Below are 564,704 nucleotides of genomic sequence, written 5' to 3'. Positions count from 1 at the left end.
CTTCCACAAACAGCACTGGCATTACTTTAACACGTGGTAGCTAGGAGCCAGGTCAAATGAAAGTCTTATTTATCCCTTAGTTTCTATCCCTGGATTTTGGAGATTAAGTAATCATCGGTCAAAATTTACGTCAACTTTTTTGACTGGTTGTTTAGTCTCTAGGCTAAAGGTTATTAGTAAATTAGACCTCAGATTAAATTAAATTAAATGTTAAGCTTTTTAATTACTCATATTATATTATACTAATTTTTAACCAGCTTCCTTCGGTTGTACCCATTTTGGGGCAGGTCCCTTAGAAAGTACGACGGCGGATGAATGACATGACATACTTTTTTTGTAATATTAATATTTAACATGGTTTTTTTTAGATAATTTTACTTTGTATGATAAACTCTTTTTTGGATTAAACAAAATACATTTAGAAGCATATTTTTTAATACTTTTTACTTTAAAAGGGTGACAATATCAACATCCTTTTACCCAACTGCCAAAGAAGGGTTATGTTTTTTAACCAACCGATCCCAAAAACATCTGCATAATCCGCAGCTTTCTACCATAACATATTAAACAATAAAAAACCATATTTAACTATGTTGCAGACGGGAGCACAAACACACAATCATGTTTGTGTGTGTGCGTGTTTTGTGTGTCTTTATACAGGTACACACACATAGAAAACGGTACCGAATGACCCCGACACCTGGCTCGTGACAAAGGGCTTTTTAGGGATGTGACTAAAGACGTTATCGATACAGCCCTTACAAGTAATGAACTTGTACGGGTAATTTTACAATTGTAAAATAATCTTAAGTATAATATTATTGTTTATCATGCATGGGATACTAATGTAAGTATTTGCCTAATGTAAATGAAAGGATTTCCAAATATTTAGATTTTTTGTAGCTTTACCCACAAAGCGTTTTTTCGGAATGAAGTGTACGATTTGTTTCTTTCTTTTCCATTTTAGTCTTGTGTCTTTTTTAATACCCGAAAACCTAATTAATCCCGAGTAGTTTGAGCTACTTACTATACTACTACGTCATTACAAACCGCGTATTAACATAAATCTATCGACAATTCCATTTTATCGATATTGCCGGCCCAGCACCAAACCGCAGTAAACGCGCGGCAGCCCCTATACCACGTCCTGCTAACTACGTTACGTCATTACCCCCCCCCCTCCCACCCCTCCAACCCTCCGTATTTCCTCACCAAAATGTAGCAACTATAATGTTTGAAATATTTTGGTAATTATCATATTTTTTTTAAATATTAATATTTTTTTTGTTATAATAGCAGCCGATACTTGTGACACTGACGGGAAAACGGCACTTCTTGAGTAAGGAAGATTGGAAAATAGTTTTTCTTTAATTTTGATAAACACGGGTAATAAATAGCTTACGCACGCAGGTTCACTTGGGTGAATACTGTAACACACAAAAAAATAGCGTATGACCTTAATTTAAATTAAGCCTACTCTCGTGCAAAATTTTGTAACAATCAGTCGCGTTGTTTATCAGTGCAAACGTAACAAACTGACAAAATTACAAAAGCGTTTAGTTATTGGTATGGATAGTAGAGAGTGTGCAAAAAGAGGTGCTCAATGAAGTGAGAACGGTAAAAACGGATCTCAATTGGAAAATATAGAACGCGTTTGGCACCCTCTTTTTAATTAGTCCTCGCACCCTCATTTTGGCTTCTTTTAGTCTTTGTGTAATTTTTGCGATATTTTTGACCAGTCTTTCGATATTTGCATTATAATTTTAATTATCAATTGTTATTTTGGGTTTCCATTAAAATAATATATTAATATGTTAAGGGAAGGTGCTGATAATCGTTACATTAAAAGCCAATTAGATATGCAGCTTTGTAACAAATTAGAACAAAAAATCTTTTAGCACCTTTAATTTGTTAAAGAATTTATTTTTTGCTGTCAGTCTTTTGTCAACACAAAAATATTCAAATTGCCATACACCCCACTATTAAAATTCATGAAACACAATAAAATATACTAAAACTTGCTTTCGCGTGTCTCAAAAAAAAAGATATATTATTATGCCCCTATTATACGTCCCCGTTTTATTAGCATACGTGTTTTTAGTAAAGTGACAGCTGCGCGCGCAGCCGCCATGTTGTTAGCGTGACGTCACGTATCGATTGTTCATGAATCGATATTATCGAGTGCACACCTGTGGCGCGTGCCCCGCTCTTCCGGGTGCATTGACCTTTTTACTTTTTTTCTTAGGGCCGAGATTAAGGACTCGTGTTAAACCTGCTTGCCTTGCAAGGAAAAGGTGGTTTTTATGTGGGGACGGTTTTTTTTGGAAGCTACCTTCGGAAGTTCTTAGTTCGCACTTTTTTTTGTTGTCACTGTGACAGGACCTGTATACAGGATGTCTTTAATGTTTATGATTCGCATTATTAAATTAAAGCCACTTCTATTTCTCTTGATGATATATTTATCAATTCGAAAGTACTAAGAATCTGAACAGCTTACTCACGCGCATAATCCAAATCACTGCTGACCAATCATACTCAAAACCTAAAAAAATATTTAAAGAAACAACGAATTTACCTCACCCAAGACTTTACCTTATCAGGAGAAGTTTGACAAATTATTAATATAATTCTGTTTTTACATATTATTATTATTTTTGTATAACATTTGGGTGGCACGAGCAAGCACGAGAGGGCATTGTTTCGTGCTGGTCTGTGCCGAGCCGGTAGCTGTGACCCCTTATTTAGGTGCCTTGCTAGGAAGGGTGTTGAGGTCCACGCGTGGGGATAACTATTATAATATTAATGAGGATACTGCTAGATTTTACTTATAAGCAAATAAATAAAAATGGCTCGGGGTTCTCGATTAAAGTGAATATTTTAAAGTAATCTAATCTGAATCCAATGTCTCTTTTTTTAAAACATTTTACTTTTACGATACATAATATGGTCTATAGTACACAAATGCCTACCTCTAGAAGCCAAATGTATTAACAAAATATTGAAACAGGCTGTTTATTTAGACACTTCTATATTTGAGTAGAAAAGTAATTATTTTTTTCGTTTGTTGATTTAAAAAAAGGCATCAAAAGTCATTTATTCAAATTAAGCTACTAACTAGCACTTTTTGAATGTCAAATTGTTGTCAATTGTGTCGACCTCCGTGGTCGAGTGGCGAACGTACCGGTTTCAAGGTCCCGCTAGCTCTGAGGTCCCGGGTTCGATCCCCGGTCGGGTCAATGTAGAAATTCACATTTGTACATTGTCTCGGGTCTGGGTGTTTGTGGTACCTTCATTGTATCTGAATTCCATAACACAAGTGCTTTAGCAACTTACTTTGGGTTCAGAACAATGTATGTGATGTTGTCCGCATTTATTAAAAAAAAAAAAAAAAAATTACAATGCACCCAGACTCACCGACCCTTCACCACTTCCTAAGTGCTTTGTCGCGAGAAATGAAACGGCGCAACAAACCGTTTTTTGAAATAGCAGAGAAAAACAAATGAAAAAGACTTCATCATGCAAACTTTGTAGTCAATTAAAGTGACATAGGCATCACCCAAAAAAATTGTACTTGCGGAAAAATGGGACATAATTCTGTTATATCCAATGAATGAATGAAAATTGGATTAAATTGGAACTATTCGTAATAATTTGAAATTCCATTCAGTATGGGGCGAAACACTCAAGGTCAATACAGTGAATTTACGATTATTTTGTTGACAAAATGCTTAAGAGAATGAGAATAATTTCAAATTTAATCCAACGGCCATTCATTTATCGGGCATTGTAAATAGAGGAATCGGGGCTCTGGTCATTTAAAGAAACGAAAATTAAAAGGCAAGTTTAAAGAAATACTCTGTGTTAGTTTATACACTTTACTCGCTCTCCAAAATTGTCTGGGCTTTAAAGGAAACCGCGACCCCAGAGATTGTTGTCGGTGTAGGGATGATCCCCTACACCTTTAGTGATATAATGATGATGGGTCGATCCTATTAGGATAATGAAATAAAACCGGCCACGATGAATGTTAGATTAACACTAAATTTATTATTATAGATTTTACATATTTGCAACATTATAAAAGCTGCGTGTGCAGAATGCACGAGCGTAACTCGTTTGAGTAATGTACGGTTCCGTACATCCTGCCCGCCCAAACGGGACAAACTAAAAATGATTGATAGAATTGAAATTACAAACAAGTTGATGTGATTAAAGCTAAATGATATAAATGATGATGGATGATGACAAGGTGATTCAACATTTTTTTTTAAATGGCTATTCTAAAAGGTCCCATGTCCTTAATCATCACCATTTAGTGAGTGCACTGAACGTAAAACCGCTGGCGAGGTAGCCTTATCTACACCACTAATCGTGAACACTTCACTACACTTATGCACTGATTCCGTTAAACGCGATGCAACCGGTCCCAGATCCGCCGGCGCAACCGTCATCGGCCCCGCCCCAGCAGCCTCCTGGCCCTGGGGGGCCGGCGAAGCTGATATTCCGCCCGTAGCTCGAAGTTTCTTGATGAGATACACGACGACGCCACTCAATATGATAACCGCTGTTACACTGACGTACAGCACAGTGTAGTGATGAACGTCATGAATACTCAGATCTGTAGACGACTGTTCCTTAACCTCGTCAATCTGAGCCTTTAACTGATTCCAAATGAGCTGATGATCTTCAGCCTCGCTAATATTATCTGGTACAGACGTTTTCATGATTCTATTTAGTACAGACACCTCTGGGACTTCGATATGATAGTGAACATTTAAATGATTGATAAAATTATTATGAGCATAAATACTAAACGTATCCCCTTTCAATGTGCAACCTTGACCTAGGGTAATAATCCCGTTGCCGATAAGATTAGTCATGCTTACTCCGCTGGTGCAAATAATGCGAACTTGGCATTCCGAGCAGCACGTATACAACCAGGTGTTCGGCCTGTGCAATTTGATCCATTGCTCTTCGCACGACGATTTTACAGACTTACATAATTTCTCGTGATTAATGGTTTTGATTTCACAGACAGACTGCTTCATTTTCAGATCGTAAATGGGCATGTTAAATGAGCATAAAAATATATCGTTGGGAACATGAGTGCACGACTGTAGATCTGTTTCTGATAGAAGAAACGCTGTATCCTTGCGTAGATTGTAAGCTATGAATTGTACTGATGGAAGTAGACGAAAGTACTGCTGTCCTCTGGTCTGTGTGATAGATATGATTTCATTCAACTCAAACAATTCATTGCTTAGGAGTGGAACCTTGATTTCTATGATTAAATAGTTAGAGACAACCCTAGCTGATACTTTAAGTAATCGATACAAGTCCTTGATGTTTTTTAAATCCACTGGAATCATAAGTTTACCATTTAGTTGGCTGGAGATGATGCTCAGCTGATAAGATAACTGCTCCGGTGATAACAAATGACTGTCAATGCGCCCGTGTGAAATATCCGTAACTGTACCAATCAAAGTTTGCTGAATCCAACGAATGTTTGATAGAATGATAGATGCAGCTAGAGCTGATGATGTGATATAAAGACCATCTTGATTATCCAGACGTACTTGATTAATCTCAAGCGACATATTTTGAAGACGTTGCTTGATAAATGAAAATTGTTTATTCATGATGTTTTCATTACGACGTATGATATTAAATTCTGATTCTAGAATACTTGTCTGATTTTTGATAAGATTTTGAAGATGCTTTTCATTTTGACTGATCTGCTCGATGTCACTCTTGTATTTTTCGGCAAACCTCTCATCCAGTACACCGAATAATGAATTAGCAATATAACCCAATCCGTTTACTAATCCTCTTCTTTGCCTCTTGGGACTTTGATATTTAAGTAACATGTCATAATGTTCAATTTCGTTAATCTCGTGCTCTAGCTGAAAAATGATACTCTGATATTGTTTACTTGGATGGGTGATGCACAATGACTTAATGTGATCCACGTAACCCTTGATATCTGATAAGCCTTTCCAGTAGGTCGTCATGTTGTAGTAGACAACTAGACGCCATTCATCTTTGATATACTGAAGATTTGATACTCTATCGAAATATATAGCTTGATTCTCGTCTAATGACGTCACGTTATATGATTCATGATTTTGTATATTTTGTGGATAAGTAGGCGATAATAACATGAAGAATAATAATAAGAAACTAATGAAGAAATTATTGAATGATACGGTGTTGCAAGAACGTCGTGTGCGCTTGCTTCGCTCGTCTTCATTAGATGATGATGGTGATAAAAGAGATGATTTCTCTTTATTGATATTTTTATCTTGTGTCGTGTCTTCCTTGACTGGCAACAACACAAGTTTGCTGACGGGGCGTTTTATGATATTATTGTTCGTTTTTAAAGTGACTACCCTAACATAGCCATCTTTTCCTGGATGAACCTCTTGAATACGTCCTAACGCCCACTTGCCAGGTGGCAAGTTTTCTTCCTTGATAAGAACTACGTCATCAACTTCAAAGTTCCTATTTGGCTTACGCCATTTTGACCTAGCCTGCAGTTGTTGAAGATATTCGCTTGACCACCTCTTCCAAAGCTGTTTGTTCATAGATTGAATGAGTTGCCACCGTGTTGATAGATAGATGTGATCTGGATCTGTTTGTGGCCTAGATAAAAGTGGACCACCAACCAAAAAGTGTCCTGGCGTGAGAAAATCGTCGTCAGGGCTTTCAGTCAGCTGACAGAGAGGCCTTGAGTTAAGGCATGCCTCAATTTGATGAAGTAGAGTAGTAAACTCCTCGTAAGTGAGCTTCTGATCTCCGATGATGCGTTTTAGATGATATTTAAGGCTTTTTACCGCCGCTTCCCAAAGACCGCCAGCACTTGGCCACGCTGGAGCGTTGAAGTGCCACTCTATGCTCATGTCATTGATGTTATTGAAGAAATCGGTGTTGATAGTGGCTAAGATATCCTGATACTCCTTCTTAATAATACGATTGGCGCCTACGAAATTCCTGCCATTGTCACTGTATACGTGACTAGGCGTACCACGTCGCGGTGAAAACCTACGAAAGGCTGCTAAAAATGCTGGAGTGCTCAGATCGGAAACTAGTTCCAGATGAACAGCTTTGGTGGACAAACAAACAAATACAGCAATATATCCCTTGACCGTTTTGATTCCACGTCCCTTGTTGGCCTTCAACTCAACATGTCCGGTAAAATCGACACCGGTGTGAGAAAAAGGTCGTGACGGGGTTACTCGAGGCTGTGGAAGATCAGCCATGATCTGAGAATATTGTGATTGATTGAAGCGCTGACACTTAATGCAGGACCTCAACTTCCTCTTGACAGTACGAATTCCGCTTATTATCCAATATCTATCTCTGATGTATGAGAGTGTCAGCCGCGGGCCTCCATGCAGTGTAGACATGTGAGCCTGATGAATGATTAAATCGGTGAGACGACTATGATTTGATAATATAACGGGGTGCTTTGATGAATCGCTGATACATGCGTTTTTGAGTCGTCCACCCACTCGAAGGATACCGTGCTCATCCAAGAAAGGATTAAGACATGATATTTTGCTTTTAGGATGCACATGTCCCTTTTGATTGATAGCTTGAATGTCCTCATGAAATTCATGTGATTGATTATTTTTGATAATGATATTCAATGCATTGTCCATTTCTGATGACGTCAATATATCCGTAATTCCTGTATGTTGGCCTCGTGTCCGCGATATGAAACGTGATATCCAAGCGACTATTTTTACGATGCGAGTCAAAGAACTGTAATTGTGTAGTAACTCGTGTATGAATGAAATATGATTTTGATGTAAGGCAGTGTTCACACTAAGTTTCTTGAGTTCTAAATCTGGTGATTGATATGAAGTGATAGGTAAGGTACTACGATCGAAATGGTTTATCCATTTCGGTCCCTGCCACCACAACGGATGATTCGACAACTTCTGTGGTGTCAGACCCCGAGTGGCACAATCTGCAGCATTTTCCTCTGACCTCACATGATGCCAACATGATGATGGAACGATATTAATGATTTTGATGATTCTATTAGCCACGAACTGCTTCCACCTCTTCACATCTCCTTGGATCCATCCTAAAACTATCATGGAGTCCGTCCAGGCATAAATATCCACATTCTGGTTTGATAAGGATTCCATGACCTTCTTGATTAATTGAGAAAGCAGTACCGCACCACACAGTTCAAGTCGTGGCAATGACACCGTTTTTGCCAGAGGTGCTAACTTTGTTTTCGCTACGGCAAGCCTTGATGTGTACTCGCCCTTATCGTCTTTTGATACTACATATACAACACATGCGTATGCTTTATCCGAAGCGTCACAAAATGCATGTATTTGATATAATTGATTTGTGTTACCAAGATAACGTGGTATGATAAATTGATCAATAATTTTGAGATCACTCCTGAGCTGGATCCAATCATCTTGAATTGATTGTGGAACTTCCTCATCCCATGATAAATTTGAGGACCACGCATTTTGAAAAAGTAGTTTCGCTCTGATTGATAGTGGAGACAGCCAACCCAAGGGGTCAAATAGCTTAGAGATTTCAGATAGCAGCTGTCTCTTTGTGACGCGTTTATTATGATACTGTAATTGATTTTGAAAGCTAAAGCTATCAGTTGATGGATTCCATCTCAACCCAAGCGTTTTCGTCGATTCTGAGCACTTGAAGTCGAATGGGCTATTAAGTTGTTCAGATGATAGATCCCCGAGCAACTCCGGTTCATTACTGGACCACTTACGAAGATTCATGCCAGCACCCTTCAGCATCTCAATGAGTTGATGCTGCAGCTCCCTGGCTTGATTGATGGTATTTGCTCCACTCAACAGATCGTCCATGTAAAACGATTGATTTAATGCTGACGCAGCTAATGGGTACTTATCGGCATCGTCTATTGCCAACTGTTTAAGCGTTCTCATCGCTAAGTATGGAGCGGCCTTAGTACCGTACGTCACGGTAGTAAGATGATATTCACGGAGTAACTCTTGAGGGGATTTTCTCCAAATTATGGATTGTAAATGATGATCTGATTGTCTGATAAATATTTGACGGAACATTTTCTCTATGTCCGCCGTGATAACGTACTTATAGGTTCTCCAGTTTAAGATAAGTGTCATAAGGTCTTTTTGAAGATTCGGTCCGCAGCACATGAGGTCGTTTAGACTTTTACCTGACGATGATTTCGCCGACGCATTGAAAACGACGCGAAGTTTCGTCGTTGTTGAATCTAATTTCATTACGCCGTGATGTGGTAAATAGAAGGCACGTTTTGAATCGTCGACATTATTGGCACTACACATGTGACCCAGTTGTTGATATTCGGACATAAATGATATGTAATTTTCCGAAAATGATAGATTATTGGACATTTTTCGTTCCAACTGTTTGAATTGTGCAACTGCCTTTGATTTAGATGATCCAAGCTGATTTTCGTATTCGGGTTTCATGGGTATGCCAACCTCGTATCTGCCAGTGTCTAATCGACGAGTAGATAGTTGATAGAACTCTTCACAATACTGCTCTTCACTAGTCAGAGATGATGATGATGTGTCAACGTCCTCTATCTCCCAATATTTTGATAGGTCTGATAAGTCGGTTGTTACGATATGACAATTAAATGTGCGAACGTTGCCAGACAGAATCCATCCGAGCGCAGTCTGTTGCGCAATCGGAGCCTGCGCTGGGCCTTTGATAAGACCGTCCATGATGATCTGTGAATAAATGCTGACATCCAAGAGAATATCGATAGGCTTCGACACATTGTATTCAGGATCAGCTAATTGAAGATGCTGGAGATGAGACCATAATTGTTTTTTGAATGGCATGCTAGGCAAGTTTTTTGCGACCTTTGATAAAACGAGTGCCTCTGTAGTAAAATGATAATCGCCGTAGATTGATTGACAGTCGATAGATACCAGTCCCTTACTCTGGCTAGCACTAGAACCTATACCAGAGACCGATGCGTTGTAACGTCTCCGCTGCAATCCTAATCGTTGTACAGCATTCTCTGATATTAAGGATATTTGTGACCCTTGATCCAGGAGGGCCCTGAGGGTTGCGTAGGTGCCGTCAGAACACCTAACATTGATCGATAGTGTGGTTAGCAATAACTCTTCGTCCTCAGTTGCGACATGATTGACATTAACATGCTTGTTTGATGATTTTGTTGACGAAACGGTCATTGCAGATGATGATGATGAAACTGCTTGAGGAACAGATTTTGATGATGGCATACACGCTTCATGGAGTATGGTATGATGATCACCTTGACAGGTTTTGCAACGTTTCGTCGAAGTACATTGAACTCCATCGTGACTGAATAGGCAGTTTTGACAAATATTTGATTTAGCAACTGTCCTCAATTGCATATCCGGTGCCATGGCGATAAATTTTTTGCACGAAAACAAATTGCGATTATGATGTAAATTGCAAACTGAGCACTTTGAAGTATGAGTAATGACGGCTTGATAATTCCTGTTATTGAAACCTTTATAACCGTGATGTTTATTATAATTATTTAGCAACTTTGATTGATTCGAGGTTCGCTTGATTGATGTTGAGGGTTCCTTATCATTTTTACGAATGGGTTCTAAAGCGGTGAACTTACCCTCGAGAAATGTCATTAACTCATTTAACGTTGGTAAATCGCGGGGTGCCTTACGCGCTTCCTTGTAGTCAGCATAAGTGTCAGAGTCTAATTTTTTGCACAATAAATGAACCAACAAAGGATCCCATGTAACTGTATCAACGCCAAGGTTGTGAATCGCGTGAATACATTCGGTAGTGGTATCATATAGCTTCTTGATTTCAAATGATGACTGCTTTTGAATGATAGGCTGATTGAGAAAGATTTCGATTTGATTTGTAAAAAGAACTTGAGAGTTGTTGTACCGATGTAATAAGATCTCCCATGCGGTATCATAGTTCTCCGATGAGATATGTAGATGATAGATGAGACGCTCAGCTTCACCCCTAAGTTTTCCCTTTAGATGTTGCATCTTCTGAGCTTTAGTAATAGAATTGTTGTTATGAATTGTCTCGGTAAACAAATCATAAAAGGTTGGCCACTGAGTATAATTTCCGCTGAACACAGGTAATTCAAGTTGCGGAGTTGATTTTTCTAAATGAGTTGTAGATGAAATTTTCTTATTCAACTCACGTTTGATATTTTTGTAGGCCAATTCATGACGATTAAATTCCTCGTCGTATGATATATCTCCACCAGCAAGTATATGATCGATTTGCAAATGTTGAGCATCAATAACTTTCCACTTAGATTGAACGCTCTTGAGCTCATCTTCTAGTTCCCATTTATCTGTTATAATATCAACTTTGATGCCCTTGATAAGTCGACTAAATGCCCTAAAATTAGTCCGTTGCAATGATAATAACTCGTCTAACTTTCCATCTGGTTGAGTCGATTTTGATGATTTTCCGTAAGAGGATAAAAGATTACGTATAGATTGATAAAGTTCCTTGCCTTTCTGATAGGTGTTGTCAAGGAAATACTCAACCATCTCCGTTCTATGCTCAGAAATTTTTTGATGATTTAGCTCGAACTCTCCCCAGAGGTTGTCTAGCGTCTCTAACCGTTTTTTAATGTATTCGGGATTTTTGCGAGAATCGGAGTCTTTATTGAAGTTGATCTTTATGGTGCTGATATTGGAGATGATATCAGATTGACGGGCAATAAGAGATTCCATGATGAGAGTAAAAGGAACAGTGTTACTTGATAAATGATGATCCAGATGATGACTTCTAGAGCACCTGCCGGTGATTCTAACGAAGCTGATAGCGGACGCTGAACCCTCGCGCCTCCGATGAGATGAAGATGATTGGAGCTCTACGGAGCCCGATGATGATGATTTCACGCGGCGATTACACACACGTATCTCTCTGACCAGAACGCGCGCTAGGTCAAAGTATCGCGAAGAGGTCCCGCAATCCGGCTCGAAGGACCAAAAAAAAAATGTAGGGATGATCCCCTACACCTTTAGTGATATAATGATGATGGGTCGATCCTATTAGGATAATGAAATAAAACCGGCCACGATGAATGTTAGATTAACACTAAATTTATTATTATAGATTTTACATATTTGCAACATTATAAAAGCTGCGTGTGCAGAATGCACGAGCGTAACTCGTTTGAGTAATGTACGGTTCCGTACAGTCGGATAGAAAATGTCGACTAAAACGTTCTCAAAAAAAGACATGTAAAAGTTTTATGTATATCCTGGTCACAGAATTAATGATTTCATTTCATTTCAACTTTTGAAAAGCACCTTGTATATTAAGCATAAGCTACAACATACTTTATATAAACTAACACAACCCGATCTTATTAATTTGGAGGATATTAAAAGAGTATTTATAGGGCTTCGCGGTCACCAGCGGATGTGAAGGGTTGGGGTCGATAGTACCCACTTCCTAAGCCTACGTACCATTGTCCTTTTTATAAAAAAAGGTAGGATAGGAAGACAATTCTAAAACGGTAACCAAAAAGTTCGAGTCAGACTTGCGAAACTGAGGGTTCCGTACAAATATGCTAAAGAAATAAATTAATAACTACATTTTTTTTTGTCATCCTACAAAAGTGTGTAAGAACCGTTGCTTTGCTTTACTATCTTTAATTTTAGTTTCGTTGATCCAGCGACAACAAAAAAAAATGTGTAAAAATAATATAATCTGTTTAGTCATGAGATGCAATATGGTGGCGGACGGACAGACAGCGAAACCTCAGTTGTAGTTTCCTTTTACCCTTTGCGTATGAAATCCAAAAAAAAACATTATTGTAGTAAACTTTCAGTACATTGAATAAGCATAAATAATCTATTATTTCTATCATAATCTTTTGTATATCAACTAATTCTACATTAGTTAATATATAAAAAAATCCTGTCACTGCGTTTGTAACCGAACTCCTTAGAAACGAACCGATTTTTATAAAAAATATTTTTCAAGAATAAACACAACTCATGATGGGCGCTAACAGTTGCGACACATTTTTTCATTAACTAATGCGGCTGTTAACGCATAATTAATGTTTGTCACTGGTTTTTGTTCCAATAAACGATTTTTGATTTTGATTTGATTTAGATTCATACATAAACATATTTCTCTCTACATTTTACTTGACTGGGAAAGCTTTCTACTTGACACTGTGATACCTAAAAGCGATTTCTGATCTCGTCAGTGAATGCGGCCTTAAATTGAATTTGGGATTTCTGCGACTTTGACGCCTATGAGGCGATTACGTTCAGCGACTTAATTCCGAGGAAGATCAATCTATACACTAGCTGTGGCGCGCGACTTCGTCCATATGTCAATGAAGATATATGTAAGTTAGATTTTGAATAAATCGTTTGAGATTGAAGGCATCTTCTAACCGTTTTTGTAACATATTTTATTGCTGCTTTGCTCCTATTAATCCTAGCCTGATAGTATATCCTATAGCTTTCCTAATTAAATGGGCTATTTAATACTGAAATAATTTTTCAAATCCGACCCGTAGTTTCTGAGATTAGCGCGTTCAAACAAAAACCAAATCTTTAGCTTTATAATACTAGTATAAATTAAAGACTATTGTGGGAGCGAGAGGCCACGATTAAAACGACTGCGCGTCTCGCTTCTAAAATGGCAATAGCAGTACTTAGTAAGCGCGTTTTCCTTTCCCAATTCCGTTGACAGCCAGTTTGAGAACCATCAAGGTTCAATAGAAGAATTCATTTCCGAATTATTTTAGGATATAAACTATTATGCAACATTTAAATCAATATTCTCATAATTAATCGCAAGTTTCAAGGCCTCCGGTTTGGTCCGAAAATATCAGGCTATCTCAATAAATACGCGTGAGTCAAACGTTATTAAATAAATAAGTATGAATCCTGCTCATGAAAATTAATCTATACTCTATACTAATATATAAAGCTGAAGAGTTTGTTTGTTTGAACGCGCTAATCTCAGGACCTACTGGTCCAAATTGAAAAAATGTTTTGTGTTGAATAGACCGTTCATCGAGGAAGGCTTTAGGCTATGAACCATCACGCTGCGACTAATAGGAGCGAAGATACAATGGAAAATGTGAAAAAAAACAGGGCAGGTATAAATCATAACTTTTATCTTCTCACGGGGGACGAAGTCGCGGGCAAAAGCTAGTATATAATAAGTTGCAACGTTTCGTGTAACATTAAAAAGCATAAGTTTATTAGCATTCGTTCGAGTTTTCGCTCTCAAAACCTCAGCATTACCAGTACAAGAACTATTAATCAATAAACATGAAAATATATTTACCGAAAACAGTAAATACCCTGATTTCGGTAAGAATGAATGATCGACACTCATGACACAACTTGGTACAAGGCTAGGGCGAGATCCATCGCGAATAATCGTTATTTGTATCGGTAAAATGTGAAACAAGTTAGGTTGTATATAACTATTATTATTTCTGTCATGTATTTAAATATGTTTTCAAAGTTAGGTTATGAAAAACCGAAAGTTAAGAATTACAAAATTGTCTTTAATAAACTATACTTTGGTCGATACCTTAAGATAGATAACGCTAAAATGTTAAATTATATCTAGCTACATAGCTAGTTACTGAATCAACAACTAAAATTTTGATGTCAACAAAAAATCAATAATATATCAACACCGCGGCCATTTTAGTGTAAATCAATACAAGCCTTACCGAATCAATGACAAAATCTTTTTTATCGACAACCATTTTGATTTTTTCATTATCGATCTGTATTTCCAACTTCTTATCTTTCATAAATACTTTTATGGTAAGATCCGACATTATGACCTAAAAATATCGAACAATTATATTGGGAATCATACCCTACGGTGCCCGTTGTCATGGTAACGCCGCGGCAGCGACCCCAACTTGAAACGACACGATTTTCTACACCTATCTCACTCTACCACCTATCTTTCACTGCGGGAATAAAGGAGATAGATATAGGTGTCGAGTTGCGTTTGAGTGAAAGTAGCCGTACTTAAAATCGATATCGCACAAGGCTAGGCGTCGATTATCAGTTCTTTGTAAAGAAGAATCGTAATGTCACAACGTTGTATTTAGTTGAATGCATTTGTAGCCTTAATGTTATAGGTATAGGGTGTATTTTTGTAGTGTAGGGAACAGTTTGAAAGATTATTTGTCGTGTGACGTGGCTTGTAGGCAGCGTGCCGGGTTGGAAGCATCGACTCGTATTGATTTTCCGATGGCTCTCGCGATGCGATGTAACTCGCGTTCGATTTATTGGATTCATAATATGGACTCATTTTGATCATGTTTCCGCGTACATTAACTGTTGGACAACAGTTTAATGTCATTTAAATCTTAGTTTCTGCTTTCTTTAGAGGATCTTTTTGGAATATTTTTTGGTACAAACATCCATAATTAATTATACCTAATTAGCTATAATTTAATGTTAAATATAGTAGGTAGGTATCTAGTAAACAAAATGGTCGCTTGGTTTTAAGTCGTCCTGACTCGTGCTAGCTCTTTCATATCAAGGTGAACAGTAAAGACGGGTATAGAATTAAGAACGTCTTGTCATGTTGTGTTTCAGCATTAGGAGTCTTGTTTTAAAAATTTAAGATTATTTGTATGAAAAATAAATATCTAGATACTTTTTAAGTATCAAATTTTAAGCCTGAATTAGTATACATTGGTTGTATCTTCAATAGCGTTATTTAGTTGTAAAAATATACCAGTGATATCTTACTTTATTTTACTCGTAATTCTAATAAGAACTATTGAAAGACTTTATCATGTAGATTGACCTGAAGAACCTGTAGAGCCGTCGTTAAAAGTAAATACGTGAAAATTCTTTTATGCGTTTTGCGATGTTATGATAATAGTAAATGGTATCACCATATTCTGCCTTTCAGCATGCAAATAAACAATCATAAAGATATCTGTATATTTAATTATGTTATGTTATCTTTTCAAATCTTTTAAATTAGAAAGTATCTTTTTAAAAACCTGAACCTGCATGCTTTGGTTTTCAATCAAGTAACATTTATAAACTCTCAATTTTTTACCTTGATTTCCGTTTGGGGTACTTTCGACCCCCGTCGGAAACTACAGCTACTGATTCTGATGTAATAGTAACATGCTTCGTAAGACACATTTTAACCCTCTGAGCCCCATACATTTATATGGGGTAGCTATTACCCCGCGTCGCTTAACCCTCGAAAAGAGCACGCGAAGCGAACTGTTATTTAGAATTTTGTATTTTTATGTTTGTCGGCAGGTTATGGTTAAAGTAATTTTGTCCTTTTATGTTGATGGAAATTCACATGGGATGTTGAAGTTTTAAATATGTGTGTTTGTATGCTTACTTACAATATAAATAAAAATATGTTTCTTAGAAATACTAAGCTCTTTATTTTTTTCCAGTTTTGAAATCAAGTCTAATTTTGTTACAAATATTTAATGTTTACCCCGTTTTTACCCAAAATACTATTAAACTAGGAAAAGCCCAGAAAAAAGACACCGTTTCAACCCGCCAAACTTTCTTTTACTTAACTCTACCTTAAAAACACTCTTTAAACTTTTAATAACATAGAAATATGTTTGAAAATAACTTAAAATATATATTTTACTAACCTCGTATTCCTGTAGAGCGTAATTCAATATCATAACACTGTTTTCCTTTGAATGTAAACAGAGAACTGTGTTTGACGCACTGGCCTCTATTATAATACCTTCTTACGATCGGTATCAATCAATTGATCCTATTCAAAAATCGACATATTGACGACTATCGGCGTAAACCCAAAAGACAAACGTAAATTACGTCAAAACTAATATTTAACAACAAAATTAATGCATTTTTAGTCGAATTCAATACTAGATTTTATTTTTACACGTTTAGGTGGAAAAGGATAGCTTCTGTTTTGGAATCAATAGCAAGTGAAGCGTTTTATAGTAGAGGGTTCGGAATTGAGGATAGTTCGTACGGTTTGTTAATAGATGGCGCTGATGTCGTGTTGGTGTCGATATCGACATTGTGATTGACCAAGTTAAGGCGGGAAAGTTTGAAAACGTTGTATTTGCTGCTTTGGAATTAAAACGTCTTTAGCAGGGTATATTGCTGTTTGGGTTTCTTTTAATATAACTGATTTAGAAATGTATTTTGCCGGTATCACACGTGATATATTATTCCGTTCCGTAGAAGTTTGGTATTGAAAATCTCTCGAGATATTGTTTTTTAACACTGGTAATGGAATATTTTTGTCTCCTTTAAAATGATTCAGGTTCTAAATTGAAATTGTCGTAATACTAGACGAATTATCTAATAGTTGTAAAATAAACCACAGTTTTTGAAAGTAACATACCACTACTGAGGGCGTGAAAGAGAAATGCCGCTCTACCCCGTGTATAGCGCTGTCACGCTTCTACAGACATAATAAAATTACTTTAAGACGTGGTTGTAGACCCTCAGGCTTATACAAATATATATGAATGCGGGATGTATTGCGTAAGGAAGTCACAGCTCAAGAAGAAAGGCAAGGGAACAAATCATGAAATAAAACTCAATTCGTATGTTTGTTTGTTTGTATTGCATTAACTGTAACACTTTCAGTTTTCATCGTTTTTGAGCAAAGTTTACCTACATTATTATAACTGCTCTCAATGATCCATAGAATCGTTAAACAACTGTCGTAACAAAACTAAAAACATAAATAACCTAAAAAATAAAATTAATTCCGCGCGCACTAACCTTGCAGCGTCGGCGTAAAACAATTTTTCTACAGATTTTTTTTGCGTGTTACCGATTCTACGTAGCACTGGAGCATAACAACGCATGCTATGTCATAATGCTCTGACCCCTTCCATGACAATACACACACGACAACGTGCCGTCATATTTTGTTTTAAGCTTTAAGCACCAATTTTCTTTATAACAAGTCGTTCGAAATAATTAAACGACTAAAATTCTATAAATATCTTACTATGTATAGGTTAAAAATACATGTAATAACATTTTTACAAGTCTATCTTTAGTTTATTGCATAAATCGCTCAGTGTATTCAAACGTTCAGGAGTTGGTATTTTTTTTCCCGACGTCGGAATATCCCGGACGTTTCGCGAGTATCTATTTTAAAAATAAAGAAAAGTTGTAAAAACCTATGAATATGAAAGCGCGGAGGACATGGCCGATGACAAACATAAACCCATTCTAATGTTAATCAAATAAAAAAAATATAATTACACTCCGGAACATATTTACATACAATGACAATGAATACATTCGTAATATTAGATACTAATAAAAATTAACAAATTCGCTAAAAAAAACAGTTAATCATAATTGCACATCTGAGAAACTAATAAAATCGTAACTAGGAGTATTCTATCGGTTAATTATCCTTATAATTATTTTTCTCTATTTACGTATCAACTTTTGAAATCCACGAAACTTATAAGACGGATTTTCGTTCTTTCAAGAAGAGAAACTTAAGAAAACATAATGTACATTATAGAATAGATGTTTTGATTTTTATATCAAAAAGCCATGCGAGAATCAACGGTGACTACTTCGTAAATAAAAGCGTTGCTATTCCAAGTTGCGAAGATTAAGAATATACACGCCAGTAAAGTATATAGGTACGTAAATGGGTATAATGTAGGTAATTACTAAAATTATACAATATCATAGAAGTACTTTTAATATTTCAGCGAAACTACGCTTTAAAGCGTTACTTAATTGTACAATAATTATTAGATGAGGGTTACAATATAGCTGAATCCGAAACAAATCTCCAGACTGGTGGGTGCCCGGGTTCAAGTTATACATATCGTAAGGAAACAATGACAGAAAACTTAAAGATAGATCTAGGGAAAACTAATATTTTAGGAGTTACACATTCCGAAACATTGGGCCTAATTTTGTTTCAATAAAAATTGCTTTCAACATTACTTAACATTGGGAGTACGTACAAGCCTTTGCAGAAATGAACTCTAACAAGAAGATTTAACGTTCAAAGTCCAGGCATTCAAAATAATTGTTTATCATTTATTTCTAGTTAGCACGTTGTATAGAACGCATCATAAATATCATACAATATTGTTGTATCTAAGGCACATAATGTTTAGGCTTTCAATATTACTCCATATAGTATTAATGGTGCTAATAATGAAACAAACAATTATGCGACCAATACATAATTTCACGTTATCCCAGTTTTTTTTGTTCGAAACAAAATTTTGTATTAGTCACATTCACAAATTATTGCAAAGCTATCAAAAAAATCTATCGTTTCTAAGTACGCTGTCAAAAAAATTACATTCCTCAGCTCACGAACGCCTTTACCATATCTTTACAATAATAACAAATGCATTACATACAACATGTTTCTGTCTGTCATTATTATACAATTTTTTTTCGTATTCCACAGCACACGTCGTGCGATGCCAATCATACAAAAACAACTATTTCAATATAAGACACGTTCTGAATGAACAATTGAATCACAGTCTAGAATTTTCGGCACCAATGAGCTTTAAATTCGTCACCAATATTAGTATTGCCTTACCACATTACAAGGTTACTTCGTTCAGATTTTCAATGACGAAACTGTATTTTTTGTCTGTTATCAACAAGCCTTAACGTCGTTACTATTTTCTATGTTTTTTATTCTAATAATATTGTTTTCTATAGCTAGCAATTGACTAATCCCTTTCTGCCTAGTTCGACTATAGCTGTATGTCTAATATATTTTTGTCAAATAGCTTTTAATTGTACCAAACCGCACTATAATTATCGTTACTTAGTTCCAGCCTCTCGCCGTTCGTCTATAGAAAAAATATCGCGAATCGTTATAGGTCAAACTACATTTCAGTACCAAAGTCTAGCCTTCACTAAAGCCCTTTTTTTGTTTTATAATTATTTTTTAAATTATTGCTTGTAATTATTGCTACGTTTCATACTACACTAGGTATATAGAAATCCGAAATCAGGGTTGTAACGCGTGAAATAAAACTTGTCGATAAAATGATCGAAACTAATATTGGAGAATAAATTATGATTTTCAAACCAGATTAAATTAAACTGTGATATTTGTATGACAGATGACGTGGATGTTTTATGTTGAATTGCTTTTTTTATGTATTTTTTTTCTCGAATTGTCGTCACGTCATTTTCCGCTACGAACTTAATTATACCACGCTTATTTAAACCTAAATCTATTAAAAATTGTGTATATATATTTGGATTTCATTAATTAAGTGTAATTTGGCCACATTTTTAGTTTCTCAACCCCTTACCTATAAACGTAAGGGGTCTTTTATAATTGTAAATATTTTTTTTATACTTTATGTAACATTAAATTTACATTGTAACTCTAATGACTAGCTTTCCTCGTATGGCCACTTTTATTGCGAAAAATAATCATTTTTATGAGTGAAAAATTAAATTCTAGTTTAAGTTGTAGGATTAAGTAAGTTATTTATGGTGTCATATTTTGTAACCAAAAGTTAAGTGAGTATTTTGTGCTTATAAAACAGCTGTTTTTTGTGCATTTTCAATACATAAAGTTAAAATAAAAGCATGCCTAACAAGTAGACAAACATTAAATAAAAAACGTATTTATTACATACTTGACAATGTGTCAAATAAATTATGATTTTTCCATATTTCAAATTTCGTTTTTTTTGCTCTAAAAATTACAGTTTTGCTATCTTCTACAATCTGACTGAATTTTGAGCAGCTGCCAACCAGCAATGAAATAACTTTCGTTTACAAAACACACAACTCTTAAACATTTAACGACCTCTTGTTACAGTTATGAGCGGATGGATTTATCAAAAAGAACACTACAATATACAAATCCCTATTATTTAAGTTAATTTAATTTTCTTTATGAAAGGCACCTATAAAACGTTATTCGACACGAGTCATACTACTCTTGATTTATTGTCGCTTTCGATGCAATAAAAAAAATAGTAAAAATACAAAAAAAAAACTCAAATATCGTACATCTGTGTCACTGAGATCAATAGTGATGTGTGTTTGTGCGAAAATTACAGAAAAATCTTTTTTACTATTTTCTTTTTGATAAAAAAATTCAATGTCTTATTTCGATCGATCGAAAGTACAATAAATCAGCTACTCTGTTCGCTACTAATTACAACTAAACTAATCTCTTAAGCAAGGCTCGTCTTTATTAAATATTCGTTCAATAAATTAAAAAAAAATACTTTTAAACTAATCGACGTCTTATGCCTATTTAATTTTAATTCCCATTACAAAACACACAACAACGAAACAAAAAACAACTTATAGTATCACACTTTCGTCAATTGCAACTGTTTTGACGCCTCTGGAAGCATTCTATTCGCTTTCCCTGTCTCACAGCTCAGCAAAACAATATTTTATAAGCTGCACTTTTATTAACATTTTATTTCACTAAATTACTGGAAGGCTTGATCATATCATACTTGTTTTTATATTCTATAAAAATATTAGAATATAATATGTTGTTTTATTTCGTAGCTTTAATATTTTTTTACATAATTATCGTTGGAGTATTGTATTTTGTTATCGCCTTAACAAGTTATAATGAAAACCATGTCGATTACCCGCGTCTGTCGGACGCCGAACACTAAGAGTATTTATCTGAACGCCGCGACAAAGTCACATCGCACGGACAGGCGCAGTCGATCGACACAGAGTAAAAATTGTAAAATCTAAATTTCAACTACAACCTCATCCGTTTTAATTCCATTTTTTTATATTTACACTAATCTCCCGACATACTGAGATGGCGTTGGAAATTAAACAGTCCGATGTAAGACGGGTCGCCAGTGGGGGAGGGGCGCGGGTGTCCAGCGGAGGACGGTGGCGGTGGGTGCGACCGACGCGACAGTCTCGACCGTCGCGACGCCAACGACAGGCGCGGCGGGGTCGACGCTGACCGGAGCCCCGGCAAGCCCGTCAGTTCCGTATGCGACGCCGACGGGCGCAGCGGTAGCGTGGGATCACGGAGAGCGTAAGTCCGGCGCGGACTTGTCGGGCGCGATGTCGTCCGACGCGTCCACGACAGATCCGACGGTCGAGCCGGTCGTGTCCATCGCAGTCGCCTCCGAAGTTATCACGCTTGATTGGAAGAAGCGTTCTGTGGAGATGAAAACTGGAAATATATCAACTTATCATATTCAAGGTTTTGAAAAGTTTATCAATAGTTAGAGAGCTGTGGACAAAAAACCGAAAAATCGGTAACAATAAAATTGTTTAACTCGTCATAAAATTACTATTTCAAATTGGTATTAGACAGGTACATCAACTTCAACCAGACAAAGTAAATTCGTGCAAAAGCTCCCTAACCATATTTTCTTGATCAAATAATACAAAGGCAGGCTCTTACACAATATCGCCACGTCATACAATAGCATTCTCGACGGGCTCTCTGTAAAAGTACCGTTTGCATGAAAGTAGAAAAATAACAATTTTAATATCATTTACTCTAATAAAACCTAGTTTTCAAAACCTAATAGTTCACCTCTTATTTGATTCAAAATTAATTTGTCGTTTCGACTTAAGCATCGACCAATTACAGGGCTGAACTACGCCAAAATTCCCTTTTCCACCCTATCAACCATGACAAACATGTTTATTACCCTAATTTCTTCCATAACACAAACTGCGCATTTATCTAATAGGATTTCTGACGTTTACCACTTCTACCCAAAATGACCCACCAAAAAGAATCTCAACTTTATCCCGACAGAGTCCACAATACCCCATTTAATAATGGAGAAAGTTAAAGATGGAGTGTAAATAAATAATAGAGGCTAGAGTAACTCACCATCATCCAACAACACAACATGGTCGGGCCCGGGCGGCGCCGTCATGATATTGAACTCCTCCTCCAAGGTAGGGAATGGTGCGTTCCACCTGATGATCAGATAATATTAGAGCAAGGTTAACAACGCTCCTCGGGGGAGCGCGACCTAGCTGAGAGGGGAGATTTTTATATAGATCCTGGGCTCTTTGTGATTTAGATAAGTAATTCTTAAATTATTATGGTGTTTCCCTTAATTTATTATGGTCTGCTTTCGGAAATTTGATTGAATTGATTGTTTTTTACATATTGGTCATTGGGCTATCAAAAGAGATAACAAATATGAAATTAGCATAAATTAATAGTGTTTGTTACTCGGCATTTATTGAGTTCTTAATTAAAACTCAATGATACTGTCCGGTTATAAGGTCCACATTCAGTAATTGTAGAGAACCTTTTAATCGGGTTTGTAGGAGAGCTTTTAACCAAAAAACTACTCTCCACATTGTTTTTGGTACGCACCAGGAATATTTTTTGCTTAAATTATATTAAGCATAGTAGTCACAATCTGCGGTTTTGGAACCTTCACCCAAAAACACGAAATGCTGCAAAATTTAGCACACATTCTGCAAAACTAACTAGCCAAAAGTATTTTGGGGAATCCTTAACTAAGAACTTAAAACTAAGTCATCATCAGAGCCTCATTTTCTCAGGGTGCACCACGTTGAGGCGAGGTTGATGTTCAGACTTCGCACCCAATAGATCGGTGATACGGACCTGTTGATCGGTCCCAAGTCCTCTAAAACCCACCTGGGCGCCGGTCTGCTGGCGGCGCGCGGCGCGTACAGGCCGAGCCCGCCCGGCGGCGAGCCCGCGCCCGCGCCCGCCAGCACGCCGCCGCCGCCCGAGCCCAGCCCCACGCCCACGCCGCCCACGCCGCCCACCCCGCCGCTGTAGCTGAATACCTGAAAACATTTCGAACATTGTTTACTAGACATACCTATACAACGAACGGGTAGAACTGGTCCATTTCAAATGCTCAGGCTTGCTATGGCTTACATGGTGAAATAGGATCTCAGTGCAAAACAAGAAATCCCTTTCTTCTAAACAAATAAACCTATCTGGAGGAAAACTATTTTACCAGGAGCACACCAAATAAAAAAATGGTTTTGGATACGATTAAGATTAACAAGGACCAAATTTCTTCAGAAGTTTGATAATTTAGCTTCCCGAAATTCTTTGAAGAAATTAATTGTAAAAAGGTTTGTTACCTGTTGCGGCTGTGTGTGGAAATGGTTGAAGTGCGTGATGGGCGGGTGGCAGTCGGCGCGGTAGGCGTGCGGCGAGCGGCGCCGCGGGGACGCGGGCGGGGAGCGGGGAGACGGCGGGGAGCCGGCGCCGCATGACCCGCCCACCACCTCACTCGCTGGAGAACCAGGGGAACAAAAAAACATTAGTCAGAAGAGCTCCGAAGAAGTATTTAGATTCTTTCCTCCGACTAGCCTCTTCCAAATGTCCATGGTGAGAGTACGATGAGATACTTATGTTGTCCCAAAATGTAAAGGTATTGTGATTTCGTCGGACTATACTTCCGTCGTTGGTACGTGAAACTACTGTCCGATATATCTGTATATTATATTCAATAGTTGCATGTGAAAAGATGTTGTTTTAAGAGAGAAATTCGTCAAATTACCTGTGGATCTGATGATAGCTACAGGTCTGGCCATCGGCGGGAGTGGTGGCGGCGGCAGCATGGAGCTACTGAAGTACGGAGGCTTTGGACTCCGCGATAAACTGTGCACCTGGTGGCAAAAAGATTAATCTATAGACATATTTACTATGAAAGAAATTCGGTTAGGTACAAAAAATCTGATCTGTTTAACTTTGTAAAGTAGCCATTTTATAGTTATCCATTTCTCAGTCGCATGAGTGAGCGGCGCTTCGTAGGTTCGAGACCCGCGTAGGACAAGCATTCTTAGTGTGACCTTCAAAAATGCGTCATTCTGCCTGTGCCTTACCCCCGCGACGAAACAATTTAATTCCTTAGTGAGGCATTCGTTTTCAAATGACTAAGATTCCGACTAAGATAATTTGATATAACGTATATTGGACTCACAATAAAGTTTTTAATACGTAGGTAAAACACAGCTAATTCTTATTTATTTGTTTACCTGTAACTGCTGTACGTCTGATGGGTCCTGGCAGACGAAGGTCACGAAGTCTCCGAGCGAGTCCTGCGGCGCCCCGTCGTACTTACTGCCCGCGTGTTGGCTGGATAGCGCCTCGGATGCTGAAGACCAAAGATGTTGTTTTAAGAGGTATAGCAGAGGCTTATAGAAACAAAGCCGAATTGAGGACTTGTGAACTTGAACTTGAACGAGAAACTGACGTATGGGTTCAATCACTTGTATAATATCTAAAATATTTCGTCGAAAAATGTGAGTAGACTCGTGTATTATCCAAAAAGGAGTACCTCAACTGTATAATTTCATTCTATAAAAGACTCAAGTTACAGATGATATTTTTACTGTTTAGTGCAAAATTTTATATAATACGTCATGTGTTTTCGCCACGGTTTCATAACCCAACTACCACATTACACAACTTAATTCACAATGTTAACTCAACAGATGTCGCTACGTACTTGTCGGGTGCGTGTCGGTAGGTGGCGCTGCATGCTGATAGAAGATGGTGTTGGAGGGCACCAGCGGCGACTGCGCAGACAGACCCGCTGAGCTGTGCGGGATACCTGCTGGCAATATGTGTATAGTTTAGTGGTTAATACAATAATAGGAAGCTGAATCATAATGTCATATGACATATGCTTCTGCCATCTTACGCCAAAATATCAAATAGGAGTTGAGGCGGTCGCCATGGCCAAAACCGGTCAGATGGTGACGATATTTTTGTATTAAAAGTAGTTTAATTCTAAAAATAGCTAACCTAAAATTAGGTGACTGATCTTTTTTGATAGCAAATACAAACTGTTTTGTTTGATATGACTGCATTTTTTTATTTAAGCTCTAAGGGAAACATTTTTTTTTTGTATTAATTTAATACAACTTCTTAAAGTTCTTGATCTATATCCAAGGCCAAATTAGTTTTTCGTTGGTTAAAAAAAAACGAATTTTTTGACACATCAATTAAAAATAGCCTCTTGTTATAACCGCACGTATTTGCATCAATAAAAGGAAAACAGTGAGGGTCACTGACTTTAAAGACAATGGTCTGATCTATAGCATAAATGTCAGATTGTCTTAATTATTTCTAAGACCAGATTAAGTGTTTTATTGTAGCCACGCGTTTTAGTTTTTTTACATATTTGAAAAAAAAACAAAAAAGCGCTGAATGCGTTCTACCAAATATCAAATTCTATTTTTGTCCCGTTTGATTACTCCTATAAAATTACAAAAAAATACACATATTTAGCGTAACAATACCTCATTAATATACATATTTAGAAAATGATTTTTTTTTGACAGAATTAAATTAACCTAATTAAATTTAAACAATAAAATCCAGATGCGGTCCCAAAAATCAGTAACCAAATCCCAAAAATACGATATATTTTTACACCAAAACAGTCACCGCGTTGATTCACCGCGCAATCCATGTGCGCTACATGTGTACTATATTTAGGTGCGCGTGCGCACGTGCTGTGACTACACTATGGACGGCGGGAATTTGATTGACAATCGCTTTTTGTATCGTTTCAATGTTTTCGTCTGCGATTGTTGACTTGTGAGTCATTTGAGATACCTGCTGGTTATGTAATTGTTGTTAAATGGAAAGTTTTTTTACATATATTAAAAAATAACTTTTTAATTGGATAATATCTTCTAAAGAAGAGTCCTTTACCGAAGAGTAAGGTTGCCGAAGGTTGAGGATACCGAAGAAGATAAATAATAAAAAATCTTTGTTAATGAATTAAGGAGACCTAGGCTTTTCAAACAGTACCAAGCACGAAGAAAGATAAAGATTTTGCCAATAAATTGCTCCCAAATTGTCCCCTTTTAAAAACCCACCGATAATTATCTCAGACTTTTGAAGAAGACAAAGCCTAATACTTCGATAAGTTATCTACATTTTAAAACCTTTAGCGTTGATCGAATCAGTCAAATATATGGGACATTCCTTTTCGACCATTCACATCGCTTTGTTGTCTTGACTTGACAATTGAATTTCCAATTCAATACATTTGGGCGAATCCATTAGCACTTGGATAAATGCAACTTATTATATGGGATCTTCACACATGCCCATCATTGCAACTACTGTAAACCAGGATCAACAATGAAAACCAACGAAAACCACCTTGCACTTTACCTCAGTGTGCCTAATATTGATCAGGGTTTTAAATAGGAGGAGTAAGAATGTGATGAGAAAGGCGTTTAACATGGATACGGATGAATTTTGGCAAAGAGGACGACCAAAGAAACGATGTACCTATGGATTGTACGATATAGCTGAAAAGAGTGTTTCTTGTGAGATACCGTCAGAAAAAACGGTACGGAAGATGAAGACATATTGCGCCGTCCCCTAATAAAATAATTGGGATCAGGGAATGATGATGATGAGTGTATAGGAGTCTATAGGAGGAGTAGGCAAATATATTTTCCACTTCACAAATGTAACTTGGAGCGTCCAGATATTTTTGGACATTACTAGTTTTGTACTTACTGTAGCACTGCCCGACGAGCATCGCTGACGGGGTCGCCCTCTCCGCTGGTGGCTCGAAGGCGGGCGGCGCGGGACTGTTGTACCCGCAGTAGTACCCTGACTCCAGCTTTATGCCGCCGCCGGAGCCGCTCGGAGACTCCGAACCCGTCTCTTGGAGAATAGAAGCTGGAATACGAAAAATATATAATGTAATAAACGATCATACATCGTTAAAAGGATGTTTCAAGCAAGTGGTAAAAGCAGCTTATTAATATAGTCTACATAAAACAGTATTGAAGTGAGTCTGTGGATAAATCAAAGCATTTATTGCCAAGAGAGTCTAGCACTATTTAAGGATAGTTATCTATGTTAGATTTGGCTTTCGATCTTTTGTTAAATTCTGCCACATTTAGCCTCAAGGAGAGCATTGACTGCTTCATCAAACAGAATTAATTCAGAGATTTTTTGAGAACTTTTTTGTAGTTACAAAAAGTTTCGTAGCTAAATGATACCAATTAGTCAGAATCTGCATCAAAGAGGGCATACAAAGTTGTTATTTGATTGAACAAGCTCTAATTAAATATATAAATGCGGACAACATCACATACATTGATCTGAACCCAAAGTAAGTTGCTAAAGCACTTGTGTTATAGAATTCAGATACAACGAAGGTACCACAAACACCCAGACCCGAGACAATGTAGAAATAAGAATATTTACATTGACCCGACCGGGGATCGAACCCGGGACCTCAGAGCTAGCGACACCTTGAAACCGGTGCGTACGCCACTCGACCACGGAGGTCGCCAAATGATTGATGAGTGACTCCTCAATTAATCAGTTAGTATGAGTTACAAAATGATGATAAAACACTTTTCATACCTTTGGACAGCTTCCATAGCTCCTTGGACGAGAAGACACCGGTCGCTAGAATAATATCGTTGCATATTACACCGTTGTATGGATTGTGACTATAGCCTGAAATCAGCCATTTCAGACATTACAATTTAATGATACTATCATTACAGGCTAAAGGGACTATTGCCTCAAATAGTGACGGGTACTGGGGATCTACCACCGACTCATGATATTTAAAGATGTGGAAAAGGGACAGCGCACTACATTCCGTAGAGCGATGTCTCTCTTCCTCAACTTTAGCAACCTTACTTATAGAGGTGTAATTTCCCCAGTAAAATCTAACGGAGGGATTTTATTGAATGACCGACTCCTAGACTGTATAATCAGCTTCCTATCGTAGGAAATTGAATTATAATAGGAAAAGCCGTTTGTTTTTTAATGGGAAATCATCAAATGGCTCCTCACGCCATTGGTTGAGAGAAAGGGGGGGGGAAAAGCCTGCCACACATACAAATTATTGTAAACGTGTACCAGGAGTTACGATTACAACCAAAATAATAACAAAACGGTTAAGCTCCAGTTTGTACCAAAAAATAATTCACACAATTAATGTCGTTATATTCTACAAGTCAGAACAATTATATTGTGGTCGTAAGCAGGGTTCAAACCCCTAGTAACAGTATGTCTTCATGAATGGTGACTTTGTACTATTTCCCTTCGTGTCAGTACATGTGACGCCATATTTATTCTACTTGCGTCATGAATTTATTTAAGGAGAGTCTTTATTGGGATTGTGACGCAAATTTGTTTACTAGATCAAATAATTCATATTTACAACTATTATTTATCGTTACATGTTATTGTTGTGTTTGTTTTAGAAATAAATAGAAAGTGGTCCTGGGTTTACCTACACGCCTGTGCACTATAATATGTCCTGTGCAGCTGTTCGGTTTCTTGCGACACTATTTATAGACAAATTGATTCAGACAGTCACATTTTTATGGTTTCGCATAGTAATAAGTAATATCGAAATTAATTGTAATACAAAAGGATGAATTTATTTTCATGGGGTTATCTTGGTATTTATGGAAGGCGAAGGGTTTGGTATTGTGGCGCACCTTGGGGAGGCCTACGTTCAGTAGAAAACAGTGGTAGGCTGAATTGATAAATTAGTTGAACTTAATTCTAACACAAAAATAATTAACAAGTCTTAAGAAATCAGTTACTTTACTAAAGAATCTGATATGGGAGAACAAAATTTTGAGCAGATAGAGGCGATGGCTCTACCGCTACATATTTAGAAAATATTATTGCAACTCTAGCCAAGAGGTATTTCTAAAATCAGTCAGTCTCATTAGAAAACGTTAAAATGTATGAAAATGACTAAGTCACGTGACTTTGACCCATCATCTCCATACATTGTGACATTTTCTATAAACGCTTGTCGAAATTGACACTGACGCATTGACACTTGGGAAGTAGGGAACAACCAAAAGTGTGACGGAGCGATACACAGTATACGGGCGTCTTTTTTCCTCAGCTGCAATAGTATCCCTTTAAGACATGGTGTCAAATCTTAGTATAGCAACTGATTTCTATACTTAATCTAATATTTAGAATATAAATACATATATATTTGCCTGTATTTTATTTACAGGGTTTGATGCCTATTCTTAATAAAGCCACAACATCAAAACACTTAGACGAGAGAAAACATACATTATAAACTACCTTATATTATATTTTCAATCATTTTAAAAACAACGTTTATTTCTTCAAGGAATAGAAAATTATCCTTTGTATATATTCAGCCAAACGTCAAACGAATCTTTTGAAAACGTTGAATTTAAATTGAGTTTAGAATATTATGTTGCAGCAATACTTAACCTTTTATAATTATCATCATCGTCACCTTTAAGATATTATCTTAAAGATGATGATGAATTGGAATCTTCAGATAATATTTATAACGTAGTTGATGCAACCGAGTTTTACAACATCAAGTCGATACTTCTCTAAAGTGATTTATCCAAAAAAATAATAATTTTCACTTAGAAGAATAACAATAAAAAAATATTCTGACAAATATAATTTTTCATTTAATAAGTTACAACTACTTAAAAGTAAGTCCAAGATCTGCTAAGTGAATATTATTTTTGAATTTTTTAGAGAAGCATCGATACATACATATATAAAAAGAGTGAAAGAGAAAGAACACCGACTACATACACAACAACAAACGAGCAAACATTACTCAATCCCAAAATATGTGAACTTGTTCAAATTTTGACACCAATAAGCATGAAAGTGTGAGTGCAAGCCAATTAGATGCGGTATTAAGGAATTTTGTCTGAAAATGCATAAAAATACGAAAAAAAAAAATTGTAGGACAATGCTTTTTGTGCAAACCAATCACATTTATGTTCCTTCTACAGTTTCAATAAAACATCGTTATTTTTTTTCTTAAATGAAGCTCACGACTAACATCATTCATATTCTTTTTAGTACATTCACACCATAATAAATTATTACGCAAAATATTTATTACTAAAAACACCCTTTACATAGTTTAATCTTAGATCAATTTTGCCCCACGTTGGGCGCCAAAATTAAAAATGTTATTTTTACTTCCATTACTTTTTCCCTTGCATGCAAAACAAGGAGGTTACTGTTTTTAAGTTAATTAATCGTTTTCTCCTATATATATAAAGTTTCTCATAAAACTGTAGAAGGAACGCATACAACACACGTGTCACAAGTTACTCGTCCGCGAGTTACCTTTGCTCTTAGCCTCGTGTTCGTTCTCTTTGTCCCTAGGAGGGTGAGGCGATAGCGACCCGCTTAGTATATCTGAAATCACACCAACTACATTACAATTTATGTTAGAGACCCTTTTGAGATGGTCCAAGAAGAACGAGTGAAATTCAGACTACTCAAATTTGTATTTGAGGATGGAAATGGGATGAGTTAGTTCCAAATTAAACACGAAATTCTGTTGGAGGAAATACATCTTAGAGTAAGAAACGATATCTATTAATATTCATCGTAATTAAGTCCAAAATTTCAGCATGTCTCGGTACTGATCATACACTAGTCGAGGTAATTGCGAAACATATTAAAACTGTCAAACGTGTGCAAAGTACTGATAACAGAACGTTAATGAAGAAGACAAATATGGATGATGTGAAAATAATACTTTAATATTTTAAAATCAAAACCAAGACCATATCAAGAAAGACAAGTATCCTAACCTTAAATTGGACCCTATGGGAATTATGATATGAATTAATTTTATATAAAGATATTAAAAATATACTACATTAATCTAAATAAAATGCTAGAAATATAAGAAAAATATTGCCATTAATACTGTTTAAGTATATACTAAGCAGACGCAAGCCATTTAGTTTTATAGTGTTAATAATTCCAAATCAACGTCAAGTAATTATTATTTAATGAACATTGTTGAAATTATTTACAACTTTTGTATCGCAAAGCAAGCTCTACACTACAACACATGCTACAGCTACTCTGAACTTATATAATTATGCAACTTAAAGTAATATAAAATAGATTGAGTATTGATAAACTTCGGAATAACAAATTTACCAAAAAGGTATGCCAAATTTGTAAAGAAATGGATGGATTTTGAATCGCAACAGCTTGTATTCAGGGTAATTCATGTAAATCAAAGTTACGCTCAAAGCAAACCGCCTCATTAGCCCCCATGGTCTGATGCCAATTTCTCTGATTTAATTACTGATTGAAATGCACACGAATTCTTCGAATTCCTATTTGGAAATTCTAGGAAGTGATTTGTCTGAGTCACGTGGCTTAGTGAAAAGAAATTACGTTTCCATATTTTAAAGGGTTTTCTATCCTTATTCAAAATCGATTGTTTTAAACATGAGGTTGTATAGAAAGCGGAAGCCTTCTATCAGCTTTTTAAGTAAGTTCGTTACTATTATTAAATATATACGCCTGTAACGTGTTCTGTACTTTTTCTTTAACTAATGCTCATCATTAAAGGGTGTTAGTAGACCCCTGAGATTCGAGGAGGTTCTAGTCTTCAGACATGTCTCCAACATAGAAATGATTTTTAAGTACCAAAATTTGTTAAAATTTGAAAATCCAATCATTAACCAATACGACTGGCGTTCATGCTTGTAAATTTTTCATTTATCATCGAACTCTGATTATTAGTCTATCAATACTCAAAAAAAAACTTAAAACCAAGAAGCGTAGCATAAAGAAGTGAGCGAGAGACCTGGCAGACCGTCGCTCCCATTACCATAGCTGTTTATAAAGTTTGCGAGGTACAGGTCCAGCTCTCGAACGGAGACGTTGATGTGGTAGGGGTTGACGCAGAGCCCGGGCTGGGTGCACTCCGGGTGCTTCTCAAGGCGCTCGCCGTCCGTACTCTCCAAGGGGATAGCTTTGAACAGTATCACCATTACCAGGTCCAAACGCCATACCTGGAATTTTAAGATAAACGTTTAGTTGATAAGTCCAGAAAAATGAATATGGCATATAGTAATCAAAGCCAGAAAGCACATAAAGCCGTTTTTGACGTAGTCAGTTTTTGCTTTCTCCTAAATAGGTGGATTGCATGAGACGTAGTTCTTCAAATGGAAAATAGAGTATTGATCTTTATGTCGACAGTTGCTTTTTCTACAAAATAAAACTATAGCTAAAAATTTTACAAAAGAATCTAGTCTGATGCGTGTCCGATGTTACCAACTCCAAAATAAGTGGCAGACAGAAGGCATTCTAGGTAGGTAGGGATTAATAGGACTCTTTTTATCAGTCCCCGTATTCTATTAATTATCTAGAAAATCGTTTGGAAAATCGTAGTAATCCTTTACAAAAATTCTATCTCTTCACTTCGAATCTTATTTACCGCGTTTAAAGAAAGTTTTCGGTTGTATAATCCCACTCACTTTATCAGCCTGCCTCAAGCAGTCTATCCGCCTCATCTTCCCCTTCTGGTCGGGGTTGGACAGCACGCACACCGCCGGCCGCTTGCCGGTGATGCTGAGCACGAAGTCCTCGCGACAGTCCTGTGTGATGTCCTTGCGCAGCTTCCCCAATAGCCGCGATGCCCATTTTTGTTTCACTTCTGCTTTTTCGTTCTGGAATTGAGAATGAGAATAATGAGCAAAATATTTTTGGTTCTCTTTAAACGTTAGCTTTGTTTCAATAGCAAAGAAAAAACAAAAAAATCAGCAGACTCTATGAAAACTGTATGTGTAGTTATTACGAAATATTAAATATTGCATCTAAATTGGTTTATTTTTCTCGCATATTTAATCAATATTTTTATGATACCGAAATCGAATGGTTTTAGTTTCTTAATAAAGAGTTTAGGCAAAAACAAAAAATAATAATATAATAATTAAATTTGAATCGACACTCAAGTTAATTTTAAGTTCAATAAAAAATCATACCTTTTTCTCATCCTATTTGAGGTTAAAAATACACAAAGTTTACCTACCTCAAGCACGTTCAACATACGACACAACGTCGCAATCTCGATGTTCGACAGCAGCAGAAGTAATAGCTGTCAGGTTAGTCAAGCTTCGAGAGGCGATGTTAGGTTGGTGGCGCCCGACTTGGGGCCAGTACGTAGCTACAACGGTGTTAGCTGCGGATCATGACAACACACGGTTAGCACATATTTTACCTGAAGTTCATATTTTGTGTGGCGTTCCTCCTCGAGACTCATCCGCTTTTCGTGTTTCTTGTAATATTTCCGTTTGGCCGCTTGTAAATTGAACCAAGTATACGAAAAGGACTTTACAAATGGCATGAGGGCCTCTATGAACGGATGGAACTCGTCCTGTGAACAAGGGAAACATTAAAAACAGGTATTAACTTGGTAAATTCAATTTTCTTTGTTGGCGCCCAACGCGGGGCTCTCTTTTTTAACCAAACCCCATTAGTAAGTGCGTCGGATGCAATAAATTCATTAGTATCAATACTCTGAACTTATTCCGCTCATAATTTAGAGTAAGATACGATCATTTAAACACACAAAGCTTCCACAAATAAGAATCTTTCGGGGTTTATACTATCCAGACTGACTGACGACTCCCGGCTTCGCTCACATAAATTGAACATTTTAAATAAACGAAACCATTATCAATGTTTTTGGCATCTACAAATAAACTGACAAGTTAGTTTTGATGTCTGTTTGTTGCGTCTATACAAACACGTGCATTTATTATGTACAAATTACAATTTGTACATCCAGAAATCGAACCGGCAATGAAAAATTAAATTGACAGCCGAATAAACTAGCAGACGTATTGTACGTTAAAACTCTAATTTATTTAGGTTAGCTAAAGAAGTGATTCTTCCCAGGTGGAGTCTAATTCGTCGGAAATTCAAAAAAGAGATTAATTTAAATCCCACTTCTAAAATTTACTTTTAAACGTAGCCCAAACACCATTTCCTAAATTATATTTACTTAAGACTACACAAACAAGTAATAAAGTATCAGTATTAAGTACAAGTGATACGAGTACCAGGAAACAGCGATCAAATTCACATTACTCGAGCTTTGCGATTTGTACAACAACCAATGCGTACTTACACAGCATATTAACTTACCTAAACAGGTCAAAAAGAGAAATGACTAATAAACAAATGACAAATCACGCTTCAAATTCTGGCTAACCCCAACCGAATTACAAGAAAAAGAAATGATCGATTTAAAATTCGAAACACTTTTTCGTACACCTGTCATACAATTCTGCATAATACATTCAATAGCAGTAGGCCTAATTGTGTCATACAAGCACAACAAAAGAAAAAATTACGTATCGTACAAACGAATATTAATAACGTATGCAGTGCGCACGCGCGAAACAAATGCTGTATTGTAATGCGTTGAATCATAAAGTAATGTATTCAAATACGTAGTGATTTACCGCCTACCCGTTTCGGCCTATCGAATGGTATCGATTCTTGCTTTATTATTCCGATAAAATTCCGAGATGATTTTGCATTTTTTTCGATATTCTGTCAACGCATTCTTTGGCGTACCGAGTCGAATATGAATTAGGGATCGAGTGTATCGCGTTTATCGATTATGACGTTTCGATGCGTTGCAGGGTTCCTTAAAGTTGGGTTTTATGTAATGCCTGTGTATGTATTCCTGGCACGTGGGTTTTCTGTGCAGTATAGGCCCCTTTGACGGTATTTGTGCTGTGCCAGACTGTGTCTCCTTTATCGCAAATTATATTTTCTTTCAAGTTAGTGTCAATTATTTTTGCCTTTTTGATTGGTGATTTTGTTGCAAACATCGTCTCATATTGCGTAACTTTTTAGATGCATGCTTTGTTTGACTAATAATGATTTCATTAAATGGAAAACTGGAAACAAAAATGTTACTGCACCAAAATAGAAAAGTCGCAATTTCAGTTGCATGTTTTATTTTTATACTTTTTGAAGAAATATTTGCATATTATTACATAGGCAGTCGCTCCTTGTAAAACACTGGTACTCAACTGAAACCGGTGAGACTGGTAGCCGACCCCAACATCGTTGGGAAAAGGCTAGGCCAATGATGATGATAAATATAGAAATGAATATTCATTGTAACGAGCAAAGCAAGCAAACATTCTCAGAATTTTAGTATTTGTGCAATAATTTGCATCAGCATTCATCAAAAACTTTATTCTAGGTTCAAGACCTAGGTACCAAGTCCCTCATTTCTAATGAACAACTTTCTTTCAATAAACTTAACTTTATTGAATATTAGATAACAAAACCACCAACAAAATCAAAAAGTTCTTAATACATTGTATCAAAAAGTTTAAGATCAAGGGACTTGTAAACAATATCGTGACAAGAATCAAATACAAACTTTGTAAAAGAACGTGTGAGGAATGAAACTGTTGAGGTTAAAGCCAAGAGTTTGCTTTAATATCGATATTAATGATATAAGGGCGTTATTGTATCGTGCAGGACGTCCTCAGGCACGGTGGAGTGATGATCTGAGCAAGATGGCAGGAGCTGGATGACAGCAGCCGAAGATAGATCTCGATGGCGTGCAATTGGGGATGGGATGGCGTCCAGCAGTGGACGTATATGGGCTGATTATGATAATGGTATCGTATTTTGATAGTAATATTGCAAATTTCAAGCTTTCAGGCTGCGAATGGTCTTTCAATAGCTCATTAGTCATTTTAAAATCCGGCTCTACATATCAGGAAAAAACATACGATTTAAGGTTGGTGCATTTTAGAAATTACGATATTACCTCGTTTATGTTGTTCTTAACCGTTGTTTTTCAAGATTTGGCTGTAAGGTAATATTAATCAGGGGTCTTTGTTGGAAGAAAAAAACAAAGTGAGGGAACTTGGATTCTGAAATTGATATTGAAACCTTGAACAGGGGGCCATGGAACCAATATAATCAAATTGACTTAGAAACAAAAAAAAAAATTAAAAATTTTAATCACTCAATCAGTTCGAGAGCTATAAGACAGACACATCAAACTTATAACACTTCCTTTTGCGACGGCATGTAAATAGAAAATTAATTCCATCTCTATGAGAAAATTGATTGTTTTAAACATTTCTCATAGACCACATTTAGAAATAAATGAATTTAAATACAAATAAATATCAAAAGACATAAAGACACATCCATAGGAACATTTGTATCTACTATAGGCAGCTCCACATGTAAATTTAGAACACGAATTAGCAATGGTCTATTAATACGCGCAGGTAGCTAGCTCCCTGCCTACCGACAGACGGAAAGAGATTTGAATGGCATATCATAGAAAATTAAGTTTATTTTTGAACCGTAGACCGATTAAATAAAAGTTAAGCAACGCTCGTCGCGGTAGGGCATTGGATGGGTGACCGTTTCTCGAATACAAAACGTTAAGTTAGTTTTGAGTGTTATTATAATTCTGGCAACCAGTCTTAGTGCGAGATACTATGTTAAACAATAAAATGGGTTGTGATCATTGAAAAAAGGGACAGACAGTCGCTCCATGTAAATACGGTAATCCACTGACTTTGTCGAACCGAAGGCTTTACCACTTAATGAGACCTTGTTTGATCCTACCTAAGCATCTCAAATAAAGTATAAGTAATAAGTAACATTGCTATAGTTTTGAAAGCCAGACAATACTTAATACTCAATACTTTATTGTTTTCATAGTACACATACATGTTAACAGATGGTATGTTATTATTGAGAACAGTATGGACCCTACAGTAGTACGATCAACACACGATATAGAGCGAGCCTTTTTACCGCACCTTCAAAAATATGACTTCAAGTGGACAATTCCCTGTCTAGAAACCCCCCTCTCTATACACCAATGGTTAATAACCTACAATGTACATTGTTATAAATGCTTAAGAAGAATATTTAGCTCTTTCCTCTCAAAACACGGATGACTTTGATAATATTTCGATTGTTGTTAATATTAGCACAAATGTGAATGTTGTGGAAACCGCACAACAAAATAATAATGCTTTCTAATGAGTTTTACGACTGAATTTGATTTAGGTAATGTTAATGAAAAGAAGAAAACCGTTTATAAAAAGTTATATCCCTAATGAAGACGATGTGTATAAAACTAAAACTATTTTAAGGTTTAAAAGATATGTTAGAACAAGTTAAAATCAGCGAAGCATTCGGAGATACTCCCTTAACTTTAATGCTTCGGAACGATTTTTAATTACTGATTTCATAAGCAACATCATTCTAATGACTAAAGGATTTAGTTAAAACCTAACAGGAAAGTATAAACACGAATCCCAATGTATGGCAAACCAATAAAAAACCCGAATCAAAGCGCATACAAAACGATCACGCAATAAGACTCCATCAACCCGAAGAGCACAGACACTCCAGCCAAAACAATACAGACTCACAATTTATTCCAATCACACAATCCCACACGAAATCGACAAACCAAACACACAAAAAATGTCTGAACTCAATGATTGATTAGCCTAAACAATCTCCGTTGATTCTGCAGATATAAACAAAAAGGTCTAGTCAAAACATTGAGTTGGCCGGCGTCACAGACGAGGTTGCCACTTGCCAGCAACCTGGCGTGCCCCTTGGCAGGATCCATGGCGACACGTGGCCGGAATCCCCTTCTTATAAAATTATCGGTTTTATCATGCCAAATGTAAGAGTCAATAGCCTGAACGAAATTTTTGTTGGCGATTTCTTTTCTTTTAGAGTCTGTTGATTGTTTGTGTGTGTTTAGTTCGAGAAATCTAGGTTAAGGGTGAGTTTTTTAAGTTGTTTCTGTCATAGGAGATGCGCAATCTTCAAATTGTCGAAATGAAAATCATCCATCAGCAAGTTTTATGAGATTCCTTACGAAATAAAGGTTTACAAAACCTTTGATACCTTCCATATAGCTCAAAGCGAACAAACATCCTGTTAATAACATTAAAAAGCTTCAGATAATATCCAAAACAAACATCCACCATATTGGAAGCGCGGCCAAAATGCGCGCGAAATAAAAATATAAAAATGGCGCTCGTAAAACTATCACAATACGCTCGCGATAAGGTGCAAATATTTGGCAAATATAAGAACAACAAATGCTGAATAGTAAGATTGTTGGCAAAGGTTCGCTCATAGTGGATTCTCAGTACGAGCCGGCTCTGCTATTGATGATATCGCACGCAGGAATCGCGATATTCATGTTATTATACTTTTAGACGAAGCGCACGTTGACGATAAAATCGACCGCTCCGAGATAGCTGACGACTAGCGGCCGCAGATCTAGAACACGAATACTAAGTCAAACGACTCCCACATCTAACGATTTTGCGATTATTTTGTCGCTGCGTAGAATAACTTGCTCGGAATCGCGACCGCTCCGTTGTCAATGGACAATATCACGGTTTTCACTATTGGCAGAGCACGCCTATCATAAATACGAGTAATGACAGTACGCTTGTCAAATGATCGCTAAATGATTAAAAGGCCGACAATAATAAACAACCTTATCAAATAAATGAACTATTAGGAAAACATCCAACGAGCCTTGCCAAAACACTGGAGTGCGTTCACCCAGGTTTTGGCGGCAAATCAGGAGCTGACGTTTACTTCATTATAATTTTTTTTTCTCTTTATTTCGTGCGTACAATTTATTTTATAGACATTGGCGCTGGTTCATTGGGGATGCCCGGATGGACTTGGCCGTGGCACCGGTTGGCGTACTAACTGGGTCGTCTACGTCACACAGGAGAACTGGCCAAAATCACTGCACACGCGGAAAGACGCCGTGAAAAAAAAGCGCGCGGCCGCCATCGTGCCACGCGCGGTTTTGGCGCGCAACAAGTGATGCGTACCGGCGCGCTTACCGCACGCATCACGTAAACTTACAATAAATCCTATTGTAAGTGGAATGCAAAATGTTTGCAAATACGATTATATTATATGTATTTAGGTACTTAAACGGTATGCATTCGAAATATGTTGAAAAGCTTCTTAGAAACATGTGTGCGAGTGCACCTGGCTCGTTGCATATATTTGTATGTAAAACCTGGATTGCGGCGGATTAGAGAGCCGGTAATGAGGTAGCTAATACATCGATATGCGCGTATCGATCGTACCAATCTGTTTTGCACCGTAAAACTATCGTTCTAGCTTACTGAATAAAAACGAGAGCAATAATTGAGAACAGTTTGATTAACGCATGTAATATATCGGCCTCAATAGCTGTAGTTTCATGAGTATGGAGCGGAACAAACCCGAAATATGTATACTCGTGAACAAGTCTATACATAAACAGAGCTGTATTTGACGTCATCAGACATAATCTGCAAGCAAGTTGCATGTAACCCTGAATAACGCATTGCAGCTACGATTCGAACTCATTCTGTCTGCGAACAAGTTAATTTTATTGCAGTTTTTATTGGTTTACTTCGAAAATCTTGTAGAATAACGCTTTATACAAAATGTGCAGTCGACGAATATAATGTGGAAACAAAACACGAACGCGGAATGTATTCATCTCCTAGAAAGTCTATTGTTTGTAAAGGGAAACCAATGAGTCATAAGCATTGTCCTAAACTCTTGAGTCTGGCATTACAAACATCTCTGAATAAACCACTGGACTCACGACCCTGGAGGTCCATCAAAAAGACTAAAAAATAGTCACCCATCAATTTTATGACAGCTTTTATTATATCCGTTTTTGAAGTAGCAACAGAGTTACATCATCTGAAAACTTGCCTGGTGACAAACTGACAAACAGACGACGGAGCTTTATTAAAAGCTTTCGGTTTTTTAAACTCAAGTTGACGATTTGAGATGGGTACTCAGTACGATTTTCTTGGTAAGGCGAGGAAATCCTAATGCAGACGAATCTCCTCAGGAGAGGAAATGGGTAACGTCAAGCTCTTACTGACTAAGGCTGCGTTTCCACCAAAGATGTCCGAGGATGGATAGCGAGGGATGCCTTTGTAAAGAGCTAATAGAATTGCATCATTTACCTCGCCCAGGTCAGCACAGCTCTGTTGGAAACGACTCAGCGGATATCCTCGCACGACAATTTTTTTTTCAATCGACTCCCGCACTTTGGAATTTAATCCTAGTGTCACGGGAGCTTTCACAAACATACAAATCACATGCACAAAACCACCCAGACTCAGAACAACCATTCGTGGATCACACAAATGCTTGTCCTACGCGGGGGTCGAATCTGCGGCACGACGCGCACAGTGGGTTTGGCGTGGTGACCTCAACCACTCGGCACCTCGTACATCTCTAGTGGAAACAAAGCCTTAACCTGAACCAAGCCAGCTACTGTCCACCTGTAACTACTACAGTATGCTTTGAAGGTCCCTTGTCTACACATAAGATAATATCATAGAGATATTAACCTCTTTTTGATCTAAATATATGATATTATACTCTGCTGCGGCTTTACCTGCATAACAATGACTTGATTACCTGAGGGGTTTTACCGAACTAGATGAAATAGATTTTCCCTTTATTAATATATATTACTATGTGAACACGAGACTTCGCTCGCGTGGGATTTAACCGCAATCACTCATTTTTCTAAAATGAAAGCTTTTTTTTCAAATTCAAGTAGCCAAAGTTACTTCTTGTTACATCACCGAAATCCATCAAAATTGATCCAGCCATTTCAGAGATAGCCGAAACCAACATAATGCTGGATTAACCAACAAAGCAATTTTATCAGCTTAAAGCGATAACCACACGGCAAGGCTGTAGACAAAACAATCTGAATCAGCAAAAACGAACCTAGTTCTGAATCTGACAGTAATACTCTAGGAAGATCAGTAACAGTTGCAACAGACTCTTTCGCAATCTTAATATGATGTGTATCTCAAAAATAAACGTTATCCACCAGCCGGCAATCAGGAAAGGGACTTTTATAGAACACGTGCCTAGTTTTATTACTGGTGTCGTAAACCGTACTGAAAACAATAATAACGTAATAGTTAAATCGATGAACGTGGTTCAGCGGTTAACTGAACGGGTTTGTTAAAACTGCGTTTAAGATAACCACTAAATGCTGGACTTTTAAAGGTTCTGTAAAAGAATGGTAAAACAGGGACATATTATTAAGATTCCGCTATCTATACGTCTGTCTCAAGATTTGATCTCATGAATGGTAACATTAGGAAATTTGACAAATAATATATATATTTCTAATGCCGCTACAACAATGAAATTAAATAATAATACAGTTAAAAAATCTAAAACCCCACATTTTTAATGTAACTCTATTCAAAAACCGGCCCAGCCGTTTTTATAGTTGTAAATTGCATTGTCATCGGGGTTTGAAGCTACCCAAAATTTCAGCCTACTAGCTTATCAAGAAGTACCTTAAAATTGATTTGCGAAAATCAAACCGGAACAACAATCAGAAAAACAAGAATAGTGAAAGTATAAAAACGTGGGAAAAATAGAATTAAATAAAACTAAAGAATTCCTAGCAAAAATGTTTTCCGTACAGGTTTAATGGGCATGGTACAGACACCGTCTTGCGCAATTCCGTCTCGCACTTGGCCAAATTTTTTATCCACGTCATCTCTCTGCGTGTTCCTAATTATAAGGGGTCGGCGCAATGCGTATTTTTCTTCCATTCGTCTTTACTTCTCTTCATCTCAGCGTACAATACTTTCTTTCTCAAATCGCCTTTCAAAGGTTTTCGTGTCGAAATAATCTTTTAAAACAATATTTTTTGTGTTTCAATACAATTTATAACTTTAGTTTGTTAATAGTCTATATCATCTAGAAATGAGAAGGGGTTTGTGGGAAAAAAAAATTGTACATATATCTTGCCCGAACTTGATTTAAAAAAATACCGATTAATATGCGAAATATGAACATAAAAATTACACTCTCACGCCACCGCGTTAGCTTATGATCAAAGACTCCGGTTGGGTCCGAAACTAGTCGGGCAATCCCGATAAATACGCGTGACTAAACCGTTGCATAATTTAGTAATGAATCATCGTCACAAAAGTTACCATAAAAGTAAATTAAATTTTGGAACATTTATACAGAAATTGCTGCCTTACTATACGGGTATAGATAATATTCTCTTTAATGGTCATGTGGTCAATAAAATGGTCAAAGACACAATTTGTAAACCAAAACCTAGTGTTCAGTACCAGAATACTTGTTGTACAGATAGAGCAACATTACACACAACAGCGGAAGGAGTAACAGCTGAACAGAGTTCAAATAGAAAATAGTTTCAAGAACTAAGGGCGTGGCCCCAGTTGCAGCGAGTAACACGAAACACTTAAATATGTCTCTGGAATAAGCTCATCTCTCGATTATCTATGGTGTTTCTAGATTTTATTGTGATCTTAATTTATATATCTACGTCCTTTTATTTAAATGTATTTTACACTACCATAGAATTGATTCCGACCCAGGACGCTTTTTCCTTGAATAATAATATAAATAACGTATTTAAAATCGTATATTTAGTGTTTTTTAGTTGCATTCACATATTATAAGAACCGAATAACATAACGAATGATAGAAGTTTAAATTTTCTCGTAAAACAATTCACGAATACTTCTCAAAAACCGAGTAGAATTTATAACTAATCCTAAATACTAGCTTTCAGTGCGACCCCACCTCACCACAACGCATCGACCTTCTACTGCAGAACCTTACGTCAAGTTGTTTCATTCAGAGTTCGTGAAACACAAAACGTATGCATTTTTTAACCGCCTCTGTTCGCAAGTTGTATATGTATGTGGACTGAGCTGAAATCTAGGTCGCGAACGATAATCACAGATTGACGAGCTTCTTTATAAATACTTTGGAAATACAGTACTTATCGAAGAAAATGTGATATGAATATTATAATATTTAACGTAACATCATAATAATAATTGAAGGAATAATATATGAAATAGGCGGTCAAGTGCGAGGGATCCCGTTCAAAAAGCCTTAATGTGAACCGAACGGTTGTCCCGTTCGGTTCACATTATTTTACAAAAAATACATTCATGGGTGAAGTTGTTAAATGAAGTAAAAAAATGTAATTTTTCGTACGCAAAAAGAAACCCCATTATTAAGGCACCGTTAGCTATCCGTCTACCTACCGGCAGTATCTTAAGAACGGAAATGGCTAGATAGTCAAAATTTTCACAAATTATTTATTCCTGTCGCTTGAACAAAAAAAAAATACGGCTTGTATGGACGAGCAACAAAATTTTTCATTTAATTTCTGTCACCTATTGTACAGAACCATGACGTCGCGAGTCGAACACATACGGATTTTATTCAAAAACATACCAATATACACCGTGATTTTTTAGTCGTCTTACAAAAGCAGCCCAGTTCGTGTATCCAATGACTAGAACACGTTCATGATAAAAAAATAGGTATTTAGGAGATTTGAATAAATTTCAAATGCAATTTTTGTTCAATATTATGATGCATTTCGTAGTTTTTTAGAAATACAGCTCTGTTGCGAGAGCGGTCCGAGCCTTGTAACAATGGTGAGGGGCGCGGGCGGCGGCGTTTTGATAATTTTTAAGAGTATTTTCAGATTTCTCTTGTTTAACTTTTCTTCGTACTTATTATCTTAGTTGATGATAAAAAAAAATTGCGCCTAGGGGTATTTTACGTCGAATACATGAACTGGTCTGCTTTTGTAAGACGACTAAAAAATCACCGTGTATATCACTCAAACAAATGACTATCTACAAAATGGACAACCTAAAACCTCCTCTCAAAGCAAACAATCCTTTAATAAATCCACAATCTGTCCAGCCTTCACTTATCGTACGACTACAAAATCTATTGGCAGATTGGCATTTTGATTTCACTTGAACACTTGTACAGCATATTAAAACGTACACAAGTAATTGTGGGCAATCGTGAATGCTCCCGGATACCGAACGAATGCGGGCAAGGCTTCTACTAATAAATATACGCAACGGGAGGAATTTTAATAAAGGTGTAATGCTAGTTTTCCTGCATTGTTCTCGTGTGTTTACAAGGATGTGATCTGTCTTGAATGTGGGGAAAGGGATTCCTAAGGTGTCGTCACGTTGCTAGAAGTATCGAAAATCCTTCAAATATAAACGCGAAAGTTTGTATGTTTGTTCTTCTTTCACGCAAAAACCAGTAAACGAATTTAGACGAAACCTAGTACACAGATAGTTTATAATCAGGATTAACATATAGGATAGTTTTTATTCCGATTTAATGTTCCCGTGGAATCATTTGTAACGGGTGAGCCCGCGGGTTTGACCTAGTAACAGAATTTGTCACTGTTATTAAGGCGAATGTAGCTTAAAAAATCTTATTTAACCTGGCAACTATAAGTCAAACTTAGTCACTAGTTTTGCATATTTAACTTGAGACTTTTCTTTTCACTTCACACCAATCCAAAAAAGAGAAAACATCCATACCTTCCCTTCTCTATACAGGAAAAGGCAGAGGGTAATGGGCCGCATAAAGTTTTGTTAAATTTTCATTTCCATAAACCCCTTCCCCACTTTGCCCAGTCTCAAAAATAGTATATACTAACTACATACAATAGACTTTAAACTTGTACTAAAATAAATCAACAATTCTAACTACACCAGTCAGGAATCGTTGAAAAACTTTATAACTGTACTGCATTCAGCCGGAAAATTGCACGGTTCTCTAATAAGACACCTCCAAAACTTTGTGATTCATAGCCCAATCCGACCACTTTAAGAAGCTAATATTTTATTTGGCAATTTATCAAATAATCGACTCTTTAAATCACCAAGGTTATAACAATAGTTTTTTGATTCAGCAGGGTTATTGGTACGCTAATTAAAGAGAATTTAGAAAAGTATTTTAGCCAGAAATGCTAGCCAATATATATTTTTTAATTAATGATTTAAGAATGCAAAGTAGTCGTAACATGTTATTTAACATTTGAATAAATCCTTATTACTCAAAACCTGGATGAGGCTAGCACAGGACCGTAGAAATTGGCTCGAGAAAGGGGAGGCCTATGCCCAGCAGTGGGAGGATAAAGGCTGTGGATGAGCATGATGATCATGACTCAAAACCCAAACTAGAAAATATGTATTTCTAATATTCTAATTTTCTAAACATTTTACCATTTTAATGTAATAAAAACAAGAACAGTAAATATTTTGTAGTCACTTTTAGACTAAACGAGTATTTTCTCTGAAACTGTGACCTCTAGAAGACCTAAAAGGTGCCTATCAAACTGCACCAACTTTCAGATATCAGTCACTACTACAATACTATCGACCCAAGCATAAGAAACATAAGACAAACCCAAAAATCCCACATACCATAATGTATCAACCCCACTACCAAATCCAACTACACTCACGTTACACAGCGCACATTGTAAGTCGTACATAAATAGTCCAAGGTTCGATTCCGTCCTAAATTATAACGAAACGACATCCAGAGTAAAAGTCCTGTTTTATAACCTAGAATGTTACGATCGTCTAATGGACGTTTGCTCAAAAAGTTTCATTGTTTGGACAAATTGGACAGTTGATTCTCTCCGATTGTTAAAATATGAAACGTTTTGATTTATCGTTTATTATTAGAAACCTATACAAATTAATCGTAGAGTTTGAAATATTAATTAAAATGTAGTTTGAAAAGTGAAATATAAGCACTACGATTTATTTTCCTTCGACCTGTTATTTAAGTTAAAAATCTATCAGGTCTCCCATTTGCCTAATATTGAAAAATTATTTCAACATTTTATACGACAGCTATGGGATAATTCTGCTTCTCAAAATTAATTCTCAACTATTATGACTATTCGTTACATAACAACATGAAATTCCAAAGGAAACAATTTGATGAACACAAACTCACTTTTGATCAAGATACATCGTAAAAAGTATAAGATTTTCGTGACTCAAATATTTGATTTACCTCCTTTTTAATAAAAACGACTTATTTCCTTTAAATCTGAACAACTACTTCCTCTACCACGCCGCAAAAACGAAGAAAAAAATCAAAACCAATAATCGAACAGCCAAGATCAATAGAAATATTCTTTTGTTTATAAACCGCGCTAAACGTTAATCCCGGTAATCCCGGCACTACCGTTACACAGCCCAACATTACTCCCTTTCAATAAATTCCTACCACGTAGTGCAAGGTGAGTGTAGGTCATTGCACTGTCCGGACAATTATTTGCAAATAAACAACAATCATTCCAGTCACGTTGTTTAAGTTTTTTTACAATGGCTTACTTGGCGTGGCGTGTAATAAATATGCTATGTTAATGAGCTCGATGGATGTCAGTGTTGCGTAAGCTGACGTGCGTTCACCCGGGATTTTGTTGCGATTTAGGTCAAATGCAGTTTGGGGTTTGATGCTTTTTTGTCGATATTTTGATTGAAAAACTTTTCGTTTTTTTTTTTTGTGTATGGAAATATGGACTCTTCTATGTTGTTAGACTAGATGAAAAATGATGGGAAAATAACTTAACTTTGTACGTTAAGTACGTGTAGCACACAACAATATTAAAATATGTCCATATTAAGGAATCTAAACCTAATCGTGAGGGTATTAATTGCACTGTTTGATAAAAAACTTGAAAACCTTCCACACCACGTACTATACTTTAAAGTAACATACCTAACTTCAGCCCAGTCTACGCATCTCACATCGAACCCAAACAGTCCAGTGCAGGTCGTAAACAAGCGCCCACGAGACATCTCCGAACACCGCAACGATCGGAGCCTCTTGTTTGTACTTCATGGCACAACCCTAAGCTATAGCCCTCAGTAATCCCGGGGTGAAATTACACAAAATTACAACCGACTTGCAGCAATCCAACTAAGACGCACCACCGTCTCAAATCCCGCAGATGACGTTTAACTGCAATCGTATGCAAATAGTTCCCGTGTTGTCCCGGGATATGCCGGGATTACAGGCTACCCACGTCACTAATCCTCGGCTGGTAGGGTTGTCAGCGGCTTATCGTAAGATATAGGGTGGCTGTGTTTGTGTATATTGAAGTTATGATTACTGGCACCCAATTTGCGGTTTGCGGGGTTGTGATTTGCTACGGCCGGCGTTGGCGGCCAGCCCACGCCTCCATCATGGTTCGCACGAAAAATGGATAGTGCTAATGGATTGTTTGGATTATGCCGCTTTATGTGCTATGGACTACAGCGCTTTGTATTAGTAGATAAAAGTTTGTGTTATGATGGTCAGTTATATAAACTTGGCTTTGGAAAGTCAAACATTTTGAGTATTTAAGAGTGACTTTGATAGTATTTATGTTTAAGGAAGCGAAAAAGAAATAAAAATGTCTAATATGTTTAGTATGACGCTTTTGTAGATTTTCATACTTAAAACGGTTTCACGTTCTAGAGAAATATCATATTGTTTTTTTATAAAAACAACTTGAGCTGAATGAACTGAAATTCCTGTTTTATACTTTTATCGTAAATAAATATTAAAAACATAAAAATACGCGTAACACTCTTCAAACCTGAACAATATTTTTTTTTATTAAATCCGAAAACCACCGACCCTAACTTAATAGTTATATTTCCCCACAAATTTTCAACTATCTCCATCTATACAAATATAATGTAAAGCGATCACTGTCACTCACATAAATGTAACATAATCCGGCGCCGAACACCCTGTACATACAAAGTGAACACTCTGTACATTAATTCATCAGTACGCACATACTTCTAAAATACATTTGCATTCTAGACCATCCTCTAAACACTGGCTGAATCGCAAATAGACCATACAATTCTCATGGTTTTTGGTGTGACTTAGGTTATGGCAAAAACAATAGGAATGACGACAATTTTTTTTCAGTATCCATCTTGTAGTTTATCTTGTATTTTTCTTTTGACCCACAAACATAAATTGATCAATTTTAAGTGAATGGAAATTACGCGTGACGTCACAATATGGTATAAATTTTGCGATATCGTTACGTCAGTATTTTTTTAATTGAATTTCCTTCTTCATTATATTAAAATGCCTAAATACTTCAATGAAACAACATATAGTTGACCTTTATTATCTGACTCAGCATGAATAGTTTCATTATAATAACAAGTATTTTTAAGTTACCAAATGGTTTTATGTTGATGCTCATTCATTTAACATAAAGACTTATTTATTCAAGCTCTGTAAAACAAACACCTTTTTGTATATAATAAGTAGGTAACTAAAAATTGTCTCGCTGAAAAGAGAAAAAGCAAATTCTGACATTTTCTTCGATGTGTACAAGTTTTTTTACACTTTTGGCTATAAATTGTGTGGTCTGAGGGAAAAACCTAAGTTTAATAGTTGAATTATAATTTGGAGAAAAAACGAGTGAAATATAAAAAAAATAAAAATCATCTAAATAGAATAAGGAATACGGGGAAGAGAAATCTCTATTCTTGAGGGCCCGATAACAGTTATTTGACGAAGACTCTGAAGTAGTGCTCACCCTTTCATCCCTAGCACCTGTTATCTCATCAATTTCTAACACATGCAAGCACTGTGATATGTTTTAATTGGATCATTTTATACATGTGTTGGTAAACCAAAATATACAAGTACTATCAACATTCGCAAAATCGTATGCCAACGATGTATTAACGACGGGAATGCTCCACTTTATCGCACATACAATGTTACAAACGATTCGAATCGAACAAAATGTCAACTGACATTAGCCGGTATTGCCAGCTCAACGAACACAGATAACATATTCAAATAGCTGAACATCATCCGAAACTTTGCTCATCAAACAACGTGTGCACAAAAGTTCCGCAAACGAGCGGTAGGTACTAGAAAAAATCGTTAGGGAACAGTTCCTACAGACGCTAAAAATAAAAAGTCATTTCTACACTTAAATTTAAGTGGTCCGCGTTTCAATAGGCGCCGCCGTCATTAGGAGAAAGGAGTAATTAAAAGTTCTATAAAAAATAGACGGAGAGAACAAAAGTACGCTCCGGCCGCCAGGCCAGCGCCCGCCGGTCACTGGAAGGTGTAAACATTCCATAATCAAAAATCTTGTGCAACTGTTGAACTATAAACAAGATAGTGTTTGGCAAAGCTGCAAGGCGGGCCCGATTACACTGCGCCATCATTCCGTTGCTTCATTCAATATTTTTTTTACCAAACGCTGTAATTTCTTGGCTCGAACGCATCCGTTTACATGCCAAACAATAAATTTATTAGTCGAACGGAGGAGTGGCAACACTAAACTTACGTCACACATCGACACGTCACCGATTACGTCACGATTTTGACATTTTCAAATTTCGATTTTGGAGCACGTCGCGTTCGATTCGCGTGGCGCGTGTTACATAACGCACGCGCCGTCAAGGTGACTCGCTCCAAGCTACTACTGAATCTATTTTAGTTCGAATTTCATAAATATCCCGTGACAGCTCATCTCTCCTCTCCCGCGTCTTTTGCCGCGGCGCGGCGTCCGCCATGTTCCTCTCCGCGGCTTGCGTAATTATCAGGAGCGCTGGTGTCGCCGCACCGAAATACCCGCGGGCCGGCTGCGGGCCGCCTGCGAGCCGCCTGCGGCCCGTCTGCGGCCGCTTCAACACGCGTCCTTGCTAATTTTAAAGTCCTTTCTCAAAGTTTGGCGTTTATGAGGTAATAGAGGTGTGACGTAGTGCTGGCAGCATGCCGGGAGTACGACGGACCGAGGAAAAATCGGCGAGACGACGGGCCGCGTGTGCGGTTATATTTAGCGTGTCCCCGCGACGCACCTTGAGGGACGCTCGGCCTGAATCGTCCGCGCTAACGGCTAACAGCCGATAATGGAGTATCGACCGGCCGGACCTGCTGAAAACGGCTCGAAAACTAATCGTATATCAAAGGATACGCGTATAGGAGCAGCAGATGCGCTAACCAAAATTGCCGGGCGGTGCGCTCGCCATCAATATCCCCGACCTAATTGAATATTATACAGCAATTTGTGTTCGCGAAAATCTGGCTGGGAGTATGCGGTGACCATATATCGTGCGGTGTATCGATGTTAATGTTTTCTATGGGCATGACACGGTGCAGTGTTGCAGAACTAAATTTAGTATGGCTGAGCCCCTGTTTTAGCTCGGCTTGGTGGCGTTTGCGCAACGCAGTGCGAGTGAGACGGCGTGGTCTATTATAGGAAAAATGAACGCAGCGGACGTCGTCCACAGCGACTTTGATTCCGGAGATCGGAATACAGATTTGGGTTCTGATTGATACCGGCGCAGGAATTTGTCGCTAGATACTCTATTCTGAGGGTGTCCAGCCGTTTGTGACGTTGATTCATGTTTAATAGTTTTGTTTAATATCTAAATAAAGAGCTAATACATAAGGTCACAATTCAATTTTCAAAACTAAGTCGTACTGAAATCGAATTTCGTTAAAACGCAACTAGAATTTTAGCCAGATACGTTGAAATATCTTGAAATGATGTCAAAAAGTATCCGTTATACTTAATTTTTTTACACTTTCTATCCCCACTAAACACGCTCGCGTAGACAAATGAACCTATCCATGTATAATTATAATTAGAACATATATGACACAACAAATCATGTTTATCTTTGTAGAAACAATTACAGCCATCAAAGCGATAGTTTATCGGCTGCTAGCTGCGCCCGGGATGTGTTCCAATGCAATGATAAATAAAAGTAATTCGTTGAATTATGTCTGTTGAGTCAGAAACCCTTATTGCCGATACAATACAAGAAAACAGGAGATTCGTTCGATTTCATAATATTATGCAAGACAAAAAAAATCAATTCATGAAAATATGAATTGATTTCTCTAAGAAGCGAATAATTTAATTCTGGTATACAATCGGATCGTCTCAGTCAATATTAAAAAAAAAACATTTAACTCAAAAACACTAAATTTATTTTGGCCTAGGTTCAAACCTACAAAAAGGCACATTGAACCACCTCAACGATTAACATTAAGCGTAAAAGTATTGGAAAAGGCATAATGAAATGAAACATAACTACAAAACTACACAGTCAAACAATCTCTAATCTTTACATTGACAACGATAGTCTGAAAAAACTTACAAAACTATCTAAAATTGCTGTTTACCAAAATAAAACAGAGACATTCTAACCTAATGATTGATAAAAATACTGACTTTAATGTAATAATTTCTTTGATAGTCATTATTGCGATAGTCTGTTCCAAATTAGTCAAAAAAAATAACTTATAAAATTTCTAACCTTAACGGGTTAAACGGTTAACCCGAATCCTTATCTCCAAATCTTTATCTTACCTAATCTGTCAAAATTTAAACTTCCTACCCATCACGACACGACCATTCATGATGTACAGTCTGGTGACAGAGGGACAGTCTACCAGACGTGCAGACAGACTGTAACCGTACGGAACCATTAAAATCAACAAAAATATCTCCAAACATCCTATCTATATTTCAGTTGCCTTAACGCAAATATTTTTCCGTTCCCCCCGAGTTTTCGTCTCCGATCTTATTGATAAAGATCGGTATCGCTTCCAGATGGCTGCAGGTGTATCGGCGACCGTTCCTCCAACGATACTTATCTGTGCACCGCTATATTTTTGAAATCTTTGTTGTCACTTCCAGAATTTTTCGATGGTTTATAGTAATTTACTTTTGCTTTGGTTCGTTTTGGTTTTAATGTTCCTCTTTCGGATGGTATTTGCAGTTCTGATACATAAATACTAGGTTTTTAAATGTGACTTAGGAGCTTTCTTTTATTGACACAATGTTATTTTCATATTCGACCCTTCTGAGACCATTGCTGAACTTAAGCCTCTTTTAAATTACGTCAGATCGCGTCTTTATAAATAACGGCACAAAATAATCAACAGGGCTTGCAAAAAGGTAACATTTCTCGAAGTGCATCAAGAGTCGAGCAAATATATTAAACTGAAAAGTCTGTTTCAATCGTCAAAAAAATGTTTGTTTATTTGGATGTATGAATTTTTGTTCCTCGTTCACGTGGGATCCCACGGGGACATTAAATGATCATTTTCGATTTGTAGAAAGCGAGCCCGGGGGCAACAGCTGCTTTTAAATAAATGTACTAAAGTTACGCAAAATTGTAGAGGCCTTCGAAACACAAGAGCACCGCTAGAATCCAATTACGACCCAACATCCCAAAACGTATAGATGACACATCAACATAAAATACTCCTAATTATACGCGAACTATTTCAAAGGAGTTAATATTTCATAACGACGGGCATTGAGAGTTAGCAGTGTCAAGGGCGGTGTGCCTGTTGGCAGACGAGCAGGCCACGTGGTGCCAAGGTGGTGAGCGGCCATGTTGTGACGTCACCAGGTGATCGTCAATGGATTTGTGGAGCTGGTGGAAAAAGATGAAGGGATGGGTGTAGTTAGAGTGATGTGCTTCTAAGAGGTGTTGAAAAGATCTTGACTGTTTTTCGAAATAGGTACACCTTTAGGTACGGTAGTGAACTGATTTTTAAGAAGAGAAATGAACTTTCTCTGAGAAAGTAGCAGGTTAAACAGATACAATTTTATTCACGTCAATTATGGTGCAACTAGAGGCAAGCCTATCCCAAGAAGTAGATGCAGCTGAATTGATACAAAATTTGATCCTTTTATATGTACTAAAGTACTGTGAAACTTAGATTTAAACAAAAGAACTGCAAACGATATATCATAAAAACTTAAAGATCCAATCTCTAATCTTCGTCAAAATCTAATAAAGTCGCAGGCCAAATTTTATATTTTAAGATAAAAGAAAAACACAACTGAACAACGCATTCAGCAACACTATACCCAAAAGAATTGTGTTTAATAATGTGTTAGAAAATATAAATCTTGGAAAGCTGGACAAAAGGTACTGGCGTTACTTAGCTACGGGGTCCAGCGTAGACGAGCTACGCCGTAGACTGCTACAAGTATATTTGACCTTAGGCGTAGACGTAGTAAACATTTATAAGACGATTGTGAAGCTTGTAGCGTCTTCACGAAATTAGATGCTTACAGTACTAATTAAAAATTCCTTAATGAAATGTATTTTAGGATAATAATTTTAAGGAGAATAATGAGCAATTTCCTTACACTTTCCTTTCTTGTTCGCTTTTCTTACTTTAACAAAACATTACCTACTAAATCTCAATTTAATGATCTAATCAACAGTTCGTACCATCAATCCTCTAGTAGAACTGTACCAGAATGTCTAATTACTACAACCTACTACGTATCACGAGGTAAACAGATATTAGGCTGATGGATGCCACGACCTGAGCAGTCGTGACTGAGCCGGCGAGCCTCGCGACCACGTGCGATACCGATGGCTAAACATGTAATACAGTAACGAGGTGAGTAGTATAGGACGAGCACACGGTAATGAAAGTCTTCGATAGCCTAACGACTTAGTCTTGAAAGATACGTGGCTGTTTATGATGCTCTATTTTCTTTTTTTTAAACGTAAATTTAACGCATTTAGTCTTTGTGTCGCGGGGTTTTCACTCAAGCTTGTCAAGACAAGCAGTCATCGAACACACATACGCTTGACACAGAGTTTGGCGTGGTAACTTCAATCATTCGTCAACCCGCACAGTCTGAGTTTGATATCGAAAGACTCAGATTATCTTTTGTAAAGAAAGGTGCGTTTTTCTTATCGGTGACTAAAACCGTTACAAATCAGAGGAAATATAGTTCCGTCCCTTATTAAGTTAGCAATTATAATGAAACAGAAGAGGCTTATGGGTGTCTCTGTGCTCTGGGGAGTACCACGATGGTGATGATGATGACAAAAGTCTAATGTTAACCCACGTTATAAGATTGAAGAAAACATAAGACCACATTCAAGATATGAATTAATCTTTTCGGACAATTTAAGTATTAACACCCAACCACACCGCGGCATAAGCTCATGATTTAAGACTGCGGTTGGGTTCAAATATTGTCAAACAATCCCACAAACACGTTTACATTACCAAACGTACTATTTTTAAGTTAATAATAATTACTAATTAACCAGGGCCACGAAAGTTGTTTTAACTGTTTAAGTATAGAACAAATACAAAGCCGAAACTTTCATCTACACACCTTTTAATCTAGAACAGCTGATGGCTTGAAGCTAGGTAAACATAATCTTCCTAAAACAAGAGAACCAAGGTCGTCCCTTGGTTGGCAGATGCAAGCTCAGTTGGCACCGACCAGACGCTATCAGGCACTAACCAAACTGTTATGTCTCCCATTAAAACTTAACACTAACTATTCCTGCATTTTTAGCACTTTTAAAACAAGAATTAGGTTTTAAAACTAAATGATGGGACAATTTACATGTATGGGTTAACTAGGATTAAGTTATTTGGCAGGGAGCGACCGATTAGATGGCTCAACGATCTTCTGCGAAGTTATAATTAAGTTATTTTTGAAGATAGGACTAAAGAGTTCTAATGCTACAAACACTAAATGCCTGACACAGTTTTAGGCCATCTTAGAGTATTATTCATAAACGTAACTGAACAAAACAATATGGAAAAATACAAAATGCATAACTCAGTGACCTAGTTTTTTAACCTATTTAATAATTTTTAATTTTAAATGATTAATAAAGAACAGGAATTACGTATAAGACAATACCAGCATAAAAAAACATCTGATATACAAAAACAAGGTAATACCTATTACGGGTAACTATGACACTAGTTCATCTAGCCACTTTTGGTCTAAAAAAACAAGCCAACTCTACAATCGACTCTAAAAAAGAATTAAACTCTCCTCACAAATGAAAACACTTCCAATAATAACATTCCAACCGGTGGACCTCTTAATCAGCATCCTATCTATAACACCAGCTAAGATATAACATCATAACTTGCATCTATCCCTCCCCCTCCCCCTCCCCCTCCCACTACATTCCTTAAGAACAACCTTGGGATAAATCTCGAATGTTTTCTTTCCTCTCCAGCCATGATTTACAGCATCCATATAAGATGGTACAGTTATCCAGTAAACAAGTATTGCATGCTGATTCCCTCGCAACTTATTATATAAATTATTTTTGGACAACAACTTGTGTCCCAAACTGACAATTTGATTAGAAATGAGGAACTCTAAGATACAAAGCGTTTCATTTGAAAACTGAACGAAAAGTAAACTACAGATAAAAACCGTATCCAAATTAGTTTACTTGATCATGAACTACAGTGCCATTGACAGACAGATAGACACAGTTAAACGCACAAAGCAGTAAAATTCTAACACCCTCTTTTTGCGTCGGAGTTAGAAATGAGCATGAATGAGCAAGTTCAATGCGATTTGGAGAAACAGAAGTAATTTGTAATCCACGAACACTTTTTTAATTGAGGGTGTTTATGTGCATCTGACTTGAAAGATTGCGAAGCCTCCCGCGACATACGAATTAAATTTCTTATTGCGGAAGTCGTACTTAAAAGGAAATCTATAATAATAATTTCAAAATGGTTAGGCGAACGAACCGTAACGCATGACATAATTTATAGTAAACTTTACAATACGTAAGTCTAAAAAAAAAGCCTTAGAGAGAAAAAATTACGAAAATGAGCCCAAAAGTCACCACACATCAAGTAGTACTTCAAAGAAACTAATTCTACTATAATAATTATACTATACTATATACTAATACTAATTCTCCTTAATGAATAAGATTCCGCTGTCTAGCCGTCTATCAGTCAGTCACCAGGATGTACCTCGTGAGCCACTTCAGCTAGCCTTTTAAAAATTTAACAGATGATGTTTACTGCTTGTAGCTGCCATAACAAAAAACAAGCAACGATAGGTACGATGATAAATATAATGGGTGGCATTTTCTTTTTGCAAAATTAATTTTCTCAAGTATTGGTACGGAACTCGGGTCGCGAGTAAGTCTCACAGTTGAACGGTTTTTAAGTTTTCGATATTTCAAGGAAACTGAATAACTATACCCTCTGTTATTTATTATCATAGACTATGAGAAATTGAAAACTTGCGCGAAAAACTAGAAAATTTAAGAATAGGTACTTAACCATCAAAGTCAAAGTCAGATTCTTTATTTCAATTAGACCAACGGCACTTTTGAACGTCAAAACAATTTATAAATGAACTATATTAAAAAATAGTGTCAATCTGTCGGCCAGTCTCCTATTGAAGCTACCGCATACATCATTTTTAGTAATCCTGACTTTTGTAACGATAGTGATTTGTTGGATCTATCTCCACCGCAAAAGGCACCGGGAACGAGACCTACATATTCGTGCGGGTGAAACCGCGGGCTACAGCCAGTAACAACATAATTAAGAAGAAACATTACAAGTCCAACACTTTGAATACTGACAAATGTAGTTGTCAGAATAATTACGAAAGTTCATACACTACATTTGCAAGTCTAATACTTAGATGATATAACTTCATTTGCCTAATTGTGACGCAATTTGGATGTCAGATGAAATGGTCCAGTGATGTAACTTTTATATCTCAGATACGTCGGTTGGAAATTTTAGGTTATTTTGGTCTACGCAGTTAATTATTTAAAAAAGTATTCGTATAACCTACGGGAACTTGTAAAATCGTTTGATCAGTTTTCAAATACATTTTTTTTAGTATAAACCCATAGAATAGTACACAAAAGTAAGCCTTAAGAGCATAATTTAAAAGAGAGTTGTGCCAGAGTCTAAAAGTTTTACATTTTGATTACATAATTTTTGCTATAATATTTCTACCCAGTACCGACTTTATAGTAAGGATCTACCAATCATTCAAAACAAACATAATTCGTAATTTTATAATCTACTTCATTAATTGTATTTTTTTGAATCCCAGCTTTTGTCCTGCACTATGTACGACTAAGTTAAGCGACACACAGCCCGATTACAATCGACCGCCATCAAGGAAACACACAATTAGCGAAATGAAACACATAAAAAGGTTCCATCAAGGATTTATGACGACCATAGATATTCAGAGCCCTGTTGTCTATGCTTATTTATTTCTTCCTTATTTTTTTATTGTTTGCCAGAGATGTGAGCACCACTTATGGGGATAATAAACTTTATTTCTGTTTGTTTCTTTGTATATAAGTTATTTGACAATACGACTTTATCCATGTATTTTTGTGAACGTAAGGCGTAATAAATCGGCTGCAATACGGTTGCCAGTATTTTCCAATAATAAATGACATAAAAATAAAAACAAATGATCCGGACATATCTATGTATAAAATAACAATCATTAAGATCATGAGCTGAAATTAATTACTATCAATAATTAATACATTGGCTTGACGTTACCGTTTAATAACCTAACAAATCCGTCTATATCCAATTAATATACAAATAATAATAAAATACATTAACTAATTAATAATCGAGTAACGTACAGTTTTATTAATAATAGATAAAATATTATTAAATAATGTAGATAATATTAGCACTAAAATTAATATTCGTATACGCTCAAGAATTTAAAAGTACCATATAAACTGTTATATCATATCATATGTTGAATAATACGATATTATAATTGGCTAACAATTAAGAGCATTCATCTAAAAAAGCATACGATAATTTGTGACTAAAAACGAATCATGTGACCACTGTTAAAAGACTTGGCTTGTTACCGTCCATGTATACATTACGAAATATGTATTCGTGTTAAGCAATAAGCTGTTAAAACTGAAATGAAATAGTACGCACAAGGTCTTTGATTGCAAAGTATCTAGACTGACAAATAAATAAATGTCTTCAGGTCAATTACAATCAAGTAATTCAAATATTTAAAATATTTTGCATTCGATAATTAAGTATTGTATTATAGTTAAAGAATTTATGATTAAAGTGATGTATAAATAGTATTAAATGTGATGTACTTAGTAAAATGCTTTACTATAGACATAAACTGTATACATGTTTATGATAACGATTTATTAATATTTTATTAATAAGTAGAATAGCTTTTTCTCATATGTCGACTAGTTAAGACACAAGCCGATTAAATCGAGTAAGAACAAAATATTATAATTATCCTACTGTCGCAGAAAGATATTAACCCATTTAACTATCCGGATGTACGAAACACAGATTTAAACCTGACCTAAAATCCCAAAATCCAGTTATTTCAATATAAAAGAGGCTAAATAACAATTACATTAACATTTAAAAACACAGACGAATTCACAGACAGGCATTATAACTTATTACCTGTGCTCTGCAATCGAAATAAAAAAAACATCAATATACAAATCCAATTTGCTAATGGATTCCTTTGCTTGGAGTAGTGAAATTAAAAAGGAAATTGAAAAAAGAATATTAAAAAATAACAGGTACGTGCAACACATTCTCGCTTTTAGGGTAGTGCATTCGGGAGTCATGCACATTTACAGAATTATCGACTAAACACTGTGGCCAGGAAAGTAAATGGTATTATTTCTTACTTAAGTTAAATGCGAAAGTAGGCAATCAAGTTATATCAAGGCTTTTTAACTAAATATAGTAGCAGAGAGCTTTTTCTTTGCTGCTCTATTTTTTATTTTCTTGGCCATTTAGTAAATACATACACTTATAATGTTACTTTGCTTTTACTCGTTGTTAGGTTAAGTTAATTAATAGAATTATTTTAGTCAACTTCAGATCCAATGGAAATGATTTGAAAGTTGTAAAAGCAAACTAACATTTTATTAAAAATAAAAATATACAGATTGTAATGCGTGAGTTATTATTTGATCAAAAAAATAATTAAAAAGGATTTAGTAAGTCTTAATTGTACGAGATTGACATTAACAACAGTTACAACTTTTAAATTTGGAACCATAAAAAATGGACGCCGAAAATTTTAGATTATAGCTAGTTATAAGTCACGCACCACAAAGGAAACATTGATAAAATCCAAACTAACAATAAGTAGGGATACATTAAAATATCAACATTAACAGTTAGTGAAAAACATTCATACAACGAGTGGCAAAAAGGGTGACAGAAGAAAACAATAGGGGGATACATCGATAACACCGATGCGACGCGGTTCCGCACGGCGACTGCCGGCCGGGTACTTTGGGCGTAGCTTTTAAAACTCTTTTTTTTAAGAACATGTTTTTTTTACAAACCGTCTGTTTTGTTTTCTTTATTTGAGTATAAGGTTTTTTACCTATACTGCTTTTAACATCTTTTATAATACGCTGGATTGTTAATTAAATGTTTTCCTGGTTTCTTAAAGGTTGCTCAACTTATTTTGCTTATAAATCAATTGTTATTGACTGTTATTGGTTAAACATAATACTTTCAACCGATCACAGCGTTTTACTTAAATTTGAAACATGAATAAAAATTCTTTTTGTTAACCAGCGTCAAAGAAATCCAGGAAACTTTACTCTCCAAAATGATAGCTTTTCTTCGTAATTATTTGAATGCATGTCCAGTGAGGTGTTTTACGACAAAAGTTGTTTTTTGCTTATAAGATTTTACATATTTTTATCAAGGAATATAATAGTAATCCAGTCCAGCGTACCATGATAGACGTAAATGAGTTATTTTTAAGCCGTCTCTTTTTCCTTTTTTTACGTATAATATCTTGGGATTTTCAATAATCTTGTTAGTTTCTTAATCCAATGCTTTCAATTTTATTCGCTTTTCCACTTTCAAATTGTTATTTATTAAGAAATGTAGTTCTTTAACTTCATTTTAATAAAGTTATTATAATTATTCCAGTAAATCGTTTTATGACTTTAAAGACTTATGTCCCTTTTTTTAGTAAAAAATATTCTCAAACATTATTAATAAGCTTTGTATTGATTTAATCCACAATTTTAGTATATTTTATTCCCTAAAATAAATTACTACCGCCTTTATTAAACCATTTATCCCGATTTACGAAAACTAATAACCACAGATAAAAACTAGCACCCTTACCGACCCGTAACCTCGATCTATTTTATATAAAACTAAAAGGTTTAACTTTTAATCAAACGCTCCATATTCCACAAGTAAATTGTGCAAAATTAAATTAGAATTTCAAGTTGTGTCGAGTTCTGGTCGGGTTATCTTTGCTGAATAAGCATTCGCCGGCTAGAGCAAGTTGGGAGGCACGGGAGGTAGCTATACAGCCATCCCGTATTATCTTATGCCGCAATTTCTATATTTCCACCTCGAAAATGTTAATAAATGTTCCGTTTTGAATTTAGTTTAGTTGTTTTTAAACTAATGTGAAACTGAAATTGGAAATTGGACAGATTTTTTATTAATGAAATGCTTTAAACACGTGAACGTAATTTGTAATTTAGGAATTATAAACAAAAACTTAAAGAAATTGAGAACAAATCTGTATGTTTGAAAGTATTTTCATCATCAAGATCAAGGGCAGAGTATTAGGGCACGGAGCCAATAACTCCAAAATTTCCAAGATATGAAAAAATAAACCTAACTTTTACAACAACTACAGATAAAACGCAAATAAACAAACAATAACTGGAGAATACCAATCGGGATTACACATAAAATTAAATACAATTAATGTCGGCCATAAAAGAGATATAGTACTAGAATGAGAACGAATCAATATATCGAAGGACAACCGTCCCTCAGACTACGAAAGAAATAACTGCAATAAAACCAAACTAGAAACTTACACAATTAGGCAGAACACGCGATTCCAAAACCATGTTTCCCTAACCTAAAAAAACTGCACGTTACAGATTAAAAATAATTCAAATACAAAAGAGGTCCGTGAACTTTTAAATAAAACCTCTTTCGTTCGAAAAATGTTTTTGAACACCGGAAAAGAGTAAGTAAATTGTTTTTACAGCCAGATAGAGGTTATTTTAGCAAAACGGCGTAAACTGCAGATGCCGATGGGCGTTATGCTATTCTATGCCGTAGTTTCCCTGCAGTCAACTTATTCACATCTTAGCCACACCATATCGATTAACCTAACCTTTTTACATTTGTGTTATTGTTATCTGTGGTTATAGCGTTTTATTGATTCGTGTTTTTAATATTGAAATAAGCTTTCGTTTTTTTAGCCGCTGATTGGATACGTTTACGTTTAGATAATTAGATTTTGAAGTGTTTAGACTGATTCCGAGTTTGTTTATTAGTTTGTCTGTATTCTAGTTTTGATATTGAATGTTTGAGATTTAGTATTTATAGATTACATTACTCGAAAGTAATTGTCATTGTGAGTCATTAGAACATTTCTTAGTCATTCAATTTATAGTGATACTATTAAACTTATTTACGACTATGTGAAAGTCTTGTTTATTTGATTAGTCCATTCGAGTAGACTTTAATAGTAATTTTCAATTATTATAAATTTTAGTTCATAAGCATGCCGTTATATTTTTTGAAATATTAATTATCGTAATTTAGTTTTAAATAAGTTATTTACCCGATTTAAATCCTTCATTTTTGCTACTTAAATTGAGCCGAAGTGTTTTTTGCATAAATTATTTTCACATTGGGATTCGGAACGTTTTCGTTTTTATTACAAACACTGCATTGCATTTAAATGACAGCCAGTATCGCAAATCTCAACTGTCATCTCGTTAAGGCATGCTTATCGATCTGTTTACACGGCATGTTTTGAACACAAATTACTCCATATTTTTATAAGAAAACCGTTACACTTGATTTTTTATTTTAACTTTTTAATCTTCAACGGCGACCACGTGTTTTTTTTACATTTTTAAATGTTACCTTGCATTGATGTGGGCTGTCGCATCCAGCCTAAAACATAAGAGGATCACGTGCGTCCACATCGTTCTGACGGCGAAATCGGTACGTCCCGAAAATACCCGGGCGGCCGACGCAGTTTAGGTAAGCAACATTAGCTCACAACATCTGTTAATATGATCATTGTTAATTACATATGGGTTTGTTGTTAATAATTGTAGCCACCTGTCCCGAGGAGGGCGCTTGCAAGTAAGTCGCTACGTCGTCCACCATGCAGGCTCGCGGGAGGTCGGGGAGGAACATAATACGCTAGAGGGCGCGCATATCGCGTGTGGGCTGCGCGGCGCCCCGCGACCGACTGGCGCGACTCGCCGCGCCCCCTCCCCGCGCGCGCGCCCCGCCCCGCCCCGCCCTACGCACAGGGCTGACGGCAAGCTTTTCCGGCTTTTTCGTAAGGTTTTTTTTAGGCTGTGACTGCTATTTATGGCCTAGATGAAAGCTATTCGAGGTATTGATTTTTAATTAACATTTTTATTGTTGTGTCTCAATTGTCTTTCAAATCACAGCTTTGTTTAGCATAAAAAATAACTTTGTCTTTAATGAATAAGACACAATAAGATACACCAAAATCTCAGAAAAAAAAACATTTTCCCTATACTTTACTTAAACTGTCCTCAAAACATTCCAAGACTAAATCGATTCCAAAAAGTCGTGAAAAAAAAACGCATAACGCTATAACATTGATGAGTACATGGCTACATGTATAAATGCTAGTGTTCCCTGGGTACCAGCCCTACAGCACTACGTCGTAATGCATTCGCGGCACTCGCCTCGTCTCGGCGCCACTCGGACCCGATCGGTAAGCGCTCGGCTCCCCTCGGAAAGCTCTTTCAAATTCGGAACACAGACATGACATATCTGTTTTCCTTACTAACTACATTTTGAACTTTATGACTTTGGAAATAAAGTTCATTTTTTTATGAAATCTAAAACTTCAAGTGTTGTGTTTGACTTTTGAAATATCCTAATTTAGCTCAGCTTCTGCTTAGTACTTTCAATCTTAATCCTTTGTTTTAAAATTCAAAATCCTTTGTTAACGAGTTTCAGCTGACGCGTCTATAAATGTCACATTATTTTCGTGTGTGTGCGTGTTTTTTTGTGAGTGTGCGTTAAAAACACATCTCGGGCGGACCGTCATAGCAATTTTAGGCAGATTTTTTCCGCGTTAGATAATAATAATTTTCTTTTATTTGAGCTAAGTTATTAAGAACTATTAATTATGGTGTTTTTGACGGGAAAGAGGGAGTTTATTTTTATTATAGTCATTATCTCAGCAGGTTGTAATGGACGATGGAGGAATAAATAAAGGTCAGATCTGGAGAATAATTTTAGGTTGAAATAAACAGAGTTGGGAATGTTTCTAGTTGATACTTGCAGTAGACGCACAATGGCTAGAAACTAGGATAAATGCACTACGTTTTAGTATCTAAACTTTTTGGAGGAATAAAGTTAGCTTTTGACAACCATTTTAGTTTATAAACATACTGGAGAAATCCCTATTTTCCAAAGCTTTTTAGTTAATAATACGAATTGGATGAGCACTGATTACTTTCTAATTATATCAGAACCTTGCTAATTATGTACTTTTCAGCAAAATATCTAATCTGAAAAAAAAAAGAAGTCAAAAAATCTAATCTATAAAATATACAATTTAATGTAACATTATATTATTCTCGTGATAAAATCGTTCTTCACACTTTATTGTGTAATGATCTACCTTTCAATTGAATCAATTTCGCCTGAATTATCAAATTATTCCTATCAATGATAGGCATAGATCTCTTACAATTTTCGGTATCATCTAGTAATTAGGCTGTGGAGGTCATAAAGGCTCTTTGTGAAATGTAGAATATTTCCAGTATTATCCTAGTCAACTAACTAGGATGAGACTAGAAATAGAATTAAAAGTAGCTAGAGAAACAATTATAAAAAAATAACTGGAAAACACTAGATTTTGCACCAAGAAAACTTACTTCATAATGTACCTACTAAATATCCACTTTAAGATAGAAACTTGGATCCATTTTAGCTTTACAAATAATTCACAAAAACTCAACAAAAATAACCAAAAATGATATCAAAACACGACGCGCCAACCTTAACCAAAGAAAACATAGTTACTCGTAGACGGGTCCTATCTCGTAGCTCCGTAGACCCGCTACGAGCTACGGCGCTACACCACACACACAGGCGCAGTATTGATAATTTATGTGTGTAAGTGATTAGCTGTGTTACGTAATATGTGCAGAGTAATGTTATTGCAGAACTGGCTGTACAGAGTAGTTGACAATGCTTTGCGGTTTAAAAAGAAAATAAATTTGATTCGTTGCGAACAAAAGAATTGAACGGGTCATGAGTTTTATTGAAGAACACTTTTTTTGTTGTCTTTTTTCACACTTGTTTTGTTTTTCTTCAGGTCTTGCATATTTTGCTCAAAACTGTATCAAAGGGCTTTTATACAGTTCCAATTGTATTTACTGCATTTGTTAGACTGGAAGCCGACCACAAAATGGTTGAGAAAAGGATAGGATGGTGATGATTAAAAAAATTACTAGTTATTCGTCTATTACCAAATATTTATATTTCGATTATTTTTATATACCAGTTAAGTTTGGTATTGCTTTTTAATACATATTCAATACACATACATTAGTTAAAGTTTCATCATCATCATCAGCCCATATTCGTCCACTGCTGGACATAGGCCTTCCCAATTGCAGTGAGAGTTTAAGTAAGTATACAATATTAAAATAGGTATATAACTATTTCTCCTACTTAAAAAACGAAATTACCCTCTGTCCTCCCACCCTACTCTGTAAACAATAGTTGAGTAGTAAATCTAATTCAGTACAACAAGTCTCTCGCTTATTATATTACTGAGTTCAGCTCAAATGGGCCACGTGTCGCCCCTCTGCGAACAGCCTAATCACCTGTCGTTCGTGTGTAGACTGCCTAATGGATGATTCGATTTTCTACGGAGCTAAACTCTGATTTTTCTTGTTATAAAATTATCTTTCTTATTTTTTTAAAGGTAATTGTGGAATTTTGTTCGGTAGGTTTGTGAAATGTGTTTTCTATTTTTTTTGGGATTTTTCTTGTGGATTTATTAACTGTGGTGGTTGAATTGAAGTTATTATAAAAGCTGACGAACATCGTTGACTAATGAAAGCATAAAAAGGTATTAAAAGTTGATAAACAGTGTTGATTAAAGAAAGCAAAAAAAATGCATGAAATAGTACGTTTATGTAGCGGTTTCTATGCATTTTCAGAAAAATAATTAAAAGCTTTTGTAGGTAAAAAAGAATAACCGTTATAGCAAAACTATGTATAAAGATATTTTATCTTCTAAATTAAACTCACCACCAAACAACACTACAACATATTAGTTAATTAAGAAAAACATATTTACATAACCCTGCCCACCTCTGTTGTAACAAAGCGTGAACATTTGTAATATGAATCAACAGCTTCTTGGCAACAACGACAAGTGCCAACGTTTCCATTGACTGACAGCCGCGGTGAGTTGCTGACAAATATTTATTTCAGTTAAAAACTTTGTTTTAAGAAAATTTATTTTTATGAAGGGACGATTTTTTTCTCAATGTACTATGATTTCTGATTGGATTATTGTCGTTGTTCAAGGGAGATGGCACTCTAGATCGTGCAGTGCGCTGTCTTGCTTCAATAGGCTTTAGCTAACACTTAAACCTTTACCAAAGCATTTAACATTATCACCTGTTTAAAATCTGGTTGAAATTAGATATATTGTTTTATTTTACCTAACAATTAAACTATTCGATTTTGACAATGTTTTTGTTTATTAGTACTTAACAAATTAAGGGTCACTTTCAAAGAGAATACATTATTCGACGAAGATAAACGAATTTATCCGTCAGATATATTCCCTAAAAGTATTGTATATATATTGTTTTATTTTATTGTATCATACAATTACAAAGGTAAAATGCATCAAAGGCTAAACACTTTATAATGTTTATTCAAGTATTCCATATTTTTGGAAATGTAATTAATGGACTCCACTTATTACATGTATTAGACAAACGCCAAATAAGGCCTTCAATGTTATTTTAAATAACTAATGAAAATATTTTTTCTATATATTTTAACGATTTATTATATACTTTATTAAAAGTAATTATTTTTAAACATAATCCTTATACCATATATGTATACTCCCACAAAACACCTGCCTACGACAACACCACAGCTAAATGCCCCGTCTTTTAGAGATACGTACACAAAATATCAAAAGGCCGTTCACACGCCGCCTCAGGCAGAACCACTGACCGTTATTCTTTTTAATTTCGAAATGTTCGACTTTATGTGTGTTGATAACAGTAACTGGGGTCCGTATCTATGAAACGAATATTGTTTTATGTTTATTTGAAAATTGGCTGCAACTGCGGCGTATCGGTAATGTTAGTCATTGGTACTTTATTGAGGCTGTTATAGTTAGTGGCGGTAATTTGGGTTGTTAGCTTAATGATTAAGAGTTGAGCCTGTGTTGTGGAAAGTAAGATGGTTGGAGTATAGACAGTTTGATTATCGACTGCTTGATAGCACTGATTGAGTAATGGTGTAGGTCACTATGTCGAAACTTTGCGCGACGTTTTGCGGGTTCAAGCCCCGCGTAGGACAAGCATTTGTGTGATCCTCGAAAGTTTGTTCTGAGACCAGGTGACTTGAATGTTTGTGTAGCCAACAACCGTGTACCGACAACCACACAAGGATTTGTTCCTCAGGGTGGGAGACATTAATTATGAGAGAAAAAAGGGAGAGCATGAGATGAACAAAACCTGAACTGACCAAATGTAAAACACGATAAACAACACTTTGTACAGAATATGTTATTTAACTAAATCAGTTTAATTCATTAGAATTTGTGAATATATAAAAAAATAGGCCGCATTCACCCCTTCTAAAACGATACAAAAAAACAAAAATTAAAGTACCTGCTTTAACGCGTCTATTGCGAATGCTATGAAAACATACTATCATGACGATGATAAAATTATAAATATCGCTGGAATGATAATACATTATTGAAGCAATACTATTTTTCAATGTTTAAGATGCAGGTATACTCCTAACACCAGATCTTTAAAAAGATTTAAAAAGGCATTTCAAAATAAATGAGCACTATTTGAACAGTCAGTAACGTATGCTCGACTCAGCTGATTCTGAACAAATTACCGTATCCCATAAGTAAGTATTTTTTGAACTAAACGCTCTATAATTCTTCAGAAGGCGTGCCGTCGTCTCGGCATTTCTAGTTACATCTGTGATAAATCTCAGTAAAAGCCTGCCCTGGCTCCGGGGTCAACAGACCAGGGGCCTGAAGGCAACCATGTCAGACTTCAATGTCAGACAAGAGTCTAAAAAAAGTGAATCCAGGAGTTTGGAAACTGATAATATTTGATCATTTCATTACGTATTCACGATATTACGATAAACAATAAGTTATCTAAGCAAATTTTCAATCTACAGGATATTGTGTAGATTGAAAATTTGTAACAGATTAAGTTACAAAGACTGAGGAGCAGGTAAAGTTCAATTTCACAATTTGATCACAGGTTAAGCTACGCATGATACGTTTGCTACGTTTATGGGTGACCATATATGCTACAATGAGATTTGCCGTGTTTTATGTGCACGTAAATTTGTTAAGGAAACTGGATATGATGCGAGGCGAATATTCACAATAATTGACTTAAAAATTAATAACTATTTATAAGCAAAATTATAATAAACCTACATAAAATAAAAAAAATAAAAATATTTTTATTGGAACTAAAACACAAATTATACAGTAAAAAATTTACGTACGATAATGACTGCATTAGTTATAAAACTGTGTCGCAGCCATTAACGCCCATACAAAAAGGTTTACAATTATAAGTTAAGCAAGAAAATGAAACATCAGCATATTACAATAAAAAATAAACTTCTTACATAGCCCCCTTTAAGAAAAGAAACTGTATATAGTTAATAATAATACTTTCCTCTAGGTATATCTTATACAAGTCGCTACTACAGACTCAGTGCACCCTTACTCAGCAGTAAATTCTATAAAATAGAAGCGACACCAAATATTGTAACATAGTGGAGCGGGAAAAATTTGACACATCCATATGCCTATATCAAAAAATTATCATAGGTTAGTGTAGAGTAAGGAAGGGTATAGAGAAGACGTTATCTATACTTCTTGCACTATTTTCCCACGTTTTTTGATACACTCACTTTCTTGTTTGTTTGTCGTTCCGGTTGGATTTTTGAATGAACTCAATTTTGAGGCACTGCCCGATAAGCTGGCAGGCCAGGTCAGAGAAGACATTCAAAAACAAGGGTTTCTAGATTTTTTAAATCTATTAATTATTTAGACGTTTTGAACGTGTATGTGAAAACAGTAATTCTGCAAAAATCTTTGGTTAAAAAGAAAAAGAGTATTCGGAAATAATCTATACTACATAATATTATAAAACAGAAGTTTGTTTGAACCTGCTTATCTCTGGATCTACTGGTCCGGTTTGAAAAAATCTTTTAGCGTTAGATAGTCAAATATTTGAAGACTATTGGATACGTACCATAAAGCTAAAATTAACAAGAGCAGAGCAGTAAATAAATATTTTACAAAAACGAAGAGAAGTAATATTAAGAAATAATAGTTTTAGTGTGCATGCAGCACTGTATATAACGAAGGTTTTCAAATGTAATTAGAAAAAAACTCCAAAAAACATTTCTTTGAAAGGCAAACCATAGAAAATAACTATTGCGCACACCAAGGGCTTCAAATTCTTAAACAAAAATTAAAATATATTCCTATGAATAACACCGTCTAATCTTTCTTAGCTACGAAATACCAAGAGCCGCGTAATATAAATTCCTATCCAATATTCACAAATTCTCGGCACATTTTAATGTGCGGGTAGATTGCAATTTTCTAGCCACTCGTCGACCGCATAAACCATTTCCAGAATAGTTTTATGTAAATCGTTTTAAAACTATGAAGGAAGGGGAGTTTGGTGAATCGGATTAAAGCTGATCTGGAGAATATTGGAGAAAATTTGGAGAATTTCGGAGAAGAATGGAAGATTAATGGAGAAAAAAGGATCGATGAGGAAAAGATAAATATAACATCTAGATACGTAAGTGTGTATACTAAATTATTTAATTACTTTGAGTAGAATAGGGATGATGACTGGGTATAACAAGAAAAAAACTCATTAGTCCCTCAGTTAGATAATTTAAAAGTATGAGACACTTTTTTTTCCTATTTCAGAAAAACTAGAATTGACAAAGATTATTAACTGCTTCAAAGTTTAGGAGAGGGGGCATGTGACGTAACGACTAACGATAGAGTAAAATTTGTACTCAATCGTGACGTCACGCGTAAGTTTCATTCACTGTAATTTGGTCAATTTATGTTTGCGGGACAAATTAACAAATACGTATCCATTATTATACAAAAAAATTACAAGACGGACACTGCAAAAAAAAAAAAATTGTAATCGTCCCTATTCCTGTTTCCTTATTATTTTGTGTTTGGTCTATTGGTTAACTTAATTTACTATACGCTTTAGACTGCAACTGAATTTATTCATTGAAATGAAAAGTAACTTATATCCTCTATGGATCGCTTTGAAGCCCTGTGCCAAATTTCTTTAACATAGAATGAGTTGTTACAATACAATATAATTTTAAGAAGAATAATTTCGCATAATAGGAGTATTTCCATAACCTAAAAATCAAGTAAAACAAAACGTATGGTAGAGAAGAGAACTCTACAACAAAATCAATAAAAATCATATACATCCACCATTTTAAACCCGAACATCCACAATAATGCAGTAAAATCTACAAAAATCCACTTTTAACCAGTTAAAACCGGCGCGAACCGCTTTAATCCGGTACAAACCAGTTTCTTAAAGTCAGTGGGTTACCTAGCGGATTTGGTTGGTAAGCGACGCGCGGCATCGGGGCATTTTTCCGTGGTGAGCATGCGTTGTGGAGTCCCTTGATTTATACGTCGCTTATCTGCCGACTAAATTTATTTGTCTGCGCTACTACCCGGCGATGCTGCCCTGGTACTTGTGTCTAGAATATCGTAGATAGGACACGAAATAATATGGATAAAAAAGATAGACTTGAAAGCCAAAATTTTGTCATTGCTTTGAGTTTTTTATACTCTCTCTCAAGTTTTTCACCTATTGCTTTCAAGTTTTAAATTGTGCAAAGGAATGGATTTTTTTTTATTCATTCAAAACCAAGGAAGGGCTACGAAGGTAGGTTATATAAACGACAACAACGGGAAAAAAATGTACTACTTCAAACTTTTTTGATACCTGAGTGTTTAAATATTAAAAGTACCGAATTAAATATTATTAAAAAAAATAACTGCAAAATATTTGCCACTTCTATCCTTATAGAAGTCTGTACACCCCCAAGTCTCGGGGGCGCTGGTAATTGTACAAATTATAAATTTGTGACCGACTGCCGCTGTTGCGGGATTAAATCGCACGGTCGCACTCGCGTCGCGGTCGCGGCGCAGTCGCAACCCCGTCGCAGTCGTGTCGCAATCGTGGCGTACCGTAAGATGTTACAGAAGGTTTATTAAGAACTTCACAGTACTCTGAAAGTCTACTAAAGTTGTTGGCGTGTGGATGAGAGATGTCACTCTATGATATGGTGCGTTGTCTCACATGAACATACGATACAACGTACAATCTTATCAATCATCATCTGCCTAACGTGCCTTCCGAAACACGGAACGGTACAATTTTATCAATATCAATAAATAATATAGGTATGTAACCTATATTATTTATTGATATTTGTGTGGAGACACAAATAACAAACAAAAAGTATTTCATAAAAATCCTGCTTCCTACTAATATTATAATCGCGACAGTTCGTACGTATGAATGTTGGTTCAACTTCCACGCAAAAAATTCTGAACGTATTTTGACAAAACTTAGTACACGGATAGTTAATAACCAAGATTAGCATTACTTTTATCCGGATTTTAAAGTCCAGCGGGATCATTTTCGATTTGCAACGGGCGAACTCGCGGGCGACAGCTAGTTAGTTAGTTAAAATTTCAAGAGCATAATTAACTCAACCTTTTGCATCACCTACATATTGTCACAATCGCCCGCAGTGTTTTGTTTATTAAACCCATTTCGTAACATTAATGCATTGTTATTTTAATTCATAGATACATAACAGCGCGGCGTCTGCTGAAAAACGAATCGCATGCATACGATCGATGTCTTTACTTGTGGTTTGGACTCCTTGTTGTATGAGCTCAAGAACAGAATATAGAATAATAATACACTATGGGTACGTCATACTCAATACTATGACGTACCCATTTGCATGAAAGAGTAAGAAATAGCAGAATACTGTTGTTATCTGTTCCTGTCCGAAAGACGGAATTAACACTGTGATACACACTTCGGTTTGTAGGTAACTTTCAAGCAGTTCTTATAGTTTTTTTTGTTAACAACTTGCGCACTTTAAAACTCAATAATTACTAAGCTCGATGGATTTTTCATAACCATGACAAGTCAAGTCACATGCACAAAGACACCCAGACACAGAACAAGCTTTCATCGATCACACAAATGCTTGAGCAATGCGGGGATCGAGCCCGCGACCATTATTACGACTTGGCTATACGAATATCAAAAAATAACTTAAGTGAAAAAAGTAGAAGCAGTAGTAAGTAAAAAAAACGATTTTAATGTAGTGTTGTTCACAATATCATGAGATAATTGCAGGGATCCATCTCCACATCTTAAATTAAAACTGCTTCCGCTGTGTAAGCGAGAGAGCGTGCGACATCGCTTAGAAATGTGTCTTTCTGACTACTGCAATTCTTATTTGAGTTTATGGTAAGCCTCCTGGTTCACACACACCATATTCTATATGAATAATACCAGCCCACAGCTGTCCTAGTGCTGGGCACAAGCCTCCCAAGCTATAAGGAAGGTTTGAGCATTGATCACCACACTAGCTCATTGCGGCTTCAGATTCCAATATTTGCAATCCATTTCAGCTATTTTTATTCATCATTTATCAATACAGCTTTGTTTGCGTTGGGATCGAACCTGTACCTCGGCCAACGCGATATGTAAAAACTTTAACCATTGGAAATTTTAGAAACATAAATAAATCAATGACGACAAAATTTGATATCTTGCATACTCAAAAAATACATTGTTTTCCTTAAGTATCAAGAAATTTCTTTTGTTTTGGTGAAAAGTTATACACTGCTTTTATATTTCCGAAGCAAGTCCAAAATTACGGGGAACACACAGTGTTTAGACACAGTTGTTATATTCGGACCTCCAAAAAAACAGAACCAGTATAGATGCAACGACAGTGGACAAAATTAAATTTTCTTAGTTCCTACAAAAAAAGTCATAGCAATTTGTAGCGAGTAGCGACCAGTTTCGGTCGCAATATTAGGCGCTTCCTATTTGTGTGTCTCTGTTACGGGCTTCAGAGGCAAAATTGTACAATGTAATGTTTAACTACATACTTATACATAATTTTATTAAACATTCAAGGAAAGGCATTCATTGTTCTCGTACGTTAATTAATATTTAACTACATACATTGTAGGTAAATTATTAGTAAAGTACTAAAAATGCTGAATAGTTAAACTCATCAGAATTTTCAAACTGTATTAAATAACTAATTCTATATGTTTTAGCTTCATAGACTTCAAAATGACGAAAGTCTTTGAGGATTATTGCATGAAATGAATTGATTTAAATTAAATGACCCACTTTGATAATTGCATTAGCCTTTTTTGAACATGGTAAGACTTACGGCGCTGCTTCTTAAACATCTCAAATAGATAAAAATACTTACAACCACCTGTTTCTAAATTATGTAGGTATTACCACAAAATTTACTAGGTACTCTACATCATTATTTTCTATTTTTAACAGATTTCTTAAATCATTTTCATATTCTATCCGTTTTCGTAAAATATATAATTACTGCTCTGCTCCTATTTATGACAGACATTTAATATCCTATAAGCTTTCTCAATAAACAGGCTATCTAACACCTAAATAGAAATAATTTTGCAGGTCGTATCAATATATCCTAAGATTAGCGCGCCCAAACAAACAAACTCTTCAGCTTTACTATATAAATATAGATTCTATAGTATGTCTGTAGGTTTGTCCATGAAGAGTCAAGCAGCAAGCACGCTTAGGTATTAACTACATTTGTAACCTAAAACTAAAAAGTAACGGCGCACGTTATGTAACTTTCAGTCGGCGGCTAACTGCAATAGAGGTTCAGGAGCTACGAAACTGTTGTCTCTAGTTTTGGAGAGAGAAAGAATAGACAATAAGTATCTCATTAACTTGTTCATGTAAAAAATATCGGCGTATTGCCCTTGCGGCCGTATGCATGGATTTATAACCATGAAGTGTAGGTTCGATCCCGATGCAGGAACGATCAAATCGAAAAAATTGAAAATAATGTCAGTGCTAGACCGCCGATTTACGAAAATGTATACACAAAAGGAACTATCAGAGCAGTATAAAACTAATAATATTCCACAACTTTCACACAGCGCAATCTAGTCTCAAAACAAGCAAAGCTTGTATTGTGAGTTTTAGACAACTGTAACTACACCAAGAAACAGAACAAATGATCATGCTCCTCACACAACCATTTGTTCTAAGTGAGAATCGAACGCACGACCTCCTATATAGCAGTCAGGGCCTCTAACCACTGGACCAACAGGCCAGTCAAATATCACAAAAACGGGGAGAAGTTGCTACCTAGCTCCGGAACAACATTCAGGACCACAAACCACTAGACCAGGTGAGTTAAACGTCACAAAAATTTAGAGAAGTTGCGAACAAAAGCTATATTGACAGCTACAGTGATTTGCCGCATCCACCGCGCAAGTGTATCGCAGCTCCCGCGTCGTCTGATTCGTCTCGCGCCATATCGCTACGTTTTTCCTCTGCTAATTACTGGCAGAGCCGTAACAGCCCCGTTCGTTCCCAAAAGCCAACAGTTTGGGATTTCATTGTACTTCCTACATGTACACTTTAGCCTATTGTGGCCGGCTTACTAAACGAATAAACATTAGGCTGGATACTCAATGTTGTCTTGAATGAATGTTATGAGGGGTGAAGGGACTGAAATACTTCAGTTTTATTACTGTGAATACTTTGCTTTATGTTCAAGTGAGTCATTTGTTTTTATAAACGAATAGAAAGGACTCATCAATAGCAATCTGCGTACGTCTAAAATCTATTAATAGTTTGAACACATCCCTTTGCCCCGATTCTGCGATTTACAATAGCCGATGATTGACAATCGGTTTAAATTTGAAACCATTCCTATTCTCTTAAACATTTTGACAACACAATAATTGGACTTTCATTTGATTAACCGTGAGTGTTCCGCCTCGTACTGATTTTCCAATAATTGTGTCGGAAAAAGGCTTAGAATAATACGGATAGTGCCGATTTTAATCCGATCGCCATTCATTCATCGGCCATTGTAATTAGCAGAATTGGGGCCCTGGCTGCGCGTCTCTAAAATGCGTCTGTCGATCCCGTTCGTCCATGCGTTATAACGCACATCGACTTTGGATTTCGTAAAATATGTATAATTTATAAAGAAAGCAATTGAAACCGGCATTCGCGATAAAAAGGCAACTGGAATCTAATTCGATACCTCAAAATCATGCATGAAATAATTGAATCAATGTACCAAGACATATTTATATAAATTATCGACCACCTGTCCGTAGGAACACCTACCTACAGTTTCATATCAATATGCAATAGTCAAAAACATGATAAATCAAAACGCAATTTCACACATACTGAAAAACAGTTGTATCGATATAAAATAATAAACAGCATAAGCAGAACATACAACAATTTGCCGAACGCAGGGAAAACTCCATTACATGCTAGCAACACTTAAAAATGGCGTATAAATGCCGCACTCGAGAATCGAGACACAATATTCATATAAATTGATTTGTCAACAAACAACTCACCTGTGATATTATCTCATAATTTTGATCTTTCGGTTGCTTCTTTGATCCAGTATCACTTTCGTCATCCGATGTCTGTACTCCACAATTCGGCATGATCACAATTAAAACTGCAACGTGCGTCTAGATTATGTGATGTCTGAATTGACACTGAGGGAGCAAATCAAGGTTATCGGGAAACAGATGAGGGTTGTTTTATGGGGCCCCTGAAGTGTGTTTAGAATATTTAAATGGTTTTACCCCGAACGGGAAATTGGAATTTACCGGTTACCGGCAAAGTCGGAGTATTTGATTGGTTGAGTGAATGATTGGGTGGGTATTTTATTAGTTGATGTGGTTACCTATTACAGTTATTTCTAGTTTGAAGCTTGCGTTTTGATATTTGTAGGCGTGTACGTAATGCTTAAAATCTTAATAGATGAGTCACCTGTTACGTCATCTTGAAATATACAGAAACTGCTTTCAAGAAATTGTAATTTATTACAGATAAGTTATTTTTATATTCTTGAAAGGAAGTTATTAGTAATAGGCTTGTACTTTTATTATAATACAGCAATCAATGAGTCACAGTCTCTCTATCGTTAAGAATGGTGCATAAAGGACAAGTGATTGCGTAATACATTAGAATGGCTTAATATCATTTAAGTTCTAAAAAATCTCCAAACATGACCATATCATAATATGTTAAATATAATAACATATTATTTCACTAGGCATAAAATATAAAAATTTGTGAGAATTATTATTTTTAAGGCAACTTCATATTCACAGTCAGTCCACTTTGTCTCATTCGTTTCATTTCATTCGATTTATAATCTCAGCAAACTCTAATTACCCCGCATTAAGGGAAGATTCCTAACACAGCAACATAACAAGTGCTAGTGTATGCGTTTGTCGGTGAAAGGGATTACACACTGCTATCACTCACATGCAAAGTTAGACTGGTTGCCTTGATATTGAAATAGATTTGCCTGAAACTTCCACAGGTAAAATAAATAGCTTAGTAGGCACTGTATTGGTACTGAAGTTTAGAGTCCGTCGTAAAGTTAGAAATTTTACTCACGTGTTCTTTCCCTTCCAGTAATGCACTTAATTAAATTAATTTTAATTAATTGGGTTGAATCTTCATATTATCAAATCTATACTAATATATAAAGCTGAAGAGTTTGTTTGTTTGTTTGAACGCGCTAATCCCAGGAACTACTGGTCCAAATTGAAAAAATCTTTTTGTGTTGAATAGACCATTCATCGAGGAAGGCTTTAGGCTAAACCATCACGCTGCGACTAATAGGAGCGTAGATACAATGGAAAATGTGAAAAAAAAAAGGGCAGGTATAAAACATAACTTATATCTTCTACCCACGGGGACGAAGTCGCGGGCAACAGCTATTGTTTATAAAGAGAAAAATACTTTCTGTTCGTACCTTAAACACTCGTTATATGCTCATATATTCGCCAGAAAACCTTATCAAAATCGATTTAGCATTGACCTAGAACACTGGCAAATAAGCACTGTTAAGGGTAGGTAAGTAATTATAATTGGAGAATATCGTGGTAGTCAGAAGATATTCTCCCTTATCATCGGGAAAATTGCCTAGCCTGACAGCCCCAGACACGCACACTGATGCAGAGGCAAGGGTGCAAAGGGGTGCAAGCACTACACGCTAATAATAATGCAGCTACATGCGAGTGTTATTGTAAAGTATTGGATTATGCGCCCTCGTCGGTCTATTTGATCTAAAAGCTCGCGATCATGTTTGAAATTTAAGATAGAATATTTGCAGGCACAGCTAAGTAATTTATTAATTGTTGTAATAGAAAAAGAATCTGTCTTGTACACTTTAAGAGTATGGTATGACTCATTTGGACTAAGTCATAAGTAAATTGCAAGTGTAGATATTGTATTTACATACGATCTACTGCTTTAAATAATTTTAATTCATAAATCCTTATAAGAATCTTGTTATTGCTACGATTATTTCGTAGCGATCTCGTAGCAGTTTAGTACTTACCTACTGTTTTTGTTGAAGTATAAAATTACTCAATTCAATGTCCTTAGATAGAGTGGTCAGTATTAATTTCATATTTTATACTTATAGTGTTATCAGCATATTTATCGAACAGTAAGGATGAGATAAATCTTTGGTTAAGACACCCCTTCGTAGCTTGTTTCGTTCGTAAATTATTGTTTGGGCTGTAATTGTTGTAAAAGAATTTGTAGTGTAAATCTACGATTTTGTATAATAGATTTACGCAGCGATTTACCTATTGCTAATAATTATCGGGGTTTTAAAGTAGGTACAGGGTGGAGAAAGGACCAAATTAAAGTTATGCCAGGCAACAAAAACGGTGATACGACTAACTTATTAAGAGATGCTGTTAGGCACCCAGAAGTCGCCAATAATTTGTATACAGGTACCATCAAGAACTTGTTTGATTAGTGCAATCTGCTCGTAGCTAGGTGGATTGGGAACTCAAACAGCAATTAGATTTTCAATTCTTCGTATACCCTGATCTTAATAAATAGTAAGTGGGTACCATTTGTATTTAATTAGTCATCTAGTGGAGAATATTGTCCAAACTAGTAATATGATTCCTCAGCTGCGGAAGAGATATTCCGTGTATTTAGTCTCTATCACGTTCGACAAATTCAATAATTTTGATTTGTGATGTGACGACAGAAGACGGTAGGAGTCGTTCTTTTTAAGTTATGAGTAAGTAGGTAGGAAGTATTTTTTTTTAATATGCCTTCTTTTCATTTATTTGTTACAATTAATTACAATAAAGTAAAATAAACTAATATTTACATTTTTAAAACTATATCAATAGAAAAAGAAAAATATACATTATTTACAAAGCGTCAAAAAGAAAACCTTCATCCCTGCCAAAGTCAGTAATTATTAAGTTCCTTCCTTTTGTTCACCCTTTTTGTGCTTTTGAACTCTAACGCACCGTTAATAAGATACGGAAGACGTGTCAGTAAATACCTCGTAGTTGTCAATTTCTTGGACGTCTTCTATAAAACGCTTTAGTGAGAGTAGTTTTATATCTTTCAAAAACAATATTAGGAGTTTGTAATGCAATCACTTTTCTTAAAACTGATTAACTCATTTACGCAATGGTAGGCTTCGATAAAGCAAGCACAAGACGGGGGTTCGGATTAAAATCAATAGCTTGTCACCAGTTAAAGTAACTAAGGAGAATTATACCCTTTATCCAACGATCGACTTCGCCATTAGACTTGTATAACTCTCTGCTGCACGCACAAGATTCTATGCGTCTTTGTTCACTCCATTCTCCTGTCTCTCACGACGATCACATACTTACCACAAATGCATTTATGAAAAGAAATCGCACAAAGCCTTTGGTCTGCCGGGTTCAACTAGAGTCAAATTATTAATTTTACCATTTTTAAACTAGATAAGTATTAACGAACTTTCGATTTCTGAGCATGAAAATGAGTGCTTTAATTACTCAAATTAGCATAAAAAAACAATGTCCTAAGTAATTGCATTTCTTTTTGGAAAAAATAGCCAAACAACCTGTCTAACAGACTTATTTTATTACTCCTTATGCCATTTAAATCCACGAAAAATAAACTTAAAAGAAAACCATCAATAACACAAAACACATTTATTTATTGTCCTTTATTCTTAACATTACGCTTATTCTTAATTAAACTTCTAGAATCATCATTCAACTGCTGGAAGAATGCCTTTGAAGTCTTCAATGACTTATCATCTGTCTCCGCACCCTTCTGCGTATTCCTGTGTTCCGTAACCTTGGTATCTTTGCCTTTAGCTCTTTGGAACTTCTTCTTTTTCCTTCTTTCTCTGTTCTTGTCTGTTTGTGTTCTTTCTTCTTTACTCATCAGATCTCCTCTGCGCTTCTTCTTGACTTCCTCTGGGGCTAGTAATGTGGCATCGCTTGTAGCGACCGGAGCCACTTCTTCCATGGAGATTGCTGGTGTGTTGCTGACTATCTTGACTTCTGCTTGCGGCGCCCTTGGAGTATAATGGTAGTGGCATAAAGCATCTAGTTTAGCAAATAACTTATTCATTGAGTCACGGATCTCCTTGTGAGCTTCCGGTTCCTTTTCTTCTTCAACTTCTCCAGATTGCCCTTGTTTCTGCTTTAAATACTCAGCTTCGTAAACCTGAGCTAGACTCAGCTTGCTCTTAGCATGATCTAATACTTCTGTTTTACGGAACGATAGTTGGTCATCAACAGGCTTTTCTTTTTTAACAACATCATCCCATGCTTTGTCTTTAATTCTGCGTCTAATAATATCTTCTAGTGAGACCGTAGTCTGTTCTGTTATAATGGGCGGAGGACGGCTGGTGAGGTCAAAATCTACTACTTCTTCAAGTAATGAGTTTTGCGGACGTTTTGTAGCATCAACCTCTCCTTTCAATTGCCATGGGGCTTCCCCTAAGGTCCGTTCTTCTAACTTCTGTATTTGGTCTTTTAATCTTTCTTGTCTGTGTTCGAAATCAGATTTCTTTTCATTTGTCTGTTTGGTAGTGATGGCAGGTACTTCACTATCAACTGACTCATCATCATCCGAAGACTCGTGATCCAATGCAAACCTAACTTTTTTCTTGTTCTTTTGCTGAGGCACCTCTTGCTCTGACTGATCACTTTCATCATCATCACCATTTTCTTGAAAGTCATCATTCTCTTTGTTTTCGTTATTGATATTATCATCATTCTCATCACCTTCTTGAGAAAAAAAGTCTGAATACATTGGATCTTCTTCTTGTGAGTCGTCATCATCATCCATGTCTTCAAACATATCTATGGATTCCTCATCACTGTCATCAGAATTTACTTTCGGACCTTTCTTTTCTTCATTTATCAAGAATTTCTCCATCTCTCCAAGTTTAAAGAATTGGTCATCTACTATTGAAGGTTTAACTTTGGATTTTGGTAGCAAAGGTTTCTTATTCTTAGGTAATTCTTTAGTATCGTCATTTTCTTCATCCTCATCTTCCATTTCTGAGTCGTCATCCTCTTCCATGGGGTCTTCTATATCATCTTCTTCAGCATTCTCATTATCCTCAGATTCATTTGCAGCTATGGGGAACGCTAACTTATTTTTGTCAGACATACAATTAGCAACTTCCCATACTAATTGATCCCAACATTCTGAATTTTGAAGTTCAATTTCCTGCCAAATCTGTTCTTCATCAAAGTCTTGGACAATCAGCTCGGGTAGAGCAGCTTTCTTCTCTTTAGATTTAACATTTTCTTGTGTTTTGGTAAAGTCATAAATAGATTTAACCAAAGTTTTAATATCGTCTTTGAGGTCACTTTGCACTGCGAGAAATTTCACTGGTTTCTCTGTGAAATTATTGAATTTTTCTATTATATTATCCAGTTTTGGGCACGCCATGGTTACTGCTGTTAGCAACCTGTTATATAATTGCTCTGTTTTTGCTATTATACCATGAAAACACGCTTTAGCACCTTTGATTACAACAAAATCACACGCGGTTTCCTCTGCGTGACTTATGTCAGTTTGACAGAAGGTGTATAACCCGCAAAATGGTCTTTTAAGACTATTTTTTGACCACTTAAATATTTCGCCTCCGCGGTCGCAGTTGTACTCTTTATCTTACATTGAAATTAAATTGTAAGTGTTAAATTTAAATTGTTACTCTCTTTATCAAGTAAAAAGATTTTTTAATCACACTATTAAAGACAATTTTAAAGAACAAGTACATCTTAAACGACTCTGATTCCAAGCCTAGATCTAAAAAAGACATCAGTGATCAGACAAGAAATTTTTATTTATTTTCTTTGATGTCCAATCGTTCAATGGAAACTAGATTTTGTGCATTGTGATGTGTAAATAATAGTGTTATGTGTGGGAAATGCTTATGAGTTCAACTCATATCAATATAACGCTACAGCCAATGCGTGGAATACAGAAACCTTCTAAATAACACATAACAAGGTAAGATTCTCGTAACTGTATTTGTGGCAGTCTGCTACTTGTTGAATAATTTAATCACTTGAGTGACCCCAGCATGTCCTTTGCTTTGCTTTGTTAAAAAAAAACAACATAGGTTCACGTGTTTTTCTCCCTGGACTATAAATCTATATAGTGAATGAATAATGTCTTTAAAATACCATGTTTCAAAAGTGAAAGGCTTGCCAATAGATGAACGATAATATTTTCCTGTCAAACACGGTCATGGATGCGTTCTCGCCATAATTACCATGCTTAAAGTTCAGTACTGCATGATTGCTACCATAGAAGTGCAGTTAAATAGTGTTTATTCAAAGTTTATTGCACAAAAACAGGTATGTATCATATGAAAGGTCAACAACCTTGTTATTTAGTTCAAAATCACATCTCAATAATCCAGGAAGTGTTTTTGAAGGATAATCATAATTGACTTTAAACTTTTTGAAGGCTTAAAATATTATTTAAAAGCTACTAAACTAATTACAGGAGTGCTCCTATGATTTTGTAAATTATTTATGAAATACATACCTACCTAAAAAACACAATAATAATATCAAAATTAGTAAGACAGTACGAAATTTGAAAGTTGGGTATTCCTATGTTCAGAAATAGTATTCATTTAAAATATGAAGTTGAGGTCATCACACTAAACTCTCTGTGAGTGATGATAGGATTCAATCCCCGCATAGGATAAGTATTTGTGTGATCCGCAAATGCTTATTCCGAGTCTGACTCATATTACTTGAATGTTTCTGACACAAACATTTTAATCCTCTGACACAACAACTGAATACCTCAGTCCAGAAAACATTAAAAAAAAACATGTTTTGAGACCTGTGGTCACTTCAAAATGACAATAATTGTAGTTGAACATTCCACCCTGTATAGCAGTCTTCTAAATAAAGTATCACAATTGTTATTTCCAGTGGAGATGGAAGGCCAGGACCAGATGGAGATGAAGTTCAGCGGCAACAGTGAGGTCGGAGGCCTGGAGCTGTGTATTGTCTGCGGAGACAGAGCATCCGGGAGACATTATGGTGCTATCAGTTGTGAAGGTAAGATTAATGACACTAAGCTGAGAATGTTATGTTGTTTGATGTTTTTTATTCTCATTACTATAAATTATGGCTATCATTAAGGTTTATGCAGATTAAAGGTCTAGTAAAAAAAAATATTTTTATTTACTGAATGTGCTAGGATGAACAGTTCAATTTCGATCTTTAATTTATTAAGCTAGGAAATTAGTGACAAGGTTCCAAAAGAAATCAATTGCATTTAAACCGCTACAATTAAACAACAAAAGATCTAGCACATAGACATCAAATATTGGTCTTTTGTGACCATATCACACATGACTATTGTCTTGTTAACCAACCTTCACACTTCCAACCTATTTTTTTTTAATAAACCAAGAGCAACAAAAGAGAATCAATCAATCAAAATCAGTTATAAAGGAAGAAGTTATGTGCAAACAAACATATAAAAGCATGTATGATTGAATCAAGTAACCTCCTTTTTGAGAAGTCTTTGAAAAACTAATCTATTTTCAACCTTTTTTCAACACTGGAGAATCCTCATCACACCCACTCCCTTGGGGGAGGAAATGGGTAGTGTCAGACTCTTAGTCTCACTGACTAAACCTGAACCGCCGTGCTACGTCATCCGCGTTTTTGTGTCGGTGTATGGCAATGAGTTGCAATCCTTCATACACAATCTATTTTCACCATGCAGGTTGCAAAGGCTTCTTCAAGCGGTCGATCCGCAAGAAACTCGGTTACCAGTGCCGCGGCAGCATGAACTGCGAGGTTACGAAGCACCATCGTAACCGCTGCCAGTACTGTCGGCTACAGAAGTGTCTCGCGTGCGGCATGAGGAGCGACTGTGAGTATTGATTGAGCCTTTTTTAAGTTAGTTCTTCTTGTGTATAGAAGGTTATCGCACCGCGCCTTCATTTTAGGCTATAGGGGTTCCTTGCATAGACATGAAAGTAAAAAAAAAAAAATATTTAGCACACCATAGCTCTATTCTAACCAACTGCAATAGAACTGCCAACCAGACATGCAGTCCTATTGCAGTTTAATTGCAATCTCCGGGCAGTCAGACAGTACAGTTTGGTTTGCAGTTGCGTCAACTGCATTCGAACTGCAATTTGCAATTGGATTGCTGTGCGTAATGCGGTCCATCTGTCTAGAGAATAAGTGTAATAGGTACATTTTAGAAGTTCCTAAAACCATGTTTTCTCACACAAAAGAATGAAGTAAGCTACGAAACTTACGTCCTTTCTGAGTGAGTCTTACTGGCGTGTAGCCGTTTTTTGTTATTCCACTTTAAGATATAACCACATGGACAATTTGAAGTATCCAAAGGCGGTTGTAAATATGGTTGTAATACGGCAAACCGCTATTGTGTAAGATCTTTTGGCTTCAATTAGTGACATCCACGCAATAGTAACCTAATAACAAATAATATAAATCAATATATACTCTGTTCTGATGAGCAATAATTCTTGCACTGTATGCGACAGCGGTCCAGCACGAGAGGAAGCCGATCGTGGACAAGTCGAAGGGAGAACAGCGGGAGTCGGGCATGCATGACCGACAGGCCGCCTACTCCAAGTTCCTGGGGCTGGCGGGGCAGGCGCAGGCTGGACAGGTGAGAATGTTCATGGGCTTGCAGTGAAGAGGGACATGAGGCTGACAAGCCTAATAGGAAGGTTGTTGTGGACGACTCAGCTTAATGCCGGGTTCTAGAACAGCAGAAAGCAGAATACACAATAAATAAAATTCATTAAACACTCTTGCTGGAAACGTACTCAACTGGCTTACGAGACAGGCGCTTGCCTAACAGGTACACATTTTTGTATAGAAACGAGGATTATGAATGCGCTTCACATCGATAAAATTTCAAATGAAAGCCAACTGATTCTTATCATAGAAAAATAATAGTAATTTACATATAAAATTAAATAAAGTTTTTGCTTATATTTTTTCATTAGAACAGTCTTTCAAAAATGTATACTTAAATGCGGTATACCTAGTTTCCGAAGTGCAATGGAGATTTATAATTCTTTATAGACTTATCTACCTATCTCCCTCAGATCAATCCTAAAGAAGAGCCGAGCGATGCGTTCGGCGCGGTGTCCCCCGCGCCCGCGATCAACTTCGCGCTCGCCGCCGCCGTCGCTTTCAACAAGGGCAACCCAGGTATGTATCCTTATATTAACAGTCAATCATTTTATTATGAGGCTACTTATCCTTCGTATGTTGTTTGGTCAATATGTTGATTTTTTTTCTTTGAATAAAACGACTCGACAACGTGATCACACAAATTCTTGTGTAACGCGGGGATCGAACCCGTGGCAAGTCGCGCTCAGTTTTTATTTTAATACTCTTAAAACATTCGCTTAGCCACACTAAAAACGTTACTAGTAGGTACTAACTCCAAGTGTCCTAAAGATCTAGACTTTCAAAGTCCTTAGTTTAAAAATTGAATCAAATTGGCCTTGAGTTTAAAGTAACCCAAGATTTCCCGTCCCGTTCTTTCCTTTGCCCGCTCAGTAACATATGCTCATGGCAGATTTTTCTTATCGCCCTACTAGTTTAGGCCAAACTAGTTGATCATTTATCTGATGCGCAGGTCGCAATCGAACCGAATCAGGTCAGAAACTATTCGGGCGATCTCGATAAATACGCGTAAGGTGTAATCCATCCTTATTAAACATCTTATAATTGAGTACTTTCAGTCCTGCTGCAATTTTGAGGCACTTCCCGAAAATCTAGCAGGCTGAAATTTTCAGGGTAGCTTCAAACCGGACGACAATGCAATTTAGAAACAGCTAGACCGATTTTGTCAAAATTAGAAAGAAGTGACATTTGAAAACTTGGCTATTTAGATTTTTTAAACCTATTAATTTTATAACAGTGAGTTATTTCCGTCTTAGTATCACCGTACCTGACCCCCGGCAACGCGGGCGACATCGAGGGCGCTCGCAGACAGCAGCTTATGCTTCAGACACAGCTCGCCAAGAACCTCTTCAAAATGGGACAGTTTGGTAAGTAACAATGCAAAAAAGAATTGAAAGATTTGAGGTCTTAAAAAAATCTTGTGTGTTTGCAATAGAACTTAAAATTGTCTGATGTTTATGGTTTCGTTAGGTGCGGAAAAGTTTACCCATGCTTTTTGGATGGCTGATAAGTTACAACTGTCATTAATCATGAAATCACGATCTCATATATTATTGATACAAGTCTGAAGATTGGTTAGCGACAAGACTTACAAAGATAACTTATATATACTTTTATAATTTAAAATTTAGCGAGGCAAACGATCAAAATATTTATGATATTTTCTGGTGTAGGTGCAATAAACGAGTATCTGCAGTCGGCCTACGGCGCGACTCCCCCGGAGGTCCCACTCGCGGCGCTACACGCTGCCGCTGAAACACAACAAGCTGAGGGTAAGTGCTGTTTCACATCATCGTCATCATCAGCCTTCAATAACTCAATGCTGAACATAAAACCTCTTTCTTTATGTCTTTATGCTCAGATTGGATATAGTTACTTTGGTCTAGGTAAAAAGTAATAAAACCGCGTTAAAATCCCTTTTAAAAAGACAAATACAAAGAGACCTCCGTTTGTTGACAAATAAGTTAATTACATTTGCAAGTGCAGAAGAAAGTTCTTTGCAAATATCTTTGCGCAATTTTATACATTAACTTGCAATGAGTAGAACATACTTGGAGTAGACACTGTCGTGTCTAATTGATGCCTGTCAGCTACAGGCAAATACTATGTTTCCCTGGTATTTGTGTTGAGGAAGTTAGATTGGCTACTGCAAATTGGAGCTACTACCTTGGACCTTGACCCAAACATATTTGGAAAAAGTCTAGGCAGATGAATGCTGAACATTTGATATTATATCGGTTTGCCTTTGTCGTGCGACACACGAAATCAAACTTACCGCTTTGATTTCTGTAAAGCTTTCGATATTGTTAACAACAACATTCTTCTGGCGAAATTTAATATTAATGGCTTTAGTCATGCTCTTTTTCGAAGAATCATTGACTGTCTCGAAATTATTAGCTTTTTTTTTTTAAAGTGGGTGGTGTTGCTTATCTGAGGCCTCGTACACGCGTTACAGCGTCCTTCAGGGTATCGTTTGGGGCCCACTACGTTTTCTTTTTATTGCGGTCAGTGCGATCGTTCATTCTCGATCGTACTGTGATCCTGAATGTTCTTTAACTTCATGCTCGATAATTTCGTCATCTCGATTGCGACTAATTTGAGGATGGAATGCGGAATATTTTGTGAGAGATCATTATTAGGTCACGACGGCGACATAAAGATTTCTAAAGCAATAGTATGTTGTGCGTAGGATGCGGCGAATCGATCCTGAGCACGGCGGAGTCGCAGCAGCTGTGCGTGTCGCTACCGGGCGCCGCGCCCCCGCACCTGCGGCTGCACGCGGTGTGCGAGGCCGGGGCCCGCCTGCTGGCCGCCGCCGCGCGCTGGCTGCGGGCCGTGCCCGCGGCCGCCGCGCTGCCGTGAGTACACCACACTACATGCTCCTCAGCTAGCTAGCTGCCGCCTCCCGCCTGCCGCCGCACGTGCGAGGCCGGGGCCCGCCTGCTGGCCGCCGCCGCGCGCTGGCTGCGGGCCGTGCCCGCGGCCGCCGCGCTGCCGTGAGTACACCACACTACATGCTCCTCAGCTAGCTAGCTGCCGCCTCCCGCCTGCCGCCGCACGTGCGAGGCCGGGGCCCGCCTGCTGGCCGCCGCCGCGCGCTGGCTGCGGGCCGTGCCCGCGGCCGCCGCGCTGCCGTGAGTACACCACACTACATGCTCCTCAGCTAGCTAGCTGCCGCCTCCCGCCTGCCGCCGCACGTGCGAGGCCGGGGCCCGCCTGCTGGCCGCCGCCGCGCGCTGGCTGCGGGCCGTGCCCGCGGCCGCCGCGCTGCCGTGAGTACACCACACTACATGCTCCTCAGCTAGCTAGCTGCCGCCTCCCGCCTGCCGCCGCACGTGCGAGGCCGGGGCCCGCCTGCTGGCCGCCGCCGCGCGCTGGCTGCGGGCCGTGCCCGCGGCCGCCGCGCTGCCGTGAGTACACCACACTACATGCTCCTCAGCTAGCTAGCTGCCGCCTCCCGCCTGCCGCCGCACGTGCGAGGCCGGGGCCCGCCTGCTGGCCGCCGCCGCGCGCTGGCTGCGGGCCGTGCCCGCGGCCGCCGCGCTGCCGTGAGTACACCACACTACATGCTCCTCAGCTAGCTAGCTGCCGCCTCCCGCCTGCCGCCGCACGTGCGAGGCCGGGGCCCGCCTGCTGGCCGCCGCCGCGCGCTGGCTGCGGGCCGTGCCCGCGGCCGCCGCGCTGCCGTGAGTACACCACACTACATGCTCCTCAGCTAGCTAGCTGCCGCCTCCCGCCTGCCGCCGCACGTGCGAGGCCGGGGCCCGCCTGCTGGCCGCCGCCGCGCGCTGGCTGCGGGCCGTGCCCGCGGCCGCCGCGCTGCCGTGAGTACACCACACTACATGCTCCTCAGCTAGCTAGCTGCCGCCTCCCGCCTGCCGCCGCACGTGCGAGGCCGGGGCCCGCCTATCGCTGCGCGCTACCTTAAAATTCTCCCTAACACTGTGTTTTCACCGTCAAAACTGGTCCTTCACTCTGACAGATTTTCCACAGACATTTCAAAAACCTTTTTCTGAACTCCTTAATAGAGATAACCAAATAACTCAAAAACTCTCATTGCTTCATCCAAAGGTTCGAGATCCAAGTGACGCTGCTGAAGAAGTGTTGGCCGGAGCTGTTCGTGCTGAGCCTGTCGATGTTCTCGCAGCAGCTGTCGCTGAGCTCGCTGCTGCCGCAGATGGTGAGCCACCTGCAGGCGGTGCTGCGGGAGCGGGCCAGCAACGACTGCGTCGACCGGTCTAATGATTTGGCTATGCCCGAGGTAAGATACGATGGCGATTGTAAAACATGTGCTTTTTAAGTATTTGGAAAATGACGTCACGATTTAAGTCAAATAATTTTTGACAGTCGCTCCCTGTAAAACACTGCCGGTTAGACTGAAAGCCGACCCCATATTGATGTCAAAAATAAAAGGATTATTTTATTGAATTTATCACGTATTTGTAGATAACGGCAGCGGATTACAGTGACGAGCGTGTGTCCGAGGTGAGCAGCAGCCTGTCGCGGCTGCAGCAGTTCATCGCCAGCATGGAGCAGCTGCGCGTGCAGCAGCGGGAACACGCGCATCTGCGGGCGCTGTGTCTGTTCTCACCAGGTATGGTATACATATGTATGGAAAACTACTCCCGCACTCAAGAATTCCGTCCTTGTTTCGACGGGATTTCACAAACCTTGAAGTCCTCATGGACACCCGCTCCCTCGGGAGAGCGAATGGGTAGTGTCAGACTCTTACTGTCAGAACCGCCCTGCTACGGCATCCGCGTTTTTGTGTCGGTGTATGTCAATCTTTAATACAATACACTGATATAGAACATAATTTTTGGATTTGTGGATCACACAAATGCTTGTTCCACGCGATGATCGAAACCGTGTCATGTCGGGCATAAAGATATGGCGTGGTACAACTATTCTAAACCAAGGAACAGGACACCGAAATTATTGTGTTCATAATCTAAACAAAATTTACCATCGCCCACCAATAGCCATAAACTTTACTACTGAAAAATGACCGAATGTAACTTATATCACAACTCCCCATCACCTCCAACAGATGGCGTACCAGACTTCCTAACCCGCAAACTGCAGGACTACCAGATCAAAGTCCTGCGGTCTCTCCGGGCCTCCTGCCAGCAGGACGAGGACCGCCTCGCGACGTTACTGCTGCAGCTGCCGGTGCTGAGAACCTTCTCCGGGCCCTTCCTCGAAGACGTGTTCTTCGTGGGATTCGTGGGTGACGTCAGCATTGATGACGTCATACCGTATCTGTTGAATGCTGAGCGCTAAAGTGTGTAGTGGGGTTGGATGATATGTGGTACCTTGAATGATAAAATTGGTGGATGATTTTCTCTATTATTCTACACTGTTTTTATAAATGATGTCTGTTTGTATTCTGCTAAACAGCTCCACCGATTTCGATAAGAATTATAACGATCTATTTTGATGCAAGTTTGACAACCTATGTCTCAGCTGAAACTGTGGGGAAAACTGATACTAAATACATTAAGAACTCAAAGCATTTTCCAATATTACAATAGACAATTACACCATTCAACCTCCAAATAATTTATCTCAGTTTTAAATAACGTAGCATTATATTGACTGTCACGGTAACGCAATACGTCGCTTGCTAGCGATCATTCCTTCATAGTTATAAGTTTAATGAATATTTTATTTATATAATGTAAGACGATTAGTGGCTAAGATATCTAAGAAATGAACTATCAATTCGAACTATCACAGAAAAAAAATGCCTTATTAAAGTCATTGCGTAGTCAACCTAAGAAAAAAGTAGGGTATTTAAGCCCTAATATAGACGTGAAATTAGACGGTATTTTTTGTCCATGTATAACGTATACCGCAATAACCTTATATCTTTATGTTGTGAACGAAAAAGTGATCTATCGAAATACAATAAACTTTGTAACACTCACTCAATTCGGCGGCTGTCATGTGTAGTTTAATGTGCAGTGTCTATATTTTAAATTATGAAAGACACATTAAAAAAACAACGAATATCGGTAAACCCAACTGTATTGGAATTTTAAACAGAATCTATGGTATCTAAATATTTTTATAGATATTTACTAATTTAAAATATTATAAGGACTTTATAAAGTAATAATTAATAGACGTTGGCATTATAAAATCTAATTATTATTATTAATAGATTATATTAACCAGTGATTGTTTAAATCATTATTTTAAGTGCCTTTGACTAAAAAATATAAATTTGTAAGCTATTTTGTTACTTGTTTTATTACCTACCTACGTTTAACCTAATTATCTAAAATACTGATGGATATGAACATACTCATAGCCAAGATTTATCATACAGTTACAAGCCATAGGTAGTTAGCTTAGTAGTTAAGTTTTACACTGATTACATACAGAATCTTACAGCTTTTGTAATCTTGCTTAATCTACGTATAGTTAGTTGGCCATAAGTCTACTCTACTAACACCTAGTAGGTAATTCTAATTTATAAAAACCATTTCTCCCAAAATAACTTACACCCATTCCAAAACCAAATAACAGTTGTGAGGAGATTTATATCAAGTAAATAAGTATTCTAATTTAAACAGTTTAATAAACAAATAAAAAAACAGTAGAAAAAGACTCACTCCTAGATTATAATATTTAAAGCTGGGACATTTAGTTTTATTTTAATATTATGAAACCGATACCTACACCTGACCTTTGAGGTAGGTTAGTAAGGTCATTGGACACGGTTGCAGACGACCCATGGACCCATGTTGTCATATTATTGCTGTCAGGCTGCAGTCAGGCACTTGAATGACATGACAGTGTCATTTTGAAATTGACGTCCAGTCTAGCAATCCACATTCCACAGAGCTTTTGTATTTTTCCAGTCTCAAGAAGTAACTTAAATAATTTAAAATATGGCTTCTAAAGTTGCGGTAGTGACCGGCGCTAACAAAGGCATTGGCTTCGCTATAGTGCGCGGCCTCTGCAAGCGCTTTGAAGGTGTAGTTTACTTGACTTCCAGAGACATAGGCCGCGGCAAACAAGCTGTAGCGGATCTTGAGAAAGAAGGTTTAAATCCAAAATACCACCAACTGGACATCACAAAAAAGCAGAGTGTGGAAACATTTAGAGATTACATAAAAAGTCAATACGATGGTATCGACATTCTGGTTAACAATGCCGCCATCGCGTTCAAGAGTGCGGCGCCGGAGCCGGTGTCAGTGCAGGCTGAACAAACGCTATTCGTCAATTATTTCTCTCTGCTGTCCACTTGTGAAATACTCTTTCCTATCCTTAAAAATGGTGCAAGAGTTGTGAACCTCTCAAGTTCTGCGGGTCACCTCAGCCGCATCCCAAGTCAAGCTTTAAGAAACCGCCTTAAGGATGAGAAGCTGACTATTCCTGAGCTGTCAAACCTGATGCAGCAGTATGTGGATGCCGCTAAGCAGGGTACACACGCTGCAGAGTGGGGCAACTCCTCATATGTGGTGTCAAAAGTTGGTGTGACCGCTCTGAGCAACATCCAGCAGAGAATGGTGAGAGACAGGGGTAAGTTTAAAAACATCTTTTTTTATTTACTTTTTTATGAATGTGAAGCAATTAACAAGACTTCTATAACGATAAAAATTATTATTTTTCCTTTTTATCACTATATGATTTGACTTATTTAAATGTGTAAATGAACAGGAGATAAACATTGAAACTTAAAAGATTATTTTTATACGATCGTATGACATGCCTTAAAAAACATGAGTCCATAATTCCCAAATTGCCATTGGTTAATGTTGTGCATTCCATTGCAAATATTGTGCAACAGTGTAATAATACACAATAATAATTTGCTTTTGGTTTTGGTAGGTACCATGATGAGTATGTTTTTAATTTCAACCAAGGTCTTGTATTTCTGGTTACCTGCATTACAGAGTGCAACAAAAAATATTTCTTTTTATATCTAAAAATATCTTATACTAAGACTTAAAAATCCCATGGGTAATAAATTTTGTGATCTACAACACAGGTTTTACTAGACATGTTATTAGTAGATTCCAGTTTTTATAATAATTTTAAATTTGACACTGTATGGTAATAAACAGAACACTAATAAACAGAAAATAATTTCATAGTTATATTAGTTATTACATTTTTTTACAGCATTAGTCATTTACTCTAAATTAAATGAAAAAAAAACAATACATTCTAAATTGATTGAATATGATATGGCAATTAAATTATGTAGGTAGAAACTGTAGAAAGATACCTTCTGGAACCAACCTTATCAATTCTTGTTTGTACACAGCACAAGTCTGATTCAAGTTGCCCTTTAGACTTTAAATTTAAAACAAAAAATCCTGATAAAATCATTTATAATTAAAGATTGTCTCACCACAAACTATACACTTGTTATCTTGTTCATACTTTCGCATGACACACTGTTTGCTTAGCCTATCAGTAAGCAGCACTTTAGCATTATGTATAAACTGAAGTGAATCATTTATTTTGGTTCATTCTAGTGAAGACGCTAATTGTGGCACCTCCACAAAATTGAAAATTATTGATCATAAAGTTTTAATTTGGGTTTTGTGAAAAATGGCTACCAAAGTCGCTGTAGTAACCGGCTCTAACAAAGGTATTGGTTTCGCTATAGTCCGCGGCCTCTGCAAGCGCTTCGATGGCGTTGTTTACTTGACGTCCCGAGATATAGGACGCGGGAAACAAGCCTTAGCTGACCTTGAGAAAGAAGGTTTACATCCAAAATACCATCAATTGGATGTCACAGACAAGCAGAGTTTGGAAAAGTTTAGAGATTACATGAAGAGTAAATACAGTGGTATCGATGTTCTGGTTAACAATGCTGCCATCGCGTTTAGTAATGACGCACCGGAGCCGGTGTCAGTGCAAGCTGAACAAACACTGTTCGTCAACTATTTCTCCCTGTTGTCCACTTGCGACATACTCTTCCCTCTCCTCAAAAATGGCGCGAGAGTTGTGAACCTCTCGAGTGCTCTTGGTCACTTAAGCTTCATTCCAAGTAAAGCCTTGAGAGACCGTTTTAAGGATGAGAAACTGACTATTTCCGAGCTATCTAGTCTGATGCAGCAGTATGTGGATGCCGCTAAACAGGGAACACAAGTTGCAGAGTGGGGCAACTCTTCATATGTGGTCTCCAAAGCTGGGGTCACTGCACTGAGCAAAATCCAACAAAGATTGTTGAACGACAGGGGTAAGTTATAAAACACGTCTTCATTGTCCTGTTATTTATGTTTTCAAAGTGTTTGAAAGTGTACTTCATAAAACAAAGAAGAACAAGATAAAATGAAATGCTTCAAGAGATCAAAAAAATACGAATTCAGATCAGGATTTGGATAAAAAACATTCCCTATACAGCCTACCGTTGATAGGGGCTCGAGCCAGGGCGACGAAAGAGGCGCCTGGCGCAGTAGTAAAGAATTACTAGAAACTACCGGAAAATAGAATCGAGTAATAGGTACGACATTAAAGTAGTCCTTCAGACATGTTTTCCAAAAATATTGATCACGTATTTTTTATTTTATCACGTTATTAAAGAGTTTGGAAGATTAAAAGTACTTAAGATGATCAAATGTACAGTAGCAACTTCACTTTCTAATGAAAAGTGTACTCATGTACTGGTAAGTGATGTCACACAAGATTTTTCACTGTATTCTCTTAAATTTTTTTTTGATGGGATAAAATAAAAATAAGTCCCAAATGTTTTTGACAAATCTATCTGATGCGTACAGAACAGTTTTTTTACCGAATAAGGAAATTAGACAAAAAAACTATTTTTAGTGGGGGACTCCCCATCAAAAGTAACCGATCTTGGTTCCCGCGCTTTGAGCAAAACTTTTGAGTTGATCGCTCATGACAAGTTTTTTTTTTATATTTTTGTTTCCAATAAATCATTATCTCATTATTGTGATTAAATTCATTTATGTAATTATATCTATTGATATGAAACATGTACCTAAAAGCAATTGAGATAAAAATAAGCTGATAGATAGATAATAAATATGATAGCCGAGTAGTGCGAAATTAAGCAGTTACAAAATGCGAGTTAAGAGTCCAAAATATCCATTGATTACAATATTGTGAAATACGTCAACTAAGTTTTTTTTAATTGATGATGGCATATATCACATGTATTCACTATTCGATCACATAATTTAAATAATGACTTGATTTTAGACGAGGTCTGGGCCTATTCCCGTAGATAATGTAGGTATATGTATATGTGATAAACCAAATTGATTGGTCGTTATTAAATAATATAGTATGGGCGTAGGCTCGCCGCAATCGAAAAATTTCTTATCTGTGCATTTTTTAACCGCACTCAACCGCAGACAGTAGACGAGTGTCAAGTCAAGTCAAGTGTGTGTTTGTGTTTACGTTACCTTATCAGTAGGTACGTTCGCTCCATATAAAAACAGGTGTATCGTTTATTTAGGGTCATTTGCTAGAAACAGCTCGTCTGAGATAAGTTAAGAATAGTTTGATTAGTATTTCGAAACTTTATATTGTGTAAAATGGCTACCAAAGTCGCCGTAGTTACCGGCTCCAACAAAGGCATTGGTTTCGCTATAGTACGCGGCCTCTGCAAGCGCTTCGATGGCGTTGTTTACTTGACTTCGCGAGATACAGGCCGCGGGAAACAAGCCGTGGCGGACCTTGAGAAGGAGGGTTTACATCCAAAATACCATCAACTGGACATTACGAACAAGCAGAGTGTGGAAACATTCAGAGATTACATAAAGAGTAAATACGATGGTATCGATATTCTGGTTAACAATGCCGCCATTGCGTTCAAGAATGCGGCGCCGGAGCCGGTGTCAGTGCAGGCTGAACAAACGCTGTTCGTCAACTATTTCTCCCTGTTGTCCACTTGCGACATACTCTTCCCTATTCTCAAAAATGGCGCGAGAGTTGTGAACGTCTCTAGCTCTATGGGACACTTAAGCAAAATCCCGAGTGAAGCTTTAAGGAACCGCCTTAAGGATGAGAAGCTGACTATTCCTGAGCTATCTGGTCTGATGCAGCAATATGTGGACGCTGCTAAGCAGGGTACACACGCTGCAGAGTGGGGCAACTCTTCATATGCCGTGTCCAAAGTTGGTGTCACTGCACTGAGCAATATTCAACAAAGATTGCTCAATGACAGAGGTAAATTCTATATTTTTTTAGTTTCTTTTCATTAAGAGTTCCATAAATGGAGTCAAACATCTCAGTATAAATCAAAGTAAAACATACATATTTTGTTCATAAGATATTTGCATTGCTTATGTAAGATATTTTTATTTCTAGATATCAAAGTGAACTCAGTCCACCCTGGCTATGTGGACACCGACATGTCTTCTCACACCGGTCCCCTGACCATTGATGAGGGAGCATCAGCCCCCCTGTTCCTAGCTCTGGATGCTCCGGACTCCGTTAAAGGACAATATGTTTGGTTCAACTCCAAGATTGTAGACTGGACTAGCGAGAAACCAGAGAAAGAATAATCTCTATTTGTAAATGTATATATTTAAAAATATATATTGCATTTAAGTAATACTTATAGACAAAGGTGTGGCCTTAATCTAAATAGTTTGAATAAGTCCTATATTAAGTACACTTCTAATAAAGAAAAGTTGTGTTATTCTCTAACCAAACTCAAATATTGTATTTAGACTTTACAGTTGTAAAGTTTTATTAAGTTTAGGTGGTACATTACTAAGTTCTATTCAAACTATACTTAGTTTCTCGTTGTTGGAGTGTTTTCAAATTGCATAATACATATAATAGCTGGCCTACCTTTTTTACAGATTATATTAATAATTTTTAATAGTTGAAAGCTGTCTATTTTATATCATGTTGCTTGTTATTCTTTTAATAATTGAATTTTTTGTTTTGTTATTTTTTTTTAATAAATAAAGCTATTTACTCCTAATTTAAGTCTTTAATTGAAATTACAATTACGAGGGTCAATTCACACTGAAGGAGCCGCTGCCAGCAACGACTTTATGACGCAAAATATTACAATTCATTTTGAATCTTATCCACCTGTAAAAAGCTCGCCAAACATTTGAAAGAGCGCAAGACTTCATAAGCAAACCTAGCGACTCGTCAAAATAGGCCTCATGCAGCTAAATGACGTAACGTACGGCCGACGTGACCCTCTCCTACTTCTGAAGTAGATCGTACTCTAGTTGTCAAAGCTCCCTAACGAAGGTCTAATGCGGCACTGCACTACGTCCCGCGCTCAGTCATTTTCCTTTACGTACAGTCGCTGCGCGCCGCTGTCTGCCAGTGTGGTATGATCCTAAAAGGTTTCGCTTATCACCGTATAGATACTATTCTAAGTGTTTTGATTGTTTATTTACTGTATTATATACCTACTATCAGACTATTAAATGTGTGCAAATGCGGTCACGCCACTTTTCTTGTAGGAAATGATAGAGCATTGATAAGAAGTATTTATATTACGAAAACTTTGTCATTCAAAAGACCGATTTCATTTCAGTTTTCAGTGTAAACTGTCCCATCATGTAATTATTTAACATTCAGCCTAAAAAGCAAGAACACTTGAGTATTCTAATGTCTTGAATAAAAGAACCCAAAATGTTTCTCACGAGTTTTCTTCTTCCACAGATATCAAAGTGAATTCCGTCCATCCCGGGTACGTGGATACGGATATGACGTCACACAAGGGCCCGCTCACCATCGACGAGGGTGCGTCAGCGCCATTATACCTGGCCTTGGATGCCCCTGACTCCGTTCGAGGACAATATGTCTGGCATAACTCCAAGATCGTCAACTGGGAGAGTGAGAAACTTGAAGAAAGTATCTAAAGTGGAACGAAGAGATTTAGTAGAGGGTAGGTCCTTGGCAAGATTTTTAATTAGTTTTGAGTAACGTGAACATGTTATCATAGAAGTAAGGGTAGACTTATATAAAAATATATAAAATTCTCGTGTCACAGCGTACGAAATGGAACTCCTCCGAAACGGCTGGACCGATTCTCAATTAAATTTTGTGTTCATATTGAGTAGGTCTGAGAATGGGACATCTTTTTTTCGTTCTCCAATTCTTTTTTTTTACTGCCTAGAACTAATTTGTACGGCAAAATAACGTTTGCAGGGACAGTTGTATTAATAATATTACTTTTAAGGCGTGGTGGTAAGCAGCCATGTGTGTCAACTTGGATTAGATAAGAATTACATGCCTTTTTTACCTAATGTCGTAGAGGGCAATAAGGTCGTGATGATGATAATAACCATAGGATTGATAGCTAAAAGCAGTACTTTTTGCTTTTACCTAAAATAATCAAAAAATATGAAGCTCTGGTAACTGTAACTTCATATTTTTGTGGTTGTAAACGAAAAATAATACTTATCTATAATAATATATAATAATATCATGGGACAACTCACACACGGTTATCTGATCCCAAGCTAAGCAGAGCTTGTGTTATGGTAACCAGACAACTGATAAACTTACTTATATATTTCTAAATACATGCATATTATAGATAAATAACACCCAGACACCAGAACAAATGATCATGCTCATCACACAACATTTGTCCTGGGCGGGAATCGAACCCACGAACTCCGGTATAGCAGTCAGGGTCACTAACCACTAGACCAACAGGCCCGTCGACAAATAATATTTAACTGTAAAGTATAAATGTAAAATACACTTACAGTAAACTTACTGTAAGTGTATTTTACTGAATTACTCCGAAACTTTATAAATAAACTTATAATTCATAGCTTTTTAATAAAGATTGCCTTGCCAAGGAGAATGCCAGCTTTAATAAGAAAGATTTTGCATGGTATTAAATTAAGCGTAATAATATAAGTGTTTTGTTATGTATTGTTATTCTGCACAGCGAACCAAATGTCATCGGCTGAATGCTCGGTCGATCCGACATCGCTGAGTAAACCGTTCTTTAACAATTATGAATCGGCCCCACTAACGCCATACATATTATCAGTGTCGTATTATCCATAAGGCACTTTAGGCCAGTGCATAGGGGCCCAGAAGTCCCGATGAAATAAAAAAAAATGAAATCACGATAGAAGCCCACATTATTGAGACTATGCATCTAAAAAAGCTCGATAAATTTTTCACTGAACCAAGAGGGCCCCCACTCTTTTGTTGCCTCGAGGTCTCGGGGCCCCTGGGCCTAAATGCCATATAATGTGTTCGTAGTAGGTAGGTGGTATAGTTTCAAGGATTTGGCCACGTGTGAATCAAAATAAAAGTTAATTCAGCATGCTACTGAATGCCTTAAACATACAGATGTTTAAAATAGTGAATAAGAAAATGTGATATGATTTTATATAAGTCGCACAAAATTTTCAATAGAAACAGTTTTAAAAGGTATTCGTAAATAAATTTGGTTTTTTTTTAACAACAAAAACATGCAATCCACTTCTAATAAAAATTATCATGCCAAACTATAAAACGAAATTATTTTAAAGAATCAACAAATCAGTGTTTCTTGCTCGAAGTTCTGACGTATCAAATGCCTTTTGAAGTCGGTTAAAAAATGGGATGTACCTATATGTTACGTTTTCAGATGTGTTGATACCTATTGTTTTTGTAAATTGCCGTTTTCTTGTCAATTATGTTCGTAATTTATTCAACATGTTGTGACCTGTATGGTTTAGCAATCATGACAATGTATTTAATGTATTGTGATATTAAAGGCGAAGTTTTAAAAATTGTTATAACTACTTGTATTTTCGTGTGTATTTTTAAGCAATACATGTATTTTGCAAACAATATTGGTTTAATTTTGATCTGATTTTCCAATGGTGAACAGTGATAGATGATGTATTATGATTTTTCTTATTCACGCTGTGTAAAGCAAACATTTGCAATTTGTAACTTTCTTTTGACATTCCCTAAAGGAATTCCCCTTTTTTTTTTGTTTAGGCGGGGGAATCCTCATGGACACCCACTCCCTCGGGGGAGGAAATGGGTAGTGTCAGACTTTTACTGACTCAACCTGAACCGCCGTGCTACGTCATCCGCGTTTTTGTGTCGGTGTATGGCAATGCGTTGCAATCCTTCATACACAGATCATTTTTTCCCCTGGCATATGGTGCAAAATGACATTTTTTTTTTATTATTTCGTTTTTCTTGTAATCTAATCCTTGTGTATATTTTCGGTGCAGGTGTAGTCCAAATAAAAATCCAAGAACACTTTCACAATATTAATATATTACGTTAAAACAAACATAAATCCTTCTTTAAAAAATAGTAACATTAAAATATCATTCGGTTGCAAAAAACCGAATATTAGGAACATCATTCAAAAAAATAAGTTGGATTGAAACTATAAAAAGCCACGCAAATTTCTAAGATACCGAAACCTTGTTGCATGAGTCAAATAACGATAAAGCACTTACCAAATAACGACATAAGTCGTATGAAAATAAATCGTCTGCTTTAATAAAAAATAAATCGGTTCATGACATACAGCCTAACGAACAGACAACGAAACTCTGTAATAGTCTCCCGGTTTTTTTCTTTTGGGTGCGGAACACTAAAAAAGGTATGCAACAGTAATGCACTGTCAAATTACGTGATCCATCATGGCGGCCAGTCAGGAACTTGCGGGGCTTATACTTAAAATAAACAGTACACATTTATTCGTATAATTCTGAGGTAAGTATAAATTCAATGTTTCATCCTGAATGGGAAGAGCAGTAGGAGATTTTTCGCTGGTGCTGCTGTATTAAAAAATATTATTTTCATGTAATTGTTGCCCTATCAGCTGACATTTTACATTGAAGATAAAATGGTGTAGTTTACAATGGTGTAGTTTTTTTTAGTTAAAAATCCGTTTCAAAAAGGCCTACATGAAATAAAAACTTTTATTTTGCAACGTTTTAATGCTTAGAAAAATTCTAAAGCTAGTCTAAAGACGTCTACCTAAGTAGCAGGGCCTGGCAAACCAGGTAACACCAAAACCCAGTTCAATTCAGCAAGTCTGGCTCCCAATAATTTTACGAAATACTGATAGCCTTATTAAATAAGTTTAAAATAAAATATTTTCGTCAAGCGATCCGGAGAACCGGGTTACGAGTAGACATTCTATACATCCCCAGAACATTACATTAAGCGCCAAAAAGGCCTTACTTTTCCAAATAGAATTTGTCTGAGGACGCTTCTATAACTTCCATTTTTTAATAATCTATCCAGAGCTGTTTGACTATTAGATTGTTCAAGTGGTTCTCTCATTCCTTTCATATTCATCTTTCAGATTATGGGATAGACTCTGTAAGAGTAAAACATTACATACATATGTACATATCAACAGACACACACCTGACATAATTGCATCTTTCAAAGTCACCAAAGAACTAAGTAACGTAACCTTTCGTATCGTAGCTATTCACATTTAATCACTTTAACAGCTAACAGTCAATTGGAGATAGAATTTGATATAACAGCCACGGATTATATCAAATTTTTATGTCCTTAACCTCTGTATAGATTATAATTTAAATTTTATTTTACACTACAGGGTAGAGGTTAAATTTTGGGCGCCAGGAATAGGGTAGAATCTTCAAAATAAGTTTTAAGGTCTGGGCAAGGCATTGGTGATTAGGCAAAGGCAAGGATGATACTGTGGTGTTGTTAGTCAGTGCAAGTCTGACACAACCCCTCAATTAACGCATGGGTGGGAGTTAATTAGCTTTATACTCCATAGGAATAGGTCAGGAGGTTTAAATGTTACATACTGAAGCTCTGGCAGTGTGATAGAACGGCGTCTTTGTTCCACAATTGCTACAACATTACTTAAAGAATGAAAGACTCGGAATATTAGGAAACCCTTTAACAGAATCAGTATTACAAGTTGAAATTAAACTACTATTTTTCCCTCTGATAACAAAGAATATGTATGAGACAAATAATTTGACAAAAATGTTTTACCTTATCGCTTATACATATAGATAGACACATATTTTAGTTGTCTATTAATCATGAATTACGAGAAATAATAAAATAAATGTATTATATATGTAATTTGTTACTGAATTTCTTTGACAGGGCAAATATTAAAGTACTTTATATGTTTTTTTAAACTTTTATGAGGCGGATTCCCAATTAACACAGCGGTTTCCTGACAAACATTTTTCGGAATCTTCAACTGTAAGAGGACGCTGATTCAACTTGAGAAACGTACTTTGGAAGACGAATAAAAAACATAAAAGCAAAAGATCATACAAACTAAACAGAAATAAAACTACATCAACCTTAGAATTGTCCTAAAAATACATTGAGATCTAGCCTATATTGCCTATTCTGTTTCCACAATGTCCGGGGTTATGGTCTGGTCTTCAGGCTCCATCTTCACCTCAACCATGTCCATCATCAGGGGATCTTGGGTCTGATCAGCATCCTCAGAGTTAACCAAAGGTTCTAGGCTAACACTCCTATGTATATTATTTTGTGGTATAGTATTCTTGTTGCGTTTCCTCTGCTCTTTGATTTCTGCTCGTGTCATGTTGAGGTGTTTAATTTGGTAATGTACCTTGACATAAGGTTGAGTTTTGAATAGCAAGCCGCACTCGTTGCACGGGTACATTGTGTCAGAATGCACCTTCCGATGTCGGTTGAGGACTTGCTTGTTCTGAAACAGACAACTGTCTCTGAAGTACGTCACTTTATATTTGCTAATCTACGAAATGAAATTTTAAAGACACATTTGCGTTTTGTTCGTGCATGCGTTTAAAAATACACCTTATGTTGTGAAGATAGAGTATATTTTCGCTTATTTCTTGCATGCCAGTTAAGAGTTCTAAACAATGATGCACGACATTACACATTTAAACGCTTACGACATTAAGGTACAAGCCAGACATGTGAAAATACACCTTATTGTGCTAAAATAAGGTATATTTTCGGAAGCACACGTAATGCAAACTCCTTATTACAATAAACACTGCACATAGAAATAATCAAAATATAAAGTTACTACTTATACTTGGTGCAAGTGAAACATACCTTACGCCTTCAAATAAAGTACATTTCAGTACAATTAACATTTAAACATTACTAACACACAGAACACAAACAGACTAAGGACCGATACAAGCATGGGCAAAAACATACCTTATCCCATAAGAATAAGGTACATTTTGCTACGTTATCAAATTCTAAACGAACAACAGTAAACATATTCACTTATTATATTGTAGACTGCAACAAGCCTCGGCTAAAACATACCTTATTTCCTTGAAAATAAGGTACATTTTACTGCGATAAGCGACATCTATACAATAAACACTCAATAACAAAGACGGTTCATGCCGATCTAAATAAGGAACGAACAGTTGCGCAGGCGCTGGGAAGTTATGTATTTTCGTTTTTTAAATTCGGACTTAGCTACGCATACGGATATATGAATATAAGTATTTCGGTTACAATTATCAAATAATTTTGGACAGGGACAGACACATTTTATTTTTTGGGTTATTCTTTTTCTTAAAAAGAAGAAGTAAAATAATAAATTAAAGGAAAGGTTCTTTTTTGTTAGCGTTCCACTGTCAAAAAGAGTTGAAGTGTAATTCCAGTTAATTTTATGAATAGTTTCGTTAATATTGATATTCTATAGATTTCCGATTATAGAAATCCATAACTTCCTGCACTGCACACATGCACACTTTCCTATACTTACGTACCTACACACTTACATTCCTAACTAAAATCCAAACTGTATTATTTAAATAGTCCATGCGACAGCGAAAAGCTACTTTATTTTCTGTATCACAAGGTGTATTTTGCAATATTCATATAATCACTTGTAAAAGCAAAGCAGTCTTTAACATCAAGAATTATCAAAATCCATGCGGTAGCCAAAACATACCTTATTTCTGTATTAATAAAGTATATTTTGCTTTGACATATATTTCTTAAATCTAAAGTACACATACATAAATGCGAAAAATTCTCATATTTCGACGTAATTCAGGTAAGTACTAGTATTTTTTGAGATGAACCTATAGTACATTAAAATAGGCAAAACTCAAGGAATATTGGTCTTTACCTACACTTACAACAAGAAGTTTTATGCAATTGCTAACACTGAAACCATGAAAAGGTACATTTGAAAAGACATACAATAATCGCATTTTAGTATTAAATTCACATATTAATGTAAAATATACATTTCAAGATATCACAGACAAGAGTGGGGAGGCCTTTGCCCAACAATGGGACTTTTCACTCTAGAATTACCATTAACACATTAGGTACTAAGTTAAATTCTTTAAAAATTGACTTAAAAGGGATATTAATATATAAATAATAATGTATCTCTGACCAGTCTCGGGTTATCCCCAGTAACGAGAATACCCGGTCCTTGTGAAGGCGTACTTGAGGACACGGGTCCAACATGCAGAGGCCTTGATGAGAACTTTAGCATCAATATGAGGATAGGATAGGATCTTTATAATATGGGATAGAGATTTTTGAAAAAACCATCCACCTCTGATCTATAGAAGAACAGACATGAACGGCATTGGGCAAAATATTAAAGTTTATCATGGTCTAATTTCACATGAATTGGTATATAGATAAATAAGTTTTGTGGATTGATCTTTAAAGGGCAAAAAACCTCTGTTAACTCAAATTAATTGAATGTCTTTTAATTACTAAAATGCGTTCAAAAGTACGACAACAAATAGGAAAGAAATAGGACCAGTCACCTAAAGAAAAACAGCGCCATCTCGTAACCTGTATCCAAAATTCCAAACCATGCTATCACACAAACAAACACACACCGAAAACATTCGCAATTCGCTACACAAAAACAGTGCTTATTCCAAAAGAGTTAAGGATGATTTTGCATTGTAAAAAGTGCGCCGATATCTCTCAGCTGTTTTAGAACTATAGAAATATTGGCGCTTATAACATATCTATTAATTAATGAATGAATATTCTTTAATATTGTTTTGTCAAAAGCACAAGGTACCAGCTTATCCTGCCTAACTAAGACCACGTATAGACCATGCAAGCCTCATGCAAGACACACCATCTGCAAGAAACGAAGACGTTGACGGTACAAGACGATATTGTCGAGAAGGCGAGCTGTCGAACTCCAAGGCCGCGGATAATGGGAACCTAAACGACCCTGGAATTCGATGGCAGACCACAAGACACCAACAGCTTTCCACACATCCCCGTCGGGTCAAAATTATCATGGCAATATGGCAATTGTTGATTAGGGCATAAGTGAGCAAATTGGCAAATCAGCAGGCACGGTTCGGCGCCATCGTTACAAAGTGTTCAAAAGACTTTCAACCACGGAGATGAGGCTAGGTTGTTGCTAGCGACTTCTCGAGGGCCTTGTTGGGGCCGGTGGCCGTCTTAAGCGCACTCTGGGGAGATGGCTCCGGGTTGAGCTTACTGACTGGCCAATTTCTCCACCGGATGCCAGTGTGATGCCAGTGAGGCCAGTTGTTAACTTGTTAAGCTAGTGTTGCCGACACGATTGTTAGCTAGAACGTGGTAGGATGGTGGCGAAACGATTGTTATTATAAAACACTGAACTTTTATTACATGAGAAAAGAACTTTAGATCTTTAGACCAATTAAACTCTCTTTGAAGGATATCTACCAAATGCGTTATTTATCTAAAGCTTCATGAATACTATTTCCAAAATTGTCTTATAACTCTAATTTTTATCAATTGAATTCAACAGTTGAGTGTTTTATAACGATTAATACACAGATATAAAACACCGAAAACCGTAAGCATATCTACCAAACTTGCAAAGTAAAAGCAGAGTCGACGTTAAAAGACATGGAGCCGCATTACTATGCTCTTTAGTTTTTTTTATTTAAATAAGCATGTTTCTACTGCATACATTAAGATAAATCTGTACTAAAGATTATTATCAACGTTTAGTGACCTTGAATTGTAAAAAAGATGACAAATTCCATGAAAGTTTCCATAGTTCTGTATTTACTTCATAAGTATATAAATAGTTCTTCGGTTCAGATTTACGTATTTAAATTCAGATAAATGATGCATTCTAACTACAACATTTTAAACTACTGCAAAAAAAAAAACAGGACAAATTCATAGATGGAGCATTGGATCTTCAATACAAACATTTAATTAACACCTTCGTATCAAAATCACGATTTAACCTCAAAATCAGAAAACCAAATTCAATTGAAATTTTCGTACGTTATGGAATCACAGCAGTTACATTAAATGGACACATGTATTTTTTATTGTGCATGTAAATTGTCAGTAAAAACCCTGTGCTCGATCTAGAATGGCGAGGCGAACATAAAGCGACGTACCGCGAAGGCCTTGTGGCAGGTGTCGCAGCGGTGCGTGCGCGGCGGCGGCAGCGGCGCGTGCTGGCGCGCCTGGTGCTGGCGCCGCAGCGACGGCGAGCGGAACTCGCGGCCGCACCAGCACGCGTGGCCGCCGCGCGCCGCGCCCTGCTGGTGCGACCACGAGATGTGCGACCGCACCTCCGCCTTCGTCAGGTACAGGCGCTGGCAGTGGTCGCACTGGTATCTGGCGGAAACGGGTTCCCTTATTACTATTGTTTGAAGTGGAACTTCTTTATCGGCATTGAAAAGTTTCCGTTTATTCCCCACATTTTTATACAGTCACTTTCTTGTTCAAATAGAATAAAATAAATTTATTTGATTAAACATAGGTAACACATACACACAAAAAAACCTTTAATAAAATAAAAAGTCTCACTATGTTTCGCCTCACTTGGCATACAAATATGTTTGTCGTTCCGGTTGAATTTTTGCAAGTCCATTTTGAGGCACTTCCCGACAAACTAAAATTTTCAGGGATATTTCAAACCCGATGACAATGCAATTTACAGTAAAAACTGTCAAAATTTAACATTTAAAAATATGGATAAAGTAGATATTTAGATTTTTTAAATCTATTAATTATTTAAAGTAAAACTTATTTATCGGCGATGGAAAAATATGAATATGAACAGAGGCCGTGCGTCGAGAGAGGTCAAAGCGCCATTTTTATTTTTTGTAAAGTTTTCAATGCTTTTTTTAGCGCCGGATCAGATTATTTTTATAATATAAGCGGGTAACGAGCAGACAAATCACCTGATGTTAAGACGATAACAACACTAGAGGAGTCGAAAGTCCGTTACCAACCTTTTAAAAAAGAGTACGCTCTTTTCTTGAAGATTTAGTATGTTATTTGCTGAACTGAAGCTGAAGCTGAAACTAAAGATCATCATGCTAACCTTTCCCCAATTACGTTGAGCTTGATTTTCAGTCTAACCGGTGTATTACAAGGAGCGACTGCCTATCTGAGCTCCGCAAGACGATACCCCTTAGTAAGACTGGTTGTCAGACTTTCTCTTGTCTAACTACCCGTAATAACTGTCAATGTATAAATAACAGCCGAGACCCCCAATTTAACGTTAAAAAAAAAACACGGAGGAACTCGTTATGAAAAATGTAAACCAATCTACACATTGACCGTATCAAGCGTAGCTTAACTTGCGGAGTAATTGCAACTTACTTTTTAGTTCTATCGCTGTGCATCCGTTTTATGTGTCGTTTTAGGATCACTCGTGTCGCGCAGACTCTCATGCATTGAGGACACGTTGCCTCTGGCGCCCTGAAAAAAATTGTAATTAGCAAAAAATTAGGAATGATAAAACCAAGAATTTACAATCAACTTGGAAAGCGGTGAAGGGTGAGCGATGGGATGAGCGAAGGATGAGCTGCCCAATGTCGACATTGACTTGAAAAAGTGCCATTTATCATGGCTGATTTCAAACAACAATAAAAAATATTCTAACACATTAATCAGATTAAATAAAACTGGTCAAGTGCGCGTCGGACTCGCAACAATGAGAGATCGATAAAGACAAGAAAAATTATCATGTCATCAATGTCACTAGAATTATTCGAAATTTTGAGATGAGAGCACAAAAATACATAATTTGTTAATGGCCAGGACTTTTCAATTACGAAATCTTAAAGTATACACCGACTCACCCTTTATAATTCTCATTATGCACCTTCAGACAGTGCTGCGCTAACGTGTTCCTGTTCTTACACTTGACGCCGCACTGCTCGCAGCGGACGTCCTCGTTGTCGTGCGTCGGGAGGTGCCTCTTCAGACCCTCCTTGGTCTTGAAGACTCGAGAACAGATGTCACAGGTCGCCGGGACCTTCACCGTCATAGCTCGGATCTCCTCGTTATGAGATCTGATGAGAAAACTTGGTTATAGTCTTTGAATGATAAGAGATATTTTTTATTCGAGCTGATTTTTCTTGGAGCTTGTCAAGAGCTAAACTATGACCTCTTGGTTTAATTATGGTAGTGAAAGTGTGATAGCGCACTACATAAAGTAGAACGTCGTCTCTCTTCCACAACGATGTCACTTTGTGGTCTCGTGGTTAGTGGCCCTAACTGCTATACCGGAGGTCGTGGGATCGATTCCCACCCAGGACAAATGTTTGTGTGGTGACCACAATATTTTTTTCTGTATCTGGGAGTAATTTATCTATATTATGTATGTATTTAGAAACATATAAGTATGTTTATCAGTTGTCTAGTACTCTAACAAGCTTTGCTTTGTTCGAGAAGAGAAGTTTGGCGTTGTGTGAAAGTTGTGATACAAAAAAAAAACACGACATAAACTTGTGTTACTTCTCTATACTTAGTTTCATTCTTTCAAATCAGTTCCGTATCACCATGTCTCCAGTCCATTATAACAGGATAGCATAAGCTACGCACCTGATGTGAGTCCTATACCAACCCCTCTCGTGGAAGACCCGCAGACAGACGGCGCACTCCAGGCGGAGCGGCTTCGTGTGGTGCTGTTCCACGTGACGCTTCAGGTACTGCGGCCGCCTGCCGGGAATGCAGGCAACGATATTATGTAGCTGTAGCTCTAGACATAGGTAACAAGTGCTGGAGTACAGTCGTAAAGTGACCAGCAATAGATATTTCACATAACTTTATCATCTTATGGTAATGCACAGTCTAGGTTTTGATTTTGAATGACTAGGATACAGACAAGCGGATGAAAGTTAGGGCCCTGTATTTGATTAAGTGACCAGTTACTGGTTCATGGGTTAATGGGTCATGCCTCTCAATGGTTTTGGCTACAAGAGATAGAATATTTGACACAATCTCGATACAAAATATTTCATGGTTCTATCTCTAGTCGAATCTTTAGATAGATAGAATATAGAAAACAGCTGTTAGGCAGACTGAAATTTTGGATGTAATGAACTAATCTGGGGTAAACTGATCATGATCTCGTTTTGAAATCAATGAAATCTGAAAAACACGCTTCAATGACATTGTTTGGAGCCAAACCTGTCATAAAAATGTACTAACTTGAATCCCTTCCCACACTGCTCGCACTCGAAGGTCTGCTGGGCGTGTTCGTTCATGACGTGGCAGGCGGCTGTGTCCTTGTCCTTGAAGCGCGTCCAGCAGAGCAGGCAGCGGTAGCGGCGGTAGTGCCGCAGCCGGTGCCGGTACAGCATGTCGGCGGTCTTCATGCGCGTGCGGCAGAGGACACACTCGTGCTCGCCTGCCTCCTGGTAAAGGAAGGGGTTATTGATTTTTAAAAGTAACTATCGTGAGACTGGTTCATTATTAAATGACGCAACGGTTTACTCGACGGCATGGTTCGAATCGCGCCGCGTCAGCTCATGATTAAGGACTCCGGTTGGGTGCGAAACTAGTCGGGTACTCCCGATAAATACGCGCGAGTAAGCCGTTGCATCATTTAATCGATATTATTGGAATTCAATTTCGTACACCAAGACACGAGAATTTTATTTATTAGAACATTATATTACAGCAGTAAGTGCCTTGCAGCTCGGAAAAGTGACAAAAGAACTCTACAAAATGTTTTATTTAAAACTTAAGTGGTTAATGTGTACAAGTTGAGTACCCAAGTCAATATTTCTCACACAATACTGAAATCTGGAATCAGTTGATAAATGAAAATAAAGTGTATATGTGGGTAAGACGTTTTAACTCACCGGGGAATGCACCTTCATATGATCGAGAAACGCTTGCTTGAGCACAAAGCCGAGCGAACAATGCTCGCACACATGCCGCATATGCTGGCGCGACTTCTTCGTCTCCTCGTACTCCAGCTGGCGCTCCTCCTCCGTGATGGTGACGATCTCGATGTTCTTCGTGATCTCGTACGAGTACATCACGGGGGTATCCACTGAAAAATGTTGATTTCAAAGTCTTCATATAATCTAGACAATTTTCATGTCCATGCAGTAGGTTCAATTGAATCTGATAATGGTCAATGATCAAAAACTCAAAATCAAAAGTCATTTTTACAAATTAAGCTTTTAAGTAGCACTTTTTGAAGGTCCAGATTACATTGGACAGCGCCCAGTTTTGCCCACCTTTCACCGCTTCCTAAGTGCCTTTGCTGTGAGACACACGGCGCATCAAACTCCCCAACAGCACGCTGTCTTTCCGTTTACTATATTATTATAAAAAATATAACACAAGTGTGTAGGTGAGAGACACCGACACCGTAAAAAACAAACAAATATTTGATAATAACTCTTTGTGTTATCTCTTATTGCATTTGGAGGTATAACCAAGCCTTGGTGCTGAGTTGGAATGAATGAATTTGTTGACTCAAATGTCTGTAAGTATGGCAGTGGATATCGAATGTGCTTACCTTTCGGATGCAGTTCTGTAGGCGGCTTCTTGTCATCTTCAGCCTCCTAGAAAACGTTTTATTTTTAAATCCGATATATAAATGACCACAAAACAAAATAAAACTTATACAAGTTTAAAAAAAGAATATCTTACGTTGTCACCATTTCATCTGTTTATTATTTGGTTAAGTTTATTCAAATCAGAAAATAGTAGATGACACTATAACACGGCTTTACGCAATAATTTAAAACATACAACAATTGTTTTTTGTATAACGACTATATGCTACTATCACATGATTACCTATTGCTATTATACGCAAGTGCAGATATCTCAATATAGGCTAACAATGCATCGAATATAGTTATGGTGCTTTCAATGGTCAACGGGTGTGAGTGGTAGCAGTTAAAACGGAAAGGGCGTGGCCATGCGTATGGGCGCGGTCCAGCATCCACGTATTCTATCCCTTCCCCCCCCACGCATCCATTGCACCGTACCCCTCTACTTTTACCCCTACTCCCACCATTCCCAGAACCTGCCTCCTTTCCGGTAGCCTCTCCACCCCCTCTCCCAACCCCTCGCATCCCAGCTAGAGCTGCAGTCCTACCCCCCCCCCCTCCAGCCCGCCATTTTTATCTGCATCCCCCTCATACGCTTCTATGGTCTTGGCCACACCCTAAAAACTGTATGCTTTGTTACTAATGGATCCCGCATAAAAAAAAATATCCCTGAGTCGCAGGGGTTCACAAATATGTATGCATCACTCATCTCTATAAACTACTCGAATTTTAACTGTATAACCAACATAATAACGCGATTCAGCCATCTATTGTATAATTCCTCCAAATATTTCAACTCGACACACTAAAAACTTAAACAGGCTCTCATAGCCTCTCCACACCCCCCCCCCCCACACTTCCTCTTAAATAATAATCTTACCTTCTCTCCCTTTTCCTCCTTGACTTCTCCCTGGCTCCCATCACTATTAGCATCCGCCTTTTCAATTCTCTTCTTGATCGGCAAACAGGAGTTACTTTTTTCATCTGCAACCCGGAAAGAGACGAGATTAGCGGATGTATTGACGACGCACTTTTCGCGAGCACAGAGACAACACTATACTACTGCGCTTTTCATGCCTTATAACTAGTCTTAAATCTAGAGTATCGCTTTTAACGAGCATGGCACAGATTGTTCCAGACATATGTATACAGGTTTCTTGGCTTCAGGCTAGACTGGTGTCGGCGCCAATTGTCGCGTGTCGAAGACCAATGCACTACTGAATCCGCTGCGCCGAACGCACCCCTTTTATACCGCCAGCCCTCGCTTAGGTACAGATCGATATCTAGGTACTGCACAGCTTCCGTGCGCAAGTCTGTTAGGTCAAAAATATAAATACTATATTTCATAGAGAGGCCATCGACACCGAGCATCAATCGATACGAGAATTTATGGCTACTGCACATGCTTGCATACAAAGAGTTCGCGCATCAGGCGCGGCTAATTAAGTGATGATGAGCCTTTTTATCTTTTTTTTCGTTTTGGCTTTTATTACAGTACGTTCGTTTCTCCCCCTCTTCGTCTATCTAAACGGGACAAAGAATTGTACGGTACAGGGTAATAGTGGTTTATTTCTGTTATAACCACGTGATTTTAGGTAAAGTTGAAGTTTCTGGTTCGTCTCCTGGTATGTAGCAGTGGACAACAGAGAAAACGACAGCGGGATATAAAATATTTGGTGGAACGTGGTTTTTGTACAAATATTGATGGCAGAAATACCGAGAGATACCGCAAAGTCAGCTCAAATGTTTAACAGTTGATCCAAAAATTCTAAAAAAATAAGTAGTCATGAAAAACAGTACAAAAAGTATTATTCTATTACTATGTCTGCCCTAAACGGGGATTGGACATGTGCCATGTTAGTGCAAAACGAAGTCTTATCAACGGCAATCAAAAACAATCGTTGTTTTTTGTTTCAAAAAATTCGACACCGAACAGGCAACAAAGTTATGACAAGGAATGGTGGAGTCAGTTTCTGTGCCATATCGACGATCACAACCATATATATATATATTTTTAAACAAAGCACTAAGCCGAACTCTTGCATGTAACCACAAGAGAAGAGTGTACGCCGTTGATCCGGGGACATATAGTCTCCTTTTATGCTATAGTCTAATTTATTTCCTGCCTAATTCGAGGAGAGGGACGGCCAAGCTAAAAATAACCAAGGCTTGGTGTCGGAATTGGGTATTTGACTTAAATCTAATAAAATAAATCTGTTTAGTCCGTCAGACAGACTTCTAAAATATTTGTAGTGGAGACTAAGAAAACCACTTGCTAGTAAAAAGCCTACTGGTAAGTGACGTTAACCGAGATTTTAAATGACTATGGCTTAATTTTTTTGTTTACGAAATAAAATAAAAAATAATGTTTTTGGAAATCTGTTTGACGGACTAAACAGTTATTTTGTCATATACCCTATTGGTACCTACAGTCACAGCACCCATAATGGTCATTATGTCAATCATCATTATAAACTTACACAAAAACATCAGTAGTCAGATCTTTAAAACTAAACAGCGTAATAAATATGAATATGGAGAAACGTCGCGGCAAAAATTCTAAAGGCTTATTAAAGTGTAGAGTTCACAAACAATCAATAACTGCATCTGTACGCGCAGGTCTCAAAACACCCTGTTAGTGCTTTTACCCGCCCACTTTATCTCCCTAACTCAATTCTAGAATATTCCACTTGATGTACTGTCTATAATAATAATCTGAAACATTATCAGAGTAGAAACCATCAGTATCAACAGGTAAGCGACTCGTTCGAAAGCTGAATTTGTAAATCGTAGCTTTAAGTTCTCATTGTAACATTTCGGCGACCTCCCAAAAGTATAAAAGCTAACTATTTGATGATAGTATGCCGTAAGTAGATTGAACTTGGTTTGATGAAGAGCTCTGTCTCCTATACATATAATATCCATTAAGTCCAGAATGCATTACCAAAGTATTTATCGACCAGTGTTGACGATCACCTTTAGAGGAAATTCAAGAATCCATAAAACTTTTTTCTATTAGTTGTATGGTGCTTTCCTTTTTGGAGAAGTCTACTATTTTTAAAAATAAGTCGGGTTTTCCTTCCTGACGCTATAACTCCAAAACGCACGAACTGATTTCCACGGTTTTGCATCCGTTGGAAAGGTCTCGGGCTCCGTGACGTTTATAGCAAAGACAATTCAGGAAAAAATATGTGGTAGGTAATAAGTAGGTAGTAGGTAGAAAAAATTGCATTGCAACGCAGCCGGGTACAGCTAGTTATGGATAAAACAAGGTAAAAGTTTTCGACCCCAATTAGCGGAAGGCAATAATAATGTTTATAGGGACTAGGGGAAAAAACAGTTAGCAAACAGATTATCGGTTCCAAATCTAAATATGTGTATACTGTCAGCAGTCGTCACTATCTCTAACTTATTATTTTAGGCTGGGACAAGAGCTAAAACAATAAGCCATTTTAAAAACGATTCCTGAGTTCTTAAAAATTCTGTCCGTTCATCAATTTACAATGCAGACTGTATTGTGTGTGAGCGAAACAATATTAAAGTCCATGATGGCTGCCCATCCTGATGGGAGTATCACTGCATCCCTAGCAGGTTCGCCACCCTGCCTCCCCGTCTGGCATGCGATTATGTATGGTCGGCAAAAAAATCACATTCAATATCATTTATAGTAGATATGAAGTCAGAAATAAAAAAATATAAATTTGTATAGATTTAAGTGTTATAAAGTAATAATATATAACTGTCGCATTCGGTGATACTTACCTGTAAAGAAGTTGGTAAAGTAAATAATTTTGAAGTTCTTTCTAAGTTCTAATAGGGTATTTGACAAAAAAAAAGTGTGTATACTTAAGTTCACGAGTTAGAAGTTATACTTCTTTTGCGTATAGAGAAAAAATTACTAAAATGCAGTAGTAATTGACGATAAATATTAAAGTTAAAAAGATATTATTTAATTAATAGGTTTTAGTAACTCAAAAATTGACAATATTTATCATTAGGGCAATTATCAAATATATTTATAATTATAACTGTGATATTCCGATTTTTTTAATTTTTACCTTTGGTAATAAGCTGAGGATCAAATGTCATTTGCAAACTTGACGTTGATGGAGTATGAGTAACTTCGATCTTAGATTGGAGTCGTTGTACGAGCATTTTTTTTCGTTGTCTATACTGTCGACATTTTTCAGAGTTAGGTTTTTTTGTCACTACCCTCCGATTTGCAGGTTTTTTTCGTGAATAATAATATTTTTTACAATTTCGTGCATTTCTTTGAATAATATTTTCAGGAATCTCGGTAACTAAAACAAAATTCTACTTTTATTATTTATACTTTTATTATTTTTCTCCATCGCGCCAAAATAAGTATTACTTCAAAAAGCAGATACCGTATTTATACGTTTTCATGTTATTTGTATGTAATTTTAATGTTAATTGCTTTTTACCTACAAAGTTTGTACTTTATAATTTGCAAGTTGTAGAAGTCTCTCTTCTAAAAAATTAAATAAAAAAAATCGAAAACGCAATAAACACGTCAACTGTCCGACGGTTTGTTATTTAATTAAGCTCAGCTCGGACCAAAATGGCCGGCAGGGGAGTATCAATCAATAAAATGAATACTAGCCCTCTTTACACGGTACTTTAAAATATGTCAAAACACACGCAGACATTTCCAAGAAGAAACTTCCTGTATCAAGAGCAAAACCAGTAAAAACCTAGCAGTATTAAATGAAATGAAATTGTGCATTCCACAAATAGGATGATTGATATCGTTATACATCCAATATTATTTGATAGCTAGATTGTAGTCGACATTTCCTAAGTAGCAACCCCGAAAAGAAACATTTTCAAACCATTTTCTTAAGTACGTAAAGAACCGCTTTGGCTACGACTGCCATTTCTGTGACGCGTATTAGAGACGTCGACCCCTTGAGGAGACATTTGCCCATTAACTACGAATGTTACCTTTGAGACAAGTGTACTATTGGCTACGAGTGCACCTTGCGGTTGGGATGCATGTTCATTCATTACGAAAGTCACCTTTACGACGAGTGTTGCATTTGGCTACGAATTTCATCTTTTAGTCAATTTCCACTTGCTACAAAAGTCTGAGTTTGAGCCAAGGGGGCATGGTCTCAAAAATTAAAACCATAGAAAAAGGGTCATTGTCTCAAAGGTTACTTTCGAGCCAAGGGGACATCATCTCAAAGGGGATTCGTAGCCAATGAAACTCGAGTCCTAAAGGTGACTTTCGTAGCCAAGGGGACACTTCTTAAAGGTGACCTTTTGTAGGAAAGGGAACAGTGTTTTTTTCTAGAGTTTATCATTAGACCAATATCAATATAAATAATTTGTGTACTGTGTAGTATAGAAAAACTATCCAAAAAGGAATTTGGCTAGTTTAAAGACAGTTCAGAAGTGAAAACTACAAAGGATTTTTTTGTTAACCCAATAGAATTGTTTTATCAAGTATTTAGTGTAGTCTTCATAATAAGACTAGCTATTAATTACCCCCAGTTTGCAAGTTTCGTAGTTGGTGGTCCATGGTAAATAGTTCTTAATGCCAAAATAAAAGAATTGACCAAAACATTTACAGGCTTAGGTAATTTTGAATATTAGTTTAAATAACTGTTTAAAAATGCATATTTATCAAGATAACCCTTTATTTTCAGACCCAACTGGAGTCTTCAGTTAGGTACTCAAGCGGCAGCAGGGTTGTAGTAGGTATGTAGGTTTTTAAACTACATCAGTTGTTGAGCATTATATAAAACATCCATGCATCAAACATTCACTGAACTTCTGTGTTGGCAGAATTGGCAATTATTTTATAAGTTGCACTTACCATTGCTGCTTGATGATGCCTCATCAGACTCCTTGCTCTCAACCTTCACAAACACCTCCCCCTCCTCCTTGACCGGTTCCTCTGGTTCACTCTCCGGATGCTCAGGCTTGATCCAGATCTCTTCATGACACACTGATATGAATTAACAAAAATGTGTTATTTTTGGAAAAAAAGCTTTTGTTTATTTGTTTAAATATGGTTCAAAATATAATATATCTTTTGCTGAGGTATGACGTTGAATTACATAATAATAGAGTAAGTATTTTTATTAAATATCTATGATCAATTCATATTATCTATAATCATGCCCATTGTTATATTTTCAGTTGGCCAAACCTTGAATTAAATAAGAAAATTATTTGTTTATTTTTTTTTTACCTTCAAGCGTTTCTAATATTGACTGTCTAAAACTATAGCATTGAATACTAGTAAAAAAAGTTGCTGAGCCTATGATACATCAATTTTTTTTATGATATACTTTATTCAAAATTTCCCTTAGCACTTACGTTTTTGAGGTTCGTCATCCTCATTGTTGCGTGGTTCACTGTCTTCGTAATCTATTGGTTCAGGTTTCACAGTTATTTCCACAGTTACTGACTCTTCCATGGTTCACTAACTAGCCTACTTTAACACTCAAAATAAACAGTTATAAGGAAAGTCCGAACATTTCCAACCAATGTTTGTTTTTTATTATTATTTATTCTAACTTAGGTTATAAGTATTATGTATAGAAGCTGGCTGAATAAATGTTTTATTTAAGTAAGCACTAATCAAATAATATTCGTGTGTAATTTACTACGGTGGATATGCGGCTACTTTTTATTATTACTTCGACACGTAAAACTACTATATTACTACACGGACAACTTATATAACCTTAAAACTTTAACTATACACTTATTATTAATATATTAAACTACTTTATTATCTAAATTTGTCACATTATAAAGCTTTTTTTACGAAAATTGTGAAAATCGATCCACTTTTTTTAGCTTTTACAGACTGACAGCTTGATGACTGAACTGTCAAGCCAAGCTGTCAATTTGGTTACGTTCCATGCAGAGTAAAATACTTACATTATTTTATTCATAACTTGTTTAAGAGTAGAGAGCAAGTATATTCACGCTGGAATGTGTTTATGATATTTACTATTACAGTTCAAATTATAGAAAGGCTTAGTGACTTCAAAGAACGGCCTGGCCCTGATTGGCCTTATGCTTGAAATTGTTCTATAAGAACATTATCTCGTAGAAAACTATTTCGCAATCGTAGATATTCAACGAACGTATGGCGTCCCCCAATGCTATATACCTTTTCATCGCGTTTGCGTGATGCGCGACGTTCTCTTTGTTGTTAAAAAAGGCTACGCTTACGCTGCATACACCCGATTTTTAAATTCAAATAATATTTTACAATAAATAACATATCCACTGAAGAAAGCTGTGCGAGAGATCTCGTAAGTTATCCAGTCTTTTGCTACATGCTGTTAAAATCCTTGACATTTGTGCTGGACGTTGAAGTCCAGTCCTAATTAAATAAAAGACTAAACATTTTGTTATTTATTTATTACAGATTTATTATCCTAAAAAGGTTGAAAAGATAATTCTCGAAAGGGGAAAGCAAAATCAAAAGAAGCAGGCCTTCAAAACCAAATAAAACCCAAAAATCTTTCCTAAAATTTATTTCGAACCGTTACACATAACTTAATAAAAAATTAGACGATTTTTATATGACTTAAAAGAGTGTACAATACATTATTATATGACACATAATCTCAAAATATAATGGTTCTATACAATGACAATAACATTTGGTATGTACTAATCCCGAATTTAAAATAAACCACGACTCGCCGCGTCGAACATTCCTTCTTTATCAATCAATACTTTCGCTTGACATTTGGTTGGGCCAAGATCACTGACACCCTCACTTTTTTCAGATAGCCTTTAATACAATATAATGTACTATCTTTTACAATATTTGAGGTTAAATTACAAGAAAATTATTAGGTCAAACAGCTAAGGTAACAAACAATATATACCTTGACAGACAAAACAAAAGAAATTGTACAAAGAAGTTAGTATTATTAACTCTCTATTGATCTGGCAACAACTTAGATAAATCAATCCCTTGGCCAACCGACTAATGTAATACTAAACTAAATACTTCTTGCACCTGCGTGTTATAAAAATATTGACTATCGTATATTTTGGAAGGACTCCCCATTTTGTCTTATACAAAAACAGACTTCACCAGATAATGGGTTACTTTCACCAATAAGTGAGGCATTTATGTAACAATGTAAAAAAGCTGTAGGTAAGCAGCAGGCATTGGGTGTATGAATGAATGTACGTATAAATAGATATTAACATTGTATACCTTACAGAATAGTGAAAATGAACTTTAATGCCATGCACACAAGGAAAGTTTTGAAAATTTGATATTATTAATGGCATCAAAAAGCAATATTATCTAAATACAACCACAATGACTTTATAATACGATCTGTTTTTGTATAAACACGCCAAAAATGAGGGTACTTAAAAAAACAACTCAAGTCACAAGAAATATCGATAGAAAATAATATTTACAAACGTCAACACATTACAACTATCAACTAATGGTAAAAAAAAAACAATGGAAGAACGCGATCGCCTGTTTGGTATTTCAAAAAAAATCTGGTTATAAGAAAATATACTTGTCATAATAAAATAGACTTTATCTTAATGCTATAGAGTACAATTCGCGTTATCGCCTGTGACTCGAGTATATTTTATATATTACTACATACATATATGTTTATGTAAAGTGAGTTTTAATCGAGCTCTCTACACTTACTAGTGATTTATATAGAAATGACTTTAGTCGCAATTCCATTGTGTTTTGTGGACTGAGGTGTACATAGCAATAGCTGTATCTCTTTTTAACATATTTGTATAAGTGAGATGGCATGATAAAAACTAAAACCTCTTCTCGCTAAGTCTTATTTTAAGTTAGCCTATAGCTATTAATTCCTGACTACTTAATAAAGTAAAATATAAAACGCAATCTCATACGTTGTGTAAATATGTTAGCAAAAACGGTATAATATTTTAGGGGAAGAAGTTTTTATCCAGCAGTAAAACCGCTATAGGCTAATATTATTATATTTTGAGGCGATATTAAACATAATAACTTCATGAATTGTTTCTTGTATTCACTTTCTACACCTCAATCCACAATCCGCCATTACAAGATGGCGGGCGCGTCAATATTCAACTGTCAAAAAAAGTACAACATTAAAAAACGTTATAAAGCTAACAGTCAAATAACGTTCGATGTATACAATATAAATATCAATTCCTAATGGAAACAATTGTTGCGAATGATAACCAGATATTCATTTAACTAAGACACTTCAAAAGTGCTTTGTATTCTCGTGAACGGCAAATTTATTAAGCATGTTTCATAGTACTTAGGTGTAAAAGTGTGGAAAATTATTAATAAGATCTTAGTTTTTGAAGATCGAAAAGTGTCCAGACACTTGTGATATGGACGCTCAAAACATAGTCAATGATACAGATACCATGACAGATACTGAGGTTATCAAAATAAATGCAATACTACATGATAATATAGTCACTTCACAGCTATGAAAAATGCAAGCTATCAAGCAATCTTTGTTAACTTATTTATCTGAGAATTCTTGATAATTAAATAAATATCTGATCATCAAAATCCTAAGTAACTGTAATTACAATTATATGTATATGAGTAAACAGTTTATGCTTGGTGCGTTTGTGTCTTATAACTATGGTTTTAGGTCAAGGAAACAATATGTCGAATGTGGTCCTCTCGTGATACAATACCAGTAGATTTAACACTAGTATTAAAAGGACTTCAGGATTCTTTGTTGCACGGATAGGAGACTGGTGAAGATCAACACTCACCGGCGATCGTAAACATTTGTAAAGCACGAATGCTTGTCCTGAGTCTGGGTGTCTTTGTGCATGTGACCTGAATGTTTGTGAAACACCCCGCGACATAAGTATTATATTCTTTACTGCGGAAGTCGTTTCTTAAATCATTTCAATCATTTCTCTAGTGCAAAGGAAGTCAGGATATAAAAGTTTTCTCATTAAACCGATTTGACCTGAATACAGTATATTGTATGGAGCGGCTTCTCACAACAATTTTATCCTATGGTAAGACCATTGTACTATTTTAAGCGACGTGATATTTCGACTTTTCACAAATTGAAATAATAATTAAATCGACTGGTATTGTAAAATCGAGATTATCTTTACAATGTAAATCAGTTCCTGAGTCATAAATAAACAATAAACCCTGTTAGGGTATTACATTTCGTTCTACGAATATTATAAAAGATGTTATTAAATTATAGCTTATTTGTTTGAGTAATTATAAAAATAAAAGATCTAATGAAAATAGTAAAGTTTTTGATTCTAGTGTAAATAAAATATAATATAATTATGTTTACAGAAAGAATACTTTCTTTCGTATGAACTCTGCGCTATGATATGAATTTCTTCATATCATTATCACACTTGTGCAAGCAAGAAAACACATAGCGCCCTCTCGCTTCCACAAAAAAATCAGACAATATTTTAAAGCACATTGTAAAATCTCTGAATGTAAATAAAATAATCTGAAATATAAAAAAAAAACATACATTTACCTAAACAAATAAACTATAATAAAAACTACATCAACAAAATTGTTACAACTTCGTTCGCTTCTTACATTTTCATTAAAAGACTGGTCCTTACTGTACATGATTATGAACAATTGTTTTTAATTATAAACGTTAATGTCTATTTGAACTAATGTTAATTGAACAACAAGCCGTACGATTAGTTGCTAGACATTCGAAAATGGTCCTTCGAGCCGAAGTAAGCTTCATGATATTAATTTTGTAATAATATATTACTTATTTTGTTATGACAATAATTGTAATATCAAAGATGTGGGTCCACGTTTCAAAGTAAAAAAGTGTTTCACTAAGGCCCGATTTTTCAATCGTCAGATAACTTTTGTCTGAGGAATAAATATGGCCGTTTGACATATTTTCTATACAAAAGCTGTCGAATAAAAGTTATCTGGCGATTGAAAAATCGGCCCTTAATCTAATAATATAAATCTGTTTAGTCGTTGAGACAGATTTCCAATACATACGTAATACGTATTTTACCAAGGTATCAAAAAGTAAGGAAGAAGATGATTAAACTTATGGTAGTGGGGGCTAGAAACATCACTTGCTATTAAAAAGCTTACTAGCAAGTGACGTCACAAAGGATTTTAGATCACTGTGTCTATATAATTTTGTGTTTAAGAGATAAAATAAAAACACGTATCCAATATTCTTTGGAAATCTGTCGGATGGAGTAGACAGTTGTTTTTGTTATATGCCTTATTCTATTACAGTTGTGGACTCGTGGTGACGCACTAAAAGTCGCTCTTCCACTGATTTCTCTCTTCCCCAACTCTGATAAGATGCTAAAATGTAATACTTTAAAAGATGTCTCCATGTTCAAGTAATACAGACTGAAGTAGTTTGGCTTGTATTGGCACTATGTTACACAGTGGATGAATAAGGCCACCTATACGCATACTTGTTCCGTCAACCGCTCGTGCGCGGATTGAACATCCATATTAAAAAAGGGGAAAAGAAAATTCTTTTCTATCGTTTGAAACAAGTAAGTCCATGTATAGGTGATCTCAATAATTTAAATTGCAATTATGTCATAACAAAATAATAATATAATACATACAAAAATGTCATACATTAAAAACGATGATAGGAATAGGTAAAAATGATTTATAATACGAATTAGAAAATGCAGTAAAATGCAAGATTTTGAAATAAATATACATTACAATGAGTTTCTTATAATCTCAATAATGTCGATTTACAATTTTGCTTGTAATTTTAATAAAAATAATATATATATTTTTTTTACACAATTTTAAAGCATTGTTATGATGTTTCAAAACCAAAATAGGTTTTATTCCTCTATTGAACCAATTAGCTAGCCTTTGTTATTGTGAATCTTTTTTAAATCCTGTTCCTCATATCCATTTGGTAAAACTACTGGCAATTGGATTCGATATTAACAAGATTCAGCAACACCTTGAGTATAATTATTATATTATTTAAATGATGATTTATAATCATTTGATAGAGTTAACTGTGGATTGCTTGTGCCAGATTCTTGTATCAAAATTCTTGCGATCTTGCAAGAAATTGTAGCTTATGCCGTCGGTATAAGAATAATTGACCTATAATGGTTATAAAACTTCATAATACGCTTTATATAATAATAATAATGTATACATGTTTGTGCGTCCTGCGTAAGTATAATAATAAGTCTGCTTTACAAAGAATGTGTTAACTTAATGTTGTCAGCACATATTTCTGTTATTTTTGTATTTTAATCCCATATTTAAACATTTTAATTGGTGGGTAGTTCGGTAATTCTTTAACGAAACTGTTTTGATATACAGTTAAGTTAACAATTACGATTAACAGAGTATTCTTAATAACTCAACAATTATTGAAAAACCTTGCTACCCATCAAATTCTAAGCCGCGAATTAAGTTGCTTAACTTCATTAACGTCGCCATTTAAATATAGGATTAGAAATCGTAGTATAAACTTGTATTTTGTGCATATAAGCCCTTGAATCGGTGGGCAGAGTCCATAGCCTACCATAAAACCATAGAGTCATGGAATATGGCCGTGACGTCACAGTTTTAACTGGTCGTGTTCTCGTCCAGGAACTCGACGCATGTGAATGGGAAATGACCTATTTTACCGTTCAACTCGCCCTCCCATTGACCGTTTATGTTGATTTTTGTCACCTGGAAAAGGTTTCATTATGACTTAGTATGTTATAGTTCAAGTAACAGATTTTACAGATGAAATCACACAAATTTTTAAAGACGGAAGTTTGTCAGTTCTTTTTTTAGTGGCTGTATGACACTCTTTAATCAGACTCATAACAAATTATCTTACAATTAGTCTTCATTGTGATGCTATTTACTTTGGAGATAGCTGATACTGTAAATTATCAACGACATTCGCAACAAATTTTTCGCAACAATTTCATACGATTCAAACAAAGCGAATCTTTTTTTTTCGTTCTTTTGAGAGCTAATAAGACTAAAAGAAAGATATACATTTCTAGTAAAAAAATACACAAAGCGTCTCTAAATCATCTATTTAAATCTCATTATTATAAATAAGTATGTTTGTCTTACTTTGATAATGTCTCCCTCCTCCAGCTTGAGCGCAGTCTTGTCGTAGGCGTTGGGCACGCGCGGCTGCTTCACGCGCGCCAGCGCCGGCAGCGTGCGCTGGAACACCTGGCCAACGTTACTTATGGGGGAGCTACCTACTAGTGGGGGAGAGGAAGGTGGGAGGGTTGCGAGATCTTTGTAAACGTCGCTGTTGAAACAGATACGAGGTGAAGAGACTTGAATTGATCTCGTAATCCGAGATATTTCCTGCCTGGATAGTCGACACGTCACATATTTTTTTCACACATACGCCGGGGCGTAGGACAAGCATTTGTGTGATCTACGCGTATATGATTTGAATTTATGCGAAGCCCCTGCGACACATGGATTTAATGCACAGGGGTCGTTTATAACAAAAAAAATCTGGACGACTATGTTCCGTCAGAACCTCAGATAGGGAGTCAGTAAATCATTGTTTAAATGTAAAACCTAATTGTGTTTTGTGATTCTTGTCATAGGTTACGTGTGTCTCTAGCGGAATAATCAGAAAGGATTACCGCCGGTTTGGCACATAAAGGGCAAAGGAAGAAACATGAGTGGATTTAAGTCAGTAAAAGTATGGCACACCCTTCCACTCAAACTAAAGCCGGAAGGGTCATTCGATGATTTCCTAACTGATAGAAATATTGTGTTCCCCCTCACCTGCATGTTGGTCCGGGCCAGCTTGCCGGCGGGCGCGGCGGGCGGGCTGGGCGGGTCGCCCACGTGGCTCAGCGCCTCGGCCGCGGGGTACGGCAGCCCCGACGGGTCCAGGATCTGCGGGGGGACAGGGGCAAGGGTTATTTATTTATTCTTTATGCACAACGTGTACAGAGGCGGACTTAAAGCCTTAGATATTGTCTAACAGTCGACCTTATGGTGATACAGAGATAAAAGCATGGTAGATGCACTTTGGGTTAGTTTTTTATCATAGTAAAGGCGACATGCTCATGACTATACACTAAGCAAAGACGTGCTGACTGTTGATTAGTGGGTTGTCATCTATAATTTACTTTTGAAAACGTCTTTCGTATCCAAAAGGTTGTGGAACAAATATAGCGAGATCTAAACAGATTTTTCTTTGAATAAATCTCCCATATACCTATCATGTCCCAATAAAAAAGCCTATAATAAAGTCTATAACCTTTTCCCTCACAGAAATAGATTTTCTAACCTCATGTAAAAATAGTATTCACAGTCACTTAAATAAACTAATATCATCAGCTATATCTAATAACACGAGTATAATGGAAACCAAAAGGGATAAAATTCCAGCAACGTTTATTTCTTCTGCCATAAGATCAATAGTAATATAGTTCCTTACCCTCTGCACATAAGGCACTGGTATGGACCCGGTGCGTCCGAGGCTGTTCCTGGCGGTCCACCACTGCTCCTCGTCGCGGTTGATCACCATCAGCCGCTCGCCGCGCCGGAACGGGAGGTCGTCCGCGTCCTGCACGCATACAACAAAGTTACAATGTCATTATTTAATTAATGAATCTTATCTATACACCCTTACGATGTAAGAAAATCAACCGTAAACTATCCAGGTATCCAGAGGAAAAAGGAACATTTGACGAAAAAAGGTGACTTCTATCCTTTACATCCGAAAGGACTATGATGCCTACACCAAGTTTTCAAAAAACCTACATTTGGTTTGATTTCAAAACATTTTTACATAGAGCATCAAATTTGAAAAAACAGAGGAAAAAAGTACCTTTAGCCCTGCAACTTCCGAAATTCATATTAAAGGGAATGAGATAGGCTGAACATGAATGGTTGTGACAGGTTATTTTCAGCATCGTACGATTTTAAGGAAACAATTTTAATATAAGACATAAAGTATCATCATAAAGTATATATTTATAAACAACTTGTTTACACAATGAAAATGCCTTTTAGAATCTATAGGGGAGAAGGGGGATAGCAATCTATAAGTAAAATAGATTTAAAATACGCATCCCTCTCTAATACAGGAGTATAATTCTGATGGAATTCTTTATGAAGATAGATTGAATTTTAAGCGTATCGACGAAAAAAAAGAACGTAATAATATTTCGTCTGCCAAAAGTCGTGGGCGATTCTATAAATAAATTATCGTCAAACGGGAACCGAATACACTATGAAATATTCACAAATATCACTGCGTCAGATCAGTATAGGATAAACAACGACCATCTGCCATAAACTCGGTTACTTCCGAATTATTTTTATCCAAACATATTTGTCATGTTAATATTATTTGCAGAAGTTCCATTTGTTAATGCTTTAGTTTTGATAACAGAAAAGAACTCGAGGAAAGGGCTATAGGCAATAAATACAACGTTTTTTTTTTATTAGTTTCTTTTAGATACGTTTGGTACATGTGATACAAAAAAATACCGAAGGCTTGATTTAGAACAAGAGGCCTTTGGTGTGCAGTGGCATTTTAGAGGAAACGATTATTTTATATTATCTCTATCACAAAAAACACGTATTTTAATTGACACAATTATATACTTAATTCTCAAAATAGGCTTAATAGAAAATATGTCTTCTTATTAGTTTGAAAGCGCTATCCTTAACAACGTTGTACGGAGTTGAATTTCTGTCTGCCAACTTTAGTTTGTCCCGTAACCTAATATGATTGTGCTACATAGGGAGAGAGACACATACTTATGTTTTCCTACTAATATTTTTGTTGTTCGTATTTATTCAATTACATTACGACTTACAGGTACCAGAAACATTAGATCTATAGTAAAGATCTGACACATTTATATAGGTTAGTCCCATCGCATGTTGCAATCAATTTTTAATTCGCTAGTTTCTTTAATTTTTACATAATCAGACGAAAAATTAAACTTTTGAGAAAACAATAATCTACTTGAAAGCCATTGTTGATTGTAATTCAACTCATAAAAAATATAAATGATGTAAATTTTGCATTTTTTTTATGTCTAGTTTTCCTTAGGGCGTTGTTCATACCCATGCATTAAAAAGGATTCACCGGGGTACGTAACTGACGATAAAAAATATTTTCAAACTTGATGCTTGAGCTTGACTGATGTTTAAAAAAAGCATTAAACACTGCTTGCCCATCAATTACCCGACGTATCGTATTATAATTTAAATTTCTAATTGTAGTTGTGTTTTAAATAAACAAATTAGGTACATGTGTAGGTAACCATCAATACACCTTCCTGACTAATATAGCTCTATTGATTCCTTCAAAGTTTCAGGTAAAAAATTACCTACACCTTTACACATGACTGCTTTTTCTAATATTAGCGCATTGACTAGAGACCTGTTTTTCGCGATGTATCATCTCCGTTCCTTGTATTAACGTATTTAATTTTAACTATGTCTTAGTCATGTAACAGACAGTTCTGAAAATATTTTTTTAATTTCTGACGTGGATTTTTATGCTTTCGTCTCTTGGTTTAATTTAGTAGAGTATAGATCTTTGTCTATGTCTGTGATATAAGGGTTATGTTGCAGATTAAGTTAACTTAATGCGGTTTAAGTAAATGCTTATATTTTTTTTATACTACGAATGATTCGCATATTAGATGGGACTAATTAAAAAATGATACTTTACGTCGGACATATAATATCGCTATAAGCTTAATAAATCATTATCATTTTTATCTCGATTAGTAAATTGAGATGTAGATCAACAAATACAATTCTGATCAGTTGCTCCATATATTTATGATAATTAAAGCAGATGGGTTTGAGGTCCAAACTAATCCAATTTACATATATTAATAATAGCTTCACATTTTACCTGTCTTCCAAAATGTATAAAGTACCTAAGCTTAAGTTGAAAATATACTCACATTGCCAGAAAAGTCAAATTTAGCTATCACCAGCTCCAAAACTTGATGGGGTTGCTGTGGCGGTGGCGCGGCGACCTTGGCCAGCGCCTGCGGCAGCGGCCTGACCAGCGGCGTCGTGTCCAGGTAGTGGAGCCGGTAGAACGCGAGCAGCGCCGGCATGTCCGCGAACAGCTGATCGCCGATCCGGTACCGGATCGCACCGTCGGCCGATACGACGCGGTTTATTATGTAGTGGGATACACGGTCGTCTTCCCTGTAAGATTATGTCGAAAGTTATAAAACTATGATTATGATTTTTTATTTTTACATTAGAACATTCTCAGTGCATATCCAGTATGGGTTGGGTTTTTTTAAACTACTCCCAAAATTAAACATGTTATCTTTGTGTCGTGATTTAGAAATTCTCATCCCTTGAATTCACATCCCATGTACATTCTGCCATTATAGCATGGCATGCATGTAGATGGATCCTACACGCCACATAACACATAAATGAACACACGTATCACATAAATGAACCTTAACAATAAAGTTTTAAACTTGTATTAAAAAACTAATAGAAAATAAAAGCAATACAACCAACCTGACACACAGCACATAGTCCCCAGTGATTGTTTTAGAATCCCTGACCAGGAAGACGCCGCTCTCCGTCTCGTTTAGGAGTAACCTCGTGGCCTCAGCCCTCGATAGCTCACGGAAGTACCAGCTGGAAGGAAAGACATTAAAATTAATTTAGCAGATTATATTACATGTATAGAGTGGTTTTATTAGCTGAAAATCAGCGCCGCGACACTGTCTCGCATAGGGTCGCTGCACATGCTGAGCAAGGGCCATTTCGCGTGCTTGTGACGCATATTTTTTCTATCTTGTTCTTTTTATTTCTATTGTTTTAACATTTACTTTTGTTTGAATGTTGCTTGTCTGTATTGTGTCCTATATTTTCTTTCTATTAAGGGGCTCTTAGGTTTTGTGTGTGTGTTTGTGTTTAGTAAAAGGTGTTGTTTACATGTTGTTAGTCATGGAAAGCTGAGTGGCGTAGATTCATAAAACTGGCCTTGATAAAAGGTATTGGAAAGGTAGGTATAAGATTTACAATAGATTTTCATTAGTGAATTCACAACAAATGCAGTAAAAAAGCTTTATAACAATATAAAATATCGAATTGAAGTCCTTAATCCTCAGAGTTAAGTATGTAACAAAACAAGTAAGAAATTAGCAGTTTGCTCAAAAGTACAGTTCAAGGTTAAAAATGTTAGCTAATAGGTAGTAATTAAGAACAAAATGTTTTTGTTTTAACCAGAGCCTTTACTACAGTTTTGTCAAGTTCTCGCGGAAGCGTGATGGCAAAACAGTAGGCATGGCGTTGTCTTGCTTACACAATGACAACAGTATGATTTCAAAGAGTTTATGTTAAGTGTGTAGACGTTTTTGTACAAATTAGTACCACCGATTTGGGGTATCAAGGCTAAACAATTTTTACAGTATTACAAATATCTTTCTACGGCGCATTTGGTTGGTTCCGAAACAAGTTGGGCTATCCCGATAAATACGCGTGAGTAAACCATTGTTTCAGAAACCACAAAAGAATCTGCCTTAAAAGGTTAAGATAATAAGTTTTTATTGAATATTATAATACTGTTAGTTTATTTAGATTAAATCTCTCAAGCTAGGTTACAAACACAGCATTTAATCAGGTCTGATTATAGTTAAGAAAGCAGTGACCAAACTATGCAGTCATTTCAAATTTGGTTGGAAGTAATGTCACATCTTTAAAGCATATTACTATTACTATTTTTATTATATTAGAGAGTACTAGTTTCTATTACAGAAGGGCCAATGGCCCATTTGACAGTCATTGGACTAACCATAGATATCTCTAGCATCAAGTAAAACTATTCAGATTCTAAAGCAGGCATTTGGAATTATTTTTAATGTATATGTAAATACTGCAAAAATATTTGTGTTATTAGGGTGTTGAACTTTTCTCTTTATCTAGTTTATTAACCTTGCTTCTGTGCCAAATGGGTACAAAGTAATATAGTAACATTCAAGATTTGCTACATGATATAAAAAGAGAAGAGTAATGGGGTATTTAAACTGGAATGGCACAGCTGCAGATAACAATTTTGAATCTGAATCTATCTTAAAATGTAAAAAATTTACATATATGATGGTCTGAAATTATAAACAGAAGTTGACATTGACTTTGTTAACCATTGAAAAGGAGTCAGAGGAGACATATTTAGTATCTCATATGAAGATGTAATTTGAACTTTTTTTTTTTAGAAAAAATGTGTTATAATGAAATAAAAACCATGATGTGACAAAAACTTCAATACTTGTACAGCTTTTGTTTCAGACAAAATCTCACCAAGATTAGTAAAGATATCCATTTATGCTTATCAGGAATCTTATGGGAATTTGGAAGCTCTAATCAACAGAAGACATTATTTTTGTAAAAAAAAAAACAAGTATAAGTAGAAATATAAGAAGTATTGTCTCCAAAATATTAATTTGGCATGTTTTTGTACAGTTATTATTCTTTTGTTTTCTCTTTTGAATATATACCAGTCATCATCCATAATTTTCTGCTCTAATAGACGTGCCTAATTTTTATCTATACTAATATATAAAGCTGAAGAGTTTGTTTGTTTGCTTGAACACGCTAATCTCAGGAACTACTGGTCCAAATTGAAAAATTCTTTTTGTGTTGAATAGACCATTCATTGAGGAAGGCTTTAAGCTATAAATCATCACGCTGCGACTAATAGGAGCGAAGATACAATGGAAAATGAAAAAAACAGGGCAGGTATAAATCATAGCTTATATCCTCTTACCACGGGGACGAAGTCGCGGGCAACAGCTAGTATGATATATTTTTGTTATTTAATTTAGTAGATGTAAGAGAGGCCTTTGCCCTGCAGTGGGAAAATAATAATTAGTAGATGAGTCTAGCAGCACACATTTTTATAATTTGATTTTTTTTTATTTAATTGATTACCAGTAGTGTTAGAATATGATAATTTAATTATCATAAAATTATGAACAGTACAGTTTTTTGGAGAAATTTGATTCATTATTTTTTGTTTTTGATTAGATTAAATCTAGTTGCTTCTACATACATAATATTGATACAATTTGATAACAGTGAGATGTAAAAAGAGTATGAAATACGTTCATTACTTTCCTTATGGTCAGAATATCAAAATTACTACTAACCAATAAGCACATAGTATTTTTGCTTAATTTTTGCTATCATTCAACACAGATGTTTAACTAAAACAGTCATCAGTATCACTGAATTCACTATCAGTCATAAATAAAATGTGGTTTTAAACTCCTAACTTGCAGCATTGATAAATTGATAAGATCCTTGATACACAACCTTGTTGCTATGGGGAAAATTATTCTAGGACACCTAGTAGTCTTTAGACATTGAGTCACTTGGTGTCACCCTAACAGTTAATTATCAACTGCCTAATGACATATATACTCAGAGGAAGCAAATGGATTGAAACATCAGACAAGTGTTTAATAGTTAAATATTGCTGTGATGAATGTTTCAAAAAACGGAGATCATGAATAGAACTTGCAATGTCATATATAACTTTGCATTGGTACAAATTTAATGTTCAATGATTATTTCTTCCTACATTTTCCTAGTATAAGTTTCAGTTTTTATGGATCTTCTTGGAAATTGGCACGGAAGAGGAAAACTTGTCAATGAGATATGGTCTATATTTTACATAACAATGGTCTAGTTGCAACTGTGGTCTCTCTTGATTCAGCTGTGTACTGTATTTTTTCTTGATATGTAATGACTGGCAAAAGGATCCAAAACTCATTTCACTAGGTAACACAGTATCTCATAGTGAGACTGGTATCAAAGTATTCTTAATATCCTTTACTGACCTTGGCTAGTTAATAGTTTGTTATGTTTTAGGACAGCCGTTAATGTTGAGATGCTATCAAAATTTATAAGTAGCTATTTATATGTTGGATGTGTTACTATGGTGACTTAATGTTGGTACATAGGTTTAATAGTTTTTTCATATTAGGCAATGATGATTGAATGGTTTGACAGCCAAATGGTATAGATCATTTTCATGTGGTTGTTCAAGAAAAATGCAAAATAAAAATCTAGTTTTTGTTTTGTCTGCAATGCTAGTTGACTATCAGAGAGTGTGGACATTATGTCTCAGTTTTTAATTTTGTTATTGTTATTTGTTCCCTATGTATAATAAATGTTCCATGGAGGCTTATGGAACATTGACAGGCTAAATAAGCAATTCAAATAACAGTCTGCGGGTATTTCCCAAAGTTCAATCAATAAATGGCAATTAATCATGTGATGGGTGTGTAGTATTAATTTAAAATGTACTTTTTGTCAGGAATGTGAAAGATATTAGAATAGTAAATTCTAACTGAAAGATATAACAGTGAAATTTGTGTCAGAACTTGAGCTAGTCTGTTACTTACTTTTAGACTTATAAATCCATTTTTCAAACTTGAATGATAGTTTATGTCTTATTCTCATAGAAATGTAAATGTTTTTAACATTTTCACAAGCATATTGTTTGCAATATAGGGGAAACTATGGTATTTAAAACAAAAAGGTTTTCATTAACTGTTAGCAAGCTATGTGTCATCTTTTGTGGTTGTTTATATGCAGTTTTGTTACTGTCTAGCCATTTGAAACCACAGACTGGGTTTTTCAATGAAATTCGTAATGTTAAGGCAACTATGTCGTCAAATACAACGAAAATGAAGCTTAGGCAGTCGGGACATGTAAAAATTTTGTATTTGTATGTATATGGTAGTACATTTATTAAAGAGATAAACAGATGTAGCAGGAAAACAAGAATTACTATGAATGGTTGGTTACTTGAGTAAAGATTATTAATTTGACGTAATGCTGACCTGGTCATGTCATTAGGGTCAAAAGAGACCCCGATCCCCGTGTTCGCCATGCCTGAACCGAGACCTCAGAACTATAAGGCAGGATACTTCACCGGGGCGCCCACATCACGGCACAACACACCGGAAATGACTGCACTTTATCACTTATCACCGGCCACACACGAATCCGTTACAATAATCACCGCTGGTACACGATCTCACAACACTCTTTTATCTGTCTTACAAACAATTCCTACAGACATAAACTCTGATAAATTATAATTTTGTTGTCATGTATCATCATTGGATGTTCACATCAAAACACATGTTTCCGCATTCGTGGCGCGCCGACGGAGCGTCGCAGTCCACAAGCGCGCCGTACTAACTAAGTTTGGGATGTGTAAGTAAAAGAAATCTATAATTAAAACTGAATTATAAATAATCTTCCTTGATCACACACACGCGAAGTTTCGCTGATGATGAAGCATAGACAAATTTGCATGCTTTTTAATTTTTGACGCATAATCTTCTTCAAAACTTGTTGTCTATTATAAAGAGTCGTGTACACATGGCAAAAACAGTTATTTTTAGCAGAAAAACACATTTTGTAGACTGGCAATACCAATTTCATTACACATCATCTTCGAAATTTTAGTCTATGGTTTGTGTCCATTGTTTTTCTACAATGTTATTTTTCTGACTGCTGCTGGTGGACGAAAATTTGGTTTCGCTGCGTCTAGTGTGAGTTTGTTCTAGTGTTCGTGTTCGATATTGTGGTTTATTTGCAATAGATCACGAAGATGTCGTCACCGAGCGCTGGGAAACGACGCATGGACACCGATGTCATCAAACTGTATCCTTTCTTTGTTATCGTCATTACAAAGAACCTATTGCGTTCGAGGGCCACCATGTAAATAACTAGCTGTAGGGCCGTCAGCTGATTGTCACGACCCTTTATAAAATCAATATGGGGTGTGTTTTTATTAACATTTCTTTGTTGTACAACCGTGAAAAGTTATTAATAACATTTTATTCGAAGGTTTTTATTGATGTAGACCTTTGACTATTTGTCTGGGTAAGGAGCGTGCATTCTTTTCACGTCTCCGTGGGCCAACGTATCTATATATAACGCTTTGATAAAGTAGGTAGGTGCGTTACGTTAACACTGTTCTTCCGTGTATACTGACTATTTCGTAATTCATAATGTAGGCCACGGCTTTGATTGCGCATTTTTTTTCTCTACGTTTTACTGCCTCACCATTGGATTATGTGTGTATTATGCGTAATTAATTGATGCATTTAGATACTGTTGTTTGCTGTTCCTTTGTGTATGTTTAGTTCATTGTCTAAGCAAGTTTAAATATTTAAATAATTTATTTAACTCATTTATAAGTCCATCCTTATTCTAAATATAACTTTGACAAGTCCTAAACAAGATCAAAATATTTACAATTGCTCTTAAAGTGGATACATATAATATCATGATGTTTTCTGCATGTGAATGCCATAAACACTGGGCTTTATGTTATTATTGTGCACTCCGAGACACATTTATCTGTGTACAGAGTAAATAGAATTGTTATAAGGGTATTATTTATTTATTTAATCAAAAGGCACTTGTTTATAGAATCATTAAATTAAACAATATTAATCATTATTTTGTGAAATTTGAACATTACTTACTGTTTTATGTGCTTTGATCTAAATTACATGTAGTTTATTAAATAACCTCAGCTCAATTACTATTATTTTGTTATCTAAAATGACTGTTTATGAGCAGTTAAATGCTCAATTAAACTATTAGGTAACTATTAAAATTGTCTATGTTCAACTGTTCAGACAACTTTTCCTTATTTTGTAATTAAAATTGTCACTGTCCATCATAAAGATAATTTATCAAGGCAGTATTACTATTAGACTTGCTGTTTATTCCGCTACTATTTCCTGAATGTAGTCAGGTGAACTACACCAAGATAGCAAAGTAATGCAAAAACCTTATTTTTTAGAAGATTTAACAAAATTACCTTTTATTTAATTATTAAAACTCACATACAATATGATCATACTTACATATATTTTTAATTTTTTTATAAAGCAATATTTTTAGATTAATTTCTTGTCAAGCTTTGTAAATAGCTGACTAGTATTACTCATACTTTTTTTTTGTTACAAATGCATGGTTTCCCATTTCAAGTTGTCTTTACCTTCTTTATTATTATTTTTTGCTCATGGCAATATTTAACTTTCTAAACATAAAAATAAATGTTTGTTGACTGATTTAAATAATTTTCAGCGAAGTATTTTTTGTCTTACTCATGTATTAATTGAAGTCTATTTTATGACAAAATTAATTATCCATGTTAGGCACCTATTAGTACGTTAATTTTAAGGTCAATCACCGAGCGTAATATCTTGTTTGACGCGTATATCGATCGTCATATTTTAGACAGAATATTTAGTTCATTATAATTTTAAAAGATTTAGAATACAAGTAAAGATTAGAAATCTCAAAAATATTCCTTCGAGTTCTGATAAAAACATAAAGTTTTCGTTAGCAACAATGTTTCGTGATTTATTTTTAAAAAGTTCTGCGGTCGGAAATTATAAATTGGTCCTAGCGTTTATTCTTTACAAATTACTTTATGAAAGTATCATTAAAATGGCAGGTTAACTATTTAATACCACCGGGATAACAGTTATGAAATTCAAAATAACAATGCAGTTTTTTGCCATCATTTCCATAATATATACCTAATTAAAATGAACCTAATACTTATTATACTTTTTTTTCACAGTGAACTTTCAGAAAATGTTGCTTTTTATTTTTTATTAATCGTATTCCTTGCCAGGTACAAAAAAAGTAATTATTAAAAAAGATGTAAATGTTCGACTAAGTTCCACAGCGCGTGTTTGTTCACCGCGTATAATATTACCGTTAATAACACATGCATAATATAACACATTACTAGTTACTACACGTGCGGCACTTATCGAAAATGTAACGTAATCCATAGTAAATGCGAAAAGTTATTGCGTGACATAATTCATTTACATAAATTGTTTTTGGTATTGCAATAAAAGGAAGCGTTTAAAAGTGTTCTGTCATGGCGGTCGATTTATATTCTAGAACGAAAAACATTAAATTATAATCGTGTCTTTATAACTTGTTCTTTGCATTATTGTTTGCTTAAACTGTCCCTTTTTTGGTCACTTCCCCAATCTTTTACTCGAGTCTCAAAGACGCTTAAACTTTATATCAATATGATATGGACGAAATAAGCAATTACCCAACCGAACGTATAGCCTATTCTCTATTTTTCGTATGTATATTATGTTATAAGAATACCGCATCGACCTCGGTCCTAAACATTGAATTGTCATCGCATTGCGGGCTATAACGTAGACCGCAGCTGAGGGTAGGCTTAAGTCTAGCCTTAAAGCTTTTTTTTTTCGTCGCATAAAAACTTTTTGGAGCTTTCGTACTCCCAGTTCCCTTACAAAGGCCTTTTTGAATGCGACACTGGTTGTTTTATCAAAAAACGGTATAAGGCTTGGGTTTTAAATATTTTGTTATAGGCATGTTTTTTAAATGAATCTAAAATGCTTAAAGATTGCGATCGCGTTATAACAAAGTTTGTTTTGAGGAAAAAATACATGATACCTATACAATATTAAAAGCAAAACTACAAAAGCATTTACCCTCAGTACGATCACGATCAAAACGCTTGAAAATCTTTAACATTATGTTTGAATTTGACCATCCTGATTCCTTTCTTTGTATAAAAATCATTTAACAATTTAGCTCTAGCGATTAACCATAACTACGTATGGTTAACCAGAGATACCGTAGACCGCAGCTGACATTACTGACAATATGCAAAATCTCCAGACCTTTATAATATAGCAACAAATTAACTCAGTCTGACGTATAACACGACCATTAATACGGCATAATAGCAGTCGCACCTGGGTCCTATTGATTCACTCGAATACAGAATGCACATTGAATTAAACAGAGCGAGAAAACGCTAAATCAATGCTGATTTATAACTACGATTAGTACTGGGAATAATCGAAGACTTAGACTTGCTAAATGTTATTAAAGGAAAGCTTTATTAAATCCCTTAGAGAAAAATCAGCCAGTAGTCATCCTACATTAGTATAGTCCAGTACTTGTAGTAGTGAAAGCCTAACAGCTAGCTACTCTTCAACTGCAAGTAGCAAGAAAAATAAACAATTACGAAAAAAATGCGGTGAAGCGCAAAATTAACTGCTCTGTATCTATGGAGATAGGATGTAGCACTAATCCAATGCAAGACTGGCCGGTATGTATAGATGTTAAATGCTGCATATTCTAATTCAGAGCAACAAGTAGGACCCATTCTTTCATAATCACGTTTTCATAATTTTGTGTCGCGATTTGCCCAATCGACAAATTTAAGACATTTTGCCAAGCAACTGGTAAAACAGACAGCTAGGCGTACGAGCTTTTTTAATTTAGTTCAATACCTGTACATATGCCTCCATAAGATTTAAATTTAATGTAACTAAACGTTTACCCTTTTGGCCCATCATTGTCTGACCTTGCGTTGTGCTGCTTAACCTTTTGATCGATTAAAGTTCAATGGTTAATGGCCTGATCTTACCATTTTGATTTACGTACCTACAACTAAACCTTAGTTACCTATATTTTATTTAGTTCAATTACATTTCCAAAGTAAAAAATGATTTTTCATCATAACTTTTTATCAATGTTAGTGTCATTTCACAACTCTGTGCAATAGTCATACGCTCTATTACTATCGCTCACGTTTCGAGAAATCGAGTGTTAATTAACCTAGACAGTATAATATAATTTTGATCCATAAAATTGGTAAGAAACTAATAAAACTGAATAGTCAAAACAATTAAAAACGCGATTTTAAAGAAAACGATATAGTGCTTTGTTAAATATTCATTTCATTGTTCGCCCCTTTTCAAACTTAGGTTGTAAAAGTAGGATCTGCAAACGGTAGTAGTTCACAGTTCTATCATCATCATCCCCTCTCAATCCACCGCCGAACACAGACCTCTGTCGTGGCACGCCACTGAGCTCGATATTCACCTCTCCTTCAATCCCTTCCCGCTATCTTACGAATACTATCGCTCACCTTGCTACAGGGCGCCCTGCACAACGTTTGCGTACCCCAAACGGTTTACTAATCCCAAAGTAAAAGCCTTAACCTTCGTCGCCACGAGGCATCACCAGCCTCCGATTCCCAACAAATTTAATCTCAAAATTATACGAAACTCTAAAACTTCGGAAATTGACCCCCGTTTTGGAAACTTATTACCTTAATTTGACGGCATTTGATAAACCTTCTGTTTTGTATTGTGTGAAGGGCCTTAAAGGTCCCTAGTCGTCTGACCTAAACTCAAGTACAGGTCATCTATTCTTCTCTCTCGACCCCCCATGTTATCGTTTGACCCTAAGGTCATATACCTCTGTTGACCCTGTACGATGATTTTAGCTGCCGAAGGTTTATGAACTTAGATAATGATTTTATCAATGAAATATTATTTTGGAATAGTATAAGAGTTTTTAATAGTTTTTTTAGTAGTAGAGAAGATTAAAAAATGATTTAGGCCCAAAAAATGATACTTTAGGGGAACTATTGCATTTGATACAACTTTCACTTTTTGCGTAAATTTTGGCTCCTTTCATAATATGACCCTTGCGAGTCTAGGGGCAGATCGGCGAGTGAAACCGCGAGACAAATAGAAACTTATTTATATTAAATTGAATTTTATAAGTGCCAGTTTTCAAGACCAATTGAATCCCGTCGAATTTAACTAAAAACAAAAACAACAATAACTCTGAATGCCATTGTCAAATGAATAATTCATATTATTTGATCATGAAACCTCGACCCTGCGTCAAACAGGCACCGTTTTCCAGTAGCCTTTAATTCAATGTAGTAAAATCCATTATTGTATAGCGCAAATACAAAACCAAAAATATATTCCCACCTAAAGGCCTTAGAGAAATGTTACTGATTCAGGTCACCACATTTAAAATGCAATTTTTTCCTGAGTTTCTTTGACAGAAGTCCAGTCTTTTGTGTAACTACCGTGGAATCAAGAGGATTTTATTAAGAGTACGTGTCCTAAACCTATTTAAAAAAGAACATTTAATAATTTTGTGAAAGTAAAGTATTTGTTTTGACGTAATGACGTAGATGGTCACATTGGTCACCCAGCCACGGACTTACCGTATTAGGCGTAGCTTAACCTGCTATCAATCCACTTGCGCATATGAAACTCTGTCTCCAACAAAAGGCCCTAAAATTAACGCACTCTTAGACAAGTGGACTGATTAAATGCAGTATTTCCTCTAAAGTATACTTTTTCTGTGTCCTAACCATGCATCATAAAAAATATTTCTATAAACGATAAGTTTAGATGTTATTTTTTTTGCCACTTCTCAAACCAGTTGCAAAAGTCCACTTTAAAAAGTTCCCCTTGCTGTGTGACCAAAAATGCAACACAGCGCGAATTATTCCCGATAAGGGGCATTGCTTCCAGAGTTTTCCAAATCAAGGTAGTTAACCTCGATGTCGTATCCTGGGGGTCCCCGACCCTTTTCAGACTTCAGACAGACTCCAGACAGCATCGATTGTTGTCTGAATTTAATCATTAATAGTATGCGCGCATTTTAAAATGTGAGATTATTGATTCTGGAGCTTCAGAGCTACTTTACATGTCATTAAGTGATTGGTATAGGCGTTTTTCTGAATCGAATTGATCTGATCCATGACTTTCAGAAACGTCAATAAGTTTTTGTGTTCCTATCATTCGATCTATCAAGTCCTTCGGGTGTTAATTGCAAAAAATGTGCTCAAAGATAAACTTTATACTTCTGGAGGTATTCAAGAAGTATTTACTGCTCCTGCTTATTTGCAGTATTCTCTAGTAGTAAAATTGAACCGAGTAATCATATACGAAATATGATTTGAAGCTAAATTTCCGACAGTCAACATGAGTTTATAATTCTCTCCAACTTTTAATTACTTTAAAATGGACAGTGACCTAATTTAAGTAAACTAATGAGATACGAAAATCTGTCAAAATTTAAGTAATTTAAGTAAATAAAAAATAATTAAATTGACTCTAATTTATTCATTGTACGTCTAGGTTTTATATCTAAATAAAATTGTTTGGAATATCCCGTTCTAGTGATAAATAATATTCCCACGATAAACAACAATTGATATTAAAAAAATGCCAAATTACGGGCCTACCGCATCAGTTATCACGGCAATACTGAACTATGACCTTTTTAAAATCCCTTAAAATTTCATGCCATTTTTTTTATTTAGCTTTTTTCCGTATAATTCGAAAAAGCGAAATAGCGTAGCAGATAAATTTACTTTCGCATGTGTATTAGATAGGTAATAGTTTTTTTTTTGTTTCCGCTCGAATTGTGTTTGCCGTAAGAAAACATTTTCTGGTGTCACAGCCCTTTTGTCTTTGTGACTAAGTGGGTTAAATTAGGATATCCTCCTTATTATAATATTAAAAATAGAATTACTGATAAAGCGTGAGCAAGACAGACAAACATGATGACCTTATAATCTTATCAAAACTAGGATCCTTGAAAGAAATTCTGCTTTCATTCCATCTAAAGATCAGAAAAAGTCTCCATATGCTTTGTTTTTGACATCTAATTTTATTTATAGAGCATTTTGTTTCCGCGGTTTTTCGTCAGGAACCGAACTCCACTGTACTTATGAACAATTTTCAACACTGAATTCCGTTCAAACCTCTATGAATTCATATCCCCGTTGCTTGGAGTCTAAAATATTCGGGGTTGGACTATACGTATCTCGTTGACTTCGGTTGGTCGGTACGGCGCGCTCCCCATGAATAGAGTATTCTTCATTTCACAACTCCAGTATAGTATTACAAATCTTATTTATTTTTTAATAGTACACAAACATATTTGACTCTTCGTTTTAAGATAATTCATGTTTAGTTTATAAAAATAATCTCATCAGTCGCGTAAACTTCCACTATTGCGTACCTCATTATAATAGCGATAGCGATAATTGTTTAGATTTGCGAAAAGTTGCCTTATTTACTGGTATATAAAGTTTGAATTGCAGTGGATGATTCTATAGGGATTGTATTGTCATAATCTGCTTTTGGTTATATTCTATTTCCTGGGGTTCAGGCCCGTAGGCATGCTTTATTTATTATTTACGCCCCGTTACAAGCTAAAAGCTTCCTTTTCCTTTTTCCTTATTCATATCGCTTCTGGTTACGGGTGATCACTGTCTTCAACCACGTCTTAAAGTAATATTCGAGGAGTGAGGAATAGTCGATGTTGGGAAAATATTGACGAACTATGTCAGATGTCCGCAAGAGACGTTGATTGAGGAACTCGAGACAAATTTGTACGGTTTTGGGATGTTTCATCATATCCACCGATGCCTGACTTCAGGAAGATTAATTAAGTTGGTATCCTTAAGTTTTTAACTGAGTATGGTTTTATATATGGATACCCATAAATAAAAATGGTTTTTTTTGCGGTTGTTGAATAAGAGTCGCCTCTCTACACCGTAAGCTAGCTAGCACGCTGTCCTGCTTCCAAAACATAAAGAGAAAACTTCAATAATTTAACTTAAAGAGGTCTGCTGTATTTATTTATTATTCACGCACGACCCATTACTAGCTACAAGCTTCCTGTTCCCTAATTTACACAACTCCTTTTTGCGGACGACCACTTCGTCCGTTCATCTCTCGTTGGACACCTGGTTTCATAATTCACGTTGCCCATCAACATACATGACTCAAATCACTTTAACAATGGATAGAACCATGATTCATGAGACAATGGTTTTTAAAATTCAGTTTTTGGGCTGTAAGTAAATATTTTCGTGTTACTCGCATACTAGGTCAGTACATCTATCATCAACGTCGTAATCTTATCTCCCTTATCAGAACTTCCTTTTTAAGTAAATAGATATTTGTGTGAATATAAATGAAGTTGGATGTCTTCGAAACACAGTCATGATGTTGGCTGTTGATGTGCTTAGTAATTCTAGCTTGGGGATACAGGTTGTGGAACTTTTGTATCTGATTTTCCGATGTCTGATGATTTGAAAGTCGCTTGTCATTGCAAGACCTGCAATGATTGATAAGATTGTCGCTAGGATATTACACTGTTTAGAGTGTTTAGGGTGACTTGCATAAAACGCAGCAACCGCATCGTAAAATTGCTTGATGCTTTTAAAACGACTTTTCTTACTTTTTACTAAATTCATCCGGACACGGGCGGGATTTAGTGAAATACCAAATTAATAACACAATGTTTTCTAAATTTCAAAGCGAATTTTACTAAAGTGACCCCTGTGTTTCATATTTCATGAGCAACTACAGTTCAAATAATATTTGACTTTTTCATAAAGTTAAGGGTTGGCCCTTGTCTTGCGTGTCTGCTAATGCATTTCATTAATGAAAAACGTACACTACTGTAAATTAGATACCCATACTAACATTAGTTTCGTGGTATTTGTTAGTTTATTTAGGTTTTTGTAGATAGTTACCTAACTTTTAAGTTAGGACAACTTATATCTAACTAGTGGTTTCTTAGGTTTTACGCGAATGTTAGACATTAAACATTTATATCTAACTAGCTTTTCGCCCGTGGCTTCGCCCGCGTCGAGGTCGGTTATATCGCGTTTCAAAGCGAACTCTTCAAAAGTCCTGGATACAAACTATCCTATGTTCTTTCTCAAGGTCAACTTTATCTCTGTACCAAATTTCATTAAAATCTGTTTAGTGGTTTAGACTTGAAAGCGTAACAGACAGACAGACAGAGTTACTTTCGCATTTATAATATTAGTGGGGATTGTTATATTTCAAATTGCATATAGCGTATAATTTGGTTAAGTTGTTTAGGAGTTAATCGCGTACAAACAACGTAACAGGTAATTTAAATGTATATTTTAAGTTTTTTTTATTGCCTTTGTCTCTGATGTCCGTTCCTTATTTCAAGTTTGATTTTGGTAAAAGCTTCATTTATGATGAAAAGTCGTTTTTTTTTTTGTGAAAATCTTATATTAGTTGGTATGCTCACTAATACGTAGGTAGCAGACAGTCAGTAAATTTTGTTGTAGATGCTTGGGGCCTATTAGTACAGAGCAATAATCCCTACACAAGGACAGGGACAAGGACACAAAATAAATTGATTCTCAAGGTTGTTTATGTCAAATTACTCACCTCTGAAGGGCTTTGAATAGGCTATTTTTATACTTATTGAGGTATTTTATTTTTAAGCTAAAATATATTTTAGGTTTTGGATAAACTAATAATGTGTGATGGCCTAGAAGATTTATGTAAGGATGTATATACAAGTTGTGCTGGTTTGACCAATGTGACTTTTTCTCAGATATTTGTCTTTTCTTAAGTGGTAACTGGGTTGAGGGGGTCAGATAGGCAGTCGCTCCTTGTAAAACACTGGTACTCAGCTGAGTCCGACTTAGACTGGAAGCCGAAAAGGCTAGGCCGATGATCATTTGTCTTTTCTTAATTAAAAGACCCTACTGACACGTTTGTCAGTAGGGTCTTATTAGGTATACACCATCTGAAATCGTCAAGCCGCAGTGAGCTACCGTGGTGGTCAATGCTTAAACCTTCCGTAAAAACGTGGAGATATGTGGGACAGGTATATTAGACGAACGCTGCTCTATTCTATTTATAGACTAGCTTTTCAGAAACCTAGCCTTTCTTACATTTCGGACAAAATTGAATCAATTTGTCCGCTCCTTTTAAAACGCATTAGTTGGCCGATGTACATATGTCCTTTTCAGCTTTCAAAATTTTTACGAAAAAATTGATTTCTTTAACCCTATTACAACAGTATTGAAAGTAAACACGAAGTCACAATATTAGGAGGTCTCAACGAGTTCTGCGTGAAATTCTTCGGACCTCCCGGCAGTAAGTAATGTTATAATTATATTTTACTAATTGAAAATATGATATTTATGACGTCATGTCCTTAATTACTCCGAGCGAACTCATTAAGAAATCTTAATGGTCTTGTTTTGTAGTCTAATAATACTTTCCTAAAAAATGGTCTGACTAAACTTTAGATCAGCGTCTCAACTTTCTTACATCAATTAGTGATAGTAAATTGTTTAAAATTAATTAGTTTTATATAATGATCTTATAATACGAAAGTGTTTGTTGGAAGAAATAAGTAATTTCGAAATAATAAATTAATAATTTATGTTTAAAATCCATAGAAATCAGTTTTAAAATATTAATTTAATTTAATTGTTATTATGAATTAGGAATGCTTGCGATTCATTAATGATTTCCAAGCAATTATTGCAGGCATATTTGTTATCTGAATCAAATCAACAATAACTGCTGCCTTGGCAACAATGGTCCAGATTGCAAGCATCTGCAGAACGGGTCCTGAGTTCGAATCCCAGGTCGGAAAAAGTATCTATACTAGGTTATTCTCCTAAGAAATTCTTAATAGCTGACCTTAGGGCCCCATGTAAAAAATGACAAAACTGGGTCGAGCCCTGTTCGGTCCAAATTTTTGATTTAGATATAGACTTGCTGTTTTACTTAGTTTGCTTTTTAAGGTAGACTAGGTAAAGATAAGATTAGCTAGAATTATGTTTTTTTATTAAAGAAAACTAAAGTTAGATTTTTATTACCCGAGTTATTAAAAAGGAAACTTTAATTCGGCCAGAATGTTTAAAAAAAAATTATAAAGAAATAATCACACGTATTCATCAGGATAGCACGACTAGTTTTTATACCCAACCGAGTTTCTAATCCTGACTTCACACGGCAGTGGGTTTGCGAGTTGGGGTTGAACTATCAACTAGTAGGGCTATCCCGAAAAATACGCGTGAGCAAACCCTTATTAGATAAATAATGATGTACTCGCCTCACTACAATATATTATGTATGATTTTTTTTGTTCTCGTAAATATGAATTAATATAAAATCCCCTTCAAGTTTCATTTTATCCACCTCTCTTATCCGTATCTTCCAGCGCCGTACGAGGGCGGAGTATGGCGCGTCCGCGTGCACCTCCCCGACCACTACCCCTTCAAGTCCCCCTCAATCGGCTTCATGAACAAGGTCTACCACCCGAACATCGACGAGGTCTCCGGCACCGTCTGTCTCGACGTTATCAATCAAGCCTGGACTGCACTTTATGGTGAGTGGAGAGGATCTTATGGTTATGGGATGGGTCAAGAACTAAGGAAAAGTAGGATTTAAAAGTATTTGCCCAATTGAAGCTGCATATCAGCCCCCTCTGTTTTGTAATGAAGTAATTTAAATTTCAAGTTGAAATAAAATTGGAAGATTTAATGATGAAAAGTCTGTTTAATATTTTCACAAGACTACATATATAGAGGAACATATTTTAAAGTTTATGAGGATATTTAACCTTTTCAATATGACCGGATTCCGAAAAACTAGGGCCGAAATAAAGTTTTGAAATCCAATTAGAAAATACACTAGATTCAAATTCCTATTCGAATTCTGGGTTTACACAAAGATGTTACAACAATAGGTAAATGGTAATGTTTAACTTCAAATACGTGTAGCATATCAAGAGACGCACAACCACGGTATTTAAACCACATTGCTGCGGTGCTGTTGGTTATAATAATTAACATAAAACAGATGCAAGGATAATAACAGTTTCTATGTACGGTTTCGTTTGCAGTGCACTACCAAAACTACCTTTTTAGGAAACTGCGAGTCTGTACCAGATGTGTCATTACCAAGTATTTTTTCTAAAACATTTTTTACTGAACAAGCTTAAGTGCAATTTCGTTTTAAACGAGCTACAAAGTTATTTAAAGTGTTTATTTTTTATTGTTTATCAAATATAAATTCATTGCTATGCAGCGAATGGAACTTTCGCCTGTCTCTCCGTAAAAATTCTTACCACACCGTTACATCACTAGCACTCCTGATCATTTCAATTGATATGTGTAACTAATGATATTTGTCATTATGTTCACAGACCTTTCGAATATATTCGAGTCGTTCCTGCCTCAGCTGTTGACGTACCCAAACCCCATTGACCCTCTGAACGGAGACGCTGCCGCCCTCTACCTGCACAAACCTGAAGAGTACAAGAAGAAAGTTTCAGGTAAACTGAGTCATTTGAACTATAGTTGATGATGCCGTAATAATGATATGCAAATACAGGCAATAATTGACAATCGTAGTGAAGTTAACAAACGAAAGTTTTCGATCTATATATAAAAAAAAAATCTAAATATCGAATAAGTTCATAAGGGAAATGGAATCGGATTGATAGATTTTAGTCTACTTAAAAGAAATTTTCGTAACGGATATGAGAACTGCCACGCATATCATCGTACGGCACATCAACAGTTATTTTCCCTTGACTTTGTAGTCAAGTGGTCGAGGTCACCAAGCTATACCCTCACGACTTGTTGCGGGTACGATCCTCACCCAGGACAAGTATCTGTGTGATCCACGAATGCACTTTCTAAGTCTGCTTGTTGAGAAGCCTCGGCAACACAATGATTATGTTCCCCCCATCCATTTTGCCCTAGCAACACGGGGAAATACAATAAGGACAATCTACTACTAATCATAATTGCGTAGTTTCCCTAGTAATCAAATAGTCGAGGAAAACGGTTTTAATAAAACCATACTTCAATCAATCAGCTGTTTCATAAAACGTTAAATATTTGTACCATAGCCTCTTCGTTTTGAGCTATTTCAGGATTTTATATATCCCATGACACTCATAAATTACGTGGCTTTCTATTGTTAAAAGAATTTTCAAAATCAGTTCAGTATGTCCTGAGATACAACGTCACAAACTCACAAACGCTAGAGTAGAATATTCTTTTAATAGCGGTAGCGCGGCTCCGCCCGCGGGAGATGTCGCTGTAATGTATAATCCCGTTATTTAAAAAAAATGAAATATTAAAATATATTAGAGCGGTTTTACTTCTAATGTCACCAAAACAATATCCGCAAAGTTTCATAATGATCGGTTAAGTATTTTTCGCGTGATAGCGTAACAAACAAACATTCACACTGATTGTAAACCATAGCATTACGTCAGTGAAATTCGGTACATTCAGCTTAACGATACAATAGCATATCTCTAAAAGCGAATTTCTTCCAGACAACCTTTGGATGTACATAAAAGATAAATATATAGAGACATATGACTGGTGTACTAATGTGAATAGGTACATAAAATAATCGGTCCATTGACGATGCAGTCATATGGCGAACTTCCAAATTATTTTACGGCTTGCATTTCTAGCGTACAAGCGTATGTCTTGATCAAAATAGTCGTGTCATACTGGACTCATCATTCCAGTTTTGGATCTCAAAATCATGCTTGTCATCTTCCAAGTCGATGATTTTATCTGGAGTATGTGGTATGGATATAAATAAGATATTGTGAAAATAGTTAATGTTAGATTACTAAACTAGATTGATATGCAAATATTTGCTTTTGTTTAGGATGTTAGATGATATTTCATCTATTTACTTTACTTTATTTCAGTCTAGTTTATTTGAATATCAGTCATCATCATCAGTCATTTATTTGAGGTATGAGCTAATTTTTGCATTAGAATGATTATTGAAGACATGCCTAAAGATTAACTGCCAGGGTAACTAATTTAATATGCAAGTTAAGATCCACCCTATAAATATAAATACCATCGAGGCTTTAGACAATGTTATGCTAGAATGCAGACTATGGAAAGACAGTCCTTTCCGATAAATAACTTCACTTCACACTTCAGATCGTAAAATTGATATTTAAATTCTACAGAGAGCCACGCCACTTCTTAAAGATAATTATTTCGGGAAGAGGGACGCTTTTTAAGACGATTCTTAAATGCGGTAGTAGCCGTACAGACCTATATCCCTGACTTCTATATCATTTTTGTTTCTTTCAAATTACAGATTACGTCCGAAGATTCGCGACCGAAGAGGCGTTATTAGAAAAGGACGCGATCACGGGCATGGGGGGCGCGACGCCCGCGTCGTCGGGCTCCAAGCCGTCCAACGGCAACGCGAACAACAACAGCGACACCGAGAGCTCCATGAGCGAGTTCAGCGACGACGAAGCACAAGACATGGAGTTATAACATAAGTTACCACGCATAAGTAATACTTGCTCACTCATCACTGCCTTGTGTGTTTAATGTGCTGTTCTGTGGTCTAATGTTGGTGTCGGTGTTGCTAGGTTACTCTGTTCGGTGTTGCCAGGTTTTTAACTCGTGACGAATGTTATTGCTAGATGATCTGGTTGCAGTTAACAAATGTTACCAATGTTGCCAGTCTCTAGTGACAGAGGAAAAACTGATGCAGTTTTTGGTAAATTAACTGAAATCTGGTTGCAGCTATCATTGTTGTTAACCGGATGTTGCAGATCCGAATCTGGTTGTCAAAGTCATCAGTTGAAATCTGGTGACAAACTGAAAGATGTCAGAAAGTATGACAGTGAATGTTGCCACAATTTTGGGATGTTGTGTGGTTTTTTGAAAGAATCTGAATTTCATTGTATAAATGCGGTAGAATATAGAAAAGTAGTTTTTATTAATTATGCAACTGTGATCTTCTAAAAGAAATTAAGCGTGTACTATTGAGAGAACGCAATTCCCTGATATTATTACTTATTTAGTGCCCAAAGACCTACCGATATTTTACTTAATGAGTTTCTTAGATGGTAGTTGCTGAGGCACTAAAGACGTCTGGTAAGAGACTCCTCTTCTTTGAATCTGCCAGTCATACAATACTTACTGGAATCACATCCAAGCAATCCATTTCTAGTAGTGTATCTTTATCTTACTATAAAGTATTATCTTCAATGTTTTCTGCTGTCTTTATTTGATGTCTCAAATCAATTGAATAGCAAGAATTATTTCTTTTCATATTTTGAGGTCGTTATTGTTTTTCTATGTTGATTGGAAATAATACAGCCACTATAAATGATACCAGCTCAACTATAATTTACCGCATTTTACTATTTACATAGTAGAAATACTGATACATTAGTGTTATTTAGTATTCATCCTGAGAAAAGCTGATGACTATCAAATCCAGAGCTGTGATTGGTTTAACATACCGCCATGGATCAGAGCTATCAAAACGAATAGCTCCTGAGGTAGAAGTACTTCCTCTATAAGACAAGAAACTTATATTCATCACAATACTGCATATTAACTATTGCTTAGCTTAGACAAAATTATGATTCGTTAAAAATGCTTTAACGAGTATTAGACAGAATAAAGACTGGTATTGTTGTATCTCTTTTCACTCACGGGATGATGAATACAGAATAATCCTATTTTAAAAGTATTTCTACTAAGTAAAATTAATATAACAAAACGTTTCGGGACCGATACCCACTTGGCGTCAGTAAGACTTGTAAATAATTATAGTGTTAACTTAAAATTAATCCAAAGCGCAACTCTTAATGTATCGCGTGTATAAAATGTATCGGCTTATTTTAATCTCGTTCAAAGACTAATCGTAATCGCATTGAACCACGTTAGACCACAGGCAACAAGCCAGTACCAACAGAAGACAGAGGTTCGCTGCCAACATTAAGAAAATATCTATCAAAAGGACCACGAACATTGCCAATTTAGAAAATAAAAAAAAGATGCTCAGATATTTCCGAATGGCGGCGAACGGAAAACGCTTTAAAATTTAAATATATGTTAATATAAATAAAAAATATATTATGCATGAGATCGTAATTTAATGGAGATAACTTTTTTAGTCGTTCGTCGGGAGGTTACTTAGGGGCGTGTTTGGCTTGTCTTAATGTGTCTTTATGCTTAAGGTTAGCGGCAATACGTTAGAGGAAAAAAAGTGTTCACGAATTCGATGTTAAACGTAGATGGGTAGGCTTGGAAATGGATGGGGTGGCGTGGTTACGGACGAAACAACTGATATTTTGGAATACTTACACGTCTTGAAAATGAACAACCAATATTGATTGTGGTATATTGTGTACATATTAATTTGACTTGTGGTGGTCAGATAAGATGTCACTCTTTTTAAGATTGTTGGGTTAAGTATGTCTCCAACATAGCTTGTCATAATAAAAGATAAAAATCTGATCAAAAGTTAGTTGTTTTGAACCGTAATCGCATTTTTGGATGTAGGACTGACCGGCCGAATTAGATTGCTTCGTATAATTGATTCAAGTGTGTTTCTTTGAATATAACTCGTTTTTATATTTGGATTAACACCGACCAATTTAAATTGAGACTTCACCGGGCATCCAAAACAACTGTTATAGTTGTAGAACTAAGACAGCGTTCTACGCCTAGCAAAGCGCCATCTAGCTTCTAGAACAGAAAGTCTATACTATCATCCTAGCCTCTCCCCAACTATGTTGTGGTCGTCTTCCAGTCTAACCGGATTCAGCTAATCAGCGGATCAGTGTTTTACAAGGAGCAGCTGCCTATCTGACCTCCTCAACTCAGATACCTGGGTAACACGATACCCCTTATCTAGACTGGTTGTCAGATTTTCTAACCACCAGTTTCTGTAACCACCAGTTGAAGAAACTATTGCGGTTGTGCTCTCTGTATAAGATAGACGCCCAATTGTTCTCGTGTCTCGCTTACTCTTCATACACTACCATATGAAAGAGTAAGACAGATATACATTACGAGGTATCAACTTAAATTGGTTATGAATCAAAACGTTTTTTACCTTTAAAGGTGTTCCGTAGTTATGTAGACCTCGGCCGGTCAGATTTGATGTAGGCAAGGGTTGGTCTTGTTATAAATAATGATGTTACAAGGTATTTTAAAAAATATATTTTAACTTGAATTAGTCTTCCTTGGTTTTATTTTGGAAAATGTATGAAGTGTATGATGTCAGCGTATTGAGCCCACTGTTGGGCGTTTACTTTATAAGTAGACATATATAGTAGTACCACTTTTATTTTATTGCCAATGTGTACGAAATGAAACCAATAAAAATGAATTTGAACAATGAAAAATAAACCTTATTGAAAGTGTTTAAATAAAAGCCTGACAAAATCTTGTGCTTGTTAAGAAATTGGTCGATTCCACGATCGTTATTTCAATGATAATACTCTCTTGCGCAGTTATAAAGGCGTTAATATGTAAGTGTGGTTCTACTATACTAATAATTGTTATGCTGGTTCATTGTGATTTAGCAATATGTTAAATACATATAATGTGATCCAACCTTTTTTCCTGTATTGTCTATGGAAGTGCGTGATCTTATGTCAAGTTAAAATCCCTTGTAACATTACAAGTTTGGCATGCGCACGGCTCTCTATGTAACGAAAATAAATATTAGATTATAAAAGAACTACGCTATATTCTTAAAGATAATTCGAAAAAAATATATATATTATTATATATCATAGATTTACCTCTTTAGTTGAAGAATTTTACGGCTGGCAACACACGCGGTGCGAGTGAGCGAGATAGCATTTTGTAAATATCCTATCTGTCCCATAGTATATTAAACCAACTTAAAATGAGCCCGAGTCGTCGGACTGAAGTCATCACTATATCTCATAGGTATTTAATTTTTTTTTTATTATTATGATTTTAGTTTTATTCGGTACATGATGTGTCATTGTGTCTAGCTCCCTCTACGGCGATTTGTTTGGGTGAAATTGTCGGCTGTAGGCTACTCTTGAATTTAATTCATAATCCTAACATTGGAACTTTGCTATACTCAGCGATTGCAGCAAATTTGTACCAAGATTGCGTGTTGCCTTACGTATACGTTGCTCATGAGACGGAAAAGCAGAGTTGCTTTTCACATTGCATTGGATATGATTTAAATTCAAGAGGAGGCCTTTATTGATTCAAGTTGTAAACATATTTTGTTTATCTTAAATGTATTATTTCTGGATGTTTTTTAATACTCGTATAGTATAATGAGCTTAAAAATAAAAACTCAGATTTCTCTATATCCGTCTGAATATTATCTATAAATGGAAATGCCGATAAGTTGTGACCCATACTTTATTGATGATTGATGGCAACACTTCCCTGTTTGTCAGTGTTGCCGTTTGTGAAAATTGTGCGTTATGAGTAACGAACTGCGATTTTCGTTTCTTCCGTTTTTTTTTATCGAGTGATAAAAGTCAATTCGTCGTGAGGTCGTGAGCTTCATATTTTAAACTGTACTTAGTCTAATTGCTATTTGACGCTTTTGGATTCGTTTGTGGCTATATATATATATTATTATTTTTGTAGCACAATCATTATATTTTGTATGCTTTGAACACCGCCGGGTAGACGACCGAATTTTGATTTTATTTTTTCTTTGGGGCTGATTTTTCAATCAACAAAATTGATCGGACTTGCAATTTTTCTGATTTTTTGGCGATTGATAAATGTGTCCCTAATATTAAGCTAATAACCAGCATTCTCTTTAATTATTTCGTAAATTTAAGGCGATGACGGCTGCAAGTTTTATTTGACAATATTCTTTACATAATGACATTCATTATGTATTAAGAACTGTTACTATAATTCTATTAACTTGCGATTTTTAACATCTTACTACACTTGTTTAACGAATAGCCATGATTTTGAGTATTTTCTGGTCCTTTCTTTATGTAAAACGGGAAATGGTTGTTAAATACAGATTGTGGCGGTGTTTATAAGCTTTGTTGGGCGATCTACGCTTGCACCACATTAATAGCATTTTGTTAATACCCTACGCATGTAAAATTTATTTGAAAAAATGTACTCAATGCAGTATATTTTCCAAATAAATTACGTTCTTAAATCAATGACAAGCACAGATCCTGCCAATGTTGGTGTTTTAGCATATTTTGTGATGTTCTTTTTGTTATAATGTCTCTGAATTATATTGTCTTCTTATTAATAATACTGTTTAAATGAAACAGCTGTACTATAGTTGTCCTTGTTTTAAAGTCTTGATTGACTAAGATGGCAATAAATACTCCGATTGCCAAGACATGACAAAATGTTCGTAGTAAAGTTGGCATCAGTGTTGAATGATGAGCTCATGAAAGACAGTGGTGCCAACGTTACGGCGAAGTAAGGTCCGAGTAAAAATACTCTGTGAAGGTTGTATAATGTCGTTATTCTTGGCAATCGTAGATCTAGTCTGCAAGGCTTGCCGCACTCTCGGGCCAACATTACTGGCCACAAGACAGTCTCCAAACGTAAGTTACTTAATATAATTAAGTATTGAAGTTTTTAATATCTGAATTAATGTATAATTTTATTCGGCTGACTGTACCAAACAATTTTTAAAACATGACATTTATTTGCTAATGCGTATTCATTTGATATTTGTGTACATATCAGTGAGTTGTTTATGCGCATAATTAAAAAGAACATTTCAAAAATAAAATCAAAATACAGATCTCTATGGGCTCTCGTACAAAATGGTTGAGTGTAACATCCAATCCTGTTTGCATATGCTGTTCGTTAAAGTAGTTAGTTAATTGTGCATGGACGCCGCATATGCGCGCAGCATGACCATTCTGTACAAGGGCTGTATGTTCGACTCCGTGCGAACTGTAATTGCAATCGTCTTAATCATAAGTCCTTAGGCTATAATAACATAGAATTTAAAACACACGAAAAAAAATTAATTAATAATAGACATTTATCGTATCTTTGAAAACTCAGCCATAATAATATATTATATTTTTGGTATTAAGGAATTAACAAGTTAAAAATTATTAGTTTTATTCTCTGAAAGTTGGGTTGACAGGATTTTCTGATTTTTTATTTGTCCACCCAGCTTTTGTCGGTATGATCACACAGTTAGAATCAACTTGGTGTGGTGTCGATGTGTAGCTTATAATACTTATGAAAGAGGATTACAGAGACCTTTAAATGGCCAACAAATTACTACAATAACAACTAATCGCGAAAATAACGACTTGGCGCAGTGTTGCCCATTTAAAAATCTCCGTCGAAAACAATGGTGACGTGACATAACAATGAAAAATATTTTGTTATTTTTTTATTCTTTGACAAGATGGTGTCGGTCACGTCGCGATTGTTCGGTATATGGATATAAATATAATCGAGGTTGAATATATTACCAAAATATGGCGAGCCACCCGCTCGCGGCACGGAATCATTTATACATGTAACAGAATAAAAGTTTATAATATTATATTTTTATTTCATTACATGTAATAAACTTACGTTATTTTTAAACTAAATCTGTCTTTTATTGATGTTTCTTTTCCTTCTGGTGTATGTCATATGGAGTCATCTTGAAAACGTGAAAACATACCCTCTTATGATGGCACGGCTGAGCTGTGAACACCTTGTATATCATTTTCTCTCATAATTGCTATGGTTTTGAATTTAATTTAAAAATAAGACTAGCCTTTTCCCTTGTGGGCTAGCTACGATACCTCTTGATATTTTGTAATTATCTTAAGACAAAAAATAAAACAACACATTGATTTATTAACATAACTCTATTAAAAATAAACATTTTAACAACAGGCGCTATGTACATTGTACAGTATGCCATAATCTATCTACACTCATACATAAGGGCGAGCGCACACCCGCGACAAAACTGCCTCGCGACTATTTATTTTAGATCATTCAGATCATTAAAGTGGAATATTTGGTCAGCTTTGCCTAGCACGAAAAAACGTTTAAAAAGATTAAGACTATATAATATAAAAAATAGGACGTTTTTGTCGTGGGTGTGTGTTCGAACGCCGTAGCGATGGCAGCGAATATTTGACACAGGCTTGTGCCAGGCACCCCGCAGGAAGTAGGCAAGTGGGAGATTAAACTGGGACGGTAGGGAGTGTTCAGGGGTCCCGGTAGAAGCTACTCACTCTAAGGAAGGTTTATGCCTGAACAATATCTGTCTTTCAACGTCGAAGTCACAACACACAGTTGCCTTAGATTAGTTACAGTTTAATAACTACACCTCACAAATGTAAATGCTACACATATGTTAAAAATAAAATAAACTATGAATATAATCACATAAAAAGATAAACAAACTACATATATTTCATAGTAATAAGCATAAGAGACACAGTCCCGCTGGCAGTATAGGATAGTTAGGAAATGGCCCTACATGTTCCATTTTATTTTCATTTGGTCTAAATATAAATAATCCCTCCTTAGAGTGAGTAAATGTCATAAATGCGATTCTGGTGTTTCAGCAGAACAGAATAGCGTTATTAAAACAAAGAAAAAAATACGTAAAACGTAAGAAAAAAGAACAATTAATACAATGTATACCATAAAGTAGTCATATACACAGTGTCGGCTCAGTTACAGTTCATCCACACAATAACTTGTGATATCATTAATTATTTAGGAATCATAATCATACATTTTAAAATCTACATTTTGGACTTGCATTTTTTAGGTTCATGTTTTCGTTAACAATGGATTTTAACTTGAAAATAATACATTCGAGACACAGGTCTAACCAATCTAAAAGTACTTATGCAATATTTCAAATTACTCAAAATAAATCTAAATTGCGAACGCAACTAAGTAAAACTAGTCAAACTTATAAAAGTAAGTTATTCTTACTTACCTGAGACATTAAATAGTATACATGAGCGATGCTTTTTATCTCCGGAAAGCAGACGACTATCTTATGAGGGATAAGCGATCAAAATTCGTCCGAAAAAATCGATCACATTCAAAATGAAAGTCCAAAACACAATTTGCCTAACACCAAGTCAATAACTTGACTAAAATTAAAATTATTTGACACTTTCAAGCTAGTGGTTAGTGTTTCCAAGAAATATACGCACATTTAGAAGATGCATTAATAGTATAATGACACATTATAAATAATTAATATTGCCCTAAATACATTTATTAAATATTACAAGAAGTGTTTCATTCATATTATGAGTTGGTGAGAGACAGCATTGTGAGGAGTCCTGGTCTTTAATGTAATATCACCAACAAGCAGTGATCAATCCTTGTTTCGAGTGTTAGGCCAGCAGTGGGATAGTTGTAAGGTGGTAAGTGTCTTTGTAGAGATTCTAATAGGAATAACTCTAACAGTCATACAATATTGTATTGTTCTGGGTGTAGCAATATTATAAGATGATAAAATAGGTGACATAAATCTAGTCTTGTGCTTAAACTTTCTGAAATTTGAAACAACCATATCATACAGTTTTAACACTACATACACATAATTCTATATGCTGCTTATATCTCTGAAGTTAGGGTCTATTCACAAAGCGTTCAGTAAACTCGCTGTGTGATCGTAAAACTTGCGTGGTTTGCGAGAATGAAATTCGCTGTGTGGATAAGCCTTAACTTCAGACATATACCAAGAGTTATTAACATTCATATCCTAAAGCAAATATAATAAGTATACATCAAATCTCCCAAACAGACATTACTTAGTGACTGGATCTTGTTATCAATATCTATGGGAAACCGGCCAATTTCGAGACCGAGAAACAACTATAGTAGGAATTAGGTGCTATTGGTGACACAGGCATACAATACAACAACATTCAGTCACTAACCTTTGAAAATCAAAACCATACCACAGAACTCCAATCTTCGATCTTCGAGACTTTTAAACACTTAACACATGTGGACACTGATCACTAGCTTGAGTAGCACTTAGTCATCACCGATCGCGGCGGTCCGGTGATTACCCGATGATGAGCCCGCAGCCGAACTTGAACTGTTGCTTGGCCTGGTTCGCCATGCCGGACAGCGCGAATGTGAATGGTAGCGGCTGCAGTTTCTTTTCAAGGACTGCTCCTATGTTCCAATTTGAGTCTACCATGCCTGGAATATTACGTTTAGAAGTTGAGTTACTAATATTTAGCCATTTCCCTTCAGTAAATTAAAATGATATGTCAGAATAAAAGTCAATAATTAATCTTAGATCTTATGAGATAGTATTTGTAACAATAAAAATATGTGTTAGTTAGGTATGTCAAAGGTATATAAATGTCACTGTTCAGCTAGTAAAGAATACCTTCAACATAAAGTTCGACTTTAGTTTTGCTTAGTTTAAAAAATAAAAAACTAGAAATGAACAATGTACATACCTCTGAAGACTAGATCTGCTTTGGGTATGTTGACCTGGTAACCGATGGTGCCCACCGACTCCATCCCTCGGAATGAGGTGTCCATTTCTGCTACAACCTGAATTTTACATGAAACCATATTAGATTGTTGTAAGATTCAAATATTAATGATGCTTAAAGTCATAAAGCCATGCTGCCTGGTATAAGCTAGCAGCGTGAGTGGTGTTTGATTTTGTGAAAGGGCAGCACTGTATATCACCCTTTCAAAATAGTAACAGACCAGGTGTGAGAGCTCAAAGCCTGGGCAAAAGAGAATAGATATTACATTTACTACCAATTACACAAATTAATATTTTTGCAGAGGTGTCTGAGTCTACCTGTAATTGTTCACTGCATTGCTTGAAGTAACACAAGTGCAAGTTTGCTGTGCTCAGGGTTGCTGACACTTCAGAATCTGCAACATAGTATATTATATCAGATTACCATTTAGTAAATCCACCCATCATACAATAATTCGACCATTAACATTGTGTCACTGGCATTAATCAATGGTATACTTGCTGGGAGCCCAGTAAAAGCAATGGTTTTCGCAACGATCTATGGTTCCAGGGTAAATCATGGGGTTATGTCAGATTCCCACCTGCTAAACACACCCCATGCTTTTCTGATAAGCCACAGGATCGGTCGCACATAATAAGATCGAATCCGGCAGATCTGTGTTATCCTGTGTTATACCTTCTCTGGAGTATTACGTACCGTCCATGGTGTACCGCGCGGCGGCGGAGGTGATGGCGATCTCGCCCCCCATGACGCGCGCTCCCGACTGGTACACCAGCTCCGTGCCCAGCGCCAGGCGCTTCGTCACCGACTGCAACATAGCGTTTGTGCCTCATTCAATATGACCAACATTTTACTTGTATAACAACAATGCTAAAAAAACGGGATTTATTTTATGATTAACAAAGAGTATATGTAAAGTTGGCCTTCTTCAAGCATTATCAAGCAAAAAGTTTACGCAACCGTTCAAAATTAATGATTGTATTAATTTAGCATTAATGTCGGCGTATGCCATGTGATTGTGTGCAGATGCAGAACTTTTTTTGGGACATAGTTGAAGTGCCATTACAAATTATGGATTCACAGACCTGTAGATAATGTCCAACGAATACAGAAGACTTCTCGTTGAAGTCGGGCTTGCCGACGGCCATCGCGAGCGTGTAGTCCGAGCCCTTGTACTCCAGGGTACCTTGCGTGGCTGTCAGCTTGCATTCTTGTACCTAGAATATTTGATCATAAGTGTTATACTAATATAATATACATATGTTGTAATAATTTTAGCGTAAAAACAATTTCTTGCTTTGCATGTTGGTTTCAATTGAACAAGACCTTTGTTGGCCTTGACTATGGATTCGTAAAATACGTAAAAATGTTAAAATAAAAACAATTGTCTCATGAATTGCTTGGATACATTTTTTGCTTCTAAACAACAGAAAGAGGATACCATTCTCAGAATAAAAACCCTTACTAAAGATTACAGAATGAATTGTCGTAACAAGAAACACAAATACAAAACGAGTGATGCAACAAGTACATGCAATTTCAGACAAAATCTAATAAGAACATATTTTCTATATAGTGGTTTACGCGTTTCTTAGGTGTACGCGAATGTTAGACATTGAAATAAAACTACTTTTACGGATTATATCGCAGTTTAATTTTAGATTTATTATCATGGTCACGGGCGGGCAAAAACAACGAACATAATTCTTTTCTGTAGTTATTAAAGTGATGACCACTAATAACAAAAAACATTCAATTACCTGTGCAGCCCCCTTCAGCCGAATCTCAGGAGTGAGCTGGTGGATGAGGCTGAAGTTGACGTTCCCTGCGGGGTCCACGTCACCCAGGATGACGGGGAAGGCCTCCGTGGGGGAAATCTGCTTGGTGCCAATGTATGTGGCGCCCAGCTTGTAGCCGTTCTGAGCTGAACTCATTGTGAAGGTGTGCGACATCTGGAAACAGGGGTAGGTTATACATTACGTTATGAGCTAACTACATCCTCTGGTCTAATTCTCGAGATGAAAACTTTCGAGTGTCAGTTAAGCATGTTGAGTTATAAAATTAACAATACACACGAACTTTCACCTTTATCATGGAGTGATATGCTTAATGTAATGAGAAACTAATTCAAAACAATCATAACATGAACCATCATTTTCTTCAAATCTTTGACTTGTGTATGTATAAAATAGATAAAATGTATATGCCTGCACTATATAAACATCTATCATCTGATGCCAACAAAATAATCTCTATTAAATCATCACCGTTTGTACTACAAATTAATTTCAAATATTAAAAGATAATTCTGGTAATATGACATTGAATGAATATTATCATAAATTGATGAGTCATTCTCATATCCAAATTTAACCATAGATTTGTGTTAAAAGATATCTTTAAGCTAGAGATTAGATAAGATTAACTTTACTGATAAAATACAAATGTGTACAATTTTAAAATGACTGATACTTTTTGTTTTTATTGTCATTACTATTACAGCCTATTGTTCAGACACCCTTTTCATTTCTACCTAGTGACTGAGTTTTATTTATTTATACTTCTTATACAATTAATATGTATGAAACTGGATTAAATGCTAGAGGCTTAGAAAACCGGTCAACCATAGGGTGATGCAGAGATAACAACAATTAGGTGCATAGGCAAGTTGTGCTGTACACTACTCATATACACTGAACTATGCTAGAATTAGTTTGATATATGAGCAATTACCTGGAAATGGTTGGAGAGCCCTCTATTTACCATCAGCTTTCCACCTTCAAAGTTAACAGGCATCACATCTGAAATAAATAAAACATAATATTTATAGTAGCCGAAACAACTATTTCAACTTTGACTAGACAAACTTTATGTCTACAAACTATTTGACACACAACATCAGCTTTTTAGCTAATACTACTGTGTTTTCCACAAAATAATAATAATAATAACTGGAAGCCAGCCTTGACAAAGCTTGGAAAAGGGCTATGAAACTGTAGCTGTGATTAACAAGAACAACAACACAAACTCAGTAGTCTTCTTCTAAAGGGCACATAATTATAATTTTTACAATAGAATAGTGAGAGAACAAACACAGGCATTATGAAAAACACATTGAATGACCTTTTTTTTCTTTTGACCATGACAGACTAAATGCCTTTTGATAGTAACTACTAGACTTAATCTATACTAATCTATACTAATCTATACTAATCTATACTAATATATAAAGCTGAAGAGTTTGTTTGTTTGTTTGAATGCGCTAATCTCAGGAACTACTGGTCCAAATTGAAAAAATATTTTTGTGTTGAATTGACCATTCATCGAGGAAGGCTTTATGCTATAAACCATCACGCTGCGACTTATAATAGCGAAGATACAATGGAAAATGTGAAAAAAAAACAGGGCAGGTACAAATCATAACTTATATCTTCTACCCACGGGGATGAAGTCGCGGGCAACAGCTAGTGCCATATATTATTGTAAACCTAAACTTTGATTTATTTGCCTAACCTGTCTTGTAGAGGGCGAGGTTTTCCTCTACTGCTTCCAAATATCTATTGGTCAGTTACAAGGTTCTAATTATTGTATGTCTCTAGTTTGTAAAGTCACCCCCAAATGAGTTTTATAAGAATTAATTTTCATATAAAAAAATGTTCTATGAAACAGCTGACATTGAACATAGTTTCAATCTATAAATATATACATGTTTCTCATTTATTGCAATACTGTAATAATGTCTGTTAGTATTGTGCTTGCAGGTCATGGCTTGCATCACAATGAGTTTAATGCCATCCTACCATACTGGATGCATGTTTATTGTATTCAAAAGGTTATTTTTCTGTATAAATATGTACAAAATGAAATTGTAATTTTTAACTATTATATTTAAATCTTAATCCCTTTTTTTATTTATAAATTAATATGTATTAACATATTTTGAGACAGCAATACACAAGCCTTTAGGCTATTTTACAATCTACTATACGGCTAGTCACAAATAAATAAGTCATATTTTTATGTTACAATAATTATTAAAAGTCTGTTATAAATATAATTGTGTTGATTCAAGTAATCGTTAATAATTAAATAAATCGTTCTTATATCTGTACTTTTTTTACCATTATAATATTTTCAATTATTTTTCCAGAGATTAACTTCTCTTGAAGATAATTACTAATTTCCATTAGGAGTTGCGTGATCTCATTTGAGATGCTGTGCAATAAATTTGAAATCAGAACGGTTGGTCGTAAGAGACTGATAAGACTTATCGAAATGCAAATATATTGATTGAATGTGTGAAGTATATGACAGTACTAAAACTAAAGTTATGTTTAAAACTGTATGAACATGTTGCCTATTTCTGTACTCGACGGACATTTATCGAGCTCTGTAGATGTAGATATGTCCTATACCGAAGTAATTTATCTATTATTACATCACAAGATAACCCAACTTTTAGGTCGGCACTAAATTATGTTTGCCGCCGTTTTCTGACTGAAGGCCCAATGTCAATATGTTTTTCCTAATACAAATAAGATTGTAATCACTTTTGACATACGTTAAAATATCTAAAACATGTTTTAAAAATACCTTTGGTCTTTTTATGTATCTCATCCAATGTTCCGGGATTTTCGCGTTTGCTGTCACTTTCAACATTTTTTCCGTCGGTGCTGATAAGCCCCGAATTGTAAACACGGAATCTGCTTGATATACCACCCATTGTACGGTTCAATTACCAATACTTTCTTCAAATTCAACAGAAATCGATGAACATGTGCAATGAAACACAATTCTGTAGAATAAAAGACAATCGCAGAAGCGTGAAGTTGACAGCACACAGCACCAACATAATAATAATTTGTACCATAACCAATTTTACATTTATTTTATTAAATCTAGCTCTTTCTTTAATTGCAATAGCTTTCTATAAATCATTAATTACTCCTTTTGAGACAATAATTACTGAAGCCAAACAGAAAATAACGATTTTAGTAGTATTATTGCTCAAAAATGTAAAATAAATTTATTTGGCATTTTATCTTGTATGATTCAGTTTATGGCTCGTTGCACCAACTTAAAGAAAATAACTTGACTACTTTATCAAATAAAAATTAATTATTTGTAGAAAGCTATTAAATTTCACGAGAGCTGGCACTGAATTAAATTTCAGCTTTCTACTTCCTAACTATTATTTTATTTAATTAGTGTAAAAAAGACATTATTAGAAAATGTAAAAAGTAATAAAGAAAGCTCTATGGTTACATAAGCTGAGAACTCAAATTGTCACTTAGCATTATGATTAAGTCAATTTGACGAATTATTTGATGACAGAAAACTGTGAGAAGTGTAGTGGAGATTTGTTTTGTTACATTATTACAAATAAAACGGTTAAGAGAAACAACAACAACTTGATCAAAAATATCCTTATATTTTCTTTAAGAAATTATCGTGACGCCAGCTTTTGAAAGACTAAATCTGCAATAAGTATTTATCAACATGCCTAAAGTTGTTTCTAGGAGCATAGTCTGTTCAGACACTAAGGACCAAGAAGAATACAATGAAACGAAGCCGTTACACATTTACTATTGCCTTTGCGGTCAAATGTCTCTCATTCTTGACTGTACTATAGACCGTTTACCACTCCGACCGACGGACGGGGCACGAGTCATTGACGGCTCGAAACACGCTCACAAAATCACATCAGATCCCGACGAGACAGTCTACTTAAAACGAGAAAAAGGTATCGAAAGACAGTACAGGATGAAATGCAAGAAATGTGCTATACCAATATACTACAAGCATGAGCAAGATAATAATGTCGTGTTTATTATGAGAGGAGCTTTAGTACAAACGGCTGGTGAAGGTGGAGTCACAGATATCTACAAACAAGTGGCCTTAACACAACCAAAGAAGATTATGGTAACTAAACACACAAAGAACATGGGTAAATTCAGTTCAGTCACAGTCTCCACTATAGATGAAGAGGAAGATGAGATTGAGGCTCGGGAGGTTGCTGACAGTTATGCAAATAATGCGAGGATCATTGAGAAGCAGTTGGAGAGGAAAGGCATGAATAAGAGACAAGCAGAGACTCCCGCACAGACTACAGAGAAGAGAGTGAGAGGGACACTGATTGAGAAATAAATGTTTTATTTTAATATTGTTTGTTATTTTTGCCTCTTTTACCTAACTTATAAGTATAAAAATTTTAACAAAATTATTTCCCGAGAACTATGAATTTACTTTGTTTAAAATCTGTTTCCCTCTCTTTGTAAAGAGTGTCTTCAAGAAGGCATTCTCTGGTTCATATCAGGTAAGAGGGTTGAGTATTTATTCCTTAAATGAAAATCTATGCAGTGCACAGTACATAAAAGTAAATGAATATTTGACATTTGAATATTATTACACTCTTTTTGTATTGGGCCTAGAGTAGAACCCTGTGTGACCCATTGTGTGACTGCTGTGACACATAAATTCATTGTAATAAATAATATATTTGAACATGAACAGAATTTACAGGTACTGAATAAAAGTCAAGAAAATTACCTGCAGCTATTTGCTTAAAATATTGGAATATCTCTCAGCATTGTTAAATGCTTAGACTTGTTTTATATGAACAAAACATACATTCTGGCGTCGGGGGTCAGCGTGCAATCGGCGAGACGCCAGAAGTAGTAAAAAACATGGTTTATGCTTTTATAGCAGAATCAGGTAAAAAATGCGGAGAAAATGAAAAAACATAATGTGTTTCCCACTTTTTTAATTTATATGAAAACAATTTTACAATGTTCATTTTTAAACAATAAATATAGGTAATTAATAATGTCTCAATTTTAATATGATTGACGGAATATATATATCTTTTACATTTTTATTTACACAAATATTTACAATCGAGATTCCCATTACTGCTAGCGGATATTACGCTAGAAATATAAAAACGTACTTAAAATTGTTGAGTTTTTGAGTACAGATTTTCAATTTTGTACATTATTTACAGAAGAAATAACTAACAAATGGATATTTTGTTGATCATAGATAACTTGTTCCAATTGATGTTACTGCAATTCAGCAATCTGACTATAAACACAGACTTGAGGTCTGTAATTTTCCTTCCACTAAAATTATTAAAACTCCACCAATAAACTCTTAAATATAAAAACAGAATAGACAACAGGACAGGAATTCCAAACAATTATATAAAATTGGCAGAAAATATAAAGGCAACTTTAAAAATTCAACAATTAACAAATGTTAAACAATAGTTGGCACCAGAAACTTTAGGGAAGCATTGAATTTAGGCTACAATAACAACAAAGAGAAGTAGAGCCTAATTCATAAACATACATAGTAATTATAAAGCGTATTTTGGGTATGTGGTATATCAATATTAGAGCATTTGCTCTTTTTCTCACTGGGCAACATTGTCAAAAGTCACCATTCAATTCGGCGATGTTGGCAATACAATGCAGTGTTGCCTCGTACAAATACAGTTCGAACTGTTGATGGCGGTTACAATAAAAATCTATCGGCTAAACGATCAAATAGGAGCTACATAGTATATAATACATTTAGAATTTCTTGAACATCAAAGTCATTAATTTGTGCGTTACCGTCCCACATAATCTTTGCTGCTGTAGCCTAAATGGTTATATGTAGGTAGGTGTTGAGAGCTGCGTATTTGTAATCTCTTCTGAGTTAGTAATTTAAACATGTAAAATACCTTTTTAAATCATTGACTAATAAAATTCGGATGAATATTCATTCATAAAATAATAATGACCATACCTTGGTGGTGGTAGGTGGTCAGCGCATAGCGAGACTGAATTATTGACATTATAAAAGTCTTTCGTATAGAGCTCATAATAAAAACAAAGAATACGTAAATACGCAGCCTCTAGAATGATAATTCGAGTACCATTTATATATTGAAGGGTGAAATAGAATACAAAATGTTTCGGTTATCTTAATTCTAGAGGAATGTGGAGTGTGTGACGGTATGTGGATTCGCTGACGTTATATCTATTCTACGTCGCATTATCGAAAGTTTAAAAGGGCACTTACTAGGGGATATCTTATAGAGCTATGATTTTTGAAACTGGCAACACATTGTGCTGTTTAATGATGGCAATACTAACATTATGCCACGTTATTTTTCTTTTTATTCTTAATGAGCTGATTTCAAAAGGTTATAATATTACTCATTTGTAAATTCGAATTTGAAAATCAATGTTTTTGGTGATTTTAAAGTCCTTCATAAACATTCGTTTAAACTTTTCAGGTATTTCAATACAATTCAAAGTGTTGCAAGTTTCATTAAATTTAACTATAGTTAAGAACTAAACAGGTAATTGTTTACCTAACTCCGCTGTCTAACTAATCGAGACATTCTGTAAATGCCTCTTCGCAAGTACATCATTATTCTTTTACTGTCTTTTATTTAATAAATAAGATGATTTATTGCAGTTCTAGCAACTTGTAAGGCTTTTTTTATAATGTCTAAATTCTTTTCATATTTAACATTTTAAAACAAAGATGGCAGCAAAGAGATCGTCTCCCTGAATCATTTAAATATCTCTTTTTATTTTTAAAAACAGTTGATAGAATTGCAACACGTTTAGATGTGAATACATAAATAAATATTTAAACAAACTCTCCGAGACATCGTGTCAATGGATAATAAAAAGCGAGGGTGTTATCTATTAAAATTATTGCCAATATACTAATGATTTTTCTCTAATGTAGCATCGGACAGACTATGTTCCCATACTAAGCTCGTACGTCGGAGTTAAAAAAAGACTGAATCTAACTACCCGAAAAGGACATGGATGGAAAAGTCGTATATAAATCGATCCACCTATAAAAATCTATTAAAACTTCAAAAGAGTGCTTACATTTATATTGTAAAGTTACTGAAAAGATGAAAATCAGACTTTCATCTATAGTTTCATCGTAGGCGTTGAACGAGCCTAATTTAATTCTACAATTGTTAAGTGTCTATTCTAAAAGTGGTCGAAGCTATTCAAAACTCTGATCTTATAAAAATTACGGTACAATAACTTTATCCTGATACCGTCCCTCAACCTTAGACAAGTGCTATTCTGCCAGTCAGAAACGTTGATAAAAAACGTTCGAATATTTGAAAATGACAGATGATCTATAGAAACAAAATGACATTTTTATATATTCAACAATCGTTTTCTATGAATACTAGCGACTGTCACTTGTCGTCAATACAACGCGTAACTTTTATAATGCCAGCTCTTTAGTAAACTACTGAAAATTGGATTTCCCTACGCTGAGGGTAGTTACACAATCAGTTCGTTAAAAGTCTTCAAATACGGTATTGTCTTGGATCTGTCGCTAAAAAATGAACGCCTATACAATTTAGTTTTCGCATTTCGCTAAAAAAGTACTTTAGCTTTCCAGATAATACTGAATTGTAACAATTAAAGCGATTTCATTTATAAAATCACACCAAATTTTATAATTCATCACAAAAGCTCTAGCGTTCGAGAATTTAGAAAGCTTAATTATTACTTTAACAAATCATTTTAGCTAGAGATTGTTCGCGTTATCAAATATACTTTAATATAATAAATAAGCTTGTCTCATGCAAGTTTTATAAAAGAGATTAATTTAATTTGTTTAATTAAAGATACAATTTCATTTTAGAAAATTATTTATTACTAGAACTTGCACCAGACAACGCTACTTTGCAAAATATATTTTTAAATACGTATAAAGGATAAAATTATACGATACAATTACAATTACATAATTCTAGCTATTATTGTTTTATGAGATAATTATTTAACTCTCTCAGAATTCGAAAAAAATACGTTTACTAATGTAAGATTTTTAAAAGGGCCCGTAATTAGAAATATCGGCATTAAAAGTACCATACAACTTTAACTAGGTACTAAATCGTTTGATCGTGTTCCTTGGCCCTAACATTACTCTAGAATACCTAAACAACTATCTCACTTGAACTGCTGACCGCAGTAGAATTTAAAAAGTACTTACGTACCTAAACTTGTTCCGCCTGTTTGACAAATAGACAAATAAAGAATTTGAGCATAGATACATGAGACGTCAAGACTCGGTCGAAGCCAGGTCATTACTGACGGAAGAATAAAATTATGAAACTAGATAATATAACCAATATTTATACAATAAAATCTCACTAAACGAGCACTGGTTTGCGTTTTCTCTTCTTCCTGTGGTGCGTGTGTCGCGGGGGGTGGGGGGCGCGCGGCGCGGCCGCTGCGGGGGCGGGTGCTATAACCGCTTGAAGGCGGGCGGAAGGCTCGCCGGCTGGTGGAACGGGTGGTACTGGCGGGCTAGGATGTCGCCCTATAACCCAAATGGTACCCTATACATTGGTTATAAAATATGATAGCAAGTTGGCAGCTGAAAACGGATTAGTGGGCATTAGTAAAGCACCGTGTTAGTAATGATGATACTTACAACTTGGGGTTGTTGGTTTTGAGCTTGTTTTATGTTCCTCTCGTTTATCATCAGCTGGTGCGCGGCTCTGGAACAATAACGAGATGCATTATATTCTTTATTCTTAAAAACAAGCTATACTAGGTCACAATTTAAAAAATAAATCGCAAAAACAGTTTATATGTTAAAGCGAATGGTGAGTTGAATTACATTTTCGAGTTCACTATTTTCCGTGGCATTATTTGTATTTAATTGCAAATGATAGAATTTGTGAGCATAAAAGTCTATTTACCTGTCCATCTGCTCCTGCGTCATTTCTAGTGCTTCTTGCATCTCCCTGGATGTGTTCCTCACGAACTCAGGGTCGCAGTAGTCTCCCAAACCTTGCTCAGTTAGGACCTGAAACGAAAAAATATATACAAACATATTAATAGCTTGGCTTGGACAATTGGACAAAAAATATCAATATAATTCAAAACAATGTCCAAAGGTTAAATTGGAAACTTCCAAAAAAGGTTTTTCCACATCCTTTTGCAACTGATCAAATATTTTGCAGGAAGCCGCCATTTTGTTTCGAGATTTCGTTTGATTGGTCCATATTGCATTTGATTCTACTTACTCTCGTAACCAGACTCTCGGCTGATCCGACGACGACAGGTCCTGAGGCATTGTTCCCTCGCGGGCTGCCGGGCAGCGACACCACACCGCGGCCCAGGCTATCTCCGCCTGCAATACCAGTCACAACATCTGTACTGACACTGCAACATCATCCAACTCAGAACCAAAAGTATCATTCGATGCGAACTCCAATCAAAAACTATTAAATTTCAGAGTAAAATAAAACAAAACGTACCTCCATTTTTTAAAACAGTTTCAAAAATTTCTCAATCTATAACTATACTAATATTTTCTAATTCCCAAAAGCTCATAAGCTAGCCTATAATGATTCTTAAAGCGATGATTTTTGATCAGTTCTCTATACATTAACTCTAAATCAATAGTGTCCTCGTGAATTTTTATGATTATTTAAATTTTCGTGCAAATCATACAAAACAAAAACGGTTTTTTTTTTCAAAAAATCTCTAAAAGCTTTTCTAAATCCTCAGTCATTCTAATAATGCACTATTTAGCCCTCCGATGTTAGTTACATGCTAGTTACGATGATGATTTAAACCTGCATCAGAAATCTTTTAAACATTAGTGTTAATTAAAAATTTAGCCTCGAAATGTTAGTTTTCAGTGCAAAATTTTGTGTATTTTTTATTCGTGTCAGATTGCAAAACATGAAATTTGCTGAAGCAGAGTGTGAGTGTGTTAAAATTCTCAGTTGATACCATCAGGTTGCCGTTTGCCTGCAATGTATTCCTGCAAGTTTTGAAGATTCTGTGATGAGAGTTTATTATTCTACATTGTAGAAAGCTTCCTCCATTTAACAAACATATTGGACCATCTCTACTAAAATAGACATTTATTTTTGTAAATTGTATACTAGAAAATTATATATCATAAGACTATCTTTGAAAATTCATAGTCGTAAAATATTTCATAAAAATAGATATTTAAATTGAAATAAGAAAAGACTCTAAGTATAACTAATTGAAAACAATATCGAACTGAACCATGGAGAGTAAGAGTAAGAGAGAAGTAAGGAAGCTCCCTAGTCCGTGGTGCGGGTGGGTGCGGACCTGGGTCGTGCGGCGTGTGGCGGTCTACTAGCGCGGGCGGCGGCGCATGCGGGGCCGCGCCCGACGAGGCGCTGCGCACCATCCGACCTGGCGCGGGCGCGGCGGGCGCGGGCCGCACGCAGCGCAGGCTGCGCCGCTCGCCGCCGCGGCACGCGCGCTCCTTCGCGTGCGAGAACGCGAACGGCAGCTTGGCGGCCGCGTTGTACCCGTACAACGTCATCGTGCGCGACTCCGTGGTCGGCGTGCACTCGCTCGCCAGCAGCGGCGAGATCTTCGGCTGGATCTGCTCGAACGTGTTCGGCGACGGTGTCTTGTCCTCCATGGACGCCATCCGCGGTATCGAGAGCTTCTCCCGGGAGGACGTCGAGTCCTCGGGATGGACTTTCTGTCTCGATACCGTCGCGGGCGGCTTGCTCGCGGTCAGGCTCTCGCTCGGCGTCGACAAGTAGTTGACGCAGCCGAAAGCCAGCCCGATTTGGCCTAACATCTCCGGGTAATTCGACTTTTGATTGCTGTTAGTACGTACCGTTATCCACACAGAAGCGGTGAAAGAAGATGGAAGCGTTAGAAAGGTTATTCGTACAAGAGTGCGGGTGGTGCAAACTGGAAGGTCAGAAAATCAACTACAAAACCACACTTTTGACTACCTTGGTAAATAGTGTTCTTTAGGTCATTTGTGGTTCTTCTGTAATATAAGCATTTATTGTTTAGACTCTGATATGTATTAGGATATGGAACGGATTTATTGTGATTGATTTATGAATTATTTCATTTGAATATTACATTAAATAAGAAATGTATACTCACTCTAGCACTTGGTATATTTTCTCCGATTCCCCGTTGAATATGAGAGGTCTTAGCGGTATTTGTTCTTTTGGTTGTCCATTGGCTCTGTGGCAAATGACATGCAATTAAATCACGTATTGTCCATTACTTACTATTTAAATACTAATTATAATTATAGAGACTTACAGGCTAGGCGTCAGAGGAAGTGGCGGAACTCCATACTCCCGCTGCATCATCGAACTCAAGTGGTTTCCAACACCATCTGAAATAGACCCTTCGTTAGTAAAATTGATTACATGCTCAAACAATTTTGGAACTTGATTCTTTCAAAAACATTTACCGGCCGGTGGGTCCCCATGTTTCCGATGTCTGTGGAAATGTCGGTTAGGTCCATGCCTTCGTATACTCGACCAGACGCCACCAAACAACGAATGGTTTCTCTGCAAGAATGACACCATCATCAAATCCGAATTTAAGAATGAATGTCTACGGATTTCAATTTCTACGTTATCTTTATCGTCTGATGGGAGGTTGTTACTCACCCTGTGCATAGGCACGTCGCATTCTGCTGAAATATCATCCAGGTTCCCAGATATTGCTCTCTTCAGCTCCGGCCCAGCCTCGTGCAATGTCCTCAGTCCTGCCTGCAGCGTCATCTGGTGGGTCTGCTCATCACTCTGCCTCATCTCTTGCTCCTTCCTCTTTTTGAACCTTGTGATTCAGAACATAAGGTTTAATATAACTTACGCAATCAAAATGATCTTAACAGTACTTACGGATTCCTTTGCAGTGCAACTATGCTAAGCTTGAAGTGATATCAAAAAATGTTTTCTAAGAATAGAAAAAATATTATCAGCTAGAAAAGTCTGCAATGATGTCATCTACTATATTCGTATCCGTTATCTAAATCTCAAAAGAGAAAATTTAGATAGCAATAGCCTAAAAAAAATCTAAAGTCGCATATTAAAAAATGTTTTCATGTAAATATTTTTCACTGAAATGAACTAATTCTAAAATTATATTTATAACATAAATATCACAAAAACACAACATAGAACAACGGGAAATAATATAATGGATCAAATCAAAACTGGTTCTGGAATGTTGAAAAACATCTGCATGCTTTTGGATAGCATCAAATTGTAAATGTGGGTACAAAAATGTTTTTATTAAGCTAAATCAAACATTATTTTACTCTTTAATAGCGTCATAGGGACATGCAGGGTAAAACAGTTCGTGAGAACCAATTTACAAAGTTTCGTCAGGCGTTGCTTCGACCGCTATAGTTTATTAGATCTATACTGCAGAGGGTCATGTCAGCATTTGTATAAAAACACTAAAAAAGGGAACATTCTTTCCTACACATACGTATCTGTTGTTACTCACGCGTGATTCCTATGAAACAAAAATTTATTCGTCAGTTTTAACCGAAACAAAATTTAAATAAAACAAAAAATTATAACACGAAATAAATTAAATAACCTAAGTAAATACCAATTCGGCTTAGTTTTTTGAATAAGCAATACGATAAAGATTCATTAAAACCAATACTTTACCTAATTGATAACGCCAATTGGAGACCAGGTGCCTTAAATACTAGGTATGCACTCGATAAAACAATGAAGAATTTTGTAAAATTTTGATGGATAGCTGTATCACCATCCTATAGGTTACCCAGGCTTTATAATTCTGGTCACATCCACCCAATCATTCCTCAGCCTTGGATAACATTACTCGTAGTTGTAAATTTTTGATAAAAAACTGCCTATTAAATTTTGGAAAAACATCTAGGAACCGTTCAAAACAAAAACTGTCTCGAAAATATTTCTCGAATTTTTCTGGAACAGTGTTTCTATCTTTACTAACCTTCTGAAGTAGTCTTGTATAAGGAAAGTAGCGTAGAACTTTCCAACGGTGATCTCGTTAGGGTCTCCTGGTGGAGGCACTACCTGGTCGAGAAGTTTTGGAGAGGTTCGCTTCCAAATCTTCTTGATGACTGCTCTTAGTTCTGTGTTACAGTCATCGATGTTCCCTGTAATATGAAGAATTTGTTAGTCTTGGTCCGAAATTAAAAGCTGTTTGGACTTTTTACAAGTGTCATCTTTAGAATCAAAATAAAAGCAGACAACATCACATACATTGTTCTGAACCCAAAGTAAGTTGCTTAAGCACTTGTGTTATGGAATTCAGATACAACGAAGGTACCACAAACACCCAGACCCGAGACAATGTAGAAATGTGAATTTTTACATTGACCCGACCGGGGATCGAACCCGGGACCTCAAGGCTAGCGACACCTTGAAACCGGTGTGTACGCCACTCGACCACGGAGGTCGTCATTATACATCAACCCTATGATGATAGCGTTTGGAGCTATTTAAAAGTAAAGATTAAATATTTTATTATCTAGGAGTTCCTGATTAAAATAGTAAAAATAAATTCAAATCGGATGAGTCCCTTAAAGAATCAAAAAATATGTACTAATAAGGCAAAAGAAACCTTTTCAATGATTTTAATTAAGATAACTAATCAGATTTAGGCACTGCTTTTTCCGTGATGCCAAAAATCTCTGTCGAATTTGTTGAAAAGACCTTACCCTCTGTTTTAATCTTCAATGATGTTCTAACAACTGCGAAGAGTGTGGCGTTGAACAGAACTGTCCCGTCTGAATTCAGTGGCATGTTCATGGACACCAGACGTTTGCAGGCCACTCGATGAGGACATAACTTGCCAAAACCTATACAGAGATGGAAAATAAATACAGAAATCTTAAATACCCGAGTTTTCCAAGGAGGTGGCAAGAGGAGGCAGGTACAAGAAATTGTAGATTTATAAATTATGAATTGTCAAAGAAGACAATAATGATTTAAAACGTGATTATATATTATGAGTGTACTTACCTAACGGTGGACTTATTTTTCTTAATAATGTAACTACATCTAAATGTTTAATTCTACCCTTTGCGTCTGGGTCGTACTCGCTCCATAATCTGAAAGAAATGACAGTTTTTGATGTAGACCTTAAATTACGTATACATAAGGCTCAAATTAGACAATCTCAAATAGAGAAATCTATTAGTATAAGACTTTACTTACCTTATAAATTCATCTAAGTGGTGTGGTCCCAAAATTGACCAGTCTCTAGTCAAATAGTCGAAATTATCCATAATGACAGCCACGAATAAGTTAATGATCTGTAATAAAGATCAGTATAAATTAATTCCACTGAATTAGACAAGGAAAGAGTGAAGTTCAGGATGCACTAGAAAAAGACGGGAAATATTATGTCGTAGATGACGAAGACGATTTTAATGAAGATGATGATAATTAAGTTGAGAACCTTGATCTAGGTAAAGCTGACTGCTATGACGTTGATAATGGCGTGGAAACTTACCAAGAAAGAACAGAGCACGTAAAAGGAGATGAAGTATGGGAAGGCCAGGACGCTGCCGCAGGTGCCGCCGCTGTCCTCGGGCTCGACATCCCCCTCCTCGTGGTAGTTCTTGTCGCACTTCACCTCGGGCTCCGGGGATACGCCCATCATTATATCCTGCCATGCTTCGCCTAAAGAGCAGATGAGGTCAGTAATTTAGTTCATGATGTCAATTTATAGCAGGCATAGCGGCAGTAAGAAAAATAGAAACAAAATTGGAACTGGTTACATTTTCTATTTTTTTTTTACTTTTACAGAACTTGACCAATGTTCTAGTAAGGAATTGAAACTTAGTGTCGCAGGCACAAAGACAACCGCACTCAGGACAAGCATACATACGCTTGTCCCACACGGGGATCAAACCCTCGACAAGTCGCGCTCAGGGTTTTGGCGTGGTGACTTAAACCATTCTGCTATTCGTGCAGTCTCGACTGTAAGTTATACTTTAACGTTGTAAATGGTATCGTTTTAGCTATAAATCACTGGATGATGTATGTTTTCTGGTATTTGACTCAGTTACTCACCGGTAGCAGATCTGAACAATACTAGAAGCGCTTGAGGGAATGTCTGGAAGTGATTGTTTCTTGTGATCGGTGTGTCGTCATCTATTGCTATTTTTCCGAACACCTGTAAACATTACCCATAATTTTATCTTACCATGCTGGTGTGTACCTAGTTAAGCAGGTTTTCAAGTAAAATTTACAACACATTATGTCTTGTTGATAGTTCGCATCTCAAGCGTCAGATCAAACTTCAGATTGACCTGTGCTAGTGCCCTGTAGCTGTATTTGGAATTTCGATGTGATGACGTGATTATTTTAGTATAATAGGGTAATATTAAAACCTCTTATCTACCTGCATGCCAACGACAGCATAAATGAAGAACAGCATGAGAATAAGGAGGGCTACATAAGGCAAGGCTTGGAAGGACTTGATGAAGGTCCAGAGCAACGTCCTGATGCCTTCGCCCCTGGACAGCAGCTTCACCAGCCTCATCACACGGAACAGCCGGAAGAAGTTTATCGAAGGTATTGAGCTCTCCTGTAATATAAGTTTCAGTTAGAAGTGCGTCTTAGGTCCGTGTCCCAGAATGCAGATCACATTAATTTTTGAAGAAGATTTTTTTTCTTTTATCTACTAATATTATATGAAAACAGGCATTTTAATTATTAAAATCATTATTACTTGAATTTAGTTCACTTGATCTGCATTCTGCAATACGGGCCCATAATTGTAAGTTTGGAAATACATATTAATAATCTCTATTTTTTACACCTGCTTCAAATCATACGGTGGTTACGATGATGATTTCCCGAATAAATTTCAAATATTTTGAGTATGGTAAATCGCTGCTACCTATTTCCTGGTCCTGTACCTGAGAATTATTTTTTAATGAATTGCTCTTATTAACATTTTGTTCGTAAGCATCAGTGACTCTAAGATAATTTAGCACAATTGCTGTTTTAAGCAAATTAGGTACAGCTTCTACTTTATCATTATCTTCTGTGCTAAATTGTGCTTCAATAGTGCTGTGCTTCCTTCTGACTTTAGAGTCTATACCACGAGCTTCTAAAGCAGGGCGTTTATGACTGTGAATGCGAGACTGCTCTACAATTCGTATAGCATTGTCTCGTTTACACACCTTCAACAGTCCTGCCTAGAGCTCGTAGCCCGCGTGCAGGAGTTAGTTTTACATTGATTGTTTTTTCGTTACTGTCCCAAAGTCCATTGCAGACATTTAAAGCATTATTTGTTAGTTGCTTTACAACGATCAAAGCGGCGTCTTTTGTTTTTAACTACTTGTGATTTTGACTACACGTTTTAGGTGATTTATTGAAGACAGCATCTTTTTTTATTAGTACTTATTCTCTAAAATGATGAAGGTTCTATGGATCGACTTGTTTTAGTTACCATTAGTTACTTAAAAATTTAATGCTTCTATACAATTGTTTTGTTAGGTTTCATACATTATTCTACGTCTATATACTAATTTAAATTGTTGTGAACGTCATTTAAGTTTTTACCGTGTTAAATTCTTTCGTTTCCATTATAAAATTCCTTAAATGATTTTCCTTATTTCATTGTTAGGATTCAAGTCAAGATCTGAATTTGTCCACGCGGTACTACTTAATTTCTTTACCAATATAATCTTGGTTCTGCCTTTTTTGGAAGAAGACGACCCAATAAGGATTTCCTAACCTGAATGTCGTTCACATGTTATTACGTCGAGCGTGGAAGCGTGACTTACCTTAACGACGTGGGCCCTTGGTATGCCACTTCCCTGAAATCAACATTCTCCTTCAGTGGTGGCTAAGAGTCAGTGAGCATAGCTGGTCTGTTATTACAACATCGATATATTGTCCATGCTCGGGACAGTAACTGTGCGGTGTGTCTTTTGGAATGACCGACATATAAAAATGGTCTAATTATTTTAGACTTTCGTTTTTTTATGTAACAAAAAGCAAGAAATTAGAAAAGATTGTCAAATGATGTAAACATCGGACGCGTCCACATATAGGACACATTTTGAAAAAAAAATACAAACATATTTTGATCATTCATCGCCAATTTTTATGATCCATTATTGCTCTGCGTCATTTGTGGTTAGGTTAACAATTTCTAGCCTGTCCTAAAATCGGAAATCGGATGAAAGTCCCTCTGTTAATTGGTTCCGATCACATGAAATCCTTAAATATTCACAAAAGTTCTTGACTGGTTTCCCAATCAGAGCCAAAAACGTAAATTTTTGGGCCTAACTAAAACAAGTTTATCTCGCTATGAGAAAGTCAGATCAAATGATGCCAATGCATCTCAGTCATTCCAAAAGCACCGCAGCACAAGTGAGAGTGTACTAGTTGTGTGTCTATACGAGTGCGCCGTGCCGTTACCTGGTTTTTGAGTTCGTTTACTTGGGAGACGACGATGTCAATGATGCTGCCGAGCACGATGATGAAGTCGAATGTGTTCCACGCGTCACCGAAGTAGTTCTAGATTATATAATGTTATTATTATTTATTTTACACAACTACGGTAAAGAAAAACGAAGTGGGAAATGATTTTATTTTACCAGTGAAGTTAACATATAGCCAGAATTCTTTAAATAATAAACATTATTATATTCGTGTAACATTCTTCTGATTTTATATTTAACTATCGAAAGCTAACAAAAACTGAAAATCTGTGTCTATAGATCTAGTACAGTCATACGCAGCAAGAATTAAACATCTTACTGAAGAACAAAATGTTTCAAAATCGTATTTTTTTAAGAAATTTTGGGCTGTTTTTAAATCGACAGACTGACCTTAAATCTAAAAGCAGCCAATTTGAAGATAAACTCAAGAGCGAAGACAGCAGTGAACAGCATGTTGAGCAGGTCGAGCGCCTTGCTGTACTCGTGGGGTTGGTTGTGGTACTTCATGGCTAAAGTGATGGTGTTGATCATGATCAGCACGAAGATCGCGTACTCAAAAGGCTGTGACGTCACGAACCACCACACTTTGTATTGGATGCGATGCTTTGGGATATATCTGGAATTGTGGGTTCGGAGAGTTTAGTATTTAGAGTACAGATGTAGCTGAGAGTGGAGATTTTTTTGTGATAAACTTAGAACAAGATTTTTTTGAGTCAATGCCTTCTTTTGTCGATGTTTTTGGTGGCATTTGAGGATACCGCAAAGAAACAAATCAGTCGACAAAAAAGTGTCATTGTAACGGGGTGAATAACAATACGGTACCGTACTGATTTAAGAAAAAATAGCTAAAATCAGTCAAAAATTTTTAGCAGTTTTAAATGTTTGTTATGTAATTGTCTATCTTACCTTCTTATTGGTTTGGCTTTCAATGCAAACTCGATGCAGTTCCTCTGATTCTTATCTAACTCACAGTTTTTATATTCTTGCTCTCCCTCGTTTTGGAATGTCACTATGACGAAACCGACGAATATATTTACCTAGAACATTTAGCATGCCCATAATTGTTTGCTGTATACATTAAATAAATAGAATATATTCGAAGTACAATTTGCATATATGCTACTTATACATATTTTTATTGCCATGGTAATTATACCATTAATCGGAAAGCACGCTGAAAAAGTAGCTAAGACTCCAAATATTCGGTGAGCTGTGACTACTTACCATAAAGAAGGCTATTATAATAATATAAATAATATAGTAGGCTGCAACAATTGGACGGAAGTTAGTTATGGGACCTCGGTCTTCAGCATTCGAATCTATAGACACGTACAACAACCTGAAACAAATATAGTAAATCATATCAAAACTTTAACCATTAATTACTAACATAATACGAAATTTAAAGTATTAAAAATTGACGCCCAACATGGGACTTAGTGAAGGCACAGATTTCCTGAGTTTCATAAACCTTTCCATATCCCACAGTCAAACCACTGAACTGGTTTTGTGGGATATTGTATTGTATTACCAACTATGTAATGTTTTAAATTCAATAAATAAAAAATAAAATATTTACAAAGGTTCAGAAGTTTTACTTCTGTAAGTGATTTGTAAATAATGTACTCGGTAGCCAAGCTCGCTGTTTCTTGTGGCGTCATTCGACAAGATGACATACATTCTTTGCGAATTTGTTAATAATTTATAACTGAGTGGAGTGACAGTACGGGTATAGAAGAATACATATCTATATACACAACATACATACCCTGGCCATCCTTCAAAAGTGGACACAGTAAACAGTGTAAGCATTCCCTTCATCACGTTATCAAAATGGAAGTCGTTCCGTTTCCATTCTCTATCTCTCACCAAATAGTTGCGGTTCTCAAACACTAAATATGTCCCCCTGAAAAAATACAGCACTTTGTAAAGATGACTTTCAATTTTATTGTTGTGGAATTATTTTTCTAGATTTTCCTTCAATAATTTTACTGGAGCAAATTAATGATAATTCTTTATTAAAGTCCAAAAGGTCTAAGACTTTAAGTTGATCATTGTTTTAGCATAAGACGTACATGATTGTACTACATACAATAATTCAATGCATTACACACGAGAGAAAACAAATTCACCAACCATTGATTTCAATTCGCTATTCCGAAAATTAAAACAATAAAAAAAAATACACTTACTGACACTCATCCTTTGTCATTTTAGAAATATCATTACATCTAAAAAATTTGCCCTGAAACAAAATCTTTGAGATTAAATCAATGCCACGTCGAATATATTTCAGCTAGCCCACCAATACCCATTGAAGTAACATCAACAGTTGCAGAAGTGAGATGGCGCTCTACGTTATGTTTGCGCTATCTCTCCCCCACAACTACATCAGTATTAGTTAATGAGTGTGGTGGGCCTCAGGTTAGTTCCATGCCACATTTAGAAGTGTTGCAGCCTTAAAAGTAATGAAATTGTACCCAATACAATGAACCCATTTCTCATGATGGCAATTTAGAAAAGCATCTGTTTTATGCCAAAGTTAAATGATTGTAATGTGTCAGTGATCCCTTCATCTTGAACGCTTACATAGTAAGGGCCAATTCATGTTACTTCAGAGTAAAGTGCGTCAGCGGTAATCAAAGAAGCAAATTCATCCATATTTCAATGACATAATGACCATTTTCCTTTGCTTCTGCTGTAGTATGAATTAATTCTATACGAACGAATATGTTTTAAATCATGCAACATAGAATACAGAAGGATACGATTCAAACTTCATGCAGTTAAGGGTCTTCTAGCTCAGTTTCCAAATATTTTTCTTAAAGTCAGTCTAAGGCCATTGAAAACCGACTGTCTACACAGTGCAAAGTGGCAAGTCACTCGCAGTAAGGGTTTTGCGAGAACTTTAGTGACGATTTTGGCATGCAAGGGCCAAAAAATCAGCGTTTAATTTTTTGAAAAATGAGCTTAAAAGATGTCACAAGAAGGTAACAAGCACATAAATCTCACCTTAAATAACTGTACACCAACCACAGCGAACATAAATTGTAATAAATACGTAACTAGCATTATATTTCCTATTGTCTTAATAGCTACTATCACACACTTCACCACATACTGTTAACGGATAGTTAGTCGTCAGGGCATACGTTACCAAGGGAAGGGTCCAGTCCAGGTACCACGCACCCACGGATACATAGGGGACAAGCAGAACAAGTTTAATCACATCGGATATTTTACAAGGGCATACGGAACTAAGGTTAGATCCTCAGAAACGCCAAGGTAGGGGGGATGGTTATGTTCTAACACAGGTTATATTAGTCATCTAATAATTGGTCGTTGGTACACCTTTGGGTTGTATTAATATCATGCTGCTAAAACGACATTTATAAATGGATATTGCTGATATTTCACTATTGGACTCTTCAGATTGAATTCCAGGACAAGTGTCCATGGTGATAACGAAATTTACGACAAAGATGTATTCTTAACTAAGCACATCACAACAGATTTTATAACGAAAAGTGTACCGAGCTCTCTGAGTAAATAGGCCAGGAGCTCTTAACATCAAGTGATCATTAGCACAAGAGTTAGTTCAAGCTTTAATACATCTGTATAAAAAGTATGTGTTCAAAGTAAAAACCTCCCAGAATTGGAAAACCATTTATTTGTGTTCAAAAAATCTCTCAAAGTTAGGTAAAATTTTTTTGGGGAGAAAAATATAAAGTGTCCCAAAAAATCATGAGAAATGAGTAGGAAATAAAGAAAGGAGTGTACCCAAAGGTGTATTGGAAAGCTAAAGTGGTCTGTGTATGTGTTCACACGTGACTCAAGACGTACGGCGTGGCTTCTTGCCCCCTACCTTGAACATTTGGACTCCCATGACCGCAAACATAAATTGCAGTAAAGACGTAACCAATAATATGTTGCCAATAGTTTTGATGGCAACGATGACGCATTGGACTACGTGCTATAATCACGGAAAACATATATCAGGTTCTGTTCTTGTAGTAAATGAAACTGGCAGTTTCATTATCCATAGGATTTTGTTTCTAACAATCAAATTTTACCCAATATTGATTTATTAAAACTTTATTCAGTTTACAGTATAACTTAAAGTATTTTAATTTGTATATATAATATCTAAAAAAGGGTGACTGACCTTAAGGCCCTTGGCCCTGTTGATGGCCCTTAAAGGTCTCAGCACCCTAAACACTCGCAATATTTTCACCACCGATATACTACCCGACCTGAAAGTGCCAAAAACAAGTTGAATGAAGAAGTCATATCAACAAATATTCTTAATGAACAAAAGTTTGCAATCATAAAAATATCATCGTAAAAAAAATAATCATCAACAAAATGTTTAGTCAGTGGATTCCATAAAAGTTAAGGTAGGAAATATGCATGGCAGTGAAATATCTATGGCTGAATAAAGAGGAAGATGATACAGTTCTCATTGACGTACTTAAAACTCATAGAGATAAGTGATACGCAGACGACGAGCATGTCGAGCACGTTGAAGGCGGATCTGAGGAAGGCACCCTGGTGGAGGATCAGGCCGTACGTGATCAGCTTCAGGAACAGCTCCAGTGTGAAGATGCCCGTGAAGAACACGTCGAATTGACTCAGCAACTGGAAAATTAATAGGAATTGAATAGATTTCAATGAGACTCCAAGCTATCATCACTACCGATTCTGAAACCTTCTGCTAGGATTCTTTTTCTTGCCATCCTCTTCCAGAGTTTATTTCCCGTCGCTTGCACCCTACTTAGCAGGGTGTGTCTGTGTACTACTACATATTTGGTATTGGTGCAATGGGCATGAATTTATGCCTACCGTTATCTCATCTAGTCATCAGTTTACCTGGATTCCGCAATCCAAGTCTAGAACTTATCAAGGATCGCAAAATAAAATCACAAGGCCTATGAAGTTATATTTACCCAATTCCTAAACCCATTTTGTACAGCATCGAGCGGGTCCTCAGCGGCCAACATGGCGGACGACAGCATGATGCACACGAGGATGATGTTCCCGAACGATGATGATGACGACATCTTGTAGCAGAACACCCGAAACCTGGCATTCATGAACTTAGTCAGGATTTAGAAATAGTAGCCAATGGGCTGACTAAAGGAAACACACCGAAACAGCCAAGGCGCCAAATGGTTTATGGTTTTTTTTTTATCAGCGCAAGCTTTTTAGATAAAAAAATACGTTTTTGGAATGAGTGAAAATTTTAATTTGTCGTTTAATACGAGAATATTTAATAAAAGTAAAAAAATATTACTTTTTAATATTTGATTTATCTGCAATAAACAGAATGTTAAAAGTTTTTGAGTAAAAACCTAAGTGTGTTTCCAAATAAAAATCACATTTAAATAGGTACACATATCTATACACATGTTACGAAAATCAGTGATAAAAGCGCATGCATTAAATCGAGCAAAATAAATATAATACGTCACGGTTTAAATTCGCATGCAACAAAAAAAAAAATTACTCCGTCATTTTTGGCGTATAGTTTTTACTGATCCAGCGTGCATCCACGTATACATAACCATGCAGAATATAGTATCGTAAACGCTATAAGCCAATTATTGACTTTAAATATCAAAACTGTTGACAATCTAAGGGATTTCAGGTCATGCTTTGAAAATCCTACCATCTATACAATCAGACCTAGATCGCTAATGGGAAACACAGATTCGGTACCCACTATACTCATTGCTGGTAGAAATTGTTCTTTTAATTTTGATTACGCCACACATAATGGAGGTTACAATGTTCGTGCACTTGGGCAAATGAGTGAAGATCTGGTGTTGGAAACGGTACTCGAAAACGAAGGCTATGAAATCATAAATTTTGAAGAATTAAAATTCTAGTGGAAATTATAGTTTAATTGAAATGAAAAGAGAAGAGAAATTGAAGGAGAATCCGAGATTTAGACTCAAGATACTTACTTAAATCTATTTTTTGAAACCAGGACAGTTAATAAGGAAGCTTCTCGAACAGGGTGGTGGATAGACTACAATACAATACAGTTTCCAACAGACACAGGGACAGTCACAATCTATGATGTAACGCTCACTGCAAGGACAACACAACGCCAATCGACACAATGAGACATGGGTACCAGCAGGTGATGAGGGTCATCACCATTCACCTGTTCGTCGGTGAGAATATGAAGAAACTACTAGCGTTCGGTATAGGCGGCGTTTGATTTGGCATATTCAGTTCTGAGACACGCCGTGGTCTGGCCGTTACCAGTGTCCCCTCTTCTTCAGACTGGCCACCATCTTTATGAAGGAAAATTACAGATATTTCTACACTATCGTCTATAACTAGATTTATTTTAATCCTAAGTTTACCAGTATCGTTACTATTGCTATTGACCATGCCGAAATCCCTGTACCTAGAATTCCTATACTAAATTATCAAGTAATTATTATAATTAAAAATTAAACGCAAACACAAGTGTGGAAAATAGCTATATGGTGTGTAAATGGTAAATAATAAATAATGTTTTTTTTTTTAATAATTAATTAAGTTAAAAGAAGAGAAAGACGTAAGGCATAAAGTAGAAAACTTTTTGTCTTTGATAGCTTCAATAGAAACGTCCTTGTCTATTCCAATATGAGAATCGTGCTTACGACGCATAAATACAAACCGTATGAATTATACTTAACGATATAAATTTATGAGATCATATGATTCTAAAAACCTACACTTCATAAGGAATTGAAAAAGATGGGACTTTTAAACAATGGCATGGAAAAGCTAAACGCCATAAGCACGTCAATACCATCAAAGACAAATAAAACAAAATACGTAAAAAAAGAACATCTAATAAGTCTGTTAATCGGCGGCGACTTCGGCCCTCCCTAACCTGTTGGTCTTAGCAAATATGAAGAAGGAGGTTGCATCAGGGATAGGTTTCTTAGTGTCGCATATATCAACTTCGGAGAGACGACGCGGCCGCGCCGACGAGGTCGTGGGCTTACGTTTCAGCCGCGGTTCTTCATCCAACTCTGTATTCACTGTTTTTTGTTGGTTAGCTTATTGTAATAGTTTTCGATCACTCCCTTTACCATCGCTTGAGGGTTAGAAGTTTGGCTCAAATCAAATTTAGTGTCTTTGTATAATTTTATTTCCATCACTTATGAAATTTCCTTTTCATTCCAATAAAACTTGTGAGGTTTTATACTACTTTTTTTGTCAACCATACGATTATTCTTACCAAAACTATTTAATTAAAACAACTGATCTCATTGCGATTTCGATGTGGGATTTAGTCACAAACAAAAGAAAACTAAAAGTTTCTTCAACTTGAGCCAATCCTCCGTAACAACAGCCTTATACCTTAACTTAAGTATACCTATATGGTTCCTCTGATGTCCCTCCATCATCTCCTGGTCTTCCCCTCTCTCTTGCTCCTCCTCAACTCTTTCGATCGCTTCATTCTCTTCGTCAACTATTTCATCCATTTCTCCTTCTATATCCTCTTGTTGATCTCCTTCAGAACCTGTTTCTTCATATTCTCTTTCAGAGCTAAAATTATTATAGTGATAACATTTTTGTATTAGGCCTTACTTGATTTCTATGATATAACTATTGTTATAATGAATAATACTTACTTGTCCGTAGTATACATGTCATCATCATGTATATACTCATCATCAGTGTCTATATGAACACCTTCTACAGCAGCCACACTTCCACCTTCCTTTTCTTCAGGAGCCTGAACATTAATATCATTAGAATTGGAACCATAACCACTTAGCGTTATAGTCGAAAATCCAATAAAACTTACCCCTTCTTCTTTTTCTATGTTTGTTAACGATTCCGCATCTGCTAAGTTGTCCACAGCAATAGCCAAGAACACGTTCAGTAGAATGTCTGTACCAACGATTGTTAAGGAAAAATTATTTGTGGGGCAAAATATAATTTCAAAACAGCCAGAAAAATTGCATCACTCTTATTTTATACATACCCCTGCTATAGGTAGCAGTACAATTCCTACATCATTAAAGCATGATAAAAGTGCAATAAGTGACAATTTAATTAGCAGTTTAAAGCGGATGTCGAATTTACCTCTAAGTTCTGAATTACTTGAAATTAAGTTATTTGGACAAGAAACCCTTATATCGTATGACTATTTAATAAAAATCAAATATGATGTAAAGGATACAGTTGCCGCAGATGAAGAGAATGATGAAGTAGATGCAGGCGAGGATGCCGAGCGTGCCGACGCCGCCGTACGCCTTGATGCCCTCGTACATCACTGCGTTCCAGTCCTCACCTGTTAGGATCTGGAAATCATTATTCCTTATAATAGTGGTTTTGGCAGAAGTACTCGACATTGCATAAATGTGTAATAAACCTCCCGTTTACATAACAATCCTTTTCGTAACCATAGGTTCAAATTAAAGCAGTTGTCATTCAAAGAAAGTGACTAGTTAAAGATACTGCTCTTCAAGAGTTGGAGAGGCCCTTAATTACGGCGAAAAATATTTCATACATAAAAAAATACTGTATCTACTGTCGATATGAATAAAGTAGAACTTCCTGTTTACCAGGATTATTACCTGAAAGACAGTCAGCAAGGCCTGCCAAAAGCAGTCAAAGTTGTGCCGATCCTTCTCCTCAACTGGATCGTAATTGAACTTCCCTCCGAAGACCTGCATGCCCAGCAGCGCGAAGATCATGATGAAGAGGAAGAGCAGCAGCAGAAGAGAGGCGATGGATTGGATCGAGTTGAGAAGTGACGCTACGAGGTTGGAGAGGGAGCGCCAGTATCTGAAAACGTAGATTTCACGTGAAAATAATAGGAAAATGACTTTCATTATTTCTCCTCGTATAAGAATTGATTGCTAAAGAATGCTTCTGAATTTAGACCTTGCATTGAGTTTGAATAAAACATTCAAACTTAATGTTAAAAGTATTTCTTTACTAACTTTTTCTCTCTATCACATTTAAAACATATCGAGTTGTTCTTTATTATTTTATAGAATCAAGATGATTTAATAGAGAAAGGGATTCTGCCATTAACACACACAGTCATCTAATCTTAACTATACTAATGTAGACTTACTTGGTGACTTTGAAGACCCTCAGAAGCCTGACACAGCGCAACACAGAGATACCGAGGGGAGGCATGACCTCGGTCTTGGTGAGGACCATCTCACTGATGGAGCCGACCACCACGAAGCAATCGAAACGGTTGAACAGAGATACGAAGTAACCCTGGAATGGAGACAAGTGATGAGCATAAGGTCTATTCATTATGTACCTAGAAATTAAGTACAGTTTTTGATTTATAACGTGTTTTTGGACAATGAATCAAGTATAAACAAGTCATTGTAAGTATAAACATAGATAGGTATTTTTTTAACAATTTTTATAAATGTAACTCCAAAATAACCAGCGAATTTACTAATTTCATAAAGAAATTGCAAGTAAAATATAACATTTTATATGATACATACTTGTAAACCCAAACTGTACATCTTGACCAGCATCTCCAGGGTGAACAGGGCCACGAAGAAAGCGTTGCCATATTCTTGGAACAGGTCCAACCACTCTGGTTGTCTGGAAATTTAATAATTGCATCTTGTACTTCTTCCTATATGAATATTCCGCATTCTTGTAAATCCTAACTTCCTAGCTATTACAATTACTCAATCACTACTATCATAATTTTCGATGGTAACAAATATGTTAAACAATTTTTATTTGTGTGCTAAAGTAGAAACATATTGACAAGTGCAACAGTTACTTAAAAAGGCTAACACAGAAAAAAATAAAGTATGAGCAAAATTCTAAAAATAAAACAAAAAATTGTAAGTTTGAAATTATGGAATTACAGTTAAGGTTTATATGTAGATGAAACACTGTAGGTATATTTTTACTTAATTTACATTATCTATAATAATATTATAAAGAGGAAACCTTTGTATGTTTTTATTGAATAGGTTCAAAAACTACTGGACCGATTTAAACATTTATTTTATCATTACTTAGAGGGATTCTTCCGAATCCGTATAGGCTATATTTTATCCCGGAAAATAAGCTTAAAAATAAATATCCACCCGTGCGAAGCCGGGGCAGGTCGCTAGTTTGGTATAAATATCTGTCAAGGCAACTGTTTTATTCTTAAAATTATCTTTATCAATACTTACTGATAATGTTCACTGGCCAGCACCACTGTGTTTAGGAACACCAGCACGATGATCAGCCAGTAAAATGTCTGAGACTTCACAGCTCGCCTACACGCGCGCTTCATCCGACGGTTCACCTGAAAATATGAACATATTTTGAATTTCTTTTTGTCATCTACTCAGTGGTAATATGATGGAAAAAAGTGGTCTTCATTATGTTGTTAAAAAACGTTTACTGTAAGCTCGTATGGTAGAACTTCTTGGTTAAGTAAAAAGTCTGCGATAGTACAACAATTTAGAATTTTATTTTCCATGTGCTACTCACCTTGTCAAAATCTTTCTTCCAAACTTTACCGATGGCTACTTTCTGTTGTTCTGTAGTTTCTATTCCTAAGTGGTCCGTCGAGTCGTGCTCGTTTTGCGTTGGCCCTGTTGAAATGAACAAATATGTTAAGCTAATCAAATAAGCGTGGTTCTTAGCCTTGTCATCTAAAAAAAACGAGTAAAAAGTGTACAAGCATAGAACAATTAAAAAAGGATATTAACAGATACATTCAGTGTATTTAGTTTACCCTTGGTTTGGATGCTTTCAGCCCTTTATCACTTTGCATTCCTAACTCACCTATTCCATAATCTCTATTCTGATCCACTGGGTCATGCTGGTCTGCTAAAGGCTCCAGATACTCCGCCTGGGTTATCCAATCCAGGTAGCCTTTCAAATCTTCTTCCAGCTGCTGTTTCTCTCGAAGCTTCTGGAAGTCACCTCTGTTTTTTGCCTTTTCTCTTTCTTTGGAGAACTCTCTGAAATTGGTGTATTTTTTGTTAGATGTATCGTTATTTTGTAAAAATAATTATTTTTACAAAATATATTGTTTTTTGTGTTGTTATATATTGTTAAGTTATTTATACTTTTACTTTTTCGTTGAACAATCATTAAAACTTGACAGGCATTCAGGGTTCCTTTTACATATATGGCGAAGAGAGAAAGACTGAGACTTACCCGGACAACACACCGAGAATTAAGTTCATGACAAAAAAAGCTCCCAGGATGACCATCGATACGAAATATATCCATTCCCAGCTGTTGCCCATCGCGTCTTGAATCTGAAATAACCGCGGAATCTAAATAATTAATTTCGGAGATAAGAAATACATTCTAAATTTTTCTACTAAGCATCTGGGATAAAAATATGGGCACGGGTACCATTGTTAGAAATTTTAAAATTGGACTAGGATTTGCCAATAATTTTCTCACATCTTCTGGTTTTTTCAGATTAACTTTACCCAGAGGTATTTCTCCTCTTGATTCCACTTACATTATACATAACATCAGTCCAGCCTTCAAGCGTGATGCACTGGAACACGGTCAGCATGGACAGGCCGAAGTTGTCAAAGTTGGTGATACCAAAGTTGGGGCCGATCCAGCCTTCCCTGCACTCCATGTCGTCTCCGATCATGGAGCAGTTGAAACCGTTGTCCAGGTCACACGGGTGAGGGGTGTCCATGATCTCATCTGGAAGCGGTGCAAGTAATTGTTGTTGAATTCGATTGAGTGATTGAGTTCGTGGGAGGTATTTTTTTCTGGTAATTGTTTAATTGGTATGGTAATGAAACTATTTGGAAAGCTAGATTTCCTTCATGTATTTACTATTGATTATGAGATCATTAGAGGAATAAAGTCATATCATATTTTTTACGTCTTCTGCAGCATATGCGATAAATCCATGCTCCCTATCTGTTGAAGTAAGCAAACAAAAAGAGGAAAACTGAATTTTAAAACGTGTATAGTGAATGTTTACCTGTATATTTATTAAAGCAGCTCTTATGCATCTTGCCGGAGAACAGCTCCAGACCGATGATGGCGTAGATGATGATGACGAAGATCACCAGCAGTGCGATGTGCAGCAGTGGCACCATCGCCTTCAAGATCGAGTTTAACACGATCTGTAGACCTGAAGGTAACAATAGATATTATTTGAACACTGTCTATTAGAATACTATCTATGTACTGTTTTGGTTCTTCGAAGTTAAATTTTTTCTGGGTTTTATAATTATTCAAATGATTATAAAGATAGTCGATATCAATAATTATCATGAAGCTTTTCGAAATATAAAGAAGGAAAAATATTTAAAAGGTTTGCTATCTGCATTTTTTAGTAAGGAGTTACCATCCTTCAGTAATAACGGGGGGAGGATGCTTATAGATATAATTGATTAAGTTAAACTTACTTGGCACGCCCGAGACCAGTCGAAGTGGTCTCAACACCCTGAATGCTCTTAAGGCTTTCACGTCGAATGCATCCTTAAATATACTCGATAACACTGTGCTAACCATCCTGTAATTAAAAAAAATACATTCATTATAGGATTATCCTTAGCAGTTAGGTGGAGTAACTGTGCCCACAATACGTAATCCTTAATAAGTCAATTTCAAAATATGATAATTCCAAGTATCTAGTACCATCTCCTAAAGTTATTAATTGCCTTGCACTTTTTCATTCCTAAACCGCTCCCACGCTAAAAAATAATCCTTTTGACGCGGGGGGGCTTCAAAGACATCTGGACTCAGAACAAGGATTCAAGAGTCACACAAATTATTGCCCAACGCGGAGATCTAACCCATAAAAGCTCACGTATTTACTTTGGCGTATTTTTCTATCCTGCAGACTTCCACAAGTTCAATCATATTACGTAATTATTAAGTAAGCTAGTACAGTCAGTGGTAAGCTAAAAAACAATAGCTATCACTTACCCAATAACAACGATAGTAAAATCCAGCAAGTTCCACCCGTTCCTGAGATACGACCCCGCGTGCATTATGAACCCGTACGCTATGATCTTCATCACGCACTCCCCCGTGAATATTACTAAGAACACATATTCGATCTTTTCCTGGAAGAAAATAAAAATGATTAGCAATTAAATTACAAAGATTCCTACAGTCTAGTTGCTAAAAATGTTCTGAATTTGTTGCTTTATCTTATAAGCTCATTATCTTTTCAACATCGTGGTAGCACTTGTCATCGCCTACTGGTGGGAAAAGAAATTTCTCCTCCCACACTCTCTCCCTCATTATACATATATCTCTTTAGTTTCGTCAATGGATGTCCATTACTTTCGATAATAGACCAGAGGAATTCTCCATTGACGAGGCCCAAAAAGTGCTAGAAGTTTACAAATTCTGCTAAGTGAAACTTGTAAGCAGCTAAATGGAAGAAGAATACTTGTTCTACGTCAAAAGGACTTTCTCAAAGTAAACCATTGAATACTTACAAGAACCCAGTTGGTGTAGTTGGAGTCGCTGGCAGGGTACGGCGTGTACACGGCCAGGGCGATGCAGTTCGCGAAGATAGTCGTCAGGATCATCCATTCGAATGGTCTGGTGTGCGGGTTAAGGAAAATTCCATCTAGACTAGGAGGACTTAAAGATCTGGGACTATAAAATATTTGGTTTCATAAAACATTTTCGATCTGCGAAAAGCGGAGAGGCAACGCAAGATCTTGCCACCTAAAATTCTCGGTCACCGTTTAGGCATAATAGATATGAACTTTTGTAATTTTAATACTCTGGGCATGGACGCAGCTCGAGTATCTACATTAGTATCATTATTTTATACATCTAAATTTCCCCCTTGTCTTTTCCTGGTTTCTACTTTAATTCCAAATGCTACTTAACTTCAGTTGTCTGATTCTAGCTTTTTACTTTTCTCACAAAACTCAAAAGACATTTATCAGCATTTCAAAATATTGATCAACACCAAGTCTTTACAAAACACTCATCTATATACTCCCTGGACCACGTGATACTTAATAGCATTTTGAAATTAGGGCACAGTACAGACATCACTACTGATTAACAGATAGGACTACAAACCCATCAGCGGAACCCACTCGAGACTAGTAACAACAGCTGAACTGTTTCTTAGGAAACTGTTACAACTATACTAAAGATATGAGCCGTGCCAAGTTGAATTTAAATTGCATATTTCAATAGATTGATTTATAAACATCGATTTAGTATTTGCAGTTCGGTTTGGCAAATGCACTGCAATTATCTGTTCAGAGGTTCAGCAAAAGGTTTGGGCTATGACAATAAACTGTTATCATATCTCTATATTATATTTCTGTACTAATATAATAAAGCTAAATTGTTTTGGTTTAGTTGAACGCAATAATTTCTGAAACTACAGTCCCGCTGGCCAAGTAGTATTGCCACAATCAACTACTACAAAGTCTGGTTCAATCCGCCAGTATTTTTTGGAAAATCGTTCATTTATAGAGGATTTCTGTAGGCTGTATACCATCATGTTATAACCAATAATAAGAGGGAAAAAGTCGAGCGAAACTACAGAAACTAGTAAATAACTTAAATCCTTAGGTCGCCGAGGCTTAAACTAAAAAGTTTTATTACATTTAGACACGATTGGCGATCAAAATATTTGAAAAGTTAATAAGGTAATTTAACATGAAATGAACAACTTATAAACAAAACAATAAACGTTGTTATAAAACACTTGTTGCTCATAGAAAATCTATATCAAGTTAATAAATAAATGATGTCGCGTTCGACTTGAACCCACCACCCTTGACATTGCCGGCCAACAGGTCGCTATGCCCCGCTATTCAGAAACACGCACGTTTCTATAATTTCTGTCACTCATTCATACATTCTTGGCGTAGTTTGGCAATTAGCCAATTTTTTATAATATTCCCAGTAATGTAGTACGTGCAATTTTGTAATTAGGCAATTTGATGGAAAATTGATTTTGGGTAAGATTTGCAAGATTTTCAAGACTTAGAAGAAGAAGAATATTTCTTATCGTAAACCTTATTGTTTTGCGTTGCCTTATTGAAATGGCAGTTATGTTTTGCGGGAAGCCTTGTAAAACAAAATTTTTGGGAAAAATGCCCCTTTCGAGTTAAACCCATGTCATAAGGATATCAATAAGCAAAGTATTGTTTACAAATACGACTTTTAAATAAGTTGATATACTCGTATTATTCTACTACTGTAATAAAGGCGAAAGTTCGTAAGTATGGATGTATGGATGTTTGTTACTCTTTCACGTAAAAACTACTGAATGGATTTGAATGAAACTTTACCACAATATAGCTTATACATCAGAATAACACATAGGCTACAATTTTTGAGGTTTCTAATGTGAGGTCGTAAAAAACACATTTTTTGCGCTTACATTGCAAACGCTGACTGAATCCTACAAGATAGATAGAAGGCAGGTATAAATTATAACTTATATCTTCTAACAACGCGGATGAAGTCGCGGGCAACAGCTAGTATCTAATAAGAGTCGTCATAACCCTATAGGAAACTTGCATTCTACTGTACAACATTCTCATAAAGCTCATGGTTTCCAGTAAGAGGACTTTGTTCAATAAAATCCAGTTTATTTCTCCTTCAATAACCGTCGGATATTCAGACTTGGAAGTCATAGTTTCAAAATAGATTGTTACGAGTGAACCAACCACTTCCGCGTGTAATGGTACATTCATTTTATTTTCGTTTTCAAGTGTCGTTGGCTTACATGTTAGATATTTTTGTTTGGAAAGACAGTTTCTTTGTAGTGTATGTTAAGTGGCTTGTTTTAGCATTCCACTGTGTTATTTATCCTTCGTAAATATATGTTTAGAGACATTTATAGTTCTAATAATCGGCCATGTTTTGATTTTTATTAACGCAATGACACTCTTACGATTGAGACGAATCTAACGACACTTTTTAAGCGAGTAACATCTGTTATTAAGTCTAATCTATGTACAGAATATATAATGTAAAAGGACCACATTCATTTATGTAAACTAGCTTTTGATATCGGCTTTGGCTGTTAAGTTTGTAAGTTATCCCTGCAAAAGAGTACTTAGTATATTTTTAGCACTGTAATACACACTATATAGTCAAGCAATCCTGATAAATACTTGTGAGTAAACAGTTGTATCATTTAATTATAACAGAAATAGTAGTAACTCAAGGCGTAGCTACATTCGCATCAAATTTAAACAAAATAGGACCATTATTTGAGCGTGAAAAAGTCTCCAACGCACTCACAAACTACCGCTTTGAAAATATTAATACAGTTCTATTACACAAAGTTCGTGTAATCGTTTACTCTAAATAAAATAAAACACACATCGGTACATCCATATAATATCAAACATACGAGTATTTCAAAGCTGTCTGTCTGTCGATACGCTCAGAGTTATGGCGGACGGTTTCCGCTTAACTTTACGTACTGAGTGACAAAAATATATTCCAGTAATAATTCAATTTTATATTTAAGTGTTAATGTTTTGATTTATGTTCCGTAAAGAATAAAACTGGAGCAGTTTTCAGTTTATGTATTCTCGTGTATTTATATTTAGGTTTCTGGCTCGAAGGACCAGCTTTTGTTACCGTATCGCTGGTCCTTATTAAAAGCAAGCTCTGTGGAGTCTATTATTCCTGATGCTTGCCGGGACACTGGGATTATCTGTAAGAGTTACCAAGGCTGCGGTACACGACAGGGCAAAAGAAGGAACATGGGTGGGTTTTACTCAGTAGGAGTCTGGACACTCCCTTCCGCTCAATGCAAAGTGGAGTCATTTGATGACGATGTCATTCGATGAAAGTCGAGAAAAAAATGGTCCTTATTCTACACTTGTGATAGGAACTGCAAACTTTATTTACATCGTTTGTATTATTCGAAATCAAGTCAATAATTTAAATAATTTTATGTATCTAAGGAACAATTCAGCTTTGATTGTTTATACAGAATACAGTGTCGGCTGTTGCTATGTGTATATTGTACCATCAGTATTTTTGGTGGTGATTTCCAATATTTCCTGGGTCAGTGGTGCTGGCAGCCCGCCAGCGGCTTCCGCCCATTCGTGGCGATATCGATTTTAAATATATCGATCATGCAAATTATTTATATCATAATGTTTTGTCGATGGATAAACTTTTCGCGGTTATATTTTATGTAATACCTCATGCGTGTTAAATTAGTTTTATAACTGTTTTCGTTATTTGATTTGGCTAAACAAATTAGTTTTGTTTATTGGAATGAAGTTAATGATAATTTAATTATCGTTCGAATGTAGTTGGTTTTGGTTTTTGGTCCTTATCGTCGCAAATTTTTAAAAATATTGTCTCATGAAAATATGACAATACTTGACAATTTTGTCATAATCGTAGCATCTTGTACTAGTCATTAGTTAGCTAACTGTTTTTGTGTTCTTTATTAATCATCGTTCATTATGTATCTCTATTAAATCAGATTGATACATACACATAACAAATATTTTATTATTTCGTGATACGATAGTATATTCAACTGTGAACTTTTATGAATTCCCAAAATCATTTGATTATTGTTCGGTCCCACCTAAGTCCTCACAAATTACTTTCCATGTTACCTGTCCATATAACTTCTATAATATTCAATAACAGTCTGGCGGCCTCTTGAGGCCAAACCGGCAGAATTTACGATACAATTTGTTTTTCATGGCTGTGTCTTCATGTTTACACATTTCGAACTTGTATTACATGGTAATAAAGGTATTGATTTGCTATAACAGTATCTGATCTATACTAATAATAGAAAGGTGAAAAGTTTGTGTGTTTGTCTGAAAGCTTTAATCTGAGGAAATCGAACTACGGGTCCGATTTGTAACATTATTTCGGTTTAAGATCGCCTGTTAATTGAGGAAGATTATATACAATATCATCACGCTACAAATAATAGGAGCAGAGTAGAAAAGAAATATGTTACGAAAACGGTAAGAAGTGTGCACTCAAAGACCACAAAGCCAATTAAAAAAGTCACATTAATCATATCAAATCAATATCATCTTCAGAAGAAGTCGCACAAAAGCTTGTTTGGTATTCTTTAAACTCAATTGATTTTGAGCTCATTACACCTAAATCTAAGGCAAACATTTCAAAAAACAGGTAAACAAATAGTTTCTACCACCAATTACGTATAAAAACAAAACCCAAAGTGTTGTTCAGGCTTGAGATATTATCAAAGGATACTTCCACTCGACGATGTCGATGCAAACTTTCCGCAGAGGGTTCTTAAGAGTCAAACAAAACAGGGCCCTCTTCGGCCTCTCCTGCTGAACTTTGGGCCCTCTCCGCGGGGGCTTGCGGGGGGCAACTGGCACCTGTGGGGGCAACACTTTTTAATCATGCTCCTACATTATAATTTTATGTTCGGGGATATCTGATCCGTGTTCAAGAGGTCCGGTGTTTTCTTTGTAAATGTAACTTCGGTTATGAATTATTTAGATTTTTCCCGAAGTTTAGTCTTATAATTGTTACAAACGACTTTAGACATATTACGTCGTATCTTGGAGTGTGAAAATTTTATTTAAAGCTGACATTCAATCATTACTGTATGACATTCACTGGTTTTAATTAGAATTGTTGCTAAGACTTTTCAAAAAGCGGCAGTGTTAATAGTTTTGCCTGTGTGTGTGTAAAAATGGCATTCCTATTCCACAGAACACATTTGAGTTGCCACTTCAATGCATCACATGCACAAAGACACCCAAATATCTCACAATCAATTATCGATTACATAAGTGCTTTCCTTGCGGGGTTATAACCCGCGACACGTCACGCACTGTGTCACTGGCGAAACGTCACACACACACCATTCTTCTATCCCATTGAATTTTGTCAGTTTTTCAAGACCTGAAGATCTATCGCCATGTATTAAAGTAATATCATTGAACCTAAGCGAGAGTGACAGCGCACTACACTGGTAGACCCTGTGCCTTGGAAACAGGATAGTACGTTTGACTGTTTTACCTGTACTAAGGGTCCGGTGGCATCGGGTGCGAGCGCGGGCGGTGGCGTTGTGGGGGTGGTGGCCGGGGCCGCGAGCGCCGGCTCCTCGCCCCCCCCATCTACGACGCTCATCTTGTCCTGGAACAATGAGGACACTTGCTTCAAGCCTGGTTGAGGATGTTTTTTTATTATTTTGAGTGACCTTTGATCGTTTCCAGATAAGGCTCTGAATGTGGGCTTATTAGGACCGTACACTAAGGGTAAAATTAGAAATCCTACTTCTAAGGCTTCGGTGTTTGGCCGTCAGTCACCAGGCTAAACTGCATGAACTATGTAAATATAAAATAGCTAGAAATAGATAGACACGTTTCCAGGTTATTTATTTCTGATGCAGCTATAAAATGAGTAATAAAAATCAAAATCTAGGTTAAGCAGCAGCTGTTACGGTTGTAAATTTGATTTGATTTTTTTAACCCTTAGTATCACGAGTCCGATTCTCACGTGACTGCTTCTTTTGTAAAGTTGATAGCAAAACAAAAATTTTCAATCACCGATGTAAGGGATTCTCGGTACCCCTAAAATTAAAACCAACACTCCTAAAAATAATCCAAGAATCAAAAATAAAGTAACTCGAGATCACTGAACAAAGTCTTTAATCAAAGATTTCTGAATAAACGTCCTCCGTTCGCTTCCGTGAAGCAATTTATTTGTTAATACTATGATTCAACGAAACATCGATGATTACATCTCGAAGTAATGTTTTGTTGATAACAATCGTATAAAACAACTCATTTTTGTTTCTTCACGATGTATTGAAGTGTGATTCTTAAAAAATGTTCATGAGAAATTGATGTATTCAATAAATAATTAGACTGAAGTTTCTTTTCACAACGTAAGAATAATAGTTTCTCGTTATTAACAATTTATGGGCTAAAGAGCAGGTTTTTTTTGAGTTAACATTATCTATTTTTTTTTCTTGCAAACTTCTTTGTCCGTCCGTCGGTCGCCTGGCTGTATCTTCTGAACCGAAGCTAGACAGTTAAATTTTTAGAGATGATGTATTGGTGTTGCCCTATACTAACACCAAAAATAAAGGTTGAGGGTAAACCAGGTTGTCACGGTTTTATATTTGAAATTTTGAATTTCACAGATTTATTTGTTAGGTACTCAACCGATTTGTTTTTCGGACGGAACTTTCAGTGTGCAAAATACACTCGCGATTGACCAATAAAAACTCTTGTTAATAATGTATTTGCACGTCTATTAGTAAATTATAACGGGGACTATATTGGTTACTAGTTCTACAGCAATAATTAAAATACCTAATTTATAAACAACTAATGAACTCATATTAAGAACTATAGCTATCCTATTCCATACATGGTTTAATAAGGACCAAGCTTCCACAAGGAACATCATTAATTTACGTAACGAGAACATGGCTAACGTAACTTCCTCATATCTCAGCTGTGTCAGCTATTCGCCTTAAATGAGGTTCAACTTAGTACGCTTGGAGATTTTGTCCCGAACGTAATTTGTTCTACAAATACGAGACTACTGTCCCAAGATAATTATATTTTTAATGCTTGGCTTGTAGTTAAATGAATAATAATTTAATTTATATTTTTCTTTTTTTCGCAAACGTAAATTGATTAAATAAAAGCGAATGAAACTTAAGCGTGACGTCACTTCTGTTATCGGGAGACGGAAATCTCTAAAAAAATTGGACCAGCAATATACATATGTAGGGTTTGAAGAAATAACATTGTAACAAGAAACACACACCCTCAAATTTTCAACATTCAATTATTAGTGTGATGCCGATAATTTTGCACTTGCGGTTATCATATTTAAATACTTGGCTAAAAAAAATACGTTATCCTTAATCCCCAACAGAAAAGTTTTCATCAAAAATGCGAAACAAGTCTACCACCAGCTTTCTATATAAAATACCATTCGTAATTTAGTCCATAACATGTTTATAATGCCAATTGAACAGCTTAAACGATCGTCGTCAAATCTCATAAAACTGAAAAACAATCAATTGATTAAACATTTACGAGTCGACAGGTGGTCTCCGTGGTATATGACTCAATACACATTGAATCACTCTCAAATACATTGGCACTGGTTGTGTGTAGTATATAATGAGACCACGACCACGCAAATTGCGATGTTTCATTGTTTTTGCTGCAAATAGCAAACCTATTTGTGGAAAAACAAGCGATTGTGCATTCAAACTCTTAACTAGCTAAACGGTGAGTGACGTGTCGCAGGTTCGATCCCCGCCTAGGACAGGCGCTTGTGGGATCCCATATGCTCGTCCAGAGTCTGGGTGGTTTTGTGCACGTGACTTAAATGTTTGTGAAACCTCCCGCAACATAAAGATTAAATTCCATAGTTCCTAATCCTAACTTGACATGGGAGTCACTTTTTTTGTAGTTGTATAGTTAAAATAAAATAAATAAAAATTGAACATAATTGGGCATAACACAATAAATCTAGTTATTCTGTCAGATAAATTAAAAAAATAATGGATACGGCTTTTTATTCGCATCAAAGATGGTAAAACATAAGTGAGGGCTAGTCACATCACTCGTCGGTAAAAGCGCATTGAAAGTGACGTCACACGAGATTTCAACTTACATACTAACATTATTTTTTGTTTTCCGCGATTAAAGAAAAAATACGACGACACCTCACCTAATACTCAAATAAACATAACTAGATAAATAGGTCAACAAAAAATATGTTAATTTCAAACATCAAAGCAAAGAAACAACATTACTGGTCATAAGATCACTTTCCTAACTATATCTGAATTAATTAAAGTATTTTCTAACCTATTAAAATGTATTTCGCTTTGATAACTAGAAGGAAGAAGTGATTGACGTTCCAATAACACTTTCCTGTTTCGATGAACATCAATGACTGTTAGCTGCGCTTGCGCATGGCATGTCACGTTAATCATGTCTTGAGGTCAAATTATATTTGCCAGATATAAAGGTTTGGATTTTGCTGATGTTTTATGAAAGGTGAAATTTATTGGATGCACATTATAACAAATTATCATCATAATTATGATATCAACCTATTTTCTTTAATAGCTAGAGTCCAAGCTCTTAAAAATACACAAAATCGCATTTCCTTATACGCTCTTATCCCTTGATAGAATTGTCTGAACTAAAAGAAAACAAGTTAAAGACCAACTTCAATAAGTTGGATTTGAACTTAATTAGCAAACAATATGGTGTTTTTCTATGTTTAGGGGCAACATAAATACATAATTTATAAAATAATTAACGAGAGGATGGACCGCGGAGCTTATTAGTACTGGGGGTTTGTTTCTACAATTTATAATATGAATACAATTATCCATCCAAACTTTTTAATTTGGGCGTAATATAAGTAAAGACGAGACTGGATGATATTTTCAAAAAATTCCCACTGAAAAATTAAAACTCCTTTTCCCTCCCAAAATTCATTCTACAAAAAAGAAGAAACGAAAAATTTGAATAAGTCGAAAAATTTTCCCGTCTAAAATGGTGTGGTGGCGTTAAATAGGCCACCTCAGTTCCCGAGGGTGCAGTGAGCGGTGATCGAGGACTTTGGTATAGATGAGAGGTGTAATCCCAGGCCGCTCTAGTTCCGTCAGTCAAGAACAGTTCTAAACTATGGATCTATTGTATAAGCTATTGGCAGGAAAATTTTGCTATGTTGGGACCAGTTGGATCGGTTTTTGATGTAATATTCTGGACTGGAGTAAAATGTAATAATTATTATTATTGGGAATCTAAAACGTGTCTGAAATCCCTGTTTCCTCTCCACGCGCCTTTTATTAAATACCAAGAAAAGGGAGATACTATCGCTACTCAAAAATGAAATGAAAAATCTATTTAGCAGCACGCCTTAAACCTTAAAGAATCATTTTCGTATATCCTATCCTATACTCTACACCGCTTCCCAAACACTCGGGTTGTTAAGAAGAAACAGCGCAACAAACTCCACAGCATATCACGTCGTCATATACAAATGTTTACAAGGACTTAAAAGAAACTATAATAATAAATAAATAATAATAAATGCGGACAACATCACATACATTGTTCTGAACCCAAAGTAAGTTGCTAAAGCACTTGTGTTATGGAATTCAGATACAACGAAGGTACCACAAACACCCAGACCCGAGACAATGTAGAAATGTGAATTTTTACATTGACCCGACCGGGGATCGAACCCGGGACCTCAGAGCTAGCGACACCTTGAAACCGGTGCGTACGCCACTCGACCACGGAGGTCGTCGACTAACTATGATTCCTTGAGTTTTTCCAGACATCCAGTCCCAGTTAGTTGTTACCAAATTATATTTTTCCTACACCTATACTACCTACTGCATTTAATGACGTAAATTTCTAATTGACACCTACACATAATACTTCATATATCTCTCATTCAACTCACAACCGTCGTAAGTATTTTTCAAAACCCACGTAACGACTCTCATTGTACTAAACACCGATAAATTACGTTTTCAATTACACATTACATCATTAGTTTAAAAAGTCTGTCTAAACTTCAATCAATTGTAAAACGTTACTAAAAACTCACTGATTTAGAATTTCTAGTTTTCTGAGAAAACCTAAAGCCATGCCAAGTTAGCGAATCCTAGGAAACCTAAACCGATGGTATTGCCGTTAGCGAACAGATGTTGCATAGTGCTGTCATTGATGACCTCGATCCCGGGATTTATGGGCCGGGATTAAGCGTTTTATTATGATGTAACTAATGTTTGTTCAGATTTTGGTTATGTTAGTTTTTGTCTTTCTGCTATTAAGCCTTTTTTTTTGTTTATTTATCAATGTATTAATTTTGCTAAGCATTGCCTAATGAATTTAGCTACTTATTTGGTTAGTTTATTCTTATATTTGAATATTTAAAATTTATTAGTAAGATATCAATTACTATGAAAATAGAAATATCAATATTCTACGACATTTTAGCTCATGAACTCATCATACATCACCACGCTCTGTCGGACCATGTCAATTCCGCTGTATAACAACAACTTTGCCGACATATTAACGATATGTGCCATGTCTTAAAAAAACTAGGTTATTTCAAAATACCAACGCTAAGTTATGCATGCGTGATTGACCTGATGACAACCCTGTCATCGGTTTACAAATAACCATTAATTGCCGCTAAAAATTTTAAAAAGAAATCCCGTCTCTTCGCCTTGTAAAATTAATACGTCAACGCCTAATTCCCGGTGTCCGGGACTTCCTGCCGAGGGGCAGCACTAGTCGGTCCCATCATTTATATTTAATAGTGCAGACGCCCTTCGTGTCTAAATGTATTTATTTTTATAATTTGATCGAATTTCTTGATGAACGAATTATTTGTTATACTGCATGTAATAATGTTTACTTTAACACGTAGTATTATGATAACGGAATATGAGCAGGATGGTTGTTGTAAACAGATAGCGATAGGTAAACTACTCGCACATTTTTGATAGTTTAATATGTTTTAGAAGTCCGTAGCGAGAAGAAAATTAAACAGATGTTTTATTGTTCGAATTGAGTCATTATAAGACAATGCATGATATCTGTTGCGGTTTCTACAAAATACTTATAAACGGAAAGCTGACTGTAATTTTGCGATAGCCAACGCTTTTGAAACAATGATTTTGTTTTGGATTGGGAAAAATGCCTGGCATACATACAGAAAAGATGGGAAAGGGTAAAATAAGATCTGTGTAATGTTTTACGGTGTTAACTCATTTTTTTTTGTATTTCTCCTGATGAGTCGCTGCACTGGTCAACTGGAAAAAATAATCTTAAAGTCATAAGCACTACCATGGTACCGATATTACACGATAAAGTTGCGTCCTTTATAAAATTGCTTAGGTAAATAAAAAAAAATGATAGTTCAACTCAAGTTGATCCTCATGCATTCCCTTGTTATATAAAACCGTAGAGTTTGTTATGTATATCATTGTTTTACGTAAGACATAGGACATTACCGGTAACTCTGGTAGTATTGATCTTGCAAACGGCCGCTTTCCCGGTAAGATCGATACGTGAGGTTAATTTAAAAATCAAATGACTCCGTGACGTCATTCGGACAGAAATAGTTGGAAGTTCGCTATTCACTTGTTCTTTTATGACGTCATGAATGATACAGTACTCTACAATTTATATAATAAGGTTAGATTTCTGAAGCAATATTTTTTTAATAGGAAGAGTTTTTAACACATAGGTTTCATGTGAACAAAGGCAAATTTAACTATAATTCTAGTCTGCTCTGACTTCGAAATAAAACAGATATAACACCCAAACACCCTTCTTAGAATAATTCTACGCTTATCGAACCAATACTTAATTGCCAAATACCTATTTTTCGTTAATAACAAATACCGAATCTCGCGAAAACGAACGGGCAAAACGGCAAAGCGTTTTTTTAACATAAATTTACTCCTTAAATATGACATTAATTAAGGTTTTGTCAGAAATATTTGGAATGAACCTCAATTTGTCAATTGACGAACATAAATAATAGTCAATGATTTGTTAAATATCATTTTAAGAACTGATTGTTTGTAAACGTTGTGGTCAACCAGTGGCAGATGTGGTTATTTGATTTGACACCATATTGATCAGCCTTCTATGATATGTTGGAGAGGTTCGTATAAGTATTGCATTTCCTCGAAAGGCAAGTTATGGCTTTGGAACTGTAATTGTTTTCATTGTTTTATAAGAAGACTTCGAAGTAAGTACATATAGATATTCTCTTTTTATTGTACAGAGTTACCTACAGAGTGTACCTACAGAGTCTTATAGCTGGGCAAAGGTCACTCCCAAATTCTTCTTAGATTCTTTATCCTGTGCTACCTCTAGTCACCCCACGCAGTCCTGCCATCACTTCTTAGACCGACCGCAGCAACGCGTCGCCGACATTAGTAATCCCCGTTTTGGGACGCATGTGAGAAATTTACATTTTTTATATTGCTTGATTAATAATAGTTTCGCCTAATTATCATATTATATGGGTTAATTATATAGTAATACAAGATTTCGCATGGCGGAGTGGTTATGTTCAAAAACACAGAGCACATCGAGTCTCGGTTTCGATTCCCGCGTAGGACAAGCATTTGTGTGATCAATGAATGCTTTTATGAGTTTGAGTGTCGTTGTGCAAGTGATTTGTATGTTTGTGTATACAGGGATACAAGAATTTAATTTCTTACAGCGTGAGTCGTTATTTAAACAAAACAAAATAAGATAGTTAACGCTAGTCGGTTTTGCTGTACACATTACACAGCACATATTTTGCAACCCATTCTCATTCACAAAATTCAGCTTTTCTAATTATCGCGCCCCTAAAAACGAGGCAGCCATCAAAACTCACATAAAACAACGAATAAAACATCTGAAACGGAACAATTATGTTTTGCAGCTTGTTAATTATGCACGCAGTTAAATGAGAATGATTTCGAAACAAAATTAACTGCTGAAAATGATCTGAAAATGCGTTCTGTTCTAACCAAATAAACCGAGACTAAAAAGATACTGTAAGTCATTACAATTACGTTCTATTTCAAATTATAGGGGTGTATTGAAATGTTTTTTTTTAATAGAAATAGAGCTAAGTTATTTAATAATTATGTCATGAGGGGTTTCACAAAAATTCATGTTATATGCACAACAAAAACATCCCCAGAGTCAGAACAATAAAATTATTCGGTTAATCACACAATTCTTTTTCAAGGTTTGATCTGATATTAAAGCTGTGGGTTCCGCATTTATAGTTTAAATCTATTCTACTAGTCCTTAACACCACTTTTTACGTTAAGTGGTTTGTCCTTGAAAGAGTGACATACAGACAAAGTTATTCCTCACTTATAGCAGAAGTTTCATTACAATGTAACAATTTAACAGCTCTATTCGCTACCGACAATTTTCATTGCGACGTGTTTATGGTGTCATATCCAAAGGGTATGAACAGAGCATCGGCCATTGTAACAAAGATGAGTCTATGAGTACTCAACTTCAACTGTCTAGCTATCACGATTCAGGAGATACAGCCAGTCGACAGACGGACTGACGGAGCCTTAGAAAAAGAATTTCGTTTTTAAACCTTGGGTACTGAACCCCAAAAAAGTAGGGATAGCTACTAATAACTAGGTAAGTAATAGTAATAATATAATACTTAATGAAAAATTTTGTCATTCAATTTCAATACGTAACACAAAACAAATAATGTCGTATTTTGATTGTTTTCGGAAATATTCGGGAGTCATGTTCATTGAGCAATACTCACGACGTTGTTTCTTCACGAATCATTCCGGAATCTGGCGAGCGTTTCCGATTAGCGTGATTCATAGGCTTGAGTCATAAGCGGTAGCGGGTAGCTAATGTAATAGAGCACAAACTCTTGTCTTTCGGGGGTTTCGAATCAAGGTTATCCGTGCATTAATTATATTCTTGTTGCCACCTGTTTTTTCGAGAGTTTCTTGGTTAGTCTGTATTATAATAAGTAAGTGCCTTTTATTTATATTATCATTGCATGGTCTTTTTGCGTGTCGCGACCAACTTAGCTGGTTAAATAGAAAAAACAAGATATAATGAATGTCAACTGACAAAATCTCAATATTATGTAAAAAGTTATCATATCGTTCATAGGTGAAACGGTTACTTAATTCTTAAAGAAATGTTTTTACCTTCTCATTTCAAAAAAAAATAAAAGTATCCTCGCTTCCGCTTATAACAGAGCCACAACCCACACGTACATAATTACATATTTGAAGAAGTCCGCGCGCCACCGGAGTGTCGCACGACACGTACGACCGACACGACCGACACGACACGTACGACCAACACGATCGACACACGCCCCATGAATATTACCTGATACAACGGCCACTGATTGCTTCGTGAGTAACACGTTAGGTTATTTGGTGACAATAGTCAGTTACTGAAATCTTTCATGTGGGTATAAATAGATGGTGTTTTCATCGTAGAATTGTGTAGGTAAACTAGCTTTTCGCTCGCGTCGAGGTCGGTTATATCGTGTTTCCAAGAGAACTCTTCAGAAGTCCAGGATAAAAACTATCCTATGTTCTTTCTCAAGGTCAACTTTATCTCTGTACCAAATTTAATTAAAATCCGTTCAGTGGTTTAGACGTGAAAGCGCAACAGACAGACAGACAGAGTTACTTTCGCATTTATAATATTAGTAGGGAAGTAGGGATCATACCTACTGCAGACCAGGTTCGTCGTCTTTAGGATCCTGCCGCAAGAGAGCGTTGCGTTGTTTTCCATTCATTTTTCGATGAAGTGTGTGAAAACTGTTATAATGAGCCAATGCATTGCATTAATTAGGCAGCAGCCTTATATGAATGTAGGTAATCATCATAGTCTTATTTTGTTATCAAAGACAAAATTTTGGATAAAATTTTGTTACCGTTACGCCTAAGGAAAACAGCATATAAAACACGAACGCTAACGAGATGATATGTTGTCATTATTTGCAAAAAAATATAGTTACCGCGAATGAAAACATTTTTTATTATTATATTTAACGACAAGCAAGTTACTTCTGAATAAATATCTTTAAACGAAGTACTGTTGACAGTCACGGACCAATAAGCATAAACTTAAACTGCAATAATCATAAACTCAAATAACTGTCAGAATAATGCTTGCCACAGCTCAAAACACGTAAACTCCCTTGTCAAATGTCAAACGTCACTTTTACGCGGCAAACGACGCCATTTTTAATCAAATATTTTACAGAAATGTTACGTATTTATTTGATAAAGTACTCAATTTGTAAGGGTTGTAGCTTTTATATTATTATTTTTAAAATTATTAGCGTTGAATTAACATATCAGTAATTAACAAAAGAGTTTTATATAGTATACAGCACGCAAAAGGGTGTTAAGTCAATAGTAATTAGCATCAAGAAAAAATACCTCTAGGCACGTTTTATATGTTTAAAAAATGTTCGGCAAACGCTTTTAAAAAGCTTTTTTATAGGTTATTAATGGTGGATAAATAAAATAAAAAGTCAATCAATTTCAATCAGTGTTCAGAAAGGGGATTTTGAAATTGTTTTTGTTGGGATTTGTAATTTCAGTCACGTTGTTATAAAAATATTGAACGTCAATATTTACCGTTCAATTTCCTTACTCTAAGGCAACAAAGAGTGCGATTTTGTTTTAACATCACTCTTGTGAGATTAAATGATGGATTTTGATGCTTCAGGTGCTCTCAAGATCAGTGGAAAAATATCCCGTCAAGTGCGAGTCAGCCTTGCGATACTGAGGGATCCGTACAATTAAGCTAAAGTTAAACAAATCGGGTAGGTGACAAATAAAAGATCGGACAGACGGATAGATGGCTAGACGGAAAGACAGCAGTGCCTCAGTAATAGAGTTCTGTTTAGGTATGGACTCCGAGAAACGACGAAAGAAGGTTTTAGGTCTTAGCTGTGTTTTAATTTTATTTGCAACTAGCTGTTACAAACATCTATACATTTCAACTTTTGCGTTTATAATATTTGTAAGATTCATGTACAAATAGAAAAAAATCAACATTCTTAAACTGCTTGCTTGACGTAACTTTTTAGAACATTTTTCATCGACGTCGCCGTGTCACGGTAATTACCTCATTAGGCAACATCAATCTGCCTTATCCAAGCTTTAGGTATCAATATGTTTACCTCAACGTTTCTCGATAGCAGGAGATAAATTCAATCTCAAACTTTATGTTAAACACGTGCAAAATGGATGGGGGTAAGCACATGCAATTGAAGGTTATGATCAAATTGATATTAGTCGTAAAGATAGTTCTTGAGAGTCAGATGGGATAACGATGTATAAGAGTTTAATCGATAAATATAAAAATATCTTTTTCAAGTATGTGTGAATAATAGTCGACACAAGTATTAAACCAACTCTCTGTTTGAGAATCGAACGATTTTGACGATATAAACTTTAGTGTTTGTTTATTTATTTTTTATACTATGGAAGACTTACAGCTTAAAATATAAAACTTAATAAATCAACAACTATAATTGACAAAGAGCCAATTACAAGTCTTCACGTGTAGAATTATTCTAAATTTTGAGATGAGAGCCCAAAAACAGTAACACAACTTGTTAATTAACAGGTTACATACGAAGGTTAATGAATAATGAAAAAACTTAAGGCTTAATAAAGGAAGAAAAAGAAAATCCAAAAGGGGAAAATAATTAAAACAATACAGAGGTTATTCTTTGAAAAATTGTAGGCTCAGACACCGTCTGGCTGACGACACACTGGTCGTAAAACGATCTAAATCGTACTACTTACATACTTGGTTAAACTGAACTTTGAACTAACTTAAGCGTTATAATAAAAATAAAACCAGATGCATTTTTTTTATCAAAGCATTTTTTTTGAGATTAGCAAGAATTCCAAATGTAGTGGAAACCTTAATAGATAAATAGCTTGTCGTACTTTCTATGAAGGCGACAAAACTATTCCTATGCTTTGTCATTAAGCATTTCCCTACGTTTAGCCATTATAGTCCAAACTAAAGGTGACTATAACCTTTCTCAACGAGAACATCACGCAAAAACACAAAAAAAAGAAAGTCACTGAAATAATATTATTCATAAAGTCAGTCTTCTGGGCGATTAGTTGAGTAAAGTACGTAACGTCACACCCACCGGGCCGAGACTCCTACCACGAGAATATAAAACAAAACTTTTTGGAACGTACAAGCGAGATGTCAATATACACACTGTAAAGCGTCGTCTCCTTTCCACACTTGTAACAAAATTATTAGTTCCCTGTTCGAAGTTTTCATGGTAGAGGTTCTGGGAGAAACTTCCAAACAATATAATTGCGAGGTAGTCGACCAAATAAACGCTTTGAAGCCAGATTTATAAGAGACAAGATAAGGGATGAGTTTTATGAGTGAGCCTTCGTTGCTGCGATGTATTATCAATTTCTAGCCTGATAAGTTGAAAAGTTGTATCTTCTTGGTTGGATTTAAAAGGGGTTTATAGAAACGATGTTTAGTGATTTTCAAACGCCTATGACACTTACTGAATTAAAAAAGCAGGAGGTTCTCAATTTGTATCTATGTATTTCTTTTTTTCAATTTCGATTTTAGTTACCTCAAATCTTCGGAATGGATGAACCGATTTTGTTGATATTTTTCATTTAACGTGAAGTAACTGTTTGAATTTGTTTCCAAATTTCATCAAATTTGGTTCAGTAGTTTATTACTTGAAGTCGGTTGTAGATTTAAGTTGTCAAAGTAATATTACGTCCAAATATATTTACAGTAGCAAATTAAAACTGATGTTTTTTTGCGTCTGAGATGTATTCAAAGGCTAAAACTCTAAATATTCTCCTTTTCGTTCCGATAAAAGTCAAATTTGTTAATTCAAAACCTTTAAGCCTATTACATTTATCTATTAAGCATCTTCAGCAATGTTTCAGTTCACAATACCTTCCTGCAACTACAAGTTCCACTAAATATAGATTCTGCCCATCTTTACATCTTAAGCCCTTAATATACGCGCGTAAACAGATCGTCCACAGTTCTGTGATCTCTGCTGATCACACAAACACACATTCTATTGTTTCCTAATGATAACAATTGTTAAATTTCAGCTTCAAAGAAATTCTCCGCATTGTATGTGTTTTGAAAATGGCGGATGACGGTACAAAAAGGAGTTAATTTGGACCGGTAAGATGCGGAGGAATCAGAAAAAAAATACTTCTTAAAGGAACCTTTTACCTTAAGTATTCTTAATGTTTATCTACAAATAAGGGCTGATTCTTGACTTTAGATAGGGACAAAAAACATCTATCTTTTATTTTCATTTTATACCCTACTAGCTGTTGCCCGCGACTTCGTCCCCGTGGGTAGAAGATATAAGTTATGATTTATACCTGCCCTGTTTTTTTCACATTTTCCAATGTATCTTCGTTCCTATTAGTCGCAGCGTGATGGTTTATAGCCTAAAGCCTTCCTCGATGAATGGTCTATTCAACACAAAAAGATTTTTTTTCAATTTGGACCAGTAGTTCCTGAGATTAGCGCGTTCAAACAAACAAACTCTTCAGCTTTATATATTAGTATAGAGTATAGATGTGCGAGAGCTAAATTACCAGTTACCGTTCTTACATAGATAAAAGGTAATTCATCTTTTATTTTATTAGGATACTTAAACATAGTACTCTGCTATTACTCAAACACATAATCAGCAATTCTAGACAATATAACGTCGTATAAGAATAGAAAACGACAAATTAAAACGTACTGAAATTACATTCCTCTACTACTACAAGGCCAGAAATATTACACACGAAAACGAATCAACTGGAAAATGAAATTTAATCACATGAAATTCGTTAAACATAAACTGATAATCATTACACATCTCTCTGAAGCTGAAAATCCTTCATTTTAGTATCAACAAACATTGCGAAGACTTTGTTATTGATGAGTAAAGCAAGCGCTAATATTATGAACGTTACAACTTAAACAACGTAAACGCTTAATTGTATGAATCGTAAACATCGGTTATGGCTTAGCAACACGAATTATATATTGTTGGAAAACTTTAAAATATGAAATTTTATTGTTCACAAATCTATATTTAATACTAGCTGTTGCCCGCGACTTCGTCCCCGTGGGTAGAAGATATAAGTTATGATTTGTACCTGCCCTGTTTTTTTCACATTTTCCATTCCATTCTTTGCTCCTATTAGTCGCAGCGTGATGGTTTATAGCCTAAAGCCTTCCTCGATGAATGGTCTATTCAACACAAAAATAATTTTGAATTTGGACCAGTAGTTTCTGAGATTAGCGCGTTCAAACAAACAAACAAACTCTTCAGCTTAATATATTAGTATAGATATAGAAGTATAGATTATAAACTTGAAGAGTTTGTTTGAACGTGCTAATCTCAGGAACTGCGGGTTCAAATTGAAAAAAAATCTAAATATTCTGTGTTCAATAGACCATTCATCGAGGAAGGTTTTAGGCCTTCACGCAGCAACTAATAGGAGCGAAGATGCAATGGAAAATATAACCAGTACAGTACGGATCATGGAATATACGTATGACTAATACGCTATAATAAATAATTAAGTTTAAGGTTATTTTACATGAACAGTCTGGTCAAAATGCACGAAATATTTACGATACAAGAGCGCGTTGCAACAATTTCATGTATTTACAATTTAAACAATTAGTTACACGCGTTTCATGGATGTGAGTTTAACGATTATATCAGTAACATAAACTTAAAATATTATGATTGGTTAGTAAAATCTTTGAACATGATACAATCGTTTCGTTTTATGCCAAATAGGAATAGTCAAGAGCGACTCAGATTCAAGAAACTGCGGGTTCCGTGACCGAAAAATTAGATGGATTATAATTTATGCATCAAATTTTTCAACGTACCAAGTGTTGCTTAAAACATTTTTTATTTTTAATAGAAATACATAACTTGTCAAAATTTCAAGTATCTAGTTAATACGTGATGAAGTTCATGAGGTACAAGCTGGTGACAGACGGACGGACACCGGAAACTAAGTAACAGGGTTGAGGGTTCCAATTTTATAAAGATCAAAACTCGCCAATTCTCTGTATGAACATCGGCTATTATGAAGCCTTTCTTGAATAAAGCAATGTACATATTTATGCAAGAAGTCCTAATTGTCTCCTAATATTATTTACCAAATAAACACAGTCTTATATATCCCAGGATATTTCCATTTAACCTAACTATATGGCCTGGTAGCTGCAAACTCTGGAAAATCAACAAGGGAAGGATTGATAGCAACGCTCCTAGAATATTCACTCAGGGAAGCTAGTAGCTAGCTAGTCATTTTACTCAAGATGCAATATAACCTGACGATATTGCTTGCAAGACCCAGGCATATTAAATGGAGAATATTTTTTATCTTCCGCTCGACAGATTTCTTTTAAGTTGTGCTTCCGCTCAGGAAAATTTTAATAATATTTAGTGGAACCTCTCTTTCTCTTTCTTTTTGCCGGTATTGTAAAATGAATAATATTATAATTAGCTTAATGGATATTAAGCTTCTACTTCATCAAACTTCCTGTGGGCTACCGCCACGTTCAAAAGTAACCCTTGATCATACGTTTTTCCACTTAGCCTGTACAATGCTTGAAATAGCATAACACTTAATAAAAGGTACCATCACATTCCTTACAGTGGGTTTGGTGAGGTTACTAACACTCGGCTATCCATGAAGTCAATTAAACTTTTAACTATTAAGACCAGAGTCAGCAGACCAGCAACCGCTAGCATTTTGTGATAGTTTTTGATAGTAACTGTCGTGAGAATGATTCATTATTAAATGATGTAACGGTTTACTCACGCGTATTTATCAGGGTAGTCCGACTAGTTTCGGACCTAACCGGAGTCCTTAATCATGAGCAGACACGGCGGGATCGCGAGTCGAAGGATAGGTTGTCTCCTATAACATCTTTTTTTTGTTTATTTAATTTTTACTTATGTTCTTGATGTTTTTTTCTACACCTGGGCCCCGATTTTGCTATTTTACAATGGCGGCTGAATGAATGGCAAGTGGATTAAATTTGAAATTATTCCTATTCTCTTAAGCATTTTGTCAGTGCAATTATTGGAAGTTAATTGTATACCGTCCCGTACGGAATATACAATTATCGTGTAGAAAAATGCTTAAGAAAATGCGAAAATGGTCATTTCAAGGCAAATTTCATTCATTCATCGGCCGTTGTAAATAACAGAATTGGGGCCCAGATGTTCCCTAGAAATAATCTATACATTTAACAGAACAACGTTTGCCGGGTTAGCTGAACACATTAACAGCAAATGTGGTAAAAAACGTAGTCTTTGAAGACAACTTTTAAAAATCTAGTGATAATGACTTTGCCGATTTTCTTTGAGGCGTCTCGATATAATCTAGATAAAGATCTTAGTTTGAGCTATTTAGATTAATATCATGCTGATGTGTAAGGTCGGATATTGGCTGGTTTCCAACTCGAATATATCGGTTTTCCTTATATTTAATTTACCGTGTTTGTGTATGGTAGATTTGATAGATATTTGACCTAATCGAATTATTGTTTTAGAATAATAGTTAATTAATTTAATTATAATTTTGCTTGAGAGGAACATACTAATTTAAAAGTGACAAAATAACATTTTGTGTATTTCATAACAAATGTTTTAAGATAGTTTTAAAGTATTTCTCTAAATCTAAAAAAAAAACGTTAAAATGTTCTAAAGATCTCAAATTCAAAATAGGGTTGATGATTTTGTAGTTATGGTACAATTTCGAAAAACTCAACATGACAGTACTTACCTATTCTTCTTTTTGTTGAACCGGAGACTCGAACCAACACAATGTAATTCCATGCGATATTCTTTACCACACTACCACTGTGCACATCACGATAATTACAAGATATTAATTACGTTATAAAAGATATTAAAACTGGTTTCCTTGACTATTTGTTGTGTCTTCAATTTATTGACGGGTGTTGGTCCCCTGAAACAAAGAAAATTATTGTTGAATATACAAGAATTTATAAAATACTACCTATTTTGTTCGACTTTGCTAATTCTTTCGCTTCGTTCGCGTGGAAAAATGACTTATTTCCTATTGTTGAATGTTTATTTGTTAAGAAATAATCGTTGGACTTTTAAGATCATCAATTAATAAAATGTGGTTTTGGACAATCAAATGTTTGTTTCGCTTTTGCATGTAAAAGATTAAACCAATTATCATGGACTCTAAACAGAGCTATGTAGTAAACTATTCCAGAAAGGACATAACCTGCTTTATCCACCATCTATATATTATAACTACAGGAGCTACGCCGGTTTCACGTAAATTTCATACTAATTCACCTCCATAATAAGCTATTACCATCAAAATATCCGTAACCCCGTTGACCCAAACATGTCAATGACCTATTTTCGCAAAATTTTGAGCCTGATTATGTTTCCACAGTATGACGGTGTATTCGTAACCGGCGATGCGAAAATTGCCTGCCACGGTCCGTTGCCCACGATACAAGCCTGGCTGCTACTATGAAGCTATTCAAACATGGTGTTTCACTGTGGGAGCGAGAGAGCGCTCTATATTGTGTTATTGCGTCTTGCTTACACAGTAGCGACAGTTTTTCTTTTGGGGATCATGGTAGAGGTCCTATTCGTATACAGATTTTGGAGGCGTTCGCAGGATAAACTGAAGGCTTTTGTTGTATTTTTTATTTAAAATAGTGTTTTGAAAAGGTAGTAGTTGTTTTTGAATGTTGGAGTTTGTTGTTCTGAATTAAGTAATATTCGTAGAGTTCTTAAGTTTTCTTAGGTTATATTTCTGAAAGATAAGATGTTTTATTCACCAAGTTAAGTATAAACGAGTGCAAAAACAAAATTTAATTCATCGATTCGTTTTTTAGGCCGACTCGCTCTATAACAACTTTTGACGACCTCCGTGGTCGAGTGGCGTACGCACTGGTTTCTAGGTGTCGCTAGCTCTGAGGTCCCGGGTTCGATCCCCGGACGGGTCAGTGTAAAAATTCACATTTCTACATTGTCTCGGGTCTGGGTGTTTGTGGTATCTTCGTTGTATCTGAACTCCATAACACAAGTGATTTAGCAACTTAGTTTGAGATCAGAACAATATATGTGATGATGTCCGCATTTAACAACCGGCCAAGTCGCTTGATTATCAAACTTCTCTAATTCCCTCTAAGATTACAAATCACGATGATCCAAGAACCAGCAACCTTCTCCTAACCCTACGAGAGCTTTATTGTAACTTTATTACAGCATGAATATTCAATCTCCATCAATTATTAAAAGCTCACTATCATCGGAGTGCGTCGGCTTGCTGCGTCATCAGTGACGTGGCCAGTGACGTCATCAAACGACAATGTTTTGCTGCCTTGAATTTATGAGAAGACGATTATGAATATTATTACTTTTATAACATGAGTTGTGAGCACGTTCTTCAAGGAGATGTGGGATATTTTGTGCTTTCATTAATAATATCAGTCTTTTTACGTCACAGCATTAACACATTCTTTCTAATTAAATGAACTCAATTCTTTGGAAATAAGGTAGTATATGGGTATTATGAAGAGGAATAGTTCGGATATATAATCTACTTAGAAACTTAGAATTTTTCCTCCTTTTGTGGTTCAATGTATCGAAGAATAGTTGGGACGTAAAAAGGAAATTCATATATACTTTAATGACTTTCGAGAAGTGAACTTAAAACTATTTGAGAATGTGTATTTGTTGGGATCACTTGACTAGCTTCGGACTTAACTTGAACCCCCAACCATGAGCTGACGCGGCATACACTGATCGACGGACTAGTCTATTAGAGAGATCCAGATAAGTACTTGCGGGTTTTCAAAAAGCAATTAATTTGTAATTAGTTCGACAATTTGAGAGATAAAAAAATAGTCACAACCTTACATTATAATTCCGAACAATTAACATATATTACATTCTCTTATCAGTTTGGAAACTAAACAAAACCTCATTAAAACTAGGCAGGCTGGCCTTTAGCCGCGTTAACCCTCAAATGTCGGCGTCGCGTCCTTCAACAACGTCATCGGCAGCTGACGGGTTGAAAAATAAAGAGAACGGGAATTTTGCCGCTTTGTTTTCTAGTTTGGACTGCTCTTGTTGAAACTGGTGATTATAATAGGGTATTTGACAAAAAAACCTGTTTAGAACGTCAGAAAGATTTCCAGATAGCCGAGTGGTTGAGTGTGGTGGTCATCATGCTAAACCCACTAAGCGCGAACTGTTCGATCCCAGCGCAAGACAAGCATTTGTGTGATACACGAATGCTTGTCCTGAGTTTGGGTGTCCTTGTGCATGTGACTTGAACGTTTGTGAAACCTCCCGCGACACAAAGATTTTTAAAAAAATAATGCGGGAGTTGTTTTCTTTTTAAAGTACGGTGAAAAACCTTATTCTGGAGAGCTGGGCTGAAGTTGATTTGGAATTCAAAACATAGGATCTATGTTTTGACATTGTTTTCCATTTGAAATGCTTAAATAAAACGTAATTAGATTTAAATTCTTTATAAACTAAAAAATATTTCAAGGATATGAGATGTTGTACATTATAAGTGTCGTGAGATGCGTCAGGTGATGAGATCCATTACAGCTTGAATAGAGTCCATTATAGACCACGATACCGCGGTACACAGTAGAACAAGTCTGAACAAAGTTAAGTGGTCATAGCTATCTAAGTAGGATATCTAAGTAACTTTTAAATGAGGTGAACTTTTACCTGCTCAATAATGATAACTCACTATTGGCAGTGAATTAATGATATAGTTTCATTAATTGATTGCTAAAACTTATCATTGGCAATGAATGAATCTATATGATTGCTAATAAAACTTATTTTAGTGTCAAATATCAAGGTGATGACTGTGATTCGGCATGGATAGCCGAGTGATTAAGGTCACCACGTTGGGTTTGCCGTGGTGACCTGTGCGGTGTGGGTTCAATCTCCGCGTATACAAGAACATGTGTAAATGTTTGTGATGCATCTGAGTGTCTATGTACATGAAACTTGAATGCTTGTGATACAAGGACGCGACACAAGGATTAAATTACTTAGTGCAGGAGTCGTATTATGAAAAGAAATATACACTAAAACAGCGTGCTATGTTGTGGAGTTTGTTGCGCCGTTTCTTCTTCACAGCTAGAGCACTTAGGCAGCGGTGAAGGGTGGGCGATACGGGGAGCTGTCTGTATATTTTGACATTCAATAAGTGCTACTTTGTAGCCTATTTTGAATAAATGGATTTTGATTTTTGATTTTGAAAAAAATACTCTGAAAGTAAAATAAAAATGAGCTCTCCTTCTGAAGTATCCTGTGAAGTGGTTCTTCTATACTTTTGTATATTAGCAAGCTTTTAGTTGCGGAGAAGCTTCTAATGTAGCTGGGGCACATCTTATAAGGGAAATGAGATATTCTGACGGGAACGTTAATTTTTCAAGTCTAACTACCGTTTTGACTTTAATAATTGTGTTAAAAATAATGTTGTATTGTTGTATGAAATAATTGCAAGTAAAGGAGGCTTCTTTACCTTACATGGTCAAAGGCGCTGACAAAACATAGTCTTTTTAAATGGAAATAAATTGTGATTTTTTGTGGGCCATGGTCTCATACAAAACATAATTTAGTATTTCTCACCCAAAATTTGGTGGCAAGTTGACGAACAGATGGATTTTTGGTTTTTCTTTAGCTTATTTGTACGGAACCCTTTGTGCGGAACACTTTCCGGTTTTTTCACTGGAATTGAATCGTCTGAATCACCTATGTATTTTAAAACCCACTAATATTTATTTATTATTATTATTCACACAAATCCTATTAACTCCAGTCTCCACTATCAAAATATGAAAATTAATTACAATATAATAACTATCATTAATGTATTTATGTTAAAGACAACGTATGCATGATCAAAGTGAGTGACGTCATTTCCTGTTTATAATCATGAGTCGTCGCATAACTGTATATGCGGCGACAGATTGCGGAAATAATAAAGCCGTGTGTTATTCAGTGCAGGGGAAAATGAAAACAGTCGATAGGTTTCATGTTTTTCAGCATGTAGAATTGACGAACTACTGGAAAAAGGTATTTTTTCAGCCACTCAGAAAAGTAGGAAGTTCTCAATTCGATTGTTTTGTTTTTCGTTACCTCGTAACTTCGGACTGAATGAAGCGCTTTTGTTGCTTTTTCGTTTTACAAGAAGTAACGCTAACGCTTAAGCAGCTAAAGAAAATCCATGGTGATAACTAATTGATTAATGAAGAAACTTATCCTATGTAACATTTACAACGATAATTTATATTTATGTTAAATGAAAAATAAAACAAAAACGGCTAATGCAGTACAAAGTAAAGTTCTGAAAAAAAATCATACAGACTCATCAACAAATTCGTCTTTTTAGAAATCTTTTGAAAAACAAACAGGTCTGCACTACACCACTCAATCTTAATCAGTCAAAACTAAGAGTCCAAGCCAGACCAGCTGAAACTACAAGACTTCTAGAACATACCATTAGTCGTCGGCGCAGGTAAGTCACAATTACGACTCGGAATACAATCGCACGCGCATGCATGCGCCTATGACCTACATGCGGTGCAAAAATAGTGCGCCCGCTTTACGAGCATCTATTATAAGTAGTCACTATACCATTAGTGATTGTATCGGGATTATATGTAGAAAGGGAATTGATCATTGCCTTAAAACTACTAAAACATTTTTTTCTAGCCCACTGAGCACTATTCTGGGCCCCAATTCTGCTATTTAAAATGGCCGATGAATGAATGAAATTTGGTTTAAAATGACAATTTTCGTTTTCTCTTAAGCATTTTTTTACACAATAATTGGAAATTCAGTACGGGACGATATAGTCAAGGTCAATACAATTAAGTTCCAATTATTATATTGGCAAAATGCTTAAGAGAATAGGAATAATTCCAAATTTAATTCAATTGCCATTCATTCATCGGCCATTGTAAAATAGCAGAATCGGGGCCCTGGGTCGCATGGAGTCAGCCTGCGCGGTAAGCGTTAAGGTCGTCTCTCTAAACAATTACTGATAATAAAATTAATAGATTTTAAAAAACATCTAAAACCACATGTTTTTATCGCTGCATTTAAATGTCAAAATCGGTCTAGCCGTTTTTATAAGTGCCTGAAAATTAACTTTTAAAAATTCAACCGGAACGACTTTACGTATACACATTCAATTTATATGCAATTTGTTAAGCTTTTGTTATTCTTTTGTCCAAAGAAGTCTCTTCGAAGTCCGGGTATCTTGTGTGAATGTTTGTGAAAGCCTCAGCAACAAAAGAAATCAATTTCAACGCGCCGGAGACGTTAATAAAAAGAAGTCGGATCTTACAAGTTTCATTTAACTAGCTGAAAGATAAATCAGGAAATCTCATTCAAGTCTTTAGCCTACATTACCTACTGCTTACATCAAGAAAAAACGGTCTGAAACTAACCAATAATCACACAATAGTAGAAAACATTTGAAACAACACACGACTGACAGACGGACAGACGAGTGTTCACAAGTGTTCATCTTCAAATAAATAACGTTTTTATTTACAATATAACCTTGTTTATCAATTGTGTGAGTCATGGATTTAATATTCGTTTAGTTTCCTATACGTACGGCGCCAAGGTTGGTGGTGAAACGAATGGGATCGTTTAGAGCTAGTTCGATATAGTACGGGATTAGGATGTAGATATTTTTATGAGACGTCAGATTGTGTAGCAGAAGAGTCAGAAAAAAACTTACTCTGGTAACAAGGTTAAACGTCATTAAGCTATGAATCACTATTTAATCTCTGTCACCGTAGCAAAAAGAAGAAATTGAAGGGAGGTGGGTGTTTTAAAAAAATCAAAATTTTACCTCAATTAAGCCAAAAAGAACATTTCGTAAACTTCTTTCCGATAAGTCACGCGACAATATACATAGATAAAAAAAAACGACTCAGCTCTCAGGGATATAATCCTTGTGTTGCGGGGGGTTCCACAAACATTCAACTCACATGCACAAAGACATTCAGACTAAGAACTCCAGCATTCATGGATCACAAAAACGCTTGTCAATTCAATTCAATTGTTTATTGCAAACTATAGTTTTATACAGATGGCCAATTATTTAGTAAGATCACAACTCATACTGGATCCTGTCCCACGCGGGAATCGAAAACGCGACACGCCTTGCAGTGTTTGGCTTGGTGACCTCAATCACTCCGCTATCTATACATCTATCATATATGAATATTCAAAGCCCTTATCTTTCTAAATAACAAAACTATTACCATAACTGACAAAACCACAGGACATTGGAGACAATTCTCTTCGGGTCTAACTCCATACAACAAGTTAAGGGCCGATTTAAATAATAGCGTACTACGGATCCTTATCAAGGCTACACAATGGGTGACGACAGTTAACGATAGCTGTTAAACGCCCGTTAATATTTAACCGAAGTTTAGAACCTTTGAAGTGTCGGCGTGAGGTTGTGGTCTTCCCCGAAGAGGCTGGACTGGAAACTTGCGGGCTGTTTGAATAATAAATATTGTTTTCGTTTAGTTTGCTGATTTGTGTTTTATTGAGATTAGTTTGGTATATAGCTTCTTATTGCACTTGTATCAGTCCTGAAATTGTCTGTTTAGAGTAGGTCATTATTCTTGTTCAAGGTTAAATTACAAAATTTTGAAAACCTCCTGCGGTAACCCGCAGATAAATCATCTTTAGCAGAATGGCAGACTGAGATCTAGTAATTTTTCTCTCACTTGACAAAAGGATTTTCATATTCCGTTTCTCGTAAGCTAAGCTAAGAACTCCCTTAATTAAGTCATCAATATTCTATTTCTGTGCGCATTCATTTAAGTGCTAACTCAAGCATATTTGCCGACTTCGGTTATTCCTCCCCACTTTCAAACCCTAAAACTTTTAAGCGACTCGACCGATTTTTATCAGACATGTTTAAAAACACTCGCATATGATTCACGTTTAATACAAAACAAACTAAATTGTAACCACTTCATTCGTTATTGAGCTATTATGGCACAGACAGGACAGGCACGTTATACACGCACGGATAGACCAATTTCGATGATTTTGGTAAAGACCGGTCTAGCCGTTTACTCCGCCAGCTCTATACTGCTGATATCGTGAATTCACACATGGGCTAGTTTTATCCAACTGCGTTAAATTAAGTAATGATTTTGCTGCAACAGTTAGTATCTTCATAAAACAAGTACGTACAATCACCTCTCAAGAACAAACATTCGCACATCTTAATAAACTCTTCAAAGATATAATTCTTCACAAACATTTGAATACCCTTTAAACCTCCCACTTTAAAGTCTGCTGACCCCAAAACAATGCATTTTATACAAATATGCAAAGTAAGCATTCACTGAAGGAATATATATTGTGCATTCGACTCTGAATCATAACTTTGATCTTGAACTAGCTGAATCGCCCGGCTCCGCTTGAATACACAATTTTATGTCGAATTTAATGATCCGTGCTTCTATTCATAGTGAATCAATTTGTGTGTAGATCGGCGTGGGTTTGATAATAATATGTCTTTTTATAACATAAAATTAGCATATTATATTGGCATTTATAGGTTGGCATTAATTCATGTGATTAATGCTATTTTATAATTAATTTGAAGACATAAAGATAAATTTGTTTCTAAGAATAAAGAACAGTATATTTGCTAAACTCTAAAATTACGTCAGAATAAGAATTCTACCATTCATGGTGTAGAATAACTAACTAACTTAAACGAAATTTAGAAATTCAAACTTTGTTTAACCTCCTTGAGTAGATAATGTATATTTTGTTTAAATTATTTCAAAAAGTAGCCTATATATTTCTGTATAACCTCATCCTGATTTATACGATCACTGGTATGGACAATTTTAGCGTTGAACCTGATAAACACACAGACTCTATATTTTTAGAGATTCCGTTCTCATTTTTCTCCATTGCTTTTCAAAGTATTTGTTTTATTCAGCTGTTCAAACATCACCCCTCATTAAAAAGGGCATTAAGCAGGATTAGCAGTCGATAAAGAATAATCAAATTGAAAGGTCACGACTTACTCACGTCGATTTTATTAACATTACTATTATCGATCTCTGTGGAGCCGGTGTCTGCAAGCCAGATAAAGCTTTGACGACTGAGGGGTGAGTCCAGATATAAGTAAGTATAGTTACCGGCACGGATCTTGAGCGCTCGGCGGATTAGTGGGAATCGCTTTGCACATCTTTCGCTCGTGACAAAATAAAACGCCAATCTTGAGCCGTCTTGAGGTGCATGCAACTGCAGCAAAGAACACATTTCAACCAATCACGAGTGACGGCTATGACGCGATGCCCTGCGGGCCAATCACTGCACTTGAGTCCGCCCCGCGCCTCACTGCATACCGCAAAAGGGACACAAAAATCACTTCTGCGCAGGTGAAGGTCAGCGATCAAGATCCGTGCCGGTAACTATACCAGTGTTTTACAAGGAGGGATGATAATTTTTTACAGTTTTATCTTAGCCAAAAAATTTATGTAAACTATAATACGTAGTTATAAATTTTTGACAAATATTTAAACTTGATTGTTGGTTAGGAAAAATGACTGAAAAGCTGATAAAAATCGTAAGTATTCTGAGCCCTGTGGTGGAATCGAGATAGGTCACGAAATAATTTTTCTCCGGTTTTCCTACAAGCATTTAGGCACAAATTGGATTCAAAAAAAAATTCTTGTGTATAAAGGATGGAAGGAAAATGGTCTGCCCACGGTACTTGGTAAATGGTTCAAAAGTTGCCTGAATTATTTATTTTCAAAAAATATTTCCAGTGTCACGACGAATGATGTCGAAACATTATAGATAAAAATGAGTCATCTCGTATATACATATGTAAGGTTCTCGTGTCAGAATATCTATACTCCCCCGAAAAGGCTTGACCAATTTCGATAAAAATTATAAACAAATCAGTAGTTTTGGAAAAAGTCTCTCTCTATTTTCAGAAAATTCCCTCTTATTTTATAGAATAGTTACTATATCAGCAATTATATAAAAATAAGTTTACACTTGTAGGTGACGACTGAATTATAAGGAACAAATTTAACTAGCAACTGTAAACCACACCTCGGCAAAGAAAGTCTTAAATAAGTATAGTAGACAATTTGAAACTTTTGAAAGTGTGTCAAACTCATGTGGCCTATTAGCGATAAGTTCGTTGTAACCGAGCGACCATCGTCCAATCAATCTCTCAGTCCCCGGGCGCTCGCCTCGCATGTTTCAGAGCGAGCTTTATCGCCGCTTCACAACCAAATTATGTTTATGGAGAACCATGGAATATAGGGGAGTAGATGGAAGAGGCAATCGAGTGCGGTACCCTCAGTGTCGGGAGTTAGAAGTGTCCGACTGTACAAATAGGCTAAAGATTAATACTAAATTTCAAATAACTTTTTCTTACCTACCGATAAATTTATGACTGTAATTAGCACTGCTTAACCATGATCTATATTTTCATTCGTTGGTGCTATACATCATTTGTGACGGTATGAACGGACGGAAGGACAGGAAAACAGACAGTCTGTTATTCCTTCCCTCTTTATACTTAACACATATTCACATGACTGGCACTGTTTTTCAGTCGTTTGTTCGATTCGAATGTTTGTGTGATTAGCACGATCATTTGTTCTGTTTCCGGGTGAAATTTAACTTTTAAACAAATGTCTAGTACTCATAATAATATTATATTGTTACGTCAATGTTAGGGTACTTCCCCCCATTGCTTAATATTCCATGTATACCAATAAAATACTTCATAAACTCTTGTGAAGGCCATGTTCAAGATTTTTGTTTTTCTTGAACGTTTTTTGAGGAATAAATTGGTGTTGTTGTATTATAGCCACTTGTTTTACCTACTTGAGAAAGTCGAGAGAGTGTATTACATACTTTTATTCATATAAAATGAGTATATTATAGAAATAATTTTAATGCATATCGAATTACTAAGTTACGTTATTTGATAAATAACTGCAGGGTTGAGCGTGACCTGGTGTGTTTTCGAACCCCACGTACGACAAGCTTTTGTGCGATTTAAGAATGTTTGTTCTGAATCTGGGTGTTTTGTGACTTGTATGTCGTAAAACAATCCGATACAAGAATTAAACGCATAGTAAGCGGAGGAAGAAAAAAAATAATTATAAACTCGAAAGTTTTTATGTATTGATGTTTGTTCCTCTTTCACGCAAAAACCGACGACAAAACTTGGTACACAGATAGTTTACAACAAGGATTAACATATAGGATGTTTTTATGCTGATGTTCCTGTGAGATCATTTTCGATTTGTAGCAGGCTAAGTTCAACAGCTAGTATTCAATATTTAAATCTAGACATAAATTGTTCAAAATCGATAAATTTTATTTTCCAAAAAAATCAGTATTAAACCTGCAGCGCTTTCATTTAATCACAGCTTACATAATAAACGGTTTGAGTAATATTAAAAAAGACAATTGTCAACCCCAGACCGAGTCCTCTAGACATTGTTAAATGTAGTTCTTTAGCTAGCTCAGCAATAAACGAGGTAAGGTCTGTGCCACACAATCGTAAGCTAAGCGATAGATGGCGGCCAACCGACTTCAAAAAGCAGGAGTATTCAGTTGATTCTTTTTACATTAAAGTGAAATAGCTATCATTTGGGCGCATAAAAATTTCAACAAATTTTTCTCAGTTTTTTTTTATTTAAAGTCATTTGTATGTTTTTTTTCAAGTTGGTTAAAGGTTACTGATGATCATAATATATCTTATCAGCTGATCATATTTAGTAAATGGTCTGTTATTTTTCGGGAAAAACCATTGCTTTCTAAAAGAAATTTGTTCATTATTTCCACGATCCAAGGGGGCATTTACAATATAAACCTTGGTCAAAACAGGTTGAATATCTATTTGTGTTTTGTTAACTATTTTCTCATTTATTACATGTTCAGATAAAGCTCCTTTGCATCGCTAAGCATAGCTTATATCTTTAAGTGCACAACAACACTTATCGCGGACCGTGATGGGTCTGGCTGCATCTAAGATGGTGGGATTCAATCTATTTTATGATAGTTGTTCGTAAAACCACCAATATATATCTGCAAGAATATACATATTGAATGTATGTATATATAATAAAAGTTATATTTAATGTATATATTTTAAAGTTCATTGTATTTGTATATTCATGCTATTTTGTTTTAGAAATTGTTTTGCAATTTGTCCTGTCTGTAGTCTTAAAAGTTTTCGACGAAAAAAAAGTGGTGTTATAAGTTTTGCGTCTCTGTTTGTGTGTGGTATAATATTTCCCGAATCTCGAATATCTCTTATCGATTTTTATAAAGTTAGTTCTATATAAAAAGTGAATTATTGCGAGTGTTCCTAGTAATGTTTGATTAAAAATGTGGTTATAAGTGGGTGAACATTGGAAAGAATAACATAATGTTAGCAAATATACTCAAGTCGGAACCCAAATGAAAGCGCAATGAAATATAATATTGATGGCTTAATCCGGAGAGTTTCTTTCATAAAAAAATGTGGTGGGAAAATGCGATATGCGGTATCTTATTGTACACGGAGAGTGATGTTCGTTATAGTCGTGACTTTTATGCAGTCGAGATATACGTTGTGCTTTATTGACTTGTTTTGTGTGCACGAGGTAGCAGGTTCGAACGTAAAATATTTTCTAAAAAAACTCTTAATAGAGATTTTTACTTTCTTGATCTTTTTAAATCTAGACAAGGTCTAAGCTTTTCTGAACCTATGTAACATCTTCAACCATTTATTATTCTCAAACATTACTGACTACTTTAATGGTGAAGGAAAACCCCCTGAATGCAATATATAACAATCAGAAATCGTCAGCCTACAACTCAGTAAGGGTTATGATCAATACTCATTCCGTCCTTATAAGATAAGAGGCCTTTGCCCAGCAGTGGTACGAATACAGTCTAGTATTTTAACTACAAGTGAAGTCATGTGTAATAGCTATTGTCTTGTAAATCAATAGTACATCACACCTTAATACATTTAGCGCGGCAAACACGAATTATACAAATTTGCATATTAATTGTGTTTCCATTCATGAGACGAAATCAAATCAATTTAGTACAGTATTAAGTATGCATTATATCATTGCTTGGGGTAATATGATTATCTTTGTACTTGTATGAGTATTTTACCCTCACTTTCAATTTAATTTTAAGTCGTTCTTTAACGTCTTCTTTCGCTGGTTTTCAAGCTCATCTGAAAGAGATAGCATGAGACTATGTCTTAGTAAGAGAACAGGGGGCTTAGACAAAGTAACAATTTCAAAACGATAACGAAGTTCGACAAGACTCAACTGTATGGGATTGACATAAGCCGCGTTAAATCACGTGGTCAATCGTCATCGTTATCGCAAGTTGGTAGACAATGTAATAATTTATAACGAAATCATAACGAAACGAATCGTCATCGCGTTTGTTCCATACAAATGCGTAGACAAGCAGCACTTTCGGTGTTCGTTATTGTCGCGATCGTGATCGACAAAAAAGATAACGAAACGAACGTTCAAACGTTGTAGTTATCGTTACAATATGGCCGAATTTCATTGAACAGCTGATTTTAGATGTCAAGTGTTTACGTATATTTAAGTTTTTTCCTTGCAAACGGAGTCGAGTCGTCATTTTTATTTTTTGAAAGGAGGTTTTCAATGGTTTTTGCAGATTATTATTGCGTTGGGAGGTAGATCTTGTTGAATCGTTTCGATAGTAATATAGTAAATATTTATATTAATTATTTATTTCTAAAAAAAGTGAGTAATTAAATCTCTTTTTCCAATACTTGGGTATAATTATGGTACGTTTTTTTCTAAAATATTTAATACTCAGTAGTGATAAGATAAAATTTATTTTTTATATTATTACATTTTCATTATTTGTACTCATGTCTATGAATAATAAAAGCCTTTTGGTAAACTTTCTCTAATTTAACTTTATTTAACCAATTTATGTCGAGTTGGTTATAGTTGGTACCTACTCAAATATTTTTTCTAAAAATAAGGTCATAAAGAAGTTTCACTTCTTACCTTTGTGCACTAGTACACACACATTTCATTTTTTAATAGAAAAGAATATTATTCTTATCATATCAAATAAATCTAATAATCAAACAAATCTAATCATAATATAAAACTGCATGGTTAACAAACTTCATTGAAACTGTTTATGTAAAATGAAACTGCGCGGACAGCGGTGACAGCAAAATGTTCGATACCATAAACAATATTTCTGTTTTTAACGAATGTTCGATTCGTCACAACGATCACGACAACCGAGTTACATTGGCTAAGAAATTATTGTCGTTATCTCACAGACGATGTCAAAATTCGGTATCGTTTCGCTACAAAGCGATGTTACTTTGTCTAAGCCCCCAGGTTTAACAGGCAGTGGGTTTAATTAAATAAATGCGGACAACATCACATACATTGTTCTGAACCCAAAGTAAGTTGCTAAAGCACTTGTGTTATGGAATTCAGATTCAACGAAGGTAAAACAAACACCCAGACCCGAGACAATGTAGAAATGACAATTTTTACATTGACCCGACCGGGTATAGAACCCGGGACCTCAAAGCTAGCGACACCTTGAAACCGGTGCGTACGCCACTCGACCACGGAGGTTTAGTTAAGAACTTGAATCTTAATTGTGAATTATTATCAGCCTATGTTTGTCCAGCTGCTCGGCAAAGGCCTCACTGCTCTCTGGAGAAAGACTATTCATGCTATGAACAGAGAAACGTCAAAGCTCTTCACAGGAGTTTCTTGCCGGTTCTTCTTCACAGGAATAATATTTTTTAATCGCACACAGACTAATTTTTGGATTAAGTTTTAGTTAATTTTGCCGAACCATGAGTCTACTCTAGATATAAGAACCCAGCTCATCTTTACATTTAATCTTAGCAACAGCATCACTTATTGAAATTTTCAATCTTTCTTCCACATAATTTCTAAGAAAACTTGACGCAAAATTGAAAATTCTAATTTCATCAAAACGAGTAGGATTTTCCGCGTGACGTCACAAAAAAATGTTTCGAAACTTCCACGTTTAACGGGGTTCGTATTATTTACGAACATATTTCAACAACTTTTGGAGGGACAAATTAAAACGTTTCGGAGAAGCCCCTAACATTCGCAGCTTTCAAATTTTTGCCTCCAAAGTTACGCTTGTGAAACATTTTGAAACGTGTCCGCTCCAGACTTCATGTTTCCATTATATTTTTGCTTAATTTCATACGAATGTTGGTAATTTTCATTTAACTTTTGTCTGTTTTCTGCACAAACATAAAATTGAGTCTGGAAACGGGTTCCTAAAGTCAGGTATGGTCCTTTTCAGGCATGATAAATTATCGAATAAAATTGTACTTTTGCTGAGCTTAAGAACTCTCTTAAGGAGTTACATTGATGATCTCAGGTTCAGATTGTTTGGAATACAGGATACATTATGATGTTATCCTAGAAATACAAAAACGGCTATCTTTTCTCTTTTAACTTAGTTTTTGGCACTTAGGACCAGACTAAGCTAACATACCTAGATAACTGCTCATCTCCACAGTATAACTGGCTTGAATTATAAGATCTTACTTCATCCCCTTTCAATCTAAGCCGGATGATCCTCGTTCATCGGATTATACGACTATAAATAATTAATTATCTTAATGAGTCCCTTGCAAAGTTTGCACACCTTACATTGGAGCAATCATTACCCTATATATTATTAATTAATACCCACTTATCCCTTTCAGATGTATCGAAGATTGAACTTTGAGGTTAAGATTTTAAAGCCTGTTTTGGGATAATGGCGGTTTAGTGATCACTTTCTGTAGCTGTGTAGGCTCATTTAAGGCTCGGTTTAGAAAATAAATTAGATCTACATACAGCGAAGCGTAGCGGTTTTACTGGTCAGGATCCTGTTCCAAATGAATAAGTGATATGAATTGTGTTGCAAATGAAATAAAGAAGAATAGCGCAAGTAGGATTAACGTGACAGAAAAGGGTGATAGGAGAACGACAAAAATAAAAGATGGTTTTTGCCCAGCGGTGGGATAAACCAGATAATTAAGTTATTGCAATATAATTTCTTACAGCACAAGAAAATAATTTACTTAAAGACCTTTCACAAAAAATAGACTGACAAACGATATGTCAGAATTAACAAAAAGATGTCTATCGCTGTCTACTCCCGCAAATTTAATAGTATGAAGAGTTGGCCAAAAACCTCTCACATTGTAATTTTCAATTCGGAGAGCCTCGGCTGGTGTATGTAAAACGAGGCTTTGCTACAGCTCCCGAATTTGCTTAACTTGGGTATAAAAATCTATTTGCATTTTCTGTCAGCCGCTTTATACGTAGTAAGCTCTATATTTTGGACTGAATAATACATTATATATTTCGTTTCTTTGTGTGTTATTTGTCTGTTCGTTTTTTTTAAATGATCTTCTGAACGCCTGGATGGATTGGGATGAAATCTTGTAGATGTAAAGTCATCTTTGTCTAAAAGATAATTATGAAATAATAATATGCTGTGAAATATTGTTATACCTACTGCCTAATATGCTAAAACTATCTAAAATACATGCGATACATTTTTTTGATGATTTTTCTGTTTCTCTATCGCTACTGTCTATCCAACAATTTTTAATCATGATGTCCAATTTGCATAAAACTCAGATCCTTTGTAACGATGCGATCATTTAAGCTCCAAAATAAACACCTCCACCTATTTTAAGGTCGGTAAAACCTTATCTTGTAGAACAAACACGCGGTAAACACGAAAAACCGTTTAATATCAACCCTTAATCGCTTGGTAAACAAAATCTCCCCTTCACAACGAAAAACGGGTTATTATACACGTGTATAAGGTCCTTTATCTGAAGGTCTCGAGACCAAATTGACTCGAAACTAATTGTTACAATTTGTCGTAGCTAATGGGAATTTTCCCATCAACTACGCAGCTGCAAGCTTTACAGCGTAACGATTAGGAAACTAATTCGTCCTATTTACTATTCGGATGGGAGTTTTAGCGGAGCGGCGTATTCATATATTTTAGTCATAAGTTTATAAACAGTCGTGCTCTAATAATAATTTAAGAGCCATAATAATTTTGACTGCACGGATCCCCGCGTAAGACGTGATGCGTGTCCTCAATCTGGGTGTCTTTGTGCATACGACTTGAATGTTTGTTAACCCCCGCGACATAAGGCGTAACGTTCTTAGTGCGGACTCTGTTTCAAAAATGGTATCGTAAGCTAGTGAAGCCGTTTATCGTCATACGTTGACCTTTAACTATCTTTATTCATCTGAGACCCTCCGATACTCATTGCGAATGCAGATCCTAACTAAAATATGACTAGTTCGGTCAGGAGATTGGCCCTTATTGGCATACCCTAATTTACCCTAATTAAGCCCGATATGGACGAACGAATGGAGAGGCCTATGTCCAGCAGTAGACAGCTGTAGGCTGAGATGATGATGATGAAGCCCGTTATAGTTATCGGTCTACCAAATGCTTGCAAAAATGCATCATTGAAGCACCTAGATTTCATAGACTTTAGTCAATTCTATCATTCACTGGAAAAGCAGAATATTAGCTATTCTACCAGGCTAGGATATGGCCGACACACGTGTATGCATTCGATTTATTTATCATCTGTCGAGATCGCATCGTTGAGCACGGATGCTACTAGATTGTGGAAACATACAGCGAAGGCTTTGCACGGAAATGCCTTTGCATACCTTGGTATATTCGTCGTAGGCTTTATTTAGTCTGCGTAGTTTAGAAGTTTTTGTTGCGTATATGTTTATGGTTGCAAATTGTAATGTTTACGTATCTTTATTTTGTACGATTTATTTTGTTACCTTTTCTCTCACCTTGTCTGACTGGCCAAAGTGCTAAGATTTTTCTTAACTATATCATATCGAGTTGATTAAAATTAAGGCTATTTTAATAAGTTATAAACTCAGCTACAAAACTTGCATAGTTCTACTTAAAAAACGTATGCAACAATGCACATGACTGCACAGATGGCCGAGTGGTTGAGGTCATCAGGCCAAACGATCAGTGCGCGACGCTCAAGAATGCTTGTCCTGAGTCTGGGTTTATTCGTGCATACGAGTTGAATGTTTGAGAACCTCACGAAATGCAAGAGTGGTTTAAAAAAATACAAGAAAAAGTATGCAGAGTAAATAAAACTTATTTTATGCAATTTTGTGAACACCTGCAACGAGCACGTTCCTAATACATACCCGTGTGTTTCCGATGACCCGGTTACAGCGTCCGTAGTGAATGGGACGCTTTATTGCACTTTTTATGCAAACACAGTGACGACTGGAGGGGGGGGGGGCAGTGTAGTGACGTCATCATACGTTTACAAGTACCACCTAATGACGGATGGAATAAGTTGAGCTGAATCTCAAATGTGTTTAGATGTACATTTAACTTATATTCTTGTTACATTTGTATGAAATTTTAATAGCATGTTTGTTATGTAGTAGGTAAAGATAGAGAAGTCTGGAAAAGAAAAGGATATGTCTTTGCCCAGCATTGGGATCCAAAATAGCCTATATAAAAAACAACTTTTTATATCCTTCATACAAAAACAAACCGACATCGCGACACTAAAAACCTTCACTTTATAAATACTACCTTATCTTTTAAATGGCTCAACAGATTTGGATGAAACATGTCTGAAAACACTCGCACAAAACTCAAATTTAATACAAAACATCTTAAATTAAATTCGCTCAATCCGTTCCTGAGCAAGATGCCACATAATGTACAGACAAAGAGACAGAGACGTCAAACTTATAACACCCCCTTTTTGCGTCAGAGGTTAAAACACATCATCATTGGCCTAGCCTTTTCCCAACTATTTTGGGGTCGGCTACCAGTCTAACCGATTTCAGCTAAGTACCAGTGTTTTACAAGGAGCGACTGCCTCCTCAACCCAGTTACCTGGGCAACACGATACCCCTTGGTTAGACTGGCTGTCAGACTTTTTCAAGCTTCTGACTACCTGTAACGACTGTGAAAGATGTAGGAATAACAGCCGGGACCCACAATTTAACGTGCCTTCCGAAACACGGAGGAACTCGTTATGACAAAGATGGTCACCCATCTACGGACCAACCGCGTCGTAACCTGTGATCGAATCACTTATGCGGTTATAGCTTAGCCACGAGCTCCTCCTTAAATCACAATGGAACAAAATAAACAAACCATCCCTTACAATATAGGGCAAAGCCTGTTTTCTTACATCTGTCTTGCTCCCTTGAACATTGATTTAATATGAATGAAACTCCAGAAAGCATTTACGTAACTTCATCCAAATTCTAACAAAGTTTCACTTACGTATACATAGCGTAGTATTAAACTAGAGACAAAGTTAGTCCACGTATGCAAAGTATGAGGCATATGCAACGTATGCAATGGATTGGGAAGTGTGGACATTTGATATTACGTATGTGGTGGTGTATTAGTACAGTCATGTGCAAAACTATGTAAATAAAACATAAAGTAATTGTTCGTACGCAACGTATGCAACATATCCAACATATGGTCGCTTTATTTTATATTTTTTTAATGGTAAGGATAGTACAGCTACGGGCAAATATATATTAATTATTAACTACCAAACAAAAAAACATATATTGGATTTTTTGAACTGTTTCATATGGAAATGAATTTTGAAGACCACAATTCGGAGGTAGATTTCAAAAATTTGTTCATACAGTCCAAAACATAGAAGTACACCTTACATAAGTAACACCTTCAATAGACAAGAAAAAAGAAACCTTAACAATATAGGTTTAAGATTAAAATCAGCCTACCCTTATTTTATAGAATCTACGAGAGAGCCAATTGTTGATAGAATGGCGAATCTATCAGGCGGGCCATTCTGCAACAATACCAACAATGGCTTGCTACCTTCATCGACGACTGTTTTCAGAATAAACCTTTGTGTTTACTCTGTTATTGGGTAGGCAGAGTTTGTAGTGCTTACTGTTGACTGTGTAACAGTGTATTTGTGTAGAAATTTGATAGATATTTGTACAAATAATATATTTTGAGAAAACAAATATTATATTAGATTTGAATACCAAAAACTGAAATTTGCTATGAATAACATCAAATTATTGTTAAATGGTCAATGCCTACTTTACCTACTTCTTCAGCACCTTAAGGTTTAATTACCTATGTCAGTATTCGTACATGAGTTTAAGTTTGAATCCCAGCTAACGTTATATGTTAACTTTTAAACTAACGCCTTGCATGTTTACATGACCAGTCGACTTGTGACCACGGCTGTGTGGACAAAATGTCAAGCAGTCAAGGGTAAAGTAAATGAATTAAAAAATCGTTTGCGTTATTTTTCCCGTCTTCTATTAATTTAAAATAACATCATATAACATAATCATGTATGTTAGACAAACAAACAAACCCTCTACCGTATCTCTATTTGAAGACAGAGGCGAGATAATAAAAAAGCCTTATTTACCCCTTACTCTACAAAATAAAAACGCAAAGCAAACTCCAAGCGCAGTAGACTTCTGTGTACAAAAGAGAATTTAATTCGAAGTTTTGTTTATTTTCTGCCGCAGCCTTTGCGCGGTATAGGGGCGAGGAAAAGGACCAGTCCAGTGGCAATAGACAAAGAATACATATTCCTTTGTCGGCTAAAAGGTAATTATTATCCTAAGGGGCCGATAGAGTCCCTTCTAAACAGAGACAATCGTTGTATCCCTTGGATAGGAGTAAATTGGTTTGTTACAAAAATAATTACTTAATCAGCTGGAATTGAAATTGGGTGTTTTGGTTTTTTGATCGTTTTTGGTAACAAAAAAAAAGAGATGATTGGAGTCTATGCCCCTGTTTCTCTTTGGTGGATTAGAAAATAAAAGCGGTTTGAGTAAAAAAAAACTGAAACAATTCTTGTTGAGTTGTACAATTTTGTTCGACCACGTTGTAGGTCTGTAAAATTAACTGAAAGGAACTCTCAAATAGTAATCTATTCCCAGAAGCCTCTACCCAGCAAATGGTGGCAATTATTTGTCTGAATTAAATTATCAGGAATCTAAACAAAATACCCGAAAATCTCACATAATCTGTTATTAAAGTCTAAAGCTGACGATTTCATCAATTGAATCCTAGGACTAGACGCTGGAGAATTCTAGCTCTCCTTTAATATGAACTTTGAAGCTTTCTGCCGGAGGATAAGCTGGTCACCAATAACACAGGTCTTATCTTTCACACCATTCTCCATTTAAGTATCCAACTAGTTATTGTAATATTGTGTGATGATGAGAAAATAGACATTTAGTATTATAAACTAGTTCCTGAAGTTTCTGTTCGCGTAGCTAGTATTGATAATCCGGGAGACTATCCCAGCGTATGAGGTTTCCTGGAATTGGCTTGCTATTTCACAGATACCGAATATTAAATAGGATAGTTGTGATAGATGAAATCAGTTATAACAAGTATTATCGTATTTTATTGTCCGTTTTATTGAAGATGGTAATAGGCATGAAGTTGCAAGTATGAGAAACGAAACGAGGGTGGGTGGAACCGTATCATAAAATATGTCTTATACAAAATGTAAGACAAAATTTAGTTTTGAAGCGTTGAAAAAATAACAATTGGATGTCGCTTTAAAAACATGAATTTCGCTTGTAATGGGAATATTTCTTCTTATAGAAAAAAAAATCATGATAAATTATAGTAGTTTGCAAAAATGAAGAAACAATAATATATGTCCTATACTTGAGTTAGTTATTAATGCTTACGCTGTATTCATCAATTTAAGGTGTACTTTAACGACAGATAGACATAAGAAACTCTTTCAAGTTACGTTCAAGCTTGACAACAATTTAGTTTTTAAGCCGCCAGAATTATGTTATACTAAGCTTTTGCTAGGCGTTTTCGGCCTCTAAAAATCTAAAACTACCTCTACTATACTAATCCAGTGGTTTTTCTTCCTCTCGTACAAATGGAGGAACGATAAATAAACATGCGCTTATAAAGAAATACCGAAACCGGAAATAGTTCGCGAAATAGTTATGGAGACAATAAAAAAACTATGCCGAAAGAATTTGAAATGAGGGAATGAAGTGAAAGTGGTATGTCACGTGACATGCCGGTGGAGACGCGTAGGAAGTGGAAATCCGAGGGTGAAACCAGGTGAGGCAGTATAGGTGTAGATGCGAAATACATGCTGCAGGAAAATGGACCTTTGGGGTTGAAATAAGTATAATTTGTGTATGTATCTAATTAAGTTATTTTTTTAGTATGAGATTGATTGTTTTCTAGAGTATTTAGATGTTAATAAATTTTGTAAAAAAATATTTTAGGAAGATAATTCTTGTATTAAAAACGTATTTATATGTATTTAGTTTTAGAAAGAGTACATAAAAATTCCCGTGCTCAGCATTTGGGTAACATGGGCTTGTATATTATACATAAATATATCAATTCAACTTTGCTACTAAAAGTTAAATTTACAAAAAATAACAATCACTTTTCTTTTCCTACTATATCTATTTACTCTATAAAACCCTGGAATATTCAGGTAAATCCAGTAAGACGGTAAGCCGAACTTAACACAGGTCGGAAAAGGGACAGGAAAAAGAAAGGAACATAATATTGCTAAAGTAAACGTGCAGAGATGTTAAAAAGCGGTGAGGAAAATATATGCTTTATGTAAAGGTACATAGAGCTGCTAACAACCTTTAAAATAACAGTGCATATTCAAATTGAGGTTACTGTCATCCAATTACGAATAGGTTACTACAAAACTAATTCACTTAACCTTTCCTGGGGAGTTGACATTATTAATTAATTAACTGTTTTCATTAACGAAAAAAAAGCTTTTTAATTAGAATATAAGGGTCTACAAATAGTTTACTATTATAGCACATATACAGGGTGTAAATATTTAGTTAAAGGGGGAGTTTTTACGTACTTGTGACATTAGAGCTCAGATCCCCGGGGACGAACTACACCCTTTATAAGGAAAAATATACTCACAAGGGCAAGACAGCTGGCTGAGCAGCGACGAACAGTCACACACAACACAATACTGATACACACCACAATGTTACAAAGCCTAGGTCCCGCACATGACGCGTAACATATTGCGACTAGTACTCGGCCGCACGACTCCGCGACACAAACATTACGACCGCCATCTTTATTTATTATTTCCAATTTTAATTCTCGTTTTCGGTACACGCCTTGATTGTTTTTTTTTAATTATTTTTTTGAGAGGCAAAGGTTTTGGCTGGTGAGGACTGGGCGGTAGTGGCGAGGGGCGGCGCGCGCACTGCAGCGCACTTCGGCCGGTTGCGCCGCGCATCGCCGCTCACTTCGCGACGCTAACCTGACCTGGATTCGAAGAAGCGATGAATTATTTTCGAAATGGCAACGTACATGCAGTCGCATCCTTTTTATTGGCTATTTAATTATAAGACTGTACTTCAGACGAACAATTACTAACATTTTAGCATAATATAAGCTAAATTAGACTTTATTTTATCTTGTTAAGGTCTTAAGTAAATGTCTTAGGATAAGGAAAATTGTGAGGTTAGCAGAGAGGTCACGGGGAGCGTCGGTCTCGGCGCAGACCTCTAACAGCGTTATAAAAAATAATTAGCGTTCCGTAGATGTTTATCAGCGGTGATGGGTGATTGATTTGAACTCGGGAAGACATTTATTGGATAATAGTTAATGAAAGTTAGGTTTTGCCTTTTTTTGTTGTTTAATGAATAATAATATTTGGTTTCTTTATGTGTTAGATTTATTGTAAAGGTGGTGACGACTGGGTATGACAAAAATCGGTTTGCAATAAATATTAGACACGTATGATTACCTTTATTCGAACAAAAAAATGCAATAAACTTCTTTTAATGATTTGGATGCGGGGTTTCTGTCGAAACGACAAAGAAAAATGTTGACATGAAATTTACGTCACATAGAATTTACTATGTAAAGATTTTACGAGACCAAATAAAAATTACGTATCATTTTGTTCTTTAAAGTAAAGGACATTGAAACATATTGTTTTGGAATAACTTGCTATCGATAATAAAAGACTATACACGTTTTGCTGTTTTTTCTTTTTTTTATAAAGATTTTTCTTTATTATCTAGTTATCAAAATCTAAGCATTTGATTAAACTGTCTATGTTTAAACATAGCAAAAAATACTTAAACAACAATTAAATTTAGTATTCAATAATAAATTACTTAGGTATACTTTAATACAAAAATATATTATTAAAATAAATATATTATAGACTATAGATCTTCCATTCAGATAAAAAACAACAAAGCTTCTAATAAAATTACACAAAAGTTTCCATAAGGCGGTACTGCAGGCGCACCCGGGGGTAAGTATTATGTAATATGTATGCGTTGCCCCGGGGGAGGTTATTAGGGCCCGTATTGGAATGGGGCCCTTATTCCAGGTTACGGCATTGTATTAGGTGTCCTATGAATTTCATGACGTTGTTTGGCTTGTATGATTTGTATGGTCGATTTGAATTGTTGTTAAGTTTTTAATTGTATTAATGATACTTACGAATTTATAAGTATTAGAAATGAGTTAAGGATGCAATCAATTTTGTTTTTTTTTCGGCAAGTAATGCCGTGATTTATTAAAATAATTCCCTTAATTTGGTTTTCGAAAATTATAGCAAGAATCTGTTTTCTTTTTGTAATTAATCGTATTTTTAAGTTCTAGTGAGTGAAAGATTATTTCATGTTCATCATGCAAAGTTGAGTTGACCTTGGCCTAAAAGGCTTCATACATTTGTATCCATCAATGCTTAATTTGACATTCCACAAAAATACGATCTGACTAACTAGCTGTTGCCCGCGCCTTTGTCCCCGTGGGTAGAAGATATAAGTTATAAGTTGTTTTTTTCACATTTTCCCGACCAGTAGTTCCCGAGATTAGCGCGTTCAAACAAACAAACTCTTCAGCTTTATGTATTAAGTATATATAGATTCTCCAATTCAGATTGTATGAAACATTTACCACATCATTAAACTAACAAATAACAGTAAAACATCAAGATTACAGAATAATAATACATTCGACTACGTCAGACAAACTTCCTGAAAAATAAATTCACATAAATAATTACGTAGGCGTTGTGATACTACGGCGTAGGCCGTAGCCTCGTAGCAACTACGAAGCTACGAGACCTCTGGGAAAACTTGTTAATATTGTCTTAATATTTTAGTTTGTTGTCGTTTTGGCAGTAAGAAACTGTACTATATATAAAAAATAAAATAAGATTTATGTCGTATTTCCGGTAGAAAAGTAACCTCTAATAGTCTCATTTTAGCGACTCGACTTTTGTTTATTTTAAACATATACCTATCCAGAGAAAATATTCAAACATAGCAGGTAAAAATAAAATGGAAATTCATAAAAAGTCCATAAAACAAAATAGCAAAATATTAAAACGAATTGAAAACTTGAACTAGAATAGACTTACTTGCAACCTTCTTTAATGCCGTTAATATGATAAGTTCGACTCCCCGTTGGGCACAGAACAGACTAGATTGGAGTAATATTGATTGAAATAAAATTGATAGCCTAACAGGCGAAGGTCATCGTTAAATCTAGAAATATCGACTGTTTTAGTACTTGATACAAGTATTTGAGCTAAATATTTCTTGCCTTCTGCTCTTCTTTGATTTAATACAAATTTGATTACTATATTTTTATTGTATCCTTAATTCCCAACCCAATGGCCAAGTGGATTTTGATAATTACTATCACAAATACTACCTACTATAATGTAAAAATATAATTCTGTTTTTTCATTTTATCACATCATAAATAATAACGATGATTAAAAACACTTAAAATGATGAAATGTATGGTAGTGACTAGTGGGGTCTAGTAACGTCACACTACATTTTAAATCACTCACATTGTTTACGAGATAGATACTTAATCAATATATTTCGGAAATCTGTCTGACGGACCAAATAGTTTTTTTGTTGTCAAATCAAACCCTATTACAGTTTTTTTTTTCAATATAGTATCATTATGGTTAAGTACTCCAGTTTAATCTGTCAACCAGAACCAGTTGTCGGATCCCGATAAATACGCGTGAGTAAACCGTAATCATTGTCATATTGTTTTTCCACGTAAGAAACATATTTAAGAACTTCGATTCAGGCCCCCATACAAGCTTCCGATTGGTTTGGGGACTGTCACAGTAAAAAAATAATAAAAAAACCTTCAAAAAAAGTTTTTCTAGTATGAATCAGCATTACAAAAGGTACTTTAAGCAATGACAGTTAGGACTCATGCCTTCGAAGTACGAAGAGGTATGGTCATCACTAAACCGCGGCAACTGGTGTCCAATGACCTCGAGCACCTTCTGAGATAGTGTGTCATAATTTCGTGTATATTTTGCATCCAACCATTAAATCATTACGAAAGCCAAATACTTTCCGATCATAAAGTCCGAGTATATTTAGTATATCTGTCGGCTTCTAATTAAAACTCACGAAAACTTTCCACACATGTGGGTCAGTAAACATCCATAAACTAATTACAAAACACATAACCCACTTTTACACAATCGGTTAATTACACAGCCATTACTCTGTACAGTCGCGCACAGTTATTATAACGTTTAAATAAACAGGTAGCGAGTGTCCCGCGAGTACAATCGCCGACAAAACTCTTGTATTATTCAGTGACGATGAGCGTGGCGTGACAGCCGCGTCACACGTCGTGTGTGGCCACGAGACACGCGTCTTGATGAGTCTACTGACGGAATAGAATGATGAATAAATAAAAAATCTATTTATATCTTTTAATTTATGTATTACATTATTATGGTATATTGTTTGGATGTCGATTGATCAGATATCTGATATCTAAAAATAAACAAAGACCTTATTATTATATAAGTCTCCTTATAACGTAACTTATAATATTTTCTGAGCTCAGTAAGCTTGGAGACATTCAGTTAATCCCTGCTAATATTATAATGCAAAAGTAACTCTGTCTGTTACGCTTTCACGTCTAAACCACTGAACTAATTTTAATGAAATTTGGTACAGAGATTGATCGAGTTGACCTTGAGAAAGAACATAGGATAGTTTTTATCCCGGACTTTTGAAGAGTTCTCTTGGAAACGGGATATAACCGACCTCGACGCGGGCGGAGCCGCGGGCAAAAAGCTAGTAAATACATATATTTGTCAGAACATGTTCTTAATTATAAAAAATATAAAGTTATCTCAACACCGCTGCTCGCGTGGCCCAACACGTCCGCAAAGATAACGTCAGCTCACTCGTGTACGAAGCACTTTTGTCCGCGATAGTCCCGCGATGCGTGCGGAACTTGCATTGAAGGCTGGTTGTAGGCATGAGCCCTTGGACATGTATGAAGAAAGGTTTGTAAATACCTACATTCGTTACTTATAGGTTTTGATAGCTATATTGTTATATGATACTTATATGAGCGATTTCTTTTGGACATTTTTTTTATCTAAATTTGCGTTTTTGAACCTATTGACATAAAACAAATACTTCTTTTGTGAAGTTTTTGTCTGAGCACTCGTACAAAGATAAAATTTGAAAAAATGTCTCGGTTTGGGTATCGTTTCTAGACGATACAGTAAACATTCTTTAAAAACATTCAAAACAGTATGGATTTTACTTTTCTACAACAGTTACGCAATACATACAAAACAATATAATACAGTCGGCCTGTATTATTGATTTTGAAAAAAAATGCCATAAGCTTTAATAACCATGATAGTTTGGGAAGGATGACAAATCGACCCTATAATAGGGATGACGACATTCTTTTTTGCAGTGTCCGTCTTATTGTTTTTTGTATAATAATGGATACCTATTTTTTAATTTGTCCCGCAAACATAAATTGACCAAATTACAGTGAATTAAACTTACGTGTGTCGTCACGATTGAGTATAAATTTTACCATACAAGCCCCCTCTCCTAAACTTTAAAGCAGTTAATCTTTGTCAATTCTAGTTTTTCTGAAAAAGGAAAAAATAAGTGTCTCATACTTTTCAATTATCTAGCTGAGGGACTAATGAGATTTTTCTTTTTATACCCAGTCATCATCCCTATTTACATATAAGGATCAAGTAAAGTAACAAGTAGTATCTTGCAATAAACCCAAAACCTATCGCAGTAAAATTTACGTTTATAAAACCATGATCAATTAATAATTGCATCAAATTCCGTAGAGTTTAAGTTCTCCAAACAATCCAGATGTCTTTGACCTATCTCTATAAATATCTGGAATCTGAAGTATCCAGATGTTTAGCCATATCTTAAGATCTAACGTCACTCGTGCGAAACCGCTTTTGTCAACGTGCTGTCAAATCTTTTAACACTAGCCGTGATAATAAGCTGGTTTTCAACGCCATCTATTATTAGAATTTTTTACTACATTATGCAGGGAAAGTGAGAAGTACAATGGCAGAATACAAATTAATTTTGACGACGGGCCTGTTGGTCTAGTGGTTAGTGACCCTGACTGCTATACCGGAGGTCGTGGGTTCGATTCCCGCTCAGGACAAATGTTGTGTGATGAGCATGATCATTTGTTCTGGTGTCTGGGTGTAATTTATCTATAATATGTATGTATTTAGAAATATATAAGTAAGTTTATCAGTTGTTTGGTTACCATAACACAAGCTCTGCTTAGCTTGGGATCAGATAACCGTGTGTGAGTTTTCCCAGGATATATATTAATAAAATAAATATTTAAACGTTTTGTGAACCTTATGAGCGAATTGCTGTCCATGCTTTAACATTTAAGAATAATGAGGATGCTGAAATACTAAAACGGATGATATTTTTATAATATTTTATTTTAAATCATTAACAACAAGACGGGGTGTTAAAGCGCAACTTGAGAAAGGTCTATGTCCAGCTGTGCACCTCGATTAATTGAATTCTTTGTCTGTTTAAAGCCTAAAAGTGCATTCAAATCATGCACACGAGGTATGTGTCAGGAACCAATGGAAAACCTTTATTTCGGAATTGCAAAAAATAACAGACTCAACTATCTGAACACACACTTTTTAGACACCGACGTCGAATCAAGACAAAACTATTCTTGAAACAATAGCATAAGGTTAAAAATCCCTTGTATATATTTGAGTTGAGTCATAAAACGGTTTTTTCATTAGGAGCGACTTTTATGATTATAAATGAATGTGAAATGTCAGAAATGGTGATTAATTAAGATGGTTCCGATGTGATTAGAACTGAGATGGTGATTAACAAGATTTAAGGTGATGTCTGGATGTAAATTGTGGACGAGGAAATGAATCCAGGTTTAAAATAAGAACCGTTTGTGGGAGTTGCCTTGAAATACTTGAATCGAAAATTTTATGTGTTTCTAAATTGAATATCTACTTGTTTTATACAATCGTTTAAATTATTACTCGTTATCAAGGCGACTTTTAAGTTTCATTGTTCAGTTTTATTTATACTGTCTCCATATTTTAAAGTTGAAGCAGAAAATTTGAATTAGATGATGTATTAAAACTAATTTGTGTTTTAGGACTCAGAGTGTAGTGTTTACCCATATTGCGACACAAAGCTCGCACAAAAACGCAATTTACGTAGATTACATAGTTTTTTTCCAAAATTGACGTAATGATTAAAGTGGCAGTGAGCAGGTCATGTCGCGCGAATGCAGCCTGACCGATGTGCAAAATTTGAAAAATAGGATGTGACACAAGAGGTGGTGTGATGATATAGATAAGATAGGATAGAACAAAGAAGAAATCGCATCAGATAGAAAGGTCTGGAAGAGGAAGTTTGAAGCTCTTGCCCAGTTGTGGGATTTGATCTGACACAAGTAATATAAAAAAAAAACTTTTTAGTAATTTTTTTTAGTAGCACTCGTACAAAATAATAAATATAATATTTTCTTGTACCGGATATTATGACATTACTTCTACATCTTTTGAGCAATATAACAATTCATTTTAATACCCATTAAAAAACTGTACATTTAAAATAAAAGCGTCATTTAAGTAAATTATGTGATAGGAAGTAATAAACTAGTCGGGTTAGTTATAACTGTGATTTCCGTAGGCACAGTCAGCAACAAAAGTCGAATAACAAATTCAATTTTTCAAAACAACTTTCAAACAAAAACTGCTGGGTAGTCGGACCTGGTTCGAAAATCTGTCAATTTTGAAACCTGATATTGTAATTGACTTTGTTTTGCAAACTGTACCTGACTGTCCAACATACATTTATTGTCAGAAGAACAAGTATTTATCACCAAGCTCTGCACTAAATCTGACTCTACATATTTCTATCCCTGACAAATGTTTTAGAGTGACTGGGAATTTAAGCTAGAATTGATTGCTTTATCGAATAAATTAGTTTTAAATAATCTTCATAAAATAAGCTATAATGGAAAATATCACCTTGAATACAAGATAACTGAATTTCCAGGTTAGAAGCGGTGAAAGCAAGATGATTAGTTATTCTTTCCTGATGTGGGAAAAATCTTCATAAACAAAATTATTTATCATCATCATCATTAACCTAGCCTTTTCCCAACTATGTTGGGGTTGGCTTCCAGTCTAACCGGTTTCAGCTAAGTACCAGTGTTTTACAAGGAGTCACTCCTTATTAATTCCCAATAATTGTTTTAATATAATATATTAAAACAATTATTGTTAAGAAAATAGTGAAGTGGATTTATAATTATAAAAAAAAAACCGGTTCGCTTAGTTCAGTTCGACTTAATCGGCCCACAATTTAACGTGCCTTTCGTAACACCTAGGATCCCGTTACATCCTAGATAGTAATAGTTTCAACAGCATAGCAACAGGATTAATGCATAAGTCAATAAATCTTGGTATCGGCAGCACGCCGGCGTCGGCGACGGCTCCGCATCTAAAACTATAATGAAGCATAAATAACGACAGTTTTCTGAGAGACCACCTACGAATGTTAGGCTGGTTACTCACGGTGATAGTACCCGAGACAGTTAGAAACGGTCAAGTAAGAGTCACAGACGGGAAATTGAAAGTTACGCCACGAATACGCTAAAGAAAACCAAACTTTGCAAAAGCTTAGTCACTCGTGAATTAATATGTAATAAAATGAACTTAAACTCAATTTTACCACAGGACAAGTGTTTTGTATAGTTTACTAAGGCTCAGCTGCCGATCTCCTGCTATAACAACTAAGAATGAAAAGTATCTTTGAGGTTAAGCCTCGCATGATGTAGTCATAAAATTGATGAGTGACCAACTTTTTATATATTTTCATGTCTTTAGCCTATTTATACAGAGCCCATCAGTTTCGCGATTCTTACTTAAGCTTGATTGGTTTAAACAGTTCTTTACGAATAACTTAGGGCTATAACATAAATAAAATATGGAATGCAATTGAAATCTTATAGGCTAATTAAATTATGAAACTATAATCAAAAAAGTCTTAAGTCACTAAACCACTAGCCTGGCCACTATCTTACGCACTATCCCCGTGTGCGGACCGGTACTAGCAACCTATTTCTCTCAATCAAGTGTAACAAATTGGTCTCAACGTGAAACTACTGAATGCCGTTGTTTTTATCCCGGTCACAACTCACCACCGAAAATAAATGTTCCTTTGACGCGAATAAACGTGGTTTTATTGATTTTACTCACTTTTACGAGATGATTGCTGCAATTGGACTTATATTGACGTATTTAGTTGCGGGCTTACTTCTCCGGAATTCAAATTTTGTATATTAAAATTTTATTTAAGATATATTAGAAGGTTATTCAATGTGATTTTGTATGTAAGTGTAAAAGTTATAGAAGTAAAGTTTTCCGATTGAGATATTGTGCTGATCCTAGTTTACCATAAACCATTCTAAAAACTGGTCAAGTGCGAGACGGACTCGTTGTACTGAGAGTTCCGGACAAATAAGATAACTAAAAATAAATCAGTTGAGTGGCAATTAAATTTGTGAGTACTCTCAAATTTATTAGTCACCCATTTAATTTACTTTTGATATTTGTTGTTATGGTGGCAACTAAAAAACATCATCTGTGCATATTGTAACTAGCTGTATATCATGTTTCAGGAGATATACAGATAGATAGAAAGCGGTATCTGAGAAACAGGGCTCCGTTTCCATCCTTTGCGTACGGAACTCTAAAAAATGATTGCCCCACTAACGACCACAGTTCTAAATGTAAGGCCATTAAAACCAGACTCAAAACAAATAAATGCGGCGCACGCAAATATTTGTTCGGGCCGGGTATTGAACCCGGGACTCGCGCAGTTAATTGCTTAGTTCAGCCATGCACGTTATTGATAAACTATGATGATTCATGATGCGTATCAATCTCGGGAACCAATTAAAGTCCAAACTTTTATTTATTAATGGCAGTCATTTATAAACAGATAATGAAATGATATTGATTTTAGGTATGAAAAAGTTATGAATTTTCAAAATTTTCACGGTGTGTAACATCTAAGTAGGTGAATACAATACGACTGGCCTGTTGGTCTAGTGGTTAGTGGTAATGACTGCTATTTCAGAGGTCGCGGATTCTATTCCCACCCAAGACCAATAATTGTGTGATAAGAAGCTTTACAGTCATTTGGTTGTTTATTCTGAATGTTTTTAGAAATATGTATGTTTATCAGTTGTCTTTCTTTGCTTTCTTACTTCTGCTGGTTGTGTACCTATGTATTTTTGGCTAACTTTGCTATAGAGTTTTCAACAATATTCAAGGATTGCTATCATATCTTAATTTAAGTTGATTAATTCAGTACTTCTTAAAGTGAGGGAAAAGCTAGCATATTTCGTATTTAACATGAATAAATCAAACAATGAGAATAAATAAGAAAAATGACGTTATGGCATTCAGATCAGCTGATTACACAAAAAGTAGTCCCGAAATTAAAAATTGGTTGCACCTACATTTTTTTTTAAATTATTGTTGAATGTCATAATAATTTTCAAATACTTTGATTCTTAAAGTTAAGAATTTACATAACGATCATTTAATATTAACACGTTTCCCGTCACCCCGCCGACAAATTAACGCCCACGTCACAAACGTAATCATAAAACACGAAATCACATTTATTTGTAATCGTGTTGATATGAAAATATACAAAAATCACAGCGCACGTGAAATTAATGGAGCGCACATATCTTAACGACGAATAACGTCAGATGTTGGGAAATTCAAAGAATTTTGACGTTTGATATTCACTTGTCATATTTATATTTATTAGAATTTAAAGCAAAAAGCGAGGAAATAATTTTGGTGCAAGGATGAATAGTTAATGCTAATGGATGAATAAAAAAATAAAAAAATCTGTCGATTAGAATTATGTTTCGGACATACATAATTTATTGTAAGTATTTAAAAAAACGGACTATTTAATTCAAAATTAAAATTAAATAAAATACTTACAATAATTGATGCTGTATTCTCCAGTTAACAGACCCGCAGGCAGAATTTCGAAAATTCACTTTTTAGTAATATCTTGGTATGAGCACAACACACGCGTCGAGGATAACCACTGACTGTCGAGTTTAAATAAAATGAACTTACACGTCTTACACTGAATCAGTCATACGCGTTTCAGAGAAATACCAACAAAAATATCCGAAACTCACCTTCCGAACATCTCAAAATTGCAATCGAAGATTCTTTAACAATTACTCAGAAAAAATTCTTCACACACAAAAAAAAACTAAAATATCAAAAAGCACAGAGCAAGTATTACCAAGACTTTAATATTAAATAAAAACCAGTATGAACATTATGAATATAGATATTCTATTTATAATTATTTTAAAAATGTATTCGTTTCGTCGATCGGAAGTTTTCGTTAAAAATAAACGACGCGTGGCGTCGCACGCGCACGCCGCGAGTGATCGTGCATTAGTGATGATCTAACGCATGCGCTGTGCGATGCAACTATCGATTCTAAATCGATTAGGTATTCTAGAAGTTTTGGTACTACGTGGAATTTATATTCCTGGAGCGTCCTTATATCTTTTGAAAACAGCATGCCAATTTAGTTGCTGGTATAATAACAACGATTGTTCTTGAATGTTCTCGGGCATTTTTTAGGGTCTTTAATTAAGTTTCATAACAAGTACCTCTAATCGGCTGCGATGGCGTCTTTGGTACTTAAACTCTGAAAGTTTAATAGATCCAATCACAGCATAGACAAGGATGGTTGACATCCAATCAAAATCCTATAAACTTGATTAAACTATTTCTAAGAACAACTAATAGTTAAGGAACTATTCGTTGCCATGGCAACCAAAAGCGTGTTCCAGCTTGTTTATTTTATGAAAACTTTGTTGACTCTCTGAAGTTGTTGAAAAGTTCAGTTCATTACGTACTTATAATAAATAGTGAGGTGTTCGGTCAAAGGGAAGTTTAAAAACATTTTTTCTGCATAAAAACTGAACAAATTTTGATGAAAAACCATTTTATGTTTAAGAATAAAACAGTTAATCCTGTTATGTACTACAATAAATATTATATGTATATAGCTAAATCCCTACCTACTTACGGTTTCTTATATAACTGATTTGTCATATTTAATGTCTAGTTGAAGTGTAGCGTACCTAGAATACTACTCAAAGCTTTACATGATCCACGAAAATTATGAAAAACATTTAACATTATACACCCCTTCAAAATATACAGTCAATAAGCTAATAATACCAGCCTATAAGCCCCACGTTTTATCAGCGGTGTTTGAGAAAATCCTTACAACTTTTAAAAGCTCACACTGGTAGTTATCCTGCGTTTTAAAATGACCCATTGGTACTTTGGCTGCGATAGAATTGAACCTGCACATCACGCATACCAATCCACGTATAAAACGCAAATCCACCACGACATTTTAAAAAAGATACAGTTAGCCACTTCAAAAATAGTTACAACACCAATCAATAATATCGATGTTACTCTATTTCTATCGATATATTTCTATAACCCCAGCACTAGCCACGCGATAACTCGCACGTATGCTCGGCATTCTGAACAAGTATAATACCGCCTAAAACTATTTAACAAAGCTGTAGCCAATTAATTACATTTCAACATTCCAATCTATTAGGTTAACGCGACAATCGTGTTATTTTCAAACTATTTTCTGAATGAGTTACTGCTGTTGTTGATTTGTAGATTTAATTAGATCGTTAATTACGTAATAATGGTAGTAAGTTGAATGTTCTCACGCAAAAGTATGAGTCCTCAATTAGTTTAAAATATATTTTTTTTAATAAATTGACTCTCGTGGTAGTGTATTTGATCCTTATGTAGCTGGGGGTTTCACAAATATGAAAGTCACATGTGTGTCATAAAGACACCTAGAATTAGAAGAAGCATCTTGGACGCAGAAATTGAACCCACAACCGCTTGCTCACTTCGCTATCTATGCACTGAGATATGAAACTGAGGTCCATTAACGACATCAGGCCTCCAAACTGCAACAAGTGAGCGATTTCCATAACAGCAAATTAAAAAACTATCACGGCTGCTGTTTTAATCATATATCATAGAAGTAAGAGGCAATTGATGATGTTAATTTAAACAATAATTATACACGATTTACACGGATATCTCAAACTAACAAATAGTGAGTGGATTTCAAACATGAATTAAGTATATATCCCATCCAAATTCTCTTCGTAAAGAAAGAATAAGAATCAACCAGCAGAGAAATCTTTACTTGTGCATTAGTAATGTCTTGCCTTTTAAAGCTGGAACATTGACCACTGTAAAAAAATAATAATACCAAGCAATCCGTTTTACGACGCTCCTAAAATTAAACCATAAAGCAGAATCTATTTTTGTTGAAAACGAGGCCGTAAACATGGCGTATTTTATACAAAGAATAACCATAAGGAGACAGGCCTGTGCTTAATTAAAACTGTTTTACTTGTGGCACTCATTAGTTATATGTGCACATTGGGGGAGGCCTATGTCCAGCAGTGGACTACTAAAGGCTGATGATGATGATGATTAGTTTTATAAATAAAGGAAGACAATATTTAGGGAAAGTCTGACTTTTGTTATTGAAGCAAGCTTCGGCAACATGGAGTGGAGGGGCCAGTTTGCTAATCATTGTCTACTCCTTACCTGTGCCCAAAGTGAAAAAAAACTTCGTATAATGTGATCGATTAAATTAGTCTGTTTCGTTCAGCTCCGACCAGTTTCGTGTTAAATTCAACATTAGATTTTTCCATCTTAATTGTCGATAACATACTTGAACATAATTATTAGCGTAACTGATGAACTGACTCTTCTTCTTAGCTTTCTCCGAAGGTAAGTTTTTGTCGCTTACTCTACCCGAAAACCTATTACTGGACTAGACTTATTCTTAAGACACATGTTACTAAGTTAAGGTTTATCAGTAAGTGACATAAATACAAGAATGAGAACCTTCTTGCTAACATCCTTTTTGGTAATCTAACGGCCAGCTCTGCCTGTCACCATTTCAAACAGAGCAGTTCCATTTGGCAGATCAATCAAAACCGTAACATCAAACTTCAGCAGAAAATTCACGAAACAAAATTCACAGTAATAAAACTTAGAAAATATCACCCATTGCCGCTTATACTAAACAGGTGAGTTAGTAAATCTTAGTTAAAGAATAGATGTTTTATAGTTTGCGTAGTGTCTAAGAATTTGACCCAAATAGATACTTTTAATTGGAATCCGCGAGTTTAAAGTTCAATTGCATGCGGATCTGTTTAATCGTAGAGTTTCAGTTAAACAATAACAAGTTGGCCGCTCCAAGTCAAGTGCCAATTTTTTTGGGTATAATGTCGATGGTAGCGACATCTATTAGGTGTTACGAAAGTATAAAGCACTCTATCTGTTGGCGGTGAAGAAACAACAGAACCTACTTAAAATTGGAGTCTATTGGGAAGTGTACGATACATTTATACATGGGAGTCATTATTTAAAGTTTAATTAAATGTGTAAAGAGAATGATAAGTATTCTGGAGCATTAAAGTTCCACCAACTAGCCAGAGAAGATGGAAACTACGGCTAAATAATGTAGAAGGGACAGTGAATCAAGTTTTATATGATGGATCGAAAATTTGTATCTGGGCTTAGTCATAACAGTTTCAAGTATCCATATAAACCTGAAATCTATAGTATTTTTTTTTATTAATGAAATGGTTGATGCAATTTGTGCAACAAAAAATCTTGACGAAAATATAACTGGTAGGTAGCTAAGTTCCAAACCACGCTATAGCCGTTCTTTCCCAATTACTGGAATAAAAATTGCTAGCCTCGGGGGAGGTCGGTTCACCATGTAAAGCTGATCGTATTTGAGCTGTAAGGCCGAGCCGGGCGCAACGGTTTCCAGGGCACCGCCACAGCAAGATGCGGCGCTAGACATGGGCGTTCACAGAGCTGTGCTGCTGCTCCTCACTGGGTTATTATCGCTGCTTGGACTTGCGACTGCGTGCACGAAGAAGGTCTACATCGCCTGCAGAAATCCGGCGCCCTGTAGCAAGTGATTGCGGTAAGTTTTTGCATATTTTTTAAATCGTCATGTCACATGATCATGTCACGCTAGACGGTCTTTCTCTTTTCCTTATTTGCCTTCACGCTCCTATTCCCTTTTCTCTTTTCCTTTCCTTCATGTTTAATCCTTGGATGTACATGTTAAGTGGTCTTCTCTCAAACAAACACAATTCTAGTAATTTTGATTACTCACTACACATTCAGTTCAGTTTTAGTTCTCTTTGCGATAGTTTGTAATCTAAACTTAAGGAGATGAAATGAATCAACGTCTAAGACTTATCTTGAAATTCATGTTTCTAAAAATCCTTAATCATATAATACGATCCTCTGGTTACCCTTGACCGATATTTCCCATCAAAGTATCTTCTTCCGTTAAACCCAACAATGTTGCATCAAACCTATCGTTTGATTCAGCGCGTATTGTTTATTTCTGTCCGGTGCCGTGAGCCAACCGTGATGAGCATGTATTTAGATTACAAAGGGCTTTCGTCTGCCCGTCTCATCTGATAGCTGATGACAGATCGCGATGATTTAGCAGCCCCATTTCTTTTGTATCTTTTTTTTAGTATTGCTAAGGTTCCATTGCGACATTTTAAAATTGTTAAACTACTGTTGTGAAATCGAGAGTTCTCAAGAATGCATGTCACTTCCGTAAGTATAAACCTTATGCAGGTATATTATTATCCATTCCATTGAAATACTCTGCATTAGTTTATACACTTTACTCATATTTTAAAACTGTCTGGACTTTAAAAGAGACTACGACCCCATGAGTTTGTTTCGACATTTCTTCTCAGGGTAGTCAGATAGGAAATGTCGGCTCCAGCGTTCTTATAAAAAGACATGTAAAAGTGATGAAATATCCTATTTGCAGAATAAATGATTTCATTTCATTTCATTTCATTTCATTTCGTAACTGCAAAATCTTACTTGAGGAGGACGAGGTGCCAACCACGTCCTCTTCAAGTTCCCCAGCTAATAATTCTTCCTTGTAATACTGATATATTTAATTTCTCTTGTTCTAGTATCCAATAATGGGCAAATTCAACTATACTCAGCTGTATGCAGTGCTGTTCGCGCTGTTCTCGATGCTGATCGCCGGCGCGTCGTGCTGCAAGAAGAGCATCCCGTGCTCGGGGCGCGCGCCCTGCCGCCGGGGGCCCTACAGAAACTAGCGTAGCGATTGGGAAAGCGATGCGTACCCAATGGGAACATCAACAGTGCCATGTAAACTAAATAAAATGCCGTAAACAACGGTGTATATAGGCGTCTTGACAACTTCTTGGTCGGGAACATCGGTTGGGAATACTATTACGCCTAGAACCACTGTAGATGAACCCAAACCACAAACACCAATGTAGACGCGTGAAAACGTCGATAATGACTTGAATTACAACAATTATCTTAAGTTTGACCCATTGCTTCATACATTACAAAATTTGAATCATGTTTCATATAAATTGACACTTGGTTTATACTTTTTCTACAAAAATTGTTAAATCTAAAAAAAACCGCATATAATATTAAGCAACTTTTCTTTTCCCAAATTCCTCGTAGCGTATTTTCCCATTGCAAACGTAAAGTATTGATTTGGGTCAAATTCCACCTCGTAGTGTGTTTAGTACTTTATTTGTTATTTAGTGTTAACACTTAGTTTTAGTATTTTAGTTAGTCTGTTTATGTATTTTGGTGGAACGACTCAAATCGATTATTTTTCGTTTGCAGGGGGAAGATGGACGCATGATATGAAATGGCGAATAACATAAAATAACATTGCTGTCTACAACTCTCCTTTTTCTGTAAGTACCAACACTTAACCTATATTATAGTGAGAACGATTTAACAAAAAAAAAAACAAAATTAGAACTAATTCCTTAGCGGCTAGTAGTTAAAATAAATACCTTTCATCTCCATCGCCGAAATAGCATCACGTTCAATTGTAAATTCTCAGTAGCTTGTGAAGTTCAGTACATTCAGTATCGAAGCAAAGTTGAATATTATAACCACATCCTTGGACCTAGTTACATCTCTCTAAATATTCAACTTTGTTTCAGAGTATATGATGTTAACACGCTGGGAGCGCCTGGCGTTCGCTATCTTCCTGGTCGCGAGCTGGTTGCTAGAGGTGGCCGGATGTGGCCAAAAGCGCGTCACTTGTAACCCAAATAACCCGCCTTGCAAGAGATAAACTGGTAACGGTAGGTTTTATATGGACGAAAGAGATATGGCTCGTCTGAAGATATTTAGAGATTTGTAGGTTATCTATCAGTCTAGCAGTACCTAAAAGTCCTAGTTTAACCTAGGAATATAGAATATTTTCATCAATACATTTAAACCCCGTTCCCTTAGATATCGGATATTAGTATGGGATGTCTTATGGTTTGGTTTTTTTCCAATGCCATACGCGATCAATGTAAAAAACGAACATAATAGGTACTTGATTCCATTCCTCGTTTCCGCAGATCCATTGGCTTCTGGCAATGGACAAAGCATTCTTCCAAGAGGTGGTGATTCTATTGGTGACCCTCCTGCTATCTTACTTGGAGACCTGTCTCGGGTGCGTCCGCCACGAGTACACGACTTGCAGCGATAACAATCCCAGGTGCACTGAAAAGAAGTGAACTTTGTTGTAAAGGTGAGTTTCTGAAGTAGCGGTGAATGAGAGCACTTCCCCACTGCCCCTCTAGCCAAGCCCTTTTACATTTGTTAACGTCGATAGAAAACTTTCGAAACGTTTCGTTCGATTGGTCACGTGACTTAGAACTGTTATCTCCATACATTTCAGCGTATTTCAGGTTAACGATCAAATGATATGGTAATTGAATACCTTTGCGTAAAGAGACCCATCGATTTTGTTGCAGTCTGAGAGTACGGAAAGAATCTTAAAAGTTCCTTCTGCTTCCTTTCTGCCATTTGAGAATGAACCAGCTCAGCACTAAGCTTCTAAGTAAACCATGATTTCAATTTCAAAAATTAAAGGATTATTAATAAAAACTTTAAAGTCTGCCAGTCACCTCAATGTTATGAAATACATCTTTTAATTTTAATACCTATCCTTTTTTTTTCTCCGGCTTATTTGCAGTGTCGGAAACAAGATGGTGTTTCTAAATGAGTTCATGTTAGTGTTCCTGCACATCGCGGTGTCCATGTTCGAGCTGACCCAGGGTTGCAAGCGCCGGCGACTCTGCAATGATCGCTTCTGCAGGCCCTGCCACAGACCCAAGACAGATTTAGGTTACGAGAGATCCCCCGTCAGAGTGATCATACGAAAGGTGAGAACTCCTTACAGATTCTAGAGGCACCTATGTCTTTTTAACAGGTAAACGTTAAAAAATGGTATTGAGTATAACACTCTAGGCAGATGGATCGCATTTCAGCTGCAATCAATGCAAGTGTCTGTCTAGAACTTAACGTGTAATAACTGTTTTTCATAATAAAATGAGGTCAAGTGGTACATAAGCACTAAAAGCTGAAATTCCGTCATTTCTTGTAAAGGTTTTAAGTAATTTATATTGAATAGAAGATAAGAAAACCACATTAAACTAAAAATAGTCTTATGGGAGATTTGATTCTAGACGAGGCAGCGAACTGCTTACGATGACAATTTATAAACGTAATTAAGTATAAATTGTGATCGAAAGCTGTTCGCAAGTGTAGACAGTCCGTAAAAATTTTACAAAAACTGAAACTAACAGAGAATATACACGGTGATTTTTTAGTCGTCTTACAAAAGGAGCCCAGTTCATGTATCCGACGTAAAATACCCCTAGGCGCGATTATTATTTTTTATCTTCAACTAAGATAATAAGTACAAAGAAAAATTAAACAAGAGAAATCTGAAATATACTCTTAAAAATGATAAAAACGCCGCCGCCCGCGCTCCTCACCATTGTTACAAGGCTCGGAACGCGCTCGCAACAGAGCTGTGTTTCTAAACAACTACGAATTGCATCATAATATTGAATAAAAATTGCATTTTAAATTTATTCAAATCTCATAAATACCTATTTTTTTTTATCATGAACGTGTTCTAGTCATTAGATACATGAACTGGGCTGCTTTTGTAAGACGACAAAAAAATCACGGTGTATATAAATAAAAACAAAAAATTTAATCCAAAAAATTAAAAAAATATTTTTATTATGAGCAACCCTTATCACTTAGGGGTATGAAAAACAGATGTTGTTCTATTCTCAGACCTACCCAATATGTATACAAAATTTCATAAAAATCGGTAGAACCGTTTCGGAGGAGTACGGTAACTAACATCGTGACACGGGAATTTTATATATTAGAAGAAGATTATCACTACGTCAACAGTAGATAAAAAGAAAATGTAATTTTGCTTTAAATTGTCGCATGAGTTGATAGTTACGTAGTTCCTTTAAGTAACACTTGTAGGTAATGTTATTAACACTGTTTTTTTTTGTTTCCAGTGATGATGTTTCAGCAGTTGTTTCTGATACTAATCTACAGCTTTGGGCTAATCGTGAATGCTCTAGCCTGTAAGAAAGCTGTCACGCGAGAGACTTGCTGCAGAAGGGTAAGAGACTGTGTGGATACAACACTAATTATAATATATCAAAGAAATCTTAGTAATATCCATAAGTACCGTAAAAGTCTGTTTGGATGGATGTTTGCTACTACATATTTTACTCTAAAACCAGTGAACGGATATGGACGAAATTTGTCACACATATAGTTGGTAACCTGGATTTACAAAAAGGATAGGATAGCATTTTTGTCGTGATTTTATGTTCCTATGCGATCATTTGTAGCGCGCCTCGCTGCCGGTCGACCGCTGGTAACGAATCCATCGTAAAGTGCGATCTCTTAAATTAAGACAGGGGTGGCAGTGCGATAACTCTACGTGGCGTAGTGTGCTGTCTCCCTTACGCTACTGCATCTATCTCTCTTTGGCTAGTTAACCACTTGTTGACGTTGCCGGTAACGCAAAAGCTTATGTTAGGAAGATACTGTGCGAACTATCTGGAAAGTAATCTTTTCTTGAACGACTTCAGCGTAATCTTATCTATGTAATGCGGGGGATTAAACAAACATTGAACTCACATGCAAAGACACCCAAGCTCAGAACGAAGATTCCTGGATCACACTAATGCCTGTCCTACACTAACCCGCGATACGTCGCCCCAAGAAGTTTTGACGTAGTATTGTCCACCACTCGGCTTCTTGCGTAGTCAAGTGGTAAAACTGTGCAGTTTTACAAACTAAACATACTCCAGTTTCCCTGCGTTTATGGCTAACTTACTAGGTGTTTTCAGTAAATAGCTGAGTTTTTTGGGTTAGTAATATTATAGTGATATGTTCATCTCCAGCCTACCGGCGCGCCTCCGCGATGAGGACGGCGGTGGTTCTGATGCTGGTGCTGCAGCTCAGCACGCTGGTTTGCTACGCGGTGGGGTGCTCGCGCCGCCCGCGCACGCCCAGCTACTGTCTGCCTTGCACTTACAAAGGACCCATCATCGAAGTATTATATCCCAAGGTAACAAGCTCTGATGAACATATTCCGTAGTTGCTCCATTATTTATCAAATTTATCCTTAACTCACTGATGTGAGTACTTATACCTTTGTGTCATATCCCGGTGCGAACAAATTCTGAGCTCAGGTGAAATTCATGAATTTTTGATAAAATCTCACGTGTCCTCTGAAAATATACTGATAGGATACCCTTGGTTTAAAATGGTATTGTCCTATTTTTCTGAAATGTTTTGCTCTAAGTATTAGATAAGTCTGTATCTTTTGCTGAGTAGTATCAAAATGCATTAAAAGTGTTAGATCTTCAGTACATTACATTAAATTAGCGCCTAATCCACGTAATAATTTGTTTTGATTGCAGCCGAAGAAATAACAAGAATCTCGCACTGGTGCGGTTAAAACTCTCTTAGCTCTCATCAGCGACTGGTTTGTATAAAGTAATCCTAATTATAAATATTTTAATGGCCAAACTGATTGCACCAGATTCAATTTACGAGTTTTAACATGTTGGTTCTTCTAATGGTTCCATATGTCTGGGATCGGAAACTACTTAAAATTCTGATACTGACTAAACGTCAATATCCCGGCCGGGTAGAGTACACTTTTTATATATAATTTTTCTTTTTCTATAACGTCCCACAGTAAGGAATATTTAAAAAAGTTAAAAAAAAACATTAAATCACATGCATAAAGAGAACCAGACTCAGGATGAGCATTCGTGGATCACACAAATGTTTGTCCTACGCGGAGATCACTAGGTTTGCCGTAGTGACCTGTGCCATCGGCTATCCGTGCAGTAAATTTAATTCATGTAGGAGAGGACCTGAAAATTTCAAAATTGATTAATCCCATGTATATATTGTAACCTATATCCTGTTTCCCTTAAAGTTTTTCGAGATGAAGATATCAAAGTTGTTGGTGGTGGTGCTGCAGCTGACCGCGCTGGTGCTGGGCGTCTTCTGCTGCAAGCGCAGACAGCGCAGGCCCAGGGTGCCTTGCGCCAATTGCAAATACAAACAACCGGTCATAGAAGTTATATATCCGAAGCCGGTAAAAATGTTTCCATTCTTTATTGGTGATAACATAGCGGTACGAATGTTCGACTGCCAAACCAAAGGAAGGTTCGAATCCCAACAAAGTTATCATAATTAAGGGATTAACATCATTTAGCAACCAACTTTCATATAAATTACACGTACAATGTTAATAAAAAATGATTTTCATGAAGTAGGTACTAGCTTGGCTTCTGATTAAAAGTCCCAATTTTATGTTTAAGAGCAATTTATTTTTCCGTCTTCGTCCTTATTGCTGTTGTTTAGCCGATATCGGTTCAGTCGTTTAGGTGATTAGCCTTGACACAGACGAACATAACTTCAATTAAGTATATAATAACTTGCTTTTATATTTTATATTTGACGCCTATATAGGAGAGGCTTGAGAATTGATCACTTCACAAATTAGTTCTAATCATTTTTTATTGTTCGCAGACAAAACCAAAACCGTAAAAGAAAAGGAATATTAAGTGTTTTTCTGGTTTGTATAAAATAAATCTTTTTATGTGGAACTATATTTTATTATGTGAAATTATTTATGTAATTTATGCCTCGAATATATAAAAAGATTTTATTTTGTTGTTTTATTTCACATGGTGATGGCGATGTTTCCAGTTTTTAATCTAGTCTGGTCTTAAACAAAGAACTTACAATTGAAAGAGTAAGTTGCTTGAATATTGTTGTGAGCTATAATATACATATACATAGTTCCATTATCGTTCCTTGCTTGCATAATAATATATAATATGAGGGTATATTATAAATGATAGAAACACAAGCTATTAAATAATGCCATATTTTATTTACATTTACAATACAATCGAATATAGATAACATATATCTAGTTAATATCGTAGGAAACAAAAACTATTCCAATTGCAATCAAAACAACTAACCTTTAAAAAATTCTACAATTTTTTTATTTATTTCATGTAGCAACACGGGCCTCCATGGTAGGTTTTAGAATATAGGCTTTAATACTCCCAAAATAAGTTCTCTTTCCTTCTGTTACTAACTAATGCATTTTAATAAATGGGGAAGAATAAGAGAGCCATGGAGAACCCCTTGGCAGTTAGTAAATACTTTATAAGAACAACATACTTAGAATATTGTTTAAACACGTCAATTTCACAAAACTGTTCTCATACCCAACTGTCTATGACTACAAATCTATTTCTATATACTCTAGACTTTAAAAACCTCTAAGGGTAGACCAGTAGCCATAGACAATTGTGTATAGAACATTACTCATATTAAGACTTTTTTGTAATTCTGTGAAAACCGATCAGAAATATAACGCTTAAACTGGTAACACGCGCGCTAATGTCGTGTGATGCCAAGATATAAATTGTCTTCTATTATTTTACATACATAATTATTATTAAATTAAAATGAATAATATATTGCCAATAACCTAAACCTCGTTACAAGTCTACTGAGACCTTCCTACTACCCCAGAAACTAGAACAAAATCTAATTTCAAAAGATTTTTCAAAACAGCGCTCTTAAATACTGATCTTAATATTAATTTCATGAAATAATCGATTGTATCTTGGACGCCATAATTGATTTTTATGGCGTCCAAGACACAAGATACAACCTTTTTGAAGTCGGTTAAATTAACCATTAACATTCGTTCGGCAAGTAATGTTAAAGAATCTTTTTGACAGATTTTTTATCTGATTATGATTGAAAAATATGATATTCAAAATAAGTATACAACTGATCGGCCTTCACAAAATTAAAACAATTACATAACATTAATACAAAAATAACTTTACAAATGGAAGTATGACTCGGTTGTTCTTACAAGAAAAGTCTTGGGTTCGACTCCAAACTTGGCCATAATTAAAAGATATTTCAACAATTGACCGCTCGTCAAAGTTAACATATGAAAACCGCCGCTATTTCAATAGCTTTAAGGTGCATTATTCTTTGTTAACTTTAACGAGCGGTGTACTCTTAGTCCTGGTACCCATATGGCGAAACGCAACGCAATTAATATATTGATGACTCAACAAAAACACACTTTAATCCTGTGATCATAAAATTCATAATGGCTTAAAAGACAATCGCATCGACAATGAGCAAACGTCTGTCTGGTCATTTTTGCCAATACGAACTCTATACCCAAAGATTTAAAATGCATTTTCGAGTGTCATGAAACCCGTTATTACCTTTCGCCATATTTGCATCACGCCTCAATATTATAATCTAAATTGACTCCATTATTGTGAGACTCGTTACTTAAGATTTATTGTTATACAAAACATCTCATCTCTGTACAAGTTTCAAGTTATTAACAAATAATGTCATTGCCTTGCGATTACACGGCCTAAGGACAGCGCAGACTTAAGAATGGATAGAGCTGACAATTCTGAAATATTAAGACTTGGGACAAAAAAACAAAGTTTCCTACGAGTCTAAGAAGGCGATCAGTCTACAAACTAAATTTAATGTAAAATAGCCTTAAAAGTCCAAGTATTAAAGTTCGTTTTCCCTTGTCTGTGTCTGCGCTGCCTTAACCCAATCATTTACTTAACATCGTACTGTGCCCAACTTTATCGTAGTTATGATAATATTACGTGTGATTCGATAATAACCCCCTTATTCATTACTGTAGGGGTTCTATATATTCAATCAATTTTGCACCTTAAAACTTCGATCATAAGGTATAGTATACTAGAAAGTGTATAACAGATCCCTCTAAATACATGGGACTTACTATTGTCTAAAAGCAATCTCGTTAACATTTAAATAAGGGGGTAATTATTCAAGAATAATTAGTCTTTATATAAATGCTTTCTAACGCTGGAAGTTCTAAAACAGTTCGTAGACTACTAACGCGTATAAAAACAATTTGTAAAACAGGAAGATATATACAGGTCTCTGTTGCTCTCACTCACTCAGCCCCAATTGCAATTACTTAAACAAACACCGTTAATATTTTTCTACTATTCATTTAACATTTTTACAACTAGCAACACTTGTAACATCTTCCTGTTTTAAAAGACATAATTAATACAGTATAGTAGATTTAAACCAATACATTTTTAACTATAGACCAAAATAGCGCGCCATAGGCTAAGGTATGAAATTTTTACTACTTGCAACCCTGATTTTGGTAGAATTCCAAATAGTCGCGTGTGACGCTTAGTTTCAAACGTATTATTTCATATATACCTAGAAAAAGTCAGATTCATTAACTTTTACATGTAACATCATATATTCGAAATTGACCGAGTTTGAAAGGGTTTTGCCCAACAGTGGACTGCATAGTTTGATTTGATTGAATAGTTAGAAATGAGAGACATTTAGATAGGGAAAGGAGAGGGTTTTGCCCAGAACTGGGCTCTAAAGTACTTTTAAACAGACATAATAATATAAATAGATATGTAAAAGGCGCTTTTAATCATAAAAATAAACGGAAAATATTTCTCCATTAAAGTTGATCAGGAAAAATATTTTGAACCTCTCATAGAACTTTTAATCAGCTCTTATTTACTACGATCAGATTTTATAATACAGACCGGACAATCGCTTCGTATAAGAAAATAAACTGTATTTCATATTCAATATTATATGACTTACAACAATTTCAACAGAGATATCCTATTAATTTGCAAACAATCGAGTTATTACATAACTTGCAAAAATCGCCACTTTTTTGCAAGTCACATAATATCCCTCAGGCTGTATATATGAGAGTACATGTAAAAGAGTAGCGATCACACGGCTTTAGTAATGGCCGAGCATTAGCTATAGCAACGCCCTGATTTCCTTGTGGATGTGGCAGAGGTAGTCCACGTAGGAGGAGCTGCCGTCCACGCCGCGGTCCTCGACCAGGAAGTGGCGCAGGACGGCTTCCAGCTTGTCGTGTTGACGCATGATCGTTAGCTGGAACAATGGGGGTTAGGTTAATGGGATTTAGAGAAATGGGTTACTTAAGAGGGGGAAAATAGAGTGTATGATTGAAGATATAGACGGATGTATTATAAGAAATATCGGACATGTATTTTCAGTTTTCAGTTTATCGTGGAAACAAGAAATAATATAACATAATATATCCTGGGACAACTCACACACGGTTATCTGATCCCAAGCTAGGCAGAGCTTGTGTTATGGTAACCAGACAACTGATAAACTTACTTATATATTTCTAAATACATACATATTATAGATAAATTACACCCAGACACCAGAACAAATGATCATGCTCATCACACAACATTTGTCCTGGGCGGGAATCGAACCCACGACCTCCGGTATAGCAGTCAGGGTCACTAACCACTAGACCAACAGACCCGTCCGAAATTAAAGTGATAAATTAAGTTTTAATCTTGTGTAACGTTATTCATAAGTAGACTAATGACGTTATTAGCCCACAGTTTAAAGGCTCCGATATTTTTTAACATGTTCTATGTACTTATTAATTTTTTGAATGTGATTTTTAATGTTTTCGAGATGAATGAGTGAAGGGATGTCTTCGCCCAAAAGGTGGGAGAGGCTAATAGATATCCTGAACTATTTTTGAAGTATACCGATTTTTATAATTACAATTGTTAAGATACAATTGTAACAACTTGCAACGATTCTGTTGTCATTGTTGTGTTTTCGGAAATAGATATAAATTGTTACTATCGTTACTTTTATTTGGAAATTAAAATATTCCAAATGATTCATAGAAAGTATCTAAACGGTCACACCTCATGAATATGCACAAACATACATAGAACAGGAACAATTGCAACAAACACTGCTTTACAACAAACAAGCAATCTACAACAATAATGTCAAATTTCAACGTATTTTTCAGCGAAAATACATTTTACAATTATGATTTCCATTTGACTTGGCCAATATAAAAGTAATGACGGGATATTTTAGGAACTAACAAATGTTAATCTACTGAATAATGGTTTTAGAAGTTTTGAGGTATTAAAATTTTCATCATTTAAATAGAAATGAAATGGTATGACGGAATGAACAGATAATAGATACAAAGTATAAAAATTATATTTGATTAAATGTAAAAATGATTTTTTTCTTTTAATATTATATGGTCTACTAAAGATGTATGTTACCAGAATATATGCTAACGTCCACAACGTATTGTCGACTATGTACGGAACTTACAAAACAAAAATTATAAAGAATGAAATTGAGAAAATGAAAAAACAGACCCAACATAGCACCTTTCTAAAACGAACAAAGCGATTCCAAAGTTATATGAAAAAGTAATAAACAAGAAGCAGAAAAGGCCCATTTAATGATTTCGAAAATATAATGAAATGTATTTTGAGGCGAGTTCCCAAAATTGCACGCAGCTCTAAAGAAAATCCCAAAAACCATGTTGAACCAACGCCAGCACTCTCCTCGTGACACCAATACCAAGAAAACCCCTTGGCTACAATCCCACCAGCTCTTTTTTTCTGACCTCCACCTCACCAACTCATATTACTTTAAGACGCCATCTTTACAATAGGGTATTTAACAAAAATCTCTTTAGTCCGTCAGACAGATTTCCAAAAAACATTGAAATTGCGTTTTTCATTTATCTCGTTCAGAAAAAATTAAGGGTATAAAGTGGACTAAAATCTCGTGTGAGGTCACTTTCCAGTACGGTTTATAATAGCAAGTGAGGTTACTAACTCCCACTACCATACATTTCATCACGGAATTAAAAATCATTTACTCATTTATTGGAACAAATACCAACATTAATTATGCGTTAACAGCTGCATTAGTTAATAAAAAATGTGTCGCAAAAATTAATCGATTTAAAAAATCTAAATACCCACGTTCTTAAATGCCAAATCTAAAAAAAATACAGTTTTTATAGTTGTAAATTGCATTGTCAACGGGTTTGAAGCTACCCTGAAAATTTGCTAGCTAGCTTATCGTGAAGTTACCCAAAATTGAGTTACAAAAATCTAAACGGCACGACAAACAAACAAACAAGAAAGTGAGTTTATAAAAACATGGGAAAATACGTGTTGAATATTTCTGGCAAACCTGTCTGACAGACTACTTAGGACTATCATATGGATTTTAACCAATCGCAATCGACACTGAGCGACTGCGATGCTATGTAATAGCTGGCTGGCATGAACCCCACCCCCATTCCTCCCACTCCCACCCAACATACATCATCTTCTGCACAGCTTTGTGCACGCTCATGAGGTACTCGACGTAGCCGGGCGCGGCGTCCAGGCCGCGGTCCTCCACCAGCAGCGCGCGGAACTGCGCGGCGCCCTTCTCCCCGCTCACTACGGTCAGCTGGCATGCGGAAGAGCATATGTACCAAGGTATACAGAAACGGCATGCATACAAAGCTATTGAGTATTCACAATAGGACTTTAGACCCGAGAATTAAAGAAAAAGTACTGAAGCTTTAACTCTTGTGCTGGTAAACACATATTGTGTTTATTGTGTATTTGAAAAGTTATGCGAAATCAAATGGTCAGAGCTAGCAACATTTTAAAATTTAATTTGACATTTAAACATTTCTACCTTATAAACATGTATTTATTAAGAACACAATCTTATTCTAATTATATTTGTTTGACGTTGCTATTTCTCTGACCAAAAGCGAACACTAAATATTGTCAAAGTTAAAACGCTCATTGTTTTTTAGACATCCTCTAGAGGGTCTCTGCTTGAAGCTTCAAAAAGGAAAGCGAAAAAGAGCTAAGCTTGAACATATGCTGCATATTTTACTGGCATCACCAGAACTCTGAAGAACAGCCACTTTCCAAAAGGGAAATAAGAAATAAAGATCATGCAGTTATCTTCTAATTTTCTTTTACTTATTAATACTTTTCTGTAATCCATTTGTTAAAGAACTTTGTGTGAATCTTTGGAGTATTACAGGAATAAGGAGTAGTATTTAATAAAAAGAGTAAATCAGAACAAATGGATTACAGGTCCTACATTAAGTATTCAAATAAGGTGTGACAAAATATAAACAAACACACTATTTATATGAATTACTTACCTCATGCTATTTGATTGCAAAATTATTAAAATGGTTTATAAGTCTACAAATACCTAAATAAGCTACATCCTAATTGTTCTAATATAATTATCCTGATAGTTACTTTCATATATAAAAGCACTTACCCTGCACGCGGACAAACCTCATACCAACCATCATTCCATTTGAATCCTTTATCCCATCCTATCCAATACACACATCACTGAGAAACTCTGACATTCACTCTGACATCAACACCATATAATCATAACTCTTCAGAAATGGATTTATCGGGATCGCCCGACTAGTTTCAGGCTCAACCGGACACTTGTATCTAGACGTGATGTCAGCTGACTCACCCGCATGGCCTTCCGCCGGCGCGCGCGCGCGTCGTCGACGAGCGCGCGCACGGCCAGGCTGGCGGCCGTGTCCAGCGGCGGCAGCTCGCTCACGGCCGTGTCCAGCTGCGCCGCCGACGCCACGCCGAACACGTCCCGCACGAACTCCGCCGGGGCCTGCGCGCCCACCCATATCAGCATGTGCACGCCGTTCTCTGCAAGTGCACGAACATGAGTTAGGTGTCGAAGAAGGAAACTGCGTATTGGGAGGGAGATTTCGACTCCTATCCCTAGCAACTGCAAGCGCATCGGATGCAGGAGAAAAGCGCCCTTTTCTATCCCCCATGAATGAGTCCAGAGACCAGGAACGAGGGATTTGGAGAACTTCCCACCCGCTATTAGATGGATCTGAGGCAGACGATCGTGAGACGATGCACAGGGTAGTTATACATCTTACTACAGTAGGAAACGTGGTCCGGATTGACTGGGCCAGCAGTGATATGGCTGCGGAAGAATTTGGACTAACGCTGCCACTAAAAATTCGGGTGGTTTTAGTCGGCATGAGTCCGGCACGCTCCTCCACCTCTCCCCAGACGAAGGGACCTTGTCGCACAGCTGCGTGTGGTACTGACCGAGCAGGTAGACGCCGTGGTCGCTCATCTTGTCGACGGAGGCGCGCAGCGGCTGCAGCTGCGCGGGCGGCAGCTGCGGCAGGCGGTGCAGCGGCAGCAGGCGCGGGTAGGTGAGCGCGGCGGACGTGTCCAGGTCGGCGGCCAGCGCGCGGTGCAGCGCGGCGGCGCGCTCGTCGGCGCCCAGCTCGGGCCCGCCGCCCAGCGCGTCGCCGCGCAGCACGCAGTTGGTGTACAGCGGCAGCAGCTTCATGGGCTCGGGCAGCACCAGCTGGCCCGCCGACGACGGCGACGCGCAGTGGCGCCGGTAGGCCGCCAGCGAGCGCGCGCAGCGGGAGCTCAGGCCCTCGCGCACGGCCCGGGGGCCCGCCTCGCGCAGCGCCCACACGGCCTGCTTGGTCAGGAAGTTGATGACGGTGTCCAGCTCCATGCTGCGGTACACGTCGGCCAGCTGCTGCGCCACGGCCAGCGCCAGGTTGATGACTCGCAGCCGCCGCTGGCCCGAGCGGTGGGTGTACAGGAGGGCCGCTTGTATGTACACTCCGTCCTCGCCTGTTAGTTTGTCGTCGTGTTTTATCTCGATGCCGATTGCTTTGTCAGCGTCTGTTGAAAAAAAAAATGTTAAGAAATCATTATTTCGAAATGGTAAAAAACGAATTCTTAAAAAATACGTAAAAATAGTGAAACAAAAAATCCATAAACAAAATAAGAAATGACAGCAATCTATAACTCACCAATAGCAGCTAGCTCCACGTCGGTGGTATTGGACATGAAGAAGTGTCCGAAGAAGTCCGTGGGCCTGACGCCGGTGGAGGTGCGCACGCGCATGACGGCGTCGTGCGCGGTGGGGCGCCCCACCACGCGCTGCACGTCCATCACCAGCCGGGGACCGTCCATCTCAGCCTGCCCAGTGCCCAACCACATATATATTAATACATTAATATTAAAATCTAGCTTTTATGTCAAGTAGACCGTTTACAAGAACTTTCAAAAATATTAAAAAATTTACTCTTACCTAGAGTAAATTTTTACATTTTGGTACACGGTTGCAAAATGTCATTCTTATGAAAAAGACCCAGCAATGAACTTCATCTTAATATTACATAGGTTTGAAAGTTAAGGAGTTTCATGCCTATCGGTTTGTTACGTATTTATTATACAGATCCGTAAAGTCGTAAAAATTAATGAGGCAAACTGAAGGACAAATTTAGAAATTCTTCTTTTTTAAAGCCGTTTAAATAAATTAGTTTCGAAGATAGATTTTATATACCCGTCTACTTTTTCCGAACCCGACCTAATTAAAAGTGTTTTTTTATTTGGTGTCTGTTATATCTATTACTGCTATTTTTAAACGTCTTCAGAAAAAGAAGGAGGTTCTCAGTTTCATTGTTTGTATGTATGTTTGTGCGCGATTATTTCAAGAAATGCTTATGTAATTCTCACCGTGAAGTACGTATACTTGTGTATCTGTCCGCCGGTGAGGCGCGGCAGCTGCGCGATGGTGGCGCAGTCCACGTAGGCGTTGTTGCACACGAACAGCTCCACCGACACGCCCGCCGCGCAACACGACTGGCCCAGCTCGTTGTACGCCGTGGTCTGAGGGGCTAGCGATACAAAAATACTCATTAGGATATGAAAAGATAAGACTAAGTAAGGAATTTAGTCCTTGTGTCGAGAGCGGTTTCACAGGCACAGACAACTAGACTCAAGAGTCTAACGCGGGGATCAAACTCGGCTATTCGAATTCGTTCAATCAATATTAGAGAGAAATTATTGTTTTGATTATTTTTAAGATTTTCATCAATATCTTTCGATACAAAAAAATCTTAATGCAAATCTTATTTTTTTAAATTAATATCATAATCCTGAGTACTATCACGACAGCTATATCGCCCTCGAGAGCATTTTTCAATTCACATAACATTCTTAAATTTGCTTCATTCTTAAATAGGAACTAAACAATTTAAAATCTATCACAAACAGCCTCATTCATTAATTATGTCTCTCTAGAAATAAAAACACCCTTATATCAAACGCTCATAAAATCTAAACAAAAACAGACTGTGTATCGCTCACCTAAGATCTGTTTCTCCTTGTCAGTGCCGAGCAGCTTCCTGTCCTCCCTGTTGACGAGCTTGCCGGGCGCGTTGTACGTGGGCAGCGACGTGTGGAACACCAGCAGCTGGCCTGACGTGTCTGCGGCCTTGAGCGCTTCTAGACCGGCCTGGGGGTTAAGGTAAAGGGTTAGAAATATTTTTGGATGGTTTTTAAATGATAAATCTAGGACCTTGATGAAGTAGAATTATAAAAATAAAGCATTTTTATTTAAAAGCGCCATAAAATATCTCTCTTTTATTGTTAATTCAAGAACAACAACTATGTATTGGACAAAAAGAAATCTGTTTAGTCCGTCCGATGCTTCGTACCGACTGCATGTGATGTTTCTAGCAACCACTACCATAAATTTCTTCATCTTAAGTACTTTTAATCTAAGTAACTATTTAATAATGTGATGAAACTAAAATACGTATTTCATATTATTGGGAAATCTGTCTGACAGACTATTTAGATTTTTTTATCCGAATACCCACCCTCTTATAGCCATGACTTTCATATTTTTTATAGATCTAATTTAATTTAAATTAAATTTTTAACTAAAATTATTTTAGAACACCATGACAATAGCTCACCTGCACGGCGGGCAACAGTATAATCTCGGTCTCCTTGTTATCCTGGAACATGGCGGGCAGCTGCTGCAGCAGAGCTTGCAGGACAGGGCCGCTCTCTTCCGGCAGCACCAGGAAACCCTCCAGGAGGGGCACGAACATGTCGCCCACGTCACCCACAGACATCATCTGAGGCTGTGCTAGGCTGCCCTAGAGGAAGAACAAACGATTTTATACCGCTCAATAAAATCATTCAGTTGAAATGGACCAAGGAGTTTTTATTAGTCGTGATTTTTAGTTTTAGATTAGTGGGCGTGGATTAAACTCATTAACGTTTCGACCCGGAAAAAGTCTGAATTTCAAGAATAGGAAAACAGTTGTACTTCCACGAGTATTTTATCCGAAACCTCGTGTATGGCAGACTTACTTGTAACAACCAAAATTTAACGATAGTTATTAAGAAGTAGTACAACAGCGGTAAGCTTTGTTAATAATAAAAATCTAAGGACACATAAATAAAATCAATATTTCGTATTTACCTTGATATTGTAGAAGTGCACTGTAGAGCTATATGTTATGAACCCGACGCGAGTCCAACTCTTGCCGGTCTGCTCGTCTCGAGGCATTGCCTGTGGACAACAATAATTATACACATAAAATACTCACAATTATTGTAAAAATACTAAGAAAGCTGCATGGAATACACTCTCATAACCATGCCAAACTAGTTGGTATTGACTTCCAGTCTAATTGAGCTACATTTTTAATTTTTCGCAGAGTAAAGAAGACACCAAGACTTCGGAAGGCTTGAAAAACATTTGTCAAGTGAGTTATTAATTAGCCGGGGACCACATTCGGTGTATGGATGTGGCCAGATTGAGGGGAGAATTCACTTTAGTCTCCACACAAGACTAGATTTTAACCGACGGCCAGCTCTACTGGCCGGCGGAAGCCCGGGCTCTGCGTATGAAGGATTATGACTGCAACGCATTGCCATACACCGACACAAAAACGCGGATGACGTAGCACAGCGGTTCAGGTTTAGTCAGTGAGAGTCTGATACTACCCTATAACTCAAACAAGGAAGCTTCCCTCCCCCAAATAAGGGTATTAAGTTTCCGCACCTCAATAATATCCATGATGTTCTCGCAGACAGTCTGTACCAGACCGTTCTTGATCGCGTTGTACGATACGTCGATGACGAACACGATCGCCGGGGGGTTAGGGAGGGTGTTGTTCTGCAAATAATAATTTCGTTTTATAAATAAATGTGAATTCAATTAAACAAATGAGGTTGAAAACAAGAAAGAAACGAAGATAATTTTATTCACCGAAAGGGAGTGTCACAAAACTGACCAACGCTTTCACCAGCCTGTATAATTTGACAGATCTTTTTGTGTTAAGATTTAAAAAAATATATTTAACAGGCATATCTGTCATACATTCTGTTTAGCTTCTGAACGAATTGATCGATTTCAGTTTATTTGCTTTGTATTAAAAGTTTGTTTTTTGTGAGTGTGCTTAGATATGTTTGACAAAAATCCATGGATCCATTTAATGTTATGGGGGATTGCAGGCTTTTTCTAATGGGGGTTCTATTTTATCTCTCTATATTATGATATTGACGATATACAAGGTGTCCCTACCCGGCAGTACTCCTTGGTGGCCACGATCTCGTAGGTCCCGAGCGCCATCTCTGCGGGCACGCGCCCGTACTGCTGCATGCTGTTCACGTACTGCGTGTACTCCATGGGCACTTCGGAGGGATAAACATAAGTTATTTTGTAAAGATACAGCAAATTTTCAAAGGCACCATGGATACTAGCCTTTTTTGATATTATACTCAAAGTCGTGAACTTAAAGTCTAGTTTTAGTGAAAAATATTATTCAGCAGTAGTAATTTTGTGAGAAGTGTGAGTGACATGATGTACAGTCAAGATCAAAAGTTTTATAAGGCCCTAGTAGTTTCAATAGCGCATATAAAATTGATGTTAATGTGCGCTCATACCATAAATTTACTAAAGAATTTCATTGTACACAGGTAAGTTGAAAATTTGACTGTGTTAGTGGACTTTTATTACTATCAATAAGTTCAATCATATGTATCTTGTCATCTATTACTAAACATGAAATAACAGAACAAAAAACCAAGAATATCGCCTCACCTTCAGTGGTAGCCTTACAGAAGGCGCACTTGAAGTGCCTGGCCGCGTCGATGAACTTCATGTTGGGGCACATGTAGGCCTTGCAGCGCGAGCAGCGCACCGGGCCCAGCGCGGGGGACCCCGTCACCGCCGCGAAGTCGATCAGCGGGGGCTCGGGCTCCGTACCCACGGTCTCCGCCATGGGGGACAACTGGGGGGGGGGGGGGGTACACATTAATCTATCTATTCTTCTAATATATAAAGCTGAAGAGTTTGTTTGTTTGAACGCGCTAATCTCAGGAACTACTGGTCCAAATTGAAAAAATATTTTTGTGTTGAATAGACCATTCATCGAGGAAGGCTCTAGGCTATAAACCATCACGCTGCGACTAATAGGAGCGAAGATACAATGGAAAATGTGAAAAAAAACAGGGCAGGTATATATCATAACTTATATCTTCTACCCACGGGGACAAAGTCGTGGGCAACAGCTAGTCTAGTATAAATGCTTGTAAGTGACGTCAGTCTGATGGTCACGATTTAGCAAAAATTGATTGAACAGGAAGGTAATAGAGGCAAATGTAGGTATGACCATATAAAGACAAAGTATAAAGCAAAAACTAATTGATTTATTTTACCCGTGGAAAAACTAGAAATTAGAGTTTTACAGCATTTACTCATACAATACCACAAGACCGCATCCTACCATACAAACGAAACACAACACACAAAATAATAAATGACAATAAAAATCGTACAATATTTTAGTTTCTAAGACTTATTTAAAACATAAGTAATGTACTCACAACTAAACAGAATGGCATCGCCGTCTGCTTCAATAGGTCAGCAGTGACCGGCACGGTGTACATCGAACTCCTTATATAGCGAGGACCTGGGAAGTTAAATACAAATGATGAATACAATTGCTGAAGACTGCACTGATAGCCGACTGGTTGAGGTCACCACGCAAAACCCGCGTAGGACAAACGTTTGTGTGATCCACGAATGCTTGTTCTGAGTCTGGGTGTCTTTGTGCATGTGAATTTTATATTTGTGAAACCCCCCGCGACATAAGGATTAGCACTATAAAAACAAATTCTTGCGTCGCGAAGGGTTTTACAAATATCAAGTCATATGCACAAAGACACCTAGACTCAGAACAAAAAAATCGTGAAGCACGCAACTGCTTGTACCGAATCGAACCGGCAACAAGTCAACTGTAACTACTCAACTTAGTATAAATGTAAGTAAATGAAAATCATAAATGCAGTGACTCTGTACTGTATTCAGAAGTCATGGATCTTATAGAATGCTGATGGACGCAAGTAAATTAAGTATACATACTGGCATTTCCCTTATCGTCTACAATGAAGTCGGTGGTGGCGAGCGGCGGGACGAGCCCCTTCTCGTTGGTGACGAAGATACCGCCGCGGTTCTGCTGGTCGTCTGCCATCACCTGGATCTGAGGGTCGGAGGAGCGGGGAGTTAGAACATGTAAGGGAAAATATATAGAAAGAAAGATCTTGTGAAAATTGCAAAATGTGGTGGTTTACCAAGTCCACAGACATTTTTTTTTTTGTATGAAGAAGTAATGACCATTGACTACCACTTTGAAAGAATTAAGAAATATCGTGGAACTTCGAAATACTGAATTTATGTCAGTAATTTTTGCGGTTATTAGAGCACAAAACTCCAAAAAAATAATATGACTACTTCAGCATGTAATTTTCCTCAAGAAATACACTTTGTTAAATAACGATGACAGAGGTAGCAAAGACGGTGTGACACGTAAGAACGATATTTTTCACTGTGTTTAAGTATCATGGGGGTGGCAACTTACAGGGCTAGGCATCTGGTCAGGGTCGAGTCTCTTCTGTTCTGGTTGCTGTGGGAACTGCTGGCCAGGGTATTGCTGCTGGCCCGGGTACTGCGGCGCGTACTGCGGCGGGTAGCCCGACGGCTGCTGGAAGCCGCGCTGCTGCTGAGCAGGCATCGGCGGCTGCGGCATCGGGGGCATACCTGCAGGATGAGGATACCAAATACCAAATATATATGTAGAAATAAATAAAGTCAAAAATTGGGCAGCGGTAATCTGTCGTATCACAGGCAAAAAAAAGCTATTGAGCTTGAGTCAATGAAATAGTATAATAAATAAAAATATAAAGTTCTTAACAAGGCCTATTGAAACTGTGTTCCCATGTACGCTTTTTAAAAATACCGGGCGCCTTCCCATGCAGCACTGCACGGAATGAAGACACAAATAGTAATAACACCAGCCTATATTTCCCACAGCTGATGAGCTCAGGCCTCTTTCCATAATAAATAGTTAATATGTATAACAAGCATAAATGTGACGAAATACAGCCACTAAGGTATAATTTTCATATTGAAATCAATCGAAACTTGAGATTTTATTAAGTACTAACAAAACAACGTCGTTTTAATGAAGGATGCTCATTTTGTTTTGTATTCTTATGTCCTTGTTACACTTACCAGGATACTGGGCATTCTGCTGTTGTCCAGGTTGGCCATACCCCGGTTGGGCAGGAGGCTGCCCGGTGTACTGCCTCTGCTGCGACATCGGCGGCGGCATGTGCGGGAGCCCAGGCAGCGTCTGCTGCTGGGCTTGGAAACCAGGCTGAGGTGGCAGGCCGGGCTGGCCAGGCATCTGTCCAGGTTGAGGCGGTAGCCCCGGCTGGGACATCTGGCCCGGCTGCGGCGGTAATCCAGGTTGCGACAGCTGTCCAGGCTGCCCAGGCATCTGACCAGGCTGTGGTGGAAGGCCAGGCTGCATTTGCGGTGGCGGCATCCCAGGTTGGCCCATTTGTCCCGGCTGAGGAGGCATGCCTGGTTGACTCATAAATCCAGGTTGCTGCGGTGGTCCTTGCATCTGTGGTGGCCCCATTTGCCCTTGCTGAGGAGGTGCTTGTTGGCCAGCGATTTGTTGCTGTCCAGGTAAACCAGGTACCCCAGGCATTTGTGGCTGGCCTAACATCTTTCCAGGCTGTCCAAGCGGTTGATTTTGTTGTTGCGGTATTTGGCCACCTTGTAGAGGCAAGCCTGGTGGTGGCATCATGCTCGGTTGCTGGGGAGGTCCAGGCTGTCTCTGCAACTGGCCAGGCTGAGGCTGGCCAGGCGGACCGGGCTGTGGTTGCCCAGGAAGACCAGGCTGGGGTGGTCCAGGTTGGCTCGGTTTTGAATGTGGTGGCATGCCAGGTTGCTGCTGTTGCGACTGCTGGGGTTGCTGTTGTGGCGGCATATTCAATGGCTGGGGCATGCCTTGCTGCCCAATCTGCATTCCTGGTCCACCCATTTGCGGCGGCATTCCCGGTTGCTGGGCATTTGGAGGAGGCATGCCCTGCCTGCCCATACCGGGCTGGGGTGGAAGACCAGGTTGGGAATGTGGAGGCATCTGGCCCTGACCTTGAGGACCAGGCTGTTGACCCATGAGGGGTTGACTAGGTTGAGCACTCGGCGGTCGCTGCTGGCCAGGCATAGAAGTTGGTGGTTGGAATTGTCTATTTTGGTCAGGGGTTTGACTTGGCGGGGGCATTTGCCCAAATCCTGGAGGAACAGAAGATGGCACTTGCCCTGGTGCAGATGAAGGTGGCATTTGAGGTTTTTGTGCCATCGGGGGAAACTGAGGTGCTCCGCTCACTGGCGGTCTGCCGGGCATGCCTGGTGGTCCCTGACTGTGGGGTGGCTGGCCAGGACCATAACTGGAAGACGGAGGATAATTGCCAGGAGGAAATTGACCAGGAGGCATCTGGCCAGGGGGTAGTTGGGTAGGTGGGATATTAGGGAAACCTTGGGGTCCATTTATGCTCATACTCTGCATCTTGTGCGACATGTCAGTCTCAAATGGTTTTTGTTGCATCTGTGGACCATTTGGTGGCATCTGGTTGTATATGTTGGCATTCTGGACACCGTTGTAGTCCTGAGAAGTAGGGGGGTACATGGGATTGTTTGGTGCATTATTATTCTGCCCTGGTGGTGGATATTGAGGATTCATCATTGTGTTTGGGGCCGATTATCCTGTGAAACAAAATTTAAAGCAATTAATTTGATATATTTAAATTTATGCAATTCATTCAATTAGTTTAAATATTTGTACTAAAGATAATTCAATTCAACCAAGTTAATTTATGATCACACAATATTATAAGAGATATGGACTTTGTTAGTTCTTTACAGGAAACTATACCTAAATAAAAATATTATGCTGATTAGATAACACACAATGTTTGTAATAAATTAATAATAACATTTAATTACTGTCAAGAGCATTAATTCATGGTCAATGACTTTTCCAAGACCTCCAGCTTACTGCATACTGGTGGTGGTATAACCAAGGAATATCCTTGAAACAAAATGATTTTTAGTTTCTAAAATAACTATTCTTAGCACTTAATTTCTGTGTCTCAAGGGGTTTACCAAACATTAATGTCATAAGCACAATCCCACAGAACAAGTATTTGTAGATCACACAAATTCTAAACAGGAATCAAACCCGCTGTGTGCAATTTGGCACTCAGCTTTCCATACAGACGAATGCAGTATTGAGTGTTTATTTACATTTCTTCACACATTCAAAATTATGTAATACCTTAATTGGATAGTAAGTCTTGAACTTTTTAATTATTACACAATTAATCTAATTAGTCAAATCTAAGCAAATTACAAGTCCCAAACTTTGAAAGACAATATGGAGTTGAGAGACATTTCCATAGCTATTCATAATAATATCTTGGCATGTACTTAATAATAAAGTGATTTATCTGGAGGAGCAAGTTTGTGCTGTATTAAAAAAAAGTAGGACATATGTGAGACTTCTGAGTCAGAGGCTTTTTCTAAAAATTGTTTATTGTAACTCTGTCACTGTCAACTGTTCAGTTTCATTTGTATGCAAACAGCTGATTTTAATCAAGAAGAAAACTAAATTACTGCTCCAAAAAAAATAAGTTTAAGTAATAATCCATGTATCAAACATTACCACGCAAGCTTAATTGGACATAATGACATGAAGCTGCCAAGAAATGTTCTGATACTTTCTCTCAAACCATCTCACAATCAAGCTGAGATGACACATCAAATACATTGATCACACAATTATAGCGACGTCTTATTTATGAGCAATCACATCGCGACGCCTGGCTATTTAAATTTAATTACAGTTCAAACACATCTTCATAGACTTCAGTTACGAAACTTGATAAGAGATCATAACACATTGATGACACACATTACGACGGACATAAGTTTTCAAGACATCACAGGCGAAATTAAGATGCGTATTAGAGTACACAACGTGTATAAACACTATTTAGCAAATATATACGTGTAATGACGACAAAACCTGGTTATAATCAAATGAAGTACCTTTGACAAGACAACCAACACAACACTATAATTAGACAAAAAAATCACTTGTAACTGACACAACCGTGAGACACAAACTGTTCACGACACAATTCTTAAAATTTACGTAATATAGTTAGCAAATATTACGATAATTATGAGAAATACAACAAAATCTTGTTAGTCGAATTTTGACAGCTGCAACCTAAACTTTGTAAATTATTTGTGCAAAGACCCACTATGATTCTGCCAATGAAAATATACAGGAACGGAGGTTAATCATATGTTAATTAATAACTTACGGCTTCCGAGGAGATTTTTAGAGAAATATCACAATAAAAAATATAAACAAGTCTCACTAATCACACAACTTCGGGGCCACGTATTCGGCAGTGTTGTCAGTCAGATACCGCTTATGTGGAACTTTTTGATTTTTGTTACGCTACCGCAAAACGGAACGTAAACTCTCTTCAATTTAATATCCTTGAAACAATTTTGTGTCTTACAAAATCAATTCAATATTTATGTTTTTACCAGATTCAAAAATAAATGTATTTTTACCCTGCAAAATGTGGTAAAGACTTAAAATTCACTTTAAATCAGTTGAAAATTTAAAGAGTTTTGATGAAAACGGAACATTTCTGCTTAGTATGGCAAGCACGGTTAATTCGATGTCAAATCAAATTATCTGGCACAAAAATAAACTTTATGCCTTTGTCATACATTTTAAAATGAACTAATTACGAAGAGACTGTTGAAGAAAAAGAAGAAGAAAATTGCAAATACATTAAAAGAATCGACACCGATTCATGTTTTTTTTACTGTCGTCGTTACAAGAATTAGCTAGGAACATGTTGTACAATAATTTAATAAAAAATATCTTACAGTACCTATACTGTGGTCTGTCGCTAGTTATGCTTAATTTTTTTTTAATTGATATTTTATAAATCTACCCCCAAGCCATTTTTTATAATTTATATAAGGAACACAATGCGTAAAGACTAAGATACATTTTAACGTGAATTATATAATGATAAGTTTCAATTTTACAGGTAAAACTTGTAATTTTCTCAACCGCGTAGGTAAGATAGATTTTCACCTACGTCGAAACAGGCAGTGAAATCATACCTACTCGTATAATAAGCTACATTGCTGGCATAGTGTCCCCGGCAATAGTGAGGCAGTCTAGAGCGCGGGAATGTGCGACACACCCCACAACCCCTTGCCAGAAACACGCATGCGCGGGCCACGTAGATCAGGGCTGGCGAAGTATCGATATAATTATGGCAAGAATAATAAATAAAATACAAAAGAATAGCGACTGAAAGCTGTAGGTACATAAAAGAAATAAAAATCTGTAGGTAAGCAGGATATATCATCACATCTCAGTACCCTGAGAAGAAATCTCGACTCAGGCTCGAGGGTCGCAGACATTTTGACATCAAGCTGCAACGGTTCTACAATTGGACGAAGTAACTATATGTCTGTGTTCCAGGATAAGGTATCTACTTTTCGTAAGGAGGCAGCTTAAGGCAAAATTTGGTTAGATTTGGATTTCAATTTGCGATTATTTTTTTAAATTTATTATAGTAAAAATAGAAAAACTTGGTAATGGCTTCGAATCGATCTCAAATCGTTAAAAATCTCTACTTAGTTCCATTAAATGACGCTTCTTGGTTACTTCCTAAGGTTGTTGTAACTCTTAGAACATATTTTTTCGATTTGATCCTATATTTCTTTGATTATTTTCATTCAATGTCGTTATTGCTTTTGCATTAATCACTGGAGTTCGATAATTCATACTTGGCAGACAGTCTACGTAGAACGCCCCTCACTACGGAACAAACCCACCCTCTATCGATTTTCCACCGCTGGAGCCTAATTTTGTCTGTTTGCCAAAACCTGCGCCTACCACAACATCTCATGAACCATCACCTGGCAACTTAAACTAAACTTAATCATCTTCCCATAAAGTTCATTTTTCTATTGACACAGGAAGTTAGTTATGAGTTGTAACATTTGTTACTACGATTGTTCTAGTGAAGATGGACATTTTGTTGTTCGGTCTTGAGTGTACGGCAATAAAGTCCATTTTACTATAACTCGGGGTAGTGGTCGGCATTTCTAAGCCCCTTGCAACGCCTGAACTGAAAGCTCCAGGTAAAATGTAGGAATCAGTTGCGTTTTAACGCTTTTCAATATTTCTTAGGCAAAATTAATTAAAAACAATTATATTGAGCTCGTATGGGTTATGGAGACTGTGGAAGTGATCAGGTTTTATATAAAAAGTGGAGTTTTCGGTGACTACATGGAGTACTTTTTATAGCACACTGCTGCGTGCATTATTAGTGCAAAAGTGTTTTCACTGGAGTGGTTGTACCTCAAAAGGTGAGTCTTCATTAAATGATTTGTCAGTAAAATACGTCACGTATTTGAAAAGAAGGGAACCTAAATTGCGTGATATTATTATCTTCGTGAGTTGCTGTATAAGTCTTACTAGCGATAGTATTCATAACGATAGGGGGTAAACAAGGTAATAAAAAAATCCTGAAAAGGCAACCTACGATTGCTTCAGAAACCCTTTTGGACTGCTTCCATTTCAATGCCTAATGAAGTATCGGGAATTTGTACTTAAAGATATAAAAATAGAATAATTACTGTTCGCGCAAATCTAGGCAGTACTAAGTAATAATAGCGCCATGCATATCTAATCAATAGCGCTGTAGCGTTGGCTATTTGTAGTCAGTTCTAAGAAATAAGTAGACCTACCTACTTGCTATTTCGTTTAAGATTCGAAATAAATTCACTGTTTTAATTTGTCTGGACTGGGCTAGATTTTGACCAGTCATGATTGTTCTTATGACTTAATATAGGGAACGGAGGACTCAATGTTCTTGACGATATCTTTAAGCAGCAATCCCTTATTTCATGAAAAATACCTTTTCTTTCGTTTAAGGCTAAATGATAAAACAAGTTATAAACATATTTCAACAATACTCTACTAGAAGCCAAAGCGTTCTCGTAATCCATCAATCTACTAAGTAGCTTCACAACTACAAGTCCCTCATCTCTTCCAGCCATGTATCTGCTGCTGATCCTCGCGCTGGTCTGCATCAGCCAGGGGTTTCCGCAGAAGCCGAACCTGGACGCCATATTGAACCGAAGAACTGATGTCTACATAGCTGGGTTCTTCCCGTTTGGCAAGGGTGTCGAGAACTCCAACACTGGTATCTGTTTTAGTTATTTACTTGTGTTGAATTGTTGTGGACAGGTCCTATTTATATCAGTGTAGTATTTAGCTTTCTGTTAGTATCCTAGAAATAGTGATGGAGCCCCGATGAGGGAATAGGTTACGTATATGATAATACACTTTCGCCTGCTCATAGATGACCAGGAAAAGAGTTACGGGAATTTGGCGCAGTTTCAGAATTTCGACTCAAAGGACCATTATGATTAGTAACAGATCTTTCGTAAATTCACTCATTTTGATTTCATCACGACTTGGATAATCTAAGAATGCTTTAGACAATGTTATAAATATTGACGCCTATAATACTATCATTTTCTTATTTCATCCTGCCTTCCTTTATTCCCAAAGGAAACCTTGTATTAGTTTACCGAAATGATGTCACAAGTTTAGTAAGAAACAATATAATATTTGATAAAACGACTTTGGTCAAGTTACTGATACAGTGTTAATGTAAAAGTTTTTACAACTTCGAGAACAACTCTGTTAATAGGTTTTATGTTCCTAAGACTATACTTGAAAGAGTTTTGTGTAACATTTCACTTAGTATATTGGTGTAGTAACAGCTCGGAAACAATGTTTAGTCGTTTGGTTCAGAATTATGAGATGTTCAAAGTTCGTGTCATAAGTTGTAAATAATAAATGACTTGCGATGTTTTTATTAGTTACGCCTCAAAGGAATATGAGTAGGAAGGTTTGCAAATTTTATTAGCTTGTTCAAGTAATAGTTTAGTTTAGTTTAATCGTCATTATACTTCAGTAGAAAGCCTAAACATTGAACGCCTTGTAGGTTACCGGTGACCTGCTTCACTTTAGACTAACAGGTATAATCTTTTAACTTCGCTTTCCCACTTTCCTCGTGACATTTGAAGATGTTTTTTCTCCTTATATCTCATAAGCATAAAATACAATCAGCAGATAGTAAATCGGGTATTTCGTACCTTGATCGATTTGGTAAAACACTAGAATTACCCCAAACTCATTTTGCCCAAAACTAAATGTTTTCAGACCATCCAATAGTACCAACGTTGTCTGCCCACTGTTGTAGGTCGAGGCGTGATGCCGAGCGTGAAGCTGGCGCTGGACCACGTCAACGAGCACGACTCCGTGCTCAGGAACTATCGCCTGCATATGTGGTGGAATGATACCGAGGTACATTAGCCATAGAATTCACTACGTAAAGACTTCGATATTGTATCAAAGACTTAAAAAAAATCTTTAGCAGCTTGCCTTTCTTATTAGAATTAGGGCCTTGCAAAAAAAACTTTCAGCTTTTATTAAATACAGAACGCTGGTCTAACTCTCATGGCCACAGCTCTATATTGTTAAGTACTATTACCTAACTTGCGAGTTATTTCAAGAAACTCTATGGGGACAAAGTATTGATCCATGACACATATATTATGTATACAGAATACTGATCCAAGATGAAAAATCAGTTTCATTTGGCAAATCATGATTTTTAATTGAGATTTCGGTTCTTCTTGGGGTACAAGCTTTCAAATTTTGTAAGCCTCTAACACTTATGAAAAAAGTAACATGCACAGGCCTTCATTTATCGTCCTCCTACTTTGACACAGTGCAATGCGGCCGTGGGAGTGAAGTCATTCTTCGACATGATGCACAGCGGCCCGCACAAGCTGATGCTGTTCGGAGCCGCGTGCACGCACGTCACCGACCCCATCGCCAAGGCCTCCAAGCACTGGCACCTGACGCAGGTACGAGGATTGGCAGTGCATAGATAAGCTCAGGTTACACCAAACCTAAACCTATATACTTGTACGTCTGTACAATCCCTACTATTAATATTATAAACGCGAAAGTAACTCTGTCTGTCACGCTTTCACGTCTAAACCACTGAACTGATTTTAATGAAATTTGGTACAAAGCTAGAGTTGACCTTGAGAAAGAACGTATAGGATAGTTTTTATCCCGAACTTTTGAAGAGTTCTTTTGGAAACGCAATATAACCGACCACGACGCAGGCGAAGCCGCGGGCGAAAAGCTAGTGCTAAATAAATATCCAATTCAGATCATCCATTGTGGTGATGGATGATGCTAGATTTAAATGAACTCTCTGGCTTTCTGGCCGAGTGGCTCTTTTGTGAACACTGATTAAAAATATGCTGATTTTGGGTTTATAAGAATTAATTATTGTTGCCGTCGGCGTACCTGCTGTGTTCGAACCTAATGGTTTGGTACGCGATGATGGCAAGAGACCGGACGGTATGTCTTTGTTCCCTTGGAAGATGGGTAGGCCTTTAGTGTGGGACGCCATTTATGTCGACACTCTTGCGCCATCTCACCTTCCCAGTTCTTCGAGCTGCGCTGGCTCTGCTGCCGCGGCTGCTGAAAACCTCAAACGGCGCAAATATGGTAATCTAGTTGGTAGTTACTTCTTTGAGCCGTTTGGGGTTGAAACTTTTGGGCCGTGGGGGCCGAGTGCCAAAACGTTTTTTAAAGAGCTAGCAAAGCGTCTCGTTGACACTTCTCGTGACCAGAAGGCTGGCTTTTACCTCGCTCAGAGGATTAGCATTGCCATTCAACGTGGCAATGCTGCCAGCCTTTTGGGCACACTCCCAATCGGCAGCGATGCCGATAAATTTCTTGATGCTTTGATTTAATTATTTTTTGTTTTTTAACTTGTAAATATTTAACTCTGTAAAATCGTTATTATGATAAAATATAAGTTGTTTCAAAATTTAAATTACTAGAAATTTTCTTAGATTTTGTCATACCTAAAATGATTTCATACACAGTCTCATACAGTAGTGTGTGTTCGTCTGTTCGTTTGTCTTCCTTGCTCTGTTCTTCCAGCTGTCGTACGCGGACACCCATCCGATGTTCACGAAGGAAGCTTTCCCAAACTTCTTCCGCATCGTGCCCTCGGAGAACGCCTTCAACCTACCCAGGATCAGGCTTCTGCAGCATTTCAATTGGACAAGAGTTGGAACTATTTACCAAAATGAACCTAGATACGCATTAGTGAGTAAACCTGAAATCAAATCTATAATGGGTACCATAGGTCCTTCAAAACATTTCTGAAATGAACCAATTCTTTCAGGCTCATAATCGTTTGCTCGCTGACCTGGACTCCAACGGATTTCTAATAGAAGAAACCCAGAGTTTTGCCACTGAGGTGAAGACAGCACTCTCGAAGTTAAAAGAGAAGGATGTGAGAATAATCCTGGGAAACTTCAACGAAACCTGGGCTTTGAAGATATTCTGCGAGGCTTACAAGTAAGTTTTAATCTCATTATACACAGCGAATCGGAAGTCCGATCTACCATTTTATCCAATACCAAGTGGTAACGAAAAGCAATGTTTATCTTTAAAATTACGACGACTTTAAAAAGACGACTCCTCCAGGACTGTTTCTTTTCAATAAATGCTCGTGTCGCGGGAGTTTTACAAACATACAAATCGCAAGACACCCAGTCTCACATATCACAAAAAGGCTTGTCTTACGTGGATCTAACCTGCAGCTATGGGTGTAATGTGGTAGCCCCATCCACTCGGCTAACGGTGCAGTCTTTTTGATGACGGATTACAAATCTATTCCAGTCTAGAGATGTACGGCCGCGCGTACACCTGGCTCCTGCTGGGCACGTACAGCAACAAGTGGTGGCTGCGCCGGGCGCCCTGCTCCAAGAGGAACCTCACCACCGCGCTGGACACCACCATCCTGACAGACCTGCTCCCGCTGTCCACCACTGGGGAAACTACCGTGTCTGGTATTGTGAGTAGATGTTGCCTATTTATCCTACTAATATTGTAGTGCGAGAGTTTGTAAGTATGGATGGATGTTTAAACCCTGATTTAAATGTTTCGGTTCGTAGTGGGTCCCTCTGGCAACTGCAATAATGTTGATGCTTTAAAGTATACGCAGAGCACCTTACGTACTTATGTACACGAATGACATTTCTGTTTCAGACAGCAAAAGATTATCAAGTGGAATATGACAGAAGAAGAGGTTTGGAGTATTCCAGGTTCCATGGATATACTTATGATGGTATGGAAAACATTTCTTAATGAATCAAAATAAATCTACCTTCTGAATTCTTGAAAGCTGTATTAGCATCCAAGTTTTATGAACTAAAACTTCATTTATTTCTGATAAGGTATATGGGCGATGGCATTGGCGATACAAACAGTGGCACAACGAGTAAGATCTAAATACAAAGAGAAGACCGTGCAGGACTTCAAGTATCGCGACAAGGAGTGGGAGCAACTGTTTCTGGATGCTCTCAGCAATGTTACCTTTGAGGGTGTAACGGTTGGTAGCAAAATTATTACTCACCATTTTCATACAAACCTATGCTTGTAAGTGGAAAATATTTTTCTTCTTCTTTTATTTTCTATTTCTGTTTCTTTTGTTGTTCTTGGTCAATAAGATACCATAATAGATCAATCATTTTTATCTTATTTTACTTGAGCGAAAACATATTGGCAATATTTCATGAATATTGGTATAGGCATAGGTATATGGTTTGTTTTCTTTCGAAATATAATAGAAATTATTGAGTGCTGTATTCTCACACTCCACTTAATTTAATTAAACATACTTAAATGCCTATTTCTCATTAAAATCCTTTCACGATAAATAATATTCAATTTGCAGGGCCCAGTTCGTTTCTATGATAACGAGCGCAAGGCGTCGATTCTGCTGAAGCAGTTCCAAGGTGACGGCACTGGGGAGGTGAAAGTGGGCGAGTACTGCGCTGAGAGGGACCACCTCGACCTGGCCAGTGGGGAGCCCTTCCGATGGTTTGGAAAGTAAGTTGTTGCATAGAGAAATGTACTTCGCCAATCGTTTTGCACGGGTGCTGTGATGTGTCTTATCAACCTATTTAATGTTCGTAAAATACAAACTTGCGAATCCTTGATCATCGCCCCAATTTTTAAGCGGTTGAAACATTGAATTTGTAATGATAGTCTAATATATTGGAACACCATTACTACTTTGGTAGTGTTCTTTGAACGCGGCTTTCTAAATTTTTTCTGCACAAAGACACCCAGACTTAGGACAGGCATTCCAAGATCACACAAATGCTTGTTCTATGCGGAAAAGGAATCCGGGGCACGTTGCGCTCCGTAGGTTTGGCGTGGTGAACTCAACCATATAGTAATCCTTATGTTGATACTTTTTATCCCATCGCACAATATTTCCTTTATCAGGAACCCTCCGAAGGACCGCACGTTGCGCCTGATCGAGCACACGCAGGTCAACATCACGATCTACTCCATCCTGGTGTCCTGCTCCGTGCTGGGCATCCTGCTCGCCACCGGCTTTCTCGCCATGAATATACACTACAGGAACCAAAGGTAAGGAGAGGCTTCCAAGATATGTATATTTTTAAGTACCTATTAAATGCCCGTTATGTTTTTTTTATCCTTCCCGCAATAAGGTAATTCAATTCCTTGTGGCATTCGTAGCTTTCGAAGATCACAGAAAAGCTTATCGAACCCGCGATGCTAATTTACTTGAGAAATCGATGTCCTTTGGTGATACAAATCTTAATACTGTTTGAACATAATGACCATTGGCACCACTCTTCCCCAGGTACATAAAAATGTCATCTCCCCACTTGAACAACCTGATCATCGTAGGCTGCATGCTGACGTACCTGAGCGTCATCTTCCTGGGCCTGGACTCCAGCCTCAGCAGCATCGGTACGTATCCGAAGACCAATCCGTGTTCTGAGCTGATTTGCCTAACTAACATCTTTGTGTTGTTTCTAACTTTGGAACCGAAGGTAAAGATCATGCTCATGACATTTCTGATCATAAATTATGGGTGTGGTGCTGAGTAATTGGTTCATTAAATCGAATAGAAATAAGGTATAAACAAAGGAAACTTGACAATCAGGTTTAATCTAATGTTAGTCAAACCATTGTGCTTTTACAGTTTTGAATTACGTCTAAGCTCTTTCTGCTTACATCATCATAACTCATTAAAATTTTCTTACATGATGCAGACTTTAAATACTTATTGACTGGATTTTTATTTTCCAATTTTTTTTTCTAAATATAACCATATTGCTCAGCTCCCATCTACTGACTAAAAAACTAAATTAAATAAAAAGTTAAATTTCCGAATCTTCTAAGCAGGCACATTCAACTCGCATGTCGCTAGCACTTCATGGTCCACGCTACTATGTCATCTGGTCTCATCATTGCCATTGATTCTTAGGTCTTTCTCAGGACACGCCGCACGGAGGTAAAGCTTGATCCCACCCCCAAAGCTTCAGCTTCAATCCTGGGCTATGTGGATCCTCAACCAAATTTTGGGAACTACCCTACCTTGATAGAATTTTAATTCTGAGAAAGACCTAGGCGGTTTTCTAGGTCGGAGGAGTCGCGCATGTTTCCAAGTTTTGGTTTGTTTGCTCCTTCATATGCGATGCTTTCGTTGGTTCGTATGTCTCTGTATTACCTTACCTGTTAGTCTGATAACTTGTGTGTGCTTTGTATTGACAGACCAAAGTTGTTCACCTAGATCTCCTGTTTTCTGATATTAATCATGTATGGTATTGATTCTATAGTCCTTCTGGTTTGTGAATGTATAATAATTTAGTTTCTTGGAAAATCTTTGGTCTGTTCAAGAGTATAGATCTATTGTATCATGTATTTTTGTTTATTTTCGAAAATTCTGTGTTGATTTACCATTACTTAAAGTCAATCAGCTACCCTTATGTTTTGAACAGCCATTTTTAGTTAAATTTCTGTACTTTATTTGACCCACTGCACGTTTTTATATTATTTGCAAAAATAAATAATAAATTTAAATAATATGTACCTATAAATATGTGGATTTAAAACAAACAATTGTGTGTAATATAAATAGAACATTTGATCGGGATCCAGCATAACTACAAACACTCTATGTCTATCATTAAACATAATTAAATTCTCTTACAAAAGTTACGACCTCAATTCTAAGCAAAGTCATATTTTCATCTTCTTCATTTGCTGGGTCCCGAAGCAATTAGTGTCTCCTCAAAATCTTAACGTGTTATAATAAGACCACGCTCTCCGCCTCCTCAGCGGCCTTCCCTTACATCTGCACGGCGCGCGCCTGGCTGCTGATGGCCGGGTTCAGTCTCGCGTTTGGAGCCATGTTCTCCAAGACTTGGAGGGTCCACTCCATCTTCACTGATGTCAAGCTAAATAAGAAGGTTCGTTGATTTTAAAATGATCTTTAACCAATTCTTCCTGTTTTGTTCCCTGTTGTATCCCTGGGAAACATCAAATAAAGGAGGGTAATGATTTTCCAGCTATTTAATTACCGAAGCCGTTGTCTTCACAAAGTAGAAATGCATTTTAATCTTTATAGATATTTAAAACTTATCGCTTCCTTAAAAAATTGTTAACAAGTGCATGGTTTGTTTTCAGGTAATAAAGGACTACCAGCTGTTCATGGTGGTGGGAGTGCTGCTGGTCATCGACCTGGCCATTATGACCACGTGGCAGGTCTCCGACCCCTTCTATCGTGCCACGAAACAGATGGACCCTTATGTAAGGACTGTTGATAGCAGTAGTTACGAGTACGTAGAAACATTTGTCCTGGATGGATGTCAGGACTTCTGACCACTAGACTAATAGGCCAGTCGAATGTTCCTTTACTATTTTTCTGTCCAGTGAGTCAGATGTGAACATTGCTATTGTTTAACTATTAGTGGGTCAGCGAAGAGGAGTAAATCAGTAATCAAAAGAAAAATATCAAGTTACAATTATTCTTTATTTCAGCCTCATCCAACGAGCGAAGACATCGTGATAGTCCAGGAGAATGAGTACTGCCAGTCTGAAAGGATGACCATCTTTATTGGTATCATTTATGCATACAAGGGCCTCTTGTTGGTGAGTCGAAACCTCCTAATGTTGTACAACATCTAAATGCGGTCGTCTGGAAGACAGAATCAGATTTGAGATGCTCATTGATTAGTATTTTTTTGGGTCGTTAACTTCCAACGATTTGGCTAAGTTTTAAGATACGCAGATCTAAAGAAGTTTACATATATAGGGGTGAATTTCCCGGACCCAAAAATTGCGTGGCATCGATGAAATCGGTACTAAAAAGCATTGTTATAATGTTCTAACATTTTTTTTTAGGTAGATGACATAAAAATCTATCTGTAGCACTAAATATTTTATTAATATAATTAATAGGTTTTCCAAAAAAAAAAGTTAAACCACATAATCTTTCATCGCCGTGTTTGTCCACGACTCACCTTGATGTATTAAAGTCATCATTGATCAAAAATGTATCGTTATTTATATTAAAACTTAGTTTTATTTGGTTCGTGAATAGTTAGAGTATTGACTCGGAATACATTTATTCAAATATTTACACAATACAACGTATGGTTAATGAAAAACCATTTGTCCCAGAACTACCTTTCATCGCCATGTCCTAAACATATTTGAGAATATTGCATATTCTAACGTTTTGCGTCGCTCCCGTTTTGCGTTAAACGTTGCATATAAGTAACGTCGAAAGGCTAGACAAGGAACGACGTGTGTACGTGCCTGCGTTTTCGAGCTATAATTAAAAGTATTCAATTTTTTTGGTACTGGACATTTTTTCTTTCATCGCCGTGGATAGGTCTAACTTCTATTTCAATAAGTTTTTAATCTCGATTGAGCATTCAATACAATGCCATTTATATTAAGCTTATTTGTAAAGTGTTCATTACTGTGAATTATTACCAGTTTTTTAGTAAATTGAATTATACCCCTTGATTTTCATCGCCGTGCTCTCATTTCCGTGGTTTCCGTGGACAAAATTTGCTATGGCAATGAAAAAAAATACACGGGAATGAAAAAAATATCATCGCCGTGCCTTGTAAAACAGTTTCCTTTCATTGCCGTGGCCACGTGTTTCATTTCCGTGACTTATGTTTGTTTCGCCACTAGACAGGAATGTATCTATTTATAGTTATATTATAAAAATAATATCATGTGTGACTGGATTTTTACACATTATATTCTATTATTATTGCGTATAAATGAATAGTATTTATTTTTGTTTCAATGATTAACTTTATCATTTAAATATTCTTGTACACTATAATAACATTTCATTGCCATGGACGCCTGTTTCATTGCCGTGCATGCATGTTTCATCGCCGTGGCACGGAATTTTCAATCTTGTATATCTCGTTAGTTTTTTAAGCTATCTGCTAGATATTAAGCAAAACTGCATATCTGATCGAAAACTTGAGAAAACACTATTTTTTATTGTTCTAAAGTTGAAGAATAAAAAATCCACGGAAATGAAGATTTTTTTGGACCTGTTGAAATTCACCCATAGAATACCAACATCACTTTTTGCGTTTTTTGAAACGTCTCCCGCATTGAAAAATTTCATTCAATTTCAATTTCAAGTAAGCATTTAAGTCACATGCACAATAATCCCAAACTCGACAAAAGGCGAGCACACGAGGATCACACATTTGATTAACCTACGCGGGGATCAAACTCGCGACACTCGTCTATCCGTGCAGTCCATGACTTACGACTATCGTGTTTACCTGTGCAGGTGTTCGGCGCGTTCCTGGCGTGGGAGACACGTCACGTATCGATCCCGGCGCTCAACGACTCGCAGCACATCGGCCTGTCCGTGTACAACGTGCTCATCATGTGCATCATGGGAGCTGCTATCACACTCGTGAGTGTAAACCTTATTCTTCCGGGTTGAAAAATTTAATGGCTTTAACCCACATCTAAAGCTTATGGGTGCGACGAAAATAACTATAGATCGATAGAGAAAGACATCAATTACAAATTATTATAATTATACTAGGAATGATCACGTGTTTTTTTGATGTAATAAATAGCATCATTAGACTATTACGCTCGGAAAGCCAGTAACCTCAATCTACTAGTCTCAAACATTTTTCCAAGCTGGTTTTTCTTCCTCAGGTACTTCAAGACCATAAAGATGCGTTATTCGTATTGATCGCCATCTTCATCATATTCTGCACGACGGGTACGCTGTGTCTCGTCTTCGTACCAAAGGTATGAAGAGTTTATCATACTTTTTTATTTTACTTTGGGTTTCAGAGCAACTAATGTAATGCAAGCAAATTATTATTTTTTGGGTAATATGTCAATTGTATTCAAACTAAACTTCAGCTGCAATATGTACTTGAAATGCAGTCCGTCCGTTTAGAGCTTAGCGTTATCGCCGACAAACAGTTCAATCGTTTGTGCTGTTGAGGTCAAATTGGTCAGCTGTTACCCTGATTAAGCGAGCCAGGCATCTTCTTGTATAAGAGTGAACCAATTAAAGCCCGTGCTCATGCTACCTGTCCCCCCGCCAGCTGCTGGAGCTGCGCCGCAACGGTCCAGGCGGCGCGGGCACGGGCCGCATCCGCGCCACGCTGCGGCCCGCGTCCACGCACGAGTGCCGCGAGCCGGGGCCCGAGCTGGAGCGCCGCCTCAAGGAGCTGCGCCAGTACAACAACCGCTACCGCCGCACGCTGCAGGCCAAGGAGAACGAACTGCAGGTCACGACTACTAACAACCCCACACCACACACGTTTCCAACCAGTAGTACTTTTCCGCTGCTGGTTGTTGCAATTAATAAGGCGAGCTCTATATAGGGTAAACAGTGTCTAGGTCCCACAACTGTATCCGTCTTATTTTTTAAAGAGGAAGGAATTTGTCATGGAACCCTAGGGATAGACATATTGTCAAAATTTAAGCTATTAACAAATCATAATATATACTTTTTACACTGTCTAAAAATATTGTAATATCAAAGTGTCATAAGAAAATTCATAAAACAGCTATTACTCATAAGCTATAATAATCAAGGGTCATCTATTTTTATCAAAATAATTTAATTTGTTTAAGCGGCCAAGCGTGTGGACGTAAACCGAAACATTTGGCGTTTGCTTTTGATGTTTGTATGAAATTAGTCACGGTTTACATTTAAAATCCGGGTTTATTCATCTCTCTAATTTAATCATAAGAGTAGGTATTTATTCAGATAATAGTTATTCTTCAGGTTGTTTTTATTTTTTATTACATACTTGTTTAATAATACAAAAATAATCTTACCGGGAATTAAAGCCCTTTTTCCTATCCGTCCAATCTAAACTTCACTTTAGCAGTCAATAGTCCTCGATAAGTCATTGATAAGTTGCATGTGTACATAGATGCTGCTCAGTAAACTGGGAAGTGACGCCAGCTCGGAGTCATCCACGACGCGCGACTCTCGGTCTCCAGCCACTCAGAGGACCAGACTGCCCGTACCTAAGGAGAACATCAGTCATCCTGGTAAGACTTCCTAATTTAACTAATTGTTCAGCTGGATAGTTAAGGACAAGAGGAGACCTCACGGCAGGCGAAAAAGAAAACAACGGAACGAACTCGACTCTTTCGCACGAAAATGCCCCTTTAAGCCATATACCGGGAAATAGAATTAAGGAATGGAGGCCTCTTGCCCTGCAGTGGGGTTCTAATGGCAGATAGTAATAATTGTTGAGCATCATTCATTTAGTTTAGGTTTGAAAATTTAGAAATCCAATCTTGAAATTAAACAGTTGGGGGTAATATTTGTAGTGTTTGCCAATAATTGGGATCTCATCTGAAGAACTACACACGTAGAATATAATACATATGAGCTGAGAGGAATCTGAAACGAACAACATTCTAACATTCTAGTAGGAACACTGAAAGATTGCCATATGATGTGGATATGAACAATTATAGTAGGTTCTTAGGTTTACGCGAATGTTAGACATTGAAATAAAACTAGATTTTAGATCCCTAGAACTGAAATCTAAAATTAAACTCAACAAAATCCGTAAATGTAGTTTTATTTCAATGAAGAATTGTAATTTCTTTTTCAGAAACAAGTGATATAACATCAGTGTGCAGTTTGAGCGCTTCAGCTGGCGCCGAGGCTGAATATATAAATCTACAAAACCAAGCACCTATTGAAAAGTAAGTTACTATATCACATAACATAACCCAATATCATCCCACACAATCCTCAGGTCCTGAGATCAGGTAACTAGATAACTAATAAACACACTCAATATGTTTAATAAATAGATTAATAGCACCTATACACAAAACGACCTGTGCTCATCATACACATTTTGACTTGAGTAGAAATGAACTCACAACTTACAGTTTAGCAGTCAAGGCCAAAAAACGACTATCAGTCATCATCTGTTAATGATAAATTGTGTATTATATTTTTTATTTAATTTGTGACAGGCCAAAACCATCAGCACCCCCAGAGCCTCTGAAAGATCCGCCTCCTAAAGAGCCAAAGAAAGAACAGACGAAGAACGTGTCTTTCAAGAACCACCTGGACTACACCAGCCCGCCATCATCTAAAGCTGTTCCGGAGAAGGACCAACTCGCCAAACTCCCGTATGGATGGACCGCTGAGGTAAGGAGTAAAGGATATAGAACCTTAGTAGGGACAGCATAGAGTATTTAATTAAATGGAGTTAAGTTAGAGACATCCATTTAATTCTAATAAATTCACTCTTACATATTTACAGGAACCATCAGAGCCCCCGAAACCGACAAAAGCTCAGGAACCAGCAAAAGCAGAAGCAAAGACGATACCAGCTCTGAAGACCAGCGACACACCAACAGCTAAGTCCATGCCAGCGAAGGTCCAGGAACCCATGTACACAAAGGCAGCGACACCGAAGGTTGTCAAGGTATTTACATTTTGCTTTTCATCCTAAGATATCTTACTAACCTTCTTTTAGTAAATTTATTCTCCCTTCACTATAATTTGAACCCAATCAGTAATTTTTCAATAATAATTTACTACTTATGCTCTTACCTGTACCCACCATACCTAGTAGCAAACCCCTCTCTTAAATGTATTTTGTTTAATTTCTGCCTCCATAGTTTTACTATTTACACATAAGTTAATTGGCTTATAAGGTTTTATCCATCAAACTACCTTGGAACTGGGATGGGATAAACACGTTCAGGCGTTTAAAATATTGGTAAATTGATTGGGTATCCCCAAATTCTTGTACCGTCAGAGTAAAGATCCTCCTGAGCCTCACAAATGCGTCAAAGCTCCAGAACCGACGAGAGTCGAAGTTAAGGCATATTCTGGTCTGAAGAACGGTGACGCACCTAGTGCCAGGCACGTGCCTGCCAAGATACAGGAGCCTTTGTATGCTAAGGCCGCACCAAAAGTTAATAAGGTATTCGTAAGTCAAGTATTTCAAAATTTTGTAAGAGGCTGCGAGCCCATTAAATTGTAATTAGGCCTAAAAATTTATGAAGAAAACATAAAGTTCAACTTCCAGAGTTCAGGATTCAAAGAGGAGTTCATTTGCTGTATTGACATATCCGATTTTTACTTAGGTTGATTAATGGACATCACAAGAAACGAGAAAAGCAAGCACTGAATGAACGCTCATCGTTTTTAATGAGGATAAGTTTCTAATGCATGCAAAAACCTGCCTTTCAGACGCCAGAACTTCAGAAGAAGGTACTAAAATCACAAGACTCATTGTCAACGAAGACGACGCCCTCAAGAGAGCACAAACCTCCTGCGAGGGGTCACCGCCGGATGTCCAGCGTGAGCCAGGCGGCGCTGCTGACAGACCTGATGCATGTCTCCGTGGACAAGGATGATATGGAACCTCCTCCTGGTCTAGAAAGAAAAGTTATAGGTAGGTATCACCCGATTCCTGTAATCTTTGCGGTATGGAAACACCACTTTTCGATTCAATAAAATAGGTTTACTAACTTTTAAAAATACGTTTGTTTGTTCAGGTCAAGAAAGAGATCCAGTTCCTATAATAAAATCTAAACAGGAACCAGAAGATATTTTAGACATCGATGATTATTCTTCAACGGAAAGAAGAAAATCATGTAAGTTCTAATAAAACATGATTATAAATTTTGAAACCTTATTTCGATGTCGAATAACACAATCTTCTTTTCAGGTCAAAGGAGAGACTCGGAGAAGAGGAAGAAAGAATTTATAGTGGTCCAAAGCGACTTATGGGACACGAATACTTTCCAGTATACCTGTCAGAAGTCGCCGCCAGCAGGTGAGAGCGGCACAGGTGAACACACTTCAGTTTTCTTGAGTAGAGGTAGAGTAGTTGAGGGAGTAGAAAATACTATTTGTAATTCAATGAAGTAATATAAACTGCAATCAAATTTCAAAGATATTGTGCCATTTAACCTACATTTTAAATTGAAAGTATCCATTATTCAACGTCCCTATTCTTTGAAACTATTGCAGCTGGTCATCATCATTCTCCAATGCAGAGGAGTGTGTCGGAGAAGAGCAGACAGTCTCAATCTTCGCCTCACCATCACAGGTATTTAAAGTAGAACTAAATCAGCATAGTCAGTGGCGCTATCGAAGACACGTTAGAAACGGTTCCCATGCCAGTTGCAAAAATATGTGCAACTTAGACAAATAAATAACCTACATTCATGTTATTACCGCCTTTCTAAAAATCACTTATGATTTCAGGGAAACCGACACAAGAAGTATGGAAAGAAGAGCTTCAAACGCTTCTATAAATTATGGTAAGTTTTCAGATGGTTTTCTTCTGTTTTTTTTTATCTGTTAGACAATAAGTGAACTTTTTTTTGTTCTTTTAGCAGGCACTGGCACTGGAACAAGAGGTGGCACGCCTGAAGGTTACCGGGAAGCAGAAACACTAAGAATGACTGATAGGTTATCAAAGGTAAGTTTTAGTCTGTGTTAGTAACTCGTTATTATTATCCATTACTCCTAAACGGCAAAAAAGTAATGGTATTGTACTAACATAAGTATCTACTTATTTCCAGCGCCGAGGGTCAGAGTTCCCGCAACCTGTAAGCACACCACCACAGCAGACGCAAGTCAAGCGAAGACAATCAGCAGCCCAAGTCAGGTCCTATCAAGAAGAGAGGATAGAAGAACGAAACAAAACTAAAACTGAATCCACTCCTCGGAGGCACGACGACATACCTCGAAAGCCTCTTCCTGAACCAGTTCCAGAAGCAGATTCCTGGAAACCAGACCCTGATACCATTAGAGTCTCGAAGAACCAGGAGTCTCCAGCGAAAAGGCTGAGGCAGGAGGCGGAGCCCCTCAAGAGGGCGAAGGGTGTGGGAGACTCTCCAAGACTGACGCAGGCCAGCCACACACCAAGACCTGATCACCACAAGAGCAGTCCTAATGTTGCGTCGAGGCACAAAACTGGTATGTTTGCATTGTCGTTTATTACTTCATACCACATTAAAACTTACTCTTTTCTCTTGATTTAAGCAAAATTACTATCAAAGACGTTATTGATGTAACCTATAATACCTATTGTACTTGCAGATTCACCAAATAAACGGGAGGATCGGAAGTCGGCGACATACAGATCAGACTCAAAGCGTCAAGATTCAGTAGACCAGCGTAAGATGTACACGGCGAGCTCGGAATCCGAACTCTTTGAGTGCGCCATCTTGCCTATCTTCCACAAACTCCTCACGGAGCGCCACAAGAGCCAGCCGCACGGACTGAACCTCAGCTACGGAGTCAGCTGTCCCAATATCTCGATCAAATGCGATATAGTTGAATATTTGTAAGAATCGGTGTCTTAGATTTGCTCAGGATGAGGTTACACGCGCGCTAGTACAAAGTCTAACTACAATCCAACAAGTTTATAAAACGAATCTATCACTCAATAGTTATGCTAACCTAAAATATTTTGCGAAATCATTTTCTAAAAGTGATTTTTGTAAATACACATTAAATACTGAAGAAAGTATTTAGTATAAAATATCGAAGTATCTAGATAGTATTAACTGCAATAACGAAGTAAAAATGTAGTTATAAATTATCTATTTTTCCCCAAAAACAGATGCGTTTTATAAACTTCCCGCCAAACAAAGTAATAGAGTAGCTACTAGAATAAATACCTGTTCCTATTCTATTATTTCTATACTACTGGAGCAGTGAAACATATTATTAACTGCTAGTGATTGTTTGTGCAAATGACGATATTGTTTAGAATGTTTAGAGAAATGTATTTAACGATACAGGCCTCAAAATTTCTATTATTTATGTGTTGTTATTGGTGTTACAGAATGTAGTAAAAATTCTAAATAATTTAGATAAATAATACAATCATCGACAAGTTCGCTCACGGGTCTATATTGTAATAATGTAAAATATCGAAAGTATTAAATTTTAACATCGAATAAGTGTAAAAAGATTTAGTAAAATCGCACAGGATCTGTTTACGCACAGCAATGGTAACCCACTGTTGGGCAAACTTTCCATATATTTTATTTGTGATATACCTAGTCAAATTAGTTGTTAGATTTAATGTGTTCAGTTGTTTATAAATTTTATCTAATTTGTAGGAATTTGTAGAAATAAAGTCGGCAACACCATCAGTTGTTCAATTTACGACCTACGTGTTTATGTTCTCTCTGCATACCGACTGTTCTATCATTTTTTCTAATGTATAAGAAAACTTTTTGTCTATTTGCACGTAATTTTAAAGACTTGATAGTGTATAAGTTTTAAATATAATGTAATAAATAATTTGGTTACATAAGTTTTCTTTATTTTATCCTGATTTTTAACAATAACAAATAGTTAAGCTTAAAAATTCTCCCTGTTACTAGATATTTGTTTCGCTGGCAACACTAAGCCAGAATGTCAACAATGCAGGTGATTCAGGAAATTGGTATTTATGAGCAAGCTACTACTCTAGGGATGTAATTATTTAATGATGCAGGAGTTCTATCGCTTAACCAAAGTCAGAACAAGCTTTAAACTATTTCCTTATACAGAAGGCTAAGCTAGTATAAAAAAGTCTGATGCCAAACAGTATGTATGCACATTATCTTTGCATACTACACATTATATGTGCATACGGTTTGGCCCAACTAATACTAGATTCCAATTGGAGTGAGATAATAGGTAAACATATTGAACCTAGCGCATTGTATCCAGACTTTCCAGGCACACAAATAAATATGATGAATCAGTACTGGTGTGGTTTTAATCTCAGAATTCTAGGTAAAGCGGGTATTGTGCTAAACCAAACCACTGTTAAACGAGAGTAAAATTGATTTAAATATCTTTTTAGGTTTCGTTATGAAATCGAGTCTACAAAACAATAATTACCTTAAATAACCTTTTATTGAAGGTATGATCACAAAGACGTGACATAAAAGTGGTACTTTATCACTATCTCACACTGACAGCTATTCCGTGAGCTACCGAGCATGGCGCAACTCTAGTCCGCCACTCGTCGCCAGTATTTTTCTGTCTCTTCACTCGTTCGGTTGTGTTACTTTTATTTTGTAAATTATTGTGTGAGATCATTGTTATTTGTGTTTATTATCTAATGTAATTAAGTGTTGGACTCAAAAATACAAGATGCCGGTGTTTCACACGAAAATTATCGAGAGTATCTTGGAGCCTGTTGCTCAACAGGTGAGCGTAAAACTTATTATTTATAGAAAAATCGTTCTAGTTTCTCGTGTAGGTGTAAGATTTGAAGATTATTGTTTACGGTGTTCGTTTAGTACAACATTATCGGTGTATTATGTCATAGGAGTGATTATCGGCGAGGTTTTCGAAGGAAATGACTTTATTTGGTCGCGGGACCGAATGCGAGTTCCGAGTTGCTATAGGACGTATAGCAGGGTGACTTATGTTGGTTAACCTTGAAAATTAAAGACGTTTAAGTGAATCATATGTTGCTGTTTGGTTTTACTGGCTAGGAGAGTATTGTGGGGCGGTTTATGATGTGTGGCTAATTAAACTGGCCGCTATAGCGAATTCTCAAATGTCGGTGCTATTTCAATTTTAGAACGATAGTGTATTCCACCTGCATCTAAATAATATGTTTATAATCCAATGAAGAATTATTAACATTATATTTCTTACTTGAATGTACTGTCTTCTCTACATATCATTCCCAAGTTATAAATCACCTCAAACATTCCATACTCTTTAATAAAGTTCTACTATATTTTGATATTATAATAGTCAATAGTTATAGGGCTGCATCTGAATTGCTTAGTTCCAGAATCAGTAAAGTTCAATGTGTACAGATTCTGATAGAATCCAAATATTATCACAAGTGCCATTATCATAGTAGATATCATGAATATAGCTATTATTACCTACTAGCTGTTGCCCGCGACTTCGTCTGCGTGGTTAGAAGATATAAGTTATGACTTTTTCTTCGCTCCTATTGGTCGCAGCGTGATGATATACATAAAGCCTAAAACCTCCCTCGATTAATGGTATATTCAACACAAAAATATTTTTTCAATTTGAACCAGTAGTTTCTGAGATTAGCGCGTTCAAACAAACAATTAGTACATACATAGTACATACATAGTAATTAGTATACATATAGTACAATTAGTATATAGATGCCAACGATATCTTCGCTACGTTTCATCGATTTTTAATTTCTCGCGCGGAGATTTTAATATTACGATAACTCATTACCTATTAACATTTTTGGCGTAGTGTAAAAGGCAATTTTGTTCTATATTACATGCATAATATATCTAACTTATTTATTTGGATAAGGATTAATACTGTATTGTTAAAAAGAGGTTCGTAAGTAACCAATAATTTTACTGTATTAAGAAAACACATAAAAATGGTTATTGTGGGTTATCCTTGGAAGATAGACATATACCACCGCGGACTTTTTTGTAGATCTATTAAAGAGGTACAAACCCGCCATACATTGTTTTGTTGTAACTCAAAAGGTTTTGGCAGCGTTCTCGATGAAAGCTCTCGAATGGCTTAATTTTTTCCGACATGTTTAACTAATATCGCTGTAATATCGTCAGTTTACACAAAACCTAAACTTATTATACACTAAAACCTTCCTCAAGGATTGCTCTATCTATCGTTGAAAACCGCATAAAAATCCGTTCAGTACTTTTCTAGTTTATCGCGAACAGACAGACAGACAGACAGACAGACAGACGCGGCGGGGGACTTTGTTTTATAATATGTAAGGATTCCACACCTATACTCGTTTGTAAAACTACTTCAAGGTGGATCTTGTTGGTGAAGGTTGGTATTGTGGGTGCTCTGTACTGCCTACTGTAAATAATAAAATGATTCATAAAAGTTCATGAATGGACGCCTTAATGGTGTTTCTGATAAATACAGGCATTGTTACGAATACTGAGAAACAATTGTCAAGAGTATGGTCACTGACTCACCTGCTCCAAGTAACTGGTATTAAGAAGCAGGTGTTATTATAGTATTAAAATAAAATTAAGTTCTTGAATGTTATTGGCCTAAAGTAGCAATACTGTATAAGAAGATGACTTTGCCGAATTGTAGGATGTCTAACAAAAATAACTTTCTTTAATATAATATATTTAACATGGTGGCTATACTACAATTTGATTCACAATAAGCATGTTGAATTGTATGTCCCGGCTGTTGATAACAGTCATATCTCAAAAAGTTGTTACGGATAGTTTTCTCCCAGAAAATTAGTACTTTGTTGCATTCGAATAGACTGGAAGCCAACCCAAGTTAGTTAGGCTAGGATGATGATAGGTGAAGTTTTAAATAGTGTTAGTTTAAAAACTTTATCAGTAATATTTTTAAAGTAATTCATTTTGTTAAATGTATCTTCATTTCTTATATGTTAAATTTTGAATTTGATAATCTTGGGCAGAGATTACATATACAGTTAAATCGAGGTCTACCTACCTTTTAGCATTGACCCTTACACTGACCTTATACACAGCACAGAGACAGAATCCATACAAACACCTAGAGATCTACAATTTACTTATCATAGTATGCTATCTTGTACCTTAACCTAATATAAATAAGACAGATTTTTATCTAAAGTTAAGGTGTGCAAGGTTTATGCACTTTAGTATCTGTTTACTTACTTTATCATTGAAATTCAGGGTTATCGGAACAGTAAATAAGAAATATTTTGATAAAAATAAAGTGTTACTCATAGAAGTGTCCACCCATTTAATGTCAGAATCAATTATCATTGGGTATTAATTAAATGATTTGGTATAATCCATGCTAATTTTATAAATGCCTCGTAACTGTAACTTGCATCAAGATGAGGATTGTATAAATATGTGGATATGCACAGGTTGGCTGGTAAGGAAAGCCGTTGGCAGCAAGAGATATAGAGAAATGTTACATTTTTTTAGCTATAAGATATATATATGTTTTAAGAAGATAAACATACTACCAATTGCAAATAATACAGAGCCAAACTTGATTAAATTTTTATGGGACCAAATGAAAGTTAATTAATTTTTAGAGAAAAAAGAATCAGCCAAATTGGTTCATCCCATTGAAGTTCTGACGTAAAAAACATTCAGATTAATAGAAAATCCTCTCCATTTTAAAAATAGGTTTAATTAGTAGAGTATTGACAACTGAACAGTAAAAGAAAACAGTAGTTACTATTTGCATAATCAGGACTTGGGCATTCTATCTGTCCTAGGAAATCCTTGTATAAATCTTATCTAATAAACAGTTGCACTAGTGAGATCTGAAAAACAAACACTGCAACCAGACTAACCTTGTGCAGATGGTTTGTGTTATGTTCCATCTTTGTTGTATCAATGAATTATTTTAGAAATAATAAATAACAGTTCGAAGGAAAAATTGGCATGTGATCTGCAGATATAATGTTGAAATATTTATATGTATTAAGAGGTTTACACATATAGAAAATTTTAGCTACTTGGATCAAAATCACAATTTAACTTGAGTTGGAAACTTAAATACACACTATTCCATTGTGTATATAGGTAGTAGCGATGAATATTTCGTCCATCTTTAATACTTATAAGAATCCTGTGATTATTTTAACCAACTTCAAAAAGGAAAAGGTTTTAAATATGTCGGGTTAATGTTTGTTGCCTCAGAATATCGGACTGGTTGAAACAATTTCGTTACTTCATCATATACGTGAAAGGGTACTGAATGGTACTTGGTCCCATGAAAAATCATAAATTTGTCTCAATAGTTTTTATTTGAAGTTGATTGTATGTTGTTAAAGATATAATACTGCAAGTACCCCATAGGTGTTTATTCTTCATGAGAAATAAAAACAATGCCTGCAAACAACATTAAAATAATAATTAAGAGGTCATCAACGTCACTAAAAGTTAATTGTTTCGTCTCGAATACTGGACGTAATAATTTATACATTCACCAGCTGCACGCTATTTGGTATCACCACTAATAAAATCATCACTAAAAACAATGCTCTATTATGAGTTGTGAACCGTAAAGTCTTGGGTTCGATGGCCGGCTGACATTGTGCCCTGATATTGACATAAATTATCTGTTTTAAGACCTGAAGGGACGTCGGAAGTGTAAGAACACTAGGATCATAAATTGCGGTACTTTAAATGAGAAATATGATTGAGATAAATTAGTTTTTATGTTGTGTTAGTAGCCTTGCCTTTTGTGTTTTATGACTCCTTTAAATATTTATTTTATTTTATGTAAAACGCAATTATGTTAATGTTTGATATTTTTAAGTAATCATCTCGATCAATCTGACACGAAAAGCGAGTAACACGCAAATATTATTTCTATTATTTTTCTACCAAAAACTTTCGTAGACGTCTTACGACTGTTGTTTATGGGCAAAGCCACTTCTGTATACTCCACTGCAAAACCACTCGGCAATAAAGCTCTATGAGTCTGGGAATCGATTGACTTGGAACTCGCAACGTAACTAATCAGAATAAATCGGTGAAGTAGGAAAAAAAATGCTTATGACTAGGTACACTACACCTTAAAACCAATAAAAACGCCTAAAATCAGAGTACATACCTACCTTGGGAGGAACGTATAATTTCTTCCTAGCTCTATCTGGCTCCAGTTACTCAAATTCTGTACGACATAATAACATTGTTTGAAAATAAAGGGCTCAATTAGCTTTAAAAAGAATCAAACTGATCCAAATTTGTTTTCATAAAGGCTTAGTAATTATCTTTTAATCCGTCTTCCATGAGGCCTTAGTCACGATTTAGTAATAAATATATAAACATTAACACCGCCATTTATAACATGGTAAAATGAGGTAATTTATTATAAAATATGGCAGCCAGCGATAGTCTTTCGTGTTGTTCAGGCATAGCCTAGCGTAATAATGGCCGAGCCTAGGTAATAATTCACTTAAATTCTAAGCTTTTTATTTCTGGCCTGTGAAAGTTAGCGAGCTTTGTTGAATAAAGCCAGCCTAGAATATAATATTGTTCTCGTCCAAGTTGGAGTGAAAGTACAATTTGGGATATTAGACTAATGAAGTAGAGAATAATGAGATACTTACAACGACTTGCCAAAAGTTATAAATGATGTCCATAATCAAAGCTCCAATGTTATCTGAAACAGTTTTTTATTTATTCCTTACTGGCTAATCAGTCGTCGATCCGCATTGAACAATAATGGCCGAAATGGTCCAGGTTTTCACCAATTATGCATTAAAAATCGCTTTTGCTTTAATGTGAGCTATTTGCTTCATCGCTAATTTTACCTTCCATATATTCAATATAAAGCCTTTAAAAGCAGTTTAAATGAAATAATCTTGAAGAAAATGTTTCGACACCCGTATTATGCATGTATGAAAGTAACCTGACTCGAATTCCCCTAGAATTGAAGCATCATTCATATTTTCGACATGGTGCAGTAATTAGGGCAGGTGCGCGACCTCGGCTGTATCCGCAGCCATGGGACCGGGAACCCGAACTAATGGTCACGCCAAGGACGCCGTGTCGAAACTCTTGCCTTGTCTTACTCCAAAACTTGTGTTTTTGTAACGAAACTGCAGGAGAAAATGTGTTGTTTCCAGTTCCACAGTCTAGTACTTTCCTTTGTATCGTGGGAAGGCTTAAAAGACAAAGGGTCTTGTTTTTTGAAATATGGGAGCGAAATGAGATTTTTTTACTACCCAAGTGTGCAAAGGCTGAGTCTGCTTTTGTATTTGCTGAGGTTTATTATCTCTAGGAATGTTAACATGAAGACAAAATGAGGGAATTTAGTTGGATCCTTTCATTTGTGAAAGAAAGAAGATATCAGACATTTCTTTCTGGATGTATTTGAAAAACAGACCGTTGGCAAAATAATTGATATTATTTTGCCAACGGTCTGTTTTTTAAATTATAATATGTCCGATGTTTCTTAATATAGAACTTGCTTACAAATTCTATAGTATGACGAAAAACACCACGACACAAAAAAACAAACAAAATCTGTTTCGAAGTAACCATAAAGTGTGATTCGAAGTTCGTAGCAAGCAAACAACACTGTTGATAGTAAAGAAAGTGGACAAGGTATTATGTATTCATCCTGCGCATTCCCGCTTCTAAAAATAGCCTGTAGGCTGAGCTGAGTCCCAGTCGTTGTGACCTTTTTGCTCCTAACCGTCTGACTTGGTACTCCATAGCTATATCGTGTTGCACGAGCCCAATGGCTTGGACAAAGATTTAATTCTCTTTTATACATGACTCAATTTGAATGCTGCAAAAAGGAAGAAATAAGGTTTGTTTTGTTCCTTGTGGTTCTGCAAGTAAAAGGCTGGGAGTAAGCTTATTGTTCGATAACAACCTTACTTGTTATAATAGTGATACCTAGGATGACGAGGTAAAATGTATGGTGGAAGGGGAAGGTAAAAGGAATGAACTACTTGTAAAATTTATTTGTAGAAGAACTGGAAATATTTAATCGACGGCTGACCCTGCAGGAACGAAGTATTAATGAATGAATTTATGATTAAATCAGGTGATTGACCATTGTTCAAGGCGAATTTTTAATTAAAGAAAAAAATTGACAAACGGACTGCCACTGCATTGTTTTTATCTTACGTACGTAATTATGAATTTTGCAAACGTTGCAACTTCTATACGACAAAAACATGTTTGAAATTATTCAGGCCACTAAAATTTAGCACAAGTGCACCTAAAGAAAAAAAGGTTTACATTTATAACATCTGCCCACTAAGTGAAACGATGATTAAGTGCACACTCAACAACTTAGGACGCGTTGCACAGACTCAATACATAAATTAGCCGCTTAATATATTTCAAGATAGTTCGAAGTTCGTAATAAGCGATAAAGTCTGACTGACTTAGGAGCAGTGAACCTAAATATTTCTGGTTTAAGAAGTTATGTATATTTTGAGTCATAGCTATTATGACTAACATTTTCCAAATTATTTACCTTCTCTAGTAGATGTCAGTTTGTATAGCTTGTGTTGTTTTAATTAAACGTTGTTTGTTGCTGTTGAGTGATTACTGTTAAAACTTAAGTTATGTAACCAGAGATGCTACTGTATTACCCTTGACCTGATTTGAAGGGCATAGTTCAAAAGATTCAGTGCCGATTTTCAGGGTTTGCTTACTTCACATTTGCAAAAACAAAAATGAGACATATTTGCTTTCGTCTGTAATTCGCTAATATCTATCACGTAAACAACACACATGTACAAAGTAGCATGTACACAAACGAGTGTTGCCAGCCACCAGGTGATATAATTCATACAATCCCTATATTTAACCGTTGACTCACTGCTGGCCGTTTGTTATCGTATTCGCGCGCTCCGTTCGCGCCTAAATTTAAATTTGGATTCGACCGGGAACCATTTCGTAACGGTTTTGTTTTTATTTTCGTTTTAATGGCAATTTATGTTAGTGGTCGAATGCGTCGATTTGTAAATGCGTTAAATGAAGGTTTGTTGTTGGTTTATTTTAATGAAATCCCTTTGATCGTCGCTTTAGTTAAATTGACACGAAAAGGGTGTAAGCTGTTTAATATCGAGTAAATTGGACGAGAAGTATCCAATAAGCAAATCTATCATGAGTTCTGTATTGCAATAATAAGAGGTCAGAATTTTCAGAATAAGTTGAATAAAAAAATGTTACTTTTTTAATAAAGGTGGCACACTAGGGATACATATTACTTTGTAAACCTGACACCCACATCAGAATAGACACAAGATATCTTAAAGACCATTCGTGCCATAAGCCTCAACTTCTCAATATAAATCAATCCGTGATTGATAGTTACATACTTACCAATAAAGCCATTAATCCACCAATATGGCGTTTTAGTAACGACGGCACTCGGCAGATATAGCCATAAAATCCCTCGCAATATAAATACACGATATACCTCTTCGATTGAGGAATTTACGATGTTTGGATGCCTTCGACGATGATGCCGTTACATGTAATGAACTGTTCAATTTGAATTAATCCTGTCCGTTTGGGGAGATGGGATGACCATTGACCAACACTTGTGTCATGAGCTCATGAGGTACTTATGTTGCTATTGAGGAAGCTAGATGTTACGTGCAAGTCACGTCCAAGAGGTAGTCAGTTTTTTTACTTTATTTGCTGATTGCCCTTGTTAATCTAATGTTTGATGCTTTTATTTATGGGCAGAAACCTGTGTCCAGCTGTGAGGTGTTTAAAGGCCGGTATTGTAAATCGCATATTTTGCCTCATTTTACAAGTGAGATAATAATGTTTATCACATCTTTTTACTCTCTTTGCTTCCCGTTCCAAGATAGTTCATCGTTTTATCTACTCGTCGTCGACACCGAGCTTAAGTGTGTCGATGGTTTTCGTTGGTTTCATTCTAGATCCTGGCTCACAGGAGTTGAAAAGACGGCCAGGCATGGTGGGCTGGTCTTAAAGATAATAATGTAACCCCAGTTTTCTAACCCCTGACTGTAAGCTCTTGGATGATGTAGATTTTATTCAAAGATTCCATACTAATCATTTACACTGTATAAAATTACTCCTCCATTACGTTAGATGTGGCCTACATATTTGTTATTGAATGTAAAAATAAGAACGGCAAGAGTTATGATAAGTGTGTTGAATTATAAATTATATCTCCAGTTAAATAGAACTTGCTAATGGATCTTCATGGATGAGTGGGCCTTTTTGCTGATTATATCTTTAACGTTGAGTTAAAACAATAGGATACATTTACACGGTAGACATGTAATAATTGCATTTCCTATTTAGATCTATATAATTTATAAAAAGTCGATTCAAATATTCTGAATTGATTTTTGATCCTTTCAATTCTAATTAATGTATTCTTACAATGTGAAAAGCTTTTATGATCAGAACTTAATTCTCTTAATTTTAATATTGTATGAATTATTAGAGCAGATAAGGACATTGTATTAGCGTGATTAAGCAAAGCTGTCAAACGATCTATGACATTTAACAATAATTCCTTATGAAAACTATATTTAATTATATATTTAAATCTACAAAGCTTCTACCTACAAAAAGGAACAAAATCCGACGAATCAACTGAACACACGGTTTTTCATTATACTATAATTATGCATAATAAACATTTCAGTGATTTCTAATATGGTCTTCGTACTGATCACCAAACTGATTAAACTATTGATAAAAAGTCTGTTGTCTGCGGGGGCTCCTAAACGGTTTACGCAATGCGGTAGGCGTCAAGTAGTAGTCAAGATGACCTTATGTTTAGAAATGTTCAAACTCATTATTATTCCGGCAGCTAAGGTTCAATTACATGGACCACCTACTTTGGCAAATATTTCGGAGTAAGTAAACAATGAGTAATGTGACAAGTATCTTAAACGTAGTGTGCATTTTAGTAATTTGGAAAATCTTTCCTGACTTTCAAATTATATTTAACCTTCTTAATCATCTAAAATTAGTAGTATCTAGGAACTAAACTAAACTAATATTTACATTTTGAAAGCTATATAATATAAAAAGAAAAATATGCATTATTTACAAAGCGTCAAAAAAGATATCCTCATCCCTGCCAAAGTCGGGAAACGTGCCCAGAAGGCTGGCTGCATTGCCACGTTGTATGGCAATGCTAATTCTTTGGGCAAAATATAGACCAGCCAAAGAATTAGCATTGCCATACAACGTGGCAATGCAGCCAGCCTTCTGGGCACGTTTCCCGACTTTCAAATTGATTACGTATTCGATACAATCTGCTTTTCATCAGAAACAAAAGGTTTACTGTTACATTTCTGTTATTTTCAAACTGGTAAATTATTTATCATCGATTAGGCAAATTATTATTAACATAATATGTTATTTGTAAATTAATATTATGAAAATGATTCTATAGAATCATTCACCGGTATTTGTCTCATTTTCTTAAGTCTCGGTCCCCCGGTAACCTATCAATTTACCTACCCAAGTTTCTATAAGTTCAATTATAATTGAATTTTTCTTCGTTTACTCTTTGTCGTGTCACTCTTAGGAGAATCGTCGTGGTTGTCAAAGCAGGAGTGGTGACAAGCTTAACCGTCCATTCCATCCAACCATCGCCATTTCTCTCGTAAGTCGTACCGAAGCTTTGGAAGTCGTAAATTCGTGAAGTGGGCCTTTTAGAGCAGATTTTATTTGGTCACTCTAGTACCTAAGTGTGACACGCGGTAGATCCGCGTGTCATCATGCCATCAACTTAATTTAATTGTTAACTTATATCTTCCCAAATTAAGCGTTCACTTCTCAGCCTATTTTATCTCGATCTCATCGAAGCTTCAACACCAGCATTGTCTAATGTGAGTGTATCTGTCTGTCACCATATGGTTATCGCCCACGCGTGGCAGTGGCCGTGGTCTTAATAAACAGTATTACGACACCGTTCAACACTTTGTTATTTGCCATATTTTTTACGTGGGTGATATCTGTAAAGGCATTTTAATACAATTTGATTTATTTCTTTTCTTTCTAATTGGCCTTTTATAGATTCTTATGTGTCTTTTCCTCTCATTTGTCCTTATCGCCTTATGTCTTGTAACTGTTTTTCTCTACAAGCCATAACTCACTTTCTATAGCTTACGACTTAATTTGATTCTACATATCATTTGGTTGCGTTTTCACAATGGATGTAAAATATAAGATGTTTCTTACTCGGACCTCTATAGGTGAAAGTAGTATTTTAATTATTAAAAACATACGTCGCTACACATCCTTAATAGCAAGGCAGCTCTAATAGACTCCCTATCTTGTTTTGCACCGGCTTTAACAATTAGCCGTTTTCCTGTCTTGTGAGCCAAGCAACGTTATTTTCATAATCTAATATATTAGCAGTGGAGACAGTAAAGATGTTACTAATTAAATATTCCTCGTTGTGACTCAGTGCTGTCGTAGTTTTTTCCCACTTCTTCGGACGCGATGGGAAAATGTAATAAAATAGTTGATCATCTTTTTTTTTTAAAACAAAGCGACTCCCGCACTAAGGCATTTAATCCTTGTGTCGCGGGATGTTTAACAAACATACAATTCACATGCACAAAGACACCCAGACTCAGGACAAGCATTCGTGGATCACACAAATGCTTGTCCTACGCGTGGATCGAACCCGCGACACTTCGTGTTCAGTGGGTTTTGCGTGATGACCTCAAACACTCGGCTATCCGTGCAATCCGTGCATTAAATCACCATTAGCCCAAATTGCAAGTCATCGAGATCTATCTTCCTACTTGTTCGTATGGTTCTAATTATTTTTGATCTGATGGAGACTAAATTTCATCGTTCCAAATTGCCCACATTAATTAAACTCATGTAAGGCTATATGAAAAATATCCGTTTATTTTATTTCTATAATAAATTTTTGTTTTGGCTATTTTAATGAACCATTGACAATGAAGTAAATTTTTATTACCTTTACTGCACTGACATGATCTATTTCTATAATAATCGCATACACAAGGACGGGTTTGTTCAGTATACTTGAAAACGTCGATGAATTCACCTGTTTGTCATTGAGACGCGGTTTACGGCTCTCCGGAAATAGTATTGTCATCATCTGGACTGGACTACACGTTTGTGCGGATTATATAGTATATTATATTATATAGTATACCTAGGATAAGGATGCATTTCTATAACTGTATACATTTTTGCAATAAATAAATACGTAAAAACGGGTATCTCGGCAAATGTCTGCGTAGAATCTCCGAATAGGATTTTTCTATAGAGAAAAATCCTATCTGTTCTAGTACATGTTTAGTTTGTGGTAGATACTCTACTAATTCAGCAGATTCGGAGAAAGTATGGACACACACACTGCCTTTGGCTTATTGCGGAACCTAGTATAGAGTAATAAGCCCTATATAAATATTACACGAAATATCAAACTTTGATATCTTTTCAGTTTATCTATGTTATGAATCAAATTACCGTCTAGCTTGAGTACCAACCAAAGCACCAAGAGACCCTCACTTAGTTCCTTCATTTTAACTAAATCTATTCGGACATCGGCTGGCATCTCGACGTTGGACCTTGACCCACTGGGCCTGTGTCGATACCGCAACACAGCTCCGAGTTGTTCTGGGTATATTGAGACCTGTATGGAAGGCTAATTCTAATAAGAGATTACGAAAAACTATCTTATAGCTTTGAGATAAGGCTGATGTTATTGTGAACTTGTTACTTTGATGCAGTAGTGGATATTATTTTCCTTGTGTGACATTAGCTGATTCAGGATACTATTTAACAGGAAATTGTCTTAATTTTTACATCTTGTAAACAAGCTTAAGAAATAAAGACGAAGCTTGATAATGAAGACCTATCAAACTTGAGAATTAAAATAACTATCGATAAAGCTCATTATTTTCAGAATATCAAAAAGGTGAATAATTTTCAACCGACTTTAAAAAAGAAGGGGGTTCTCAATAACCTTAGAATCTCGCACTGGATGAACCGATTTTGTTGATTCTTTTTGTCATTTGGTCCCATAAAATTATAGAATAATGTTTATAATGTTATAAAAAAATGTTATATGCAGTAGGTACATTTGAATTTCTCTCTTTCTCTTTCTAGATTTGACGGTGAGCAACCTAATTCAGGTCTTTAATATCATCTCATACTTGCTATGCCTCACTCATTTATGAACACTTCATAAATTTTCATAACTAAAACCTTCCAACCTGCCGCATCACACAGCTGAAACGTCCCTTCATATTTCCATTTCCAATACTCTGCGGACATTTAGGCTTCCTCTGACCTCTATAATGATCTTCAAACACAACGGGCCCGGATATAGCCTCCGGTGGGAATGGCGCGCCCTTTCCGCGCCCCACGTGGAATGGAAGGGTGATTTGTAAAAGTCACGAAGAGGGAACCAACCTAGTCTGTCTGGAATGTCATTTGTAGATAAAAATGCTTTTTGTTAAGTAGATTGGAACTGAAGATGGTATGGAGACGTTTGTTTTTAGTCATTGTGACTGATAATGTTATTTTATCACTGAATGTAAATTATTGAGCAGTTTACCTGAAATTTAAATGCTGTGTATTAGGATTGTTTTGGAAAATATATAGGTGTGAGCTTTACGCTAAAAATTTGAGCTTGCTTAGACCTTCCAGACTTACTTGTGAAATCTAACTCTCCAGTGTAAAGAGGTGGAATAATACTCGACGATGTATTTACTTCAATTGTCAGATGTCAGTTTACTTATGAACATTGAACTCAATCAATTGACTCAGCTTCTACCGATCGGCTTCTTGCCTATAAATGTAACTAGCGTAACCTAAATTTTGCATCAGATACTAATATCATCATCCTGCCCTTTACTCAATTATGTTGAGGCTGAGTTGCAGTCTAAACGGATGCAGCTAAGTACCACAGTTTTACAGGGAGCGACTGCCTATCTGACCTTCTCAACCAATTTACCTAGGCAACAAGATAAACCCCATAGCCAGATTGATTGTCAGACTTTCTATTATTTAATGGCTACCCGTAACGACCTATATACGTACCTTCCGAAACAGCGAGGAACTTGTTTATGCCATTCACGTGTCAAGGGTTTCTCAACCTGGGATAGATCAACTTTCACAGTTATAGCTTAGCCATGGCCTCCTCATTTGTATTTGTATCAGATAGTAACATATCATAAATTATACTTCAATTAAACATCCACATGTCATTGTTTACCATACAAAACAATAAAAAATTCTAAACTATTCAACATACGTTACCGTCCTGATAAAAATCGAAAGTCAAACAAAGTACTCCTTACTATGTAGCCAACAAAAAACTATGAATGAATGTTGGCCGAGTTGCGCGTGCGCACCTAATATGGCGACGCTTATCTAGTCGCCGCGCATACCTTAACTGGAGAGGTATGCTTGCAGACGATTTTTTTGGATCTTGATATATGGTAATTGGGTCTACACTCTACATGTATTATTATTTTTAATTAATTTGCGCGTTGGCTGGTAATTAATTTTGTCTTTTGGCTAGGTGTGAAGTATTAGGAGCTGTAATCATTGTGAAGGTGGTTCTGAAGTCCAGTCCAGTCCGTTTAGGATTATTTTGAACAGCTTTATCCATTGTAGTTTGCACGGCTTCAATGTTTTATATTTAATTTTTGCGGTTGCCACTGCGTTCTGTAAGGTCTTACTCTTCTTAGCATGATATATTTTTAGTCTATAGTTTAACCGTATAAATAATCGTACTATTAAACACAACATAAATCTTAATTGATTGCGATTAGCGAATTCATCCTAAAAAGCTATTAGGTTGAAACTATTCTTATTTTACAAAAGATTCTCAGTTCCAAAACTACATTAATGCCCATATCTACCTCATCAAAGCTCGTTCGCCACAGATTACGCTATAGCCGTACTACATAAGCATACATACCTGATAGTTTATGCATAACAGTGCATCTAGGAACACGTTATCTAAAATAGAATGTAAACGAACAATATACGCCAGTGAAAGTTTAAGATAAGTATAGTTAGTTATGTTCGCTCGTGTACTTTGATACTTTGAGTCTTTGTTATACGTCCTTATACGATTATGTACTTCAAGCTTTGCTAGTGAATAAAATAATTTGCCTTTAGGTTTCGAAGTTTTTTTTCTAATTGAAATTTAATTTAATTTTACATACGAAGTAGTTTGTTGTTTATGGTGTGTTCGATTGTATAATGATGTATAGAAATCGCGTTTTAACTCGCGACATAACGACAGATTAAATTTAATTTAATTTCACGTTTAATAACATTTGTACCCTTTAGGTATACGTACACAAGTTTCAATTATATTCGTTGTGTTAGTATAAACTACATTTTATGTATTTATAACTAATAATTATTATTTGTTGTCCAGGTATCTCGTCTGGTGATCCTCCATGAAGAAGCGGAAGATGGCAACGCGATGCCGGATCTGGCGCGGCCAGTGCAGGCCGTGTCCCTCGCCGTCAACAACCTTGTCAAGGTAGAATATCTATACTGATCGATATATATAAAAAATACAATAAAGTGTGGACCATAGTAATACTGAATTTAAAAGTATGGCTAAGTAATTTTTTATGTACTATGGCGAAGAAAATACTAAGAAAGTAATATTTTTTTAAGGAGCTAAAGTTAAACTCTAAGATAAAATAACTTTTTATGGCTTTGTTGTCTTAAAAGCTTGGACCTTTTAAACAACAGCAAAAATTATCAGATACGACGGAAAACTAATTTATAATTATTTAAGATATAATGGAGACTGTATGTGATACGTAAATACTCCAGAATCTTCAAAGTCATAGTCTCGGATTGTACAGTAACTACGCCATTTAACATGAAGCCAAAATTTTTAAAGCCAGTTCTCCAAGTTATAACGAAGAACCTTGATCAGCTCCTCCCAGTATAATATATTATATTCCCGTGACGTAATCCCAGGTGGGGCACGAAACCATCGAGTCATCAGAAGACCAGGTGCTCCGGCACGACATGCCGGGCGCGCTGCACCGCGTGGAGACCGCCGCCACCCTCCTGCAGCAGGCTTCTGACATGCTGCGCGCTGACCCTTACTCAGGACCTGCCAGGTATGCTCACCGGGTAAAGCATTTATAAAATTGGCTAAAAAGTAATAGCTCTATCTATCAAAACCAGAATTCAGTTATAAGTCACCCTCAATGTTTCTGTATTCGTCAAGTCTATTGTAGGAAAGAAAAGCAAAGTGACGTGCTTGACTGCAGCTGAATGATACGCTTCTTGTTATTCGAAAGGCATCCGTTTCATTCGTGGAAGTAATTTACAGTTTTTTTTCTTCAAATTACTATTTATATTATTGGTATACGAGCTCTTAGAACTTTGTGTATACCAGCACGCGTTCTTAGAGCCGTATGCCGTCGGCTAACTAATCTAATAAACTATCTAAAACTTGTATTTCCATGTATAGCTTTAATTAACCAAAAACACCTTTTAAAGTTACTGTTGTTTACCACCAGTAAGGTCGTTCGCCTGTACTTCCATTAAACTTAGTATTGCATGATAATGTAGTTTCAATATTTTGATATCGATTACTGTATATTTTTAAAGCCATCGACCTCAAGGTTTTAGAATTCCGCAATTCATAGGAAATAACCTTTTGGAATTTTAGTTTTTCACCTCATGTAAAAAAACAGTTCTAATTAAACCTGATATGTCTATAAAGGGACATGACTATGCAACCGGAAAACATTTATTTATACCAATAGATATTCGGATTATAAAATAACTGGAGTAAAAGTTAAAAGTCAAAAGCTATTTTTAGTTTAACATACTATCAGAAAGTACAGAACCCAGACTACCTCCTAGAAAACGCCACTTTGGTTGCACTCGAACACGCTAAGCCAGTAGCAACTGCAAGTCACCACCAGTCCGCCTGCATCCTTCACGATGTCCATGTCAATAGACGCGAGTGTCCTGACCTTCGAGTCTTCCGCCACCAGCGTCAAAGTCGTTAAACTGAGTTTCGTTTGCAGGAAGAAGTTGATCGAAGGCTCCCGTGGGATCTTACAAGGGACGTCGGCCTTGCTTCTGTGTTTCGATGAGTCTGAAGTCCGGAAGATTGTTAAGGAGTGTAAAAAGGTTTGTCTCTAATAGTTTAGTAAAAGATTTAAGAATCATATTGTTTTCTCATTAGTTTTGGTCATCAGTTAGACGCTAACTAGAGTTTTTTTTTGTGTTCTAGAGTATTAAGAGTTTATTAGGCTTTTTACTACCATTTCTTAAAGTAATGTTATTATGATTCTGGAAGCAAGACAGCGCAATTAACGGCGTAGAGCGACATTCCTTTTGACGCTTTTTTTGACGCTTCAACAATATTAATTTAGGAAGTCGCAATAGGACCCCACTGTAATTCGGAAGTTGCATGTCTGTAATATTTAAGATAGACTTTTTTTGCAATGATCTGTAACTATATCTTGCTAAAGTCTGTTAAGTTAGTAAAAGTCTCAGCTTAAAGTGAAAATTTCGATCCAAATAAATCCTAGCTCTTGCATGTCTTATGATGACAATTATGTGAAATATAAAAGTGCATAGAGAGTTCTGTGTGAATATGAAAGTAGCACAATACAGATATTTCCATACATATTACGTAAAAACGATGATATTGTTATGGGCGTGGGAAATTGAATGTGGTTTTTGATTATGTAATATTGGCTAATGATTTGAAATAGCACAAGATCTAAGATCGTTGAGATCTTATTTTAACGGCATGAATGAATAATTAAATTAATATCATTATAAGTATGTTTTATTTCTAAAAATATTTGCTTTTTTTCAAACAAATTACATTGCTACAACCGTAGACGATGTTTTTTTAAGACCCCTTTCTTGACTACATTGAAGCGATTTGCGTTTCGATCAACATTAACGCTTGTAAAACGGGCTCTTGTCTAGACTTTAAAGTGGTTTTAGCTTTGTTTCTTATGAACTAGTACTTAAGGTCTAAAATCGCCTGACCCGCGCTAGCTAATTCCGATCATCTTGTAGGTGCTAGACTACCTCGGTGTGGCAGAGGTCATCGACACCATGGAGGACCTGGTGCAGTTCCTCAGGGATATCTCTCCCGCGCTCTCCAGGGCTGCTAGAGAGGTAAGCTTGAGTTAATAATATGGTTTAGAAGTCTACATTTCGAAATCGATATAGACTATTAAACCACAACTTTGACATTTGTGCTAAATGCTAGTATGCGTTTGAATTTGTGCTATCCTCGATAAATTGCAGAAAGAAAGTAAAATATTGAATAAAAAAGAAGAAGTTCCTGAACAGTTTTTTTTTGTATCATTAAAAGTCAGCATTACTCAGTAAAAGTCGCAATAAAATTTAGGAATTTCAGGGAATTTATGTAGTGATTTAAAAATATGAAATTGAATATGTGATCTCTAACATAAGGTTCCATCATCTTTCTATCAATGGAGTCCGTCTTGTGTACGAAGTCAACCAGCATTCCCTATCCCGTAACAACTTCTTCAAGTCACCATGGTTAATATGTCAGGTAGCTGCCCGAGCGTCAGAGCTGACGCACCCGCCGCACGCCGAGACCCTGAACCGGTGCCTCGAGAGCGTGAAGCAGCTCGCGCCCGTGCTCATCTGCTCCATGAAGATCTACATACACATCCTCACTGAAGGTACGAATCTTGGCTGAAAGATCTTGGCGCAAAGAAGCCTGAACTATTGGTGACAAGCAACAAGCAAATCCACATAATTTTTTAAAGAAATTTATAAAAAATCATGTGAATTATTTGTCGCTGATCACCGTTACTAGTTGCGGTTTAGTGGACGGTTTTGCACCAAGACTTTTAGCGTCCCATTTTAAAAGAGGAATAATCATTTGTAAAGATTGTCAATCAACGCAGGTTTTTCGTCATTCCCCGATTTTTATCCAACCAAGTCCTTGATCAGGAGCACGCGTTTTGGTCGGGCATCTAGACGGGCGAACTCGAAAAATACGCATTCCTGCTGTCATAATATAAGTTGTAATATTTTAGGTGGCAAAGGTATGGAAGAAGCCGCAGAAAACAGGAATTACCTAGCACAAAGGATGGCTGACGAAATTCATGAGATCATACGGTAAGTTACACATGAAAATTTCAATACTTCAATTATATGAAAAAAATGTTTCGTAGTCTAAGAATTTTCTTTCGAAAGCATTTCCGCTTAGCCTCAGCAGGGAACGGGGATAACTGCAGGGAATCGGGAAGCATTCCGTAGGTTCCGGTTTCAAATAGAACTATCTAGCCAGCAAGAGTTCGGCACACACTTTCGCCTTCCCCAGGGCGAAGGAAATCGACCGGGTCAAGTCCAAAGTCCTAAGAACTTGTTTTTGTTATTTATTAATTTAGGGTCACTTTGGTAAACCAATTTTAATGATTTATTTGTGTATCTAGATCAGTAATTTTCATCACAAATCATATTGTGTATTAAAAAAAATTTTGTTAATTTGTTCAGTGTCCTACAACTGACTTCGTACGTGGAAGATGGTGGTGAGAAAGACAACGTCGCGGTATTAAAGGCGTTACAACAACAGATACACGCCAAGATGGGCGCTGCCCATGAGTTCCTGAATGTTAGTAAAAATGAATCATTTAAAATATTATAAGAGGTGACATCGAGATAATGGAAGAAAAAGTGTATATTTTGGTATGCCTGAAAGTTACAGCTAGCTCTAAATGCGCTAAACTTGTTACGAAGACTGTGTTTCACGATTAAGTTAAATGGATTTTACGAGGAAAATTTTCTATCTTCTACAGGAAATTAACGGTTTTGATTGCTTTGAATACGTATTGTAGGAACGATTCCTACACGAGACAAAAAAAGTGGATTATTTTAATTTCTTATTCGATATTGTAGGACAGCAGCGCCCAGCGCGCGGGCCCGGGCGAGCGCGCGCTGCGCGGCGTGCTGGCCAGCGCGCAGCGCGCCGCAGAGCATCTGGCGCCGCAGCCCGCCAGCACCACACGACATCTGGCACGGTACTGCTGTAGCTAGCACTCTCTGTAGGACAGCAGCGCCCAGCGCGCGGGCCCGGGCGAGCGCGCGCTGCGCGGCGTGCTGGCCAGCGCGCAGCGCGCCGCAGAGCATCTGGCGCCGCAGCCCGCCAGCACCACACGACATCTGGCACGGTACTGCTGTAGCTAGCACTCTCTGTAGGACAGCAGCGCCCAGCGCGCGGGCCCGGGCGAGCGCGCGCTGCGCGGCGTGCTGGCCAGCGCGCAGCGCGCCGCAGAGCATCTGGCGCCGCAGCCCGCCAGCACCACACGACATCTGGCACGGTACTGCTGTAGCTAGCACTCTCTGTAGGACAGCAGCGCCCAGCGCGCGGGCCCGGGCGAGCGCGCGCTGCGCGGCGTGCTGGCCAGCGCGCAGCGCGCCGCAGAGCATCTGGCGCCGCAGCCCGCCAGCACCACACGACATCTGGCACGGTACTGCTGTAGCTAGCACTCTCTGTAGGACAGCAGCGCCCAGCGCGCGGGCCATTTCCTCCCCCGGGGGAGGAAATGGGTAGTGTCAGACTTTTACTGACTAAACCTGAACCGCCGTGCAACGTCATTCGCTTTTTTGTGTCGGTGTATGGCAATGCGTTGCAATCCTTCATACACCGACCGCGGGCTTCCACCGGTCAGTACTGCGACCTTCTCGTGTTGCGTGGAGGCCGACGTGTAAAGAGCGTCGGCCTCCTTGCCTCATATTGGGACCGCATCCATAGCACCGAATGTGGCCCCCCGCCGTGTGTCCTATACTTGGACGACAGACACCCCCGTGCCGTCGCCCAGAACCCTAGTTAGGGCGGGAGAGCGCGCTCATGCGCGGCTCTGCGCCGCCCCACTCGACGTCGGCGTATAGCGGCGCGCTGGGGTCAGTTTCCCGAACGCGCTCCGCCGCCTCCTTCTGTGACATCACTGTCACTGACCCGATTATAACTGGCCTCATCCTGGTCAATAGTTTTACCATGTATGACCCAATTCTTTCCACTATCCTACCCTACCTACCTACCTTAACACAGCCAAATGAATCTTTCGTCCTTAAAGAACAACAGTCTTTCAAGGTAGCATCCTCGACTTTCCAATAAAATTTCCGATGTCCACGTCAAGTTATTCATTTCGTGTATATCTGTTTCAGATCTGGAGGCATCAATGCTGATCAACTTTGCGATGAACGACAATACGGACACGGCAAAGAAGCTAAGGTAATTTTTATCAGCGAACAAGCTACGACTTAGACTCCCTTCGTATATTCATTCGCCATTCTTCTTTGCCTTTTATATTGACACTCTAATTAAGTACTCTCATCACCACAGGCACTGAACTTGGCGTCAGACCTACGGCAGCAGATCAACGAGCTGGAGTCCATCATCAACGAGGGCGTGCGGGCCGCGGAGAAACAGGGCGGGAGAACCATGCAGGCGAGGTGAGAGGATACATGTGATTAGGGCTGTTTGAATCTTTAATAAGTCAATAATATATCAGAATGTTGATTGGATTTTTTTTGTGCCGTTTCTTCTCTCGCAGCAAAATTACTTAGGAAGCGGTGACGGGTGGGCGAAACTTTGTGGTTTCCTATTTATTTGGACCTTAAAAAAGTGGTACTTAACAGCCTTATTTGAATAAATTAATTTTGATTTGAACAAATAATAACTTTCCAATATTATTCCACTTGCTCTTGCCCGCGACTCTGTCCGTGTGGAGTTCAGTTTACAGCGTTCGGTGGTGCTCCTTTCTGTAGGAGTTTCGGGATAACATAAAGCTTTGCCCCACCCCTCCCCCCATTTTCACAAGGGCACTATGTGCAAGACTTGTTATTAAAAAAGTCACAAAGCGTTTGGTCGACTCTACCCATGATCAGAAGGCTGGTCTATATGTTGTTCAAAGAATTAGCCTTCTGGGCGGGTAGGTTTCCCGACTTTGGCAGGGATGAAGATGTATTTTTTTGACCCTCTTTCAATTATGTATATTGTTTATTTTGCATTCATAGTTTTAAAATTAGTGTGTCTTATAGGTATAGAGTTTAAAATGTGATCATATATTCGTTCAGATTGGAGACGGCACACAAGTGGCTGCTGCACCCCGCCGCGGATCCTGTCACCAGGGTCGAGGGGCAGAAGGCTATCAACAGCATCGTCTCCCAAGGACAGAGGGTGAGCATATCACATGCATATATTATACTTTCATTTCACGTATTTTCCCACGTTTTTATATTCACTTTTTAGTTGTTGGTCTTCTCGGTTGGATTTTTGTAATTCAATTTTAAGGCACTCCCTGACAAGCAGGCTGAAATTATCCGGGAAGCTTCAAACCCGATGACAATGAAATTTTCAACTATAAAAACGGCTGGACCGATATTGATAAAATTTGTATTTCGATTTTTTTAATCTATTTATGAACAAATTTGCGTCTATTATACGTTTTAGGCCCTATTTATTGGATATTCTCTTCAGCGAGTTTGACTAACAATGCGCATTTATGCACTATATATTTTGCGTACCTTAGATCGCGGACGGCCTCCAAGGCCGTGAGAAGGCGGAAGTCCTACAGCTGTGCTCCGAGGTCCAGCGCCTGTCTGACCGGCTCGCCGACCTGTGCGCGTCCGGCAAGGGCGACAGCGAGGAGGCCAGGGCTGTCACCAGGTACAATAATCTTTTATATAACTTAGCTATACCACAGTGGTATCATTCTGAAGTGGATGACGAGATGATCAAATCTATATTGTTTCACATGGAAAAGAAGAGATTTTTTTCTAAAAAAGACCAAATGTTTAAACTCCATATTATTATATTGATAAAATATTGGATAACACTACATTGTCATGATGCAACGTTTTACTCACGCGTATTTGGTATTCTTGGATCACGCGCATGTGATCCACTATCGTTGTTCTGAGTCTGGGTGTCTTTGTGCAAGTGACTTGTATGTTTGTGAAACCCCCGCAACACAAGGATTAAATTCCTTAGTGCCAGTCGTTAAAATAAAAACGTTTTGTTATTATGCGGTTATCTCACAACACTTGCGAAAACTGCTGTAACCATTAGCAGATTTCCGTAAGAGGGAAGAACACTATCTACTATAGTTATTGTTATGTTATTGTTTCCCGGTGTTCCCCAGGGAGCTGACAGACAAGCTGCACGAGCTGAAGCGTGCCACAGAGCGCGCCGTGGTCAACCGCGTGGTGGAGGAGTTCATAGACGTGGCCGCGCCGCTCAGGCACTTCACTGACGCCGTCAACGCGCCGCTCGGTAAGCATAGACGTCATGGCATGAGGTACAATACTGTGGTATAGCTCACCAGGCGTCTCACTGTGCATGAAGTATTGCGGATTCGATTAACGTGTGTAATTGGGTGGTCTCAGAATTATTGTTATGAATTTTAGTGTGTTTGAGCAAGAGATTTGAATGTTCGTAAAATTTGTCGGTAATCTTTATTGCACTCTATGGTACACCACATTATTCACAGCTTTGAAAGCGAAACAGGATTTTATTCAGTTTAATTTTGCCGAACGTGAACTTGTCTGGATAAACGAGTTTTAAATTTGCATATTCTGACGCTACCCGAAGCTTTACAAAGTTAGTAATGATTCAGCTTTGAATGAAGCATAAGAAAGCTCTCCCAGCCTCATCCCCCGCTGCCCGCAGGCACCCCCGGGCGCGAGGCCCAGTTCGGCGACAGGGCGGCGGCGCTGGCGGCCTTCAGCCAGCGCGCGGCGGGCGCGGCGGCGCTCGTGGCGGCCGGCGCGGGCCAGCACAAGCGCCTCGCCGACCAGCTCATACACAACGCGCACCAGGTACACGCACACTGATACTACTGTGCATCATCATCATAATGATACATAGTACATGTTCCAAGAACATATTGTTCAATTTCTATTTATGTGCAATAAAGTATAAATAAATAAAATATAGCTTTATTTAATTCCACATTAGACACACTAAATCCCAATATTATTATCTAATATAAATTGTTCTATGATGATTAAAATAATTTGTTTTGATTAATATTTTATCGTGGTTTATGTGGTAGAGGTTTTATACCCTTAGCCTAAGCCTTAGGATAAAACCTCTATCGTCCTTTGTGTCAAAATATTTTGACTTTTAATCTATCATTCACAGGTTGAAAAACTATCACCACAATTGATAGCAGCGGGTAAAATTCGTCTCTACAATCCTGAAAGCAAGGTTAGTAATAACTTATATCATTAAATATTGCCCATTTTTCTAATTTATGTATCCTTTCGCAGGTCAGCTGGAAGAGATTTACCTTTGTATACCTCTTTCATAATATGTGCTACTTTTATTTATTATATGTACAAAAATAGTAAAATAAATAAATAAAAATATATAGGTAAGTGTAAATTCTGATGACTATCTAATATTATATGCCTACAGGTGGCTGAAGAGCATTTTAACAACTTGAGGACCCAATACGCGGACGCTGTGCTGCGCGTGCGCGACCTATGTGACCAGGCTGTCGACCCACTCGACTTCGTACGCACTGCTGGTAAGATCACCCCCTTAAACTATTCACTATTTAAATACAAATTTCTTTACAATAATACAACAGTTAATATGCCCCACTGCTGGTCAAAGGTTTCTTTCCTTGAAGGTTTTGAGCATCGATGAACACGCTAGATCACTACGGGTGATTTCAGATTTGAATATTTTAATCCACGTTTCCTAAAGATGTTTTTCTCCACCATTTGTAGCGTCTTGGAATAGTTAATTATTAATCATTTTATTTTTAGATTTCTATACAATCCATAAACAGTACCAAAAGAATTAATAATCAAACATATTTAAACAATTTAGTCAATAAATAATATAATAAACCATCCTACAAAATACCTCAATTCAAAGAACATAATCATAAAAATAAAAGTAAAAATAAATCAGTAAATTAATTTGTTTCCAATAATTATTTTAATTACCTCAGTTTGATCCAGGTACATAATTACGACAGTCTGATACCGATACAATATCCTACTGCCCGTGTATACCGCCCCAGCATGGTTTTCATCCATTGATATTGAATCGGACAATCATCACGTGAAGCTATCATCCTCAGAATACTATATAGTTAAGAAAGATATAACTTTGGAAAAGTCGCATTGGTACTTCAGTGTTGGGATCGAACCTGCACCGTATATACAAGTTCATGTATAGAACCGACAGGTCACCATGTATTTATTATTTTTTGTTATAGGCGAGCTGATGCAAAAACACACCTACCTGTGTGAAGATGCCATCCGTAACAACGACTCCCAGAAAATGGTTGACAATACTTCTGCTATCGCAAGGTAATTAATATTATTATAAATTATATTTAAAATGACCCATGCGGTTGCTCTACAGAAAGACAATTGCTGGTATGATGAACCATCTTGCGTGATGACTTAACGATTTGGAAAATTTTACGAACGTCGATATTCACAAACTTTGGGAAATATCTTCGCAGAGTGTGCAATACGTTTGGTATAAGTACCAACATTTTAAGTCTTTGTTTTTTTCATAAGAAATGGAGACGGGCATATTATGACGTCACTTAGCAAAGTATATTTTTTACAATACAGGAACAATACAATGGAAGGGATGTCCATCATACGGCGGTTCGACGATTCATACGGCTCGCTCGCGACCCCGACACTGCTTCAGCTCATGATTGAATGATGAATTTAACATTTTGACGTCACTTTCGGTTAGATTTGCGAGAGAGCGATGACCCACGAGTACCTTTACGAATCATCTGATCGGGAGCAATTTTTAGTGTTTTATTTACTTTTTTGGTGAAAAGGACTAAATAATGATTTTAGTTATGAAAATATTATTGAAATACGTAGGAAAAGTGAGTTTATGCCACATAAAATTCACGACGTCCCTTCCACCCTGTATATCAATAACCTCCTGTTCTGTGCTACAGGCTGGCCAACCGCGTGCTGCTGGTGGGCGGCGCGGAGCGGGACAACACCGAGGACGCGGAGTTCGCGCGCGCGCTGTCCGCCGCCCAGCAGCGGCTGCAGGCCGCCATCCCGCCCGCCGTCCGGCAGGCCAAGGCCGTGGCGCTGGGCGACAGGGCGCAGGCCGCCGCCTGGAGGCCCGCTAATGCTGAGGTACGGTAGCGGATACTGGTGACTGCGTATTGAAGCTGGGATTTATAGAAACACTGAGAGAGAAGAAAGCTAGAGGGCGCTAGTAGTAGAGCTAACTTTAGGGGTTTGTGAAATCCCACACAACATAAAAACTAAATCCCTAATGCGGGAGTCGTAAAAAAAAAAATGATCGGTGGTTGTTAACATTAATTCATAAGTATTTATTTTTATTATTGATTTACAGATCATCGCCGCGGCAGGTGACGTGGAAGCGGCCCTGTCGGGTCACTACGCGCCGCCGCCGCCGCCGCCGCTGCTGCCCGAGGCGCTGTCGCGGCTGTCGCTGGGCGCGGGCGCGGGGCCGGGCGCGGGGCCGGGCGCGGCGCCCCCCCGCCCGCCGCCGCCCGCCGGCGCCGCGCCCCCGCCGCGCCCGCCGCCGCCCGCCGACACCGACGACGAGGGGGAGGACATCTTCAGGAGGCAGCCGCATCCCAGCCATCCCATCTTGGTGAGTCTGCAATTATAGCTGCAAAGTAACTTTAGACCGATTTCAAAATATGATTTCAGACACATAACTTGCAATGAAACATGTTTGAACCAACTATTTTAAGAAAATGAAATTTGTTCCAACAAACAAAAATAAGTAGATCCACATAAAACAGGATTGTTCCGATCTGCCACTCCGATTTGTCCCCTTAGGGTAACAGATATTGTGACGGAAAGGAAAAAAGAGATTTGACCCGTTGCCCTGTCAGCAATGAGGGAGGACAGTTCATACTTCATTCACTCCTTGACGGTTTCGTCTGTCCCCCATCGCTGGTAAACAGATGACATGTCAAAATTATCCATAAAACACGCCTACTTAACCCTCCGTACCCCTTTAGGTTGCCGCTCACAACCTGCACAAGGCGGTCCGCGAGTGGTCCTCCAAGGACAACGAGATCATCGCGGCCGCCAAGCGCATGGCCATCCTCATGGCCAGGCTGTCCGAGCTCGTACGCTCCGACTCTAAAGGTAAAGTTCTTCTTCATAAAAATTACATTTTGAAACTGTGCACTAAGAGTCATTACTGTAGCGTTGTAAGAGTACCTGAAACACGGCATAAAGCCTTCATACTTAAGATGCTCGTAACAATTTTCTACTGATGACACAGACTGCAACATGTTTCTATTGTTAAAGTTCGTCAGTCCAGTCTTGATAACATCTATAAGGCCTATAAGTTCCTCCAACTTGTCCTGATTCTGAATCCTGATCTAATAAAAAACAATGCTTTTAATATTTGAAGGATAAAACATGGGCAGTCTTGTTTATTGCTATTGACCCTGATGTAGTAAGAAATTATGAATGTAATCAAGACACGAGTGAAAATTACTCGAAAGTGAAATAATCCTGAAAATCACTCGACCTTTTTTGTCCTGTAATAATGATACAATTTTATTGCAAGCAATTCAAGCCCAAAAAATATGAAAGAAAAGTGGAAAATCTACTCGTCTGTTTAGGTCAGCTAAAACTGCTTGATATTGAAGAGATACAGCTTGTGTATAATAAGTATACATGTAAATATATTGGCAATAATACGCTAAATTCAAGCTTTATAATAATGTTAACTTTATTCAAATTACATTTTATAGCTCTTGCTAAATGTAACCCTCCTTCCAAATTTAAATCTGCAGATATTCTACTGAGTTTGACTAACTAGCAAGTTGTTGTCCTAAACCTAACCGAGGTTTTTAATGTTCAATTCAAATATGTAAAGACGTACTAAAACTTTATGTAAATGTATATCTGCTAACTGTTATTATATGCACTGTTCATGCTAACACATTAATATTACCAGCTGTGATTGACTTCCTTTTATTTTATTATTATTTTCCTACATATGACATTATTCAAATATGATTGATGATCATGATTTGTTTAATGGAGAAAATAAAATAATTTAACATTTTTGATAACAAATTATAAAAAAAGGGGGATGTCACTTTTTTCCGGTATCTTTTAGTTTAATGCATAGTAATACTAATGACGTCATGATTTTGTATAATTTCTACGAAATCGTAGCGTTACAGGACCTCGCTCCTAAATTTTAAAGCAGGTTATATTTGTCAGTAGCAGTTCCTCTTTGTCAATTCTATAGAAAAAGGCAAAATATTTGTCTAATGTTTTTAATTATCTAACTGAGGGACTAAATAGATTTTTACCTTTTATACCCAGTCTTCATTCCTATTCTTATATTCCTACAAACGTACTTTAACCATGACATACATAGTTTCAAGTACTTCAGGATCAATATATTCACAGCTGGTATTATTAATACTATCTGTATGTATATGCTATCGTGTTGTAACCACTACACTGTACATGTCTCACGCGAGCAGAGGTTGCCTTGAATCTCAGCGGTAAGTGTTCGCACGTCATCTATGCTGTTTGTTATATGTGCTTTTTATATATCGCTGATCAAATTATAGTAGTGAGCTGAGTATTGTCTTTTTGGGGAAACTGTGAAGAAAGCGAAATAAACAATGATTTCGACCTACGCTTAGGTCACTGGTAGGGATAATGTTGTATTTGCATGCAATAAAACCAATCTATTTCCATCCTTTCGTTTGCCCAAGAATCGGAGTCGCTTGCGCATGCTATGTTCAGAGAGGTCGTTTATGAAAAACGGCATCCTAAAGCATGTATACATTGATACTCTAGTAATTTATAATGACGTGTGTTTATCAACATTAAAAAAGGGCCCCAAAAACGCCGAATCAAAGTTTACTTTTCGAAGATATGAAACGCATGGTTGTAGTCAGAAGTAACAGATGTTTTTTTACGTATATTAAAACGTATCACCATGAATGCCTAACTTAAATCTTTCTAAAGCATGCTTTGCATGTTTCAACAGAAAATAAAACATCACAGATTAAAAAAAATTAGACATTTTATTTCAGTCCATAATCATTATTCTGCATGTTCTTGTTCTTTAAATCACTTCATAAATGTCAATTATATTTGAAAACTTACTTTAAACAAGATTTCTAGTCACATTTCTTTTATAACAGACCATAATGGTTATTCCATATTAACGTATATTGTCCCCACAGGTAGCAAGCGCGAGCTGATCGCCACGGCGAAGGCGATCGCGGAGGCCTCGGAGGAGGTGACGCGCCTCGCCAAGAAACTGGCGCTCGAGTGCACCGACAAGAGGATCAGGACGGTGAGCCTCTTGCACAGTATGTACTAGGTGGCAGCACAGAGCTGGCAGGTCATCTACCAACAGCTCGGAGTCGTTTAGTGTACTGGGCCCCCATTCTGCTATTTGCAATGGCCGATGAATGAATGGCAATTGAACTAAATTTGAGACTATTACAATTCTCTTAAGCAAAAAACATAATAATTGGAAATTATTGGTACTGACCGTTAGTGGTCCACCCCGTACTGGATTTGAATATGAATAGTGTCAATTTTATACAATTTCCAGTCATTCATCAGCCATTAAATTGCAGAATTGGTATCCTGGTTGCTTTCACAAGCCACCATTAGTCATGTGCATAGAATTTGATAATTGTAAAACGTCACTTGACACAAGAATTAAATTTATTAGTGTTAGAGCAATTTTAGGATCAAGGAGAGTGGTTATTAATTAAGTCCGATGTAGGAGTCAGTGCTGCATCTGGAGCCTGAAGTAAACTTGCAGGTTTTCTTCTAGCCCTCTTATGTATCCCCCATTTATTTTAGTTGTTACTGCCTTCCTACCTTTGACTGAACTATTAGTTTAAATAGCTCGGTTTACAGTGTTGACTCTTTAGGTCGCCATTTCACAGTGATAGCCACTATCCAATTATCCCTTTCCATAACCTTTACAAAATATGTAATAATAATATTTTATATTTATTTTAGAATTTGCTACAAGTATGCGAGAGGATCCCGACTATCGGCACACAGCTTAAGATCCTGTCCACTGTCAAGGCGACCATGTTGGGAGCTCAAGGTAACCTAACAATTAATTTAGAAGCTACTTCTATCAACATATTATTATCACTGACAGTTTATATATAAACGAATATAGCAGGTAATATACCGTGTCCGGAAAAAATACAAGTTTTGTTTGAGAAACACACTTATTAATATTTTTAAAGTCTATTTGGATATCAATTAATATTTTTATTGCTTCATATTCTTAATTACTATAGTATATCTGCTTGCATGCCAAATATAAAGCGGGCTTTTTAAAAAACCTACTGTAATAAAAATATCTGTTTTACCACTTCTGGGTTAACTTTGACTTTCACAAAATTATTATAACAATTATAAATTGTTATTATTTGATAACGGTTTACTCCGACCTACCGGAGTTCTTAATCATGTAATGACGCGGAGAATGGGTTGCCAGTCGAACGCGCGGTTGTTTGCGAAACCAGTCAGACAATCCTGATACATAAACGCTTGTAAACCGTTATCGAATAATTTTGAATTCTTATATAATAATTGGTAATGTAAATCTGCCAGCAACAAGTCTTCAATTTCTATTTTAAACCTTTATTATATTTAAAACTAGCTTTGTATGACAATATTGCTTATTATAATAACGCTCTGCTTCTGGCTTCCCTAACAGTCGGCATGCCGGATTACAAAGGTAATATATTAATGTATGCCATGTGTGAGTAATACATACACACATAAAACGTAATAATAACCCACAACATATGTGCCTCCTTGACGCTGAACAATCTCGCCACCCCGCCATAAAACGTCTCTACTGGAATATATCCTGTACAAGTCGTCGTTGCTCGCTTTTCTATATAAAATGCGTTATAATATAAAAAAGTACAGTAAAAATGCCGGCGGCGGCGCACAGTGGGCTGAAAATAACGTTTCATGGACATTCAAATTTTTTTTCCAATTTGACGTGTTTCTTTATTGGAATCTGTTAAAACATGCTTCTTATTGATATGTTTTAAATATAAAGTCATAGATCATAGCGAAAGGCACACTTTTGATTTTTTTTCAAAAACTTTGTATGGGGAAAACCATAAAATAAGCTATATCTCAGCTGTCGCGTGAGTGCGCGTTATTTTCTTTCACATGATTATTGCTCTAATTTTTTGCAAAATTTTGACGTATTGCACCACGCTCGCGAAAGTGCGATTACTGAGAAAAAAAATATTGAAAAATATATATATTTTCCTTTGAAAAATTCGTAAATTTATTAAAAAAAATACCTATATATCTCTAAAAATAATAACATTAGCGGCCATAAACAACTTCAGTGCTGTTTAGCTCTTCTCAATTTTATAATAATGAACAATATGCGGCTAGATATGTATCAGAGAAATATGTTTTTTACCTAATTTGTTTATGACACACGGTCTTGGATACCAGACCCTTTTAAAACAATGGATTAATATCAGTAAGTACCTATTGTTGCCATATGATTTCGTTGCCATCGGTCAGCTTTAATGGAACTAATGAGGTCATGAACACACTGGAATCATCATTTCCATCTTCCATTTTCTGTTTATACCTGCTTTGGTTCGATGAACCATCAAAACCCCACGAAGCGAGCGAGCGAATATGAAGACTGGCTTCAGTGTGATATTGATTGGCCAAGTTGCATTGCAGAACCAAAGGCATCAGATGTTGTGGCGTCTGAATCTCATGTCACTCTCGAATGTCCCTTCTACATCTTCGTCAACTGAAGCACAGACAAGTATGAAGCGTTTGCTTCGAAAACCATTTCAAGATTTAGGAATAAAACAAAAGAAAAGAAGGACTGAAAATCAAAGAGACTGTGAGTCCAGTGAGCTTGCATATGCTGCTGTGCGAATGATGAGACACGAAGGTTTGAACAATATGGCTTCTGTTATTGAGTTTATGATGAAACACCCAGAAGCTGCTGAAAAGTTAAACTCGTTTACCAAAAAAGCATATCCCAAGCATGTTTTTACACCAGAGAAAGCACTTGGTATGTTTTTATCCTTAAAATTGTCCACGTGGCAATATATAACACTAAGGGAAATTCGAGAAGGTGTGTCAGACTTGTATCCTACTTTAAGCTACAGCAAGCTAAATCTCATTGTTATCCTGACAAAAAAATAACAATTACAGTGACGGATACAGCAGCCAAAATTTCCCTTCAAGCTCTTCTAGATTTAACAGTTACAAGAATTTTGAAAAGTTTACCTGTGTGTGTCGAAAAAAATTACCTTATTTTAGTGTCCAAGTGAGGTTTTGATGGTTCATCGAACCAAAGCAGGTATAAACAGAAAATGGAAGATGGAAATGATGATTCCAGTGTGTTCATGACCTCATTAGTTCCATTAAAGCTGACCGATGGCAACGAAATCATATGGCAACAATAGGTACTTACTGATATTAATCCATTGTTTTAAAAGGGTCTGGTATCCAAGACCGTGTGTCATAAACAAATTAGGTAAAAAACATATTTCTCTGATACATATCTAGCCGCATATTGTTCATTATTATAAAATTGAGAAGAGCTAAACAGCACTGAAGTTGTTTATGGCCGCTAATGTTATTATTTTTAGAGATATATAGGTATTTTTTTTAATAAATTTACGAATTTTTCAAAGGAAAATATATATATTTTTCAATATTTTTTTTCTCAGTAATCGCACTTTCGCGAGCGTGGTGCAATACGTCAAAATTTTGCAAAAAATTAGAGCAATAATCATGTGAAAGAAAATAACGCGCACTCACGCGACAGCTGAGATATAGCTTATTTTATGGTTTTCCCCATACAAAGTTTTTGAAAAAAAATCAAAAGTGTGCCTTTCGCTATGATCTATGACTTTATATTTAAAACATATCAATAAGAAGCATGTTTTAACAGATTCCAATAAAGAAACACGTCAAATTGGAAAAAAAATTTGAATGTCCATGAAACGTTATTTTCAGCCCACTGTGCGGCGTGTGGCCGGTGGCCTGTGTGCGCACACTTAGATTCATAACTTTTGAATGTGCCTATTCGGTTGTTAATTCCATTTGACAATGAAAAGAGAGTGCCGGATATCAAAGGGAGACATTTTGATATGAGTTCTTACATACTGCCTGTGTTATAAATTTGTTAGGATAATATAGTTAACGTGGTATTAATTGATGATTAGTGAGATAACAAGATCATAAATAACAATATTAACTTGAGAAGGTTTTCCATCCGTATTCTTTCACTGCCATATCATCCACCACAGTCATTCATCATAATATTCCATCGTAACATACTAGCGCATTAATATTAACTAATTGTTTTAACTTTTCACTATATTTGGGACAACTATTGGTGTTGGTGAAATGGTTCTATCAATACCTCTATTTATATTGTATTACGTTGTATCTGCAGGAAGCGAGGAAGACCAGGAAGCGACGGAGATGTTGGTTGGTAACGCGCAGAACTTGATGCAGAGTGTAAGTGTTCTTCAATATTTGGGTAACACTGGGTCTAGCCATCCCTTATCTTATCCACATGTGTTGGTGCTGACGAATATTAAAAAAGTTATTTGATACGCGTGTAAATGGGTTGTGGAAGTCATTTGGACAGTTTAATTATAAAAGTAAGATCGAAAGTCGAGTCCAACATAGCTTGGGAAAATGCTAAGGAGTAGCCTTCCTCATCCAAAACAACGATGTCTCCTATTTATTTGGTGAAGATTATCCTTTAAGTAAGGTGGAAGAGTATGCGGGCTATTTAGACTAAAACCACTCTACTGTACGGATAGCCGAGTGGTTGAGATCATCAAGCCAAACGCACTGTGCGCAATGAGTCGGGAGTTGGATCCCCGCATAGGATGACGTTTATGTGGTTCGCAAATGCTCGGTTTATTTTTCGTCTGGGTGTCTGTCTATGTGACTTTGAATGAGACAAGTATTCGATTGCTTACTGTGGGCGTCGTTTATAAAAACCACTGGAATGTCACTAATGTCACGCCCAGTTATGAATTTCAGTTTAGCCATAATTGGAACTATTTCATTACAATTATCCATTTTAAACCACCAGGTAAAGGAAACAGTAAAAGCAGCAGAGGGTGCGTCCATCAAGATCCGCACCGAGCAAGGCGGATACCGCCTGCGCTGGGTGCGTCGCTCCCCCTGGTACCAGATATAAGGTCAGCTACAGAGTAGCTAGCGACGGGAACCAGTCACAACTGGTGAGCTGGCGTAGAGTAGGAAGCTAATAGGGTGTTCAATATGACTCTTGTTTATTTCTATTTGGACGTTGACGCTGAAATTGATCAAGGATTATAAGACAATGATGGTTGACGTATATTTACAGTGCGTCTGATATGGTCCATGCTTAGTGGTGTAGAAAATTAGTGGAAATTAATTAAATCATGAATTTAATTGATGACAACTACAGCTGTAGACAAATCGAAGTATTCAGATAACGTGTTATCTGTGTAACATTGAAAAAATCCACAAAGATCTCCAATGATATTGAAAGAAATAGTCATATTTTGAAGTACAAAATACACTTTTAAATAACATCTTGAACACTCCGTTAGTAAAATTAACGTATGTAATAATATACCGTAGCCTTATAGATCTAGAGTCGATCTTCAAATATTGTAACTAGAACACAAGTAATGTTAATTATTGTAAATGACTGCGGATGTTTTGAAGTTATCTGAAATGAGAGCTAGTTTGATATGTTTGTGAAAAATAGGTCAAATGTGAGTCGGTCTCAAAACACAGAGAAAAAGATTAGAACTTTATTTTTTTCAAGAGAAATAAATCATCCGTGAATATTTCAACTAACTAACCATCACACTGCCTTCTGACGGACTTACATACATACAGCAGAGCCTCAGTAACGGAAACCCTATTATGGTTCCTGTATTTACACTGTGGGCACAATATTTAATAAGAAAGAGTCTATTTTCTATGATTTTGAAACGTTAATTACCATGATTGTTGAAAAAACAATACTATAACTGAATAATTGGGTTCAGTTCCAAGATAGCACGGTCAGTTAGTAAAATGTATTAAATTCTCAAAAAAACAAGAAATAGCTCCAATTAAACGTTAACCTACAAAATGACCGCAGTCTTTTACTCGGCGCACGCGCAACGATCGACATATAATAATTTATGTACATCTGAGTGAATGAACTTTGTAAATCGTAATTATGAATGACAATTATACTAAATATTTACAATATTATACATATATTATGTTAGTTAGGTACAGTATGTATTGTGTTGTATGTTTTTGTTAGGTGTTTAGTATATATGAGATTATATTATAGCATATAAATATATATTTTTATATATAATGTAGATAAGTTGATCAATGTAAAGTACAGTCAGTCACAAAAGTGTAGAATTACTCAGGTGCTAAATATTCAGGGCTTATTTGTCATTTAAAAACAATGTAATTTTGACCCCAGTTTATCGAACTATTAATTAAAAAGGACAGGAGATTCAGAAATATACAAGCCCAGGACAATTTATACTAAATACTAAGGTGCATGTGATATACACGGGTGTGTAAATTCACTTTTAACATTTTTGTGCTTGACTGTACATAAAATCACTAGTTATTTATACCCACTTATACATAATCTAGACAACTAATAGTCTTCTACATTTATTATATAATACAACCTTGTAAGTAAATACGTGTAACCCCGGCAGCTTTTTTTCGTATTAAAATGAAATCTGAGGTTAGTGTTGCCAGCCAACACAAGAGTTTTTCAATAATTATTAATTTATGTTTGTACAACGAAATGTGAGTAATAATTGAATAGTGATAGAAAAGTGTGATTCTGAAAGTAAGTGCCATCTTTGTGCTTTATAGTAGATTAGGTCCTAACGCCTTGCAGATGTATGGTAACTAAATATTTACTAATAAGGCCTTAAAACCCATATCATGAATGACCAGCCTTTCTAAACAAGGGAAATTGTTCAAGCTTTGACCTACAAACATATACCTAGTTCCAAGGATTAACGATTCGACCCCACGTCAGCCTCTCTAAACAAGTGACCTTTAACAAGTCACGTGACTTAGACCTGTCTACTATGAATTTGAGCGTTTTCTATTGAAGTGAAAAATTGTTGAAATGTCGTTTTTTTATGTGAACTGCTTTTATGAGAAGTTTAGCAGAGGCCTGTCAATGTGACTTGGGCTCTACAGTTGCCTAAACTGTAGAGCCCCGGGGTGTTTTGATTCGGCAAAAGTCCGACATATACGCACGCCTTGCCCTCAGCGTGGGTTGAAGTCATTAGCTTTTCACCAAGAAAAAAGGGCCCTGTCAAGTGACATATTGACATGGAAATGTAATTTCTTTACATTACATGTCATTTAAATGTTTCCGTCACCATTAACGCTTGTTAATTTACTTGTTTAAGAGGCTGGTCACTTGTAGCTTGATGTAGAAATGGCTTTCAATAATTATATGAAGGAAAGTATTTGATTTTTTCTTTACTTTTTAATGAAGTACATATTTTGTGGAGTTAGATATTCCTCTTAATGCAGGTAAACTTTTAGTATCTCTTAATACCTACATGCCTTATCCTTTAGCGACATAAAGATATATATTTTACATAAATACGTAGCTTTAGTCCACTCAAGTAACTGTCAGCGTCCGATTGTACAATTAGCTGATGTAAACTGTGGCCTTAGACGTTAAATAGCCTTTTACAAATTATAGATTTTTTTGAATCTAATACTAAAATGGATTTTCTTTTCAATAATGTAAAATCCATACTCTTAACTGAGGAATATGATTTGTTGGCTTGAAAATACAATATAAGAAAATTTTGAAAGTATAGCAATAAAAGTTGCCCTTTAGAAAAAGGCAAAGACGATGACCATACAACCTAAGGCTTAATTCTCAGTCTGAAACATCAAAATCATTATGTCAACCAGCTAAGTTGCTGTGAAGCAAAGTAGCCTAATATAAGAATACTAGCTGACCCAGCAAACGTTGTTATGCCGAATATATTTTTTTCTAGTTGTATGTATTTTTAATGCCACATTATAATAAAAGCAAAACCAAACAATTTCGTCCAATAAATAAAATATATTTTTTTAGTGTGAGCAACCCTTATCACTTAGGGGTATGAAAAATTGATGTTGTTCTATTCTCAGACCTACCCAATATGTATACAAAATTTCATAAGAATCGGTCGAACATTTTCGGAGGAGTACGGTAATTAACATCGTGACACGGGAATTTTATATATTAGACATTAGAAGAAGATATGAAACTAATTCCAAATTGTTGAGAACGTCACGAACGCCCTGTACAAGATTTGAAAGTCTTACGTCAGACAGACATCGATCCCCTAAAATGAGGTGTCTAAAGGTTGTATGGTCGTTGTGCACATAATATCTTATATCAGATAAAAATATATAAAGCTTATTAACCTAGCGTAGGACCGCGGCGTGAAAGCAATATTTTTGTATGAGAACGAGAGATTACATATAAATATACATCTTAGAGTATAACTTGGAACACTTGTAAATAACTGTTGATCATGGGACTTGGGTATTTGGCAACTTTTAAAAATGTATGATGTGTATGCGATACATAGTTGGGATTTGCAGACATGAGAAGACATAAGTAATAAATGTGAAACTATTCTTTCAAAGCTAACCATGCATTCAGCACTATTTCAAAAATGATTTCTCCAAACTTTAAAGGACATTAGAACTGTCTTCACAATTTGCTATAGCTTACTGCCTAGCCTAACAGAATAGTTATTATATGAAAACAATATGACGTCTTTGCAACTCTGTATAGTCAACAATTTTAAAAGCGTCGAACACCCAGTTCAATGAAGTATCCGTAAGACTTAAGGAACGTGAAATATGTATTTAGAAACGTTGTGTTGTTTTAGTGTTAAGCGTACTTTTCCTTCCATCTTTCTATGTCTTGCTTACTTCTAAATATTATAGACACCTAGAACAGGATGTTTACATAAACTTTCTAGAGATACTTCAATAAAAAACAACTAGTATTAGTTGTGCCTATGTCTACTGGGCCTATAAACTTTATATTTGTCTTCCCCCAAAAGATCTAGAACTTTGTATTATTTTAGTATTGAAACTTAGGACACAAGTCTTAGGATAAAGTCTAGAAGTACAATAAATAGCTGTTACGATAATTAGTTAAATAAACTAAAAGAAAAAGTCTCACGGATACGAAAAAATATTGAATGATGTACTAAATTGTGTGCTTTTTATGTTTTTATTAAGGATCCGTATATTTTACACTTTTTTTTGTTATTAATATTTTATTTATTCTAATAAAGATTTTTTATTTAGATGTTTTGTTTTCTTTCGTCTTGCGTGTACCAGATATATTATTAAGTATTTGTGTACATTTGATTGAAATTCCTAATGTATTTTATAAGTCTATACTTTTATTTTAGGCAGGTAAAGTTTGTGAGATTGTGACATTTTTTAACAATAAAAAAGTAGCCCGAAACGAATTAGTCAAGAATCAGAAATAAAAATCCGATTCAGTATAAATATCCTGGTTTCTCCTTTCGCTTTGCAGAAGTCACAAGTAAAATGAATAAATATTTCTTGTTTTGTTTCAAGGTTATAAGTATAACTCAGTGAGTGACGCATTTGATAAAATGCAGGCCAAGTTATGTTGTAGTACTAGTACTATAAAACACCAAAACATACTTTAAAGACATATACATTTATATACAATAGTGTAAGTAGATTTATAAAAGAACTCGTTTAGTCTTCATTCCTTTCTTCTCTTAGCTATTCTTCCTGACTTATGTATAATATAACTTAAATTTAAGCTTTAATCTGCTTCATATATCTATCTATATATGGTGCAACTAAAACCTAGACATATGTTAAACACTGCCTTTATACTTTAATACGAACCACTATCTAAACGAAAACCAATAAATTCTGAGGAAAAAAAATACTTTAAAAAATAAACAAAAAAAGAATACCAGAAAAACTTATTACTAAAACAAAATCCCAATAAAATTATTATTTAAAATATATGTACACAATTAGTAATTATTATTACATTAGTCATGGTAATTCTAAAAGGTTATTAAACCAAAATACACAAGACTATAATCTTACTAATACAAAATGTAGAATAAATTATTATTCAAGATGATCAGAATAGCAAGCTTAATTCTTTTGATTTTTTTTTTGATGTTTAATTATTTATAGACGTATTTATCTGATAGCTCGAAAACTATTTATCTTACTTAATGTTAAACATAGTTATAAATAAACTCATGACTAGAAGTAGATCAATAGAACTATTTCTTATAAAATAAAATATCTTAATATCTTTTTATTTACAATACATATGCATGTCAGATATCAAGTACAAAGTTAGTGGTTTCTCTAAATTTTCAAATAAGCAGATAATAATTTTGTATTTTACATTTTTTTCGATTTCACATTTTTACAAGGTCATATTTTTTATATTATAGACAACGTTTACGTTATTAATTGTGCTGTTTAATTATCTTACAAAATGTTAAAATAATGATAAATAGACAGTTATAAAATAAACTGTCAAAGACGGATGGAAAAACTAAATAAAATATCTAAATGAAGTACAAATATAATGATAAAAACATAATATTGTCACAATGAATCATGTTATTTGACACCATCATGAGAATAGTCCGATGTCAGTGCTGTACAAGCATAGCTGAGTACACTGGAATTTATACCAACTTGGGAACGGGATGGACTAATTATGCTTTTTTAATTCTAGTTTTTATTTGTCATGTATTTTAACTATCACATAAAAGCTATAATATCGCGATTAGCGACGTCTGAAAGCGAAGCAAGCAGAAGAATCATAGTATATCATTCGACTCATTAGTTCGAAATGGTACATAGCTACAATAAACCGAGCAAATCTAATTAAATATGCGTGGAGATAGTAATAGGTAGATAATATAGTGCTATGCTACTTATTATTGCTCCACAGATATCAGATAAGCGCAATGCTTTAAGAGTCGGTAGCTCTATTGTGTTCTCAGTGTCAATCTTATAGTCATACCATTTCATCAGCGTTAGGTGGTGCTAAGAACACGATATATACATAGGTAATGATTTAAAATAGGTACAAGTATTACTAAAACTAGGTGTAGAACCGTTAAAAATTCTAAAATTAAATGTAACAATGATACTACGGCGTCACAATTAACAGGAAAACAGTTAACATGAAGTGATGAGTTTCAAATCAATGCAAACATCCATGTTTACATTCATGCCTTCAACTAAACTTAAACAATTATATGTTTGAAATAAACTAACGGTTGGATGTAATTAGAGATGCGCCAAGTAACACGCCCCGCGAGGTCTATAAATAGCGTATTCGTTTCTTTCTTTCAGATCTATAATATTTGACTTTTTAAATTTTTCCCTATTAAAATTTATTTTCATAAGGTAGGTACATAGTATGTAGCTGTGATATGGGTAGATATTTTTATAAGTCGAGTAACGAGTACCGAGTTTTACTCGGCTCAATATATTTTCAACCGAGTACTCGGCTGATTACCTAAGCCGGTTCAATCAATTACCCATTTTGCGTAAGACATTCGACGAAACAAGACTTCATGTAAAAGTTTATTTATCATCATAATCATCATCCCCTGCCGTTATACCAATTATTATTTGGGGTCGGCGCAACATGTCTTCTACTTACATACCTACCTTTCTTTCTGACGTCATCTCACATGAAACACTCTTTGCAGCCACAACCTCTTTTACACAATCCATCCATCGTTTCCTTGGCCATCCTCGTTATTATAGTGCCTAATATTGATTTGCTTGTCTGAGATTTTTAAAGATTTCCTTAAGTGATAAGGGTTTTTGATCAACACTGTTTTAATTGCATATTATGTAAAGTATATCTGGCATTCAGACCGAGTTATTCGAACGAGTACAAGTGTCAAAACACCCGAAGAGTACCGAGTACCAACCGAGTACTCGCCCCATTTCTAGTTTCAATATTTACCTAAATATGATAAGTTCTATTGAGACTGTTGAAAGGGGTAGGTTTCGGTGATTTTTGAGATATTCCTATTGGAAAAAATCAAGGTAATGACACACTTCCATTAGAATAGTACCTGTGTGTAATGTAGTGGGAATTGTGGGATCGATTGGTTTATATAATTTATACTTAAATATTTATTAAAAAAAAAACGAATTCACGCATTAATTCATTCGTAATGTCGTGAGGTTTTTAAAAAATAACATCACTTGTGCCGAGTCTTGTCAGTGGTTTGAACTTGTTAATGGTAGGGTATTTATATAATAAAAAAATAATAATAATAAAAAATGTTTATTTCTCATTATCACACAATGTTACAGTACTTATTTTGTGTAATAAAATAGAGACTGGTGTCTGTGATAGGTAAGACCTGTGTTACAGATTTGATTGTGTGAAGTGATTTAATTGTTAACATTACCCGATTCGCAGCGTTTTCTGCGTTATAAAATAATACAAATATCATTCGGACTTTTAGGCAGTAGACAGTACGCAGAGCCGAGTGGTGTAGCTCACCACGCCAAACCCACTGTGCGCGACGCGTCAAGGGTTCGATCCCTGTATAGGACAAGCTTTTGTGTGATCCACAAATGCTTAGCTTCTTTATAATGTTTATTTTTTGAATGAGAAATCATCAAATGACTTCTACCGCTGTGGGTTGAGTGGAAGGGAATGTCAGACTTCTGACTAAACCCCATCCATGTTCCTTTCTTTGCCCTTCGTGTAACGGGGTCACGGTAACCCCTTCAGACAAACCTGTTGCCCCGGCAGGAAGATTCCTTAATAATCTGGGCATCTAGTCTGATCTAGTCAGTTTACAATATGAGAGTGACCCCGGAACTGCAGAACCGAAGAAGCCATGACGATACGGATGACTAACTTTTGATATAATACATACTTAGAATATTCGTAACGTTTTTGTAAAAACTTAGTCAGCGCGTGACACACTGCTCTTATGTATAGGATTGAAAACACTTCAGATTGCTGTGGACAAGGATAGTCGAGACATGTTATAATTATAGTCATTCTTATATTAAGTAATACAAGTTGTGGAAAGTGAGACAGTACAAAATTCTGTTTTTCAAGAGACGTGAATAAGAAGTGGTTAGTAAGTGGACTGTGTTTTTTATAATAGCTATTGGTGGAGGTATTATGTGGCTAAACTATGTATGTGTGTTCACCCAGGAAAAATGTTTGTGTCTTAGTATATGTTATCAATAATATGTATTTTAAAATATATCAGTTGTCCAATCATCATAATACAAGTTTTGCTCAGTTTGAGACTAGATGGCGTTACGTGTAAGTTGTGGAATGTTATATAGGCTAATTGAAATTAGCTATCTCGCTCACACAACGTCAGTTGTGCTGCCTTAAGAGCTTGGTACATGTTCATTGTTTTTAAAAGAGGTTATAAGTTGTTATAGGTTGGATGTGTCTGTTTGTCTGTGGCATGATAACTCGCGAACGGATTGATCGCTTTAAATTAAATTTTATTTGTATGAAATGTGAATTAAGTGCGAGTTTTCTTAGACATGTTTGATAAAAATTGAGTAGTTTAAAAGTTGTGGGCATGAAAGTGGGAAAGAATAACCTAATGTGTGCAAATATACTCGAGTAGGGACTCAAATGAAAGCGCACTGAAATAGAAGAAGTTGACTTAATTGAGATAGTCCTTAGCTTAGAAAATTAGTGGTGGGTAACTATCGGGGGTTTCTAAATTTTATTTCGTCACCTCTAATTTCTACACGTCAAATAGGCACCTAATCATCAAATGAAATATTTTTGCATCTGATGAACATTTTGACCATCATCGCCTGTCATCTGAAAAATATTCCATAATACTTCTTCACAGGAGTGTCGAGATGCCGTCCCTATCGTTAAAGATAGTGCAGGACAATGGAGCCGTTACGAGGAAGGTGAAGTTCGACTCACGGATGACGGTCCAGGAGGCGCACAAGGTCGTCAAGGAGAAGGTCATCGTGCCGGATAATAAAGGTCAGAACTTGTAAGCCCTTTACTCGGATAAACTTCTAACTATGCAGAGGATAATTGAGGGATGATGATGGATCAATGAATTTTTTTGCTAACAGGTAGCACAAAAAAAGTACATCACAGCACAGAATTCATTTTAATATATCAAAAAATATTAATGCGTCGTTCTCCACGTCCTTTCTGACTCGGATTGAGGGATGGGTTCTTTACAGCCACTCTTCAAGAATTCGAAAAGGTCTAAGGATTGCCAGAGTCGCGCAGAGCATACATGAGTTGAAGGCATAAGCTTTATATCCTGAAAACAAAAATCGCCCAGCATGCATTTAATATGATCACTGCACATTATGCATATTATTTAATATGATCAATTCGTTCTCTTTCATACCAGAATATGCGTTATTCCTGCGCTCTGCTGACGACGACCTGACGGGCGTGTGGCTGGAGAACGAGCGGAACCTGGACTACTACATGCTGCGGGATGGAGACTCGCTCGACTACATCTGCAAGGTCAGGAACCTGAGGGTCCGGCTTCTTGATGGTAAGTAGAAACGTTAATCAATTTGCAAATTGACGAAGTTCTTCAACAACTATGCGGCAGTTTTGAATTCAAGTTCAAAATAATTTCATATAGATAGCCATATTCTATTGAAGTGTCTTCGTTGCTCTTAGTATACTCTTAGTAATCTTAAATGAAAAATAACTACTGAACTCATTAGCAAGCCTTCCTTTTCTACCTCAGGCACTGTGAAGACCCTGCAGGTGGAGGAGGCCAGCACAGTGATAGAGCTGCTGTTCCAAGTGTGCGCGCGTATCGGCATCACCAACCATGACGAGTATGGACTGGTAAGCAAAAACAATGTGTTCTATTTTTATCTATAAGTCAATACGACCATATACAATCTACTGGCGGAGGACGAATCTAGGTCCTGCCAATAGTGCCACTACAATACCTGGAACTATGTTTCCTGGTGTTTTTATATTTCTGATCATTTAACCCAAAATTTTTTTTACGTCAATTAATAATAAATTAAGTAAATTTTATAATTTGAAATTCTCTTAATAATAAATAATAAGGAACAATTAAGATTACCGGAGTACTACCCATTATCCTGAGAATAAAAAAGAAAAATCATTGTTAAAAAAAGTATCCATCTATAAAGTATCTATCCATAAAGTTATCTCAAAGGTTTATCATTAATTTTTATCTTTTAGTGTCGTGAGGAAGTCGCAGAAGAAGAGGAAGGCAAGGAACCAGTGACGGGCACCCTCACACGCAAAGCGAAGGTGCAGCAGAGGGAGCGAGATGAACTGCTCGAGCAGATGAGCAAGAGGCTGAAGACTGATGACAATGGTATGTGATTGTGATTTGTTAAGCCTCCTTTGTGACACATCACCACGCTTACCGATCTATATGATAGTGGGATTATCCGAAAGGGATTTTATAGGAAAGGGGTTTAAGTCAGAAAAAGTGTGACACTCAACCTAAAAAGGGAAAAATGATTTCTTGAATTACTGTGCAAAATATGGCTATGAATTGGAATATAATAGATTTATAATACTCTAATAGGTGTGACATAAAATAATTTCCATAATATGCTCATGTTTCCAAAGTACAATTTTATTTTTAAATAGTTACAAAAAAGCTGGAAACATATCAATTCTAAGAACATAGTACATACGGGGGCTAAACGGAATAAATTAAGTCCAAAACTTGTAACAACGCTTTTTGCTTTAATTGTGAACCGTGCGGCGGGCGCGCTTTTCTCTGTCTGTCTCTCTGTCACTCTCTTATAGAAAGCAAGCAGGTTCTGATTAAGTTTACATGTAGAATAGAATAGAATAGGATTTTCTTTATTGTGCACCATGGAATTGCAGCAGTGATTCTTAATACATACAATGTTAGGGTACAATGGCGCTCTTATCGCTACATGTATTACATAAAAATCACACAATTCCTTCACTAATTAATCGCTTCTTTCCATCCGCGAGTTCCTTGAGACCTCTCAAGTTTTATCTCATCACCTCTCCCGCAGTGGAGTGGCTGGACCAGCACCGCACCCTCCGCGAGCAGGGCGTGGACCCCTCGCAGACGGTGCTGCTGAAGCGGCGCCTGTTCTTCTCGGACCGCAACGTGGACGCGCGCGACCCCGTGCAGCTCAACCTGCTGTACGTGCAGACTCGGGACGCCATCCTCAACGGACGCCATCCCGTTACTGAGCAGCAAGGTTAGTGGCTAAAGGATAAGGAGTGTAAGGATAGCCGAGTGGGTGAGGTCACAACATCTAACTCACACACATAGGACAAACTTTTGTGTGATCACAAATGCTTGTCCTGAGTCTTGGTGTCTTTGTGCATGTGACTTGAATGTTTGTGCATACCTCCGCGACACAAGTTTTAAATTCCTGTGCCAATTTTTCTTTTTGAGAAAAATATTAATAATATTAATGATATGTAACGGGAAATTAAAGATGCGATCATGCACCTTTGATTGCATGATTTCGACCAGGTTGGACGGCAGTCTGAACCCGCGTAATCTTTATTAATAATACAAAGCTGAACGCCACCTGGTCTCAAACTAAACAAAGCTTGTATTATGAGTAGACAACTGATAAACAAACATACTCATATATTTCTAAATACATAAATAATTTAAATAAGTGTCACCCAAAGTCGGTACAAAACATGATCGTCCTCATCAAACAAACACTCATCCTGAGATAGTGATTTGGGAATCGAACCCACAACTTTCGGATAGTAGTCAAGGCCACTAACTACTAGACCAACAGGCCACTATATGACCGCTCCTTTTAACCAATACATAATAATACATATCAATAGTAAGTAAATGTATGAATGAATAAGGCACGCGTTTGTAATGATGACATCGGTTCGCGATGAATCACTTGTCTGTCCCAATGTAAATACAGATGATGTTTATTTTATTGAAATGCACGTTTAAGAAGCTTATACATAGCACACCTCTCTTATATCGAATACGTAGTAAGTGAGTCAATTTGTCTGTTCGTATTGTAACAAAAGAATAAAAACTGGTTAAGTGCCAGCTGGACTCGGGTCTGAGAGAGGGTACTGAGGTTTACGTAAGAAATAGGCTTAAGAAAAATGCATTTGTGAATCCCTATCGTTACAAGTGTTGCCTAAGTTCAGTCTTTATTTTTTTACTGCCTAGCTATCACAGTTTATGACATGCTTGGTGACTTAAAGACAGACCTACAGACAGACGGATAGAAGGAAGAGCCTTAGTAATAGTTTTCCGTTTTTACACTTTGGATAACATAAAACCTTAAATAACCATAAACTTTAGCGTCCCAAAAGAGCTACTTAGTTGTCTAATTGAAATTAATAACTTTAGAATATAAGTACGATCTAGTACATATAGCACATAGCATAATCCTTATGTTTAAAAACTTTATCTTAATGAACTTTTACTTTACTGCTAGCTTCTGCCCATAATTTTGCGTGTTGATGGTGTTATTGCTGCAAGGAATAGATTACATATTATTCCAGAATTTCAGCCGCCGTTTGTCAAATTTCATTAAATTAGTGAAATTATTATTTTGATAAAAGTAATAAGTCATTCAGAAGACGAGTCACTCCAAAGCTCGTTTTTTTAGTGATAGAGACAAAACGTTAAATCAAACATTGGCTTGTAATTTTAAAATAAAAAGAAATTAAAAATAATACGAGGGTTTTTATACGAGAGTGCGGCTGAGAATTCGATTCGATTCGTTTGAAGTCTGCGCCATTGAAACGACCGCGTCGCGTCGGTGCCGAGTTGCCGATACGACGCGCCGCGAGACCCGCGCTTTGTGACGGGACGGTTTACATGGAGATGTGGAACGATGGAAACATACAATAGAATAAAATGTATTCTCTATTGTACACCATAGAATGATATTAGTAAAATTAGACACAATGTAATGGTACATAATCCGTTTTACAACTCAATGTGGACTATTAACCTGCCAATAAATCATGTACGTCCTTATAACAAAAAAAAACTTAAGGAAGCTAAGCTCGGGGCCATCCATTGCTCTAAAGTTGAATTCGTAAAACCCCTTGTTTATCTATGGAATATGTTTCACATTACGTGTAGGTATGATTAATCAATGACTAAAGTATTACCTATGAGTGATGTGTAAAATTATGTGCAGTTTACGATGACTATAATTTGATACAAATGGTGTGATTGCTAGTAGTATTAAAGCAGATGAAAATAAACTAAATGTTTATTTTTCATATTTATATCTTTGTCAAATTCCTGCGTCCGTTACTTTTTACGACATAGATATACCTATTTGCCACGTATACCTCATACAGCGGTGCCGTAAAATATTATATTTTTAATATACTTATTTTTTAAAGTGTATAAAAAAAGAATAAAAAACAATACTGCGTTACTTTTTTAAATAAATAACATATAACAACGTTTGAAGTCAATATCAAATCACATTCAATTCAAGTACTAAGTTAAAGCTTCATATAAACCTTCCACCGCCGCGTGTGAGCGAGAGGCATCGCCTACGACCGATACGAAACGACGCGAGTCACGACGACGCACGTTGCCGATCAGTGCAGGCCACGATGTTCCACGAGAAACTAGACGTCAAACTGATCCGACTGGTTCGCGACAACCCCGTACTGTACGACTTCAACCACAGGAAGTATATGGACTTCAACACAAGAGAGGTCACTTGGCAGAAGATTGGAGACGAGCTGAGACAATCTGGTGAGTAGTCTTTAGAATTCACGATATGGAGATACCATTGGTTTTTGTTTTGAACGGTTGTCGCTTTTGTGAGTTGTATGTGAGTTCCATTTGAAGAAAGATTGAATATACATAGAAATTACAATAACGATTAACATGAATTAATGTTTCTTTTTCAAATACAATCACTTTTTAATACATTTGCTCTATTACAGGTATATCTGTAATATTGAACTCTATACAACTCACTATCGACAACGTAATTATTATCAAACTGATAATTTATTTGTACAACTTATATTCTAGCGGCAGACTGCAAAGTAAGATGGATTAACATAAGGGATGTCCACAGAAGAATATTAAAAAAGAATCTGACCGACCCGGTCCATCCGCCGCGGCAGTACAAGTACGAAACTGATCTGGCGTTCATGAGGCCATTCTATCGAGACAGGGTCATCCTCACTGTAGAAGAAGAGGAGGAACAGAGGTCGCAAGAGTGGGCAGAGGCAGAAGCAGAAGTTGACGAGCCAGCCGTCAGCGACGACTCCGACGTGCCAATCAAAAAAGTTAAAACAAAGAAGAATAGAACGAGGAAGCGTAAAGAGCCAGTCTTGATTGAGGACCCCAAACCATCTGTATCTTCTTTGAACGAGACCCAAAGCTCGGAGTTAGATCCTACAGATCCAGTGGACGCATTTCTACTCAGTATCGGAGCCACACTAAAGACTTTCACGCCATATCACTTGAACGTAGCAAAGAGCAAAATATTCGCCGTCGTACAAGAACACGATTTGCAACAGATTGTGCAGAAACAGAAAGAAGATATTGTTAAGGTGTCGACTACTGAAGTTTTATATTTAGATGGATAATGTCTACTTTAGTGTCTAATTTTAGGATATTTTGACTTAATTACTGTTAATTCATAACACAGACTTCCAGGAGTATTATTTATAATTTTATTATTTTAATTGTATAATTGTGTGCTGTAAAGTTTCCACATCGGCAAATTTATAAGTTATTGCGAAGTTGTAATGTATCAGTAGATACTGTTGTGGAAGATCTCTAATATATCAATACGCTGTGTTCATTATTTTTTACTTAATATTCTGTAGGTATTCGTAATTGTTATTATTAAAATGTAAGGAAAAACTTCATTAAAATCACAGTTACAGACAAAGTATATAAGAACATCATCATTATTTAAAAATTCAATAGAAATTCCTGAGTCAGTTGAAGAAAAATCTATATTACGTGTTATATTTGTAACTGGAGCACTGCCTTTTATTCTGCTGCTTATTAAACTTACACGTCATTTGACACAACATTTAAATACACCGAGACTGTATTTTATTTATTTTATAAACAAAATAAAACTTTGATATCATACGACGCTTACCCAATTTCCTCGATCGACAATAAATCTCAACCTCCAAACTCTGATCGCAACACAAAAGCGAGTATCGTTCGAGTTTCCGTAGTGCGGGCGTATGGGTCGTCGATCGATAGGTCACGCACACATCGTCGCGTCGTGTCGTCGTGTCGGAGCCACGCACACTACGCGACACGCGGCGGCCTGGAGCCGACGACTTGTTGTTTGACTTGTTATTATATTTGAGCTTTTGTTGATCGGGCAGAACAAGTCATATAGTTAAGTTAGATGCTTAGATTGTAATTAGTTTTTTTTTTTTATATTTAATTAAAATCTTTTATTGTATAAGTAAAATACGAAAAAAAAAATTTAAGTATTTTTTTGAGATCGCTGGATTTGATATATTTTATTGTCTGTTTAGTGTTTACTCTTAGAAGAAATGTGGGAACGATCTCAAGGGTCGCGGTTTCTATAAAAGTCTGAACATTTGTAGCTTTTCTCTGATGTTTGTCAGTTCGTCTGTTACAGGGCTTTATGTTATGAAGCGTGAGAGTTTAACAGTTTTTTTTTAATTATTGTTTGCCTAGAACTATTTACGTAATGCATAGTTACGTTGAAATTCCTATTATAATAATTACTCATTGTTCAGTGATGACTAATGATTGACCTATTAATATAGTATTGTTAAGGACTCTACTGGTAACAAAATTTAGCTTGATACTTATGAATACTTGGGTAATTATTTACGTATTTTATTATTCACCACTAACTTAGGTTGGGTATACCTAAGTTAGTGGTGAATTAATTGTACTATAAATTAATTAATTATACCAATAATACTGTATGATAAAAACACTTCTATAACAAATAAAATAGGAATCGAACTACTAACAATGCACACTTACATTGATATCAATAATGACGCAAGTCTTGTAATGTAAATCGCTCTGCGCCCAACCCCCGCTCCCCCCGCCCCCCTCGCCGCCGCTACGGGCACGACACGTGACGCGCCCGACGCGCGACGTTGCCGCTCCGCGCGCACCGCGCAGTCGCGACACGACCACGACACGATGCCGCTGCCTTTCAACAAGAATTTAGACTTAAAACTCCTCAAACTAGTCAAAGAAAATCAAATACTCTACAACACTAAACATTCCAAATATTTAGATTTTGATTCAAGAGAAGTGGTTTGGCAAAAGATTGGAGACTCGCTGAGCAGGCCAGGTATGTTTGTTTTTGTTTTTATTTTATACTTTATTACCTGTGTCTTAGAGGTTATTATTATATGTTAACTTCCTCTGAATTCAATATTGTTGTCAATTAGGTTACAGATAGTATGAAGAGTTGATATCTGACGATGTTTTGAAATAACTTTGTGTTATTTTATATTGATTAATGAAATACTGTAGGTTGTGTCTGTATTTATTCAGTCAAATACCTTTGCTATCGTCAGACTAAGTTAATTTTTAGAAGGGACGAGTTAAAATGCCCTTGACATGACTATTAGGCATACTGTAGTGTGATGGTTATGTACGAATCGTTAAATGTTACACAGCTTGTAAAACAAGCGTAGTTATGGGAATTTTGCATTCTTGACGTCTGCTTGCTATCAAATAATATAAGTTGTTATAATTTAATGGGTTATTTATTGGGAGCTATATCGATAAACTATGTAGATAGCAGTTTGAATTGATGATTATTATTCTTCTGTTAACTTATTTTGGGTCTTTGGTTTTAAAGTTAAGATACGTAATAAAGTCTAGGCGCATTTGAAAAACAGCAAAAGGCAGATACATATCTGTTTAAAAATTACACCGTTTTCAAAAAGCCTTTTCGTTCCGAAATATTTATTGCGAGGAGTTATAATAATGTCTTTGTTATTATTTTTACTTTCAGCTTTGGTATGCAAATCAAGATGGATCAATATTCGAGACATGATGAGGCGAAAAATCCGAGATCGTCTGCGGAACCCGAACCAGCACAGTTACAAGTACAAATATGAGGACGAGCTCTCCTTCATGATGCCTTACTTCAAGGAGTCCACAGCGACAGGAACCTCAAACGAGGAGTACGCCGACTTCCTCGACGACGAGGCCTGCGAAGTCGAGATGCCGACTGAAGTCTTCGTTGATGAGACCTTAGACTTCGAGGACACAAGAGACACTAAACCTTTATTCAGGAAACGACAAGAACAAGACACTTCCAGAGAATTCGTTGAGCCCATGTACCAAGAACTAAACCCAGCTGATCCTCTTGACGTATTTCTGCTGACTATAGGCTCAACGTTACGGAAGTTCAGTCCTTATTACTTGAACCAGGCGAAGAGCAAGATCTTCCAAGTGGTGCAGGACTACGAGCTGCAGCAGATCGTGAACAAGGATGACCAGACCCCCGGCAGCAGTATGAGTGATACAACTAGATAGTGTTAGTGTAATGTAATAAAGTTAATTTATATTTATATGTTTCATTATTTCTCTAATTTACCTTTATAGATAGGTGATTTGACTAGCTGTTGCACGCGGCTACATGCGCGTGCCTATGAAGATATATGTTAGGCGTTTTAAAACCGGATTTTTGTAACATATTTTATCACTGCTCTGCTCATATTGATCATAGCGTGATGCACTGATGGTATGTGTCCTGTAGCCGTATGTGTTGTAGTGTTGTCAATTTGTTAATGAGGAAGGCTATAGGATATAGGTAATACTGTATATCCTGAGATCACCGTTTTCAAACAAATAAACTCGTCTGCTTAATAATATAAGGGAAAGATTTAATTGTAATTACAATTGACTATTTAATAATATATGAGTTTTTTTTGACTAAGGGATTCAATTTATACAATGCCAGGCAAGATTTAAGATGGCGTTGGTTTGGTTGTTTGTTAATTGTATTGTTAGTAGATCAATAAGTCTACTCTGATATAATTCAACATATTTATCCTCATTTAACAATTGACGCTGTAAAGGACAACAGGATAACGTATTTTGCTATGAACCACAATCACTAAATAGCAACATTTTGTTGTAGAATTTAGGTGCTAGTAATTAATGCAGCTAAATAAAAAATGGCGGAAGAAATTAAGCAAACTTTCATGACCTAACAATTAATTGTCAAACGTTAGTGTCACGACTCCACTATTCCGGACAATTTATAGGTAATAAAACGGTAATTGTAATTATGAAATCATAGCCTTACCCACCACGACGTTAGCAAGTACTAATTATGTTTGGAATGTCTACTTATTGCAAAAGTTTTTGAATTGAGCTAAACGACTCCCGCTTCAAGTAATTTAATAATTCTGTCAAAGGGTTTTATAAACATTCAAGTCACTTGCACAAACACACCCAGACTCAGGAGTCCTGATCTACGAATGCTTGACCTGAACGAAGATAAGCATTCGTAGATCACACAAACGCTTCTCCTACGCAGGGACCGAACCCGCGACACATCGCACACAGTGGTGACCAATACCACCCGGGTATCCGTGCAGCCAAAACTATTTGACAATACGTAGCATTGTAAAATGTCTGGGCAATCATATAATAAATCAAAAATAATAGATATCTTTTTAAAATGACATTTTAAAGCAAGCAGAAGTAAACCATACATTTATTTTTGTTTGAAGCTGTCGAATTCGCTGGGATCCAGTGTCAGGTCCACTTTGGAGATTACCAGGAGAAGAAACACAAACCTGGCTTCTTGGAGAAGTAAGTATACCGTATGAGAATACTTAATACGACAGTGAACAGTATTTATACGAGTGAACATAGTCCTTGTTTGATTGATGTTTTCAAATGGGTTTTGTAGACCCAAAATTCAGGACAAAACAGTTTCAAACCACAGGCCTCTCGCAAGCAAGCGATTAAATAAACGCTTCATTTAAATGCTGCATCTACAATAGGAATGATGACGTATATTTTCTTTTATTTCGCAAACATATATTGGTCAAATTATGCGTGTTGTCACGAATGATTGATCGATCTATAAAGCAGTTCAACTTTTTACATTTTTAATTTTTTATCGTCCAAAGGCGAAAATACGTGTCTATATTTTTTAATTATCTTTTCCTTTTCATACCCAGTCATCATCCCTACACTTATTCTACAGGAATATTCTTCAAATGTTACATGTTTTAGTTTACTTCGATTAAAAAGTTACTACACAGCAATATTCAGAAAAGACACATTCCCAAATATGCATTTAAATGCCTATTTGCACATTCTACGTGACAGTACACATACCTTCCAACTAAGCATAATTCATCATCAATCAGTACTTAAACCTATTCTGATTAAAATTTCCTCTTCATCTACCAGCCTTGAAGAGTACCTCCCTAAGCAGTACTCTAACGCGTGGGGCGTGGAGAAGAAGATCCACAAGGCGTACTCCCAGCACCAGGGCGTCAGCCACCTGGACGCCAAGTACCTGTACATCAAGACTGCCAGGGACCTGCCTACCTATGGAGTCACGTTCTTTGTTGTTAAGGTATGGTCGACTTCAAAAAGGAGGAGTATCAGTTCGTCTGATATTTTTTTATAAGTGTTTCGATTTTGTTTATACGTTTTCATTAAACATTAAATAGGATGAACATAAAAAAATACAACAACATATAATTACTGATACAAACTTAATGATGTTAATGAGACTTATGAGAAGTTTTCAGTATAAATGAATAGCGTAGGTCAAAGTTTTTACTAAATACCATGCAATACATGGACGGGTAGCTTCTTTTAACTGGTTTTGATTTGATTTTTGCTAAATGGTATCATTTACTGTTTGCTAGATGTCTCTTTGCTAAATCTATCCATTCTAATTATGACGAATTTTCATTGGGATGTAAGTAAGAAACATGCGATCTTTCCCAATCGATACGACGATGTCAAAACTAAAAATCATTTTTCTTATATTAGGAGAAGCAAAAAGACAAGAAGAAGCTGGTTCCTCGGCTCCTGGGCATCAACGCGCAAGCCATCCTGCGCCTGGACGAGGTCACCAAGGAGATCCTGCAGACCTGGCCGCTGACACACGTCAAGACCTACCACGCCGGGAAGTCGCAGTTTTTCACACTCAACTTTGGTGACTACAGGTTGGTAACAACTAATGGGACTGGACTTTTGAGATGTTGGCTTCATTTCCAGCTCAAAAGCTAATGAAAGGAGACCGGTTCTTGATTCACATTTCGATGGTGCTTACTGCTTGTGTTTCAAGACAATGCATAAAGATGATAAAGTAAAAATGTATGAAACTGTCCCCGATTTTCCAACGGCACTTAACAATTTTACTTAATTTAATAATTACACTAATATAGTCTATAATTATTGTAAAGCCAAAAAGCTCTTTCCATACTCTTCCCATAGAAAGGATGCAGTTTAATAAAATTTCGGTGTATTAATTGTAAACCTAGGCCCAAGATAAGATGGACAGGCGATATAAAAAGTAGTAGAAATAGCATCGAAAAAAATGATAGGCAAAAAGGAACCTATGTCCATCATTGTGTTATTATAGGTAGATGATGATGATGGCGACGTAAGGTTTGCAGTAATGATATACTTAAGTGACTAGTTAAATGAATTACTATATTTCTTTCTCCACCGCCAGTGATAAGGAATACAGCGTGAAGACAAAGGACGCGCTCCGCATCCGCGACATCCTGGAGGGCTACATCGACATCATCGGGCGCCGCATGCGCGCGCAGCCCACCGCCGACACCGCCGAGTCTATGGCCATCATGCATGACAACATACAGACTGGCAGGTCAGTACCAACAGTCAGGATAAATTTATAAAAACGTTAGTTATCTATACTAATATATAAAGCTGAAGAGTTTGTTTGTTTGAACGCGCTAATCTCAGGAACTACTGGTTTAAATTGAAAAAAAATTGTTTTGTATAGACCATTCATCGAGGAAGGTTTTAAGCTTTATACTATCACGCTGCGACTAATAGGAGCGCAGATACAATGGAAAATGTGGAAAAAACAGGGAAAATTATTCATCTTCGAGAGCTTCCGTTCAAAAATTCTAACTTATATCTTCTAACCACGCAAACGAAGTCGCGGGCAACAGCTAGTTTTTTTATAAAACGACTCCCGCATTAAGGACCTTAATCCTTGTGTCGCGGGGTTTCACAAACATGATTCTTTGATGGTCGCACTGATATTATTTGCAATAGCACTTAATTTGGTTAAATATTTGCAGGAGTCACATCATCCAACACATGTCACACAACACCGTCAAGGTCGTGTCAGAAACATTCGTGGGCCCCACTAAGATACTGCCCTATGATACCGGTAAGACTTCTTTATTTTAACTTAGTACTGATGAATAGAATGCAGCCTGACCGATGGACAAAAGTCGTGATCGTGACCCACAGGACGCCAGAGGAAGGCAATCGTAGCCGAGCCCATGTGATGGTCTGGGGGTAAGGTGATGTGATGATCTAGTTAAATACGCAGGTTGCACGGGGACAGAAATCGCAAAAGATAAAGAGGTTTTAAAAAAAAAGGTGAGGCCTTTGTCCAGTTGTGAGACCTAAAACACGCCTTAATAAATAGAATATATGAATATGAATATGAACATAAATATGAATTGAAGAATTGATAATTAAATAAATACGAATATATTTGTGTAAGTGACTGTATTTTTGGCAGGTTCCCAAGCACAGCAGGGCACTCAAATAATGTCAGTACAACAGATTGTGGTCACAGACCATCTGCAGAACAAACAACATGCCTTGGTAAGTGCCATACGCAAATTCGATAACTTGTACAAAACTGTTTTTGGTACTTCCTTTCTTCCTTATTCTTATTCCTGAAAATTATTTGTTACCTGACCTAGCATAAAATAAAATAAAAATTGATCCTTTATGCTTTTTGTACATTTTTTTTGTGGTAAGTAAATGTGTTTTTGTGGTACAAATAAAGTAATATTGTGTATTCCTTTTGTGACTGGCCTGTTGGTGTAGTAGTTACTGACCCTGACTGCTACTCAGGAGATAATGGCTTCCATTCCCAACCAAGACATATGTTTGTGTGATGAGCCCGATAATTTGTTATGTTTGTTTTTAGAAATATATAATTATTTTATCACTTGTCTAGTACTCACAATACAAGCTTTGCCTAGTTTGCCTCTAGATGGCGTTGTATGAAAGTTATAGAATATAATTGCTTATTATATTTTGGTCCCTGTAGAAGGGTGAGGTTCCCCTGCGCGGCGTCATGTCTGACGAGTGCGTCCGCAAGCTGCGCCGCATGAACTCCAACTCCGTCAAGATCGTCACTCTGCTTACCGGTGGGTAATTCTATTGCTTCATAAAAAGTTTGGATTTATTTATTTATAGTTCTAATGCATGGAGAAATGTACTACGGCGGACTTAATAGTATTTATTTTCTACCAGTCAAATATAGGGTGACGCAGTCATAACATGAGTTACAGCTTCTAGCTGCATATTATACATGTACATTAATTTTATAATTGCAAGTTTTATTTTTCGAATTCTCCCTTTCCCATTCCTAAGCCATAAATTCCATTCCATTGATGTATACTAGGCATATTTCTTCACGATCCATTCATTCCCCGGTCTACCTTCGCCTGTTTTTTTTTTCCATGCACATGCTAATATGATCTTGATGTTATTATTATTTAATACTAGAATGAATCATTTCTTTGCAGATCCTACGGATGTCAACGTACAGGATGCACAGAAAATTGTAGCCAACATGCAAGAGGACTTCCCTGAAGTGGAGAAAGGTAAAGAAGATCCCTTTTAGAAATGGGCCAAACGTCCTATTTTTCGAAATTTTAGGACATGAAAATACTAAACTAGTAAATGTTTCTTTCGATCAAAACTGTAAAAACTTATCTTATTTCAATCAGGTGTAATTGAAACAGCTGAAAAGCAAACGATAGACGAAGCGAAGAAGATGCTGCAAGACGAGCTCCAAGACCTGAAGAACTACTTGAACAAGCTGACGGAGAACACCAAGCAAGGGAATGTTGTAAGTTACACCCCTTGATATCTCCCACTTTATACACTCACTTTCTTGTTTTTTTGTCGTTTCGGTTGGATTTTTGTAACTTAATTTTGAGGCACTTCCCGATAAGCTAGCAGGCTGATATTTCCTGGGTAGCTTCAAACCCGATGATAGTGCAATTTACACCTACAAAAACGGCATTACCGATTTTGAAAAAAAAAAATGAATTCAGTGACATTTAAAAACGTGGGTATTTCGATTTTTAAATCTTTTATAATTAAGCTCTTAAGTGACTTGAATCTCTTGCGACGTGTGTTCATGTGCAATGAATGACTAGTAGTTCTCCGCGACTCTGCATGGACTTCAGTATAAGCGCGCGGTGGTTTCTGTTACCTGCTTTAAGTTGAGGTGGCTTGCTTCGTAAAATCGATGCACAATCGTGACATCGCGCTTTAGTTCAATTCACTGTAATCTGTTTTTTTGTGGGACGAAAGGAAATCTAGGGATATCAAAAACTAGCGTTCCTTGTAAAAATTATTATGTCGAGTATTCTTTCATATCGATTTTCTGAATTTGTTCTGATTTAACAAAGAAATCGAACTTGTTGCAAGTTCGATTTCTTTGTTAAATAAATCTGATTGTTATAAAACCTCATATTGAATTGTTTGTAGAACCCGGCGGACGCGAAGGAGTCGGCGGAGTACATTGCGGATGTGACGGCACAACTCTACCTGTCAACTGACCCCAAGACCAGGAAGGGAAGTGAGATACTCAGGGTAAGTAATGTATGCTATATATCAGGGCCCCAATTCCCGATTTTACAATTTCCGATGAATGAATGCCAATCGCATTAAATTTGACACTATTATTATTCTCTTTAGCATTTCGCCAATAGGTACAGTAATTGGAAATTCAGTACAGGGCGGAAAATTCTAGTCAATACAATCAATTTCCAATTGTGTCGTCTGTGTTGTACAGTACAGTGAATAATTTCAGAATCAGGGCCCTTTTTTCATTCACGGGATAACTTCACTTGAAGATCGTAATCTGTCTACTGCTGTCGTGGCGCCGTCACAATTAATGTTACGATACAGTTTACCCAGTTTTTGTATTAAGTTACAATGTTGTCGTCCCCAGCGCTCCCGCAAGAGCCTGAAGGCGGGCGAGCGCACGGAGCGCGCGACCCGCCGCGTGTCGCTGTCCGCGGCCGCCGCCGCCGCGCGGAGGGCCACCGACCGCGCTGCGAGCACCTTGCGACAGGTCAGTTATGCAGTGATATTATTATACATGAAGTAAGGGCCTTCTTTTTTCCTAGGCTATAATATAATGAATGCATGGGTACACAAGTGGTTGAGGTCACCACGCCACCTGTTCTTAGTCTGAGCCTGCGTGTCATTGCGCACGTGATTTGTATGTTTGTGAAACCCCCCGCGACACAAGGATTAAATTTCTTGCTATGGGAATATTTTGTTTAAAGAAAGAAACTACAGACATTTTCATCCTTAGCCGAGGAGACAGTGCGGAGATATGTAGGACCCTCAGAGACCCTATGCCATACCCAGAAACATGAAATCGCGAACGGGTGCTCTGCGTGGTGGGTATTTCTCGGGATAGCCCGACTAGGTTCGGACCCAAAACAAAGTTCATCATGTTTGTTATGAGCTGAAGAGGCGGACCAGTATGCATGAATAAAGTAAACATCAGGGTTTACATTAAATAAATATTTATACTAAACGTTTCTTCAAATAGGACTACGATGGAGAAAAACTAAACGATGCTGAGAGAAGGCAGTTGGAGAAAGCCTTACAGGAGCGAATGGGCAAACTGAATGCTGCCATAGCGTTGTTCTTAACTGCTTACTCAGGTACGATGGTGTTATTCTTCTATTCTCAACATTCCTATTTTACTTTACTGATCTTGCATTTAACGTATAATGTTTTGCTACTTTAATTTATGTAAATGCTTGTGATCTAATTACTGGCCTTGTTATTGGCGAATGATAAGCTTTTGTTAAACCTTTATAAATAAATAAAAATATGATACATGTGCGTATTCGTCGTCGTGATACATAAAAATCGGTGGAGCCATTTAAAACTTGTAGAGGGTGAAAATTTTAAGAATTCATCTTACTGCGTCTGTTTAATGGCTTTTTTATTTAGACCCGAAGAACGTGGACTACGACGCCGCCATCAACTCCATGAATAACATCAACGAACTGATGCCGGAACTGGCAAGAGGTGAGACACTAGTTTATGAGTTTGAAATTTCTCTTTGTCTGTGGCATCAAAGCTCATGACTGGATTGAGATATAGTTTGATGAGTTCGATGTCTGATTTGAGATTAGTTATCGATTATAATTTAGTTTGTATTGCATGAAATATGAACTTTGTGCGAGTGTTCTTAGACTTGTTTGAACCATTTAAATGTTGTGGGGGTTCGTCATCATTTGTGGAGAATAACCGAATTTCTGCTAATATACTCGAGTGAGGACTCAAATAAAAGCTTACTAAAATAGAATATTGAAGACTTTATAAACAAGAGAGTTCTTAGCTTCGTTTGATGAGAAAATTGGTGGTTGGTTACCGTCGAGAGCATTTTCATATTTAAAATTCCTGCAAATTCTGTTTCTTCTGTTTCTACAACTTAACTGAATTCACTATTACTCTTTCACAACCCTTCTTTTTAAATATTAGATGCTCAAATCCTGGGCAGCAGTATGGATGATGCCGGTCGCCAGGAGTTGCAGGACGACATGCGCACTCTGTTGGAGGCCACCGGGAGACTCTGTGCCATGGACGGCAGCGAGGATCATGAGGTAAGAGGAACAGGTTCTGAAGGATAGGTGAGGGGTGATTAGTATGGAGGTTATAACGATTTTAATTGATTTTGGAACTATTTGGAAGTGGTCAATGTAGTTCGCGAGTTGGAAAATACCTATATTTTAGAGTTTTTTTATGTAAGTATTTATTTTTTGTAGTTCGAGGTTACAAAGGTGGAAAAACAAAAATATTAAATTATTGGTATAGTTAGCAATTTCATCGCCATACATTTTAATTTAAAATGTTTATATATCGTTTATACAATCTTTATAAAGTCAGCATGTTTGTGATGACTCTTTTTGAGCAGACATGGGGAGTCCGGTATTTAGACATTTCAATTTCAACTTCAAAGAAACTCATGCTGTCATGTTGTTGTTGAAATATTCTGGTACTGTTAAAAGTGTTTAGTGAATTACAGCATTTACAGAAAGTTTTCAGTAGATTCCCTATTAATTGTGAATTTAATTTCTGTTCCTTAAACCGATATTTTTTTGAAATTTGTTTCGTCTTGCTGCTTAGGTTTCAAAGTTTACAAACCTTGAAAACCCTTGAACCTTATTCAAGGGTTTTCAAGTATTCAAAACTATGTTTGTTTTTTAGAAAATGCAAGAAGCATCAAACAACTACGCGGACATCGCCGGGAAGTTGATATTCACATTCGCGCGCGGAACTAACGCGGCTGATGAAAACGAGGTATGATCAAATATTTTTGGAACTACCTAAGTCATTTGTTCTAGCCTAAGAATAGTAATTTGTATTTTTTAGTTATGTGTATTGGTTTTATTTATCTTTTGATTTAGAATATGATTGTGGAAATCAACCTTGACTTTTCTATGCCCGAAAGTCGAAATTATAAATGCTATCATTCACCTCCGCCTCAAAATCATAACCTAAAAGAAGTAGGTAATCGGAGAGGCGTGTGCTACTGTTGACTTCGTTGAGGCGTTTTCGTAGCCAAAGCATTTAGGAAGCGGTGACGGGTGTTCAAGGCGTGGTGCTGTTTATTGAAATTTGATATTCAAAAAGTGCTACTTATTATCCTAATCAGACTAAATAACTTGAATGTGTGATGCAAAACAATAAAATTACTCTTTTGGAAGACACAAGCAGTTAGCTTATACTCCTTACTCAGATAATCGAGCTGGCGAAGACAGCCGGCGACAAGGCGTCGCTGCTGCTGGTGCTCAGCAACGAGCTGGCCTGCCAGGCGGGGCCCGCGCCCGCCGCACAGGAGGTCAAGGACGCCGGGGCCCGCGCTGCCGCCGCCGCCAGGGACCTGCTGGCCTGCGCACAGGTAGCTTGATAGCCGAGTTGTTGTGGTCAGCACGCAAACCAAATGAGTTCGACGTGTCGTGGGTTTGATACGTGTAGAACAAGCATTTGTGTGATTCACGATTTAAAAAAAAAACAATTAATTAGTACTTATGTTTTAACAATAATAGATTGTTCCAATTTTAATTGTACGAGTTCATTTGGCGAACCTGTTTCTTCTTTTTCCCACAGTCGCAGCTTCGGATGTATTCAAATCGCATGCACGAAGTACACAAAAAGACGTAAACATTTGTTAATTACACAAATAACTATTCTCGATTATGTTCCTGATTTGGTACAAAAACAACTCCACCGTACCTATAGATCGAACCCACAATACGACCTGTATAGTGGTTATTGGCGTGGTGACTTATATCCTACGTCTAAAGTTTTTGCAGCGCTTGAAAAAGGCGTGTGCCAACTATTTTTGTAAGACCTTTTTACACTTAGTTTTCATATAAACATTTAGACTTTGACTTTGGCTATCTCCATGACCTCTCCCCTGCCCCAGCTGACCGCCCCCGCCATCCACGAGGCGCACTGCCGCAGCGCGCTGTGGGCCGCGTCGGCCGGCCTGCGCGGCGGCGTGCAGCAGCTGCAGGCCGCCGCGCGCCCGCTGCTGGAGGCCGGCGCGCGGCTGCGTCTGCGGCAGCCGCTGCACGCGCGCGCTGCTGACGTGCACAAGGCGCTCGACAAGCTGCAAGACGCATACACTGCGCTAGGTACGTATGTAGCCGTAGTGGCAGCTCGTGATGGCTCACAAGCCAGCATTTGCAAGAAGATTTTTCACTGTCTACCAGGCAGTGTGCAGTGTATGCTTCGTTCGGGCCGCTTAGTGACCAACTCACAGCTAACTCTGTGAGTGACATGATCTGGCACTGGAATGTAAAGGCGAAGCGATACATTAATGAAACCAGGAAGCGTGATGCCTGAAATTGTAGCACCGTTCGTTATTAGCGCTTTTAAAAACATGAGATTAAACCTATTAAACCTTGAACAATCCCAGAACCTCCACAATACTGGTCCTTAACTGTCCAATAAAATCCTACCATTACCCGGACTATAATTATTTTTGATTAACTAACACATATCCTACTATATACGCACTCTAAAAATATCATATTGAATCAAGATATTATACATTAACAAGAACTCCATTTATCTAATCAATACCAGTACTCCCCACAGGTGATGACATCGCTGACGCGTCCCTACCGCTGCAGGAGCGACAGCGGCTGAGGTTCATACACACCATGGCCGGCGCCAAGAACAAGCTTCAAGGCGTAGAGGATCTGTGGAATAAGGTAACATGTGGTGTACATTATTCTCTTGATACGAGATGTTTGAAACGGCCGGTCCATGGATAGTTGAAAATTTATCTGACAAAGAGATTAGGCACTACAGGAAAAAGAACGGAAAAGGCGAGATTAAAAATGAATCGTAACAATTAGCCGTTTTTACTAAAAAATCGATGTGCTGTCAGCAATAAATAGGAAATCAAGAAATTTTGAAATTTAATTTTGTGGCTATAAAAAATAAGAGAAAAAAAGTTTGTCAACAATTTTATGTATCTTGAAAATATTGTCGACTATAATTCCGAGATTGTTCAAGATAGCTAACAAATACATCATAGGAATATTTTACATAGTATGTCGCTTGTAGCTTTATTAAATGGTTGGCTACAATAATGAAACAACAATTTAATGCGAAATACAGACACACCAATCACCATATATTTATACTGTCACTTATTTATACTGTCCGTATGTTGAACATTAAGATATTCTATCGACTGCACAGATAGCCGAGTGGTTGAGGTCACCACGCTAAAACCACTGTACGCGTCGTGTCGCGGGTTCGATTCCCGCTTAGGAGAAGCATTTTTGTGACCCACGAATTGTTCTGAGTCTGGGTGTAAAACCTCCCGCGAAACAAGGATTAAATTCCTTAGTGCGGAAGTGGTTTTTTTTTAAACAGTAATATACGAAGGTCATAATAAAAATAGAATTAAAGAAAAAAATAATTATTAAAAATTGGCAAAAAACAAAGAAAAATAAATTTTCAAATAACCCATTTGAGTAATTTTACAAAAGGTCCGACTACTGACTACATAGGCCCCGACGAGATTCGAACTCGTGATCTCCTGTTTACTAGACAGGCGCTTTAACCAACTAAGCCACGGCGCCTCTGGTGCATGATGTCGAAATTTATCTACAATATCTGTATATCTATAAATATATGCAGATAGTATGTTTGTACCTTTGTATATCAAACACTTAATGCTAAAAACAGCTGTGTTAGTATAAACACTGAAGGATTTTCGACCTTATCACTTTGAATTAAGGATTAAAATGTTTGTATGGAATCCTGGTTATGTTATCGGAATTATCTTTCAATTAATGTATTAGTTCTTGATATCATGTTTGATAGTTTGAATTGTTTATTTTATAATGTGTTAGTTATTAAGAATGATTCGTTTAGACTTTGTGGTGACTATCACAAGGTGCATTGGCAATCAAAATTAAATGTAGGAAAATAGTCCTATCATAATAAACAGGTTTCAGAACATTTCTGTTCTCATACATTATTTTTAACTGATTGGCTTTCTTAAATAAGTGATTATCTCATACCTATTTCAAATGAATTAGTTACTATATAATTTCTGTATTAGTTTTCCCAAAGGATTACTCTTTTTGTACAAAAATTGTCAGCGTCAAAATTTAAAACTGCCGAATTTATTAATTTATCAATCTTTTAAAATACTTTAAAGTGATCTACACAACTATTAATTTGAATCTTATAAATTCTCGTGTATAGTTGAACACTGATAACAACGCCATCTATGTGTCACAGTCCGCGACTGCTCCTCCCAGCGAGCGCGACATGTCTGAAGCTCGTCGCCGCCTGTCCCACCAGATGGCGCAACTGAACGCCGCTGTCGCCGCCCTCACTGCCACTACCGCTGGTAATATACATAATAATATATACTATATATACACTGTCTTTCCTTATATACTTAAATAAGTAAACAATCTTGGTAGGAACGTTTTTTTTTAAACACATTTAAAAAGTAAACGACTTATAGATTCCAGTCGTTTATTCGCTTTGGTAATATTTATTGCTGGTTTTACATTTGTCATAAGTTTATTTTATTTTTTAACTGAGGTTTTATTTTTAAACTTAGCTTAAAGACATATAAGGATTTTTATTTTAGTATTACAGCTGACATTCAGTAGTGTATAATATGTAGGTAAATAAGAAAAAATATTTTATCGAAATGGACACTAAAACTGCCCATAAAGTAGAAATAGTTATTTTTATAAGCAAATATAGAACACACCAGGTTTACTACAACTATTCTGTGTAAATTAATAAAAAAATAAAACAAAAATTAAATAATGAATTCTCCTATAAACACTTAGATCCTGAGAATCCTGACTACGCTACCGTTGATCTGGCGATCAGTACAATATCGGAGTTGATGCCGCAAATTGTCAAAGGTAAAGTATTTCACAAGAGTTGGTTGATAAAATGATCAAACATTTACACAACAAACAAAATATTTAATAAGAATGTGATTGAATAAACAAAAATGTAATTAGAAACCACGAAGGCCCCGACGAGATTCGAACTCGTGATCTCCTGTTTACTAGACAGGCGCTTTAACCAACTAAGCCACGGCGCCTCTGGTGCTTGTTGTCGAAATTTATCTTCAATATCTGTACATCAAAATAACGCAGTCTTTTAATGATAATGATAGTGTATTTTCAAAATATAATGACGATAAGTGTCCAATAAGTAAAAACATATTCACCTTTGAGGTATTCTAGCGTGCGCTGTGAAAACCTCAAGAGTTACTTTTTATAGAGGTAATGTGTGATGGAAATGTTATAATGAATAGTCTAACAAAAGTGCCATAGGGGTTATCTGTATCTTAATTGTATGACTTTATAGCCACAATAGTGGAACATAACTACATATTATAATGATAATCATCGCAAGTAATAAATTGATTCCTAAATAAAAATAGATTCTTTTATCGCTTCCGGTTTGTCATTATATACTTTTTTCGGTGCCACGTTAGTCTAATATTAGCTACTCAAAATAAACAAATATAGTATGTTTGTGCACCAAGCCAAATAAAGATAAGGAAGCTGCTTGCTTTTATCACTGCAATAGCCAACATCTCTTCGATCCTGAGCGCGAAAAGCTAGAAAAGTTGTAAAATAATGTCGAGTCTGGAGGTCGTGGGTTCGATTCCCACCCAGGACAAATGTTTGTGTGATGAGCATGATAATTTGTTCTGTGTCTGGGTGTAATTTATCTATAATATGTAAGTACTCATAATACAAGCTTTGCTTAGTTTGAGACTAGATGGCGTTGTGTGAAAGTTGTGGAATATTTATTTATTTATTGTTGTATATTGAAGGATCTCAGCTTTATATCGCAAATTAAACGACGATGGTTGTAATTTAAATAGATTTATTTTCTGACAACTGACCGGTGCAATTTCACAAAGTAGAATGCATCATTTTCACGTCAAAACTAAATGTCATTCGTTCACAGTGTTGTCATAGACAAATCGATACATTAACCGGCATTCGGTACAATCAAATAATCGTTTAGGTTTATTTATATAAACTGAAGCATAGTTCTCAATATTAATTTGTAGGTGCATACTGGCTAATATTTGATAACAATATCTACACCTTACTTAATTACTTAACCTTACAACTCGGCCATCCTGCTTAAGTGAGTCCTCTCACTTCTCCGGTGTAAATAAATAAAATCATTAATAAACAATTCATAATAAAAAAGTAAAAAAAAAAGGAACAGGTGTATATCTACTAACAATAAATAAAATTGATCATTAAATAAACAACAATAAATGAAATATAAAACAAAAATAGATCCACAATGGTAGCAAAATATTATGGGCTAACTCCTTTTATAAATTCTTTAATTATTTGAGATATTTGGTATTAACACAGTCTGTGCTTGCTAATAATTACTTTATACTTAAAACTAGTTAATTCTTCAATAATTCATCAGTAGGATTTATATTTATCTAATCAGCGTCTATGTCTATCACAATTTCTCATCGCAACTCAAATTTCTCATTACCTGTAATTCTATGTAAATCTGTAATCACAAATTCAATTCACATGAACAGCTCTACAATCTCATTCTTGCACAATCTGTCAAGATCTACAGTCATCTGTGCGGCACCGTTATCTTGGTACCATTCAACATCTGCACTGACCGTTCATGACAAATTGTGCTCGAGTCAAAGGATCTTACTCACTATCTTGCAATCAACTGTGCGACATGATTTCTCATGCCATTCATTATCTGCACTAATTGCTCATATACGATTTTTAAGGAATGCCACCGACATCCCTAATAATGACACACACTCGACCAATTTTCGTCGACCAATGCATTAAATACGATATATAATGTATATCATATTCGACCATATTAAATAATATTATCAATTGCACATTTTATAGTCTATTTAAGTTGCATCATTCTCTATCTGTGTCTATTTCTGTATCTTCGCTCTGATCATTGTAAGTGCTTTCACTGCTATACCCGTTAAAGTTCATCCATGGATAAATTTTATCTAATGCAACGACATTCTCGTATCTCTTTTTACCTTTTCTTGTCAAGGGAGTGTCTTCGACAAGAAATCTGTCATTAGGTAATATTTTAATAATTCGATAGGGGCCTTGGAATTTGGGGAGGAGTTTATGTGATTTTCCTACATGATCTTTGTCTATCACGGTTCTTTCTATCCTAACCAAATCACCTACACTATACTTTGTTGGACGTTTCCGACGTCTATCAAACTGATTTTTGGCGTATTCCTGCTGTTTTTCTATCTTTTCCTTTGCATTCGATCTTAATTCTATTAATGCATCACCGTCTACTCGTTCCGTGGCTTCGGCGATTACATCCGTCAATACATTTTCAGATGCATTCATCAGTTTACAACCGAACAATAGCTCCGACGGACTTTTTCCCGTCGTCTTATTAATAGTAGTATTAATGCCTAATTGAATGTCTCCTATGCAATCGTCCCATAAATTGTCGTTTCTACCATGACATTTTGCACTCAAGGCATCGATGATGGTCCGATTAAACCTCTCGACCTGTCCATTCGCCCTTGGAGTAGCCACTGCATTCAAGATGTGCTTTATATTTAATTTATTAATAAAATTTTTAAATTTTGCACTCGTGAAACAAGAACCGCGATCCGTTATGACGCGCGAAGGAACGCCGAAATAACTAAAATGTTCCTTAAATGCCTTGATTGCCGTTGTTGCTTTAGTATCCCTTACCGCACGTATATTAATAAATTTAGTAAATGCATCTATAATAACAAGCAAATACATGTTGCCTCTCTTTGAGCGAATAAACGGGCCCAGATGATCTGCGTGTAGTGTATGGAATGGCTTCTCCAACTTCGGTATTGGGTGAAGCATTCCTTCCTTGGGACCACCAGGTGTTTTGTGATGCGCACACTCCAGGCAAGCGGAAACGTATTTCTTAGTGAATCTACGCATTTTTGGAAACCAAAATGTGCTTCTTAAACGATTTAAAGTTTTTTCGAAACCAAAATGCCCCACATCGTCGTGATTCATGCGCAGCACCTGCCACCTACAACCCCTCGGAACTACCCATCTCAATCCTTCGTCTAAAACTTTGTACACGTAGTTACCTTTCAACTGATAATTCTTACGCACGTCAGCTACAAATTTGGTTTTGTCATCTTCTAAAATATCTCTAATACGTTTTATCTCACTATCATCACCTTGTACAGTAGCGATCCAGTCTCGTAAATCTACGTGTAAAACATCAAAAACGTTTTCAGTGTCCATATCAGTAGGCTCACTAACAGGTCCACGGCTGAGGGCATCTACGTGAGCCATACGCGAACCGGGTCTGTACTCAATTTCGCAATCGTATTCTTGAAACTGAATCCACCAGCGAGAAATTCGCGGTATAAGGTCCCTCTTTGTTAAAGTGGTACGAAGAGCATTACAGTCGGTGACTATTTTAAATTTTAGCCCCAGTAAATAGATTCGAAAACGATTTAGAGATGCGACAACTGCCAAGGTTTCCAATTCGAAGGAATGGAACTTTTGCTCATCTGCTGTTGTCTTACGACTGTAATACGCCACTGCTCTAAGTAACCCGTCTGTACCCCGCTGCAAGAGAATCCCTGCAACGCCTAGCTTTGAGGCGTCCGTATGCAGTTCGGTTTCTAAACTAGGGTCATATAAAGTCAATATAGGACGTTCAATTAATTTTGCCTTCAAAATCCTGAACGACTCTGCCTCCTCAGTGGTCCATTTCCATTGGAATTTAGACTTTAAGAGGTCCGTCAACGGGCGAGCGATAAGGGCAAAGTCTTTTACGAACCTCCGAAAGAAACTAGCAAGGCCGACAAACCGTCTGACATCATGAACGTTTCGCGGAGTGGGAAAATGTTTTATAGCTAACGTTTTACGTGTCCCTGGGCGTATCCCCTCGCCACTTACATGAAAGCCTAGAAATTCTAGCTCAGTGTAAAAGAAGTTACATTTTTTGAACTTTAGGGTAAGTCCAGCGTCTTTTAAAAGTTGAAGTACCTCCTCTAAACGGCTCATACCCTGATCAAACGATTCTGAAGGAATGAGTACGTCATCCATGTAAATAATCGTGTAGCTGACCTTTGACAGTATTTTATTCATGGTTCGTTGAAAGACAGAAGGGGCGTTTGCTAATCCAAATGGCATGCGTTTAAATTGATACTGCCCATCTGGAGTCACAAACGCAGTCTTGTCTTGAGACTTAGCCTCTACAGGAATCTGGTAGTAGCCTGATGCGAGGTCCAGGCTCACGAACAAGGAATTTCCAGATAATCTGTCGAGTTGGTCGTCAATTATGGGTAATGGGTAGTGTTCCTTTTTGGTTTTATTATTTAAGGCGCGATAATCGACACATAGTCTGCTTTCACCAGTCTTTTTCTTAACTAGTAAGACTGGGCTAGCATAAGGTGAGTTTGACTCGCATACTATGTCCGCATCAATCATTTCGTTGACCATGGACTGGACTTGTCTACGCTCCGGAAGGGACAGTCTATACGGGCGATAAACTACTGGTCGCAAATCATGTAAATCAATTTCCATTTGAACTAAACTAGTGAATCCTAAGTCTTTTAAGTTATCCGAAAAGCACATCTCATATCTTTTGAGCAACTCTTTAAGTCTGTTAACTTCGTCTTCGTTAAGTTGTTTACCATAATTAAAAGTCAAACTAGTGTCAGAATTTTCTAAGTCTATTGAATTTACGCTTAAATAGTCGCTGACACAGAGAGCTCGCGTAACAAGCGTATCTCTCTTTAGACTAACTATACTATCACTAAAGTTCTGTACCAGTATTCTACCTTCTCCGTTTTCTATTTCATATTCACCTGGCATCAAATAATATTCCTTTTGCGGCATACCACGTAGGGAACCATTAACACGAACCGCGCCCGAATATTTGTTTCCAGAGAAGCATGGTAACGGAAATAATTCTTTAGGGGGTATCGTAATATCGGTTGTCAAACTTAATTGTAATTTTAAGGGATGATCACGAGCAAATATCAACGAATCTGTCGTTTTTGTTATAACTATACCCGGTTTCTCAGTGAAACTGTGTCCAATTAAAACAGAATATTTGATTACGCTATCATCAACAATGTACGCGTCGACTTCTTCTACAATATCTTGAATTTCAATATTGACGTTCGAGACGCCCAATGGTATCACTATATTATTGCCTATTCCCCTCATAGTTGGCAAGTTGCTATCAGTCCACGTAATTCCTCTCCTAGTGGCCTCACTATGACGAATCAGCGTACATTGGCTACCCAAATCTACGTAACCTTGAACAAGTTCCCCATTAAGTTTCAAATACATTAGGTATTTACTATCATTCAAAATATGTGTTTCGATACGCATGACATCTTTATCCTTAGGTATATCGTTCTTATTGGTTGAGTCGGATGGGAGTCTGGGACAGTTAATAGACAGATGACCTAATCTGTTACAAACAGTACACTTTAATATCTTTTTAGTACATTGCGAACTGAAGTGCCCGGGTTCATTGCAGTTAAAGCATACAATCGACATTTTATTCTGTGATCTTGTGGTCTTAGTTTCGCCATTATTTACCGTCTGCCTAAAACTATTGACGGGTAAAGACGAGGTAGTGTTATTGCGTTTGTCATAATTAACCTTTGACCTGTCAGGTTCGCGAGGCTGCTGCTTAATTGATTGAAAATATTTAAGGACTTGCTCCGGTTCCTGACACTTTGCTGCTTTCGCACCTAATCTTAACGATCGATCCTCAATCCCGTATAATATACAATCAACCGCACGTTTACCGTGAACTTCGCATCGATTTAGTAAATTAATTTTTTCATAGTAATAATGTTCTAAAGAATCATTAAATTTAACACGTTTTGACAACATCTCGGTGAGTAATTCAGCATAGTCTTCACTGCTCGGGAATGATTCCTCCAGTTTGACCTTCCACTCAGACCATGAGTAAGACATAGATGGGAGAGCCTGATACCAGGTTTTTGCAACCCCTGTCAGTTTTGGCAAGGCGTAGTGTATTATCTGGTCATCACCCCAACCGTAAAGCTTTGCACACTCATCCACTTTATTGATCCACATAAGTATAGTCTGACTCTTAACCATAGGGTCAAAGTCTGGAATCACATTACCTAACATGGGAAATTTATTACCCTGAGGTCGACTATTAGTTAAAGCTTCCACCAACGTGGCAAATATCGCTTGTGTGTCACTATTAAGAACATTGGGGTAACTCACGTGTCCAGACGGTGGCGGTGTTTCTCGTTCGATGCTGGATTTCGAGCGTTTGCTGCGACCTCGCCTGCTGCGTTTCCTATACCGGTCTCGGCTGCGACGACGTCGCCTGTGCTCATAGCTGCTGCTCCGACTGCGATACTGGTCCCGACTGCGACTCCGATTTCGGTGACGGCGATTCGTAGGCCGCTCGTGCGATTTCAAGGAATCTTCATCCGATCGCGGCCTCTGCTCATGAGTACTGCTTGATCTTGAATTTCTGCTTTGGTTGCGTCGACGTTTACGCTTATTGCGCTTACGATTGCCGCTCATTTCATCCATTTACTATTCGATTGATATGCTCCAACTTCCGTGCACAACAACAACACGTGGTTATAAGGTTATTATTTTTATTGAAATTTCTTTAAAATCGTGGGCGTACTTGGCTTATCCCACTTCTGAGATGAAGGATCTCAGCTTTATATCGCAAATTAAACGACGATGGTTGTAATTTAAATAGATTTATTTTCTGACAACTGACCGGTGCAATTTCACAAAGTAGAATGCATCATTTTCACGTCAAAACTAAATGTCATTCGTTCACAGTGTTGTCATAGACAAATCGATACATTAACCGGCATTCGGTACAATCAAATAATCGTTTAGGTTTATTTATATAAACTGAAGCATAGTTCTCAATATTAATTTGTAGGTGCATACTGGCTAATATTTGATAACAATATCTACACCTTACTTAATTACTTAACCTTACAATATCAGATATTAAATTGCTTTTGATTAGATTCGGAATTGGTGAGCTCTGACAAGGACGAGGCGACCCGTGCGGCCATGCTGCGGCAGGTCCGCGGGCTGTGCGCGGCCGCCCGGGACCTGCTGCCCGGGGCAGGGGAACTGCACGTGAGTCTTACATACAGAGTTCATTTATGTGTTTTTTTTTAATAACAAATATAAGCACAATCTACTTACGTAACGAACGATTATCGTGACGACCTCCGTGGTCGAGTGGCGTACGCACCGGTTTCAAGGTGTCGCTAGCTCTGACTGCTCTGAGATTCGATTCCCGGTCGGGTTAATGTAAAAATTTCACATTTCTACATTGTCTCGGGTCTGGGTGTTTGTGGTACCTTCGTTGTATCTGAATTTTATAGCACAAGTGCTTTAGCAAATTACTTTGGGTTCAGAACAATGTACGTGATGTTGTCCGCATTTGAGAGGCAGGCTCGCGACAAAAAGAGTTCCGTACGGAAAGGCTATATAGAAACAAATTGGTTAAATAGCATCTCACTTTTGATATTAGCACAGTAGGATTTTCAAACTAAACTTTTTCTAAACTTAATATCTTTAGGGCCAGAGTGAGGCTGCGTCCAACTTCGCTGCTGCGTCTGGTAAGCTGGTGTTCCTGGTCAGTCCTGGAGCCGACAAGGGCAAGGGGAAATATGTAAGTTTATTATTATTATTGAATACGGTAAACGGCAACCTGTTTATTCCCTCAGAGAGATTTCCAATAATCGTATTTTATTTTATGTAGTAAACTCAAAATGTCCTACTATAGTATTTTTAGGTAATATTAGTACGCTACGCTAGAAATTGCAAGTCTGTGATATTGAACCAAAATCTATCTTTTGTGAATAAATATAAGACTGAATAAATTTTAGGTACTAGTTATGTTCTAGTATTTTATTATTATATACTAATTACCTACGACCTTAGTCGAATTTGTATACGTTGATATATAATGATTATCCTAATTATATCCAGGTGGTAGACACAGCAGGTGTAGCCCGCGACCAGCTATCAGAGCTAGTGTCCCAGGCACAGCGTGTGGGACCCAGGCTGCCCCCCGCGGCCGCCGCCGAGCTGGACGCGGCCTGCGCACGCGCAGGACACGCGGCGCACGCGCTGCTGCCCGTCGCACAGGTATGATATGTGATTGGTACAAAAAGAGGCTTACATTGTAATGGTAAAGATGATATTAGTATGTAATGATGATAATACATTGTGATAAAAACGATTTTGAGACTTCTGGACTGAGGTATAGAGTTCAAAGTTTGTAATACTCTTACACTTGAATTGTAGTGCGTAGTAATTTATACTTGTTTCATATTTGTGTAAGAAAGGATTTTTTGTTCCAAATTATAGGTGCAAATAAATTCATATAGTATGGGTTGTTTGTTACAGCGCTATCGACACTTAATAAAATTTAAAATTTTAACTTGTAAACACCAAATTGATATAAAGTACAAGTACATGTTTCATTTTACCCAGGTGACAGCCCCAAGTCTGCACGACCCTCGTTGCCAAGACGCCCTGACCACCGCCCTGGTCCGCGCTCGCACTGCCGCGTCAGACTTGGTGTCCTGCACGGACCCCCACCTGCAGGACCAGCCCGAGCTGCAGGACCTGCTCCTCCAGAAGCGAGGCCAGCTGGAAGACAGCCTTGAGAAGATCGCTCAAGCCATGCATGTTGGACAACAGGGTAAGGAAAAGTATTGGTTTTTGGAGGGGGGGGGGGCTAGCTATACAAACAGTTTCACTCATTTCTTCCCCGATTCTACTATAATACATAATTTAAATAAAATCAAATCCTTTCTTGATTTTTGTGACAAACACAATAGGGTCTTGCATTAAACACCTACACGGAACATGCAAATTATATTCAGCATATTCTTCCATTTTTCTTAGGGCGAATACTTCCCTTAATGTTCTGTAACACAGTAAATAATCCTTACTACATGTGACCTACAGATAGGTCGAGTTACATCCCGACTGAGCAGGAGAGGCAGAGGCTGCAGTTCATCAGCAGCACTGCGGGAGCCAAGAACAGGCTGGAGGAGGCGCAGCAACAGTTAGACCAGGTCAGTGTACCATACAGAATACAGGAGTTTCTAGAAACAAAGAGAATGAAAGCAAGGTACTTGAAGACAGAGTTTCTGGAAACAAAAAAATAAAAATGCTAGTTTGTTTTTAAATGATGCAATGGTTTCCTCAGGCGTATTTGTCGGGAGTGCCCGGCTGGACCGGAGTTCTTAATCATGAGCTGAATCAGCGTGGTCTATAAAGTTTATATGTGTTATGAATGCCGGAAACAAAGTCTAACTGCCTCGCTTTCACGCCAAAATATTTAATACACAGATAAAGTAGAGCCTGAAAATGTAGTTTATAACTTTGAAAAAAGGTTGAGGGGGTTGTAATAAAGGTCTAAGTTTATATGAAACAGTCGCTTTTGTTAGTATTTTATACAGGACTTGATAAAACTTTTTTTTCAACATGTAATGTTCTTGTAGCCTCTAGTCTCCCAGCCGCTGCCTGAAGCAGCTGCCTCCCCTCTCCAGCACAAGCTGTGGCAGCGTCTGGCGCAGCTCAACGCAGCAGTCGCCAGCCTCGCCGCCGCTACTGCTGGTAATGTATAGGATTACTCAAATATTTTAACATAAACAAAACTTGTCACACGTTGAGCATGTACATAAGTATAGTCCAATACTTGTGGGAAATGTATGTACGCATAAAACTTATCCAGTGTATGTGTAGTTTCGTACTATTCGTCTCACAATTCCTAGACTATTGGTCGGTTCAGGTGCGATGTTATTTTCTACCGTCTTCTTAAAAGAGGAGGTTCTCAATTCGTCTGTATATTTCCTATGTTTATTATCTCGTTACTTTGACTGGATGAACCGATTTTGGCCATTCTTTTTTCATTTAACATAGCTGTAATTTTGTCACAAAGTAATAAAGTTTGACTCATTTTTCTTGTTACAAAATATTATTTTTTCATAGACCGTGAGAACCCTGACTACGCGGGTGCGCAGCAAGCTGTCGCCACCATCAGTGAGATGATGCCGGGGATCGTACAGGGTGAGACCTTCGAATCCATGTTATAACATAGAAATGTAACTGTTGCCTTTCAAAATTAATCTGCTGCGGGAGTTGTAACAAGACAAATTTAATAATGTGACTCATTCTCGGGCATTTAAACTTTTTACGTCTTGGTGGAGCGTGAAAATAGCTCCAGGCCAGATGGAGGGATTTGGACTGGTAAACACGTAAGTAGTTGATGGCGGAGCGGTGCGGTGCGGCAATATACATGATAAATATTATAATTACGTCAAACTTCTCGGACTCACCAGTCGCAGGATCACGGCACTCCAGATATAGGAACACTGCACTCCTTGAGGGTCTATGGAAGCTTATTTTCACGAAACAAGAAAAAAGTTTGCGGAGGCACAATCACGCGGCGAAGATCAAATTTCGGACATATTGAATTTTAACGGCGAACACGATTGTCTATGATTGGCGATGCAGTACCAATTATTGGCTTCTATCGGAACCAAAACTTCCGAGCCATTATGCAGTGCGGGTCTTTGCCGGCAGATGACGCAATTAAAAATTAAACATACATATGGCGCGCAACCACGTCTGTGGCGCAACTGTGTGGAGGCCAACGTCCAGTAGTCGCTGAATTGATTGATTAAAGCCTTTTTCCTCAAAGAGCCTCGTAGGGGTCGATCAACTGATAAATATATTCGAAACTATGATTTGACAAATTATTCTTTCATGGATCTTTAATGTAAAAAGTGTTAGATCCACCGTTTACATTTTTACTGATTGGTGCATTTGGAATATTTAACTTAATATAGAATGTATAGTTCGTTATAGAACTTATTTTAGGATTCTTGCGATCAATTTATCTAGGTCACATCTCTGTTTATACATCGTGATATTTGTTTTAATCCTCACTAATCCTTAGACTCCCGCACTCTATGTGGCACCAAGTCGGAGACAGAACAAGCGCAGATGTTACAAGACCTGCGCGCGCTGTGCGAGGCTACGAGGGAACTGTGTGACAACGCAGGGGAGCCACAGGTACTATATCCATGAAATAAACTTTATTCAGTTAATTGATTATACTTCAGATCTCATGTCACGTATCAAGTAATGGTTTCTTTTTTGTTTTTGGTTGAATTTTCTGTTCTCAATATAACGTTTTTTTTTTTATATTTCTTACGTCGAAACTTAGGGCTGGACATATTTGTTGATTATTTATATTTAACTAGCCACCCGCCCCGGCTTCGCACGGATGCTAATATATTCTACAAAATACAATGCAAAACAGAATTTCCTTGTTTATTTATTTTGATAAGGATTCATGCCACATCGTAACGAAAACAACTTCGAAATAAACGGCTTTGAGGAAAAAAAAATACCAATTATAAATAGATTAAAGATAAAACCTATTTTCATTAAATCATTAAAAATACCAAAAGTACAAAGCGTGACATATATGCATCGGCCGGGAATCGAACCCGGGCCGCCCGCGTGGCAGGCGAGCATTCTACCACTGAACCACCGATGCTTGTGAGATATGAGCTAAATTATCACTTCGGGTGTCTCTAAGGATCCCTATTTGGGACTGTGTATTTGTGACTCAAGTTTAGTTACTTAAAATGTATTATTGCCAACGTGATATCGAAATACTACTATCTACTATTTTAGTCAACCCAAAGTTTAGCGGATCCGCGTGGCAGCAATTTGCCCTACACAAGTATTTTTTTATTTGAAGCCTGTTTTAGATCCCACTGCTGGACAAAAGCCTTCCACATTCACTTCCAGACCTGTCTATCTTTTGGGATTGCTCACCACTTGCGCCTCGCGTATTTGTCTTTACATATTTATATAAATACTCTTCACACACGCACACACATCCACATTCCATTAGTCAGACCACACAGCCAATTTTCAACCTTATTCCTGCATCCGTAGTTTGAATTTACCGGGTACCAAATTACGTACGTCCACAAAATCGTTGCTATTTGTCGTGCGTTTTGCAAAACCACTTCGTCCCCGACATATTTTAGTTTTACCTGCGGTAGTGATTATCCTAATTATTTTCGTTACTCTAATTCGATATTGTATTTTTAAATTGTTATTTTGTAAATAAAATTAAAGAAAACGAACTCATCTTTTGGAAACAACACTTTTGGACATTCTTTTTTGCAAATACTACCTACATAATTTTCAATTTAACAGCCATAAAAATTGTAATTAATATTCTTAATTAAAAAAATGAAACTAAAACAATCTAAATAAATGGCTGTAAATTGGGTAAAAAATAAATCACCTTACTTGGAAGAATTTAAACTTTTGAATGCCCGAAATCACGCCCTGAATGTCGGATATGAAAAACATAGCAATACTTGTTTGTGAGAAATATTTGTCACCGACTATTGGAGAATAGTGATCTCGAATTTGACTACAACCTAATTAATCACGATAGCAATCATTAATGTATGAAGCGCCTCAAATCAAGATGCGAAATGTCCCTCTTATAAAACTTCTTTCATATGTTTTCAATGTAAACAGGGTTTGGGTGTGGCTGCTGCGAAATTCTCGGCGGCGACAGGTAACCTGGTCTTCTGTGTCAGTCCTAGCAAACGCTCAGCTGATCGCGAGCAAGAGGTAAGATTTTTATCACATCGAACATAATGTACAACGTTATTTATCGGTAATATAGTTATACTATGAAAGTGTGATCTTATACTTTTGGTTACGCATGGGTAAAAATGTTCAAAAGTGAATTAATTCCTCAGGTGATAGAGTTATCATCAGCGGCGTGCGGCAAAGCCTCCGAGCTGCTGTCCCGGGTGCAGACCCTGGAGCAGCAGCTGCAGGAGAAGGATCCCGCAGCCGCCTCCGAGCTGGATGCCCGCGGAGCTAGGACCGCTGATGCTGCACAGGCGCTACTGACTGTCGCACAGGTGAGAAGGTGTTTCAAGCGAGTGTCAAATCCACAGCAAATGACGCTTAGGCCATTTGCGCAGTGACAAGTAGTACTCGGGTATCCTATTGGTTTAGTGGTAACTAAACCTGATTGCTAAATCTGAGGTTGATAAGTCGACGAGCAACTAGAGTCAATACTGTAACGTTTTAAAAGTGCCTAGAAAACGGCCTATTGGAATGAAAAACCTTTTGATTTTGTATTCTGACGGTTCGATACTCAGTACCAACATTTATGTAATGCGCTGATTTGTGTCGTGTATAGCTATCAGCGTGCAGTATAGCGGACGCGGGCTGCGCGGCGGCTGTGAAGTCAGCGGCGGAAGTCCTCCGGGGCTCCGCGCGGGCCCTCACCGAGTCCTGCCGGGGTCATGCTGTGCAGGACGAGGGGGTCCTGCTGCGACAGCGGGAGCAGCTGGAGGACGCTATCGACAGGCTGCTGCAGGCCTGCAAGAAACAGGATGATGGTTAGTAAGAAAGTTAAATTAAACTACTACACTGCAGAATTAGATTCTTACACATATTTTTAATACTAAATTAACTTACACCATTTGTGGCTGCTAGCAAGAATGGTTTTTGTTTGAAGCATTTTTTTATTACTATTGTAATTGGTCTAAAATTGAGAGTTTGAATTTATTTTCTCAAAACATTTTGAGAACACCCAAGGAAGGATCCTTTCATTAAAACTCTATAAAATTGACATCTTTTGTCTACCAGGTCCTTCGCAAGAAGAGAAGTCAGCCCAGCAAGAGAAGAAGCGGCTCCAGTTCATTAGCAGCGTGTCTGGAGCTAAGAGTCGTCTGGACGCCGCCGAACAACAACTTAGCCAGGTTGGATAGCACATATAAAATACTTTGTACAACAAATTTGGTGACCCAAAAAATACCCTTATTAAGAAAATTATAAATAAATAATTATTTGTATAAGAGTCGGTACTTTCTATTCCTAGCCACTGGTTTGCCAGCTGATGCATCCACAAGCTGGCTCAGCTCTCCAGCACAAGCTGTGGCAGCGTCTGGCGCAGCTCAACGCAGCAGTCGCCAGCCTCGCCGCCGCCACTGCTGGTAATGTATAGGGTATTAGACCAACTTTCATTTCCTTTCGACCATTAGGTACACACATAATACACCTATGTTTGATGCAGATCGCGAGCACCCTGACTACGCGGCCGCGGAATACGCTACGAAGACCATCTCAGAACTGATGCCAGACATTGTTCAAGGTCAGTTGTATTTAGAAATAATAAACATACTTGTTTTCCTGTCTTCCAACTCACTAAATGTACGATATAATGTATGTTACCTCGTAGACTCCCGCACTCTATGTGGCACCAAGTCGGAGACAGAACAAGCGCAGATGTTACAAGACCTGCGCGCGCTGTGCGAGGCCACGAGGGAACTGTGTGACAACGCAGGCCAGTCCCAGGTACTATGTTTTTTTATTCGACCCACTGTGTTCTACTACTTGGCAAAGACCCAGCTCAAATCATTCTAAGATCCTCTATCCTGGGCCATATGGACCTAGCTCACTTGGTAGGCGTTTATAGGCTGCCTTCCACTGTGTGGTGACTTTTGCCTAGCGTTATTATACATGCGGCTAATAACGTGACCCGCCCGATCCCGTTTTAGCCTGGAAGCCTATGTGCCGAGAACAATGTTAATTTAATTAATTGAACTCACATTCTTCGACAAAAACATCATGATGTACAAAGCGCCTTGGAAATATACCTCTCTAAGCTTAAGCATCTACCTTTAATTCTTCTTTTTCATTACATTTCTGCAAACAGGGTTTAGGTGAGGCTGCGGCTAAATTCTCGGCAGCGTCAGGCAACCTGGTCTTCTGTGTCAGTCCTAGCAAACGCTCAGCTGATCGCGAACAACAGGTACGATAGTCACTCGGAATACTCTAACTCGAATAATGCAACTTACATTTATTTATTTATTTATTTATGTACACACAACATTGTAGGAATAAAACAAGTATAAAAATGAAAATACAATAGGTACAAAGGTACTGCTTATTTCTTAAGAAATTTCTGCCAGCAGACCTGCGACAGGAGATAAGAAAAAAGGAAACATAGACACAGTGTGTAAAAAAAAAATAAAAAAAAAATATATATAGGAAAAAAAGAAGTACAATTTATATCAAATATATACATGGATATATACATATATATATATATATAAAGTTACATGGATGAGGAAATAAGACTATCTTACTGAGGCGAGATAGTGTTCTTTGACACGACGTTTGAATAGGCTGACAGATTGGGAGCCACGAATGCTAGGCGGTAGGGCATTCCACAGTCGCGCTGCATGAACAGAGAAGGAGAAGGAATAGAAGTCGGTGAATTGTAAATTCTACACTGGTACTTCTGAAATGTTAGGACATTTTACATTTAAAAATTCCTCAGGTGATAGAGCTATCAGCCGCGGCCTGTGGCAAAGCCTCCGAACTGCTGTCCCGGGTGCAGACCCTAGAGCAACAGCTGCAGGAGAAGGATCCCGCAACCGCCTCCGAGCTGGATGCCCGCGGAGCCAAGACTGCTGATGCTGCACAGGCTCTGCTAGCTGTCGCACAGGTGAGACGTTGTTGCAAAAGGGTTTCAAATCCACGGTATATGACGATCACGTATCCGAACAGTCCAGCTGTTGACTACCCTGATAGCGTAGTGTAGAGTAAATCTGAGCTCGATAAGGCGACGGTTCGATACCCGAAACCAATATATGCGTGATGAGCTGATATATTGGTGTATGTACAGGTTTCAGCGTCCAGTATAGCGGACGCGGGCTGCGCGGCGGCTGTGACGTCAGCGGCGGAAGTCCTCCGGGGCTCCGCGCGGGCCCTCACCGAGTCCTGCCGGGGTCATGCTGCGCAGGACGAGGGGGTCCTGCTGGAACAGCGGCAGGAGTTGGAAGACGCTATCGACAGGCTGCTGCAGGCCTGTAAGAAAGATGATGATGGTTAGTAAGATTTTGAAAAATTACTCTAGTGAAGAGACTTAAGAACTTACATTGAAAGTTTCAATTGAATTACTCAAGACATTTCGAGAAGACCCAGAGACCTTTATATTCAAAATTCTATAAAATGAATTTAATTCTGTCTAACAGGTCCGTCTCAAGAAGAGAAGTCAGCCCAGCAAGAGAAGAAGCGGCTCCAGTTCATTAGCAGCGTGTCTGGAGCTAAGAGTCGTCTGGACGCCGCCGAACAACAACTTAGCCAGGTTTAATAACAGAACAAAAACATTCATCACTCTTTTTTAGTTCTTTAATAAATGTTAGAGCATCAAGTTCTTAAAGTTCCACTGGTCTAATCATGGGGCTGCCCTCACACCGCCAAACCTCTGCCGAATTGGTTCGAAATAAATGCTAGTCTAATAAAGGTTTGTTCTGTCTGTCCCAAGCCTCTGGTCTGCCAGCTGATGCAGCCGGCAGCTGGCTCAGCTCTTCAGAACAAGCTGTGGCAGCGTCTGGCGCAGCTCAACGCAGCAGTCGCCAGCCTCGCCGCCGCCACTGCTGGTAATATATAGGATTTAAAGACATTCTTTTTTAGTTTAAGTACAAAATATCTAAATATTATTATTAATCTAGATCGGGAGAACCCTGACTACCCAAGCGCAGAAGATGCCGTCAGAACTATAACTGAACTTATGCCGTCAATTGTACAAGGTTAGTTACAACACAATAAGTCAAAGTGCTATAGTACCCATTCATGGCGTTATTCATCGGACTATACTGAAGTATGTTTAAAAAAACCAGTTCGATCAATTGTGGGGTTGTAATGTAGCATAAACTGATTAAGTACTTGTGATCATTTATTAGAAAAAAACTAAAGATGTTTTAGGATCAATTATAATCGTAAAGATTTCCTACGAAAGCACTGAAACTAATTAATTTTAACAACTATGTAACCTAAAATTTAGTTTTATTAGTTAACGGCAATTTCTCTAAATTCATGGTAAAATTTGTCATTAATGCTGTGCTAAAGAAATATAGACCCTATATTTTTAGAGCTCTCTGGCCAGTCACTTATACACATATCCTTCAAGGGTCGAAAGGGTTTCAAACACGACGAAACTCACTCTCATCTCACCCCAAACTCGCATCTACTTACCCCATGTTATATTCCACAGATTCACGTACACTATGTGGTACTAAGGACGAGGCGGGCCAGGCCGCCATGTTGAAAGACCTTAAAGCTCTGTGTGAGGCCAGCAAGGAACTGTGTGACGGATCTGTGCAGCAAGAGGTAAGCTCAAATCAACTTTATTATCTTGACGCAAGAGCCCAATTTTGCATGATAAACTGTGTTACGTGTGTAGTTATTGCCACAATTTTGGGACATTTTGAAAAGACGTGAAATCGACTTTATTTCTAAAGGATAAAGTTCTTTTTTGTTTGTAATAGTTTCGGTTATTGGTATCACAACATTATTCCAGGGTCTGGGTGAAGCTGCTGCCAAGTTCTCAGCAGCATCAGGCAGTCTAGTGTTCCTCGTTAGTCCATCTAAAGAAAATCTACTTGAACAACAGGTGAGTTAGCTTCTGTAAAGTTTGACAGTTAAAATAACTGTATATTTGTTTATTTCTGTATGTGTAAACAGACTATTGATGACAGGTTGAGGTATGTTTTTGAATGGTCCTCTACGTTGAAACAGCTGGACCGATTTCGATAATTTTTGTATGGAGTATGAATAGTTTTTAAGTCCCGTGGGTCTCTAACGTGTCTAAAAAAAATCTTTGAAAAAATCACGTATACATATAGGTGTTTACTCACAATATTTTCCTTGACTATTTTATGTAAGAGATAATTACCTAATGGTACTCACATAAATCCGGAAAGACATTGGTGCGTGTCAGGATTCGATCCTACGACCTTTGACTTTTCAGGGTAAATAAATCAATATGAGGATTTAAATATTAAGACTTGTGTTATTTAGGTCATAGATCTTACATCGGTGGCCTGTGGCAAAGCCTCCGAGCTGCTGTCTCAGGTCCAGACCCTCGAGCAGCAGCTACAGGAGAAGGACCCCGCAGCCGCGGCCGAGCTTGATGCCCGCGGAGCCAGGACTGCTGATGCTGCACAGGCTCTGCTAGCTGTCGCACAGGTGAGATGTAATCATGTCTTAATTCTAAGTAACAACAAACAATGTCTTTTGTATCGTATATAGGTATAAATAATAAATAAATTCAAAAATACCTGTGGAATGATGAATAATCCACTTTGATTCCATCCAAGCCAAGCAAAAATCTAATAAATCTCGTATCGCAGCAATGTATGTTTAACTTTGTCTTTTAGAACTGTTTCGATCGAGTACTGACTGAAATCGTAAGAACTTTGCCATTTCCCAGAAACTAAAAAACTTTGACCACACCGATCTCCGTGTGGCAATAGTCACTACTCAATTACCCAGTACGTGGGGTTCGAACAAGCGTTGGATGATTCACCAATGCTTTTCTAATTGTGTTTGTGAACCCCGACACAAGATTTACAAGATTTATAGTCTTAAGAACGATAGCGGTTTTCTTTTTTAATTCTTAAAATAACTTATACTTCTCTACACCATACCCAGGTGACAGCTCCCAGTCTAGCGGACCCTGCCTGCGGCACAGCATTATCATCTGCTGTGGAAGTACTCCGGCAGCGCTCGCAGCAGCTGACTGCCTCCTGCCAGCCCCATGCCGACCAGCAGCAGCAGGAGACCCTGGCGACTGCGCAACAGACCCTGGAGAACAGTCTCCAGGACTTGCTGAAGGCGTGCTATTCTGCTCAGTCAGGTAGAAGGAGTTTAATCTTAAATTAAAAATAAGTCTGCGTTTTCTTCTGAAATCAACAAGCTGATTGCATGAGAAGAGTAATAGTTACAATACTCAAATAACCATTCGATTCGTCCAGTATTTACCTATTCCCCCCTAACTGAATAAATGAAGATGCATACCAGTAGCTGGTATCTATATCTGCCCTTGCCTAGGTACAGAAATTCGGTTACACTCCGCAACTATGCGGAACTACCATGAATAACTATTTTTTTACCAATGAAGACCTTATGTATACTCGATTTACTTGGTTTTATTTACACGAAAATCTTATTTTTTACCAATTATTACCTAAATTATGATTGATTTGTTTGAATTATATTCCATGATTATAATATGTAGTCCCAGCCCCGGCGGTGTCGCTCTCCCCACAACAAGACAAGCAGCGTCTGAAGTTCATCAGCACTGTCTCGAGGGCCACCGGACGACTGGACGCGGCCGAACAGCAACTCGAACAGGTAATATACTGGGACAGTCTTTACAAATCCCTTGATTACAGCCCTTTTAGCCAAAGGAGATTGCTACAATCTTTCACGTTTCACTTTTTGTTTCTAGTCAATAAAGAGTATTATTAAATGATGCAACGGTTTACTCACGCGTTTTTATCGGAATCACATGACTAGTTTCCTATTCACACAGAGTCCTTAACCATGAGCTGACGCAAGGTGGCCGCGAGTTGGAGTAAACCATGCATTCATTAATAATGATTCATGCTCACGACAGATTCATCTTCTACGAATATTATAAACGTGATCTGTGTCTTTCACGCAAGTGAAACTGAACTTATTTAGACGAAACTTGGTACGGAGATAGTTTATAACTTCATTAGCACATAGGATAGCATTTTATGTTTCCGTAATCATTTTCTATTTGTTGCGGATGGACCCGATGGCAAGATTTGGTTAAAAATAATGAGTATTGTATGTATTAGCCTCAGCTACGTCAGCTGTTGAAGCCGGAAGACAGCTCGCAGCTGCAGCAGCAGCTGTCGGGCCGCTGCCAGCAGCTGGACGCAGCCGCCGCCGCGCTCGCTACTGCTACACAAGGTAGGGGGGACTGGCACTGGGGAGGCTAAACAACGAACACACTCATAGACTTGTGACGAGGATTCCGAGCATATAGGACAAAGGAAATAAATTTGAGGGCAGAATTCGACATACCTATAGATGGACGAGCATGATATGAAATCCTAAAAATTACTGAAACTCTCAAATAGAATAATCTTGTTATTTATTTTTTCAAGTAAATATATTCAAAAATAATTTTTCGCAAAGCTGTAAAAAAATCTAATTAAAGCTTTCATGATACATCGAAATCGAGTCCGAATGTAATGTATATGCAACTCCCGTCGACACAAAGAATTTAACTTGGTTTTTATATTTATCTAACCAGACGCAAAGAACCCCGACTATGCGGCTGCAGAGCGAGCTGTCATCACCATCACTGAGCTGATGCCGCAAATAACTTACGGTACGAATCTCATAACTATAAGAATTATAGCTTTAAAATATAGAAACAACTGTCAGTTGCGAACGGGATATAAGGCGTTGAAGGGTCCAGAACAAATGGGCTAAAGAATAGCAATTATCATATAAAATACCCTTCAAATTTGTGACTGTGCCAGCTAATCCTATATTTTCATTATTATTTTTTTTGTATCCCTACAATATACGTCATTTGTGAATGTTTAACTGTATAACTATTATGGTTCATGATAGACATTATTTTATCAGACGGACGGACAGATGAACACTTAGTATTTTATAGGGTTCCCTTGTTTCCCCTTGGGTATGGGATCCTAAAAACACGCACCGTCTGGTAGCTGAAAAATAGTGAGACAAGGCATACATTTGTTATTTACGTCGCCACAATCGCATTGTGCGCGTTGCGCTACAGATGCATTGTTAATGCGCACATCGGAAGCAAAGATGCAGCGTGACACCGTTTTGAGAATGTCGACATCATGGTCTGATGACGAAGGTTTCTTGTGGCGATTAATAAAATAAAAAAGACGCTATGGGGTACAATTATCGACTTACAAATGTATGCCTGGTGTGCGGCCTATTTTTTGGCCGGGGTAAAACTCTAATAACTTCAACCCGCGGCGAGGGGATATGTCGGACTCCCACCGACTAAAAACCTCCGGTTCTACAGCCTGAGCCAGAGCCATGGGATAGCTCCCGCATGCTCAGCGCGACTCACCTAATAGTTACATCACCTATCCGCAGCCTCCCGCGCCGTGTCCAGTTCCCTGGACGCGGGCTCGCGCGCCGCCCTCCTGCAGCAGGCGGCCGCGCTGTGTGGCGCCAGCCGCGCGCTGCTCCGCGGTCAGGGACAGCCACATGTAAGCCAACGCACTGAGCGTCACGTGGCAATACGACAAGCATTTATATGATCCATGAATGCATGTCCTAAATCTGTATGTTTCTGTGTATGTGACTTGAATGTTTATAAACCACGCGAGACAAAGATAAAAATTCCTTAATGCAGAAGTCGCTCTAAAAAAAGAGAATGCTAGCTGCGTTTTCAAATCTGAAATAGTCGAGTGCCCGTCGAAATATTCGTAATTAATTTTGGATTAACGTTATTCACAAATTACACAACTGTCGTCCTTAAAAAGAGTGGTTAAGTCAATGGATTGATGAGAAAAAAAGATTTAAGAGTCCGCTTAGGATAGCTCCCACTCAGCAGTTGACAAATGTACTCATATTTCGTACATTTTATTACATTAATTAAATAAATTTTGATTTGTAACTAGGAGTTACACGATGCTTCGACTAAGCTCGCAAACGCATCGAACAAGCTGCTGTTTATCATCGACCCCGGGCACAAGACTGATGCGAAGCAGACTGGAGATCTTCAGGGTAAGTTCATATTGAAACAGAAGAATAATAGAAAAAGAAAGTATGGTTGTTCTAACAATATTGACTGCACGGATGGCCTAGTGGTTGAGAACTCCACACTATAAATATGCGCTATAGGTTACGGGTTCGATTCCCTTGCAGGACAAGCGTTTGTGTGTGTGGGTGTCTTTATGCATGTGATTATTATTTTTTTGAATCCGTCGCGTCACAGGTAATTACTTCATAAATAACCATAATAGGGAAATAAAAATCTCTTCACAACCGAACTTAAAATTCTATTATATCTTGTAATGCTATACCTTCTTCCTCGTGTGCAGCCGCCAGCAAGCCAGTCCCGGGCGTGAAGCCCGCGGTCCCGGCGCGGGGCCCGGCGCCTGCGCATGCCGCCGACACGCAGGCCTTCCTCAACAGGCTGCGGCAAGAGGAGATTATCGGTGGGTGCTTACTTATAATGTGGGATATTGGGTTTATAGAATAAAATAAAAACAATTCGTCTTCAATTTTCATTCATAACGTCCTACCAAACGACACCAAACTGATGGTATTTTCATATTTTTCGTTTGTCCCGTCTTCCGTCATATTCCACATTACACTCACACATAGCTCTCGATCTTTTACATCTTGTTCCTTTCCGTTTCCTCCACTCTGATTACTCTAAAAACCACCCCAGGGATATTGCTTTGCTATTTTCAATATTTAGAACTTATAAAGGGTGGCTGGGCTCAAGCTAATTACTAAACTCGAGCCCAGCCACTTGATTGGATGTCTGGTATAGATCCTAAAAGCCAATTCTTGTTTAAGGTTTTTTACGTTAGTACAAAATGTCATAAAAATTGGTTATTTTAGTGCGGACATTATAATGTAACGAACATACATACATCAGACAATCAACTCAGCTTATGGTATACATAGGTTATAAAATCAATCTTCAATCAATTTTCAATTCTCTGTTCAGATAACAAAGCCCGCGTGGTATCTATGACTCGTATCGACGCGGCGAGCTCCGCCACGCAACAGTACGCGCGGCTGGTCGAGGATATCAACAAACAGCTTGACAACGCAGAGAAGGAACTTAAACAGGTAAGCACTCATAACATTAAAAGCTTTATTAAATGATACAACTCTCACTAAAGTCTTGAAATATTCTTAGTAGTTCAGGGAAGGTTTGAACGGTGAGAAACTGGAAAAAAATGCGAAAACAAAAAAGAAAATCAAGAACTGTAAAATAACCACGAGTTGGGGTACTACGCGGGTGAAACCGCGGGCAACAGCTTGTTATAAATTAATTCAAGAAATGCTTCTGGTCACGTATTTCACTATAGAATCATGCGTGCCTTGTAAAATCCGAGATTAACCCGAAATATTTTTTTATCGTACTAAATGAAGTGTGCTATGCGTAAACTTAAATCTCTTATTACCGATACTTTTTACATGGGACTAGCCCGCCACATATGCCCGTCATTACAACTCGTGTAGACCAAGATCTACAATGAAACCAACGAAAACCACCGAAATACTTAAGTTCGGTGTATCCCAGGGGAAAACAATGCCTTAGAACTCGCTACGAAATCAATCAGAAATATTAAAAGGAGTAAGAAAAAAACAATTTCCACTTCCCATCATAGCGAGCGGGCGACAAGAAAAAAAAATAGCTATTTTCAGCAAAGAATAGATTGCCAACTGTGTTAAGGGCAGTCGATACTTGTGTCATTTCACGTTTAACTAAGTACTTTTCACCTGGTACGATTGTTTACGAAGCAATTATTCTAAAGCTTCCCGTGTGCTCGATAGATGGCATTGACATAGAATTGATTCGCGCTATGGTTTCGTTCACACGTGAAGTATAAGTGTCATCGGGATCAACGGTAAAGGTGCTTGCTCCAGGAAAGTACACCGGAGTTTTATTTTTATGGCACTATTAATTCTTGCGAGTGTACTATACAGGTCAAACTTCCTTAAATACCATCTCAGCATTTAACAATGAGTATGTGATCTACCCGCAGCTGTCTGACGCGGCCAGTACCGCCAGCCCGCGGCCGGCCGGGCCGAGCGCGCTGGCGGTGTGGGACCGCGAGCAGCGGCTGGAGGACGCGCTGGCCCGCGCCGCGCAGCAGCTGGCCGCGCTCGTGGCCGCCAACTGTGAGGGTTCTTACACATATTATACGAGATAGGCTTACTGCTCAAAACCTTTGACGAATAGAAAGTTCTATCACAAATGTTAATGTAAAATAAGAGCCAACGACCTCCGCGGTCGAGTGGCGTACACACCGGTTTCAAGGTGTTGCTAACTTTGAAGTGAAAGGCTAGCATTTTTATGTGTATCTATCATTTTTTTGTTTATAAACAAGGCTGTCTGACGGTACCATATTTAAACATTGTAGAGTACTGCAAGTATTTTTAATATGGTCATCTATGTTTTCTTGATTTCCAGATACTGACAAACTGGACTACACTGCGGCTACACAGCCCACTGTAGCTTTGTCGGAGGCGGTCAAAAGTATCGTTGATGGTAATATAATTTTCAAATCTACATTACCTACAAGCTGCTCCCCGCGACTTCGTCCGCGTGGTTAGAAGATATAAGTTAGGAATTTTTGAACGGAAGCCCTCGAAGATAAATATTTTTCCCCGTTTTTGCCACATTTTCCATTGTATCTTCGCTCCTATTAGTTGCAGCGTGATGCTATATAGCCTAAAACCTCCCTCGATGAATGGTCTATTGAACATAAAAATATTTTTTTAATTTAAACCAGTAGTTCCTGAGATTAGCGCATTCAAACAAACAAACTCTTCAGCTTTATATATTAGTATAGATTTGAAGATCACTCTTAGCTCCCATAAACTCCCATTGTGATACCATGTTCAACTTGATCGAATCTTGGACTTAGTGGTGTACGATAAAGAATATTCTCTTCTATTCTGTTCTGTACCAGACGGCGGTGTGATCAGCGGCTCCCTGCAGGCTGCTGCCAGGCGCAGCTTCCTGCAGGACCTGCTGGGGCTGTGCCACTCCACCAGGGCCGTGTGTGAGGCCGCCAGCAAAGATAGGAAGGTCAGGAGATACTCTTAACCCTACACGTGTTTTGCAGTTAATGTGTACAGTTGTATGAGATCTGTAGCGATAATGAAAAACCAATTGATATTTTATCAATTTCTTTTTGACGTGATTTTGATGTTTTGCATTTAAATAAGACTACATTTAACAAAATAAATTAAATTGCCAATAATTTAAAGCCGTGTGATTCTTTTTCATAGATTTTAACTGAATAAAATTTTACTTAATCATCACAATTGTGACTTACGATACATTAATTAAAAATTAATTATCAATTTATTAAAAGGAACTATGTATCCTTGGACGGCGGTAATTAATTAACTAAGAATGATGGTATTATTAGATGGTTGATATTATTTGGCAGAAATTGAACGACTCCGCGATAGCATTCGGCAATCAGTCCGCCAAGTTGCTGCGCGTTGTCAGCTCTGACGTCAACCGCACCATGGAGAAGGAGGTGCGTATGTTATCATATCAATCTTTCCGAGCTTCTTACTTTTATGAACTAAACAGAAGTAAAAAGAAGGAGGCGGATGTCCTGCATGTTCGTTCTTACGAGGAGTGAGGGGTGGGCTTGGGGTAAACGTGGGAGTCCAATAGGATATATGCCAGCTAGAGTTGTGCATACGAAGGCATTCCCGTGGCTCTAGCCCTCTCTCAGGTAGTAGAAGAAGCTCGGGGTGTCGGGAGGAAGTCATTACTGTTTCATCTCGGAAAAAAATGTAAAAAAGACTAGAGCTTTATTACATTTAAAAGCCTTATAGTGTAAATCTATAATTTTTGACTAGAACATAAGTCAATATAAAAGTAACGCTCTTCTAAATAACTTCAAAATCCCTCTTATTTTTGTCCTTTGAGTTTTTATAATGTTCATTAACAGGTGATATCCCGAGCCAAGGCTATCGGGGACACAGCCTCCCGCGTAGCTCTGGAAGCGGGCGTCGTGGCCGCTGACGACTCGGTGAAGTTCGAGGACCGCCACGTGCAGGACATCTGCACTGCCGGCGCGGCCTGCGTGGATGCGGCCGGGAAACTCGTCTATACTGCCAAGGTGAGTGACTGCCGGGGAAAGTAACCATGTGTAGGACATTTGTATTTCTGTCGTAGCCTGCGTCGATGCAGCAGAAAAACTGGTTTACACAGCCATGGATTTGACTCCGGAAGGTGAGAATGTGTAGAACATTTTCATTATTGGCACAGCCTGTATTTTTGATGTTGCAGGGATGTCGGTTCTGCTAGGAATGGTGACGATGTGCAGGACATTTTGTACTGCTCCCACTGCTGGCACAGCCTTTGTAGATTTGTAGTTTTTATTACTTCTACTACTACTTTAGACATACACAAACATACCGGTAAATCTTGCCTGACGATTTTGAGTGGTTGCTGCAAAAAAAAATCAAAAGAGCTGCCAATGAACAATAAATACATTTTCTTTTATGATGTGCCATGTGTTTATCCTTCAAGTCTACCTTACGTTTTGACCTGTCTTTTTCTGTTATGTAACATTTGTATTTGTCTCTACAGCTGGTAGCACCAACAATCCACCACACGACCTGCCAGAACACCCTCACATCATCAGCAGATAGCCTCTCATCATCTCTGACCGCCTTCTCCAAGACCTTGACTCCGCTGACATCCGCTCAGCATCCTGGAGTCCAGAAGCTGGTTGAGGAAACGCGGAGCTTGGAGGAGCTGGTGGCCAAGCTGAAGAGTGACGTGAAGGCTGGAGACCTCGGGAGGAGGAGGGAGGTGGATAGAATGGTGGAGTTGGATACTCCGCTGAGACAGATGACTGTGCAGATCATTGATAATGCCAGGGTTAGTGAAGGATTTAAACGTTATTTGTGATTTTAGATTAGATTAGAATATTCTTTGTGGAATTACGCTATGGAATTACAGCAGTGATTCTTAATACATACAATGTTAGGGTACAATGGCGTTCTTATCGCTAAAAGCGATATCTTCCAGACAATCTTTGGATGGACAGGAATACTATCAGACAGATTTTAGTGTAAATAAAATTTAAACTTCGGGCTTCGGAGGACTTGATCCTTCTACTCTAGGCTAAACACACCAGTTCCTTTATAGAATTAGCTCCCGAGGAACTTTGGAGTTTTGAATAAATAGAATAAAATCTTAATTTTACTTTTTAACATATGTTGTACGTTGTCAGTATTTTCGTTCAAACAATCAGTCATAATTAGAAGTTTTTCGATAGCAGATTATATTGTACAATATTTTGAAGAGAACAACAAGAAAACAACAACTTTATCCTAATCAACTTTAACTAAATCACTTAAAAAAATATATCTCTTTAGCACTATACTTCATCTTTCAGTGACTCTCCGACTATGAACCCTTTTCTCGGTTACCTCTACATTCCTCGTTATATCTCCTAAATACTTATATACTTCGTAATATATAGAACATGTCGGAGTACGGCGACATATCCCCGGATCTCAAGCAGCAGTACGCCGCGTACAGCAGCCGCCTGGCGGAGGCTCTGCATGCACTAGACTTGGCTAACGCCAGGTACCAGAGAGCTGCTCATGTGAGTATATATAAACCACGCCAAAACCTCTGCGCGCGTCTTTTCGTGGGTTCGATCCCCGCGTAGGGCAAGCATTTGTGTGATCCATGAACGCATGGTATCTTAGTGTATGTGAATTGAATGTTTGTGAAACCCACCGCGACAAAAGGATTAAAATCAATAACGCGGGAGTCGTTTTCTAAAAAAAACTTTCCTAAACCGTAATCATAGCTACTTATTTTATAACTTTATTAAATGGTGTAACGGTTTACTCACGCGTATTTATCGGGGTAGCCCGACTAGTTTCGGACCCAACCGGAGTCCTTAATCATGAGCAGACGCGGCGGGATCGCGAGTCGAACTCGATTAAGGACTCCAGTTGGGTCCGAAACTAGTCGGGCTACCCCGATAAATACGCGTGAGTAAACCGTTACATCATTTAATAATGAATTATTTTATAACTGTTTACTCGAACGTATTTTTCGGGTATTCCCGACTTGGTTTCGATCCATCAGCGTCTTTAAATGATTGTGACTTCTAACTAAATTTTAATGTAACTGTTAAAATCATGTTACGTGTTGAGCAAGTGCTTTAGAAACCAGTATGTACTTACTAATATTATAAATGTGAATGTAAGTTTGTTACGCTTTCTCGAGAAAAATACTTGAAACTTTTGTACGCATGTTCTTTGAAAGATTAGAAGTAACATAGCTTTGTTATACTCGACTTAAAAAACAGGATTATGCTTTACAGCGATAACCCACGCGGGTGGACACGCGGTCCAACGCTAGTAGAATAATAAAATCATAAATTATTTAACAGATTTTATTTTGGGAACACGACACAATTACAGCAGATTTTAATACACGATTTTCTCCCAGGACAAAGAAAAGAGGGAGCAGATGGAAATAGCAGTCCAGGACCTGCAGATGACGCTGCTGCAGACCAGGCCGTCCCGGGTGGGACAGGAGAGGAACAATATCGTGGACTTTAGGGTATGTTGGTAACACTTAATGGGTTATACTAAAATTTGTTAAACAAAAGTAAAGCTTATGCTTTGAGTATATGGTTCATATTCCAATGACAACAGTTATAAAAATGCCCTTATAACAAATATTCTTTTACTGACAAAAAGCTATCTGACTTCAAGTCAGTGTCAAAACTTTATACGTGAGTTATTTGAATGACAGAGACTGTATCAGATTTGGTACTTGACTTGTATAGTGTTTTTTTTTACTTTCACAGGACTTCCTCCAAGATCTGGTGAAGGAATCCGATGATCTTCAGGAATCAGTCAAACAACATGAAGGTTTGGCTGGCAAGAGAACTGCTGAGGTAAACAAAAACAATTTGACATTTGGAAATTATTTAAAAAGTACAGTAAAATGATTTGTAATATGTTTGCAGCAGCTTTAAAAAAGAAATACCGGTATTTGTTTTAAATATAGGTAAAGTTGTATTACTCAAAATTTTAACACCTTTTTTAATGAGCGAATTTCAAAGTTTAAAAAAACATTGATTTCCTTTTTCCCAAATTACAAGAGAAAGGTCATTGATATCTAAATTATTTTCGTTTATTTCCTTTATCACATACCATTCGACTCCATTGTAATTAAACTACCAGGAAAACAGTGAATAGTTCATTTATTCCTTCCCCAGGACATTAATCTCCTGTGCAGCAAGATCAGTGAGGACGCGAACAAGCTGATGTTCCCCGAGCAGGCCAGCGGCGAAGTCACTGTACTCACCAGCGTCGACGATGTAGCGGACATCGACCATTTCGGACAGGTGTGCTTTAATATCTAGTAAATTGTTGTATATGTACTTAAAAATATAACGACTGGTCACTACGTTGTATTTCCAGAAATTGCGTTCAACATCAAGATATTTTTCCAATATAGGACTTTTTGAATGTCGCAAAATATAGGTAGAGATAGCTTTCCTTATCGCCCGGCGCAACAAACTCCACTATACAGCATGCTGAATTCAAAACAATTTCTAAATTAGGATATCAAACTACTGCGCTAATACACAATACAAGTGTTTAACGAATGCTGTTATAGCTTAGATACCATATTCCTGCGTGACTCATTACTTTCTTTGCGTATTGGAAATTATCAAAATGTTTCACTTCAGCCTATCGAAGCACACTGCTGGACATAGATCTAACCCAAGCTACGCTACGACATCTTGTGCACCGTCTTTAGCATTTCACCTGAACCAGCCATCTTTTAAAATATTTACTAAAACAAAAATATTGTGTCTTAAACTTTATCAGCACCAAAAGTCATTTAAAGATTTGCCTTTTCCCAGGAGTGCGATGTCCTGGTGAAGGAGATCAACTCAGCCATCCAGGGCATCCAGGATCAGAAGACGAGGGAGGTCCTCCGGGCGAAGGCTCTGCCGCTCACTGAGAGCTGCCACCTGTTGCGGTGAGTTATACTGTACTGTACATTGTAGACTGTATTGCAGATATCATAACAAACAAAAAAGAAAGAAGGTCAACAGTCATATTATTAGGTGTACTATTTTTAAAGAATGCATCGTTTTACTACTGGAGTGCCCGATTAGTTTCGGACCCAAAACTCATAATAATGAATCAGTCTCACGATAATTACTACAAAAATCTTCAATTTTTGTTTTCAAATTTGTACTTTTTGCCTTTATTTTTACGGAAGTACGAGAGTCTGATTGGCACTGAACCGTTTTTATTAAGGTGTAAAAGCCTTCATTTTTAAGCGACTTAAAAAAAAGAGGTTCTCAGTTTGAACTTAAAACCATCGTATCTCAGTTTCGCCACCAACTGCCACATATCGGCGACGAAGACAGCCGCCTTCGACGAGGTGCTTCGGGAGCTAGACAACTTCGAGGAGGCCGTCATTCAGCCCATCATCAAGGATGTCATGATGAAGAAGGAGAAAAAGGTACGGAAATTAGTGTTTTGAGATTGAAATTTAAAATTCTTTAGTGAGTGAAGTGGAAAGTCATGCTTATTAAGTTTATTTAGAAAATATTGAGCAAGTAAAAAATCTGGTAATATACATCCACAATCTATAACCTTAACTTTCACTTTTTAATCTTTTAACTAGACTAAGGTGTTTCGACAAGTTAATCCGTCTGCCGTCATATATCATATATTTTTCTTGATATTGTCCTGTCTAAGGCTCTAGACAGACAGACCAACTACAATCCAACTGCAAATTGCATTCCGATTGTATACCGACGGAAATTGAAATGCAATCAGATTGCAAGTTTTGTTTGCAGTCGAGTCAATTGCTCGTGTCTATCTAGTCCTCTATGTCGAGTCTAACAGCAGTTCACCCTCCCCAGAGCGGCTCCCCCCCCGCCTGGAGCGCGCGGGCGCGGCGCGGCAGTGCGGGGCTGGTGCTGGCGGCGCGCGCGGCGGCGGCGGGCCGCCCGCACGACCTGTGTCGCGCGCTCACGCACTACGCCGCCGAGACCGCCAGGGAGGCCGCGCAGCGGGACACGTGGGTAGCCTCATACACACAGTACACACCCAATTAAAAACATCTGAAGCAATCATCTTCTACCCTGGTTGAGTAGTCGTTAAGCCATTGGCAAAACACCTGAGCAACCATACCAGTCTATATATTGTCCATCTATGTGAAAGTAGATATGATCAATAAAATGAAATCTTAACATACTAAGGAAATGCATTCTTAAGCAAATACTGTTTTTTTTTTAGTTTAAATTTCACACGTATTCCACTTAATATAACGTGCTTCTTCAAAATCTGGTAATATACAACAAAAAATTAGATCCACCCTCACATTTTTTAATCACGTAACAAATTCTATAACCAAAACTTATTTTGAGTATTGATTTTTAAATACAGTTCTTCCATTTCATGCACAGAATCGACCATTAAAATGTAACCGAGAGCCACTTATGGAGTTTAACATGTAGAATGTCAATGTATCTCATATCACCTTGTATGGTCCATGTCCCTGCAGCTGGAGTACCCTGGAGACCCACATGAACCAGGTCCTAACTCAGGTGCACGACGTGACGAGCGCGTCCTGCCTGCGGCTCGCCAACTGGGACCCGCGCTACTCCAGCGAGTTCACCTCGCATTCGATACTCAAGGTAATGGCCCATAGCTGGGCAAAAGGACAAAACTTAATTGGCCCGTTGGTCTGGCCTGTGGCCCTGACTGCTACGCCATCGTAGGTTCGATTTTCAACCAGGACAAATGTTAGTGTTTTTCCTGCGGCAGTGGATATTGTTATCTATATGATGTATGTTTTTCAATTGTCTACTCGTAATACAAGCTTTACTTAGTTTGAGACTAGATGGCGTTATGTGAAAGTTGTGGAATATAACAAAACCGCGACACCTTCAAATCGACTTACACATTGTTCCTTTGTTGTTTCAATGTCTTCAAAACCCTATTTATTCGCAGAACCTGAACGACCTGGATTACAAGTTCAGTAGCAAGAAGTTGAAGACTCCAGTGTTGAATGACGAGGATATTGACAAGTTGTTACTGTGTCAGAGGCACAAGGTGCAGGGAACGCAGAGGTAAGTACTGAAGTACTTAATACTATGAGCTGACTTTGTAATGGAACTTAGAGACATTTTTGGGCAAGTCGAATTTTCACCGATAAATATTTTTTTTAGTAATTCCAACTTAAAAGTGGCTCACTGCTAGGCATAACTCTATTTCCTGTGTAGAAGGTTTGAGTATTCATAGCAGCCTGGGTCCTCACCCGGCTGTGTACTTGGTTTGAATAGTTTTTATTTAGTTACCTTATAAAGTTGGTTTAATTCTAATGATTGAGATGTTTATATTTACTTATTAAACCTTATAGTTTTTAAATAACACTGTCTTATTTTATCACATATATGCTGCTCATCATTTTCTACTTCAATTTATATTAATTGGTGACAAAGTATTCAATATTCTAAATAGTTTTGACTTACAAAAAGACTATCACTAATGTCACAAATATACTTGATAGTCTACCAAACATTATATTCCACCAAAACCTTACCTCCAATACGTCACGACAGCCAGCTGCAGGCCAAGCTCCAGCAGCTGTCGACGCAGCTGGGCTCGCTGAGCGGCGGCGTGCTGCTGAGCGTGAGGACGCCGGACTCGCTCGGCCGCAGCCTGCACGCCGCCGCTGAGGTCGCCGCGCAGCTAGCTGACACCGCTCGCGGGCTGAAGGATCAGGCTGTGAGGATATAGGAATAAAATTAATGATCTGATATATAAAAAGACTAGCTGCTGCCCGCGACTTCGTCCGCGTGGTTAGAAGATATAAGTTATAATTTATACCTGCCTTCTATCTATCTTGTAGGATTCAGTCAGCGTTTGCAATGTAAGCGCAAAAAATGTGTTTTTTTACGACCTCCCATTAGAAACCTCAAATATTGTAGCCTATGTGTTATTCTGATGTATAAGCTATATTGTGGTAAAGTTTCATTCAAATCCATTCAGTAGTTTTTACGTGAAAGAGTAACAAACATCCATACATCCATACTTACAAACTTTCGCCTGTATAATAGTAGTAGGATAACTGACTGATGAAAGGTGATTGACTGACTGACAATGGGAGCCCAAACTATTGGGGCTGGGACTGTGAAAACTGGCTTGCAGGTCCCTTTTCTACTGTAAGAGAGTTAAGAAAGAATATTTGGAAATTCATCCCCGAAAGTGAAAAAAAGGGTCAAAATTTTGTCTAAAAACCGTCATTTTTGAAAATTGGTAATCAACAAATGCAACCCTTTACCCAATTATGACATTTCTTCAACGTTCGTTAACTTCCATAGAAACTGCTCGAATGTATGGTGAACGAAGTCACGTGACTTATCAAAGGAAATGTCGTGTTCATGTATTTGAGCAGATTGTAAAAATGTCACTTGGCTAGAAATAGTTTTAGGCAAATCCAATGAACTTATCCCGCTTAACATATTCAAAACATTTCATTCCTTTCTATCCATGACACTCAGATCACGCGAGCCTATAGTATTTTATCTCCATTCTCCAGAAACCAGCGCAATGCACGAAGATCGAGGATGCTGCGCATGAGATGTGCCTCGCGACCTACACCCTGATGAAGACTGCGGAAGTCATTTGTCAGGTAAGTTGTATTCAACAACGATTTGTGGATCATAATCCTAAATAACGTTACATAACTTTGCTCTAGAAGATGACTTAAATTTGTTCATCATCGTCATCCTAGCCTTTTCCCAACTATGTTGGGGTCGGCTTCCAGTCTAACCGGATGGTTAGACTGGAAGCCGACCCTACTGGCTAGGTACCTGTGTTTTACAACTCAGTCAACTGGGTTTTCACTTTCTAGCTTCTGACTACCCGTAACGACTGTCAAAGAATGTAAATAACAGCTGGGACCCACAATTTAACTTCCGAAACACGGATTAATACGTTATGTCGTAGACGGTCACCAATCCACAGACCGACCGATTCAAGTGTAGATTAACCTGTGATTGATTAATTTGTTCAGTTTTACTTTTGCCATGAATATTTAAAATAAGAACAATTGTTATTCTATATTGTTGGTTTTTATGTTTCAATTATCTTATAGAATCCGAACCACCACAACGCTCGCAGGAGACTGTTAGATGCTTGCCATCATCTCAACGATACCATCAATCAATTGGTAAGCTTATACTTTTGTTTTTTGATTTGAGTTCATATTTTCGAAATATATTTAAATGTGCCACGATCTTGTGTACGCAAGGACGCGTCATCTTTTCCACAGGATTCAAGAGACTTCGCAAAATTGATAGAGCTGGTCTCGTTTATACCAGTTCTTATATTTAGGCAAAGCATTATGGTTTGCTTTACCTAAATATAAGAATGTTGCTGAAAATTACCTTAATGGTGATTCAAGTATGTTCCTTGCGGCGCCACCTTGTTTTTTTTTTTTACAATAATTCACAGACACACACAGACATTTCAGTGTCCAAATATTATAATCACGTAATTCCCTTTGTTTTGCAGTAATCTTATCATAATATTTCATGCTCCTTAGGTACGCAGTGTGAACCCAACCAACAGAGTATCCCAGGAATGCAGCGAGCTACACCGTAGCCTGCAGCTACAGCGTAGCATGCTACAGGCTACGCCGCAGCCCTGTGGCGCGTTGCCCTACGACCACTGCCTCGATACTCTGCAGTCGCAGAGGGAGGTGCTACGTAAGTGTACACCAACATTGGTTACAAATTTTGGCTCAGATATTGGATCAATCGTTGCTCGAAGCATGCGGTCGAGTTTTATGTATAGTTTCCTTTTGATAAAGTCTCGTGTAGCATCAAAGTTTGACTATAACCAAGCAAGGTTTGAAAATGTCCTAGTTACTTAGTCTCTGTGCATCTGTCCGCGTGATCTTATAAAGTGACGACCTAGAAACTTCACCCAATGAATAAATAACTTCCAGTCGTGTCACGTTATTTCGTCTCTAGACGATACATGTCATAATGTATCCAAAAAAAAAAAAATAAGTTAGGTCTACCATAGAAAAGAAGAAGACTAAAAATAGTAGAAATCATATCAAACATGGTTAATTAAATTTTAAATCCAAAGGTTTTTTTTTCCTTCATTATTTATGGTCCTAAACACTATATCTCCCATATTCTCTTATAGTAAAAATGAACAGCGATCAAGCCATGTCTCGCGAGGAATTCCTGAAGAGCATGCATTACGTGGGCTCAGCTGTTAACAACAGCACAGACTGCGCGGCACACGCTGCTTACCTGGTGAGTACCGACCAGTGTTAAAAGGTCTCTCAACATTAAGAACAAACATGAGCTTTAATGTCTTGATAAATTGGTTGTATTTGGTGATTTATCCAGTATAGTTAGAGCTCTGAAAGTTAAATTAATGTAAGGGTTTGAATGTCTTGGTAAATTGGTTTAATCCTGGAAAAGCAGCTTTATGGATTCTTAAGAAAGTCAGGGAACGCCGTTGGTGGTAATATTATATTCATTTCCACAGGTATCAGTATCAGAAAAGGACGCATCGATTGGAAAGCAAGGCATCGTAGATGTTCCGAAGCTGTCCAAGTCCGTGCAGGCCGCACAAGACTCGTGTGTGTCCATCATCATCGCTAATAACGAGGAGCTGGTAATTATCAAAGCCTTATCATCATCAATATTATCAGCTTTGTGTATCCCACAGCTGGGCATTGAACTCCTTTAGTTTATGTATTATCCTACCAAAATGAAAAGCGAGAAAGTTGCATATTTGTTACCGTTTCACGCAAAAGCTACTGGACGGATATGCACGATACTTGATATACACTGATAATACCTAGATTAAAACAGGATAGTTTTTTCCCAATTTAATATTCCTATGGGATACTTTTCAATTTTTTGCGGGTGGAGCCGCTGGCAACAACTAGTTCTTTACAATTATGGATGCTATTTGCATTGCATTTGAAGACTCCGTTCGCCTATTAAGTATCGCAATTTTTTTTTTTTTTGAGCTCATTTTCAATGACGAATCTTTCTTATGTGTTACGTCACGTCTCGTCTACAAACTACTTGTCCCGTTTCTTAATATAAACTGTTATATTGTAAATGTAATTTGAACTTAAATTACGTGTCACGTCACATCCCACATTTTACTGCATAATTTATGATCATCTGGATGCAATCTTTAGATCTATGAAGAACAGAAGACTCTAGAAGGTCAAGTGGAGGAGCTCCTGTCCAACCTAGAGAGCGCGCATGAGCTGACCAGGTCTGCAGACCTCAAGCTCATGCTGAAGAAGAGCGCGGAGGATGTGCAGTTCTCCGCCAAAGCTTACTATAATATCGCCAAGCAGGATAAACCAAAGGTTTGTTTAACATTCAGGGCTTTTTTATGGGCCATGTTGCCTGAAAATAAAAATTGAATTGATTCATTAATTAAAATTAAATCTAACCCTTTCTTCCGCTTAATCCAAGAAAAATTAAGTCAGTTAATTTAGTAAGTTTCGAAAAGATATTTTGTCCTCCCTTATAAATGCCGATTTGTTGATGTTATTTTTGTCTTTGTAACCCGTTTTATTTTAAGGATTGACTAGCTTTTTTTAGGTAAGTCGCTTATAGGGTATCTTAAAATTACCGCGGTGTGTTCAATCACGTTATACATTAAATTTGATAACCCTCACCCCAGCTATTTCGTAACATCATCTTCCAACTACCCTGTGCAGGACGTGAAGATGTCTCTCATAATGAGCCTGTTGGACGACATCTCCAGCGCTGGGCATCTGCTGGAACATCCTGACCTGGTCCCCATCGCGGCCGAGCTGAAGCCAGACACTCATGAGCACTGCCAGGAGGTCACGAAGAGCTCGCTGTAAGTACTTATGAGATACTTTTATGGTTAATCTTGGTTTGTACTAGACTATTCAAGTTGGTACTGTTGTCCAGACGTTCCCGCAATACAATATAACATTATTTTTCCAGTGACCGTCTTGTAGTTTATTGTATAATGATGGACACGTATTTTTTGTCCCACAAACATAAATTGACCAAATTACAGTGAATGAAACTTACGCGTGACGTCACGATTGAGTATAAATTTTACCATATCGCTACGTCACAAGCCTCTTCTCCTAAACTTTAAAGTACTTAATCTTTGTAGATTTTAGTTTTGTCTGAAAAAGATAAAAATACGTTTCAATTATCTAACTGAGGGACTAATTAGATTTTTTACTTTTTATACCCAGTCATCATCCCTGTTATGTGTGTTTATGTTGGTTACCTCTTACACGAAAACGGCACAATTGATTTCGATAAAATTAGCATGGAGGTAGCTGATTCATTAGATTAATACATATTCATACATTTTATCCGACTGTTTAACACGAGGTTACTGTTTTTTTTGGCTATAAACGACATCCAGATTGGCGAAGGCGCGACCAATAGCTAGCACTTGATATAAACATAGTATAATACTTTTTCCTAACCCAACACGGGTCTAATCGTGACGTACCTCATGATATTGAATATACCCGTTGGGTATCTTAATGAAATCTTAATTTTATCCCAGTGAGCTGTTGAAAAACACGGAGGATCTGATCAAGGAGGTGAAGACATCAGAACAGCCCGAGGTCATGAAATGGGTGGTGTTCAACAAGAGAAGGGATGTGTTGGAGTCCTACGATGTATTGCTCAAGATTGTCAAGTTAGTAAACAATTAAATTGTTAATTCTTTAATTAACAAGCTATTGACTGCACGGATAGCCGAGTGGTTGAGGTCACCACGCCAAAACCTCTGAGCGCGTCATATCGTAGGATTTGATTCCCGCGTAGGACAAGCATTTGTGTGATCTACGAATGCTTGTTCTGAGTCTGGGTGTCTTTGTGCATGTGACTTGAATGTTTGTGAAACCCACCGCGACTCAAGGATTAAACTCCTTTCTGCGGGAGTTGTTTATAAATAAAAAAAAATACAGTTAGGCTTATTTAGTGAAATAAACATATACACATAAACAATTAGGAAACTTGGTAAAAGTTTTGTATAAAGAATAATATTTGTAAATGAAATCAGAGATTAAAGAGTAAACTTAAGTTCTTAGAAAAAAATTAGTTAGTACTCTATTGATTATTCATTATTTCTGTTTTATATATTATGTGTTGATACGTTTTAACTTATAAAATGTGTTACAGGACTGTCGGTCAGCAAGCTAAACTTTTGCAAGCGACTGAAGAACCAGAGGTAAGATAATTATGTATTATGTTTAAATACGCTTACATTTTTGTTTCTTATTTATAGACACTAAGTTAAGTAATGTTTTAATTTTTATTTTGCTAATTGTTCCAGGAGGAAAAGAAGAGTTACGTGCAAAAACAGTAAGTGTTGTCTTTCTCTTTTAGTATAGAGGGGGGGGGGGGGCTTGTACACTACTAACATTTTGTTTTATGTTTTGTTTTCCGTATTAAACTAGTGTTTCCAACCCGTTTCGAGGGTTCTGAGTGGAGATATTTGACCAAAAATTTCATTTATATTTGAAATTCAGATTCGAGACAGCGTCCAGGTGGCTGTCGAAACCAATAACCAAAGCTGAGGTCAAGACGAACGGACAACAAGCTGTACGGAACCTTATAGAGGTTGCTAATAAGGTGAATAATAAAATAAAGATTAATACTTCTTAGTCTTAAAGTAATATTAACTTATTAGTGGATGTGGAAGACACCGATGCCGCTCGACATCGTTGTCGCGCTTTCACAACACACTTTAAGGCGTAGTAAAACCTCTATTTATATTATTTAAATTATTCTACTGACATATTTTCCCCAATCACTATTACGTATAGTTAATACTACGTTTCTCGATCTTAAGGTATCTGAAGACCTGAAAGGCGCTGACAAGGATGACATGAAGCATATGGTGATGGAAACGGAACAGCTGCTGACCGAGTGCTGCAAGAAGTACGACCATGAGCAGTACAGGTTAGGGAACAGTCTATATTGCGATTTTATGTTCCCGAGAAATCATTTTACATTTGTAGCGGACGGGCCCGCGGGCAACAGCCAACATGTACAAATATAGACAGGAAATAAAAACCTTTTTTCCGGGGTAATACGCCATCAACTTAAACCTACGCCGCAGACACGACGTGGGTACATATCAGAATTTTGGCGCCTAAAAACACCCCGGGTCTCTTCAACTGCATGAGCCAGAGACACAGGGGATCGCTCCCGCATTTTCTGCGCTACTCTGGCTAAACTGAAAACTACTGTGAAAAAGACGCAAAGACCAGCCGAATGTTTTAATTACATCTTAGTTTTTTTTTATAATCAATTCAGAATTGACTGAAAAAACAATGACATGGGTGATCTTTGAAAAATTACCCTGTAAAATGTTATATGTTGTATCTCTTCATAACCAGTGTCCTGCTGGAGCGAATCCGCGACGTAAAGAAGGCTATCGAGCGCGGCGTGGTGACGCGCGTCGTCGAGGACTTCATGGAGGCGGAGGCGCCGCTGCAGGACCTGCACCTGCTGGCTGAACACGAGCCTGGTGGGTACACGGGGGTCTGGGAGTATAGACCTGCCTGCGATCGCGTTTCCGTGGTCGCAGGTGCTAGGAAAGGTTGAAGCTCTCCAGTAGTTTTAAACCGATTTTAAGTAAGAGTCTTCTTTTTTAAGTTAGAGGCATAACTCTCCGCCTTTCCTAAGAAACTGCATGGAGATTTCCAAGTGTAAGAAAAGTGTTTAGACCGCCATTGTCGAAGTTTTTTTGCCTTCCCTAAGACGAGGGAAGTCCTTCGGCATTTCCATCGGGGAACAAAAAAATGGTATTGCGGTCGGAGCTTAAATTACAAATTTGTATTACACATGTACAAACAAAAACACATGTACATTGTTGATCCTGGTTTACAGGAATTGCAATTATGGGTGATAAAAGATGTTTGGCGGGCTTGCCACCTAAATGTCTAGTAGTCCTATTGCAGTTAGTTCAATTCCAAACCGTGCAGTTCTAACGACTGCAAACTACGACTACTTATTGCAGTCGTAGTTTCTGTATTCACACTACTTTGAAGTCGAAAAGCTCTTGATGACCCATGCGAAAAGATATATATTATAAGGGTCCCACTCGTATATTGTCACTTTAGTTACATCAATCAATAGTCACAAAATAACAACATGTTGATCCAATGTTTTCCTACCATCAGACGAAACGAAACGCAAGTTCATTCTTGAGAAGAAGATAGCTGAGCTCCTGGCGCAGCTCGGGCGCGTCACGAAGACTGCGCGCCTCATCGCAGACACGGACGAGAGAGGCCGCGGGATCACACAGTGCAGCCAACAGGTACAACTGTCGATATTATTGCATCTGTCTTTGTAAACGCCGACACAAAAAAGCTGTGTTATAAGTTTGATGTGTTCTAAAAAGAAGCATCAATCTAATCCGAAGTGATGTGGTAACAAACTTAAAAAAGTACAGACGAATTGAAGTCCTTTTTTTCTTTTTGGAAGTCGATTGTCCCTTGTTGTCCACCCTTGAACACGACGGCTTTATACCTACTTATTTGTGTTTTGAGTTCACAATATTAAAATATTGCTTTTCCTATCTAAGGCTGAGTTGCTGGCTCCGATGTTAGTAAAAGCTGCGCAGCAGAGAGTGGCCGCACCAGACGATAAGGTAAGTGCAATTGTTAGAAAAAGATACTATTGTATTAGAAAAGAGTTTTAAACCTAAATTTAAACCTTATAAAAATAAACAATATGTACGTCCTACTGTTAGGCAAATGCCTCTTTCCATATAGGGAAGGGTTGAGCTTTTATCACCACGCTAGCTCACTGCGGGTTGGTGATTTCAAATTCTAGTATTTGCAATCCAGGTTTCCACCACTTCTCAGTAGTGTCTTAGAATCACTACATAGTATAAAACAAAGTCGCTTTTTCTGTCATGTGTCATGTTGTATGTCGCTATGAACGCTTAAATCTTTAAAACTACGCAACGGATTTTGATGCGGTTTTCAACAATAGATAGAGCAATTCTTGAGGAAGGTTTTAGTGTATAATAAGTTTAGGTTTTGTGTAAACTGACAATATTACAACGATATTAGTTAAACATATCGGAAAAAATTAAGCCATTCGAGAGCTTTCCTCGAGAACGCTGCCAAAACCTTTTGAGTTACAACAAAACTATGTATGGCGGGTTTGTACCTCTTTAATAAATCTACAAAAAAGTCCGCGGTGGTATATGTCTATCTTCCAAGGATAACCCTCAATAACCATTTTTATGTGTTTTCTTAATACAGTAAAATTATGGGTTATTTACGAACCTATTTTTAACAATACAGTATTAATCCTTATCCAAATAAATAAGTTAGATATATTATACATCTAATATAGAACAAAATTGCCTTTTACACTACACCAAAAAAGTGAATAGGTAATGAGTTATCGTAATATTAAAATCTCCGCGCGAGAAATTAAAAATCGATGAAACGTAGCGAAGATATCGTTGGCATCTATATACTAATATACTTATCTATACTAATATATAAAGCTGAAGAGTTTGTTTGTTTGTTTGTTTGAACGCGCTAATCTCAGGAACTACTGGTTCGATTTGAAAAATTCTTTTTGTGTTGAATAGACCATTTATCACGGAAGGCTATAGGCTATATAACATCACGCTGCGACTAATAGGAGCGAAGATACAATGGAAAATGTAGTAAAATCGGGGAAAATTCTAACCACGTGGACGAAGTCGCGGGCAACAGCTAGTTACTAATAAAGTACAAATAAGTTTGAAAAAAAAACACACGGGTACTTTGCCTGCGTATCGAACCTGCACCTCATGCATATAAATCCATGCATTGAACTGGAAGGATACTACCAGAATCAAAACCTATTTTTTCAATTCTGTTCAAATGCCATTTATTTAAGTGTCTCGTTTTTCAGGCGGCTATAGAGAAATACCAGGAGCTACTAGCTCAGTATGCAGAGTCGTTGTCCAAGATTCGAGACCTGTGCGATCAGTCCGTGGATCCCATGGACTTCGTACAAACTGCTGGTACGTAAATTAATTACTAGATATTATTTTTCTTTTTGTGGTGTTTAAATTCAAATACTGAAAGCTGAAAATTATGGACTAAATAATGTCGATCGAGAAATAAAACGAATTCGACTCAACGAAAACAGTAGTGGCAGATAATTAATTTCACGTGTCTACTCTATCTAAGGATAGGTATCTTCTTATATAGTTTGAAACAGCGTTGACCTCTCACTCTACCCAGGCAGAATAAGGTTACTTCTACTTAGCTTACTTGGATCAAGTTCTGAATGTAACTTTCAACCCGAAAAAGTATAAAATCATATTAAAATGTCAATCAAGCTTAATGCAATATTATTATTCTCGTGTGCAGGTGAAACTATGCAGCGCATGCGCGACGAGTCCAAGACCCACAACGACCCCATGAAGTGCGCGCACACGTCTGCCGCCATCACCAAGTAAGTCACTCTGCTATGATTCCGAACAAAGAAACATCTCCATAAAGAAGAGCATTTGTAGATCACACATGTATGGAGTCGCGGGGATCGAAGTCACGACTAATCGCACACTGTCTAAACTTGAAAAAAAACTTGCAAGTTTTCTATTGAATGTAGGGATGTATGTTTTTAACGTATAGATGCCTGTTAAACACTATTAAGCACACGACCACTAAGAGACTAATCTAATTTTTGTTTGTCGGAGCAGAATTTTAAAGAATCAAATCTGTGTTTTCGAAGACCAAATATTCGTAAATCCATTGTCTGAAAACCTAATTTTATACAAATCTTGTATTGTATTGATATCAAACTATATATTTTGGTCTTCCAGTTATTGTTATTGGCCTCAAACATATATGCGTACATCTGCTTTTTGAACTTCCAATTTCGGCATCCAAATCCCGGATTTTAAAAGTCTTAATTACGATATTTATTTGGTGGTTCCTGTTCTCTTTACGTCTAACATGACTTAAGCTGTGACTTCTTGTCCCTACCCAGACTAGCAAACCGCGTGATCCACGTGGGCCTGTCGTCCCCGTCGGCCCGCGCGGACCCCGAGCTGCAGCGCTCGCTGGCGGCGGCGCAGGCGCAGCTGCAGGCGGCCGCGCCCGCGCCCGGCGCCCGCGCCAGCCGCCTGCCCGACTGGAAGGATACCACTGCCAAGGTACCTACAAGGTGCTCTCCGTCATAATCAGAAGGAAGTGATACCAATTTGTGTGCAAGGGATCCTCAAGCGATAGTGGCTTTATCCAAGGTCAAAGAGAGTTCTAAATATAATCTTGGAACGCCACTGTATATGAGCTTTTCAAATATTGTCTAAAAACTATATCATTACATTAATTCTACTCCAATACTTTTAAATATAATGCTTTGTTTGAGTGATGATTATGGTCAATCCTCGTCATCATCATTCTAGCCTTTTTCTCAACTTTGTTGGGGTCGACTTCTAGTCTAACGGAATTCAATTAAGTATCAGTGTTTTACAAGAAGCGACTGCCTATCTGACCTTCTCAACCCAGCTACTTGGGCAACACGATTATGGCGATTTTAACTTTATAACACATTGCTGCATAATATGACAAACATTTATAATTGCTTATTTCTATCTTTATCATCAGATCTTGCAAGCCACTGATGAAGTGGAATCCTTGCTTGGTGGAGACTCCATCTTCAAGCAGCAACCGGAACCAAACCAACCTATTTATGTAAGTTCGTGACGCAAATTACACCTAAAAATCACTTTAAAATAATAAAAAGATGTTTCATAATGTTTTTGTCACCTATATATTACAGAACGAAGCTCTGAACCTGCACGTGGCGATCCGCGACTGGTCGTCACGTGACAACGAGATCGTGGCCGTCGCCAAGCGGATGGCCGTGCTCATGGCCAAGCTCTCCAACTACATGAACAACGGTAAGGCTCAAACACACACATAGGAATAATATTTATTTGACTGCGACTGTTACTGTGCGCGGGATATGTTTTAAAAAGAAAAAAGACTATTAGTTTGCGTGGCACATGAAGAAGCTGATTGACAATCTCTTTCGTATGTTACAAAATAAAATAGAGATTGCTTTTTGTCTACGAAATATCATGCTTTTGCCGGGCACCCAAAGTTACAAAAGTGACGTAATTAAGGTTGAGTGTACTGTCTGAAATATTGTAAGACACCACCGATTCACGCTGAAGGAAATATACCAAATATTGTAATCTGTAGTGAGTTAACGTGACCGCGTGGTGATGATATGATCCTGGGGAATAAGGTATAATATAATAATAAGGATAGTAAGCAGGAGCTTGTGGCTAAGCTATAACCGCAGAAGTGAAACGATGACAGGTTAAGCTATGCTTGACGCTGTTGGTCCGTAGATGGGTGACCATCTTTGTCATAAAGAGTTCCTCCGTGTTTCGGAAGGCACGTTAAATTGTGGGTCCCGGCTGTTATTCTTACATCTTTGACAGTCGTTACAGGTAGTCAGAAGCTTGAAAGTCTGACAACCAGTCTAACCAAGGGGTATCGTGTCGCCCAGGTAACTGGGTTGAGTAGGTTAGATAGGCAGTCGCTCCTTTTAAAACACTGGTACTTTGCTGAAACCGGTTAGACTGGTAGCCGACCCCAACATAGTTGGGAAAAGGCTAGGCCAATGATGAAAAATGAATAAGGATAGTAAGCACTCACTCAGAGCTGTTCACATGATCTATCAGACAATATCTTTATACTTTCACCATCTCTCTCCCCACAGACAAGCAGCGCGAGGTCCTGGCGACCTCGAAGTCCATCGTGCAGGAGTCGCACGAGGTGGCGCGCCTCGCCAAGAAACTGGCGCACGAGTGTACCGACCACAGGATCAAGACGGTAACTATACACGAGATAGTATATAATGAAGGCTTGTGTGTGAGTGAGTGTATGTGTTGGGGGGTTTGAATGAAAACAAAAATATATATTCATATCGGTCCAGTCGTTAAGGTGCAGTTCAGTGGCGATAATACATACAGTATGTTGGAAAATCCCTGTCCGATCCTTGAAGTGACTATCCAGATGTCCTAAAAAATATATTATTAATGTAACATCAAAATGTATTTCTTGAACAAAGCTTTAACAAAAATTGTATTATTATTACCCTGAATTTTAGGAAATTTCTTTAGATTAATATAAAACCCAAAACGTAAACAACAAAAGTAAAACAGCGAAAATTTTCTAAATTATAATTATTATGAGATTTTCTAAATAAATCTCCTGTATTTTTTTCATATTTAATTTTCTAGAACTTGCTACAAACGTGTCAGCGGATCCCGACCATCAGCGGTCAACTGAAGATGTTGACCACCGTCAAAGGGTTCTCTCTCGGAAGACATGGTAACTAGATATATTTTATACCTCACTTATATTGAAAGTCCTTGTTTGATTCACGAGTGCTAGACTTGAGTGGGTTTTTCAGTGCATGTGACTTGAATGTTTGTAAAATCATCGCGACACAAGGATAAGATCGCGAAACATCTTAGTCCCGAATCGCATTTTTTTTAACTCGGAAATGTAATCCTAATCTCATAATATAAAAGTTAGTCTGGCTGTCCATTTTCCGCTATGCATTGACGTCTTGTCAGCTAAAACGAAACTAATTAAATATAATTAATATAATGAAAAAAAATGTTAAAGACCATAAAAAATATGAACAAGAAAAACACTGTCAATTAAATATTTCAAGTAAGTTTATAATTATGTTAATGTTATATTTTAGATCTCATTTCTAGTAAAACACTGTCCTAGTTCATATCATAAGTTTAACCATATCCTAAACTTAAATGAAATAATTGATCATTATTTCATGTATCCACAGGGACACAGGAAGATAAGGAGGCGATGGACATGCTTGTAGGGAATGCTCAGAGTTTAATGTTGAGTGTAAGTAATTAAGTATTATTTAAGTAAAGTTTTATCCAGAGCAAACTGCAACTGAACAAGTTGATCGAACATTTGATACGGTCGGTATATGGATGGGTGACCCATCTATGTTATGACGAGTTCCTCCGTGCTTCGGAAGACACGTTTAATTTTGGGGTCCACAGTATTAATACATTATGCAAAGTCGTTACTTGTAGTCATATGGAAAATCCTCAGTAGGTACTTATTTTTACCACCTATCCAATTTTATAGTTTGTTTGACCGGCTCAGTTTCGTATTAGATTACAGTTTGAATTCCAACATCAGGCCGACAAAAGGGGTCGGCTTCCAGTCTAACCGGATTCAGCTAGGTACCAGTGTTTAACAAAGAGCGACTGTAGGTATGTCTAACCTCCAACCCAGTCACCTGGGCAACACGGTACCCTTGGTTAGACTGATTGTCGGACTTTCAAGCTTCTGACTACTCGTAACGACTGTCAAAGATGTATGAATCACAGCCCGAACTACAAAACACGGAGAAACTCGTTATAACAAAAATTGTTCCCATCTTCGGACCGACCGTGTCAAGCATAGCCTAACCTGCGATCGATCAACTTGTGTAGTTATCACCTAGCCACGACCTCCTCTCGAGTTAGTGACGTGTTATGAAGTTTAAGCTTGTGTTATTCTATTAATTTAAAACACCATGAACACATTTTATTTGTTAAATTAGATTCAAGACGTAGTGAAGGTCGCAGCGAGTGCGTCAGTCAAGATTATGTCCCAACGCGGCCCGAGAATGAAGTGGGTGCGACGCAAGACATCCTACTAACCGCTGGACATACAGTCCTTATTTACATAATGCATTTACCAAAGTTAACACTGAAGTTTTATTTTTGTAAGCGTATTCTTGTATCAATAAATAATGAAAGTATTGAGTTTTTTTCTTTTAGTGCTAGAACTTTTTCCTTAATTTTATCCGAGAGTCAAAATTTCAATAATTGCGGGCATTTCTTTCTGTTTTTGGGTACATTTAATTATTCTTGAAGATATTCCAATTATTTCGCTTATTAAATAATAAAGGTACTTAACATAATATATAGTTAGCTATGGGTCAGAGTAAAAACAACATTTAAATAACATATTTTATTACATCTAATATAGAGTCGATCATGATTACTTAATACCTCATGATGGTATGTGTAATTCATAAATACAACAGATTCTGCTGATGACAGTTATACGAATATAACCTCTTGTATGGAAACATTAAACAGGTACTTTATGAAATCCATTGCGCGGTAAAAACTAAATGATGTTGAAAAATAAGAGTCGAGGCAGCAATGTGTATAATATTTCCATACAAGATTATTTGATGAATGTGTGCGAGTGAGACACAAATGTACGGGTATATTTTCATCTCGCTCCCACGCGTCTACATAAAACTAAAGATTTTTTGGTACATGGCACGATTCGATCACAGTTTTCTGAACAGCTTACTTCCTTCTGCGAGCCTGGGGACAAATACAATTAAAATTATAACAATGATCACTGGTAAAATACTTTAGAATATTATTCAAACATTTTTATACACTGCCTTGTTTGCCGTTTTGGTTGGATTTTTGCAACTCAATTTTGAGGCACTGCCCATAAGCTAGCAGGATAACATTTTCAGGGTTGCTTAAAACTCGATGACAATGTAATTAAAACTATAATACGGCTTGACCGATTTTGATAAAATTGGAATGGAGTTACATTTAAAAACGTGGGTATTTAGATTTTTTTTATCAATAAATTGTTAAAGTGAATATTTATGTAAATATAAAAAAAAACTAGAGTTAGCCTAAAAGCCATCAAAATCGCTTACCACTTCCTTCCTGTCCTTGGACAGACAGACAGAGCGCGTTAGTAAGGCCTCTCCGTAGACGCAGGTGCAGTCCTGCACGACGCTCTCGTGCAGGAGCTGGTGGCTGATGGCCGCCGCCGCCGTCTGCACGAACTGCTTCTGCTGGCCAGGGTTCAGCGCGTGGAAGTTCGTAGCAGAGAACACGATGCCGTCAGTCTAGAGAAGGTTAAAATGTTGGTTAGAGACCGTGAGATAGTTTATCCGAGGTTGAATCTGAAATACCTCGTGTGATAGCGCACTGAGTGGCCTAGTGAGGCTCTTCTTTTCCTCAACTTCAACAGTGCTTTTGTTCTTCTTTAAAACGTGATAATTTTTTATCACTGCCTAATAATATTGAAGTCCCCAAGTCCAGTAACGATGAAGATGATAACTCACCGACTCAATGAAGTCCCTGCATGCGTCAGGAGTCTTCTCGAGCGTGCTCCTCAGACCCTCAGCGTCCTTGCCGACCTTCTTGTCACCCAGCATGATCACGGCGCGGTCGGTGTAACCTAAACCATAGAAAATACATTAATTTTGTAATTATGTATTCAAGTCGGAAGTTTTGAAATCGGTTGAAAAATGAAGCCTTTTGAAACTATCACTAACGAAGAGATCTTTTCGTCATTTATACTAGGACGAATTATAAATAGGTGTGTTTACTGACCAACAATCTGCGCGGGGTTCTTGCCTCCTCCGACCTTGAGTGTGCCGGCGGGGGTGACGCCGATCAGGGAGTGAGTGTACGCCATGTTGTCGAACAGAGCGCTGTAGCCCACGGCGCGGAGAGCCTCAACCTAAAGTAAACAATAAGCATTTAGTGTCAAGTAATGGAGAAATACTCGTAGATCTCTGAAGAAGAATGTAGGGCAAATTGAACTAAGGGAAAAATCGTTGGCCAAAGTTCATGTTATTATGTAGTCAAGCATCATCAATTTTTTCATTGAGTTTGTAAAAAACTAGCGTGGTATTTTTGCTCTAGTCAATGTATGGAACTTACCAAGAAGAATTGGCTGGTGCATTCTTCTCCAACAACGCTGATGGCGTGTTTGATAGCGCCAGCGCGGAGAGGCAGTTGCAAGATTGAAGAGTAACCAGCACCAACGTTGGTGATACCTATAAAATAACATATTATTACAAGGATTGTATTGAAGAACGGTGAACATTTTAAAACTGGTAACTTATAAACACTTGGCTACCTTGAAATTTCCGTTCAGTTTCTTTATAATATATTACGTACAGAAAACATTGTTAATATAAGCACAAATAAAATAAAAATAAAATACATTTATTTCAGGCAAAGTGATCAAATACAAGTGTTGCATTTTACGCAGAGCCGGTGTCAACTAAGCCCATTCTCATATTCATTGAAACGTTAGCACATGTTCTTTGGAACCTTACCGAACTCAATCCTGAGAGCGTCGACGATGCTGGCGACGTATTTGTAGGCGGAGTTGAGGGTGTCATCCTTGTCGTCACTCAGTTCCGGAAGCCTGTCGTAGCGGCTCTTGTCGTCGAAGTGGGGCTTGGCGTTCTTCAGCTTGTCTGCAAGATTATGTACTATATTAGAAGAGTGCGAAGATGGAACAATAGTTCATGGTAATCTTCTAAATTGAGACCGGTACTTTGACGTCTTAGATCAATTCTGCTAAAGGTGTGCATATTTGGACATAATAATACTTGAGAAACAAATTTCTTTGCAAGTAAATAATTTATCATTCATTCAAGTTTATTATCATTTAAAAATCGCTTCTTGGAGTACTTAAGGAATATTGCTATAGAAAATAAAGAACACTTTGATTTTAATGATTGATCACTGATTGAACACTCACTGTCAGTATCGTAGATGATGGGGTAGGGGTACTTGGAGGTAATGCCGACCAGGAACACCTTGACGTCGGTGATGTGCTTGTTCTTCAGCTGGTCCAGGACCTGGCCGAGCAGCGGCACCAGGATGCTCTTGTAGTTCTTCTCGTTATCCTGAAAGACGAACAGGGTTAAAGATACGTCATGAAAGTGATGGTAAAGCATTCATTCGGAGTTTACGATCTTTGCTTTCCTTTGAGATTTTCAGGTTAAGGTGCCAATTTTTTTTTCTTAATTTTGTTAGTCCAGTGATTTATTTTCGGGTCTACTATATTTTGTCCTAGAGTAAAATAAACATAAGTAAACTCACGACTGTAGTCTCGAAGGTAACAATGATGTCAGCCTGCTTGTTCGGCAGTTTGATTTCGTAGCTCTCTCCAAGAGCCCTGGGTTTGTCCGCGTCCGTGCACTTCAAGCAGACATCGGGTAGTACGGCGGGCAGCATGCTGGTGATGGCGAGGGCTCCGTAGCCGCGAGCGAGGTAACAGGCCTGGTTGAGGGCCTCGGCAGAGTCACCGGAGCAGGCGTGGATGCAAGCTTGTCTGTAGAAAAATTTTAAAGGTTTAATAAAAATATATCTATTTATGTTACAGTATTGGTTGGTCCTACAAAAAAGTGAAGGATTTTTGAAAGAAAAGACTGTGGTAGGCGTTCAATGCGTAGTTTAAGAGTAAAGGCGAAATGCATTAAAATATAAATATGGCAAAATGGCTTATCTGAGTACTTCAGATAAATTAAATAATAAAATTCTTTACTAAATTATATGCCTCTGTGTTGGTAGTAATCTAAAGCTTAATTACCTGAATGGTGAGATGTCCAGGAACATGTTGAGTGGCCTGAGCGGGGAGGAGCCTCCGAAGACCTGTTCGCATGCGGGAGGCAGCGGCGTGTGGTGGAGCTGGTGGTGCGAGTGAGGGGGGGTCTGCACCTGGGGGCAGCTGCGGGCCAGGCGGTACGCGTTGCCGAACTCGCTCTCAGATTCGCAGATCTAGGTAAAGAAAATATTATATTAAAAGAGATCTTAAAAGCCGTTGCAGGTCCAAAAAATAATATCTAGTCAAGCTTGATTCCCGTTAGTAAAACTGGTAGTCTTATACTAAAAATAGGCAAATCAGATCTTTACTAGCTCGAATACTACTTGATTCAAGGATTGTTAGTAAGTTTTATCGAGAACTTTGGCTCCCAAATAAGTCAAATTTGTTCAAAGGTTTGATTTCTATCCTCATCAGGTTAAGCTCTATTTTAAAAAACTTTTGAGAACATTAACTGGCTCAAAAACAAGTTAAATTATATCTAGATTTTTTAGAACATGTATTTTGTCGCTTACCTTTCCGTTAGGTAGACGGAAGTCATCGTAGGGCTCGTTGTTTCCGTCTCCGAGAAGACCGCGCAGTTTGCCGAGGTAGAAGCCGTTCACTTCGATGTAGCACACCTAGAACATAGCAAGATATTGTTAGGACAACGTTTTAACAGATATTAAAATAATATACAATTCTCTTCAAACAAAAAACTACTGATTACTACTGAGCTTTATAGGGCAGTATTTATTTAATTTTCTATCTAAGACTACAAAATGTTTAGTTCCTTCGTGACATACCTCAAGTTTGCTGGAACATTGAGCCATAAGTCCGTAAGTTGTTCCGAGTCCGATGCGGCCGTTGGCGAAGCGGAAAGCGAACGAGTCCTTCTCGATAACTGGTAAGCCGTGGTTGGCGCCGTTCAGGGTCACCTGGAATTAATTATAGTTATAATATAAGTCAGCTTTGGCAGAGTGTGATGGAATTTTGAACAATTTATGAAGTTAGCTTAAAAATACATATCATTATAAAAAAGGCTATTTGATATGAAATGATACTTTTATTGATTCGTTACACATCTTTAATGTAGCTTAAAATTCTACTATTTTTTGTGTTCTTTTTTAGTCTGGCATTAATTTGAAGTGCATTTATTGACCATTATTATCAAGCAAGATACATCTTCTATTTTTCCTTATTGTATAATCAGCTGCTTTAAAGCTATAAGTGGTATCTAAGGATCTAACCTGTCCGTTATCCTTCAGCTCAATAACGTTTCCGCTCTTGTCTTCTAAGACGAGGGCCTTAGGCTGTCCGTTGGCAAGCTGCATCAGCAAGGTGAAGTTCCTGTCGACGTGGTCGTGGGTGAGCACGTAGCGGCAGTTTCCAGGGAAGGTCAGGTGGCGGCCGTCGAATGTGAAGATGTGCTGGCCGTTAACAATCACGGAACGGACTGAAAACATAAACAGGAAGGTGAATAATCTTGTCTTCCAAATGTAATTGAATGATCTAGAGGTTAAATGAAAAGACGAAAATTAAAGAGAAGAAGAAACTGAAATTTTTCTCACTATAAAAATATCACTTTATAAAAGATTGCGTCAGATGATGATGTACAGTTTCCTCTGCCCATATGATATTTGGCATACATGAAATAAAATACTTACGTTTTCCAGGCACTTCGTCGAAGGGGTTTATGCTCTTGGGTCTGTAAGACTTGATGAGGGCGAGCACGTCAGGCACGTCACCGGTGAGGAGCTGGCTGATGAAGCTGGCGGTGGGCGGCGTGAACGATGGCGCAGACTGGCCTCCGGGGAAGAAGGACATCTGAATAAGGTAACAACAAGTATAAATTAATAAATTGGATGTAAAATGGAAGGGTACAGCCAAGGTGCTGTAGAGTAAGCAGCAGTCAGCTTTAGATCTATAGTCGAACTATAGTCGTCACGGAGGCAGCTTTTCATGTCAGGAAATTATGACATTTAACTTTATATAATAAAAAAACTGTCCCATAGAAAACGACGAGACAAAATTAACCTCTCCGCATTGCTCTCAACTAAAACCATAAGAACAAAAGCGAATTAACTCATTTTCTATATTACTAACCGGGTTGAAGCCTCCAGCTCCGGCAGGGGCTCTGAACTGTCCAAGTTGTGTGATGATGTACTGGTATGTGGAGGTACCGGCTGTCACCAGTTTCTGGTAGATCATGCGCAGCTCCTTGTTGTCGTCGCACTTCTCTTGTTTCAGTTTCTAGAACGATATAGAAGATTAAAATCAGCTCAGAACATAATTTAGAAGATCGGTAGTATGTGAATACTTGGTAGTAATTTAAACTCATATATTTAGACTTCCGCATCGTAAGAAAAGACTATCTCAAAAGCGGTTATTTTTAAGTTAAATATTTGTTACCTTGATGATGTAAGAGTTGAGGGCATCAGCGAACTCTCTGATCTCCGGCGTGGGGAGGAACGTGCGGATGGTCTGGTAGGCGCTTTGCAGGTAGGACAGCAGTTGTTCTGGTACAGCCAACTCCTCGTACTAAAGAATTAAAAACGTATGAAGACTTTGCAATCAACGGCAGCTTCAGTTACTTCAATTTAACATCTACTGTAAAGATGTTTAATTTATTGAACAATAATGTTTTTTTCTTTTATCTCACCTTCTCCTTAATAAGAGCGAAGATAGGCAGTTCCTTGATGGACTTGGTGAGTTCCGAAACCAGAGCTGTGACGCGGGCGCGGTACTCCTTCAGTTGGGCAACCAGGAGACGAGTCAAGTCTGTAAAGGAAAGTTATACTTTAGCCTTCATTTTTAACTACAAAAAAATCTTCTATTATCTGTATCAATCTTCAATCTATAAAACTTAAAATGATTTTCGTTTATGGATGGGTAAATCGCTACGAATCGTGATAATTTCGTTCAAGGTGCCTAAAAGTTCGGTATTTATTAATTATAGATTTCATTCTGGTATAATTTAGTTAGGATTATGTAACACTGAAACATGCTTTTACTATCATCCATATTCCTTTTTCTAAATAAAATTTAATCAAATAACTCACCCTTGAAGATAGCAGTGAAGGTGTTGGTGAGTTCCTCGAGCTCAGGCTTGTGCTTCTCGTAGAAGTCGGTGACGATGGCGGCGAAGTGAGCCACGACGTCGATGATGCTGTCCAGGAAGCTCTTGAAGAACTCCGCGATGGTTGTGTACACTTGCTTCACGGCTGGCTCGATCTGGTCAACGAAATCATTTATGAAATCTTTTTGGTACCAGAACTTGTATCCATTCAAAATATTCACAAAAGACGTCACAGTTTAATTTCAAATCAGCCACCAGTGTTGAAGGTAATAAAAGATATAACTGTATGAGAGAGCGTCAAGTTGGTCTGATTTGAACAATGGAATGAAGGTTGTTGTCAAACATACCTGTTTCTCGTACAAAGCCTGGATCTGCTTGGCGGTGTCCACGTAGGTCTTGGTGATCATGTCCACAATGGGTTTGGTGCCCTTCAGGACATCGTCCAAGATCTTAGCGACGAATTGCACGATTTCATTGCTGTTACAAAATAAAAGGTAAGTAGTTAGAAAATTTAATGGATTCTTATGAAGTAATGGATGCTGGAATGGTATCACCTTCAGAACAAAGTAATATACATAAAAACTTACAAGGCGTGTGAGATCTCCTTCAAGGTCTTGTCATCAGCGATTTCCTTGTAGAACTTAGACAAGTCCTCTTCGTAAGACTTCTCAATGTCCTTGAATGTGGGCTCGACGCGGTGCAGAACACCCTTGAAGTCGTTGCTGGCCTTCTCACCCAACTGCTTAATGCGGTTTTGCAAGTTGTCCAAGTCCTTCCTCAAAGCAGTCTAGTTGAAAAAAAACAATAATGAAAAAATGACACAGTTCTTATAAATCTACATCGCATTTAGTTTTTAGTGTTTCCAGTCTGATTTCTATAATTCCTTACCAAGAAGTAGTTCAGATTGTCCTTGGACGCGCCATATTCGGATTTGATGAGGTTATCATCTAAGAACAGAGCTCCGTTCACCAAGTTCTTCTTCTCACCTCCAAGGAGGATGTCAGCGCTGATGTCAACGCGTTTCTCGGGCTGAATGTGGCCAACGACCGACAGTTTGCGGTCAGCCTCATCTAGAAATACCATATCATCAATTACGTCATCCTTTCGTTCATATTTGTGTATTAAAGATCTCTGGGATAAGTGGGGGTGGTGTTTTTTTATACATACACACATACAATACATGCCTAATTTATTGTGTTCTATGGTTTGATTATTTAGAGGAATCTTCTATCTATATCAGTAATTATTACATGTGTATCTGATCATATATACATAATTTGAAGACGATTAAAATATAAAAGGAGAAACTATCTACCATACATGACGCTCAGGCTCGCATGCACAGATAGTGATCAAATTCACATGCAACAACAGTTTCAATATATACCGCTATAACCTGTGGTGAACTCGAAGTATTGGTAGTCCTTAGCTATGGCCAGCGCGCGGACGGGCTTGCCTTCCAGGAGGCAGAACTTGACTTCAGCCTTCTGGAGGTTGTCGTTGACGGTAGCAGAGCCTTCGACGTCGATGACCTTTACGAGGGGAGTGTTGATCTAAAAACAAATGATGGTTAGACATGTCGTAGCTATGCACGGAAGTCTGGGGTAGGCTAAGTAGTAGCTGTAGTAGGAGTAGTAGTTTAGTACAGATTTGAAAGAAACTGAAGTAAAAAACTGAATTAAGTTATGGCGGCAGCCGAAATAAGAAGCTCTGATTGATCCAATTAATTTTACGTAAATTGCGATGGATTATTCCTTGTATTATGTAGTTTTTTAAACAAGTTGGGGTCTTCAATCGAATAAATCAGTAAATTGTATCATAAAAATAGGGTGACTTACGAAAAGCTTGATGTGTGTAGGTGAGCCTTCAACCAAGATCTTAGATTCACGGTCCTAAAAATAAGAAAAAATATTGTAACAAAAGTTAATAGAAGATGATTGGAGTTAATTTAGAATTCCTCAAAATAATGCTTACTGCTCCAAGGACTGGGTGTGAGATGGATGCAGAGGTCTCAATCTTGACGGAGTTCTGTTGGGGACGGACCACAACTCCACGGACCTTCACTACAGCCTCCTGTAATACCAAAATAGATTAGATGTCTGTCTTAATAAGCGATTTAAGGACGGGAAGGTATGCTATTGTTGATTTTTCATATTTGGGAGTAGATAAATATATACAGAATTATACGAATAGTACAAAATTCATACCTTCTTCAGTTTAGGGTGGTTAAATCCGAATTCAGCGACAGCAGACTGTTGTTTGTCGTCGGCTACGTTGAGGTCTACCAGGAATCTGGCGGAGGTCCTGTGTCCTTGCTTGTTCTTGTCGAGGTCCAAGCAGATCTCTCCGCGAACCGGGAAGGGCAGGCCCTTGTCTGTGGGGTAGGAGACTACAGACTCCAGAGCGAGGACGCGTTGGGGCAGTTGCACGGTAACACCAGACTTGGCATCTAGAAAACGAAAATGGATTAATGGGTGTTGATCATTTTTTGATTGAATACTCGTATTTGAATGAACGAATTCGTCTCGACCGTGTTAGTCAAATCGACCACAAATCACATTTTATAGAAAGAGAGAGAGATTAAAAAAAGTGCAAGGATGTAGTTCCTTTGCAAGTTATCTACGAGTTTCAAGTGGCACTTACTTCCATATTCAGGCGTGTTGTAGACGTGCAGGTGGTACTTCTTGTCTTCCTTGTTGACGTGCAGGTCCAGGGTGTACTGCGGCGGCTTCTTGTCTGATACCTCATCCCTGATCATCAGTCCGAATTCGGGGGTGATGCCCAGTTTGCGGAGATCGAAACCGGCGTTAACGACGTTGGTGATTACTCCGGGTTCTGCAGATAATAGGTTCGATTAGGGATAATTGTATTTACCTATACCAAGTTTTAGATCCTATATTTGCGAAGATTTTATGAAATTCCAGAAATCATTTCTTAATTTTTTTTTTAAATAGGCGAGTTTTCATTTTTGTACTTTTTAAGCGTCTATAATCTTTCCTATATGTACTTACTGGACATATCGATCTTGGAGTTGAGTTCAGCGTGTGCGCACTGTTTCTTCTCCTCGCAGTAGACGTAAGAGTTCTTGTACTCCAGGTTGGTGACGCGGGACTCGGCGACGTAGCTGCGCTCACCGATAGCCATGTTGAAGAAAGTCTGTCGGGTAAAACCATAGAAATCTAAATAACAAGGTAATAGAAGTGCCAACGCCGCGTGACCTTGTCGCCACACTGGTGTCTTGGACGACACCAGCGCGCGAACTTACGCTCAGTCGCTCGCGGAACATCGTCACAGCAAGAACCACTAAAAATGGTGTTTTGCGGCGTTTCTCAGGCTGGAAATTCATCTGCATCGTGTAATAACATAAATAAATAGATAACATTTTATTGGTAAGTAAATTATTGCAGTAATATTGATGTTATTGCAAAATTAAATTTCAAAACATAACCTTCATTATAAACCATATTTATATCGCACCATCCTGCAACAATTGCATTCTTTACTGATCATTGCCTCTGCAGTAAGAGACTTACAGAAATGCACCGTTGTAAAAAGAGAAATGTATAACGAAAAATAATATTTATCAATGCGATCGTATTTGTAGTGGTACGGCCGCACAAAACTGACGGAAATAGTGATGTGGTTAAGTGCGGACAAATTATCCAAAATTAACATTGTATACGAAAAGTAACAATTTTAATAGTCGTTCGTTTTTGTGAACATATTATTGAATATATTTTTATTTCAGAATCCCGCAGGATGCAAATAAATACAAAAGACAAGTGGATGACTACCGCGGGTAAACGAAATTGGTACCCTACAACTTAGGCCGAATATACACTATGAAATTAGTTGCATGCTTGATAACTTGCCGCCCGCCGCGGCCCGCGCCCCTCTCCATTTTTACGGCTCGGACCGCGCTCGTAACTGAATGTTTCAAAAAGTACGCCATGCGCTATAGCATAGCATTGAATAAAAATTGCAATTTAAATTTATCCAAATCTCATAAATACCTATTTTTTTATTATGAACGTTTACTAGTCATTCGATACATGAACTGGGCTGCTTTTGTAAGACGACTAAAAAGTCACCGTATAAACCAAACCTACCTAGGTACCAAGTATTTCCTAATAATATTTTTTTTGTCAACCGACAATTAGCGATTTTTTTTTTGTAAGTAGGTTCATATTATAATGTAATCCATAGAAGAATACAACAAAAAACATTATCACTCATAATTTCGTCTTTCATTATATTTCGGATCCGTAGTCAATCCCTAGTGTAGTTTACGTAATCACTACGACTAATGCAAAAAAATGCAATGACTGTGTGAGTTAGTGAATCCATACAACGACAAAGTCAACCTTATTGCGTTAGACGTACGGCCTAGTGTTGTTTGCTTGGTCTTCTCGATGTTAATGTTTGCGTGATTGCGTAGTTATTAGCTGTGAATGTGTTGAAGCCCCGCCCACCGGCGACATGCGTTTCGATAGATCGCCGCGGTGTATGCCATTTCTATTACCTTGTTATTTAGATTTCTATGGGTAAAACGTTCGACATTATTTTAAGGCTCCGAAGTTTAGGAAGGATAAAAAGATGTTAATTAATATGAAATAGCAAAAGCAGTGGATGCTATTGGCGAGAGACAAAGGAAAGCAGTATTAACAAAGATATGCCCGGGTAGGGTCATACCAGTTTTTCTATTCAATTATGCAGTTGAACATTTCATCAAAAGAACTACATAAAAATTGAAATTATAGTGATGAAGAACATTAATTTAGTTACGAACCTCAACTCCCTTCTCGTTTCCTTCTCCTAGGATGGTGCGGATGTACTTGAAGTTAGCAGACTTCTGGTCCTCCTTGACCTTCACGGAGCCAGAGCCCTCGATGATGATTTTGGGACCTTCCTGCTTGCTGATGTAAGAGGTGCTGCAAATGAAATCGAATATGAAAATATTGTCCAGGTGATCTGTTAGTTTGTAATATCAAAAAAAATAATCTTGGAGTATACTTTTTATATGGTAGGTATTTCATAGCATGTAGGGCGAATGCCTGCCGGGGCGGCGGGATTTTCCAAAAGAGTTGCCTTGGCTCCAGTACACGAAGGAACATTGGTGGGTTTTACTCAGTACAAGTGAGACACTACAAAGATGTAATTGGGTTGAGCGGAAGGGATCTATCAACCCAAATAATTTCCATGTATGTTTAGGAGATCAGATATTATTTATCTTACCTTCCACTAAGAACGTTCTTCTTGTCGTTGGTGGCGTGGAACTCCAAGCGCTTGCCTTCTCCGGCGTCTTTGCTGGCGATCTCGATCTGGTAGTCCTTGAAGCCGAGCTTCTCACAGTTGGCAACCATCTTGAAGTTGATGTTGTCCTTCTGTACGCTACCCTCAGTCACACTCTCGAAGGTGATGTCGCGGATGTTCTCGATCTTCAGCTCGACCTTGCCGGCTGTGGAGCTCAGGGAGGTTCCCTTGACGTACAGTCTATAAGTAAAGACAGGTGTTAAGTTTAGGATATGGCATGGCAAAAAGATAACAGAAGCTGCCGATTCAATTTAAAAAATTGTTTTTATTATTTACCTGCTGGGTTCGGGCGTAGAAGGGCTAGTGTACTTGACGTCGATGAGGGGCTGTGCCTTAGAGAAGACGAAGGTGGAGTCAGACTTGTAGACGCGGCCGTCGGCGTCGACGATAATGTTCGAGACGTAGGAGTCGGGGGCTGGGTTCTGTAGGGAAAATAGATTAGAGATTAGTTTCTTTTTGCGTCAATGTCGTTATTGGCGATTGGTGAAAGAATAGAAGCTATCTTTAGAGTAACGACTTTGAAATAGATTTTATTACGAAGTCGTTAATATAACGGGTGCCTTTTTTCATAAAAAAAAGTTTCGTAAGTTTCTAAGCACCTTTGAGTGTACAGTGAACTCAAGTTTCTTGATGCCTTCTGATCCTGGTGCGTTGGCCTTGATGTTGAGGGTGTTGTCTCTGGGCGCGATGGCGGCGTTGACTGCGATGGAGGCGGACTTGCCCTTGCCATACTTAGCCTTCAGTTCGGCGTGGTTGTCGCTCTTGTCACCTGGGAATGGTGAAATATTATGATAAAATGTAGAGAAAAAATGTTTTTAGGACATTTTGAATTTCAAGAAATAAAGAATTTTAATAAAAGCTAACCCGCATTATTTTATGTTAATATAATTACGCAACGCGAAAGTTTTAAAAAAAACTTCAATAGCAAAAAAGAGTATCTTAATAAAATTTGGCTTTAACAGTTTTACCTATATTTTTAAAGATGGATTACCAAAATTTCTGTTAAACTATAAACCTGACTTGAATTTTAGTTACACTCCATCTCATCATACAATAAACTTCAAGTTTCTTACCGTTGCGGTCAGACTTGTAGTTGACATCCAACACGACGGGGTCTACGTGAGGAACGAGGACCTTGACGGTGGAGAATCCGGTCTGGGGGCTGATCTTGCCGTTGGCGTCAATCTTGTAAACGTCAGCGTTCACTTGGATGGACTCCACGATGGTGAACTATTAGAAAAATAAATTGTTATTAATGACTATGTATTGTACAACGGAATCAACAATTGTGTCAGTGTGATTGAATAATGGTGAAAAAGATATAATTTAAGTATAGAGGTTGGTACAGTCTTTAATGAAACAATTCAACTGGATCTTAAAGTCTTGAACTAGATTATTGAGAATTGGTCTATCATGTGTTGTTGTTTTGAATATTTTTGGCATTTTAAGCGTTCTTTTGGAAGAGATAGTGATGGGATCACAAGTCATCTTTACCTCAGCGGTTCCCTTGTTCTCAGGCTGGACGTAAAGGACGTTGGAAACAATCTTGATGTCATGGGCTTTCTCGAAAGGCAACCTCAAGGTGATAGTGTTGTCATCCAAGTACCTGAAAACAATATGTTATTATTAACTTCAAATATAACTTTTACAAATTTAGGTTTGACAGAAAAAGTCGGTGCAGTTGTAACTTGGCCATTAATTACATCTTCATGTAATTCTTTATTGTTCTCTATACTCACTTCTTGTCTCCCTCCAAGACCTTGACCTCGAAGACGCCGCTGTACTCCAGGTTCATGTCATCTCCGTAGTTAGCCTTCACACGGTAGGTGTCCTCGACTTCCGTCAGCGAGTCAGTGTAGACGGCGTTAGCGACCAGAGAGATCGGCTTGGGCAGCACGTTGCCAGTCACATCGTTCTGTGGAAGAATGTGGTATTTATAATTTGAATATCTACGATTTGTACGGTATTATTATAAATTAATTTAAAGCGAAATATGTCCAAAGGCTGTATGAGAAGATGTATGTGCAAGGCTTTCTCTTGACATTTTGCCTACATTAGAATTAAATAGAAGTTTTCAACTATACCTTAAGATCAAACTTGAACTTGTTGCCTTCAGGGTTGTTCTTGACAGAGAAGGAGTTGAGAAGATGCTTTCCATCCTTCAGCTTCAGTTCGACTTGACCTTCGTAGTTGAGGATGTCCTTGTCGAAGTTGGTGTTCACGGCCTTGGCCTTGTAGCTGATGGAGGAAGCTGGTCCTCCGCGCTTGGTGGCGTCTGACAGCACGACTTCAGCATGGCCATTGTATAACTGTAGGAAGTTATTAGATAAAGATATGAAGACAGTTGGTGAATCTTACGCTTGGCTATAGTATTTATATGTTTTGTATGTCTATTTAGAGGTTTTATAGTCACTAGTGCATTGAACCAGGAATGTCAATTTCAAATCCTGCTTAAGGTTTCCATGATTTTTCTATACCAAATAGTGCTCATGTTAGCCTGGTGATGATTTATAATGTTTCTCAGATCAAATCCTAAATTATTCGCGTCTGCTGTACATCAAAATGAAAGGATGTGAAATGTAATCATTTATATGTTAAGAATTTCCGTTCCTTTACAAATGTTTTGTTCTGGGAAATAAGAAGACTCATGATGATGAAATTGACAATAGAATACTTACGTCCTTAGCTTGAGACAGCTCGCGGTCGACCTTCAGGGTCAGGCATCTCTCGGTGGGCAGCACCAGCTCGATCACGCCGTGCGTCTTGCCGGTCACTCCAAACTCGCCATCTTGGTGAACAAGGAGCTCAAACTTCTTGCCAGCGTAGTCAAACTTGTTCCTGTAATTGTTTTTGAAAATTAGTAACATTGAACTAATGAATTTTTATTTCTTCGGTTTCGAGTTGGTTATGTACTATTAAGAGCTTAAAAATGATAGTATAAATGATAGTCAGTACTATTTATACAAAGTTAGCTTCTGTATATGTTACTTACTTGGAGTCGAAGACCTTGTCAGTCTTCTTGGTGGTGGTGCTGAAGTGGACCTTGTCCTTGTTGTCCTTCTCATAGTTGAGGTACAGGTCCACATCACCGCCGTACAGCGGAGCCTTAACGACGAACTTGACGTCTCCCTTGATCTTGCGTTGGGCCTAGTAATAGAGGTTCGGTTAGAAACTTATATCAACACTTATGGGATTTAAAGGAGAAACAAATGATTAATCAATTAATATAGATTTACTAGAAACTATGTCTGTGTTTGTAAAGCTTTTATGGCTAAAGCATTCCATGGATAATTGAATTCAGTTCAGTTTTATGGCTATAATCGAACTCTAATTAATAACTTAGGCTCCTTCTTAATACGATAAATAATATTTTAATAGAAGTTGTTTTGTAGATGAATAGCTTTTCTATTATAATTTAACAATTAGTTTTACTCACTTGTTTGAATTCAACGATGATCATTCCGTGGCCCTTGCCATCAGCGTCGGAAACCTTGAACTGTCCGTTAGCGGAGATCGTGTTCTTGACAATGAGCTTCAGCTGGCCGTTGGGGCTGGGACCTTGGGTGATCTTGAGGAGGAAGTCTACCAGGTCTCCCTGGGACTCCGTGACCTTGGCGTGCGAGGAGTACAGGTTCTGGGTCTGGATGTGACCGATGTCGAATCTGGTGGATAAGGTTAATGTTATTTATGCACGTTCAATCCTACTCCTACTAATATTATAATCGCAAAAGTTTTCTATTTATTGATTTATAAATGTTTGTTCCTCTTTCACAATGAAAACAAAACTTAGTACATAAATAGCAAAAATCAGGATTAACACAGGATTTTTATTAAGATTTTCGTAGGATCATTTTCGATTTGAAACTAGCTGTTGGGGAACAGCTAGTTTTGATGTATTTTTTTTGTTTAAAGAGCCTTAATTGTAGAGATTTGTATTGAAAGATTATTGACTTACTTGATATCCTGGGTCTTGCTGCCGACAGACGCCTTCAGGTGTCCGATAGCTCCGACGTTGACGTCATTAGGCTTGGTCTTGTGGAGCAGGACTCCTGACAGCTCATAACGTCCGACATTCTTGAAGTCAATGTAGTTCTCTAAGTTCGACTTGTCAGCGGACACGATGTCTCTCTTCGCGAACACTTCGATACCGTTCTTGTCGTAAATAGCCTTAACCTTGACGCTGTAGTCTCCTGGCTTCTTGATGTGAGTCCTGGCTTCAAGGTCAAAGTCTGCCTTCTTGTCGGTGTACTGTCCTTCCAGTTTGACATCTACCTTCTTGGGGTCGATATCAGCATCGAATTTAACCTTCATAGGAATCATGTGGATTTCGACTGAAAAAAAAAACAGTTTCGTTATTAGATTACAAAACAAATATTTTCTAATTATTTTCTGCAGTATGTTTGTTTATTAATTATACTTACACTTGTTCTTGGTGATTACGTTGAAGTTCTCGGCGTTGCCTCCGTACTTCAGCATCTGCGCGAAGACGACGCGGTTCTTGTTGTTGCGAAGGTCTCCTCCGTAGATCAGGTCAATTTCATTGCGGATCTGAAAAATAGACGTTGTTTAGTGTATATGTTCAATTAGTGGAATTGATGAAAATTTGTATGAAAGTTGTATGTTGTACGTGGAACTTACGATGGAGTCATATTCAAAGTGTCCGTTGAGCTTGAAGTTGATGAAGGGGTTAAGCTTGTTCTGGAACTCCACATTCACGTTGTTCTTCCTCACGGAACCCTTGAGGGTAGCGAGGTCCTTGACGGTGGTGTCGAAGTCAATGTCTCTGTCGCCGCCGCTGCTGAAGTGTCCGTCGATGCAGACGGGATCCTTCCTACCAGGGATGGTCACCTTGATGTCTTGGATGGTGTACTTCTTCTTACCATCACCTGATTCCTCAACCACTTGACCAGAAATTGGGATGACGCTCTTGTCTTGGCCGGTCACCTGGTATTCGGCGATTGGTTTGTAGACCCTGCGGTTGCCACCGCCCTGGATGTTGAAGCCAAGTTTTCCATAAATTTCATTGGCGTCGTATTTGCCTTTAACGAGCACGGTCAGTTCGTTGGGCTTGCGGTAGAATGAAGCCTGGCCGGATACAACCTTAAGAGGGGAGTTCAGTGAAAACTGTGCGCCTATTTCGTTTTGGTTGTATACGTATTCACCGTCCAGTTGGGTGCGACCGTTCTTGACACCTAGAAAAAAATATATTAAATTTAAAGAAAAAAGCTCATTGGACATGTTTTAATAAAAACTGAACTAGGAAAACTGAGATAAACTTTAGAGGAGAAAGAATCAAACATCTTTGTATGAAATCTCAATAATTTTGAACTTACCTTCAGCATCAAAGACAAGTTCGAAGCTCTGTCTGCCGTTATTATCTGATCGGACAACACCCTTGATGTGGTAACCTCTGAGGTTCTGCTTCTCGAGCATCACGCGGAACTTGGTCTTGCCAGAGAGTGGGTAGCTGGCGAGGTACTTAGAGATGGAAGCCTGAGCGTCGGGGCCTGAAACGTAAAATATTTATTACTACAAATATAGATTGAATAGTTAGTTTATTACTGTATGATAATGGTAGTTACTGAACAATGTTCATATTTATATCATAATATAGACATGTCATACCTGAGACAGTGAAAGGAACGGTCGCCTCTCCACAGACCGTTAATCCGAGGAATTCAGCGGCTTGGTCGAAGCAGCCAGTGTTCTCCTTAACAACGTTGTCCAATTTGACAGGCGTGTGTTTCTCTACTTGTCCCTTTTCAGCGAAGAAGTAGACGAGGTCGTTAGAGGCGGTGATGATTTCTTGCTTGTCAATGGGGAGTCCGACTTGGAGGTCGAAGCCGCGGCCGTTCTCAAGAACCTTAGCGATGACATGGGTACCAGTGGAACTGTGCAGGTTGACGATAACCTTCAGACCAGCGGTGATTGCGTCAGCGTCGACGAGAAGGGATCCAGATACTTCGATATCAGTGCTGGGCACGAGTTTGATGTCAACCTTGGCGTCTTGAGGGCTGCGTAGGCATTGGCGGATGTCGATGTTGGTGGCCATCTCCAGGCGACCAGTGGCTGATCCCACAAGGTCCAATTTCAGAGGCAAACCAGTGGAGGTCGGGTAAGCAAGCTCAGCGTCTAAGAAGAGCATGTGAGCGCGGACTTCTTGCTGCAAGGAAATAATATATTAAGCTTTATATGAGATTTTTATTTCAGTGTGATTCATTTTTTTTTCTATCTTTATCTTTGTACAAAATGTACCGATAAACTTTAAATAATTTTAAGGAAGGTATTTCTTACCTGGAAGTGTTTGACCTGGTTCACGCCCTGGTTGACGTGAGCCAAGATCTGGTCAATGACCTTCTCGAAGTCGAAGCCCTTGTCATCACCAAGAGACAGGAAGACGGCGTCAGTTCCGAAGAGCTTGATGTACAGGTCCAGGTCCAGTTCGTTGTTGAAGGGAGTGGATTCCGCTTTCAGCTAAAGGTTAAAAGTGTTTTAAGTAAATAATTTTGGAAAAAATTGCATTTGAAAATTATGACCAATTTATGAAAGAAATAGGATATGTCAAGAATTATAATCACGTTTGATTTATTCAGTTGTTCGCAGTTCAATTTTTTAGTCCTTCTTCTTCTATTATAAATGATGATAAAGGGTAAGATTTTAACATTAGTTTCTTCATTAAATATTGGTGAGAGGTGAGAGAAAAGAGGAGGAACTTACGTTCTTGTCGAAGCCATCAATTTCGCTCTTGATAGAACGACGGCCTCTGGAGAAGCTGTCCAGCTTTTCCTTGAACTGGGCGACCTTGTCAGTGTAGAACCTCTTGTACAAGGACTTGGGGTCCTCGGAGCGCAGGAAACTCTTGGGTCCGAAGAGATGCTCAGCAACACGGTCGAGGTTGCCTTGACGACCACCAACCTGTTAAGGTAACGTAAAATATGGAAGTGCGATTTAGATAGATTCTCCGATATGATGATTACATTTTGTATTTATATTGTTAAATAATATATTGCAGGTTCATTAATTGTTCTTTCGTTTATGCATGCATTGGTTAATTTGGTTGGGCTGTTTTTGGTAAGTACATGGGATTGTATAGAAGATAGAATTTATAATGGTCTGACAATTAGTTGTCAGTGCTTACCTCAAGAACGTTCAAGCTGTGTCCAAAGACTTCGCAGGTCAGGTTGACGTTGACGGAGCGGGGCAGGAACGAGTCCTGGGAGTAGATCACGTTCTTCTCGATGTTACCACCGAGGCCAAGAGTGTCGATGTTAAAGGATTCCTCCGCGTTGAAAGAGTATTTCCTAGAAAACATCATTGGTTGCAATCAACGAGTTCAGATATTGTAGTTATATTTTCTTCTTCTTTTACGTTCTTTTATTCAGTCTATCTTCAATGAGATTTATTTTAAGGGGATTACATTACTTTTAGAGTTCGACATATTTCTTTACACAGATTCGTAAATCAAAAAGTCGTAAAAGACCAATTTCGATCTCATCCTCGTAGATGATAAAGGTTTCTGTTATACCTGATGTCTGAATTGAACTTGGATGGAGTTCGGATGAGTCCGTAGTGGTGGCGAGCGAGCTGCTTGTCGGGGTTGGACGAGGCGCGAATGTTGCGCAGAGACGACGAGATGAAGTTGCCGACTAGAAGTTTGAAGTTACGTTTAATAAGTATATAGTTAACGAGCTGTTGACTGCGACTTCGTTAGCGGGGTAAGAGGATGGTAAGCTATTGATGAATAATTTTGCTAGAAAATAATTTTGTGACTATTGTTTAAATGTAAATATTCTTTAAATTGTTTTATGCTGCACATGATGAGCAAATTTGTTTGAATCTGGAAAGTTGTTTAGGAGTCCATCGTGGACAAATGAAATGACAAAGTTGATTTCCAGAATATCTAATATTTTACCAACAAAACGGATAATTATGTACATTTAGTACATATATTTTAATCGATCGTCAAAGGGCAAAAATCTCATCAGCATTTTCTACATGTACATATGTTGTAAGTATTAAAAACCCTTATTACCTTGGTGAACGGGTTCAGAGTCCAACAGGTTCTTGATCTCAGAGGCGGACTGAGCACAGGGACAAGAGATCACGGCGAGGTAAGCCTTGATGCGGATCTCGGAGTCCAGCTGACGGTTCTTCATGATGTCGATAGCGGACTTCTTCAGCTGTTAGGAGAAAATGAGACGTCAGTTTAGATTATACTATATTTCTTCTTTTTTGATAGTTCTTTGTCACTTCATAGATCGTCTATTAGCATTTTGCGCATTAAAACGTATTTCAGCTTTGTTTTTCAATTAAACATTCAAATCCATATTCATTTTAGGGTCCAGTTTCATAACTAAACCCTAGAAAACTGTATGGTACACCTACATTGCTTGCGATTAAACTCTCGAAATCATACTTTTTGTCTGCTAAAGAGTCCAGGAGCTATCATATCAGGTGATATTACCTTAGCAGCGCAGGCATCAGCCTGGAAAGCTTCAAGGGCTGCGGCCTTGACCCTGGGCTTGACGTTGTTGTCGGCGGCGCAGTGCACCAGCTTGTCGATCAGCGAGTCTTCCAAGTGCCTCACGTTACGGATACCCTTCAGAACGGCTACGACCTAAAGGAGAAAAAGTTTTTTAAAGAATCTCTAGACTGCTATTAGAGATGGGAAACTTTAATTATGAGAAGGTACTTCTAACTTCTAACTTCTAAAGCCGACTTTTCGAAAGGGTTTAATTTTTCTGATATTTATCTGATTTATATGCATAATACTATATTATTATCTCTATCGTATTTATTATAAATTTTCGACTTCTCTTGTTATAGAAAATGTTATAAGAGTAAAAAACAACTTACGGCGTCCTCATCAACTTTGGTCTTGGGCCTGCAACCTTGCAGTTTGGATGCAAGTTTGTTGCTCAGAGCTACGATTCCATCATTCTTCACGTGGTGGCACTGGTGTTCGCGGCAGAAGGCACCGGCTAAGGCACCAACTCCCAAGTACACTTCACGGGGGAGGTTTGGCAAATCCAGGATAGACTGTAAACGAGAATCATAATAATAAGATTTAAGTCATTTTTCAGATATTTTATGATCAAAGAGCCTTGCAAGGAGCAAGATGGTAACTATACAATTTAGAGCGATGTGTTTCTCTCACAGCTCCAAGAGTCTTACTTTAAAGGGCGGAGGTGTTTAGTGGAGGTTAATGGCTTATACTCACAGCTGCAGCCTTCAAGGCATCGTTGTTGACGTGCTTAGCGTTTCCGAGGGAGAGGAAGACCAGCTTCTGCTCCAGAGGACTCAGTTCCTTGTTCTTCAGGAGTTGGATGGACACTTCGATGCTGTAGCCAGTTCCGGCACGGAGTAGACCGTCCAGGAACACACGCCTTGAAATAAACAGTTAATATCATATTAATAGGATACAGAATTATGCAAATCTAAATCATAATATTGTGTGAAACGACATTTGGCGAGCGAATATACGAAAATGTGTTTGTGACTTACTTCTCAACATTATTTCCCTTGATGTGGCTGTAAACCTTCAGGAGATCGTCCTTGCTGCTGGTACGCAGAATCTACAAATAAATGATTAATGATGACACAGTTATTTTTTGAAAAATCATAAGAATGTGAGGGAGGAAGTAACTAGATTTTTTACAGATTTTTCAATAAGGCTTTTTTTGTCATTAACATATGGACTTTAGTCCAATTCTTACTTTGGGCATAGAATTAATTATTGCAAATCAAGTAGGTTTTCAATCCTTACCCTGACAAGTTGGGCGAAGTTTCCGGCGGACTTGGAGTTGGCCTCAGTGGCGACAGACTTGGCGGTCTCCTTCACTGAGGCGAGGGCGGAGTTCATTGTGCTCTGGGTGTTGGCCACGCCGTGGGGGTTCTCGAAGATGATAGTGCGGGACTCCGTGCAGTGGCCTGAAGAGAAAGTGGTTAAATTATCTTGATGAATGTGTTGTAGGAGTGACGCGGTCATTTGTAATTTGTGTTAGGTTTGGATATCGGTTGTATTTTTATTTTTATCTTTTATAATCATCATCATATTCGTCTAGTGCTGGAAATGCCTCTCCAATTGCACGTCATCGAGATCTATCATTATCTTTCACCTTTTTTCTAATTATTTTTTGGGTAAGTATGAGAGTTACTAAGCCCTGGCTCTCTTAATTTAAAATACATAAGTTTTAGTATTTTTACTTACTTGGGTTGCTGGCAGCCCTAGCCTTGCCAGTCAGCGTGAGCTTGGTGTGGACCTTAGCCCTGGCGCCGTTCTCTCCGATGGAGAAGGGACGGTACAGGTACTCCTCAGTCGCGGCTACCTTCTCAGGGACTCCGTTGTTCACCTTGGTCTCCACGTTCAATGAGGACTGGAGGACTTGAGTGTCCTTGATTTCCTGTAGGAATTATAACTTCAATGGAGTGGGATCTTTCTAGTTTTAAAAAATTGATTTCAGTATTTTAAAGATTTGAAAAAACTTTGTCAGTTTAGGGGGAAAACGGATTCGAACTTCGCAGTTCTATATTGTTTGGATAAGCTGTCATTGTGTTGTACAAAATTAGAATATGAAAATATAGTAAAGACTTCGTCTGTCGTGATTTTCATAATTAGTCCTTAGTAAGGAAATTAGAATACTTACAGCATTAGGGTTGAAGACTCCAGTGATGAGGTCGTTCTTGCCCTGCTCGCGGTGTCCACAGCGGGAGAGGTCGCGGCTGCGGTGCACCAGCACGGCGCTGCCCTCCTGGGAGGATGACACGTCCGTGGGACAGGTTCCGAAGATGTCCACCTGAGAAACAGATAAGAGTGTGTTATTTTGAGCAATTCTCAATTTGTATCGTTGGAATATAGACCTGAACGTTGAGGTGTAAAATTTCTTAAAAAAAAAAACAAATTTACAAAAACGTTTTGTTCTCTACTTTTTTTTAAGTAAATATTTTTGTTAAATTAGGTACTAAATAAATCAGATTCAGGAACTTAACTATTTTATGATATTAGACAGTAAAACAATTCAAGAATGCGGCACAATTCTGATAGAAATACATTTTGTTTAAGCACTATTCTGAGTACTCTACTTCATACCATTTAAAAAGTCTCATCACTCACCTGAGTCGAGGGTTTCTGTTCGGTCTGGAGCAGCGAGATGATGGCTCTCTTGACGTTGAGGGAGCGGCGCGTGTCGCCCTCCTCAGCACAGATCTCGGCGCCGACGCGGCCATCTTGGAGGGTGAAGCGGACTGGCTTGTCGATGCCGGGAGGGCTTTGGTGTTTCTAAATATGGGAAATAATTGTATGATTAGATTATGATTATAAAAGTGGTAGATTATGGAATGGAGCTGCAGTCAAACGTACTATATACCTAAATAAAAATTGAGCTTCTTTCATTATAACACTTTTTTCCAGCTGGTTCTTAGAATCTTAGTGGCATTATAAGACATTGCTATTAAATTGTTATTACGTTTATTGAAACTGGGCTTTCTAAGCTGAACTTTTCAATATCGAGATTAACTGTTTTTAGGGCAACTTGAAGAAAGGACGCTTCAAACCCCGCGGCAGCACGCTATGGTAGAATGTTCAGGTAATTAAGTTATTTTTACTAAATTCATAGTGGTAACTGTACACTCACCTTGCCATCAGGGCTTGAGATCACCAGGTTCTGCACAGCCAGCTCATGCACGCAGTTGCCGACCGAGGTCACTGACACCTGTCCGAGAAGCTTCACATTGGTCTCCTGGTTGGAGGCGCCGGTCAGGTAGATGGTAACAGTTCCTTCAACGCCATAGTTGTATTTGTGTCCGTTTAAGAACGATTGGATCGTGGGAGCTGAAAATGGAAAATTTAATTAATATGAGCTCTAAAAATATTTAGGTAGAGCTGATTTTTCAGTGACAGAAAAATGGTTCTTGACTACTTTTTAAAAATAAGCCATTGTTTTCATCAAGCTTAATGCAAATACTGTATGTAAATGGTACACAATGTACTCGTAATAATAAATTTGTCCATAAATAAAACAACAAACATAAGAAATGAAGATACTTACATCCTTTGCAGCCTATTGAGCACTTATCTGAAACAAACAAGGTAATTTGCGTCAATTAGTTAATTATTACAGTTAAAAATAAGTAACCAATAACTTAACTCATTGCCCGCGATAAACAACAACGAACAATAACTTTAAAACAATGATTTACTAACAAAAGTATCATAAGGGGACGTTATAAAAAAAATATACAAAAAAAATATTACCAATAAAAAAAACTGTTAAATATTTTATGAATTCCGACCTTGTTAATGAAAATGACTTTTTATTTACAATTAAAGAAAGATAAAACAATATTATCAATGTAAAGTTCAGCATTGATAAACTAAAGGGCAACTTTTATCAATTTGTAACCAATTTGCTAAATGTTAGTCACAATTGGCGATATGGGGAATTACTTCAATTTTCCTCATTTTGCATTTCCATTTTGTTAAAAGAAAAAAAAACAATATTTTTATCACTCTGGGAATATATTTAACTTGCTCTTAAACAAAATGTATAAAAAGCATTTCAGTTGTAAACATACGGTAATAAATTGGCCCTGCGATACGCAAAAAAAAAATCTTAGATTAAAATAAAATCGAAACCAGGTAATAGTTGTCTTTAAATAGAGAAGAAAGTAAGAGAAATTGTCACCATATCTCCTGAGATATCAGTTCATTAGGCTATCAAAGTAAATAATAATTAGAATCTTGTAAACAGCAGGTTCAAGGTACATTCTAATAAGTTAAATAATCACAATATATGTACATAGTGGATCCCGGATCAGGGGTCACCTCACACGCAATATTCGTATGAATCACAGATAGCTGAACACATGTATTCCAAGGTTTTAATGTTTATCTAGATATAGAAAAAAGTTTATTAAATAACTTTCCTTATGAATTTACAATGTATATGTTGGAAAAAAAATAGTTATTACTTCTGTTTAAATTGAAGTCTAGATGAGCAAGACTCAAATGTAGAGTCACTTGAGTTTTATCTTCTTTCTAATCTGTGAATTCGTTAATTTCGTTTTCATAATACTTAATTTTGACATGTAAATGAAAAAATAAATTCAGAAGACATCCCGCCTTTAATGTTGTTATTAAATTAGCAATTATATATGTTCATGTGACGAAGTATAAAATTAAATTAATCTGTACATTACAAAGTCAATTAGAAAGCTTTTCTCTTTGCCTCAGCTGTACAACACGCAGGAACACTCTCCCTCTCATGTCGCCCCTCAATTACAGTAAACAGCCTATTATCCAATTTGCCCACGTAGGGGACAAGACCCCAGGGTTTGGCGACCCCACGCTGACCTCTAAATTTAAAACATATTCGACCTATATTTATTTCTAGATTGTTCTTTGAGACCTTGAAATCATTGCAGGTGTTTAAAGAGCGTGACTGTTAACTAAATATTTTAATCGAATAAGGTAGAGCATTTTATGTTCATCAAATATTAGATTTAAGTAGAGCTACTTTCCTACCATAGCGTTTGCTACTAACTGTCAAAAAAACTTCTGGTCCTTACATCCGAATTAGACAAAGGACACGCAGTTTCCGAAACTGTTCAACGCACCATAACGTTATAGGTTCATCTCATACATCCAAGTTCGGTGTACAATACACCGAACGGAACAGAGCTCTTAACATCAGTTAATTTAAGAGCGATCTGTAAACTGACACATCCGTACACAGCTGGATACATTATGGATGATGCGAACTACGTTATGTTTAGAGGAAAAACCGATTTCAACCATTCTTCAAAACGGTTCGTTATTAAAATGTATGCGAAGACCACACTTTAAAAAAGTAGAGTTGGAAATAATCTCACTGAAAACTCATTTAATAATAACATTAATCACCAATTACAACTCTATCTCGGCGACTCGAAGTCTTGTCTAACTAACAACAAAATTAATTATGTTTACATTTCCGTTATCTCTATAAAAATAATCTTAAATTCTAAGCTCAAAGCTTTCCACACTACGTGGTTGACCTTAACATTGTTTTGATGTCATCTCGTATCAAAAGACCGCACAATACTCTTCACATACAGACAAAGAACAACATTTAGTTTATGATAATTTTAAGCTAAAGAGTGCTAAATGTTATCGTTTCAGTTATATTATTAGCCGTTTCATCATCAGTTAACACTGGCCATTGTCAAGGATTTTTTTAACATAGGGTTTAAGGTTTAATCTATAAGTGAAAACGGAATCGTATTACTAAGACGAGTGACATGTGAGTTGTATGTTTGTAAACCCTCCGCGATACAAGGATCAAATTCCTTAAGGCGGGAGTCGCTTTTTTTTAAAATCCTCTGTTGGTGAATTTCTTTAGCCATTAAAAACAAATAAAAAAAAATACGTAACACAACGGTGGTTGTTATTTTTACAGAACCCTCATTATCACAAGTTCGATTCCCACTTGACCGTTTTTAATATGAATACATTGTTTTGTTGTTCTCATTTTTTATTCCCAGAATTGAGTCTGTATCTCTTTTTTGTTATTCCAAATGATTAGTACTCTGTCGAGTCTTTGTTTCATTTTATTTTTCCTCGTCTTTTCAGATAACCTTATGTCATTAGACTTAGCAACAATTTTGTATTCTTATATGGATATAAAACAAAGAGCAGAATTTTTTAAGCTTTTTTTAAATTGGAAAGTAAAATGTTACCTACGAAAATAGGAAAACCTATATCTTAATCTAATAAATACATATATAAGTATGACTTGAGTGAAGTACTGACATTGAAGTAGTGATAATACTATCTCGGGGTTAAAGTTGAACTCTATCAATGTTTGCTGCAAATAATAATTGTTAACGTTATCTCCTGTTGTTAACTACATTTCGTTAATTAAACCTATCACTAGAAATTTAGGTAAGTTTTACTTTTAAACTGACTTTGTTCGAAATGACTTTTTGCGCTCAATTTTTTTTTATACTTATGAAAAGGCTACGCCGATGATGGACGTATTATGAGTTTTTAGGCAAGTCTTGGCATTGTGAAAGCAGGAAATCGCTCTACCCAGCGCGTAGCTGCCATTCGCTTCCACATAACCAACAAGTATTGCTTTAAGATCTAATGAGCAAAATAAATTTCTTCATATCAGATACCTACATAAAGATAAATTTATATGTTAATTTTTTTTTCTTCATACTCAAATTTATACCTAACTATTTTTCACTATTTTTCAGTCAACCTCGCCTTGGTGTTAAAAAGCTAAAGTTCTAATTATCGTATAATTATGAAGATAAATTATATTGTAATTATTCCTTCCCCATTTGAGAAGTGACCTATGTTCAGCTGTCGTTCATTAATATTCTGGTATTAGTATTGTTCAAATATTATTTAGAACAAAACATTTTTAAGTTAAGGAATAATGTATTCGATTGTTACATTTTTATAATATCTAGGAAGTTATATCTTATATTAGTTTTAAGATAGATTTTTGACTAAGTATAATATAAGAAACACCACGCGTCACAGGACTGATATTATTATCGAAACTTATTAAAATAAAAAATGTTTTAGTCGGTTAAAGACTGATTTGCAATAAATATTAAGGAATTTAAAAAAAATATTTAAAAATAAAGTTACGTTTGCACACTATCCGACAGAAAAGATTACTTTTAAAGTAATTTTATAATAAAATAGTTCAATCATTTAGTTTTGCGTAGCAATATATGGGCGTCGTAGCAACTTCAAAAACAAGAGTATTCTCAACTTTTATGAATTTATACAAGCTTTGTAAATAGTCATATAAATACACTTTTATAGGCATTTAAAAATAATAAATAATGCGTAAAAACGTAACCAAAAAAAAAATTCACTTACCATTGGCGAACGCTGGTTTCCATAAAACGGAAATTAATAATATAACACTTAAAAAGCTAATACTACTTTTCCCCATCTTGAAATGGGTGAAAGTGACACATATAAATCAGTCTTATTTATCGTTATAATAATACGTGCCTCGGCTACCTGCTCCCGTAGGTAAATGCGCCGGCGACGACGCTCGCGTCCCCTTTTATAGACGCAGGCGGCTGACCAATCAGAGGCCACCAAATTGTGGATACAAAATCTAATAAGAATACTTGTTATTGATAAGTTTATGGGCATAGGTCATTAGGCATGTTGTTCTATTGTAAATTATTATAATGTTAGCATTAGATTTTAGATTGAATCTTCAGTCTCTATGTATTGGTAAACAGTGTAAGGGACAGATTCCTTAAGCCGGCGACTCGCTTTTCTTATCTATTTTGATGCTCAGTAAAACGTGTTGAATTTTGTTTTTAAATTATTATTTTTTTTAATTTATATACTGAGTTTAAATTCCTTGATAGATGATAAAAAAATCAGTGAAACTTGAATTCAAAAATGGCAAAAATTGGCATTACTTAATCTTTTAACAAGCATTGTTATGTTAATTACTTATCTGAATTGATAACTCAGTTCCTAATAAAAGTGTCTCGATAAAAACCTTGTGTATATTAAATATTTCAAACGCTACTTTTGGATTAGCAAACCGCTAAAGTTTTGGAGCGTTTGAAAATCCTCTAGGTCTCTCTTTGACTAACAAGGTTAGGCTCTATTAAAGCATTTTGTAGTAGCGAATAACATAAAGTTAATTGAAATTTTCTTAGGATCTCATAAATAAACGGAACATATCATAAGGCTTAATATTTGTAGCGCCAAAAGTCGTGGTGTTTTTTATTTTATTTGGAAACATGTTCAGATTAGCAGGTTTCGGCGAACTGACTTCAGATTTTTACTCCATTCATATACCAAACAATGGTTTAACCTAATCTTTTTATTGCTTCTCGTTAAAAAGAGCGGGCTGGTTTTTTTTCTCCAGAAACATAAGACATTTTAGGTATTTCTTTTGTTTTGGAATCAAAAGATTATCTGCATAGGATTAGCAGCAGCCTGTTGTTTTATAGGGATTTGAAAGGGTAGAAAAGGGAATTCCCGATGTACTTTTGTACAACAAGTTAATAATTTCAAGTAATACAATGACAAATTTTTGTAGTACAGCTGAAGGTAGTCGTACCTTCAGCTGACCGGCAGGTATTGAATAGCAAATTTTATCCGCTCTTTCTGCTTATTTAATACAAAAGAAAATTAAATGGAATAATAGATTTGGGTACCTATTGATTTATACCCAAAGTAAACAGGGAGCAAATAACGTGAGGTTCAAGCAACATCTTTTGATTATTAATCTATGTATGTTACATAGAATGTATATATAAGTTAAGTGATAAAGAAAAAGCTAGAAGTACAAAAAATACCAGTTCAGTGCGAGTCGAGTGCATAAACAAGCTAAAAGAAAAACAAAAATATAATACCTAGCATCGCATGTAGCTATTACGTAGCAATTTTGTAGGCTCTATGCTACGAAATCTTAATTCACCTCTACCTACATATCGATAGCTCTACAAATTAAAATAATTATAGATAGTGGATGACCGTGACCTGCAAAACCTTTTATTAGTATTTTAACATCGATAAGCCAGTGTGTTTGAATTCCGTCTGAAATACATAATTTTTAACTGGATCTTGAACTTTTTCCTAGGGAATAGGGCGATCGCGAAGGGTGAGAAACGGAGGAGAATTGACATAACCAAAGGGAAGCATTTGGCCAGCAGTGGGGTATTCAAGGCTGATGACTACGATGATACACTTTTTCATAGGATGAAAACACAATTTTGATATATAGTTTTATCTGAACTTGATAACTGCAGCCAAGTGTTAAAATGGAAATCTTTCCTAATATCGCTCAGGGTGACTACTATAAATTTAATATCTTTACTTTATTTTGATATAATATGTCCTTGCAAAGAAGGTAAGCCAAGGAGGCGGTAAGGGGATGATATCGAGCTCTGCGTAAAGGGTTGTTGCGAGGTAGCTGAGAAAGGAACGCTATGGACTCTCATGGGAAAGGAGTATGATCAACTTCAGGACCCATAAGGTTATGAAAAATAGTTTGTTTCTTTATTATTTAATGCGCAGGAAGGACCGTTAAGTTGATAATATTTTGAAATAAATCAATGCAAAAAATAATTCTCAAGTAGGACTCGAACCTACAACACCTGGCTATACGCGCCTAATATTTAACCAAATAAGCTACCGAGGCTGTGAACCAAAAAATTGAATTTCTTCATTGTATCATGAAAATCTTTCGTACTGTCTCATATTATTAAACCCTGCAAATGATAATCCATTTTCACAACTTAAGCAAAAAATTTGCATGTTTAGCTAATAAACATAAATCTTTAACCAAGCGAGATCGCTACATGTTACTAACTGGCGATGTAAGTAGTTATCGAGATTAATGTAATATATTATAGTATATGTTAATACACGTGGCGAAAGATTACTTTGTACTGACTAAGGATAGAGTTCAAGTATTTATTGACTTCAGTAACCAAGGAATTGGTCTTAATGTTTATTTGTTGTCGAAATTAAATGAAAAATAAATATATTGTACAAAAAATCGTGTTGAAAATATTGTCCTTTAGATACAGTCTGCTGGCAAACGGATAGACAGCGAAGCTTCAGTATTATAGTTACAGTTTTACCCTTTGATTTCGGAAAGCTAAAAAACTACCGCAACAAATTGATTTCAAAGCATGATTGCAAAGGACCTGGTCCTTTTACCCGCATTTAATTTTCTTCAGCACTTAGCTTTTTTATAGAAAATTTTAGACAAAGTAAGCTAAGTAACTCATTAATGTCTTTACTGGTTAAAAGTATTGTTTTTAAATAACATTAATAGCTTGTATAATGTATAAGTGACACACGCTATCTGTAATTTGTAGAATCAAACCAACAAAGTAAATGTCACAATGTACTTGTGTGTAAACAATGATAATGTTATTTGATTAATATATGAACTTAAATAAAAAGACCTATCTTAATTTTGTGTACTAAAGTACTCTGAAGGGCCAGAGGTTATTTGTAATTATATAATTGCTTAAATCATTGTCTTAGTTTAAAATACCTTTTGGGTGATAAGATTTAGTATGTGTTGAATTATTAGTGTACCTAGTAAGTATTTTTCTTCTTAAATGTTACAAAATAGAGACACACGTGGTTGTATCTAGGCCGACTGTTACTAGGCTCGTCACAATTGGTGTGAGATAGGTTTCTTCGTAGATAAGTACTCAAGACACATTAATGATAGAGCTTAAAGTCATGGAGTGGGTGTTTACACCATGTCTTGCGAAATTTTAGTTCCGACAAGCATAATTTTTGAATACTGTTTTTCGAGATAAAATGGGTTGAATAAATAATAAAAATATTGTATAAATAGCATTCAAGTTAATCTGGTAAACTAAAAGTACCATACAAAAACATTTCCTAGAATACAATACTAGGCCAAAAAATATTACATGAGAATCAACAATCAGTTACAGGTCAAATTTATAACTAAATCGCACATTGTTATCTAAAATAATTGCCTTCAACCGAATTGTTATTAACAATTCTGCACGTGACCATTTAGTCACCCTTCTGAAGTTGTAGCCTCGATAAATATTTTCCTTAGTTGACAATTACAAAGAAATAGATTCAATATAATTATTTAATAAGTGACCCGGATATTCGACCACCAGCTGTTGTTTGCGAATGCAAGTTCCGTGTGCAATGCGCAGAGTTCGATGTCCGCGCGGAAATTGTAATTATATTATACAGAGGAATCAAGGAATAAAGATATTGGTTCCAATTACTGCAAGGCTGATTTGCGTATCGGATTTTTACAAAGGAAAAAAGGTTTATAAATTTGGATTGTTTTGTTTTGCAAAACAAGTAAAGACAAGCAAGCATCACCTACTTAAATATTGTTGATACTCAACTAAGTACTCATAGAAAAAAACATTTGACTTGTTATATGCGACTTACACACCAGTTACAAGTGGACAGTGTTCAGAATTGTTTCCAAAAACTAGTACTGAAAAGTCGGGTCCTTTGAGCCAGACTATGTGACTTATATTTGTTGATACGTAATTAAAAAGTATTTAGTTTTTATTGGCCTTTGCTCAGTAATGGAGCAGCAATTGCAAATTGTTTAAGAATCTTAAGGTAAAGTAAATAATAGGTACCTTAATAATTCAGGGTTGTAATATAGTGACGTTTGGAAAATGTGGCGCAATGTCAAGATGGCATGGATACAAACAAATAATTAGATAATTAATATTATCGCAGCTAATTATCTATTCTCTTTCCTGTGTTTGTAAATTATTGTATTGATCTATTAAATGTTGAATACAATGTTGTTGGAACCTATAGTTGAAAACTGCAGGCTATTATGTACATGTATATAATACATGGGGAATTACCGATTCGCTTAAGAAACAGTTTCCCGTCCTTTTCTGACAACTTTCCCTCTTTCTGATATTTTAAGAACATATTTATTTAAAGTTTTGGTTTTCCTTAAACTTTGAAATGTCACTTTATACACATTTTATAAAACTGACCGATACTATGATCATAGTAAAGGTTACAACATCAAAGTTATCTTTGACCTTCACTTGTTGTTATAGTGACACAAAAAAATCATAATCTGAAAATATGTTAACCGTCTATCTATCGCAGTTCATACAATACCGCCTGGTGACAGACGGACAGACAGCGGTACATCCATAATAAAGTTCCATTTTACTCTTTAGGTCCGGAATATTAGTGATTTAAGTAACAATTGCGGTTATTATCCGAGTACGTCGAAAAGAGCATACTTATAATTAAAATGAGAGCAAAAGTATGATAAGGGTTTAGGGCTCAGGGGACAAGCTCAAGGTCTACTGAACTTATTCTTAAGAGTCCTTCACAATGGACAGCCACGGTATATGAAAGTGTCATAAACTATGAACATATTTATTTTAAGACTAGCTGTTGCCCGCGACTCCGTCTGCGTGGACTTCAGTTTACAGCGGTCGGTGGTCCCCGTTTCCATGGAAACAATCCCCTTAGTGATCTTATAGCTTTTACACACCTTTTAAATTTTCCCTCGGGAACTATTCCAAAAATCGGGATAAAAGGGAGCCTATGTGTTATTCTGATGTATAAGCTATATTGTGGTAAAGTTTCATTCAAATCCATTCAGTAATTTTTACGTGAAAGTGTAACAAACATCCATACATCCATACTTACAAACTTTCGCCTTTACAATAGTATTAGGATACCGTCCAATGTATTGGAAACTTGTTAGCTAGTGTTTTCATAAGTTCCCAAAACTTTAATTGAAAATCTTTAAACTCTAAACGATTCATTGAAAATATTGACAAGTTCGAGTACTTCCTTAATTAGTCATATCACAGTAATTAGTGATTATTTGTTTACTTGTCGTAAGTAATTGGAAGCTAACGACTCTCAGTAATGGTGCAGCTGATTTAATGTGTTTATGTAATAATTATACAGATAAATAATATTGTATTACTCTTTTCTTATTTATTTTTGTGTTGGTCATGGTTGCTTTGGTTCTATAAAAGGATGTGTATGTATGAAGTTCAGCTTCGATCCCAGCTCAGGTAGCCTACAGCTGTGGCTTTGAAAGTTAAATTTATTTTTTTCAGGAAACCATCGTGAGAATACCCGGATTTCAAAAATTAGGATTCTGTTCAACAAAATTTTATTTAGTTTACAATTGCTTTATGGACTAGAGTTAGTTTACGCGGGCTTAATACGACGGCAGAATTTTAGGAGTCATCTGTCCACTAAACAAAAACTTGTCGATCGATTTTAATTTGACAGATAGAAACAGAGTAAAGACAAAAAACTGCTTAAGAATCCCAGATTTCGTACAAACTGCAGCCTGTTTTGACAGATAGACTTCTAGAGCAATTTATTGAGTTCTATACTCGTTCACTGCAGAACTTAGGACCCCTTGCAGTGCATCCCGAGCCACCAGCGGTCATCTACAATCAGAATTTATGCATAACACAGATAACGAGTGTTTATGGAGCGAGAACGTTGCCCCGATACCGACGCTGTAAACAATTCTTTATGTTTCTTTGTTTTCATGAGATTATTTTTATTTCTTCGCTATTTTTAAATTGATGAGGGGAACTAAGACTAATTGCTTATTTGATTCGAGGACCTTTGACACGGACCTACTCCTCCAGTGATATTGTCAAAAGACTGACACCTGAGGATTGACAGCTTGTGACGTTTTAAAATATAATATATTATCCTCTGCATTCCACTAGATGAGAAATCTTGAACTAGTATTTTAAATACAACTGTGAGTAATTTTAGAAGAAAATAATTGTAGTTTCTAGAGTGATTTGATTATATTGTTGCAAAACAATTGTACCAGAAAATCTTAAGTAATCGTAGGAAACAGATGGAAAATGGTATTCCTCGTAAAATAATGACGTACACGTAATACATGATGTTAAATAAGAGTCATCGAAAAAAAAAATTGCAATTAACAAGAGCTAGACTTTATAGAGGTCTTTTAAATATCTACGAGTAGTTTAAATAATATTATCTATTCAAAATGTTCAAACAATTTAAGCTAAGTGTTATTGAATTTATTGGCCGGTAATAAATTCAGTGCAGCGCAGAATTGGAGCCAAATTTTGCATCGCCCAATATCTATGGGGATCCTAAAATTCACTCTGAATCAGTTCCTACCAAGCTCTATATACTATATAAAATTAATGTTTGTTTGTTTCCTATCTGTACGTTTACAAAATCAATATTTACATGTAGGCACACCCAAAGTGAAGTGATGCCGATACATTTTTCCATGAATTACTTATTTATTTGGTTTTATCTTAATAAAAATAATTTGTTAATCTATTAGATGTAGTTTTGTTCAATTTATTTAATACTAAACATAAAGTTAAAATTTTCGTACATAGATGATAAAAAAAAAATAATTAAGATCTTTTATTGACATCGGAGATGGTATTAGACCCAAAATTCATATTTATCAATGCCTCAGTTTTTTCTTGGTACTTAAGTATTGTGTCTAGGAAATTTCTTGAGAGAGTCAGATAGTCAGTTGCGTTTCGCGACTGCATCCAGGAGTGCATAATAATAACTTAATGGTAATTACAGGCCAGTCTTTACATTTCAGTCCAACTTGTTGGTGTAATATCTTCATTTTATGAAACAAAAAACCCACTTCTAGATTGTATTCCTTCAGTGACAGAGGTCTAACTTAGGTCGCTAAGGTTAAACAAATATTTACCGTAAGCACAGTAATTAACATGACTCATATCATGGAATATCGTCTAAACAACTATTTTGTTTATTCTTTATGTCTTCTGTATCTGTGTGGCTAGACGGAAAACCAGGACACGTTGGTAGCTCTTTCCTTGATATCTTCTATCTTCTGCTGCAGTCATAGATGAACATTTAGGCATATAAGTATGTGGTATCTACTACCACACAGAGTCATCTATAAGTGCCTGCTGCCTATACTCACTATTTTGCACAATAGTAATAGGTCAGAAACTAGGTCAAATTCAAAGGTCAGTGCAAAGACACTGCACGGATAGCCGAGTGGTTGAGGTCACCACGCCAAAACCACTGTGCGTGTCGTGTCGCGGGTTCGATCCCCGCGTAGGACAAGTATTTGTGTGATCCACAAATGCTTGATCTGAGTCTGGGTGTCATTGTGCATGTGATTTACATGTTTGTAAAACCCCCCGCGACACAAGGATTAAACTCCTTAGTGCGGGAGTCGTTTTTAAAAAAAAAAAAAAAAAGAATAAAGATATCAAATGCATCCTTAGAGAGCAAGTAATTGGAAAAGAATTAAATTTTACGACAACTTGACATAAAAACGACTCTATATTCGCAGAAATCCAGTACGTATCTATAAGGTAACTTCAGAAAACTTAACTAACTTAAGTTAAGTACTCTGATCCAGTTAATCCAATGACGTCACACATATCTTCTGCGAGAAATCTTTGAACTTTAATACTACACGTGCAGAGAGGTTATCTTCTAAAGGTAAACGTTACTTGAGTAGCGACAAGCAAGCATAACGTCTTGGCAGCGTGATAAAACCCCGTTTGGAATGACAACACGATTTAAATATGTTCTTGCAAGTATATTTTGCTATACAAATTGTTAACTACTTGAAAATATAAGCACACACAACATGAGTTTCACACCTCGGTTTCAGGTTGCAAATCTTAATTTTCGTTTGTGTAATTTTAAATCCGACTGTTTTTTGTTCTGAACTGGTTTATCGTGAAATTTAGAAAACTTAGTTTTGGTTTGCAGACAACATCCCAATTTCCCATTATTGGAAGCTTAGCTGCACAACTGCTTGCAGTGTACTGTTTAACAAGGAGCAAATGCACATGTGACCTGCTCAACAAAGTTACCTTTGCAACACGACACTTCTTGCTAAGACTGGTTGTCAGACTTTCTTCAGAGCTTCTGCCTACTCGTCACGACTGTCAAAATATGTATAAATAACAGCCTAGATAAACAATTTAATTTGCCTTCCTAAACACGGAGAAACTCTACGACATTGATCCGCCATCCAAGGGCCTCCCGTATCAAGCATTTCATTTTGCAATTGTAGCTTAGAGTTCTTACTCTTCGATGTATGTTTATCAATCTTGTTTTGATTTTAAAGCATTGCATATTTGTTTAACTCCTATATCAGCAAAATCCGGCTGATCTAAGCCCTGAACGAGCGTAATTCGTGGCCTTGCCATGTCACAGTGGCATGTCAATACAATAATGAATGAATTTTCCTAAGAAATGGTTCCAGCTAATTAATTACAGCGATACAAATGATAAGCGATGTTCGAGTGAACAACATTGTAAAAGTTGTGTGTTTTGCATTTTATTATCTGCTGTGGTGCCGGATGTTCTACACGTGGGCACTAACTAATTGGCAAACTTGTCACTCGAGGAGAACTATAAAAGTTTGAACGATAAGTCCTTGGGATGGACACGAGGATTGATGCGTTGACCCGAAAGACAGACCAAGTTCTCCGAAATTATTGAGTAATATACAAACATGAAGATGTGTGTACCGGTATTGAATGGTGTTGTTTCAACTTAACTTAAAGCGGTAGGTGCTTCTTACCAAACCGCATTTATTTAGTCATCCCGCTTGCAGTGCAACAAAAAAGCCCTGGACCTGGGAGAATCTACTAGCGTGCACTACATTAAACGACCTGCAAGCCAGGTCTTGATCGGACCAGTTTGTCGGCCGAGAAATTATAATATGTATCAACTTCTGAATAATGAGAACAGTCTATTTGTTAGTCGGCCTATCTCTGTAAAGGTAAGGCATGGTCTTCCATAAAGGTATCGCTTCCCCATGATTAAACGTTTTCGATCATTATCATTGCAAATTCTAAAGGTTTGTCGAATACAAACGTATTTGAAGCTAGACTGATGAAATAAAATATTATTGTTATGTAACACATATTAAACTGGATTGCGCAATTGTTTCAGAAGACGTTAAAACGTGCATGATGTCTCCTTGGCTATTTAGTGTTACGTTTTGAATTATAATTTCTTCACGGGAATGGCGTTTTGGAACCACACTACTAGATATACTATACCTGTTATTTAACGTTTCTAAAGCTCCCTTTTTAGGCCTACTGTACTTTCGTAGATACCTTGTAATATGTGTGTAATATTGAAAGAGTATTTTTGTAAAATCATATTGATCTGAACTAGGTCTTAAGTTTGCCTCTGTAAGATAAATAAGTTCAATGACTTATCAAAATTTCAAGTAAAAAATGAATTGAGCTAAAGATAAAATGACGTCATTTTTAAGTTCGAAAAGGAACGTTATCATTAAACGTTGATAATTCTTTTTTAATTTATACATTACGTGTCAATTGTGACCTTGAAACTTATTAAGTGAGTAGAATTGCTATCATAGCTCATAGTCTACCTAGCCTTTTACTAACAATGACCCGATGTAGCTAAGAACATAGTTTTAATCAACACCTATTCGTCCGACCTTCTGAAGGTTTTTTTTTCGATAATTTTATTGGAAATCGTTTTCCAGAAGCGGGGCCATGTAGTGAAGTCCTGTCTTGATTTAGAAAAATCACGATCAAAAATCACTCAATAAAGAAAAATAATAGATAAAAGTGGTGTAAAGTTTGAATTGAAGATTGATTCACGACTATCATGCTTAATACCAATCCCCATCAGCCCCAACATCCCACAGCTGGGAATCCTCTTTCTCATGACAATGAAACCCAAGTGGCACGCGGTATCAATTAGTTTTATAAGTAATAAGTTATTATTGATAGCAAAGGGAGCGTTGTCCGGGTTATCGCTGAGATAAATGAGCAGTGCTCAGAAATATTCCTATTTGCACTTGGGAACACTCAGACCGCCATTTTAATGTCAAGAACAGATACACGCGTCCTTTGTCATTCGAAATACAGATTCTGTTTTGTTTTTTTTTTTTCGTTTGATTGCTTTTTTGCGAAGTTCGTTGACTGTGTTTTGTTATCTAAGTTTTTTATTGGTACAAGGGTAGGTCGTGCAAGTTTAGATTAAATATACGAATAATTAAAGAGGGTTACCTACTTCTTGATTCTATTTTTCTTGTAATTTGAGTGTATCTTAGTGATAGGTAATATATTATTCAAGGGTCTGTCAACACGTTGAGCCCTAATGTTAACTGAACTCATGTCACCTATTGGAAAGGAATGCTTCTTTAAAAAATATTATTGAGATCGCTGGTCGACGCAGTCAGGGATCGCTGTCTCTTTTAACAAATGTAGATTGTTACAAGGACTAAAATTTTATTTAACCAGATCGATTTGATGTAACATTGTCTAAGCTGTGATTAATTTGAATAAGAAAGTATTTTTCATACAATGCTTTTTCAGTTTTCCGCCACATTAACAAGGCTTGGATATGTAAGTTTTATTTTTCAAAAGTGATCGCAACTCAAAAATCTTACGTCAAAAATAGCAATTCTTTTTCTTTGCGAGGGTACCAACAAACATAATTATAAATACTTGTTAAATGCAGTTTTAAGAGAAACGAAATTGAGAGGGGAACGTACAAGTTATACCTACTAAATATGAATGAAACCAATATTTAATGATCATAAAAAACTAATTCGTAACTCTTAGATAAGAGTTAAAACTGGCAATGAACGACATTGAACCGTTAACGTAGGTACTAACTGTCCACTTGAGACGTAATTGATAACATGGGTTATGCGTTAACCTTTCAATTAACGGACATTTTACTGGAACTAGACAAATTAATTCACCAACCGCGACGTCTCAATGAGACAAATATTCGAATTTCGCTTTTTAGATCCCTTAAGCAATGATGCTAGATTTTAGCTAGTAAGTATTATTATAAACATGTTTTTGATGCTTTAAGGAGTAAACTGCTTAACTCATTTCGATGAAATTTGGAGAAAGTGTAGCTTGAACTTTAAATTTTCCTAAAACTTTAAAAGGACATTTTAAAAGCTTATTATATTTGGACACTTATTATAAGGACTTTAAGAAATATATACTTTACGCTAATCGGGAGATAATGATCAGAGAATCATCCTCAGTTTAAGTTCGAAAAAAAGCTAAATCCTAAACAATACAAATAAAAATAAAATCATTTTTCGTCATTTTGTGATTTCCTAACAAACACATCTACAAGAAAATTTTATCACCGGGCTCATAACTTTCCCATCGAAAAGCGCAAATAACATTATATCCCATAAGGTATCCAGCAACGAGGAAATCACTATCGAAGCCAATACATAATGCATTCACAATAAATCTATATTATAATAAACAATCATTTCCCATGGCTTTATGGGTATATCTTAAAATCAATCTATATAGGTATACTTCTTCGATTTTCTTAACCCCGTACCAAGACACCGAAGACCGAACTGTCGGGAGTGAAAAAGCGAGACAAAGATACGCGTGATATATAGCATCATCTCTTTTCAACCATTAGCAATATCTTTTTTTGGGTTTCCGTATTAAGGGCCCTGGTCAACATAGTGTATTTACGAGCACATTAACATATGACTTATTGGCTATTATCAAGATTCTATTGTTTGTAGAAGGTATAAGAGTAAGAGATATTGAGAAACCATTTGTACGAAGGTCGAAGGTGAAACGATCAAAGGTCATGAAGAAACCTTTTATGGTAGGTTTAACTGTAGATCGCTTGCGTCTTGTAATTGTTTGGTGTGATGTGTGGTTAACTGTGGTTTAGTTTTGTGATATCGTTTTTTATTATTTGTGAACCGAATTAGGTGTTCTTGGTATTAAGATTGATTTTGGCTACAAGCTATACGTAAAATAGTGTTTTTAGGGGGTCGCATGCGTTTTCGCACCTAAGAACTGTTTTAATACAATTATTTTTTACAATAATGATTTTATTTTGTCTTGTATCCAAGACTCGAGAAAAAGTGTGTTTCTATATACCTCCGTTTTCCCGTAATTACTATACTTGTAATCTGAAACTTAGTTGTCACCATTATTTCATTAGCAAGATGGGGTGCAATTATCAAATAAGAAATAAAGTCTTATGAATCGCGATAAGTTAGTGAATACATGTTAAAATGAACCACAAATTGAAGTATTCTCACACGAGGGAGAAGGAAAAACAACACTTACCTCAAAGCATCACAGCCAACTAGCGCCATCTATTATGTCCAGCCGAAGTTATCACATTGTGATCCGTCAAGTCATAATGTCCGATAGCTGAAAGAAAAATTGTAATATCAAAATATTGAAATTATAATTAAACTTGATACTTAATTAACAGACTTAATTTTAATTTTCACTTTGAAAAAAATAGAAAGGTTTGAGAAGCTGGTTGCCCAACTATATTTATTAGAGCGGAGATAAAAAGGAGAAAAACAACAGGATAATTCCTATTTTATTGACAGGTTTAAAGTAAATCCTTCTTAGACGCAAGTTTAATTCAGATTTCAGTACATTCGCGTCCTAAATACCGGAACAAGGAATCCCCGCCAAGGCAGCCCCACGGAGCGTCGCCTAAAATCGGCAACGCGCAGAAATTTAACTTTAAAATTTTATTGCCTCGCAAAGGCATAATTTTTGATATATCGTCGACGATATAAAGAATGCGTCGCATAATTATAAGGGTCGGGTCTCTTTGCGAGCGGGGATATGGCGCGGATAAACGGATGCAGGAGGAAGCGTTCTTAATGTAGTTGTGCAGCTTTGTTTGTGAGTTATTGTGAAATCGCTTCGCGCGTGAGCTCCCCGTTCTTTTCCCCGCTCGCAGTGTGACCATGCTCTGTCGTAGCCTGGCGTCGGCAACTGATCTTGTAGTTATTTATCGTCACAAATGTAGGCACTTGGCCTCCTCAACCAGGCAGTTCAAACTATTTTTTCCCATTTTCATAAAGTGCGACACTTCTGAACGTCGACATTAATGGCGTGCGCTTGTTTGTCAAGACGTTTGTTTTAAGGCTTTAAGATGTTTCAGACGATGCTTTATAAGGTCATTGACTGCTTGTATATTGGTATTTATTTTGTCTGTTTATGTGTTTGACAATCACGTAAATTGACGTCGAATGTTTATTATAACCCTTTGAGAAATAGTTGAGAAGGGAACCCTTGAGAACCCTTTGAGAAGTGTTTTATAGTATAAAATTATCCAAACATGAAATATAGTATACGATATGAGTTGAATGAGTTTTCATTATAACTGGGAGCTGAAGGTTGAGATTAAACACTAAAGAACTTTTATTAACATTTATTTAATTAGGACCGATATTAAATAACTCTTCCTAACCGTATTCCTAAGGTTTTGCTGTCTGCATACCTGACTGTCTATCACCAGGCTGTTTGTCATAAAACGTAAAAGTAAGAACAGCAGTATATTTTTCTAACATTTTTGCTGTACAACAACATATTCTAAAAAATCGAGGCTATCCGACGGTTTATACGGTCATAAAAGTGATGGGTGACATTTTTCTTTTAAACCTTTACTTTTTTTCAGCCTATTTGTGCGGAACACATTAAACAACAATCTTAGTCGATCAAAAAATCTACATAAATTTTCAATGAGCTCTTTATACATATCAAACGTATCTAAGGTTTTATGTTGTCAAACTTATTTATCATTAGCCAGAATTTAAAATAACCAAAAAACAAAAAACAATGTGAAAAAAAGTATCTCAATAAAACCGCTTCTACCTCACTTTAACTAATAAATCTATTTAAACTACAGGAAATAGAACTCTGCGAATACCAAGGTAATTACACGATGCAATTATGTACCCTGAATTTCGGAAAACGCTTAAAAAATACGTTATATAAATTCTGTTGGTGGGTGTAGGCAGTAAATCGGGTTCGCTGGCGGTCGCCCAAATGTTGCCTTACGTAACCACACGCGAAACTGTATAACTTTGGTACTGTATCTGATGCCTCCGAGATTGATAAACAGGAGACTGCAGTACGAGAGGGCTTCGGGAGCACAAAGTATGTTGCCTAAGTAGGAAGTATCCTAAATAGCTAGGAGAAATGTTGACCATTGATATTGTTATAACAATAGAAAAATATCCCAACATAGTTGGGAAAAGGCTAGGCCGGTGATGAACAGAAAAATACAGTATATGCAACCCAAACATGTTTTTAAGACACCATGATGCCATCAACTCCAGAGAACCTCAACCATTTTGAAGTCGCTTGAAAAGCATATTGAATGAAAAATCATTCACGGAAGTAAGTATTGACTAATTAGGATATTAAGGAATTTTAGGAAGAAGTGTGAACTTTGGAGGAGGCTTTGAAGGAAAGAGCCTTCCTGCTCTGGTGGGTAAAATATAACCTGTTTTCTGACGCAGTAGGGTAGAAAGACAATTTAAGAGTATATACTTTATAGCCCTTTAGTTATGATTGAATTAACTTTATCGCTGAAAAACTATTTTAAACATTTAACTCTTTACATCTGCAGACTCACCATTTGTAGTAGTGGTGTCATTCTCCAAAACCGGGATAAGTTAGAATGTAGACCTGAAAAACATGAAATAATTTAGTTTCAGACATAGAAAACAGGAAAAACCATAGAAATTTAATTTAGATTTCTGTACAAAAACCGAATCCTTTAAAAAGCTTTATTTTGGCTAATTGTAACGATGCCAAAATTAAATACTTTCAAGATTAGGTCTGTGATTGTTTCTGAAATAATAATTTCAAACAAAAACAAGTTACTGACATAGTTTTTTAACCATCAGACTTTCTTGAGGAATTTTGTATTAAAAAAGTAAAATTGAATGCCGAAATCACATCAGGTTTATTGATAAATGCGGAAATAGTGTAAACAGTAAAAATGAATTTCGGTTTTTTTCTTAATGTCTAGAAGCCTAGGACTTTTAGATATTATTTATATACCTTAAGTTTAAAAATATAATAAAACTTACATGAGAAATCCCGTTTCATCCTAAAAATAACTGGAAATCTGAAAATGTACTCGCAAACATTTTAGAAAACATACGTTTTAATACAGATTTACACAATCACACAACATAAAGATAGATGGGCCATTTCGATATTATTTAGTTAACAGAGAAATCTCTAAAACAATATCAATACCATATAAAAGTTTTATTTTGTATCGTGAGTGTATTTTAGTGTAAGTGTACGTAAAAAAGAAATAGTTTTAAAAATCATTGAAATTAATAAGAAAAAAAAACCATTACTTTCAGAACTCCCACAAAAGTAATTAAAAAAAGATACCCAAAGAATTATTAGCCAACAATTCAAAGGGCATCGAATTAAGAAAAAAAACAAAATCAATTTACAAAACAATTATCACAAAGAGACTAAGGACCGGTTTATTACAATGAGACGCAAAGGACCAGAAATCAATCTTACAGAAAGAAAAGAATAATAAAGTACTATCGTTCGCGTATACATTATGAAGCATGATTATTTATGACCCGCTTCTTGCCAAGCCGGCAGTACTATTATCTAACTTGCAAACGCGACGCACGAGCAAAAATACCGCCCAAACTGAAAAAACATTTCCATAAGGACCAAATGTCATTTTTGACAGCGATTTCGCTACGATATTGCTTTTGCTAGTTGGTAATAGGCCCGGTCCTTCAGACATGAGAGTGATAACCTCAAATCGAATATGCAAATACCTTTCTACACGAGACGGGGTCCAGACGCTGGGCTTTAGGACCTACGATGAGATGTGAAATTCTCGTTTTTGTATGGTGTTTAAGTTGCTTTGAATGATATCGAATAGAAGTTTATGACGTGTTAAAATGGTTACATATACTGTTCTTTGTAGGTAGCATGAGTGTTTGTTATGTGAATATGTTAATACATAATTGCCTGATTGTAAGAACGAATCAGTCGACCAAAATGTTAACATAAAGACCAAACTTTATTTTCGTAATAATTCGATACAACACTGGCGTTTTTAAAGTCAATTTTTTAAATGTTAAGTTACAAGTTATAATTTCATAACACTTTTAAGCTCGCCTAATAAAATCCCTTCAAACGTAGATGAAGCCTAAGTTCTTTACGTGAAACGATCAACAGAATGATGTCACTTCCAGACTATGATTAAGAGCAAATGTCTATCATTGTTGCCTAAAAAATCTAGATCTTGTCTGGTTTAGTCGGTATTTATGCCAAAGCACATAATTGGCTCTCAAATGGCTGAGTCTAGACGTTATAATATCGGCCAGTAACTGTCCCAAGTGGACGATTCTGGGTTGGGAATAACATTTGTGACCTATTTCTGAGCTATCATAAAAATACAAGTGGTATGAATAACAGCTATAGAGCGGGAATGTTGTCGTTACTCGCTCAAAACCGAACTTAATACTTTGTTACTGCTTTAGACGATTTTATAAACATGGTTTTGTGGTTATGCGTTTATTTAAGACTGACCGTGTCCAGCGGGTTCAATAAAGTGCTATATGCTGAATAGTTTCCGTAAATCGACCTTATCGTTTGTCAAAATCAAAGAAATACATTTCTCAGTAGTACACATTTTTAATACTCACTTTTAAAACTTCTAAGATAAGTAGAAAGTTTATATATTTAAACGCAGTTACGCGCAGGTGGAAACTTGGACAACTTACAATCAGATAAAAGTTTATTTTTAACTTATTGTCAATAGTTTTGTAGAGCTGATTGTATTTATTTACAGTTTTGGCGATTTAGAATCTGTTAGATGGTTGTTTGGTGGAATAGTGCAATTGATTCATGTAACTTTGTCTGTGTACCGTCATGAGGTATTCCGTCCCTTTTTACTCAAGGTATTCCTTTGGTGATGTATGAATGCCCGATACAGTAAGTAATTTACTTTCATTTTTTTCCCACTAGCTTATTCGTTTGTTTATTAGCCAGGCGTTTACCTGCTAGTTTGCATCTATACGCATTCCGTGCAATTTTATCTCATCATTCCTTTGAAACATGTGTCTGTGTGTTCGTCTGTTCTATTGTCTGTATGTCTGTATGTCGGTGTACCTCTATGTGCTATCGCGATGATCTCCCGCATGGCGTCGCCGTCGTTGTCTGTGTGTCGCGGCGGCGGGCGCGGGTCGGCGGCGCGCGCCAGGATCTGCCGCACCACGTCGCGAGGCGGCGCGCCCAGCGGCGTCGGTCGCGAAGACAGACCCAGCTGGTGGAGAAAGTGACAATTAGAAATATATCATTAAAATATCAGTGGAAAAAAGTATGTCCTTACCATATTTAATACTCTTAATAACAACATTTTTTTTCAAACACTCTCTCATTGAGGAGTTTAGTAGGAGTAAAATAGAAATGAACAAGCATTTGTGGATCAAATAAATACTTGTCCTACGCGGGGTTTGAACCCGTGACAAGACGCGCACAGTGGGTTTGGCTTGGTGACCTGAACCACTCGGCTATTCGTGACCTCTAGTAGTCTACGTGCGTGATGTTTCTTGAAAAAGTTTTTGCACCTATTAATATGTATATTGCATATACATAGATGTAGAGGGAATATGTCTTATTTACCTTGGCTAATATCTGTGACTTGATGCGCTCTAAACGCGCGGGGTCCTGCTGAGAGTGCGCAGCGGTCGCTCGGCAGGGCGCCAGCGCGAGCGCCGCACACACGACGAGCCAGGCGCGCATCGGCGCCTAGCCGCGGCGCGCGCTCACCCCGCGCCATCGAAGCCGCGCCAACGCGACATCTCCGCGCCTAACGAATAAAACACCAAAATAAATACGTAACAAATTAAAAAAATACAGGGCTCCCGCCAGAGCAAAGTGTCGAAAAGGTTTCATAAACATTCGAGATCTTGCTTTCTTGTTCCACCCATATACCTACTTGTACTAAGCAGGAATCGGACCCGCTACATGTCGTGCAGTTTGTGTTTAGCACGGAGACCGGTCTAGTCATCAGTATAGATAACTAATAAAAATGGTGATTGATTTTGTATTTAAAGCATTTTAAATAATACGTCCTGTTAAATTAAGTAGTTTGTTTTCTAAGTACGATAGATATTTCGTACTTCAAAATAAATGTCGTACTTCAGAAGGTCGAGAAATCTTTAAAAAAAATTAATATGGTTTTATGTACCCTTCTTATAAACCCAAGGTAATATAAGAACAAATATATATACATACATCTCCAAAAAATCTAGATGTATACTAAAAAAGTAATACAGTAACACGTAAACCAAAAAAGACAAAATACTTTAGCAAAACGCAGCTTATCTACACAGTCCAGAAGTGTCTAAAATTTCGGTTTGCTAACAAAATTCAAGTGTAAAACTTTGCCAACGGAATATTTGCGTTGTCAACATTTTAAAACACTATCATAGGGTTGTCAGAGCTGAAGCATTAACTTCTAGAGCTGTGAGTTTTCTCTTGCATTTTATTAAAGTATTTTCGGATCGAAGGACCATTTGTGTTATTGTTTTTGATGCTGCTATATATTATCGATTAATGTTTTTGTTTAGTGAATCGGAATGTTTGGAAAGTGTCTGACATTGGAGAAGTCACATTGGTACTTATGAGGTTTCGAACCCCAAATGTATTGACATTAATAATTTGGCTATTGACATCGCTTAGACCGTCATTGGTAAATTCTTTTTTTCGGAAATTTTACTCATAGATTTATTGCAAGTGGTAAATAATGTTGTGGTCAAAATTGTTTTGTTTTTTTCAAAAGTAATATTATGTTTCTGTCTTGAAATATTCATTCGTTTTAATACGAAGAAAGTGAAAAAGTAAGTCAAGGCAAACAGGTAATGCTTGCATTAGTGTGATAATGCAAGTACTTCGATAGTAACTCTTTTATTCCATTCCATTTATTTTTAGTAAATACTTTAATCAAATACTACAAGATGCAGTTTAGTTTAAGTCTAGGTCTCAACTCAAGCTAGAACGGTAACCAGAAGGTTTCTAATAAAAAGGCCAAGGCTTACTCTACCGCAAGCATTACTATGCATGGATAGGTTTCATGCACGAGATGCAGGGTCCATCTTAATGCGGGCAAAATACCAAAATCATTTATTTTGTGTTTATCTGAGACACATCTGACAAACGGTGAAGGAGAGCGTAGTAAAAGAAACTAGATTCCCACCATTACATTTTAAAATTGCCAACCCGCAGTGAGCTAGCATGGTGATCAATGCTTAAACCTTTCCTATACTGGAAGAGGCTTATCCCCGGCAGTGGGTTTTACAGCTGGTATTATTTTCTAGTTTAATATATCAGTAATAGTTTCATAGTGTATAAAATATTAATTAATAAATGCGAATTGATTTCAGTGGATAGTAAATACCTTAGGATGACGGTGTCTCCAATAGTTTGTGTTTAAGGTAAGACTGTAGTGTATCCCAGTGATCTCAGCTGGTGTCACGATCTCAGTCTTGCCCCGGTCAGACACTCTCGCACTCCAGCATCTTTGAGAGGAAAACAAAAATTATATCAATCATCACACTCTAAAAGGAGACAACTAAAAAGGTAATTAGTAGAAACAATAATAAAATATAGTAACTATCGTGAGACTGATTCATTATTAAATGATGCAACGGTTCGACTCACTCGCCCGCCGCGTCAGCTCATAATTAAGAACTCCGGTTGGATCCGAAACTAGTCGGACACTCCCGACAAATACGCATGAGTAAACCGTTGCGTCATTTAATTATAATAAAATAGAATTGTATCATTATGCCCTTCGTCCCGATGGACTGAAGACTCAAAAAAGGTTTTTTCAGCTCAAACTAGATACGTGAGGTGAAGGAACGGGTGTTGTGGCGCAAATTGAGGGATGTCCAGCAGTGGACCGCAAGAGGCTATGTATACAGCCTTATATGCAATAATTAAGAGTAGCACACAAACATTTACAAAACTTAATTATATTCTAAGGTAGGTAGCCCGAAATAAATTACTTGCGTCTAAAGCACAGGGGCGCTGTCATCCATCCATAGACTAGACTCGCAAAGATTGACAGCAAGCTACTCATGCTCAATATTGAAATAACCCCACTAGAGATGAAAAGGAAAAGATCAAAAGTAGTTTTCATGACCTTACGACTAAAGAAAACATTTCAAAACATCCCTTGTATTTACCTCTACAAAACATTATAAATCATAAATATTTCCAATAGATATACAGTACCTAAAATATTTGAAATAAACAAATCGGACTTCATTCCTCGAAACGAAGGATGTACAGACAGTAAGGAAAGTCGATTAACAAAATCCTCTATGACAGTCAACGGATCAAAATTCTAGTGGCTACTTCCGCCTCTGAAAGTAACGTCCAAAAGTTTGCCGGTGTGCAAGTGAGATGCAGAATCATCTTACTCTACCAAAATGACTCTCGAACTAAACATTTTTTTAGTTAAAACATTCAAATCCCAAAAACAGACCCCCAGACCTAGAACAAGTATTCTTGAATTACATACATAAATGCTTTTACTCCGGGGATCGAACCGCCAACAAGTTTCGATGATTCCGCCTGATGAGCTTCACCATTCAGTTATCCGTGCAATGAAAACTAGCAGCAACCACAACATACAGCAATTATTGCTTGTTTCGGAATGTTTTGTAAGACTATTCAAGGTTTACCGTCTTTTGTTGCTATCTGTACGTTTATTGGAACATCTGTCTACCCCCGTGAGGGGGAGTAGGCCTCTCGGAAGCGAGGGTAACTAAACTGGGTCAAGCCAACACAGACTTCATTAACTAATTGAAAAGTTAAAAACCGTTTATTTTCTTTTAATGGCGGAAAAGTAAGATTGGTTTAATAGGGGTTTCAGGGTAGTAAGTTTTTTTTCTATGTAATCAGTTTTGTAATATTTGATGGGGGTGATTATCTGTAACGGAATAAAAATATGTTTGTGCAACTGCAAAAAATGTATGCAATATCGTCATTGTTCTACTATTTGACTGTGACTGTGTTGTCATGTTTCAGGCCGTTTCATGAATAATAAACGCTTAAGTATCCTCGTTCGTGAAATAGTAATAATACCAGCGTAAAGCTGGCGCATTCGGCGGTATCCAGTTTGAAAGTACCTCAAATGATTACCAACCTTTTAAGAACCAAAAAGAAAGAAGTAGATTCCCCACTGCTAGCCAGTTGTCTCTTACAGGGAATGTTCAATCATTGATCATCACGCTAACTCACTGCGATTTGACAATTTCAGAATCCAATATTTCGAATCCAGGTTTCCTTCACCGTTTGATAGTGGTGTCTCAGGATAATTAAGAAAGGACATCGACTTTTTCAACAGGGATATTATTACCATGCCTATGTTGAGATCTAACCTTCACCTCGACCGTATAAATCCATACTTTATTGAAATACTATAGAAAAAACAAGAAAGGTGAGATTCCCAGTTCAAGGTCAAACAAATAGAACAACATATAATGACACAATTTACTTATGAAGTGAAGCGAGGTAAGCAGAGAATTAGGACATCAGTGACTTCGCTTGATTTATTAGTTGTTGCGTCAAGGACGGAAACGGGGATAGGGTGACACCCTCTGTCATGCGGGCTGAGGTAGAAGAGGCAGCGAGTGAGGTGAAAATGGTAATTTATTTGTTACTTAAATGATAATTAGTTTGTAAGAAACGTTTTTTTCTTTAAATGGTTCTTTTTTTATTAGGAACCTGGCTTGAAATAATTATATTGGACTAAGACTGTTGCGAGAGGCAGGTTTGAATGAAGAAAAAATCATCATGCACCAGAATAATTGGAAGAAAAAATGCAAATAGATGGTGCAAAAGATGGTCTCATAAAATATTTGAAATTTGTGTTGCTCGTTTCCAGTAACAGTAAATTTTACTAAGTTTACCCAAATTCGCTATGATATGGGTCGAATTCCAAAATTCCAACGCAATCTATGTTGTTTTTATGTCACAATAGTTTTCATCAAGGCAGAGCACATTTTCATTCAGATATTTACCCTTATGTAATTATTTTTCCATATTATTGTAATTACCGCTTCCGCTCATGTTTAGCACCGTAACCACATTTTTTATGAGTTGTGCTCACGTCAAGTTCCACCTTGGTACCAACGGTTTAACTCCAGTTAGAGGTCTTGTTACGATTCTCGTCACTTTTTAGTGCTCTTTACGGTACTTTTGGTGCTTTCGTCTGTCCGATAGTGTTACGTATATATTTTATTACGAAACTTCATTGATGTATCTGTGGGTGATTTTTATAGGTTTTCGGTAAACTGTTTTTGAATGTACAAGTTGTTTTTATGGCTTTTGCATAACATTTGTTTTTAAAACTGGTTTTGTTTGTGATGAAACGTCTTATTAAAAGAAAATTAATATTTTAGGGACATGAGTGTGACGGGATGCTTAATCCCGGGGCCCTTATCGGGAGTGATGTTCAAAATAGTTGTCATTGATTATTGTGATGGTCTACTTTAGATAAATGTCAGTTTTAACATATTTTGAACAAGTATAACACTTAGACTGCATAAATAATACCAGCTTGTAAAACCCAACTGTTGGGCAGAGGCCCCATCCCATCCCATATGGATAAAGTTTAAGCATTGATCACCACGCTAATTCATTGCGATTGCAAATTCTAATATTTTAGCCCATTTCATTCTATTTAGTTTCACCAATATTACATAATAGTTTTTTCTGTAATGCAGGGTACATTTGACCCTGTATGTTTCGAGGTTATAGCTGACTGCCAGAAAGTGCAAAGCGTTGAAATTACGGCCGTGACACGATCGCTGTTAAGGGTTAATAATGAGATGTAAATCTTGGCTTCGGTCTAAAAGACCGAGTTTATTGAGACCTTCTGCTTTGCACTGGGAATGTCATTAGGTTTCAGAGATTTTCTTTACTTGTATCGTTTATTCAAATGCGAATGAATGTTTTATAAATGTCATGTTTAAAGTTAAAAATGACCAAAATAATAAATTAGGAAAATTCCAAGTGAGACTGTTACGATAAGGCAATATTTTTCTGACTCCCACTCAGTTTTAGAATAAGATAACTTGTAGGGTTACCAAACCATGTTGTGAATACTAATAGTATTTACAAAGGTCTGTAATAGCCTTAAATTAATGACCTACTTATTTGGGAGTCGATCTTAAAGATCTTAATTTAACTTAATAACTTTAAAGAGACTTTTATAAGTATTAGTTCCGCTCGCATTTTGCTATATTTTCCAGCAGGAAAAAAGAGCATAACTGCAGGAAAAAAAAACAAAAGAAAATTTTCACCCATCAAGTTTCTGGCCCTTGCTTACCCTTGATTTTATTTTTCATTATTATATGTTATATAAGCGGCATCAGACATACGTCTTAAAATTTAATGTCAAGAGTCTAACTGTAACAGTTCATGAGGTACAACTGAGTGACAGACGGAAAAAAACGTCAAAAATTATTTATAGTAACCTAATTTAATTAAATGACCTTTGATTTTTGATTTAAAAACCAACTCTAAAAAATATTGAACATTAAGGTTAATATTATCTACTTTTATTCAATAAGCGCATTATTGTATGTAATAACTTAGATCTAGTATCGACCTCTATACTTCAACTTACTATAGAGGTTCGTATTATCGTTAAAAAGCTTTTAAACTCAGACCGAGAACATTCGACCGTCGCGAAGGACCATTTGTAAGATATTTACGTTTGGTTCCTATTTTCTAGTATTAGTGGGTTGAGTATTTAAGAGGTTTTCTGGGGTTGGACGTACCTGAATGCTTAGGTTAGAATTAATGAAGTTAAGGCAATATAGTTGAAGGTTTTCAGGTTGTTAAGTTGGTTATTTTTTTAGTTCATTTAATCTATACTCTATACTTTAATATATAAAGCTGAAGAGTTTATTTGTTTGTTTGTTTGAACGCGCTAATCTCAGGAACTACTGGTCCAAATTGAAAAATTCTTTTTGTGCTGAATAGACCATTCATCGAGGAAGGCTTTAGGCTATAAATCATCACGCTGCGACTAATATGAGCGAAGATACAATGGAAAATGTGTAAAAACAGGGCGGGTATAAATCATAACTTATAACTTCTACCCACGGGAACGAAGTCGCGGGCAACAGCTAGTTTACTGATAAAAGATTTCAATATTTTTTTTAGATCACTACCAATGAAAATATTATCATCAATTTTAAATGGTGGCCAAAAGGAGGGAAAAGGTCTAGGCCGACTATGACTTAAACAAATATAGCTGAAACAACCATTGCTTACTTGGATTTTTTCTCAGTAGTTATTTGATGTTTTATAACAATAGAAATACAGCCTGTTGACGGACAAGCAACGGTGCTTTTGAAAGGATAACTTGTTACTTATTTTTTAAATTTTAACTTTCTGATCTCTATAACCATGTATCACTCATGTGTAACTCATGTTACTGAGTTACTAAATATCACAATGTACAGATAGGTTCAATGAAAATGTTTCATCTATTATACCTGAATGAATGAGTTCAATCATGTAACATTGTATTTTATCATCCTTCCTGCTTTACGAGTTGCGGATTTAATTTAGATTAAAGAATATAGAGCTTCAAGTTTTAAAGGAAAAGTTTTTGAAAAGAAATTCACATTTCGAGCAAAATAATATTATAAGCAAATTGAATTGAGACATAGTCACTTAATATATTATAAATGAGTTTTTCGTTTAGGGCACAGGTTTTTGAAAAGCAAGGCAGATTTAATGAGCCTAGCTTTTTTTACTCTAACGTGGGCTTAGTGGGTTGGAAACCTAATAAAATATTAAAAAGTAACAAATTAGTAATAATTAGATCAATAAATACTGGTACAGTCAAATCTAATCTTAAATATTATTCCAAGAAAATTTTAAAGCTAACATAAACTCCTTAACCTTGCATAAACCATAACCTCTTATAAAATGTAAAACTTACCTAAATAAAAAGAATTTAAATAATACTTTCAAGCACTTATCAAAAACCAACCCGTATCTACGTTAAAGGTCTCTCCTTTAGCAGAGCTATTGCGAAACTGCGAGGGATCCTTAGGGACCTCTAATATATACCGCGCAGTACCGATCCCACGTACAAAGGTATATTATATATACAGAAAATATTCTATAAATAGAGGTCCTTGTTAACACAGAGGTCTTGGTATGACTGGATATGGCTCTCTCAAAATTTCCTTTGGAGACTTCCAACGAGTACCCTTATGCTGTGTTTAGCTTAATATGACAATTTAGGAAAGGCAATTTTTTACAGATCTTTTGATACTTATATATAAATCTTTACTAACATTTATAATCTGCTTAATTGTACTTAAATGCTTTGCTTGAATTGAGGTGTTTTTTAATCAGATTATATCGTTTCTGACGGAGAAAATTTCCGGCGTTGAAATGCCACTTGTCACGGTGTCTGTGAAGTGAGTAAATTATAATGAGATCTCTGAATAAAATATATCAAGCGCTTTAAACCAAATAATTTACTAAAGAGTTAATTGTAAAAACATACAATTAAAAAGCATAATCTATTTCCTAAGAGAGTGTGGAAAGTGGTTTGGATTAATTAAACACATACACACCAACCCATACATACAGTCAGTTTCAATTGCAAGCTAAATAAATCATTTTAAGATGTAAAAACGAAGTACGCTCAAACAATGTCTCATCTAGTTTTTACGTATCCCTGTCCTCGGTAACGTACCGTGGGCGATCCTTATTAAGGACCCAATATCTAACATTTTAACGATATATTTGCTTTTCTTATATAAAATACACTGAAGCTGTGTGTACAGAGAGTATAAATAAACTGTAAATAATTTGATACGACCCCAGATACAAAATATAAAGGTTGACAGGAAAGGTCACCTTTGAATATTATTTTTTTATTTTTATGAGTTTTATTAAAGGTCTGAGTAGGCGGAAAGGTCTTTTCTAACCTATTTGTAAGGAAAGTCAAACGTAAACCTTATTTTCTTAACAAAAACACAAGAACTCTCAAGTTCTGAACGCTTTGCTAACAAAATAAGGAAGTATCATGATCAATCCCTTTAAACAAGATAATTTATACGTTTTATAGGCGTAAAGGATGGTGAAAAATTGAAAACCTTTACTTGCACGTGATTAAGATGCCACCTCCGTTAATTTCAGAAAGTCAATCAGAGTAAGGAAAGGTCATTAATCTAAAAGGGGTTAAAGTTAATTCCAAACCCACTCCTGAATAATTAATTAATTCTATTTTAGGTTTCTTTCGAAACTGTTCGAAATACACATAAATTAGTCAGAAAAAGCAGTGATAGCCTAGACACCATTGGACAGCAAAGTAGGACGTCGGTCCTCTTCGGTTCGTTTATAAATAAATAAATAAATGCGGACAACATCACATACATTGTTCTAAACCCAAAGTAAGTTGCTAAAGCACTTGTCTTATGGAATTCAGATACAACGAAGATACCACAAACACCCAGACCCGAGACAGTGTAGAAATAAGAATTTTTACATTAACCCGACCGGGGATCGAACCCGGGACCTCAGAGCTAGCGACACCTTGAAACCGGTGCGTACGCCACTCGACCACGGAGGTCGTCAACACCAATATCCCGTTTCCCGGCAGCATCAATATCTTTTCGAAAAAACATGCGTTACAAAGTAATTACTGGAGAAAAACGTGAGCCTGAATTCTCCGGCCTTGAGGCTTCCAGCACAGCATAACACAACCTTAAGTGTTATGCTATGACAGAGGCCTATGTAGCTTCAATACTCTAACGCCAGACTTCTTCCAAAAGAAGAAGATCGATCAATCGTTTGAAAGTTTATTATTATTTTTGGCGGAACATGAATAAGATTCCACTTAATATTTTGTATCTAAGGTCGTAAAGATCAATGTAATAAAATAAAAATATCATTATTATACAAAGGACTAAACTTGAGAGGTAAATTTTAAACAAGTCCAACTGAATTATTAAAGAGTTCTATTTTTGGTCCATCTCAAATCTTCGCCTATACTTTCGGTCACGTGACCTCACAAATTTAAATAAACTAGGATTTATACAGCAAAAATTTACTAGTAGGATGAATCTCTTCTTAAGCATTGGTTTAACAGACACCCTGGCTAATGTATTTTCGGAAACGCTAGATGTAATGACCTGAAGGATTGGGACAATGTAACATCTTGAGTTCTTTTTTTGAGAGTCAAATTCACTTATTACAAAGGGGCAATTTCTAGGCTTTTTTAAAAACATTACAATAATTTAGTGACTTTAGATGCCTATGAAAGCAGTGAAAGAAAATATTAACAGAAAAGAACTTTGAACAACCCAAAGTTTTGCAAGGTTCTTATAAGCTTGCATGTGGTTTAAACTCTTTCACAAGGTTTTACATCCACCATTCGAAAAGGAGAGAATGTTTGAGTGAACCAAAATCTACTTATTTTAGTTAAACAACCCGTTAATTTTCCCCTTTACTAGAAAACAAAAATCGGTATAAATGAACCATTTTATACGAACATCCTGTGATAAATCTTCCAATTTATTTTGAAATATTTACTATCATAAGTTTGGGAAGTAATTTTAGAACTGGGTCGGTCGTATCTAAACTTGTCAAATGTTATAGACAAACTATTTTACCCTCGACTTTGTTCCAGCTGATATAAGGCTTTTTCTTAAGGCTAGATAAGCGCCAGGAGTTCTAGTTAAACTTCCTTATTTTATAGGAAGAGCTGTGAAATGCGGAAAGAAATTCTGTTAATTTTCTTTTGTTTTTTTTTTTAGGATTCTAATTCTTATTTTGCTACCATAATTTACTTATGCGCTTTTTGTCAGTATGGTTAGGCTAGTTTCAGATCTTACTGGAGTTCTTAATTTTGGGCGAAAACATTCATTTTCAAAAGGAATAATGTTGTTATTGTTTTGATACAGTCATAAAAACCTTTAAATCGATTATTTATATAACTAGTAGTAACTTAGTTTTATTCACTTTTAAGACTACCCTTTATACCCACAAATACTAAAATTGATCAAAAAGCAATTTTGTAGAAACGTATTTCAAAATCGCTCACGCTGAGGAAATGAAATAGTTATAAACTGTAATACCTTTAAAATTGAGAACAAGAGATATAACGAGACCTAAAATAGGCTTAGACCTAATATACGTCTAAAATAGGCTTTTGTTATCATATGTATTGCTGATTTGGAGATTAGGGACTGAAATAGGTTCTGAAATTATGAAAAGTACATTATAATGTGAAACTGATGAAGAGGTATGCTATAACGTAAGAGTTTTTGATTTAAGTTTCACGAATGAGGGATTTGATTCTTTTAGCAATGGGTACTATGTATAATGGTAGTTTTTGGATTTTTGCTTGTGGTATAAAGTATTTTTTTACGGTTATCCACCGTTGCGCTCTATTTTTAAAGTAGTGAAAAGCTTAAAATATGCAACGATTAAGTCAAGCGTATTTGTTGTAATAGCCTGACTAGGTTTGGACCTCACTGGAGTCCTTAATCATGAGATAACCCGGTGTCGCGAGTTGAACTGGCGACAAATTAAAAACATCCACTTTGCGCATATTGCTGATGAGAAAATTATGGTAAATATGGTTGTATTCATAAAAACGATTAAAACTAAATAAGTATAAAATTAATTCACACAACATTTTTCTAAAAGTATAACTGGAAAGTCCACTTAAATAAAATCTAAAATTTTTAACTAAAACTCCATTTTTATCTCAAAATGTTCGCTAGCAAACTCCACACAATAATATTCAATAAAATTCCAAACAAAACTATAATATGATTTACAACACAATAACGTTAGATCAGGCGGTGCATCGCTCTGGAATCGAACTCCAGACATTATTCATCAAGTGGAAAGTTCTAGAAGCGAACTGGGGCAATGAGAGTTCAGTAACTCGGGGTTTAGTTTAAAAAATGTTTGGTCATTTGGGGATGAAATGTAGGGTTGACTAGAACGTACCAGGGTTGAAACTATTTTAGAGATCTGCATTGTTATGTAAAACTCTGGGGTTAGTTGAGTATTCGTACCGTAGGACCGCGAAGGACTAATTTAGTATCGTGATTATAATACAATACATTTAATTTGCTTGTCTGTATGAAATCTGTGCTAGGTTATAACTGCACAATTTGATCGATCACAGGTTAAGCTACACTTGACACGGACGTTCCGTAAATAGCTCACCACCTATGTCTTAACGAGTTTCTCCGTGTTTCGGAAGGCACGTTAAATTGTGGGTCCCGGCTTAATCACTTTGACAGTCGCTACAAGTAGTCAGAAGCTAGAAAGTCTGATAACCACTCTCAGGAGTCTCGTGTTGCGCAGGTAAATGGGTTGGGCAGATCAGATAGGCAGTTCTATCTGACTTCCTCAAACCAGTTACCTGCTCCTTGTAAAACACTGGTACTTAGTTGAATCCGGTTATACTGGAAGCTGGCTTAAACATAGTTGGGAAAAAGGCTAGGCTGATGATATCTAGTGTATTAAATCAGCCTGCCTTGTTTCATGATGCCGATGTTGCATGACTGCTTAGTAACTGTTCTTGTTGAAGAACAAAACAACAATTAAGTAAGACCAAGAGATCGATAAATAATAAAATAAGTCTGTCTTAATTTTAAAACCCGACACCAAATCCCAATCTTTCAAAGTTTTGGGGGTCGGCAAAAAAAGAGGCAAAAACTTGAACTGTTTGTCTAAATAATGGATGTTTAACTAGAAGTTCTAATGGATTGTTTACGGTTTCTGTTTAATTTTATCTAACTATTTTGTATATAACTTTAACTTGTTTGTTTGAAGGCTACAGCGGTTCGCGATGGTTTACTATTGTTTATTGGGCGTCTCGTTTGCTTTGCACGTGTATTGTCAGTCTTCGGTTTAAGACGTTTTGAAGTTATTAGCTGTCCCACCAAACGTTGTTTTGCCTTATTAATTACTAGCTGTTGCCTGCGACTTCGTTCGCGTGGTTAGATTTACAATGAATATCTGGTGAAGCAAAAAAAAAAATTACAAATAAAAAGACACATTGTGGGCTACGAAAAATAAATATTGTCCGATTTGCAGACCGAAACTCATAAAATTTCACGAAAATCAGTCGTGTCATTTCGGAGGATGTTAATCACAAACAGCCCAACACGAAAATTTTATATATTCGTTTTGGTTAATGTGATCTCTACCTCATACATACAAAAATGTCTAATCTACATCAGTTAAACGAAAACACAAAGTTTACTTATTAGGTCACACGAGACAAAGGTCAATGAACTCCGTATATTTTTTAGTCTAGATTTGGGTCAGGTCGGGTTGATGGATCGTTAGTTAATTGATAAAACAGTTTAGACAGACTTTAAGATAAGTCCTGATCAAGTTTCTTTTGCGGTAATCTTGTGATCCAAACTTACGTAAAAGGGTCTGAAGATTATACAAAATTCTTTCAGACACCGTAAGTGTGGGCTGGTTTTTTTGGATGGGGAAATGTCAAACGGGATTAGTGGAAGGATTGACAGACTTTATCTAACTATAACCCAACCATGTTTTTCCTTTGCAATAGCAAAGGTATACCTATATGAGATAATTTAACCACAAAAGCAATCATATAAAGATCTCGTAGTCGACTCTACTTGTGATCAGAAGGCTTATGTTTTTTGCTCAATTAATTAGCATTGCATCACATTTGCATCACCGTTGCACCGAGGCCTACGTTCAGCAGTGGACGGCAATAGGCTGAGATGATGATGATGATGATAACCGTTGCAGAGTACTCGGAACGTTTCTCGACTTTGGCAGTGATGAAGATGCCGTAGTTTTGCAGGTGCATAATAAACCATTTTTGAGGTAAATGAAGAGCTCACATTGCTCCTAATCTTCCTACGACCTCACCACATTCAATTTCAACTACTCGATCAACATAAACCCCTACTTTTCAATATAATTTCCCTCAAAGTCCAATCACTCTTTCTCCCCTTACACCCATTCATACCAACCCTACATTATAAAACCTACTTAATTCTTGATACTTGATTTCTAAATATAATGCAAGTATCGATCGTTAGATAGACAGGCTTCCAGTAACATCGCATGCAGCTGTCATTCGGGACGTAATTACTGCCTATTAAAGCTTCGTAACGCCGTGCTATGTATTTAGGTTAGTATCACTAATTTGATTAAATTCTTAATGAGTGTACTGAGTTAATTTCATTCACAGTAGTAAATGTTATTGGTTTATTATTTTCGTGTTGTGACGCTACTTTTTTTTGTTATCGGAAGAGAGAAAAAGGAATGCTGTTGAAATACCGGTCTGTCATCAGGCTGTATCTTTAGAACCGTAATAGACAATTGTTTTTAGGACAAATCATAAAAATAAATATCTAGTTATATAAAATTGTTTAGGCTAGTCCCACTCACACTTAACTGATATTTCATAGAAGGTACATACTTAATCTTATATATTATACGTAAGTGAATTTGTCTGTGTAAGACCCTTTCTGTACCAAATCGTTGGAATTATAAATAACCAACACCAGAAAAGCACAAGGATATTACAAATGCTCATTTACAAATACATTTAAGTGTCCATGAATTAATATGAAGTTCTTTCTACGGACAAATTATAACGGCATTATGATCAACAGGTTCATTACTTACAATATTTAATTGGAGCAACAGTAAGCTATAACCGCATAAGTGAAACGGTCACAGGTTAAGCTATGCTTGCCGCGGTTGGTCCGTAGATGGGTGACCATCTTTGTCATAACAAGTTCCTCCGTGTTTCGGAAGGCACGTTAAATTGTGGGTTCCGGCTGTTATTCCTACATCTTTGACAGTCGTTACAGGTAGTCAGAAGCTTGAAAATTCTGATAGATAGTCTAACCAAGGGGTATCGTGTTGCCCAGATAACTGGGTTGAGGAGGTCAGATAGGCAGTCGCTCCTTGCAAAGTACTAGTACTCAGCGGAAACCGGTTGGACTGGTAGCCGACCCCAACATATGTAGTTGGGAAAAAGGCTAGGCCGATGATGATGAGCAACAGTAGTTACTATAGATAATTGTAAATACAAGGCATTTTAAGGAAAGTTTTGTTTACGGTTCCGCCCTGTAAAAACTCAACCCTATTATTAAAGAAACATAAGAATTGACTGCACAACTAGCCGAGTGGTTAGCAAGCCCAATCTAGTGCATTGATGTGTCGCGAGTTCAATTCCAGTGGAGTTATGACCCACAAATGCTTATTCTAAGTCTGGTTATCTTTAAGTTTGTGATTTAAATGTTTGTGAAACATCACTACACAAGGATTGAATTATTTAGAGAGGGAAAGATCTTAAACCAAGAGAATGCTCTGATATATGACCTTCAATCATCAGTGTCATGAACTTTAAAGGCTAGAAAGTTCAAAAAGTCGGCCTGGCAACTCTATGTTTTCCGAACGAACAGGCTAAAGAAAAACAAATGACCCCCATCGAATTATGACCATATCAACCTTCTTTCAAACTCAATGTTTATACATATATTCATAACGGCATCAGAAATAAGATAACTGTAAAAATATAGTGTTAGACGGACGGACAGACTTTTACACGGCAAGAAACCCTAAAACATATGACACCTCTGATTACCTCATTACTATAAATAAATCTGAAACTACAACTTCTACTCATAATGCAATAACACCATAAAACCACTTAGTTTGAAAACAAGTTCCCAAATATTTTCATGATGTACCGTAATTCATTAGGTATACTCAACTAATTGCGAGCGAAGATAATGGCCCGGTCAAGGCAACTGCTGAAGGTTAGACACCGTAATCGCTGGTTACGTTGTGTCTACCTAGACAAATACCACTTAGGTCTATCTAGGTCGGTTCTAGACTTCGTTACGTAAAACTCTAACGTATTGGTCCTAAGGTACGAAGTTGTTGAAGGCGAAAATAATTAAAATTTAAAAGAACTTTGAATGAGGGAATGTGGTTGGTCACCTTTTTGACTTATTTAGTACAAATTTAATTGAATTACAGATAAGGGTTCGAGTGGGAAGAATAAGATTTGATCTAGAAGAAAGTACATAGACCAAATGACTAAGAAAAAGCATGTGCGGATCACATCAAACAGAAATACTTGTCCTACACTGTGATCGAACTAGCGACACGTCATATACAGTGGCTACCTACCTGCAACCAAGCTAAAAAGAGATTTTATGTCTGTTTTGATAACAATAAATCAACTCAGCTTATCGCGCTCCATTGCTGGATATAGGCCTCCCCCGAGATGCGTAAAAGCACCTGGCCCTAACCCTAATAAATCAAATCCGAGTCACCTGTTTTAGCTTCACGACGTTTCAATAACGAGATGCTAACAAATTGATTCTAAGAAATTAATACCACAAAAACATTTTGATAATTTTATATCAATCTGAGGTCTATAACTAGGTTAGATAAATTTGTGGATAGCCCGAGCTTAACCCGAGATTTAAACTAGTAATAATCAAAATTTGAGGTTAAAGTTTGCCAACACGATCACATTTTTAAAACCGTACATAATTTACTTTAGCAAATAGGACACAACGTCCAAGATTCCAATTTACATGGCTCTGGTCCTCCGTCCATTAATAAATCATTACTTAAGCACCAAACTATTCTTTCCATCTTCAAATCAAATGAATAAACCGCAGCGAATTTGTGTGCCCATTGTTGAGGAATATCCTATTAAAATTTATAAAGTTGATGCCAACATTCCCAGATTAATGTTCTCTATGCAACGAAGATGCTTCACAGTTTGTACTTTAGGTACTATTAAAATGATATATAGGTCTCAGCTAGACAAATAGGCCCGTTTACACATTGGGCCAATCCTTGGAATAGTTAGCCTTGATAAAGTGGTATTTAGCGTTCAGAGCATGCTGTTTATTTTGCAGTTGACATTCTAATGGCGTTTAATTTAAAATTGTCTTTTATTTTTTTGTTTTTGGGTAAAAGGACTGGCTTTTAAGTGTTAGAGGTCTTTGAACTGGAATTGAGTATGAAAGATCTCTCTTTCGATAGTTTGATGTGGTTTTTAATCAAGGGGTATTGTATTCTAGAAAATAAACATGTTGATGCCATGAATAGTTAAATATTGATTCAAAGAGTCAGGTTTTTGCCTGCTGTTGCACAGCATGGGCACTAGACCAATACATTTGATTATAGAATGTTCGAATTATAGGAATATAGAACTATGAATTGTATACTTATGATACAAGGATTTAATTATATTTATCTTTCTGTGAATTATACAAATGCTCTCACGACAGCTAATGCAATAATTGCACTTCACACAGATAACAAAAAAGCAAAAGTTTGTCATCTCTTAAAGCGCAAACGGCAGATACTAAAGGTAGATTAAAACACAAACTATATTTTTTCCGAATGCAGAAGAAGAAAAATATTTTTATATACAGGTGAAGCCACGGGAAAAACTTGTATTTACTAAATTATAATTTCACTAATAAATCTATCATTACGTATCGGTATAAAAGACTTACTATAAAGAAGAAACTTCTATACAAGTTATATATCAGTAGAGAACAGACAGAAATGCCCATTTCCATGGATAAATGCCTTTTCTATAGAATATCCGGAGTATTGTAGTAGTCGGTCGCTGTTTGCATTGTTATTGTAATCACTCGTTTTAATAGGATATTAGGCTTCAGTAGTTTTTGGACAAACGTTTTTTGTTGGTCCTTTGGTACGGTTTTTTTTATGGTTGATGAAGGTTACTCGTTTTAATCTAATCATTTATTAAATAACGATTTAAATACGAGTATTTATTCGTTATCTCCATAAATATAAGGGAGTAGACATCTGTTATATTAACGCTGATAATTATGATAACGCCTCACGAAAGTGTTAATATTATCATTAAATTAGGTTAGTTTTGAAGTGCCATGTTCAAGCATATTTAATTATATTAAATTATTCATTTTTACCATAATAATAATAAGCACAAAGTTAAACAATAAACGAATTACACGTTTAAGTGGACATGTTTTTCCAGTATTTTCCTTAAATAAATTCCCTCTTAATTTATTATAAGTACAGTTTCCACTCAATTCTAGAAGCGACTCTACCATATATTATATCATACACAAAAATCTCGGTCCTTCCAATCTACTACGTTTCAAGGAACCCTCTTTGAAAAACATTCTCGTATTGGTAAAGTTCAATATGCCTCGAAAACTGTTGAACCGACAGAATGTACTGTAATCTTCATAAATAACGAAAACCAAGTCGTGACGTCATCGCATTAACCAAATAACTGTAGAAACTTGAAGTAAGCACGTGGTCTTGAAGTTAATCTTGTCAAATGAATTTCAACCTTATAACGTGTGGATTAGAGTGAGTTTTTGTCTGGAAGTCATTTCAGGAGATAGCGATTTTTTTTTGTTGTATGGAGGATAACAAATGCATACGTATATTGAACTCTTAAATCAGTCCTTTTTGTATGGTTTGTTGAGTTTCTAAGATGTGCAGTTTAGGGAAAGACGTTTTATAAAGGTTCCTCTTTCTACGAAACGCGAACCCGAAGGTACGAGTAGATTTTGATTAACGAATTTATAAAGGAAAATAAAATATTATCGGGCACTTAAGAGTCGGATTTGTGACACTTAACTTCATGGAGTTTCTTGCTTGTTCTTCTCCATAAAAATGTCATTTTCTGACCGCGCACCTAGAATATTGTAACGTTTTGAAAGTACCTACCTGGAAAACAGCCTACATAAAATAAATGCTTTTAATTTTGATTTTGACAGATGCGATAGACGGCAAGTCAAACAGCGGTGAGTAGAAAAAACCCGTCTTTACCCTTCGGTTACGAAACCCCCTAAAACAATAAAACTATCTCAAATCTGAAGGTAAAACCTTACAAATGCGTAAAGTCTACAACACTAGTATATGTTACAACACTAGTCTAGTACAACATGAGTCACGGTTATGTATTGTTTACTACGGGGAAGGTCACACGGCCGATTATAATGATTGACTATAGCGACTTTGGCTGATATGATAAGGGTTGTGGTTATAGCAGACTGGGTTTTAAACAGACTTAGGCCGACTATATTGAAAGTTTTAAGGTATATGTCACTTTTAAATGTAGCTTCTGAATATGGAAATTAATCTTCTAAAAAGAGCAATAAAATTTTAGAAAAAGACCTGGTCCTTCTGTACGCAAAAATAAAAAAATCAAGAATGAACTTTAAGAACAAGCATAATCTTTTAATATTTCCTTCTTAACGTATTCAAGTACACATCCCAGTTTTTTTGCACACATCTCTTCATTACATGGATAAGAATCCATCTACTGACATGACTGTATTACATTTCGGTTTGTCTATTTACAAGTATACAGTACTACGATTCGTGCAAAACCTTTTTGAAGCTATCTGCGTCGGTATCCCGGGCTCCAACGCTCTCGCCAACCGCTCCGAGCGAAGTTCAATGACACGTGATATTTAGTTAAGCTTCAGTTCTCAAACGCTTATCAACAGAAAATTTTCCTGACCAACCACGACTATGTTACTTGAAAGAAAGTTATATAGATCAGCCTTTAAAAAGAGATATGTGTGGAAATGATTTTCCTCTATATTTAGTCTTGAGGCAAATTAAATACGTACTGGCCGGAGGATTGATGGTACAAGATGTACAAAAACTCAACCTTTAAATACTGGTCCTTCAAAATCTAGTTTTATCAGTGATAGAATTGACGTTTTTTTTAAAACATTAAATCTCAAATATCTAGCATTTTTTTAGATCAAAGTTGAATTCAATACTATACATTTTTGTAAGGCAATGTCGGCTTACGCAAGTCGAAAACCAACAAAATACATGACTAAACACCACTTGTTTATCAGTAGAGAAACAGGCAAGATTCCTACAATGTCTGAAGTCATATAGAATTATTATTCATCATATAAATAGCTGTTTATATCATATCAATCAGTTTCTGGTCAGAGGAGGATTTTTGCAACGTGTCAGTCGGGCAAGGTTGGATTAACTTAACGAGGAAGGAAAATGTCACCGGCCTTCTTATGAACAGGTCCAGTACTAACACAAATGAGAACTTTTTGATAAGAACTACTAATCTGGAAGGTCACATTTAAGAATTACTTATATTTTAATTGTGTTTTCTTTTTTGATATATGGTATTTGAAACTTTTCTTGTGCTTCAATCGAACTAGACATCTTTCGAATCTTGTTTTATTTATCAATTAAAAATAAAAAAAAATTGAAATTCTAATCACGATAAAATCGAACCACAAATTCGAATAAAAAAACTGCAAAAAATCAGTCAGAATCTATAAAGTTAATCAATCTGCACACTGGCCAGTCCTTAACCTTCCCGGCAGACAGCCTTGGGCGGCGCCGCCCGGTCGCGGCGCGGGCGGGGGCGCGGGGCGCGGGGGCGCGGCCGGGTCGCGGGGCGCGGGGGGCGCGGGCGGCGCGACGCTCCCGAGAAATAGGCTATGAAAACTTGTGTTTGGGTGTCCTCCCTAATGATGTAATTCAAAAAGTTTATACATGTTTTTTGGTATTCTAGGATTTTCATGTATTTTTGACTTTGAAGAGGTTTTTTGGGTCGATGTTGTTCCACTTACTTATTGAATTTGGTCTAAAAGTAACGACATTTCTTCTCACTTTTAAATAGAAAAACTTAAACAAAAAAAAGTTATGAAATTTATAGTCCTAATTCCGTGAACATATAACCATAAAAAAAATGCGTTTGAGCCATAAGGACTCCAACCTAAAAACCAAATTGAAAAACTCTACATATAAGATTTCTTTGAGACTAAAACCGGGAGTACAGATGTGTAGATTAGTTTACAGTGAAGCCTTAGCTTCCTGGATCTCGAAAAACATCCGGTCCGTGTTTAGGTACAGATAATGTATCCTGCTTTAACTATCACTCCAGACTCTTTCTTTGAGGGCGAAAGAGTTATAAGCAGTAATTGTCGGGTTAAAGTAGAGCTTATTGAGTACGGCATATTTTTTATTTAATATTTTTTAAAGAATTTATAATTGTTATTATGTTTAGTATTATTTATTTAATGGTTGAAAAACAACCGTAAAGCTGACATCCGCCTATTTTTCCTATATTTGTTTATTATTTATTTGTATAAGCTTCACATGTTACTGTTGGATCTCGTTTTAAAATATAAATTCATTTATAGTTTATAATTTAATAGAACTCTGTATAAATAATCGTAACTACCATAGAATTATGGTAGATAAATAATTTTGTTTATTGAATTGAACATACCCGTTAGACTAATTTAGACTAATTCTTAGACTAATTTGGATAACAAATGCATTTTTGAATTCGAACCCAAATTAAACTTGCTGTTTATTTCTATAGCTTTATAATTGTTGTTATAACAGCAACTAAAACACATCATCTGTGAAAATTTCAGCTATCTAGCTATCACTATTCATAAAATGTATCCAAGTTACAGACGGATGGACGGACAAACAGCCAGGGTTTACCCTTTGGTTACAGAACCTTAAAAAATATTGAGAAGTGGGACATTTATATTTCAATTAACTTACATCCCTATCAAATTAAAAAATAATTGAGTACTGATGTACAATTCTTCTGTGTGTAATGTATGTCTTTGGACTCCTCTTAAACGGCTGTACCAATATGAATGTTTTTTTATTATGCGTTTAGTTGGTACCTTGGATGGTTTAGATTCACAAATCAGTCCGGCAGAACGGATTTCTTCGGAACGACTTTTATACTTATAAATCAATCGTAGTTAAAAATAAATTAAATTTTCTTATATGAAATCAAAAATTTAATATCTCCCGCAAATCTCCTAGTACAGTAGATAAAGCGAATACCAGCTGCCGATTGTTGTAGTAAAATTTGATGTAAGTCATAAACTACGAACTTCTCAATATATTTTTATTACATCTTACCAGTGACTGTATTTATGGTAATTGAAAATCTTGCATAATGCAGATTGAAATTTTAAGTTAGAAATTTAATTGATTTGGACAAATGAGAAAATTGATTAAAATAAACCTGGATAGCAAAGAAGGAAGGAGCAAAGGGATTGGCGGTGCAGTATGAAAATAGGAAAATACCAGTAACTGAAAATTAAACAGAAAATTGACAGTGGTTTGGGGTAAGTTGGATCACAAGAAATTCAATAGCTAGGCGATTTTAAAAAGAGCATTTTTATTAATTCTCATTTAAAATTAAGAAAGTCCATTTTTCAAAGACACGATACAATTTTAAAACTCAAGGACCATAAATCTCCCATTCCTACTAATAAATCGTATTATGGCTATGCCTACATAATATTAATTAGAATGAATGAAACCGTCACTAAACAAAACCCATGTCGACACATACCGTATATAATTTACAAATTAGGGTAATGTGACACAAACCACAAACGGTTACATGGCGTGCGACAAACACTACGACTAGTAACGAAAGGGAACAAAGTGCGAAACATGTCTTAATATCCCCATAAACCACGGGTACCATGAAAAACACGTCGCGTGCCCCATATGTTGTTCATCATAAAAATAATACCATACACCATCACGTTTTACCCCAACTTACCCACGACTTACCCCGGTTCACCCAAAGCCCCCGATGAATCGATAGCACACAATCCTCAGTACCCCGATAACCACTGTCATTAAGATACCATAACTTTTTCCCGGGTATATATAAAAATATCGTAAAAACCTTCAGATCGTAAAATGACATCGTAAATCCCCATGTCTTAGGAAAAAATATATTTCTAATATGCTAAAGTTGGTAAAAATTCTTTTTTTATAACCGTTGTGATTTTTTTTGGGGGTAATTTTCGGTTATAGTGGGGTAATTGCCGATAAAATGTGACTTTAGTGGAAGCGCCACCTGGTGAGCGTTGATGTAAAGTAGGTCGTTTGGGGGCTATTCTCATGAAGTCATACTTACATTACTTTAGTTTTGGGGCGAGACAGAGTACGGACAGTTATGGTTATGCGTTAAGGGGGAGTATTTAAACTTAAAAAGAAAAATAGAATAAAAAAAAACTGGTGTACCGCAATTAGAAATCTTTCATTCTCATCATTCTTTTCAGAATGAATAATTAGGAGTAAAAAGTAAAGTGAGATATTTTCATATTAATAAGCCTTTTTGAAAGAACTTTCTGTTCGAAAACCGCGGCTGCAATTAAACTATTCCACTGATGATTAAATCTTCATCTCAAATCAATGCAAGATAAATAAACGTTTTAACGGCACTTAAACAATCGGACGACCAAGTAAAACCTTTGAAAATTATCAAAACCGAATAAAATTTAACATAACATTTCAAAAGTGGGTGTATAAAATAACACGTATCCCACAAACAACTAGCACTAGAGTTTTAAGATATTAATCATGCTCTTTGCAGAACTTTAAAATCTGGGCCAAACTCGAGTGACCGGCCATTAGTGGCGCCATCTTTAATCTGTTCTTACTCTATCCATCACAGTCATGTTAACGTTTATCCGGCCTATTAGCAAGAGGGTTGTGCTTTTTTGTACAACTTCAACTATATTTCGAGTTAGGTTGCGACTTTGTTTTCTTTTTGTTATTGAATAATAATAGGGTTAAACGCTTGTTCAAACAGTTGGTCGTTGGTTTTGATACACAACTCCAGTCATTTTTTTTGTCGTAAACAACTGACAGTCGCTTAGAAACTGGAGCTTCGTTAAATTATAGAATCACTGCCTGTTTCTCACGGGCCCGCCTGCTACAAATCGAAATGATCCCACGGGAACATACTATAAAATCGGGATAGAAACTATCTTATGCTACTCCTGATTATAAACTACCTATGTACCAAGTTTCGTCTAAAACCGTTCTGCGTTTTTTTGCATGAAAGAGGAACAAACATCCATACATTCGCGTTTATAATATTAGTAGGACCTCCGCTAGTTTTGATAGACCATAAAAACTGAAAAACTATTTTAATCTTTGATCGAATAAAATTCACTTCTAAAATTTTATGGCCAGTAAAATTAAATGCACACAACGAAACCAGAAAAACTATATCTATAATCACAAAAAGGTAAGTTCTACAAACATTTTTATACCAAACTATTTATATACTCGAAATACCGCAACATCATTTGCTTCCAAACTGCATATTCAAAGCGGAATTGCATTTTTATTTGCAAAAAAATCCCGCGATACGCAGAGCAAAATGGGACATTGTCATTTTTATATGAAAGTGGGTTAATTGGCCGGAGTTAAGAAGAGGGGTGAGATTAAGGGGATGTAGTCAACTCGATACAAAATAATATGATAGGGGTTGGAAACGAGGGTTTATGAATGCATGGTTTAAAGGAGTTAAAAGTATGAGACGATGGCTATAGATTTAGATGTGCTTAGATTTGTAAGTTTTTAGATGTGTTGACAATTGACAGTCATTCACTACATCTTTCCGAGCGTCTGTCCTGACTAATGTGAAGATTTTGATAGACGTTATGTCTTTATAGATCAAAGGTTAGGACCTTATTAAAATGTTTTGAAACAATTTTGAAGCTTCTGCAAAGCAAACTTTTTGAACGGCTGAAATTGAAAATTTTGGAAGATTTTAATTTAACCAGAACGCGCACGTTTCCAACTCGTCACAGCACAACTTTCTAGATTTTCATATTCCTTTCGACGTACGACGAAAGTTCTAGGGTGACACACATCTAGAAGTACAGACACATAAGGACGACATACCAGTATTAACAGTTATATGAATCAAATCATCGTTTTCCAAATCAAATTTCATATCTTATTTGATCCTCTTAAGGCCTATAAGCGACCACATATTCTTCACCTACAGCTTTCCAACTACTTCGATATAATTTGTTGAATCATCACGATTTAACAAAAAAACAAGTGCCCAATGCTTTTGTTTTGGCCGTTGTTTATACCGAGAGGTGAGAAGTGTCCCGTCAGCGGGTCCAAGGGGACCAAGGTCACTTCCTGGAAGGCTGTGGTGTAAACTATGTAGTTTGTAGTATTAGTGATACCTTTTTACTTAGTTTTGTTAGTGGTTTAACAAATTTTATGGTTTGAATGTGATAGAGGATTTTCTTTTCTTGTTTTCAATCGATAATTCTCGAGTTAATTGTTATACTATGCACTTTGGTGAACGTGTCTGACAGGTGATAGAACAGAGAAAGAAGAAAGATTTTATTATGCTGAGTTATTCTTTTTTAATCCTTGTTTTGTTTTGTTTTTAACAATAATAAGTACTAATGGAATTCGGCGAGTTTTGCAACTGATGGGGTGATGATGTGAATGATTAATAAATTCCAAAACATGTTCTACCTCATAAAGTGTACCTAGAACACCCCAAATTACAGTTTTATGATATTGAGAGTCATTTACCTTAAGTATCTAGGTCCTAAAGAAGTGAGTGATTATAAAAAATAATGTACAATGAAGTGTTTATTCAATTTTATTATCAGTTATGATCCCCTTAAGGAAACTTCAAGGCTTATGATCACGTAAATAGGTTTATATTGTTACGTCATTTCAAATTAAATTGTTGTTTTGATTGTGTTGTAGAAGCCATAATAATTGTCACGCTGTTTTATGGGGTAAGCAGTGATAATGAAAGTGGTATTATGGATATTAAAACTGTTATTTAATATGTATGATGTCGAAATTAAAATATATTTCTCATGAGCTGTTGCCCGCGGGCCAATCCGCAAAACGGAAATTTTCGGGATAAAAACTATTATATGTGTTAATCCTGGTTGTAAACTACCTGTGTACCAAGTTTCATCTAAACCCGTTCCAAGGTTTTTGCGTGAAAGGGGCACAAAAATTCGTACATCGTACATAAAAAAATTTGCGTTCATAATGTAAGTAGAGAGTTAACCAAACTTAAAATATTTTTACAATAATTTAAGTGTTGTTTTTAAGTGGTTTCATGTTCCAGTCAATACTTATTTTTCACGTCAAGATTTCAACACCAAAATAATCACTCCATCATAAGCCACCCTTTTTTTGTTGTCAGTCAGAAATTGTATGTATTCACATACAACACGTAACACATTCCATAGCTAGTAACATTAAAAGCAATCACCTCACAAGCCCCGCCATCCCGATACACTCCTATTTGTAAGGATACAAGAAAGATGAAGAGTAGTATTTATTGAACTAGATGGAACATAAGACAGCCAACACACTGGTTTTCCTTGTAACGTCTATTATCACGACTCAACACATTAGGGGGTAGGTAGTATCAGATACTGTTACTTTGAGTCACTGTTAAATCTCATCTGTCACTTTGATGCTTAATATATTTTTTTGTAGAGATGAATGCAGTTGCGGTCCATCTAATTATGACTTGCAAAAGATAGGGATTTATGTATATTTTTTATTTATGAGACTTATATTTTGTAATTGAATACACGTGTAAGGTGGTCAAAGGTTGTTATTTAAGTAGGCCTTAAGAAAATATCAAGTTTTGGAAATGAGTCGTAAGAGATCTTTAACCTAACCTAACAAATATGTTGGTTTGTCACTGCAATTGGTGTTCTGGTAGATAATATTATTGAAAGCAACAACAAATACTTAATTAGATCTAACAGTTTTGCATTTCCGGGAAGTAAACGATTCAACTGATCATTTGTTTCATGCGTGGCAAAGAAAAACACTGTTAATGAAAACTGCGGGACATTTTAAAAATATAGCTCCATACACTTAGACCATCGTTTAACTGGTTCACACTACAACCGTATATAAATCTCGTAAGGAAGTACACATAAATTTGGTGGGCACTCAAACGCATTACACCACTGCATACCAGCCAAATCGGTCAAACCCTGGCGGTTTTACACATATATAGGATGGTGTTAAAATGCGTACTGTGTACTTACATAACGGCTTATGTATGTGAAGGAGCGTGCCAAGGGGGCGCGGGGGCGGGGAGCCCCCAGCGGGAGGGGGGCACGCACACAACCGCATCGTCGAGATATTAAGTCACACCGATGTCGTTTAGGGTTGTCAGTCACTTTAAGAGTTCTTGACGAAGTTTAAATTTTGATGGTTATGTTTTGATAACATGATTTGCATTTTATTACTTGATTTGGTTGTGAACCCCGTTTTGTAATACGAAGGAAATTGGACTAGGCACAGACTAAGCATTTGCCAAAATTAACACCTTATGGTCGCTATCACAGAACCGACGAGGAAGACCCAGAGGGATATGACGGGATGACCTGGATTCGTTCTTAACGAACTGGCCGCTTCTCAAGAGAGACAAGTGGGAGAAGAAAAGGGAAGCATTTTCCAAAAAGTGGGACCTTCTAGGCTAGTAAATAATTTATATATTTAAGTACACGTAATGTTTTCAAAAATACTTTTATTTTAATTATGCAAAATGGTTATCGTCATGAGATCAAGGCAAAAAAGAGATGTAATTCTTTTTCCAAACCCAGTACTGACCGATTACGAAGTACCTACTTATAATGTTAAATGACAAAAATTCCCAAAATTTTTGGGGCTAAAAATTTTATAAAAATAAGAATTTTGGTTAGGGTAGCAGCCCTAACGGCTTAGTAGATGTGAGTTGAGTCAGCTCCGCAATTGCGTTGCATTATTGCGAATTTAATGTTCTTCGGACAAACGCGTATACATCAGATGTCACTATTGGTACCAGAGCCAGTCTATATGGCGGGTGGTACCGACTAGTGCCATTGTTAGCTCTCTGTTCGATCGTAGCGGACGGGTAAACACGAGTTATGAGGTTCCAAGGTATCTTGTGAGTTTAGGTCTAAGTGGGAATAGTTGCCTGCTAATTAAATAAATATTATATTAGTATAGGAAAGACGATATGGAGGTAGTAACTATAAGAATGTCATTTTACTTTGGAACAACGCAATAAGGGTCATATTAACGTTTCGAAGGAGTCTGAAAGAAGAGCCGACCAGAAATAAAAACTTTTTAATTTTGATTTTGAATGTATGTATTGGTTTGTAGTATTGGTGTTCATGCTTTCCAAAAGAGAGTCAGAAGAAGACAGGGAAGTATGCAGATATTTTCTGTTCAAATGTTGTGTTTCAGGTACCAAGTGTTACCACTTTATGTAAGAGGTATAGTTTGCTAGTAGCCATTGGACAAACTAGCTCAAATTATCAAATTCAGTAAAAATTTCGTAGTTTATTTAATTGTTCAGCTCTGAGGGGTATAAGTCTACTTCAGAAATCACCGTAGATTTTTATCCTTTTAAAATAATTGCAGTATTCATTTTTTGTGTTACGACCGTATACGGGAAATGATTTTTAATTAATTAACAAGCAAAATGCTTTATAATTAAGTCACCATAAAACTTAATTATATACTCGTATACTCAATACTCTCAGTTCGTGACTGATGGCAAAAAGTAAAAATAAAATGAATGGCGTTGTTCCAGAGTTTATCAATTATCAGATGTTGGTTTCTAATTTTCTATGTAATAACCAATATGAGAAAATTTGTCTTAAATTATATACTCAAATAATGAAGTAGCTTTGAGGCTTAAAGAGTAATCGAAACTATAAAACAAACATTTAGATAACTTAAATCTAACCAAAGAGTCAAAACTTGACTCGCGTAAGACGAGAAAATCGGCAAACTCCAGATTTTTTTGAGGTATCAAACTGTAAGAAGTCTTTTCAAAATTATTTTAATTTCATACAAAATGAAAGGATAGAATACATTATAACAAAGTAGTAGATTACTATTGATAAATTATTAAAACCCAAAGCAACTGTGAAATCATCTGTGAAAACTTCATAAATACAACGCAAAGCAAAATATATTATCAGGGAAAACTTCAACTATTTAGCTATCACGGTTCATGAGATACACGGATACACTTGATCACGGACGGATAGACAAGCGCTGCCTCAGTAATAGGGTTCCTTTTTTACCTTTAAGGCACAGAAACCTTAAAAGAACAAAAACCGGATAATTGCTAATGTAACTTCATTAAATATTCATAGAAACTGAATGCTACGAGACTACGCGTCTAATATTGCTACGAGCCCATGACTGCTACGCGTTGCTACGCGTTGCTACGAATGAACGTTTCTCACGTTTTTTTACCTTTAAGATGTTTTAAGGTATTATTTTTCTCTTGATTATTGTTATTAAAGTTCAAATATATTATAAGAAAAATATACATTCAAATAAATCATACAAAAACATGCTACGATATGTTTACCACTAGTAAAGCCATATCATTTACGTTGCGTTACAAAAATGGAAATGTTACTCTTTTATCGCGAAAACCTTGTTTTGTGGAATCACATTTGTTTATATTTGATCGTTTGACACGCAATGTCAAAGGGTCACCTTTCAATGACAATTTATTTATTTTCTTTTGTACTTTTGTAATTTGAGATAGTCGTACAGACCTTTGGTTTAGCGAAAATGGTGGATTATCTCACTAAGTTAATTGGGTTTTATTTACTGAAGTTTTTCTTGGAAAAGTGTTGAGTCTGAAGACAATTTTATTTATTTTGATAAGCTTAGAGCACGATTAAATAAGAAGAAAAATCTCATTTTGGAAAGTTTGATGTGATTGAGCGATATAGACACATATTTTGATTTGATTGACATGTTACTTTTTTTGCACAAAAATAAAAATGTGTGACTTCATTTTGATTATTATTTGCTTTGATTGAGAATATTTTTTTTGCTGATTCATGGAAAAGTTTTCGTACAGAAACATGCCATGTTTATCTATTTATGGCAATTTGAAATTTAAAATACTAAATTGGAATTATCAAGAAAGAAGGAAAATGCCAACGATATATGCGGCTTAAACGATCTCGGTTTCGATTTTTAATATTTTGTTTTATCGAGGTAAAAGACATCATTATCAATGACAATTTCTATTGTCTAGGTGTACACCTACCTACCCCCCACCTATTAGACTGACAGACAGGCAGTTGGACAGACACTTAGTTACACAGTCCATTTCCACCCTGATATACTGAATAGAATAATTAAAACATGATCAGACTCATAGTTATAGGTCATAGGTTGTGTAACCCCGTCACAATTCAACTAAGACACAGAAGTTCAACAACTAAATCAAAATCAAAAGTTATTCAGATTAAAACTACTTTCAATATCACCTGTTTACTGGCAAGACTTCATTCCCAAAGGGACCATATCTTACCTTCAGTTTGTTGACTTTGAAAAAAACTTGTGACTTGAAAGACTTTGTAAAGTTTGTGAAAGTTTGAGAGAACTTTGACTGGCATGCGTCATGAAACTTTCAGGAGGTACTGAAGGTATGCAAACGAAGTGACATTTGTCTGCGAGGGAAGATAACGGGATATGGAAAATGTTATGAAATTCTTTTGTAAATAGTAAAATAATTGCAGATGAGTTATATAATATTGTATCAAGATCAGTATTTTGTGGTATTTTTATTTTCTGGTTATGTATTATATATCTACGACGTTCACAATCTATACTTCCTATCGCATTTCATGCAATGAAGCCTAATGATAGACAGACGGAAAACCGACAATAGTCTTATTGCATCTTAGCCTTTACTATTTTCTTTACCCTTATTACACCATACTAGCTTACACGTGCTATTAGGTAGACCTCATATTCCTCTTAATCCTCATGACTCCGCCCGTCAGCGTACACGTGCCTAACCGATGGTTTACGAGCTCTGCCGGCGACATGTGTTATAGTGTCGTTATCATGTGTTTCGTTCCACATCATCACTTTTATTACCGACGTCTGCGCTATAAAATTAATTTTGTGTAAATAGTTATTGTGAGTTTGTTCCCATTTTGATATTATTTTATAATCGGCAGTGTTGATTTAAGTCATTGCCGCCATGTACCCTAACATCGTATGTATTAAGAACCACTGCTGTAATGCCATGGTGTACAATAAAAAATATACTAATTTAATCTAATTTCACGACTTTTTGTGAATTGAGAACTTTTTTAAGAGTAAGTCACGTGACTAAGTCCTGTCACTTCATTCTAATTTTGACCAGTGTCAAGGTTTGGAAAAATTACATTTGTTTGCGCAGGCAAAACGAGATTTATCTCAATTCCAAACAAAAATGTATAGAAATAGATTGTGAAACACTTTCATCAAAAGAAAATGTTCCTATTGATGCCTCGTTTGGGTTAAATTAAATTGAATTTTCCATTCAAATCTTCTGAAAAAAGGGTTTTCTAAAAATAGTAAGTATTGTAAAAGATTACAAAGCTTAACGTATCTTTTTATTCAAACCATTCATCATCAAAGTATTAAGAAAATAAAATGTTTACTGAAAATAATTTCTATAGAACCTTTTTCTTCAACAGATTTCTACATTTTTAAGTTATTTTCGTACACAATTGATCGTGTAGGCGTTCTTTTATAAAGGCTGATTGTATTTTAAAGGAAAAATATATATTTTGTGATGAATGAGGCTTCAAAGGATAAGCTTTCCTTTTATATTTTTATGAATTAAAGTAGAAGGAATAGGTATAAATCAGGAGGACAGGTGCTGTATTTCGGGTAAATTCAATATTGATTTAATTTTAACTAGTTTTCCAAAAGTTTTGTTCGAGAATGTATCGATTATAGGTGCTACAGTATTTCGCCTGAGGGGTCTATTTTTATGATATGCTTATTTTGCTTTTTATGACCGAGGTAAATGGCACTAAGGATAACGTGGATTTGGCTAAAGAAAAAATAATTGGTCGCCCTTCAAAATTGACCTCGAGTTAATTTTTATAATTTGTTGTTTTAGTAGAATCATTTTTTCTCGCTGGATTATGTACGTCTATATCATAACACAAAAGCGGACTTACCGCGGTCAATCATTTTTTCTCCTAAACTTCATCACAAGAAATCACAAAAATAAAACCGAAAACAAAAAAGGAATTTTCTCTCATTACCCGGGCTACAATTTCCCCGGGCTCCGTTAACTGGCTCATAACGCGCAGGAAGCCAGGATGCTGAAAATTTTCAGCCAAATAACTTGTCAACCAGGAAACCGGAATGAGGAAGGAAAGAATCAAAGATGAAGGTACTAATACACGTCGATTGGTGACCCCTCTGGTTTGTTTAAATGAGAATTGTTTGTAATGTAATTTGTAATTAATAATACTATGGGATATTCGAAACTGATAATTCAGGCTATGATCTAAGACCTGGCTGTAGAAGGCTGTGTTTTAAATCACTTATGTATGAAATGAGTGTGTAATTTAATTGATTGATTTAATTTACATTTAGAGTGACCATATGTTGTGGCGCTATCGAAAAAAAGAGTGTGTGTTATGTGTGGGTAAATAATTAACTTTATCGATATTTTTTTTTATATGCACTTTCATGTACGATTTCTATCATAACAATACGGTATAAAATTAAATTTAGAATTTGAATATCTTGTTTGCCTTAAAAGAACACTATTTTTGGAAGCCTATTTCCTGTTTTACCGGTGAACTTTGCTTCTTTAATTATTTAGGGTCTCTTATAATGTCAGTCAAAATCTGCTTTATTCCAAGCTATGTTAGGGTTTCTCCATGTTTAAGTTCAACTGAATACGCATAAGAACACTGTATGCATATTTTATAGAGCCACTGAAAGTCTGACCTAAAAAAAAAAGTTTTTTATGGCTCTACATTGGTTCATGAGATAGCGGTGCATCATTAACAGGGTTCCGATTTTACCCTGTTTGTAAGACAACCCTTAAATAAGACTACGTTTACTTCTACCCATCATTAGCAGCAACTAGTGTGAAACATACAGTTTAATACCATTAGGTTAAGCTATTAACGGAAACACTTAACTAACAGTTAATGTGTTGGGGTAACATTAACTCTATGTGACACTTGGGTACATAATTATATGTTTTAATCCTTTAATTCTCTAATTAACTGTGCTATAATTTGTGGGTTCTTAATTATAATTTCTCATTTTGAATGTTGTTTAAACAGATATGAACTCTATTTTCATTGTACTAAAATCGAATATCATAACTCGTTTCTCCTGTTGACATAAAGTCACACGTACGTGCGATCTAATCTACCATAATCATAATTCATAAAATCTTATTGACCTTAAGATGCTTGCATAGTTAAATAAATATTTTGATTATTTACATTAGTTAGATAATTAACAATATCTTACTCTAATTAGGCTTTACCGTCAAAGAATAACTTCTCATCATCTCAACACGAAATCAATGTAAATCGAAATCAAATAAATAAACTCTGATTACATCAGACTGAGATAACCTCAATCGCCATGTGACAATCACGTGGCTATAAACTATCGAATGGAGGGTAGACGGACAGTCTGACGGTGAACCAGCATCGACAGACAAATGATACTACAACCCTTTAACATGAGAAAATCGTTCCAATGTATGCATATGACGAGTATTGCGATATGTCACGTGACCTGTCAGATACGATACAGTGACTCGCGTGACTCTACAAGCTCTATCGCCTGTAGAAAAGTCACTTGTCTAATTGTCTTTAGGGGCAGGACTCTGTAGGTCATCCGAACCCGGGGCGCGGGGTTGTGGCACGCAAATGATACGCGGGCAACGCGCGCCGCATCGATCGCCCATGTGCCGGCCCGCAGCGCCCCCGCCGCGCCCCGCGCCCGCGCCCCCGCGCCCCCGCCCGCGCCCCGCCAGACACAAACACCCTCACGCACAGACGCACACACACTATCTAATGTGTTCCCACAAATGATCTGATAAGTCATCGGTGGTCTTATGATTTTTGTTTTTTTTATGTTTTTTATTTCAAGTTCTCGCATTTAAATTAGTAATGGATGTTAGTTGATTATCTAAAGTTAAAAGATTAGAAATACGTAATCATGTTAAATCAATTTTCAAATTCAGAAATATTTTAAAGAGTTTCTTAAAAATCTAAATAAGTATAATGATTCTAATAGCCCGAATCTAATTCTAATATCTCTAATAGAAATCGTAATCAGCAACCGAATCAGCAATTAGTAAGAATGAACGGTGACGTCAGTTAATGGTTGTATTTATAACAACAGTTAGTTGTAGAGGTTTTCCATCAGTGAAAGTGTGCGTGCCGGCCCCACGGGGCCACGGGGCGGGTTAATTGAGCTCACTCCACGTGGCAGCAATTATTTACCTTCAGGTAGCCACGTGCATCGGGCACATTACGCTGACAACACAACGCCGCTCCGACTCCGGACACACAAACTACGCACTCCAATACTACAAACAACGAGATCTATACAGCCACTAGCGAAGCATTGCGGAGGAGCTAACTAAAAATGAAGAAATAAGATGGTGAATTTACAGACATTCGGGTTTAATGTTTCTATTCAGGCTCCCACACTCAAATCTAGACTCTAACCACTAGTGATAGAGCTCAAACTACAACGCTAACTATAGCGCCACATAAATATACGCAAAGACACTCAGTGCAAAAGACTGGCTGGTCTTCGCTAAACGGACGGAGGGTGATACTAAAAACATGTGAAACAGTGTTTTAATGATTTATTAATCACAATTAATCGCATGAAGCTGTTACATGATAACTACATAATCAAAATCGCAACTGCTTTGCGAGATCGCATGCGTTCAATACAGATGACATCAAAATTTTACGAGATGGATACACTTTAATGACAGTAATAACACTATGTCTATATAACTACGTACTAAAGCTAGTCTACGGCTATTACTACAGAAGCATTGCCTGATAGTAAATAAACGTAAAAAATGCAGCATTTGAGGGTTCCGGCGACGACACCCCAAATGTAGGGCACGTGATCCGCAGACACACGCCTCTGATCTGAACTCACATTAGCCACAAACCGGTACAGTCCGAAACAGTCTTATAGTTGTCGGTAATTGTTTTAAAGTCGTTAGTTTCACAGTCAACAGTAAGTGTGTCTCGTGGAGAGCGGGGTTCGCGGCGGGGCTCGCGGCATGGGAGCGGCGACACGTGCGGGCTGCGCGGTGGCCAGCGCTCGACTGGCGGCGCGGCGCCGCTGCCTCCTCCCCCCCAGTTGCATCCTTCAAACGCTCCCTAATAATCGGGAGAAAATACTACACACAGTTGCAATTGGAATGCCGCATCGTATTCTTTTTTGGCTATGAGTCAGGCAGTAATCGCATCAGCCCTCATTGGCCGGCTTCAAGTCTCCGCTCGTCGAATGCAATTTACTCAAACATTTCCTCTCGAACTATTAATCGGATCATTTTGTATTTTCGTGTTTCGTCGCTGACGTGACGGGCCCAGTCGCCCTCGTATCTTAGACGACTATAGAACATGAATATAGATGTTTCATTTCGTTAGACGGCACGTTTTCAGCTTAAATTATGAGTAGTTGCGATGAGACGAAAAAAATGTTCTGTTTGTCCTAGGAGTAAGATGTTCTCGTAAATTAAACCAACGGCGCGTTATCTGCGACGGAATCAGCGTGAGAAAAATGAACTCGCTCTTTTTTGCAATAATTTAATATTTGGTTATTGACATAAACTATGGTTTGTCTGTCTGTCTAATTAAGTAGTAGACTACATAATTTGTCTGCTAGATTTTTTTTTTAGATTTACTGCTATTCTTAGCAATATTTTTATATTGAATCATTGATATCATGAGATTATTGGAGTAAGATACCACATTACCCAACGTATGCTAATGAAGTAAAAATGTTTCCCCTCCACCCGGAAAATGGAGTCGGAGCCCTAAATCACGTGCTTATGGAATATATAAATAATATAGACGTCACGCAGCGTATTACTGGTCCTCTGAAGTGGGACAAATGCATGAGATTTATTGTGTATGTATCATTCTCCTGTCGTAAAAAGGGAGATAAAGGTGATATGGTATTAGTAGGAACGGTTATATCGAGACTATTGTCGATAAAAATTTGGTATTAAAACAACTGAGTTGTAGCTGATGTAAGTTTGACGCAAATCTAAATATTACTCAAACTTATCCCCCAATAACTAAACGTATAATCAACTCTACGCCGTAGCCTCTACGAGCTACGAGCGCTACAGTATTGGTGTAGTCTCGTAGCACATTTGTAGCTAACAGCTACGAGTTTAATGTGGGTGTAATAATTTCTAAAGCGGCCATATATAAGTCTTTCAAGAATTTTAGTGCTATAAATAAAATTAACTGCATGGGAATATTATCATGGGATTGTATAGTTGATGCTCTGGTCATATTGTATGTTTTCCATGAATCTTAAGTAAGAAAATCTTTTTAGATGGTATGTTATGTTGCTGCCTTTGTGAGCATTTGGCTGGTTTGTTGTATGTGTTAGATTTATGAGGGCTTGTGATGTCTTAGTACCTGAATTATGTACGTCATAGATTTATTGATTTGCCTTATAAATAAGTGTGGATACTTACTGTTTTTAGTTTATGATATAAGATTTTTTATAAGTTTACGACATAAATGTATAGTAGTTATTATGACTTACTTAAAAACTTTAAAATGTTGCATTTACTTAGTTAAGAAAGTCGAGGAAGCTCAAAGATAATTAATACAATATACACTTCTGAGTCATACGTTACGCACGAGGAACGAACCGTGAGCACGCAGCCAATTACCTAACCACTGTGCCAATTGAGTTTTATGAAAATTTATACTGAATACGAATTGGGTGGGAAATACTTAAAGAAGATTTTAGATATGTGCTTTTTTTTTCTTTTATGTCGCATGAGTTTAAACAATGGATTCGTTCGTGTAAGACTGGAGGTTCAAAACCGATGCAGTTTATGATTATATTAATGTGATCACATTAAAGTTATGTACGTCGCACTGCTTCATTAATTATTCCATTATTGTATTAATACGCTGATATACTTTTTTGTCGGTGGTGTTTTTAAAAACACTCAAGTCACATGCACAAAGACGCCCAGACTTAGGATAATCATTGGTGGATTACAAAAATGCTTGCCCTAAACCGGGATCGAATTCGGGACAAGTCACTGTGGTTTTCTCACGAGGATTCCGGAAGCGCTAAACATATGTCAAGTCTTTATAAACTTGGTTATGTTACAAAAAACAGTTTTAATAGTTTAAACCGAGAAACCGCCCAACCTCCTCGTGGTTTATTACTGCAACTAAACTGCCTAAAGCCTGCCGATAAATCTAAAGACCTTCCGGACTCACTATCTGTAGTGTCCAAGTGTCCACATGTCAAGAACCCTAAAATTATATTTTTTAATTTCTAACAATAACTTCTTGAAACAATATAGAATTCATTAAAATTATATAAATCTAACACATATAGATATTAAATAATGCATTTAAACTTACCCTTCAAAATATTCCACGTGCAATGCTAAATACAGACATCCACATGTATTTCAGAAAAATAATAGCTAAAATGTTCCTTACTGCGTCAATATAAAACTCATTTTACTGTGTAATGGTTTCCTTATTCGTGCGTTTGTTTATACCCACCTGACCTTTCAGAAGAAATTAATCAAAGTGTCTGGTTAGGGCGACACAGACCGGTATTCCCTAATTCAGAAATGTTTTTAAAATTAATTCGTTTGTATCGAGTTTTGGCGTTCCCCTTCGTATTTTGGTAATTGAGTGACAAGCTCAATTACCAAAATTATCAGTTCTTTGGGCCATGTAAAAATTGAACCCTATTACTGAGGTCTGAGGAAAGCGGTCCGTCCGTCCGTCACCAGGCTGTATCCTATGAACCGTGATAGATCATCATCACCATCACCAGCCCATATTCGTCCCCTGCCGGACATAGGCCTCCCCAATTGCACGCCATGGAGATATATCTTCGGCTGCTTGGTTGAAATTTTACACATGAAGTATGATTGGCGTCGCAACAAATACTACAAATAACCATCGAAGTAAAGGTAACGCTACGATTGTAGCGGTCGCTAATTGGTTGGGTGACAAAAAAAATATAGTGAGTTACTATAACTTTACTTGCTTACCTTTAGCCGCGTTTCTGAATCGCACTTGATCGATGTGAAATGGTCTAATTAAATTAACAAAAGGGGTATATTCTGGACTAAAAGTTAATGGTAAGAAATCCCTTTGTTTGTGACCATAATTTAAAAATGATTGGTAAATGAGGTTTTTACGTATTTTGGCGGAGGGTCGTTTTTATTTGTATTTTAAACACCCTTACGCATTAAACCAGTAACAAAATGAACAGCAACAATAAATTGTAATAACTCTATAATTCTTGTAATTTTTAGATTTTTATAGATATCTAGAAATCCACATAAGTGTCATAGACATAAGAATTAAATATTGTTTTTTTATCATAGAAAAATAAGTTCAAACTATACTGTTCAGTCCTTAACTTAAAAAGAAATCATTTTGAAAATATACTTCAAGAAGGAATTATCCTTCTTTTCAAAAAATATTCTGTCATGTTTTTTTTCATTTACACTCTTCATTGAATGTAAAACTAATGTTTTTAATAACGACATATAAAAGTACCTTAACCAATAACGTATTCGTTCATTTAGTTCTACTTACTTTTTTTAGCATCTACAACCATATTTTAGACTAAAATAGTTTAAGTTCTGCCTTCAAGTCTAATTAACCTCCAAAAAACAGTCTTACATTACAATCGCAGGCAGTGCCTTATTCCCCGGCGTCACTCGTTCACTCCGTATCCAGGCGTTCATATGATCATGTTTATTTACGGAGTATTAGGATATTACAATTGCTGTCGCCTTTACGAGCTATTTAGGAGTGAGAAAAATGGGTGTAGACCTAGTGTACAGACGCCTTTATGCCTCTTTCAGATTAATAGTTTGTTATATTAGTAGACTTGGTACAGATTACATGTCTAGGACTCCGGACTCATGGTTAATCGTAAACCATTCGGTCTGACCGATATTATAAGTTAAGCTGCGCTTGCTGAAGTTGGGTTATGGATGGGTGACCAGATCTTAGTTTAAAATTTGCACTAGTAAAATACCGATATATGTGAAGGTCGCAAGCTACTATTATTTTCTCATTCTAGATATTATTTTCGTAATATTTATCAAATCTAAATTTGAAGAAGTATTGGAAGCTTCGGTTGCCAGAATTTCCTATCGTTTGTCCCTGAGAAAATGCAGAACCTCACTGGGTCAAGGTGAGTTTCAAAACTTATACTAATAAATTAATATAGTTTTCAGATGAAGTAGATGCATCAGACTTTCTTTGGAAGATCTGTCTTCATAAGCAGGGAGTGGATTACCTTATATAAACTATTCATCGAGAAAACTTGGATGTAGATCCCCTATTTAGCCTTTACCTAGAGCCATTGCTTATTTTTCTAGCCTTTTTCTGAATTTGTTGAGATATTTTTCAATATTATCTGATTGTGCAACTTGAAAACCAGTATTCTCAATAGAAGGACTACTTTCAATCCATAACTTTGGATAATCAAGTATAATTTGCACTTTCGTAGATGAGACCGCGCTATCACCATACAAACTCATGGATATTCCTACATGCGCCTACATAAATGTTGTTTTTTTTACACAAAGTTTCGTAAGACTTTGTGTAAAAAAATCAGTCGCTCTCTACAACTCTAGGACTCGCACCAATCTGTGTCTAAAAGGGTTAACAGCTTTATTCTAGATCATAAACATGGTCACGTCTCACCAATGTTCCATTAGAAAATGTACCACAACGTTAATTATCAGTAATGAGGGCTCGCCGATTAACCCGGGGTGTGAAAACCAACTAAAGGACCAATGACATGACGTGACAAGACCCGTGTGACCTTGAGACGCCCATCCCCCGACAACCAGAATCGGGTGAAGTATATTTTAACCCTAAATTAAGTGGTGAGATTTCCCTCAACCACCCGCGCCGTCGGGTCTCGGCGATCGGCGGGTTAACCCAAAAAAACTGAAGTCATCAACTCTGGACAGCAAATTTGAACCTTGTTGGTTTCAGCTTAGGGTGTATGTTTGTGTGGTGTGTAAGCCTGTTGCAGGGGCGTGTAGTGGGCTTGCTCGAAGCGTCCTCTAAGAAAATGGAGACAATACGATTATAGTAGCGCAGTATAGGGAAAGATTTTAGATGCGATTATTTTTTGTTAAGAGTAATGTGGAAAGGAAAAAAAGAACTGATGTTGGTAAATTATATTTCAATTCAATTTTGATGTTAGGATTAAAAAGCTGTTATTTGCTAAATTTTCTGTATCATAAGTAAGTATACATTTAAATTCAAAAAAATATAAAATACTGTAATAATTAAGCTTATAATAACTTATGGGCTTAAATTAAAACAGTTTTAAAATTCAAAATAACTTACTATACTTGTAAAGGAAACCTCCTATTTGGAAGCTGGTTAAAAATGGGGGTGTGTATCCAAACCGTCAGAATTTGCATCTACAATCTTAGCATATACATTAAACCACCCGAATATTATTATGTATAATACAATAATTTAGACTATCCTCTTTCCGTCTCTTTCACCCTTAAGTTTAACTGTATCTCCCATTCTTGTCTAAACCAGTCTACAAGCGGATTTCGCGACGGTTTTTTTCGATTTTTCACATTTGCGCTACAGTACTGATTGATAGACTGAGTGGGGGGAGGGGGGGGGAGTTGAGTGCATCCTTACACTAGATGTCGCCACAGTGTACCAACATGTAGTACTTTTATTTTAGCTCCAGCTTAGTGTGGGAATAGGACAAGAAACTCTAATAAAATACGCATTGCGTACGCGTTTTAAAATGGCCGCTTCACGCCCTTCTCCCTTGGGGCTCGGCAGAGATCCAACTAGGTTTGTCTGTTCGTTAAATGTTCATAACAATATATTATTGTGCGATACGGAAATGAACTCTAAAACTGATTTACAGATCGGTTGCCGATACAAGACGTTTGTTTGTGATACATTGCTTTCTATAAACTGATGGAGATATTTTAATGATTTTCTAAATATGTTATTTAATCCTTATATTGAGAGTTATACAAATCTTCAAGTAAAATGCACAAAGACTTTGAGACTCGTGGACCACGCAAACATTTTACCAACACGGGGTTCGAACCGGCGACACATGGCGCACCGTGGGTTAGGGGTGGTGATCTCAACGACTCGGCGCTCCTAGCAAATAATTAAAAAACAATGATTACAATTTTAAATACTATGAATATAAAGAAACAATTATTTGATATATTTTGAAATAATAATAAATTTTACCGGACCGGAAATCAAACCTATTCATTTACAAAGATGAACAGCTACTTAAAACAGTTAAAACATGTAGATTATTACTATACTTGAATCAAGATAATTTGGAATCACGATTATCAAGATTTTAGGATGAAATTACGTTAAATCTAAAGCGATGTAGCGTTAGTTTAAAAGTTCGTATGAGCCTGTAAGTTTGTTTGCTACTTTCGCGCCCTAACCACTAATCAGATTCCGATGAAACTGTTTAAAATCCGACAGCTTATGAATCAGAGGGCTACCTAATTAATTATTTTTAATAGTAAAAGTCAAATGAAGACTGATATCAATTAAATTATTGAAACAATACGATAAGCTCTTATACGCCTGCAGGTACGGTCGGCAGGGAAATTAACATAAAATCTATTTTTTTCAACAGATTTTTTCATTTGAGTTAAAAATAGATTTTTGACAATATATTTTTTTCCACATGTCCTATGCTTTAGACTTAAAAAGTATATTCTTAAGTTTATATTATATAAAAAATTAGGCAGAAGAGTGTTTGTTTGTGTGTGCGTGTGCGTGTGTATGCCTGTTTTTCACGACTTTACGATCAAACGGCTGGATAGATTCGGATAAATTTAAAGGTAGAGTTACTCTTATCCGGCTTCGTTAAAGATTTGTAACCTTTTTGTATCTATAGACGACATAGCTTATGCTATCAGTAAAAAGAGTAAAACATTCGAATGTTTGACTTTTTTGCCGTCAGTACAATATAAAACGGTTATTTTACAAAATCTGCATGCAATTACCACTTGGACATTATTCGAAACAAACTGTTATTCTGTAATACATTTGTTGTTTCCTCTCCGCGATAGGGAGCGTCTGCTACGAGCATATGTTTGGCATAATGCATCCCTTCGGAAGGACGTTAACCCCGAGTAACGCCCGCTACACACTGGACTGTGATGGTCAAACGTTTTATAACATGTTGAGTTATCTAGTTTGCGTTTTAGTGGTCTTAATTAAACGATTATTGAATGTAGAGGAAAAGGCGTCGAGTTTCTTAGATGGTAAGTTTCGTCTATAAGTTGGGATGGTCTTGAATCAAGACGATTCACAATGATGTTGAAAGACCAAGAATTTTTGAGATGATGCATAACATGAACTATTCAATGGTATTATGTTATAATGAAACGTCGTTTACCAGTTTATATATGTCCCACAGGTGGGCACAGGTCTCATCCCGTTTAGGCAATTGGAGTATTGATCACGGCGAGTGATTTTTTTACAGTTTATATTTGATCCAAGTTTTGGTACAATGATTTCCGAATGAAATGAAATGTACCGTGTACCGTACATGTAATGTACAACGAAACCGACCCCGTTAGGTTAGGTTATTCATTGTTATAGATATATTTTAAGGGCTTTTGAAAACATGCAACAGGAAATAAAGCATTGAATATTGAAAATAGAAAATTCAGTTATAAATTGCGAATAAAATTTACAATCTGAATCTTATTTGCTATGAATCAACATGATGTCGTCTCATCCCATGATATTCTCGACAAATCTACGAATTTCTTAATTATTTGAATATCTGACTCAGAAACCTAAAATGTTGTCTGTTGTTCTACAATGATCTCAGATCAAACATGTTTTAGTGTTGCCGATTTAAATTGTCTTAAACGATGTCCGGTCATAATATTATAAGGTGTTTCTGTAACCTTCACCGTTAAAGCAATTAACTAAATATTTATTAAAAATTGTAAAGGTGAGAGTTTGCAAGTGCGTATGTAAATATTAATTTTGTCTCTTACCTATAAACGGTTTGGCTTATTTTGATGAAAATTATAAAGAAGTTAGCTCGCAATCGAGATTAACTTATATTCTTTTTTGCAGCTATAAACAAAAAATGTTTAAAGTAGGTGTATATTGTTTTTTCATCTTGCTTGTAATCTATACTAATATATAAAGCTGAAGAGTTTGTTTCTTTGTTCGTTTGAACGCGCTAATTTCAGGAACTACTGGTCCAAATTGAAAAATTATTTTTGTGTTGACTAGAACCATTCACCGAGGAAGGCTTTAGGCTATAAACTATCACGCTGCGACTAAAAAGAGCGAAGATACAATATCATATCATATACATATCTTCTACCCACGGGGACGAAGTCGCGGGCAACAGCTAGTCATCTTTAAAATCACATAAATATTATTGTTATAAAATTTATAAACTTTTTGAAGTTATAAAGTTGTATGAAGTCTACGTCATTTATTATCAACGTGTTTTGCAACCAACTTCAAAGGAAGATCAATATTGTTGATTCTTTTTTTATTCAACATGAAATAATTGTCATTTTGTTTCCATAAAATTTCACCTTTGGAGAGTAGTTTTTATTTCAAGTACATTTTTGTTTTTAATGGTTAATTGTAGTCCTACTCCTAATAAAGTAAGATAGAGCTCCCCTTGATCACGGTCTGCTTCAACAATACCATGTCAGGACAGAACCAAAACAGACTTAAACCAGTTTCAGGAGTGAGTGAGCCAGTTTTAACCGGTTACGATACTTAAGTGTTAGATATTCTTGGATAAATCCCAACATCCGTTATTTATATAGAATTTAACGATGAAACAAATGTAGGCTATCTGTAAGGATGCTGTGTCCTATATAAGTGTCACGAGGAGTACCGGACTGGAGTAGACTAGGGTTTGGGTGGACGGATCTTGGGGAGATTAAATTCATTCATCGCCAACCAGACAGCTAGCGTGGTGATCAATGCTCAAACCTTTTCTATACGAGGAGAGGCCTGTGCCCAGCAGTGGGACGTATTAGCGGGCATTATTAAAACTTATACTATCATAAATCGTTTGACTTTTTACAAGCTTTCATTAGGATCTCCTGTCCTTTGCCCCGTTTTTGATTAAACTAAAGTTTTGCTTATTATTTAGTTTTTGATAAATTATAATGGGTCTTGTTATCCTATATTGTTATTGCACTATTTGAACAATTACGTTATCTTTGTAATTATTCCAAACGACTCATTTTTTTGCATATTTTTGTGAGACTCTGCAAAATTATACATCTGATCTGATACTGAAACTGGAAGTTGGCTATATTTAAAACGATACAATTCAATCGTGTTTCTATTTGTAATCCCATTTTTTTTATCAAAATAAGTCATATAATTAAGATATTTTTGCAGCTTTTTAAGTAAAGAAAGGTAAGTTAAATCTTGTAGTAATCTTTATGAAATTATTTCCATAAAAGTTACTCTACTTATTAATCGGACTGTTTAATATTTGAGCCGAAGATTCCCGACGAAAAAAACATGTCAGTTCTCAGATCTGTACAACAATGTCATTGAACTTTGTGCTAGACAAGTCTGACACACGCCGTGGTACCATCTGGTACCAAAACTAAGCAGAGCATGCGTAGACTGTATTTTAGTGTAACTTACTATATGAATAATATGTGGAGCACTGTGGTATATTGCTTGCTTAGTTGTGGTTGAAATGGTGATCATTAATTAGTTGGTGTTAATTAGTTGGTATATCATTTTTTGATTATTTTTGTTTCGTGGGTATAAATACTACATACGTAAATAGCAAGCGTTAGGTACAGACATTGAAAAAATAATAATTATATTTTGGAAATGTGACCAAAGTTAGTCTGTCCATCTGTCTGTCACCGGGCGGTTTGTTTTGTGTTGCCTTAGCCTATTTTTTGCGAGTCCGTTTTGAATTTAATAGCATGAAAGTCTGACGATCTTTCAATTTCAACTATAATTAAGTAAACCTTGCTCTTGACCAAATTTAACTCTATATATTATCTTTATCTCTATACTTATAAAACCAATTAATAATTAATTAAAGCGATCATCCAATCACATATAAAACGCGGTCATTGCACCCAGAAATCTCTTGACATCATTTTAACTCTACAAAGAAATTAAAAAATCTACGGCCACATATATTGGCATAAAAATAAACGTAACGGTGCCAGTAAAAATAAACCTTAACAACGTTCCCTTGCACCATAAAGCAGAAACACAATAAACTCGACTTGACCACTATAAATTAAAAATAATATTTTTGACAATTTACATAGCTAGCTCGGTCGCCTTGAGTTCGTAAGGGTGCGTGCACGGCGGTGGAATTACTCAAGACGGTATACGTTTTTTGTCACTCTCTATTAAAGAAATTGTAATAAAATTATTTCAAATAAAGTTTTTTTATTAAGGTAAGATAAATCCAAGTAAACGCAGTAAGTTAGTCTTACAGAACTTTCAGACGGAGAGCGATGGGTAGCTCAACCTACCAGGACTAAACCTGTGTCGATGTTCTACTTGCCGCGCCTTAAAGAGGTATCAGAAAGATTTATTTACTTATTAATTTAAAGATCAGGAAACTCATTCGGGCTGATGCCTGTCGGGACAGCAGGATTGTCTTAATCGCATACCGAGGCCTCGGTACACAAAGCCCAAAAGAAAGAAAATAGATGGGTTATAGTCAGTATAAGTCGCTCAACCCAAAGTGGGAGGAGTCATTTCAGAAAAAAAATACTTACAAGAACCATATAACTTATTTGAGGTCATAGCCTCTTGTTAGACGGGCTTGTCAGAAAACTCCAAATCCAAAAATATTTTAAGACAAAATGATAAAATACTTTATTAGCTTTAAGTTTTAACTAAATCACAACATTTAAATCTTCTATGAAGTAAGAACGGACCCTTACCCCCACAACAAGGCCGTGCAGAGCGATCAATGAATAACTGTTATGGATGCGGCATTCCTTACGAGTGCACACTCGAACACAATGCACCAGGTCTTTATAAAGCACTTGGAGTATTGCCACAAGTTATACCACTTTATTAGTTAATAACTCATGTTATAGTAATTGATTCTTTATAAGCTGTTCCGTATGATTTGCAACATGTCAGCCAAGATCGAAAAGAGTAGAATTATTGCTCAATTGTGTGAATTACTACTGACAGTCCGATATGAGTCAGACAAAAAAGAAACAACGACAAACGGTTTTAAAGCAGTTACGAGTAACAGCAAAAGTTGACTTGTTACAAATATGTACATCGCCGTTTGTATTTAAAGCAGACCTTTTTCTGAAAATTCTGAAATTTAATATGAAACTAGTTGCGTGGTTTCAAAATGTCGTTCATACGGAGAAGAGCAATCACACTTTTTTTAAGGTCCTGAATACGGTGTATCTATTCTAGTATTATAAACAGGTAAGGTTGGGGGTAATCTCAGGAATTACTGAACTGATTTCAAACATTCTTTTACCAATTGAAATCCACGTTATTTGTGAGTGTTATAGGCTAGATTATCTAGCACTCACAAATAACGTGGATAATACTTGCCCTTATAAATACCATATGAAAATGGGTCCTTATCTACTTTTGATAAAAATTTACTTAAATTAGTTACTTATATTTCATCAAAATTATAATAGAAATTTAAAAATAACACTCTAGACTTTTTTATGTAATTGAACCCTAATTAAATACCGCATCCACCCAGTCTAACATCATATTAAACTGGATTGCGGCCAATGAATAGTCAAATACGAATATGTACCAGTGGTTGTAATTCGGCCCGAGGCACAGAACAAACAGCCTAGCACAGAACTAGTTTAAACGTGTCCGCACTCGTTTGAACATGTCTAACTTGTCTTCACACTGTTGTTTCTTGTTCGTTAGTGGGGTAACTCAAGCATATGGTTTATTTACCACTAGTTAAAAGGGGATGAAATTGTTACTGAAACTGTTATTGCAAGCCCACCTTTGCAAGCGTCTGGGCCAAGTGTAGAATTGTTATCTAATAAACTAATCTAAATCTAAACAATGTTTTTTCTTAAATTGCATTTTCTATAGCACATGGTTACCCGTTCTTTTTTCATTTAGAACCAGCGAGGCATTTTTTTTACGTGTGATAAAAATATGTACAGTTAAGGGATCAGGTATCTTTTGTAAACCTTGCAAATGGTTTCTAAAATATACTTATGAGCGTGACCATTGTTATGTCACCACTTGTCTCGAATAATTTAAAACATGTTTTACGTCACGGATGATCACTATCATAATTCAACTAAACTTTACCTAGAAGGACATTCTACAATCTAGAGACCATTATTTTTTAATATGACTCCAATATTAGACTACCATTAATAGATTCCTCTCGTTACATCTTCTTCAAATCATTCAACGACTTAATTATTATAAGCCTTATTTTTAATGCCTTACAGTTCAAAACTATAGTAGTATCTTATTCCTAAATGAGACAGGGTCGCGATTAGTCTCCGCGTGGAGTTCATCGCGTTACCCGGTGTTGCCTGCCCGGGGTCACTGGCCTGTCTACATGACGATGCTCACGCAGACTTGAGGTCGAGATGAAAAGAATATGTTGGTCACTGAATTCAGATATCTTGAGAAAATAGTTGGGTTTCTTGTGATTTTGAAAGAAGGAATTTATTTAGTAGTTTTTATGCCCTTCGAGGTTTGTTAATAGTGTGAATAGAATTAGGTTGAATATTATTTTTAGCCAGTATTTTACATACTTATACACAAGGATCAATTTTGTACTTTTATGTCATTTATTTGCTTTTTATTTGCTATATTTTTTTATAAATGATTTTAAATCTTTGAAATAATTCATCTTAAATTTAGTAATTCTTTATGGAGTACTTTTCATCCGCAAAATATTTATTGATTAACACGAAACATAACCAAGAATATTTTTTTAAAGAGATATTGGTTTGGTTCATATTGATATGTTTGAAATAAATTGCATGGATTTGAACCTGCATTCTTATTATAACAGACTTGTTAGAAAACCTTTGGGATACTGCATAATAAGTACTAATAGAGTTTCCTACGGGAAGCTTAGGTAGTGGGTAGGGTCACTTATAGATACTTAAAATAAAACACGTAATTGTACATTAATTAAATTTATTATACGTGACTTAAATTATATTTATTCGTTATTGCTTCATTATTATATTTAATTAATTATTGTACTTAGCTCTATAGATAATGTCATGAGCTACAAAAAAAAGATCAGAAATTTCAAAAATAATGTCCTTGAATAGATAGTGGTAAAATACATATATATTATAGTATCCATTACACATCTTGAACTTTTTAATTCAAAATAGCGTTATTGTATATATAAGTATATTTAAAAATATAATTGGTAGGTATAAATAATTGCAAGTTATAAGTGTAGAAAACCGAATTTGAACTGTTATGATTTTTTTTTGTGGTAAATATGTATAGTTTATAATACATACATATAAGATTTTCTGGTGAAAATAATAATCAGGAATAACAGTGTTTTTTATTTATGTAGTATTTTGTAGCTCATGACATCATCTTTCACAGAATTTTTCAGTTGCAAGTGATATGAGAGCGTCTAGATTACTTTTAAAGAAAAAATCTAGTACATTTTTCAGGATAGATATTTTTGAAAAATAGACTGTCTATAATTTATTATTTTCATGTGAGATCATACTAAGTTTACATACAAGCATATTTGAAAGGTAATTCTGGAAATAATAATTATTACGTTAATAATATAATAATTATTATCGCCAGAGAAATTGTTTATTGGTAATTCTAATATGGAAATGTAAAATGTCTTGTTTTAAAACATGTTTTTTTATTTTCAATTACTGACGACCTTTATTTCACAAATACGATTTTTATTTTTGAATAACTGACAGACTGTCTTTTGTTTTCTTATACCTTGAGACCATGTTTTAAAACAACACCCTTTATGAAAGAGACAATAAAATCTGACATCCAATGACAAAGGCTGTTTTCCAAAAAGGTACGACATTATCTCTACAAGAACACATTAAGCAGTTACGATGGTTGATATTACTTCCGGTAAAATCCTCACTTACATAATAATGCCTTATATTATAACTATTACACACACAAGTCAACAAGAAGGGTAATAGATTTAGTTATTTTATTAGCATTTAAAATATCTATTATTCCAATAACAATATCACATACATAATAACTAGACAATAATTGTATTATTATAATTATAATATAACAATCAACAATTACATTCGATGATACAATGCTGTAATTATTATTATTACTTATAATTAATTCGTAATTATCTTACTTATGTGCGTAATGATTGGATTATGATCACGATAGCGCGTTACAATAATTATTGAAGATACACTATTATTATTAAACATAGAATTATTAACCACGTTAAAATTTGTCCACACTTAATAGTTATAGGAAATATACAGATTCACGAACTAACACGTATAGTCAGAATAAGATAGATAAAGTCATATATTTCTGCGACATACAGTATAAAGACAGCTTGATAAGTGACTTTAATAGTTCTAAATGTACTATCATAATAATTATTATGTGATACATGCTAACACTGGTCGACATATAAAAAGCTGTTTTCCTATGACGCATAACTTCCAAGAGAGTATACCTTAAAAGTAGTTAACAATAAAAATATTGGTATGAAATATTTTCTATATTCAACAAATAATATCATCATTTATTTTCGCGTTATACGTATCTCTAAAAAGGGTACAACTATGGTAACAAAAAACGTTGGACTACAAATTTGTAAAGGTTTTATCAAAAATGTGTTCGTTCGTACAGTGGCGGTGTGGTTACGTTTTATATTTCAGTCCTAATTTTGAATTTTAGATTCATTTTTATCATTTAAAGAAATTAATAAAGAAACGTTTTTTTTTTATTAGACAGTCCTTTACTGTCATTTTACCCTCAGCCAGCTCAAGGCTGTCTTCTGGTAATTTTACATTTATTAACTTCTCATTGTCTCTGATTTTAAGCGGACCTCGTTTTTAATTTTCTTTTCAGTATCTCCGTTAAGTGTTCAGTCTCAAATCTTATTTTCGGTCAGTCTCCAACGATAGTTCCCAATTCCAAAATTCCCTTTACTAGCCTTTGCTAATTTAAATTCGCAAATATCTTCATCGAAATCGAGATAATCTGACCTCAAGCAAGGCCAGGATACAATATACAAAGAAAAATATATCTAAAGATAATGTGATAACGTCTAAATTCGCGAGATTTAGTTCCATTTTCGAACGATTATGACTTGAACAGTCTTACTAGGTTCCGTCATCACACCACTGTAGCGAACCAACATCAATACAATTCGAAAATTGGACAAAAACAACAAAATGTTCACAGATGCCTTGTTTCTGGACAATCCTTAAACGACCACTAATTGTAATTATACTTATGTTACAAGCATTACACTGCGGACATTGGATTCGAGAAAATTTACGATTATTTCGTTTTATTTTATTTTTATATTTTTTTTGTAGATTTCTGTTTTTGTTAACATCGAGAGCTTTTAGAAGTAGATTATTTGTTTTTTTGCTCGAGTACGCAGATTTTGGTCAAAGAAAATTAAAACAAGAAAACTAAACCCAAATGACAATACAACTGTCAGACATGAATAGGTACACAATTGTAAAAGAAACAAATACACTAGAAACTGATAAATTTATCAATCACCAAACTAAAAATAAACTGTCGTGCAGTGCACTACAATCAGTACAAGTGAATACAGGACCAATAAAAAAATAAACCCTTTAATCCAAGCAGAGCAAAGAAAGGAAACCGACAAAATTTGCGTGTTCGAGCTATCGAAGACTTACATTAGCATTAACCTAATCGTGACTAATCGCTTAAGCAAATGATAAGTGGACGCAACGATCCATCGAACGAGGACTTTCTAAAAGTAACTACAACCAAAACAACTGTATTGTCATCGTCCCTGTATGTCATGAGTCAATGATGTGGACACGGAGGAAGAGATAACCCTCTGCCCTCCAGTAAGTGTAACGAAAATAACGGAATTCATGCTGAAGAATTTGTTGGCTGAAATTCCTCTAGAGCGGATTTTTGAATAAAATATTCTTTTAACGTAAATCGTTTAAGATTATAGACTGCCTTGAAACATTTCACATTCTTCAATAAATTGGTCAAATATTCTTAGACGTTTTAGTTTTCTTTTTAAGATGTTATAAAATCTTGGTAGGGAATTTTTTAATTCAGGGGCTCAATTTCTGTTTTAATTTTGTCTTAGTCAATGTTTCTCTTGCTAACCTGAGACGAACTGAACAGTCCTTCAATTTTTGGGCCAAGTCAAATATCAATATTGAATATTAAGGGTCAGTCCTCACTGAAAGAGAAGCAGTCGTAAGATCGAGTAACTGAGTTTGCAGCGCCGCGGGGCCTTGCTGTCACTTTATTTCCTGAAAAAAAAAGTGACTACCGCACTAAGAACTTTAATCCTCGTGTCGCGGGGGTTTCACTATGGGTCTGGCGAGGTGACTTGAACTACTCGGCTATCCGTTGCCGTTATCCTATGCCTTGAACGACCGTGAATTTTGTTTTCACATATTTGCCACGTGATGTTTTCTTTCAGTGTGAATTGCCCCTAATATCATTTTAGATTTTCAACAACATTAATCTCGTGTACCAAATAAATAACAAGAAATTGTTATATTTTGTAAGTGAATTTAAAGAAGATAAGAAGAACAATGAGAATTTCAATGATGCGAGTGTCGCTACGGCTATCGACAGCTTTCCGACCAATGATAATTATAACTAAGGTTTACATGGCGACATACAAGTCTTTGACAACACTGGCTTAAGCAGGGCACATAATGATACAGAAATTTCAAAACATCGGGTATTTTTTCTCATTTAGATATTTGCTGGAATATCGAAGATATTTTTTGATTGGTTACTGTGATCTCGAGAAGATGATGTGAATAAACATGTTTTATTATTTTCAACTTACAATTTAGAAAAATAAATAAGACTAGCAAGTATCTAAAAAAAGGTTGAAGTTCTTGATGGAAACATATTTAAGAAACAAGCCAGTGTTATTAAAGACAATCCACAATACGAAGCCGATTCTAAAATAAGTGACAATCTCAATAAATACACTTCTCTCTTTCTATCCTATTTTACATTAATATTGTCTAAATTACATTCGTCCATACAACTACATCCACCTAACGAGAGATTATATACAGATATAAAAAAAATAACTAACTTTAGCGTAGTGATTCGTAATCCGATATGTTAGGCAGTAAGTTACTAGGCCACTTAATGTTTGTGGTGACTGGTTATGACGTACATTCGAAAGTTACAGTATCTGACTAGGCTGAAGATAAGAATATTCCGATATTCTTGAATATTTCGAATCGGTAAACACAGCCTGTCAAGAAATGATTTCGCTTCCGAATTGACGTCAAAAACAGTGGAAGCCATGACAAGTGATACAGATTCGTGAGACTCTAACATTAATCTGGATATAGATACCTTGTACTCAAACATTACAACACCGACAGTATGTTACTCATTCTAATTCACGAAAACTTCTTTCAACCACAAGAAACTTCTATTCTCTTCAGTTGTATGGGTTTATTTCTCAAAATGTTTTCGACCAAACCGAAATTCCACAGCTTACAACACGTGAATCAGAATGAGAACACACAGATATAACATTAGATAAACACTTTACTCTTAGTCCTGAGATAACACATACACAAGGAACTAAAGTCCACGATAAGCCCACAAGAAGACGTAAATGATATTGAGCGAAGCATCGCATTAAGTACTACACTTAACACTAACAATAAATACATATATTGTAAAAATCCAAGACGATAAATTGACAGCATTTCCAGTAATACTAATCGTATATTATGATGTACAATAGTAATTGAGATAAAAGCCTTACAACTATAGGCAGAAGATCACACCGAAAGTGCTCAAGTGAATGAACTTGCTGAAACTATAGCGAATGGCAGTGAGTTTTATTATAACCAGTGAACAACGTGGCATAATAAACCAAGAAACTGATATTAGACATCTCGTAAAATAAATGGAAACATAGATCAATATAAATAAAGATATTCAAAATATAGAGTAAATAAAGTCGAAAGCATGGGAGATTAACAAAGAAATAGATAAGAAACAGATCAAAATAAAGCAAGCAAATTCATTCACAACAGCATCACACAACTAGTAGCCATAAAAGTGATAGAATAGAATATCAAAATGATTATTAATATTACAACAATTTACGTATTAGAAATTTGATATATTTAACTATACAGATGGGAATTCATTGCACAATTCTGGTTTAAGGGGAATCATTGTTTGGTCCTATTTGTATTCTGGTACTAGGTGAGACCCGATTGCATCAGAAAGAAATCTCGCTTATCAGTGTCAACTACACAAATAGGTACGAACGCGATAAGACTTAATTACAATTATGTATCTCGCGTTTTACCGAAAACATCAAGTGCAAGATATATTTTTAGATTTTTTTAAATTCTTTAACATTTATTATTTACTATGATGCAACGGGCTACAAAGAAATGACGGTCAGGAATCTACTCCTAATGACACTAAATTAAAACTATTGCTATCTTTAATCAAAAATCCCATATCACATACTTGGCTTGTTTTATTGCTCTATGGATTCGTTAAGGCTATTGTAAATCACTTTGCAAAGAACAGAGTAAATTGCTGTTCTATCAATGTTAACATTTTAAAAATAACATTTATCTGTGATCGCATCACTAACATGATCAGGTGAGATAAGATTATCATTATTTATATTAACTTGATTTCTCTCAATTTCATTACTACACTTAACCGCACCCACCCGACCACCTAGATTTGCAATGTTAATGTGTGCACAAAAACTGAGTTTATGTTCATTATTACCAACACAACAATAACGGGTTTAGGAATGTGATTTCCAAAACTTAACATCAATTTTGGATTTCACATTTCGCTATCACATCTTGGACCCCAGTTTATTTCAACAGCAACATGTAAAAACTAAATAATATTAAAAAATATTTTTGTTATCTCTGTTCTAAGTTTCGGATGGCACAGGCGTCTTAAAGCTGAACTAAAATCTGTCTCTAAAAGTACTATTATTATCTTCAAACTAGGTCCCTCGTTAAATAGGCAAAAGCAGCCGAACACCAAGATCTCTAAATACATCACTAACTATCTCCATTTCTATATATTCCACACGAGCGCTGTCGACAGCTGGCTGTACCACCAACTTATGATAACCAACTGCTTTTTAAACATTATGATTACTTAACAAATCGTAATCTAGCAAATTCTTTGCCTTGTTTCCAGCTTCAAGACGCCTGTGTACCAACATTGGGATTCCAAAAACAATCTTATACTAAGGATAAATAAAAATCCTTTTAAAGGATAACAAGCAATAACAAATCTGTCTTTTATTAGAGGTAACGTCACCTAATAACTAGCAACTAATCAATTTTGTGCTTAATTCGTTGTGCTTATAACGCACATTTGTATCATAGAACTGTGTGTTGAAACACTGACTCGAGTGCGGATATACAGAGATAACACATTCAAAGCAACCCTTTTTCATAGCTAGGTTCTAGAAAATACTGACTTCTAGAAACTAACGCGAAAAGTTTTCAAGTTAGGTTTTAATCTAACTAGCAAGATTCAATCCTCATTTTAGTTTCCATTGTTCTATATTTTTGCTCTAGGACATATTAACAGCAAAGATGATTTGCAATGGTGATCCAATGTAGATGGCAATCTTCCTGTATCTAACATCAAATATATCCGCACCAGAACAAATCGTTGGCGTTTCAACACTAACAATGATCATTATTATGATCATGTATCAAATTGATGTTGCTGGCAGCTCTCACACATAACAATCGAAACAATTAATTACAGCTCCAATATAAATGATTTCTTAACAGACAAATATATATTTTCTAATAAAATAATCATAGAATATTATTTATCTATATTTCTGCTTTAATCTTTCTTTGCCTATACTAATACGTATGTGGATGATATTGTCATTCGTTTTAAATATAACTTCAGTAACTTTCAAAATGAGAGACTGTGAAATAGAATTTAAAATATTCAAATAGCTTTAACCCTTAGAATATATAGAAAATATATTTGGACTGATAGACTAGTTTAAGTTGAAACACCAATTTGATACACCAATAGTAGACTATAATAATAATGATAGCACGCGAATCCACGGACTCTTAAATATACCAGTTTGAAGCTAAATATCTTAAGTCTATAAATAAAAGCGATCAGACATTCACAGAAATCTAAACAAACCCGAGAGCTAACTTGAACACTTGTCACATCTCTGTTTGATGTCCATTGATTAGTCACAGACAAACATTCACATTCGTTATCTTTATAGAGGAGTAATGTATTGAAGATGAAGATGAACTGGATTGGAAGACTTGAGCAATTAAAATGGAATACACAGGTACGAAGAAGCTGAAGAATGAGTAAATAAACCTTCTTCGCGGCTGATGGGTGGTGATATATTAAAGACATTGAAATCAGGACTCGCAAAATACATAACAGAAGTGTTATGATCGTAGGTTTTACAGGAGTTTTAGACGTTTCCCTGATCAGTGAATAGAATTTCAAGGTACGACGACTCGGGTACGAAGTACTTATTTTGATAACAGATTGTGAAGTACATTATCTTTGTAACGAAATGCATTCTTATCGCTCATATCTTCCACGTATACACTGAACCGTACTCACTCACTGGTATCGTCTTAATGTCAGTCACAATCAATTTGATCTGAATAAAACGATCCGTCACCTATACTACGTTTTCAGTTATTGCCAGACTCGACTCTATTTCCTATAAATAAATTATTTCTCTTTATTGTTTTATCATCGTTGTTTACATCAATAGCTTGTACTTTATACGAAGTATCGGTTACTTCATTATTGCTTTTACTATTCAGAATATGTCGCTTGTTAGCTAAATCTATTTGTTTTGCTATATCTTCATCTTTAGCTGTGTCTACAATTTCAGTACCTTGTTTGTTGTTCAATGCCTTCAATATATGTGTGGGGGTGTGTTTAGTAGATGAAGGCGGGGTGCAGGGGGGGCGGCGGCACTCGCGGCTGCTTGTCGAGAGGGGCGCAGCATGACGGCTCGCAGCACGGGGCGCTGTACGGAGCGGGGACCAGCGCGTACTGCGCTGGTGGCCCGTAGATTGCTGGAGTGGCTGCGGAGAAGAATATTACCATTATATTAGATTAGTTTAGCTTATCTGATCTAGACTAATATATGTATAAAGCTGAAGAGTTTGTTTGAACGTTTGATGGTTCAAATTGAAAAAATATTTTTGTGTTCAATAGACCATTAATCGAGGAAGGTTTTAGGCTATAGAACATAACGCTACAACTAATAGGAGCGAAGATACAATGGAAAATGTAGCAAAAACGGGGAAAAATATCAATCTTCGAGAGTTTTCGTTCAAAAATTCCTAACTTATATCTTCTAAACACGCTGACGAAGTTGCGGGGAACAGCTAGTAGTAGATATTTAACGTCAGTTTGTAGGTAGCCCAGCATTAATATAGACCATGAAACCGTCTTCCCTTTGCTATACATTTGAAATCCTGATCCCTTTTACTGGAAATTAATACAACCTCTTTTCTCGATCAAGGACAGACTTTAGGAAAAATTTATGCATTCATCTCCTTACTATCAAATGGCAGAGGGTACACCGCATACGGCGGCGGAGGCAGCTCGCAGGGCGCGCACGGTTGCAGCGGCGCGAGTGGCGGCGCGCACAGCAGCTGGTAGCACAGTGGGGCCTGGAGTGGGGCCGCCTCTGTGCCCAGGACTGGCAGCTGGCTCATCTGCAACGAAATTTTTACTTAAAAATAGAATAATTTCGATGTGGAATGCGAAGGAGATCGAGAATCTTATTTATATAATTAAAATTTCAATAAACAATTTTTGTACCAACTTGTTCCAAAAAATGAAAGTATACTGTATGATACAAAAACACTGATTTTTAAGTAAAGTCTTTTTTCGTTAAATAACATCGATAATGAATCGCTAGGGAAAATGGGATACAATATTTCTGCTTATTCCAAAACATCCCATTTTTCTTCATTATCGGCGACCACAGTGACTCACGGTGAAAAGATAATAAAAATTAATCGCATCATCATCGATACCGCTCATCCAAGCTTAATTCTGATCGTAGAACGCGTCTCCATTAATTATAAGTTAATCACCTGTTTCCTGACAGCTTGCGCCACTCGCAGGCGTCCCAGTGGGGAGAACATCACGCCGCCGCTCTGAAATTAATGAGACAACATCGGTTATTAACATAATCTCTTTGGGAACTGTATTAATTGCTTCATTGTCTATTAAGATACGAGAATCTGCTTTTGGTAGCTCGTTAACAGGTGTTTTATTATTTTCCTCCTTGAAATTGATACTTTTTGCTGCGATATCTCTTTTTATGAATTTAGTTCATAAGTCATTTAGAATAGAAATATTTTTTTCTTCTCCAGGGAGCATTTGCATAAAACGAAACTTTTTATGATAATTCCTTTCTGTTTTAAAACCTTTTCTGTAAGAGTTCTTCACTTAAAGTGCATAATGGAACTTAAAATAGAAGAGTAACTTTCATAGCAATGACTAAAAGCTCTATTTAAATATAGACTTTCTTTATAAGCTGCGTCATTTAAAAGTTATTTTTTTTCAGTAAAAATGATAATTTGTGCAAAAACACATTTTAGATAAATAGTTGTCCAAAAAAAACAAATTCATCGAAATGAGTAGGGCAAATATTTCAAATATAATTTTATTTTAAAAATACGCAATAATAATTATTGTATGAGCTTACTAAATAATATTTAACATATTTCACCTTCTGGCCTTTGCCATCCAACAAAACCTTCCAAAATTCCAGATTAACACCAACCTTCTATAAATAGACAAGCACAAACTAGGGATAGTTGACCCTTTTAAAACCGCCATGCATTGCCAGATGGATGCCATACATATATTAGAAGGGTAACCCTACAATGCCCTACATACTGAACATTTGTACGGATTTGAGGGACAGGGTATCATTTATCATATTAATGAGATTAAATTTAACCATTGTTCTGTTTTGATAGAGGAATTCAATATAACGTTAATGATGGAGGCAAAATTATAAATCATAATTATAGTGGTTAAGATATTTTTTTACCACTATCTAGATTTTATCTTCAAGACAATGGGATAATGCAATATGTAATAATATCATTTTGAAATGCTGCAAAAAAGAATCTCCAAATTGTATTCCTACAATAATATATTTGCAGTACAAAATAAACACGATCCCAGTACAAGTACTAATAAAATCATAACCGTACATCTCTCCTCACAGCTTCACAGCTTCCTATCAACAGAAACGAAATCAAAATTCATAACGTCAATAGAAAATCCATTTCCCTTTCCGTTCACATACGAACACACAAAATATTCCGCTTTATTGTCCTTAAGTACATCATGGCCGTACTATTGGCCCTAAATGGTACTATTTGGGCCGAACACCATTCAAACACTTCCGGTCAGCGCCATATATAAGCGAAAATGGCAAATCATGGACAGTGGAAAGCACTTTCACCCTTTTGTCATGCGATACCATCTAGCCAAGGTCGGCCAGGTAGAATATGAAAACGAGACAATAAATAGGGGTTGTGCTGATATTTTTTTCGTAACATTCGCTCGGAACGGGAAAGGTTAGCGTCAGGGGTCGCGAAGCGTAGAAGTGCGTCGTAATGATTTTTATGGGCACGGATTCGATGGAGAATTGTTTTTATGGAACGTTTGAGATATAAATATAGTTGGAGATTTAGGAATTGGTTTACATAAACACGAGTCTGAAGTTCTTGGATAAAACAAAGATATTGTTATGGGATTAACGAATTGATAACCTTCAGTAGTTAAAAGTTTGGTAATTACAATTTCTGATCGATGTTTGGGTAATTAGAATTTGACCTTGATAACTTTCGGTATGAAAGAAGTAAGGTAGCTATTATAAAGTGTTTTGAATGACGTGCAATATAACGAACAATAGGTACTTAAGTAGTGCAGTGCTATCAGGGTTATAGATACGACGCAGGAATGACTGTACACAACATTGGACACAGTTAGTTCCCTTTCTTGATTAATGACCTACAAATCGGGCGTGAAATTGGCACGTCAATAACACATTCTATGTTGGACAGATATTTAATTAGATTTTAACCTAATCAAAACACAAAGAGAAATTCATTTAAAGAGAATTTCAGGAATGCCTTTTTGAAAAGATTATTTGCCAAATTCGTTTGAGCTCTCACCGTACTCCAGTTAGTCACTCAGCAAAATATTATGAAAGAAAATAGAAGAGTCGTATTGATTTTCATTAAGACACTTTTTTCAATATCTGACCTGATTTCGTTGATTTACTCCGCGGAATATTGTAACGGGTCTTAAGAATCGTCGAAATTAATTCGGAGATATTAATGCGGAATCGTCTTGGACTTGCAATTATTTTTCCTTGTTTCACCGAATGCCTGACGTAATAGTAGTCATTGAGTATAATACAAAGAGGATTTATCTGATAAAGTATCTCAAAGAGCTATCTAGAATCACGTCTAAGCTAAAAGACAAAAAATAAAAGAGATTTATCATCTCAACATCCCAATATCCGGAAAAGAAGACGCGACGAATTCACAATTCCAACCGTCTGACCTAAATCTAAACAAACCCGAAACTCCTAAAAGAAACGCCGATAACAATAAATTAGAATGTTCCAAGGGCATTCGTCATGAGGATCCTAAAAACTTGAACAATAACGTATTCATGCGGGCAGGCGAGGCGTCAACACTCGACGACTCTCCAACTGCTGTGTGTGACATGTAATATGCGATGGAAGGAATGAAGAAACGAAGAAACTTTGCCAACAATGACCCTCTTCGGAAAATAATTCTTTTGGACTCGAACTCGCAACTCTCACCACGGTTATGTGCTGATTCGGTGATTTCGTTATTAAAAAATCGGTCAAGCGAAGTGGATTCTTTTTGAGGGCTGTAGCAATTTGAGGACTCGTTATAACGTTTTTTGAATGCTGAGTGGGGGAATGTTTTGGAAATATTTTTCCTTGTAGCAAGAAGAAAGTGACAGGGACACGACATTAAAAAAATAACCGAAATTCGTATGAAACCTTTTTAAACAAAATGCAATTGTTTTTGCAGCCCAGTTGGAACTTAATCGACTGAATAGTGTAGTTCAATAGAATTTAGAATGTTACCTTTGCTTTTCACAAACTTTTATACCATTCCGAATGCTTGAACTACATTTACGGGATAAAAGCTTTGAACAGTAATGCATACTTTAGAAACCAATTGAAACTACTAACATGGGTAATTGAAAAACAAATATCGAAACGAAAACAGTTCTATTTAATTAGAAGGGATAAACTTTGAAAGCAAAATTAAAGGTGGAACGGAATCAGACAAAATGATAAAGGGTTGAAATTTTTATTTATACATTTATTTTAAATACATAAAACAATTATGTGAACGGTTTTATATCGAAAATGCGCAGGCAATTTCCTATATATTCCTATTTTTTTTTTCTAGCCTGCTGTGTCCCCATGGTGGGCAAAGGCCTCCCCTAAATCCTTCTACAACTCTCTATTCTGGGCCTCATGGAACCAGCCTGGTTGGTAAGTGTTGAGGTCGTCTCGCCACCGCTTCTTAGGTCGCACACGACGACGCCGTCCATCCGTAAGTAAGTATTGATAATATTTTTTTATGCGGTAAGAGAGCCATATAAATATTTCGCCACACTTTCTTACTAAGTGTTCAAAGTAACGGTCCCCAGCCCTCTCAGTGCGGACCCCTAACACCATCGAGGGGAGGTCATCGCTTCTTATTGTTGCTTCAATATTTGAGAAAACCTTTTGAGCCCCCCAAGCGTCACAGGAAGGATTTTAATACTCTTTCTTAAGATTGCGATGTCGTTAAAAGGCTGACATTTTTTGTTATTAGAATATTGTAAAATGAAAAACATTTGAGAAAGTTTTTTTTTGTAAAGGGTGTATAACGAAAAAGGGGCAAAAATTTAGCTCTTTATTTTTATTCGAAACATAGTAAGGTATTTTTGGGGTTCCGTGCCCAAAAAGTACAAACCGAACCCTGTTACTGAGGTTCTGTTATCTGTCCGTCCGTCATAGTTATTATAGTTTATAGTTGTTATATGTATATGGTAAAAGGTCTGAAAAATTTCAGAGTTATCACTGAACAAGGATCAGTGATGATCCTTGTTCACATGGTTCAATGATCACAATATGTTTTTGAAAGTTCACAGGTATACAGGCTTAATATAGCCACCAACATAGGTTGACCAGTATTGTACTCTAACGAAATAGTGAAAAAAAGACCAAACATTTTTTCATAATATTCAACTATGAGATGAAAAACAAGCTTCTTTTATCAGAGAAGCAATTAACAAAAATATACAAAGACCGGTCACTTCGTACAGCAGAGACTCAAAAACAAACGCAGATTAAAATAAAAACGACCAAAACCGCAATATTCGACAAGCTTTGTACAAAAATACGTGGAATATCAACTCCGCTCTGATTTATGTGTTGCCAGATAGGAAAAATAAGGCTGTACCTAAATGAAAGTACTGGCGTTATTTTAATACAACCTGAGTAGGGTTGTGCGTGGCTCGGAATTAATTTTACTATTTTAATATTATGTTACTCTTGGGTTTATATTGTAATAGTGTTGCGTTGGATATATTTGGGCGGATTGCGTCAGCTCATGATTAGGAGATCCTAATATAATGGGAACTAGTCGGGATAACCAAGATGTTTATTTTTTTACCATATCACGTTGTATGCGATATCTCAATAACTACGAAACCGTATTTGATAACGTTTGCCAATAGCTAGCCACAATGTTTGAGTGTGTAAGACTATATTAAATCGAAAATTAATTTCATATTAAAAATCAAAGTTTGTGTCGATGGGGGTGATTTCGGAATCTTAACGAATTTTGATTTTTCCCAATAGAAAATCACGTTATTTGTAAGTGTAATAAAAATACTACATAATATACATTTTACTCGAAATTACACAATGAAATAGATAAGGGTCAGTTAGTTATAAAGTATACGTATTTTACCGTATTCAGCGGTAACAATATTATGAAATGAAATGAAATGAAATGAAATGAAATGAAATCATTTATTCTGCAAATAGGATATTTCATCACTTTTACATGTCTTTTTATAAGAACGCTGGAGCCGACATTTCCTATCTGACTACCCTGAGAAGAAATGTCGAAACAAACTCATGGGGTCGTAGTCTCTTTTAAAGTCCAGACAGTTTTAAAATATGAGTAAAGTGTATAAACTAATGCAGAGTATTTCAATGGAATGGATAATAATATACCTGCATAAGGTTTATACTTACAAATATAAATATATGTTGGAAAAGATAAAAAAAAAACCGCAAATAAGTTGCATATTGGATTAAATAGTAAAAATAAATTCATGCAAAAGCACAAAAAATGTCAAAACTGTAAAAGATTATATGCAAAAGCACAAAACATGTCAACAATTATAAACACAAATAATTATAGCTGTATAAGCGAGCAGTTCAATCCCAAGCGTTTTTATCATTTACATAATCGGATATTATTCTATATCAGAGTAAATATTTAAGTTGTTCCTGACTTGTACTTACAATAATAAAGCTATTATTCTATCCCATATGAATATGGATGGATACACAAAGTTTCAGGATCAACATTATTTTAGCGAGAGAGAAATAATAATATTGTTTGCACACCTACCATGGTTATTTAAAATAAGACTATTGCTGTTGTGGGAGCAGGATGGAGCTATAGTTTGTATAACGGTGTCTCGCTCTCGCAAACCATCTTTCCTGGGAGCATGGTAAAGGATATGTAAACTGTACGCCTATAGTCTCAAGAGATAGATATTACTCTGCCGTCTACACCTACACGAGAAAATATAATGTTACTTTAGTTGTCACAAAAAGATAAAAATATAGAGTAAGTTTTTGGGGAGAGTTAGATTCAATATTATTTTTTCATCTATTTTATTTTTCTTACTAAAGAATATCGAAAAAGACAGGTATATAGATATGTCTTTTTTATTTCTCGTTTGAGATGTTCTCTTATTTTTAATGTTAATGTGTTTACTACAAAATCGGAACTAAATTAAAACCATTTTTAGAAGTTAATAGTCGAATATATAGACTTTAGAAACGTTCACAAAATAGGTGTCCAATAATCTCCTATATAAAAACCATTAACCTGTCATTATATTACCAGCCTGTCTAGATCTAAACTGCTAGGTACAGGCCTCTTCCCGTATATGGAAGTTTTGAGCATTGATCACCACGCTAGCACTCAGCAGATAAGCGATTTCAATATTCGCAATCCAGATTTATTGACGACTTTTTTCTTCACTATTTGTAATAAAAAATTACAATATTACTTTGAAAAGTCACCTTGGCACCATGTCGGCGTTTGTATCGAAACTGCATCTCTTAGATACTTAAATGCGAAAACATGTAATTGGTTAATAGTTCAATATTTTGATGTTTTTGTAAGCTGTTAAAACTGTATGATTTCCAACCCTAATAAAATAAAATAAATACAAATTAATACATAGAAGCCTAATAGTGTAACAATATCAAAAACCCGAAAACTATCAATACCTGTCTATAAACCTGAACAGAGCTAAAAGCCTAGTGTTGTGCTGTGAATGCACTACAGCACTAGTACTAGACAGCCCTGGATTTCTTTTGTTTTAGAGTGCTTGGCGACCGTGTTAAATGTGCCTCAATGTTCATACTGCTATAGAAGGTATGGTCAGCAACAAAAGTCGATGTACAAATTGAAATTTGTAAACGGTCTCCTTTTACAGTCGTTGGAATTTAACGTTGCTCTTAATAATATTAACATATAATTGGAATCAATAGAAATGACATACACCTGGACTTAATATTATCTCATTAAAAAAATACAAATCTTCTCTAATATATAAAATTCCCGTGTCACGATGCTAGTTACCATACTCCCCCGAAACGGTTTAACCGATTTTTACCAAATTTTATATGCGTATTCAGAAGGTCTGAGAATCGACTAACATCTATTTATCATACACCTAAGTGGTAAGGGTTGCTCACACTAAAAAAAAAAATATTTATATATATTTTTTTTTAATGGGACATTAAAAATATATACAACTAAAAATAATTTATTAGGCCAAACAACGTTTACTGGGCCAGTTAGTAGCTAATATGTATATTATAAAAATACTGAAAATCTGGTTCTTGATGTTGCGCGTTGTCAAGTGTTAAAGTAATGAAGCTTTAACCGGGAGTAATGTAATAGCTTTGCACTATATTACCGACAATTATGTCTATATCTAATCAAGATGACTAATCGACTTTTACGCAAGTAGGGCCGCGATCAAATGCTAGTCTATACTATACTGGTGTTCATTATGTTTAAATGGTTGTATTTAAGCTACTTTGTTAGAAAAGGTCCAGTACTATTTATTCAATCCAGGGACCTTGTGTATCTGATCGTGTTATTTTTGTCGCTGACTGTACTTACCGCGCTTTATATTGACAAATACAAATCTTTTGAGAGTAATTTTTGGATGAAACTTTTTGCATTTTGGTCATGAAAGATATTGCGGTTTGAGAGATTGTTACTTTTTTAAGCCATCTTACTTTTTTGGATGTTACAATTTAAACTACATCTATGTTATTTCAGCCAATGTTCCAAATGCTGATATCACAGTTTGATCCTTTTGTTCGTCATTTTACATTTAACCCTTAACTCGCATCGTACACGCGTATTTATCGGGGCAGCCCAACTAGTTTAGGACGCGACCGGAATCTCATGACCTAATGCGGTTGGATTATGAATCCGCCTAATAAATATATTTTGCATTGACAAATATTACAGATATCAAAAACAAGATCGACTATACATACCATAAAAACACGTTTATTAAAACCAGCAAAATTTACTCCAACATTTACTCAATTCCAAAACCTTTAAGAAACATCTCTTAAATCTCACCAGCTGCGTATCTCCAGGCATAAAAAACGGCGCAGCCTCCCTCTCATCTCGCTCAAAGCCTTAATGGATATATTACGGTAATGACGCGAGCCCCCGTAATAGGCGTAGTATGTCACTAGCAGGGACACCCTGTATCTTGGCATGTATGTATTATACATCCTGTATGTTGTATGAACAGGTCTTGAAAGGGGTAAGAAAAGGGGTTAGGTAGGGGAGTTTGGTAGTTTTGTAGTCAAATAGATTTTTGGAAATACAAGTATTTGTGATGCTTGAATTTCAGGAAAAAAATATTTTTTGTAGCTCGTGAAATATTAAAATTCAATCTATATATTTAAGTATCAAAATTACCACCGATAGCCGAGTGGTTGAGGTAACACGCCAAACAGTCTGTGCTGTCTGAATGCTTTACCACAGATTACTAAATAGTTACTACGTAAGCTATACAGTGTCTGTCTATCTATCATCTTATGAATTTTTCACAGATGAAGTTTTCAGTTTGCTATACAACAAATAATAAAAATTACCATAATGTGAATATTATTATTAGTATTATTGTATCAAAAAATAAATAAACTCCAATTTTTTAACCAACCACAACGACCAACCGATACCCCACACAGGCTCATGATACAAACCAAACAAAAGAGTATCGCGTCCACCAAATATTAGCCTTCGGCTTACTTTGTGAAGCTGAAATAAAGCGAGAGGTCCAATATACGAGATTTATGGGGTCCGCCGATAAAGGGTGAGGTCCGGGCATTAGTGGGACTTTGTGATTACTTTCCTAAGTGATCAGTTCTGCACACATGCTGAAGTTAACTTAATCTTGTGGACGAGGTTTTTTTGGCGAATTTTTTGGAGGTTTCTTTTAAAGAGATCTTTGCAGCCTAGGGGTAGGCTTTGACTGCTTATCTAGACTTATTGACAAGACTTTGTAGAAGACTGTAGTCCGAGAAAAGTTAAATTCTAATTAGGTTAGTAAAATACAGTGATTGCTTTGATTTGTACGTTGCTAACAATTTTATTAAGAAAAGTTGCAAAAGGGGGCTGAAATTAACTTTTATTATTTTAAGGGATTTTTCATTACTTGTTTGGTCGATACGGAAAACTTGTGATAAAGATTTCGCAGGTTTTTACTAGTCACGTTTAAACGAAGACACAAATAAGATTATAATTATTGTATTGTAACACTTACTTTTAGCAGACTTAATGCCTGTACAGCTTGCTGTAATTTCCTGATTATGATAACTGTCGTATAACCATTGTTACTTGATACATTAAGAGAGTAGTGAACGCCTTCGCCGTGGTCATATGCTTCGGACACAATAAAACATAGCACGCGAGGTACGCGTTAGTCGTACGTTCTAGCGCCCTACTGGCGCCCACTCGTGAAAAATCAAATGTAGTGACTTAAATTATGTAGGAAAATTAAATCACTATTGATTGATCTAATTTGTCAACAAACAAACTTGAGATTCTAAAGAGGATTTTTGTGAAAGTTATGGTTTCGTAGCCGCTGCACAGCAAAAGACGAGATTTAATAACTTAATCCTAAGTTTACCGTGAGATCTTCTCCAAGAGAGTTAATTAAAATGTTAACTTAAATCACACTAATATTCACTTTAATGTTATACATACAAAATATGTGAGTGTGATTATATTTGTTACATCTTCACGCCCAAACGGATAGACCGATTCCGAAGAAATTTGATATTGAGGTCGCAGACACCTCGGCTCCTATCACCTATATAATAGTCTACATTTGTCCAACTTCGCTTTAGGAGGCTTTTTGCAATTAAAAACAACATTCACACAGGTGAGCCCGCGTATAACAACTAATCTATACTCTATACTAATATATAAAGCTGAAGAGTTTGTTTGTTCGAACGCGCTAATCTCAGGAACTACTGGTTCAAATTGAAAAATTCTTGTGTTAAATAGACCATTCATCGAGGAAGGTTTTAGGCTATATACCATCACGCTGCGACTTATAGGAGCGAAGATACAATGGAAAATGTGAAAAAAACAGGGCAGGTACAAATCATAAATTATATCTTCCAACCACGCGGACGAAGTCGCGGGCAACAGCTAGTAGGTAATAATTCCATTCAAAATAAACCTTATCGAAGGAAAATGGGCATTTCCCCCTCCCCAGCCCTTTATAATACTGCAATCGTGCCTTTAATACGTCGGATTCTTTTATTTTCTCCTCTATTCAGGAAAGAATAACCTTAACGAGTCCACTATACCAGCGTTAAGCAAGCTCAATGGTATTTAAAGTCACCTCTTGAAATGTCAAACGGTAAGCAAAGGTTAGGACTGAGCGAGGCTTTATTTTTATACCTAAGTTATCTGAAATGGGAGCTAATGATGGCTCATGTCGCAGTTTAGGATGTTGATTAGAGGGAGATGCTAATATTGTGTTTTCTTGCGCGAAAAGAGAGATTAGGCATATGAGGGATAGTTAGAAAAGCTTTGATGACTAAAAAAGCAGCATAAATGCGACGGTTCTTTAATGACGTTCTCACATTTCAGCATTTTTATTTAAAGTTATGTTTTTATTTTGTTCTCATGCTTGATCTCTTTGACAGGCAAAGTAAAAATTCGTCTTAAAAACAAGGAACAGATAAAGTCCAAAAATGACACTTTCTGGAGCGCTCTGAAAGGAATATGTCATAAAATGTATCGTCTCTTCTCAGACAAATAGTAGTACGTTTTCAGTACTGTATCATGTTATAATAGACTATTCTAGCTTGTATTTTGATGGAAATTACCTAAATAAGTGAAGATATAGATTGGTATCTTTTGGCGCCTCTCTTGGGATATATGAAGATTTTCCATATTGTATTGTTGCCTGTTTGGACAAGTCAAGGTCGGACCTAGGTAGCTGATCAATCATGTATTCAAAATGGCGGATGGACATGTGTAATTGTGTAAGCATGTCGAGTAACTAATTAGTATCATGACTTGGGTTTTAGTCTTGGTGTTTTAAACTCTAATGAGATATTAATAATCTTGGGAAGTAATTTTCCCATTCCATGTTCAGTTTGGATTTTAGTACTGCCAGGTTCATCCCAATACGTGAAGTTTTTTCTACAGGGAAACTGTCTGTTTACCTGCAGTATTTTAATGAGAATATACTACTCTGTAATAACAGATAATAATATGTTAGTACCCTAAACAAGAGAAAAATATTTGTTTTATCACGATACATTCTAGCTTCCTAACTGGTTCTCAAAATTAACCCACAAAAAGAGCATCAATCAATCTGACTGATTACACAGCCTAATTCTGTAACAAAATCTAGGTTCTATCTTCTATCTATCATCTATTAAAACACGCACTTGCGAACAATCTAGAACAATCTGAGATATGTAAATCAGCTTTCTACAAACAACGCACTTGATACGACCGGAAAATAGCCATCAAAATTGATGAAACCTAAACAAAGGTATAGCAAGTCACCGTTATTATATTGGAAAAATAATTAAAGCATCGGGACACAAATGTATGTAGTGATGTATGGGAACATGCATCATACATGTCAAACGTCAGAATTCCCGGGATACGTAGAATGAACGAAGATGGATTGGAAACGATATACGTTTGTGAATCATTCAAGTTTGCTGGAGAATGGTAATGAATGAATGAAATGACATCTTGGGACTGGGTTGTTGTTAGAAGTATTTGTTAAATGGAATCGATGGTCCAATATGAAAGGTTTTATTTCATCTTAATCAATTCTTGTAGCAATTAGGCAAATGCAAAGAGTTTGGTGTAGATATTTTTGACTTAAATAACGATGTAGTGTTTCTGCTGTTTTTATTGTCATATTTCATAAAGCATTCGTGTAATTTTTGAAAAATACAGGTGTTAAAATTCGGTAAGTGGAATGAAAAACATTTTATACACAGTGTTTTAATTACAAAATTGGTCTCATAGTTCCTGTTCTGGTATGAGCGAATGCTAAAATTCGTTCATCGAAACGCCAGTGTTTTAAATAAAAGATATTGGATTCGAAAAAGGCAAAATGTTTCCATTGTTGATAAGGTTTAACCAAAATATCCGATGCATATTTTGGTTAAACCTAATAATATTATTCGTTGATTGGAATAAAACTGAATTCTTAAAATAGTTTGTTTATCGGTAGCGTGTTATCTTCTAGGTAATGTTGACTTTAAACAAAATTGTTGCTTGCAATACATTTTTTTGATTTGACATATGCAGGAACAAACTACAGCTATACAATAATCTTCAGCAGTAAACAAGACTTTCCGGCGCTCATAACAAATTATTTTTTTTAGCAGAATGGATAGCCGAGTGGTATACGGTATATAATTATGGTCGTCACGCAAAACATACGATGTGTCGCGGGTTTGATCTCCGCGTATTACAAGTATTCCTGTGGTCCACGAATGTAGTGTGAAATCCTACACAATAATTAAATTTCTTAATAATCGATTTGTATAATTTGTCGAAAGTCCCATGATTTCTTTATCTATATTTCCTTCTTTACGCTGTTACCTAATTTGTTGTTCATGTCTCTTAAGTCGTAAACTGAACGCTGATAAGAAGGGTCTCCGCCACATAATTCCGTTTTATTAGGGTTCCGCAGTAAAATAACGGACTTCCTTAGTCGTCCGTCTGTCAGTCTGTGATATTAATATGGTTTTGGCTGTTTGGGAAATTGGGGATAAGGAATTAGTGCCGAGAGAATGTGCCCTATATTTAAACGATGAATTACAATTAGTGATTAGATAGAGATAAAGGTAAGACCACACAGGGCACTGTTGGGCAGGTATAGAATTATATCGCGACTTGAGATCCCTCACCGCCTGTGTAAATCGCTTTATTCTCATAAGCTCTGGGTAACTAACAAGAGGTCTGATTCAAGTAGTATACCTATTACTGGTCCAAAGAGGAGAGGGGGTAAGGCTAAGTAGGCCTCTTAGCTCTAAGTCTAATACCTCTGAATTTAAGTCTTATAAATCTTATAGTATTCATAGCTGTTTGTTACTCCACATAAATAGATAAATAAATAAATTGCCATAATTAAGTAGAATTGACATCAAAGATCGACCTTTTTGTAGTCAACTCAGACTTAAAACCTGTCACGAATTAAAAAAAAAACGAAATTCTTAGCTGCTACTATGCAGACTGCATTTGATCAAAAACGTTTCATCACTCCCTACAGACCACCAGCAAAAAGCTAAAGGTTTCTTCGAGTTATATGACCTCACAGACAGTTACAGGTTAACATTTTAATATATTAGGTAGGTAATATATGTATATTATGCAGCCCTAAGCTCAGCACTCCGTACCACGTAACTCAGGTAACGGTCTCTTACCTGCCGGGGCATTTTTTACCCCTCCAATAAAACAAATCTGTGATTTCATTGAACTAAGCTGGTTTACCGAACCTTTATATCTGGGTTGTAAGGTGGGGTCTTACTGCTAGCGAGGATTGACTGAATAAGTACATGCTTGTTGGTTTTTTTTTTGTTTAGCTTAGAAATTATTTTTTATTTATTTATTTACTAGCTGTTGCCCGCGACTTCGTCTGCGTGATTTTCAAGATGTGAAAACAATGAAGTTTAATAATAATGATCATCGCAAAAATGTAACGCAATATTGAAAAACATATATTTTTTTCATTTTAGGCTTTGCTTTTTTATTTCTAAATTTGTATGAATCTAGAGCCCCAAATACTATTTAATATCAGATGTTTGAATCAAACACGTTTCATCGTTCACGATACTATCCTGTCGTCAAATATTTTACAGCGTTTTTAATGATTTTTTCTTATTTGTCAAAAAGAGGACTTTATAACTTTGCTTTCGAAAGTATTGAGCAATTTTAATTTAGTTTGTTTTGTTTTAAAAGTGAATTATATGCGAGTTTTCTCAGACATGTTTGAAATTGAGGGTGTAAGTAGGAAAGAATAACAGAAATAGAATATTGAAGACTTAATCAAGCGAGTTCTTAGTTTCGTTCGATGATAACATGGTGGTAGAAAAATGGATTTGGAACTCAGATTGTCAAGCTGGATTATAAATCAGTCTTAGCGCTTCTGCTAAAAATTTGTTACTTTCGAGGAATTTCCATTTCTTAATTTTATCTTATTTACCCAACAGCTGTAGAAGGGTGGGTTATGATTTTCGAGCACGTCTGTACTTTGGCCCGCCCTACACCTCAAATGGCTGGACGGATTATGACAGTTGAGGCATCGTTCAATTTTTATGTTCTGTACCCAAAGAGGTAAACCGGAATCATATTACTGAGGCCCCGTTGTCTATTCGTCTGTCACTTGGCTGCATCTCAGGAACAGTGATACTCAGACAGTTGTAATTTTTACACACGATGTTTTCTGACGATATAAAGGAGAAGTCTAATTATTTTTGTGGACGGAACTGGTGAAGTGAAACACTTTATGTTTAACAGTCCGTTTAATATTAAAACTGATCTTCCAAACAAACATGAGGATTATTTACAAAATAGAAAAGTTGTTATCTTGGCCCCCTGGTGTTCTGATTATGACTTGCCCTTAAATAAGATGATAAATAAATAGCGTGATTATAAAAAAATATCAGTCACGCATTTTTTGAAATTGACAGGGACAACATTCTGAAGAATAGGAGAAAGAAAAATATGAACATAAAAGTGACTTCATGCATGAGTTCCATTTACTGTACCGATTTACGAAGAGAAATTACGTACTTTATTCGTTAACCTACCTGACGATCATTGAAGTGCATTACCGACATCCCGAATTAAAATAAAGAACTATACGGAAAAAAGAGGGTTAGCAGTTTATGCAAGTATAATTTTCCTAGCCTTTCTAGATATTGAGAGGTTGTTGTCTTTCGAACGATCTGTAAAAAGGAGTTTCATAAATTATATAAAAAAATATTGGAATTGCTAAACACTAACCAAGCTTCAACTTTTCAGCTTATTTAGCCCCTCACTTGTCTGGTTTATTCCATGAGGTTGGTGATGAAGTTACGCTGACCGCACGAAGACCGCCGATACCGACAGCCAAAAGTATTTTCCAGACAGTGTATGACGGATAGGAATGAATATTTGGAAGAACCATGTGTACGGCCTCTATAATGGCGGATATAGTAAACTGACAAACTCCGCAAGACATTGAAAAAACCCAGATACCTATCAGTAGAAATTGTTGATGTCCGTGTGTTTTTGATATAATTATCGAAATTCAATAGATACATATGTCAAAAACCGTCTAGCGTACCGTCTTATTCAATGATAGCTTTAGTCTTATAGATCTATATCTTTCATATTCCATATGCAAATTTTTCATTTTGTGGGTTTTTTATCCCGAATACTTTTGGCCCATGTAATGTTGCAAACTTAAGAAAAACATGATTTCATTTTTTGAAATGCAATGAGTTCCTATTTTTGTTGCTAGTTGTTACAGATGAACCGAGGTAATAACTATGTTGTTAATTAATTTATGGTTATGCACAGGTATAGATGAGATCAATGTGACCTACATGCGACTTTGGGTTGAGTGTGAATACGAATGTTTTGATCTTGAAGTAGCATCGCCAACATCACTGAGTTAAACGTATAGGTAAAAGTATAAGTTAAAAGTATACCTATCGTAAATAAATACAAAATCAGTATGACAGCATTTCACGTTTGAACTTGAGTAATTTTAGTACATCAATAAAAATAAAAATAATTTAAGTTCCAATGTTTCAAGAATAAAAAAAGTATGAATAGTTTATGTTTCTTTTATTTTACTTGTGATTTAGTCGCGCTAGGCCTATAATAGACTTGAAAGAGAATAAAATGACTAATTTTTTGAAAATGATTAATTTTCGAAAATTATATTATTGCTCTGCCAAAAGTCTTACGATAAATAGCGGGATGTTTTTTTGGGTAAATTGATGACCGTACTACTCACTACCAAATCGGTTGAAAATACACCTCATAATTATACTACACAATGTTACGGGTGGGACCAAAAATTAAAAACTTTACTGTTCATGCCCCCCGCATAGTAGCGTTATGGTTTTTATATATATGTTGAATCAAGCGTTCGACAATGTTCATGCCAAATTTGAATGAAATCTATTCAGTAGTTTATGAGATAATATGATATTTATTGGTAGATATAAAAGGCTCCTGCTCACCCCCTGTAAGGAAAAGCGAGATAATAAGTAAAAAGTATGTTGACCGGACCTCTTGTTGATATTCTCTGAAAATTTGAATCAAATCTATCCAGTACTTTCCGAGATCTTTCCGGACATACATACAGACAAACAGACAAACAGACAAAAATTCTAAAAATCATATTTTCGGCTTCGGAATCATTCGTAGACCACCCAGCAATTATTCTTTAAAAAAAATATTCAATGTACAGTTTTCACTTTTCTACAATTTTATTATATGTATAGATATAGGTTTACCAACAGCTTCTGTGTACAGTAATGCTTATGTATATTGATAATTATGTCTAAGGCTTACACAGTCGCCAATTACTGGTTAACCAGCATTCACAAAAAAAGTGATAAGTGCTAAAAAGAATCTGATTGATTTTTTCGAGAATATTGGACATTAAAAGGCTCAAAGCTAAACATTAATCAGATTTTTTAGCTATTACTCTCCGGTATGTCTACCATTATTAAAAGTTCATCTCAAAAGGTAAGTTTTTCATTCATCCAAACCAACCATTGCACTGGCATTCACATCATCACCATTCGAGTTTACTTCTCATTGTAATCACGCCTACTTTAAGACGTGGTCTTGCTTGAAAGTGAACGAAACCACAACAGTCCCCGCTGGTAATAATACCCCACCCTTACCCCGCTATATTATTAACCTGTCGCACGCAACCGGTAACAAATGGATTTCATTTTGGACAATATCTGAAAACAAATCTACGATTATAAGTGTTTCGCTAAAATATTATTTTGGATTTATATTTTTATTGATAAATTAGTGTTCGCCAGCGTTTGTTGTGGTTATTTAAATTGATGAGGTAAATAAATAACTCGAGTTTCATTGACTAGGTGTGTTATATGATGGGGATAAATGATCCTTGGGGGATTCTGACCTACATTTTGGAGATTAATGAATGAATTTATATTAGACTATCATTTCAAGCTTCTTACGTCTGTGAAGAATTACTTTGGTTTTGTAGCTATGTATGTAATATTGTGTAATGGTAATCGAAATTGGCATGATTAATGAGTGGTGTTACTTTTTTATATCAAATGATTCAGCGGGAGTAAGTGGTACAGAAACGTGTTGACGCGTGACGAGATGACAAACATATGACCAATAAAGGGCTTCAAACAGAGTTGGGAGCAGCCAGCCGCAGCACACCCCATTAGCATGGAGGTGACGATCAGGAAAGTCCTCAAGAAAGAGAAAATGAGTAGAACGGACGGACGTCTCTGGAGAAAATGGATAAAGAGAAAAAGAAGAAAGGGAAAAACCATCCGAGGAAGGTATGATAGGATTGAGTTTAATTAAGAAAACACTAATTACCTATAATCACTGAGTGATCAATTTTAAGTTAACTACTTTTATCAAAAAACCAAAACTAGGGTGGAAATTACAGGCTAACGTTAAAAAAACCCCAATAAAATTATAGAACCATAAACAAAACACTTTCCTTGTAACAGTTCCACCAAATCGAGTCTGTATAACAGCAAAAATCTCAGCCAAAATTTGAATCACCCAAAAAATCTCGAAAAATCGATAGCTAAATAAATACACGATGGCTACAGAACGGCCATTGTTCCTCACTGTAGACATTCCTCTTGTGCTTCAGTTTTCAAGTACTCTTATAACGCCTCGACGTCGAGACTCACTCACCGCTCTCGAAGGCATTTTTATATCCCCTTTGACAGTTTCAAGTATTTTTGTAAAGTGTAAAGTTTCTTGGGATTTTGTATCGAGATGGAAAGATTGTAGATTGGGGTGATGGTGTTTGATTGATGGTGGTGAGTGTTTGCTAATGGTTTTGATGTTGTTTAGCTATGTTTCTGATGTATATTACTTGTAATAGTCGCTTTTCTATGAAGGATCTGTGTTAGTATCCATAGACCGTATATTCAGTCTGCCCGTGACCATGATACCTGCAAAGGTGTCGAAACGTCGGGAACCAAAATCTAAAATTAAACCGCGATGAAATCAGTAAAAGTAGTTTTATTTCAATGTCTAACATTCGCGTAAACCTAAGAAACCACTTAGTAACCATTATCAACATCGCTTTCATGGTCATCCCTTACTGAAAATGATTTTTTTTTTTTCAAAATACTGCTTCAAAACAGAAAGTCTGAAGCTTGCATGTGCCATTTTCATGGGCTCCGCCAGTTACCAACGGATTCGAATCGAAGTATTTGTTAAATCATACGTTGATCATGTTTCTCGACCAAAACATATTGCCACTTTCTTGGGCTGTTGCCCATTTTAAAATAAACGTAAAGGTATAGTTTCCCAATTAACGAAAGAGCTATATCGCGTGTCCGATTTATATTCAGTTAAATATTCAACCCGAAGACAGAGAAGAAAGATTTTTTTACCCTTTGATCAGAAAAGGACGCAAGATTAATCAAGGGTACATTTTAACATATAATACAAGTACCGACATCCCCATTCATCCGAAAGGTTAGCGGTGCTTCTGAAAAAACCTCAATTCGTAAAAAAAGTTCTGTACTTTTTTAATATGACGTCACCGCTTGACAATGACGTGGGTTGGGTTGCTACCTGTCTGCTACCAAGAGTACTAAGTAATCTCCCCTTTTTTTGGGTAAAAATATCTTTGACGTGTCCACATAGCCTATTTTCCCTTCGGTAGAGAAAAAAAGAGTTGAGTATTTAGGTATGGAAGATTTGGTTAAATATTTTGTATGGTTGTTTTTGATGTTCAGAAAAGATGTCAAAAATGAAAAATAGAACAGTAGTAAAGTGGAAAAGGATAGACTACGTTGCCGAAACACTATCAGTGATTTCTATATTGCAGAAAAAAAGGGACATTGGTATTACAAAATAGCAAAAAGCCCTAACATATTTTGGACTAACACTAAAAAACAGAGTATTCAGAACACAAATGTAATTTTCGAGTTGCTTTTCATTTAGTAATGAATCCCACAGAGAAATAGGCTATCAATGATGATTCAAACCGACACTATTTACAAGTTTTGGCACGATTCGATACAATCTATTATTGCGTACACCCTAATTAACTAATTGCCAACAATAATCTCCTAATAGTTCGGCCTAGAGGTTTTGTCTTCGAACTGAAGGGAGATGAAAAAGTTCAGAACAGTATTGTTGCTTGGGATTAGTAACTAGGTATTTAGGTAGGTAGTGTAGTAACTAAAGAAGAAGTAGTGTATATGCATAATAAGCAGTTAAATGTAAGTCGAACTCGCGGCACTAAGGGACCTGTCCAAACAGGGCAAAAAGAAAAATATGTATGGATGGCAAATACATTCGACGACCTCCGTGGTCGAGTGGCGTACGCACCGGTTTCAAGGTGTCGCTAGCTCTGAGGTCCCGGGTTCGATCCCCGGTCGGGTCAATATAAAAATTCACATTTATACATTGTCTCGGGTCTGGGTGTTTGTGGCTTCGTTGTATCTGAATTCCATAACACAAGTGCTTTAGCAACTTACTTTGGGTTCAGAACAATGTATGTGATGTTGTCCGCATTTATTTATTTATGCCTGGATTATTTTTGTCTCCTGACGTATTTCATAATTAAGATTTCATCGATACTATAATGATATCAGTCTCTAAGCAGACTGAGAGGAATAAAGAAATTAAAAAAATCCTGAAAACAAAATACTCTTTTAAAAACTGGAATATTTGCTCAAAAGCAGAAAATCTTTACAAAAACCATTGAAGAACCTCAATGCAGTATCCTACCAACTCCTGTGGGTGTAATATCGTAATACGCTTGATAATAACCGTACATTATACGTAAAGTGACCGAGATCGAAAATTGGAGTGGAAATCATTGACCCGATCTCTCAAATTGGATGCAGATATGAACCGTTCAGAAATAATGTTGTAATCATTGTATTATGTACATGTTAATAACACTGATTAACATTGTAAGCTGGTTTATATGGCTGTTATAATATAAACGGGAGATAGGAGATATCGTTTATATAAGAATTGGAACTCGGTTAACTGGTAATGATTATATGTGATTTGTATGTCTCAAATGTTTCTTTTTTAATTAAAGAGTAAGGTAATAAGTTAAAGATAAGATGAAAAGAAGAAACGAATCCTTAAATTTTCTATCGGAAAAGTGAGAAGTAAGTAACAGTAAATAGCATTAGTCAGTGGGTCCTGTTGTATTTTTTTAGGCATGGTATTTGGCTAGCGGTATTTTTAGTTGGACCCAAGCATAAAAGTGAGAACCGCTAAGTTTTGGACGTAATCATAATAGATTTTGTAAATCTTAACAAACATATGTGACATTCCTCATCTAAACGTAGCCATAACCGGTACAATATAACATAATATATCTAAATATAATAATAATATTATATTAATGTTACACCCAAAAGGTTTCCCCGACAAGGTGAGTCCGCAGTCAAAAACCTCATTTCGAAAAGCCCCAAATACATTAAACGGCTTATAACGAAACGTTGCAACTTCAGGATGAGGTTTCGTATAAACGAATGGTTTTTAGGATAATTATTTTCGAAGTGTTGGGTTCGAGTGCTGAGTCGGGAATTTAACAGAAATTGAAACTTATGCGAAGTTGTCGATGGTGGAAATAGACCATTTTTTTATTGTGCACCGTAATTATGCGTCGTTAACATTTTTATGAGACCTCGGGGTAATTTACGGCCATAATGAAGAATATTGCCTATTGTTTGGTAAGTAATTTATATTAAATATTACGTATTGTAAGTAAAACCCATTAAACCGCTTTTTCTTGTTGATAGAGCAAGATAAAGAAGACGGTCTAAACTTAGTCCTTCAATTGACAGTGACAATGCTTTACGATTTTGATTATTATCAATGTAGGTTAAGGTCTAATTTCCCGAAACTCATGCTTACTACCAAAAGATAAGGCAATGCATGTAAAACCAAATTCTTTTAAGAATGTCATTTTGTGTCCCAAGAAGACATTTATTATGTAAACTGGCACGGAGACCCGCCAGAAGCCTGGCAACACTGGCAACTCTGGCAAGTCTCCGACACTGAATGGCAAATAATCTGGCAACGTAGGTAAGTAAGATTTTATAATAAAAACAAATCTGTTTACTTCGTGGTATTAAAGATTAGTTTTTAAACTTCTTAACTTTGTAGCTCGGTGTGAGCAATCCGAGTGGTTGAAAAGTCCAGTGCCGTATCATCCATAAGGCACTTTAGGCCAGTGCCTAGGAGCCCACTATGACCAGGGGCCCACCATTACGACTAGGGGCCCAGCACTCCCGATGAAATAAAAAAACATATGAAACCACGGTAGAAACCCACATTATTGACACTATGCATCTAAAAAAAGCTCGATACATTTTTACTAGATTAAAATAACTTGAACCAAGGGGGCCCCCACTCCTCTGTTGCCTCGGGGCCCCTGGGTCGCTAGATCCGGCCCTGGAGAAGTCTGATACCAGGTTGTAAATCAACCATACTAAAAGAAGGTCAGTTTATATTTGATGTAATTTTTTTGGGAAGATAATTAATTTGTATAAGTAAATAAATTATTCTCCTAAAAAAGTATTTAGAATGTAGTGACTATTCCGAAAAACGAAGTGATATTTTCCTATTTCAAAATCGGTCCAAATGAGAGAGTATCAGGATTGACCGATTAGTTTCAGGTCGCGAGTCGAACTGTTTGGTACAAGTTCGACTCGCGACCGTGGTAAGTGACCCCGAAAGTAAGCCATAACATCATTTAAGAATGATTCAGCCACAAGAAAATTACTATAAAAAATACCTAATATACCCATAGGAGAATACAGCATAATTCCTTCTTTCAAAGCTTTGAAAAGAAAACATTTGTTCGCCAGGTATTGTACCAACATTAATATCAGTGCCTTAGAATTTCCCCGTACCAAGGGAAATCGGTCAGAGTGGAAAATAACAATGGATGCTTTCCTATTACACGGGAATTGCTTCTTCGATGAGCTGAGCAAGTGTACCTTATCGGGAGTTTATTATCTACTAGCTTTTGCCCGTGGCTTAGCTAACATGGAGTTTCAAATAAAAATGAATCTGAAATAATGCAGACATTCGGTTACAAGATTTCTGCGGATTTCAAGAATCCATCATTTCTTGCTTTAAAAGGTAAAGTTAAGGTTAGGTACAAAATCAGGATTTGGAAATTCTTGCTTCAGAAAAAACCTAATAATCCGATGTCATTTTCCAAAAGTTTCCTATTACAGTGATTATTGCGGTCAGAAAAGAAGCTTTGGCCTTACCGCCACATCTTAAAGTAGTAGTTTTGCAGGTGTGTAACAGAGATGACGCTCTATACAATGTATAGCGCTGTCACGCTTCCACATACAATTACTTGACATGGTGGTGGACCCTCTGAACTACGTTTGCTGGGTTAGCTAGTATTTCTATAATCATAAAATTTTTGCGAATCTATTTCTATGAAAAAGAAAAAATATAGATTTATAGGTACAAGGAAAGTATTCTTGTCAGTAATTGGTAAATGGACGCAGTAACAACGGGATCAGCGATGCGCTTGTCTTTTGTTTCTTGATATGAAGAACAATATTTGCCGCTGCTTAAATGTATAAATATCCTTGGAATTGAATGAGATAGGCAGAAGAGGCTAGGTTAGCAAAAGAAGGTTGGATGAGAGCACTTTTTTTAGAACCTATAAATTTAAATAGAACCTACCTAATTGAATATTATTTCCTATTTCTTTTTGAGGAGAAAGTACTATCAAAGATATATTTAAAAATATATCCATACCTTCTCAAAATACGACATGGACAAGAGACTGGCTATCAGGAGTCCGCCTAAAATATAAGTATTAAAAATGTACAATTTTCATAACATAAACTCTTTATGTATTTGGTTTTCCGGTGTTGTGTTAGTGCCAGCTTTGTTTTAAGGTCATGCGAAAGGATAAGGTCACAGTATTGTGTGCTTAATATAATTCCGAAATTTATGGACAACACCACATATTATATTATTGTCAAACTAGTTATATTGCAGTTTTATTCCTATTCTGAACAATATAATACCAGATATGTATTTGAGCCAAAATTTAAGCTCTATGACACAGAAAAAAATAATACTGTTAAATGTATTTATTTTAATACCTACACAAAGGGGACAAAAATGTTTCTTTTAAAATGAAGTCTTCCGTAACAATTATTAAGCGAGTACACCAAGTTCATAATTCATTTGTATAAAAAAGACTATTTCACATTATCAGAAATCAACTGGAAAAGGAATTCATCACTATCAATAATATTAAATGTTGCCGATCCTTCATCAGCCTTATCACCAGTCACCATGTTAGCAAAAATATTTACAAAAACCCGATTCGTCAGAGTTCGCTATGTTTTGCTTAGTGCGCAGCCCATAACTACACTATCAGTACGTCAGATCGTAAACCCGGTTTGATTGATCGAAATCAAGATATTTTTTATGCCTACCTTCAATCTACATCTATGCAAATATTGTAAAGTTCGCTTGGACCTTTGTGGTTAGACCTCGCCCTACTTTGGAGCTTAAGGACTGGACATCTTTGAAAAGCTTGTTTGTATGCTCAAAAGGCTGTATGGTTCAATTGAGATTGATAGGGTTTTATTGAATTTGACGCAATCAATCACCTCAGCCATTGCGGCCCACCACTGGGCATAGGCCTTCTTCAAGAAGTGCCATAATGCCCGGTATGCCACCTTCTGCACCTAGTTCAACCCAGCTAGCTACCTTTTAAGCCTATCTAAACTTCATCAGAGGGATCATTGAGAGGAGACCGCGTATCGGTTAACGCAATATAGGAATACTACCACTAGCCCAACGAAACACAGCCTTTTTTGCTTTTAGCTAAAAGTTATAACAAGTGGATGAGAACCTTAAAAAACAGTCAAGATCTTTCACAGGCCTCAATTATTAATTCACGCATTTTTATTATAATTATGGCTTAAAACAAAAGACGAATGAATACAAGATATAAAAAAACTCCTGATAGATACCCGATCACTTCTACATTCTAATTATCTGGTTTTAATTTTTAATCGCCTTTAATTAGCTGTATTTGTTGAAGGCTTCGCGTACGCTACACAGGATAACTTTTTCCGTGGTTTGATTTAAACATAAACTCATTAGCAAAGCCTGCTGTAATCTGCTTAGGAGTCATTAATAACATGTTAGTGCCTTATTTATGAATGCATGTGATTGCCTTCTGGTACTAAGTAGTTAAGTTAATGGCTAATGCAAACGGAATGTTTTCTGTAAGTACAGGCTGTCCAAGTTTGGGCTATACACAGTCTAGGCTATTGATCGCGAAGTCTAAAATTGAACAGACACTGTGAACTCCGGATTGCAGTATATTATTTTGGTTCGGACAAAATTAGATTGTGTCGAACCCGAAGTCGATTATTAAACCAAAATGTTTGGACCATGTTGAGTCTGTTAATTGTGGAGCAAACTAGGAATCGATATTTCCGATTCTGTTTTGAGAATGGTAGATAACTTTTGTATTGTAACAAAAAATCAGAAAGACTTAACTGTCTAGAACATGAAATAAAATAAAATCCAATAACTATTCATTGTGGTAAAGGTGAACGATAAAGACAAAACCACAAAAGATTTATTTAAACTCGAACATGAAGAACGAGCGTAGTTTTCCAATTGAAAACAAAAGAATCTAAAAGCAAACTCAATTCCGGGAGACAAAAGCGACAAATTATAACAATACCGTTATTTTAGCAACGCCCAAAATATTGTATGGATCGCCTACTTCCCAAAGATACCACGTGGTTTAAAAATAAACCTAACAAGACTTAAGACACGTGCAGTTATAAGATGTTGCCTCAACACGGTACTAAACTCGTCACATAAATCTGCCGTATCTGATAATGTATCCTTGAGCCATTGTGTTCTAATTCTCGGCAAGTAATCTGTCATTCAAACGTCATTTTACCTCTTATCGATGTGTTTCTTTAGATAATGTATTATCGTATGTATTTATGATCTATATGAAGTTCAATGCCAGTATATTAATGTGTTTTTGCAATGTATCCAGTTAGCAACACCTGACCTAGGTACGAGTAGGTACTTACGGCGAAAATTTTCTCCTAATGTATTGAGCGAAAATTTTGGGTATATACTTCCAAGCGACGGAAAATTCATTTGGATACGCCTCTAAATTTAAATTACTTTAATAAGTCATTGAAAACAAGAACATATCGAAAATTATTACATTTAAGTATCGTCGACGCAGCCAAAACAAAGGACATCGCCCAGCCAAAAATATTTTCGTTTCATGTAAATTAACCTACCTGAAATATTTGAAGCAGCTCGTTAAATACAGAAAGAGATAATAAATATCGAGCTGTCCCAACATATTCTGAACTTTATTGTCCTCGGTCCGATGGCTCGGAACAATGAACGCAAACAATTTTAATCCCCTCTTTCATCCCCATTAAGACACACCGACCACATCATGAATTAAAACTTCCAGTATTTTAATCAAACATTTTCATAGACGCGTATTTTAATAAAGGACAAACCTGTTTGACGATCAGCCTCGCGACCCTGGGGCTGGCGAATGTGACGAATCCATAGCACTTGGAGACTCCGGCTCTGTCGTAGATGACCCTGGCGGCGGTGACTGTCGCGAAGCCAGAGAAGAACTTCCACAGGTCCTCATCAGTCGTGGTCAGGGAAAACCCGCCCACGAAGATCCTATTGTGTATGACGGTCCCGAACTTGGGTGCGTCTGAGGGCGGCAGGGTGTCGTCCGTGTCATCCTCGGGCGAGTTCAGCAGCGCCTTCAGCTTCTCGTGGGGATCGGCCGTCTTTCTGTTATTCGCAGCGCTTTCTTCAACCATATGAGCGCAACTCGCAGACTCACTCCTTATATACCTTTTAACACTTTCCATTTTGTTACTAACACTTTTAAACACTAATATAACATGTTCCCTTGTTTACTAAACTAAAATCTCTAGCGGCAACTAAAAGGGCACTGGTATTTCACACGAAAAACAACGGATTGTCTGTAGCGCGAGGTTTTATCGATTACCGTGGCACTTACGTCCTATGGGAGGTAGATTTTGTGAGTTGCGCGTTACGAACCACGACGTGACAGACAAACGGACGGTATTCGAGTGATGTTTAAAAAAAACGAGATAACAGTGTGTGATTTGAGAATTTTTTAGATACGCACTATAAATAGTGCTTGAGCTATTGTCGACCGCTATTTTTACTAGGCGAGGGAACTAGGTCAGCGGTTGACACCTAGCGGATGGATATTCCTAATGGTTCTTATCTAAGTTAGGTTTAGTTTGGCCGTTATAAGTATAGGTGGCGCAGCTACTATTGACATTACTGCCACATTATCAATTATCTGAAGCGAAATAAATTCACTGTTATGATAAGAAACTTTGTTGAATTCTTAAAACTATTGTAAATTTTTAAAAGTATGTTATTTAAAGTGTTTTCAATCCTAAACTCTCAATAACATTTTATTGTCAGTACTAAAACGATGATCTATTTAATTAATTGACGTCAATTACTCATTAATTGCACATTTAGCTGGAGTTAAGGCAATAATAAAACGTTATTTGACGTTTAATAATGTTACAAGAATCATTTTTTACCCTCATTCTAAGCAATTACTGCTATCACAAGAAGTTTTATACTGTAGTGTGAAAATGGGTTGACTATGTTTATTCTTAGTCTATAAATCTTTTGTTTTGATGTTTCAGTTTTCCCATAAAAGCCTATTTTTATCTAAAAAAGATTTTTTTTCTATCCTTTACTTCTGCTTCAAAATACCCTTTCATTGTAATACATAATAATTTAAAATAATAGGCGTTTTGTTTTTTAACGCATTCTGAAATATGGGTATTTTGCCGTATTACTTAGGCAACACAGAGAAATAAACGTCAATGTCAAATCGTTAAGTGGAGAAGGTTGTTTGCTTGCTATTTTTTTTTGTTATTTGGTTTTCCTTTCCTTGTGCTAATTTCGCTTTGAAAAACAAAATGAGTGCAATAACAATAAAAGTGTTGTGAAACAACTGTCAACAGTGATAATAGTTACATGTTTGTGGTGTTTAGATCGAAGATAATCAAGTTATGTGCTAAGATTTGTTTGTAATTGGATTATAAAGTTTTCTCGGTGCATTCACTCTTTAGGTACGTACCGTTTTCCATGTTGTAATAATGTTAGTTACATCCTCAATTATATATTTAACTGTTGGAGGCAACACTATTGCAGTAATACGTTGAAATAAAAAAAAATAGAAGATGAATGGCGGGAATTTCGCTAGATTTTTTCTGTTTACCTTCTTTCGCTTATATTTTTTTAGTAACTGCGTTGTTTATGCCGGTTTTATTAGTAGTTGTTGTCGTCTATATGCGTTCTGTTTATTAATAGAGTTAATAAACAGGCTTTGCCGTGCTAAGGGCGACTATAGACATGTTTTAAAATAGTTTTAAAGTTGCTATGCTTCATCATCAAATAAACAATGAATCAATTTGATTGGTGGGACGATAGACAGTACGAATGGTAATATTTATTAGCAATAACTTGTTAACTGAAAAAAATGCATAATTTATAACAACTTAACAAAAGTTTTATCAAATTTATGTACTTACTCAAGAATAATATGAAATTTCTTAAAATAAAAACTTCATGCAGAACTAATTTTGTCATCATCCAATTTACAATCAATGTTGACCTCTAAATGGCTTAAAACTATAAAAAAGTTGGGAACCATGTCACTAACCTATTTCTGTCAACATTGTGATAATATTAGATAACAATTTAATTAATAAAATTATTTAATGTAAGTAACCTCAACAAGAATGTTGTAATCTAAATTATTTAACTCACTAGCTGTTACCCGCGACTTCGTCCGCGTGGTTAGAAAATATAACGTAGGTTTTTTTTTAAATCGGATTAGTTTTCTGCCCTTAGTTGTAAAATATTTCATTACTGATCTGCTCCTATTAATCATAGATTGATGGTAGATATATATCCTATTGCCTTCCTCAGTTAATGGGCTAACACTGAAATATTTTTTCATACCGCTCAGTAGTTTCTGAGATTAGGGCGTTCAAGCCTGACAAACTCTTCAGCTTTATAATATAAGTCGGTATATGTAGGTTATGTGCATATAGGAAAAAATAAACTTAAGGTATATTTTTTTAATAATATCATAGAGAGGTAAAATTTGTGAGTCTGTGACATTGTGGGGGGTAATCTCAACATAATATGCTGAACCGATTTTGGAAATTCTTTTACTAAATAGAAAGCCATGTTACTTTTCTGCACGTCTGGCAAATCACTTGTCCTTCAAAGATCGGACAGGGTTTTTCATATATACTTCATAATCTGTATATACCCAAACAAAGTCGTCTAATAGCGTGGGAGCAAGTCTTGTGATGAATGTTACATTATCTTAAACTTCTAAATCTAAACATATGCTATGTAGGTAATACGCGTTTGTTGTGTCCGTGAATGGTAGAGTGTTTCAATCCTTTACACACCGATCGCGTGCTTCTGCCGGTCAGAAATATGAGCCGGTGGGTCATTTTCTCGTGTTATGTCTGGTCATGATAATTCGATACGAAATATATTTAATTTGTAAAAACTTTGGGTAATTTTTAGGCCAATTCATCATCCGAACCAATAAGGTGGTAAACTTGAGCTTGCACTTAAAATGTCAGCATAAATCGGCCTTCTTAAATCTGTGGAATCAAAAGATGGAATGTGAATGGTCAACGCATAGTAGTCTTAATATTTTTGAATTATTTTTTAATATTTCAATATGTACTTTCCCAACTGAGAAGAACATACCGTTTGTTTCTTTTTGCCATTTAACACCTTCATAATATATACCGAACCATATCTGATGGCGGAATCTGTAGCGCAGTCAATCATAGGAGTATAGGAAAATGCACTCCGTTCCTTATCAACCTAAGGAAGGCCGCCATGCCTTACGGCAACATTTTGAGACACATCTGATACGTTATGTCAGGTGTTTTCGACATTGTTCAAAGAATGTCGAAGGCGATCAGAATTCAAATGTTCGTTGCGCTCTTTTTCTGTCTCTTCTTGTCCAGTTATTCTTTCTGACTTTCCAATTGATTATGAATATTTTGTTGTGTAAGTGTTCGGTAAAATTTATGTTTATCTCGGTCAAACTGTTCACCATCACGTTCATCACTTGTTTCAAAAGACCTATTAGTAGATATGCGATTTCGCTGAGAACTCAAGTATAATTTTCCATCAGTAAATTAACGTCTCCAACTCGCGATACAATGCGTGACGTTTACGATCAGCGGACTGTCGCGCATCATGTTCTGCACTTGTCTCTAGATACGCTGAGAAATCAATCGCAATTAACGCTACGGAGCGAGTTGCAGCCTGATGTTCTCAAAAAGCATCAACTCTCTCCTGACGCTCTTCAATAGATTCTGAGGACCTTATGATCATCCATATTTTAGCTCCTTTGAAACATTGGGAAAGATTTACCTTTTTTAGTCATCGTCATAGTTTTATTGTGAAGTTACCTGATCAAGTAAAATGTAAGTAACTGCTCCGCTGGCTACTAAGTAGGTTTTATGACTATATATAAAACAATAAAGACTTCTTTTAATTTACTTTTCAAACTATGACAGACATCAAAATATGTCAAATGTTTGACAGGAAAGTAAGGTAAAGGCACCTAATTCCGCGGTGTTTTCATTATAACTTAAAAGAACATAAACTGAGTATTTAATATACCTTTCCGTAGAATTGGAATTTTTTATTAGAAGTGTTATTTATCTTAATTTGTAATATACTTACAGATTGACTGTAAAAAAGATAAAAATGTTAAACAATGAAAAATGTAAAGAAGTCTGAGGCACCTTATTCCGATTAAAAAATTCTAATTCCAATGCATTTGGTTCCTAATTCTGAGTGAAAAAAATATTAAGGAAAGGAGAAAGGCAAATCTCTTTATTGTCTTTGGATTTTAAATCAGTCTTAGTGTTTAAAAATGCTCGGTATTTAAAAACTTAATTTTCTCCTCAATGCGTGAAGAAATACTCAAGGGATAAGTGTTTTCGATAAAAAATATAAACCTTATGATATTTTAAACTAAACAAAAACTCACACAATATAAAACTATCATCTAAAACACTATTTAGCAAATTTAGTATGAAACATGCATTCAAGTATCTGCTAGCCTTAAACTGAGCGATTATTTGAAAACCTACACGTACTAAAGCCATCATTTGTAAGACTATTTGTGTGTGTACGTAAATTATTAAAAAAAAACATCTAAATTATTGATTAAATAATGTATCTTGCAGAAAGTAGTAATAACACTGTTCTCTTCTACAATACCGGAATATGGTGCCTTTACCTTAATAAATTAAATTTGTTATTTTTTTGGTCTTTTCCGCATTTTTTTTGTATTATCTCACCGTTTAAACCTTCCCTGGACTTCAACGAATATTTCAAGACCAAAAAAAGCCAAATCAGTTCAGCCGTTTTCGAGTTTTAGTGAGACTAACGAACAGCATTTCATTTTTATATATATAGATTAGGAGACTGAATAAGAGCAAGTTTGGAATATTACAAAACTAAGGTCCTTTCGCAAGTTGCTGTCATTAGACTTAATAACAACTAAATCAATACTAATATATAAAGCTGAAGAGTTTGTTTGTTTGTTTGTTTGAACGAGCTAATCTCAGGAACTACTGGTCTAAATTGAAAAAATCTTTTTGTGTTGAATAGACCATTCATTGAGGAGCTTTATTGTATAAACTATCATGCTGCGACTAATGGGAGCGAAGATACAAAGGAAAATGTGAAAAAAACAGGGCAGGTATAAATCATAACTTATATCTTCTACCCATGGGGATGAAGTCGCGAACAGCTAGTATTGCCATAAAATGTGTCACAAAACAATGAATATATTATTTTGTCTAATAAAGCATGCCCAGTTAATATATAACTTATAATATTGTTAAATAGCTTTTACCTGTCTATTCCTGCAATCTTTATTTGCGAGTTATCATGTAGTGCCACATGCGAGATTACTTGAATGATGGAATACCACCAGGACTCAAGTTTTGTCAGTTGGTTCACTCAATTTCTGTTATTATCAATCTTTTACACCCCACATAATAACAAACCTAGTTGTCCAGATCAGGCTCTGTGTCACATATAGAAATACCTAACACATTTTGCATTGGTTTTTTTTTTCTTTATTGTTTTATTATTTTATTAAAATTAATATTAATATTTTTATATTAAATAAGTAGGTTCTTTATTTTATAAGTACATTCCTTATCATTCAAATTTGTGGTGTAATAATATATCTCATCCAACAATCATTTATATATTTTCTACAACTTTCACATAAAGCTAACAAATCTCAAAGTAAAGCTTGTATTATGAGTACTAGACAAGTGATAAAATAAACATACTTATATATTTCTAAATACACACATATTATAAATAAACTAGTCATTGCCCCTGACTTCGTCCGCATGGTTAGAAGATATAAGTTATGATTTATATCTACCCTGTTTTTTCCACATTTTCCATTGTATCTTGGCTCCTATTAGTTGTAGCGTGATGGTTTATAGCCTAAAACCTTCCTCGATTAATGATCTATTGAACACAATAAGATTTAACCAGTAGTTCATGAGATTAGCGCGTTCAAACAAACAAACAAACTCTTCAGCTTTATATATTAGTATAGATTACACCCAGACATTATAAAATGTGAAGAAAGCCAGTATATCTTCTCAATATAGGAACATAATTGTTTAAATGACTATTACTTTTTAATTACAAATATGACATTTGTATTCATATTGTCATAAACAGCTGTTACAACGTGTGAAAAGCGAATAACCTTGATGATACCTACATGGACAGCTGTTTCTTATTTGACTTGCAGTGTAATGTTTGTTTTAGGATAATTCTAACTTAATCCACTCTTAAGCTTGTTGGAATTTTTCTTTTGTTCTTTGGGGTTCAAAGGTAACAACTTCTTCCAAAGCCGTCAGTGGTACTCTGTGGGGCTTCGAGCTTATGACATAGGAGAAGGTGTTATAAAACATTAATTTTATTCAATTGTTATAACTTATAAACAGGTATCATCACTAGGATAGGTACTGTTTCATTTGTACTTAATATTAGTATTCAAACTATGGATATCATTGTTAAAACATTTGTTTAAAAACATAGTCTTAATTAATTGTTTTCAATTGTCACTACTATTGCTGTTGGCCTTTACGGTTCATTAAAACCAGTCAAGTGCGGGTCGGAAGCGCGACAATAAGAGTCCCGTACAAGTAGGCTAAAAAAAACCATAAGTTGGTAGACATATTAATTTCTGAAAAAACCACTGCTCATCCTCAACATTTTTACAGCGACAAAAGAAATATGTCATCATTTATCAGAGAAACTGTATAGGTATCACAATTCATGAGATACAGCCTGATGGCAGACCGCAACAGCCAGACAGCGGAGCCCCAGTGTTAGGGTTTTGTTTTTATTCTTTGGTTAGAGAACCCTAAATATATTATCAATCAACTTACTTTATATTCTATGACTAACAGGTAGTTAACATTATTGCGCAATGCTTGTACAGAAGACTACATATCTACGACCACACGTCCCTACAAATATAGTCTTTATGTAAATGAATTAAAGTTGAATATCCTAATGCGGTACCGTGTTAGGCATGACGTAATTGACAGGGGTTTTCCCTGTGTAGTGGGAGAAATAGATTATTTTATATTTTCGCAGTGTTGATTGATGTGATGGTCATAGTGTGTGAAAATACGAAAATTGTGCTGTAGCACCTATTTTTGATTAAAATAGCAACAAAATTAAGTAACTGCTGAGTGTTTTTAGGGTTTCATAACCTTTGGCAAAAAACTGAAGCCTATTACTAAACAGCAAAAAAATAAAATAAATTTGACGAATGCTTTTTTTTGCCTATTCGTACGGAACCCTTAGTTTCGTAATTCCAACTCGCGCGACTTCCACTCTACCGGTTTTAATTTAGAAATTTAATGAGAAAGTCTAGAAAATATTATTTGTGGTCGTTTGTTCTCACTTCAAAACAACATAACTTATAAATTATGTCATGAATGACTTTTTAAACTGTATATCAAGTTTTAACAATTTAATGATATCCCACCGCTAGTCGATGAACTCTCAAAATGCTAGAAACAAAGAAACAAGACTTGTTCCGACATGCTCGCAGACGGAGGATGTGACTGGCGCTCTGTTCAGCGGTAAACCCCCGCAAGAGTGCTTTTTAGAGTCACAGTTCTTAAAACAAAACATCACGTAAATTGCCGAATACCTTCCAAAAAAAAACTGTTATTAATTTTATAAGTTGGCCTCTTTTCGACTGACTATACGACAACTTGGCTTAACATTGCTAAGTACAAAATTTTCGTCCGTACATAATTATTTTTTTTAAATTAAGTGTCTGTATGTTATATTAAAATAACCGTTTGTACTACATGCATATGCATACTTATATATACCTTTTAAATTTTTTGTCTGCTTGTCATTCTGTCCGTTCCCGCTAATCTCGGAAATGGTTGGACCGATTTTAACGTGACTGGCAGGTGACATAAGGAGGACCTTAGGCTACTTGTATTAAAAAAATATTTTGACTAGTACAATAAGGTAATTTTAATAAAATTCCACGCGGACGAAGTCGCGGCTATAGCCAGTATTAAATAGATATGCATAACTCTACAAAACCAATCTACAGTTCGACTCAAAAATGATTTATATCTACATAGGTACTTCAGTGCATCTCATAGGCACACATAATGTAAACTTGGTTTACACAATACTTGATTTGATGACGTCAACATAATTTATATCGGCTTTTATAACGTAGGCGTCAAATGACTATTTGATAGTAACATGCGCAGACAGAACAAATACTTTTTATACGTTTCGTTTATATTTTTTCTATGGCATGCATTTTCGAAATAAAGACAGATTTAAAACTAACTGAATTTGGTTGAATGCAGGTCAATCAAATATTAGTTGCGTGATTGAGCCAACTAGACTAAAGCATTGCGCTTGAATTCATTACAGTATAAAGTAATTCAATATTAGCTAAAATCCCTACTATTAATATTATAAATGCGAAAGTTACTCTGTCTGTCTGTTACGCTTTCACGTCTAAACCACTGAACTGATTTTAATGAAATTTGGTACAGAGTTGACCTTGATAAAGAACATAGCATAGTTTTTATCCCGGACTTTTGAAAAGTTCTCTTGGAAACGCGATATAACCGACCTTGAAGCGGGTGAAAATCTAGTTATTAATATTATGTTTATGTTCTTGTTAGACCGTAAAAAGACCAGTGTCTATATTTTGAAGATCTTAAACATGGAGGTTTGTGTCAGAATCAATTGGATGAGGATGGAACTACCCTGTTTGTTACGGCTTGCAAGTTGCAATAGCAGAACTGTTGTTATTGAGCAAGTGAGACGGCAAATCTGTATGTTCTTCTTCTTGCTTTCGTCCTGAAGTATTTAGGTATTAACTCCGCTTAATTTTCAACCGGCTTCGAAGAGGTTCTTAATTTTGTTTCTTTTTTATGTTTGTTACTTACTTCAGAATTTCGAATTGAATGGAACGATTCTATAGATATGTATATATTTTTATGTTACGTGAAATAGCTGCCCTTTGGTGCCATAAAAAAATCATTAAGTTTGGCTCAGTAGTTTTTATTTGAAGACTGTTTTACGTTTTATTCTAAAAAAATATTATTAAGCGGTGCAGTTCAAAAAAATAATGTTTTGTTTCGTTGTATCATAAGTTATTGTGTCCATAACTGCGTCAACCTTGATATTTCAGAATTGAGGAAGCAATTTAGTCAAGTGTTCACTATTCATTCACCAGCCGATTATGTGAGGATCTCAAGCTTATCCGTAGTTTTCACTAATTACTATTATTGATGTGTCATTGATATAACGAGGCATTGTTTATTCGTTTGATTACTCAATGAGATGGCAAATACTAGACAATAATATGGATGTTAGGAATAGCAGTTAGCGCTAGTATGATCAGGAATCTGGATATAATATGAAGAAGAAATTTCCTTGAATACTGTTCTTTTGGACTTAATGCTTTCTTTTGCAATTTCACGACATATGCTGTCATATTTTTTCTGCAGGACACAATGTTTAGGTAATATCTAGTTTTCTTAAGTATTAGTTTACATTCTATATTTATTTATACCTACGTTGATTAATGTAGCTACATAGTATACGTATAAAGTTTAAAAACCCCTATACATCAAAAAAATAAAAACAACTATACGTGAAAACCAAATTCCCTATGCATGTTTCGTGCTCAATCTAAAAAACCAATTTAGTTCTGGGTTTTTCGTATCTAAACCAAAATGAAAACCCATTTTTTACCGGTAACAGTTTACCGAAGTCGCTCAGAGATTCAGTAAAAATTCATCTCCCTCTACGAATGCAGCAGATTTTTTTTAATTGGCATTATCTAGTCAATTCAACAAAGTATAAGCTGTGTTTTATAACTATTTAATTAGATGATACCTATTCTAAATGTAAGGTATATTGAGGTAATTAAGATAAGAAACTGGATATGTTGTAAAATATGTCGAAGTTAAGTTTTGGAGGTTTTTGTAATCTAAATAATCTAACCGGTTCCGATGTTAGTTGTTTCTATGCAGATGCATTTGTATGTTAAGTAATGCAGAACCTACATATCAATATATGTCATCGGCCTAGCCTTTTCCCAACTATGCTGGGGTCGGCTTCCTGTCTAAGCGGATTCAGCTAAGTTCCAGTTTTTTTGTAAGGAGCGACTGCCTATCTGACCTCCTCCACCTAGTTATCTGGGCAACACTTTTCAAGCTTTTTACCTGTGACTGTTTACCTGTAATGACTGTCAAAGATGCATGAATAACAGCCGGGACCCACAATTTAACGTGCCTTCCGAAACACAAATATCAATATATGTACCATCCTTAATTGGCAAAATTCTGTGTAGAACTTAAATAAGGAGTACGTACCTAAGGAAGGAAATAATAATGAAGAAAATAAGACAGCTAGGGCTTCCAGTTACACCTGATTAGGCTCTTGTTGGGCTCCTGGGTTAAGGGCTTGATCCAGAAAGTGGTATTTCTTAATAGCGCGCCAATCTTGTGGAGGTTTCTCTCTCTCTCTGTGTACCTTGCTCCCAATGCCTGCATCTTAGGATTATTTTTGATTTAAATAAAGAAATACCATCTCCAGTATTTTCGGGTATAGCGTAAAAATATTTCCCTGACTAGACTTAGGACTCCGCCTACACTCGGTGATTTTTTAGTCGTCTTACAAAAGCAGCCCAGTTCATGTATCCGACGTAAAATACCCCTAGGCGCGATTATTATTTTATTATCATCAACTAAAATAATAAGTACGAAGAAAAATTAAACAAGAGAAATCTGAAATATACTCTTAAAAATGATAAAAACGCCGCCGCCCGCGCTCCTCACCATTGTTACAAGGCTCGGACCGCGCTCGCAACAGAGATGTGTTTCTAAAAAACTACAAATTGCATCATAATATTGAATAAAAATTGCATTCTAAATTTATTCAAATCTCATAAATACCTATTTTTTTATCATGAACGTGTTCTAGTCATTGGATACATGAACGCTGCCCACAGCTTTTGTAAGACGACTAAAAAATCACGGTGTATAGTGAAGGATTAAAAATTTCACCAGGCTCTCCAGCTATGGATTAGTTTGACGATAACGGATTCCAAATTGGATGGGAATTAATTCGATTCTTATTTTACTTATTCGGTTTTCCGTAATAGACAGTTAGTATTAGAACAATTAACAGAAAGTCATAATATAAAAACGTCAGTAATATTTATACGTAGAATAAAAATAAGGTTACTGTATATTGTGTTGACAGCGTCGCGATGACGTTTGTTTGTGTACCGGCCAAGGTAATTGTCCTGCGGGTTATCGCCGGCTATTGAGACCTGACCTTGTAATGTTTCCACGTAGTAAACGTCTGGACCAATTTATACGAGTCTCGAAGGACCAGACAAAAGGACCGAGACAAAAAAAACTTTTTTTTTGGCTATAGTACCGGAATTCAAATCCGTGCTTAGTCCATACCGTTAACTATTTAAAACGTGATCCGAATGGTTTTTATTATGTTTTAGTGGTTTTCGATAGTTTTATCTTGTTAGCAATAAAGCTATTATAATTTTATTGATTGTAAAAAATGTTATCGAGATGATTAAGTAGCGATAAGATGATAAGAATCACTATCGTGAGTATGCTAGCTCTGGCCAGTTCATAGTTGTTGTTGTTGTGCTGTTTTAGTTTACATATTTATTTTTGTGGAACTAAATTATGCAAATATCGCAGTTACTGCGCATATCCGCAGATATTTGCATAATTCGATCTCTTGATCTATGTTTCAATATCCAAAGACTTGTCTCGATTCTTTTATTCTTCTACGTATGTCGGACTATGTTCTTTGTTGACCTATAAGAGAAAATTATGACGAGAGGAAGCGATTTATTATACTAGCAAAACTATTTCTGTCTGTCTAGTTTTCACGGCAAAACTACAGATTGTAATGAAATTTAGTACACAGATAGTCTGGAGCCTGATAAAGGACATAATTATACTACTTTTTAACTGAAAAAAAGGTTTGTAAGAGGGAAAATGAGTAGTCAAAATTTACGTGATTATTTTTTTTGTGGATCAGGCTTCGAAATTTGGTTGAAATATTCTTTAAGCCGTGTAATGCGCTGTCACGCGCAACTAAAATAATATTGCTTTGAGAAGGTATTTGGCCCCCAGAAGTCTTTGTGAAAGCGAGTGATAGTGTCAACATGTCAATTTGTTGCCTATCGCACAGTTAAAGAGGAAAGGTTAATTGCATCAAGCCATTTAGATAGTGTTAGCATTGCACTGACTGTCGTCCGTGATTGGAGAAAGTATTTTCAGATATCTGTTGGAATGTTGAAATAAAAGTGGTTTGTAGTCAGCTTTTTGGAATTGTGAAGATAAAAAGATCTGTGATTTCTTTTCCATGTACATATAAAACTATATTTTATTCTCAGTGGGAAATCTGAAAGGACTCTCTTTAGTTTAAGCGGAAGGGAGTGTCATACTTTCACTTACTAGATTCCACTCATGTTCTTTCCTTTGCCCTATTTTGAACGACGGCTAGGGTTTCCATTCGGACAATCCGGCCGGCTCAGGAGGCATCAGTCCTCATGGGTTCCCCTAAGGCATCTGACATTCTTTGAGGCGCGCTTAGGACAAGGAAGGCCCGTCCGCCTTGTTCTGGTTCTGGTCGGACGGTGAGCTACTTAACACAAACCTTTAGACGATAATTCTAGAATTTCATATCTTTTTAAGTTAAGTTTTAATCTTGCCAGCCTTAGTTAGGGGATAAATATAAAGAGTGAAAAGAAGCATCCCCTGCAGCGGGAAACTTGTAACACTAACCCAAATACAACAACCATACTTGTCACATCCGTAACGGAATTTCTGATAACATTCGTCTAATTAACTCTCTCTGATTTGACATGCGGTCCTTGGATACGCGCGACTCAACGGCGCAGTTCAACACGTGTGTTACGAAATCTGGGCTGGATAATACTGTAAACAGAAGGACCAGTACGAAAATACAATTTTATTGCTGATTTACTCACTGAGATTTTTTTTATGTTAGTAATCGCGCATATATGTTTTTTAAAGAAAATAATTAGTCTTTTCTCTATTCTGACAATGTTTATTATGTACCTGTTTATTGCAATACAGCTGCATTTACACTTGGACGTGAAACAGCGCATAAATTGTGATGCCTACTACTGCTGCGGCGTCTCGTTAGTACGCTTGTACGTTTGTATAAGCAACCTTACGGACGTAGTCCTACCTACGCTTTACGACTAGTGTCTGGGTGCAATTTATCTATAGCATGTAGGTATGTTTATCAGTAGGCAAGTTCTCATAACACATTCTTTGCATACATAGTTTAAGATTAGATTACGTGAAAATTGTTGTATATTATATTTTCTTAGAGCCCAAAACGTCTCATTTCCATACCCTGTCAATAACTTTGTTAGTTTTTTTACTGGTTGTATTAGGCTTATCATATATAATTTACCCCAGGTCCATACCGCATGCTTTCGTCTCGGCCAGTGTTAGGGCGGGGTGCCAGCGATGGCGGGCGGCGGGTGCGCGTGGTCGCGGCGCTTGGCGGCGCGCACGCGCACTCTGCGCGGCCTCGTCCGGGACACGCAGCGGGCGCTCGATGACGTCACCGATATATTGCATTTCGGTAAGTTTTGACCAAAAAGTACTAACTTCAATCACGATTATTCCATCCTGGATAACAATTATTATTCACAGATACTCATTATCTGAACGTAGAAATTCCCCGTTTCTGTCTAGAATTGTCCTTTATCCAGCACGCAGTTAATGATGTCACCTCACAGTCATACGGTTTATTAATAGCCTATAGTCAGACCAGTTTACGTTGCCTAGCCACGTGGATGTATAAAGCGTCTTTCATGAGATAATAAGAGCCTGTTTTAGATGTCACAGATTATCTCTCGTCATTATCATGCCTAAAGTCTTCTGCACAAAGATCCGAAAAGGTTTAGTGGGATATACAAATGCTTCAAAGTTATCGTGAATATTACGTTCGTATGGATGCCAGAAGCCTATTTAGTGAGATTATCGTAAAAATCTAGTATGTTGTTTTTATAAACACTCCAAAAGTATAAAATTGTATAAGTTAATTACTGATCAGCAGTCAAGACTCGTCATTTTCGCATAAGATAAACCGAATCGTGATGGTATCCTAATTATTTGGTGCATTTTTGTATTATATATTAGTCTTCAAGTTATTACCTAATAGGCACGCGTAATTGGAGATTGAAGCCGTATAAATTGTGTAGATAATCCCACTTAATAATAATGTGCCGTTAACCACTTAGCTGATTAGTAGTTCCTCAAGGATCAAGTAAGCGATTTTATCCTTAGTTAAAAGTTGTGACAAAATAATTTGGTATTTTCCCATCACCACTACCTACCGACCAGCAGTTTTGTAATCAATCTCCCGTCATCTCCCCAGATCCTGAGGTATTCGCAGCGGTGCAGGAGGTGGGCAACCAGTCGCTGCGCTCGACAGCGCTGGTGGTGCTGGGGACTACTCCCGCGGCCCGCGCCCGCTTGCTGCACTGCCTGCTCGGGCATCAGCTGCTCCCGGACTCGGCGCCCAGGGGATGCCGATGGGTATGTTACTTATATAGTTTTCATTTACCTAAGATTGTAATATGGTAATTGAGTATGGACACGTTATGAAGACTTTGGCCTGAAGTGGGCATCGCGAAATACCTATAGTTATATACCCTACAGTTCATCTAGGATGTCAACTACCTCTAAACCAAATTTTATCCCTAGGGTTCATATACGGTACCAACCAAATTTGATCAAATTTGGTAAGCACTTTGACAGCCATGAGGTAACTAATAACCACACACGCATATTTCACTCGGAAGACTCAGTGCAAACCAAAAGAAGCTCGGTGAAAAGTTTTTTAATAACTCTGAGCTCTGTAGAAAGTGCGAATAATTCCGCTTATGTTTAATTAAACAAATTAAGCTACAGTTTGTTTAAGCACCTATTACATTTTCAGATCCGAATACAATACGGCAGCAGTAACCAGCGGCAGGTGCACCTGACTCTCGGCAACTCGGAGTTCGAGCTGGTCGAGGAGTTGGAGTGCAACAAGAGGCCCTGGGACACGCTGCCGGTCGAGGTGAGCAACATAAAATAAACTGTTAAGAAGTGAAGTGAGGAGTTGCGTGGAGTGGTATTGTACCGAAGACACTAGTTTAGATCTATACTTAAAACAATCATAGTGATGACATAGATATGGCTCTGTGCAAGTAATTTCTTGTTTGTTAAATAACAATGCTACCTTGCTTGGTTATAAAGCACGGTATTTAGCTGAGTTATGGTGAAAATGTAAGAAATAAAATGTAATGTAAGTAACAAAACTTGGGAAAATCTTGGGCTAGGTAAATTCGGAAATCTGAATAACACACAAGTTATTATGACAGATGAAGGTCATGATCGATGAAATTATCATTGAAATGTTCTTTTCGACAGTTAAAATTATATTCACTTGTACCCAGGACCTACTAAGACAAGACAAGACTGATCTCACCACGATATTGGAAGTGGAAATCAACAACCAGTTCCTGAAAGATGGTCTCCGCATCATCATACCTCCAGACCTGGACGTAGACCCAGGGGACTCCAGCTATCAGAACCTCAAGAAACTGCATTCAGACCTCTACTCTAAGAGAGACAGTATATTGAAGAATTTCAACCCAGTCTACTTATATGCGATCGACAGAATTGGGAAAAATATTTTCAGTGATAATATTTCTGGGACTATCACCACTTCGAGAAGCGAAGAGGACTTTTGGAATACTTTTAATTTGTATTCGATGGCGCGAGTGGGGAGCGGTGGGGATGGGAGTGAGAGTGGTGAGAACGGTGAGAGTGGGGACCATGGGGATGGGGATGGTGATAAACGTGATGTGAAGCCTGTGTGGACTGAGAGCACGGAGCCCGCTGTGTTTTCTGGTGAGGTGAGTTTTATTGTATGTTTTTTCTATTGTTTATTGTAAATGGTGTATTTTTAGGGTACGTCAGAATACAAAAACGGAACCCTTATAGGATCACTCGTGTGTCTGTCCGTCCGTCGCTTACAGTCAATTATCTCCGAATCTATTAGACTGATTAAGTTGAAATTTGGTACACATATCAATTCCTGTGACCCAAACACAGAGGTGTGACGTGAGCAGATGAAATCTGTATAAGGGGGTCATTTTTGGGGGGGAAGGGGAAAATTAAAAAAAAAATCTGAAAACTGCATCGTGTGGCATATCAAATGAAAGGTCTTGTTGAGAAGATCTTAAATGTATTTTTTTGTAATTTTTAAATAAATAGTTTCCAAGTTATTCAAGAAAATAGACGAAAATTGACCATTCCCCCCCTTATCTCCGAAACTACTGAACCTAAAATTTTGAAAAAAAATACAGAAATTAGTTTTCTCCTTATTGATTATAGGAAAACCTATAAGAAGTCCATGATATTAAAATAACATGGTAAATCACTCAATATTGTGCGTACCAACTTACATAAACAAATTTGGGTCAGATTAAAAAAAAACATGATAGGTAACATCGTACGGAACCCTCTCCACGCGAGTTCAACTCGCACTTGTCCCCTTTTTTTTAATTATGACTTAAGTTTTGCTGCCACTGTCAATTAAATACTGTGAATAAGAAATACGTTTTATTTGCTTTGTCTATAAAAAAATACAAAACAATACTACGACAGACAGTATTTATTTTCGTACATTATTTTGGAAGTATGCCATTTCACGTTGAGCATTTTTTTTGCATATATTGTTTATATTTTTGTATCAACAAATAATAATAATATGCAGCGATTTTGTTAGTTTATCGACTTCGACTTACATCTAGAAGATTCTAGAAGATCTACTTTAGCACTTTACTGTCTGCAGAATTGCCTTGACCTCCATCAAATAAAAGAGGTGAACCCGAACTCGCAAGTGCTGTTCGTTCTCTTCTCCGACAGCGAAGACGTGAACAGAGCAGGAGTTAGCACGGAAGAGAAGAAGACGGAGAAACGGATCAATGTGGACGCTTTGAAGTGGATTTTTAGGTACGAGTATCTGATTCAACTTGCATATTCAATTACAAGTGTTGTGGGTTTGATTTCCAGCACATTACATCACATTTACGCTGTCAAAAATAGTTTTAGGAGATTTATTAGAAACAAACCATTCCCAAACTAAGGAATTTATTTTTTTGTCGGGGATGTATTACAAATATTCAAGTTAAGTTCAAGCATTCGTAGATCAGACAAATGCTTGTCACTACTCGGCTGTCCGTGGTATTTATGTTACAAACTCCCAACGACACGAGAACTAAATCGATTAGTCATCGAAATGTTGAAATGTGTCTCAGTAAACAGCTATCTGAATTAGTAGTAATGTAGTTCTGTATTCATTAACTTATTTTCAGACACAACCATGAGCAGGCCCCAAAAAGCGCAGGAGAGGAGAAAAGACTGCATGAAGAGCAAACCGCCTTCATGACCGATCTCATGGACCAGTGGGAGATGATGAGTGAGTAAATCAAAGTTAAACTAGGTCCCGTTTTGATAATCGCACAGCATGTGTGAATAGCTATAAAAAACCATCGGCATTAGCCTTAAAATCCTTAATTAAAAATTAATAGTTTAAAAAATCTAAATACGTACGTTTTTAAATGTCATTCAATTCAAACTTTATCGGAATCGGTCCAGCCGTTTTTACAGTCGTAAATTACATGGTACTTCTTTGAAGCTGCTCTGAAAATTCTAGCCTGCTAGTTTATCGGGACGTGCCTCAAAATTGAGTTACAAAAATCCAACCGAAACGATAAACAAACAAATAAGCAAGAAAGTTAGTTTATAAATGTGATTTACGTAATAGTGTAACATCCCCCCTCAGCCACCCCCCCTCCGAAGCACCCCGTGAAGAGTCAGTGCGTCCTGCTGGAGGACAGTCCCGGGCGCGGCGGCGAGCGCGGCGTGTCGCGCGGCCTGCTGCCCGCCGTCGTGAAGTTCGCCAGCGACAGCCTGCACTCCTACTTGCTGGACTACTGCACCAGGCTCAGCGAGGTCTGTCTGCATTGCCATACACCGACACTATGGCTCAGAATATGTAGGACAGTTCAGGTTTAGTCAGAAAGAGTCTGACGTCATCGGTTTTCTCCTAAGGGAGCGGGTGTCCATGAAGATTCCGATTACAAAGAAGAAGGCTCAGCATGCGAGTTCTAAAGTTGGAAATTTTGTCGACCAATGGATGTCATGGAATCATATTTTTGTATGTTTTATGTTATGTTTATGTTGTTTTATGTTATGTTTGGTTGAGAAGCGTTTGTCTTGAGACATGAGTTAAGGATTCCGCCGGTTCTTAAATATAGCAATGTGGTCCCTATCCAAATCGCTATAAAAAAAAACACTCACCAATTCACCTGGTGGATAACTTAGAAAAATAATTCCCGACATTGAGCTATACACCGTGATTTTTTAGTCGTCTTACAAAACCAGCCCAGTTCATGTATCCAATGACTGGAACACGTTCATGATAAAAAAATAGGAATTATGAGATTTGAAAGAAAAAATAATGCAATTTTTATTCAATATTATGATGCAATTCGTAGTTTTTTAGAAACACAGCTCTGTTGCGAGCGCGGTCCGAGCCTTGTAACAATGGTGACGGCCGCGGGCGGCGGCAATTTTATCATTTTTAAGAGTATATTTCAGATTTCTCTTGTTTAATTGTCTTCGTACTTATTATCTTAGTTGATGATAAAAAAAATATAATCGCACCTAAGGGTATTTTACGTCGGATACATGAACTGGACTGCTTTTGTAAGACGACTAAAAAATCACCGTGTATAGATCTATCAAGCCTAAAACGTCCAATTGATTTAAGATGAGAAAAGGCAGTTGAAGAAGCTTACAAATATTTATCATGCTTACGACTACTTTGTCATGAATCTTGAAATCTGTCTATAAATGACATATTTGAAACCCAGGTCCACGTGAAACTCCTGCAGCAGTTCATCCTGGCGTCGTTCGACATGGCGCGGGAGCTGCAGGTCGTGCCCAAGAAGATACAGTACGTGGCCAGGCAGGAACAGCAGTTGTATGAGGTGAGGAAACTTCTACCATACAAGGAACAACCGCAAAAAAAGAATTAGTTGATAACTGGTCCTGATGGTTTAGGTGTCTAGGTCTTTTATCAGTTGGGTGTCGTGCTCTTTATCGAAATATCGAGGAATCTTAAGGTCTTGAAAAACTTGTTATAGCGAAGTCCCAAAAATCTGACTTATACGTATGTATTCAATTAATAAAAATCTGAAAACTAGATATTCTAGATATAATAAAACTAGTGCGAAAATAAATTTTCATAATATAGCCTGGAAAAAGTCCTATATTTACTGAAACAACCTTTTTCATATTCATTACTCCTTATACCCATTCATATTAGTCTAATGCTCTCACAAAACCCGCAATGTTTAACATCCTTGCTTCTTCCTCAGACTATAAACGAGAAGTTCTCTGAAGGTGACAAGAAGCGCGAGCTGCTGCAGATCATGCAGGAGGTGCTGGAGGAGATGAGGGTCGAGATCAACAACATGGACTGGAGTGTCGACGGTAATGTATACTCTATACTAGTGGATATAGGGTTGATATTGACTTAGCTTAGATATTCGTGAAGTATGGAACTGTTGTATAAATTAATGATTGAAATATTGGTCCCACTGTTGGGCATAGACTTCTTTCCATATAGGGAAGGTTTGAGCATTGACCATGGTGGCTTATAGCGGGTTAACTATTTCAGATTCCAATATTTGGTAATACAGGTTTCCTTCACCGTTAATTAGTAGTGTTTTAGAATAAATAAGAAAGAACATAAAACTTTGTAAAAGTCACATTGGTATTTTGCGAGCGTTGGGATCGAAACCTGTACCTCGTATATATGTAAAGAAAAATATATTTTTCTTTAAATATTATCTATAAATAGAATAGACACTGTTTTATTAATCTGTGGTATGATTTGTCTTGTCTATGAATCGTTTAGCTGTCATGAGAAAACTTATTTGAAATTAATTTTGTTCGTTACATTGAAGACTAACAGTAATTGTGATTTGGGAATCGACATTGTGATTAATAGCATTAAATGTCGTTTCTTTACTTTCAGGTGAGATTTTGTTACAAATACTTACCTTTGTTTACATGTATCAGATGTGTATACCTAGATTAAACAATAAATTCTTTACTTTCAGAGAAACTCAATTTTGTTTAATTTGCTGTGTCGTCCAAGTCGCCATTACTTATATATATAAATTAATGAATACAACCGCAAGGCCATAACGACATATATTTGTACTAGCAGAACTAAAGTTTTCATTTGTCCATTGTGCCCTTAATATAGCTCCTTTTACCTCTGCCCCGCAGACCTGCCCTGGCACCAGGACCCTCGGTTCGCGGTGTCCAACTCTGTGTTCTACTCGTCCGCGCGCAGCTCGCCCTCGCCGCCGCGCGACGTGGAGGAGGCTGTCTCCTACGACACCTACAACTTCGATGACTACGAGATCATACGCTCCAGCGAGGAGAGCTACTCGGACTCGTTTAAGGTCAAGGTTAGTATATGGGGGTTTTCTTAACTACTAACTATTGTACTTAGACTCAGAATCACAAAGGCTTGAAATAAGCGTGGATCGAAACCGCAACACGTCACTCTCTGTTGGCTTGGCGTCGTGACCTCAAATACCCGAATTTCTATATGAGTTAAAGATTCATTACTCAGTAACTTTAAGCGAAATAATTAGGTTTTAAGATGTTTGTGATGAAATGAAATGAAATGAAATGAAATTATTTATTCTGCAAATAGGATATTTTTTATCACTTTTACATGTCTTTTTTGAGAACGATGGAGCCGACATTTCCTAGCTGACTACCCTAAGAAGAAATGTCGAAACAAACTCAGGGGTCGCAGTCTCTTTTAAAGTCCAGACAATTTTCAAATTCGAGTGTATAAACTAATGCAGAGTATTGCAATAAATTGATAATATACCTGCATAAGGTTTGTACTTACAAAAAAAAATGTATAAAAAAGATTTAAAAAATAATAACGCAAATGAGTTGCATGTTATCAAATCAAATAATAATTAATATTAACAAAAATAAATTCATGCAAAAGCACAAAAAATGTCACATATGTATAAGATTATATGCAAAAGCACAAAACATGTCAATATTTATGTACATAAATAATGATAGCTGTATAAGCGAGCAGTTCAATCCCAAGCATTTTTATCATTTAAATAATCTGATATTTTGTAATATCCTTTTCCGGATAGTTTTAATTTAATAAAAGTTTTAAATTTCTTAGTCGGTAGCTTACGAACATGAATGGGAAGCTTGTTGTAGAAACGTATACATTGACCCATGAACGAGTTGCTTACTCTATGGAGACGAGTAGCATGTACGGCTAAATTATGTTTGTTCCTTGTATTCATTGAGTGGATATCGGACAATTTTACAAAGTTTGATTCGTTTTTATGAACAAACATTAAATTCTCAAATATGTACTGTGAAGTTACAGTCAGAATGTTTATCTCTTTGAATTTCTCTCGGAGAGAAACTCTTGGGCCCAAATTATAAATAGCGCGGACGGCCCTTTTCTGAAGCACAAAGATGGAATGAATATCTGCACAGCCTCCCCAGAGGAGGATCCCGTACGACATAAGGCTATGAAAATAACTGAAATAAACTATTCTGGCTGTATCCACATCAGTTATCAGTCTAATTTTTTTTACAGCATAGGCGGCTGAACTGAGCCTGCCGGATAACTTGTTTATGTGAGGGCCCCACTGTAGTTTGGCATCAACAGTTATGCCAAGAAAGACAGTGGACTCAACAGGGTCCAACTCTATCCCATTCAGTTGTACGTTGGTTCTTAATTGCCTTACATTTGGCATTGAAAATTTAATTAATTTAGTTTTACTGGGATTCAAAAGAAGATTATTTATATTGAACCAATGGACAACCTTTGCAAGGGCAACATTAATTTCCTGAAAGTTTTGAAGCTGACGCTTAATTTTGAAAACAAGAGATGTGTCGTCAGCAAATAATAAAATCTTGTGATTATCCCTTACATGAAAGGGTAAATCGTTAATATAGATTAGAAAAAGAAAAGGGCCTAGTATTGAACCCTGCGGAACGCCCATAGTTACAAGAGCTCCTTCAGATTTTTTGCCATGATGTAAAAACTGTTACGTCTAAAATAGTGTGAGTTTGATCCACATGCTGTCTGTAGGGCAAAGTCTGTTTTTCCAAAACCCCTCAAATACTCTTGTCTCCTCCAGCCAGTGGAAGAAGAATCCCCTCCGTTTAACAAGATCCTGGTGGAGAACGAGGCGGAGATGTTCTCTGTGTCGACGGCGGCGCGCTCGTGGGGCAGCCGCAGCAGCGCCACCACCACCACCACGGCCACCACTGCCACCACCGCCTGCACCAACAGCGTCAACATCTCCGTCAAGCAGGCCGAGCTCGATGTGCAGCAGACTGGTATAGAACATCAGCATATCTGCTTCGAGTAAATTTAGAAATTGATGTCGATGTATGACTAAGATAGTCAATAATACGGGTATATGTATACCTAGTTGTATAGCTTCCTGAAGGATATTGACTCATTTCCCTCTATTTTTACAGTTCTTTCAAAACTGAGCCAAAAAATAAGTCTGAAGTTAGCTACGTTTGTGGATTGCCTCAAGGATATTTATTTTGGAACTTTACAAAGGTGAGATCATTTTATTTATTATTATTTTAAAGTATGCAATTTGTAAATTGATGCAACGGTTGTTGAGGCCTGCGAAGTGAGAAGTATCATTTTGCCTGTTTAGTTAGTTTTTTTTCGCGGTAGCAATACTGACAAGCAAGAGTGTGATTAACTGTATAAATTAAAGTTTCTTTTAGAACTACGTTTAATTTGATCCATTGCATCTGTTCGTTCTTGGGCCGCTGTTTGTGTGTGTGATGTATTAATGTGTAAGTGTGGGTGTGCGTCAGATGCCTGGAGTCGCTGGAGTGGTCGTGCCGCGCGGAGCTGGGCGGGCGGCCGGCCAGCGAGGCCATGCGCCAGCTGCTGTCCGTCGCGCGCCAGGTGGAGCTGGCGCCGCACGCCTGCTTCCCCCTGCTGCGGTCGCTGCTGGACTCGCTCCGGCGGCTGCTCTACAAGTCAGTTGCTTTTACACCAATATAATATTATACCATATTTTTGTATTAACTATCGTGAGACCGATACATTATTAAATGATGCACGTCAGCTCATGTTTAAAAACTCCGGTTGCGTCCGAAACTAGTCGGGCGCTCCCAATAAATATGGAAATGAAATGAAATCATTTATTCCGTAAGTAGGATATAATATCATCACTTTTATAAGTCTTTTTTTTTTAGAACGCTGGAGTCGACATTTCCTATCTGACTACCCTGAGAAGAAATGTCGAAACAAACTCAAGGGTCACAGTCTCTTTTGAAGTCCAGACAATTTAAATGCGAATATAAATGTATAAACCAATGCACGGTATTTCTTTGGACTGGCCTTTTGAGGAAAGTACCAGATCGATCTGAGCAAGGGGAAAAAAAAAGGAAACTCACTCAAATCGCCAGCGACATTATAATATATGCAAAAGCACAAAATATGTCAAAAATTTTATAAATGTATATGCACTGTGTGTAAACCGTCACATCATTTAATAATATAATACTAGCCTTTATTGTCCTTCTTATTGCTAGGGTTCAAATCCATTCGACGACAAGGCCATCACGGCATTTAACATCTATAATCTTCTTTGAGGATTTTTTTACCGCGAGATATGTAACCTCAGGGAGTTCTTCCTCCGTATAGACGTGGGAAAGCATCGAGATGTGGTGGCAGTGGATAAGAACTTCACTCCGCTCTGTCTGGGCAAAGAGAACTGGCGCAAACCTATTGTACAAAGCGTCAAAGACCTCAAAGATGTATGACAAAGCAACGGACGCTTTTATCGGATCCTCATGGAGCCGATGTTAATTTCTTAGCGTCCATGGCCTGGCTAGGCTTTGGTGATGGCTTGTGTCGTGAGACATGTAAAGATAGTCACATAGCCTTCTGTTTGGTGCGTCCGACGGTCACGGAGAGAGGCCCGAAGTAAACGATCCCGTTGAAGTAGAAAGGTCGCTTGTGATGTGCTCGGCAACACGTAGACAGGACCCCGTGTCTTTATGTGGCAGAAGAAGCATTATCTTAGGATAGCACGTGTGATGTGGGGTGCAATCGATTCGAAATGCACTAATAAAATTTTATATAATACAATTTTAATTTAAAAACACTAATATAATTTATTATCTCACTATTTCGCTAGTTTAGAGGTCGTATCTAAGTATTTATTTCTATTTAATTTACTCACCTGGGGTGTGGCCCACGGAAATCATACCGACATGCAGAGTTCTCAAGTCTTGTACACCATTACTTTCCAACAAACACTTTCCACAAATTTGCAGTATTACAAACATCACAATCAATATAAACATCGCACTCATTACATAATTCTTGCGTATTGCGTAATACTTGGGATAGGCGCCGCCATGATTTTGGTTTATTACATGACATTTTGACGTTGACACTCACATATTTGGCATGGATTGAACCAAATCTGCGCGAAAGGCTTCCCGAGTGTTGCCAAGGAATATTTATCTATGTAGTCGATTTTAGTCGGTATTTATTTTTTTCTATTATGACATCTGTTTAGTTTATTTTTTACACCTTATTTAATTCTTGCCCCAGCAGACGTCATCGCGTTAGCTTCGGCTCTCGCTGAAAATCAGCGCTGAGGCTTTTGTCCTGTACAGGGTCTCAGCATTATGCTGAGCAAGGGCCGTTTCACGTGGGGTGTGGCACATATTTCCCATTACTGTTTTTTAATTGTAACTCGTCTTTTCTTATTTCTAACGACTGCTATTTTTTTATTATTTATGTTTATTGTTTGTAAGGCTGTGTCACACGCGTGCGTGAATAAACGTATTTTCTTTCTCAATCTTAGTACCCAGTACTTTTGTTGACAACCTAGTATTGTTGCCTTGAGCCGGCGTAAAGGTGCTGCCGGCGAACCACCCGCATGCATAGAGTCTCCATCGACGATTAGCGGGCTCTTTATTCTTCTTTGTTCGTCGGTAGTTCACCTTCTAGCTAGTGGTTCTGCAGAGGTACCGGCGTACTGGAGGCGGTCGCAACTTGAGGATTTCGTTGGATCAGGCAGATCCTCTGCAACCTGCATTCTTTTTCACTTGTCCCGCACACATTTCTTTTATGGCTTGATAAAGTTATAATACCTCTGTCTTCTGGCAGACTGCGGCTGGTGGGCGGCGCGGAGCAGGCGGCGTGCTGCGTGCTGTCCCCGCAGTGGCGGCGCCGGGGCGCGGCCGCCGCGCTGCACGCGCTCGCGCCGCAGCGGCTGGCCAGGCTCATCTCCGCGCAGGTCAGTGATGCTGTGTGTGTCCCACAAGGCTGGTGGCGGGCTGCGAGGCCAACGTGGTCAACGTGGTCTGGCCAACTATATGCCACGATAACACTATTTCTAATGATAATCAACGCACCAAAAAGCAGACGCCGCTCTACGCCATGATATGGAGCAAGACCCCAAGTGTTGGTCTCAATTTAGAGGCAGCTGTGAAAACCGCAAACACGTCTAATGTATGTCAAGTATTTTTAAACAATCAAAATCAAAAGAGCAATTGTGAATCACATAAATGCTTGTCCAACGCGGGAATTCACGGGTCTCTCTTCTCACTCTTCCAATAGCATCCAAGCTGCCCAAGAATGCTGAAGAGCTTCTGATGCGATCTTCACAAAAAGAGGCTTTCACAAATGCTTGTCCAATACAGGAATTTAGCCCTGGACACGTCCCGCAGCGTGGGTTTTGGCGTGGTGAGTTATCAGCGATCACAATTTAAGTACGATTAATCACAAATCCGCTTATCATCCGCTAGATATTGGAAAGACTGAGCACAGCCCACGAGCGCTACCAATCAGCCCTCGCCGCGCTGGAGAGTGCGCTGGCCAGCCGACTGCATCACACTGAGGATATCAAGCTAGCTATTAGGAAGAAGTAAGTTTTACCAACATGTTATACAAAAATATTAAAATCAATCTGTTGTCACTTGCATGCGCTAAGACGTAGAGAGACAGAAATATGTAATCCCCACTTTACCAAGCAGCAATTTTTGTACGGCAAAATCGAATTGGTTGTATATCGGTCTACAAATGTACATTAACGGCGGTTTGTAAACAGATAGGGTGAGCCCAAGCCTTTATAATAAATTTTTGGTTCTATTACAGATACGCGCCGACATTCGCCCGTTTATGTCTCGAAAGTACGTCCATGTGTGACCTACTCATGTACGGAACTCCTGAATTGGGAAGGGAAATCGGTAAGGAAATTATTGCTTAAAAATTTATCCACAGTTCATTTTACTTGGTCAAGAAGAAAACAAAATGTTAATGCTTCAGTTGTCATACAATCTTATGAATAATCGATAACTGTCAACTTAAATTAAGAAAAATCATCGATAATGTATCCCGAAGCCCACTATTCAAAATAAAAATTTAACTTTTTTTGGACTAAGTGCTGCACGAATAACTAGTTAGCTAAGTGGTTCGTCCGTCTTGTGGGCTTTGACGGAACTACTTTTCTCGAACTATGCACGTCCTACACCTGGTATACCACCTGCAGGTCGCGGTCAATACGGAGTAGTGTACAGCGCCCGCAGCTGGGCGGGACGGTCGCCCGTCGCCGTGAAGTCAGTGCTACCGGCAGACGAGAGGCACTACCGAGAACTGGCCATGGAGTTCTTCTATACCAGGTCTGTACAAAAGCCTCTATAAATTATTGATCTTATCATAAATACGAAAGTACTGTACCAGTAACAATTCAGATTTAATGGACATGCAGTTTCATGACTTTTAGTTGCCGAAAAGTAACCCTCTATGTGTTCGACTTCCTTTGTCTTTCTTTGCGCTGTGATTCTGAACTCCTGAATCGGTCTTCGTCGTCCATGGGGGACTAAGAACACCAGGTTCTTCATAGAAGATCAAATTAACCTGACTGACGCGCCCGCCTTAGTGCGACACTACCGCGGGTCGAGAACTTCAAAGGCGCGCTGCCGTGGAATGAAATATTTTATTTCCCATATTAGATATACATACGTTATCACTTTCATAAGCTAGTTTTTTATCTATTCCGAGTCCTTAACCTCAAAATTTGAAAAACTTAGGGGTCATTCTTCAAGTCTGTCGAGATCGTCATTGCTTTCGCTGGTAGGCTTATAGGCTTACGCTCGTCTTCCTTCACTGATACCTGTGTGGTCTGCAGAAGCATCCCCGCGCACCCGCGCATCGTCCGGCTGCTGGGCTCGGTGGTGCAGCGGCACAGCGGCGCGGGCCCGTGCGTGCTGCTGGTGTCGGAGCGCAAGGTGCGCGACCTGCACGCCGCCGTGCGCGCCGGCCTCGCCTGGCCCAGCAGGCTGCGCATCGCCAGGGACATCGTGGAAGGTACGACCCGCAGGCTGGACACCCACAGCGGCGCGGGACAAGGACGCAGTGTACTGCACTTACAAATTACGTGACACAATTTACAAGTACACTAGAGTTGGACTGAAATTAAGATATTGGTGATGCCCGCGGACACGCCCGCTACAAATCGAAAATGAATGGGGGACATAGAATCAGGATAAAAACTCCGTCACAGCGACAGTATTTAGTTGTGTGTGTAGACTATTAGACGAAGAGCAGTACGCTTCGTACATAGCCACTTTAATTTATTTTCACTTTACATAAATCTCTACGGTTGGCACTGCAATCATGGAAAATACACTTGTTTTAAAAACAATGTGTGATTTTACCCTTACCAATCTGCTTCTCACTGCTAGGCATAAAAAAGGGTTGTGCTTTGATCGCCATTGATCTCGTACTCAAATACATTTTGCATCCAACCCAAAACACTAACAAAAATATCACTTTCCGCCCAGGTATCCGCTACCTGCACTCCCTGGGCCTGGTTCACCGCGACATCAAGATGAAGAACGTCCTCCTGGACTCCGCCGACCGCGCGGCGCTCTCGGACCTCGGCTTCTGCGCGGCCGAGGCCCTCATGTCGGGCTCCGTGGTTGGGACCCCCGTACACATGGCGCCAGAACTACTGGCCGGGGACTATGATGCCGCTGTCGATGTATACGCCTTCGGGATACTGTTTTGGTGAGTCTGATAAGGTTGTAAGTGATTTTATCGAGACGAATGATAGTTAAAAGCCTCGCGTGCTGTAAATTTTGACAGCAGACCTGCGATAGGAGAAATTGAGGCAACACTAATAGCCGACAGATTGCTGTCAACACACGAAACCCATTTTATGCGACGTTTCGAGCGATAAGCGTTTCTCTGGTCCGCGAAATGCTGGTTCTGAGTGTGATAAAGATAAAGATAAAGATCATTTATTTGCCAAAACACGGGTGTGGGTGCATGACTTGAATGTTTGTGAAACCCCCCGCGACTCAAGGATTAAAGTCTTAAGTGAGGAGTCGTTTTTTAAGAACAACATCAACATATACCTGCTACTATAACACAATGTAAATTAAAATGATAGTTCCCTATTATATTTGTTCAGGAACTTCAAAAAAATTGAACTGAGTTTAGTTAATTATTCCTACACTGATTGCTTACAGGTACGTGTGTGCGGGGAACATCAAACTACCTTCAGCATTCGAGACGTTCCAGAATAAAGAACAACTATGGAGTAAGGTGAAAAGAGGTAAACATATTGTTTCTCTCCGGTTAGAAGATAAAGGGATTTACCTCTCCCATATTTTCCCTCCTAAAATCTGAAGTTCGAGAAAAGAAGAAAAGTTACATCTACATACTTTCAAAATAATATTAAGCAAATTAATGTAATTTGATTACAATCAAGTTAAATTAATTTGCTCATTGATAACCACATTCTTACTCTATAAGTTAAAATTGTTGACTTGCATTACTAATTTTCTTGAACTCTTAGGTCTTCGCCCCGAGCGCCTGCCCCACTTCTCCGACGACTGCTGGGAGGTCATGGAGTCCTGCTGGGCTTCAGAACCCTCGCAGCGGGCCCTACTGGGTCACGTGCAGGACAAGCTGCAGTACATTCACGAGCACAGCCTGACGTACGCAGACCCGCGCCAGGAGCAGAGCGGCAGTCCCTACGAATCTGATGATGATAGTCTAGATATGACTGGTGTTGAGAGGCAGTGAGTGCAACTGGTCACATGTGAAAGTATAAAAGTTGCGTGAGGCGTTGATGCTTATTTATCGGGAGAGCCCGACTAGTTTCAGCCCCAACCACAGTCCTTAATCATGAGCTGAGTAGTGTTTTGATCTGTTACTTGTGTCATCGCAACATATAATGGAGATGATAATCATCACAAATATAAATTAATTAGTCAGCAAATTTAATAAAAATGTCTTCTAACGACATATTTTAAGACATTCCGCCACTTTTAAAGAAATATTATTGTGGTTGTGGGAGTGGGTTGCGGCACGCGTCCAAAACTATGACAATGTTACTTTAAGTCGTGGTAATAGACCATCAACATGATAATTATACCAAAAAAGATTTAAGAACTAATGCATCCTAAGATACCATAATAGATATCGTTCGTGAATCGTTTTGTTCGCGTTTGAATTTACCAAGTATTGTGAGGGCCCAGTAAGGGCAATAAAGCACATATTGGGTGTTTCAATACCAAGTTACTGTGCAAAGAAGGGCATAATGCCTGTCTTCTAAGCGATATCTATGAATAAAATCCCTTGTTTCCTGTGGTTGGTTTGCTTTCGTAGTTCTGGGTGTATTGCGACTGATGGCGGAGAAAGGCAATATCTCTTGATGGTAAATTTCATATTACAATATTGAGAACTATGTCTAAAAGGCTAATTATTGAATTTCATGCTTTTATTATGCCAGTGTTTAAAAAATTTGCCTATTTATTACCAATGCCAAAACACGGTATCCTCTTAATATGTTTTAATACACCCTGAATTACTTTATTACTAGACTAAAAACAACAGGTATTGTAGACTTACAACATGCCTTGCTCGAAAAGCCTTAAAAACCAGCATTTCAGTAGCCAAATGCTAAACTGAATATTTCATATCAAAAACTGGTCTCCATGAGATCACAAATTGTCCTAGAATCAGCTTTCTTCTAAAAAGCGTGGTTTTATAACTGAACAACATTAAAAGGAATGTTTTAACATGGCAACATTTACTTGAAGATGATGGTGTTACCATTCAAATCAAATGTCATTTTTATACAATAAAAATGTATAAACTTAATATAGTTCGTTAAAAGAAAATCATAAAATTGTTTATGAAATTATATGAAAAATTAAATTTAAAAAAATATGCGTGCTATTAACTGTTTAAGTAAGGTTTTTATGAAAATTTGCGCTTATTTTAGATAAAAAACCCTAAGTTTGTGACTGGGTTAAAAAATAAGAAATGCCGATCAATTGCTATATCAACTACGTTATTCATTGATCCCAACATAGCTTGGAGAATCTTGATACTTGTTAAAAGTTTAAGAAGCGAATTTTCACGAGGATTGAGCTCATAAAGCAAGGCTTTTGGCGATAACAGCTGATAGTAGGCATAAAAAACTGGATTCATAATACAAAATTACTATGGCATAATAAGTAAAGTAATATTACCAAGTTTGTAAAGCGATCAACAGATGGCGCTGTTAGAGGCAATCTCGCGAATACTTTTACAGACGAAGTCGCAAGCTTATACTATGTTTTAGAAGTTTACAAATAAAATCTAACTTTTGATATCAATTGAAATCAAGTCTATTTAAAATTAGCGTAGAGTAACAAATCTGTCTGATAGACAAACTAATAATGAACTATAAGTCGTAGCAATAAGGTTTATATTTGTCTGTGATCAAGAAATTGTTATATGTATCTATTAAGGACAAAACTTGTTAAATTATTGGTTGATACAATCTGCGAGCAAATATTATTATGTTTTGAACATAAATAAAAAAAAATCCGTTCGTAAAATGTATTTTTTCCTGAAAATTCGATAGCTTGATAATAATAACGCTTTGTACGAAACTGAGCCTTATGTCATAGGAATAAGGTTTACTTTTCAATCATTTGTAATTAATAACGTGAGATCCACAGTACATGTAATCAGTCAAGAAAGAATTCCCAAAAAAAACTTATTATGATTGATGTTTTTGCTCTATATGTTAGGCTAAAGAATCAAATTTCTTAGATCTGCCAAACGACCTACGTATATAAAGAATAAGGTCTATTATCGAGTGGTAACAACTATTGGTCAAAATCTCTAATAGGTGATGCAAAATAAACCGTGCGAGTTGTATTATATTCAATGAATGGACTTAAAGAGTTTATTAAATTTAAATAATACATGGTGCCACTATAGGCAGTCTTTTAAGGGATCTTTTACGGAGAACCTTTGGATGGGTTTCATAAAGAAGAAGTAAGATTTGTGCATATAGTCTATATACAGTGCATAGTATATTAGACTGCACGGATAGCCGCGTGGTTCAGGACACCAAGCCCTCTGAGAGCAATGTGTCTCGGGTTCGATCCCCGCATAATACTTGTCGATAGTTTTTATAACTTGATAATGAGGCCTTCCTGTCTGTTCGTAGTGTTTCATACAACTTTTATAAATAAATAGATCTTATTTTTGTGAATTGTCTCCAATATAATGCTTTTTAATAACTACTTGAACTATAATGATAAACACAAATCATTGAAATTTTAATAGCAATATAACAATTTATTGCTTAATGTATAGTTAAAGACAACAGTTATTAGATATCGTCTTTCATGACATTTATTTTTCTAGTCTGTTTAAAACTTCTCTCGACGCAAATCAGAAAAGAATATTTTTTTATAGAATTTGTCTTTGACTGTACCTTTATAGCGGGTGTTGTATTTGAGACAGTTTATATTACAATACACGCTGTATACCTAGTATTATAACACAACAGACGTTACAATGTTATTTTAAGAACATTATTGTACCCCAGAAATATACGCTTTTATAGATTTTGTAGTTTTATTTTACAACTTAGCATTTTTTTCAAATACTTCTAAAAGGAGCAAAGAAAAATAATGTAATCATTATGCCTTTTTTTAAGGGGGTTTGTAGACTTACAAGTATGTTAATGGTATATTTCAAACGTAATGATTCAATGCACTTTAGGAACAGATATTGGTCTCAACGCATCTTTGTGCAAGACAAGCATTTGTGTGATTGACGAACGTTTGTACTGAGTTTGGGTATCTATTGTATGTGACAGCAGTATACAACTATAATAAAGTATAAATTAATATTTCAGAAGTTTATTTTAAAACACGCTTTTTGTGTATCAACTAAAATCTAATTAAAAATAAATGAACAAAGATCACAAATGTTTTCTTTTTTAATCTGCCACAATATAGCCTTGGGACCAACGTCATACATATTAACTAAATTAAAACTAAAAAGGTAATATTATACCACGCCAAGAGGCCTACTGTGTCCTATTACGGGACCTACATAAAGCCTTCATTATCACTACTGTGTACAGTCTATGTCAGGTCATGAGTAAAGTAGGCATATTTTGTAATTTCTTCCTTATGTACAGGCTTTAAGG

At 36.7% G+C, this 564,704-nt stretch overlaps 20 protein-coding genes, 1 long non-coding RNA gene and 3 other non-coding genes across 41 annotated transcripts; 12 read left to right on the top strand and 12 right to left on the bottom strand.

Annotated features, from left to right (window-relative positions):
• Positions 1–17,576: 17,576 nt before the first annotated feature.
• On the bottom strand, positions 17,577–75,933 carry LOC113497938 (nuclear factor 1 B-type). 3 transcript variants are annotated; one of them, XM_026877757.1, is made up of 14 exons: positions 75,584–75,933; positions 34,019–34,174; positions 33,276–33,467; positions 32,627–32,810; positions 31,114–31,185; positions 28,360–28,455; positions 27,499–27,663; positions 25,463–25,567; positions 24,990–25,108; positions 24,512–24,620; positions 24,090–24,244; positions 23,596–23,783; positions 22,843–22,931; positions 17,577–22,152 (listed from the first exon to the last, which is right to left on the bottom strand). In XM_026877757.1, the coding sequence occupies exons 1-14, from the start codon at positions 75,674–75,676 to the stop codon at positions 22,016–22,018; spliced, it is 1,860 nt and encodes a 619-aa protein (XP_026733558.1). In that variant the 5' UTR covers positions 75,677–75,933; the 3' UTR covers positions 17,577–22,015. The 3 variants fall into 3 exon arrangements, with proteins under 3 accessions (XP_026733558.1, XP_026733557.1, XP_026733559.1); XM_026877756.1 differs by lacking the exon at positions 75,584–75,933 and adding an exon at positions 62,680–62,822 and having other exon boundaries at positions 32,603–32,810; XM_026877758.1 differs by lacking the exon at positions 75,584–75,933 and adding an exon at positions 50,054–51,325 and having other exon boundaries at positions 32,603–32,810.
• Positions 75,934–79,198: 3,265 nt separating this feature from the next.
• On the bottom strand, positions 79,199–81,098 carry LOC113498109 (U3 small nucleolar ribonucleoprotein protein MPP10). The gene has a single exon (XM_026878047.1). It carries the CDS (start codon positions 80,973–80,975, stop codon positions 79,218–79,220), a length of 1,758 nt encoding a protein of 585 aa, XP_026733848.1. The 5' UTR covers positions 80,976–81,098; the 3' UTR covers positions 79,199–79,217.
• A 249-nt stretch (positions 81,099–81,347) lies between these two features.
• On the top strand, positions 81,348–90,369 carry LOC113497937 (nuclear receptor subfamily 2 group C member 2). Of its 2 annotated transcripts, none has more exons than XM_026877754.1 (11): positions 81,348–81,539; positions 82,481–82,609; positions 83,286–83,435; positions 84,082–84,206; positions 84,652–84,757; positions 85,495–85,605; positions 85,912–86,010; positions 86,928–87,096; positions 88,310–88,499; positions 88,685–88,832; positions 89,289–90,369. In XM_026877754.1, exons 2-11 carry the CDS (start codon positions 82,486–82,488, stop codon positions 89,519–89,521), a joined length of 1,455 nt encoding a protein of 484 aa, XP_026733555.1. In that variant the 5' UTR covers positions 81,348–81,539; positions 82,481–82,485; the 3' UTR covers positions 89,522–90,369. The 2 variants fall into 2 exon arrangements, with proteins under 2 accessions (XP_026733555.1, XP_026733554.1); XM_026877753.1 differs by having other exon boundaries at positions 84,079–84,206.
• A 685-nt stretch (positions 90,370–91,054) lies between these two features.
• On the top strand, positions 91,055–97,541 carry LOC113497934 (carbonyl reductase [NADPH] 1-like). 2 transcript variants are annotated; one of them, XM_026877751.1, is made up of 2 exons: positions 91,055–91,771; positions 96,866–97,541. In XM_026877751.1, exons 1-2 carry the CDS (start codon positions 91,138–91,140, stop codon positions 97,063–97,065), a joined length of 834 nt encoding a protein of 277 aa, XP_026733552.1. In that variant the 5' UTR covers positions 91,055–91,137; the 3' UTR covers positions 97,066–97,541. The 2 variants fall into 2 exon arrangements, with proteins under 2 accessions (XP_026733552.1, XP_026733551.1); XM_026877750.1 differs by lacking the exon at positions 91,055–91,771 and adding an exon at positions 92,704–93,443.
• On the top strand, positions 94,653–96,164 carry LOC113497936 (carbonyl reductase [NADPH] 1-like). The gene is made up of 2 exons (XM_026877752.1): positions 94,653–95,398; positions 95,540–96,164. Exons 1-2 carry the CDS (start codon positions 94,765–94,767, stop codon positions 95,734–95,736), a joined length of 831 nt encoding a protein of 276 aa, XP_026733553.1. The 5' UTR covers positions 94,653–94,764; the 3' UTR covers positions 95,737–96,164.
• A 3,513-nt stretch (positions 97,542–101,054) lies between the features above and the next one.
• LOC113497930 (zinc finger protein 77-like) lies at positions 101,055–116,997 on the bottom strand. Its single transcript, XM_026877745.1, has 11 exons — positions 116,314–116,997; positions 115,808–115,939; positions 110,846–110,949; positions 109,926–109,971; positions 109,258–109,451; positions 108,602–108,807; positions 107,993–108,109; positions 107,248–107,460; positions 106,766–106,864; positions 105,550–105,772; positions 101,055–101,867 (listed from the first exon to the last, which is right to left on the bottom strand). Exons 1-11 carry the CDS (start codon positions 116,411–116,413, stop codon positions 101,535–101,537), a joined length of 1,767 nt encoding a protein of 588 aa, XP_026733546.1. The 5' UTR covers positions 116,414–116,997; the 3' UTR covers positions 101,055–101,534.
• Positions 116,998–121,680: 4,683 nt separating this feature from the next.
• On the bottom strand, positions 121,681–132,312 carry LOC113497932 (adapter molecule Crk). 2 transcript variants are annotated; one of them, XM_026877747.1, is made up of 7 exons: positions 131,827–132,312; positions 127,490–127,612; positions 126,907–127,159; positions 124,410–124,538; positions 123,749–123,862; positions 123,068–123,172; positions 121,681–122,668 (listed from the first exon to the last, which is right to left on the bottom strand). In XM_026877747.1, the coding sequence occupies exons 1-7, from the start codon at positions 131,874–131,876 to the stop codon at positions 122,561–122,563; spliced, it is 882 nt and encodes a 293-aa protein (XP_026733548.1). In that variant the 5' UTR covers positions 131,877–132,312; the 3' UTR covers positions 121,681–122,560. The 2 variants fall into 2 exon arrangements, with proteins under 2 accessions (XP_026733548.1, XP_026733549.1); XM_026877748.1 differs by having other exon boundaries at positions 123,068–123,163.
• Positions 132,313–132,453: 141 nt separating this feature from the next.
• On the top strand, positions 132,454–148,967 carry LOC113497933 (ubiquitin-conjugating enzyme E2 H). The gene is made up of 5 exons (XM_026877749.1): positions 132,454–132,658; positions 142,709–142,785; positions 143,864–144,031; positions 144,851–144,979; positions 146,794–148,967. Exons 1-5 carry the CDS (start codon positions 132,606–132,608, stop codon positions 146,976–146,978), a joined length of 612 nt encoding a protein of 203 aa, XP_026733550.1. The 5' UTR covers positions 132,454–132,605; the 3' UTR covers positions 146,979–148,967.
• Positions 148,968–153,297: 4,330 nt separating this feature from the next.
• On the bottom strand, positions 153,298–160,774 carry LOC113497931 (mitochondrial import receptor subunit TOM40 homolog 1). The gene is made up of 8 exons (XM_026877746.1): positions 160,538–160,774; positions 158,678–158,745; positions 157,705–157,896; positions 157,030–157,161; positions 156,641–156,752; positions 156,262–156,338; positions 155,906–156,002; positions 153,298–155,639 (listed from the first exon to the last, which is right to left on the bottom strand). Exons 1-8 carry the CDS (start codon positions 160,665–160,667, stop codon positions 155,500–155,502), a joined length of 948 nt encoding a protein of 315 aa, XP_026733547.1. The 5' UTR covers positions 160,668–160,774; the 3' UTR covers positions 153,298–155,499.
• A 461-nt stretch (positions 160,775–161,235) lies between these two features.
• On the top strand, positions 161,236–162,107 carry LOC113498120 (UPF0428 protein CXorf56 homolog). The gene has a single exon (XM_026878056.1). The coding sequence runs from the start codon at positions 161,444–161,446 to the stop codon at positions 162,089–162,091; it is 648 nt and encodes a 215-aa protein (XP_026733857.1). The 5' UTR covers positions 161,236–161,443; the 3' UTR covers positions 162,092–162,107.
• A 3,067-nt stretch (positions 162,108–165,174) lies between these two features.
• LOC113497967 (muscle calcium channel subunit alpha-1-like) lies at positions 165,175–233,902 on the bottom strand. 7 transcript variants are annotated; one of them, XM_026877817.1, is made up of 49 exons: positions 232,877–233,902; positions 210,549–210,734; positions 194,183–194,299; positions 193,403–193,533; positions 188,647–188,752; positions 188,126–188,265; positions 187,603–187,709; positions 187,173–187,325; positions 186,690–186,886; positions 186,374–186,477; positions 185,996–186,174; positions 185,699–185,802; positions 185,395–185,510; positions 184,702–184,804; positions 184,308–184,459; positions 183,802–184,012; positions 183,405–183,525; positions 183,027–183,112; positions 182,851–182,954; positions 182,592–182,764; positions 182,103–182,253; positions 180,157–180,292; positions 179,682–179,848; positions 179,376–179,463; positions 179,076–179,183; positions 177,403–177,455; positions 176,979–177,116; positions 176,435–176,549; positions 176,117–176,247; positions 175,601–175,826; positions 175,188–175,286; positions 174,548–174,580; positions 173,155–173,340; positions 172,824–172,926; positions 172,261–172,430; positions 171,963–172,060; positions 171,768–171,856; positions 171,464–171,604; positions 170,734–170,899; positions 170,254–170,262; positions 169,410–169,578; positions 169,208–169,307; positions 169,054–169,129; positions 168,889–168,972; positions 168,729–168,766; positions 167,016–167,122; positions 166,689–166,795; positions 166,418–166,484; positions 165,175–166,303 (listed from the first exon to the last, which is right to left on the bottom strand). In XM_026877817.1, the coding sequence occupies exons 3-49, from the start codon at positions 194,291–194,293 to the stop codon at positions 166,229–166,231; spliced, it is 5,628 nt and encodes a 1,875-aa protein (XP_026733618.1). In that variant the 5' UTR covers positions 194,294–194,299; positions 210,549–210,734; positions 232,877–233,902; the 3' UTR covers positions 165,175–166,228. The 7 variants fall into 7 exon arrangements, with proteins under 7 accessions (XP_026733618.1, XP_026733619.1, XP_026733622.1 ...); XM_026877818.1 differs by lacking the exon at positions 179,076–179,183 and adding an exon at positions 178,223–178,330; XM_026877821.1 differs by lacking the exons at positions 179,076–179,183; positions 182,103–182,253 and adding exons at positions 178,223–178,330; positions 181,380–181,512.
• A 12,458-nt stretch (positions 233,903–246,360) lies between these two features.
• Positions 246,361–254,464, top strand: LOC113498363. Of its 5 annotated transcripts, none has more exons than XR_003400990.1 (12): positions 246,361–246,490; positions 247,243–247,401; positions 248,429–248,630; positions 249,129–249,202; positions 249,458–249,601; positions 249,866–250,038; positions 250,486–250,675; positions 251,840–251,946; positions 252,740–252,906; positions 253,262–253,337; positions 253,789–253,950; positions 254,388–254,464. It is a non-coding gene; the product is annotated as an uncharacterized LOC113498363 (long non-coding RNA). The 5 variants fall into 5 exon arrangements; XR_003400989.1 differs by having other exon boundaries at positions 246,362–246,490; positions 249,458–249,595; positions 253,262–253,326; XR_003400988.1 differs by having other exon boundaries at positions 246,362–246,490; positions 253,262–253,326.
• Positions 254,465–254,732: 268 nt separating this feature from the next.
• LOC113498362 (protein transport protein Sec24C) lies at positions 254,733–272,511 on the bottom strand. 2 transcript variants are annotated; one of them, XM_026878369.1, is made up of 17 exons: positions 272,366–272,511; positions 269,199–270,740; positions 268,546–268,724; positions 268,050–268,167; positions 267,512–267,597; positions 266,727–266,916; positions 266,208–266,317; positions 265,686–265,799; positions 265,101–265,190; positions 264,586–264,771; positions 263,972–264,119; positions 263,339–263,499; positions 262,630–262,798; positions 261,899–262,498; positions 261,288–261,481; positions 260,101–260,231; positions 254,733–257,849 (listed from the first exon to the last, which is right to left on the bottom strand). In XM_026878369.1, the coding sequence occupies exons 2-17, from the start codon at positions 270,718–270,720 to the stop codon at positions 257,846–257,848; spliced, it is 4,002 nt and encodes a 1,333-aa protein (XP_026734170.1). In that variant the 5' UTR covers positions 270,721–270,740; positions 272,366–272,511; the 3' UTR covers positions 254,733–257,845. The 2 variants fall into 2 exon arrangements, with proteins under 2 accessions (XP_026734170.1, XP_026734169.1); XM_026878368.1 differs by lacking the exon at positions 260,101–260,231 and having other exon boundaries at positions 272,366–272,510.
• A 1,526-nt stretch (positions 272,512–274,037) lies between these two features.
• Positions 274,038–291,774, top strand: LOC113497874 (gamma-aminobutyric acid type B receptor subunit 2). Its single transcript, XM_026877634.1, has 31 exons — positions 274,038–274,451; positions 275,141–275,290; positions 276,359–276,462; positions 276,891–277,028; positions 278,128–278,295; positions 278,375–278,550; positions 278,875–279,049; positions 279,244–279,322; positions 279,432–279,586; positions 279,932–280,086; positions 280,489–280,635; positions 280,874–280,983; positions 282,358–282,488; positions 282,706–282,828; positions 283,060–283,170; positions 284,852–284,980; positions 285,235–285,330; positions 285,636–285,821; positions 286,476–286,596; positions 287,172–287,265; positions 287,545–287,722; positions 287,838–288,002; positions 288,339–288,506; positions 288,776–288,980; positions 289,084–289,182; positions 289,257–289,364; positions 289,562–289,640; positions 289,799–289,854; positions 289,930–290,015; positions 290,119–290,515; positions 290,639–291,774. The coding sequence occupies exons 2-31, from the start codon at positions 275,143–275,145 to the stop codon at positions 290,887–290,889; spliced, it is 4,338 nt and encodes a 1,445-aa protein (XP_026733435.1). The 5' UTR covers positions 274,038–274,451; positions 275,141–275,142; the 3' UTR covers positions 290,890–291,774.
• Positions 291,775–292,584: 810 nt separating this feature from the next.
• On the top strand, positions 292,585–329,136 carry LOC113497872 (vinculin). Its single transcript, XM_026877633.1, has 25 exons — positions 292,585–292,753; positions 307,433–307,540; positions 307,993–308,138; positions 309,060–309,165; positions 310,072–310,173; positions 310,577–310,709; positions 311,070–311,151; positions 311,530–311,647; positions 311,932–312,053; positions 313,201–313,267; positions 313,379–313,488; positions 314,113–314,215; positions 314,568–314,704; positions 315,180–315,310; positions 315,707–315,855; positions 316,181–316,246; positions 316,457–316,568; positions 317,271–317,364; positions 317,985–318,174; positions 318,398–318,661; positions 319,038–319,167; positions 321,246–321,358; positions 322,042–322,132; positions 325,502–325,566; positions 326,156–329,136. Exons 1-25 carry the CDS (start codon positions 292,697–292,699, stop codon positions 326,261–326,263), a joined length of 2,904 nt encoding a protein of 967 aa, XP_026733434.1. The 5' UTR covers positions 292,585–292,696; the 3' UTR covers positions 326,264–329,136.
• Positions 329,137–334,541: 5,405 nt separating this feature from the next.
• LOC113498231 (talin-1-like) lies at positions 334,542–403,545 on the top strand. Its single transcript, XM_026878169.1, has 97 exons — positions 334,542–335,149; positions 335,535–335,684; positions 335,886–335,989; positions 336,359–336,497; positions 337,180–337,371; positions 344,870–344,951; positions 345,561–345,729; positions 346,155–346,330; positions 346,843–346,998; positions 347,441–347,532; positions 347,893–347,978; positions 348,433–348,532; positions 348,914–348,991; positions 349,118–349,239; positions 349,887–349,991; positions 350,353–350,475; positions 350,965–351,079; positions 351,375–351,452; positions 351,909–352,030; positions 352,635–352,727; positions 353,167–353,328; positions 353,857–354,067; positions 354,534–354,649; positions 356,199–356,310; positions 356,768–356,845; positions 363,993–364,108; positions 364,557–364,649; positions 364,970–365,128; positions 365,477–365,687; positions 365,957–366,066; positions 366,496–366,610; positions 366,986–367,063; positions 367,956–368,071; positions 369,569–369,664; positions 369,796–369,963; positions 370,248–370,449; positions 370,700–370,812; positions 370,932–371,046; positions 371,127–371,204; positions 371,292–371,407; positions 371,769–371,864; positions 372,396–372,563; positions 372,744–372,945; positions 373,093–373,205; positions 373,386–373,500; positions 373,573–373,650; positions 374,115–374,230; positions 374,421–374,513; positions 374,921–375,088; positions 375,554–375,758; positions 376,140–376,255; positions 376,729–376,843; positions 377,190–377,267; positions 378,026–378,141; positions 378,556–378,661; positions 378,979–379,095; positions 379,617–379,741; positions 380,665–380,800; positions 381,093–381,170; positions 381,595–381,713; positions 382,081–382,173; positions 382,597–382,767; positions 383,241–383,534; positions 384,142–384,267; positions 385,128–385,241; positions 385,492–385,581; positions 385,906–386,034; positions 386,560–386,678; positions 387,038–387,170; positions 387,577–387,734; positions 388,221–388,353; positions 388,670–388,788; positions 389,281–389,446; positions 390,261–390,353; positions 390,819–390,893; positions 391,269–391,431; positions 391,880–391,992; positions 392,231–392,359; positions 392,898–393,074; positions 393,432–393,577; positions 394,274–394,408; positions 394,894–394,942; positions 395,048–395,076; positions 395,244–395,346; positions 395,567–395,676; positions 396,117–396,247; positions 396,903–397,039; positions 397,307–397,372; positions 398,641–398,752; positions 399,105–399,189; positions 399,727–399,892; positions 400,347–400,433; positions 400,522–400,642; positions 401,473–401,585; positions 401,996–402,086; positions 402,568–402,632; positions 403,345–403,545. The coding sequence occupies exons 1-97, from the start codon at positions 335,017–335,019 to the stop codon at positions 403,441–403,443; spliced, it is 11,880 nt and encodes a 3,959-aa protein (XP_026733970.1). The 5' UTR covers positions 334,542–335,016; the 3' UTR covers positions 403,444–403,545.
• Positions 339,664–341,210, top strand: LOC113497919. Its single transcript, XM_026877725.1, has 2 exons — positions 339,664–339,893; positions 340,179–341,210. Exons 1-2 carry the CDS (start codon positions 339,749–339,751, stop codon positions 340,739–340,741), a joined length of 708 nt encoding a protein of 235 aa, XP_026733526.1. The 5' UTR covers positions 339,664–339,748; the 3' UTR covers positions 340,742–341,210.
• LOC113497920 lies at positions 342,255–343,699 on the top strand. The gene is made up of 2 exons (XM_026877726.1): positions 342,255–342,465; positions 343,138–343,699. The coding sequence occupies exons 1-2, from the start codon at positions 342,312–342,314 to the stop codon at positions 343,662–343,664; spliced, it is 681 nt and encodes a 226-aa protein (XP_026733527.1). The 5' UTR covers positions 342,255–342,311; the 3' UTR covers positions 343,665–343,699.
• Trnat-agu lies at positions 355,458–355,531 on the bottom strand. The gene has a single exon. It is a non-coding gene; the product is annotated as a tRNA-Thr (tRNA).
• On the bottom strand, positions 356,957–357,030 carry Trnat-agu. Its single transcript has one exon. It is a non-coding gene; the product is annotated as a tRNA-Thr (tRNA).
• Trnag-gcc lies at positions 368,491–368,561 on the bottom strand. Its single transcript has one exon. It is a non-coding gene; the product is annotated as a tRNA-Gly (tRNA).
• A 197-nt stretch (positions 403,546–403,742) lies between the features above and the next one.
• On the bottom strand, positions 403,743–431,596 carry LOC113498352 (apolipophorins). The gene is made up of 58 exons (XM_026878345.1): positions 431,423–431,596; positions 427,593–427,619; positions 427,179–427,375; positions 426,659–426,823; positions 426,192–426,341; positions 425,756–425,948; positions 425,312–425,475; positions 425,050–425,120; positions 424,766–424,931; positions 424,402–424,584; positions 424,010–424,162; positions 423,578–423,725; positions 423,071–423,191; positions 422,684–422,846; positions 422,263–422,460; positions 421,840–422,019; positions 421,171–421,708; positions 420,879–421,052; positions 420,184–420,737; positions 419,967–420,093; positions 419,501–419,876; positions 418,982–419,207; positions 418,538–418,692; positions 418,224–418,383; positions 417,630–417,854; positions 417,285–417,460; positions 417,040–417,151; positions 416,619–416,775; positions 416,145–416,314; positions 415,822–415,967; positions 415,468–415,725; positions 415,022–415,163; positions 413,244–413,388; positions 412,876–413,067; positions 412,440–412,681; positions 412,207–412,305; positions 412,071–412,124; positions 411,629–411,785; positions 411,121–411,302; positions 410,820–411,019; positions 410,580–410,709; positions 410,216–410,387; positions 409,816–409,934; positions 409,566–409,694; positions 409,260–409,406; positions 408,821–408,980; positions 408,404–408,609; positions 407,960–408,091; positions 407,690–407,794; positions 407,163–407,350; positions 406,673–406,904; positions 406,329–406,476; positions 405,898–406,041; positions 405,497–405,612; positions 405,164–405,293; positions 404,893–405,008; positions 404,479–404,673; positions 403,743–404,125 (listed from the first exon to the last, which is right to left on the bottom strand). The coding sequence occupies exons 1-58, from the start codon at positions 431,496–431,498 to the stop codon at positions 404,108–404,110; spliced, it is 9,909 nt and encodes a 3,302-aa protein (XP_026734146.1). The 5' UTR covers positions 431,499–431,596; the 3' UTR covers positions 403,743–404,107.
• Positions 431,597–498,987: 67,391 nt separating this feature from the next.
• On the bottom strand, positions 498,988–532,792 carry LOC113497893 (protein boule). The gene is made up of 4 exons (XM_026877686.1): positions 531,832–532,792; positions 506,246–506,308; positions 505,705–505,861; positions 498,988–505,222 (listed from the first exon to the last, which is right to left on the bottom strand). The coding sequence occupies exons 1-4, from the start codon at positions 532,201–532,203 to the stop codon at positions 505,074–505,076; spliced, it is 741 nt and encodes a 246-aa protein (XP_026733487.1). The 5' UTR covers positions 532,204–532,792; the 3' UTR covers positions 498,988–505,073.
• A 407-nt stretch (positions 532,793–533,199) lies between these two features.
• LOC113497925 (dual serine/threonine and tyrosine protein kinase-like) lies at positions 533,200–564,114 on the top strand. Of its 2 annotated transcripts, none has more exons than XM_026877738.1 (22): positions 533,200–533,457; positions 545,477–545,647; positions 546,446–546,606; positions 547,010–547,132; positions 547,512–547,973; positions 548,915–549,075; positions 549,438–549,541; positions 549,908–550,077; positions 551,001–551,117; positions 551,508–551,622; positions 552,427–552,611; positions 554,340–554,541; positions 554,686–554,773; positions 555,043–555,210; positions 557,360–557,489; positions 558,001–558,119; positions 558,350–558,441; positions 558,744–558,873; positions 559,383–559,561; positions 560,038–560,263; positions 560,728–560,813; positions 561,057–564,114. In XM_026877738.1, the coding sequence occupies exons 2-22, from the start codon at positions 545,530–545,532 to the stop codon at positions 561,284–561,286; spliced, it is 3,366 nt and encodes a 1,121-aa protein (XP_026733539.1). In that variant the 5' UTR covers positions 533,200–533,457; positions 545,477–545,529; the 3' UTR covers positions 561,287–564,114. The 2 variants fall into 2 exon arrangements, with proteins under 2 accessions (XP_026733539.1, XP_026733540.1); XM_026877739.1 differs by having other exon boundaries at positions 533,200–533,460; positions 545,479–545,647.
• Positions 564,115–564,704: the final 590 nt, after the last annotated feature.

This window comes from Trichoplusia ni, chromosome 10 (assembly GCF_003590095.1).
Source record: "Trichoplusia ni isolate ovarian cell line Hi5 chromosome 10, tn1, whole genome shotgun sequence".
In the NCBI taxonomy this organism is placed as follows: domain Eukaryota; kingdom Metazoa; phylum Arthropoda; class Insecta; order Lepidoptera; family Noctuidae; genus Trichoplusia; species Trichoplusia ni.
Note: the sequence above shows the minus strand (reverse complement) of the source record. Positions and strands in the feature narration are given on the sequence as shown.

What these genes read in the sequence shown, in the direction of transcription:
- LOC113497938 (XM_026877756.1), bottom strand. Translation starts at nt 62,757, where the DNA reads ATGTTCCTCCCCGACCTCCCGCGAGCCTGCATGGTGGACGACGTAGCG. An exon ending in ACACAAAATATGAACTTCAG is followed by an intron (nt 33,468 to 34,018) that starts GTAAAATATGTG and finishes TCTCAATTCCAG; the next exon opens with AACGAAAAAGCAGAAGTGAA. An exon ending in AGCTATCATCAGATCCACAG is followed by an intron (nt 24,245 to 24,511) that starts GTAATTTGACGA and finishes CTGGTTCTCCAG; the next exon opens with CGAGTGAGGTGGTGGGCGGG.
- LOC113498109 (XM_026878047.1), bottom strand. Translation starts at nt 80,975, where the DNA reads ATGGCGTGCCCAAAACTGGATAATATAATAGAAAAATTCAATAATTTC.
- LOC113497937 (XM_026877753.1), top strand. Translation starts at nt 82,486, where the DNA reads ATGGAAGGCCAGGACCAGATGGAGATGAAGTTCAGCGGCAACAGTGAG. An exon ending in TGAAACACAACAAGCTGAGG is followed by an intron (nt 86,011 to 86,927) that starts GTAAGTGCTGTT and finishes TGTTGTGCGTAG; the next exon opens with GATGCGGCGAATCGATCCTG. An exon ending in CCCGCGGCCGCCGCGCTGCC is followed by an intron (nt 87,097 to 88,309) that starts GTGAGTACACCA and finishes CTTCATCCAAAG; the next exon opens with GTTCGAGATCCAAGTGACGC.
- LOC113497934 (XM_026877751.1), top strand. Translation starts at nt 91,138, where the DNA reads ATGGCTTCTAAAGTTGCGGTAGTGACCGGCGCTAACAAAGGCATTGGC. An exon ending in GAGAATGGTGAGAGACAGGG is followed by an intron (nt 91,772 to 96,865) that starts GTAAGTTTAAAA and finishes CTTCTTCCACAG; the next exon opens with ATATCAAAGTGAATTCCGTC.
- LOC113497936 (XM_026877752.1), top strand. Translation starts at nt 94,765, where the DNA reads ATGGCTACCAAAGTCGCCGTAGTTACCGGCTCCAACAAAGGCATTGGT. An exon ending in AAGATTGCTCAATGACAGAG is followed by an intron (nt 95,399 to 95,539) that starts GTAAATTCTATA and finishes TTTTATTTCTAG; the next exon opens with ATATCAAAGTGAACTCAGTC.
- LOC113497930 (XM_026877745.1), bottom strand. Translation starts at nt 116,413, where the DNA reads ATGGAAGAGTCAGTAACTGTGGAAATAACTGTGAAACCTGAACCAATA. An exon ending in TACAGAACTGCATCCGAAAG is followed by an intron (nt 109,452 to 109,925) that starts GTAAGCACATTC and finishes AACATTTTTCAG; the next exon opens with TGGATACCCCCGTGATGTAC. An exon ending in CATAATGAGAATTATAAAGG is followed by an intron (nt 106,865 to 107,247) that starts GTGAGTCGGTGT and finishes AATTTTTTTCAG; the next exon opens with GGCGCCAGAGGCAACGTGTC.
- LOC113497932 (XM_026877747.1), bottom strand. Translation starts at nt 131,876, where the DNA reads ATGGCGAACACGGGGATCGGGGTCTCTTTTGACCCTAATGACATGACC. An exon ending in CAGTGCCTTATGTGCAGAGG is followed by an intron (nt 123,863 to 124,409) that starts GTAAGGAACTAT and finishes GTCCCCCCGCAG; the next exon opens with ATCCTGGACCCGTCGGGGCT. An exon ending in TGGCCCGGACCAACATGCAG is followed by an intron (nt 123,173 to 123,748) that starts GTGAGGGGGAAC and finishes AACGTTGGCCAG; the next exon opens with GTGTTCCAGCGCACGCTGCC.
- LOC113497933 (XM_026877749.1), top strand. Translation starts at nt 132,606, where the DNA reads ATGTCGTCACCGAGCGCTGGGAAACGACGCATGGACACCGATGTCATC. An exon ending in GACACCGATGTCATCAAACT is followed by an intron (nt 132,659 to 142,708) that starts GTATCCTTTCTT and finishes CTATTACAACAG; the next exon opens with TATTGAAAGTAAACACGAAG. An exon ending in GTACAAGAAGAAAGTTTCAG is followed by an intron (nt 144,980 to 146,793) that starts GTAAACTGAGTC and finishes TTCAAATTACAG; the next exon opens with ATTACGTCCGAAGATTCGCG.
- LOC113497931 (XM_026877746.1), bottom strand. Translation starts at nt 160,667, where the DNA reads ATGGGTGGTATATCAAGCAGATTCCGTGTTTACAATTCGGGGCTTATC. An exon ending in GGCTCTCCAACCATTTCCAG is followed by an intron (nt 157,897 to 158,677) that starts GTAATTGCTCAT and finishes CCCTGTTTCCAG; the next exon opens with ATGTCGCACACCTTCACAAT. An exon ending in TCGTTGGACATTATCTACAG is followed by an intron (nt 156,753 to 157,029) that starts GTCTGTGAATCC and finishes GCTATGTTGCAG; the next exon opens with TCGGTGACGAAGCGCCTGGC.
- LOC113498120 (XM_026878056.1), top strand. Translation starts at nt 161,444, where the DNA reads ATGCCTAAAGTTGTTTCTAGGAGCATAGTCTGTTCAGACACTAAGGAC.
- LOC113497967 (XM_026877817.1), bottom strand. Translation starts at nt 194,293, where the DNA reads ATGAGCGTCGTAGATGGGGGGGGCGAGGAGCCGGCGCTCGCGGCCCCG. An exon ending in AAAATGGGTTTAGGAATTGG is followed by an intron (nt 179,849 to 180,156) that starts GTAAATATAACT and finishes TTAATTTTCCAG; the next exon opens with TTGCTGAGTCAATTCGACGT. An exon ending in ACATGGGGACCCACCGGCCG is followed by an intron (nt 169,130 to 169,207) that starts GTAAATGTTTTT and finishes GGTCTATTTCAG; the next exon opens with ATGGTGTTGGAAACCACTTG.
- LOC113498362 (XM_026878368.1), bottom strand. Translation starts at nt 270,720, where the DNA reads ATGATGAATCCTCAATATCCACCACCAGGGCAGAATAATAATGCACCA. An exon ending in CGATGCCATTCTGTTTAGTT is followed by an intron (nt 266,917 to 267,511) that starts GTGAGTACATTA and finishes CCCCCCCCCCAG; the next exon opens with TTGTCCCCCATGGCGGAGAC. An exon ending in ACATCATGGATATTATTGAG is followed by an intron (nt 265,191 to 265,685) that starts GTGCGGAAACTT and finishes TGTTGTCCACAG; the next exon opens with GCAATGCCTCGAGACGAGCA.
- LOC113497874 (XM_026877634.1), top strand. Translation starts at nt 275,143, where the DNA reads ATGTATCTGCTGCTGATCCTCGCGCTGGTCTGCATCAGCCAGGGGTTT. An exon ending in TCTAGAAAGAAAAGTTATAG is followed by an intron (nt 288,981 to 289,083) that starts GTAGGTATCACC and finishes TTGTTTGTTCAG; the next exon opens with GTCAAGAAAGAGATCCAGTT. An exon ending in AACGGAAAGAAGAAAATCAT is followed by an intron (nt 289,183 to 289,256) that starts GTAAGTTCTAAT and finishes TCTTCTTTTCAG; the next exon opens with GTCAAAGGAGAGACTCGGAG.
- LOC113497872 (XM_026877633.1), top strand. Translation starts at nt 292,697, where the DNA reads ATGCCGGTGTTTCACACGAAAATTATCGAGAGTATCTTGGAGCCTGTT. An exon ending in CCGACAAGAGGATCAGGACG is followed by an intron (nt 321,359 to 322,041) that starts GTGAGCCTCTTG and finishes TATTTATTTTAG; the next exon opens with AATTTGCTACAAGTATGCGA. An exon ending in GACCATGTTGGGAGCTCAAG is followed by an intron (nt 322,133 to 325,501) that starts GTAACCTAACAA and finishes TTGTATCTGCAG; the next exon opens with GAAGCGAGGAAGACCAGGAA.
- LOC113498231 (XM_026878169.1), top strand. Translation starts at nt 335,017, where the DNA reads ATGCCGTCCCTATCGTTAAAGATAGTGCAGGACAATGGAGCCGTTACG. An exon ending in CCTCGCCGCCGCCACTGCTG is followed by an intron (nt 373,501 to 373,572) that starts GTAATATATAGG and finishes TTATTAATCTAG; the next exon opens with ATCGGGAGAACCCTGACTAC. An exon ending in ACGGATCTGTGCAGCAAGAG is followed by an intron (nt 374,231 to 374,420) that starts GTAAGCTCAAAT and finishes ACATTATTCCAG; the next exon opens with GGTCTGGGTGAAGCTGCTGC.
- LOC113497919 (XM_026877725.1), top strand. Translation starts at nt 339,749, where the DNA reads ATGTTCCACGAGAAACTAGACGTCAAACTGATCCGACTGGTTCGCGAC. An exon ending in AGACGAGCTGAGACAATCTG is followed by an intron (nt 339,894 to 340,178) that starts GTGAGTAGTCTT and finishes CTTATATTCTAG; the next exon opens with CGGCAGACTGCAAAGTAAGA.
- LOC113497920 (XM_026877726.1), top strand. Translation starts at nt 342,312, where the DNA reads ATGCCGCTGCCTTTCAACAAGAATTTAGACTTAAAACTCCTCAAACTA. An exon ending in AGACTCGCTGAGCAGGCCAG is followed by an intron (nt 342,466 to 343,137) that starts GTATGTTTGTTT and finishes TTTTACTTTCAG; the next exon opens with CTTTGGTATGCAAATCAAGA.
- LOC113498352 (XM_026878345.1), bottom strand. Translation starts at nt 431,498, where the DNA reads ATGGGGAAAAGTAGTATTAGCTTTTTAAGTGTTATATTATTAATTTCC. An exon ending in AGCAAGACCCAGGATATCAA is followed by an intron (nt 419,208 to 419,500) that starts GTAAGTCAATAA and finishes CTTATCCACCAG; the next exon opens with ATTCGACATCGGTCACATCC. An exon ending in GAACCCCGCGCAGATTGTTG is followed by an intron (nt 405,009 to 405,163) that starts GTCAGTAAACAC and finishes TCTATGGTTTAG; the next exon opens with GTTACACCGACCGCGCCGTG.
- LOC113497893 (XM_026877686.1), bottom strand. Translation starts at nt 532,203, where the DNA reads ATGGAAAGTGTTAAAAGGTATATAAGGAGTGAGTCTGCGAGTTGCGCT. An exon ending in CGAGGCTGATCGTCAAACAG is followed by an intron (nt 506,309 to 531,831) that starts GTTTGTCCTTTA and finishes CATTAATTTCAG; the next exon opens with AGCGGCGGCGTGATGTTCTC. An exon ending in CGCAAGCTGTCAGGAAACAG is followed by an intron (nt 505,862 to 506,245) that starts GTGATTAACTTA and finishes ATTTCGTTGCAG; the next exon opens with ATGAGCCAGCTGCCAGTCCT.
- LOC113497925 (XM_026877738.1), top strand. Translation starts at nt 545,530, where the DNA reads ATGGCGGGCGGCGGGTGCGCGTGGTCGCGGCGCTTGGCGGCGCGCACG. An exon ending in CGGACTCGTTTAAGGTCAAG is followed by an intron (nt 552,612 to 554,339) that starts GTTAGTATATGG and finishes TGTCTCCTCCAG; the next exon opens with CCAGTGGAAGAAGAATCCCC. An exon ending in GCCTTCGGGATACTGTTTTG is followed by an intron (nt 560,264 to 560,727) that starts GTGAGTCTGATA and finishes GATTGCTTACAG; the next exon opens with GTACGTGTGTGCGGGGAACA.